This window comes from Heterodontus francisci, chromosome 5 (assembly GCF_036365525.1).
Source record: "Heterodontus francisci isolate sHetFra1 chromosome 5, sHetFra1.hap1, whole genome shotgun sequence".
Classification (NCBI taxonomy): domain Eukaryota; kingdom Metazoa; phylum Chordata; class Chondrichthyes; order Heterodontiformes; family Heterodontidae; genus Heterodontus; species Heterodontus francisci.
This window is the reverse complement of record NC_090375.1, coordinates 99,080,794-99,641,554: the sequence shown is the minus strand read 5'-3', so window position 1 is coordinate 99,641,554 and position 560,761 is coordinate 99,080,794. Positions and strand designations below refer to the sequence as shown.

Genomic DNA, 560,761 nt, shown 5'->3' with positions numbered 1-560,761 from the left:
TCTCGCTCCCGCGGCTCTCTACGGCCTCTCGCCTCCGGCCCTCTCCATTCAGCCCTTCCCTCCAGCTGCGGATGCCCAATCCAGTTGCTTTCTCCCCTACCCAGTTGCTTTCTCTACTTCTCCACAGTACGTCAGGCATTGCAACTGTCTGGTCCCTGCATTTTGCATGCTCCCTCTCCCCACCCCTGCCCCTCTTCACCCACCCTCCCCCTCTTCACCCACCCCCCCCTTCACCCCCCTACCTCCACCCCTCCTTTACCCCCCTACCTACACCCCTCCTTTACCCCCCTACCTACACCCCTCCACCATAGTTGAATATCTGAAGTGCAGTTGCAAAGTCGGGGAAATAGCATGCAAAACAAAACCTCAACAATTCTGGGTTTAATTATTGAAAAGTTTTATTAAGTTCATTAAGTATCCGAGGAACTGCTGTGCATGGATACATGAGTGTTGTGTCCAGCATTCCCGTGAGACAGACAGGCCGAGTCTCTGCTATGCACAGCTAAAGAGATTGTTCCTGGAGAGCCTTGTGGTGAATGAACGCTTGGCTCTCTATTCCACTACTGTATTGTCCATGTGAAGAAGGCAAAGTCACAAGAGTCTGAGCTCAGTCTATTCTTGGTGAATGTTCCCCAAGCGCATCCCAATGTGCATTCCCAATTCATCCATAAATGCAATGTTCCTTTCCACATCGTGATGAGCTCCACAGCATGATCCAGTTGCCTTCGTTGCTTGAATGCTGACCGTAAGTCTCGAGGATTGTTTTCTCGACGGCATGTTTTACATGAAAAGAAGAAAAGCAAATCAGAGTCAGAGCTTCCCTCCCTCCAATGAAATTACTGTTGCGCATGCTTTTATGCTCTGCAGTATAGGCCAATGAATCACTTAGTACCCACCTCAGCTGTAGGAGTCAGGATGATGTAACTGCCCCTATCTCGTGATGGTTCAATGCTGCTCTCAGGAAAAACATGAATGATGTGAGGGTGCTGGAAAAAGAAGCACATTTATTTTGGACTATGAACATAAAGCAGGCCATTTAGCCCAGCTATTCCCTGCTAGTGGTTATGCTACTCGTGCGTCTTCCCATCCATTCCCATTTAATCCTGCCTACTACTAACAGCATCATCTTCCATTTCTTTCACTCTTATCTACCTTTGCCTTAAAGCAACACTGAGGATGGAGAATGGTGTGGCTGCACTCACACCTCACCAGTTGTGTACGCAGCAAGAGCATTCACATTTGTGCTACCACTGGACACGGCATGCTTGTTTCTTTTAGTGCTCAGTCTCTTCTTGCTGAACGTTCCCCAAGTGCTTGACCCCTTTGGACGCCTTCTCTGCTTGACAGGCAGCAGCTGGCAATTGCGGAGTCTCACAAGGCTCTGCATGGTTGTTTCAAGGGCAGATGGGGAAACATGTGGCTGTGTGTCCACGTGCACTGCTTGGATGGGTGCAGGAACAGGTGACTGTGTAACTGAACAGCAAGGAGAGGGTACCGCAGGTGGGGGAAGTGGAGCTTTGAACAGGCAGGCGTATGTATGGTCCATCAGATCATTAGGCCAGGGGGTGAAACGCTCAGGATCCAGGGATTGTGGCACGCGACTGATGTACAGCGCTGAGGCCACCTCGATCCGAAGGTGCTTCCGGGCAATTGTTGGGCAAATTAATGGCTCCATCTCATCAGCCAGTCCTTGTGTTTATGGCGCATGCACAGAAAAAGGCACTCCCCTTCCGCTCCGCTGCTCCCCCCCTGCCCCCCGACCTCCCCTTCCCCCCTCCCTCCTGACTCCTCCCTTCCCCCCGTCCCTCCTTTCCCCCCCTCCCTTCTCTCCTTTCCCCCCCCCCCGTCCCTCCCTCCCCCCTTCCCTCCTCCCTTTCCTCCCCCTTCCCTCCCCCCCCCTTCCCTCCCTCCCTTTCCCTCCCTCCCTTCTCTAATCCCTTCCCCCCCTTCTCTCCTCCCTTCCCCCCCTCCCCTCCCCTCCCTTCCTTTCCCCCCCTCCCTTCCCTCCTCCTTCCTTCCCGCCTTCTCTCCTCCCTTCCCCCCCTTCTCTCCTCCCTTCCCCCCCTTCTCTCCTCCCTTCCCTCCACTCCCCTCCCCTCCCCTCCCCTCCCCTCCCCTTCCCTTCCTTCCCTTCCCTTCCCTCCCCCTCCCTTCCCTTCCCTTCCTTCCCTCCCTTCCCTTCCCTTCCCTTCCCTTCCCTTCCCTTCCCTTCCCTCCCCTCCCTTCCCTTCCCTCCCTTCCCTTCCCTCCCTTCCCTTCCCTTCCCTTCCCTTCCCTTCCCTTCCCTCCCCTGAAATGTATTTTCAGAGCAACTTACCTTGGAACAATCTCCTCTGTCTAATAAAAATGAAGCAAATGTCCAAAATGACTAAATAATTGAGAGAAAATGCCCGACGAAACCCCTCCTCCTTCCATTTTCAAAAACTCGCGCCGAAGCTTTCGGAAGATTGACGCATATGCGCACACGGGCTCCGGTCATCTGCGCATGCGCTGCAGTCCGGATTGCCAGGACCAGTGTGCGCATGCGCAAAGGCCAACCTGGTGTGTTCCCCGAGGAAGATGACGTTACGCTATGACGTCGTCTGCGCATGCGCAAACTGGTCCTGGCAATCCGGACTGCAGCGCATGCGCAGAGGGCCCTGAGACCGTGTGCGCATGTGCGCACCGCGGCGCATTCTGATGACGTAGCGTTGTCATCAATCACTTTGTTTAAACAATGGTACAATGTTCGCAGACCTCCAATCATTTGGTACCTCGCCTGTAACTAGTGAGGATTTGAAGATGATCCTCAGCACATCTGCTATTTCCTCCCTGGCTTCCTTTAACAACCTGGGATGCAATCCATCCGGCCCTGGCGATTTATCCACTTTCGTGGGTGCCTGACCCTCTAGTACTTCCTCTCTCATTATGCTTATCATATATAATATTTCACACTCCTCCTCTTTAACTACAATGTCTGCATAAACCCCTCTCCTTTGTGAAGATAGAGACAAAAAACTGAGTAAGAACCCTGCCCATATCTTCTGCATCCACGCATAAGTTCCCTTGTACATATCTGATAGGCCCTACCCTTTCCTTAGTTATCCTCTTGCTCTTAATGTACTGATAAAACATCTTTGGGTTTTCTTTGATTTTACCTGCCAATAATTTTTCATGTCCTCTCTTTGTTTTATAATTTCCTTTTTTGCTTCCCCCTGCACTTTCTATATTTCTCAATGCCTTCTAAAGTATTAAGATTTTTGTGATCATCATAAGCTTTCTTTTTCTGTTCTAACTTACCCTGTAAGCTTCTAGATAACCAGGGGGCTCTAGATTTGGCCATACCACCATCTTTGTGGGAAATGCCTACACTGTGCCTGTAGTATCTTGCTTTTGAATGCCTCCCACTGGTTTACCACTGATTTTCCTTCAAGTAACTGTATTCAGTCCACTTTCGCCAGTTCATATCTCAGTTTCATAAAATTTGCCTTCCCCCAATTTAGAACCTTTACTCCTGTTTTATCTTTGCTCTTTTTCATGATTATGCTAAAACTGACTGTATTATGGTCACTATCTCCAAAATGGTCACCCACTGTTACTTCATCCACTTGCCCAGCTTCATTATCGAAGACTAAATCTAGAATTGCGCCCCCTCTCCTTGGGCTTGTTACGTGCTGGTTAAAAAAGTTCTCTTGAACACAGTTCAAGAATTTTGTCCCCTCTGTGCCCTTCACACTGTTAGTATCCCTGTTGATATTGGGGTAGTTGAAATCCTCAACTATTATTGCCCTATAGTTTTGCACTCAGAAATCTGCCTACATATTTGTTCTTCTGTCTCCCTCTTACTATTTGGGGGTCTACAGTGCACTCCTAGTACTTCTCACTACCATTTACCTGTACTCTCTTTTCTGTTTCTTAACCAATTTCATATCCATGCTAGGACATGGATAGGTTGTCTACCAATATCCATTATAAGCCCACTGACTCCCACAGCTACCTCGACTACACTTCTTCACACCCTACCTCCTGTAAGGACTCCATTCCATTCTCCCAGTTTCTCCGTCTCCGACGCATCTGCTCTGATGATGCTACCTTCCATGACGGTGCTTCTGATATGACCTTTTTCCTCAACCGAGGATTTCCCCCCACTGTGGTTGACAGGGCCCTCAACCGTGTCCGACCCATTCCCCGCACCTCTACCCTCACCCCTTCCCCTCCCTCCCAGAACCGTGACAGGGTTCCCCTTGTCCTCACTTTTCATCCCACCAGCCTCCATATCCAAAGGATCATCCTCCGCCATTTTCGCCACCTCCAGCGTGATGCCACTACCAGTCGCATCTTCCCCTCCCTTCCCCTGTCAGCATTCCGAAGGGATCGTTCCCTCCGCGACACCCTGGTCCACTCCTCCATTACCCCCACCACCTCGTCCCCGTCCCAGGGCACCTTCCTTTGCAATCGCAGGAGGTGTAATACCTGCCCATTTACCTCCTCTCTCCTCACTATCCCAGGCCCCAAACACTCCTTTCAGGTGAAGCAGCGATTTACTTGTACTTCTTTCAATGTAGTATACTGTATTCGCTGCTCACAGTGTGGTCTCCTCTACATTGGGGAGACCAAGCGCAGACTGGGTGACCGCTTTGCGGAACATCTCCGCTCAGTCCGCAAGCAGGACCCTGAGCTTCCGGTTGCTTGCCATTTCAACACTCCCCCCTGCTCTCATGCTCACATCTCTGTCCTGGGATTGCTGCAGTGTTCCAGTGAACATCAACGCAAGCTTGAGGAACAGCATCTCATCTACCGATTAGGCACACTACAGCCTGCCGGACTGAACATTGAGTTCAATAATTTCAGAGCATGACAGCCCCCCACTTTACTTTCATTTTTAGTCATTTTTAGTTATTTTTTCTTCCTTTTTTTCTTCCTTTTTTTTGCATTCCTTTTTACATTTTTTGCATTTATTTCATTTCATCTTAGTTTGTTCAGTTTGCTTACCCACTGTTTTTTTCAGGTTGTTTTTCTTCAGGTTTGCACTTGCTGATGTTCTATATTCAGTATATTCACACCTAATCTGTACTAATGCTTTGTCTTTCAAAACACCATTAACATATTGTTTGCCTTTGCTCCGTGACCTTTTGGTCAGCTATGTGGCCTGGTCCAATCTGCACCTTCTCCTTTGTTATCTCTTGCCCAACCCCCACCTCACTTGTTTATAATCTGTGACTTTTCTAATATTTGTCAGTTCCGAAGAAGGGTCACTGACCCGAAACGTTAACTCTGCTTCTCTTTCCACAGATGCTGCCAGACCTGCTGAGTGAATCCAGCATTTCTTGTTTTTGTTTCATATCCATGCTGCCGCTGCTCCTTTACTCCCATCGGCTTAAATTGTTCTAACAAGCCTATTACGTGATACTTCATCAAAGGTCAACTGCACTAACTTCATCATTATTTCTTTGAAGAATTCAATAAGTTTGTCAAACACAATTTACCTTTAACAAATCCGCTTTGGCTGACATTAACCCATGTTGTTCCAAGTGACAATTAATTTTATTTCTGTATTATGGTCTCTAAAATTTCCTCACCACCGAGTTAGGCTGACTGGCCAGTAGTTATCTTTTTTTAAATTCATTTTTTTGTAGGACATGGGCGTCACTGGCTAGGCAGCATTTGTTGCTCACCCCTAATTGCCCTTGAACTGCTAGGCCTTTTTCAAAGGGCATTTTTAAGAATGAACCGCATTTCTGTGGGTCTGGAGTCACATGTAGGCCAGACCAGGTAAGGACGGCAGATTTCCTTCCCTAAAGGACATTCATGAACCAGATGGTTTTTACAAAAATCGACAATCGTTTCATGGTCACAATTAGACTAGCTTTTTTTTTACTTCCAGATTTTTTTTTAATTGAATTCAAATTCACCATCTGCCATGGTGGGATTCAAACTCATTCCTCAGAGCATTAGTCTGGGCTCTGGATTACTAGTCTAGTGACATTATTACTATGCCACCACCACCCCCAATCTCTGATTTATCTGATTTATCCCTCTCCTCTTTCTTTGAACAGGGGTGTTAAATTACCAACTCACCAATCCTCTTTTACAACAAAAACTTGCATTTATACAGCAACTTTAGCATAATAAAACATCCCAATGCACTTAACAGGAGCGTTATCAAACAAAATTTGACACGAGCCAGATAAGGACAGGTGATCAAAAGCTTAGTCAAAGAGGTTTGAAGGAACATCTTAAAGGAGAAGAGAGAGCTTGACAGGTGGAGTGATTTAGGCAGGAAGTTACTGAGCTTAGGACCTAGGAGCAGCTGAAGGCACATCCGACAATGGTGGGTGATTAAAATGGGTGATGTGCAAGGGGGAATAATTGTAATAATGCAAATATCTCTGAGGGTTGTAGAGTTGGAGAGCTTGCAGAGTCAGGGAGGGCCAAGGCCAAAGAAGCACTCCACCCATATCCAAGGAGAATTGAAAGTTTGTAGCTAAAGCCTCCATTATTTCCACTCTTACTTCCTTCAGCAATCTAGGATATACCCCATCCACACCAGGTGAATTTTCTATTTTGAGCACAGCTAATAGTTGAAGCACTTCCTTTTTGATCAATTTTTATCTTAGCTAATTTTTCAGCCCTCTCCTCTATTACTCTTACTTTAGGAAGCTGCCAGAGGACATATAGTCTCCTTATGCACTACACTTCAGTGATATCCAGCAAACTTTCTCTTGGCCTATAGACTCTGTGGGCTGATAGGGCCTTCTACGAGCAAAACAATGAAGCAAAAAGGCACTATGATAAACAGTGAGTTCTTATTCAAGATAAAAGAAAAACAAAACAGAAACATACAATCTCTAATCTCAGATTATGGAATCATAGAATAGCACAGAACAAGAGGTCTATTTGGCCTATCGAGTCTGTGCTAGGTCTTTTGAAGACCAATCCAGTTAGTCCCACTATCCTGCTCTTTTCCCATATCTCTGCAATTTCTTTCTCCTTCAAGTATTTATACAATTCCTTTTTGAAGGCTGCTATTGAATCTGTGTCCACTCCCCATAATAGGCGATCCGTTCCAAATCCAAACGTGTTGCATAAAAAAGTTTCTCTTCATGTCACCTCTTGTTCTTTTGTCAATCACCTTAAATCTGTGCCCTCTGGTTTTCGACCCTTCAGCTATTGGCAACAGTTTCTCTTTATTTACTCGGTCTAAACCCATCATGACTTTAAACATGTCTATCAAATCTCCTCTTTACTTTCTCTGCTCTAAGGAGAACAAGCCTAGCTTCTCCAGTCTATTCACATAACTGTAATCTTAATAAAGCTCTCCTGTATACTCTCCAAAGCCTGCACATCCTTCCTAAAATGTGGTGCTTAGAATTGAACACAATACTCCAGCTGAGGCTGAACTAGTACTTTCTACACATTAGTATAGACTGTACCTGAACTATCTCTGCCTGCCAGTCTTTGGCTCCATTTTACTGGGGCCAGATCCCTCTTCAATTTACTGAAATTATCCCTCCTCCAGTTAAGTATTTTTATTCTAGATTGTGCCTTGACCTTTTCCATAACTAATCTAAACCTTATGACACTATGATCACTAATCCCGAGGTGCTCCCCCACTGTGACATTCTCCACTTGACCCATTTCATTCTGCAGGACTAGACTCAGCAAAGCTGCCTTGCTCATTGGACAGGAAATATACTGACCAAGATAATTCTCTGAGCACATGCTTGAAAATCCCGAGAAAACATTGGGCTGGATTTTAAGAACCTACCGCCACTCTTGGTGGCGGGTGAAAAGAATGGCGGCTTGCACGTATGGGCCCGCACGCCACAGAGCCACCGCGATCTCCTGTGTGGCCGCTCATTTAAATAGTTGGGGCAGCCTGCCCCCCCTCCCCCCACCCCCCACAATCATGTGGACGGGACGGGCTGTCCGACGTCGTCAACAGCGTCTGCTACCTGTGCGCAAGCGCTGGCGCCATTTTTAAAGGGCAGCCGCCCTACCAGATAATTAAAATTTTTAAAGATGTACCCCACTCCACAAAATTTATCAAATAAAATTTTAATGCCCCTTTCCCACCACCTAATAACAATTACATTAACCATTTGCCCTCTCCCCCCTCAAGAACACTTACCTTGAAGACTGCGGCGGCCAGGAAGATTGAGGGTAAGTACATTTAAATATATTTATTTTACTGATTTAAATATTTAAATTGAGGTCCTGTCACCCAGCAGTGGGGGAGGGAGGGGGCGGTCGGGGTCGGGTGGGTGGGGATCAGGGGGGCCCACCACAGAGCCTGATGATCGGGCCAGACCCTCCCGGCCTCAGGCTCCGTGGCGGCCTCTGCTGCAATGAACCTCTGGCACCCCCTGCCATGGTGCCCAACCTTGGGGGCCTGGTAAAATCCAGCCCAATGTAACAGATCTCGATGTCCTGAATGGCCCTTTAAATATTGCTTCCAGTGTCCCTCTGAAATCAATCCCAATTGGTTTTACTTAATAGGCTTGGTGCTGGGTGGGATCTTTACTATTTAGTGTTCACATTACACAAAAGGATCTTGATTTGCACCTATTTGTGAGGTGTCAGTCTACTTCTGGTGGGGGATGCATGATAGTGAGCTGGGTTGATTCCATGGGCAGGAGTTTCCTGCGGACTTCACAATCAGGCTCAAATGGGGGTCCACAAAAGCGGACACCTGTCCACAAAAAGCAGGATAAATCCAATCTGGCCAATTACCACACCATCAATCTACTCTCAATTATCAGCAAAATGATGGAAGATGTCATCAATAGTGTTATCAAGCAGCACTGGCACAGGAATAACCTGCTCACCAATGCTCAGTTTGGGTTCTGCCAGTGCCTCTCGGCTCCAGACATCATTACAGCCTTGGTACAAACATGGACAAAAGACCTGAATTCCAGAGGTGAGGTGAGAGTGACTGCCCTTGACATCAAGGCAGCATTTGACCAAGTGTGCCATTAAGGAGCCCTAGCAAAATTGAACTCAATGGGTATCAAGGTGAAAACTCTGCACTGGTTGGATTCATATCTAGCACAAATGAAGATGGTTGTGGTTGTTGGAGGCCAATTATCTAAGCTCCAGGACTTCGCGGCAGGAGTTCCTATGGGTATAGTCCTAGGCCCAATCATCTTCAGCTGCTTCATCAATGATCTTCCCTCCATCAAAATGTCAGATGTGGGGATGTTTGCTGATGATTGCATAATGTTCAGTACCATTCGCAGCTCTTCAAATACTGAAGCAGTCTGTGTCCACATGCAGCAAGACCTGGACAACATTCAGGATTGGGCTGATAAGTGACAAGTAACATTCGTGCCACACAAGTACCAGGCAATGACCATCTCCAACAAGATAGAATCTAACGATCTCCCTATGACATTCAATGTTATTACCATAGTTGAATCTCCCACCATCAACATCTAGGGGATTATCATTGACCAGAAACTTAACTGGACCAGCCACATAAATACTGTGATGGGCAAAAGCTGGGGAACTGGCATGCCAGTGAGCAGTGCTATTTTTAGCACCCGCCCGCCTCCATTCCTGGCCCTGGTGAGGGCTAAAATTCCTGCCTCCATGTGTGGAACTGCTTCTGCTTCCCTGGCATTCTACCAAGATCAAGATCTCACTGCAGAAGGAATGGCAACCTGTCACCAACCATATCCTGCTGCATTGTCACATGCTGCAAGATTGCCAGAGAGGCAGTCACACCTCTTAGGATAAGGTCTTCTGATTTGGTCAGTCGTCAGTGAGAGGAGAATGTGGCTGCAGCTGAAGCAGGTAAGGAGACCCAGAGGGCAGGAGTGCAGGAGCCTCAGCCTTTGCATTTGTCCAACATGTTTGAGGTTCTTTCAGCTTGTTTGAATGAGAGTGGGGGCTGCATTGTGGATGAGCAACCTGACCATGGCACCATGGTACAGGAAGCCATTCAAGTAGAGGGAGAAAAAAGAAATGTAATAGTAGTAGGGGACAGTATAGTTAAGGGGATTGACACTGTTCCCTGCAGCAAAGAGTGAGAGTCCAGATGGCTGTGTTGCCTGCCCGGTGCCAGGGTTCGGGACATCTGCTCAGGGCTGGAGAGGAACTCACAATGGGAGGGGAGGATCCAGTCATCATGGTCCATGTGGATACTAATGATACAGGCAGGATAAGGAAAGAGGTTCTGCATTGTCAGAATGAGGAACTAGGTGGCAAATTAAGAAGCAGAACCTCAAAGGTAATAATCTCTGGATTATTACCTGAACCACGTACAAATTGGCATAGGGCAAATAAGATTAGGGAAATTAATGTGTGGCTCAATGACTGGTGTGGTAGAAGTGCATTTTAGTTCATGGGGCACTGGCACCAGTACTGGGGAAACTAGTGGCTGTACCGTTGAGACGGTCTACTCCTGAACCGTGCTGGGGCCGGTGTTCTAGTGAGCCGCATAACTAGGGAGGTAGAGAGGGTTTTAAACTGAATAGTGGGGGCAAAGGATCAAATTTGGGAAGATATGGTAAATTAAGGAGTAGAGATAAGGCAAGAGAGAAAGGTATTAATATGGGCAATGATAAACAGACTGTGACAGGAAGAGACAGAGCATACAAGTCTAAGAGTAAATCAACAGATAAGGCTAGTGATTATAAAAATAATAAAAGGACAAAACTAAAGGCTCTGTATCTGAATACACATAGTATTCAAAACAAAACAGATGAACTGAGAGCGCAAATAGAAATAAATAAGTACGATCTGATGGCCATTACCGAGACATGGCTGCAGGCCGACATAGATTGGGACCTGAATATTGAAGGGTACATGGCATTTAGGAAGGACAGGAAGCTAGGAAAAAGTGGAAGGGTAGCGCTGCTAATTAATGATGGTACTAGCTCACTCGAGAGGGATGACCTAACTTCAGGAGACCAGGATGTAGAAGCAGTTTGTGTAGAAATGAGAAATCATAAAGTCAAGATGTAATTTGTGTGAGTGGGGTGCAGGCCACCTAACATTTACCACACTATAGGACGGGGTAGAAAGGAAGAAATAATGACAGCTTGTCAGAAAGGTACAGTGATAATTATGGGGGATTTTAACCTACACATAGACTGGAAAAATCAAATGGACAGAGGGAGCCTAGATGAGGAGTACATAGAATGTTTACGGGATAATTTCTTGGAACAATATGTTCTGCAGCCAACCAGAGAGCAGGCTATACTAGACCTGCTTTTGTACAACGAGTGGGCTTTTAAAATTTCTAGGCCTCATTTAAATTTCACCAGCCAACTTCACAACTAGAACAATTAGAATCACTCCATATGTATGATTTTCCCATAGAACGACCAAAACAGTTCCTCCCCATGTATAGCAGGTTGGACATGCCACAATGGAGTTTATATTATCACTAAGGACTCACATACATTACAGTCTCAGCACTTTTCTATTGACTTCATGCAACCATCTGTAACATAAAACATTTAACAAAACAGCCCATGCCAAGAGGTTTATTCCTGGCCTCTGATGCAAATTGACAGTTTATGCAAAGCTGTATTATTATTATTATCACCTGATTTGCCTGCTATCAGATTTAAGGATTTTTTAAATCAATTTTCCATGGAAGGGATATGGAAAAATAGTTGCTTTTTAAATCCTGTGATTCAAAGTATAATATTTTACATAAGTTAAATAAAGAGACAGAGATGATAGGTGGTTAATATGATAATGGTGGTTTCTTTCCCCCAAAGACAGTGAACAATAAGCAATTCGGCAGTTTGGCTCAGTTATCAAAATCACATCATGCCTACTGCGGTGGGAAGTTATGCATCGGGGGTTTGACAGAAGGTATCTGGTAGACCTTCCATGAACAGAAGGAGATATAAAAAAGAAATAGAGACCCTATCAATCAGGTCCAGCAAAGGCTGCAAGAACATTCAAGTTTATTATTGAGGGCAGTAGCATAGCAGGTATGCTACTGGATGAGTAACCCAGACGATTGATCTGGAGATTTAAGTTCAAATCCCACCATAGTAGCTATAGAATTTAAATGCAGATAATTAAATAAATCTGGAATTTTAAAAAAAACTAGTGCTGGTAATGGTGACCATGAAATTGTCATTAAAACACATCAGGTTCACGAATGTCCGACAGGGAAGGAAATCTGCCATCTTTACCCAGTCTAGACTTTATGTGACTACAGCATTATGGTTGCATCTTAACTTCCCTGACATAGCCATACTCACAGAATCAGACCTTTCTGCCACCCTCCCAGATTCCTCCATCACCATCCCTTGGTATGTTTTGTGCCACCGGCAGGATAGACCCAGCAGAGCTGGAGGCACAATGGTATACAGTCAGGAGGGAGTGGCCCTGGGAGTCCTCAATATTAATTCCAGACCCCATGAAGTCTCATGGGATCAGGTCAAACATGGGCACAAGGAAACCTCCTGCTGATTACCGTCTACTGCACTCCCTCAGCTGATGAGTCAGTGCTTTTCCATGCCGAACACAACTTGGAAGAATCCCTGAGGGTAGCAATGGCACAAAATATACTCTGGGTGGTGGACTTCAATGTCCAATGTCTAGGGTGGCTCAGTAATACCACTAGTAGCTGAGTCCCTGAAGGATATAGCTGCCAAACTGGGCCTCCAGCAGGTGGAAAGAGAACAAACAAGAGGGAAAAACCTACTTGGTCTCATCCTCACCAATCTCCCTGTCACAAATTCATCTGATAATGACAGTATTTGTAGGAGTGACCACCACACAGTCCTTGTGGATACAAAGCCCTGTCTTCACATTGAGGGCACCCTGCATCTTCTTGTGTGGCACTACCACTGTGCTAAATGGGATAGATTCAGAATAGATCTAGCAACTCACACATTCATGAGGCACTCTGGGCCATCAGAAGCTGCACAATTGTAGTCCGCCACAAAATGTAACCTTGCATATCCCTCAATCTACCATTACATGGGCACAAGGAAACCTCCTGCTGATTACCATCTACTGCACTCCCTCAGCTGATGAATCAGCGCTTTTCCATGCCGAACACCACTTGGAAGAATCCCTGAGGGTAGCAATGGCATCCAGGAGATCAACCCTGGTTCAATAAGGAGCATATCAGGAGCAGCACCAGGCATACCTAAAAGTGAGGTGCTCAGCTAATGAAGTTACAATGCAGGACTACATGCATACTAAACAGCGGGCGCAGCATACGCTAGACAGAGCTAATCGATCTCACAACCAATGGATCAGATCAAAGCTCTGCAGTCCTGCCACATCAAGTCCTGAATGTTAACTAACGGGAGGAGGGGGCTCCATGACCTTCCCATCTTCCATAATGGCAGAGCCCAGCATGTAAGTGGAAACAACAAGTTATTTACAACCACCTTCAGTCAGAAATGCCAAGTGGATGATCCATCTCGGCCTCCCTCTGATCATCCACCTCCAGAGATTCCCACCATCCCAGAAACCAGTCTTCAGACAATTCAATTCCTCCACATGATATCAAGAAACAGCTGAACACATTGGATACAGCAAAGGGTATGGGCTCTGATAACATTTCCGGCTGTTGTGCTGAAATTCCGTGCTCCAGAACTAGCTGCCTCTAGCCAAATTGTTCCAGCTACAATGCTGGAAATTGGCCAGGTATGTCTTGGCAACAAAAAGTAGGACAAATCCAATATGGCCAATTACCACTCCATTCAGTCTACTCTCGATCATCAGCAAAGTGATGGAAGGTGCCATAGGCAGTGCTATCAAGCAGCACTTACTCAGCAATAACTTGTTCACTGATGCTCAGTTTGCGTTCCACCAGGTAACTCTGTTCCAGACCTCATCACAGGCTTGGTCCAAATGTAACAAAGGAGCTGAATTTCTAAGGTGAGGTGGGGAATGACTGCCCTTGAAATCAGGGTAACATTTGACCAAGTGTGGCATCAAGGAGCCCTAGCAAAACTGGAGTCAATGAGAATAAGCAGGAAAAGTTTCCATTGGTTACAGTCATAACGAGCACAAAGAAAGACAGTTGTAGTTGTTGGAGGCCATTCATCCAGTCCCATGAGATTACCGCAGGAGCATAAGTCAGAAGTGGGATGGTCACTGATGATTGCACCATGTTCAGTACCATTTGCAATTCCTCAGATACTGAAGCAGTCTGTGCCCACAAGCAGGACGATGTAGACAACATTCAAGTTTGGGCTCATAAGTGGCAATTAATTTTAGAGCCACCCAAGTGTCAGGCAATGACCATCTCAGTAAGTTAGAGTCTAACCATGTCCTTCCATCACTGAATCCCCCCATCATCAACATCCTGGGGCACACTAGTGACCTTAACTGGACCAACCATATGAATACTGTCACTACAAGGGCAGATCAGATGCTGGGTATTCTGAAGATGAGTAACTAACCTCCTGTCTCCCCAATGCCTGTCCACCATCTACAAGGCACAAGTCAGGAGTGTAATGGAATACACTCCACTTGCCTGGATGGATGCAGCTCCAACAACATTTAAGAAGCTCAACACCATCTAGGACAAAGCAGCCTGCTTATTTGGCACCTCATCCACCACCTTCAATATTCACTCCCTTCACCACAGACGCACAGTTGCAGCAGTGTGTACCAACTACAAGATGCACTGCAGCAACTCACCAAGGCACCTTCAACAATACCTTCCAACCCGCGACCTCTACCACCTAGAAGGATAAGGGCAGCAGATGCATGGGAACACCACCACCTGCAAGTTCCCCTCCAAGTCACACACCATCCTGACTTGGAACTATATCACCGTTCCTTAACTGTCGCTGGGTCAAGATCCTGGTACTCCCTTCCTAACAGCACTGTGGGTGTACCTACACCCCAAGGACTGCATCGGTTCAAGAAGGTAGCTTACCACCACCTTCTCAAAGGCAATTAGAGACAGGCAACAAATGCTGGCCGAAACAGCAATGCACACATCCCCCAAATGAATAAAAAAAATTCTGCAGAGATTAATTCGCCTCCTTGTTCCCCAAAGCCTTACCACAATTTACAAGGTACAAGTCAGTAGTCTGATGGAATGCTATCCATTGGCTTGGATGAGTGTAACTCCAACAACACTCAAGAGCTCAGTACCATCCAGGACAAAGCCTGCTTGACTGGCACCCGATTCATCACCCAAAAACACTCATTCACTTCACCACCGGCACACAGTGGCAGCTGTGTACAAGATATATTGAAGAAATTTACCAAGGCTTCTTTCACAGTACATTCCATGCCTGTGACGTCTACTGCCTAGTGGAACAAGGGCAGCACATACATGGGAACACCAACGCCTGCAAGTTCCCCTCCAAGTCACGCACCATCCTGACTTGGAAATATACTGCTGTTCCTTCACTGTCACTGGGTCAAAATCCTGGAACTCCCTATGTAACAGCATAGTGGGTGTTTCTACACCACACGGACTACAGTGGTTCAAGAAGGTGGCTCACAGCATCATAGAATTATAGGACTGGATTTTGTTCTCAGCCTGATGTCAGGTTTTGTGGTTGGGGGACTGGAGAATCAGAGTGGCAGCGGCCGCCACGGAGTCCGATGCTAGGATTGCCAGGCCCGATCTTCCCTGCGGCGGCAAGGTTCTATGGCGGCACCTCCGCCACTCTGTGACGGGACCGTACTTTAAATATTTAAAATGCTTCTCTGCATAAATTTACATTTGATTCACTGCAGTCTTAACTTCAGTTCCCAATCTTGAGCTCATCATGCAGCACTCACGTGCCTTCACTTTCCCGTCCAGGAGAAGCTAGTGCCATTGAGATGGGCAATGGGTCAACTCTGTATGCTTTGTATCGGGAAAGGGGGGAAGGAGTCAACTATCCATGATTTGTATGGGGAAGGAGGGGAGGGGGTCAACTCTGCATTATGTTGAACTGTTTGCAGGGCTGGCAGCCTTTTAAAAATGGCGTCAGCAACTGCTCCTGCATTAGGTGATGCCGTAAACAGCGTCACCAATGCCGCCCCCGCCATGTGATTGGGGGGCGGCTGCCATTAATATGTTAAGTGGCCATTCACCACGTAATCACAGCAGCGTGGGTCCCATGCAGGGCGGCCGGCATTTTCCGCACCCACCACCACCTCTGGCAACAGGAAGACGAAATCCAGCCCATTGAATGGTTACAGCACAGAAGGAGGCCATTCGGCATGTTATGCCCATGCTGGCTCTCTGCAAGAGAAACTCACCTAGTACCACTCTCTCTCACCAACACCTTCTCAAAGACCATCAGGGATGGGCAATAAATTATAGCATATAAGTGACACCTGTTGTGAAAGCTGGAATTTGCTCAATGGTCATGTTTTAAAAAACTGTGATCTTTAATGCAGTGCTGTTATGAAAGTGCTTCTATTTTTAAAAATTTTTTGAGGACTCATATTTTAAAATTGTGGACATTGGTTCATTTGGAAAACTGAAAAGATTCCATGGATGTGTTTTTTTTGCGAGGGTCACTGGGAAGACACTTGAGCTTTGTATTTCAAAACAACCTTTGCTGGATGTCACATGCCTTAACCTAAATAAACAGCAGGGACCTTGATGGCCAAGGGAATTGTTTACAGAGAAGTAACATGTCAAGATTTATGGTGGTCAGGAGGTTTTCACTTGCTGTTGGGGTGCAGACTGTTTTTAAGGCAGTTGGAGATCAACCTGCCAAGAGAGTAGCACCCAACTCATTTTTCTCCACCTCTTTGAGAAATCTTGGAAAATCCAGTGTGTGATAGCTAAAACCCTTGATGCCACATTTTCCCTGAGATACTCCTAGAAAGCTGCCCAAAAAGAACTGCTCCAGATAAGATCCCGGTGACCCATCTCTGTGTACCTGGACACCAGACCAAAGGACAACTGATATCCTTCCATAGCTTTTCTTTTTCCTTCAAGAATGAACAAGTATTTGGCCAAAGTATTCTTTTATTATCTTTTTTTTTGTAAAAGACCTCTGCAGAGAAAATTTCTTTTTTTTTTATCTAACCGTGTGTGTGTGCATGTGGTGTTGGGTGTATAGAAGGGATTATCTATTTCCATTCATATTTCAAATTGTGTGTTAATGCTTTGCATCTTTACTGGATAAGTCTTGCTTTATAATAAACTGAACATTTTGCTGTTTCTTAAAGAAACCTGGTTGGTGTATTTTATTCTGGGATAAAGAGTAGCGTATATGATTGACCTGATTGGTAACTGGGTAAGCATTTAAATATATTTGTGACCTGTGGAGAAATGGAACTAGTGAAAGACAGTGCACTCCTGCTGCCTTGGTCATAACAGTGTAAAATGGACAGTCAGAGGAAACATGTGACCTCATATAAAATCTGTCCTGAGCCTTGGTTACCATGAGAACAAGGAACCCAGATCAAAGACCCTTTTGAAAGCAGGATGCAAGTTTGTAACTCATGTTCATTTGCAAGTTGTAACTTAAGGGACAATGGGTTTCGCTCTCCCAGATTCATAGATTGTAAATGAAGCCAGGGGCTCGAAAAATGAGTGGCAATTTTTAACAGATGAAAACAAAGGAAGGCCGAGGTGTTTATTTTCTATGGTTAAACGTATGGTCTCTGAGAATTGTCAAAGGCACAACAACGATTGACTTTTAATCTGGATAAATTTGAGAGGCTTTCCTAGGTCCGGGGCTGAAAGGAAGAAATGAAAACCAGCAATTGCACAGCCTAAGAGAGACAGAGGGGCCAGTGGGCTGTTTCTAGGGAAACAGCTGCTCTCAGATCACCGATACAGCAAAATGGCTACTAAGATTTGAATCTGGTTCAAAGGCTAGAGGTTTGAGGAGGAGAAAAGACCAATGGGGTCACCAGAGATTGCCAGTCAAATGTGCTCAGAAGAAATGAGCGAAGAGGAAGTTGGCTTTGAGAAGGACACTGGGAAATCCAACCCATTGCAGCTGGGAAGAGTTTGGGACTTTTAACTGCAAGGATATATTTTCGATGAGAGCACTGTGTATAAATGTGGTGTGTGTTTTTCGAGGGCATTAATAAGTTAATAGGAAATACCTTTCTCCGTAATTAATTGTATTTGCTACCTACTAAGTATTGTTTAGTTAATATTGATTTTTAGTGTGGTTGATATAGTAAAAGTCTTAAAATGTGAAATCTTGTCATGTGATTCTTTAATCGATCACTGGGAAGTTCATATCTCTAGTTTTAAAGTTAGTGGTCTCTGCTAAGGTCATAACACACCCACATTCCATGAATTAATAAAGAAAAAGGAAAAAAGTGAAACCTAGTTGGGCTTTCACTGAGATTAAGTGATAATGCTGAAGTTTAGTTAGAAGTCACTGGGGTATAAATCAGCATGCAATACACCTATTTAAGAGGCTTAAAATGGTGCAAAACACAGCAGCCTGCACCCAATCTACTCAGGTGTCATCCCATTGCAAAACTCGTGGACATATTTTGTATGACAACGCGAAGATAAATTGTACCTGATTTAGTTAAGTGAGTCTCATCACAACTGCTGTTAGCATGTTCATTTGATGTGAAATGTGTTACGATCAGGTGAGGAGGGGTAAAATGGCTCCCCTCTTTTCTCTCTCCTTGTTTGAAAGTAACAGGTTTACTCCTTTTTTTGAAAAGGATATACTTGCCAATTCAGTGAGTTTTTAACTGTTTACATGCTGTGATCATAAAAGAACTAATCGGACAGATTTTCTGAAGTTTAACAAAGAAAGAGATAAGCTTTATTGTACTTAAACTGATCTAAGTAAAAGTAATAAAATACATTTGAAGTTTACACATGCACACATATAGCTTACAGAATGAGGGGGGAGGATAGATTAGTCAAATTCGAGTCCAGAGAAATAAAAGGAACATACAGTCTGTGGAGGTTGGCTTCACATGCAACTCAGTGGTCATATGACTTTCCTTTGGTGGTCGTGATACTTCTGATTTGGCTGTTCTCCTGGAGACAGTAGTGTGGGGTTGATTTCCTTCAAGGAGTCTCTGTATGCAGCAGGGGTCACGATTTGCAAACAGGGTTCAAAGCTTGCAAGGTGGGTTGGAGAGAGAGAGGGAGGAAGGAGGGACCCCACTCGGATCTTCTCTCATCAGTGTCTTGCTGCTTGTCTTTACTACAGAGAAAACAGAAGCTTAAGCAGACGAAACGTGGGCCTGTCACATGACTGTCACCCAGTGATTTAAGAATGGTCATTATGAGTGCAACTTGCAACTTAATTAGTCCATGTCTAGGAATCCCCTTCTTACAGTTAGGGTGCCATTGTTCAAGTAATTTGTTTGAATGGATCATCTCCACCAGTTGAATACCTCAGGTGATGACCTTGATGCCTTGCTAATGGGGAGGGGGTATGTGGTTCACACAGATTCCCCAGGTCATTATCCTTGATGGATCTTTGCAGACATAGTGACTCCATCTCAATGTATTGGAATGTGGAATGTCTTCTTTGGCCTCCTTATCTCGAGAGACAATGGGTAAGCGCCTGGAGGTGGTCAGTGGTGTGTGGAGCAGCGCCTGGAGTGGCTGTAAAGGCCAATTCTAGAGTGATAGGCTCTTCCACAGGTGCTGCAGAAAAATTTGTTTGTCGGGGCTGTTACACAGTTGGCTCTCCCCTTGCGCTTTTGTCTTTTTTCCTGCCAATTGCTAAGTCTCCTCGACTCGCCAAACTTTAGCCCCGTCTTTATGGCTGCCCGCCAGCTCTGGCGAATGCTGGCAACTGACTCCCACGACTGTGATCAATGTCACAGGACTTCATGTCGCGTTTGCAGACGTCTTTAAAGCGGAGACATGGACGGCCGGTGGGTCTGATACCAGTGGTGAGCTCGCTATACAATGTGTCTTTGGGGATCCTGCCATCTTCCATGTGGCTCACATGGCCAAGCCATCTCAAGTGCCGCTGACTCAGTAGTGTGTCTAAGCTGGGGATGTTGGCTGCCTTGAGGACTTCTGTGTTGGAGATACGGTCCTGCCACCTGATGCCAAGTATTCTCCGGAGGCAGCGAAGATGGAATGAATTGAGACGTCGCTCTTGGCTGACATACGTTGTCCAGGCCTCGCTGCCATAGAGCAAGGTACTGAGGACACAGGCTTGATACACTCGGACTTTTGTGTTCCGTATCAGTGCGCCATTTTCCCACACTCTCTTGGCCAGTCTGGACATAGCAGTGGAAGCCTTTCCCATGCACTTGTTGATTTCTGCATCTCGAGACAGGTTACTGGTGATAGTTGAGCCTAGGTAGGTGAACTCTTGAACCACTTCCAGAGCGTGGTCGCCAATATTGATGGATGGAGCATTTCTGACGTCCTGTCCCATGATGTTCGTTTTCTTCAGGCTGATGGTTAGGCCAAATTTATTGCAGGCAGCCGCAAACCTGTCGATGAGACTCTGCAGGCACTCTTCAGTGTGAGATGTTAAAGCAGCATCGTCAGCAAAGAGGAGTTCCCTGATGAGGACTTTGGTGTATTATAAAAGGGAAGCTCATATAGGCAATGGAAAGGTCCTGGTGAGGTAATAAATTGTGATGGTAAGACAGTAGTTATGAAACATCAAACTCAAACCGTTCAGGTTTATTCCTCATGATTAATCGGGATTCATTACAAAATCACAGAAACTGAGCAGCTGATAGAAGGAAATGAGGCACCTTGCACATCAAATGTTAATGTGTTTTGTGATGAATGTCCATGGACTGGCAGAATGGGGTTTAAGAGTGGAGAGTAAGAAATCGTAGTGCAAGTTCTTTTCGTGTGTCTGGAAATGACTCTTGAATCAGGAACCGATCATGTACTGGAGAAAGAGCCTCCGATAGTGTGAGAGTGAGGAGCTGCATGTTTGCAATCATTTTATTTGTAAAATAAATGCAAGACTGAGTAGAAAGATTGGCTTCAGCATAATCTTTCAACAACAGGCTTTCTGGAGTAACACACACCACAGTTTCAGAAGGATGTTAAGGCATTAAACAGGGTGCAGAAAAGGTTCACAAGAATGATTCCAGGGATGAGGAACTTCAGTTACGTGGATAGATTGGAGAAGCTGAGCCTTTTCTCCTTAGAGAAGGTTTAGAGGAGATTTGATAGAGGTGTTCAAAATCATGAGGAGTCAAGACAGAGCAGATAAAACCAGAGAACCATAGAAAAATTACGGCACAGAAGGAGGCCATTCAGCCCATCATGTCGGCTCCAGCCGAAAAAGCTAGCCGCCCGATCTATTCCCACCTTCCAGCACCTGGTCCATCGCCTTGCAGGTTACAGCACTTCAGGTGAATATCCAGGTACCTTTTAAAAGAAATGAGGGTTTCTGCCTCCACCACCATTCCGGGCAGTGAATTCTAGACATCCACCACCCTCTGGGTGGAAAGGTTTTTCCTCATGTCCCCTCTAATCCTTCTACCAATCACCTTAAATCTGTGCCCCTGGTAATTGGCCTCTTCACTAGGGGAAACAGGTGCTTCCTGTTGACTCTATCGAGACCCCTCATAATTGTGTACACCTCAATTAAGTCACCCCTTAGCCTCCTCTGTTCTAAGGAAAACATCCCTAACTGATCCAATCTTTCCTCATATATGCAACTTTCAAGCCCTGGCAACATTCTTGCAAACCTCCTCTGTACTCTCTCCAGAGCAATTATGTCCTTCCTGTAATGTGGTGACCAGAACTTTTTGCAGCACTCCAGCTGTGGCCTAACCAGTGTTTTATACAGTTCCAGCATTACTTCCCTGCTTTTGTTTTCTATACCTCGGCCAATAAAGGAAAGCATTCCATATGCCTTCTTCACCCCTCTATCTACTTGTTCTGCCACCTTCAGGGACCTGTGGACATGCACTCCAAGGACTCTCACTTCTTCGACCCCTCTCAATATCCTCCTGTTTATTGTGTATTCCCTTGCTTTGTTTGCCCTCCCCAAATGCATTACCTCACACTTCTCCAGATTGAATTTCAATTGCCATTTTTCCGCCCACTCAACCAAACCATTGATATAATCCTGCAGTCTACAGCTATCCTCTTCACTATCAACTACACGGCCAATTTTTGTGTCATCAACAAATTTTCCAATCATGCCTCCCACATTTAAATCCAAATCATTAATATATACCACAAACAGCATCGGACCCAACACTGAGCCCTGTGGAACGCCAGTGGAAACCGCTTCCCATTTGCAGAAACATCCGTCGACTACTACCCTTTGTTTCCTGTCACTGAGCCAATTTTGGATCCAATCTGCCTCATTCCCCTGTATCCCATGGGCTTTCATTTTTCTCACCAGTTTGCCATATGGGACCTTGTCAAACACCTTACTAAAGTCCATGTAGACCACAGCCACTGCACTACCCTCATCAATCCCCTCAAAAAACTCAATCAAGTTAGTGAGACATGACCTTCCCTTAACAAATCCATGCTGACAATCCCTGATTAATCCATGCCTTTCTAAGTGGCAGTTTATCCTGTCTCTTAGAATTGATTCTAATAATTTATCCACCACCGAGGTCAGACTGACCAACCTATAATTATTTGGCCTATCCCTTGCACCTTTTTTAAATAATGGTACAACATTCACAGACCTCCAATCCTCTGGCACCTCCCCTATATCTAGTGGGGATTTGAAGATGATCCTCAGCACATCTGTTATTTCCTTCCTGGCTTCCTTTAACAACCTGGGATGAAATCCATCTAGCCCTGGCGATTTATCCACTTTCAAGGATGTCAGACCCTCTAGTACCTCCTCTCTCATTATGCTTATTGTATATAATATTTCACACTCCTCCTCTTTAACTACAATGTCTGCATCATCCCTCTCCTTTGTGAAGATCGAGACATAAAAACTCATTAAGAACCCTGCCCATATCTTCTACATCCACGCATAAGTTCCCTTGTACATATCTGATAGGCCCTACCCTTTCCTTAGTTATCCTCTTGCTCTTAATGTACAGATAAAACGTTGTTGGGTTTTCTTTGATTTTACCTGACAATAATTTTTCATGTCTTCTCTTTGCTTTTCTAATTTCCTTTTTTACTTCACCCCTGCACTTTCTATTCTCCGCTAGGCTTTCTAAAGTGGTATTTTTTTTTGTGACCATCATAAGCTTTCTTTTCCTGCTTTAACTTACACTGTAAGCTTCTAGATAACCAGGGGGCTTCAGATTTGACCGTACCACCCTTTATCTTTGTGGGGACATGTCTACACTGTGCTTGCAGAATCTCACTTTTGAATGCCTCCCACTGGTTTGCCACTGATTTTCCTTCAAGTAGCTGTATCCAGTCCACTTTCGCCACATCACCTCTCTGTTTCGTAAAATTTTCCTTCCCCCAATTTAAAACTTTTGCTCGTTTTATCTTTATCCTTTTACATGATTATGCTAAAATTAACTGTATTATGGTCACTATCTCCAAAATGTTCACCCACTGCTACTTCATCCACTTGCCCAGCTTCATTACCAAAGATTAAATCCAGATTTGCACCCCCTCTCGTTGGGTTTGTTAGGTGCTAGCTAAAAACATTCTCTTGAATGCAGTTCAAGAATTTTGTACCCTCTGTGCCCTTCACGCTTCTTGTATCCCAGTTGATATTAGGGTAGTCAAAATCCCCAACTATTATTGCCCTATAATTTTTGCACTCAGAAATGTGCCGACATATTTGTTCTTCTATCTCCCTCTCACGATTTGGGGGTCTATAGTACACTCCTAGTAGTGTGGCTGCCCCTTTTTTATTTCTGAGCGCAGCCCATATGGCCTCATTTGATAGATAGGGAGAAACTGCTCCCATTGGCGGAAGCGTTGAGAACCAAAGGATACTGATTTGAGGTGATTGGCAAAAGAAGCAACAGTGACATGACGAAAAGCTTTTTTTAATGCAGCAAGTGGTTAGGATCTGGAATTCACTATCTGAGAGCATGATGGAGGCAGATTCAATTGTGGGTTTCAAAAAAGAACTTGATAATTGTCTGAAGAGAAAAAATTTGCAGGGCTATGGGGAAAAGGCAAGGGAGTGCAACTAGGTGAGTTGCTCTTGCAGAGAGCCAGCATGGACGCAACGGGCCAAATTACCTTCTTTTGTGATGTAACCATTCTATGATTCTCCTGATGGGCCTCCCATCTTCCACCTTCCATACATTTGAATTCATGCAAAACTTACATCAAGTTCCATTCACCCATCGCCCCTTTGCTCATTAACCTGCATTGGTTACTCGTCTGGCAGCACCTTGATTTCAAAATTCTCATCCTTGTTTTCAATTTCCTCCATGGCCTCACCCTTCTCTATCTCTGCAACCTCCTCCAGTCCTAAAACCCTCTGAGATATCTGCGCTCATCCAGTTCTGAGCGCTTGCACATCCCTGATTTTAATTGCTTCATCATTGGTGGTGGTGTCTTCAGCTGCCAAGTCCCTAAGCTCTGGAGTTGCCTCCCTAAGCATCTCCATGCCTCTTTATCTCACTTTTCTGCTGTAAGATGCTCCTTAAAACCTACCTCATTGACCAAGCTCTTTGTCACCTGTCCCTCTATCTCCTATGTTGCTTGGTGTCATATTTTTGCTTGATAACACTCCAGTGAAACACCCTGGGATCTTTTACTACATTAAAAGCACCAAATCAATCCAAGTTCTTGCTGCTATTGTTCTCATTGGGAATATTGCTTTTAGTTTGTAAGGATTGATTCAATGCACAAATTTCTAAACATTCACAGTGGATAAGTAGTTCATCCTTTCAAAATACAGGAGCTTCTGCTTCTGCTTCTGCTTTTTACAATGATAGAGCCAATGTAAGTTGAATCAATAACTCATACTGTTCTTGGATTAAAAGCCCCTTTAAAACAGTCACACATTAATTCTGATTAAAAATAAAATAAGCGCAATGTATTTTTTATACAATTTTTTCTGTTGTATCTACTGTTGCAAAGTGGTAATGCTTACATTTGTATATGAGGCATAAGTGCATAATTGCATTCTAAATGTGCAATAAGCAGCTTTGACCCCAGAAATGTCGGAAATCCTCGGCCATAATGCCACCATAAGTGGACAAAAATGATGCAGGACACAATAATAGGTTATCATTTGCATAGAATTGAAATATTCCTGCCTGTTTCAGATGGGAGTTTCATATTTACCATCCGTTCCCAGAAAATGTGTGTCATGTACAAACGTGGCAGAGGGCTGGCAATATGGGTCTCTGCTGCAATTCCCTGCCTCTAATGTCCGAAGAACAGGTGTACGCAGCACAAAAGAAAATAGGTGCAAGTGCACACACATAGCAGTGACCCTATATTTTTAATTTTAAAATGGTAACCTATTTTACAACATTGAAGTAAGATAGCCCAAAACATGAACTATTTAAAATGAATTACAATTTTCTTGTAACTAATTCTTTCATTAAAACATAATATTTATGCTCTCTGAAATGTGAGTTATCCATGAGCTCATATTTACAAGCCTAATTACTTCTGTTACCAGAAATATAAATAGGTCAGTTATTCACTGATGTCAAATAGGTCATTTCTAGTTGCAAAGCTATTTAGTTTTCACTATTAGATCTAATGTTCCACTTGATACATTAACTTAGCATCAGCAGTAAATTTGCAGTGGATAAATTGTGCATTATCAGTTGGATGGTTAATGTATGTGACTATCTTATTTCCACTGTGCAGCAGTCATGTCATCTGCAGAAAGTGTAATCTTGCCATGAATTTGTAATATTATTGTAAAAATATACCTTGGATATGAAAGATAATTTAAAATGTAATGTTTACAGAAATGGCAAAAAACGATCACAGGATCTTTGTCATGTGGTCTTCCTCTTGATCGGACGGGTGAAATGTATAATTCAAACCTCATAGGGTTACGTCATTGGCACACTACAATGCCCTAAGAAGATTTCTTCTGTGCATTGTGTGAAATAAAAATCACAAACCCATCCCTTATATGATTTTTTACACATATGGTACGGAGGAAATTCACCCCAATATCCCATTTTAACTGAAAAAAACTGAGAACGCAGTAATCTCACATTTGTAAGTATTTATTTGGATTTAAGCAGATTTAGCAGAGGTATTGACTTTGTAAACAAAGATTATTCCATGCATCCAAAGGAATTTTCTGCTCAATTATGCAGCAAAGTGGAGCTTTATTTTAAATACATCAACTAAATCTTGTGGAAATTATTAATGATTTTGTATAATGTATCTTAACCAATCCCTCACCTTTATCTTGTCAGTCTTGGCTCAGTGGTAGAACTCTTGCCTTTCAGTTAGAAGGTCATGGATTCCAGAGATTGAATACATAGTCGAAGCAGACATTTCAGTGTAGTACTGAAGAAGTGATGCACTGACAGAGGTGGTGTTTTATTGGATGGCATGTTAAACTGAAGCTCCATCTGTCCTATTAGATAGAAATAAAATAAACTATGGCAGTATTTTAAAATGACCAGGGATTCGCCCAGTGTCCTTAGCCAATGTGACTATAAAAGATTATCTGGTCATTATTCTGATAGCTGTCTCTGGAACCTTGCTGTATGCAAATTGGCAGGTGCCTTTGCCTATGTAACAACAATTACTAAACATTAAGGTGTTCTGATGAAAGGTCACAGACCTGAAATGTTAACTCCACTTCTGTCTCCACAGATGCTGCCTGACCTGTTGAGTATTTCCAGCATTTCTGTTTTTATTAAAAATACTTAATAGGCTGTGAAGTGCTTTAAGACATTGCTAGTTTAGAGACTTGCAGGTTAGTAGATAAATTGGCCATTATAAATTGCCCCTAGTATAGATGGGTGGTAGGGAAATATAGGGACAGGTGGGGATGTGGTAGGAATATGGGATTAGTGTAGGATTAGTATAAATGGGTGGTTGATGGTCGGCACAGAGTCGGTGGGCCGAAGGGCCTGTTTCATTGCTGTATCTCTAAACTAAACTAAGACATCTTGGCATCCTGTGAATTAGAAAGACACTGTATAAATGCAAGTTTTTTTTTTTCCTTCTAAAATGGACTTCTCCCAGCAGAACTTTCCCTCTCTCCCGAACATTGCAGATGATTTTCGTTCAGGGATAGGCGCACAGACATTTGGCAAAATTATTGACTCAGCCACAGGCACGGGGGCGATTAATCTGCATATAATCAATCTAATGCCATCAAAACACAGTCCAATTTAAAGCACATTTCTCCCTTTAAACAAAGCAGCTAAGCGTATAAATATCAATGCAGAGCAGCACAACTGTATTAGCTAACTAGCAAGCAAAACAGTATGCAATGCCGATGCGAATTACTTTTGCAATTACATTTGCTGCTAGATTATTTTAAAACACAAGGTTAAAGACTTGAAGCAGGGGTGCCCAGCAATTTTTGCATGGTGTGGGGGGGGGGGGCACATTACAATTTTTCCCTTACATAGGGGGCAGTTGAGACAATTGCAGAAAGATAAATGCATTAAAAATTAATCTTACTATTAATGAAAACAACAATAAAGGTGCATCTTTGTGAAGAAGCTTTCAATGAGAAGACTAATTTATTGACTTACTTGCTGGTCATTATGTTGGACACTGATTTAATGAGACACCTGGCATTTTTTTGCTTGCACAGGTAGTCAATGTTTGCCTGCATACTTCTTGTAGCAATGTGGAGTTTTCCGGATAGGTGTCCATTCTCAAGAGTAATCTTGATCGCTCTCTCTCCCAGTTCTCCCTCTCTCTGTGTCGCTGTCTCCCCATTCCTCTCTCTCTGTCATTCCCCCCTTGCTCTCTGCTGCTTCTCTCTCTTGCTGCTCCCTCTCTCTCTCTTTCGCCCCCCCTCCCCACTTCTCTCTCTCCCCCATCTCTCTCTCCCCCCCACCCATCCCACCCCTCTCCCTGACAGTTGCAGAGAGTGGGAACTCTCAGCTTTGTGATTGGCCCATTTTTAAAAAAAATGCAGTCATCAGTTTCAGTTTCACAGCTGTCAGGTGCTGGAAGCGGGAACAGCGGCTTCCAATTAGGAAACGTTCAGGCTTTTCTGGTGGGCTTTAAAAAAAAACTGGAACCTACTGGAAAAGCCCAAAATTGTCCGAATTGGAAACCGCTGATCTTGCTCCCGGCGCCTGACAGCTGTGAAACTGAAACTGATGGCTGCAATTTTTTTTAAAACGGACTGGTTGAAAGAAGCCAACAGGAAATTTCTCATCCCTGAAATTACCAGTCACGGACCTCCAAATCTTTTACCACGGATGCTGGTGTCCATGTACGGACACGTTGCCTACCCGTTTTCATTCCTCAAGTACTTATCTCTTTCTATCCAAAGCCACCACCTCCCTCCTCAAATATCTGATAGTTGACCACTCTGGGCAGTCTTTTATTCTGGCCTTGGAGGTAGGTAGAGAGGTGAGGGGGCAAGAAAAATGGGATGGGGGTGGCACCGTTCCCGATGTCCCCCAGGCCCCCTGCAGAAGGCCTAGGTTGGCCTTCCCACCCCAGGACAACTTAGGCCCATAAGTGGACAATTAATGGCCACTACCATCTCAATTTTGTGGAAGGCAGAGGGGCCCACCACTGCAGGGAGATGCCCCCAATTAAAGCTGGTGGCATCCTAGCAGGGTTGGGGGCCGGATCTCACATTTGGGGGAAATCAAAGGCCCCATGAGGTCCCCCACCCCAGTGGCGATCGCTTTCCGCCATCCCCCCCCCCCCCGAGGACATGCTCCCACCCTCACAAATACACTCACCCCCCACCCAATTGCCTGAATGGCCCCAGCGACCCCGACCCCGACCCCGCTCACCTTTCCCAGGGTGCCAGACATCTTTCATGCTGCAGGGCCTCCTGCAGTACTGGCAGTCATCACTGCTCCGATTGGCCATCAGGTCTGGAGGCCGCAGCTCATCCCTTAAAAGGATGGCGTCCCTGATGGCAGGCAGTTAATTGCTTGCTCACCGAGAAATGGCTTTGGGGGCCCAACGGAAAGCCGAGACGGGGTCTCCCACAGCTGGGACTTCTGTCATGAGCATAAAATGCTGACCTCTGTCTTTGCACACTTCTTCCCTATCTTCAAACTTCCATTCTACTGCAAGGTCCTTAAATGAACTTTCAGATCTGTGCCCATTTCTGACACAACAACCTGTTTCAATCCCTCAAAACAGGTTTCCACCCTTATCTCAGTACTGAAATATCCCTAAGCAAAGTCACAAATTACTTTTTCTGACTCCTTCTCCTCCTTGATCTCTTATTACGATCAACTGCTCAAGTCAAAGCCCCCAATCAAAATATAGGATTCTGATTGTGGTGAGTGAAATTCACCCATGATTCAGTCGCGTCCCTTCACAGATCGCCGAACATATCCATTTAAACTTTCCAAATTAAAGAAAGATCCAGCCAAATTGTACCATCTCTTAACCCCTGAATGAGGCTAACCAAACCAGGTGTCTTTAGATCAACAAATTAGCTGTTTAATTAGAAAAACTAAATTCTTAAACACTACTAAGATATAAACAACATTTAAAATAGAAAAAATTAGAGTCCTTGCATATTTACGCTCCTGCCAAAGTGAAATCTTCCAATGTGGAATTGTCCAAGGTTGCCTGAAGTCCTTACAGCCTTCCGATGGGGAAAAAAAAGGTTCTTCAACAGTAGAACAGTCCGTAGTCTCATTCAACGGTTGAATTAATGCTCTTCTTTTCCAGTGATGAATTTCAATGATTACAGTTCAGTAGTTAAAGGAATTGGGTTACTTTCTTTTAAGAAATTAATCTGGCTTGATATCCGAATTCTGAGAGTATAATAAATAGTGTTTAAATAAACCAAGAGAGGAGTCTCATTTCCTTCAGTATATGCTTGGCGAGCTGTCTGTCTGTATTTGAGAGTTAGAACAGTCTGTCTCCACTATAAGTCAGTTTAACTAGTTTCAAACATCAATCGGCAACAATGTATCTCGTATCTTTGGTCCTGAGTGGCTGTATCCTATGGCAATGAGAATGTACTCTTTGAATCACAGTCTCTGAGTGGCTGTATCCCAGGGAAACGAGAATGCATTCTTTGACTCAGTCTCTGGAGCTTGTTGCCTTAAAGCAGTACTGCTCCTTTTCCAGCCTTAAAGGCACACCGCATACTTCCCGGGAAAAAAAACTACAGGATCATAACACTCTCTGCAGCCTTAGGCATAGTGAACCATGCCATTCTGCTCCCAAGCTTCTCCTTGATTGTCCAGCTCAATGGGATTGCCCTTCTTTGTTTCCACTTTTATCTATCTGATCATAGTCGGAGCACCTCTTGCATTGTCTTCTCTTCCCACCTTGATACCATTTATCCCTCCTCTTCCTCATCTACATGCTGCCCCTTTAGTGACATTATCGGCAGACATGTGGTCAGTTTCTATTGTATGCAATGTATGCAATGATATGCAGCTCTACCTCTCCACCAACTTCCCTCAACTTCTTTACTCCTTTTGAGTTACCTGACATGCAGTTTTGGATTAGCCACCATTTCTTTCAGCTGAGCATTGGGAAATCTTCATCCTCACCACTAACTCTATACTCTGTTCCCCTTCCAGTGGCAAATGGCATGCTTAACCAGACTGTATTCACCCTTGTTGTGCTAGTTGGCCCTGAGCTGAGCTTTTGACCTTGTATCATCTCTGCTGTAAAGAATACATCCACCTCCCTGACATTATCTGCCTTCATCAAATCTCAGCTCATCAGTCTTGAAAGCCTCATCCATGTCTTTTTAACCGTCAGATGTTGCTATTACTGGCAGACCACCCATTCTCCATCTTCTGTAATTCATAATTCTGATGGCTGTATACTTTCCCACACCACCTCTCTGTTGTGTTATTGGTTTTTAACACAAATGTACCAAACATTGTGAGAATGATTGGTAAGTTGAAAGAAGGGTTCTTTATTACAGAATAATATTCTAGGAGAGCTCTTCAATGCACATGCTTCCTGCTGACTAACACTGCTCCAACTACTGTATCACATGTTGGCTTGCATCACTTCTTGTGATGATGAAAACTAAACTATTTACATATTCAGTAGTAAGTTAACTAGTATTCAAGCAGTTAACGCAATATCACAACATTCCCCATTTCCTTAAATGAAAATTTACCTAAGTTATAATCTATATAATTAATGAAACAGGATCATTGTAAATACTATTTATACATGTATGGACTTTCACATTCATTATTCAAGTGTCTCTGAAAAGTACAGGTAGTCTGCTGACTCAACCTGATCTAGTAACAGTGAAACTTTGCTGAGATCTGGAATTGTCAATTCTTTTCTCTTGACTTGTAGGTTTAGACAGACAATTATCTTGTACTTGAGTGTTGTACATGTCATTTTTCTGTACTTCATTCTCAGAACTTGAATGTGAACATGTTCTTGATGCTATAGGAATGTTAGGTATGATGCTGTTGGATAACTCTCTCTGATTATATCTATTCTTTCTCAATGTTGCTATTCAGGGTGGTTACTTCATAGGACTGTGGCTCATTACAGATCTTTGACATTTCTGCAGGGAACCATGTCTTCTCTGCCAGTGGATCGCTCTGACCTTCTGTCCAACCTGCAGAGGAGGCAACTCCACACTTGCATGTTTGTCATGTGTGATTTTCATTTTCTCTTGTCTTACCAATAATTTGTCTTGGACTGACGATGATCTGATCAGATGATGACTCGGAAGAGTTGTCCTGACCTGCCTTCTGAACATAATCCCTGCTGAGGATGGTAATCCTGTATCTCGTGATGTTGCTCATAGGTGCAACGTTGCTATTTGATATCCTAATTAATCTGCTTACATTTCAAGATTAATGACTTTACCGTCTGCACCATTCTTTCTGCTGGTCCATTTGACCTTGGATAGTGTGACGATGACACAACGTGATTTATAGCCCACTTTGCACACGTCTTGAAATGGCTTACTAGTTTACTATGGGCTGTTATCCGACATCGTCTCCTCCAGGGAACCTAACAGACTAAAAATTGCACTCATCGTGTTTGCTGCCGAAGTGCTTGATGTATCCCTCAGTTGGCAAATGATAGGAAATTTGGAGAGCTAGCGGTAATAAGTAAAATGCCGTCACCTCTGACAGTAAATAAGTCAGTAGCTATTCTTGACATGGATGTGATGGAACATCATGGGGATGAAGCGGTTCTCTGTGTTGATGCTCTTGACATGCATTGCACATTCTCACAGCTTGTTCCTTGTCATTACTAACATCTAGCCAATAAACTGTCTCATGTACAAGTCGTCTTGATCTTTTAGTGCTCATGTGACCTTGATGTAATTGTGTAAGGATATCTTGACGAAGTGCTTTTGGTATCAAAACATGTTTGTCTTTGAAAATGACTCCACTTGATATCCCTATTTTGTCACAATATGGCCAAAATGTTCTGAGGTCTGTGGAAATCTCTTGCATTGAACCTGACCATACACTGATGATCAACTGCAATAATGCCTTTAAGACATGACTTCTTCTTGTGCTCTTCTCATTTCTTCTGTCCAAATCGCATTAGGTCAATAGTGTATACATCTTCTAGTTTTACTTTGTTCATTTGGACAACTTCTGTCATCCTGGTGTTGCCTAGACTGCTCAATGTGTCAGACAAAGCTGTGAGGTTTCCAGGTTCATAACGAAATTCACAATTGTACCTCTGAACCTTAATTAATAGCCTTTGGAGTTGAGGTGGTGCGCTGGTGAGTGTTTTTTGCCAAATCATTGATCACAAACCAATGGCAGTCTCAACAACAAAGAATTTGCCAAATAGGTACGTATCAAATCTGGTGATACCAAAGAGTAATGCCAGCATTTTTCACTCTATGTTCAAGTAGTTCGCCTGAGTAGCAACAAAAGTTTGGAACCGAATGCAATTGGTCTATCTTCCTGTACAGACATGCTTCGAGACACTTTTGAGAAGTGTCTACTTTGAGTGTAGTTTCTTTCCTTGGGTCGTAATACTGTAAACGCGTTTCAGCAGAAAGTGACTGTTAATAAATCGAACATGTGCCATGCTCTTTGTGCCACTAGATTGGCATATCTTTTTTTTAATTTTATTTTTAAAAATTTATTTAGAGATACAGCACTGAAACAGGTCCTTCAGCCCACCGAGTCTGTGCCGACCATCAACCCCCCATTTATATTTATACTAATCCTACACTAATCCCATATTCCTACCACATCCCCACCTGTCCCTATATTTCCTTACCACCTACCTATACTAGGGACACTTTATAATGGCCAATTTACCTACCAACCTGCAAGTCTTTTGGCTGTGGGAGGAAACCGGAGCACCTGGAGAAAACCAACGCAGACACAGGGAGAACTTGCAAACTCCACACAGGCAGTACCCAGAATTGAACCCAGGTCGCTGGAGCTGTGAGGCTGCGGTGCTAACCACTGCGCCACTGTGCCGCCCATCACACAGTGATGATGCTGTCTCAGAGAAATTCGAGATATATGGTGCTAAAAAGTTAAGCAGGCCCAGACACCTCTGTAAATCTTCTTTGTCTTGGGGTTGACATTGATTGTCCATCCTCAACTTTACTGGCATCCGGTAATATTCCAGTGTCAGAATATATTGAACTGAAAAAATTAATATGGCTTACATTGATAGCACATTTTTGTTATTGAACACAAGATCTTCTCTTCTAGCCGACTCCATTAGAATGTGAAGATTTTATCATGCTCTTCCTTGACTGCTATGTCATCTGCAATCCAAACAAGCCAGGAACACTCTTGGTAATGTGATCCATTTGCTGTTGGAACAGATCTTGACTCATTGACAGACCAAATGGTAATCATAGAAGGCAATACCTCCCAAATAATGTTCTGAAAGTTGTTAAATCCTGTGATTCTTCGGAACGGTGAACTGACCAGTATCCATATTTTGCTTCCAATTTTGAGAAAAACTTGATTTTAGCAAACCCTGGGTTGAGCTCTTTGTTAGTAGGAATTTCGTGAGGACATCTTTTGAGTGCATGATTCAATTTTCTGGGATCCAGGCATACTCTAATGGTACCATCTTTCTTAGTCACAGTGGTTATAGAGCTACACCAATCCGTGTGTTGTTGAACATGGCGGACAATCCCTTGTCGTTCCATCGAGTCAAGCTCAGCCTTTAGTTTGTCCTTTATGTGGGCACTGCACTTCAATTTCATGATCAGCATCTTGTATAATACTGCCCATGGTGTCAAATCTATTGGGTTCTTCTGTTGCAGATCTTGAATAGACACTATGGGGTTGCACTTGCCTTGATTGACTGACTAGCATTGGCGCTTTACTGATCTTGTGAATCATCACGATCTGGAGTTCACAGCATGTCAGTAGTCCTGCTACTGCTGGACCATTGGTGTTAGCAACATAGAAGACTTGTGCTGACCATGCAGAGCTTCCACATCTGCACTTTAAAGTCAATGCTCCCATGCAGTTGATTGGTGAACCATTACATGCAGTGAGTCTAGCTTTGGTTGATTGTAATATAGACTCCTACTTTGTTAGGTTCATGTCCTTGAGTAGTCAAAGTGGTAAAATATTGGCACTTGCCCCAGTGTCTATCTTCAGTCATAGAATAGAGTATGAATGTAAACCAGGAAAAAACATAAAAACAGACTGTAAAAGCTTCTATAGGTATGTAAAAAGGAAACATTTGGCTAAGACAAACGTGGGTCCATTACAGGCAGTCATGAGAATTTATAATGGGGAATAGAGAAATGGCAGAGAAGCTAAATGATTACTTTGTGTCTGTCTTCACTGAGGAAGATACAAGAAATCTCTCAGAAATAGAGATCCAAAGGACTAGGGAGAATGAGGAATTGAAGGAAATTAGTATTTGTATGAAGGTTGTATTGGAAAAATTAATGGGGCTGAAAGTTGATAAATCCCCAGGACCTGATATTCTATATCCCAGAATGTTGCAGGAGGTAGCTATGGAGACAATGGATGAATTGGTGATCATCTTCCAAAATTCGATAGGTTCTGAAACGGTTCCTGCAGATTGGAAGGTAGCAAATGTCACCCCACTATTTAAGAAAGGAGGGAGAGAGAAAACGGGGAACTATAGACCTGTTAGCCTTACATCAGTAGTAGGGAAAATGTTAGAATCTATGCTAAAGGATGTGATAAATGGACACTTGGATAATAATGATCTGATTGGGCATAGTCAACATGGATTTATGAATGGGAAATCATGGTTGACAAACCGGTTGGAGTTTTTTGAGGATGTTACTAACAGAATTGATAAAGGGGAGTCAGTGGACGTGGTATACTTGGATTTTCAGAAAGCTTTTGATAAAGTCCCCACAGAAGGTTGGTTAGTAAAATTAAAGCACATGGGATAGGAGATAAAATTCTGGCATGGATTAAGGATTGATTAACAGGCAGAAAACAGAGAGTAGGAATAAACGGGTTATTCTCATGTTGGAAGGCTGAGACTAGTGGGATACCGCAAGGATCAGTACTTGGGCCCCAGCTGGTCACAATATATATCAATGATTTGGATGTGGGGACCAAATGTAATATTTCCAAGTTCATAGATGACACAAAACTAGGTGGTATTGTGTGTTATGAGGAAGCTGCAAAGCAGCTTCACAGGGATTTGGACAGACTCAGCGAGTGGGCAAGAACGTGGCAGATGGAATATAATGTGGAAAAATATGAGGTTATCCATTTTGGTAGGAGGAACAGATGTGCAGAGCATTTCTTAAAAGGTAAGAGATTAGAAAGTGTAGATATACAAAGAGACCTGGGTGCCCTCGTCAATAAGTCACTGAAAGCTAACATGCAGGTGCAGCAAGCAATTAGGAAGGTTAATGGTATGATAGCCTTTATTGCAAGAGGATTTGAGTACAGGAGTAGTGAAGTCTTGCTTCAATTGTAGAGAACCTTAGTTAGACCGCACCTGGAATACTGTGTGCAGTTTTGGTCCTCTCACCTTAAGAAGGATATTATTGCCACAGAGGGAGTGCAATGAAGGTTCACCAGAATTGTTCCCAGGATGGCAGGACTGTCCTCTGAAGAGAGATTGGGTAAACTGGGTCTGTATTCTCTAGGGTTTTGAAGAATGAGAGGTGATCTCATTGAAACCTACAAAATACTTAAAGGAATAGACAGGGAAAATGCAGGTAAGATGTTTCCCCTGGTTGGGGAGTCTAGAACCAGGGGACACAATTTCAAAATAAGGGGGAAGCCACTTAGGACGGAGATGAGTAAAGAACAAAGAACAAAGAACAAAGAACAAAGATAATTACAGCACAGGAACAGGCCCTTCTGCCCTCCAAGCCTGCGCCGATCCAGATCCTCTCTCTAAACATGTCGCCTATTTTCTAAGGTTCTGTATCTCTTTTCTTCCTGCCCATTCATGTATCTGTCTAGATACATCTTAAAAGACTCCATCGTGCCCGCATCTACCACCTCCGCTGGCAATGCGTTCCAGGTGCCCACCACCCTCTGCGTAAAGAACTTTCCACGCATATCCCCCCTAAACTTTTCCCCTTTCACTTTGAACTCGTGTCCTCTAGTAATTGAAACCCCCAGTCTGGGAAAAAGCCTCTTGCTATCCACCCTGTCTATACCTCTCATGATTTTGTACACCTCAATCAGGTCCCCCCTCAACCTCCGTCTTTCTAATGAAAATAATCCTAATCTGCTCAACCTCTCTTCATAGCTAGCGCCCTCCATACCAGGCAACATCCTGGTGAACCTCCTCTGCACCCTCTCCAAAGCATCCACATCCTTTTGATAATGTGGCGACCAGAACTGTACGCAGTATTCCAAATGTGGCCGAACCAAAGTCCTATACAACTGTAACATGACCTGCCAACTCTTGTACTCAATGCCCCGTCCGATGAAGGAAAGCATGCCGTATGCCTTCTTGACCACTCTATTTACCTGCGTTGCCACCTTCAGGGAACAGTGGACCTGAACACCCAAATCTCTCTGGACATCAATTTTCCCCAGGACTTTTCCATTTACTGTATAGTTCACTCTTGAATTGGATCTTCCAAAATGCATCACCTCGCATTTGCCCTGATTGAACTCCATCTGCCATTTCTCTGCCCAACTCTCCAATCTATCTATATTCTGCTGTATTCTCTGACAGTCCCCTTCACTATCTGCTACTCCACCAATCTTAGTGTCGTCTGCAAACTTGCTAATCAGTCCACCTATACTTTCCTCCAAATCATTTATGTATATCACAAACAACAGTGGTCCCAGCACGGATCCCTGTGGAACACCACTGGTCACACGTCTCCATTTTGAGAAACTCCCTTCTACTGCTACTCTCTGTCTCCTGTTGCCCAGCCAGTTCTTTATCCATCTAGCTAGTACACCTTGGACCCCAAGCGCCTTCACTTTCTCCATCAGCCTGCCATGGAGAACCTTATCAAACGCCTTACTGAAGTCCATGTATATGACATCGAAAGCCCTTCCCTCATCAATCAACTTTGTCACTTCCTCAAAGAATTCTATTAAGTTGGTAAGACATGACCTTCCCTGCACAAAACCATTTCTTCAGAGGTTGTGAATCTTTGGAATTCTCTACCCCAGAGGTTTGTGGAAGCTCAGTCATTGAGTATGTTTAGAGATTGACAGATTTCTAAATACCAATGACATAAAGGGATATGGGGATAGTGTGGGAAAAAGGTATTAAAGTGGATGATCAGCCATGATCATATTGAATGGTGGAGCAGGCTCGATGGGCTGAATGGCCTACTCCTGCTCCTATGTTCCTCTGGCTTGTGCTTGCCACTTTTGTTTGAACATATGATTCCTGTTGTGTGATGGCATCCATGTGCTGTGTGCCTGTAACTGTGTGAAAAGCTTGTTCACTTTCAATGCCTTCTTTGCTGTTCAGGTCTTTGCCTACCTAATGGACACATCTGTGCTTAAACTGGTATTTGTTGAAGACTTTTTTATTCTTGCCACAAGGCGGCATCTGTTTTTTTAATTGAACTGTGGCTTCTGACGGCATCTTCACTGCCAGATTTTTGACTCAGTCTTGCCCAGTGTCCCTTTAGACAACACGCCACACGCCTTGCAGATATTCCTGAGTGCAGGACAGTTTCGTGGCTGATGCACTGTACCACACTTACCGCTGCCTTGCCCACCTCACCTATGGTTGTTGCTTCTCCAAGCACTTGTATACATTGTCTGCTCGCTGCTATGCCTTCGTATTTCCTGCCATCTCTGAGGAGACTGTCGATGTTATATCCTTTTTTCTTATCAAACAAATCCTTTTAGAATGGCTCTACTGGAATTTATGCAATTGCCATTTCCATTATTCTCTCGGAGAGTTCTGCATCTGAGAAATCAGCAATTTTACTGAAATCTACTGATGAACTGGTCAATAATTTATTTTGGCTGTTTGTCTATAGGCCATCAGTTCGAATTGATGGACACTGTAGTTGATCTTAACCTTAAATTGGTCTTCCAGCGTTGTCTACAGTTTAGATGAGTCTTCCTGGTCTGCTTCTGACAGTCTAGAAGTGTTGATGTAATGGAAACCTTCATTACCAATTGCTATTTATTTTGTTTAGAGATACAGCACTGAAACAGGCCCTTCGGCCCACCGAGTCTGTGCTGACCATCAACCATCCATTTATACTAATCCTACATTAATCCCATATTCCTACCACATCCCCACAATTCCCCTACCACCCTGCAAGTCTTTGGCAGTGGGAGGAAACCGGAGCACCCAGAGAAAACCCACACAAACTCCGCACAGGCAGTACCCAGAGTTGAACCCGGGTCACTGGAACTGTGAGGCTGCGGTGCTAACCACTGCGCCACTGTGATGCCCCTTGCTTGCTTGTAGAGTTCTGTGACTGTAAGATCTAAAAAGCAGAACTCCATATGCTTTTCAAATAGTTGGAATTCATGTAGGATATCCAGAACTTTCCAATTCATTGCTGGGTATTTTGTGCTCATGGTGTCAAAACTTCCTGCTTACCAGAATTATTTTGCCAGAGCTTCACCCTTTAAGTTATTTTCTTTTTAATAGCTTTCCTTCAAGGAAAAACAATGCAGGTTTACTGTGCCTGCAGCACTAGACCTTTGCCATGGCCTGACCTCTGTGTCTGCAGTGCAGGCTTTCAGCCTCTGCATGGGGAGACTCCACCCACTAAGCTCTTTTGGTAGGAAAACCACAACACTTAATGACAGTGCAGTCTCGCAGTCCCGGCTCAGATTGACTTTTTTCCTTTTTTGAGCCCAATCCCTCCAGAAACTCTGCCTTTTTGGATGAATACCATTCGACAAACATTCCCCCTTTTTGGTTACTCACACTGTCTTGGAGTACCGATTTCTTGAGGGCGGTCCTATGTCACACTGCCGCTGCTCACTCCAGCTACCTTCAGCGTTGTCTTCGGCTTTTATCACTTTAGACAGAGGAACCGTTGTCCACAATGTTGCACTTATGATCACCTGTCACTGTGTCGAACACCGCTGCTAACACGTTGGGCACCTCTGCATCACTGCTACCCTGTTGTTTTCTGCTGACACCATGCTGTATTATTGGTTTCTAACACAAACATACCAAACACTATGAGGATGATTGGCAAGTTGAATGAAGGGCTCTTTATTACAGAATAACAGAATTACAGGAGAGCTCTTCAATGCACATGCTACCTGCTAACACTGCTCCAACTACTGTATCACGTGTTAGCTTGCATCACTTCCTGTGATGATGTATACTGAACTATTTATATATTCAGTAATACTATTAATACTAATACAGCCTCTACCAGTCATGGATGAGCTGGACATACAGCCAACCAAATCGGAACTCAGTGATGCCATTGATTCCCTAGCCAGCGGAAAAGCCCCTGGGAAGGACAGCATTACCCCTGAAATAATCAAGAGTGCCAAGCCTGCTATACTCTCAGCACTACATGAACTGCTATGCCTGTGCTGGGACGAGGGAGCAGTACCCCAGGACATGCGCGATGCCAACATCATCACCCTCTATAAAAACAAAGGTGACCGCGGTGACTGCAACAACTACCGTGGAATCTCCCTGCTCAGCATAGTGGGGAAAGTCTTTGCTCGAGTCGCTCTGAACAGGCTCCAGAAGCTGGCCGAGCGCGTCTACCCTGAGGCACAGTGTGGCTTTCGTGCAGAGAGATCGACTATTGACATGCTGTTCTCCCTTCGTCAGATACAGGAGAAATGCCGTGAACAACAGATGCCCCTCTACATTGCTTTCATTGATCTCACCAAAGCCTTTGACCTCGTCAGCAGACGTGGTCTCTTCAGACTACTAGAAAAGATCGGATGTCCACCAAAGCTACTAAGTATCATCACCTCATTCCATGACAATATGAAAGGCACAATTCAACATGGTGGCTCCTCATCAGAGCCCTTTCCTATCCTGAGTGGTGTGAAACAGGGCTGTGTTCTCGCACCCACACTTTTTGGGATTTTCTTCTCCCTGCTGCTTTCACATGCGTTCAAATCCTCTGAAGAAGGAATTTTCCTCCACACAAGATCAGGGGGCAGGTTGTTCAACCTTGCCCGTCTAAGAGCGAAGTCCAAAGTACGGAAAGTCCTCATCAGAGAACTCCTCTTTGCTGACGATGCTGCTTTAACATCTCACACTGAAGAATGCCTGCAGAGTCTCATCGACAGGTTTGCGTCTGCCTGCAATGAATTTGGCCTAACCATCAGCCTCAAGAAAACGAACATCATGGGGCAGGATGTCAGAAATGCTCCATCCATCAATATTGGCGACCACGCTCTGGAAGTGGTTCAAGAGTTCACCTACCTAGGCTCAACTATCACCAGTAACCTGTCTCTAGATGCAGAAATCAACAAGCGCATGGGTAAGGCTTCCACTGCTATGTTCAGACTGGCCAAGAGAGTGTGGGAAAATGGCGCACTGACACGGAACACAAAAGTCCGAGTGTATCAGGCCTGTGTCCTCAGTACCTTGCTCTACGGCAGCGAGGCCTGGACAACGTATGCCAGCCAAGAGCGACGTCTCAATTCATTCCATCTTCGCTGCCTTCGGAGAATACTTGGCATCAGGTGGCAGGACTATATCTCCAACACAGAAGTCCTTGAAGCGGCCAACATCCCCAGCTTATACACACTACTGAGTCAGCGGCGCTTGAGATGGCTTGGCCATGTGAGCCGCATGGAAGATGGCAGGATCCCCAAAGACACATTGTACAGCGAGCTCGCCACTGGTATCAGACCCACCGGCCGTCCATGTCTCCGTTATAAAGACGTCTGCAAACGCGACATGAAATCGTGTGACATTGATCACAAGTCGTGGGAGTCAGTTGCCAGCATTCGCCAGAGCTGGCGGGCAGCCATAAAGACAGGGCTAAATTGTGGCGAGTCGAAGAGACTTAGTAGTTGGCAGGAAAAAAGACAGAGGCGCAAGGGGAGAGCCAACTGTGCAACAGCCCCAACAAACAAATTTCTCTGCAGCACCTGTGGAAGAGCCTGTCACTCCAGAATTGGCCTTTATAGCCACTCCAGGCGCTGCTTCACAAACCACTGACCACCTCCAGGCGCGTATCCATTGTCTCTCGAGATAAGGAGGCCCAAAAGAAAATACTATTTACATATTAAAGCAGTTAAAGCAATATCACAACACTCTCGCTCACCCATCACCTCTATCTGTACTGACCTGCATTGGTTCCTGATCCTCTAATGTTTCCAATTAAACATTTACTTCCTCATGTTTAAATTCCTCCAGGTTCTCAGCTATCTCTATGTACTTCTTCAGCCTTATAACTGAGCCTCAACAAACCCCAAAAAACTCTCCAGCCTGCCGTGCATCTCCTCTTCCTTCACCTCACAATGGGTAGCCATTCCTTCAGCTGCCTTGGGCCCACATTCTGAAATACCTTATCCACTTCCCTCTCCTTTTCTGATCCCCCATAAAACCCACCTCTTTGACAAAGTTTCTGGTCATTCTTTCACTCCTACAAATATCTCCTTGTGCTTTTTTAAATTATGCCTCCGTGAAATATCTTGGAATGTTTTCCTACAATAAAGGTACTTTCCAAATGCAAGATATTGTTGCCTAAGAAAAGCTCCATGTGTACGAGATACTTAGTATGGAAAAGCCTTTTTTCAATCTGGGCAGTGAAGTGCTAGTTTCTGTCCTGAAGCTGTTTTGTATGTGTAGGACCGATATGAAATAATGTGCAATGAGTTTAGTTCTCAATGGGCTGTGAGGAATATATTAAGAGAGTCGCTTTGAGTAATTAATGTGCCTAACACAGTTAGGATAATTGTTTAATATGATCAGTTGAATAGGAAAGTAAAAATGATCTACATTAATACATAAACACTGTGATCATCAGCCAGAAAACCAGGATCATAAGAGTTGACAGGTTTCATGCTGTGAGAATGATTAGATGAGGGAGATGAAACACATGGCTCCCCAAATTAGTATTCATGTTATTTCAGCATTAGTTTAAGCTACCTTTAACTCTGTTGAATCTCATTGGAGAAACAAGTTTCTCCAAACCACACATTAAAACTACAGTTTGCTGTTAGTCACCAGTCATCCTCCCCACCCCACACCCACTCCTCGATCATGAACTTGACTTCCACCTCCCACAAAATCATAACCTTGACACCACCAATCGCTGACATCGCCCCTTGACTTTGCCGCCACCGACCATCTCCTGATTCCAGCCTCTGCTATCCTCGCTCCTGATAATCACCTCCCATTCAGGTCACTCCCCCTCCCAATTGTCCCCTCCTGATCGTCCACTCTTCCAATTGCCCCGTCTCAGTATCCCCCATCCCCCAGTCCATTTTAAGGACTAACCTGAGGGCTACTGTCTGCGATCTATGAGGCCTCTTCTCTGACAAGCTTCTTGGATGTTTATTAGATGTCTGCAGCTCCCCAATTTGATGATTGAGGTCTGAGGCCTAATATTATGTATGCCTCAAGCTTATTTATTCACGTGCAGGGCGCAAACAAATTTCTACTCCAATGTGTACCTAAATGTATTTCAACAAGCTTACACAACGTGTAAAGGTCATGCCTATGCAGTCTGCAATATCCTCTTACAAAATTTGCATTGAAAAGAATAACATATCACATTAAGGGTATCAAAGTACCAAAATATTTTTCACATTTTTTGTGAGATGACCTAAGCAGAATGATAGTCACTCAGAAGTTAACATATCAAATGCGTGTCCTATGCCCTATTTATTGAACCAAATTTTTAACTTAAAACAATTTTGAAAACTCATATTAGGCTTGTTTATACCCCAGCACACATATTTCAAAATTTAGATGCACCTAATGAGCTGGTACCAAGTGATTGTCTGCACTATTTTAATGAAGGCATTAACTCATTCAAGGGTTAGATGACAAATTTTAGAAAACAGTTTACACTTGCACATATGCAGAAAAAAGCTTACAGAATTGTGCTTCAATGCAGTAATGCGCTATAGGTTCACATAACATTTATTCTTGTGCTTTGAATCTTTGAATCAGTTTATTACTTTCTCACAATATATTTTTACCTATGTGTGGTAGAGCAATTAGTGAGAAAAGCCCTGTTAAGGATAACAATCCATCAATTAGTTGAGGGTGCCAAATACATCTTCACATATTTTATGTGTATTACCGCAAAGAGGGGAATCATCATTGCATATCAATATCTCCTACTGTCATTCATAGTATGTATCTACATGATGGATTCAAGCACAACTGCTCCATTGTCCCGAGCAGCATCCATTGCAACAATTAGGCCTTCTGCACTGTCCCATCACCAGTCTTTTACGTTCTGAAATCTAGCTTTGTGTATGTTGTGCTGGTCCTCCAACACATGCATCTGAGATCTACCTAGTTAACTTTCTCGCACTTATGGTACCCATGTCTCCATATCTTCTCTGCCAGGTTAATTTCTACAGGGTGGTGCAGGTGCCTAAGCTTCATTCTGGTGTTTGATGCAGTAATGTTTGTACTGTAGCCCTGTCACTTTAATTGTCCAGCTTCATCAGACAAGAGAGAAAATTATGTATTAGGTATGTATCACAACATCTTTAATTATCTCAGCAACAAATGAAAACTTTATGACGAACAGTAACATATTACTTCAAACTTATTATCGGCATTTGTAAGATTTAACAACTATTTCCCATTACATATATGCTGTAAATGGCAGCAGTGTACTTTGGGCTGGAACCAATCTGTTTCAGTGATGGTATGTCCCGCATCAACCACTGTAGCACACTCCAAACTTTCTAAACTAAGGGAGTCTACAGCCCTGAGCTGTACCAGTCCCATCTCCTACAGCTGTGTGGATTCCCGCCACCCTGTCTTCTTTCTTGGGATGATCATTTCCTCTGTGCCAATATTCATGAAATCTTTTCTTCGGGAATTTCATCCCAGGCCTCCCACTTGTACTGACAGGATGGCAATAGTTCCAAATAAGCCAAATATTTTGCTCTAAATAAGTTGACAGAAATGTAAATCAAATAAGTAGAGGAGATGTCAGGTTAACCATTCAATATATTAATTGCTGCATGAAAATATCCACATTCTATGCTTCAATCTCTTCTTGAACCCTGGTTTTAACTATCATATATTAAGAGACTTTAGTCAGGTTTGCAGTATAACTACAGTATTCCCTCTCTTCCACCACGCTCAACTCCTTGGCCAACTTTTTTGTTGTCTCTGTCTAGCACAAAAAATCTGTTGTAACTGAGGCATGGAAAGATACAAAATAAAATCCTTTTTATGAAACAGATACTTGAGTGTAAAATAAGACAATCTCATCTAACACTGTATCCCACACAGGGTATTGACAGGTAGGGCCTTGGCATCAGCTCAAAAGAAAGGACAACAGTTCCATATGTCTGAAGTTAAATATTTGTCTCAGTGTGCCATTGGCTTCAATCATGTTCACTAGGACATACATGTTTTGCAGTATCGTGCATGTCAACTGTTATCAGGAGATCAATGGAACGAAAATCAGGCAGGGCCCATAACAGTTGAGAAATCTGCTGTGCCAGATTATCAGCCATGCAGTGAAGATGTTACCATTGGGTAACCTCCAATCAATGTCAAATTATAAGTCAACATTCTGCTTTGCTTTCTTCTTTTGGGGAATAAGTGTTTTATTGTCCCCTCGTTTATCTTATGTTTCCTTCTCCTGTCAATGATATGAAGGGTTTTCAGTCACATTTCCACAAACAGTTACACTTGGTTGAATGGGGTGCATATTTACATGAGTCGCCTTTAGTTCTCTTGGCAATGGATGGAGAAACATGGGAGCTCCAGCGACCCGGGTTCAATACTGGGTACTGCCTGTGTGGAGTTTGCAAGTTCTCCCTGTGTCTGCGTGGGTTTCCTCCGGGTGCTCCGGTTTCTTCCCACAAGCCAAAAGACTTGCAGGTTGGTAGGTAAATTGGCCATTATAAATTGCCCCTAGTATAGGTAGGTGGTAGGGGAATACAGGGACAGGTGGGGATGTGGTAGGAATGTGGGATTAGTGTAGGATTAGTATAAATGGGTGGTTAATGGTCGGCACAGACTCGGTGGGCCAAAGGGCCTGTTTCAGTGCTGCATCTCTAAATAAATAAAAAGTGCCTAAATTCCCAGTGTTCAAAGTTTGAACCAGGAGTAATAAAGACAAACATGTTCCAGTGGGTTCAAACTTTACACATATGGTCAGAGTGAACGTGAATTTTTTTTAATTCATTCATGGGATGTGGGTGTCACAGGCTAGGCCAGCATTTAGTGCCCATCCCTAATTGCTCTTGAGAAGGTGGTGGTGAGTTGCCCCCTTGAAGCGCTGCAGTCCTTGTGAGGTAGGTACACCCACAGTGCTGTTAGGAAGGGAATTCCAGGATTTTGACCCAGCAACAGTGAAGGTATAGTTTCAAATCAGGATGGTGTGTGACTTGGAGGGTAACTTGCAGATGGTGGTGTTCCCATGCATTTGCTGCCCTTGTTCTTCTATTTGGTAGAGGTCGTGGGTTTGGAAGGTTCTGTTTAAGGAGCCTTTGTGCATTGCTGCAATGCATCTTGCAGATGGTACACACAGCTGCCACTGTGCGTCGGTGGTGGAGGGAGTGAATGTTTGTAGATGGGGTGCCAATCAAGCGGGCTGCTTTGTCCTGGATGGTGTCAAGCCTCTTGAATGTTGTTGGAGCTGCACCCATCCAGGCAAGTGGAGAGTATTCCATCACACTCCTGACTTGTGCCTGGTAGATGGTGGGCAGGCTTTGGGGAGTCAGGAGGTGAGTTACTCGCCACAGGATTCCTAGCCTCTGACCTGCTCTTGTAGCCACAGTATTTATATAGCTACTGCAGTTCAGTTTCTGGTCAATGGTAACCCCCAGGATGTTGATAGTGGGGGATTCAGTGATCGTAATGCCTTTGAATGTCATGGGGAGATGGTTAGATTCTCTCTTGTTGGAGATGGTCATTGCCTGGCACTTGTGTGGTGCAAATGTTACTTGCCACTTATCAGCCCAAGCCTGGATATTGCCCATGTCTTGCTGCATTTCTACATGGACTGTTTCAGTATCTAAGGAGTCGTGAATGGTGCTGAACATTGTGCAATCATCAGCGAACATCACCATTTCTGACCTTATGATTGAAAGAAAGACATTGATGAAGCAGCTGAAGATGGTTGGGCCTAGGACACTACCTTGAGGAAATCCTGCTGTGATGTCCTGGAGCTCAGATGATTGACCTCCAACAACCACGACCATCTTCCTTTGTGCAAGTATGACTGCAAGCAATGGAGAGTTTTCCCCTGATTCCGATTGACTTCAGTTTTTCTAGGGCTCCTTGATGCCATACTCGGTCAAATGTTGCCTTGATGTCAAGGGCAGTCACCCTCACCTCACCTCTTGAATTCAGCTCTTTTGTCCATGTTTGAACCAAGGCTGTAATGAGGTCAGGAGCTGAGTGGCCCTGGCGGAACGCACACAGAGTGTCACTGAGCAGGTTATTGCTAAGCAAGTGTCGCTTGACAGCACTATCAATGACTCCTTCCATCACTTTTCTGATGATTGAGAGTAGACTGATGGGGCTTAAATTGGTCAGGTTAGACTTGTCCTGCTTTGTGTGCACAGGACATACCTGGGCAATTTTCCACATTGCCGGGTAGATGCCAGTGTTGTAGCTGTACTGTAACAGCTTGGCTAGGGGCGCGGCAAGTTCTGGGGCACAGGTCTTCAGTACTACTGCCGGAATATTGTCAGGGCTCATACCCTTTTCAGTATCCAGTGCCTTCAGTCGTTTCTTGATATCATGCGGAGTGAATGGAATTGACTGAAGTCTGGCATCTGTAATGCTGGGGACTTCAGGAGGAGGCCGAGATGGATCATCAACTCGGCACTTCTGGCTGAAGATTGTTGCAAATGCTTCAGCCTTATCTTTTGCACTGATGTGCTGGGTTCCCCCATCATTGAGGATGGGGATATTTGTGGAGCCACCTCCTCCATTTAGTTGTTTAATTGTCCCCCACCATTCATGGCTGGATGTGGCAGGACGGCAGAGCTTAGATCTGATCCGTTGGTTATGGGATCGCTTAGCTCTGTCTATCACATGCTGCTTACGCAATTTTGCACGCAGATAGTCCAGTGTTGTAGCTTCACCAGGTTGGCCCCTCATTTTGAGGTATGCCTGGTGCTTCTCCTAGCATGCCCTCCTGCACTCTTCATTGAACCAGGGTTGGTCTCCTGGCTTGATGATAAAAGAAGAGTGGGGGATATGCCGGGCCATATGGTTATAGATTGTGGTTGAGTACAATTCTGCTGCTGTTGATGGCCCACAGCTCCTGACCTCATCACAGCCTTGGTTCAAACATGAACAAAAAAGCTGAACTCAGGAGGTGAGGTGAGAGTGACTGCCCTTGACATTAAGGCAACATTTGACTGAGTATGGCATTAAGGAGCCCTAGCAAAACTGAGGTCAATGGGAATCAGGGGGAAAGCCCTCTGCTGGCTGGAGTCATACCTAGCGCAAACACAAGACGATGGAGGGTAACCTCAATGTGAAGGCGGGACTTCATCTCCACAAGGACTGTGCGGTGGTCACTCCTACTAATACTTTCATGGACAGATGCATCTGAGGCAGGCACATCGGTGAGGACGAGGTCAAGTATGTTTTTGCCTCTTGTTGGTTCCCTCACCACCTGCCACATACCAGTCTAGCAGCCATGTCCTTGGCCAGTCGTGGTGCTACTGAGCCATTCTTGGTGATGGACATTGAAGTCCCCCACCCAGAGTACATTCTGTGCCCTTACTACCCTAAGTCCTTTCTTCAAGTGGTGTTCAACATGGAGGAGTACTGACTCATCAGCTAAGTGAGGGCGGTTGGTGGTAATCAGCAGGAGGTTTCCTTGTGTTTGACCTGATGCCATGAGACTTCATGGGGTCCAGAGTCAATGTTGAGGACTCCCAGGGTAGCTCCCTCCCGACTGTATACCACTGTGCCGCCACCTCTGCTGGGTCTGTCCTGCCGGTGGGACAGGACATATCCAGGGATGGTGATGGCAGTGTCTGGGCCATTGGCTGTAAGGTATGATTCGGTGAGTATGACCATGTCAGGCTGTTGCTTTACTAGTCTGTGGGACAGCTCTCCCAGCTTTGGCACAAGTAAGGATGGCTTTGCAGGTTCGACAGGGCTGAGTTTTCCATTGTCATTTCCGGTGCCTAGATCGAGGCCGGGTGGTCTGTCTGGTTTCATTTTTTTTTATTGACTTCGTAGCGGTTAGATACAAATGAGTGGCTTGCTAGGCCATTTCAGAGGGCATGTAAGAGTCAACCACATTGCTGTGGGTCTGGAGTCACATGTAGTCCAGACCATGTAAGGACAGCAGATTTCCTTCCCTAAAGGACATTAGTGAACTATATGGGTATTTATAACAATTGACAATGGTTTCATGGCCATCATCAGACTAGTTTCTTAATTCCAGATTTATTAATTGAATTCAAATTCCACCTTCTGCTGTGGTGGGATTTGAACCCATGTCCCCACAGCAATACCCTGGGTCTCTGGGTTATCAGTCCAGATGCGTCGGAGATGGAGAAACAGGGAGAATGCATCATCAGAGCAGATGCGTCGGATACAGAGAAACTGGGAGAATGTCTCAGACGCATCTGCTCTGGTTATGCAACCTTCCACGACAACGCTTCTGACATGTCTTCCTTTTTCTTCAATTGAGGATTCCCCCCAACTGTGGTTGACTGGACCCTCAACCGTGTCGGGCCCTTTTCCCATACCTGTACCCTCACTAGTTCCCCTCCCTCCCAGAACGGCGACAGGGTTCCCCTTGTCCTCACTTTCCACCCTACCAGCCTCCACATCCAAAGGATCATCCTCCGCCACGTCCAGCATGATGTCACTACCAAACACATCTTCCCCCTCCTCCCCTGTCAGCATTCCAAAGGGATCGTTCCCTCCGCAACACCTGGTCCACTCCTCCATTACCCCCAACACCTCGTCCTCTTCCCACGGCACCTTCCCATGCAATCGCTGGAGGTTTAATACCTGCCCGTTCACCTCCTCTCTCCTCACTATCCAAGGCCTCAAACACTCCTTTCAGATGAAGCAGCGATTTACTTGTACTTCTTTCAATTTAGTATACTGTATTCGCTGCTCAGAATGTGGCGTCCTCTACATTGAGGAGACCAAATGCAAATTGGGTGACCGCTTTGCGGAACACCTTCGCTCATTCCTAAAGCATGACCCTGAGCTTTCGTTTGCTGGCCATTTCGACACTCCCCCCTGCTCTCATGCCCACATATAGTGTTCCAGTGAACATCAATGCAAGCTCGAGGAACAGCATCTTATTTACCGATTAGGCACACTACAGCCTGCCGGACTGAACAGTGAGTTCAAAAATTTCAGAGCATGACGGGTCCCCCTTTTTATTTTTAGCTATTATTTTCTTTTTTCTTTTTTATTTGTTTTTTTTATTTCATTTTGTTTCATCATTCATTTTTCTACCATGTGCCTACCACTGCTTTTTTTGTCATGTTTGTGCTTTGGGCCAGGTTGTTCTATTTTTCTGTCAATTAACACCCTCTCTGCACTATCACTTTGTCTTTCAGCACACCGTTAACTTACCATTTGCCTTTGCTCCATGACCTTCTGGTCACTTATTCTCTGTGACCTTGTCCTATCAACACCTTCTCCTTGGTTATCTGTCACCCCACCCCCGCTTTATTTGCTTAAAACCTATTACGTTTCTAGCCTTTGCCAGTTCTGATGAAGGGTCACTGACCTGAAACGTTAATTCTGCTTCTCTCTCCATGGATGCTGCCAGAGCTGATGAGTATTTCCAGCATTTCTTGTTTTTAAAACAGAGACTGAAGCAAGCGTGCAAAGCAGATGGTCACTGAGCATTGAAACAATTCTCATGTGTCTCCACAGGAGAGGAGGGTCCAGAATGCCTGAGAAAAGGCACAGACAGTTGTCGGCTTTCCCCTGACAGCCAGTTTGACGCCAATGGAGGGAGAGGCGCTACAACTAATTGATGACCAGGGATGCTGATACATCGCAAATGGTGAGGCCGCAGCATTTATTGAGGTGGGTGTGTTTCTCAGGTAACAGGCATAGGGAAGAGCAACAGGCAAGCAGGAGCAATGGTGGCGCATTTCAAGTTACAGACATGTGGCTGAGCTGCAGCCAGCTCTGTGTGCTTCCGTCTGGAGTGTTGCATGGGCCTGATCTTTCTTTTCCTCCCTTGGGTGAATCCCAACAATGACCAGGCGACATCTCTAGGGGCCATCCGTCCACCTCTGAGGAGGAGGAGAGGTCAAAGGGGGCAGTGACACATCCTTACCCAGCGCTCTCCACCAGCTCGATGGGCCAAGACGTGCACAGAGATTCGGGGTCATAACCTGGTACTAGCACCGCACAAGTGCCGGACCAGCTGTCCGATTGTAAAAAATTGATGCCCCATCTCTGATCCCTGTGGCACACTACTCGTTACATCTTGCCAACCAGAAAATGACCCATTTATGCCTTCTCTCTGTTTCCTGTCAGCAAGCCAATCTCTAGCCATGCCAATATGTTACCCCCTACACCACGAGTTTTTATTTTCCACAATAACCTTTGATGTGACACCTTATCAAATGCCTTCTGGAAATCTAAGCGCAATTCATCCACCAATTCCCCTTTATCCACAGCACATGTAACTCCCTCAAAGAATTCCAATAAATCGGTTAAATATGATTTCCCTTTCACAAAACCATTTTGACTCTGCCTAATTACTTTGAATTTTTCTAAATGCCCTGCTATACCATCTTTAATAATAGCTTCTAACATTTTCCTTATGACAGATGTTAAGCTAACTGGTCTGTCATTTCCTGCTTTCTGTCTCCCTCCCTTTTTGAATAATGGAGTTCCATTCACTATTTTCCAATCTAATGGAATTTTCCCCTAATCTAGGGAATTTTGGAAAATTAAAACTAAAACATCAACTATCTCACTAGCCACTTCTTTTAACCCTCTAGGATGAAGTCCATCAGGACCCAGGGACTTGTCAGCCCACAGCTCCATCAATTTGTTCGGTACCACTTCCCTGGTGATTGTAATTTTCTTGATTTCCTCCCTTCCTTCCATTTCCTGACTTACAGCTAATACTGGAATGTTACTTGTATCCTCAATAGTGAAGACCGATGCAAAATATCTGTTCAATTCATTTGCCATCTCCTTATTATCCATTATTAATTCCCCAGACTCACTTTCTATAGGACCAACCATCACTTTGTTAATTCTTTTTTAAATATCTATGGAAATTCTTAATATCTGTCTTTATATTTCTTACTAGCTTTCTCTCGTCCTCCAATTTTACCTTCCTTATCAATTTTTTGGTCATTCTTTGCTGTATTTCACATTCTGTCCAATCTTCCTATCTGCCTCCCATCTTTGCACAATTATAGACTTTTTATTTAAGTTTGATACTATCTTTAACTGTTTTAGTTCACCACGGATGGTGGGTCCCACCCTTGGAATTTTTATTTCTCGTTAAAATGTATCTATTCTGTATATTCTGAAATATCCCCTTAATAAAGGAATCTCTACTATATCATCCACCTCCACCTGCCCTCAATCCAGTTGCCACTGAAGCCTTCATATATGCCTTGATCAAGACTCCCAAGTTCAGCTCTCCATAAATTTCAGTTGATCCAAATCTTTGCTGCCCATATCCTATCCTGCAATCCTGCACCATCTTCTGCTGGCTTATTACGCTATTACTCACCAAACGGCATTGACTTATGCTCACCCAGTGCCTCAAATTTAAAATTCTCTTCCTTGCGTATCAATCCCTCCTGCACCCACTTGTCCATTGTCCTGGATTTTGCTGACCTTTGTTGCCCACAGTCCCAGCCTTAAGGGTGGCACAGTGGCGCAGTGGTTAGCACCGCCGCCTCACAGCTCCAGCGACCCGGGTTCAATTCCAGGCGCTGCCTGTGTGGAGTTTGCAAGTTCTCCCTGTGTCTGCGTGGGTTTCCTCCGGGTGCTCCGGTTTCCTCCCACAAGCCAAAAGACTTGCAGGTTGGTAGGTAAATTGGCCGTTATAAATTGCCCCTAGTATAGGTAGGTGGTAGGGAAATATAGGGACAGGTGGGGATGTGGTAGGGATATGGAATTAGTGTAGGATTAGTATAAATGGGTGGTTGATGGTCGGCACAGACTCGGTGGGCCGAAGGGCCTGTTTCAGTGCTGTATCTCTAAACTAAACTAAACTAAATGTAAAATTCTAACCCTCCTCTTTTAGAACACCTGTGTGCTTGTGAGGGGCTGGTGGTTGGAGGTGAAGCAGAAGGTAGCACATTAACTCTGCTCAGTTGGGGATGGAGGAATCTATGTCTTGTTGGGGTATGTTCGTAATATTTCCATGAAGTGGGGACAGGGGTGTTTCAATGCTGGGGCAGGATCATAATATCTCCTCTTGTTACTGAAATCCACTGAAGGTTGTGGGTTTGGTGTTCGCTCCATTCAATTTCTGTTCATAGCAAGGAATAGAAGTTTGAGGTTTGAATTAGGTTGCCTGTCCTTAAGCATCATCTGCTCATTGAGGGGTAATTGGAAGTTGAGGCTTAATTGTTCTTATAGCTTCTGTCTTTATTTCATGGGGTTACAATATTTTTTTGTACAGTCCTATATTTCTGCTTGGTGTGGGGTGGGAGGAAGGAGCACTAATATGTTTTAGATTCGGAGTGCTTGCGTGGCACCCCTTTTGCCTGGGCATATCATTAGTGTACTTCTGTCAGTCCAATGTTCAGTGTTACTGTTTATGGTTTCCCTTTAGCATTTGGTGGAGACATTTAGGTCATCTATTTCTGATCATTGTATATGTGCATTTACTGCTCCAAGGAAGAGGAGAGTCCATCTAGATGCTTCTCTTAATGCTTTAAGCGGTTGTGTTGGACTTTGCAACCTCATTTGACAGTCTGTTAAATTCTACATTGTTTGTCTTCTGGACTGCCATGATGGCTGTTCAGCACTTGCAGTGTACAGTCTTCCACCTCCGCTTATTAGTTCAGCTTTTCAAAACTTAAGATTGCAATATATCTAGAGTACACCTCATGCATTTTTCCAGTTTTGAATGTTCCGCACTTTCAGGGCTCCCTTTATACAATTTATAGATTGCCTCTAACAAATGTGCCTTTGCTCTGTAAAATTTATTTTGTTTAGATGATATGTCCATCACATTCAGACAGCACATTGATCTTTATGTCGTCATTGTCGACAGGAATAGTGCCGGAAGACTGGAGGATAGCAAATGTTGTCCCCTTGTTCAAGAAGGGGAGTAGAGACAGCCCTGGTAATTATAGACCTGTGAGCCTTACTTCGGTTGTGGGTAAAATGTTGGAAAAGGTTATAAGAGACAGGATTTATAATCATCTTGAAAAGAATAAGCTCATTAGCGATAGTCAGCACGGTTTTGTGACGGGTAGGTCGTGCCTCACAAACCTTATTGAGTTATTCGAGAAGGTGACCAAACAGGTGGATGAGGGTCAAGCAGTGGATGTGGTGTATATGGATTTCAGTAAGGCGTTTGATAAGGTTCCCCACGGTAGGCTATTGCAGAAAATACGGAAGTATGGGGTTGAAGGTGATTTAGAGCTTTGGATCAGAAATTGGCTAGCTGAAAGAAGACAGAGGGTGGTGGTTGATGGCAAATGTTCATCCTGGAGTTTAGTTACTAGTGGTGTACCGAAAGGATCTGTTTTGGGGCCACTGCTGTTTGTCATTTTTATAAATGACCTGGATGAGGGTGTAGAAGGGTGGGTTAGTAAATTTGCGGATGACACTAAGGTCGGTGGAGTTGTGGATAGTGCCGAAGGATGTTGTAGGGTACAGAGGGACATAGATAGGCTGCAGAGCTGGGCTGAGAGATGGCAAATGGAGTTTAATGCGGAAAAGTGCGAGGTGATTCACTTTGGAAGGAGTAACAGGAATGCAGAGTACTGGGCTAATGGGAAGATTCTTGGTAGTGTAGATGAACAGAGAGATCTTGGTGTCCAGGTGCATAAATCCCTGAAGGTTGCTACCCAGGTTAATAGGGCTGTTAAGAAGGCATATGGTGTGTTAGCTTTTATTAGTAGGGGGATCGAGTTTCGGAGCCACGAGGTCATGCTGCAGCTGTACAAAACTCTGGTGAGACCGCACCTGGAGTATTGCGTGCAGTTCTGGTCACCGCATTATAGGAAGGATGTGGAAGCTATGGAAAGGGTGCAGAGGAGATTTACTAGGATGTTGCCTGGTATGGAGGGAAGGTCTTACGAGGAAAGGCTGAGGGACTTGAGGTTGTTTTCGTTGGAGAGAAGGAGGAGGAGAGGTGACTTAATAGAGACATATAAGATAATCAGAGGGTTAGATAGGGTGGATAGTGAGAGTCTTTTTCCTCGGATGGTGATGGCAAACACGAGGGGACATAGCTTTAAGTTGAGAGGTGATAGATATAGGACAGATGTCAGAGGTAGTTTCTTTACTCAGAGAGTAGTAGGGGCGTGGAGCGCCCTGCCTGCAGCAGTAGTAGACTCGCCAACTTTAAGGGCATTTAAGTGGTCATTGGATAGACATATGGATGAAAATGGAATAGTGTAGGTCAGAGGGTTTCACAGGTCGGCGCAACATCGAGGGCCGAAGGGCCTGTACTGCGCTGTAATGTTCTAAATGTCTGCCACTACATCTCTATTAACCTATCCCTGAACCTGGTTTGTCAGTTCACTTTAGCTAGCTCTGCTTTCATGCCACCATAATTGCCCTTATTTAAGTTTAAAATTCTAGTCTTGGACCCACTCTTCTCTCCTTGAAACTGAATGTAAAATTCAATCATATTATGATCACTGCTACCTACGGGCACCTTAGCTATGTTGTCAATAGTTAATCCTATCTCATTGCACAATAGGGCGGCACAGTGGCGCAGTGGTTAGCACCGCAGCCTCACAGCTCCAGGGACCCGGGTTCGATTCCGGGGACTGCCTGTGTGGAGTTTGCAAGTTCTCCCTGTGTCTGCGTGGGTTTTCTCCGGGTGCTCCGGTTTCCTCCCACAAGCCAAAAGACTTGCAGGTTGATAGGTAAATTGGCCATTATAAATTGTCATTAGTATAGGTAGGTGGTAGGGAAATATAGGGACAGGTGGGGATGTTTGGTAGGAATATGGGATTAGTGTAGGATTAGTATAAATGGGTGGTTGATGTTCGGCACAGACTCGGTGGGCCGAAGGGCCTGTTTCAGTGCTGTATCTCTAATCTAATCTAATCTAATACCAGGTCTAGTATAGCCTGCTCTCTGGTTTGCTGCAGAATGTATTGTTCCAAGATGTTATCCCAAAAACATTTTATGTACTCCTCATCTAGGCTACCTCTGCCCATCTGATTTTTCCAGTCTATATGTAGGTTAAAATCCCCCATAATTATCACTTTCCCTTTCTGACAAGCTGCCATTATTTCTTCCTTTCTACCCTGTCCTACAGTGTGGTTAATGTTAGGTGGCCTGTACACCGCTCCCACAACTGACTTCTTGCCTTTATGATTTCTCATCTCTACCTAAACTGCTTCTACATCCTGAACTTAGGTCATCCCTCGCGATTGCACTAATACCATCATTAATTATCAGAGCTAACCCTCCACCTTTTCCTAGTTTCCTGTCCTTCCTAAATGCGATGTACCCTTCAATATTCAGGTCCCAATCCATGTCATCCTGCAGCCATATCTCTGTAATGGCTATCAGATCATACTTATTTATTTCTATCTGCGCACTCAGTTCATCTGTTTTGTTTCAAATGCTACGTGCATTCAGATACAGAGCCTTTAGTTTTGTCCTTTTATTATTTTTGAAACCTCTAGCCTTATCTGTTGATTTACTCTTAGATTTATACACTCTGTCCCTTCCTGTCACAGTCTATTTATCATTTCCCATATTAAAACCTTTCTCTCTTGCCTTGTCTCCAGTCCTTGATTTACCATATCTTCCCAAATTTGAATCCTTGCTCTCACTATTCAGTTTAAAACCCTCTCTACCTCCCTCGTTATGCAGCTCACTAGAAGACTGGCCCCAGCACGGTTCAGTTGTAGACCATCCCAATGGTACAGCCACCACATTCCCCAGTACTCATGTGTGTGCCCCACGAACTGGAACCCACTTCTACCACACCAGTCTTTGAGCCACACATTAATTTCTCCAATCTTAATTTCCCAATTCCAATTTATACATGGCTCAGGTAATAATCCAGAGATTATTAATTTTGAGGTTCTGCTTCTTAATTTGGCATCTGGTTCCTCATACTGACTATGCAGAACCTCTTTCCTTGTCCTGCCTATGTCGTTGGGACCTGCATGGACCAAGATGACTGGATCCTCCCCCTCCCACTGTAAGTTTCTCTCCAGCTCTGAGCAGATGTACCGAACCCTGGCACCAGGCAGGCAACACAGCTGTCTGGACTCTCACTCTTTGCTGCAGAGTAGAGAACAGTGTCAATCCCCCTAACAATACTGTCTCCTCCTGCAACTACATTCATTTTTCCTCCCTCCACTTGAATGGCTTCCTGTACGATGGTGCCATGGTCAGGTTGCTCATCCACCCTGCAGTCCTCACTCTCATCCAAACAAGTTGAAAGAACCTCAAACTTATTGGACAATCGCAAAGGCTGAGGCTCCTGCACTCCTGCCCTCTGAGTCACCTTACCTGCTTCAGCTGCAGCCACACTGTCCTGACCACTGACCAAATCAGAAGACCCTAAGCTGAATTTTCCTGTCCTCTTGACGCCGCGGGTTGAGGCGTGGGGGCCAGTAAAATGCTGCAGGGAGAGGCCCGCCTCAACCCGCGATGTCGAGAAGGGCCCGCCGCATATTATTGGCGGCGGTGGGACATCAGTACGGCCGCCCCCCAATGCACGGCGGCGGCACAATTAGGTCCTCAGAGGCAAAAATTGTCACCAGCGAAGGTAAGTTCTGTTATTCAGGGGTCTAACTCTGCATTACGGAAGGGAGGAGGGAGGGGGGGATATACAGGGGTCTCACTCTGCATTCTGGAAGGGAGGAGGGAGGAATACACAGGGGTATCACGTGGAGGCTTTGGAGAGGGTACAGAGGAGGTTTACCAGGATGTTGCCTGGTCTGGAGGGCATTAGCTATGATGAGAGGTTGGATAAACTTGGATTGTTTTCACTGGAACGACGGAGGTGGAGGGGCGACATGATAGAGGTTTACAAAGTTATGAGCGGCATGGACAGAGTGGATTGTCAGAAGCTTTTTCCCAGGGTGCAAGAGTCAGTTACTCAGGGACATAGGTTTAAGATGCGAGGGACAAAGTTTAAAGGGGATGTGCGAGGCAAGTTTTTTACACAGAGGGTGGTGAGTGCCTGACCTTGCTGCCGGGGGAGGTGGTGGAAGCAGATACGATAGAGGCGTTTAAGAGACATCTTGACAAATACATGAATAGGAAGGGAATAGAGGGATACGGGCCCCGGAAGTGCAGAAGGTGTTAGTTTAGGCAGGCATCAAGATTGGCGCAGGCTTGGAGGGCCGAATGGCCTGTTCCTGTGCTGTACTGTTCTTTGTTCTTTGCATTCTGGAAGGGAGGGGGGATATACAGGGGTCTAACTCTGCATTCTGGAAGGGAGGAGGGGAGGATACACAGGGGTATCACTCTGCATTCTGGAAGGGAGGAGGGAGGGGATATGTAGGGGTCTAACTCTGCATTCTGGAAGGGAGGAGGGGAGGATACACAGGGGTATCACTCTGCATTCTGGAAGGGAGGAGGGAGGGGATATGTAGGGGTCTAACTCTGCATTCTGGAAGGGAGGAGGGAGGGAGGGATACACAGGGGTCTCTCTCTGCATTCTGGAAGGGAGGGGGAATACAAAGGGGTCTCACTGTGCATTCTGAAAGCGAGGGGGTCTGGGATTACTGGAGGAAAAGCTGTGCTGGCATGAAGGGAGGTGCCGTGGCATGTCACATAGTTGATCCAGGAAAGCATCTGATGTACCCATCAACACCAATCCATGCCCTGTTAGGAACCTTCGAATACATGCAGAGTTCAACTTTATTTATCACATGGAAATAGGTATGGCTCATCCTACATTGTGTGATCCTCTGCTTGTGAGGATCTATATGCGGCAGAGGCAAAATCAACAGGCAGGTGCGATCCACATAGAGGTCCCCGGTCATGTGCAGCAGCTCCCAAGGGGAGCTCACCATTGCAGTTGCCATGCATCTACAGACCCCACATGACATGCCATCGCATGTCAAAGCACCAGTATCAGATGAGATTGCACATATAGAGAGGGTGGTGACACGTCTCTGTGCCCTGCTCAAGGATGACCTGCAGCCCATGGGCTCCGGTGGACAATCCATGCTTTTGTTCCTCATAGTGGCAGTGGTTCTCAAACCTGACACCTGTGTAGCCTTTTAGGGGCCCACCAGAGACCTTCGTGGGGTCACACAGTCAGCAGTGCACCGCTGCATCAGGGAGGTCACCAATGCCCTGCACCAGAGGGCCAGCGAGTATGTCTGCTTCAGGACGGACTCTCATAGCCAGGCCCAGAGGGCCATTGGTTCTGGCACCATTGCCAGAGAACCATGGATTGTAATGTTCATAGACTGCACTCATGTGGCCATCAGGCCTACTGCCAGGCTACCACCTGCAGACGTCACCATTAAAGGAGCCCTCTCAATCTAGGTGAAGCTGGTATGTGAACACCGCGGATGCCTGCAGCAAATGTGTGACGGCATCTCAGGCAGCTGTCATGATACCTGGGTCTTGCGCCAATCCCGGCCACCACCGCTGTTCACTGAACAGGCTCAGATAGAGGGGTGGCTTCTTGGAGATAAGGGATATCCTTTGCAGACATGGCTGCCGACACCAGTGAGAGACTCCACCACTGCTGCAGAGGAGAGATACAACGCCAGCCACTGAGCTACATGGGCCAACATTGAGCAGGAGATTGGCATGCTGAAAGAGCGCCTCCAATGCCTGGATGGATAGGCTGATGCCCTGAACTATGGGCCAAAAAGGCCAGCTCCTTTCTTTGCTGCTCTGCACAACTACGCATCCAATAGGGGCCAGGCCTGGCATGATGAGGAGAGACATCAACAGGATTCCTCCTCGGACTATGAGGACGCTGAGGACCTACAACATGAAAGACGCAAAGGAGGGCAGATGGCACCCAGGCTCTCCACACAGGGCTAGCAGTGAGGTAGGGATGTACGGAATTGGCTTATCAGCCAAAGACTGTCTGCTCCATAGGAACTGACATGAGCTCTGCAAGCCACACATCACCCTTGCTCACCTGCTGTGCACCAGTCTACATCTGCAGCATCCCTGTGTAAACCATTAGAGGCAGCAGCTGACTGAGCCAATGTCCATGTCACTGAATCCATGGAGGCACTCATGAGTAATGGTGGCATGGCAATGATGTTATTGCATACATTGGCTTTCCTGAAAGGCCAACGGTGCAAAGGGATGTGACATTGACGCTACATGCTGGCACACATCATTTGCACAGAGAAAAGGACACACATGTTGTTGAGGAACATTTAGTGAAAGACATATTTACATTGCTATGACACCCATGCATTCCCATTTGTGTCAGTGTGTTTTCTGTAAACCTCTGTAACACATTTTATGGTCTATTTAAGTCTCACGTCCTGGAATATGCAAAATTAAGATTATTCACCCAGGTGCGGCACGCCTACAAGAAGGAATGTTACACTTGAGTGGGAGAAGAGTATCGCAACTTCACAGGACACTGGGACACAGCAGGGTGAGTTTGTGGCAGAAAAGCGGAAAGTGCTGGGGTCACTCAGCAGGTCAGGCAGCAGCTCTGGAGAGAGAAGCAGAGTTAACTTTCAGGTCTGTGAACTTGGACAAGTTAACTCTGTTTCTCTCTCCACAGATGCTGCCTGACCTGCTGGATTTCTGCAGCATTTTCTGCTTTGCTGCCAGATTGATAGCAGCCCCACTGTTCAGCAGTCAGGTAAAGTATTTCTTTGGCAGCTGTCAGGAAGCAGGTGCTGGGGCACTTAAAATAGGGCCCCAGCACCTGCTGCACAGCTGTTCAAAAACTCTCTCATAACACCGAATGTCCCGCCTTTCCCCATGTAATTTGGGGAGGGCAGCTCGGCACCATGATTCTAATGAGCCCCCATGTATAATATCGCAGGGGCTCTGCGGCGGCCGCTAAATGCGCTGAGCTGAAAGGGCGCTGCCGCACAGCGCGGCGCCCAAATAAAATTCAGCCCCCTATCCTAAGGGATGTGACCGCCTCCTGGTACAAAATGTCCAGGTAAGTTTCTCCCTCCCTGATGTGTCGCAGTGAGGACTCCATTTCAATGACTCTGAGCCAAAGCTCTTCGAGCCGCAAACACTTACTGCAGACGTGTTTGCCCTGGATCACACTGGCATTCAGGAGCTCCCACATGTTGCAGCCACATCACCTGTCCTGCCATCCTTAATGTGTTTTAATTAACTATTATTATTTATTCTATTTTTTATTTTATTTTCCTTTTTATTTATATATTTTATTAAGCTTACCGCTAGTTACTTTACTATTTTAAACTTTATGATTAGAATGGACCTTAATCACTTACCAGATACTCACCAAGCAGGTAGCTTTTTCCCAAAGCAATCACCTACCTGCTTGCCTGTGATGTTTGATGCTATGTTTGATTTAAATTAAATTAAAAGCTTACCTGTATACTCACCCTGGCAGCTCTCTGTTTCCCTGCTCCCACTGTTGATTGTGACGTCACTCTGATGTGCAAATAAGCATGCAAATAAGTTGCATGTAATTCCCTGTAGAGGCTGACAAACCTTGTTATTTATCAATGTATAAACTGTGCAACTAACATTCAGGCAGTTTAGAGTGTTCTACAGACTTGTTTGGAAAAACTGGGAGTGAATTTTCCACATTTGATTCTCTTTCTCTAAAAAGCTTCAATTTTAATGAAGTGAAAATTAACTCAGTTATGATGTGATCATAGTTCTCCTGCTCATCTCACATCAGTCCAAATATCTAAACAATTGTTCATGTGTTACGAATCCACCTGAAGTAATTTCTAAAAGTAGATTATAAAATGTATTTCCTGTAACACTATCCAGAGCACATACTCTAAAGCAATATTTAAAGATACTCCTTAGCACAATATTTTATTTCAGTGCTATTTATTTTTACAATAATATGACCATTAAAGGTCACTAAAACACCTTTCCATCCCCACGTTATGCTATACATCTTGAATTAGCTCAGTGTGACCTTGTGCCTTGCACTGAAGCCAGATATACAGTGGAAGACTGAGGCTGATTTAAGAGATTGGCACCAGTACTGAGACCACATGTAAAAGATAGTTGGATGCTGGCAGTGTTGCATATGATGAAACTCGTGACTGGATGATTTTAAAAAACACAGGTATTGCTTTTCAATTGCTGATCATAAAAATGGGTGGACTAATCTGTCGGGTCTTCTCTATATTATTTAAGGCTTCAGTCACAGGTAGAAGCCAATGGTCTGATTTTCATCAATGAATTAAAGCACAGAGACACAATACTCTATTTTCCCTTCCCCATAGTACAACTGTGGTTCCCATTTGCAGCACTTTAAAATGTAACCAATGATTTACAGAGGCCAGAGCTGACAAGACAACATTGTTTTGAAGCCCTTTGGACCTACAGAGTTAATTAAAATAGTTAAATGTCCAATCTATTCTCTTATCGGCAACAAAATTATGTGTGTGTATATACATATTACAGAGAATATCAAAAGGTAGAAACAAATTTGGCAGCAAAGACATACCATGCAGAACTTTGGACAGTTTCTGAGAATCTGAATATAACAGGCTGAATTTTACAATGAATGACTGTATCAATGCCATTTCCTGCTCCTGCCCCGAACTGGAAAAATTTATCAAGTTTGCTTCTAATTTCCACCCTTCTCTCACCTTTACTTGGTCCATCTCCGACACTTCCCTTCCCTTCCTCGACTTCTCTGTCTCCATCTCCGGGGATAGGTTGTCTACTAATATTCATTATAAGCCCACTGACTCCCACAGCTACCTCAACTACACTTCTTCACACCCTGCCTCCTGGAACGACTCCATTCCATTCTCCCAGTTTCTCTGTCTCCGACACACCTGCTCTGATGATGCTATCTTCCATGACAGCGCTTCTGATATGTCTTCCTTTTTCCTCAACCAAGGAGCACCCCCTAGAAGCCTGCTTTAGGTCGGGAAAAAGAATCCAACCCAAACCCGACCGAACCACAGTGGTCCCGAGCCCAACCTGGCCTGAGTCCCTCCGATTTTGCCCCGAGCCCGACATGACCCAAACACGCCACGACTCGGCCCCACCCAGGCCCGACCCAACCATCCGATTACTTACCTTCCTGACACCGAACCTGCAAGAAGCTGCAGCGCATGCGCGATGACGTTATAGTGACATGACTTTCTCGCTGCGCAGATACACTGTCGTCCTGGACTCCCAGCTCAGGTAAGTTTTTTTATTTTTAATTCTTATCAACAGAGCACTTACCGTGTGCGTCCGGCCCGACCCGACCCGACTCGACCTGGACTTGGCCCGACCTGACCGGAGCCCAAAAGCCAGCCCCAGAAGTTGGGGCCGACCCGACCCGAACCCAACACATGCCGTCGGGTCTGGTCGGCTTTGGGTCGGGTAGCAGGCCTCCTTTTCCCCCCACTGTTGTTGACAGGGCCCTCAATCGTGTCCGGACCATTTCCCGCACCTCGGCCCTCACCCCTTCCCCTCCCACCCAGAACTGCGACAGGGTTCCCCTTGGCCTCACTTTCCACCCCATCAGGCTTCACATCCAAAGTCTCATCCTCCACCATTTCTGCCACCTCCAGCGTGATGCCACTACCAAACCCATCTTCCCGTCCCTTCCCCTGTCAGCATTCAGAAGGGATCATTCCCTCCGCGACACCCTGGTCCACTCCTCCATTCCCCCCACCACCTCGTCCCTTTTCCATGACAACTTCCCCTGCAATCGCAGGTGGTGTAATACCTGCCCATTTACCTCTTCTCTCCTCACTATCCAAGGACCCAAACACTCCTTTCAGGCGAAGCAGCGATTTACTTGTACTTCTTTCAATTTAGTATACTGTATTCACTGCTCACAATGTGGTCGCCTCTACATTGGGGAGACCAAATACAGATTGTGTGACTACTTTGTGGAACACCTCCGCTCAGGCCGGAAGGATGACCCTGAGCTTCCGTTTGCTTGCCATTTCAACACTCTCTCCTTCTCTCATGCTCACATCTCTGTTCTGGGATTGCTGCAGTGTTCCAGTGAACATCAATGCAAGCTCAAGGAACAGCATCTCATTTACCGATTAGGCACACTAAAGCCTGCCAGACTGAACACTGAGTTCAAAAATCTCAGATCAAGGCGGGCCCCTCTTTTTATTTTTATTTTTATTTCTTTTTTGTGTTTATTTTATTTTAGCTTGTTTAGTTTGTTTCTACTGTGCCTACCCAGTGTTTTTTTCATGTTTGTACTTGGGGCCAGGCTGCTTAGTTTTCAGTCCATTAACACCCTATCTGTACTAATGCTTTGTCTTTCACCACACCATTAACATACCGTTTGCCTTTGCTCCATGACCTTCTGGTCAGTTATTCTCTGTGACCTTGACTATCAACACTTTCTCTTTTGTTATCTCTTGCCCCATCCCGGCTTTACTTGCTTAAAACCTTTTACAGTTCTAATATCTACCAGTTCTGATGAAGGGTCACTGACCTGAAATGTTAACTCTGCTTCTCTCTCCATAGATGCTGCCAGACGTGTTGAGTATTTCCAGCATTTCTTGTTTGTGAATTTTACGAGGGCCATCGGGACCCCAACGTCGGGTTACAAAGCGAATCCTGAGCCTGTACTTGCTGGCAGCAGGACCTGCTCGGCAATTTTATCATAGGGAGCCTCCTACGCGGCCACCGGTGAGCCCGCCATCCAATCAGAGAGCCCACAGCTCTGAAGCCTCCGTAGTGCCACTGGAAGAGGTTGTCACTGCTGAGGAATGCAGGAGACCTCAGGCCTACAGCAGATAAATTTAAAAAAGATCATGGGGCCCAGTGTCAAAGAGCAAATTCCTCCAGGGAAATTGTCAGGGCTACTGGAGCTGCCTTCACTGCCAGTGGGCCCCTCTTTGTTCCATAGATCTTGCCCCCGACCCCTCTGGGCTGCCCACTTCCCAATAAAATGGCCCCTAATTGGGCCTTCAATTATTGAAATTGGCTGCTTGCCTCCTTGAAGCAAGCAGCCTCTTAGTTTCCCGTCTCACCTTTGGTAAAATGACCCACTGATGGGATCGAGTCAGGGAGCCAATCCAATGCATCTCCATAAGATTTTACTGGCCCTACACCTGCCCCACCTCCCAGCGCGCCTCCTGGGGGCCAGTAAAATCCTGGCCAATCCTGGTCCCACACAATTGTACAGGTTATCTATTTTCTACTTTTGCATGAATGAGACTGAAAATTTATCACAGAAACATAGGAACAGAAATAGACCATTCAGCCACTTAAAAATGTTCCATTATTCAATTAGACAATGGCTGATGTTATGATCAGGTGAGGAGGGATCACAAGGCTCCCCTCTGGTCCTTCCTCTTATTTGACCGCAATAGAGTTTATTTCTTTTGAAACAGTGGATGTGCTTACCACTTTAGTGAGTGTTTACCTTTGATCCTTAGTGATCAGAAAGAACCAATTGGATGGGTTTTCTTGTGTTTAAACAAGAAAGAAGTGAGTTTATTATACTTAACAATCTAAACCTGATCTAAATAAAATAATAATATCATGCTACACATTCACGCACATACTCACACGAGAATCATACATACACAAATAGATTACAGAGTGATGAGGGGTAGACATGTGATTGGATTAGAGTCCAGGACAAATAAAAATTGGTACATAGTCTGTGGGGTTCGATGATTCCATTGTCTTCCAGCTGATGTTGTATTCTTGAAGTCTTTGGCTGGTAAATGTGCAGTTTGTGGCTGGCCCACCTGGTTCAGGCTTTTCTTGTAGGCAGAATTGTAAGTGGCTTTCTTCCCCTGGTGTCTTTATCTTGGATCCAGCAACCAGCAACTAGGCTTCACATGCCCCCACACGAGATCTTACATAGAAACATAGAATATCGGAGCAGGAGTAAGCCATTCGGCCCTTCAAGCCTGCTCTGCCATTCATGATGATCATGGCTGATCATCCAACTCAGTAAGCTGTTCCCGTTTTCGCCCCATACTCTTTGATCCCTTTAGACCCAAGAACTATAACTAACTCCTTCTTGAAAACATACAGTGTTTTGGTTTCAGTAGCTTTCTGTGGTAGCAAATTCCACAGGCTCACCACTCTCTGGGTGAAGAAATTTCTCCTCATCTCAGTCCTGAAAGGTTTACCCCGTATCCTTAGACTATGACCCCTGGTTCTGGACTCCCCCACCATCAGGAACATCCTTCCTGCATCTACCCTGTCAAGTCCTGGTTTAGGTTTCTATGAGATCCCCCCTCACTCTTCTGAAATCCAGCGAATATAATCCTAACCGACTCAATCTCTCCTTATACGTCAGTCCCGCCATCCCAGGAATCAGTCTGGTAAACCTTCGCTGTACTCCCTCTATAGCAAGAACATCCTTCCTCAGATAAGGAGACCAAAACTGCACACAATGTTCCAGGTGTGGCCTCACCAAGGCCCTGTGTAATTGCAGCAAGACATCCATGCTCCATGCTCCTGTACTCAAATCCTCTCGCTATGAAGGCCAACATACTATTTGCCTTTTTTGCTGCCTGTTGCACCTGCATGCTTACCTTCAGCGACTGGTGTACGAGAACGCCCAGGTCTTGCTGCATATTCCCCTCTCTCAGTTTATAGCCATTCAGATAATAATCTGCCTTCCTGTTTTTGCTACCAAAGTGGATAACCTCACATTTATTCACATTATACTGCATCTGCCATGCATTAGCCCACTCACTCAACTTGTCCAAATCACCCTGAAGCCTCTCTGCATCCTCCTCACAACTCACCCTCCCACCCAGTTTTGTGTCATCTGCAAATTTGGAGATATTACATTTAGTTCCCTTATCTAAATCATTGATATATTGTGAATAGCTGGGATCCTAGCACCAATCCCTGCGGTACCCCACTAGTCACTGCCTGCCATTCGGAAAAAGACCGATTTATCCCTACTCTTTGTTTCCTGTCCGCCAACCAATTTCCTATCCATCACAATACATTACCCCCAATCCCATGCACTTTAATTTTACACGCCAATCTCTTGTGTGGGACTTTGTCGAAAGCCTTCTGAAAGTCCAAATAAACCACATCCACTGGCTCCCCCTCATCAACTCTACTAGTTACATTCTCGAAGAATTCTCGTAACTTTGTCAAGCATGATTTCCCTTTCGTAAATCCATGCTGACTCTTCCTATTCTACCATCGTTCTCTAAGTGCTCTGCTATAAAATCTTTGATGATGGACTCTAGAATTTTCCCCACTATCGACATCAGGCTGACTGGTCTATAATTCCCTGCTTTCTTTCTACCTCCCTTTTTAAATAGTGGGGTTACATTAGCTACCCTCCAATCTGTAGGAACTGTTCCAGAGTCTATAGAATCTTGGAAGATGGCCACTATTTCTAGGGCCATTTCCCTAAGTACTCTAGGATGCAAGCCATCAGGCCTTGGGGATTTATCGGCTTTTGATCTCATCAATTTCACCAACACTATTTCTCTACTAATACTGATTTCTTTCAGTTCCTCTCTCTAAATAAGCCCTGTGTTTCCCAACATTTCTGGTATGATATTTGTGTCCTCCTTTGTGAAAACGGAACCAAAGTATGCATTTAATTGGTCAACCATTTCTTTATTCCCCATAATAAATTCCCCTGTTTCTGACTGTAAAGGACCTATATTTGTCTTCACTGATCTTTTTCTCTTCACATACCTATAGAAACTTTTACAGTCAGTTTTTATGTTCCCCACAAGTTTGCTCTTGTACTCTATTTTCCCCTTCTTAATCAATCCCTTGGCCCTCCTTTGCTGAATTCTAAACTTCTCCCAATCCTCAGGTCTGTTGTTATTCCTGGCAAATGTATATGCCTCTTCCTTGGATTTAATGCTATCTCTAATTTCCCTTGTAAGCCATGATTTGGCTACCTTCCCCATTTTACTTTTGCGCCAGACGGGGACAAACAATTGTTGCAGTTCACCCATCTGCTCTTTAAATGTTTGCCATTGCCTATCTACTGTCATCCCTTTAAGTAAGGTTTCCCAATCCGTCATAGCCAACTCGTGCCTCATACCTTCGTAGTTTCCTTTACTAAGATTCAGGACCCTAGTCTCAGAATCAACTACGTCACTCTCCATCTTGATGAAGAATTCTATCATATTATGGTCGGTCATCCCCAAGTGGTCTCGCACCACTAGATTGTCAATTATTCCTCTCTCATTACACAATACCCAGTCTAGGATGGCCTGTTCTCTAATTGAATCCTCAATGTATTGGTCCAGAAAACCATCCCGTGTACACTCCAAGAATTCCTCCTCTACGGTATTGTGACTAATTTGATTTGCCCAATCTATCTGCAGATTAAAGCCACCCATAATTACAGATGTTCTTTTATCGCATGTGTCTCTAATTTCCTGTTTAATGCCATTCCCAACATCACCACTACAGTTTGGGGGTTTATTTACAACCCCCACTAACATTTTTTGCCCCTTAGTGTTTCTCAGCTCTACCCATACAGATTCCACATCGTCAGAGCTAATATCTTTCCTCACTAATGCATTAATTTCCTCTTTAACCAGCATTGAACTCCACCGCTTTTTGCTTTTTGTCTGTCCTTCCTAAATACTGAATACCCCTGGATGTTCATTTCCCATCCCTAGTCACCTTGCAGCCATGTCTCTGTAATCCCGACTATATCATACCTGTTTACATCTATTTGCGCGATTAATTCATCCACTTTCTAGTGAATGCTCCGTGCGTTAAGGCACAAAGCCTTAGGCTTGTCTTTTTGACATTACTTGTCCCCTTCCCACTACTTTTCACTGTGGCCCTGTTTGATTCTGGCCCTTGATTTCTCTGCCTATCACTTTTCTTATTCCCCTTACTGTCATTTGTTCTTGTCTTTGACCCCCCCCCCCCCCCCTCCTCTGACTCCTTGCAAAGGTTCCCATCCCCCTGCCATTTTAGTTTAAACCCTCCCCTTCTGGAGGGAGAGAGAGAGACACACACACACAGTCCTTCTGGCTTCTGTCCCCAAACTGGCTTGTCTGCTTTGTGCAAGGGAAAACTCCCAGCTTTCACAGAGATGGACAGATGGTCACATGACTGCCTCAGTGTATTGTCTGGCACCTTCTAATGAGATTCAAGTTTAGGAATTTCAGTCCCTCAGGCTTCACCTGGAAGGTTGGTCCTTTCAAGGTTAATTTGCCATTGAATGTCCTGCTAATGAACACAACCTCCTGTGATTCACTCAATAGAGCAAGCCATTGTCTTGGGTACAGGCTCATCAGAAATGTATCTCCTCTTTGAGGTCTTGGTATGTGTAAGGTGTTCAAATGCAAACTTCAGTGGCCATCTAGGCTGCCAACTTTTAAAAAAAACACCTGTAGAATTCCAGCTCTTACTGTTTCATTAAAAGTTTAATGTAGGTTTCCACTCGATTAATTAAAAAAATCCCCCTTTTGCATAGCAAGTTTTCATGACACTGATCTATATCTTAACTTCACCTACCTGCCTAGGATATGTAATCCCTAATACCCTTGCCTAACAAAAACCTGTCCATCTCCGTTTTGAAATTTTCTATTGACCTAGCCTCAATAGTTGTTTGGAGGAGAGAGTTCCAGATTTCCACTAGCCTTTATGTGAAGAAGTGCTTTTTGCCATCACCCCTGAACATCCTAGCTCTAATTTTTAAATTTTGCCCCCTTGTTCTACACACTCCCAGCAAAGGTTATAGTTTCTCTCTATGTACCTTATCAAAACCTTTAGTCATCTTAAACACCTCAGCTAAGCCACCATTTAATCTTCTATTTTCAAGGAAATACATGTCTAGCCTATACAACCCGTCCTCATAATTTAACTCTTTTAGCTCCACTTTATTCTGGTGACTCTGTGCTGCACCCCCTCAAAGGACAATATATATTTTCTGAAGTGCAGCCTCCAGAACTGAATGCAGTGCCCATATGGGATTTAACCTGATTTTGAATAGCTGTTACATAATTCCCACCCTTTTTGTATTCCAGCCCCCTTGAGAAAAATACCAATATTCCATTAGCCTTTTTAATTATATTTTTGTATCTGTCCACTAGCTTTTAGCAACTTCTGTACTTGGATCCCCAAACCTATGCTCATTCACAATTCTGAGCTTCTGTCCATTTTGAAAATTCTCTGATCTATCGTTCTAAGGTCCAGTGTGGATGATGTCATACCTTCCCACATTGAACTCCGTCTGTCACAGTTTTGGCCACTCACTTAATCTCACAGTATTCTTTTGCAACTTTCTATTCCCAGTTTCACTATTTATTGTGTTACCTAATTTAGTGTCATCAACAAACTTAAATATATGGCTCTTGATTCCTTTATCCAAGTCATTTATAAATATAGTGAAAAGCTGTGGCTGCAGGACAGATCCCTGGGGGTTACCACTAGTCACATCATACCAATTTGAGTCCCTTATTCCTATTCTCTGTCTCCTACCCCATAACCAATTTTCCATCCAAGCCAATAGGTTGCCTTCAATTCCATGCGCTCTCATTTTTGTTAACAGGTTTTTAAGTGGAACCTTGTTAAATGCCTTCTGGAAGACCATATAAGTAACATTCATAGACACACCCTTATCCAACATGTTAGTTATCTCCCCAAAAAATTCAATTAACTTGTTATACATAATTTACCCTTTACAATTCCATGCTGGCTCTCTCTGATCAGTTCATATTTGTCCAAAGACAGAGCCAGTCTGTCCTTCAAACAGATTCTAGTCACTTCCCTACAACTGACATTACACTAAAAAGCCTATAATTTCCTCTTTTGACCCTCTTACCCTTCTTGAATAGTGAAATGACATTGTGGGCATTTCTTCAATCAACAGGGTTTTGGAAAATCGTGAGTGATGCAATTTCCTCACATATTTCCTCAGGTCCTGAAGATGTCTATCTTTAATCTCATTAGTTTTTCCATCGCCATTTTTGTTTTATTTATATTGAATCTTGTTCGTTCCTCCTCTTGATTTATTTTTAGCTTTCATGAAAATAAATTAAATTTTAACAGAAAGAAAAGATGTGGAATTTAATAGTTTTAGTGCTGCTCAAGGCAATTTCTTTCCTCCACATGTCCCATAGCATTTTGAGATTTTTACCTATTTGGCCTGAAAGGAATTTTGGTTTAATTTATATTATGTTATTGCTGTTAAATTAAATTCAGTACAGGAAGCGTTCATTCCTACAGACACACAGGTTATCCAACATTATGATCAGGAGTTAGCTGAACAAATCAGTCAAAGCAGCTATTAAGAGTTGTGTACTCTTATATCGGCAAAGTTGACTTGTAAAATGAGTGAAACTCACATCAAAAGAAAAATTGCATAATTTGTTATTTTAGTGTTACAATGAGTGCTAAGAAACTGATTGAATTGCAGTGGAGAATTCTATTCTGTTCATTCATATATTTAATGTAAAAAGATAGCCGTTTATTGGTTTACAACTAGCCTCACCTCACTAAAGCTGTTTTAAGGTGTAATTTTACTTTGGATTTGACAATATTTACTTAAAGCTATATTGGGGGCAATTATGGTACAGTAGGTTTCAACTTCCAACACTGATCTACCTGCAATTTTCATGAGGGCTCTCCAAATCTTTCATCATAACTTCCATAGAAAACCCGGAGAAACACAATAAAACATGATTGGGAGACCCCATCAGAAATTCTACTCCAGATTATCCTCTACTCTAAAAGACCATCAAACTGGGAAGATAATCATTCAATTTCTCTGGATGGGATTTACACCCTGGTTTGAAGAAAGGAAGGATAATTTTCTGATGTAATTTGCCTCAGAGTGCCACTTACCCACTTCCAGTGCTAAGTACTTTAAAAACTTTTAAGTTTTGCCAGACCAAAAGATTGGAGGAGAGATTTTCCTGGGTCTGCATCAAGATGCACTGGATCACTTGGATGGAGTGGACATCTCCTTTATAGGTGAGCATTCTGATCCGCCCAATTTTCTGATATTTACTAGCTCCACATGAGCCAGTATGCCTGAGTGTATACCCAGGAAAGTTTCACCTTTAATATCAATGCTAAGGATATTGGAATTACACCTTGATCACAAATGTCCAATTAAATAAATGTGTGACAATAAATGTGGCGATTATGAAAACAGGTCAAAATTTTGCTGCCCATTCTGAAATTACTGTGGAAGTTATTGAGCGAAAAAGGAAGTTGAAAAAAGTATAACTTTGTCAAAGTTTCATTTCTGTTTCAAACTCTGGAGCAATGAGAAATGTTTTACACTTTCCCCAGTCAAGTAAATTTATATGTTTGAATTGGTAAGTTTACAATCATTTTTTTTAAAACAATCATCATATTCTACTAGTCTTAAACTAAGTTTCTTTCTCAAGCTTTAGCAAACTTTATAGATTTTTGTATCTGCTGCAGGCAATGAGGTTTTCCAATTAACACATTAATGCTATCATTCCCCCAACCTCGCACCCCATTCACCACTTCCTCTCATAGAGGTCTGCTGCTTCCTTTTTTACTGACTCATAGATCAGTAGTGGAATAAAATAATGTAAAACTGCAGAACGTTCTCTGAAAACTGAACAGCTACCTGCTGTTCCCACTCTGTTTTCAGACAGAACAAAGTGTATGAAAACAACATTTTAAGAAAGCCAATGACCTGAATCGAAACTGAGCAAATAAATATTTAAAGAGATGGAAATTTAAAAATAAGAGCAACTGAAGGCGTTCACAGCTGTTGTTATCAGATATTTGCAAATATTTGCTGATGTACATTTGAGCTCTTTTGCATCAGGCAAATTAGATGTGCAAGTTTTAAAAAGCTGTATCTTTGCATCTCAAGGCTTTGAAAAGAGATTGATTAAATTGGAAGTCTTAATTATGAATACAGTACAGTTTTAAACTTTAAATAAAGTCCTAGTTTTTTTGATTTCAGCATTAACTGAGTCAAAACCATGCATTTATCTTAGTGAACACAGGAATCCAAATGAGAGCCATTTTCTTTCAAAATAAGAACAATGGTGAAAAATTTTACCAGGTGTGCCAAAGTGGAAGATTTCCTCAATGCTCAAAACACATTATAATGTTTGTGTCATTTTTAACTGACTTATTTCCTGATCTGTTACTCCCAACAAGGTTGGCTAATCATGGGTCCACATTCCATTCGATAAAATTAACTCCCCCAATCCAGGAATCAGCCTATGATTATAATGGAAGTTGTTGACAGGAAATACATGTGGTTGTACTGTTTTTAAGCATTGTCTCAATAGATTACATTAGAAGTGCCATATACTTGTAGAAATAATTTTATCTGCTGGAATTTTCTACAGTAATTGTATGATCTGGAATGGGAATATCATCCCCGCTGTGCTTCATGCAAAATTCTTAACTCAATTACACAGAAAATCCAAGAGTTTACCATAAAACTGTACTGTTTGTTTATTTTTATTGCTTTCAGTTGGAAGATAAGCAAATTTTTACATTGCTTCCTCAAACTGGATGTAATGGAGGTACCATAGAATTATAAAATTACAGCACAGAAGGAGGCCATTTGGCCTATCATACCTGTGTGGATGCTAGTTATTCAACTGGCGTTTTGAGAGGATGAAGAACAGAAAAGGGCTGCCAGATATACTAGAAGTGCATCCACCATTATGCTGCCAATTGTGCCTAAAGACTCAAGGACAACGATCTGACAGTGACAGAAGAGACCAGGTTTGCAGGTTCTGTTTCACAAGAAAGGCAGTGAACATGTGCCATTGCAATCTGCAGAAAACCAACATGATAGAAAATGCATGCCAGTGACATCAGGCTTGTATCCAGGAGACATTCTCCGAGGTATCTGAGCTGGCACGATGAGGAATTCTGCTGCCCATGGCCACAAAGAAATTGGCTCCAAACACTTCATGCAAAAGTGGCCTCAGCACTTCCTTAGCTAATATTAATACCCATTCTTTGTTGTGCTGCCCCTTATTCTCCATGGACAGAAATAAACTCTGTTCAAAGTTCAAATAGTACACTCAATTTATTCACCTAATTTGTGTAATGTGTCAGTGATGTCAGTGTTTATCTGTAATGCTTTCGCTCAATGTTACCACATTGTGACTTCTCACTGCTGACCTGGTTACTCCCCAGTGGAAGGGTTTTGTTTGCTGATAGCAGGTTTTCAGTGGAAGTTGCTTGAGAATCAGGTGAATGGTTTTGGGTGTTTGGAATTCACTGCCCGGATCGGTGGTGGAGGCAGAAATTCTCAATTCATTTAAAATTTAACTGGACCTGGACTTGTACCTGAAGTGTTGTAACCTGCAAGGCTATGGACCAGGTGCTGGAAGGTGGGATTAGATTGGGTGGCTGGGTTTTTCAGCCGGCGCAGGCATGATGGGCTGAATAGCCTCTTTCTGTGCTGTAACTTTTCTATGGTTCTATGTGTAACTCTTGTGCTAGTTGCTGAGATAATCCTCCAGCTGATAAAGCTACAGGCACTGCTGCTTTGGCTAGCTGATCCTGCCTGATTTACAATATCCTCAAGTATATTGAAGGTGAATAAGAGAGCCTCTTGGATATTGGAGGCCAACTCCTTTACAGCAGCAATCTAAACATTCACAAGGGGTATTCTGCCTGAACTTGGGATCTGTAACTGGGGGCTCTACTGAAGATGACTCTGGACATGATATGCACTCTTAAGACTGAGATAGACAGATTTTTGGTCTCTCAGAGAATTAAGGGATATGGCGAGCAGGGGGGAAAGTGAAGTTGAATCCTAAAATCAGCCATGATCGTTTTGAATGGTGGAGCAACTCAGTAGTCTCATATGGTCTACTCCTGCTCCTATTTCTTGTGTTCTTGGGCTGTATTTTAAAGCCCCTCCACCGTCGGGGATGTTGGCGGGGGTGCAATGAAGATCGGTACGGCAGAGGCTCGCCCTCAACCCCTACAGCGGCTGGCCTCATAACAATCTTGGCGGCGGCGGCAAGGCCACATGGTGGCCGCCCCACCGCTGGGCGACGGGACCCCCATTTAAATATGTATTAAACTAACTTACATACCTGATTTAATGAGAGTCCTGTCGCCTCCTTAATTGCCGCACTGATCTCCATTTGGGTGGCCGATAAAGCCATGCCTTCGAATCCCCGTTTGGGAACCATGGTGTGACACTTGTGGGAGGAGGTTTTTTTCTCTATGTGGGAAGGGGGGGAGCAGGGTGACAACGAGGCAGATTGGTCGGGGAGGGGGGTGATGGGAAGGGGTAAAGGGCAAAGGTGCCGAACTTTGGGGGGGGGGGGAGGGTGGAAAGGTCAAATTCCTAATATTCGAATTCCGGGGGGGAAAGGGCAGCAATATTTTGAAATGCCATTGGGGGATGGGAAACTGCATGGAAAGGTAACTTAATTGTTTTTTTGCAAATCTTTCACTTACCTGGCCCTTTAAATTTTAAATGTCCATTGAGGGTTGTAAGCCCTTTAAAAATGGCGCCAGTGCATTGGTGCCGGACACCATTGCCAGTGAAAGCTCACCCGCTCCCTCCACGTCATCGAGGGGGTCAGACACCACGGACATGGTAATGAGCTTACATACGAACATACGAATTAGGAGCAGGAGTAGGCCACTCAACTCCTCGAGGCTGCTCCGCCATTCAATAAGTTCATGGCTGATCTGATGACTCCACATTTCCACCTACCCCCGATAACCTTCCACCCCCTTGCTTATCAAGAATCTATCTACCTCTGCCTTAAAAATATTCAAAGACTCTGCTTCCACTGCCTTTTGAGGAAGAGAATTCCAAAGACTCACAAATCTCTGAGAGAGGGTCCTCACCTCCTCACAGCGGCTCCTCATCTCTGTCTTAAATGGGCGACCCCTTATTTTTAAACAGTGACCCCTAGTTCGAGATTCTCCCACAAGGGGAAACATCCTTTCCACATCCACTCTGTCAAGATCCCTCAGGATCTTATATGTTTCAATCAAGTTGCCTCTTATTCTTCTAAATTCCAATGGATACAAGCCTAGCCTGTCCAACATTTCCTCGTAAGTAGCCCACCCATTCCAGGTATTAGTCTAGTAAACCTTCTCTGTACTGCCTCCAACACATTTACATCCTTCCTTAAATAAGGAGACCAGTACTGTACACAGTACTCCAGATGTGGTCTCACCAATGCCCTGTATAGCTGAAGCATAACCTCCCTACTTTTGTATTCAATTCCCCTCGCAATAAACGATAACATTCTATTAGTTTTCTTAATTACATGCTGTACCTGCATACTAACCTTTTGCGATTCATGCACTAGGACACCCAGATCCCTCTGCATCTCAGAGCTCAGCAGTCTGTCACCACTTAGATAATATGCTTCTTTTTTACTTTTCCTGCTGAAGTGGACAATTTCCCACTTTCCCACATGATACTCCATTTGCCAGTTATTTTCCCACTCACTTACCTATCTGTATCCCTTTGTAGCCTCCTTATGTCATCTTAAAAAGTTGAAATCGCAGCGGCTCCGTAACATGGCGCCTGTGTGTGCGAGCTGTATTTATTTACATCCACCGCCTACTTCGGCAGTGGAGTCTTAAAATGCAGCCCTTTGTATTCACATCATGCCAGATTATAGCACAGGCGTACCTTCCTGCACAACTGCACAGATGCTATTTGGTTTAGGAAACTGTTGAGCAATCTTATCATGGCAGCTCTCCTGATGTCTGCCATGTTCCTGCTCTTTTACAGCCAGGTGTGCGGGATGTTGCTGGCAGCACCCTGCCTATATGGTATCTGCTTCCAGGCCTGTTGGACCTATCTATTCTGGGATGGGTGCTCTTCAAAGCCTTTCTTTCCCTCATTTTATGCAACATAATTTCAAGCACAGCAGCTGTGAATCTGCATGGGATTGTGCATGGGCAAAAGCCTTCCATTTTCCAGGAATATGGCAACACGAACCATTGTCTTGCAGAAGATAATGAGGCCCTTTTAATGGCTACTGAATTCCTTTAAAGCTTGTTTGCTGAGCTCATGGCGATGAGTGGGAGTGGGGAATACCTAGATCATTCAGTGGAAATTTTCCAATTTGTGATCCTAATGGGGAGTTTCCCACTGAGAGCACATCAAAAATTTGTCCATGCACTGTCATGCTCTGCACACAATTATCAGAAATTTTGTGGGCCTGAATTTCCAATGTGCTGTCTTGGGGCAGAATCTTGTGAACTTTATGAAATAAGAAATAAGAAAGAATTAAGAAAGAAATGGAGGGTCAGGACCATTTCTGGGTCCCGCCTGTGAGATCTTCCCGGAGGCAGCCAATTAAGAGGCCACCTCTGGGTCTGCCAATTAAGGATGGTGGGTGGGTCCCTGATGCTACAGGCCCTATGATTGAGCCTAAAGCCTTAGAAGGATGGCAGCCCCATTGCCAGAAGTGGATGCTGCCATGTCGGAGGGGGACTGCGAGGTGCCTTCATCTTCAGGTGTCCTCTGAAGAAGTTAAGATTTAATAAAATAAATGGTGGCCACAGCTGTGAGGCCACCTCTCTGGAGGGGAAACCCTGCCACAGGATGGCTAGCGGCAGAAGTTGTGACTTGCTGATGGCTGTTACTTTGATGGGGTGGTGAGGGAGAGGTTGTTACAACAGGAGGCCTCATGGGCCCCACAGGCCAGCTACCGCCAAACCTCCTCCAGGGTTGGGAGGCCTGTCTGCTACCTGGAAGATCCCAGCAGTGTCCCTTATCGGCCCACAAATGGGCAGTTAATTATATAGATTGGCTAGCTGCTGCTACCGGGTGGGTAGCCTCTGCAGGTGATGACCTGCCTCCTGTAAGGTCACCAAATTCTTTGAAATTCCTCACAGTGCCGCCTTCAAGCTTGTGCCCCACGGGATTGGGAAGATTTCGCCCTTGGTGCACAAGGCTCCCTGCTGGCAATTAGCAAATTTATCCATATAACTGTGGAAGTTTATAACCCCAGACGTCATTTCGCCCATCATGTCTGTGCTAGTGCAATCCCACACTAATCCCATCACCCAGCTCTCTCTCTCTTGTGTCTTTCTCTGCTTCAAATATATACAATTTTCCCTCAAAAGAAGCAGTGGTTTCTGCCTCAACCATTCCCTTTAACCAAGTGTCACGCTCCTTTTTTCACTAATTCCATGTGAATAGGTTATGAATGTAATAAGCTCAAACATTCATGTTGTACTATCTCACCTAGACTATGTAGCATCAGTAATTCATATATGTGAAGGCAGCCCTCCCACCAGCAGCACTTTGTGCTTGATCCTATACTAAATTGCCAGGTAAAAACTATAAACAAAACATGGAAACTGCCTTGCTATTATGCAAATAATGCTATGCAAATATGATCCTGGATTCCATTTTTATTCTGATTTGACTTTTCATGCTGGCAAGTTTCCTTCTGTTGCAAATTCCAAATGAAGCAAAAAATGTCAGCATTTGTCATCCCGAATATTCAAACATGAATAGCGAAGTGGCATCACACTCTGCTACAATATTTATTGTTGGGATATTTCAGTCAAAGCAATATAGGGATTTCATATCTGAGAAGAAAACTACATAAAACTTTTACAACGATCAAACTGTATGCGATTCTGTCCAGCATAAGACAGGCCCATGATATTTTACTTATATTTGGAGCTAAATTCTTATTAGTATGAGGAAAATGTTTGATTTGTTTGCGGGGTGGGCGGGTCGGGAGTTGTTATAGGTTTGCAATCTGAATCATTCTGAATTTTATTTTTCTCTCGTCCTAAATGTAACTTCTAAAAGAAGCTTAAACCGCTCGGCTGAAAAAAGAAATTTTTGAAAATCTGTATGTGGTTTCCTGCAGGATACGTGTCTCAGTCTGAAAGTTTAAAACTGTACAAAAGTAAAATTACCATATAGATCTATTTCACATGATATGTATGAGAAGTGTCTTCAAAATAAAGCTGTTTGGCAAAAGAAATACAATATGCAGAATGCAAAGAAAGCCGTTGGTCCTGAGTTTACAGACAACTGAGTCCAGTCACATGATCCACGAAGTTTGTTGTGAAGTTTTCCCTGAAGTCACTCAACAAAAAAAGTTGAACAGAACAAACTAACTTCTTCCGCAAAACAAACCACACCCAGAACAACTCCTGCACGTACACAGTAAGTTTTAAATTAACTTTTTTTTGTAAGTAACAATATATTTTACTCTTTTGCAAAGCGTTCTACAATTAACCAGATTGCAGGTTGCTGTGACTGCGACTTGAGAACATTTGGTTTGTGAGGAAGGCAGCAGAGAACAAGAAGCGAAAGACAAAGAGAGCAAGACAGAGTTGAAGACTGGGCAGAGACAGAGGTAGAAATAGAGACAGGTGGCCTGATACAGACAGAAGCAGAAATTGTGGAGGAGATGCAGAGAAACTGGGGTAGGGAAGGGACGGGCATACACTCCGAATCAAACAAAGTCAGGGAGAAATAGAAACAGTCTCATCGGAGACGGAGTGAAATGGGAATAGTCAGGCGGCAACGATGCATATTGGCATAACGATTACAAATGGAAAAGGCCAGAGAGAAACAGAAACAAAAATAAAAGGAACAATAATAGGGACAGAGCTTCAGAGACAGTGTCCTTAGCCCCAGGAAAAGAAGTTGGTACTTCGGTAACAGGGAAGCTGAGCCTTGGGGGAGGGAGAAGGTCTGAGATTCAGTGACAAATATTCTAACAAATAAGGAGGGAGAGCCTGAAAGAAAAAAACATTAAGAGACTGAGAGGAAAGGGCAAGAGTCTGGCAGAGATAGGGACAGGGAACCTGAGAGACAAGAGCAGAGCGTCTCAGGCACAGAGGGAATCTGAAAGAGATGGGTAGGGATCAGCAGACTAAGAAAAAAATAGGGACAGAGTGTGAGAGGAACTTGTGGTTTGGGAGACAGAGTCCTGAACGATTCCAGAAAACCCGAGAGACTGAGACTGCGGTAACCACAAAGAGCCTGAGCAACAGGAACAGGCTCCGAGTATATTGGGTTGCAAGCGACACCCTGAGCATGGACTCGATCCCAATATCGTTTTTATGACACTGAGCCTGCCAGCTGTCCAGAGTGGAGACACCTCCAGTGGACAGTCCCACACGTGCACTTAGAAAGCTCTTTATTGGATGATTCATTCAGATTCCACCGGAAAAGGGATCATTATTCTGTTTGAAATCTATAAATTACTGTTTTACTGTGTGGAAATTGTCACATTTGGATGTTAACTAGGAAAAGTAATTTTTTTTTGTTAAAAGAGCTTCATTTTTAAATGGTAATATAATTTATTTTCTTCAACTATGTAAATATATCTGAATTTAGATTTTCTAAAGCAATTCCTGCATTAAAAGGATTTCGCTCAAACACGATTCTGTATTTTTATTGTTGTTTAGTGTGAGAGGTTGGAAGAAGTCAAACTTCGGTAAGTTTCTTTATTCACCAGTAGATCGAGGATAGTGTTCGTCAGGTGAGGGACTGCCTGTTGGTTCAGGTTTGTTTCCCCTTTTGTGTACATAACTTCTCTCCAGTTACTGCCACGCTCAGCTTGTTCAGAACTGGACTGAGGCGGGATCTGACTGCTCTCGATTTTAGACGGACCGGTTGGGAAATGTTGTAAACTCAACAGGGAACTTTAAAAATACCCTTTCCTCTCCTCATCCTCCAGTTGCTTGTGAGACCAGGTAGAGGTTGTTTCTTAGCCCTGTAACCACAGGAGGGCGTGGTGTAGACAACTTGGGTCTCAAAATAGCAAAAAGACAAAAAAAATGGTCAATTTAAAACTGGAAGTACTTCAGAAAACGTAGGTGAAGAAACTTTTGTTTGTGTTTAAATATTGGTTCCAAACACTACACGTGATTAATATTAAGCTGCCACCCACCCCTTTTGAAGATGAATACTACCAGATTATTCCTGTTCCAAGGAATGTGATTCCAGCAAAAAAATACTGCCGTGGGTAAACCATCCGTCAATGAAGACTTCACTCAGCTTTGATGAAAAAAATATTGGTTACTTATTGAGGTAAACATATGTTTGGAATTTTAAATGGATGACTGATTAGGAGTAACAGAAGTTTTTTTTAAAGGAAGAAGTTAAAACTGAGTCAATCGCGAAAAGATTGAAGAAAACAAAATCCATGAGTAGTGAAAGGATGCCACGGCCACTTTATGTGTCGTTGTTGTGGGTAAAGTAACTTTCATGGATCTTTCCTTGCAAAGCTGTTGGTCAGTGGGCATAAAACGAAGTTGTGTTCTTACACTATCCCTTTAGCAAAAGTTTTGCATCGGATATTACAAAGTTTCAGCCCGCAATGGATTTTCATATATTTAGCATTGGCACAAAAACAAACGATTGTGCTAATTTTATGGTTTTCAATTGTCAAACTTGATTTTCCATTGGGTGAAAAATAATGATTTCAGCATTGATTCTGAGCCAGCGTAAATATAATTAATGTCAGAAGATTGTTCCTAAATTTCTGATATGTACGGCCAGTGGCTGTGGCTCCCCGCTGGGAGTCTCTTGGCATTTCTTCGCGGACGAAGATTTTGGGAAGGTTGTACTCATCGGTTGCAGGCCTGCTGGTGGCGAGCCAGGCTTATCCGTGACCCGCAGATTCTCCCACAGCGGGTACCAGTGAAGGTGTAGTCACTGCTGGGGGAAATTGGATCTATCCTTCTCCTCCTTTTCTCTTTCATGCTGTTTCTTCGCTCAGTCTCCAAGGTGTCTGTAGCCCTCCTGATGTAGCATCTGCAGGCATCACGATCTATGGCTTGCGCTTCCCACTGGCGATGGTCGATGTGGCACATAGAGAGGGACTTCTTCAGGGAGTCTTTGAACTGTTTACATGGGGCCCCTCTGTTCCTTTTACCCATGGTCAGCTTTCCATCCAACACGATCTTGGGCAGGCGACTGTCGCCCATCCAGGCAACATGGCCCGCCCAACGCAGTTGGCTTTGCAGGAGGATGGCCTCGATGCTGGTGATGTTGGCTGTTTCCAGGACTTCAATGTTTGTGATGCGGTCCTGCCAGCGGATCTTGAGGATGCTGCAGAAGCAGTGCCAATGGAAACGCTGTTGAAGGCAGACATGACGGCGCCATACAGAAGAGTGGTGAGGACTATGGTTTTGTACACTTTGAGTTTGGTCTGTGCTCTGAGGCTGTGGTTGCTCCACACATGTTTATAGAGTCTGCTGAATGTTCTGTTTGCTTTTGAAAGCCTATTGTCTACTTCCTATCTATGGTGGCATCAAACAAAATGACGCTCCGCAAATAAGTAAATTGTTTGACGACATTCAGCTCGGTTCCCTCGATGACAATGCTTGGTGGTTTATATTCTTACTGGGGTGCAGGCTGATGCAGGACTTCTGTTTTCTTTAAACAGATTTTTAGTCTGAAGAGTTGTGCTGCCTCAGAAAAATGTATTGTTATATATTTTTATATATTTTCAGTCAACTGCATCTGCTGGGAGTACATAATAAGAAATGACTATTACACAGAAGGTTTACTCCCTTAGCCTTGGTCTCTCCCGAGACGCCCACAAGGCAGTGGGGTTGTTAGGGCCCCTACACAGGGGTAGGAGGATGCCGGTGGGAGGAGGGGGTGCGAGGAGGAGGGGTGGAGGGAAAGGGGTGCGAGGGGGAGCTGGGAAGGGGGCTGTAAGGGGGTGGGGGTTGCAGGGGAAGGGGGTGCAGGGGGAAGATGGTGCGAGGGGGGAGCTGGAAAGGGGTTGCGAGGGGGGGGGAAGGGGGTGCAGGTAATAAACCATTTCATCAGTTCCCACCATCGACACCGGGAAAGCTCATCCGTGTCCTCCGGGAGGTGAGCGACAGCCTCGGGCGCCGGTACCAGCAGGAATTCGCCGACATTGCGCTGCAGATGCACTACGAGCCATCTCCCATGGGCGCTTTGAAGTTGTGGCCGAGGAGCCGTTCGTGGCTTTTTGCGTGTTCGGGGCACCTTTTTCTCAAGGCTTCCCCTCTGTAATAGTCTTATTACCCTAGGGTTCCGCTGCTCCTTCTTCTCTACAATGGACTTACCGCACGCCGTGGCCGCGGACACTCTGGATGGTGTAGACAGCAGGATAGAAGATCAGAATATCACCAGCTGTACTTTGCAATTTCGTCCGGATTTCATTCAATTTCATTTAGTGCTCAATGAGGAAAACAAAGCTTTAAAGATGTCTGCAAACGCGACATGAAGTCCTGTGACATTGATCACAAGTCGTGGGAGTCAGTTGCCAGCGATCGCCAGAGCTGGCGGGCAGTCATAAAGGCGGGGCTAAAGTGTGGCGAGTCGAAGAGACTTAGCAGTTGGCAGGAAAAAAGACAGAAGCGCAAGGGGAGAGCCAACTGTGTAACAGCCCCGACAAACAATTTTTTCTGCAGCACCTGTGGAAGAGTCTGTCACTCTAGAATTGGCCTTTATAGCCACTCCAGGCGCTGCTCCACACACCACTGACCACCTCCAGGCGCTTACCCATTGTCCCTCGAGACAAGGAGGCCAAAGAGAGAATTACACAGAGGATAATCATGGATAGCTGTGGAGCATGATTTATACCCTAAGTAACTTGACACATCACAATAGTAGCGTGCAAACATTAGAAAAACGGTGACACTTTTAGCCTTGAAGGAAGTCAACAGAAATCAAATATGATATAAGTATATCAAACAATAAACAGTATAGAAAAGATAAATTCGAACTGCAAGGTAAACCATGATAGTAGGACAAAGCAGAATAGGTTCAAAATGGTGAAGGGCAAATTTAGGACTGATATCAGGAAAGTAAAATCAGTGCAAACCTTTATGTGATTTGAGCCTGAGATCAGTTTGTCTTTTTGGATAGATGAGCTAAGATGGTCAGTCCAAATGCCCACACCCCCCACCCTGCCCAGCCCACTCTCATTCATCTTGTGATCAAAATTCATTATCTAAATGTAATGAGTTAAAGACAAATGTAATGGTGGGTGAAAAGTTTATCAAGGCCTATTTTCGAGTGTGGGGGTTGCTATTTGGAATCTGGCTGTGCCTATTCCCATTGAGGCAGGCAGTGCACAAACTTTATGCTGCCTCCTCATTTCCATGATTTCTGCACACAGCCCAATGTGACCCACACTGTTGGCTGGCTGCACTCACAACAGGGAGCCTAGCAGTGGGAAAGGCTAGCATGTGTTCCAGCCTCCAGCTTGTAAAGGCAATCTGTCACTTTTTAAAGGGAAGCTGCACTGAATCACAGGAATAGCTGAATGCGATTGCTGTAAATGGGGAGAATGGAGCACCATGGCAGAGAGGGGCCACTGTGCTTCGCAAATGCTGTGGTGGAGGTCTTAGTCATGGAGGTGAACAGGAGAGATGCCATGTTACAATGGGAAACCAGAAGGCCCTCAAGGAATGCCCTCCGAAGGGAATGGGTGCAGGTGGCCATGGACGTGAACTCATAGAGCTTGCCCTTGGGGAACTGACAGCAGTGCTGGAAGAAGTTTAATGACCTCTCGGAAGTGGTTAAGGTCAGTGAGTGCAACCTCAAAGGTCATCTCATACCTACCTCACCACCAACCTCTCAAGCTACTCAATACACCACACTCTCATCACTCACCAGCAGCAGTCCCTAGCACTCAGTACTCATGCCTAACATTCAGACACTCCATTTTACCCTCACACACCTTCCAATGATGCCAGCCTCACACCCACTTATCAGTGACTCCAAATGCCTCCAGCTATTCAGCTGTGGCAGGCATGTTACCCAAACAGGTTATAACATAATTAGTGACATTCTGTCCACTCTCTTGCAGGACAAGGTAGCACAAAATACAAGGGAGCAGCAGAGATCTCTGAGGAAGCAGCACTGTCCCTGGTTCTGACATTCTCAGCCACCAGTTCAGATACTGGCGCTGTATGAACTGTGGAGGCTAGCATGTGGTGAGTCACCAGGCTGCAGCCAGGGCAGGGGGAAAGGATAGTTTGTGTGCCAGCTCATCAGAGAGTGAGGTGTGGGGGACTCAGATCAGGTGACTTCAATGAGGTGACATACAAGAGAACAGAGTGAACATGCACACTGAGATACTTGGTGCATTGGCAGACCTGCCAGATAGCCTCCTGTCACTATCAAGAAGCATGGAGTCTGGATCCAAACTGGCAGAGGTCATAGCACAGAACCCGTCCTTTTCAATGTAGAAGTGGTGGCCAACGCCATGGAAGCAGTAGCATACTTGCCCGTGATGTAGCGCCTGGTGGCCGCTGTCTCAGCGTCCACTGCAGGACAGGTGGAATCCTGCCAATGTAGCAGTGCTGCAGTGGAAGCTCAGATGGAGGTATCTGCAGTCTTTGCCAGTGAACGTTAGCAGTCTTCCAGCAGCTGTGCTGCAGCTACTGGGATAGCACTGTGTGGAAGCTCTAGGCTAAGCAAAGGTACCTGCAAGACAGGCAATAATTGAATTCACAAAGGTGAATAGTTCATTTCTGTTTGTATAATTGGATGTGCTGTTTGATAAAGATGTTAATGAAAACTATTTGATGGTGTCTTTCATTGTACAAAGCTCCGGTGGCTCCATGGCTCTCATTGTACGTGCGTTGTCTTTGCTTGGTTGGGTGGCAGAGCAGAATCACGAGCCATGTGTATGGGGGTTGCCTTTGTCTCTGCAAAGCCAGCCTTTGGTTCTCATTGGCAGTTTGAAGACAGCAGGAATGGCAGACTGCCTTGGAATGAAGACATTGTGGCTGCTGACAGGATAGCAGGCCTGTACTGACATGATGTATTGTGCGCTGTTGCATACCAATTGCACATTGATGGAATGGTAGCCCTTGTGGTTCCTATACCTCTCCTTGTTGATATGGGGTGTCCATAGAGCCACATGCATGCAATTGATAGTGCCATCAGGAATCCCACTATCCTGGCAAAGTCACATGCCCTCTCATCCTACTTCCCCCTGCTGAGGGAGAAAACAATCATAGATGTCGTCTGTACCTCAATGGATGGCGTACTGGGATATGCTGGAAATGCTACCCTCTCCCTTTTGGAAAGATCCAGGCACATAAAAGTTCAATGCTGCTGTGACTTTTATGCCTACTGGCAGCAACCTCTTCAACCTGGTGTGAGGCTCCAGGTTGGGCTGAAGGAGTTGGCACAGTTTTGTGACTGGCTCTTTGTTGAACATGAGTTGCCTCAGTTATTGCCCCTGGGTCAGGTGGAGGCTGGAGAAGTGCTCTCAAATAACCTGTGGCAGGCGTGGCCTTCTATGGAGTGCCCTTCTCCTTCTCCCTCTTTGGAGAGCTTCCCCTCTCTGCAATCTTCTCTATTTGCAGGTCACGTAGCAGACCCAGAGGCAGTGCAACCACCATCCCCATGCCTGTTGCAGAGCTGGGTCACCAAATCCTGTTGCCTTCCTGAATCTATGCAACAGCTCTCCAAAACACCTCCAAACACAAGTCACAGTACTTCCATTAACTTTGCCTAAAAAGGCGTAAGTCTATTGTACATCACTTACAAGTTAGTGGCTGACCTCTATCTAACACTCGTGGAGGTCCCTCATGCTGCTGAATGTATGTTTAGTTGTGAGTGATTAGCACAGGTGTTCAGTGAACACATGCAGAGCAAGTTAGTGAAATGAGCTTTGAATCAGCCCGAACTGCTGTTTGACGTTATGACAAGACCTCTTCTGGTGCTACAGATGCCTCTAGTACCCTTCACGGCATGAGGGGACGTAAGTGTGGCCAATGCCATTTTAGGCCTTTGGGGCTTCCATAATCAAAAAGGAAATTAAGAAAGCAAAGAGAGGGGATGAAATAATATTGGCAAGCAAAATCAAGGTGAACCAAAGATGTTACATCAATACATTAAGAGTAAGAGTATAACTAAGGAGAGAGTAGGGTCCATAAAAGACCAAAAAGGTAACCTATGTGTGGAGGTGGAAGATATTGGTTTGGTTCTTAATGAATACTTTGCATCTGTCTTCACAAAAGAGGGGGATGATGCAGATATTGTAGTTCAGGAGGAAGAGTGTGAAGTATTGGATGTGATAAACATAGGGGGAGAGGAAGTATTAATGGGATTAGCATCCTTGAGAGTTGATAAATCACCCGGGCCAGATGAAATGTATCCTCGGCTGTTAAAAGAAGCAAGAGAGGAATAGCAGAGGGTCTGACCATCATCTTCCAGTCTTCACTGGATACAGGTGTGGTGCCGGAGGATTGTAGAACTATAAACGTTGTACCTCTGTTTAAAAAGGGAGCGAAGGGTAGAACGAATAATTACAAGCCAGTCAGTCTAACTTCAGTAGTGAGCAAATTATTGGAATCTATTCTGAGAGACAGGATAAACTGTAACTTAGAAAGGCACAGGTTAATCAAGGATAGTCAGCATGGATTTGTTAAGGGAAGATCTTGTTTGATGAACTTGATCGAATTTTTTGAAGAAGTAACAAGGAAGATAAATGAGGGTAGTGCATTGATGCTGTCTACATGGATTTTAGCAAGGCTTTTGACAAGGTCCCACATGGCAGACTGGTTAAAAAGAAAATAAATCCCATGGGATCCAGGAAAATGCAGCAAGATGGATACAAAATTGGCTCAGTGGCAGGAAACAAAGAGTAATTGTTGATGGCTGTTTTAGCAAATGGAGAGCTGTTTCCACTGGTGTTCCGCAGGGCTCAATACTGGATCTCCTGCCTTTTGTGGTGTATATTAACAATTTGGACGTAAATGTAGGGGGCATGCTCAAGAAGTTTGTAGATGACACAAAGATTAGCCATGTGGTAGCTAGCGAGGGGGATAGCTGTAGGCTGCAGGAAGATATTGATGGTCTGGTCAGATGGGCAGAAAAGTGGCAAATGGAATTCAACTAGGAGAAGTGTGAGGTGATGCATTTGGGGAGGTCAAACAAGGCAAAGGAATACACAATTAATGGGAAAATACTGAGAAGTGTAGATGAAGTGATGGACCTTGGAGTGAATGGCCATAGATCCTTGAAGATAGCAGGACAGGTTGATAAGGTAGTTAAGAAGGCATATGGAATCCTTTCAATTATTAGCCGAGGTATAGAATACAAGAGCAGGGAGGTTATGCTGGAACTGTATAACTCATTGGTTAGGCCACAACTTGAGTACTGTGTGCAGTTCTGGTCACCTCATTACAGAAAGGATGTAATTGCACTAGAGAGGGTACAGAGGAGATTTACGAGGATGTTGCCAAGACTGGAAAAATGCTGCTATGAGGAAAGATTGGATAGGATGGGGTTGTTCTCCTTGTAATAGAGAAGGCTGAGGGGAGATCTGATTGAAATGTACAAAATTTTGATGGGCCTGAATAAAGTGAAGGTGAAGGTTCTATTCACCTTAGCAGAGAGGTCAGTGACTAGGGGGCATACATTTAAAGTGATTGGTAGAAAAATTAGAGGAGAGATGAGGAAAACCTTTTTCACGCAGAGGGTGGTGAGGGTCTGGAACTCACTGCCTGAAAGGGTAGTAGAGGCAGAAACCCTCAACTCATTCAAAAGGAGTCTGGATATGCACCTCAAGAGCCGTAATCTGCAGGGCTATGGACAAAATGCTGGAAGGTGAGGTTAGAATATGTTTTTTGGTGAGCACAGACACGATGGGCCAAGTGGCCTCTTTCCATGCTTTAAACTTTATATGATTCTATTCTATAGTGCCAGTGATATTACGGAGCCCAGTTTCGCAGCCAGTGTGTTATTCTTCCTGCTGAATAGTTTTGGTGCACCTGCAAGCTATGTAACTACTACTGAGGCTGCTGCTGGGGAGGGTGGGTTTATACTTTGAATATTCTCTTAAAACAGAATTTCAAGGGAAAACCAGTTTCAGTGTTTAGAATATGTTGCGATAATATATGCAAATCATTTCAAGGATAATATGCACATACTCATGTAATTACAGAAATTGATACAAGCAGTGATGAGAAATGAATAGTAAACAAATTAGGGAAATACAAGAGTTATTTGGAGTCTGTTATTCTGTTGTATTTTCAGTTATCTTTTGGAAATTATTTTCCCCTTCCATGTTTCAATCCATGGTGTGCAATATCCTCTGAGGAATTGAATGAGCAGATGACCTGCTCATAGATCTTGGACATGAGTAGTTGGTAACTGGCCACTGCAAACTATATGGGAGTTATGCACTCCCCCATATATATCCATCGTTAAGCAGGATGGTTGTACAGTGTATTGATATTTCAGCATGCAGTCCCACTGAATGGTGGAAGATAGGTTTCATTACTGCAATTCCCAATACCATCATTTCTCTAAGTTTGTCTGTTGTGTTCGAGGAAGAATACAGAGTGAATGTTTGATAAAGAGTAGGATTAAGAGGAGGAAAAAAGAGAGAAAACTTCTTAGCAGTGAAACAAAAAATGTTTCAGGAACTTTACAGAATACTCCACAGTGATCTTATTGAATTTTCTTTCTCTGAGGAAGTGCCTGGCTTGATGACTTTACCAAGAATGGGAACGTCCTATGTGAGGACTTATGGAAGTGTGCCTGTTATGATAAAGAGGAGAATTTCTGTTTTTACTTTATATGTTTGATTGAAAAACTAAGGTCAAAGTAGAGGTAGTTGGCTCTTCATTATATCTAACACGAAAGAAAGGTAGGCATGCTGTCTGCAGAAACCAAGCAAGGCTAATTGATTTGGGAGTAAGTCAATATTAAGGGGTTTTGTTCGAGGTGAAAATTCAAGTGTTAGCCGTTAGGGCATCAGTAGATGTTCAGAATCTATAAAATGTGTGATTAATTTCTTAATAAAATTCCATACAATAATGCCTATGCATTGTGTCCTTTATCACAGCTGACTTCAGAGGCTCTAGGATTTATTTGACTATGGGATCCTACATTAGGGACCAGATTTACTGGCTCACTGCTCAGGCACTAGAAGTGCAGCAGGACAGGACTTGTATTTTTTGCTTGGAAAGGCAGTTGTCCCTGTCCCAACTGAGATTGTTTTAATGTTTGGTGTTTAAAGCATGTAGCTGGAAAAGTGCCAGAGAGGCACTTGCACTGAAGAGGTACCAGATAATTCACTGCGATTTTGATGGGGGGAGGCCAAAGTGCTATTCAGGTTGAATATTAGGATAAAAAAAACCATACTTCCAAGCAAGGAATCCATAACTGATCTCTCCTCATTTTCTTTGGGGCCTTCAGATTTATACAGTGGCCAGGGTAGGATGGGTTTATTGGGTTAAAAGCACATCATTGCCATTTTTGCAGATGCAGCCTTATCCTGCTCCAAACTGTGTCATAGCTATCTTGCAGGTGTTAACTATCACTGTGAATATCAATGGTAAACAAATTGCTTGATTCTTAAGCACTAATATGTTATTTTGATAAAAATAATGACCTAGAGTTTCCACATATCTTCTACCCAGATATCAGTGCAATCTGGTGGAATTGACTGAAATAGCACAAATGATTGAAGAATTTAAAATGCAAGTGACATTTCCCATAACTATTTCCACTCAAGTTGCTGCTGGTTTAAAAATCAATTTGCCTGAAGGAATCTCCACCCACAAAACTGGCCAGGCCCCCAGGTTGGCATAGTGAGTTACTGCTAAATGCACCTGTTTGGGCCTGTTCATCATAATGTACCTACAATTTCAGGCAGGCAGGCATCCATGGTCCTATTTAACCATTATTAATGACATGCAGCTGCAGTGACCAGTAGTCAATTGAAGCCTCACCCAGGTCTATTTCTAATGTTGATGCTACAATTATTTTCAATTATTTTGCATTCAATTTAAAAGAGTTCAATATCAGTCAATTGATCTGAGGTTGGTAGATAACACCTGTAAGCAGCAGTCAACTGAAACCACTGATTGGTCTGTTTCCTCATCTGCAGCAATTATTTGAACAAATTTTCAGTTTAAATTTATTTAATTCTGACGCTTTGAGGCCCCATTGGCCATGTTCCAGCCAATAATCAATTATGATTGATAACGTTGTTCAATTGTGCTGATTTGTGGGAGATTTTATGTTTGGATTTATGAAAATAAGTTTGAACAGATATTCAGGCATAACTTCACTTTGGCAACACTGGCACAGTGTGCCATGCATTCCAGGTGCACTTTCCCAATTGTACACCCAGCAGAAACTCGAGTCCAACAAATTTACCCCCAAAATTGAGTCAATTTGCTCAATGTTATTGGGGCTGCATTTCATCTTACTATTGTCGCATTTTTTGGCAGGAATGGGCTGATAACAAAACAAACGGCCAAAAAAAATCTTCCCACCAATGGACCACCATCTTCAAGCCCGTTGCAATTTTGGAGTGGTCCCAAATGGGCAGGAACTTCATCAATGTATTTAAATTGGGACCTTAAATATATTTAGGATCTTGATGCAATTTTACTCATCCACTGGGTGGATGACATGCTGCACAAGCCCCGCCCACTGGAACTGGACAAATAGCAGCCTAACTAGCAGGCCTTCAAGTGACTGGTGAAGGCCATTCCAAAAACAGTAAGGTTAAGATTTTTTGAATGATTTTTGGGAGACCAGGAGGAGCATGCTTTGCCTGATTCCACAAAAATCATCCTGTCCACTGCCAGCTCGGTTCCATGAAGAAGCCATTAAATTTCATGTCTCCTTCGTCCCCCTCTCCCCAGCCCCCCTCTGATTGACAACCTGCCTGCCAATGCTCATTTAGCACTGGCAACTTGGCAGTTTTATTATGATGAAGCCAATGACCAAAATCACTGAGCTTTCCCCACGGAACCACATCATGCTGGCACTGCAATTGAGCCACCTACTGTCTGCCCAGTTTGAAATTCACCCCCATTGTGTTGCGAAGTTATTAATTTATTATTTGTTAATGCAGGAAAAATGAGAAAGAAGAATTCTAAAACGTTTGGATGTACATTCTCAAGAAAGTTTAGAGGGGTCACTCAGCCTGAGGTCAAGCCTGACACGACGCTTCTGGAACCTGAAAATAAGACTAGTTGCAAGGTAAAGTAATGGTTTTCAAACCCTGACTGTGTTCACATTTGTAATAAGAATACTTATATTACTCTGTAGCTGAGAAAAATGAGAGTTTTATAACAAGTACATTACTTGAGTTATCAGGCAATACCATTTTGCTAAAACCATTATGGAATAAACACTAACAATGATAATGGCCTGGATTATCCTCAACTCCCGCTCTGCTGCCAGAAATATGGCACAGTGGGACTTTCAGCTGCCTGTCAGGTGGGCCTGTGACCCAGGCCTGTTTCTTGAGTCATGAGCATATTGAGGTTGTCACCAAATTTGGGGTGCCTGCCTCAGGGTGAGGTATGGTGGGGGAGTGTGGAGGTACATGGTATGTGCTCCAGTGGCTTCCCACAAGATAGCATGGCTGGCAGTGTCCACTGAAGAGGATAACATATCTAGCGAGTTTTAAAAATATACAAACATAAGAAATAGGAGCATGAGTAGGCCAAGTAAGGTAAATATCACCTTCCATATATGTGTTTATTCAACAAAAGGGATGAATAGTGTTCATAGTGTCACCAATAACTTGCATTTCTGTAGCAGTCCTCATGCAGGAAAACAAAGCAGTTTTCTTTAAGGAGGAAAAACACAATGGATGTAAGCAGGAAGGGTAAAAAAGGAAATCAAGATAATGGTGGGGGCAAAACCATGGTAAAGAAAAAGTCTTTTCAAAGTATTATTTTAAGCATGGGGGGATGTGGCGCAGAAATTAACCAAAAATTTTTAGAGGATAGGAGGTTGAATGCACATGGATGATGGCATAGTAAGTCATATATCCAAATTTGCTGATTATACAAAGTAAGGCGGCACTGTAGACAGTCTAGATGATAGCTGGGGCCTTATCAGATATCTTTGCAGCATCCTTAAACACGGGTGAGGTCCCGGAGGACTGGAGAATTGCTAATGTTGTCCCCTTGTTTAAGAAGGGTAGTAGGGATAATCCAGGTAATTATAGACCGGTGAGCCTGATGTCAGTGGTGGGGAGGCTGCTGGAGAAGATACTGAGGGATAGGATCTATTCCCATTTGGAAGAAAATGGGCTTATCAGTGATAGGCAACATGGTTTTGTGCAGGGAAGGTCATGTCTTACCAACTTAATAGAATTCTTTGAGGAAGTGACAAAGTTGAATGATGAGGGAAGGGCTGTAGATGTCATATACATGGACTTCAGTAAGGCATTTGATAAGGTGCCCCATGGTAGGCTGATGGAGAAAGTGAAGTCGCATGGGATCCAGGGTGTACTAGCTAGATGGATAAAGAACTGGCTGGGCAACAGGAGTCAGAGAGTAGCAGTGGAAGGGAGTTTCTCAAAATGGAGACGTGTGACCAGTGGTGTTCCACAGGGATCCGTGCTGGGACCACTGTTGTTTGTGATATACATAAATGATTTGGAGGAAAGTATAGGTGGTCTGATTAGCAAGTTTGCAGACGACACTAAGATTGGTGGAGTAGCAGATAGTGAAGGGGACTGTCAGAGAATACAGCAGAATATAGATAGATTGGAGAGTTGGGCAGAGAAATGGCAGATGGAGTTCAATCAGGGCAAATGCGAGGTGATGCATTTTGGAAGATCCAATTCAAGAGTGAACTATTCAGTAAATGGAAAAGTTCTGGGGAAAATTGATGTACAGAGAGATTTGGGTGTTCAGGTCCATTGTTCCCTGAAGGTGGCAACACAGGTCAATAGAGTGGTCAAGAAGGCGTACGGCATGCTTTCCTTCATCGGACGGGGTATTGAGTACAAGAGTTGGCAGGTCATGTTACAGTTGTATAGGACTTTGGTTCGGCCACATTTGGAATACTGCGTGCAGTTCTGGTCGCCACATTACCAAAAGGATGTGGATGCTTTGGAGAGGGTGCAGAGGAGGTTCACCAGGATGTTGCCTGGTATGGAGGGTGCTAGCTATGAAGAGAAGTTGAGTAGATTAGGATTATTTTCATTAGAAAGGCGGAGGTTGAGGGGGGACCTGATTGAGGTGTACAAAATCATGAGAGGTATAGACAGGTTGGATAGCAAGAAGCTTTTTCCCAGAGTGGGGGATTCAAATACTAGGGGTCATGAGTTCAAAGTGAGAGGGGAAAAGTTTAGGGGGGATATGCGTGGAAATTTCTTTATGCAGAGGGTGGTGGGTGCCTGGAACGCGTTGCCAGCGGAGGTGGTAGATGCGAACACGATAGCGTCTTTTAAGATGTATCTAGACAGATACATGAATGGGCAGGAAGCAAAGAGATACAGACCCTTATAAAATAGGCGACATGTTTAGATAGAGGATCTGGATCAGCGCAGGCTTGGAGGGCCGAAGGGCCTGTTCCTGTGCTGTAATTTTCTTTGTTCTTTGTTCTTTGATAGCATAAAATTGCAAGGAGATATTGACAGACTCGGTGAGTGGGCAAAACTGTGGCAGATGGAATTCAATGTGGGCAAGTGTGAGGTTATCTATTTTGGAACATAAAAGGATAGAGCAGGGTACTTTCTAAATGGGAACAGGTTAAGTACAGTGGATATCCAAAGAGATTTGGGGGTTCAGGTGCTTGGATCTTTAAAATGCCATGAGCAAATGCATAAAATAATCAAAAAGGCTAATGGAATGCTAGTCTTTATATCTAGAGGATTGGAGTATAAAGACACAGAGGTTATGCTGCAGCTGTACAAAACCCTGGTTAGACCCCACTTGAAGTACAGTGAGCAGTTTTGGGCACCACACCTTAGAAAGGATGTATTGGCCTTGGAGGGAGTGCAACATAGGTTTACAAGAATGATACCTGGACTGCAGGGGTTAAGTTACATGGAAGATTACACAAATTAGGCCTGTTTTCGCTAGAATTTAGAAGGTTAAGGAGTGGTCTGATCGAAGTCTTCAAGATATTAACAGGAAAAAACAGGCTAGAAAAAGATAAACTATTTCCACTGGTTGGAGATTCTAAAACTAGGGGGCATTGTCTAAAAATTAGGAGCAGACCGTTTAGGAGAGATGTTAGGAAGCACTTCTTCACGCATAGGGTGATAGAGGTTTGGAACTCTCTCCCACAAACAGCAGTTGAAGCTAGAACAGTTGTTAATTTTAAATCTGAGATAGATAGATTTTTGTTAAGCAAAGATATTAAGGGATATGGGCCAAAGGCAGGTATATGGAGTTAGGCCGCGGATCAGCCATGATCTCATTGAATGGCGGGACAGGCTCGAGGGGTTGAATGGCCTACTCCTGTTCCTATCTTCCAATGTTCCTGTCTACCACTGGTAGTGTAGAAAGAGCAGAGAACAAGCAGTGTTAGAGGAATTGGGAGTGTATGCAGTGATAAAAGCCTGGAGGCAATCAGGAGGGTGTGGTGATACAAGGGTATGGAGGGTCAAAGGATCATAGAAAATAGGAGCAGGAGTAGGCCAATTGGCCCATCAAGCCTGCTCCACCATTTAAACAGATCATGGCTGATCATCTACATCTACACCATTTTTTCTCACTATCCCCATAGCCCTTGATGTAGTGAGTATTCAGAAATCTATTGATTTCTGTTTTGTACATGCTCAATGATTGAGCTTCCACAGCCCTCTGGGGTAGAGAATTCCACAGATATAGATAACAGTTTTAAAATTCCTCAGGTGTGGAGAACCAGTCATCTTTGAAGAGTTGGTGCTGGGTACTATGGGACATTGTGTGACTGAGGTTGCAAACTATGTTATTTTGAATGAGTCGTAACTTGTTGAAGGCTAAGGTAGGAAGGACCATAAGGAAAGTGGTAAACTTGAGTTTCAAGATGAATAATGAACTTCTGCATTCTGTAAGTCAGCCTGAGGGAGCAGCTGTTCTGGTTTCTTCAACATTAAACTGGAAGTGGTCCATTCAGATCTGCTGGTGCATCACATGGTCAATTAGTAAGTGTTTTTAAGCTTATGGCCTGCAGGTTTGAAATCATTTAGGTGACTGTTGTATCGGGAAATTAGTCAGGGTGAAGGACCATCCAGGATTTGAGGGGACAAGAGCACTGAAGGAGGTGAATCAATTGTAGAGCTGATGAGCTGAAGCATAGATATAATTGCAGGTGGTAGACCAGAGGAGAGGCAGTTTAGAGTTAGAGAGGACACATGAGACTGAATTGGCAGTGGTGGAAGTAAGTGACAGTGAAGGAGGTTGCTTGTGAATGGAAAAATGAAGATGAGGATGTATTCAGAGAGCTCCCAGTCGAGGGTAGAGAACTGTGAGGCCAGATATGATGACATGCTGAGTATGTGTAGGGGAGGGGGGATTTTCTTGATGTGGAGAGGGAGATGAGTAGAGCAAGAAAGTCAGCAAAGGTCAGTTTAAATGGAGATTAAAATCACTAAGGAAAAGGAGTCACTCAGTGCCAAGAAAGCAGAATTACTCAGACAGGAGGTTTTGGTAACAAAATCCCTTGGATGCTTAGGGAAGCAGCAGGCAAGTATAATCCTAAAGAATAAATGGAAGAGGTGGTGGAGAAGAAGTTTTTCAGTTATGGAGAAGTAGCCAGAGGACTAGTGATGTGCCGAACAGGATCTAGAGAACGACACTTTGACACTGCAGTGACATGAATGAGGGACTTGATGGAACCTAAAGCCAGATGAGATTGCCTTGGTCAAAGGGAAGTTTTCAGTCAGGCTCAGGATATTGATACCTGCCTCCAAGATGAGATCAGATTGGGCTGGCTTTACTCGCAATAGTGTGAACAATTTACAAGATGAGTTTGGGGAAAATGGTTGGTTGTCAGCTTGACAGGTCAGGACAGATGTTGTGAGATTCTTGGCAGAGGAGGGATTGATAAACTTGCAAGCAAAGAATGAAATGGGAAGGATGTTTGAGAGATTAATTCCAGAGTATCGAAGCAGTTGAGAAATGCATCAGTCAGGGAATTGAGACAGTTAAGGTTGTAATACAGCTATAGGCAAGTGCTGTGAGAAATGTGGCAAAGGATGCCCAGATTGAGGCAGTTTGTTAATCCAGTAGAATAAGTACTTAGAGCAGCAGAAGGAGAAGAACTTAGCTTAAAGAACAGAGTAGTCATGGAACAGTTGGTTGGGAGGCTTGGGGATGCAAAGAAGGCAAAAATAAGGGTGAGATAGATGAGAGGGGGAGGAAAAAGGAGAGAGCAAGGTCAGGAAGAGGAAAGTGGAAAAATAGAGCTGATGATTCTTGGCAGCTGCCATATGCGCATGCGATGGAGCAAGAGCTTTGAGGTTGCAGCATTAAAGTTCAGGTGCAAGAGGATGAGGAAGTCTATTTACTGGAGCTTTGGGAATGGTGACTAGCATCACTGGCTGAGTTGACAATTCGGTGTCAGGAATCTGTTGGCTGGAGGCAGGGCCTTCATAATTCATATTCTGTGAATCCAAAGTTGGATTTAAAATAGTCATCACATAATTTAGCACATAATCACTCTTCATAATAACTGATGTTTTCGTGTTGATTCCCCATTTCACATAATGGGAAAAATGGATGACAGATGGAGGTAATTTTCTATGTAAACACTAATGGTGAGGATCCTTGATTATTGCCAGTACATCTGAAAAATTCTTGGGTACATTGCTGGTAATTTTTGGGATGTTCATTGGCCATGGGCAAGGTTCCACATCACTGACATGCACTTGGAACATGTAGACTTGAGTTGAAGAGATAGAAATTCAATTGCATTTTTCTGGTGTTAAATCACTGTTCCACATGATAATTTCACTGTAGCACATGTTGTGCTGGAAGTGCACATGAAATACATTCATTACACCTCTCTGAAATTAGGGCTTGCCTTTAAAATATGCAAAGAGAAGGCCAGTGTCTGAATTAGGACCGTTTTGAGAACAGATTGAAGGAATGTATGATGCTCTGTAAGCCCCTATTCATGCTCTTTTTCGTGGATTGAAAGCCTGAGGAGATGTTAGACCCCAGAGGCATGATAGCTGAAAACTGAATGCCCAGTGAAGCTGTCACCAAAGGCTTCATCATTGTGGATCTCACTGCAATGTTCATAGAGCTGACCACTCACTCCACGGTTGACTGCGTGGGCTGAAAGTCATGCTGGATAACCCACACAAGCTGAAGCTGGACTCCTCCATACACTTTGCCATTGTATGCTGGCAGGCTTCCCAGTGCACTTAAAAGGACCTGGTGTATAGAAATTAGTTTTTTGAAGTAGGCAAGTGTTCTCTGGATCTTTATCTGTGTCTTCTGCAGCAGGGCTAAGGTGCAAGCTCTTCCTCAAGCAGTCTGTTTGTTGAGTTGTTCCTCCATCCATACTCTTGCATACTATGCTGGGTGAGTGTCCCTGTTCAAATCGCTCCAGCTTATCCCACATAGTACTCATAGTGTCAGTCTTTGAGCTAATACTTGTTTAGTTAAGCAAAAACAAGAAATGCTGGAATCACTCAGCAGGTCTGGCAGCATCTGTGGAAAGAGAAGCAGAGTTAACGTTCCGGGTCACTGACCCGAAACGTTAACTCTGCTTCTCTTTCCACAGATGCTGCCAGACCTGCTGAGTGATTCCAGCATTTCTTGTTTTTGTTTCAGATTTCCAGCATCCGCAGTATTTTGCTTTTATACTTGTTTAGTTAAGATTGAGTGACACTGTCTTATCATGCATGCTGCCCTCTTCCAGCTCCTCAGCCTCTGAATGATGTACAATTGTTTCACCTAAAAGGGAATAAAGAAACAAGGATTAAGATTTAGTGTCAAGGATAAGCGTACATAGGATTACATAGGATATATGGCACAGAAATAGGCCATTCAGCCCAACCAGTCCATGCTGGTGTCTTTGTCTATTCGAGCCTCCTCTCATCTTTCCTCATCTAATCTATTATCATAATCCTCTATTCCCTTCTCCCTGATATGCTTATCTAGCTTCCCCTTAAATGCATCAATACTATTTGCTTCAACCACTCCCTGTGGTAGTGAATTCACATGCTCACCATTCTTTGGGTAAAGAAGTTTCTTCTGAATTTCCAATTGGATATCTTGGTGAGTAACTTATAATGATGACCTCTAATTATGTTATGCCCCACTAGAGGAAACATTCTCTCTGTATCCACGCTTATTAAAACCTTTCATAATTTTCAAGACCTCTATTTGGTCACCTCTCAGCCTTTTTTCAAGAGAGAAGAGATCCAGCCAGCCAATCCTCTTCTGATATGTATATCCACACATTTCTGGTATCTTCCTTGTAAATCTTCTCTGTACCCTCTCTAGTGCCTCTATATCCCTTCTATAATATGGCAATCAGAACTGCACACAGTATTTTAAGTGTGGTCTAACGAAGGTTCGATACAGGTTTAGCATAACCTCCCTACTTTTCAATTCTATCCCTCTAGAAATAAAGCCTAGTGCTTAGTTTGCTTTTCTTATGGTCCTGCTAACCTATGGTGCAATTTTTAGCAGAGGCAGATGAGTGACTGCTAGATACTGCTGCACTTTGTCTTGCATGTGAGGGTGAGATTTCAGTCAGTAGAGAAAGAGTATAAATAGTCAAGAACCCTGCAAGACATGTCCTCCAGCCTTGTCTCTTGCATCTGATGCAACGCATTCCTATATTCTGTGACAGCCTCCTAGATCTGCGAAAGGACCTAACTGGACACTTGCTGTCAACGCTGCTTTGTCTGAAAGCTTGCCCTGCAAGAAAGAAAGGAGACTGTTAGTGGTCACCTCGTGAGATATTTGATTTGTTAAACAAAAAACTGTATTTTTTTTTAAACAAAGAGTGTGTGGTTGCATGTGAGCGAGAGCAAAAAATTATTAGTGCTCTGATTATCCATCCGCTTTTCTATAAATTTTGGAAAATTTATTAAGCTGAGAAGAGAAAGAAAGACAGTGAAGGAAAAAGGAGTGACTATCTTTTTTAAATAATTTTTAATAATACATATTACATTTCTAAGCTATCTCCATCTGAGTTTATTTGATAGTTAAAAAAGGTCAATGCTCATCACTTGGTTAAGAACATAAGAACTAGGAGCAGGAGTAGGCAATTCAGCCCCTCGAGCCATCTCCGCCATTCAATACGATCATGGCTGATCTCATCTTGGCCTCAACTCCACTTTCCTGCCCATTCTCCATAAACCTTCAACCCATTTCTAATTAAAAAATCTGTCTATCTCTTCCGTAAATTTACCCAATGTCCCGGCATCCACCACACTCTGGGGTAGTGAATTCCAGAGATTCACGACCCTTTGAGAGAAGTAATTTCTCCTCATCTCTGTTTTAATTCTGCTACCCCTTATCCTAAAACTATGACCTCTTGTTCTAGATTGCCCCACAAGAAGGTAAGGGTGAAGTTATTTACAGTGTAGCAAGGAGGATGCAGGATACAAGGTGTAAGCAGGTAGTTTAAAGGGAAAGAAGAGACAAACTAAGCAAAGAAAAAGCAGTAAGCAAAATTTTAAAAAGTGAAGTGTATTTATAGCAACAAAAGAAAAGTACCAAAATGTTTGTCTTGACCTATGAATTGCCCATCTTCTGGAAAGTATGTTCCAGGAATCTTTCCTCCCTCTGTGCTAACGTTCAGCAGTTCTCGACCTGAGCAGTGCAACCTTCTAAACCTTTACACAAATGTATTCCTCCTGTGAATTCAGGAAGACCCACATCATGTATGTCATCACTAGCTGAAGCAATTGCTGTTTTTGTACTTATGCACACAAAAAGTGCACTAACCACAAGACTAATTATAGAAAAAAAGTACCTAATGAGTGCTGGCCCTATGCATTGAAGCCAAATGCCATTTCGTGCTGGTTCTAAATTAAGCCCTAACTCCCTCCCTTAAATGTCATCCATTTGATTTCTTAATATAAACATTAGAAACAAGAAACTTATTGTAATTGGTAGATAGAGGGGTAGGTGTGAAAAAAAAATCTAAGTGCATTCTTGGGTTTTGGTGAAGAAAAACAGTTCACTTATCTGCCTTATCCTTCACCTCACGGTAACAGTTTTGTAGGACTGAGTTATGAATAAAGACTGGAAAAACATGAACCCCTGCTTTGAAAGAAGCAACTTAGAATGGATCCATAGTTTCAAATTAAACCCTAACAGAAGGTCGAGTGAAGACTAGTAAAAGGCAAATTTGGGATTGATGTCAGGAAGTTCTTCATATAAGAGTGATTGCCACATAGAATGGGCTTTTAGGTATTGGAGGGAAAACCCTATATAAGAAACTGTTTGATGCTGTGATGGAGGACTATAGGATCTTTTCTGATGGCTGACTTAGGATGAACTGAATGCCTTCCTTTTACATCTTGATGATATACAAATGGAATTTTATCACAGACAGCTATGATAGAATTTCACAGCAAGGTGTCCCATTATGTCTGTGCCAGCTGTCTGAAAGAACTATCTTGATCTAATTCCCTTTAAAATATTATTCAATACTTATCCACTTTTCTAATAAAAGCTATTATGGATTCTGTTTCTATCACTGTTTCTGGGAGAGACTTCCATGTAATAAGATAAGACAAGAAATCGGAACAGGAGTAGACCATATGGCCTCTTGAGCCTGCTCTACTATTCAATGAAATCATGACTGATCTTCTGCCTCAACTCCACTTACCCGCCCACTCTCCATACTCCTGGATTCCATGAAAGGCCAATAATCTGTCTATCACAGTTTTGAATATACTCAACAATGGAGTATCCATAATCCTGTTGAGTAGAGAATTCCAAAGATTCAAAGCCCTCTGAGTGAAGAAATTTCATTTTATCTCAATCATACATGATTGACCCCTTATGCCGAGTCTCTGCCCCAGTGTTGTACATTACCCAGCCAGGGAACCATTCAGTGTCTACCCTATCAAGCCTCTTCAGAATCTTGTATGTTTTAATGAGATCACCTCTCACTTCTAAACTCCAGAAAGTATAGGCCCAATTTGCTCAGCCTATCATCATAGGACAACCCTCTCATCCCAGGGACCAATCTAGTGAACTTTCACTGTACTGGCTCCAATGCAAGTATATCCTCCCTTAAATAAATATGGAGACTAACACGACACACAATGGGCAGTATTTTATGGTCTCCCTCATGGTGAGTTTGGAGGACTATCATACAGCACAAAAGGCAATTTGGGATTTTGCGCATAGACCAATTGATAGGGACTATATCCTCCAACCATCTGAAGCCAATTCTTTGCATGAACTGCCCATTCCAGGGTAGCTGTTAACTTGTAGTGTGATTGATCAGCTAAGATTGTATGCAGTATTTTATCGATCACCACACAATTCCTTTCACAGAGTCCACTGCTGAAAGGACTTCCAGCTGCGGTATTCATGACCATAATTTTCATGTTTTCACGCATGTCTCTAAACTCATTGGCAAATTCCCTTCCGTTATCAGTCAGGAACTTAGCTGGTGCCCCAAGTCCAGACCTTGTTCATTTCTCCATGACTTTGTCTGTAATCACCCTTTTTTCCTTGCTGTGTATTATTGTAGAAAGACAAATTCTGGTTGCTAAGTCTATAAAATGTAGAATGACAATAGTTTTCTGTGTCCTATATCTTTCGATCCAAGGCAACTGTCTCGTTAAAGTCACATGCCATGGAAGGCTTACAATAGGACATGGCAGCATCCTCTGATTTTTTTTTTACAGATTTCACACTTCTCACAAATCTCTTGCATTAGCCTTGGATACTCTTCATTAATCACACCTACATCCTTTAGCAGGGTTTTTTAAAATCTTTGACAAGGGTGAGCAGATTGTCTGTGTGACATGAAGACAATTTGCTTTTTTACCTAAAATAAGAGCAAAATACTGTGGATGCTGGAACTCTGAAATGAGAACAGAAAGTGCCAGAAATACTCAGCAGGTCTGGCAGCATCTGCATAGAGAGAAACAGAGTTTACGTTTCAGCTCTGTGCTTTTTTACCTCTCTGATTCTTTTCACCTGATGCCACTAATGCTTCTCTAACACTGACCAGAAACATCAGGTTTCTACAATAATGTCCTGATTGGGTAAACTGCAGATCCATTGATTTTCCAAAAACAATTGCCTTGTTATGCTTCATGTCAAGTTTCATTTGTGCCTTTTTCATAGAAGGTTACTCAACAGCAAAGGTATCTCACTAGAGACTACTTCAGTACCGATAAAGTGGCTTAATCCAGCTATTTTACATGGAATTTACAAGAAAAAGGAAAAAAGGTACCAGCCCTTCGTTTTGCAAGCTGGAACGTCAGAACTATGTGTCCTGACCTGTCGGAAGAACTTACACAAATCAACGATTCTCGGAAGACCGCCATCATTAACAACGAGCTCAGTAGACTTAATGTGGACATTGCAGCACTTCAGGAGACATGCCTCCCTGCGAGCGGATCTCTAAGAGAGCAAGACTACACCTTCTACTGGCAGGGTAGGAATCCTGAAGAACCAAGACAGCATGGAGTGGGCTTCGCCATCAGAAACTCTTTGCTCAGCCACCTTCAAATGGCTCAGAATGCATACTGTCCATCCGACTGCTCACCGCCTCTGGTCCAGTACACCTACTCAGCATCTATGCTCCAACACTCAGCTCCCCACCTGAAGCTAAAGACCAGTTTTACGAAAACTCCATAATATCATTAGTAGCATCCCCAATACCGAAAATCTGTTCCTGCTGGGGGACTTTAATGCCAGGGTTGGGGCCGACCATGACTCATGGCCCTCCTGCCTTGGGCGCTATGGCATTGGAAGGAGAAATGAGAAGGGACAGAGACTGCTTGAGTTGTGTACCTATCATAACCTCTGCATCACCAACTCGTTCTTTCACAATGAACCCTGTCACCAGGTTTCTTGGAGGCATCCAAGATCACGTCGTTGGCACCAGCTGGACCTCATCGTCACAAGGCGAGCCTCTTTCAACAGCATTCAAACCATACCCAGCTTCCACAGTGCGGACTGCGACACTGACCACTCCCTGGTGTGCAGCAAGGTTAGACTCAAACCAAAGAAGCTGCATCACTCCAAGCAGAAGGGCCACCCGCGCATCAACACGAGCAGAATTTCTTATCCACAGCTGTTACAAAAATTTCTAAATTCACTTGAAAAAGTCCTTTAAAACACTCCCACAGGGGATGCAGAGACCAAGTGGCCCACATCAGAAACGCCATCAATGAGTCAGCTATGACCACCTATGGCAAACGCGTGAAGTGGAATGCAGACTGGTTTCAATCTTACTTTGAAGAGCTGGAACCTGTCATAGCCGCTAAGCGCATTGCACTGTTGAACTACAAGAAAGCCCCCAGCGAGTTAACATCCGTAGCACTTAAAACAGCCAGAAGCGCTGCTCAAAGAACAGCCAGGCGCAGTCATATTCAGCTGGTCTCAGACACCGGAAACATCAGAGGAATGTATGATGGCATGAAGAGAGCTTTTGGGCCAACCATCAAGAAGATCACACCCCTCAAATCTAAAACAGGGGACACAATCACTGACCGACGCAAGCAAATGGACGCTGGGTTGAGCACGACCTAGAACTGTACTCCAGGGAGAATGTTGTCACTGAGACCGCCCTCAATGCAGCCCAGCCTCTACCAGTCATGGATGAGCTGGACGTACAGCCAACAAAATCGGAACTCAGTAATGCCATTGATTCTCTAGCCAGCGGAAAAGCCCCTGGGAAGGACGGCATTAGCCCTGAAATAATTAAGAGTGCCAAGTCTGCTATACTATCAGCACTCTACGAACTGCTTTGCCTGTGCTGAGATGAGGGAGCAGTACCACAGGACATGCGCGATGCCAATATCATCACCGTCTATAAAAACAAAGGTAACCGCGGTGACTGCAACAACTACCGTGGAATCTCCCTGCTCAGCACAGTGGGGACAGTCTTCGTTCGGGCCATTTTAAATAGACTCCAGAAGCTGGCTAAGCGTGTCTACCCTGAGGCACAGTGCAGCTTTCGAGCACAGAGATCCACCATTGACATGCTGTTCTCCCTTCACCAGCTACAAGAGAAATGCCATGAACAACAGATGCCCCTCTACGTTGCTTTCATTGATCTCACCAAAGCCTTTGACCTCGTCAGCAGTCGTGGTCTCTTCCGACTACTAGAAAAGATCGGATGTCCACCAAAGCTACTAAGTATCATCACCTCATTCCATGACAATATGAAAGGCACAATTCAGCATAGCTTCGCCTCATCAGACTCCTTTCCTATCCTGAGTGGCGTGAAACAGGGTTGTGTTCTCGCACCTACACTGCTTGGGATTTTCTTCTCCCTGCTGCTCTCACATGCGTTCAAGTCTTCAGAAGAAGGAATTTTCCTCCATGCAAGATCAGGTGGCAGGTTGTACAACCTTGCCCGTCTAAGAGCGAAGACCAAAGTACGGGAAGTCCTCATCAGGGAACTTCTCTTTGCTGACGATGCTGCATTAACATCTCACACTGAAGAGGGTCTGCAGAGTCTCATCGACAGGTTTGCGGCTGCCTGCAACGAATTTGGCCTAACCATCAGCCTCAAGCAAACGAACATCATGGGACAGGACGTCAGAAATGCTCCATCCATCAATATCGGTGACCACGCTCTGGAAGTGGTTCAAGAGTTCACCTACCTAGGCTCAACTATCACCAGTAACCTGTCTCACGATGCAGAAATCAACAAGCGCATGGGAAAGGCTTCCACTGCTGTGTCCAGACTGGCCAAGAGAGTGTGGGAAAATGGTGCACTGACACGGAACACAAAAGTCCGAGTGTATCAAGCCTGTGTCCTCAGTACCTTGCTCTACAGCAGCGAGGCCTGGACAACGTATGTCAGCCAAGAGTGACGTCTCAAATCATTCCATCTTCGCTGCCTCCGGAGAATCCTTGGCATCAGGTGGCAGGACCGTATCTCCAACACAGAAGTCCTCGAGGCGGCCAACATCCCCAGCTTTTACAGCCTACTGAGTCAGCGGCGCTTGAGATGGCTTGGCCATGTGAGCCGCATGGAAGATGGCAGGATCCCCAAAGACACATTGTACAGCGAGCTAGTCACTGGTATCAGACCCACCGGCCGTCCATGTCTCCGCTTTAAAGACGTCTGCAAGCATGACATGAAGTCCTGTGACATTGATCACAAGTCGTGCGAGTCAGTTGCCAGCGATCGCCAGAGCTGGCGGGCAGCCATAAAGGCGGGGCTAAAGTGTGGCGAGTCGAAGAGACTTTGCAGTTGGCAGGAAAAAAGACAGATGCGCAAGGGCAGAGCCAACTGCGAAACAGCCCTGACAACCAATTTTATCTGCAGCACCTGTGGAAGAGTCTGTCACTCTGGTATTGGCCTTTATAGCCACTCCAGGCACTGCTCCACAAACCACTGACCACCTCCAGGCACTTACCCATTATCTCCCGAGACAAGGAAGCCAAAGAAGAAGAAGACAACTCTCTTTAGTGATCTCAGTGTGTTGCCATCACCAAACCTGCAGCAAGTAGTACTTTTATACTCCTTAATCTTGTGTCAATCCTCACTCCTGAGTGAATCTAGGTAACATTTTAGCCAATCTGTTCTACATACTGCTGAAGTACAAGCACTATCTAGCACAGCACAGTTGAATAAGACCATGGGCTGGAATATATACATGCGCCACTATAATCGGCAGCGGATGAAAACAATGGCAGTCTGCCCGCGCGGGCAGCACGTCATGGAGCCGCCACCATATTAAGCGCGGTGGCTAATTTAAATAGTCTGGGCGGACTGCCCACCCCGATGACGTGGGCGGGGAGGGGTGGGGGGCGTGGCTGTCCATCCCCAGCAATGGCGCCAGCTGCCTTTGCGCAGGTGCTGATGCCATTTTTAAAGGACTTCAAGCCCTACATTCAATTTAAAGACAGTTTGTTTAGTTTAGAGTTACAGCACTGAAACAGGCCCTTCGGCCCACCGAGTCTGTGCTGACCATCAACCACCCATATATACTAATCCTACACTAATCCCATATTCCTACCACATCCCCACCTGTCCCTATATTTCCCTACCACCTACCTATACTCGGGGCAATTTATAATGGCCAATTTACCTACCAACCTGCAAGTCTTTTGGCTTGTGGGAGGAAACCGGAGCACCCGGAGGAAACCCACGCAGACACAGGGAGAACTTGCAAACTCCACACAGGCAGTACCCAGAATTGAACCCGGGTCGCTGGAGCTGTGAGGCTCCGGTGCCAACCACTGCGCCACTGTGAGTTTAAAAAGTTAGAAAAATTGATCTTGCCCCTCTCCCACCCCGCCAATAACCATAGATTTAATTACCTACCCTCTCCCCCGCAAAACACTTACCTTGTGCACCTGACCTCCCTCAACACCCCCCCCTCACCAAAGTGCATTAACTTTACACTTTACTCCTTCCCACCATCCCCTACACCAATGATTTGACAGTGACCCTGCTCACCAACCGCCGTCCCCCCCAGATAAAAACTTACCTGTTCCCCCCATACCCACCAGTGTTCCACCTCCAATTCCTGGACTGGGATCTGAAGTCACAGGAGTGCTGGCCACCAGCACGAATTTCACACCGGGACAGACAGCGGGAGTGTAAAGATAATTTATTCCTTTATTTAAATTAATTTACATATTTACACTGGGCTCCTCTTGCCGAGCGGCAGGGGCGTGCCACAAGGTCCTGCCGCCGACAGCAATGTCGGGCCGGGCCTTCCTGGTGTCAAGGTCCATGGCGGGCTTCTCCTGAAGGCATTTTCCGGCACCCCCCCACCCCGCCATGACCCCCAACGCAGGGGTCTGTAAAATTCAGCCCCATACTCCTTGTGACCAGTACAAATCATTCAGATTCATCATTATCTTCATCTTCTGCCTCAGAATTCTCTGTCATGTGTCCTGTTGAGGACAGCCTCTGCACTTTGGACCGTTTATAGCATAATGATACTTCGAGTCACATCTGAAGTACCTCACAACTTTTCCTTCGGCATTCTTGGGATTCATTCATCTATTATTGCTGTTCCAATACGGTCTTCTGTTGTAATAGCCAGATCTGGTGAAAATGCTTTCATCCTGAATGTCTGTAACTCTACCGTTATGCTGGTGCCTGTGTCCAGTATCTGGACCATTTTGAAATCTGCTAATCATTGAGTCCTCCATTCTTTGTGTCACTGCACAATGTGCTGTTTGTTCCACAAAGGCTGCAGGAAATAATTGTTACCCCAGGAATTCTTTTTCAAGGCAGCAGACATCTGATCCAATAGGGAATCTCTCGGAGAACTGAACTCCAGTTGGAAACAGGAGCCTGTCCATAGACGGCACTTAGCACAACCCAGTAATTTAAATGCTCACACTGAACCAGGAATCTCTAAATTGAATTTCCTCAATCTGCTATACAGTCTGTTAAAGTCCATGAGATATTCCTCCATTCAATAACCATCTCTTTTCCAAAATCTATCAAGGCCTCATAGGCATTTAACAGGCAAACGTTTTTGTAAATTTCAGCTAAGAACTCGAATAGCAGAGCCAAACTTTCATCAGTATTCAACTGATGGGCATCCAGCTCACAAAATACTTTGTTTCTGATTTTACTGCTGGTAGGAAACAACAATGCAAAGGCTATACCTTGTCTCTCCTTTGCTAGCAACATAACCCATGTCCATGGATTCACTTCATTCTTCCACTAGTTATATGGTTCAGACTCCGAGAACATCAGAGGGTAATCATACCTCAACGATTTACACTTGCTTTCTCCCATTCTCATGACAGCTACAAGGATTGTAGTTTTATGTCTGAATTTTTTTTTTTCCATCCTTCACCTTTAGGCAACCATCCTCTGCTACCATGTTATATTCCAGAAAGCCAGATGGTGAAGTATGATACTGGAGCCAATCTTTACTCAGTCTTATCTTTATTTACAAGGCAAAAGATTACAAGCATTTACCTCCTAACTCAACCCCCCACACAGTTTTAGTAAGTGTCTCTTTATATATGCTTAAGTAAGGTCCCAATTAATGCCCTCAACCTGCATTTAATTAAATACACTTTAGGGGAGGGTGAATAGCCAGACATTGTGGTACACATCGGTACCAATGACATAGGCAGGCAGAGTGACGAGGTCCTGTAGGGGGAGTTTAGGGAGTTAGGTAGAAAGTTAAAAGACAGGACCTCTAGGGTTGTAATCTTGGGATTACTCCCTGTGCCATGTGCCAGTGAGGCTAGAAATAGGAAGATAATGCAGCTAAACATGTGGCTGAACAGCTGGTGTAGAAGGGAGGGTTTCAGATATCTGGACCATTGAGATCTCTTCAAGGACACATGGGACCTGTACAAGAAGGACGGGTTGCATCTAAACTGGAGGGGCACAAATATCCTGGATGCAAGATTTGCTAGCATCACTCAGGAGGGTTTAAACTAGTGTGGCAGGGGGGTGGGAACCAGAGCAGTAGGACAGCAAGTGAAATAAATGAGGGGCAACTAGTAAATAAGGTCAGTAAGACTAAGAGGAAGAGCAGGCAGGGAGATGTTGCGGAGCACAGCGGGACTGCTGGTCTGAAGTGCATTTGTTTCAATGCGAGAAGTATAACAGGTAAGGCAGATGAACTTAGAGCTTAGATTAGTACTTGGAACTATGATGTTGTTGCGAATACAGAGACTTGGTTGAGGGAAGGACAGCATTGGCAGCTAAATGTTCCAGGATTTAGAAGCTTGAGGGGAATGTAAAAGGGGTGGGGGAGTTGCATTACTTGTTCAGGAGAATATCACAGCTGTACTGCGGGAGGACACCTCGGAGGGGTCGTGCAGCGAGGCAATATGGGTGGAGCTCAGGAATAGGAAGGGTGCAGTCGCGATGTTGGGGGTTTTCTGCAGGCCTCCCAATAGCCAGCGGGAGGTAGAGGAGCAGATATGTAGACAGATTTTGGAAAGATGTAAAGGTAACAGGGTTGTAGTGGTGGGTGATTTTAACTTCCCCTATATTGACTGGGACTCACTTAGTGCTAGAGGCTTGGATGGGGCAGAATTTGTAAGGAGCATCCAGGCGGGCTTCTTCAAACAATATGTAGATAGTCCAACTAGGGATGGGGCTGTACTGAACCTGGTATTGGGGAATGAGCCCGGCCAGGTGCTCGAAGTTTCAGTAGGGGGCGCATTTCGGGAACAGTGACCATAATTCTATAAGTTTTAAGGTACTTGTGGATAAGGATAAGAGTAGTCCTCGGGTGAAGGTGCTAAATTGGGGGAAGGATAATTATAACAATATTAGGCAGGAACTGAAGAATTTAGATTGGGGGCGGCTGTTTGAGGGTAAATCAACATCTGACATGGGGGAGTCTTTCAAATGTCAGTTGATTGGAATCCAGGACCAGCATGTTCCTATGAGGAAGAAGGATAAGTTTGGCAAGTTTCGGGAACCTTGGATAACGCGGGATATTGTGAGCCTAGTCAAAAAGAAAAAGGAAACATTCGTAAGGGCTGGAAGGCTAGGAACAGACGAATCCCTTGAGGAATATAAAGACAGTAGAAAGGAACTTAGGCAAGGAGTCAGGAGGGCTAAAAGGGGTCATGAAAAGTCATTGGCAAACAGGATTAAGGAAAATCCCAAGGCTTTTTATACATATATAAAGAGCAAGAGGGTAACCAGGGAAAGGGTTGGCCCACTCAAGGACAGAGATAGGAATCTATGTGTGGAGCCAGAGGAAATGGGTGAGGTACTAAATGAGTACTTTGCATCAGTATTCACCAAAGAGAAGGACTTGGTGGATGATGAGCCTAGGGAAGGGAGTGTAGATAGTCTCAGTCATCTCATTATCAAAAAGGAGGAGGTGTTGGGTGTCTTGCAAAGCATTAAGGTAGATAAGTCCCCAGGGCCTGATGGGATCTACCCCAGAATACTGAGGGAGGCAAGGGAAGAAATTGCTGGGGCCTTGACAGAAATCTTTGCATCCTCATTGGCTACAGGTGAGGTCCCAGAGGACTGGAGAATAGCCAATGTTGTTCCTTTGTTTAAGAAGGGTAGCAAGGATAATCCAGGAAATTATAGGCCGGTGAGCCTTACGTCAGTGGTAGGGAGATTATTAGAGAGGATTCTTCAGGACAGGATTTACTCCCATTTGGAAACAAACAAACTTATTAGCAAGAGGCAGCATGGTTTTGTGAAGGGGAGGTCGTGTCTCACTAATTTGATTGAGTTTTTTGAGGAAGTGACAAAGATGATTGATGAAGGAAGGGTGTTGATGATGTTATCGATATGGACTTCAGTAAAGCCTTTGACAAGGTCCCTCATGGCAGACTGGTACAAAAGGTGAAGTCACACGGGATCAGAGGTGAGCTGGCAAGATGGATACAGAACTGGCTCTGTCATAGAAGACAGAGGGTAGCAGTGGAAGGGTGCTTTTCTGAATGGAGGGTTGTGACTAGTGGTGTTCCGCAGGGATCAGTGCTGGGACCTTTGCTGTTTGTATTATATTTAAATGATTTGGAGGAAAATGTAGCTGGTCTGATTAGTAAGTTTGCGGACGACACAAAGGTTGGTGGAGTTGCGGATAGTGGTGAGGATTGTCAGAGGATACAGCAGGATATAGATCGGTTGGAGACTTGGGCGGAGAAATGGCAGATGGAGTTTAATCCGGACAAATGTGAGGGAATGCATTTTGGAAGATGTAATGCAGGTGGGAAGTATACAGTAAATGGCAGAACCCTTAGGAGTATTGACAGGCAGAGAGATCTGGGCTTACAGGACCACAGGACACTGAAAGTGGCAACGCAGGTGGATAAGGTAGTCAAGAAGGCATACGGCATGCTTGCCTTCATCAGTCGGGGCATAGAGTATAAAAATTGGCAAGTCATGCTGCAGCTGTACAGAACTTTAGTTAGGCCACACTTAGAATATTGCGTGCAATTCTGGTCGCCACATTACCAGAAGGACGTGGAGGCTTTGGAGAGGGTACAGCAGAGGTTTACCAGGATGTTGCATGGTCTGGAGGGCATTAGCTATGAGGACAGTTTGGATAAACTCGGATTGTTTTCACTGGAACGACGGAGTTGGAGGGGTGACATGATAGAGATTTACAAAGTTATGAGCGGCATGGACAGAGTGGATAGTCAGAAGCTTTTTCCCAGGGTGCAAGAGTCAGTTACTAGGGGACATAGGTTTAAGGTGAGAGGGGCAAAGTTTAGAGGGATGTGCGAGGCAAGTTCTTTACACAGAGGGTGGTGAGTGCCTGGAACTTGCTGCCGGGGGAGGTGGTGGAAGCAGGTACGATAGCGACGTTTAAGAGGCATCTTGACAAATACATAAATAGGATGGGAATAGAGGGATACGGTCCCTCTTTTTAGTCATGCATCAAGATCGGCGCAGGCTTGGAGGGCCGAATGGCCTGTTCCTGTGCTGTACTGTTCTTTGTTCTTTCTTGTTCTTTGATAAATAATTAACATCTGCCACCTTGTTGCCCACTCACTTAACCTGTCAAAATCTCTTTTCAGCCTCTTTTTGTCTTCCTCACAGCTTACATTCCCACCTAGCTTTGTATCATCAGCAAATTTGGATACATTACTCTCAGTCTCTTTGTCTAAGCCATTAATATAGATTGTAAATAGCTGAGGCCTCAGACCTGATCCTTGCGTAAATCCATTAGTTACAGCCTGCCAACTTGAAAATGCCCCGTTTATCCATATTCTCTGCTTCCATTCCATTCATCAATCCTCCGTCCATGCTAATATATTATCCCCAACTCCATGAACTCTTATCTTGCATATTAACCATAATAATTTACACTGAGGTAGTGGTGGGATAATACATTTTGACTAACTTCCACTTTAAGCCCTAGAAAAAAATGAATGTTCTAGATTATGAAAAATTAGATAAGAATATTGTCAAGACAGAACTATTATGAACATTTTTGATTTGTATATCAGGAACTATGATATTGAGTGCACTTGTCTTCATAGAAAGTGTGGCTTTTCTGTTGCATTGCAGATTTATATGAATTACTACAGTTTTTTGGGGTTAAGAGGCAGTACAAATACAGGCTAGGAAAATATGACAGCCAAATATACATCAGTGACAGCCTTGTTCAGTTTACTCCATTTAAGTGTCTACCCCTTTCAAATATATAGGTTTTCAAAAGTCCAGCATTTCCCTAATTCATTTCAGTAGAAGCTTTTTCTGTGAAGTGTACTGTAATGAGGGTAATTTTCTTTAAAGTGTATAATTTTACAGTCCATGCCTCCATTCTCCACTCTTCCAGCAGGTAATTATTCAGCTCGAGTTATAGCTGGAGTAAATATCATACCTCTAAGCTGGGAGTGTTAAAAGTTTAAATGACTGAAGAATATCTAAAAGGATGGATACAGTATTAAATGTTTAAATGAAGACAAGTGCCATGGAGATCACATGGAGCAAGTTCCAATCCTTTGGAACCATCAGTTTCATCAGAACAGTTCACATAGCTGGAATTTTCATGATTTTCTCGATGAGCAGGGGAAGGTAATTTGCAAAAAAAGCAAATCAGTAAAAGAAAACATATTTCAATGACTCACTTTTCAGACACATGGGAGAGGACTTTTCTTTTAGGGTCAGGTCCCTGATGCTGGGATCAAATCCAGCTCCCAACCCCACACTATGTCGGAAAGAGTCACCTGACACGATTTTCCGAGGATGGGCCAATTAAGGATGGTGGGTGGGCTCCCATCACTGGAGGACCTATATTTCTGGAGTGCTGATCAGCTCATGAGTAACATTGGCTGAATTGGAATAGTGCTTTCTTGTTTGGGGAAATGATGCTTGTCATGTGGCCTAATATGGTTTTTGAACTAGTGACTCGGAAGTTTCTGGAGCAATCTATGGAAAATCTTCCTCTGCAATACTTTATATCCTGAAAGAAGATGCCTGAACATAGAATCATGAAATGATACAGTGATGGTACCGTGTTCAGTACTATTCACAACTCATAAAGCAATCCATGCCTGTAGGCAACAAGACCTAGAGAACATTCAGGCTTGGGCTGAAAAGTGGCAAGTAACATGCACGCCGCACAGGTGCTAGACAATGACCATCTCCAACAAGAGAGAATCTAACCATCTCTCCTTGACATTCAACGGCATTATTATCACTGAATTCCCCACCATCAACATCCTGGGAGTTACCATTGACCAGAAACTTAACTGGACCAGCCATATAAATACTGTGGCTATAAGAGCAGGTCAGAGACTAGGAATTCTGTGGCATGTAGCTCACCTCCTAACTTCCCAAAGCCTTGCCAACATTTACAAGTCAGGAGTGTGATGGAATACTTTCCACTTGCCTGGATGAGTGCAGCTCCAACAACCCCAAGAATTCAACACTGTTGTATTACTCTTTCTTCAACACAAACACACCAATCACACAAGGAGGATTGGTAACTAAAATAAATGGATTCTTTAGTTGAAGATATGAAATTATGTACAACAATAACTGGGGGGTGGTTCACTAATGCATCAGCTCTTTCTGACTGTTCCTAATATCTTCTCGATGAAGACATGAGTCATATCCTGTCCAGAGGAGAACGCACCCGCTGCCACCAAGGTCTATGGCCCCTCTCTCCCCGCTTCCCCCTGCTCTTTCCCCGCGTTATGCGATGATGTCATATGCGCATACGCCAACCAGTCCTGGCAATGCGGAGCGCAGCACACGCGCAGAGAGCAGGAGCCCGATTGTGTATGTGCGCAGCTTGGCGCAGTCTGATGACGTCAGTGGCCGGCTGCATTGTCAAGAATCATTTTGAAAGGTTTAAGCTTGCACAGCCCTTAAGGGGTTGAGTTTTGCGGCTCCAGTGGCTTGCAGTACCCTGGATGGCCACACCTAATTGTTCGACTTGGGATTGACGGTACTGTCGCAAGTGCCCTGCTTTTTTGGCAAGACCAAGCCGACAAAGCTATGTTTTGGAGCCAAAAATTATCTAGGCAATGAAGCTCTTTTTCAGCCTTCTTAAAGCTGTTGGAGACTGCTGTTCGATGGACTTCTTATATTTTACTTTCAGACCATGTCTTCAGCCCCCCCTAACACACACCAACCCCAGTGCTCCCGATCCAGTGCCCCAATGCACAATGCCACATCTCACGGAGTTGGTTATATAAAATATTTTTTCATGTAAGCATTATCAGCAGTTGTATTCAGACTAATGCTCCCCCGATCTGCAGCTGTTTTACTGGGACTGCGTAGCTCTGCTGTGTAATGGATGCTCACACCATTGCAAAGCTACTTAAACAGAGACTTCCACACTGCTGTTAGTACTGCAGATGAACTTGTAATGTCTTTAGATTTACACACACTGGAATTCTGTAGCGTGTGGAGGAAATCAGTGTTGCATATCCTGCAAAAGATTCAAATCAAATCTTCAAACACTACCAGCTGCCACCATATTGTGTTCTTCTTTCTTTAACACAAACACACCAACCATACGTGGAGGATTGGTAACTAAAATAATTGGATTCTTTAGTTGAAGATATGAAACTATGTGCAATGATAACTGGGAGGTTCACTACTCATCTGGTCACTCTGACTGCTCCTATCTTCTGCTCAACGATTACATAAGTATATACATCATATCCTGTCTGGTGATAGACAGCAGTTTTGGAAACACCCCTTAAAGGTATACCACAACAAACACCATCCAAGACAAAGCAGCCTGCTTGATCAGAAGCCCATCCACCACCTTAAAAATTCATTCCCTTCACCACTGGCACACAGTGGCAGCTGTGTGACCATCTGCAGCAGGGTTGTCCAACATATGGCCCGCAGGCCAGGATCCAGCCCGTCAAACGTTTCTATCTGGCCTGCAGATGTTAATTGTTCCTGGGGCCATTTTTCACCCTCGTCGTGGGTGGAGATGAGAAAGTTCCCTTCGTCTTCTCTTACAGAGTAGTCTTTTTAAAAACATCGTGCTGTAAGGTTCAAGCCGACAGCTGCTGACATCGGGAACAGCCGTTTCATTACAGATTCGGGGTTTTCTGGCGGGCTTTCCCCGCTCTAACAAGAAAAACCCCAGCTTCTCTAATCTCTCCACATAATTGAAGTCCCTCATCCCTGGTGCCATTCTAATAAATTTCTTCTGCACCCTTTCTTGCCATCCTTCCTACAGTATGGTGCCCAGATGGAACACAATTCTCCAACTGAGGCCCTTTCAAGATTGGAAAGATTATACAGTTTCTGCATAGCTTCCTTACTTTTGTGCTCTATTCCTCTATAAATAAAGCAATGGATCCATATGCTTTTTAACAGCCTTCTCAACTTGTCCTTCCACCTTGTCCTCCCACTGAAAGTAGAGCTTCTAAATTGGAGGAAGGCGAATTCCAATGAAATGAGAGGAGATCTAGCCAGGATAAAATGGAACCAAAGTTTGACAGGGAAAACTGTAACGGAACAATGGGTGATCTTTAAGGAAGAGATGTTTCAGGTGTAGGCTAGTGTCACGACCAGGTGAGAAAGGGGTCTAGGGGTTCCCTCTCTGTTTTTCCCTGGTTTAACCGTAACGGGGTTTAATTTTTTAAAACACAGTGTTTTTAGCTCCCCCTCAGTGAATCCTTGTTTACTGCTTTCCAATTGCATGGCAAGAAAATCAAATCAGACAGGTTTTCTTAGATTTAACCAAGAAAGGTGAAAGTTTATTAATCTTAAACTCTAATTTGGTTAACGACTACGAATACGTGACGCGACTATGCTAGCAGGCATACACGATAAACACATGCAGATAGAGACAGAAAAAGTAGAAGGAATAAAGGGGAAAAGTTTTGAGGCAATAGCTGTGTTGTGATTACAGTCCTTGAGTTCTTTGGTTGCCATTAAGTCCTGTCGTTCGTTGGGGCCCAGTGCATGCTTTATCTTGTTTCGATGTAGGAGTCTTTTCTCTCATGAGGTTTAAGTGACTTCAGTGGGTTTGGCGGTTTGTGAGAAAGCGAGAGAGAGCCAGCCAGGAAAGAGGCTGTCTTGTTCCAGGTTCAGTTGCAATCTGCAGTCTGTCTTCAAACTGTTCTGTGTGTAGTTCAAAAAGCCTGGGCCAGCAGGTTAGTCATGTGACCAGCTGGTTTAACCACTCCTGCATTTGGTGATTCTCCATCTTAGCAGACACAGGAATGCAAGCTTTCTTACACCTTCAATGTCTGGTAATCAAAATCCATTTGGGTTAATTGGACCAGGGAGTAGTGGCTTTGTCTCTCCAAGCACTGTCTCTTAGTATGCAAATTTCCTCCAGAGATCTTGTAATATCTTTAAACAAGTCATTTCTTCACTCGAGCAACAGTTTAAAATTAATGTTTTGTTTTTAACAAAGTAATGTTTTTAATCATTAATATGATGAAATTAATATGCCTCATTCTTGGCAGGTGAGGGTCTTCATGACACTAGATACATTCCAACAAGAGGGAAAGGCAGGTGAACCAAAGCCAGGGATCCTTGGGAAATAGAGAATATGACAAAACATGCAAACATACGAATTAGTAGCAGGAGTAGGCACCAGGCCCCTCAAGCCTGCTCCGCCATTCAATAAGTTCATGGCTGAACTGATTACTCCACATTTCTACCTACTCCCGATAAGCTTTCATCCCTTGCTTATCAAGAATCTATCTACCTCTGCCTTAAAAATATTCAAAAACTTTGCTTCTACCGCCTTTTGAGGAAGAGAATTCCAAAGATTCACGATCCTCTGAGAGAAAAAATTTCTCCTCCTTTCTGTCTTAAATAGAAGACCCCTTATTTTTAAATAGTGACCCCTTAATTCTAGATAAGTGAAGGTGTATGATGCATGTCAGGTGAATTCTTCAAGTGAGAACCAGGCCAAATAAAACAAGTTGAGAGGGGATCTGAAAAGGAAAATAAGACTGGCAAAGAGCAAATACGACAATAGAATGGGAGTTAACATAAAAGGTAACCCTAAAATATTCTACTGGCATGTAGATAGTAGTGGGTAGCAAGATTCGCTGTGGGGCCAATTAGGGACAAAGAAGGTGATATATGCTTAGAGATGCAGGGCAAGGCTAGAATAGGTAATGAGATATTTTGTATTGGTGTTTATTAAGGAAGAGGGTGATGTCAAAATATTGGTAGAAGTGGAGATAGTAGAGGTGATGGATGGCATGAAAATTGATAGGTAGGATGTACTGGAAAAGCTGGTTGTGCTAAGAATGGATAAGTCACCAGGTCTGGATGGTTTGCATCCCAGGTTGCTAAGGGAAGTAGGGATGGAGATAGCAGAAGAGCTTGCCATAATCTTCCAATCTTCCCTAGATATGGGGAATTGCCAGAGGATTGGAGAGAAAGAAAGGGTGTAAGAGGGTGTAAGGACATTCCTAGTGACTGTAGGCTGGTCAGTTTAATATCAGCAGTGGGTACAGTTTTAGAAACAATAGTCAGGGCAAAAGCTAACAGGCACTTGAAGAGGTTTAAGTTAAGTAAGTTAATTTAAGTTAAACCAGCACAGATTTGTGAAAGGCAGTTTGTGTTTGACTAATTTAATTGAATTTTTTGGTAAAGTAACAGAGAAGATTCATGATGGGAATGCAATGGATGTTGTCTGTATGAATTTTAAGAAAGCATTTGATAAAAGGCTGGTTAAAAAAAATTGAGGCTCATGGAATAGGAAATTCAGTGTCAGCTTAGATAAAAAAAATTAGCTTAAGGACAGAAAACAGCGAGTAACAGTAAATGGTTGTTTTTCAGACTGGGGGATGGTAGACAATGGTGGTCCTCAAGGATCAGTGCGAGAACCACTTTTTATGATACATATTGGAATACTGAGTAAAATTAATCATGGAAGCAGCTTCATGACACCTCCACTCTTGAAGGAATGAAATGCCATTTTTAAATGCGTTTCATTATAAAGTGTGGACAAAAAACAAAATATAAAAAAAACCACATATACATGCTCATTCTATTTCACTCTTCACCTGTAACTAATTCAGTTATGCCTTGTACGATCTTTGTACTCAAATCACTCAAAACAAAGTTAAATTCTAGACAAAACATCAGCAATTACATTGTTTTTCCCCACAATGTGGATAACCTTTAAGTGATAGGGCTGCAATAGTAAACTCTATTTGACATAGTCTGGCATTCTGGTCTTTGAATTTTCCACAAAGGCTAGGGGGTTATGATCAGTATATACCAGGATCTCCCAGTAGCCATGGTGGACATATACTTCAAAATTGTTAAGAGCTAGGAGTAAGCCCAGGCTTTATTTTTCCACTGCAAAGTATCTCTTTTGGTGTCGATTAGCTTTTTGGAAAAGTATCCCATTCGCCTTTCTATGCCCGATTCATCTTCTTGTAACAGGACTGCATCTACCCCCAGGTCACTAGCATCAATTACCTTGGAGGGCTTAGTGAAAGTTGGAGCAGCCAACAGTCGTTCATTGATCAAAAATGCTTTCAGCCTCTCAAAAGATGCTTGTTACTCCCCTGACCATACTACCTTGGCTTTAGTTTGTAGAAACTCTATCAGTGGAGCAGCTATAGTGCTGAAATTTGGTACAAACTTGCAGTAGAAAACACATGTCCCCAAAAACCTCATGATTTCTCATTTAGTCTTATGGACAGGGAACTCCGCCAATGCTTGTACTTTTGCTGTTCTTGGGTACATTTGTGCTCGCCCTACTACATGACGCACTTTTGCAAATTCACTTTTGGCAAGGTTTATCACCAAATCAGCCATCTGTAATTTTCGAAACAGAACTTTTAGTTGTTCCAAGTGGTCCTTCCAAGTGTCACTGTATACCAGCACCTCATCAAGGTAAACCACACAGTTAGGAACATTGGCTACCAACTTGGTTCATTAGTGTGTGGAAAGCTGCTGGGGCAGTTTTAGCCAAAATGACATCACTCAGCATTGGGAAAGACCGTCCAGTGTGACAAAGGCTGATATTTATTTCGCTCGGGGTGTTAAAGGAACCTACTAGTATTCCTTTAACAAATCTTCATTGGTAAGAAATGTGGCACTACCAACTCTGTCAATAGTCATCCAAACGAGGAATTGGGCAGGAATCTGCTTTTGCTATTGCATTTTACTACTCTTTCAGTCATCTAGGCACAATCTAGTTGAATCATCAGTTTTAGGCGCTAACGCTAACACGACTGGGGAGCTCCAGCTACCTTGACTGGGTTCAATTAGGTGGTTTTCCAATATGGATTGGATTTCTGCTTTCACCTAGACTTGTTTCTCTGGACCTAAGCGATAAGGATGCTCTTTTATAGTAGAGGATTCTCCTACATCAACATCATGCATGGCTAAGGTTGTACATCCTGGTTTGTCCCGACAGACTCCTTTAAATGCTATGAGTAGCCTTGTTAGCTCTCCTCATTGTTCTGCATCTAAATATGAAATCAGAGTGTCTAGTCTCCCGAACAATTCAGCATTAAAAACCGGATAATAGGAAGTTCCATTTGAGAATTGTCTAGACCTCCTTCTGCCTCATCCTCACTATCCCTTTCATCCTTCACTGTCCTTACTACCTGACATACCTGTGCTTGCTAATCCTCCTCCTGGCGGTGATATTGTTTCAACATATTGATGTGACACAGCCGATTCTTTTTCTGGTGATCTGGGGTGTCAATCAAATAATTTACCAATACTTTTGACTACTTTATATGGTCCACTGAACCATGCTTTCAGTGGTTCACCCTGTAAAGGCATTAATACAAACACATCATCCCCATGTTCAAATGTTTGGGTCTTGGAATGCTTGTCTGCCCATTTCTTGTTGGTTGTTTGGGAAGCTTTAAGGTGTTCCTGAGCCACTTTGCAAGCTCTTGTGAGCTGCTCCTGGAACATGGATACATAATCTAACATGGAAGGTTCGTCCCTCTGTTCTAAAAACCTTTCTTTGATTAGTTTCAAAGGACCTCTTACTCATGTCCATAAACGAATTCAAAAGGACAAATAACAGTAGACTCATTAGGTGAATCCCACCTCATCTGCTTAGCTAGCTTTTCAAAAGATATGAAAAAATCTTCTACGTCCCTTTCCTCAAACTTCAGGAGGGCTTGCACAAATGTAATCAGCTTCCCACTGAGTCCTGTGTCAGAGTTAGATTCTCCTTCATCAGAATGTTCTCTGGAGTCAAGACCACCCTTTTGTTTTAGTTCCAGTTTTTTTTAAATTGGAATACCCTTTCTCGTTCCCTTACTCTTGCCCTTTCTCTCTCCTGTCTCTTCTTTTTTCCTTTTCTCTTTCCCTTTGCCATTCTAGTTCCAGCTTCTGAAATGCTCTTTCTTTTTCCTTTTCCACTTTCTGAAGTGCTTCTCTTTCAAGTTCAAGTTTTCTCAATTCTTTTTCCTCTTCAAGCTGCTTCATCTGCAACTGAATTCTACCTAATTCAACTCCTCAAAAAAAATGGAATCATCTTCATGACACTATTTATGTCTCTCCATTCCTGCCCAGCTTTAAAATTGTACCATTTGGTTTATATTGCCTCTCTTCATTCATCCTACCTAATCTGTATCACTTCACACATCTCTGCATTAAGTTTCATCTGCCACGTGTCAATCTATTACACCAATCAGTCTATGTCCTCTTGGAGTCTGTTACCATCCTCCTCACTGTTTACTGCATTTTTGAATCTGCAATCTTTGAAAATATCCCATGTATACCCAAGTCCAGGTCATTAATATGTATCAAAAAGAGCAGTAGTCCTAATACTGGTCCCTGGGGAACACTATTGTATATTTTCCTCCAGTCTGAAAAACAACTGTTCATCACTATTCGTGCTTTCTGGCCTTTAGCCAATTTCATATCCACACTGTCCGTTTAATCCCATGGGCTATAATTTTGAAAACGTATCTAACAATGCATTTTGAAAGCTGTCATTTATAAAAGCAACTGCACTTCCCTCATTAGCTCTCTCGATTACTTCGCCAAAGAACTTAGTCAAGTTAGCCAAATAAAATTTGCCTTTAAAAAATCTATCCTGACTTTCACTTATTAGCCCATACTTTTCCAAATGCCAAATGATTTTGTCCCAGATTATTGTCTCTAAAACTTTCCTCACCACTGACATTAGGCTGACTGGCCTGTAGTTGTTAGGTTTATCCCTCCCCTTTTTTACACAGGGTTGTAATGTTTGCAATATTTCCAGTCATAAAGTTATAGAGTTATACAGCACAGAAACAGGCCCTTTGGCCCATCGTGTTCGTGCCGGCCATCAAGCACCTATCTATTCTAATCCCATTTTCCAGCACTTGGCCCGTAGCCTTGTATGCTATGGCATTTCAAGTGCTCATCTAAATACTTCTTAAATGTTGTGAGGGTTCCTGCTTCTACCACCCCTTCAGGCAGTGTGTTCCAGATTCCAACGACCCTCTGGGTGAAAGAAGTTTTCCTCAGATCCCCTCTAAACTTCCTGCCCCTTACCCCTGGTTATTGACACCTCTGCTAAGGGAAAAAGTTTCTTCCTACCTAATCTATCTATGCCCCTAATAATTTTGTAGACCACAATCAGGTCCCCCTCAGCCTTCTCTGCTCGAAGGAGCGAGGTGTCAGCTGGGAAGGTGAGTTTCAGTTTAAAATAACTTACCTTTTGTTCCAGCAGCTTTTACTGAAGCACCAACAGTGCGAGCGAGGTGTCAGCTGGGAAGGTGAGTTTCAGTTTAAAATAACTTACCTTTTGTTCCAGCAGCTTTTACTGAAGCAGCAACAGTGCGAGCGAGGTGTCAGCTGGGAAGGTGAGTTTCAGTATAAAATAACTTACCTTTTGTTTCGACGGACATGGGGACTGCTGGATAAGTAAACTTATATATTCGGGCAGTGGCTAAACCCGAAACACTACACGTGTAGTGTCTCCCACCCATCTTCCTCCTCTAACCAATAAAAAAAGGCCTCTTGTGTGGAGGGTTTGGTAAGGTAAGGTTTTCCTTTTTTTTAAATCTCTGTTCTCAATTTAGTGCAGAGGGGATGGAAGCTAGGGCAGTTGCATGCTCCTCTTGCAGGATGTGGGAGGTAAGGGTCACCACTGGTGTCCCTGCTGACTTCACCTGTGAGAAGTGCACCCAACTCCAGCTCCTCACAGACCGCGTTAGGGAACTGGAGCTGGAGCTGGATGAACTTTGGATGCTGAGGGGGTGATAGAGAGCAGTTATAGGGAAGTAGTGACACCTAAGTTACAGGATAAAGGTAGCTGGGTGACCATCAGGGGAGGGAATAGGCACACAGTGCAGGGATCCCCTGTGGCCGTCCCCCTCAATAATAAGTATACCGTTTTGGATAAGGTTGGGGGGGGACGACCTACCAGGGGAAAGCCACATTGGCCAGGTCTCTGGCACTGAGTCTGGCCTAGTGGATCAGAAGGGAAGGGGGAGAATAGGAGAGCGATAGTGATAGGAGATTCAGTGGTTAGAGGAACAGACAGGAGATTCTGTGGTAGCGAACGAGACTCCTGGATGGTATGTTGCCTCCCGGGTGCCAGGGTCAGGGATGTCTCGGATCGAGTCTACAGGATTCTTACGGGGGAGGGGGAGCAGCCAGAGGTCGTGGTACATATCGGTACCAATGACATAGCTAGGAAAAGGGATGAGGACCTGAAAAGCGAATATAGGGAGTTAGGTTGGAAGCTGAAAGGCAGGACGAGCAGAGTAGTATTCTCAGGAGTGTTACTGGTGCCACGTGCTACTGAGGCTAGAAACAGGGAGCGAGTGCAGCTGAACACGTGGCTACAGAACTGGTGCAGGAGGGAGGGATTCAGATATGTAGATCATTGGGGTACCTTCTGGGGAAGGTGGGACCTGTACAAGAAGGACGGGTTGCATCTGAACTGGAGGGGCACCAATATCCTGGGCGGGAGGTTTGCTAGCGCTCTTCGGGAGGGTTTAAACTAGTTTGGCAGGGGGATGGGAACCGGAGCTACGGATTAGTGGATGGGGTAGCTGTTGAACAGGCAGATACCGAGTGCAGAGAGTCTGTGAGGAAGGTTAGACAGTTGACAGGGCAAAGTTGCAGCCAGTATGATGGGTTGAAGTGTGTCTATTTTAACGCAAGAAGTGTCAGGAATAAGGGTGATGAACTTAGAGCATGGATCAGTACTTGGAGCTACGATGTTGTGGCCATTACGGAGACGTGGATATCACAGGGGCAGGAATGGATGTTGGATGTTCCGGGGTTTAGCTGTTTCAAAAGGAATAGGGAGGGAGGTAAAAGAGGTGGGGGAGTGGCATTGCTAATCAGGGATAGTATCACAGCTGCAGAAAGGGAGGTCGTCGAGGAGGGTTTGTCTACTGAGTCAGTATGGGTGGAAGTCAGAAACAGGAAAGGAGCAGTCACTTTGTTGGGAGTTTTCTGTAGACCCCCCCCGCCCCCCCGCAATAGCAACAGAGACATGGAGGAACAGATTGGCAGGCAGATTTTGGAAAGGTGCAGAAATAACAGGGTTGTTGTCATGGGTGACTTCAACTTCCCTAATATTGATTGGAACCTCCTTAGTGCAAATAGTTTGGATGGAGCAGTTTTTGTCAGGTGTGTCCAGGAAGGTTTCCTGACTCAATATGTAGATAGGCCGACTAGAGGGGAGGCTATGTTGGACTTGGTGCTTGACAACGAACCAGGCCAGGTGGCAGATCTATCGGTGGGAGAGCATTTCGGTGATAGTGATCACAACTCCCTGACCTTTACTATAGTCATGGAGAGGGACAGAAGCAGACGGGATGGGAAAATATTTAATTGGGGGAGGGGGAATTACAATGCTATTAGGCAGGAACTGGGGAGCATAAATTGGGAACAGATGTTCTCAGGGAAATGCATGACAGAAATGTGGAGGTTGTTTAAGGAGCACTTGCTGCGACTGCTGGATAGGTTTGTCCCGATGAGGCAGGGAAGGGATGGTAGGGTGAAGGAACCTCGGATGACAAGAGATGTGGAACAGCTAGTCAAGAGGAAGAAGGAAGCTTACTTAAGGTTGAGGAAGCAAGGATCGGACAGGGCTCCAGAGGGTTACAAGGTAGCCAGGAAGGAACTGAAGAATGGACTTAGGAGAGCTAGAAGGGGACATGAAAAAGTCTTGGCGGGTAGGATTAAGGAAAATCCCAAGGCGTTCAACATTTATGTGAGGAACAAGAGGATGGCCAGAGTGAGGGTAGGGCCGATCAGGGATAGTGGAGGGAACTTGTGCCTGGAGTCGTAGGAGGTAGGGGAGGTCCTAAATGAATACTTTGCTTCAGTATTCACTAGTGAGAGGGACCTGGTCGTTTGTGAGGACAGCGTGGAACAGGCTGATATGCTCGAACAGGTTGAGGTTAAGAGGGAGGATGTGCTGGAAATTTTGAATGATATGAGGACAGTTAAGTCCCCGGGGCCAGGCGGGATATACCCAAGGATATTACGGGAAGCGAGGGAAGAGATTGCTGCGCCTTTGGCGATGATCTTTGCATCTTCACTGTCTACTGGAGTAGTGCCAGATGATTGGAGGGTGGCAAATGTTGTTCCCTTGTTCAAGAAAGGGAATAGGGATAACCCTGGGAATTATAGACCAGTCAGTCTTACGTCGGTAGTAATTATTGGAGAGGATTCTGAGAGACAGGATTTATGATTATTTGGAAAAGCATGGTTTGATTAGAGACAGTCAGCATGGCTTTGTAAGGGGCAGGTCATGCCTCACAAGCCTTATTGAATTCTTTGAAGATGTGACAAAACACATTGATGAAGGAAGAGCAGTGGATGTGGTGTATATGGATTTTAGCAAGGCGTTTGATAAGGTTCCCCATGGTAGGCTCATTCAGAAAGTAAGGAGGCATGGGATTCAGGGAAAGTTGGCTGTCTGGATGCAACATTGGCTGGCCCATAGAAGTCAGAGGGTGGTAGTAGATGGAAAGTATTCAGCATGGAGCTCAGTGACCAGTGGTGTTCCACAAGGATCTGTTCTGGGACCTCTGCTCTTTGTGATTTTTATAAATGACTTGGATGAGGAAGTGGAAGGCTGGGTTCGCAAGTTTGCCAATGACACGAAGGTTGCTGGAGTTGTGGATAGTGTGGAAGGCTGTTGTAGGTTGCAACGAGACATTGACAGGATGCAGAGCTGGGCTGAGAAGTGGCAGATGGAGTTCAACCTGGAAAAGTGTGAAGTGATTCATTTTGGAAGGTCGAATTTGAATGCGGAATACACGCTTAAAGACAGGATTCTTGGTAGTGTGGAGAAACAGAGGGATCTTGGGGTCCATGTCCATAGATCGCTCAAAGTTGCCACCCAAGTTGATAGGGTTGTTAAGAAGGTGTATGGTGTGCTGGCTTTCATTAACAGGGGGATTGAGTTTAAGAGCCGCGAGGTTATGCTGCAGCTCTATCAGGCCCTGGTTCGACCACACTTGGAATATTGTGTTCAGTTCTGGTCGCCTCATTATAGGAAGGATGTGGAAGCTTTAGAGAGGGTGCAGAGGAGATTTACCAGGATGCTGCCTGGACTGGAGGGCATGTCCTACGAAGAAAGATTGAGGGAGCTAGGGCTTTTCTCATTTGAGCGAAGAAGGATTAGAGGTGACTTGATAGAGGGGTACAAGATGATGAGAGGCATAGATAGAGTGGATAGCCAGAGACTGTTTCCCAGGGTGGAAAGGGCTATCACCAGGGGGCATAATTTTAAGGTGATTGGAGGAAGGTTTCGGGGAGATGTCAGAGGTAGGTTCTTTACATAGAGAGTGGTGGGTGCGTGGAATGCGCTGCCAGCGATGGTAGTAGAAGCAGATACATTAGGGGCATTTAAGCGACTCTTGGATAGGCACATGGATGATAATAGAATGAAGGGTAGGTAGTTAGTTTGATCTTAGAGTAGGTTAAAGGTGTGGCACAACATCGTGGGCCGAAGGGCCTGTACTGTGCTGTACTGTTCTATGTTCTATGAAAACAACTCTAGCCTATCCAGTCTCTCTTCATAGCTAAAATGCTCCAGCCCAGGCAACATGCTGGTGAATCTCCTCTGCACCCTCTCCAGTGCAATCACATCCTTCCTATGGTGTGGCAACCAGAACTGTACACAGTCCTCTTGCACTGCCCTCTAATCTGAGAGGTATTGGAGTACGGTGGTTGGAGAATCCACAATTTCCACCCTTACTTCCCTCAGCAACTTGGAATGTATCCCATCTGGACCAGGTGACTTTCTACTTTAGGGACTGCCAACTTTTAAGTACTTCCTGTTTATCTATTTTATTCTATTCAATATCGACACTACCTCCTACTTGTCTACTACATTGGCAGCATCCTGTTCTCCAGTGAAAACAGATGCAAAGTACTCATTTAATAACTCAGTTATGCCCTCTATTTCCACAAGAATATTTCCTTTTTGGTTTCTAATTGGCCCTACTCTTCCTTTGACTACCCATTTACGAATTACATTTTTGCAAAAGGCATTTTGGTTGCTGTTACGACCAGGTGAGAAAGGTGGTCTGTTATTATCTTCACCTGGTCTTATTGTAACAGGGTTTAATTTTAAACAGACTGTATTTTGAGCTCCCCTTTTTGTGAGTCCTTGTTCACATTTTCCAATTATAAGGCAAAGAAATGAGCACAAACAGGCTTTCTTTGGTTTAAAGCAGAAAGATTACATTTATTAAACCTTAAACTAGAATACGATTCACACCTACGGATATACGACGTGCCCACGCTTGCATGCACATGCGATACACACATGCAAACAGGGACAGAAAAGAGCAGAAGAAAAGATAAGTAGAACAGTTTGAAGCAACATCTTGTTATTGTTTCTCGAGCTCGCTGTAGTCCTTGATTGAAGATATGGTCTTGCATTTCGTTCGGGCCCAGTAGTCTTCTTAAAACCTTGTTCATGGAGGGAACAAAGAACAAAGAACAGTACAGCACAGGAACCGGCCATTCGGCTCTCCAAGCCTGCGCCGATCTTGATGCCTGCCTCAACTAAAACCTTCTGCACTTCTGGGGACTGTATCCCTCTATTCCCATCCTATTCATGTATTTGTCAAGATGCCTCTTAAATGTCGCTATCGTACCTGCTTCCACCACTTCACCTGGCAGCAATTTCCAGGCACTCACCGCCCTCTGTGTAAAGAACTTACCTCGCACATCCCCTCCACATTAAACCTATGTCCCCTAGTAACTGACTCTTCCACCCTGGGAAAAAGCTTCTGACTATCCACTCTGTCCATGCCGCTCATAACTTTGTAAACGTCGATCATGTCACCCCTTCACCTCCGTCGTTCCAGTGAAAACAATCCGAATTTATCCAACCTCTCCTCATAGCTAATGCCCTCCAGACCAGGCAACATCCTGGTAAACCTCTGCTGTACCCTCTCCAAAGCCTCCACGTCCTTCTGATAGTGTGGCGACCAGAATTGCATGCAATATTCTAAGTATGGCCTAACTAAAGTTCTGTACAGCTACAGCATGACTTGCCAATTTTTATACTCTATGCCCCGACCGATGAAGGCAAGCATGCCGTATGCCTTCTTGACTACCTTATCCATCTGCGTTGCCATTTTCAGTGACCTGTCGACCTGTACGCCCAGATCTCTCTGCCTGTCAATACTCCTAAGGGTTCTGCCATTTACTGTATACTTCCCACCTGCATTAGACCTTCCAAAATGCATTTCCTCGGATTTGTCCGGATTAAACTCCATCTGCCATTTCTCCGCCCAAGTCTCCAACCGATCTATATCCTGCTGTATCCTCTGACAATCCTCATCACTATCCGCAACTCCACCAACCTTTGTGTCGTCCGCAAACTTACTAATCAGACCAGCTACATTTTCCTCCAGATCATTTATATATACTACAAAGAGTAAAGGTCCCAGCACAGATCACTGCGGAACACCACTAGTCACATCCCTCCATTCAGAAAAGCACCCTTCCACTGCTATCCTCTGTCTTCTATGACTGAGCCAGTTCTGTATCCATCTTGCCAGCTCACCTCTGATCCCGTGTGACTTCACCTTTTGTACCAGTCTGCCATGCGGGATCTTGTCAAAGGCTTCACTGAAGTCCATATAGATAACATCCACTGCCCTTCCTTCATCAATCATCTTCGTCACTTCCTCAAAAACTCAATCAAATTAGTAAGACACGACCTCCCCTTCACAAAACCATGCTGCCTCTCACTAATAAGTTTGTTTGCTTCCAAATGGGAAAAAATCCTGTCCCAAAGAATCCTCTCTAATAATCTCCCTCCCACTGACGTAATGATCACTGGCCGATAATTTCCTGGATTATCCTTGCTACCCTTAAACAAAGGAACAACATTGGCTATTCTCCATTCCTCTGGGACCTCACCTGTAGCCAATGAGGATGCAAAGATTTCTGTCAAGGCCCCAGCAATTTCTTCCCTTGCCTCCCTCAGTATTCTGGGGTAGATCCCATCAGGCCCTGGGGACTTATCTACTTTAATGCTTTGCAAGACACCCAACACCTCCTCCTTTTTGATAATGAGACTGAGACTATCTACACACCCTTCCCTAGGCTCATCATCCACCAAGTCCTTCTCTTTGTTGAATACTGATGCAAAGTACTCATTTAGTACCTCACCCATTTCCTCTGGCTCCACACATAGATTCCCTTCTCTGTCCTTGAGTGGGCCAACCCTTTCCCTAGTTACCCTCTTGCTCTTTATATATGTATAAAAAGCCTTGGGATTTTCCATAATCCTGTTTGCCAATGACTTTTCATGACCCCTTTTAGCCCTGCTGACTCCTTGCTTAAGTTCCTTCCTACTGTCTTTATATCCCTCAAGGGATTCGTCTGTTCCTAGCCTTCCAGCCCTTACGAATGCTTCCTTTTTCTTTTTGACTAGACTCACAATATCCCGAGTTATCCAAGGTTCCCGAAACTTGCCAAACTTATCCTTCTTCCTCACAGGAACATGCTGGTCCTGGATTCTAATCAACTGACGTTTGAAAGACTCCCACATCTCAGATGTTGATTTACCCTGAAACAGCCGCCCCCAATCTAAATTCTTCATTTCCTGCCTAATATTGTTATAATTAGCCTTCCCCCAATTTAGCACCTTCACCCGAGGACTACTCTTATCCTTATCCACAAGTACCTTAAAACTTATAGAATTATGGTCACTGTTCCCGAAATGCGCCCCCTCCTGAAACTTCGACCACCTGGCCGGGCTCATTCCCCAATACCAGGTCCAGTGCGGCCCCCATCCCTAGTTGGACTATCTACATATTGTTTGAAGAAGCCCTCCTGGATGCTCCTTACAAATTCTGCCCCATCCAAGCCTCTAGCACTAAGTGAGTCCCAGTCAATATAGGGAAGTTAAAATCACCCACCACTACAACCCTGTTACCATTACATCTTTCCAAAATCTGTCTACATATCTACTCCTCGACCTCCCGCTGGCTGTTGGGAGGCCTGTAGAAAACTCCCAACTTCGTGACTGCACCCTTCCTGTTCCTGAGCTCCACCCATATTACCTCGCTGCACGACCCCTCCGAGGTGTCCTCCCGCAGTACAGCTGTGATATTCTCCTTAACAAGTAATGCAACACCCCCACCCCTTTTACATCCCCCTCTATCCCGCCTGAAGCTTCTAAATCCTGGAACATTTAGCTGCCAATCCTGTCCTTCCCTCAACCAAGTCTCTGTATTCGCAACAACATCATAGTTCCAAGTATTAATCCAAGCTCTAAGTTCATCTGCCTTACCTGTTATACTTCTCGCATTGAAACAAATGCAAGTCAGACCACCAGTCCCGCTGTGCTCCGCAACATCTCCCTGCCTGCTCTTCCTCTTAGTCTTACTGGCCTTATTTACTAGTTCCCCCTCATTTATTTCACTTGCTGTCCTACTGCTGTGGTTCCCACCCCCCTGCCACACTAGTTTAAACCCTCCCGAGTGACGCTAGCAAACCTCGCAGCCAGGATATTTGTGCCCCTCCAGTTTAGATGCAACCCGTCCTTCTTGTACAGGTCCCAACTGTCCCTGAAGAGATCCCAATGGTCTAGATATCTGAAACCCTCCCTTCTACACCAGCTGTTCAGCCACATGTTTAGCTGCACTATCTTCCTATTTCTAGCCTCACTGGCACGTGGTACAGGGAGTAATCCTGAGATTACAACCCTGGAGGTCCTGTCTTTTAACTTTCTACCTAACTCCCTAAACTCCCCCTACAGGACCTCGTCACTTTTCCTGCCTATGTCATTGGTACCGATGTGTACCACAACCTCTGGCTGTTCACCCTCCCCCTTCAGAATGCCCCCTGTCCATTCAGAGACATCCTTGACCCTGTCACCAGAGAGGCAACATACCATCCTGGAGTCTCTTTCACGTCCACAGAATTATCTATCTGTGCCCCTGACTATAGTGTCCCCTATAACTATTGCTCTTCTGCGCTTTGTTCCTCCCTGCTAAACAACCGTGCCGGCCGTGGTGCCACTGCTCTGGCTGCTGCTGTTTTCCCCTGATAGGCCACCCCCCCCCCACAACAGTATCCAAAACGGTATACTTATTAGAGAGGGGGATAGCCACAGGGAATTCCTGCACTGACTGCCTGCCCCTTCTAGCAGTCACCCATCTATCTGCCTGCACCTTGGGTGTAACCACTTCTCTAAAACTCCTGTCTATGATGCTTTCTGCCACCTTCATGCTCTTAAGTGCATCCAGTTGCTGCTCCAACCGATCCATGCGGTCTGTGAGGAGCTGCAACTGGGTACACTTCCTGCAGACGTAGTCATCCGGAACGCTGGAAGCATCACAGACCTCCCACATCTCACAGGTGAAGCACTTCACCCCTCTAACTGACATTTCTAGCACTAATTAATAAATTAATTTAAAATAAATAAATACTTATTAAATCCTTACTAAATTGTTATAATTAACTATATGGTCCCTAGTGCTAGATTTCTACTATAAATATTAAATGCTAACTAAATACAATAATCTCCTCCCTCTGGTTTAGTTACTCTATTTACTAATTCGTTAATTCGGGTTTTAATCAATTTTTATCAATGTTTTATTTTCAAATTCAGTAAAAAAAAATTCCCTACCAGCCAATCAGGTCACAGCTTTCCTGTGACGTCACTTTCAGCTTTTTTACCAGAGGTAAGTTTTTTATACTTACCGGTCCGGAAACCCCGCCCTCCGAGTCTTCTCCCAGTCAGCTGTGCTCTTTGGAAGCTCTTGGCTCCCCTCACTCTGAGGACAGGTAGGAAATGAAAGGAGCTTCTCGCTCCCTCCTTACCGAACTTCGTCAGTTCCCAAACTTCCACTGTAGCACTCTAATGCAATCCAAGTCAGCACTGTAGAGCAAACAAAGTCAGCACTGTAAGATGACTCACTTTTATACTGATTGACTCTACCCCCTGAAAGCTGGTTTAAGCCATTTCTCTAATTAACAAGGTGCAGCTGCAAGCAGAGCCTGAGTGAACCCTGTTTAAAGCTGGTCTAAAACTCACCTTCTCCAACCCAAACAGCAACTGTTAAGTTAATCTGCTAAATAAAAGACAGATTAGATTTAAGATAAAATTAAGGCTTAATTATCCTCAGTCACCAAACTTCCACTGTAGCACTCTAATGCAACCCAAGTCAGCACTCCAGTGCAAACCTTTCTCTCTTTGAGTTTCACATTTTTTCACAAGTTTCAGTTCCATGGGAATTGAGATGGAAGCAGGCAGACAGTAGCAGCTGTAATTCTTGCTTCAGTTCCAGGAGAGAACTTTACACCTTGAGCACACAGCTTAGTTTGTGTTCCAATTCCTTTGTTGGGAGTTCAAATTCAGAACAACTCCCAGGTTGCCCAGCAGGTTAGTCATGTGATGAGCTCCTTATATGGAACAGTCTCTCCTGCGATGTTTGTGGATTGTACCTTAGCAGTCTCTGGAATGCTAGCTCCTCCCCCCACCTTCAACATCTGGTAATCAAAAGTTCATTGTTGGTTGAATGAGTCAGGGCATGGTCCTTTGTCCCTTGTTCTCATACTTTCAGTTACCATGGAAATGTCTTTCCGGTCAGGGGCTTGCAATTTTAAGTTTAAATGTCCATGTGGCGAAATCCTGTGTGCCTCAATCTTGGCAGCTGGGGGGTTTGCCTGACACCTCCAAACCCAGGGAAATGAAATGTGATATGAAGAAAATGGTGCATTTCATTACAGAGTTTGAGAGAAATAGAAGGTACAGAAAGAAACCATGCATTTGTCTCATTTATTTCCAGTCATTCACCAATCTTGAAGCTTATTAAAAATGATCTGTTCTGGGTACCAGGGCTGCTTTAATTTCCTGCATTTTTTTTCCTCAGGCGAGTTTGTTTGAGGGGTTGGGGGGGGGGTCTATCCTGAACTCTGAGTCGTGCAAAGACTTTTGGCTTCAGTGGATGTGTGGTTCCCTTATCCTCTGACTGTGGGGGAGAAGTCTTTGTTACTCTCTTTGTTGTCTGGAACACTCCTACCTGCAGGTATTTGTGCAGACTTAACTGCATTCTCCTGTGACACTTCAACTAGGTGAGGCATCACCCTCATGGTTTCTCTGCCCCCTAGAGGTCTCTCTTTGTCTCTGCAGGTTCCTGTAAATGTTATTAGCAACTCTAGTGGGGTGCTTCTAGAGTCTGCATTTACATAGGAGGATGTGGGGTCTAACTTTTCACATTTTTTTGTGTTGTCTGACCAGACAGTAGGGGTTTTCATCCAGGATTCCTCCCAGACTTCCTTTAACCTGTCCTCTTGGTCACTTTTTCCCCTTCTCTTTCTAAACCTTTGCCCAGCCATGTGCCTGCCTGTCCCATTTTGTTCTCGGCGGGGGTCCCTTATATTTCACCAGCCCTCTGCTGGAGGGTCCTTCTAACACCGGTACAGGACTTAGGGGTGCAGTTTTCACTGTAGGTTGGGGTTTCCCCTCAACCTGGCACATGTGGCAACTCCTGCAGTACTCCACCACATCTTTGTGGAGTTTTGGCCAGTCAAATTGCTGTTTTATGCGGGTTTTGGTCTTTCGTATACCGGCAAGTACAGCCACTGTAGTCTCGTGGGTCCTCCTTAATATTTCTCTCCAGTACCTCTGTGGCACCACTAACTGGTGAATTACTGCCCTCAGGTCTGTGAGGAGAACTCCATTTCCTCATCAGTACCTTATTCTTTAAATAGTAGCGATCAGGGAATCCCTCTGCTTCACTTTCAGCCTGTGCAGCTGTGCTAACTCTCGCAATACTGGGTCGGCTTTCTGAGCCTCACCTAGGGAAAATCCATTTAATTCATTCCCCGGGACTCCTAACTTTCCAAAGGAAGTCTCAGACAGGCAGACCTCATGGTCATTTGCTTGCAGTGCCAATGCAATCTCTTCGGGGGGAGCTGGTTTGATCATGTCCTGACCTTCTATACATTCAGGGACTCTGCAGGGGATCGTCTCCTGCCACTGCCCTGTCTCTCTGACCTCCTGCGGTCTTTCTTTCACTACTTGGGGGGCTACCACCTGCACCCCTGCCAGATCATTGCCTCGGAGCAGGTCAACCCCGTCCACAGGGAAACTAGGAACAATCCCGACAGTCACCGGTCCCAAAACTAGGTCGCATTCCAGGAATACCCGGTGTACAGGTACAGACATACATTGCCCTCCAATACCATTCAGCACCATTCTGGTGTTCACTGCACTCTCTGTAAAAGAGATCTGGTTGCCTGTGTCCCTGCGAATCACTATGGGCTTGCTTGCCGCACTCAAGGGATGTGGGGTTACTTTCCCTTCAAATACAAAACGGGCGGCACAGTGGCGCAGTGGTTAGCACTGCAGCCTCACAGCTCCAGCGACCCGGGTTCAATTCTGGGTACTGCCTGTGTGGAGTTTGCAAGTTCTCCCTGTGTTTGCGTGGGTTTCCTCCAGGTGCTCCGGTTTCCTCCCACAGCCAAAAGACTTGCAGGTTGATAGGTAAATTGGCCATTATAAATTGCCCCTAGTATAGGTAGGTGGTAGGGGAATATAGGGACAGGTGAGGATGTGGTAGGAATATGCGATTAGTGTAGGATTAGTATAAAATGGGTGGTTAATGGTCGGCACAGACTTGGTGGGCTGAAGGGCCTGTTTCATGCTGTATATCTAAATCTAAAAACCCCGATAACATTCAGGAATTCTATTAACCTTTCCTGCAATGGCTGTAATAAGCTTACTGGGTTGCACTCTTATGGCAGTTAAAGCCACAACTTATTCTGTGTTTTCCATCAGGGCCTCATCTTCACTGAGCAGGTGTGCCCTGATTAACCCTACCAGTTTACCCTTTAGTTTCCAGCAGTCAGCTTTTAAATGCCCTGCCTTATTACAATGGAAGCACACAGGTCTCTGGGTCTCACTCTTGCTCACAGCACCTTCCTTTTTGGCTGGAGGAGGGCCCCCTGTGTCTCCTGCTTTCCTTTCTCTTCCAGGACTGCCTGGACAGATAGCACATTCCCACCCTTTGTCCTTTTCGGATTTGTGGGGGTGATGAGGAAAGGTTCTCCCCCGGGAAACCGACTTATAAATTAAAGCAAACTCATCGGCCAGAACAGCCGCTTGCCAGGCTCCCTGAACCCGCTGCTCCTCCACATGGGTTTTTTAATGACAATGAGATATGAGAGAGTTTTTAAATTCCTCGAACAGGATTACTTCTCTGAGAGTCTCATAGCTGAACTGTATTTTTAAAGCCCTCAGCCACTGGTCAAAAGCCAGCTGTTTGCTTCTTTCAAACTCCAGATAAGTTTGATTAGCTTGCTTTTTGAGGGTTCTAAACTTTTGGTGGTAGGTTTCGGATAATAATTCATATGCCCCAGCGATAGCGTTTTTGGTCAGTTCATAATTTGATGAACTCTAATCTGGCAACAAGGAATAAACTTCGTGGGCTTTTCCGGTTAGTTTGCTTTGCAGTAAAAGAGACCAGGTCTCAGCTGGCCATTTTAGCTGCCTTGCCAGTTTCTCGAAAAACACTTCCACACCTTCCTCATTGAATTTTGGAATTAATTGAGTGAATTTTAGCAATCTTGTTCCTCCATATTGGCCATGCTAGGGTTACTCTATCACCCCCTAGTTAACTCAAGCCGCTACAACTCTCTTTCTTTGCATTCTTTCCAGAATTTTTTTCTCTCTCTCTCCTCTCTCTCTTTCCATTTCCTGTCTTTCTCTCTCTCTGTCCTGCTTTTCATTTTCTTCACGTTCTTTTGGAAGGCTCTCTCTTTCTCCCTCTCCTCCCTCTCTCTCTCTCTTTTTCCCTGTCTTCTAATTCAAGTTTCCTTTGTTCCAATTGTAAATTTGCTAGCAGTACCCTGTCTGGGTCTGCTTCTAACACTGCCTCTGATTCTTCAGATTGAAGGGGAAACTGGTAGGCCACTAGCCTTAGGAGTTCAGACTTCCTAGCCTTGTCACATACAGTGATCCCACACTGCTCAGCCATTTTTCACAGCTCTTCCATAGAAAATGCTTTTAGCTTATCCCAAGTTACTTCACCCTGGCTTGGAGAGCTACGTGCTTCAGTTGCAGCCATGTTAGTATTCAATCACACACAACCACAAGAAAACCTGTATTGATTTGCTCTTTTTGATTGGGAACAATTTGACTCCCCACTTTCAATTTCACTCGTTTGTGGGTAACAATCTGGATTCTAGCATCCAATTTCTGTTACGACCAGGTGCGAATGTGTCGAGGGGTCTGTTCCAATCTTCACCTGGTCTTATTGTATCAAGGTTTAATTTTAAACACATTGTGTTTTACGCTCCCCTTTTTGTGTATCCTTTTTCACAGCTTTCCAATTATAAGGCAAAAAAATGAGCACAAACAGGTTTCCTTTGGTTTAAAGCAGAAAGATGAAATTTATTAAACCTTAAACTCTGATACGGTTAACACCCACGGATATACGCGTGCTCACGCTAGCATGCACATGTGATACACACATGCAAATAGGGACAGAAAAGAGCAGAAGAAAAGATAAGTAGGACAGTTTGAGGCAATATCTTGTTACTGTTTCTCGAGCTCGCTGTTGTCCTTGATTGAAGATATGGTCTTGCGTTTCATGGGGCCCAGTAGTCTTCTTAAAACCTTGTTCACGTAGGAAACCTTTCTCTCTTTGAGTTTCACATGTTTTCACAAGATTCAGTTCCATGGGAAGGAGATGGAAGCAGGCAGACAGTAGCAGCTGTAATTCTTGCTTCAGTTCCAGGAGCGATCTTTACACCTTCAGCACACAGCTTAGTTGTGTTCTAATTCCTTTGTTGGGAGTTCAAATTCAAAAAAACTCCCAGGTTGCCCAGCAGGTTAGTCATGTGACTACCTCCTTATATGGAACACTCTCTCCTACGATGTTTGTGGATTGTACCTTAGCAGTCTCTGGAATGCTAGCTCCCCCCACCCCACCTTCAACATCTGGCAATCAAAAGTTCATTGTTGGTTGAATGAGTCAGGGCATGGTCCTTTGTCCCTTGTTCTAATACTGTCAGTTACCATGGAAATGTCTTTCCGGTCAGGGGCTTGCAATTTTAAGTTTTAATGTCCACGTGGCGAAATCCTGTGTGCCTCAATCTTAGCAGCTGGGCAGTTTGCCTACAGTTGTGTTTTATGTTCTCTCTTTACCCTCATTTCCTTTTTTAGATCTCCGCTATACTTTTTATATTCAGCTTGGTAATACACTGTATTATGAATCTTATGTTCGTAATAAACCTCATTTTTTTGTGTCATTTTCATGTCTATATCTTTTGTCATCCAGGGAGCTCTATCTTTGGAAGCCCTTCCTTTCCCCATCATGAGAATGGGCAGAATTTTATCCTGTCCTTGGTGACTGAAATAGTGATGGAGGGCTGGAGCACACAAAGTGGCAAAGGGTAGTGTGCCCGACATTGCCCAGGTCACCTGCAATTTTGTTTGGGGCGGGAAAGGCCGAGGATGGCCTTCCCATCTCAGGCCAATTGAGGCCCTTAAGTGGCCAATTAATGGCCACTTAAGGGTAGCCTCACGCCTCTGTTCCAACTTTAGTGAAGATGGAGAGGCCTGCCGCCGCATGGAGATGCGGTCAGGTGAGACCTTATGGCCTCCTTTGGGGGCAATCCATGGTCCACAGAGGTACTTCCCCCACCCCCACCCCAGCTGCAATGGCTGTCTCCCACCCCCACCCCGGCCATTTGGCTTGCAGCTCTGAAAGCAGGAGATTGTCCCCTATGAGGACAGCATCCCTGAAGTGGGTGATTAATTGGCTGCAAACCGTGAAATTACAGTGGGGGATCAACAGAGGACTAAGGCATGTCTCTCCCTGTCTTCCGGCCCACCACCGGGACCCTTGTTATCCCGGCCAGTGTGTCTGTTCTGTACCCAAACCATCTTCTCTTTGAAGGTCTTCCATTGTTTAATTACTGTTTTGCCTATCACTTTTTGATTCCAATCTACCTGGGCCAGATTCCTTTTCAACTAATTGAAGCTAGATACTCCAGTTACTTATTTTTATGCTTAAGTGTTCCTTGTCCATTTTCATAGCTATTTTAAACCTAACTATGTTATGATCACTGTTTTCCAAATGCTCTCTGACTGAGACACGCTCCACTTGCCTCCCTTCATTCCCCAGAACTGCATCTGGAACTACTTCCTTTCTTATTCGGCTAGAAACATACTAATCAAGAAAGTTCTCTAGCACATATTTCAGGAATTCCTCCCCAATTTTCCCTTTACATTGTGATTTTCCCAGTCTATATTAGGATAATAGAAGTCCATCATCATCAGTACTCTGTAGTTCTTGCATCTTTCTGTAATTTGCCTTTAAATTTGCTGTTCCACCTCCTTCCCACTATTTGATGGTCATTAATTTACACCAGTAGCTGTTCCTTAATTCTAGCCAAGTATTAGACTCTGTCTTTGACCCCTCAACTGCATTTTTCTCTCCATTGCGGAAATAGTTTCTTTTATTAATACTTCCACTTCTTGCTCTTTCTTTTCCTCCCCTATCTTTGGGCGGCACAGTGGCGCAGTGGTTAGCACCGCAGCCTCACAGCTCCAGGGACCCGGGTTCGATTCCGGGTACTGCCTGTGTGGAATTTGCAAGTTCTCCCTGTGTCTGCGTGGGTTTCCTCCGGGTGCTCCGGTTTCCTCCCACAAGCCAAAAGACTTGCAGGTTGATAGGTAAATTGGCCATTACAAATTGTCACTAGTATAGGTAGGTGGTAGGGAAATATAGGGACAGGTGGGGATGTGGTAGGAATATGGGATTAGTGTAGGATTAGTATAAATGGGTGGTTGATGTTCGGCACAGACTCGGTGGGCCGAAGGGCCTGTTTCAGTGCTGTATCTCTAATCTAATCTAATCTAATCTTTCCTGAATACCTTGTAGCCAGGAATATTCTGTTCCCAGTACTCTCCTTCTTTGAGCCAAGTCTCTGTTATGGCCACTATATCATAGCCCCGTGTGGCAACTTTTCCGCAGCTCACCAACTTTATTTACCATGCCCCAGGCATTAACGTACATGCACTCCACACCCATCTTAGACTGCTTCACATTTGCTCCTGTCTGATTCCTCCTATTTCTGAACTATTCTATACTGTGGTGGTATCTTTCATTCCCAACCCTCTGTGCACCTTGTTTCTCCTCTCTAATGTTTCATCCTGGTGCCCATCCCCCTGCCAAATGAGTTTAAATCCTTTTCCAGCATTGGTAAATCTTTTCGCAAGGACATTGGTCCCAGCTCTGTTGAGGTGCAATCCATGCACCTTGAACAGGTCCATCCTGCCCAGAACTGATCCCAATGGTGCAGGAATCTGAAGTCCTCCCTCCTGCACATTTCTCTAGCCTTGTGCTAACCTGTTTTAACCTACTATTCCTATACTCACTAGTACGTGGCACTGAGAGTAATTTAGAGATTACTTCCTTTCAAGTCCTGCTCTTTAATCTCCTCCCGAGTCCCTGAAACTCTGACTGCAGGACCTCAACCCTTTTCCTTCCAATATCATTGGTTTCTACATGGACCGTGACTTCTGGCTGTTCCCCTTCTCCATTCAAATTGTTCTGCACCCTCTCAGTGATGTAATTTATCCTGGCACCAGGGAGGCAACACACAATGCGAGACTCACGTTGGCATTTGCAGAAACACTGACTATTGAATCCCCTATGACCATTGCATTTCTACACTTTGCTGTTCTTCCACCCTGTATCCCCATCAGTGCAGTCATTTACCTCACAGTATTGTGAATGTGGTCTAGACTGCACCGGCACCATAGTGTCATCACCATCACTTGTATTCAGCACTAAAAACTGTTTTGAGGGTGCCACGCTCACAAAAATCTAGACTGACTTCCAGTGCAGGATTGAGAGAGTGCTGCACTGTTGGAGGTGCATTCTTTTGGATGATATATTAAAACAAGCCTTTGTCTGTCATCTCAGGTGAACATAAAATATCTCATGGCACTATTTGAAGAAGAGCAGGGGACTTCTGTCACTCACCTGGTTAATATTTATTCTTCAACCAACATCACTAAGACAGATTATCTGGTCAGTATCACAGTGCTGCTTGCTGTTGGCAAATTGGTTGCCATGTTTCCTATATTAGAACAGTGATGACACTTCAAAAGTACTTAATTGACTGCAACTCACTTTGTGAGGAGGTACTGAGATCTTGAAAGGTGCTATATAAATGAAAATTAATTAATTTTCTGGAGGGAAACTATTTTGTTTTGAGTGAGTTAGTGACAGGAACAGTGAGCTGTTAATACCTACCTGACCTGTAGTGTATGGCCGTTCTGACCAGAACATCTGGGTTTCCCCATCATTTAATAATCATGGTAAGCCTGTGGGAGCTCTCTTAATGCTAATGACATAATTATTGTAAAAATCAGAATGCATTTTCTTTTCTCCAAGATGTCAGTGCCATTTGGCATCATGAACCTTTCCATATATGCTGAACTAGAAAGCTAGTAAATGCTGATCAACAATTTCACAAAAGCTGATACAGCCTTCATAAAGCTGACCATTTAATAACAGTCCTGAATACAAGCCTAAAAGCATGTAAAGACAGGCAGTGACACTAAGAGTGCAGAGTGCTGTTTCGAACTTCAACTCAAACAAACCCAAAATTTGATCACTTTTATAGTCGGGTAGTAGGGAGGAAAAAACTCAGAATATATGTGCCTATGACTGTGATATGAAAGCTGTTGAAGGTTGAAGCTTTATTTTCTAGAGAGATCTGGGATCAAGCAACCACACCCCCACCCCCAAACCTTTTTCCCTACCCCCAGCAAATTTTCATGTCTGACCATTTATCGTGTGCATTTTCTAGCACCTTGGAGCCGACTGCAATTCTGCCTTCCAAACCAAGCACAGTTTCTGGAAAGCTTAGCAGCATTTTTGATACAAAAATAAAAGTAGTTTTATGCACTTTAAAACAACTTCCTGATGGTACATTCAAAGTTGGAAATTTACTACATGGGGAGCTGTATATGCAAATTACATCGCTGGGACACAGGTGGATATGATTCTTCAGCAGATTCTGATTGTGATTTTACTCAACATCTTCACCAGAGTTAGTGGAATCAGTTTGCTGAAAGTTGGAAGGACTTTTCTAAATGTATTTGTATGATTATGAGCATATGAATATACTAAATTGTCAGACAGGAAAAGTGTAGCTCGTCCATCAAGCCTGTCTCACATCATGATGGCTTGACCATCGTGGCTAAACATTTCTTCCCTCCAGCAACCTCCCCCCACCCCACTACCTTGCATTTACCCCCACAATCATATAATCTCCAGGGAGAAGCAAAACGACAGAGAAAAAAAAAGACAAATAAAAGAAAAAATACCCCTTTTTATTCATTCATGGGATGTGGGCATTGCTGGTGAGGCCAGCATTTATTGTCTATCCTTGCCCTTGAGAAGGTGGTGGTGAGCCACCTTCTTGAATCGCTACCGTCTTTGTGCTATAGGTACACCCACTGTGCCGTTAGGGAGGGAGCTCCAGGTTTTTGACCCAGTGACAGTAAAGGAATGCTGATATATTTCCAAGTCAGAATGGTGTGTGACTGGAAGGGGATTTTACAGGTGATTACATTCCCGTGCACCTGCTACCCTTGCCCTTCTAGGTGGTAGAGGTCGTGGGTTTGGAAAGTGCTTTAGCGAGTTGCTACAGTGCATCTTGTAGATGGTCACACTGCTGCCTCGGTGTGCTGGTTGTGGAGGGAGTAAATGCTTAAGGTAATGGATGGCATGCCAATCAAGTGAGCTGCTTTGTCTTGTATGGTGTTGAGCTTCTTGAGTGTCATTGGGGCTGCACTCATCCAGGCAAGTGGAGAGTATTCCATTCTGTAGATGGTGGATAGGTTTTGGGGAGTCAGGAGGTGAGTTACTTGCTGCACAATTCCTAGCTTCTGACTTGCTCTTTTAGCTACAGTATTTATGCGCTGGTCTAGTTAAGTTTCTGGTCAAGCGTAACCCCCAGAATGTTGATGGGGGATTCAGCAATGGCAATGCTGTTGAACATCAAGGGGAGGCTAGATTCTTGTTGGAGATGGTTATTGCCTGGCACTTGTGTGGTGCAAACGTTGCAGGGGTTTCGCTAATGCTGTTGGGAGTATTGTTTTATTGGCTCTTAACACAAACATACCAAACACTATAAAATGATTGGTAAACCAAACAAAGGGATCTTCATTGAAGAATAACAGAATTCTATGAGAGCTCTTCAATAAATGTGCTACCTGCTGACTAACAGTGCTCCAACTATTACATCACATGTTAACTTGCATTACTTCCTGTGATGATGTATACTAAACTATTTACCTATTCAGCAGTATGCTAACTAGTATAAAAGCAATTAAAACAATATCACAACAGGCAGGGTTTAAACTAGCTTACCAGGGGAATGAGAGTTGATTCAGAAGGCGGAGAAGAAAAGTTGGAAATGGAAGGCAGAGAATTAGTCAGCGTGTTTGGAAGGCAGAGAAAGCAAAGGCTAGAACATAGACAACGAGGGAGTTTGGCAGTGCTAAATGGTATATACTTCAATGCAAGAAGTCTAGGGAATAAGGCATATGAGCTGAAAGCACAGATTGACGCATGGGAGTATGATATAGCTATTACTGAGACATGGGAGAAAGAAGGGCAGGAATGGCAGCTCCACATTCCTGGTTACAGGGTTTTCAGATGAGATAGAGAGGACAGTAAAAAAGAGGGGGGAGTTGCAATATTGATTAAAGAAACAATTATAGCTGCGAGGAGGGATGATATGGTAGAAGGATCATCAAATGAGGTTGTATGGGTTGAACTGAAGAACAAAAAATGGGGCAATCACTCTACAATGGGAGTGCACTATAGACTCCCAAACGGTCAGAGGGAGATAGAAGAGCAAATATATAGGCAAAACTCTGAGAAATGCAAAAACAATACAGCAGTAATAATGGGGGATTTCAATTACCCTAATATTAGCTGCGATAGAATTAGTGTGAAAGGGACAGAGGGAGCAGAATTCTTAAAATGCATTCAAGAGAACTTTTTTAGCCAGTATGTAGCAAGCCCAACAAAAGAGGGGGTGGTTCTGGATTTAGTTTTAGGGAGTGAAGCTGGGCAGGTGGAAGGGCTGTCAATTGAAGAGCACTATGGTGGAAGTGATCATAATTCAGTTAGATTTAAGTAGTTATAGAAAAGGGCAAAGATAGACCAGGAATACAAGTTCGCAATTGGGAATAAGCTAATTTTCTAAGCTGAGATGTGATTTAGCTAAAGTGGATTGGAAACAGCTACTTGAAGGTAAATCAGTGCCAGATCAGTGGGAGGCATTCAAGGAAGAGATAATGAGAGTTCCCTTAAAGAAAAAAGGTGGGACTAACAAATCCAAAGCCCCCTATTGTCAAGGGACTTAAATTAGAGAATAAAGAAAAAAGGGAGGCTAAATGACAGATACAGAGGGCTCAATACTGCAGAAAATCTAAAGGAGTATAAAAAATGTAGGGGTGAAATTAGAAAGGAAATTAGGAGGGCATGAAAAAATATTGGCAAGTAAAATCAAGGAAAACCCAAAGATTTTTTTAAATACATAAAGAGCAAGAAGATAACTAAAGAAAGAGTAGTGCTTATTAGGGACCATAAGGGTAACCTGTGTGTGGAGGCAGAGAATGTGGGTGTAGTTCTTAGTGAATACTTTGTGTCTGTTTTCATAAAAGAGAGGGACGATACAGACACTGCAATCAGGAAGAAGTGTGAAATATTAGATGACATTGACATAGTGAGAGAGGAAGTATTAAGGGTTTAAATTAACATCTTTGAAAGTGGATAAATCCCCAGGCCCAGACAAAATGTATCCTAGACTGTTAAGGAAAGCAAGAGTTAAATAACGGAAACTCTGGCCATCATTTTCCAATCCTTGCTGGTTACAGTTTTGGTGCCAGTGGACGGCTAACGTTGTACCATGGTTTAAAAAGGGAGAGAGGGATAGACTGAGTAATTATAGACCAGTCAGCCTAAACTTAGTGGTGGGAAAATTATTGGAGAAAATTCTGAGGGACTGGATAAATCTTCATTTCGACAGACACAGATTAATTAAAGACAGCACGGATTTGTTAAGGGAAGGTTGTGTCTGACTAACATGATTGAATTTTTTGAGGAGGTAACAAGGAGGGTCAATGAGGGTAGTGCATAACTAAAGTTTATATAGATTTTAGCAAGGTTTTTGATAAGGTCCCACAAGGCAGATTAGTCACGAAAGTAAAAGTCCATATGATCCAAGGCAAAGGAGCAAGCTGGACTCAAAATTGGCACACAGGCAGGAGGCAAAGGGTAAAGGTCGATTATTGTTTTTGTGACTGGAAGGCTGTTTCCAGTGGGGTTCTGCAGGGCTCAGCACTAGGTCCCTTGCTTTTTGTGGTATATATCAATGATTTGGACTTGAATGTAGGGAGTATGATTAAGAAGTTTGCAGACGATACAAAATTGGCCATGTGGTTGATAATGAAGAAGAAAGCTGTAGACTGCAGGAAGATAGCATAGACTAGTCAAGTGAGTGGAACAGTGACAAATGAAGTTCAATCTGGAGAAGTGTGAGGTAATGCATTTGGGGAAGACTAACAAGGCAAGGGAATACACAATAGGATGCTGAGAAGTGTAGAGGAACAGAGGGACCTTGGAGTGCATGTCCACAGATTCATGAAGGTGGCTAGACAGGTCGATAAGGTGGTCAAGAAGGCATACAGGATACTTGCATTTATTGACTGAGGCATAGACTATAATAGCTGGGAGGTTATGCTGGAACTGTATAAAACACTCAGTTTAGAGGGGAATTGAGGGGAATTTTTTTCACCTAGAGGATGTAGGGGCTTTGGAACTCATTGCCTGAAAGGGTGGTAAGGGCATAAACCGTCATAGCATTTGAAAAGTACTTGGATATGCACTTGAAGTGGCGCAACCTACAAGGCTATGGACCAAGAGCTGGAAAGTGAGATTAGGTTGGGTGTTAATTGTCAGTCGGCACAGACATGATGGGCCGAATGGTCTCTTTCCATTCTATAAGTTTCTATGATTCCATGATTCTATAAATAATACTTGCCACTTAGCAGCCCAAACCTGAATGATGTTCGGGTCTTGCTGCAAACGGGTATATATAATTGCTCTTGGTGCATTTCAGGTAATCAATATCAGTGCAAGGGATTGCATGGACTAAGTGCTATCTATAAAGACACTTCTATTTGATGTAATCTCTGGCCCAGTCTGGAACTGGTCCAGTTCCCTCTGGATGCCATGTTAGTTGAAATGGCTCTAATGACTGTAAATTGCTCCATGTGCCATATTCATCAAAGCAACAACTGCTAGCATTTATACAGCAACTTTTGGGGTAGATTTTGGCTTGGAATTGTGCTGGTCACTCTGTGCCAAATCTGTGCCTGTTGAGCGATGGAAACTGATCTTCAGGCCTCATCACTGTACTTGGCACAAATTGCTGGCACTGCGTACACTTCCACAGGCAAAGACTTCAGTTTTGGTCTGCCTGTCTCACGATGAGCTGTGCTCACAGGAAGTGTACAGTGAGAAATTGTGGGATTCAACCTATGATATTCTCCCATTAAAATTACTGACCGGAAAAATATGTTCAGCATATCCATCATTTCCCACAATGTCCCCTCTGTGGGTTTTAAAACTGACTGGCAACATTGGATTGCAGAATCATCCCTTATGTCCTGCAGTTCTTTTTCTCTCCAAACAATATCCAATTGTCTCTTGACCTAATTTATAATGCCCATTTTAAAGGCCACTGTGGTGAATTATTCTTATAATTCTAATACCACAGGTGGAAAATAAAAGTTGTCTGACTTTCTATTCTTAATGTCCCAAATTTTGGCTTGTGTCTACTGGTTTTGGAACAATTTGCCTGATACAGTTTTCCAACTCTCTTTATAAATTGAAAAATTCAATTAGGTCTCTTCAAAGTCTCTATTTCCTAAAGATAGGTAAACCTTTACTAAATGTAACCTATAGTTTAAATTGTGGTAACCAGAGACCTCTTTGTTGTTCATTTCTGTACTCTCTCAAGGACAATAATATCCTTCCTATGATTAGGTAGCCGAAACTCAGATAGTAGTGCTGATGGATTCTGAGCATTACCTTATACAACAGTAGGGCTAATACTGCCATGCTGGGTTCCTAGCAGGGAGTGGAGCTCACAGCCTGTCATTTTTTTACTCCATTAGCTGGATGTGCGCTCATTATTTCTGCAATGTACTCCTTGCAAGCAAAGCTCCGCACTGGAAATACCTGATCATGGATCAAAGTTGTACTCTATTGCTAGCTTAATGCAGTGCACTACCTTATTTGCTGTTTTATTTATTGCAGCTGAGCACAATGTAATGCATTGGGTTGGGCTAATAAGTGGCAAGTAACATTCGCGCCACACAAGTGCCAAGCAATGGCCATCTCAAACAAGAGAGAATCTAACCATCCCCCCTTGATGTTCATTACTATCACTGAATCCCCCACTATCAACATCCTGGGGGGGTTACCATTGACCAGAAACTGAACTGGAGTAGCCACATAAATACAATGGCTACAAGAGCAGGTCAGAGGCTGGGAATTCTATGGTGAGTAACTCACCTCCTGACTCCTCAATACCTGTCCACCATCTACAAGGCGCAAGTGAGGAGTGTGATGGAATACTCTCCACTTGCCTGGATGGGTGCAACTCCAGCAACACTCAAGAAGCTCAACACCATCCATGACAAAGGAGCCCACTTGACTGGTACCCCATCAACCACCTTCAGCATTCACTCCCTTCACCACCGACGCATAGTGGCAGCAGTGTGTACCATGTACAACATGCAATGCGGCAACTCACCAAGGCTCCTTCGACGGCACCTTCCAAACGCACGACCTCTACCACCTAGAAGGACAAGGGCAATTAGGGATGGGCAATAAATGCTGGCCTATCCAGCGATGCCCACATCCCCTGAATGAGTAAAAAAATTCATAGATTTATTTGCTATTATCCCTAAATAAATGAATGGATAGTTATGAGTGATATCTGCAATTTCCTGATATGTGCATCTGGCCCTCAAGGCTTGTCACCCTCAAAAATTTTTAGAACACAGAAGATCAGCCCTTAACTGCTTAACAAAGTCAATATGACAAGGAGTTGAGTAATTAATCTACTCAGCATCTCTTTCTCCATGGACCTGTGTTTGCCTGACTGTTGGTGTTGCAGAAGATGTGCCCTCTGTCAACACTGACCATTATGTATGGACAAAAGATGAAGCAGTCTCTGCTAAGCAGAGAAACTGACAGCAAAGATCACGCCTGAATTGCAGTGTGGCAGGCAGTATTCACAGGCTTATCAGCTTTAACAGTAACCATCTTCTTAGGAGTTAATAGTGCATCTGTTTGTATTTGGCTCTAAAATTGGAAGGCTTAATTCATAGCGTTTAATAAGTCTATTCAATTAAGCATGGGGGTTGTAGCAACTTCTACTGATTGGTAAAATTCAGCCATAATAAAAATGATCTCAAAGAAGTTTAGTGACTGAAAGATAAAGTGGTTACAAGTATTGAATAATAATAAAACAAATGGGCCCAATTTAAAGCGATTCAAATCCCACCCTCTTGAACAAAGTTAAAATCAGGCCCAATGTGACTATTCGTTTAACATTGATTTTATAACTGGATGGGGGTGGGGCGGGAAACTGACAGAGGAATGATAACCACGCTAGTGTGAAAATATACTCATCTCTTTTCCCCAGCAGATTACATTTTATTATACATCTGTCCAAGAAAACTCAGTAGATGTCTTGTCTAACTTTGTTAAATGTTTGAGTGAAGGCAAAAATTAGAGAACAAAGTGAATGTTGTGGAAAGAGTTCCTATCAGTGTCTGCTCCTGTTTATCACACTGTTCATTTGAAAACATTTGGCTGTTTGTATCTCTCCTTAAATTGAGCCAGCTGCAGTGAGCTAAATTTTACAGGAAATTATATTTTTAGAACAGATGTCTGTATCACATTCAAGGGCATGGGGCCAGTAATAGATAGTCGCTTATAATTGTGTTCTGTCTGCTGGTTTTGGTGTCATACTGAGGAACTTTGGTTAAAGTACAACTACAATTTGCTGCCAGACAAGGACTGCATTATGAAAATTCTACTGTTTGTTTAGCAGAGCTCAAAGGAAAATAAATCATTTAAATCCTTTATCGCCTTATGAATTTCAATGCTTTATCTTATTTTTGTCATTGTTATTTGAACAGCTTATGCAAAAATAGAAAGTTTGATGGAATACTGCATATTGTTGTGGGGAATAATCAGGTTATCTGTCTGTCAGTCCACCCATTTACAACTACTGTTAACATTATATGAGAGTAAACACGCGAGAAACATAAAAATGGACTGTAGAAGCTTCTATAGGTATGTAAAAAGGAAAAGATTAGCAAAACAAATATGGGTCCATTACAAATGGAGTCAGGAGAATTTATAATGGGGAATAAGGAAATGGTAGAGAAACTAAACAAATACTTTGTGTCTGTCTTCAAAGAGCAAATTACTAAAAACCTCCCAGAAATAATGGAGAATCAAGGGACTAGGTAGACTGCAAGATGATAATTCTAGTAAAAAGAAGTACTAGAGAAATTAATGGGACTGAAAGTAGATAAATCCCCTGGATCTGATGAATACATCCCAGAGTGTTGGAAGAGGTGGCTGTAGAGATAGTAGATGCATTGGTGGTCATCTTTCAAATTTTATAGACTCTGGAATGGTTCCTGCCGATTGGAAGGTGGAAAATGTAACCCCACTACTAAGAAAGGAGGGAGAGAGAAAACAAGGAATTACAGACCTGTTAGTCTAACATCAGTCATAGCGAAAATACTAGAATCTATAATAAAAGATCTAATAACAGGACAGTTAGAAAATAATGGTAGGATTGGACGGAGTCAACAGGGATTTATGAAAGGAAATCATGTTTAACAAAGATGTTGGAGTTTTTTGAGGATGTAACTAGTAGAATAAGGGAGAACCAGTGAATGCGGTATATTTAGATTTTCAGAAAGCTTTTGATAGGTCCCGCATGAGAGGTTAAGAGACAAAATGAGAGCAAATGGGACTGGAGGGGATTATATTGTTGAACTGGTTAACTGACAAAAAACAGAGAAGAGGAATAAATGGGTCATATTCAGGTTGGCAGGCCAGGCCGTGACTAGTGGGGTAGTACAAGGATCAGTGCTTGGGCCCCAGCTATTCACAATCTATATCAATGATTTGGATGTGCAGATTAAATGTACTATTTCAAAGTTTGCAGATGACACAAAATTAGGTGGAAGTATGAGTTGTGAGGAGGATGCAAATATGCTTCAAGGGGATTTGGAGAGGCTAAGCAAGTGGGCAAAAATTTGGCAGATGGAATACAATGTGGAGAAATGCAAGGTTATCCACTTTGACAGGAAAAACAGAAATACAGAGTATTTCTTAAATGGTGAGAGGCTGGGATTTGTTGAACTTAAAAGGGACTTGGGTATCCTTGTTTATGAGTTACTGAAAACTAACATGCAAGTACAGCAAGCAATTAAGAAGGCAAATGATATGCTGGCCTTTATTACAAGAGGATTTGAGTACAGGAATAAAGATGACTTACTGCAATTGCATAGAGCATTGGTGAGACCGCACCTGGAGTATTGTGTGCAGTTTTGGTGTCCTTACCTAAGAAAAGATATACTTGTCGCAGAGGGAGTGCAACAAAGGTTCACCAAACTAATTCCTGGGATGGAGGGATTATCCTATGAGGAAAGATTAAATAGACTGGGCCAAATTCTTACAGGGCTCGACCGTGTAGATGCAGGAAGGGTGCTTCCCCTGGCTGAGGAGTTTAGAACTAGGGGACACAGTCTCACAATATGGGGCAGGCCATTTAGGACTGAGATGAGGAGGAATCTTTCCACTCAGAGGGTGGTGAATCTTTGGAATTCTCTGCCCCAGAGGGCTGTGGAGGCTCAGTCGTTGAGTATGTTTAAGACTGAGATTGATAGATTTTTACATATCAGAAACATCAAGGGATATGGGGATAGTGAAGGAAACTGAAGAAGATCAGCCATGATCTCATTGAATTGCGGTGTGGGCTCGAAGGGCTGAATGGCCTACTCCTGCTCCTATTTCTGATGTTCTTATATAATCATGTGTCCATTGGCGATATTCAGTCACACTTGAAATCTTTTTTTGATTCTGATTTCTTTTAGCCAAATATACAGTTTACTTCTTCTGACCAATTAAATCTAGTTTAGCATTGCAGTGTCATATCCATAGATTGTTTCAGATTTCCATGAAAAAATTAATAGTTAAGATTTCAAATTGGAACTAGTTCAAATTGGGTCATTTCAGATTACTTCAGAAGAAATTAATTTTGTAGATGATTTTTTAAATGAAATGGTGATACACAAATGGTCGCACTGGGCTGGATTTTTTGTGGCCATCGTTTGTGGGAATGGTAGCAGGCGGATAATTGCAATGCAGCCGTTGGCCTGGAAATCCGGCACTGTGATGTCAGTTACGGATTTTGTTAGGAAAGCACAATGGTGGCACTCTTACCACTATACAACGGGGACTTATTTTAAATTGCTGAGATGCTGATTTAAATGTATTTACATATCATTATAAGTGATTTAATGGTCGATGACTGATTCTGTGAATGACGGGTGGCATTGACACGCCTCTGGTTTCATGACCAATGAAAGCTGGCGGCACAAAGGTGAGATGGCACGTTGACATGACAGGTAGGTAGCCTTGAGCACTGCTGCATAGGGGAATAGAGGGATTTGGAGACCATTGTGGGACCACGTTGCTGCAGGCTCTGCAAAGGGGTCCAGGGTAGTGAGGACTCTGCAAAAGGGTCTGGGGAAGCAGGGGATCCGCAAGGGGGTGAAATGTGCATTTGAGGGAGTGGGGATGGGGTAGGCAAACTGCTGTGTGATGGGTCTGTGTGACCACACAGCTGGAACAGAGGTTGGGCCATCATCTAGACAGGGATCTGATGTCGATGAACAACTGCGCCAACAGAATTGGCACATCCTCAGGTCCCAAGGCAGGAGGCCAGACAGGTAGAGCTACATGCAAGAGACTACCTCACAATAACCCGTTTGCAGCAATCTCATGTCCATTTGCAGGGACTAAAATAAATTCTCACCTTAATGCCTGAGCTCTGTTGTGTCCTTTCCATTTGTGGTCCCTGTCTTGCACATGGATGCAATGTGTGCTCGTGCCCATGGGAGAGCATATGTTAACGAAGGCTCTCATCACATTGACATGTTAATGAGGGCTGTGGTCACATTAGCAGAGCCCTAAGGGGGAAGGGTGAGGTCTACATCTCACAATTAAGGCATAATGGCACGTAGCTTACAGACAATGAAGCCTAAAGATTTGAACAAAGGATCTTTTAATTATTTAACACAAAATGTGTATTCTACACCCGTGAAACCGAAAGTGTTGCTCTGTGCTATTTTTAATCCGTTTGCAGGTGCTCCTACATGGTGTGATCCCAGCGGCAGCAGCTGTGCTGGAGGCAGGTTGCTGATCAGGATGTGCCTTAGCCTGTGAAGACTTTGGCGAGTGTCCAATGCCTGCCTGAGGCCTGGAAGGCCCAGCTGTTTGGGGGTGTCCGGGGCTGGTACAGGACTCTCCTCATGTGTCACAGCTGCTGGAGCTGGGCTCATTGGCAGAGGGGCTGAGAAGCCAGGTGCCACATTCAGAGTGCCCTGTGGTGAACCCCCAGATGTAGTTGTCAGCTTCTCCTCCTCTTTTTAAAGGCTCTCTTGAGCCTCCCTGCTCACCAGAGAAGGACCAGGAGCTGCAGATTCACTGGCATCTCTGCCAGATTTTGCCTTATCCCTATTTGCAACTCCAGCATGCCCTGTGCTGTCAAGACCAGAGGCTCATCAGATCCTGGAGCTCAGCATGGACCTGGCCACCCACTGTCCTCTGACTCTCGGAGCCCTCATTTTTAACATTTTTTTTTATTTCCAAAATATACTTTATTCATAAAATCTGTAAAAAAATGCATTAACAAACAGTTTCAAACAGCACCAAGTCAAAAAATACAAACAGTGAAAGGGAGATCAGTTTCCTTCAATACAATCATGAGTTGCCTCACAGCCCTTCCATTTCATTTGTCATGCCATTAACACTTTTACATTTTACAGCAAATGAAAATTTTCCCGATGCAGTTCGAGGGGTTTCCCATGGATCCAGCCCCTCCGTTCAGCTTGGTGGGGGGACCTTACACTGTGGTCTTTCCCCATTGAGCCTTTGCTGCGGCTGCCCCAAGCTTTAGTGCGTCCCTCAGCACATAGTGCTGGACCTTGGAATGTGCCAGTCTGCAACATTTGGTCGTGGACAACTCTTGCTGGAAGACCAGCAAGTTTTGGGCAGACCAAAGGGCGTCTTTCACCGAATTGATAGTCCTCCAGCAGCAGTTGATGTTTGTCTCGGTGTGCGTCCCCGGGAACAGCCCGTAGAGCACAGACTCCTGTGTTACAGAGCTGCTTGGGATGAACCTCGACAAAAACCACTGCATCTCTCGGAGGCCTCGGTTGTCTTAGCCTCTGCCAACTGCACAGGCAGGTGTGTGGTGCTGTCACCAGCTTGTGACCCTGATTCTAAAGCCAAGCGGGTACCCACCAAGGTGGAAGTATCTGCGCCGGTGGACGGTTCAATAGCGTCATAGGATGGTGCATCCTCTGAGTCCTCCTCCTCAGAGGTGGACGCCTGTCCCCAGTGTTTGTGAACCCCTATGAATGGTTACCTGCATGAGAGAACACAATCATGTGGGTTAGGCTGTGCAGTTCTCCTGATGCCAACCAAGTGTTATGTGGGTCTCCAACTTTGATGCACATGCCAATGGGAGACAATCCCCAATCTCTTGCGCAGGCACACCAATCTCCCAGTCAGCTATTGAGCGACCACGCTGGCTACCCGCCAGCTCCAAGGCCTCTTCCTCAGCGAGGTGAGTAGACGTAGATCTGGGATTCCTCCACCTGTCCATTACATATCCCTCCTATTATGTAGTCTGCAAAGACAGTATCGTATTTGGGGACTTTTTTGAATTACATTTCCATTGAAAGGATTTGGAAAAGAGATAGATGTAAGTGTCATGTTTTCAAAGCATGTTGTAGTCAGAGGTACTTTATTTTAAAAAAAGCACGGAGACAAAAAATGGTTAAAATGTTAATGAGTTAGGCATTGAAGGCATTTCCTCAAAGACCCTTTTGAAAGCTACTGTCAAATCTGCTTCTACCACCCTTTTAGGCAGTACATTCCAGATCATCATAACTCGCTGCATAAAAATGCTTTTCTTCAGGTCACCTCTGATTCTTTTGACAATTACCTTAATTCTGTGCTCCATAGTTACTGATCCTCCTGCCAGTGGAAACAATTTCTCCCTATTTACTCTACCTTCATGATTTTGAACGCCTATCAAATTTACCCTTAACTTTCTCTACTCTAAGGAAGCCCCAGTTTCTCCAACATAAAATCAGAAAATGCTGGAAATATTCAGCAGATCAGACAGCATTTGTGGCGAGAGAAACAGAGTTAACGGGCTGGATTTTCAAAGCGCAATGGGGGCTGGAAAGCCTGCAAGTGTGATTTGAATATTGCCTTCTCAGAGATCGGCACTGGGTCCCAGAAAACAATGCTATTTTTAAAGTGCAGCCGGTAGGGGGGGGGGGTCAGGTGCCCGCATCCAGTGAATTACATGTTGAGATCATTAAAGAGCTCATTAACCGGCTTGTCAGTTTCAGAGAACAATTTTTAATGGCTGGGAATGGGGAAGATACCATCGGGGGAATACGACAGGGTTGTGAAGGTATGAGAGTGTGGAGAACCGTGAGGGCTATGGGAAGGGCTGATTAAAATAAAGCAGAGGAAGCAAATAAAGCTCAGCTGTTTCAGATGTGTCTCAGTGCAGCTATTGCTGCAGCTGGAAGAGTTGAATTTCTCATTGGTAAGTGGAAGGAAACCGGAGAGGGACATGAGTCCGCTGGCATCACTGTGGCACCTGACGTTGGCAGGGTAAGGCCTGGTGAACTTACAAAGCCCAGCTGTGGGAGTTCAGATGGGAGCAGGCTACTCTGACATTGGACAGAGCAGCCAGGGTGACCTGAGGCAGATGCAGCCTCCTAGACAGTAGGAGGCCAGAGGAGCACAGCGGGTGGCTGCAAGGGGAGGACAGCACTCTCCAAAATCTCGGGTGCATAGCCCAAAAGTCAGCTACCAGCAAATGACAGCGCCAGTCCTGCAGTAAGCTGTGCCTATCCAGGTGGATGGTTTCAGTTCTGTGTGCTCTGATCCACAATGACCTGAGGCCTCAGGCTCCTATTGCAGTCCCCTACCTGCTTTCCTGGCAGCTGTAATGACTACTTCATCTTCCGCAAGTCCAGGCTGCCTTGGTCCTTCACTCCATCCCGCCTTGGTCCTTCACTCCATCCCTCCAAGTGCATGGCTGGCTCCTCAGGGACAAGGGAAATCCCTTGAAGAGATGGCTACTAACCCCTCTATGGGAGCCCCAGAGAGGCACTGAAGCAAAACAACTAATGTCACCTGCTCAGCATGCCAACCATTGAGCAGGTCATCGCGTTTCTGAAGATGCAATTCTGGTGCCTGGATCGGTCGGATGACACCCTCCATTACCCTCCTGCAAGGTCCACGATCATTGTGGTGGTCTGCTGTGCTCTCCATAACATGGCCCTCCACATGGTGTGAGTCTTGAGAATAGTGAGGCCGTGGACGAAGGCAGCTCATCGGGGGAGGAGCAGGAGGTAAGAGAAGAGGAGGAAGAGGGGGCGAAGGGGGATAACAATGAACATAGAGATGCCCCTGTTGTATGATGAGGTGGCCTCCTCCTGTCACCCTCTGGGAAGAGGTCCACCCTCCTCTCCCTCATGGTCTCCAGCATTGGACGCAGGTGGGCATCAATGAAGTGAGCGTCTGTCCTGCCCCAAATCATCTCATTTCCGTGTGAAAGACAGATCTCTGACTCAGGCCAACAAGCAGCCTCAGTGATGGCTGCCATGGGAGTTTACATGAGCCTACACTTGATCAGACCAACTGCCATTTTCAATCCCATTGGCTCTAAGAGGACAAGAAACCCATCTCCACACCAATTACGGCTTTCCCACTAAAAAAATTGCAAATTGAATCAGTTTCCCACACAAGGCAGGTTTCTGACCCAAAACCAGACCAGGCTCCTGTTTCCTGCCTCCATTTTGAAAATCTGGTCCAATGTTTCAGGTCAATGACCTTTCATCAGCGCTGGAAAAAGCTAGAGACTTAATAGGTTTTAAGCAATTACAGAGGAATGGGAAAAGTGGGAGGGGGAAGAACAAAAGGGAAGGTCTGTGGTAGGATTAAAGGCAGGAGAGATTAAATGGTGATAGGCAAAAAAGACAAGTAAAGGAACAAAAGGTGGATCCAGAGGAGCTGTAAATGACAACAATAGAACAATAGAACGCTCTTCCTCAAAAGACAGTGGGAGCAGAGCCTTTAAATATTTTTAAGGCAGAGGTAGATAGATTCATGATAAACAAGGGGGTGAAAGGCTGTTGGGGGTAGGCAGGAATATGGAGTTGCAGTTACATTCAGATCAGCCATGATCTTATTGAATGGCGGAACAGGCTCGATGGACTGAGTAACCTAATCCTGCTGCTAATTCATCTGTTCGTATGTTCATATGTAACCATTACCTGCAGCTGCTGTCTTAAAAAATGGAAAGAGCAGTTATGATCTGAAATTGTTGAACTCAGTGAGCAGAATGCTAATTGCCAAGGGCAGGCGGGTTCAGGTGGGAAGGGTTAAATCCTCCAAAAGTAGCGCTGGGTAGGGAGCCCTATGTTATCCCAGCCACTTCCGTGTTTGACCTGGGCAGATTTGCGGGTGAGTGGAGAGTGCCCTTGCAGCTGTCTAGTAAGTCATTACAATATGCAAACGGCCAATTAGCTTTGAATTTAACCCAGCATTCTGGCTTTAACAGCCAGCGCACGGGTTTCCCGAGCTCTGTGGAACTCACCAAAGTCAACCAGGTGGGTACACAGAGGTGAGTGCTTCTCCAGTGAAATTGATAGGCTGGGAAACCTTCAAACAGTGAAGCTGAATAGCTGCAGCCATGCCTAGGTGAGAGGTTGGTGCTCACAGCGCTTCTGCTCAGACAGTGCTTTCACTGCTTGACAGGTGATTTCCAATTTCTTGGAAGTCACTTCACCTGTCTTGGACTTCACTCATCTTGATCTGCACTTCCCTGCTGTCAGCCTTTGTTGCAGCATGGGAGCAGTTTATACAATTCCACCTTGTACCTTTGATGAGGTACAAGAGGAGCAGCAACACCAACACCAGGAGCAGCAGAATCAACACCAGCAGCAGCAGCAGCAGCTGCCTTCTCCTCAACTACATGCTGCTCCACAGGGCAGAGGGGATGGAAACAGAGATCCAGCTCCAAGGAGGTGAGAACCCCAGTAGAGGGTCTACGGGCAAAGGATCAGCTCTCTCAACATGTGTGAGCACCAGTGGCTCAGGAGGCTCAGGCTTTCACAGCAGGTCATTGTTAACGTCGGCATCCTCCTAGAACAAGACCTCCTTTACAGTGGACCAGGAGGGCACTCATTGCCAGTGGCTGCCAAGGTGACTATTACTGGAGGACCACCCCTTCTCCAGTTCTCTGTCTCTCCCTGGAGTTCTGCACTCTCTTCCCCTGCAAGGAGAGAAAGCAGAGTTGTGGATGTGATAAATGGTATTGTGGAGAGGAGGCATGGACACATTTGTGGAGGGTATGAGATGGAACAAAGACGAGGATGAGTGTGAGTGGTGGCTGTCCAAATTGGGATGTGAGGAGGATCCTGGAGAGAGAGGGATGATTGGAACTGTAAGGCGTTTTGGTCTGAGGAGTGCTGTGCAAAAGAATACTGGGTAAGGCAGAGTGCGTGGCTTGGCACCTGTAATTGTTATGCCACTCACCTTTCCTGTCCTGCTCAGATCCTTGAACCCCTTGGGACACTGTCTCCAGTTTCAAGGGGCTACACTGCTGCTGCGAACTTCCTCCTCAGTCACTTCCATCCACGCCTGCTTGATTTGGAGACTGGATTCTTCCTCCTGTCCTTGGCAAATCTCACTTCAATTCACTCCATCAGATCCCTCAGCAGGACCTCTGGGTAAGTGTCTAAGACATGGGGAGCAACCTTTCCATTCCTGTGATTGCTGAAGTCACTGGAATCACTGGACAAAGAACAAAGAACAGTACAGCACAGGAACAGGCCATTCGGCCCTCCAAGCCTGCGCCGGTCTTGATGCTTGCCTAAACTAAAACCTTCTGCACTTCCAGGGACCGTATCCCTCTATTCCCATCCTATTCATGTATTTGTCAAGATGCCTCTTAAACGTCATTATCGTACCTGCTTCTACCACCTCCCCCGGCAGCAAGTTCCAGGCACTCACCACCCTCTGTGTAAAGAACTTGCCTCGCACATCCCCTGTAAACTTTGCCCCTCTCACCTTAAACCTATGTCCCCTAGTAACTGACTCTTGCACCCTGGGAAAAAGCTTCTGACTATCCACTCTGTTCATGCCGCTCATAACTTTGTAAACCTCTATCATGTCACCCCTTCACCTCCGTCGTTCCAGTGAAAACAATCCGAATTTATCCAACCTCTCCTCATAGCTAATGCCCTCCAGACCAGGCAACATCCTGGTAAACCTCTTCTGTACCCTCTCCAAAGCCTTCTGGTAGTGTGGCGACCAGAATTGCACGCAATATTCTAAGTGTGGCCTAACTAAGGTTCTGTACAGCTGCAGCATGACTTGCCAATTTTTATATTCCATGCCCCGACTGATGAAGGCAAGCATGCCGTATGCCTTCTTGACTACCTTATCCACCTGCGTTGCCACTTTCAGTGACCTGTGGACCTGTACGCCCAGATGTCTCTGCCTGTCAATACTCCTAAGGGTTCTGCCATTTACTGTATACTTCCCACCTGCATTACATCTTCCAAAATGCATTACCTCACATTTGTCCGGATTAAACTCCATCTGCCATTTCTCCGCCCAAGTCTCCAACTGATCTATATCGTGCTGTATCCTTTGACAATCCTCATCACTATCCGCAACTCCACCAACCTTTGTGTCGTCCGCAAACTTACTAATCAGACCAGCTACATTTTCCTCCAAATCATTTATATATACTACAAAGAGCAAAGGTCCCAGCACAGATCCCTGCGGAACACCACTAGTCACATCTCTCCATTCAGAAAAGCACCCTTCCACTGCTACCCTCTGTCTTCTATGACAGAGCCAGTTCTGTATCCATCTTGCCAGCTCACCTCTGATCCCGTGTGACTTCATCTTTTGTACCAGTCTGCCATGAGGGACCTTGTCAAAGGCTTTACTGAAGTCCATATAGATAATATCCACTGCCCTTCCTTCATCAATCATCTTTGTCACTTCCTCAAAAAACTCAATCAAATTAGTGAGACACGACCTCCCCTTCACAAAACCATGCTGCCTCTCACTAATAAGTTGTTTGTTTCCAAATGGGAGTAAATCCTGTCCCGAAGAATCCTCTCTAATAATTTCCCTACCACTGATGTAAGGCTCACCGGCCTATAATTTCCTGGATTATCCTTGCTACCCTTCTTCAACAAAGGAACAACATTGGCTATTCTCCAGTCCTCTGGGACCTCACCTGTAGCCAATGAGGAGACAAAGATTTCTGTCAAGGCCCCAGCAATTTCTTCCCTTGCCTCCCTTAGTATTCTGGGGTAGATCCCATCAGGCCCTGGGGACTTATCTACCTTAACGCTTTGCAAGACACCCAACACCTCCTCCTTTTTGATAATGAGATGACTGAGACTATCTACACTCCCTTCCTTAGGCTCATCATCCACCAAGTCCTTTTCTTTGGTGAATACTGATACAAAGTACTCATTTAGTACCTCACCCATTTCCTCTGGCTCCACACATAGATTCCCTTCTCTGTCCTTTAGCGGGCCAACCCTTTCCCTGCTTACCCTCTTGCTCTTTATATATGTATAAAAAGCCTTGGGATTATCCTTAATCCTGTTTGCCAATTACTTTTCATGACCCCTTTTAGCCCTCCTGACTCCTTGCTTAAGTTCCTTTCTACTGTCTTTATATCCCTCAAGGGATTCGTCTGTTCCTAACCTTCAAGCCCTTACGAATGCTTCCTTTTTCTTTTTGACGAGGCTCACAATATCCCGCGTTATCCAAGGTTCCCGAAACTTGCCAAACTTATCCTTCTTCCTCACAGGAACATGCTGGTCCTGGATTCTAATCAACTGACATTTGAAAGACTCCGACATGTCAGATGTTGATTTACCCTCAAACAGCCGCCCCCAATCTAAATTCTTCAGTTCCTGCCTAATGTTGTTAAAATTAGCCTTCCCCCAATTTAGCATCTTCACCCGAGGACTACTCTTATCCTTATCCACAAGTATCTTATAACTTATGGAATTATGGTCACTGTTGCCGAAATGCGCCCCCTTCTGAAACTTCGACCACCTGGCCGGGCTCATTCCCCAATACCAGGTCCAGTACGGCTCCATCCCTAGTTGGACTATCTGCATATTGTTTGAAGAAGCCCTCCTGGATGCTCCTTACAAATTCTGCCCCATCCAAGCCCCTAGCACTAAGTGAGTCCCAGTCAATATAGGAGAAGTTAAAATCACCCACCACTACAACCCTGTTACCTTTACATCTTTCCAAAATCTGTCTACATATCTGCTCCTCTACCTCCCGCTGGCTGTTGGGAGGCCTGTAGTGAACCCCCAACATCGTGACTGCACCCTTCCTATCCTGAGCTCCACCCATATTGCCTCGCTGCACGACCCCTCCGAGGTGTCCTCCCGCAGTACAGCTGTGATATCCTCCTTAACAAGTAATGCAACTCCCCCACCCCTTGTACATCCCCCTCTATCCCGCCTGAAGCTTCTAAATCCTGGAACATATAGCTGCCAATGCTGTCCTTCCCTCAACCAAGTCTTTGTAATAGCAACAACATCATAGTTCCAAGTACTAATCCAAGCTCTAAATTCATCTGCCTTACCTGTTATACTTCTCGCATTGAAACAAATGCACTTCAGATCACCAGTCCCGCTGTGGTCCGCAACATCTCCCTGCCTGCTCTTCCTCTTAGTCTTACTGACGTTATTTACTAGTTCCCTCTGTTCAGCCTTTCTGACCCCTGCCAAGTCCCTTTAACAAGAAATCCTTCCTTTGACAGGTCCTGCCCGGAAACAGGATGCTAATACCGTGATTGAGTTAAAGAACCACAGTGAAGCCCACTTCAATTGCAAATGGATTCCTAACCCAATACTGGCCTGTCCACTGCGTACATGTCTATTCTGTTGAAATTCCACCCAATGTTGAGCCCAGAAGGTTGTAAAGTGCCTCATCAAAAGATGAGGTTCTGTTCCTCGAGCTTACATTGAGCTCATTAGAACAGTGTAGGAGGCCAAGGACAAAGAAGTGGGAGTGGGACAGAGAATTAAAAGAAAAGGCGACAGGAAGCTTGGTGTTCCACTTGCAGACTGAATGGATGTGTTCTGCAATGCGATCACACAATCTGCATTTAGTCTCCCCAGTGTAGAGGAGACCACATCATGAGCAGCAAAAGCAGTATACTAAATTGAAAGAAGTACAAGTAAATCGCTGTTTTACCTGGAAGATACGTTTAGGACACTGAATGGTGGGAAGGGAGGAAGTCTCGGGGCAGTTGTTGCATCTCTCACACTTTCACAGGAAGGTGCACTGGAAAGGGGAGGGTGTGTTGGGTGTGATTGAAGAGTGGACCAAGGTGTTGCAGAAGGAATGTCCCTTCAGAATGCTTAAAGAGGAGTGGAGAGGAAGATATTTTTGGTGGTAGCATCACGCTGGAGATAGAGGAAATGGTGGAGGATGCTCCAGTGAATGTGGAGGCTGATACGGTGGAAGGTGACTTCAAGGGCAACGCGTATCAAGTTTCTGGGAGGGAGGGGAAGTGATGAGGGCAGAATTTCAGGAAATAGAATGGACATGGTCGAGTTTCTCTCGTCTCTCCAAGTAACGGAAGTCTTTTATCCCTGCTACCATTCTAATATATCTTCTGTGCACCTTCTCTAATGCCTTGACATCCTTCCTAAAGTGCCCAGAATTGGACACAATACTCCAGCTGAGACCTAACCAGTGTTTTATAAAGGTTTAGCATAACTTCCTAGCTTTTGTACTCTCTTTCTATTTATAAAGTCAAGGATCCTTTATGTCTTTTTGATAGTCTTCTCAGTTTGTCCTCCTACCTTCAAAGACTTATGTACTTAAACCCTAAGCTCTCTCTCTTTCTCCATCCCCTTTAAAATTGTACTGTTTAGTTTACTATTGACTCTCCTCAATCTTTCTTTCAAAATGTATCACTTCACTCATTTCTGCATTAAATTTAATCAGCCATGTATCTCCCAATTCCAGCAGACGATCTATGCCCTCCTGAAGTCTTGTTCTATCCTCCTCGCTGTTTATTTTTGAGTTTGTGTCATTTGCATACTTTGAAATTATGCCCATTGTGCTTAAGTCTCAGTCCTTAATATATATCAAAAAGACCAGTAGTCCCAACACCAATCTCTAGGACACACCACTGCCACTTCCCTCCAGTCTGAAAAACAATTGTTCACCTCTGTTCTCTGATCTCTGTTCTTTGTCCAATTTTGCATTCACAAAGCCAATGTTCCTTTAATCCGATGGGCTTCAATTTTGCTAACAAGTCTATTATGTGGTACTTTATCAAGCATCTTTTGAAAGTCCATGTGCATAACATCAATCATACTATCTTCATCAACCCCCTCTGTTATTTCATCAAAGAATACAATCAAGTTAGTTAAACATGATTTGCCTTACATTGGAAAATTGTCGGTGACTGCCCGTGACTTTTCACTTGTTGAAAGCAATGAATATGGACAGTGCAACCACAACTTTCCAATAGACATAGCAGCCTGCAAGGCCTTACAATTTTTTCCTTATACTGTCACTTTCAGATTGATGCAAAGCAGTTCCGTCTGCACATCAAAATAAAACTATTATGGCAAATAAGAAGAGAAACAAGTATACAAAAGACCCAGGTTACGAGAACCTCCTCCAAGAGGCTGTCTTGCACCAGTTTGAGTTTGCATAAAGTTCAGTGCAAGTCCAGCCTTAAACACGATAAAAAAATTGACCAAATCAGCACAAAAAGTCAAGGAATTTCAAGCGCAAGTTACATTCAGCACAAATCCAGTTGCTGCTGTTGGAACCTGGCCCCACCTACAAAACTTGCCACACCCCCAAATTGAATCACCTAGTTTCTGCTGATGCCCTTTTGCAGCACTTTGGGTGGCTTTTAAAATTAAGCTGATTTTGTTGGGGCAAGTCTGCTTTTAAACCTTTTAACATTTAAAATTTTTTAAAAAAATAACTAATTTATTATGAAACTGATTACACCAAAAAAACTAATAAGTGGTTCTGTATAGGTTTTTTAAAAATTAATTCTCACTTGTTTAAAGTCTGGTTACTCACAGATGGTGGAGTAGACACTCTTATTAAAGATGCTTATTTTTTGTTATAAACCCATTTTCAGCTGAATGAATAAAACTATACCACTATCAAGGAATATCTTTTAATGCAAGGGGAAAAAATGCTGGTTCATGGACGATTTTACGTTTGTGATTTTGTGAGCTTTTAGAAACTTGAATCATCAGAAAAACAACACAATTCTACGTGCAATATGCACTCCAATTGCTGAAATCAACCCCCAGGTGTTTTTATGAAAAGAATAAATATTTCTGCATAGCATACCAGAGCTCATAATTTCATTGATCTATTTCACATGGACAACTAATCCCAGCAGATATCTTATATTTTAGGAATGAACAACAAAGATTTCCCAATCCATTTCAGTGAAAGAGCGATTTAATGAGGTTAATCTAAAGTTTTATAGAGGTTGGAATATTTGGGGAATATTTCACATACGCACCAGGTAATGACCATCTCGAAGAAGATGAAGCCCAGTCATCTCCCTTTGACCTTCAAAGGCAGCACCATCACCAAAGGCTGGACATATGTCATCATTGCTTCTTCATTGCTGGGTCAGAATTCTGGAATTCCTTACCTAACACTATTGTGGGAGCATCATCAACAGAAGAATTGCAGCATTTCAAGAAGAAAGTCCACCATCACCTCCTCAGGGCAACTACGGATGGCCAGTATATATGGCCGTGCCCATATCATCCACTTCCAGAAAACAAATAAAATGATGCACTGTAATAGTGAGCTTGGTATTTATTGACATTTGCTAATTCTATTTAGGCAACAGAATGAGCTGATATGCTAAGCCTTGAGCACTGGGCTTTGACAGCAGAAGGCACATCTGCTGTATTGTGTGCTAGCACCAACACATGTGTGGTGAGATATGCCTGGGAGGTGAAAATCAGAGATTGACTACTTCCTGCCCAGGGAAATAAAATTGGAAAGTAGTAACATAGGTGTATGCTCTGGAGCCAAACATTCATCTATTACACCTCCTTACACTCCCCTTATTCACAGGCCATTTAATATCCAGGCCAGGTAGCGTGTGACCTTATAATACGAGTGGGAAGATATTCTTGTGGCTGCTGCTTCTGTGGTCATCTGTTGGGCCTGTACACTCCAATATCATTGGTGGTCTACAGAATTATTTATTTGTAGCTGATATGGGGTGAAGTCACTACTGACCTCTTGTGTACTAATGTTTTGGCCAGAATGTTACTGGCACATGTAGGTCACACTGCTGGAACCAAATGTGGGTCCCGGGGATCACGGAGGGGATTTTGCTGTTAGCACCCAATTAAGAGGCCACCACTGGGACCACCATTCAATTCACTTCTTCTCCCGGCAGCCTCAGCAGTGGCCGCATCTATCAATAGCACTGCCAAGGCTACAGAACTGCTGGCCCTCTGATTAGGCCAGTAGTTTGCAGAGGGCACCTCCGTGTTGAGGCACCCTCAAAGGGCTGGTGAGAACTTTTTTTTAATGTGCCGGGACCAGGCAGGCAGGTCCTGGTGAATCGAAGGGTGAACCCTCTAGCAGTGCGCCGAAGGCAAGGAGTCAACCAGTGCCACCGAGGGGCTTCTCCATGGGACATGGAGTCTCTGGGAAGGAAAACCCACCCCCCACCCCCCAGGCAGCTGCTGGAAAGCCGCCTCGATATACCTGGCAGTCTGCGCATGGCGGGGGCAGTTCCAATGCTGTTAAAATGCCAGTGGGGGCATAAAAGGGCAGTTAATAGGCCAGTTAATTACCTTAATTGGTTGCCCGCCTCTGGTTGGCGGGCGGCCAAGCCACTGCCATTCTCACCTTTCAAAATATCCTGTGGTGGTTGGAAGAATTCGGGCTTCCATCCCAACGGCTCCTGCCACCATTGTACCAGCCCTCTTGCTTTCCAGACCATCTCAAGAGGGCTGGTAAAATCCCAGCCTTTATCTCTGTCAGATTAATGGTGTATATATTAAGAATTTCAGCAATATTTTAGGATCTATGGATATAATTGTTCTGACTATGTTGCAATGATTTTACTACAATAAGAAAGTCAGTGCTGACTGCCAAGTGTTACATATGCATCACCTAATCCTATATTCCAGCAACTGATTTTTTTATTTGTTCATGGGATGTGGGCTCAACCAGCATTTATTGCCCATCCCTAATTGCCTTTGAGAAGATGGTGGTGAGCTTCCTTCTTGAACTGCTGCAGTCCTTGGGGTCTAGGTACACCAACAGTGCTGTTAAGAAGGGAATTCCAGGATATTGACCCAGCAACAGTGAAGGAATGGCGATATAGTTCGAAGTCAGGATGGTGCGTGAACTTCAGGTGGTGGTGTTCCAATGCATCTGCTGCCCTTGTCCTTCTAGATGGTAGATATCGTGGGTTTGGAAGGTGCTGTCAAAAGAACCTTGATGAGTTGCTGCAGTGCATCTTGAAGATGGTACACAATGCTGCCACTGTGTGTCGATGCTGGAGGGAGTGAATGGGGTGCCATTCAAGCGGGCTGCTTTGTCCTGGATGGTGTCAAGCTTCTTGAGTGTTGTTAGAGCTGCACCCATCCAAGCAATTGGAGAATATTCCATCATACTCCTGACTTGTGCCTTGTCGATGGTGGACGGGCATTAGGGAGACAGGAGGTGAGTTACTCGCCACAGAATTCCCAGCCTCTGACATGCTGTGGTAGCCACAGCATTTAGATGGCTGGTCCAGTTCAGTCTCCGGTCAACGGTGACCCCCAGGATGTTGATAGTGGGGGATTCAGCGATGGTAATGCCATTGAAGGGGAGACGGTTAGATTCTCTCTTGTTTGAGATGGTCATTGCCTGGCACTTGTGAGGTGCGAATGTTACTTGCCACTTATCAGCCCAAGCCTGGTCTGAGGAGTCGCAAATGGTACTGAACATGGTGCAATCAGCGAACATCCCCACCTCTGACCTTGTGATGGAGAGAAGATCATTGATGAAGCAGCTGAAAATGGTTGGGCCTAGGATACTGCCCTGAGAAACCACTGCAGTGAAGTCCTGGGACTGAGATGATTGGCCTCCCAACAACCACAACCATCTTCCTTTGTGCTAGGTATGACTCCAACCAGCGGAGAGTTTACCCCCTGATTCCCATTGACTTCAGCCCATTGTTAAGGATCCTTGATGCCATACTCGGTCAAATGCTGCCTTGATGTCAAAGGCTGTCACTCTCACCTCACCTCTGGAGATCAACTCTTTTGTCCATGTTTGGACCAAGGCTGCAATGAGGTCAGGAGCTGAGTGGCCCTGGCGGAACCCAAACTGAGCATCACTGAGCAGGTTATTGTTAAGCAAGTGCCACTTGATAGCACTGTCGACAACCCCTTCCATCACTTTACTGATGATCGGGAGAAGTCTGATAAGGCGGTAATTGGCCGGGTTGGGTTTGTCCTGCTTTTTGTGTACAGGACATACCTGGGCAATGTTCCACGTTACCGGTAGATGCCAGTGTTGTAGCTGTACTGGAACAGCTAGGCTAGAGGTGCGGCTAGTTCTGGAGCACAAGTCTTCAGTACTGTTGCCAGAGTGTTCTCAGGGCCCATAGCTTTTGCAGTATCCAGTGCCTTCAGCCTTTTCTTGATATCACGTGGAGTGAATCGGATTGGCTGCAGATGTTGCTGGGGATCTCAGGAGGCGGCTGAGATGGATCATCTACTCGGCACGTCTGGCTTCAGCCTTGTCTGTTGTACTGATGTGCTGGGCTCCCCCATCGTTGAGGATGGTGATATTTGTGGAGTCTCCTCCTCCTGTCAGTTGTTTAATTATCCACCGCCATTCACAACTGGATGTGGTAGGACGGCAGAGCTTCAATCTGATCCGTTGGTTGTGGGATCGCTTAGCCCTGTCTATTGCATGCTGTGACCACTGTTTGGCATGAAAGTAGTCCTGGGTTGTAGCTTCACCAGGCTGACACCACATTTTTAGGTATGCCTGGTATTGCTCCTGGCATGCCCTCCTACACTCTTCGTAGAACCAGGGTTGGTCCCCCAACTTGATAATGGTAAAGTTTGGGATATGCCGGGCTATGAGGTTACAGATTGTGAGGAAATATAAAATAGGAAAAAAAGTTACGTTTAATGATATAAATTTTTAAATTGTAATATACCCAATGGTGAGGTCCCTTAAAGATCTTAGTATACTAATGAGCTGAGTACCAGTAGGTGGTCATGTGACTCAGACCCAGGGTCACTCTGCAACTGTAACACCTAAAGGCAAGTTCTATAAATAGTTAACTCTGTACTGTATAATAGTTTAGCTGTCATAAACCTGTTTGTGATATTCAACCAACTGAACTCTATGCAGCTCATTTATGTTGCATCAGACAACATAAAAGAACTCATTACATGATGGCAGCTATGGTGAGAAGACAAAGTCCGAGGTTGAAGATCACGGTTAAAACAGCTCTGAACATGACCTTTCCTATAGCTAGTAGAGAGAAAGTTCAAGAAAAGTACTGGCTCAAACAGTGAAAAAAGAACTTACCTCAAACTGTAGAAGATAGAGCACAGAATGACTGGCTACAAGTAAATCAGTTGACTCATTGTGCCAACAGGCAAGCGATGCTGGTTTTAAAAAAAGAGCTTTGAATCCTTCAAAAGATTGTTTTTTTTTCAAAATCTCCATGTAAAAAAAAATGGGGACGACCTGACTCCTTTCCCGAGCTGATTGAGGTCAGTGCCATTACAGGAGGCGACCGTTAGAATAATGGGGGAAAAACTGATCACTGCACAGCCTCATCCACACAGCCAAAATTAAAAAAAAAATTAAACCACTTAAGCATGAATAAGAGCTTCCTTTCACAGAGCCACAGTAAAAAAACTCATAACACCACTCGAGCATGAAGAACATAAACAAACTCTAACAGCTCGTGAACAGCTGTGTAAACAGACCATCTTAAGTGCTGCAAAAACAAACTCTTAAAAAAATAGGGAATTGAGCTGTCTAGTGAACAGTTGTATAAACAGAACAGGCTTAAGAGCTGGAAGCAAGATAAACAGACACAAACACCTGCTCCTGTCAATCAAAGCAGCTAGTCTAAATAAGACTGTTTCTTAAAGGGGAAACAGTGCAGAGTCACAGAGCCAAATCTTAAAGCAGGTTTTAAGCAAAAGAGCAGCAGGAAGATGGATACCAAATTTCCCAGCATGAACTGGAAGACCATGGATATCCTATCTGAGTTTCCACTGTTCAAACAAAGAATGTAGTTATGCGTCACAGACCAACCAATGCTAGAACCAAAGAAACAGGCTGTGAAGATACTGATAGCAATTGGAAATGAGGGATTACACAGAATCAACACCTCTGGATTATCTGAAGAATGATCCCACAAAGATATGGAAAGTGTTGGAAGATCAACTCCAATTGAGAGTGAATTTTAGAATTTTAGAATTCAGAGCCTGGAATTGATGTCCTACAGGAACAGCAACAGGAATCAATAGACCATTTCAAGAGTAGATGTTGAAATAAGGGCAACAAATGCGACTTCTCAGAAACTGAGCTGTCAGACCGAATAATGGAGCTGGTGATTGTATCAACTCCCATTGAAGGTTTTCAGAAAGACCTCTTGGAGAAAAAGAAAGGACACAGCATTGATGCACTTCGGGAACATGGCAGGAAGTACGAAGCCATGATAGCTGGACAACAGCATCTGCAAGCACTTGGTGCAGCTAATAGTATCAGCACAATAACCAGGCCAAAAAGAGTAAGCAAGCTGTGGTTTGTCCCACTTACTGCAAAGTTGTCCTGCATTTCAAGATTTGTGCAATGCATGCAGTGCAAAAGGACACTGGGCCCACCTATGCAAGAAATCTGGCTCCAAAGACGCAGCCAGAAGTCACCGTATGATATAAGCCAACAGCAGACAGGCACAACAACAAGGTAACAGCAGCAATGAGAGCTCCAGAGATCTGCTTAAATGCAAGCTGATACACCAAGTCCACAGTAAAACAGACCTGAGACAAGACCCAGAGGGAAGTAATTTTCAGCCAGTAGATGAACAGGTGTTGCACATTGTGTACCTGACACATCATGTTGGTGAAATCAAACAACTGGAAGCTTTTGCTGCCATGAACATCATGTGCCAAAAGAAAGCTGGCAAACATACATTCAGGGTCAAGATCGACACCGGCGCTAGTGCAAATGTCCTATCAGTCCGAATCCTGAAAGATATGTACCGGAGTCGGTAGAAATCAATGATACAACTGACAACTGCCAAGTTATCTGCATGCAACAGGTCACCCATTCTTTCCAGTGGCACATTAACAATACAATGCACCTATAGCTGAATGACAGGAAACAAAGAGTAGTGGTTAATGGATGTTTTTCAGGCTGGAGGAAGGTTTGTAGTGGAGTTCCGCAGGGATCTGTGTTGGGACCCTTGCTTTTCCTGATATATATTAATGACCTAGATCTTGGTGTACAGGGCACAATTTCAAAGTTTGCAGATGATATGAAACTTGGAAGCATTGTGAACTGTGAGGAGGATAGTGCAGAACTGTAAAAAGACAGACAAGTTGATGGAGTGGGCAGACAGATGGCAGATGAAGGTCAATGCAGAGAAATGTGAAGTGATTTATTTTGGTAGGGAGAACATGGAGAGACAACATAAAATAAAGAGTACAATCCTAAAGGGGTTGCAGGAGCAGAGGGACCTAGGCGTATATGTGCATAAGTCATTGAAGGTGGCAGGACAGGTTGAGAGAGCAGTTAATAAAGCATACAATACCTGGGCTTTATTAATAGGGGCATCGAGTACAAGAGCAAGGAAGTTATGTTGAACTTATATAAGACACTAGCTCAGCCTCAGCTGGAGTATTTCGTTCAGTTCTGGGTGCCACACTTTAGGAAAGAGGTGAGGGCATTGGAGAGAGTACAGAAAAGATTCACGAGAATGGTTCCAAGGATGAGGAATTTCAGTTATGAAGATAGATAGGAGAAGTTAGGACTTTCTTCCTTGGAGAAGAGAAGGCTGCGAGGTGATTTGACAGAGGTATTCAAAATCATGAGGGGTCTGGTCAGAGTAGATAGAGAGAAACTGTTCCCATTCGTGAAAGGATCGAATACGAGAGGGCACAGTTTTAAAGTATTTGGTAAGAGAGCAAAAATGACACGAGGAAAAGCTTTTTCACGCAGCCAGTGGTTAAGGTCTGGAATGCGTTGCTTGAGAACATGGTGGAGGCAGGTTCAATTGAAGCATTCAAAAGGGAATTAGACAGTTATATGAAAAGGAAGAATGTGCAGGGTTACGGGGAGAAGGTGGGGCAATGGAACTGAGGCAATTGCTCTTTCAGAGAACCAGTGCAGACAAGATGGGGGGTTGAATGGCCTCTTTTTGCACTGTAACCATTCAGTAATTCTATGGAAAGTTGGCATGGAAACCACAAACATTCTACCCTAGTATACGCGAGCGGAGCAGCAGTGGCAGGACTACCAGCGTGTAAGGACCTCAACATCGTGAACATCCATGAGATCACTAAGGTTCCCATTACAGCAAAAGAGACCAAGGGTACCCGCATTGAATCAGTCCACGACCTACAAAAAATATACCCGGACAAGGTCGACGCCACAGGATATTTCAAAGGCAATGCTGTACTGCACCTCAGAGAGGATGCAATTCGACCCTCCCAGAAAGTGTAGCGTGCACTTACAAGAAAAGCTTAAGTGTGAGTTGGATGACATGGAATGCAATGACATTATTTGTCGTGTGTATCATCTCACAGACTGGTGCAGCACAATCATGTGCGTCATGAAGAAGGACGGAGCAATCAGGGTATGTCTAGATCCGAGGCATCTAAATCTCTCCCTAAAGAGATGCCCCCACAAGATTCCGACATTAGAGGAATTGAACCCTGAGTTCACAGGAGCCAAATTCTTCTCCAAGCAGGATGCTAAACATGGATATTGGTCGGTACACCTAGCTAAGGAATCTCAAGAAATCACCACCTTCAGAACACCATTTGGGAGATATTGCTTCCAGAGACTACCCTTCGGCTTCTTTGTCAGTCAAGATCTGTTTCAGAAACCTATGGACAGAATTATAGAAAACGTGTCTGGCTGTATATGCATTGCCGATGACATTGCGGTAATGGGCAAAACCAAAGAAGAACCATGGTCGAAATCTTCATTCACTTCATCGCGAAGGGCTCATTTTTAACAGCAAGAAGTGCCAGGTGAATGTAAGTCAGATCAATTTCTTTGGCTCCATCTATTCCGGTTGCTGAAGATGTAAGGCATATGCCTACCCCACAAGACAAGGAAGACTTCCAGATATGTCTTGGATTTTTCAACTTAGCAACATACATTCCAAATTTTTCTGACAAAGCATCTTCACTGAGAGAGGTCTTGAAGAAAGACATACCATTTGTATGGCAGGAGGACCATCAGCATATGTTTGAGTCTCTCAAACAAGGACTATCAGCAGAAAGCTGCACTCTGTAGTGCTACGATCCAAGGAAGAAGGTAATCCTGGAAGTCGACGCCTCACAGAAAGGGGAAGGAATATGCATCCTGCAGGATAGCAAACCAATTGCATTCAGCTCCAAATGTTTATCCTCAACATAATCCAATTACTCAAACATTGAGCCTGAAACACTTGCTCTGGTGTTTGGAATCACAAGGTTCCACACCGACCTGTTCAGTAAGCAGTTCACTGTGGAAACTGACCACAAACCCTTGAAGATGATCTGGTGCGAACCATTAACAAGTGCATCACCTCGACTACAGCGACTCTTAGTGAAAGTACAGGGGTACGACTTCCATGTCTGTTACAAACCGGGTACCAAAAATGGTCACCTCAGATACACTGAGCACATTGCCAAACCCGAGCAAGAATGAAGAAGTTTCATTGGATCTACAAGTAGACAACATGGACATTGAGCTGGAGATGTGCTCAAAATCGACTTCTTGCATTTTGGCCAGCACAAATGTGACCAACTACAATCAGAAACAGCAAATGACCCACACTGAAGGTACTGTGCAGAGCCATCATAGAAGGCTGACCTGACATGGTAAAAGAGGTGCCAGAAGCTCTCAGATGCTTTTGGCCTTATAGAAATGAACTAGGTATCTCGAGAGGCATCACCTTCAAGGGAAAACAAATGATTGCGCCCAAAACTCTTCAAGAGGACATCTTATAACAACTTCCCCAAGGCAATATCATCATAGAGCAAACAAGATGACTGGTTACGAGACACTGTTTATTGGCCATGACTTTATCTTAGTCACTGTTTATTTCTCCAAAATTTTCAATTATCGGATAGGTAAAAGACACTTCAAACGCAGTTGTCACAAACACATTGAGTTCCATATTCAGTCTGTTCGGTGCACCTGAAGAAATCATTTTGGCCAATGAAACACAGCATATGGGTAAACCTTTCAGGGATATGTGCACCAAATGGGGCATAAACCATGTGACATCCTCATCACATTATCCTAGATCTAATGGTCTTGCTGAGCGAATGATCCTCACAGTCAAGTCACTAATCTTGAATTGTAGGACAATTAAACAAGATTTTTGTGTTACCATGCTCCACCTCAGAGCTACACCTATGAATATAGGCTTACCGTCACCAGCAGAGATCATGTTTGGCAGACAAGTGTGGACAACTCTGCTAAGCCATCATCTGTCCAAATTCTCTGTGATGCAGGAGACACTGCTCAAAAAACAGGGGAGAATGAAGATTGTGCATGACCGACACGCAGGGACAGAACTACCTCAGCTACATGTAGGACAAAAGGTCAGGGTCATACATCCCACATTGACAACATGGTTACCCGCAGAGGTATCCAACATTTGGAATGAGCCTGTGGAGTGTTGTTGAGAAGGAACCGTAGCCAACTAAGTGAAGTGTGCAATACTCCAATTGCGCACAATGGACTCCAAAATATGCAATCCAATGATGAGGTTTTGACAGAACAGGACAACAACCAACACAGTGACAGCATGCCTACAAACTCAAAACAGACAAGGATGACATCCCCAGAATGTTATACCATAACCAGATCTAGAAGAGTTGTCAAACTACCAAAACAATATATGGACTTTTGATCCCTTGATATTTGTAAATTTCATAATCTCTATCCATGTGTAAATAATTTTGATGTTATCTAATTTTGTGTTTTTACCTTTAGCATATGAGACTTATCTTTGGAAAGAAGGGGGATGTTGTATGATTGCCTTTAAGAGGGATGTCCCTTTAAGATCTTAGTATACTAATGAGCTAAGTATCAGTTGGTAGTCATGTGACTTGGAGCCAGGGTAACTCTGCAAGTGTAACACCTACAGGCAAGTTCTGTAAATAGTTAGCTCTGTACTGTATAATAGTTTAGCTGTAATAAACCTGTTTGAGATCTTCAACCAGTTGGACTCCTTGCATCTTATTTATGTTGCATCAGCCAACATAAAATAACTCATTACACTGGATGATTAAGTGGCTAAATGAATGGCAAGGTAAACTCATTCAGTGCAAAAGGCCCCAGGCTTTTTTCTACTCCGTACTGAGTTAGCTAATCTCAGTTGGGGCAGGGTTTAAGCATTATGGCCTTGAATTTCCTTCATTTTTGTACCCAGAGATACACATAACCTAGGTGCAAACCAATTATGTGACTTAAAAGATCATTGAATTTTGGGTCTCAGTAAGTTACACGCATAACTGCAATATGCTAAAATCACCTTGATCTTTTATGCTATCAATCTATCACTCCTGCCCAACTGCATTTCTGTCCATAAAACAGGTCATACCCCAAGTTACAGAGGCTCACATACAATTTTTCTGCAAGTTTCCTCTGTGCTTGCTCAGCAGCTCTCTTAAAGTTATGACCAGATTTTCAGTTGCAGCAGAAAACAGTCATATTTCTGGTGTTTCATTAGCAGTTTTTGAGCTGTTTAAAAATTCATCTTCACTGGTCTGGACTGTATTTTCTGTTGCTTTTAATGCATTATTGTTGCATAAGTATAAGTCATGTTAAAAATAGAATGGCATCTCTCATTTTAGGTTCTTTAACATGCTATGCCTAATGTGCATGAATGATGGTTGAACGAGTTGAAAATTAATTTGCATACTTAAAGAAGAAATATGTATACTTCCTTGGCGTCTGATTATTTACGATTTTGGCCCATTTTTACGTTCAGGTATATTCTAATTAGACTGGGAGGAAATTCCAGTGCATCTTGATATTGGGAGAATGGGCATGGGAATGGGGCATTTTAGAGTCTGAATTCAGAGACGAGCCCATGCAGGAAATTCAAGTCTACAATTGGCCAGAGTACACTAGGTTAAGGAGGGAAAACCCAGCTGTGCTTTCTGTTCTTTATTACTATTCAGTACTGCTTATCCTCATTTAGGTGAGATACCAAATGGTGATCTGCACTCCTGGAACAATACCTCAGCAAGAATTAGCAGCTCCAGAAGATGGGTGATAGAGGAGGTGTTTTTTTTCTTTAAATTTCAAAATATACAATGATAAAAGTGAATAAATAAAATACATAATGACAGTTGAAGATTGAAGCAGAACACTTTGAAAGGAATGCATGAAGATACCACTGTCAAAGTTTGAAAAAAGTTTTCGAAAGAGGGCACAAAAAGCTCCCTGTAAAGATTACTGCCCGTGTCACTTGGTTCCATGCCCTAGAGCTATCACTGGGCCTCATCGGATGACTACAGCTCAGGGCATGAAATCATTTGTTCACTCAGTTTCTGTGAAAAGAGTTTAGAAATGTGTTTTGAATAGACAGCATTTTCTTTGTACAGCGAGTAAATAACAGAGCTCAAAGTTGGTCAGCAAGTTTGTTTCAACATTTCCAGCTGAAGCTTTTATATTGGAGTTAAGGCAAGCTTTACAAATATGTTCCACTTTTGACTTGAGTGAAAAGTTAAAGGTAAGTTTAAATTACAACTTAGTGACTGGGATGTCAAAGCAGAAAAGTAATGTTTTGGTTGAATAAGTATTTTGATTTGTATTATTTAACAGAATTTGTGATGTAAAGAAAGGTTACAATGCCACATAGGGAAAGATTTCCTTTGGTTTCTATATTCTAGCAACAGTTTAAATATAGCAGAGAGATTGGGGTTAATTTGACCTCACTCGCTGAGTAAGACACAAGGGGTTCAGTCAGACAACCCATTTTATACCTGACCTGATGGAGGGTAAAGTTGAGCAGGGTCTAAAAAGGGGAGGCCAAATTGAACCTGCTTATTATCCGCCCAGCAGGTTAGGTTCAAATTATCCACATAACGCTATTTCTAACAAAATTATAGATGCTTATTGTTAAGAACGGTTTTATGATTTTGCTTGAAAAAAGTGAACATAGGAAATCTTCCCATCAGGTTTAAGTCACCAATAACTAGTGGCCAAAGGAAATCTATTCCTGTAAACTCTTCAAAGAGGAGGCAAATTTTATTTTTCTTTATTAGTTGAAATGCTATGTGATATGCGTAACAGGGCATTACTTTGTATGAAATTTATCTGCCCTCTATTTTAATACTGGCATGAGCCATTTCATGCTGAAGATTTTATCATTGAATTTTGAATATTCAGGTAAATAGTAATGATGCATAGTCAAAGTTGTACATATTGGTTACACTGAGTATGGATTAAGCTACAAATTGCTGCTATATGTTGGATACAGAACCATAGAAAGATTACGGCATAGAAGGAGGCCATTCAGCCCATCATGTCTGTGCCGGCCAAAAAAACTAGCTGCCTAATCTAATCCCACATTCCAGCACCTGGTCTGTAGCCTTGCAGGTTACAGCATTTCAGGTGCAAATCCAGGTACCTTTGAAAAGAGTTGAGGGTTTCTGCCTCCACCACCATTCCTGGCAGTGAATTCCAGACCCCCACCACCCTCTGGGTGAAAAGGTTTTTCCTCATGTCCCCTCTAATCCTTCCACCAATCACCTTAAATCTTTGCCCCCTGATAATTGACCTCTCCACTAGGGGAAACAGGTTCTTTCTGTCTACCCTATCGAGGCCCCTCATAATTTTGTACACCTCAATTAAGTCACCTCTCAGCCTCCTCTGTTCTAAGGAAAACAACCCTCGCTGATCCATGAATAGGATGGGAATCGAGGGATACGGTCCCCGGAAGTGCAGAAGGTTTTAGTTTAGGCAGGCATCATGATCGGCGCAGGCTTGGAGGGCCGAATGGCCTGTTCCTGTACTGTACTGTTCTTTGTTCTTATATCAATGGTTTGGTTGAGTGGGCAGAACAGTGGTAAATGGAATTCAAACCAGAGAAGTGTGAGGTGATCCATTTGGGGAGGGCAAACAAAACAAGGGAATATACAATAAATGGGAGGATATTGAAAGGGGTAGAAGAAGTGAGAGACCTTGGAGTGCATGTCCACAAGTCCCTGAAAGTGCTTGGACAGGTAGGTAGAGTGGTGAAGAAGGCATATGGAATGCTTTCCTTTATTGGCCGAGGTATAGAATACAAAAGCAGGGATGTAATGCTGGAACTGTATAAAACGCTGGTTCGGCCACAGCTGAAGTATTGCGTACAGTTCTGGTCACCACATTACAGGAATGACATAATTGCTCTGGAGAGAGTACAAAGGAGGTTTGCAAGAATGTTGCCAGGGCTTGAAAGTTGCATACACGAGGAAAGATTGGATCGGCAGCAAGTTCCAGGCACTCAGCACCCTCTGTGTAAAGAACTTGCCTCGCACATCCCCACTAAACTTTGCCTATCTCACCTTAAACCTATGCCCCAACCGATGAAGGCAAGCATGCCGTATGCCTTCTTGACTACTTTGATATCTTTCTGGAGTCTACAGCTATCCTCTTCACTATCAACTACATGGCCAATTTTTGTGTCATCAGCAAATTTCCCAATCATGCCTCCTACATTTAAGTCCATTTAAAATATACCACAAACAGTAAGGGACCCAACAATGGAATGCCACTGGAAACCATTTTCCATTCGCAAAAATATTCATCGACTACTACCCGTTGTTTCCTGTCCCTGAGCCAATTTTGGATCCAACCTGCCACATTCCCCTGTTTCCCATGGGCTTTCATTTTTCGAATTGGTCTGCCATGCGGGACCTTGTCAAATGCCTTACAAAAATCCATGTAGACCACATCCACTGCACTACCCTCATCAATCCTCTTTGCTACTTCCTCAAAAAACTCAATCAAGTTAGTGAGACATGAACTGCCCTTAGCAAATCGATGCTGACTATCCCTGATTGATCCGTACCTTTCGAAGTGGTACTTTATCCTGTTCTCAGAATTGATTCTAATAATTTGCCCACCACTGAGGTCAGACTGACTGGCTTATGATTATTTAGCCTATCCATTGCACCCTTTTTAAATAATAGTACAACATTCGCAGACCTCCAATCCTCTGGCACCTTGCCCGTAGCTAGTGAGGATTTAAAAATGATCCTCAGCGCATCTGTTATTTCCTCCGTGGCTTCCTTTAACAACCTGGGATGCAATCCATCCGGCTCTGGTGAGTTATCCACTTTCAAGGATGTCAGACCCTCTAGCCCTTCCTCTCTCATTATACATATCGTATCTAATATTTCACACTCCTCCTGTTTTACTACAATGTCTGCATCATCCCTCTCCTTTGTGAAAACAGAGACAAAAAACACTTTAAGAACCCTGCCCACATCTTCTGCATCCATGCATAAGTTCCCTTGTACATCTCTGATCGGCCCCCGCCCTTTCCTTCGTTATCCTCTTGCTCTGAATGTACTGATAAAACATCTTTGGGTTTTCTTTGATTTTACCTGACAATAATTTTTCATGTCCTCTCTTTGCTTTCCTAATTTCCTTTGTCACTTCACCCCTACACTTTCCATATTCCTCTAGGCTTTCTAAAGTGTTAAGTTTTTTGTGACCATCATAAGCTTTCTATTTCTGCTTTAACTTACCCTGTATGCTTGGTCTCCAAATCAATCTATTGAAAAATCCATGCACTGAACATGGAGTGCATTGTAGACCAATGGGAACATAACCCACTTATCTAACTCCAGAGAGATAGGTTGGTAGAGCCAAGGAATCGGGAACCTAAATGTATATAGGGTTATCGTTAAAGTTACAAAAGCAAAATATAGCTGGAAATCTGAAATAAAAACAGAAAACTGCTATAAATACTTCAAAGGGTCAGGCAGCATATGTGGAGCAAGAAACAGAGGCCGGAATTTCGCGTTGGGTGGGAGTCCCCGCCACCGGCCTAAGAATCGGGGGCGAGCTCGCCTCCGCTGGGTCTGGAAGCCACGCTGTGATTTTACGTGGACCAGGTCCTTATTTGGCCTCGGATGGGATGCCCGCCTCCAAGAGCTGACAGCCAATCAGCGGACCGGCAGCTCTCAGGTCCAGCAGTGCCACCGGGAGCGGTGCCCACTGCTGGGACTGCAGTCAGGGAAAGGAGCAAGAGGGACGCGAGCCCCGGGAAAAAGGTAAGTATGTGGGGCCTCCCCATGGACAATCAGCTGGGCCCTGGCAAGGCACAGGGGGTCGGTTGGGGGAGTGGAATGTCATGAAGTGGGGTAGTTGGGCCATTGGGGGGGGGGTCCTCCGTGGGACACAGGGTGCCCGATCAGAAGGCCCCCCGGGAGCCCGCAAGGAGGCTGAGTTGTAATTGGCCTGGGGCGGGTGGGCTGTTTCTCGCTGGTGCCGCCCCTTGTAAAATTACACCCCCCGCCTCCCACTCAATTTTACGACACCTACTCCCCTCCCCTGCCTTCAGCCCGCTCCTGTGGGGTGGGTTGGGGGGGGTTAGCTGTGGGGCAGCGGGGGGTGGGGGGGGTGTTAAATTCTGACCATGGTTAATGTTTTAGGTTGGCATTCTTTTTCTTTTCACAGATGCTGCCTGACCTGCTGAGTTTTCTGTTCTTATTACTGTTAAAGTTACCTAGCTAAAACCATGAAACATACCAATAAAGTAAATTGGTAAACTTCTTGCTGCTTGTTCACCTAACAACCACCCTACCCATTAGAATATTGGTTTATGTGGTTATATAGAGCCCTTAGTGGTAGCTCTATCGCTCTAGATTTCAATAGTGAGCCAGGCTGACTAATCAATGTAAAGGTAAACTGGAGTATTACAGACCTGCCTGGAGAAAGTATCAGATTGCCAAGTTTGCTACAGAGTAGAGTCATAGAGTCATTTATGGCACAGTGGAAGGCAATACTGCCCATCGAGTCCGCGCTGGCTCTCCACAGAGTTATACAGTCAGTCCCACTCCTCGTCTCGATCCCCGTAGCCCTGCAAGTCTATTTCTCTCAGGTGGTCATCCAACTTCCTCCTAACTTAGTTCCAAACTTCCATCACTGGTGTATCATTTTGGAGTCACTTCTACTCCAAAGACACCCCCTTGCCTCATTCCCCCTCACCCTCATCAGGAAGATAATCACTATCAACTTAGAGAACTGGTGAATGTGGGTTATAGCAGGTATCAGGGCCTCCTCAAGAGCAGCACAGTGAGCAGCATAACTCATCATAAAATGTGTAACTGTATTGCCATCATCTGTCTGAATGCAGCATGGAAACACATCATATTTCATTGATTTCATCAGTTCAAGGTTGAAGCTTCATCGTAGGGCATCATGTGTTGTCATACTTCTTCCCAGGTAATGTAATCTGGCATTTGGCATTGCTAGTCTAATTTCCTGCAAGCAAAGGATAAATCAAAATTTCTGTTATTAAATGTCTGAGTTGCAACTAATTTCTTTGCAAAAATATATTTTAAAATGTTTGTGTAATTCTGGTTTAAACTTAAACAAAAAGATAATTACAACAGGGTAGAATTGGGTACTGGAATTTTGCTGAGTACAGCTTATCATTGGTGGAAATTAGCAGTCATACCTATATAGCAATTTTGTCCAGGAGAAGACTAGAATAGGCAGGTGAAACAGTCATGCTTCAACTGGATTGGAATGACATGGTGGTTCTTAATTAACCTCTGTTATATGAGTATCCACTATTATCGGTCTCTTAATGTTACAGCCTGAGAAAGAAAGCAACCTAGAGTTTTGGATCAGTGTTATTTTAACAATGTTTTACACAGCGAGTGGTTAGGATCTGGAAAGCACTGCTTGAGATTGTGGTGGAGGCAGATTTAATTGTGGCTTTCAAAAGGGAATTGGATAAGAACCTGAAGATAAGAAATTTGCAGGGTTATGAGGAAAGGAGGAGAGAGAAGGACTATCTGAATTGCACTTGCAGAGAGCCGGTGCAGAGCTGTTGGGCCAAATGTCCTCCTTCTGTGTTGCAACCATTCTATGATTCTATATTGTTAATTGATTCATTTTAGTTTGCAATCAAAAAATCCAGGCTGGTCGGTTTAATGCAAATAGAAACAGACCCTGCCCATAGTGTTCACAAGATCAGCAGGAAGGTTGGATTTTATTATTCCAGAATAACAGCCCTGCCCAATACATCTTCCCATTATAGTTGTTGCATTAAAGAGTCCAGTGTCTAGGCCTGAATCACCCTTTCTTGCAATTTCTCCAGCTGTCGATGCACCAGTGAAACCCTCTGTCCAAGTTCTAACCTAGAAATTATCACTGATGACATTAGAAGCCAAACGTTAATATATTCGCATGACATTTTAAATAAATGGGTTAACACCTGCGCTAAAGCAGCAGAGAGAGGAATGACACACGAATCCATTAGGCATTCATCTGGTAATATTGGCAACGATAATTAGGCTATACTGATTACTAAGCAGTCTTGCTGTCATTACAGAGTATGGGTGAATTCCACCTTCTTTAGCACAGGACTACCATTCAAAACTGAGTATTTCCTTTTCTCAAATTCTCCTTTAATTATTTGGAAGCAGGGGCCTAATCTTAGGAGTGAAAGGCATTTATTTGCTCACCTCCTCTCAGTTTCTGAAGCTGCTGTAAGATAAACAAAACATTTTTATGACTCAGCAGGAAAATGGATGTTGGAACCATATGGCAATGCTGATCAATAACCCTGGGTGTTTGGATATACAGAGTTACTTTAACCAGTTTTGTAAGAATTTTCACCCATCTTACTCAGATTTGATCAAAACCTCCATACAATAGGTAAACCTACTATCATTACTTTGAACAGCTGAAGTTGCAAGACCAAATTTGATCCTTTAATTGTCCCTTGCATGCTATGGAGTTACAACCCTGTAATGTAACAGAGGTAAACCTAGTGCTGTTTTAGCATAGACACCCTCCCCAGGTGGGTTTTGCAGAGCGTTTCCAGGAGAAAGTATCCCAAGGAGCAAAACAAAATGGTCTCTGCTGGTGATATTCTCAGCAAAGTCCATCATCTTTTATGTGGTTGTAGAGGAGAACTAACCTGTCAAACCTGCTCTATAGGCCAGATATTGACCTTTGTAATTGCTGGTTCATACAAAACTTTCCGACATTGGGCAATGGTTCCTGCCAGATCAGCATAATTGCAAATGTAGTGATGCTTTTACTAAGCATGTGCAGTTGTCCAGTTGTTGCTAAATCTATGCTGAAGCATAAACAGGGTGATTCACCGTGAATGGTAACCAGCATAATTACAGAACCAGTGGAGGTAATTCCCTAAGTAAAGGTGTTTTTATATTGTGTCAGATCCTTGCTAGAAGAGTTATTAGATCAGCTAATTTAAATGCTGTTGGTCAGGATACTGAAGGGATTTCCAGCTGTGCCCTCTGAGGGTGAAAAATGTGGCTGTAGTAACAGAGCTGCCTCCAGGCAGCTGAAGACGGCGGCCATTTTAAAAAATGTTAAAGTTGTCGCAGTGTACAATTGATTGCTGTATGGTTGAATGCTCGTAGATTATTTAAAATATAAATCTCGCCTCCTTAGCAATGCTGGACTTTGGAAAACAGCAGCTCTCCTAATACCCAGTCTTGTGAAGGCGCTAGTGAAGGGAAACATGGACAATTTATTTCCTTCATTGACTTCCTATTTGAATATAACTATTGGTGGTTATACTTCGTATTCACTGTCACTTTTGAAGACAATTTTGGAAGTGACAGAGCTAGTGGAACAGTTCCCCACCAGATTTCTCTCCCTTGCTCCACCCCCCGCAGGCCCCCCTCTGTCATTCTTCCCAAATCAATTCTAAAGAGGAGAAAAGTCTAGCCCATAGGGTCTTGATTGAGCAATTCTGAATGGAATATTGTGTGATCTGTGTACATGCTTGCACCACCAAATGTGAGGGGGAAGTTGATCCTTCCACCGCTGAGCATCTGAAGTTTTCAATATAGATGTCTGTATTTCTGCCATACCAGGTGCAAAATATCAGATAATATTTTCACATTAAAAAGCATCTTACAACCACATAGACTCATGAACTCCTTATACTCCTAGGATTTTGACATTTAAAATAGTGGGCCACCCATCCCATCCTCATGGCGACCACGTGAGACAGGCATGCTGCAAATATACACCTGTAGTGACACTTGTTCCTGTCTACTCCTCCCATTGACCCTATCAATTCCAGGAAGGTCAGCACCTGAGGGCACTGGCAGATGCAATCCTGGCCTAACCATTGGGATTCTGTCGTGAAGAATTTCAGGGTCTTTGATTTTCTCCTGTTGACAGCTATGGTTGATTTTGATGCTGCAGCCATGCATTTCAGATATCTGTGTAGTTTATGCATGTAATTATGAACTTGAAATGAAACTGTAATTGTGGCACAAGCAGTTAACAGAGCTGTCAACATTGGGCAGATCTTAGGTGTGAGATTTTCAATCACAAGGCATATGCTTGAGGTGCTGCTTCGCGCCAAAAACATAAACATGGTTAAAGACGACATTCTGCATCTGTCACATGAGCCGCAGGGGACATTAATATACTTTTCCTTTCTTTCATCCTCTTTTCCATATCAATTTTTTCTCTTTCTCTGTCTTCCTTTTTCTGTTTGCCACCTTCTCAGTTCATAGTCCACCTAGAATTGCAAGGGGAATGTGACCTTCAAGCAGGAGTGTAGGAGATTTTTTTTCTCCCTCTCACAAGCTAGACTTCTGTTCTGTTTATAGTTTTGAGATCTTAGAATGGAGGGTAGAGTTTTGTTTCAGTCCCAGTAAAATGGGCTGGACCCTCTGGAAGTTGGTGTACCTCAGTGCATCATTTCAAAAACCTGAAGTTGCCAGGACTTGTTGGCTATTGTGAAGAGGAATTTTTTGATGACTTTGGGGCCCACCCATCCACACACACACCTCCTCCCCCACCCCCCACCCCGCCAGTATTGACTGGTGCATATTTTTTGCCGTGGGCTTGTGACAGCACTTAAAATTGTGGCAATTCCACGGTAGGTAGAATGCCCACCAATATCTGTTGTTTAAAATAAATTTAAGCTCACTTATAAAGGCTGGTTGCTTAATTCATTTCAGTCTGAAATTTAATTTTAATTTCTATTCTTAATTCTTGTATTGTTTTATTTTTGTTTGCTTTTCCTTCTCCCTTTAAAATTTGCATCACTCATCAGGCGCTGCTGTCTGATGATGAGCTCAGAGTTGGCCAATGTCCAGTTTTGTTTGGACAAAACCTCATCTCTGAGCACCATGGGCCGGGTGGATGTGAAGAGGAAGTATGGCAGAAATCCTTGTACGAGCTGTGTTTCTTAAGTTAAAATGTAAAATGAATGAAGGTGTAAAAGGAAATTGGACTGAAGGCAGCATTTGTGCTGCTTGTTTCTTTGAAGTTTGAAAGTAGGAGCACGCCACCTGCTGCCTTTCATACCATCTGCAGCTTGTCTCGCCACTTAGGCAATGAGAAGGAAAGTCCCGACATGCAGGAGATTGCAGTCTCCAGGTGGGAAGGTAGAAGGTTTATGATCTCCTGCATGAGACTCTTAATGCATACAGGAGAGTTGGTAAGTCCATCAATTAATAGCTTATGTTAAGTTGTGGGGCTGAATGTCACTTAAATCTGCCTACTTCAGCAAGCAGCAAGTATCTTCATTTTCAGAGGTGGGAGGAGAGATTCACAACATCAAGCTTGAATTGTACAATATGTTGGCTGATCAGTTAGCTGAACTAATGGCAATTGCGAACAATCCACCACCTCCACTGTCCCACATTTTAATTCAAAGAGAAGGTATGGTGGCAAGTGATTTTCACCAAATGGAATAAAAGCTGAAATTAATTCAACTTTGTGGAAATTAAAATAGTGTTTTTGTTTTCTTTTTTTCGAATTTATATCCCCGCTGCCCACTTGTCAAGTTTGCTGCTCTTCGACCTATGATATATTCTTCAGTCAGATGGATTGGGTGATCAAACTTAAGGTGGCAAGTAGTCTTGTGTCTTGATCAGTATACTCGGAGTCAAGCTTGAGCAGCGTGGGGAGGAAACCTGGCAGTCAGCTTTCCTTTCATGCCCCTGAGTAACCAGCTGAGAGCGTTAAAATGCTTTGTAGGAGAAGCAATGGTGTGAATGTTAGTTAATACTGGTGCCTCATTTTTAGCTGAGCATTGGAACCATTATCCAGCCTCAGCTTTAAAATGAAAGTTGATGCCATTTGATTTGTGAAACTTTTACCACAAAGCAGCTCCTTGCAACAAAAGGCTTAATTCTCAATCCTATTCTCCCATTGTCAGTTAACTCTCACTGGCTATTAATGGAAGTAGATTTTCTGCTGAATGAAAATCAACTCTGCTCTAGTTGCAGAAAGCCAAACGATTTTCCCTTGTTACAGAATACTCTTACAAAGGTACTGGGATTGCACTTGAGTCATTCTTTTCTCCAAAAATGAATGCTGTGACAGAAAACTATTGTTTTATACAATGGGTTGAATTTTGTGGCAAGGCCTGAGGTCCCACCACCAGGACCGGAAATAGGAACCGCTGCTGCTTGGGCAGGGGGATGTGCTGGAGAACAGTATTCTGTGGCGGCTGGCAAATTAACTGCCAGAGGCAGGGGAGGCATCCAGTCAGGCAGCAGAAGTAGTGTGAGGTCACACTGCTGAAAGTGCTGACGCCATTTTTAAAAGACTACCAGCACTCTCTGAAATCAATCCTCCCAATAAGACTATCCCCCCCTCAAATCTAAATCAGGGGACACAATCACTGACCAACGCAAGCAAATGGACCGCTGGGTGGAGCACTACCTAGAACTGTACTCCAGGGAAAATGTTTTCACTGAGACTGCCCTCAATGCAGCCCAGTCTCTGCCAGTCATGGACGTACAGCCAACAAAATCGGAACTCAGTGATGCAATTGATTCTCCAGCCAGCGGAAAAGCCCTTGGGAAGGACGGCATTACCTCTGAATTAATCAAGAGTGTCAAGCCTGCTATACTTTCCGCACTGTACGAACTGCTTTGCCTGTGCTGGGACAAGAGAGCAGTACCACAGGACATGCACGATGCCAATATCATCACCCTCTATAAGAACAAGGGTGACCGCAGTGACTGCAACAACTACCGTGGAGTCTCCCTGCTCAGCGTAGTGGGGAAAGTCTTCGCTTGAGTCGCTTTAAACAGGCTCCAGAAGCTGGCTAAGTGTGTCTACCCTGAGGCACAGTGTGGCTTTCGAGCAGAGAGATCCACCATTGACATGCTGTTCTCCCTTCACCAGCTACAGGTGAAATGCTGCGAACAACAGATGCCCCTCTACGTTGCTTTCACAGATCTCACCAAAGCCTTTGACCTTGTCAGCAGACGTGGTCTCTTCAGACTACTAGAAAAGATCGGATGTCCACCAAAGCTACTAAGTATCATCACCTCATTCCATGACAATATGAAAGGCACAATTCAGCATAGCGGTGCCTCATCAGACCCCTTTCCAATCCTGAGTGGCGTGAAACAGGGCTGTGTTCTCGCACCTACACTGTTTGGGATCATCTTCTCACTGCTGCTCTCACCTGCGTTCAAGTATTCAGAAGAAGGAATTTTCCTCCACACAAGATCAGGGGGCAGGTTGTTCCAGCTTGCCCGTCTAAGAGCGAAGACCAAAGTACGGAAAGTCCTCATCAGGGAACTCCTCTTTGCTGACGATGCTGCTTTAACATCTCACACTGAAGAGTGCCTGCAGAGTCTCATCGACAGGTTTGCGGCTGCCTGCAATGAATTTGGCCTAACCATCAGCCTCAAGAAAACGAACATCATGGGACAGGACGTCAGAAATGCTCCATCCATCAATATCGGCAACCACGCTCTGGAAGTGGTTCAAGTGTTCACCTACCTCGGCTCAACTATCACCAGTAACCTGTCTCTCGATGCAGAAATCAACAAGCGCATGGGAAAGGCTTCCACTGCTATGTCCAGACTGGCCAAGAGAGTGTGGGAAAATGGCGCACTGACACGGAACACAAAAGTCCATGTGTATCAAGCCTGTGTCCTCAGTACCTTGTTCTATGGCAGCGAGGCCTGGACAACGTATGTCAGCCAAGAGCGACATCTCAATTCATTCCATCTTCGCTGCCTCCGGAGAATCCTTGGCATCAGGTGGCAGGACCGTATCTCCAACACAGAAGTCCTCGAGGCAGCCAACATCCCCAGCATATACACCCTACTGAGGCAGCGGCGCTTGAGATGGCTTGGCCATGTGAGCCGCATGGAAGATGGCAGGATCCCCAAGGACACTTTGTACAGCGAGCTCGTCACTGGTATCAGACCCACCGGCCGTCCATGTCTGCGCTTTAAAGACGTCTGCAAACGTGATATGAAGCACTGTGACATTGATCACAAGTCGTGGGAGACAGTTGCCAGTGATCGCCAGAGCTGGCGGACAGCCATAAATGCGGGGCTAAAGTGTGGCGAGTCGAAGAGACTTAGCAGTTGGCAGGAAAAAAGACAGAACTGCAAAGGGAGAGCCAACTGTGTAACAGCCCCAACAACTAATTTTATCTGCAGCACCTGTGGAAGAGTCTGTCACTCTAGAATTGGCCTTTAAAGCCACTCAAGGCACTGCTTCACAAACCACTGACCACCTCTACACACTTACCCATTGTCTCTCGAGACAAGGAGGCCAAAGAAGAAGAAGAAGACTGAAGGCCTGAGGAATAAGGCTTGTGAAGGAATGGCTGAAGGAAAATTCAGGGTGGCCCCACATTTCCGCCTCCCTGTAGGTTATCCTCCAGGCTGTTTGGGCAAGGCGGGAAGTCTGGATGGAGATCGCAGAGGAGGTCAGTAGCCATGGGGTCGTCCCTCGACACTGGCTGCAAGCAAGTTAATGATCTCATGTGATCCACCAAGGTTTGTGTACCACATATTGCTTTCCTTAGGGGTTGAAATGCAGCAATTGTGAGGTTGAGATTGATAGAAAGGGAATGCCAATTCAGTCAGTGACAATGGGACCAGGCAGCCAAAGCCACGGGGCAGTAAGATCAGCAGCCTGCCTCCACCTCAGCTGACAGCACAGGGGAGAACCATGTAGAAGTACACGAAAGAGATTTAAGAAGAGCACCTAGCAGCACTCTGGGTTCACGGGTTAACATTTTGTTAAAGCATGCTGCCTTGCGATTTTTTTGCTCTCCTGTGAATGTGCAATATGGCAAGGTAACAGATACAGTTATCCTTCCAATTCTCGTGGGCCGTTGGAACTGAAGGAGTACGCTGGCTTCGTCAAAGGGTGTGATGGGTGGACCTTGCCTTGCCTGTTGTCCCTGGGATTCTTCCTCATGCAGCCCCTAGTCAGCAGTTTCCTCCACATCCCCCTCATCAGAGGAGGCATTTCACTCCACGATATCCTTATTGTTCAACATCTCTCCCCTCTGCAGCACCAGGTTGTGCAGAACACAGCAAACTACCATGATACGAGAGATCCCTGCTTGGGCATACTGAAGGGAGCCACTGGATCAATCTGGATATCTAAACAACGTCTTCAGACTGCACAATGATTGCTCGAGTTATCCCATGGCAAGTTTTATATCTCTCCTCTGCATCAGTGCTTGAGTTCCTTATAGGCATCGGTAGACAGATCTTCATTGGGTAGCCCTTGTCACCCAGTATCCATCCTTGAAGGCACATGGAGGTCAGAAAAGCTCTGGTACCTGGGACTGCCTTAATATGTAAATTTTATGGCTGCTTCCTGGGAAGCCTGCACTCAGCTGAAGGAACCATTTGTGGTGGTTGCAGACCAGTAGGCCATTGAGCGAGTGGATCTCTTCCTGTTGATGAAGGCCACTGCCTGGTCCGTGGGAGCCTTACTGCCCATATATGTGCAGTCAATCACACCCTGCACCAGGGGAAACCCAGTGCTGGCCCTGAATCCTATGGCCCTCTGAGCTTGACTTTCTGGATTGGTATGAAAGTGCGCGAATTAGCTGGCTCTCTTGAAGATGGCATTAGTGACCATCTTCATGCATCGAGGAGCCGCAGACTGGGAGATCCCCACATATCTCCAGTGGATCTCTGGAATGATCCTGAGGCATAGAAATTTGATGCCATGGTGACCTACAGCACCGCTGGCATTGGGTGGCCACTACTCCCCATGGTGCTCAGCTGGCACTCCATCATGGCACACAGCTCTGTGACAGCCTCCCTGGAGAGGTGCAGTCTTCAGTAATACTGCTGCTCTGACATTTGAAGGTAGCTGAGCCTTGGAGTCTCTGGAGGGTACCATCTTATGCACACCTGGTTGTGTGCTCATCTGTACCTTCCTCCTGCATACACTCCACCCGACGCTGGCATTTTTTGCTGGCCTGCAGGTTGCTGCTGTCCCACTGCCTGTGGCTGCAGCTCTGTCCCTCTCTGATACTACTCCTCACTAGAGGGCCCGAAGATGTGATATCTTTGTGAAGTGTGACTTGACAGACATGTACTAGATGTAAGGAAAGATAAATTGAATAGCCCCTGAAATTGGGGGTGGGGATCGAGATACGTGGTTACTTTGCGCCCGATCAAATTGATGCAGGGAAGAACACCAGAACACAAGAAATAGGAGCAGAAGTAGACCATTTGGCCCATTGAGCCTGCTCCGCCATTCAGTACAATCATGGCTGATCTGTGGCTTCAATTCCACTTGTGTCTGCTTCCCATATCCCTTGATTCCCTGCGAGACCAAAAATCTATCTATCCCCACCTTAAATGTATTCAATGCTGGAGCATCCGCAACCCTCTGGGGTAGAGAATTCCAAAGATTCACAACCCTTTGAGTGAAGTAATTTCTCCTCATCTCAGTCCTGAATGATTGGCCCCTTATCCTGAGACTGTGTCGCCATGTTTTAGATTCCCTGACCAGTGGGAACAATCTCTCAGCTTCTACCCTATCAAGCCCTTTCAGAATCCTGTATGTCTCAATTAGACATCCTCTCATTCTTCTAAAATCCAGAGAATATAGGCCCAATTTACTCAGCCTCTCATCATAGGACAATCTCCTCATGCCAGGGACCAATTTAGTAAATCTTCGCAGCACTGCCTCCAGTGCAAGTATATCCTTTCTTCAATGTGGAGACCAAAACTGCACACAGTATTCCAGGTGCAGTCTCACCAAAGCCCTGTACAATTTTAGTAAGATTTCTTTATTCCTGTACTCCAATCCCCTTATGATAAAGGCCAACGTGCCATTTGCCTTCCTAATAGCCTGGTGCACCTGCATGTTAACTTTGTGCGTTCCTTCTACGAGTACCCCCAAGTCTCTCTGAACATCAACATTTACGTTTCACACCTTTTAAAAATTATTCTGCTTTTCTATTTTTTCGACCAAAGTGAACAACTTCACACTTCCATACATTATACTCCATTTGCCATCTTGTTGCCCACTCACTTAACCTGTCTATATCTCTTTGCAGCCTCTCTAGATCCTCCACACAGCTTACCTTTCTACCGAGCTTTGTATCATCAGCAAACTTAGATACATAACTCTCTGAAGCTTCATCCAAGTCATTAATATAGAGTGTAAATAGCTGAGACCCCAGCACTGATCCTTGTGACACCCCACTATTCACTACCTGCCAACTTGAAAATGCCCCATTTATGCCCACTCTCTTCTTCCTGTCTGTTAACAATCCTCTATGCATACTAATACATACCCGCGACACCATGAGCCCTTATCTTGCCTATTAATCTTAAATGTAGCACCTTATCGAATGCCTTTTGAAAATCCAGGTATACCATATCTACTGGTTCCCCTTACTCATTACATCCTTAAAAAAACTCTAATTAATTTGTCAAACAGGATCGCCCTTCAGTAAAACCATGCTGACTTGTTCTAATCATACTATGCTTTTCCAAGTGCAATGTTAGACTTCTTTAATAATAATTTCCAGCATCTTCCCAATGACTGATGTTAGGCTAACTGGCCTGTAGTTCCCTGCTTTCTCTCTACCTCCTTTCTTGAAAAGCAGCGTAACATTTGCCAACTTCCAATCTGACAGGACCATTCCTGAATCTAAGGAATTCTGGAAAATCATAGCCAGCGCATCCACATTCTCTGCAGCTATCTCTTTTCGACCCTGAGGAAGACATTAAAGAGGGATCTGAAAAGGCTCAACAGGCAAGAGAATTTGCCCCCCAGGTTTTTGAATACCGCACTGGAGTCACTGATTCAGGAGGTGGACTGGAGGAGAGAGGTTCTCTTCCCTCAGGAGACCTGGATGCCCTCCAAACAAGTGCTGAAAAGGCAGTGAGAGCAGATGGCCCCGATGGTCAATGCCACCAGTCTAGTGGCGAGGAACTGGAAGCAGTGCCACAAAAAATTTAATAATCTCACAGGAATGGTCAAGGTCACTGAATGTATCCTTACATACCATATCCTATCAGCTGCACAAATACCCTCACACATTGCTCCACTTTACTCACCTACCAACAATCTATATCAAATACAACTCAATTTACATTCATATGCTTCACCTCATCCTCACAAACTTAGCACTGCTGCAAGTTGCATGCTCAGATCCCAGAGCTTGCACATAATGCCAGCTATTCAACTGCGGCAGGCACATCACCCAAACACATTGCAACGTGCTCACTGACACACTTCCCATTCTTTTGAAGGGCAATGTGGCCCACAGTAGATCATAGCAGCAGCAAACCAGCAGGGCTAAGTATGGCTGCATGTACTGAACCCCATGGAGGAGTCGGTGCTGGGGATAATTGGAGCGGCCATCACTGAGGCGGTGGCCACAGTGTTATTGAAGCTGTCAAGGATGACAATATATTCCTGTCTAATCACCTTCTCAGATCCCACTTCACCCTCACACAATAAACAGAAGGAATACACAATAAACGGGAGGATATTGAGAGGGGTAGAAGAAGTGAGAGACCTTGGAGTGCATGTCTAAAAGTCCCTGAAGCAGGCAGAACAGGTAGATAGAGTGGTGAAGAAGGCATATTGAATGATTTTCTTTATTGACCGAGGTATGGAATACAAAAGCAGCAATGTAATGCTGGAACAGTATAAAACGCTGGTTAGGCCACAGCTGGAGTATTACGTGCAGTTCTAGTTACCACATTACAGGAAGGACATAATTGCTTGGGAGAGAGTACACAGGCAGTTTAGGAGAATGTTGCCAGGTTTTGAAAGTTGCAGCCAGGAGGAAAGATTGGATCGTCTGGGGTTGTTTTCCTTAGAACAGAGGAGGCTGAGGGGTGACTTAATTGAGGTGTACAAAATTATGAGGGACCTAGATAGAGTAGACAGGAAGGGCCTGTTTCCCCAAGCGAAGAGGTCAGTTACCAGGGGGCAAAGATTTAAGGTGATTGGTAGAAGGATTAGAGGGGACATGAGGAAAAACCTTTTCATCCAGAGGGTGGTGGATGTCTGGAATTCACTGCCTGGATCGGTGGTGGAGGCAGAAACCCTCAAATCATTTAAAAGGTATCTTTTTTTTTACTCATTCATGGGATGTGGGCGATGCTGGCCAGGCCAGCATTTATTGACCATCCCTAATTGTCCTTGAGAAGGTGGTGGTGAGCTGCCTTCTTGAACCGCTGCAGTCCATTTGGGGTAGGTATACCCACAGTGCTTTTTGCGAGGAGCAGCTTTGACAGAACGAGGTGCGGAGCGAACTTACAGCTGAGCGGTCAATTTCACTTTGACAGAACGAGGTGCGGAGCGAACTTACAGCTGAGCGGTCAATTTCAGTAAGTTACAAGTTAATCCCCTTTTGTTTTGGAGGACCAGGGGACTGCTGGGTAAGGGAAAACTATTTATTTGGGCAGTGGCAGTACCCGAGACACTACACGTGTAGTGTCTCCCACCCACCCTCCTCCTCTAACCAAAAAAAAAGGACTCTGGTGTGTTGATAAGGTAAGCTTTTTATTTAAAAAGTTCAGTCCGTCGGATTGCTAAGCGAACAAGTTTTGACTTTTTTTTTCGTTTGGTTTTTCTGTAGATTTGTTGGGAATCCAGAATAGTGGGAATGGAGGTAAAGGCAGTTGTATGTTCCTCCTGCAGAATGTGGGAGGTAGGGGTCGCCAAGAGTGTCCCTGCTGACTGCATCTGCGGGAAGTGCACCCAACTCCAGCTCCTCGCAGACCACGTTAGGGAACTGGAGCTGGAGCTGGATGAACTTCGGATCATTCGGGAGGCGGAGGGGATTATTGACAGGAGTTATAGGGAGGCAGTCACACCTCAGGTAAAAGAAGTAGGTAGATGGGTTACCGTCAGGGGAAGGAAAGGGAACCAGCAGGCAGTGCAGGGATCCCCTGTGGCTGTTTCCCTCAACAACAGGTATACCGTTTTGGATACTGTTGAGGGGGACGACTTACCAGGGGTAAGCAATGGGGTGCAGGTCTCTGGCACAGAGTCTGTCCCTGTTGCTCAGAAGGGAAAGGGGAAGAGGAGCAGAGCATTAGTCATTGGGGACTCCATAGTTAGGGGAACAGATAGGAGGTTCTGTGGGAACGAGAGAGACTCACGGTTGGTGTGTTGCCTCCCAGGTGCCAGGGTACGTGATGTCTCTGATCGTGTTTTTGGGATCCTTAAGGGGGAGGGGGAGCACCCCCAAGTCGTGGTCCACATAGGCACCAACGACATAGGTAGGAAGAGAGATGGGGATTTAAGGCAGAAATTCAGGGAGCTAGGGTGGAAGCTTAGAGCGAGAACTTCCAGAGTTGTTATCTCTGGGTTGTTGCCCGTGCCACGTGCTAGCGAAGAGAGGAATAGGGAGAGAGAGGAGTTGAACACGTGGCTGCAGGGATGGTGCAGGAGGGAGGGTTTTGGTTTCCTGGATAATTGGGGCTCTTTCTGGGGTAGGTGGGACCTCTACAAACAGGATGGTCTTCACCTGAACCAGAGGGGTACCAATATCCTGGGGGGGAGATTTGTTAGTGCTCTTCGGGGGGGTTTAAACTAAATCAGCAGGGGAATGGGAACCTAAATTGTAGTTCCAGTGTACAGGCTGTTGAGAGTAGTGAGGTAGGGGATAAGGTTACAGGGACGCAAGAGGGCACTGGCAAGCAAGAACTTGGTTTAAAGTGTGTCTACTTCAACGCCAGGAGCATCCGGAATAAGGTGGGTGAGCTTGCAGCATGGGTTGGTACCTGGGATCCTGATGTTGTGGCCATTTCAGAGACATGGGTAGAGCAGGGACAGGAATAGATGTTGCAGGTTCCGGGATTTAGATGTTTCAGTAAGAACAGAGAAGAGGGTAAAAGAGGGGGGGTGTGGCATTGTTAATCAAGGAAAGTATTACAGCGGCAGAAAGGACGTTTGAGGACTAGTCTACTGAGGTAGTATGGGCCGAGGTTAGAAACAGGAGAGGAGAGGTCACCCTGTTGGGAGTTTTCTGTAGACCTCCGAATAGTTCCAGAGATGTAGAGGAAAGGATAGCGAAGATGATTCTCGACAGGAGCGAGAGTAACAGGGTAGTGGTTATGGGGGACTTTAACTTTCCAAATATTGACTGGAAATACTATAGTTCGAGTACTTTAGATGGGTCAGTTTTTGTCCAGTGTGTGCAGGAGGGTTTTCTGACACAGTATGTGGACAGGCCAACCAGGGGCGATGCCACATTGGATTTGGTACTGGGTAATGAACCCGGCCAGGTGTTCGATTTAGATGTAGGTGAGCACTTTGGCGATAGTGATCACAATTCGGTTAGGTTTACCTTAGCGATGGGCAGGGACAGGTATATACCGCAGGGCAAGAATTATAGCTGGGGGAAAGGAAATTATGACGCGATTAGGCAAGATTTAGGATGTGTAGGATGGGGAAGGAAACTGCAGGGGATGGGCACAAACGAAATGTGGAGCTTATTCAAGGAGCAGCTAATGCGTGTCCTTGATAAGTATGTACCTGTCAGGCAGGGAGGAAGTCGTCGAGCGAGGGAGCCGTGGTTTACTCAAGAAGTTGAAGCGCTTGTCAAGAGGAAGAGGGCGGCTTATGTTAGGATGAGACGTGAAGGCTCAGTTAGGGCGCTTGAGAGTTACAAGCTAGCCAGGAAGGATCTAAAGGGAGGGCTAAGAAGAGCAAGGAGAGGACACGAGAAGTCATTGGCGGATAGGATCAAAGAAAACCCTAAGGCTTTCTATAGGTATATCAGGAATAAAAGAATGATAAGAGTTAGAACAGGGCCAATCAAGGATAGTAGTGGGAAGTTGTGTGCGGAATCAGAGGAGATAGGGGAAGCGTTAAATGAATATTTTTCGTCAGTATTTACAGTAGAGAAAGAAGATGTTGCCGAGGAGATTACTGAGATACAGCCTACTAGGCTAGATGGGATTGAGATTCACAAGGAGGAGGTGTTAGCAATTTTGGAAAGAGTGAAAATAGATAAGTCCCCTGGGCCAGATGGGATTTATCCTAGGATTCTCTGGGAAGCCAGGGAGGAGATTGCAGAGCCGTTGTTGTTGATCTTTATGTCGTCATTGTCGACAGGAGTAGTGCCGGAGGACTGGAGGATAGCAAATGTTGTCCCCTTGTTCAAGAAGGGGAGTAGAGACAGCCCTGATAATTATAGACCTGTGAGCCTTACTTCGGTTGTGGGTAAAATGTTGGAAAGGGTTATAAGAGATAGGATTTATAATCATCTTGAAAAGAATAAGTTCATTTGCGATAGTCAGCACGGTTTTGTGAAAGGTAGGTCGTGCCTCACAAACCTTATTGAGTTTTTCGAGAAGGTGACCAAACAGGTGGATGAGGGTAAAGCAGTGGATGTGGTGTATATGGATTTCAGTAAGGCGTTTGATAAGGTTCCCCACGGTAGGCTATTGCAGAAAATACGGAAGTATGGGGTTGAAGGTGATTTAGAGCTTTGGATCAGAAATTGGCTAGCTGAAAGAAGACAGAGGGTGATGGTTGATGGCAAATGTTCATCCTGGAGTTTAGTTACTAGTGGTGTACCGCAAGGTTCTGTTTTGGGGCCACTGCTGTTTGTCATTTTTATAAATGACCTGGAAGAGGGTGTAGAAGGGTGGGTTAGTAAATTTGCGGATGACACGAAGGTCGGTGGAGTTGTGGATGGTGTCGAAGGGTGTTGTAGGGTACAGAGGGACATAGATAGGCTGCAGAGCTGGGCTGAGAGATGGCAAATGGAGTTTAATGCGGAGAAGTGTGAGGTGATTCACTTTGGAAGGAGTAACAGCAATGCAGAGTACTGGGCTAATGGGAAGATTCTTGGTAGTGTAGATGAGCAGAGAGATCTTGGTGTCCAGGTACATAAATCCCTGAAAGTTGCTACCCAGGTTAATAGGGCTGTTAAGAAGGCATATGGTGTGTTAGCTTTTATTAGTAGGGGGATCGAGTTTCGGAGCCACGAGGTCATGATGCAGCTGTACAAAACTCTGGTGAGGCCGCACCTTGAGTATTGCCTGCAGTTCTGGTCACCGCATTATAGGAAGGATGTGGAAGCTTTGGAAAGGGTGCAGAGGAGATTTACTAGGATGTTGCCTGGTATGGAGGGAAGGTCTTACGAGGAAAGGCTGAGGGACTTGGGGTTGTTTTCGTTAGAGAGAAGGAGGAGGAGAGGTGACTTAATAGAGACATACAAGATAATCAGAGGGTTAGATAGGGTGGATAGTGAGAGTCTTTTTCCTCGGATGATGATGGCAAACACGAGGGGACATAGCTTTAAGTTGAGGGGTGAAAGATATAGGACAGATGTCAGAGGTAGTTTCTTTACGCAGAGAGTAGTAGGGGCGTGGAATGCCCTGCCTGCAACAGTAGTAGACTCGCCAACATTAAGGGCATTTAAGTGGTCATTGGATAAACATATGGATGAAAATGGAATAGTGTAGGTCAGATGGTCGGCGCAACATCGAGGGCCGAAGGGCCTGTACTGCGCTGTAATGTTCTAATGTTCTAATGTTCTCAGTGCTGTTAGGAAGGGAGTTCCAGGATTTTGACCCAGCGACAGTGAAGAAACGGCGATATAGTTCCAAGTCAGGATGGTGTGTGACTTGGAGGGGAACTTGCAGGTGGTGGTGTTCCCATGTATTTGCTGCCCTTGTCCTTCTAGTTGGTAGAGGTCGCGGGTTTGGAAGGTGCTGTCTAAGGAGCCTTGGTGCATTGCTGCAGTGCATCTTGTAGATGGTACACACTGCTGCCACTGTGCTTCAGTGGTGGAGGGAGTGAATGTTTGTAGATGGGGTGCCAAACAAGCGGACTGCTTTGTCCTGGATGGTGTCGAGCTTCTTGAGTGTTGTTGGAGCTGCACCCATCCAGGCAAGTGGAGAGTATTCCATCACACTCCTGACTTGTGCCTTGTGGATGGTGGACAGGCTTTGGGGAGTCAGGAGGTGAGTTACTCACCTCAGGATTCCTAGCCCCTGACCTGTTCTTGTAGCCACGGAATTTATATGGCTACTCCAGTTTCTAGTCAATGGTAACCCCTAGGATGTTGATAGTGGGGGATTCAGCAATGGTAATGCCATTGAATGTCAAGGGGAGATGGTTAGATTCTCTCTTGTTGGAGATGGTCATTGCCTGGCACTTGTGTGGCGCGAACGTTACTTGCCACTTATCAGCCCAAGCCTGGATATTGTCCAGGTCTTGCTGCATTTCTACACGGACTGCTTCTGTATCTGAGGAGTCACGAATGGTGCTGAACATTGTGCAATCATCAGTAAACATCCCCACTTCTGCCCTTATGATTGAAGGAAGGTCATTGATGAAGCAGCTGAAGATGGTTGGGCCTAGGACACTACCCTGAGGAACTCCTGCAGTGATGTCCTGGAGCTCAGATGATTGACCTCCAACAACCACAACCATCTTCCTTTGCGCTCGGTATGACTCCAGCCAGCGGTGAGTTTTCCCCCTGATTCCTATTGACCTCAGTTTTGCTAGAGCTCCTTGATGCCATACTCAGTCAAATGCTGCTTGATGTCAAGGGCAGTCACTCTCACCTCACCTCCTGAATTCAGCCCTTTTGTCCATGTTTGAACCAAGGCTGTAATGAGGTCAGGAGCTGAGTGGCCCTGGCGGAACCCAAACTGAGCGTCACTGAGCAGGTTATTGCTAAGCAAGTGCTGCTTGATGGCACTGTTGATGACACCTTCCATCACTTTACTGATGATTGAGAGTAGGCTGATGGGGCGGTAATTGGCCGGGTTGGATTTGTCCTGCTTTTTGTGTACAGGACATACCTGGGCAATTTTCCGCATTGCAGGGTAGATGCCAGTGTTGCATCTGTACTGGAACAGCTTGGCTAGGGGCACGGCAAGTTCTGGAGCACAGGTGTTCAGTACTATTGCCGGAATATTGTCAGGGCCCATAGCTTTTGCAGTATCCAGTGCCTTCAGTCGTTTCTTGATATCACGCAAAGCGAATCGAATTGACTGAAGTCTGGCATCTGTGATGCTGGGGACTTCAGGAGGAGGCCAAGATGGATCATCAACTCGGCACTTCTGACTGAAGATTGTTGCAAATGATTCAGCCTTATCTTTCGTACTGATGTGCTGGGCTCCCCCATCATTGAGGATGGGGATATTTGTGGAGCCACCTCCTCCATTTAGTTGCTAAATTGTCCACCACCATTCATGGCTGGATGTGGCAGGACTGCAGAGCTTAGATCTGATCCGTTGGTTATGGCATCGCTTTGCTCTGTCTATTGCATGCTGCTTCTGCAGTTTGGCACGCAGATAGTCCTGTGTTGTAGCTTCACCAGGTTGACACCTCATTTTGAGGTATGCCTGGTGCTGCTTCTGGCATGCCCTCCTGCACTCTTCATTGAACCAGGGTTGGTCTCCTGGCTTGATGGTAATGGTAGAGTGGGGGATATGCCGGGCCATGAGGTTACAGATTGTGGTTGAGTACAATTCTGCTGCTGCTGATGGCCCACAGCGCCTCATGGATGCCCAGTTTTGCATTGCTAGATCTGTTCGAAATCTATCCCATTTATCACGGTGATAGTGCCACACACCACGAAGGACGGTATCCTCAATGTAAAGGTGGGACTTTGTCTCCACAAGGACTGTGCGGTGGTCACTCCTACCAATACAATCATGGACAGAAGCATCTGCAGCAGGCAGATTGGTGAGGATGAGGTCAAGTATGTTTTTCCCTCGTGTTGGTTTCCCCACCACCTGCCGCAGACCCAGTCTAGCAGCTATGTCCTTTCGGACTCGGCCAGCTCGGTCAGTAGTGGTGCTACCGAGCCACATTTGGTGATGGACATTGAAGTCCCCCACCCAGAGTACATTTTGTGCCCTTACCACCCTCAGTGCTTCCTCCAAGTGGTGTTCAACATGGTGGAGTACTGAGTCATCAGCAGAGGGAGGGCAGTAGGTGGTAATCAGTAGGAGGTTACCTTGCCTATGTTTGACCTGATGCCATGAGATTTCATGGGGTCCGGAGTCGATGTTGAGGACTCCCAGGGCAATTCCCTCCCTACTGTATACCACTGTGCCACCACCTCTGGTGGGTCTGTCCTGCCGGTGGGACAGGACGTACCTGGGGATGGTGGTTGCAGTGTCTGGGAAATTGTCTGTCAGGTATGATTCCGTGAGTATGACTATGTCAGGCTGTTGCTTGACTAGTCTGTGGGACAGCTCTCCCAGCTTTGGCACAAGCCCCCAGATGTTAGTAAGGAGGACTTTGCAGGATCGACAGGGCTGGGTTTGCCGTTGTCGTTTCCGGTGCCTTGGTCGATGCCGGGTGGTCCGTCCAGTTTCATTCCTTTCATTCCTGAACATGCACCTGAAGTGCTGTCACATGCAAAGCTATGGACCAAGTGCTGGAAGGTGGGAGTAGATTGGGCGGCTAGTTTTCTTTTTAGCTGGCGCAGACACAATGGGCTGAATGGCCTCCTTCTGTGCCATAACTTTTCTATGGTTCTGTGGTTCATCCCACAATCTGTTCTGATGTACTAGCTGCAAATGCTGTAACCATACACATATTCCTTTCTCCCACATTCCTTCCCTTATCCGAAAACGCCATGTATGCTTTCAGACACCCAAGAACTGCCACCTGGCCAGTTATTGATGCCTGAGGCTGAAGGCCTAGAGGGAGACCAGACCACTGAGGAAGAAGCACCATCAGTTGATCTGATACTCGCAGCTACCAACTCAGATACTAACACATACTACCAGACTGATTCCTGGGATGGTGGGACTGACGTATGAGGAGAGATTGAGTTGGTTAGGATTATAATCACTGGAGTTCAGAAGAATGAGGGGGGATCTCATAGAAACCTGTAAAATTCTCACAGGACTTGACAGGGTAGATGCAGGAAGGATGTTCCCGATGGTGGGGAGTCCAGAACCAGGGGTCATAATCTCAGGATACTGGGGAAACCTTTCAGGACTGAGATGAGGAGAAAGTTCTTCACCCAGAGAGTGGTGAACCTGTGGAATTCGCTACCACAGAAAGCAGTTGAGGCCAAAACATTGTATGTTTTCAAGAAGGAGTTAGATATAGCTCTTGGGTCTAAAGGGATCAAAGGGTATGGGGCGAAAGCGGGAACAGGTTACTGAACTGGATGATCAGCCATGATCATAATGAATGGCAGAGCAGGCTCGAAGGGCCAAATGGCCTACTCCTGCTCCTATTTTCTATGTTTCTATATTTGCAATGTTGCCTGTTCCAGTCTGGAAGGATCCACTTGTGAAAAAATTCAGGGCCAAAGTAATCTTCATAGTCACTGGCAGTGACATCTTCACTCTGCTCTGAGGCTGTAGGTCTGGTTCCAGGTGGTGGCACAGTTCTATGACCACTCACTCACCACCGAACGGACTGCTCTTGGCTTAGGTGCGGGTTTTTTTTTATTCATTCATGGGATGTGGGCGTCACTGGCTCAGCTAGCATTTATTGCCCATCCCTAATTGCCCTTGAACTGAGCGGCATGCTTGGCCATTTCAGAGGGCAGTTAAGAGTCAGCCACATTGCTGTAGGTCTGGAGTCAAATGAGAGCCAGATCAGGTATGGAAAGCAGATTTCCTTCCCTCAAGGGCATTAGTGAACAAGATGGATTTTTACAATAACCGACAATGGTTTCATGGTTTCATTAGACTAGCTTTTTAATTTCAGATTTAGTAATTGAATTCAAATGTCACCATCTGCTGTGGTGGAATTCGAACACATGCCCCAAAGCACTAGCCTGGGCCTCTGGATTATTAGTCCAGTGACATTACCACTACGCTACTGCCGCCTCCCTTAGAGTAGGACAAGTGCTCCCTGAAGACCCTAGGTGGGTAAGGCCTCCTGCTAAGACCCCTCCTCTTCACTTTTTGAGAAGCTTTTCTTCTTTGCAGCCTCTGATCTGTCTCCCTCTGCAGCCCAAGTGGAACTGCCCCCGTAACTAGGAGCAAGTGGTGTATGTAGTATAAGGCCATGGAGGGATTTGAAAACAAGAATGAGAATTTTTAAATCAAGACGTTGCTTGACCAGAAGCCAATGTAGGTTGGTGAGCACAGTAGTAATAGGTGAATGAGACATTGTGCGAGCTAAGACAAGGGCAACAAAGTTTTGGATGACCTCAAGTTTATGGAAGATAGAATGTGGGAGACCAGCCAAGAGTGTATTGGAGTAATCAGGTCTGGACCTGCAACCTGTAAGTTGGATGGATCCCTTTAAATATTTCTCGTCGGGGATGCATTGCATTCAGCTGCATGTGTTTGAGAGTGTATTAACTACAGCGTAAGGTCAAAAATGGTAGGTTGTGTGTGAAATCAGCATTAGACGCTGTTGTGGAACGACCTCAAGAAGGGACCACTTTAAGAGAGCTGGAAGGGAAGGCCTCTAGAGCAAGTGATGTTGTGACACTCATGACCAGTCAGTTGTGGGTGGAGCCTGGAAGATTGAAATATTTTTAGAAATGTCTTTTGAAATGTCTTGTGAGGCTTACAATAGATCACACACCAAAGGAACACGTTATATCTATAGTGGCAGCGGTGGGGCTATATTTTTTCTGAAGACCACCAAATGTTACATCGTGGCAACATTTGATTCTTTCTTGAAGAACGCAGTCAGAGATCAGGGAACAGCTGATTGTCTCCCTGGAGTGGCTGAAGATCCTGGAGAGCAGCCAGCAGGAGACCCCACAACAGACAGAGAGCACAGACAGGACCCCGGGAGGTGTTGGACCTCTGTGAGTACTGCGCATGATTTACCAGGAGAGCAGAGCCTTGAACTAATCTGGCAGTGGGTTGAAAAATGTGAAAAGCAGTTGCTGAAACCATTACTGTTTTAGCTTTCCCAGTTTTTTTATGTTTCATGGGCAGGGCCTAAGCCGAAAAGAGCAGGAAGAAATCGACAGCACCACTGGAGGTCCAGCACAAAGTAAAAGGCTGGTTGTGGCAGCTGCTAGTGCTGCAAGCTCCAGCCCTCTTAAAAAAAACCTTTCAGTTTGGAAAAATAAGCTCTCTGAGTTTAAAAAAAAGAATTGAACAGCTGTGTCAACAAAAAGCTGATGTCTCTCAGTTTTTAAAAAACGGACAAGCTGTGTAAACAAGCTGTCTCACAGTTAAAAAATATGTATTCTCTCACTCTTAAAAGGCTGTAGAAACAGATCTGTTTTAAAAAGGGAACAGAAAGTGTGCCTGTGGGAAAAAGTCCTATGTTTCTGAAAAAAATCAGGATCATTATGACAGTCACTTTCAGATAACCAGTTACAGATTGGAAGACGTCAGACATAGTGTCCGACTTTGAACTGTTTTGACAGCAAATGAAATATGTTTCCCTGATCAAGAAGTGAGCGGACCAGAGAAACAAGCTACCAAAATTAAGATTATTTTAGGCAATGAGGGCCTGAAATGGATCAGTACATCAGGATTGTCAGCTGAGTTTCAGAAGGACCCTAGCAAGCTCTGGACATTCATGGAGCAGCAACTGAAGGTGAAGGTAAATTTCCAAATACATAGGCTTGAGCTTATGACTAATCGGCAAAGGCAAAATGATTCCATTGACCAGTTTGTTGCACATTGCCGAGACAAAGCTCAATATTGTGACTTTGCAGATATCAAATTGTCAGAATGGGTTATAGAGCTAGTAATTGCATCTACCCAAATTGTAGCCTTTCAAAAAGACCTGCTATAAAAGAAGAAAGGGTAGACCATAGATGCACTACTCAATGACAGAAGGAAATTTGAAGCATCATGGCTGGGCACCAACAGTTACAAACATTGGGAACAGCTACAACAATTGGTATGGTAACCAAGGCTCAGAATTCTGCTAAGCCTTGTGACAAATGTGGCCTGACTCACCCAATTCGCAGTTGTCTGACTTACCAGGACCATTGCAACACTTATAGCATGCAAAGACATTGACCAAGGTAGTTCAGAAGGCTGAGCTCAGATACTGCGCACAGGAATGGTGGCAGATCACATGCAGAGAGAATATCTGTAAGACAGGATGGCAAATGCAACACACGATATGCCAACACAAAACAAAAGCCCAAGCAGGTGGAACAGGTCAGCAGAGAGAGAGATTGCCAGGAGGACACGGGCGAAGAATGTACTCGCGTGAACAGCGAACAAGCATTTCACAAAGTCAACTTGGACATGTCAATGCTATTATGCAATCTAAGGCATTTGCAATGATTGGAATTATATGACCCCAGAAGAGTGGCAAGCATAAGCTTAGAGTAAAAATTGACACCGGGGTAAGTGCACATATCCGTATACTGAAGGACATGTACTTAAGAATATAGGAATCTATGGTGCAACCCTGCACAGCTAAGCTGACTGCCTACAATGTCCCAATGGTTCTCCAATTAAGTGCATGGGTATGATAACTTAACTGTGCAGCTATGGGAGCTCCGAATGGCTACCACCAACATTTTATATTGTAAACACAACAGGATGCAGGACTTCCAGTATCCCAAGATCTATGAGTTGCCATAATACATGGATTCAGTAACGCACCAAAGATAGTACAAAATATCCAAGTGGGGTGCATTGAGTTGGTCCTTGCAAAGTATGATACAAAGGCTGGGAGTCTTGACATGAAGAGACAGTGTGACCGGGAATCTCTCCTCAGACTTCAGTTCGTTGCAGCAAAGCCAGAGAGATTGCTGGTGATTTGATGATGTTGCCAGTCGTCATTTTTCTAAGCTTTCCAAACAAAGGAAGAGGTTCACAATAACAAGATCAGGATGAATAAGCAAACCTTCTCTATGTTTTAGAGAGTGTTAAATTTTCTTACCTGTAAATTACATTTTGTTTTAATCATGTATAGTTAGTCCGAACCACAACATCATTGTTTATTGTACTTATATTTTTATCTTTGGAATAAAGGGGGATGTTGTGGGATGACCTTAAGAAGGGACCACCTTAAGAGAAGGTCATCTTAACAACTGTAGGCAAGGTTACTGGAGGAAGTGATGTTGTGTCACTCAGGACTAATCAGTTATGGGTGGAGCCCGGCAGAGTGAAACGTATTTAGATGTGCTCGTGCAGTAACTGTATATATATGTTCCGGATAAAGTATAATAAAACCCACGTTTTCTTGAATATTAATTGTAGTCCTGTGAGTCTTAGAATAGATCTCACACCAAAGGAACAAATAATATAACAGACACTGTGCGGCATTACGATCTGCCTGCTCTGCATATTTTCAGCACATCCAAGTAACACCTGCGCAGTTGCGTTTAACATATGGAGAATCAGTGTGGGCCATGTCATAAGTTTTCAGAGTGGCCACCCTGCCATTTTTCACCTCAACAGGCATCAGTAGGGCTGGATTTTATGGGCCCCCTGACATGGGGGAGGGGGGGGACACAGAGAATCGCGATGGGTGTTGGGGGAGGCGGAGAGCACATCACCAAACGATCTTACTGGGGGCAAGATAGGCTGACAATGCCTTCCTGCCCAGAGGCCAATTGAGACCCTTAAGCGACCTATTAATGGGCAATTAAGGGCCTCTTCCCACCACCGCTGGTAACTTAGCAACGGCGGGTGTGCCTTCGCCATGTGGGGAGGCATCTTGTAACACCTTGGGGGGTGTCCCTCCTCCGTGGGCCACAGATTGCCCACGGAGGACCCCCACTGGCAACCACTTTATCCCCAGGATATCACTCCCCTGGACTGCATGATCACCCCTTCACACCCGCTTGCTGGGGCCTTCTGGACTGGCCTTGGTGACCCTGCCTCACTTACCTGAGGTCTGGGGTTCCAGCACTGGGCCTGTATCCCAGGCCTCTGCAGTACTGGCAGTGGCCACTGGTCACGGTGGCGCTGCTGATACCGCTGAGCTGCCGGCCCTCTGATTGGCCCTAAGCTCTTGGAAGCAGGATCCCCGTCTTTAAAGGGACAGGGATCCCAACTTGAGCAACTTAGATTTAAAAAGACCACAGGATCACTCCAGGGGGAGGCACGAAAAGGCTGAGGCAGGCTTTCCCCCACGTTTTCGGCCCAGCGCAAGGAGCCTCCAACACAAAATCCAGCCCTGGTGCCTAAACTACTGGCACTATCATGCTGAATTCGGATGCCATGGCCTTTAATTATATACATGTCCCCCACAACTTTGAAGATCTTATATTGTCCTGAGGGTGTGGTATCATCGTGGTTCTATTACTGCATTAGGAATCCAGAGGTAAGATCCAGGGTACTGGTAATCCATAAAAGTACCAGATTGTCAAAATACCCACCTGGTTCGGTAAATGTGATTTCGGAAAGGAAGTCTCCCATCCTTTTGCAGTCTGACCTTTTTGTGACTTCAAACTCACATCACTGTGGTTTACTTTTAACTGCCCTCTGAAATGGCCTAGCAAGTCACTCAGATGTGCCAAACCGCTATTTCGCAGTTCAAGAAGATGGCTCACCACCACTTTCCCAAGGGCAATTAGATGTGAGCAATAAATGCTGGCCTTGCCAATGATGCCCACATCTCGTGAGTGAATAAAAAGAATTGTCTCCCAGCAACTGCACAGCCACCCTACTCCAGGACTCTACCTTGGTGGTGTCTGAACTGATCAATCTCACTGTCCCTAGGATTGGCTAGCTGTCACTGGAGCATGATTGGGAGCCCGCAGCTTGCTGTGGTCCTGCCACTGATCTCATTTGGCATGTGCAGCTGTACCTCAATTGTTCTTCAATTCGGACGTGATCCAATCTTTAGGCTATTCTTTCTGAGTTACTGGTTTCCAAAAGGTACTCAATTCTAGATTGCCACCAATGTGAATCCAGGAGGACAGTCTCAGTTTACTTGCTTCCATTTCATATTGAGAATTACGTCGATGCCCTATGTATTGTAGTTAAAAAAAAAACATAATGCATTATGAGTTACAAACCACATGGTGCTACCTGAATGACACAAAATATATATCCAAGGACAGAAGCTGAATATAAGGAAAACTACAAGTTTTGCACTGCTTATTATAGATGATGTTGGGTTTAAGCCTAATATTAACAAATACAGAGCGATTTATTTTTCCTTAGCAATTTTCTATCCCCTTCCATGCAAAACATTCCATGAACACCATTCAGTGCCTCATCCTAGTGATCAATGTTCATAAGTGAGAATTGTAGGCTTTGCAAAATTAGTGGATATCAAGGCTGAGCCCCGCCTTGTCCTCGCCCCATGTACACACACAATTCAAAAAGGAAATATTCCATCTGGAAAGAGGAGCGTCTCACAAACATTTTTAGTCAATTGTCATTGAGTTTTGACAGCTATCCTTGCAACAAAAGGAACTGTCTTGCTGAAACATGCAACACACAATGGGATGGATTTTACTGAGCCCCCGACGTCGGGTTCCGTGGCAGGGAGGTGCTGGAAGACGGAGGCCCACCATGGAGGCAGACACCAGTAGGGCCCGGGCCGATCCTCCCAGCAGCGGTGAGGCTTCGTGGCGGCCTCCTGCCGCTGGGTGATGGGACCTGGATTTAAATATTTAAATTAATGGGATAAATAAATTTAAATCAACTTACCTTGAATTTTCTGGACCCACCGCAATCTTCAGAATGGCGGCCAGGACTCCCAGGCCTTCAATTCCCCATTTGGGGAAAGCAGGCATGACACTGGTGGGGAGGGGGGAGGAGCTAAGATTTTTTACTGTGGGTGGGGGTGATAGGGTCAAATAAGCATCATCAGTGTGGGGAATGGTGGGAAGGGGTGAACTTTTAACTTTGTGCAGTCTGTGGGGGGGGGAAAGGTCAGAATTCAAAGGTAAGTATTTTGGGGGGGAAGGCAAATATTTACTGTAATTGTTGTTGGGGGATGGGAAAGGGGCATTAGAATTTTATTAGATAAATTTGGGGGCTATTCCTTTAAAAATTTAAATCTGCTGCCAGGGCTGGCTACCCTTTAAAAATGGCACCAGCGCCTGCACACAGGCAGCTGTCGCCATTGCCGGTGTCGGACAGCCCGCCCCTTGTGATTGGGGGGGGAGTGAGGTGGGCCACACCAGCTATTTAAATGAGCCGCTGTGCAGGAGATCGCAGTGGTGTTTTTGAGCCCGTCGCCGAGAGCATCAGTGGGCTCTTAAAATCCAGCCCAATGAATGTGTTCATTTATTGGAATCCAACAAACATGTTCAGCATCAAACAGGATTTCTGAATGTTATTGTTTACATGGTTTTGTTTGAAAATGATATGAACAGGATGAGGTATAGCAAATTGCTTTGAACACTAGTGACTTTGATTTCAAAAGAACAATTTTGAGCTGCTTCTGTTTCTTGTGCTCTTTGTGCAAAATGATGTTCACATGCTGAATTACTGGGCAGTAAATTGCAAGTGAGAGAATTTTGAATTGTTATTTGTTGTCCTGTTCAAATCCAAGCTAAACTTCTGACCCCACATCCTCGCCATTACAAAAGTCACCTAAGTCCATTTTCATAACATTTCCTGCCTCCACCCTGACCTGAGCCCACCTGCAACTGAAACCATCATCTATATCTTTGTCACTTTCAGACCTCCCATTCTCCATCCAAAACTCTGCTGCCAATATCCTATTCCACACCAATTCCCACTCACCCATCATCCATCTGCTCAACAAATCAACATTGGCTCCTGGTACCCCAGTGCTTCCAATTAAAAATTCTCATCTTTGTTTAAGTCCTGTAATGGCCTCACCCTGATAAAAGAACTTACAGGTATAGATGGTGATCGACATTTTGAAGTACTCAAGAAAAGGGGTTATGCAAGTTATGCTTTTAAGTTTTCAGGCGTGATGCACACAAACCAATGAAGGTACCAAAATTGGCCATGAAAATCTGTGGAGATAAGATCTGAGTTGTGCTTGTTTGGGTCCGTGTTAAAAGCTCAACGGGAGGTCCAGTAAGTGTCATAGCAATAGCAATCATTCCTAGTGGTGCAGACATCTGTTATGTTACAGAAAGTCCATTGCAAGTAGTTGGATCTTGCTCCTCCTTAAAGAAGATATAAATGTGCTGTAGTCCCTTCATAAGGGCAGCAGGAAGTGCACTTTATTTTTTTTAAGTTAGATTCGGGTTCCTCTTTGAAGGTCACCATTCTTGCCTGGACCCCCAGATCGTGTTCATTTGCATCGTGGTGCCCTGGTGCACTTGACATACCAGGTGCCCATCCTGCCCCTACATCTGAGAGAGCAGGGACAAGGGAACACTGATGTTCAAAGTCATCACCCCCAGCCTTGCTCCTTCTTCTACCACTGACCTTGTAAAGGATGACCAAAGGCTCCAACCCTTACAAGGCCAAGCAAAAATTCCACTGCAAGGCCAGGACACATAATATCAAAATCCCAGTTTAAATTCTGACCTCTGCAGCTTGTTCCCACCAAAAGTACAAGGCCCTTACGTTATTTATAAATGTCAGCTTGGCTCAGAGCTCACACTTTTGCCTCTGAGTGACAAGGTTGTGGATTCAAGCCCCACTTTAAGACTCAAGTAAATAATCTAACCTGGCATTTCAGTGCACATGCCACATGCCACATTCCTGGAGGTGCTGTCTTTTAGGTGAGATGTTTAGGTGGACTTGAAGGAAAAGCTCATGCACCATTCAAAGAAAAGCACTTTGTTCTTCTTTCTTTCATTGTCCTCACTAACATTTACCTTCAATCGACCCCAGAAGGCAGGTTAAACTGATTATTTACTTCACTGCTGTTCATTTGACCTTTCTGTGTGCAAATTGGCTGCTGCTTTTGCCTATGTACCAACAGTGGCTGCATTGTAAAAGTGATTCTTTGGCTGTGAAGTGCTTTTGAATATCTTGAGGATGTGAACGGTTCTATAAAAATGCAACTTTCCTTTTTCCTTATAATAGTTACCTGAAATTATACAAAAATATTTAAATTAGTGTTCTAGTGTTAAATACGTGTTCAATCTTAACGATGCACCTTTAGTACTAATACTTTCACCCAGGAGTCTCTCAATCTTCTGCCATTACTTCATCGGAAAATTGGTGGAAACCCCCGAGAATGGCATAGATCTTGTACCAAAGTTACAGCAGAAGACAGGGAAACCCAAGATTTCTGTTTCTAATTTAAGGTTTAATAATTATATTCCTTCCTTGTATGTTTACCTCTTGCCCATTCTTTTGCCTCAGTATCAGGTCCTTCTTTTGGAGCCCAATCTGCTTCTCATCTCCTGTTTTATCTGACTAGCAGCTCTACTTGGGACTTTACTGCCTCACCCACTTTCAGACCACTCCACACAATTTACACCAGCTGCTCCAGCCTGCTACTTTCTCTGTTCCCCCACCAACCCTACCACCTGCCAACTCCCCCTCCTTGCCTGTTCCACTTCCTACCAGTTGGCCACTGCGACTCCTATCCCCAATGGGTCGAAGATTCCTGGCTTGTTCTCAGCCAATGCTGCTCTCCAATGATGTTGGTCAGACTGTCAATGACCTATTTTTTGTTTTTTTTCAAATTTCACACCCTGTTCTTGATCACTGCTGGCCTGTAACTCTGCTGGTCATCTGCACTGTGGCTCACTTTTGTTTTAAATGAAACTTTTCAGCTCTGTGAAATGTAGTTTGCTGACCTATTATGAGTCTTCCTGCAACGCAACAAAGGTGAAGTATGTGAGATTTAAATTTCTCCCCTGCCTTCCATCCTTTTCCCCTCTGTGCTTCCTCCCGCCGCCCCTACCTCCCCCTCCCCCTTCATTTTTGCCCCTCATGTCTTCTTCATCTTTTTCCCCATCCACCCCTCTGTGAAACCATAAAATTCTAAATATGTCTTTTGTCATCAGATTTAAGACTATGGGGGCAGCATCAAAAATCCTAAGAAGCTTTAAGCTCATTTGCTTCAGTTTGTCTTATGCGAATGTCATGGGTAATTTTGCCAAATTTCACAAAGAGCTTATGGTAAAAAAGTAGATTTCACAGTTTGTCAATTTTATCATATCCAGAAAGTAATTACTCACTGCTTATTATCTCCATAGCCTCCAAATGTTGGGCTAACCACATGGTGAATCAATGAATAAAAGTGGAACACTGAGTGTATTACTAACACATCTCTGTAGCATTGTACACTCTGAGTCAGAGGATACACTGTCCGATAGTGACCTGGGATGATAGTACCTGTGGGATCATGTCTCAGTGTAAAGGGAAAAAAATTGGAAACAATTAAGCAGTAAATTTACAATAACATTATTTGACCACAATTGAGTGGAGGGCAAAAATCCATGGGCATTCTGGTGCACTTCTAGCATATCTCTGGTGACAGTGTACGAGAAAGGATAGAAATTGAGCTGGGACCTGAATATGCATAGTTCTAGCCTCATACTGAGGATTCTGTGGGCTTTGGAAGAGGTGGATCCTCTGCCTGTCCCTTACAAGGTCAGTGGAGAAGCATGGGGCAATGGCTCCCAACATCCAGAGTTCCCATGTCTCTGAAATCACAAAGACACCACATATCATTGGTGGTGGTACACCTAGTGAGACCAGACATATCAGAACAATCGGCATCTGTGGGGCCCAAGTGGGGGGAGGGGGGTCAGGGTTAGCATAATGGGCCTAGAAATTGGATCACACCTGAATATTAGTGCCCATTTCTTACCCAAGAAATGGGTGCTGCACAATTGAATTTCTACCGCATGATCTACACACCCAAATAGGAAACAGATACAGTTCAACCCTGTTACAAGGTGGGTTAGTGGGCCCAACAGCATCCCTTCTACTGAGCCCAGCATTTCACCATCATATTTCTGGAATATTAAAGCTGGTCTATATCTGCCCTGAGATAGGATGATGCCTGTGAATCAAGGGACCTCTCCCTAACCCCGTGAACTTTGCAAGGTCTACTGCATTGGTTCAGGGTGGGTATATCTAAATACTTATGATAGAAAGCACTTTCCTCCCACTCCCCTTGGATTTTCAGCCCTGCAATTTATTGCCTATTTGAGAATAATATATTTGAGCCTTTCAGGAATATTTGGCCAATTAAAACTTTGCCAATATGATGAGAATTGATGTAAGCTTTTTTAATGTGATGGACAATGCTCCCACATCTTATAGAGGCAAGACTGTAACTATATAAAGTTATTTAGTTTTTTAAATTTAATTCTGTATTAGTGTTAAAAATACACTTTAACTGTACAGAAATATTTGCACCAAAAATACGCAAGTTTGTTGACATACTCCTGTGTAACTTTGAGGGATTCTACAATGTATGAACATACAAACTAAGAGCAGGAATAGGCTATCCAGCCCGCTCACCATTTTTTTTATTTATTTAGAGATACAGCACTGAAACAGGCCCTTTCGCCCACCAAGTCTGTGCTGACCATCAACCACCCATTTATACTAATCCTACATTAATCCCATATTCCTACCACATCCCCTTTATCACCTATCTATACTAGGGGCAATTTATAATGGCCAATTTACCTATCAACCTGCAAGTCTTTGGCTGTGGGAGGAAACCGGAGCACCCGGCGAAAACCCACGCAGTCACAGGGAGAACTTGCAAACTCCGCACAGGCAGTACCCAGAATCGAACCCGGGTCACTGGGGCTATGAGGCTGCTTTGCTAACCACTGCGCCACTGGCTGATCTGTTTATGGACATGGCTCCACTTTCCTGCCTACCTCTGATACCTTTTGACTCACTTTGGATTCTGCTGTAAGAACACAAAAATACACCAGTTACCTGCCTAATATGGGAGGTCCCGACTTGGTTTGCAGGAATAGGGTCTTCGTTTGGCACAAGCAAGGTCATCAACAGAAAGGGGATGGGGTTTGGGAGTTGGGATGTTGTGAGATCTCACTTTCCAGGCACTCAGATTTGAGTCAGTGGTAATATACCCAATAAGAGGGTGTACCCGCCCACTGAAAAAATCAAAGTGGGGCCCAATCTGTGAGTGCAGTCAGGCCTGTCTTTCATGGGAGAGCATTTCATAAACTTTGGTTTTGCAAAGATCCCACAAACTTTGGCAGCTCAAGTACAGAGGTCCTGGATGGGCACAACCTAGCGCCCACCTCCTCACAGATTCTTAGCGCCATCAGTTTCTTTTCACTTAGTGAAATGGCAATACCTGTAATTGCATTAACATAGGTTTCATAGGACAGGAATTTTCTTAGAGCTATTTCTTCTTTGCCGCCGTAACTTTTCCTGAAGTGCAGTCCAGCAAATTCGGTCGATGCAGGCGAAGTTCCAGTGGTGGAATGGGAGCAGTTGCAAGGAAATGCCTGGCTGAATTTTTTATTCATATTTCAGGGTTGCTGCTGATATTGATATCTCTGTCATGATCTCAGGATTACTTACATACAAAGACACAAGCTGGAGCAACAACACAGAAATAGGAACAAATGAAAACAACCTTCCTGGGGGGTTTTCGTGGTTTTTAATGAGTTCAGTGAAATCGCCATTACAAAGGGCATTGTGCGCAAAGAATGTGTTTAAACGCAGTTGTTATATGTAGGGAATGAGTAGTCAAATGGCACTAATCTGCCCTCATTTACGTATTACTCTCCAGATTTATGCCCTGCCTTAAGCCAAATGCAGCGTGTAAAAGGAGAAGAGTTGCACACACAGCCTGGCTCCCAAAATAGGATCTAAAATCTAAAAAATCTTTGGATTTCAAACTTTCCTCAGTGGAAGATTCCTTCTTCTGTTGACAAACTCTCATAGATCCTCCTAGCCTATCACAAATGCAGTGATGCTCTAAACACAGGATCTAATTTAGTAGATATAGGAATCCATCCAGCCCCTCGAGCCAAAATTAGATTATGATAATCTGTACCTTAACTCATTTTACCCGTCTTTGATCCATATTCCTTGACAATCTTACCTAACAAAAGTCTGTCAGTCTCTCCCTTGAAAATTTCAATAGCAAAGTTTGCACAACCAAGCTCTATACTGTAGCCAGCCTGAGTGGCACTGCTGACACCTCCAAAACAATTTTTCTGTGCATTTACCCCGAGCTGGTGGTATCCTGAAGCAACCTAAACTGGCTTCCTTGGCTCAGTGGAAGCACTCTCACATCATTGCAAAGTAGAATAGGAGGCAAAATATCTAAATAAGTACAAGCCTACTACATAATAAGCAGAGCCAAAAGTGAGCTCAGCTTGAAAGTGTGCAACAACAATTGGCAGGGGCGAAAGCATACCGTGATTTGGCAGCCAATGAAAATATTTGCTTACACGTCAGCATGCACTGCGACAATGCCCTATCATCTATTTATTTGAAGTTGATCTCACGCCCCTTTCTGCCATTCTATTGGTTAACGTTCAGAATGATGAAACAAGGGGAGAGAAATTTCACCCAAAGTAGGCAAGGTTACTGGTGCAGCCCCTCTACCTGCCTGTTTGGGCTGGCGTGAAGCTCACACCAAATTCGAGTTCAGACCTCATAATCATAACTTGCTGCACTCCGTTCTCTCAGGTCTAACCCTGACATTGTGATCAAACCTGCTGACAAGGGTGGTGCTGTTGTTGTCTAAATGAGCTGCCGTGCTTGAGGTTGCGGAGGCACTTTGGCTTGCGACCACACAGGCGGGCCGCCATTTTTGAAGCTTGCTGCCGGGCTTATAAAATCCAGTCCATCATTTCAGCCTGTTCCTGCCCAACTGAACTTATTTTCTCCTCTCTTGATTCTATTTTTTTCTTCCCTTGTCCAGTCTCTTCCCACCTTCTTCTGACTCCCTACATCATTTCGACAGTTTCCAATTTCCTGGACCTAACCACCTCCTCTTCACTACGGACGTCCAATCTCTTTACACCTCCATCCCCCACCAGGACGGTTTGAGAGCTCTCTGCTTCTACCTTGAACAGAGGCCCAACCAGTCCCCATCCACCACCTCCCTCCTCCACCTGAACTTATTCTTATATTGAACAACCTCTTCTTCAACTCCACTCACTTCCTCCAAATAAAAGGTGTTGCTGTGAGTACCCGTTGGGTCCTAGTTATTCCTGTCTTTTTGTGGGGTATGTCAAACATTCCTTGTTCCAGTCCCAATTAGGCCCCCTTCCCCAACTCTTTTTCCGGTACATTGATGACTTTATCAGTGCCGCTTCCTGCTCTCTCCACAATCTGGAAAACTTCATCAATTTTGCTTCCAGTTTCCACCCTTCTCTCATTTTCACATGGTCCATCTCCGACACTTCCCTTCCCTTCGACTTCTCTGTCTCCATCTCTGGGGATAGGCTGTCCACTGTTATTTAATATAAGCCCACCAACTCCCACGGCCACCTTGATGACACTTTCTCACACCCTGTCCCCTGTAAGGATTCCATTCCATTCTCCCAGTTTCTCCAATGCATCTGTTCTGATGATGCAATCTTCCAGAACAACACCTCTGATAGGTCTTCCTTTTTGATTAACCGAGGATTCCCCTGCACTGTAGTTGACGGGACCCTCGACCGTGTCTGACCCATTTCCCACACTTCTGTCCTCACCCTTTCCCCCCCTCCCAGAACTGCGGCAGTGTTCCCCTTTCCACCCCACCAGCCTCCACATCCAAAGGATCATCCTCCACCATTTCTGCCACCTCCAGCATGATTCCACCACCAAACACATCTTCCCCTCCCCTCCCCTGTCAGCATTCTGAAGAGACTGTTCCCTCCGCGACACTGTAGACCACTCCTTCATCACCCCCAACACCTCGTCCCCTGTCCACAGCACCTTCCTATGCAATCACAGGAGGTGTAATACCTGCCCTTGTACCTCTTCTCTCCTCACCATCCAAGCCACCAAGCACTCATTCCGAGTGAAGCAGCGATTTACTTGTACTTCTTTCAATTTAGTATACCGTATTCACTGCTCACAGTGCAGTCTCCTCTGCACTGGGGAGACCAAATGTAGATTCGGTGATCGTTTTGCAGAACTCCTCTGCTTGATCCGCAAGCATGATCCTGAGCTTCCTGTTGCTTGCTATTTTAATTCATCACCTTGTTCTCTTGCCCACATTTCTGTCCTCTGCCTGCTGCAGTGTTCTAGTGAACATCAACACAACCTCGAGGAACAGCATCTCATGTTCCGATTAGGCACTCTACAGTTTTCTGGTCTCAACATTGCGTTCAATAATTTCAGACCATGAGCCCCATTATTTTTTGTTTGTTTATTATTTTTATTTTTATTTTCTTTAATTTTTTATATATATATTTTTAAAATTATTTTTTAACCATATGATAGTTCTAAATGTATTTTTCATGTTTTTGCTTTCATACAGAGCTGTTCATTATTTTGCCATTAGCACTCCCTCTCGACTCATGCTTTGTCATTTGCTACAACTATTTATCACTCTATTTGCATTATGTTCCATGACATCTCTGTCATTTAATCTCTTCACCCTCCATCCTATCACAGTCTTTCTTTCTTGTTCTTCTTCCCCCTGTTGTGAAAGTGTTTCTGAGTTTAGTTAAATATATATTTTTGAGAAATTCATTTTTGAAAGATTGAAGAAATGTTAAACTTTGGGGTTTTCAACGGAGCTCATGTAAAGGCCGCTTGACTGTGAAAAACAGTACCTGGAAATTTTTTTAGAAAGGGGCACTGAGAGGTCTTGTGAGGGAAACAAGCCTTTCCGGAAAACCACCTGACTTCCAGCTCAATAAACAAGAGAGAACTTTGGACACCTGAAGAAGTTGTCTACAAAGAAGTGACAGGTCAAGATTGATAGAGGTCAAAAGGTTGACCTCCTGTTTTCAGTTTTGCTTTTGAATTGTTTTGAGTTAGGGTTGAACTGTATATAAAGGGAGAGAACTTTCAAGGAAGGAGAGAACACCACTACCCAGCTCAGCTTTCCAGGACCTCTCTAAAAGACCCTAACAAGTCCACCGTGTCAACTCATCTCATCTCCTGTCTTTGAAGAAAAGCCTGCTCAATTAATTCTCAATGCTGCCTGAAAAGAATGTTCTAAAAGATCCCAGTGGCCCGTCCAAATATACTTGGAGGCCAGACTGTATGCCAGTTTTGGAACACAACACATCTCATCTACTGTTTCTTCAAGACTGAGCAAATATTCAGCCCAAGTGTGTTTTTTTAAATCTGTAATAGAGCTCTAAAAACAAAAATCCCTTTATTTTTCCAGTTAACCGGTGTAGAGTGTGTGTGAGTGTCGGGCTAAGGTAAAAAAGGGAACTTTAATATTTCAATCTGTGTGTTTATGCTTTACTTCATTACTGGTTAAGACTTGTTTTATAATAAACTGATAATTTTGTTGTTTATTAAAGAAACCCGGTTTCCATGTTTTATTCTGGGATAAAAATGGAGTCTAGGATTGTGGGAAAAAATTTAAATATATGTTGTGACCCATGGAGAACTAGAATAAACCGTGCACTTCTCCCACCTCGGTTGTAACATCCCCTACCCCTTTCACTTGCTCAAAGACTGTTACATTTCTAACTTTTGCCAGTTCTGATGAAGGGTCACAGACCTGAAATGTTAACTCCTTTTCTCTCTACACAGATGCTGCCAGACCTGCTGAGTATTTCCAGCACTTTCTTCTCTCATCCCATAATCATGCCATTGGCGAGCTGCAGGCACCAAATGGGCCTGTATGCATAGATACCTGGATACATGTTGCTTGGTTCTCCCACAGTTACTATTTAGTCACTATTGTGGATTAAACTTAGCAAAATGGAACTCTTAGAATTTTTTTAATATTAGAGAATTAATATTAGAGTTCAGCTGCAACTTACTATAGTTCAAAGAAATTGTCACTTCCTGTTTGCAATAATTCAATTATTTTCATATATGGTTAAAAGGTTTGGGAATCCAATTTCGCTGCTAGTTTGAAAAATCTGATTATGTGACGTCTTCTGATCATAGTTTTGAAACTGTCAAAAAGTTTAATTCATTCTTTTTAGTGCCGCTGAGTAAATGCTGTTACCATGTCTTCAGTTTAAGCTGTTCAAAGAGATGAGGAACACCGAACCATGTCCTCTCCTCTTCATATGAAATAATCACCCTGAACTTTTAGGAATTTTCATTATTTGCAGTTTTTAGATTCACAGCTTGATCTCATTGGGTAAAACAATACCTGAAATTGTAGCTTTGACCATAAAGAAACTTTGCAAAAGTTTATAACTTAAGAAAACGCATTAATTACAATTTGGATATCCTTTAGGCAGCTATGAGGAATGTGGAACAGAGCATTGTGGTGGTGAAAGCAATTAAAAATCACAAGACCAGCATGAGAAAACAAAGGAACACTGAGAAGCCATTGGGTACAGAGGAGGAAGACAAGTACTCTGGTAAAGGTAATTTTAAAAATCTATATGGCCTTTTAAATAAAGAGAAGGAGGGAAACTTAACATGCTTGCTTCCCTGTTATCTCCTTTGCCTTTTTACGCCCATTTTCAGTCTATAGGTTGGTGTTCAGCTTCCCTTTTGTAAGTACTGCATTATAGTGCTCACTTACACAATATCAAATTGATATCATACAACCCTCGTTATGGACTGTTGAAATTCCTTTAAAATACTGGAAAGGCTGTGCTAGAGAGGAACATTTTTAAGCTGAACTAAACTAAAAATCAGAAGAAAAACTAACAAATTATTTGGTACCAGATTGGGTAGTTTGGTGCAAAAATAACTCGCATGATAATAAGTACAGATTTACTGACTAGCATGATTACCATTTTAAACACTTTACTGTACTTTACAATTTACAATTACTTTTTAGCAGTTAATAATATCAATATAGTTAAATATAGAATAATTTCCGATATGACTTAGCTGTGAGCAATTCATGTAATTTTCTTTTATGATCAGTAAAGTTCATGTACAAACCTTTGAGGTGCTTTCACTACATTCCTCCGTGAGCTGTTCTTAGGCAGGCGTTAGCTCTTTTGTTTCGAATGGATTAATGTCTGACTATAAATAGCACACAGAGGAATATAATTAAAGCATCTTTAGCATTCATACCTGCCCTTTGCTGTTTGGAAAATATACCCCATGATCAGAGCAAATGATTTGGTCCCACATACCTGTGATGGACCAAAGACTTCATCTTGTTTGCAGAGGATAAGGCTGATAATGTAATGCTTATTGTCTGTGGTGATACACAATGGGCACAGTGGACCGGGGTCACTGAGCGTTGATGCATGCTGTGTATAGCGTAGGAAAATGTTGTAGAAAAGTACCTGTGCTACTGATAGCATGCACTTCAGGCATATTGTAGGCTTAGTAAAGCCTCAAAAAATGTTAATAAGGTCCTTGCCTCATTGCATGATATCTGAATCGCACATTTAAAAGCAGTGCTAGAGATTAGCATTCATACAAAATGGGTACTAAACGCTTGGCCTATTCAGCCATGCTAGTTCCTATTCCTTAAAAAGAGCAATCTCCTTCATAATTGCAGCAAGTAAAGGATTTTTGACCCAGCAATGTCATTATTTATTTCATGGTGTTCTTGAGATTTGCGACTGCACCTATTCACATCTTCTTAAAGATGCACATAATCTACCTTCTGTGGATGTTAGCTGATTCAACTGTATTTGAGCTATGAAACATAAATAAAAAAGGCTGCTGCCGTGACCATTTAGAATGTATTATAAAATATAAAGACCTGCTGTGAGTCATTCCAACTTGATGGCTTTTTCTCATCTGTATGACTTACTGCATTTCCCGACTGCATTTGCAAGAAGTGAGCTGGTATTAAGCATACGCATTTTTGCTTTCAAAGCTATCTCAGAAAAAAAAACATTGAAGGGGCAGTGTTTCCCCTTTTGGACACAATCAGGAAATTGCACCCAAAATGCACCTGAAATTGCATTGGTTAGGCTACAGTTCAAGTTTCTCCTAAAATTTATTTGCATAATCGCAAACATAAACTCTTTAATGAACCAGCACAATCGGGCAGCATAATGGAATGTAATTGTTACTTTTTTCCATTAAAAACCATTCCTTTGTATATTTAGGTAAAATTGGTGCAGTTTTATTAATATAGCTGAAATGGGTTTATCAGCAAAAATAAGCATTTTAATAAATGTGTCCAGTCCTCCACCTGTGACTAACCAGATTTAAAATCACTGAAAATGACTTTAAAAAAAAGCTATATTGAAGCAATTACTGGTTTCATTGGTGTGCAATAGCCAGTTTCTCAGTAATTTTTTTTGTATGAAAAGACTTTTAAGATCTGCCTAAGCACCTAAGAATATGTTTGCAATTTGAAGAGCCTTCCTGGACCAGGCTCAATTGGCAATGCTACACAATTTTCTTTTGGAGGTGTGGCCAGTTTTATGGGTGGGGTCTGAGCCAGGTGCATTTAATCTTGAACCAGAGTTTTGGGCATAACTCACTTGTGATTAAAATTCTCTAGTCTTTTATGCTGGTTTGGCTGACTGCACTGGTGTCAGTGGGCAAAACTAACTGAAACAAGCAAAAAGGCTATCCTGAAGAGTTTTATAAAAAATAAATCCAGGTTTTCAGTTGTAATAAATTTACATTGGAGAGGTGAGATTTGATAAGATAGGGGTGGTTTATACCCCCTTCTAAGGTGGAAACAGACTTGGCAGCACAAAGCTTGTTGTGAATTGACTTTATTGAGCTAAAGGTAAAGACCAGTTATCCATATTAGAGTCTGAACGGCAGAGCGCACGACTCTTTCTCTTGCAGCTTTTGGTCTTCAAGTTTGTTTGGTCGGCCTCTCCCTCTTGAGTCTTGTTCGAAAATTCTCTGCCCTACAGTGTCAAAGACAAGACTTCTTTTATCCTGGCAGCTTTCCAATTAATCTCCCTTCTCCCAATCCCGATTAGTCTTGTAATAAAGGATGCCTTTCTTAACCAACCAAGGATCATTTTGTGATGGTTGCTAACCTTTCAGATTTATATATGTAATACCCCTTTGTCTTGACTAATATATCTCAATGCTTTTACATTTCGAGGCTCCTTATCTCATTACGAGAAAAATCTACACAGAAGCTGTTTTACTGTCTGTTCTCAAGGTCTCACTGTTTTACTGCAATAAGCATTTTAAAACTTGATGGAATCTCCCAGAATCGCTCTACTTTGACATCTTGTCTATACTGTGCCCTATTTCCTAAATTTTCCCACTTTACTACAAAGAAGGGTTCTAATAAAGCTAAATGTTAGCTTATAATAACTAAATTTTAACAATTAGTACTCTGGTTAGTAACTTTTAGTAACCTAATAATCTTACAGGTCTTACAAAGAATGGGCTGGAATTAGTTTTCAACGCTAGCACAAAATGAATGATACGAGTATGCAGTCTATTTTTACATACCCACCGCACACCCCCCCACCCCCCACCCCCACCCCATTTTGTTTTTCATTATGGTGCTTCATTATCGCTGTCTTGAGTTGCTGCTGAAGATCCAGTTTCATCTCAGCAAGTCTTGACATGCTGTATAAATGGTCAGTCTTGCTGCCAATCATAAAAATGTCTAGAAACTGTGGACACAAGTATGTGTAGCCTGCTAGTTTGTGTCTCTTTTGCTGCAGTGATACGTCATGGAATCTGCATGCACTCAAAGCACAGGCTTCTGAAGAAAAATATTGTTGCATGTATTTCTAAGGGGGAAATACTATTGTACAGGTACTTTTAACTAGTTTCCTGTAAGGTTTACCTAGCTCTCAACAATAGGTGCTAAATTTAGTTCAGAGTCAAGGTGGAATATAAAAAGATTTTTGAAAAATATATATTTTGTGATTTCATTGGATCACCATTCTTTGTTGGCAACTGTTGCTGATTGTCCATTTTTGACTCTGGCTTTTAGCAGATGGTAGTTTAATTCCTGCTTGCTATTTGCTATATGTTCCCTACTTGTTCCATTGTGAATCAGGAAAATGAGTAGTCAGATGATCTTAGAGTAAACATATGCAAGGTGACATTCCAAACATCGCAAATTTCCTGTGTGTACTCTGTGCATTAACATTTCAATTATGCAAACAATCCTAATTTGAAGTAAGGTGCATATTACTGAACATTGTACTCGTGCCCTTCGGAATTACCCAATGCTATTTTGGCATTAATGGGCCAGATTTTGCTGTGCAAATAATAGACTAATGTCACTCACCATTATTTATGCACAACTCAGATAGCAACTTCTAGCGGGTGCAAATGTGCAGTTAAATGCAAAAATCAGGAAGTTGCCATTTGTAAACAGCATGAAAAAGACAGTTCAGGCTCTGGCTTCCTGTTCAAATCTATTGAATGGCATGAAGGTCCTGGATCTAGGTCATAGATATGGACTAAACTCATCACCGAAAGTTAGAGTGTGTCTGTTTCAGTCTAAGTAATCTTTTAACGGCATGCTAAGCCTTAATTACTGCCAGGCACCATCTCTGACACTGGAAATTTACTTTTACAAGTCTGGAATTTCATGCCTTCAGCTTTTAATTGTTTTGGAAATTGTAAATAATATTAAATAAAAAAGCTTTTCCTTTTTATTTCTTTTTATCTGTCTCTTAATCAGTATTTATTTTTCTGTCATCATTTCACTTTCTGTAACTGATTTGACATTGAATTAAATATTCTAACTGACACTTCCTGGATCAGCCTCGGTGCTGCTCATTGACAATTCTTCAATCTGATTGGTTAAGGAGATGAGGAGTTGCTTGCTGCATTCACATAAGTCCCTGATGCTCTGTGGAGAGAACTGCAATCTTTGGATGCCCCACTGATAGTAACGTGAAGTGCAAAACCCCATAGAAAGTTTATGAGCAAGTGCAAGTCTAGCAAATGGTGGGTACAGTTCCTTCACCACTCACAGCAAAATCTGGCCCATTGTGTTTTGTACTGACTCCGAAATGTAGAAAGACAAATCAAATATATCTATACGTTTTCTGTGATGTGATGGACTGAATGATGTTAGACCAATCCTTAGACAAAAGTGAAAAGCTGTTAAAATAGAAGTCAAGTGCTATAGTTTATTTCATTGTTACAAATAGTATTAAGTTGATTGTGAATCTAAATCCCCTCTCAGCAGATGACATGTGTCAATTGTCTGTCTATTCAAAAGCATTTGAAGAGTGGTATCTGCTTTGAGTCAGAATTCACAAATCCAGTTTATTTACATCATCTGTCTGTCTCTGTTCCTTCATGAGGTGGTAGGGAAATATAGGGACAGGTGGGGATGTGGTAGGAATATGGAATTAGTGTAGGATTAGTATAAATGGATGGTTGATGGTCGGCACAGACTCGGTGGGCCGAAGGGCCTGTTTCAGTGCTGTATCTCTAAACTAAACTAAACTAAACAAATAAGAATTCCACCTGCACTTGCAATATTATTTACTTGTGCATCCTTTTATACAGCTCTCTATATTTAAGACCAGGTGAAATATTATTCTTTATAGAACCAGCAATAGTGCTGAGATTGTGGGAACATCTGTTAAATGTAGTGGCTTGCTATACAGTGTGACAACAGGAATTTGGTGAGAGTGGGAATTTGATGTAGAGGGGTAAAGAGATGCCAAATCTTTTTAACCAAGGGACAACAGTAAAAATATGAATAATCAGAGTGTTTAATTAGATCTAAAGGGATTTTTTGAGCAAAATGATTGCCTGCAATTCCATGCCATGTGGGAACACAAGGATGCTTGTGAGCATCAATGGCAGAAAAGCATTTGCTGCCTCGTCCTAATTGCCCTTGAGAAGGTGGTGGTGAGCTGCCTTCTTGAATCGCTGCAGTTCATCTGATGTAGGTACACAGGCCGTTAGGAAGGGAGTTCCAAGTTTGTGTCCCAGCAACAGTGATGGAACAGTGATATAGTTCCCAGTCAGGATGGTATGTGGCTTGGAGGGGAACTTGCAGGTGGTAGTGTTCCCATGCATCTGCTGCCCTTCTAGGTGGTAGAGGTCATGTGTTTGGAAGGTGCTGTCAAAGAAGCCTTGGCAAGTTGCTGCAGTGTATCTTGTATATGGTACACACTGCTGCCACTGTGTGTCGGTGGTGGAGGGAATGAATGTTTAAGGTTGTGGATGGGGTGCCGATCAAGTGGGCTGCTTTGTCCTGGAAGTGAGCTTCTTGAGTCTTATTGGATCTGCACTCATCCAGGCAAGTGGAGAATATTCCATCACATTCCTGATCTCAGGGTTTCTGAGCTTGAAGAGCAGCTGGGGTCACTTGAGGGCATATAGGAGGCTGAGAAATTCCTTGACCACACTGCAGCTACAGAGCATGAAGGAGGATAGTAAGCGAGTTACCATCAGGCAGGATAGAAAGAAGCATGTTGTGCAGGAATTCTGCAGGAGTGTGGTGCACTCAAACCAGTTTTCAGCACTGAATACCAGTGAGGACGATGTCACCTTGGGAGAGTGCAGTCTAGAGCACTTCAGTGGCATTGTGGGGCAAATGGCTGCGCAGAGGGGCACAGTGTAGAAATGCAGTGGCTAAGGAGGATTTGATATTCTGCCAGGGCTTCAAATTCTTGTGCCATTGGGACCAGTTCTGGGGCAGGAGGGACCTATTCACAGTGGATGGTTTGCAGCACAACAGAGCTGGAACCAAAGTCCATGCTGGAAGTTTAACTAGTACTTTGAGGGAAGGTTTAAACTAATTTTACAGGAGGATGGACACCAGGATGAAACACTAAGGAGGAGAAACCAGGTGCTCAGACGGCTGAGGGAGACAAATACCACTAAAGTAAAGGATATTTTATAAATAGGAGGGATCATACAGGGGGCAAATACAAAACAGCCTAAGTTTGAAATGCATGAATATAAATGCACGGACCATGGTAAAAAATGTTTGTGAGCTGCAGGCACAAGCCACCAAATGGGGCTATGATATAGTGGCAAATACAGAGACCTGGCTCAAAGCAGGAGAGGATTGCGAACTTAATATTCTTGGCTACATGGTATTCAGGAATGAAAGGGAAGGAAAACAAAGTGGGGGCAGCAGAAGTATTGATAAAATAAATTATTATAGCATGGGAGAGGGATGATGTAGTTGAGGGGCAAAAGACAGAGTTTATTTGGTTAGAATTAAGAAACAATGGAGGAACTAATACATTTCTGGGTATTTACTATAGGCCAGCAAATTCTGGGAGGGAGATAGAGAAGCAAATTTACAGGCAAATTATAGAAAGATGCAAGAACCACAGAGTAGTGATAATGAAGGACATCGATTATCGTAATATTGACTGGATAGTAACAATGTAAAGGGCAAGGATGAGGAAGAATTCCTAAAATGTGTACAAGAGAACTTTCTCGATCAGTGACTTTCTAGTCCAATTAAGAAGAAAGCAGTCCTGGATCTAGTTCTAGGGAATGAAGTGGAGAAAGTGGAGTAACAACAAGAAATGCTGGAAATACTCAGCAGGTGTGGCAGCATCTGTGGTGAGAGAAGCAGAGTTAATGCTTCAGGTCAATGACCCTTCATCAGAACAGAACTCATTCTCACAGTAAATTAATAGGTGGTGGATAGGTTAAATATAGATAGTGGGATGTACTTATAAGGTTGGCCGTGCTCAAAGTTGAGAAGTCACTTGGTCTGGATGGGATCCATCCTAGGTTGCTGAGGGAAGCAAGATTGAAAATAACAGAGGCTCTAGCCACAATCTTCCAATCCTTCTAGGAGAGGGGGACAGTGCAAGAGACTGGAGGTTCGCAAATGTAACACCCCTGTTTAAAAAAGAGGCGAGGAATAAACCTGGCAACTACAGGCCAGTCAGACTAACGTCAGTGGTGGCTTAATTTTAAGAGACAATAACCTGGAACAAAATTCAATGGCATTTAGAAAAGTATGGGCTAATAAATGAAAGGCAGCACTGATTTGTTAAGGGCAAATTGTGTTTAACTAAGTTGATCGAGTTCTTTGATAAAGTCACGAATCAGACTGATGAGGGTGGTGTGGTTGTTGTGTTTATTGACTTTCAAAAGACCTTTGACAAAGTAGACTTGTTAGCAAAATTCAAGGCATTTGGAGAGGTTTGAGCAAATTAGGGAGAGCCAGCATGGATTTGTAAAAGGCAAGTCATGCTTGACTAACCTAATTGATTTTTTTTAATGAAGTAACAGAGAAAGTTGATGAAGGGGAAGCAATGGATGTTGTCTATATGGATTTTAAGAAGGTCTTTGGTGAAGTACCACATAAAAGGCTGGTTATCATAATTGAGGTTCATAGAGTAGGAGGGTCAGTGTTAGCTTGGATAAAAAAATTGGCTTAAGAACAGAAAACAGCGAGTCATGGTACATGGTTGATTTTCAGATTGGAGGATTGTAGACAGTGGTGTTTCACAAGATTCAATGCTAGGATCACTGCTTTTCTGATATATATCGATTTCTTGGATATTGCAATGCAGAGTAAGATTCCATAATTTGCCAATGATGTCAAATTTGGAGGAGTGGCAAACAGTGAGGATGATACAAATTGCCTCCAACAGGATATAAAGAGGCTAGCAGAATTGGCAGACAATTTGCAGATGGAATTTAATTCAGAGAAGTGTGAGGTGATGCATTTTGGCAGAAGGGATAGGGAAAGGCAATATAGACTAAATGGCACAGTTCTAAATTGTGTGCAGGGACAGGAGAACCTGGGGGTTCATGTGTATAGATCTTTGAAGATGGCAGGACATATTGAGAGAGTAGTTAGCAAAGCATATGGGATCTTGGGCTTCATAAATAGAGGCATAAAGTACAAAAGCAAGGAAGTTACGCTGAACGTTTATAAAACTCTGGCTAGGCCACAACTCGAGTATTGCATCAAGTTCTGGTCACCACAATTTAGGAAGGATGTGAGAGTCCTTGAGAGAGTGAAGAGGAGATTTATCAGAATGATTCCAGGGATGAGGGATTTTAGCTACAATGTTAGGTTGGAGAAGTTGGAGTTCTTCTCCTTGGAGCAAAGAAGATTGAGGAGAGATTTTAGTAGGGGTGTACAAGATTATGACAGGTTTAGAGAAGGTAGACAAAGAAAAGCTGTTCCCAATAGCTGATGGTACAAGGACTAGGGGACACAGATTTAAGGTTTTGAGCAAAAGATGCCGGGGAGATGTGAGAAAGAATGTTTAATGCGACAAGTGGGAATAACCTGGAACTTGCTGCTTACAAGAGTTGTGGAAGCAAAGACAGTGAATGATTTCAAAAAGAACTTGGTTGTCCACTTGAGGGAAATAAGCTTGTAGGGCTACAGGGAACGATTGGGGAGAATGAGACTGATTGGACTGCTCTACACAGAGCAGGCATGGACTTGAAGGGCCAAATGGCCGGCTTCTGTGCCATTATGACTCTGTGACTCTATAAAGACCAGAATTAAAGGGACAGTGGCAGCATGTATACAAAATTGGCTAAGGGACAGAAAGCAGAGAGTAGTGATGAATGTTTGTTTTTCTGACTTTAGGGAAGTATACAGTGGTGTTCCCAAGGGTCAGTGTTAAGACCATTGCTCTGTTTGATATTCGTTAATGACCTGGACTTTGGTATATAGGGCATAATTTCAAAGTTTGCAGATGACACAAAACTCAGAAATGTCAGAAGCAATAATGATAATAGTAACAAATTTCAGAAGGACAGGGACAGACTGGTGAAATGAACAGACACAGGGCAGATGAAATTTATCACAGAGAAGTATGAAGTATTACATTTTGTTAAGAAGAATAAGGAAAAGCAATATGAACTATGTGGTACCATTTTAAAGAGAGTGAAGGAAGAGAGAGACCTGGAGTTTCTCAGGTCAACTCTTTGGCAGGACAAGTTGAGAAGGTTATTAACAAAAGCATATGGGATCCTTGGCTTTATTAATGGATGAATAGGATACAAAAGCATATAGGGAGTGATATTGGGCCCTGTAATTCCTGTTCTATGGGCACTACGAAAGTAGAATTATAGAATGGTTACAACACAGAAGGAGACAATTCGGCCCATTGTGTCTGTGATGGCTCTCAGCAAGAGCACTTCAGCTAGTCCTACTCCCCCACCCTTTTGAAAGCCACAATTGAATCTGCCTCCACCACACTCTCAGGCAATGCTTTCCAGATCTTATTCACTGGCTGCGTAATAAAGTTTTTCCTCATGTCATCAATTGTTCTTTTGCCAATCACCTTAAATTTGTTTCCTCTGGTTATTGACCCTTCTGCCAATGGGAACACTTTCTGTCTAGCTACTCTGTCTAGATCCCTCATGATTTTGAACACCTCTATGAAATCTCCTCTCAACCTCCTCTTCAGTAAGGAGAACACCAGCTTCTCCAATTCATCCATGTAACTGACATCCCTCATCCTTGGAATCATTGTCGTAAATCTTTTCTGCACCCTCTCTAAAGTCTTCACATCCGCCCTAAAGTGCGGTGCCAAGAATTGGACACAGTACTCCAGTTGAGGCCAAGCAATGTGTTATATAGGTTATCATAACTTCCTTGCTTTTGAACCCTATGCCTCTATTTATAAAGTTCAGGATCCCGTATGCCTTATTAACCACTTTCTCAACTTACCCTGCAAACTTCATCGATTTGTATACATATACCCCCAGGTCTCCTTGTTCCTGCACTCCCTTTGGAATTGTACCCTTTATTTTATATTGCCTTTCCTTATTCTCCTACCAAAATGTATCAATTCGCACTCCTCTGCATTAAATTTCACCTGCCACATGTCTGCCCATTCCACCAGCCAGTCAATATTCTCTTGAAGTCTTTCACTAGTCTCCTCAAAGTACATTCAAGTTTTGTGTCATCTGCAAATTTTGAAATTATGCCCTGCATATCCAAGTCGGGGTCAATATAGATCAAGAAAAGCAGTGGCCCTAATACCGAACCCTAACCCCACTCTATACCTTCCTCCAGTCGGAAAAACAACCATTCACCAATGCTCTGTTTCCTGTAACTCAACCAACGTTTTTATCCATGGTGCCACTGTCCCTTTTTTCCCATGGGCTTCAACTGTTCTGACAAGCCTGTTATGTAGGACTTTATCAAGCACCTTTTGAAAGCCCAGGCACACCACATCCACCACTTACCCTCAACAACGCTGTCTGTAACCTCAACAAAGAAATGGCATCCACAACACACAAACACCCTTCTGACTGGAAGTATGGCATAAGCCATATTTGCAAAGCGGTACATGCACAGACACGTAACAACAGCCAGAAACATGCAGAGCAGGTAGATCATGACATCAATCATTTGATTATACGCTGGTGCTGCCATTTTGGAGCTCCAGCCTATGCCCTCTCACTGAACAAGACATTAGCTGTATAAAACGCTAGTTAGGCCACAGCTGGAATACTGTGTACAGTTCTGGGCACCACACTATAGGAAGGATGTGATTGCACTGGAGAGGGTGCAGAGGAAATTCACCAGGATGTTGCCTGGGCTGGAGCATTTCAGCTATGAAGAGAGACTGAAAAGGCTAGGGTTGTTTTCCTTAGAGCAGAGAAGGCTGAGGGGGGATATGATTGAGGTATACAACATTATGAGGGGCATTGATAGGTTAGATAGGAAGAAACAATTTTCCCTTAGCAGAGGGGTCAATAACCAGGGGGCATAGATTTAAGGTAAGGGGCAGGAGGTTTAGAGGGGATTTGAGGAATTTTTTTTTCACCCGGAGGGTGGTTGGAATCTGGAAAACACTGCCTGAAGAGATGGTAGAGGCAGGAGCCCTCACAACATTTAAGAAGTATTTAGATGAGCACTTGAAACGCTATAGCGTACAATGCTACGGGCCAAGTGCTGGAAAATGGGATTAGAGTAGTTAGGTGCTTGATGGCCAGCACAGACACGATGGGCCGAAGGGCCTGTTTCTGTGCTGTATAGCTCTATGACTCTATTACTCTATGAAGGACCCTTCACCAGTGCTATTTAAAGGGATCATGAACTACTTATGGTTGGTTGCTGGATTATTTCTTCTGGCTGTTGCTGCAATTCTGCACATTTTGCGTATTCTTTCATACTTGTTAGAAGTTTCAGTAGTCTGCAGGGAGTGGTCTGGCTGGCGCTGAAGTACATTTTTGGTGACTTAAAGGCTTGTGCACTTACCAGTTGCTTCTAAACATGGCTGGGAAAATAAGCAGAGATCACGCAGAGCAGGACAAGCTGCTAGAAGAACAAGGGGGAAGAGGTAGAAGAGGATAAGACAGGAGAGGAGGAAGAGGAATTGAGGCTGCAACGTGCCTTCTGCTAGTTTAGAAATCATATCAGAGTGCATAGAAAAATAAACAAAATACCCTCGTGTGTTCCCTTCGTGCCTCTTCAATGTACCTTTGCCCAGTGCTCCTATGAGGCACTTCCCTAAGTATTTACAGAATGGCTAATGGAAGGCTGCTAGCTTTCAATGGAGAAGACTGCAGATGGCCTTGGAGAGTGACCTTGCACAGTCTTAGGCCTCGAAGGCCCAGCTGCAGACTGCACCAACTTGGCTTGGGTGTAGCAGTCATTGCTGGCTGGCTGAAAGGCAACAGCAACAGCACTGGCAGAGTGGCTGGTGTGGAAGCAGGAATGTTGTCATCCTGAGAGAGGACAGCAGGATCTCACACTATGGAGCCACTGGCACTCTCCTGGGATGGCGCCTCAGCAATCCTAGTAATCCCTTGGAGAACAGATTACATGAGTACCATGATGCTCTGGAAGCCCCTTTGCACACTGGTATTGAGTGCAATGCTGGCTGCAGACTGTGCTTCCACCACAGCACTCTGATATTGGGTGAATGCTGCAGTGCTGCAATGGAGACTTTGGCCTTCAGCCACCTCATCATGCTTGATGGAGGTGACCACCCAGTCGATGTTGGAAAGGATGAGCTCCAAGCTCTGCACAAAGCCCTGCGTCAGTTTGGTGCTGGACTGCTCCATGCTCCTTGACATTGAACCCAGGCTTTCCAGCAGGTTTCCTAGTGAATACCCATCAGTCTTCTTCTGTAACCTGGCCCATCAATGTCCTCATCTGACTCCTCTGCAGCAGGACTAGGGTGTGACCTCACCCTCCAGCAAGGTGGCACCTGCTCCATCCTTTCCCCCTACTCTGGCTCCAGTGCACTTGTGTCTGTCGCCTCTAGTGCAGATCTCTTTTCCATCCTACCCTCTAAATTACACACAGCATCAGTCTCTGAACTGGTGTCTGCGACTGTGAAATTGATTGGTGTTCTTTCATCTTCATGGTCTACTTGCTCTTCCGCCACTGTTTGGGCAGGTTTCAGTTCTTGAGTATCTGAAATTAAAAAGGAAAAAAGGTAGAGTTGTGGTGAGGAGAGAGGAGAAGGTAAGAAGTTCATGCTTACACAATTAACAGCTTCTAAGTCAAGAGATATTGATGGATGAGGGGGAAGTGTGATGAGAGAAGGAGTGTATGTGGATATCCTCACCTTCAATAGCTTTAGCCTCGCTGGTGGCCATGGGTTCTGCAACAGCCCTTCCCATAATGGCCAGCATGGGGGTTAAAAAATGCAGGCATGCCTCTCCCTCTCCCGTTAATTCCTGATACCTCTTTTTGTGCACCACCTTCTCCTGCCGGAAAGAGGGAAGTGTGTCAGTGAGTGTGGTGCAAAATGGTTGGATAATGTGGCTATCATGGTTGAATAGCTGCCAGTGTGTGCGAGCTATTGGGTGCAAGGCTTGTAACAGTGCTAAGGGCAGGATTTTATGTTCTGTTAGAAGGCAGGTTTTTTGGAGGAGGGTGCGGAGAATCGGTGCAGATTCGTCCGCTACAGAACCCAACGGTGTAATGCCGGTTTCTGGTTTTCTCGGAGGCGGCAAAGTTCCATGGCGGCACCTCTGCTGCGATGCAACAGGATCATAACGTAAATCTGTTACATACTGTTTTGCATGAATTTGTACCTAATTCACCACGATCCTACCAGGCGTTCGCAATCATGTGCATAACGTGCGGCACTCACGTGGTTTCATTTTCCTGTCTTTGATAAGGTGGCACCACCGAGACGAGAGTCCTCAGTGCCTGCAAAGGTTTGGTAAGTTATCCATTGTTATCTTGTGAATTTATTTTAGCATTGGACATTGCTACTAAGCTCAATCTGCAAATGTGAGGGGCGGTTGGAATTCTGCAAGTGTATATTGTTGTGGTGGGGGGGCAAGGGGGATCTCTGCAAGTGGATACTGCTGAGCAGGGGGCAGAACTCAGCAACTGTATACGTTTTTTTATTCAGGGGTGCAATGCAGGCTACTTAAATGGTATTGGTATGGTGATGATGGCTCACACTTACTGAAAACATTGTGAAAGCAACATCAATCCATGCCATAGAGCTCATGCTGGAATCCTGCAGAATCAAAATTAACACAAATCTTTGCGCAGATAGGTGCACTTGACCTTTTGAAGGAAGCTGAAGTTACAAGGAGGATAGAGATGGAAATGATTCACCCTGTTTTCCTTGATCCCCTTGCTGTGATGAGGTATCCCCACCGGAGGCGGGCCCAAGAGGCAAGTGCAGCTCAAGAGACAGCTCCCAGATGCGAGTAGCAGCAGCCACCAAGGCAAAGAAGAGCCCAGATATGCCAGTGAGTCTATAGGACTCAGATGACATACCTGAAGATGTCTGAGTGCAACTGCCAGAGAAAACTATAGATGTCCAGAGAGACCGTCACACACTTCTGCGCACTGCTGAATGATGATTTGCAACCGATGGGTTTTGTGGTCACCCTATGCCTGTAGCCCTCAAAATTACTGTGGCCTTTTATGCCTCTGGATCATTCCAGGGATCCACCGACAGTGCACCGCTGCATCAAGGAGGTGACCAATGCTCTGTTCAGCAGGGCCAGCGACTATGTATGCTATAGGACGGACCCTGAGAGTCAGGCCGAGAGGGCCATTGGATTTGGGGCCATTGCAGGATTCCCACAGGTCCAAGATGTGAATGACTGCACGCATGTGGCCATCAAGACTTTCACGGACCAACCAGCCACCTTCATAAACAGAAAGAGGTTTCACTCATCTAGTATGCAACCACAGAAAGCTCTTCCTACAAGTGTGTGCCCGCTTCCCGGGACACTGCCATGATTCATACATACTTCACCAGTCCCAGGTGCCACTGCTTTTCACTCCACCCGCTCACCTTCAGGGATGCTTTCTTACAGATAAGGGCTACTCCTTGATGACATGATTTCTGACACAAGTAAGGAACCCCAGCAACGATGCTGAAGAGCATTATAATGCCTGCTACAGCTCCACCCGAGCAACCATCGAATAGGTGATGGATATGCTGAAGATGTAGTTTTGCTGCCTCGATAGATCTGATGGAGCCCTTCAGTATGAATCATGGGAAATCAAAGAGCAGTGATGGAGGCCAGACATAGTGAGCAGCGCACAAGGGAGGCAAGGCAGAAACTAATAATTGCACGTTTCCACAATCTATGACTTTCACTAAATATGTTTGCTCACAAAACTCACCATTTTGCTTGTAGTCTCAAGTCCTCTTCCTCCATTTCATCTGTCTCTTCAGCATTACTGGCAGCAACAAACTGAGCCATTGCCCATGTAACATCATTGGTGCAATTAAACAGCATGCATATTGACATGCCGATGATGTCAGTGGTCACATTGGCAATACTGTAAGGCTTATGATGGAATTGAAAGACACATTATGGTGTCACTCTATGGTGCAATGTAGTTTTCAGACAATAAAGGCGGATGATTGGCAGGAAAACACATTTAATTAAAGTAAACATGACATGTCCGTCTCACCCATGAATGCCTATATGTGTCAAGGTGTCTTTTTAATACATTTGCAGGTGCTCCTTCGTGGTGTTAGCTCAGCACTAGCAGCTGGACTGGAGGCAGGCTGCTGATCAGGATGCCCCTTAACCTGGGATGACTTTGGCAGTCGTCCTTTAGGTGCCTGAGGTCAGGAGGGCCCTGGCTATCTGAAAGCTTCCAGCACTGGTGTAGGACTCTCCTCAGGCACCAAGTTTGCTGGAGCTGGACTCACTGACAGAGGGGCTGAGGAGCCCATGTCCACACTTGAATCACCCTGAGGGGAGACCCCAGATGTGGAGTGCAGCCTCTCCTTCTCCCTCTCAATGCTCGTTGGAACCTCACTGCTCTCCAGAGAAGGACTAGGAGTCTCCAGGCTCCTGGTCCTTTTCTCGCCCTGCCACTGCTGATTTGAAGTCATGGCCAAGGCGAGGGTTTGCAAGTCATGGCGCATTTGCAGAAATTGGCTCTCCATGAGGGTCGCCAACCTCTCGATGGATGAAGCCATGTGCTCATATGCCTGGTACATAGCAGCAGTCATGGCATGGATGGACTCCCCCATCGTCTGCTCGTGGCTGCGCATTGCCTCTGGCATTTTCACAAGATGTTGCCTTACCTCTCCTTGCAACTCCAGCATGCCCTGTGCTGTCAACACGAGAGGCTCATCATCAGCCTCAGACTCAGCATGGGCCTGGCCACCCACAGTCCTCTGACTGTCGGAGGCCTCAGTGGTCTCAGCCTCAGACAACTGCTCGGGCGCGTGGTGCTGCCACCAGCTTGTGACACCAAATCTAATGCCGATAGGATACCCACTGAGATGAGAGTATCTGCGCTGGTGGAAAGTGCAGGAGATTCATGGGACATTGTTTCCTCTAAGTGTTCCTCATCCTCAGAGGTTGTCATCATTTCCTTATTGTCTCTAAGCATTTTCAAGCATCGTCCTGCAAGATACAATATAAAGAACAGACATTTAGGTGTTACGGTACACATGTCCCAATGATGACAGCATTGCATTTCTCTATAAAATGTAATTTCGATTCATTCTGTGTTTGCCAATAATCACTCTCTTGAACTGCGACCCTCAGCTCAACATCGGATATGGCATATCCTCCTTGGCTCCTGGCTAACTCGAGCGCCTCCTGTTCGGCCTGTTATGACCAGGTGAGAAAGGTATCTTGGGGTCCCTCTCAGCCTTCATTTGGTCTTACTGTAACAGTGTTTAATTTTAAACACACCATATTTTTAGCTCCCCCTTTGTGAATCCTTGTTCACCGCTTTCCAATTATAAGGCAAAGAAACCAGCACAAACAGGTTTTCTTAGGTTTAAAGAAGAAAAGTTGAAATTTATTAAACTTGAACTTCAACTCAAATTCGGTTGACACCATCAGATACACGACGCGCCCATGCTAGCACGCATACGCAATATACACACATGCAAATAGAGACAGAAAAGAGCAGAAGAAAAATAAAGTTGAAAAATTTGAGGCAATATCTCGAGAGTTTTTGTTACGGTTCTTCGAGCTCACTGTAGAGTCCTTGATTGTAGGTAGATCTTGCTTTTCATTGGGGCCCAGTATTCTTCTTAAACCTTGTTCACTGTAGGAGACTTTTCTCTCTTGCATCTTCTGTGGATTCAGAGGTTTGTGAGAAAGAGATGGGAGCAGACAAGAGGGATCTTCTCAGTCCAAGAGCAAATAGTCTTTCAAACTCTCTGTGGCCAGTTCAAAAACTTTGGAATAGCCAGTTAGTCATGTGACCAGCTGGTCCAACCAGTCCTGGCTCCTATGGATTGCATCATCCCAGAAGGCCCTGGAATGAGCTTCCCCACCCCTCACTGTCCGGTGATCAATATCCATTGCGGGTTGAATGTGTCAGGGAATGGCCCTTTATCTACATCAGCACTGTCTGTTAGTATGCAAATACTTTCCATCCAAGTCTGGCAGCCCTTGTAACAGGCCTTCTCTTCTTCCCAGCTACAACTTGAAATTTAATGTCTATATGGCCCAGCATGACAGGTGTGAGACAGAGGCCGCAGGCTGGGCACTCCATCGTTGGTCCTGGCTGCCTCCCTGCTGTTGTGAGCCCTCCTCCTGAAAGGTAAAGGCTGCACTTATTGTTAAGTTCCAAATGTCTCTACATCACATCAATACTAACATGGGTCCCTCTTCTGCACCTAGGGGATGTCGCTGCTTTCATATTAACTCTAACTGTCATGGATCTCGATTGGACTAAAGTAGAAATGAGGGAGACTGGTATCAGTTATGCAGCCAGGCATTTGCTATCATTACGCGAAGACCTTCCTATCATTGGAATGGCTGTGTAAACCATGCACTTTTATGTTTGTGGGCAAACAGATTGCAGCAAGCTAGCTGGAACTGCTCAACTTACCTTGACCATCATCCTGCACTGCACCCAGTTATGACGGGTGACCCATGGCTACTAACCTTGTCTGCGATCTCTGTCTGGGCTTGCTTGGTCAGATTGGAGGATCTCTTCTTGCCATCCCTGAGGAAAAGGACCTGCTGCATTTCCCTTGCAGCCTGGAGGAGAATCAGCAGGGAGGCATCACTGAAAAATGGGGCCACCCTTGCTCTGACATCTGACATGGTCAGAATGATACCCGAGGCGATGCTTGCTAAGTTGCAAAATTATTGCAAACCACAGAAGTGTTGCTGCAGTAAGCTGCTATTCAATGCAAGGAGAGTAAATGCAGGGTAAGCAGCCTTTTGAAGATGGCGCTAGCACCTGATCAAATATCGGGTGATGCAGTTAACGGTATTGCCAATGTTGCCCCTGCCATGTGATGGGGGGACAGCTGCTGTCATTATGCTAAATAGCCGCCCACCACGTAATTGTGGCGGTGCAGCCGCAAACATCACAGGCAAGACTGCTGCCATTTTGCACACCCGCCACTGGGAGCGACGCAGGATAATAAAATCCGGCCTTAAGTGTGTGAGGGTGAGATAAAACATATGAATGTTAGGTTTGTGTCCTGATTGATAGAGATTGGTGGTAGGTGAATGATGGAGGTGTGGTGAATTGAGCAGTGGATGAGGCGAGTGGTGTGGTTGGTAGGATATGGCATTTGAAAATGCAGTAACTAACCTTGACAATTTGTATGAGATCATTAAACTTCTTCCTGCACTGCATTCAGGTCCTTGGGGCAACACTCCTAGCATGGGCCTCTGCTGCTATCTCGTCCCACTGCCTTTTGTGCATATGTCTAGAGAGGCTCTGGACCCCTGATAATACAAGACATCTCTCCTTTTCAGTTCTTCCACCAAGACCTCCAGTGCAGCATCTGAAAACCATGGTGCATGCTTTTTCCTGTGGTCAGCCATTGTTGATTCTTCCACAGCACACTATTCCCAATGATCTCAGCACCACCACCAGCCATAATACACCTCCCCTTTAAGAGGTGCATGTGAGCTTTATGTAGTGCTAGGCACTCACAATATTGAGCCCCGCTGCTGATGTGTGCAGCCAATGAACAACGCTGGGACTGCTAGCTACATGCAAAAATCATGGAAATAAGCAGGCATTATGATGTTGATGTCCTGACTGCAATGCAATGAATGGGCATAGTTTATTAATTGTGCATTGTGATCCCTGCTCCCATTTTCTGGTTATCCAATTTAACCCTCATAGAAATTTGATAGTACAACAAACAAAATAATCATTATTGTATTGGAGTTTGTCATTTGCTGTTATGCTTGTCTCAGAGGTCCTCTCACATGTTCTGTACTAAAACTGCAGAGTAAATTAATACTATTTGGAAAGTAGTTTGTTTGCTGTAAGCTATTCTAGCATTTTACAATAATTGTTATTTGCTGTATTGCAATGCACTATACATCATAAGTTTGGAATTAATGCATGTGCTATTTTTAGTGCAGTGATCAGATCATCTGCATCAGATTTCTGTATAAATACACATTTTTGGGAACTAAAAAGCACTCAGAGAAATGTTAGCCTTTAATTTGTTAATTTAAAAAAAACTATGGGGAAAGCTTTACAGGGTAATACTCTTGACATGATAGGATGGTAGATCAGACAGTTGGATATGGAGATCAGTAGCCTAATTCGTGGCCCTCCCAACTTTCTGGCTATTATTTGTAATAACTAGGAAATTGAGAGAGCTGTGAATTGCATGTGGTCACGTGTGCACCCAATTATCCAATCTGCCAGCAGATCTAACTCGTAAAGTTTACCTCATGACTTAGTGATGATAACATGTGGTAAAATGAAAATTTACAAGTTCTCGCATGCCTGATCTCCTGTTTGTGAAAGCCACAGGTATGGTGGTTTCTGTTCTTCGACCTGTAATTATAACACTCTTGTCTGGCTTCCTTCCATCTGCAAATAACCCCATCCTCTGATCAGTTGGTGACTACAAACAGTATAGTCTTTTCCTGGAATACAGTTGCTCCCAAAAGTTAATAAATAGTGCAATGTGTAAATAACTTGGATTAAAAAGAAGGAAATAAAAAGTTGTGATGTTAAAAATTATTTGCCGCATTACTTACTACTTAAAGTAATTTTAGAATATGCTTTCACCAACCTAAGTAAAATCCAGTGAGAATACTCTGTCAGCCAGTTTAGTGCTCTCCATTCAGCGTCCATGTATGATTATTTCAGCATGGACTTCCCTCCCACACCATCTGCTGATCTCTTACTCTAGGGAACACTAAGCTGTCAAGTAGCATAAAGAATCAAGCAGTGCTGTTAAATATCTTTATAACCTTCAATCTCACTTCTCAACTAATATTGAATTTTGTACTTGTGTCTTCTCGTGATAAGCTCTCTTTCAAGATAAATGGCTTTTCTTCCATGTCACAATTGCCTTTCATCATTTCAAACACCGTTTTATCTTCTCCACCAGGAGCAAATTTAGTTGCTTGTGCCTTTCTTTACACCTAAGCCCTCTAAGGCTAGAATCATCACTGGAGGTCACTGTTGTCTAAAACATTTCTAATGCATCTGTATCTAAGGTGACAAAAATTTTATACCATACTTCTGAATTGGTATCTATTAGTTTCTCAGTATTACATGTTCTCACTTGTGGTCCAATGCTCTTCAAATGGAACCAATACTGGATCTGTCTTATTTATAACTGCATCACATGAACCAGATTCTTTCAGAATATGATGAATACTCTCTCCCAAATTCTTTCCCTTTTCAGCTTCTGCCAATTACAACCCTGTCATGTTCTCTCTTTTCTGATACTGTCCCTTTCGTTTTCAAATCAGCTGTCATCATCCCCTCCTCAAAAAACCGCTTGACCCCTCTGTCCTTAGAAACCATAGCTCCATTTCTAACCTCCCTTTTCTCTCCAAAGTCTTGAACATGTTGGTATTCCCAAACCCATGCCCATCTTTCCTGAACTCAAGTTTGAACCACTTCAATTAGGTTTCTACCCCTGCCTCAGCACTGAAATTACCTTTATCAAAGTGACAGATGTGACTATGGTGCACTATCCATCCTCATCATACTCGACCTGTTTGCAGCTGAAGCCATAGCTAACCATACCATCCTCTTCCAACATCTCTCCTCTGTGGTCCAGAGAGATAACGAGGTGAAGAGGCTTGGGAAGGGAATTCCAGACCTTAGGACCTAGACAGCTGAAGCCATGGCCACAAATGGTGAAACAAAGGAAATGGGAGATGCACAAGAAGCCAGAATGGGACAAACTCCGAGTTCTCGGAGAATTGTAGGACTGAAGGAGGTTACAGTGATAAGGGAGGGTTGAAGCCTCTGAGTTATTCGTTCCAAAAATTTCAGTAGGTTTGAAAGCATTATTTAATACATTTAAAACCAGATTGACTGTTCTATATGATATTTGTTCTCTTTTAATTTTCATTGATAGTATCTCATACAATGCCCTCAAACATTTTTTCCACCATGTATGTTAGTTTGACTGGTCTGTAATTACAAGGTTCATGCCTCACTTCATTTTTCAATATCGAATGACATTTGTGATTTTCCAGAACTTGGGGACTTCTCCAGTATTTAAGGAGCTCTGAAAAATATCAACAAAAGCATGACTAATATTCTCATTTAATTCCTTGAAGATATAGGACCAACCCATCAGGCCCAGGAGCTTTATGGATATTTAGTTGTTACAATCTTTGCATAACATATTATCAACTAACTTCCATATGTGTTATGGATCATTTAGCACCATTTACTATAACTGGAATATGTCTTCAGTCCTCCTTTCTATACTCCTTACTGCTATATAATTCATTAATTAGAAGTGATTCTCACTTGCGTGTTGATCTTGTGATTCAGGTCCATTTTATCGCAGCAACAAACTCCCTCCACTCACTTTGTTCCCGACTCTCTCACTGTGCTGGCTTCTCAGAAATAAAATATTGGAACTTAGCTCACTGATGCCCTTTACCTGAGTAAAAAGCACCATCCACACAGGACCATGTTCATATAGACCAGAAAATTATAAATTAGATTCACATTTTTGTATTAAATTACAGTAAACCTCAATGCCTCTTAGATAGGGAGCTGGAGATAACAGCAAATTTTCCCACTCTTAATCCATTGACTCCATTTGGAAAGTATATTTATTTATTTTATTTATTTTTATTTTTTATTTAGAGATACAGCACTGAAACAGGCCCTTCGGCCCACCGGGTCTGTGCCGACCATCGACCACCCATTTGTACTAATCCTACACTAATCCCATATTCCTACAACATCCCCACCTGTCCCTATATTTTCCTACCACCTACCTCTACTAGGGGCAATTTATAATGGGCAATTTACCTATCAACTGCAAGTCTTTTGGTGGTAGGAGGAAACCGGAGCACCCAGCGAAAACCCACGCAGACACAGGGAGAAATTGCAAACTCCACACAGGCAGTACCCAGAATTGAACCCGGGTCGCTGGAGCTGTGAGGCTGCGGTGCTAACCACTGCACCACTGTGCCACCCATATGTCTGTGGGCATTGGGTGAGTACAGAATTAGAGTTGTTAATGACACCCTTAATATTTGAGTAGCTGTAAGAAATGTCACTTTCTAGTCCCGCACAAAAATAATGGCACTTATGGAACCATATCAAAGCAAAAATCAATACCTTCAAAATTGGAAGGAAAGGGAAAAAAGTGACACCAAAAATGGATGACGTTTTGTTTCCAGACTCATTAAAATAATAGATACTTATAAAACATAAAGCCACCTTATTACACATTGAGATTTATGATTTTAGAATAATCAAAAATTACTGACCTTGAATATCTATCATTCTGACATACTTCTGCCATAATTCCAGTCAGCTTCTATTGGAACAGCCAGAAACTAGGCTGGGCTCAGTTTCCTTGAAGGCTTGTTGGGGGCAGTGTTTCAGCTTGCCTCAAACATGGACATTATTTTAGGGGTGGAACTAGAGGTTGGAAAGCCAAATGTGAGAGACCCCACACTTTCTGCGGTCAGTGGGACCAGGCACCTGGTCAGACAAGCATACCTTGATGAGTGAAGGGGTAATGGGGCCTATCTGGAGGCCCAGGCCTCTGTTCTGGCCTGGACCCCCTCTCCACCTAAAAATATTATTGATTAAAGAACTTTATCGTGTTCAAAGTTCAGCCAGAAGTGCTGAGTTGATGATCCATCTCGGCCTCCTTGTGAAGTCCCCAGCATCACAGATGCCAGTCTTCAGCCAATCCGATTCAGTCCACCTGATGTCAAGAAATGACTGAAGGCACTGGATACTGCAAAGGCTATGGGCCCTGACGACATTCCGGCAATAGTACTGAAGGCCTTTGCTCCAGAACATGCCATGCCCTGAGCCAAGCTGTTCCAGTACAGCTACAACACTGGCATCTACCTAGCAATGTGGAAAATTGCCCAATAATGTCCTGTGCACAAAAAGCAGGAAAAATCCAACCTGGCCAATTACCACCCCATCAGTCTACTCTCAATCATCAGTAAAGTGATGGAAGCTGTCGTTGGCAGTGCTATCAAAGCGGTACTTGCTCAGCGATAATCTGTTCACTGATGCTCAGTTTGGGTTCTGCCAGGCCCACTCAGCTCCAGACCTCATTACAGCCTTGGTTCAAACATGGACAAAAGAGCTGAACTCCAGAGATGAGGTGAGAGTGACTGCCCTTGACATCAAGGCAGCATTTGACCGAGTATGGCATCAAGGAGCCTTGGCAAAACTGGAGTCAATGGGACTCAGGGGGGAAACTCTCTGTGGGTTGGAGTCATACCTAGCACAAAGGAAGATGGTTGTGGTTGTTGGAGGTCAATCATCTCAGCTCCAGGACATCACTGCAGAAGTTCCTCAGGGGAGTGTCCTTGGCCCAACCATCTTCAGCTGCATCATCAATGACCTTCCCTCCATCATAAGGTCAGAAGTGGGGATGTTCGCTGATGATTGCACAATGTTCAGCACCATTCGCGACTCCTCAGATACTGAAGCAGTCAGTGTAGAAATGCAGCAAGACCTGGATAATATCCAGGCTTGGGCTGATAAGTGGCAAGTAACAGTCGCGCCACACAAGTGCCAGCCAATGACCATCTCCAACAAAAGAGAATCTAACCATCTCCCCTTGACATTCAATGGCAATACGATCGCTGAGTCCCCCACCATCAACATCCAGGGGGTTACCATTGACCAGAATCTGAACTGGAATAGCCATATAAATACCATGGCTACAAAAGCAAGTCAGAGGCTAGGAATCCTGCAGTGAGTAACTCACCTCCTGTCTCCCCAAAGCTTGTCCACCATCTACAAGGCACAAGTCAGGAGTGTGATGGAATACTTTCCAATTGCCTGGATGGGTGCAGCTCCAACAACACTCAAGAAGCTCGACACCATCCAGGACAAAGCAGCCCACTTGATTGGCACCCCATCCACAAACGTTCACTCCCTCCACCATCGCGCACAGTGGCAGCGGTGTGTACCATCTACAAGATGCACTGTAGCAATGCACCAAGGCTCCTTAGACAGCACCTTCCAAACCCGCAACCTCTACCACCTAGAAGGACAAGGGCAGCAGATGCATGGGAACATCACCACCTGCAAGTTCCCCTGCAAGCCACGCACCATCCTGACTTGGAACTATATCGGCGTTCCTTCACTGTCGCTGGGTCAAAATCCTGGAACTCCCTCCTAACAGCACTGTTGGTGTACCTACCCCACATGGACTGCAGCGGTTCAAGAACATTATTGCACAAGATAGGAGTTCACGGTAATGGGGGTAATGTATTGGCATAGATTGAGGATTGGTTAACTCACAGAAGACGGAGAGTCGGGATTAATGGGTATTTTTCAGGTTGGAAAGCTGTCACGAGTGGAGTGCCACAAGGATCTGTCCTAGGGCCTCAATTATTTACTATCTATTAATGACTTGGAGGAGGGGGCAGAGTGTAAATACATCCAAATTTGATAACAATACAAAAATAAGTGGGAGGGCATGCTGTGATGAAGACATAAGGAATCTGCAAGGGGATATAGACAGATTGAGTGAGTGGGCAAAAATTTGGCAGATGGAGTTTAATTTAGGAAAGTGTGAGGTCCTGCACTTTGGTAGGAAGAATCAAAAGGCAGACTATTATTTAAATGGAGAGCGACTTAAAAAAAGTGCAGCACAGAGGGCTCTGTGTGTTCTTGTGCATGAAACACAAAAGGTTAGTGTGCAGGTGCAGTAGTAATTAAGAAAGCAAATGGAATTTTGGCCTTTATTTCTAGGGGGTTGGAGTTTAAAAATAGGAAAGTCTTGTTACAATTGCACAGGGTATTGGTGAGGCCGCACCTGGAGTACTGTGTACAGTTTTGGTCCCTGTATTTAAGAAGGGATATACTGACATTAGAAGCAGTTCAAAAGAGATTCACTTGGCTGATTCCTGGGATGAAGGGGTTGACTTATCAAGAGCGGCTAAATAGGCTAGGCCTTTATTCATTAGAGTTTAGAAGAATGAGGGGTGATCTTATTGAAATGTACAAGATTCTGAGGGGGCTTGACAGGGTAGATGTTGAGAAGATGTTTCCACTAGTGGGGGAATCTCTAACTAGGGGACATAGTTACAGAATAAGGGGACATTCATTTAAAACTGAGATGCTAAGGAATTTCTTCTCTCAGAGGGAAGTGAATGTCTGGAATTCTTTACCCCAGAGAGTTCTGGAGGCTAGATCACTGAAAGCATTTAAAGAGGAGGTAGACAGATTTTTGAAATATCGGGGAGTTGAGGCTATGAGGAGCTGGCACGAAAGAGGAGTTGGGGTCTGGGGCAGATCAGCCATGATCTTATTGAATGGCGGGGCAGGCTTAAGGGGCTGAATGGCCTACTCCTGCTCCTATTTCTTATGTTCTTAGAAGACAGCTCACCACCACCTTCTCAAGGGAAGTTAGGTCTAGCCAGCAACACCCACATCCCAGGAACAAATAAAAAAAAAACAGGAGCATCATGAAGTGATTTCTGGCATGGAGGAGCCCAGCACATTCCCCATACGGGCACATTCATCCATTGGCGTGAAAATCAGAAAACCTCTCTGTGACCTTGGAAAGTCCACTGAGGTCATCAGTGCAGGTTCCCAGTGGGCACATCTCAGTATGCACGGCAATATGTATCGGATTGCAGACTTTTGGGGGCACTCTGTTTAATTCGTGCATTGATTAATCATGCTTGTTGTGACTAAATATTTTGAAAAAGCCCAAATATATTTTAAAACTTCAGCTGATTTTGCAGTTAATTAATTAATAGAGGCTGAAACCTTCACCAATGGCTCTGTGAATAAATGCACCACCTAATGTGGTTCTGAGATTATATAGATCACAGAGGCCCCAAGTTTAATTCTTTTAGTCTCTTATTATTTGGTTAATCAGTGAGGACTCCTCTAGGGCAGTACAATTGCCATCAGGGTCTTCCTATATTCTTAACCATGGCCCAGCATGAGACATAACTGAAAAATTCTGGGGTGTCCAAGATTGTGCTTGGTACTCCCCAGAAAGTGACATTAGAATAAGGAGGAGCCATTTTATAGATATAACCTCTGACAAACATCTTGGAGGTAAAATGAAACTTCAATGGAAAGGAAAATCAGGCAGGGTATGTATATAATGGGCAGCTGATCCAGTATTTTCCCCCTTCTCCACTGAAATAGAATTTTATCCCAACCCCCACCCCCTCCACCTTAATTCCTTTAAATGTTAGGAAAGACAAAATATGAATATTCTTGATTGTTTTTATATTTGGATGAATATCGTGTTCATTCAAATGATGAATGTCAGTGCTGGAGGGTGGAGCACTTCTGGCAACTTTGCCACTTCGTGTTAGCACTTTTGCCACACTGAGCAGCATTTCACTGGTGTGACTTTTCTGCTTTGTACTCATCAATCCTCGTGGCCTCTCTAGGTGAAGTTAGCAACTTTGTGCCAAATTAGGCTCAGTTTTCTGTTGTGGGCTTGTATCCCTGCCCTAGCATTCATTTCAGTAGGAATCTAGCAGCCAATGGAAAAGGGAGGTTTTTCACCCCAACAGTTTGGTCTGCATTCAAATCCAGGTCCCAGAATGAAAATAATATAAAAGTTTGTTATTAACAGGAAAATAGTGCCTGGATTATTTATGACTGTGCTTAACTGACAAGGTTTATGCAGACTCAGTAATAGCTTTTTGATTCTACCTCTATAGATTCCCAGATACAGCTCCTCCACAAACAGCAAGTTGTTTCAGCAACAACTGTTTTTTTTGCTTAACATTACAAAGCACAGCAATGAATCAAAAGCATCATTATAGGTGACAACCTGAAACATTAACTCTGCTTTTTTCTCTCTCCACAGATGCTGCTTGACCTGCTGAGTATTTCCAGCCTTTTCTGTTTTTGTTTCAAATTTCCAGCATCCACAGGATTTTCCTTTTGTGTTATATAATAGAATTAATGTATTGAATTGGTCAGAGTGATTGTTCATCAATTTATGGTATCATTCTGCAGCTGGCATTCTTCTGCTGGTCCACTGTAACTACATCAGAGAGAGCTATGTAAATCTTTATGCCATTTTTACGGGCTCTTCCACCAATGTTATGGCAGACAAACAAAAAAAAACACAGCAATTAACTCCCAGTGTCTCTTTTGGTATCACTGTAGCTTCTGGGCCACCCAAAGGTGATAACCTCATATTGAAGACCAGTACCTCAATATCGCCTTGTTTGCTATGTTGGAAGTATGCTGGATGAAGTATTAGACTAAGATCCCAGATGAGATAAAAAAAAATTGTCCATTGGAAATTTTAAATAAAAACAGAAATCACTGGAAAACTACAGCAGGTCTATCAGCAATCAAAAAAGTAACAACATTGTCTTTGATCTTTTCAAATGATGATGAATCTTTCATTGTATTTCCAATATTTTTCAGTTTCTGTTTCAAGATCTCATCTGACTGTTTTCATATGCAGCATTGATTGAAAAGAAAAGGGCCCAAACTTAGTATCCCATTCATAATTTTCCTCAGGGAACACCCTCCCAGACTTTGATTTCCCCCGAAGTCCTGGATAAATAAGATGTGTAACCTCATTGCATTGTCCTGCTTAGATGTTGAAATGAATGAGTGAACGCACACAGTATTATTTCATGAGTGTTTTATGTACAGTGCTCGATTGCAATTGAAGAAATTAACAAACCATCAGAATTGTAATATTATAAAAAAAAGATTGTGTTTTGCTTATTTATGCTCTTTAGCATTTGCAGATTTGAAAACTATTGACTAAGGAATAATCATGCATAAAATGGCAATCAAGTAACCAGCAGCGGTCAACCTACTCTTCAGGCAGAGGACAAACAATCTAATTTTCATGAAAAGAAATCTGAATTAAATTATTTAAAAACAGCTAACCAGCTGATTTATGCCAAAGTACGTCATGGATACCCCAAAAGCACAAATTTGTTTCAAATCTATTTTTAATTATAATTTTGACTTAAAATAATAGGAGATTTAACACTCCTCACCCACTGGGAACAGGGTGAGGCTCTTTAAAATGGACTGTTGAGTCATACTGCCCCATTCCTGTTGGTTACCCTCCAGCAACACCCTTCTGTGGATTTACCTGCTTACCTCTCAGCCTTCTTTTGCTGCTAGCTGGCAGTGTCTGACTGCATAATGTCTACTCTTGCCCATAGGCTAGTTGCCACTTTCCACCTGTTTCAGGCTGTAGCTGACTGATAGGGTTGTGGATCAGATCCGACCAGAAATCTGAGCTAGTGGATTTGTTGTACAAAAACAAAAGGAACAGAAATAAAAAAGAGAGGAAAGCTTAAGAAGTAAAGGGATAAAGATAATTTGGAACAGTTTCAGGGAATTTGCAGTCCATAGTCTGATGGTGTTATTTGTAAAATATGACTACTTAGTAATAAATGTGAAGATATTTATAAATAAGCACAAGTATGCCACCATGGTAGTGAATGATTAAGTCTGGTGTCAAAATAATAAATCATCGCCATCCTGACTTTAAACTATATCACTGTTCCTTCACCATCGCTGGGTCAAAATCCTGGAATTCCCTTTCTAACAGCGCTGTGGGTGTACCTACAGCCCAAGGACTGCAGTGGTTCAAGAAGGCAGCTCACCACTTCTCAAGGGCAATTAGGGATGGGCAATAAATGCTGGCCTAGCCTGTGTTGCACACGTCCCATGAAAGAATAATTTTTTTAAAATGGCATATTTTGTAGACTCCTGCAAATATGTCTTTGAGATCATGTTGCCATTGGTTTGGATAACAGGCATGCCATACTCTAACTCTTGTAATGTATATCATTATTTCCACGGACCCTTTTCCCAGCTTTTGCAAACTGATCCTTGTCATGTCTAAAATGCAGAATTTATTGGCTAACATTAAGTCTAATGAAATACAAAGTGAAACAATCAATTGGAGATTAAATGGGAAGATAAAAAGAATTTTCAAAATAAGGTGCAACACAGATAAAGAAATAAATGCAATGCAGCTGAAAATCCTCAGACCTGGTTCTCTGCTGTAAATGTGGTGTCGGAGGAATCTTGCTATGCCACTGATGTCGGCTCTTGGCTTTTGACTATTAGAGTAACTGAGGTCAGGCTAAGTTCAGCCAAGTTGCATAAATCTGGTCAGTGCCCACACCATAATGGGTCCAACTTGGGCACCTGCTGGGGTTGGGGAAGAATATGTAGTGCTAGACAGCTACTTGAGGATGGCAAGACCCCAGTCTGGATACTGCAGTGAAATCCATTTCTACCCTACAAGGGTACAGATGCCAATTTATTCCTGTCATCCAAATTGCTGAACACACATGAAGTAAGAGCCATGGGAATTCAGACAACAGAAGGTGACTTGCTGACCCCTGCCCCTTGTGATGTCACTGGCATTCCAATGGGTAGATAGAATTTCCACTTACCCCAAGCCTCACTAAGAATTTGCAAGCTTTCTTCTTCAGGGCAGAAACCTGGTGTTATTGGGTCCCACCTGATTTTCCACCCCACGAGGCCTTTTCCATCCACTTTTATTCATACACCGCCCCAGGCCAAAGGTTATGCAGGGTCATTTTTCTGAAATAATACTTCAATGTAATCTATGTAGTTATAATAAATATCAGTAGTTGTATCTATTTATAGAATCTGGGACAGTTGAATCGCAAGCCAGATCAGTAGTTTGCTCTAGAAAGTAATTGTAATTAAGTCACCCAGAGGAATAATTTGTGATCTCTGTTAAATCACGCTGCTTAGGCTTTGAAGTTGTTTATTTAAATTAATGAGGCAGAAAGGAAAGAAATAACTTACCTTTGTATAACTTCTTGAAGATGTCCCAGAGCATTTCACAGCCAGTTAAGTACTTTTGAACTGTAGAGACTCTTGTAATTGAGGGAAACACGACAGCCAATTTGCACACAGAAAGTCTCCACAAACAGTGATGAATATAATAATCAGATAATGGCATAGAAATTAATATGTGTTGTACCTGTATTTGTGGTGTAAGATGATTATAAACAATACAAATTTAGCAGTGGGCCAGCCTTTATCGAATTTGCGTAGGCAATGGCTCCACTGCTAAATTCATGGAGCTTATTTTTAGGCATCCCAGGCAGAAGTCTAAAAGGCCCCTTGAATGTGTTATTTTGCAACTTAAAGCATGTTGAGAACCCTTTGGAGAAATTAGTTCCCAATGAACGGCACAAACGTCTGGTCTGCCTCTGCTCAGGATTCTTCAGTGGCCCGTGCGACCACCAACTAAAACTAAAAATAAAAAAAAACTAAAAGCCCCTTCCATGCAACCAGAAGGAACAAGAATATTTACTCGCATACACAAGTTTTGTGACTGCAATCTTCCCCCCTCCTCTTCTTGCCAGCTATAACCCCTCTTCCAAGACTCATCTGAGGGCCATTGTCAGCGAGGCAGGCAGCCCTAAATTGGACTTGGAGCTGCCTTGGGGGTGTGACGAGCTGGCATCTTGCCCTGAAAATGAGGAAGAGACCCAAGGACCAATTTCTATCAATCTTCAGGCCTCTTTCTTCGGACACATACTAGTTACGCAGAAGAGTCTGGGACTGAACATCGTTCTAGATGAGTTTTTTTATCCCAATCTGTTTTAATGATATTGGTTGCGGGATAAATTTTAGCCAAGACATTGGGAGAACGCCCCTGCTTCTCTTTGAATAGTGCCAAGGGATCTTTTATGTGCACCTGAAAAGGTCTTGGTTTAATGTTTCATTAGAAAGACAGCACCTCTGACAATACAACAATCCCTCAGTAATGCATGAATGTGTCAGCCTAGATTATATGCTCAAATCTCTAGAGTGGGGTGACATAGATACAAGTTGAATGATTCTTGGTGAAGCACTAACCTTTTAAATGCAGTTGGAGTTCTCTCATAAAAGAAGCATAGAATTTTACAGTACAGAAGCAAGCTCTTAGGCTCACCATGCCTGTCCCAGCTCTCACAATGTCTTTGCTCCATTACAGACAATAACAGTCACCTGCCCTTTCCCTAAACACTTTAACATTTTTATTTTTCAAGTATTTATCCACTTCTTTAAAAGCTGTTTTCACTCTGCTTCTACCAGTCTTTCTGGTAGTGTATGCCATGTCCGACAATGCTTTAAATGTTAAGAAAATGTTTTTCTGACTTCCTCCTTCACTCTTTTGGTGCTGATGTTAAATTTACAACCTCTAGTTACCGATTCACTAGTTTTCCCCAATTTATTTTGGCAAACACTTATTATAATTTTGAACAACTCAATTAAATCTCATTTTAATTTATTTGCTCAAATGAAAAGAGCCCTGGTGTCTCCAATTTCTCTTCACAACTCTTTGATTACTGATGTGTTTTTTTAAATCTCCGTTGCACTCTCCATGGCCTTAACATACTCCTGAAGTAAGGGACCCAAAACTGTCCCCATACTCATTGGCTGAGCTTTCAAAATATATCTGTGTTTCTTCCATCTTCAGGACCATGCATGTTTTTTAAATTACGAACATACGAAGATACGAATTAGGAGCAGGAGTAGGCCACTCGGCCCTTCGAGCCTGCTCCACCATTCAATAAGTTCATGGCTGAACTGTTTATTCCACATTTCCACCTACCCCCGATAATCTTTCACCCCTTTGCTTATCAAGAATCTATCTACCTCTGCCTTAGAAATATTCAAAGACTCTGCTTCCACTGCCTTTTGAGGAAGAGAATTCCAAAGACTCACCACCCTCTGAGAAAAAAGATTTCTCCTCATCTCTGTCTTAACTGGGCGTTCCCTTATTTTTAAACAGTGATCCCTAGTTCTAGATTCTTCCACAAGAGGCAACATCCTTTCCACATCCACCCTGCCAAGACCCATCAGGATCTTATATGTTTCAATCAAGTCACCTCTTACTCTTCTAAATTCCAGCAGATTACAAGTCTAGCCTGTCCAATCTTTCCTCGTAAGACAGCCCGCCCATTCCAGGTATTAGTGTAGTAAACCTTCTTTGTACTGCCTCCAACGCATTTACATTCTTCCTTAAATAAGGAGACCAGTACTGTACACAGTACTCCAGATGTGATCTCACCAATATCCTGTATAGCTGAAGCATAACGTCCCTACTTTTGTATTCAATTCCCCTCGTGATAAACGATAACATTCGATTAGCTTTCCTAATTACATGCTGTACCTGCACACTAACCTTTTGCGATTCATGCACTAGGACACCCAGATCCCTCTGCATCTCAGAGCTCTACAATCTCTCACCATTTAGATAATATGCTTCTTCTTTATTCTTCCTGCCAAAATGGACAATTTCACACTTTCCCACATTATACTCCATTTGCCAGGTCTTTGTCCACTCACTTAACCTATCTATATCCCTTTGTTACTTTCCTATCTATCTTTGTATCATCAGCAAATTTAGTAACCATACCTTCGGTCCCTTCATCTAAGTCATTTATATAAATTGTAAAATGTTGAGGCCCCAGCACAGGTCCCTGTGGCACACCACTCGTTACATCTTGCCAACCAGAAAATGACCCATTTATGCCTACTCTCCGTTTCCTATTAGCTAGCCAATCTTCTATCCATGCCAATATGTTACCCCCCTACACCATGAGCTTTTATTTTCTGCAATAACCTTTGATGTGGCACCTTATCAAATGCCTTCTGGAAATCTAAGTACAATACATCCACTTGTTCCCCTTTATCTGCAGCACATGTAACTCGCTCAAAGAACCCAGTTTCCTGCTTTCTGTCTCCCTCCCTTTTTGAATTAAGGAGTTGCATTTGCTATTTTCTAATTTAGCAGAACCTTCCCCGAATCTAGGGAATTTTGGAAAATTAAAACTAATGCCTCAACTATCTCACTAGCTACTTCTTTTAAACCCTAGGATGAAGTCCACCAGGACCCAGGGACTTGCCAGCCCACAGCTCCAATAATTTGTTCAGTACCACTTCCCTGGTGATTGTAATTTTCTTGAGATCCTCCCTCCCTTCCATTTCTTGACTTACAGCTAATACTGGGAAGTTTTTTGTATCCTCAATAGTGAGGACCAGTGCAAAATATCTGTTCAGTCCATCTGCCATCTCCTTATTATCCATTATTAATTCCCCAGACTTACTTTTTATAGGGCCAATGCTCACTTTGTTAACTTTTTAAAAAAATATTTATAGAAACACTTACTATCTGTCTTTACAGTTCTAGCTAGCTTTCTCTCGTACTCTAACTTTACCTTCCTTTTCGATCTTTTAGTCATTCTTTGCTGGTTTTTATATTCTGTCCAATCTTTTGACCTGCATCCCACCTTTGCGCAATTATAAGCTTTTTCTTTAAGTTTGATACTGTTTTAGTTAACCACGGATGGTGGGTCCCACCCTTGGAATTTTTCTTTCTTGTTGAAATGTATCTATTCTGTGTATTCTGAAATATCCCCATAAATGTCTGCCACTGCATCTCTATTGACCTAACCCTTAACCTGATTTGCCAGTTCACTTTAGCTAGCTCTGCTTTTATGCCCTGATAATTGCCCTTATTTAATTTAAAAATACTATTTTTGGACCCACTATTCTCTCCCTCAAACTGAATGTAAAATTAAATCATATTATGATTGCTGCTACCTAAGGATGCCTTATCTATGAGCTCATTAATTAATCCTATCTCATTGCACAGTACTAGGTCTTGTATAGCCTGCTCTCTGGTTGGCTGCAGAATGTATTGTTCCAAGAAATTATCCAGAAAGCATTCTATGTACTCCTCATCTAGGCTACCTCTGCCCATCTGATTTTTGCAGTCTATATTTTTCCAGTCTAGGGCGGCACAGTGGCGCAGTGGTTAGCACTGTAGCCTCACAGCTCCAGCAACCCAGGTTCAATTCTGGGTACTGCCTGTGCAGAGTTTGCAAGTTCTCCCTGTGACTGTGTAGGTTTCCTCCGGGTGCTCCAGTTTCCTCCCACATGCCAAAGACTTACAGGTTGATAGGTAAATTGGCCATTGTAAATTGCCCCTCGTGTAGGTAGGTGGTATGAGAATTGAGGGTAGGTGGGGATGTGAGAGGGAAATGGGATTAATGTAGGATTAGTATAAATAGGGTGGTTGATGGTCGGCACAGACTTGTTGGGCCAAAGGGCCTGTTTCAGTGCTGTATCTCTCTATGCCTCTATATGTAGGTTAAATTCCCCCATAATTATTGCTGTACCTTTCTGACCAGCTGCTATTTTTCTTCCCTTATACCCCGTTTTACAGTGTGGTTAATGTTAGGTGGGCTGTACACCACTCCTACAAGTGACTTCTTGCCTTTCATAGTCATAGAGTCATTACAGCACAGAAACAGGCCCTTCGGCCCATCGTGTCTGTGCCAGCCATCAAACACCTAACTATTCTAGTCCCATTGTCCAGCACTTGGCCCGTGGCCTTGTATGCTATGCCGTTTCAAGTGCTCATCTAAATACTTCTTAAATGCTGTGAGGGTTCCTTCCTCTACCACCACTTCAGGCAGTGTATTCCAGATTCCAACCACCCTCTGGGTGAAAACATTTTTCCTCAAATCCCCTCTAAATCTGTGGCCCCTTACATTAAATCTATGCCCCCTGCTTATTGACCCCTCTGCTAAGGGAAAATTGTTTCTTCCTATCTAACCTATCAATGCCCCTTATAATTTTGTATACCTCAATCATGACTCCCTCAGCCTTCTCTGCTCTAAGGAAAACAACCCTAACCTATCCAGTCTCTCTTCATAGCTGAAATGCTCCAGCCCAGGCAACATCCTGATGAATCTCCTCTGCATCCTCTCCAGTGCAATCACATCCTTCCTATGGTGTGGTGCCCAGAACTGTATACAGTACTCCAGCTGTGGCCTAGCTAGCATTTTATACAGCATCATAACCTCCCTGCTCTTATATTCTATGCCTCGGCTAATAAAGTCAAGTATCCCATATGCCTTTGTAACCACCTTCTCTACCTGTGCTGCTGCCTTCAGTGATCTATGGACAAGTACACCAAGGTCCCTCTGACACTGTACTTCCTAGGGTCCTAACATCCATTGTATATTCCCATGCCTTGTTAGTCCTCCCAAAATGCATCACCTCACACTTCTCAGGATTAAATTCCATTTGCCACTGCTCCGCCCATCTTACCACCCCATCTATAGTGTCCTGTAATCTAAGGCATTCATCCTCACTATTTACGACACCACCAATTTTTGTGTCATCTGTGAACTTACTTATCATACCTCCTATAGTCATGTCTAAATCATTAATGTACACTACAAACTGCAAGGGTCCCAGCACCGATCCCTGTGGTACACCACTGGTCACAGGCTTCCACTCGCAAAAACAACCCTCGACCATTACCCTCTGTTTCCTGCCACCAAGCCAATTTTGGATCCAATTTGCCAAATTGCCCTTTATGATTTCACATCTCTACCCAAACTGCTTCTACATCCTGGTCTCCTGAACTTAGGTCATCCTTCTCTATTGTGCTATTACCGTCATTAATTAACAGAGCTGCCCCTCCACCTTTTCCTTGCTTCCGGTCCTTTCTAAATAGCATTTACCCTTCAATATTCAGGTCCCAATCTGTCGTCCTACAGCCATGTCTTTGTAATAGCTATCAGATTGTACTAATTTACTTCTATTTGTGCTCTCAGTTCATCTGTTTTGTTTTGAATGCTACCTGCATTCAGATACAGAGCCTTTCATTGTGTCCTTTTATTATTTTAGTAACTTCTAGCCTTATCTGTTGATTTACTCTTAGATTTGTATGCTCTATCCCTTCTTGTCAAAGTCTGTTTATCATTTCCCATATTAGTACCTTTCTCTCTTGCCTTGACTCTTCTCCTTGATTTACCATATCTTCCCAAATCTGATTCCTTGCCCCCATTATTCAGTTTAAAACCCTCTCTACTTCCCTCGTTATGTGGCTCGCTCGAACCGCCCCATCACGGTTCAGGTGTAGACCATCCCAACGGTACAGCCACCACTTTCCCCAGTACTGGTGCCAGTACCCCATGAACTGGAACCCACTTCTACCACACCAGTTTTAGAGCCATGCATTAATTTCTCTAATCTTATTTGCCCTATGCCAATTTGCATGTGGCTCAGGTAATAATCCAAAGATTATTACCTTTGACATTCCGTTTCTTAATTTTGTCCTTGGTTCCTCATACTGACTATGCAGAACCTCTTTCCTTGTCCTGCCTATGTCGTTGGTACCTACATGGACCACGATGACTGGATCCTCCCCCTCCGACTGTAATTTCCTCTCCAGCTCTGAGCAGATGTCCCAAATCCTGGCACCGGGCAGGCAACACAGCCATCTGGACTCTCACTCTTTACTGCAGAGAACAGTGTCAATCCCCCTAACTATACTGTCCGCTACTACCACTACATTCCTTTTTTCTCCCTCCACTTGAATGGCTTCCTGTGCCATGGTGCCATGGTCAGGTTGCTCATCCACCCTGCAGTCCCCACTCTCATCCAAACAAGCTGAAAGAACCTCACACCTGTAGGACAATTACAAAGGCTGAGGCTCCTGCATTCCTGCCTTCTGGGTCCCCTTACCTGCCTCAGCTGCAGCCACACTCTCTTGTCCCTGACCACTGACCAAATCAGAAGACCCTATCCCAAGGGGTGTGACCACCTCCTGGTACAAAGTGTCCAGGTAGCTTTCCCCCTCCCTGATGTGTCGCAGTGTCTGCAGCTCGGACTCCAGTTCAATGACTCTGGGCTGAAGCTCTTCGAGCTGCAAACACTTACTGCAGACGTATTTGTCCTGGATCACACTGGCATTCAGGAGCTCCCACATGCTACAGCCATGACACAGCATCTGTCCTGCCATCCTTAATGTGTTTTAATTAACTACTTAATTATTTTATTTTCCTTTTTTTATATATTTTATTAAGCTTACACTAGTTCCTTTACTATTTCAAATGTTAGGATTAAAATGGACCTAATCACTTACCAAATACTCACCAAACAGGTAGCTTCTTCCCTGTTCTCTCTGTTGATTGTGACGTCACTCTGATGTCACTTTTCGATTTTTCCCTGCTCCGCTCCTGCCGTGTTCCTCTCTCTCTCTCGCTCTGTCTCCGGTCTTGTGGGATTTGTAAGCCTTTCCCTTCAATCTCTTTAACGAGCCACAGAAAACTGGCTCTTTCCTCTCCAGGTCTCCACTTTAACTCAGCCAGGATACTAAAGGGTTGTATGCTCCCTGAACGATACTGACAAGGACAAGCTTTTCTCTTACCTGGTCCAGCTGGTCACCTCTAGTCTCTGTTCACACTTGGAGGACTGATCAGATGCCTAGGGGAAAAGATGTAACTTCTGACACATTGGCCAATGGTTCGGCTGTACAGCAAACAACAAAGGAAGGTACGCCTTTCTTTTACCCCTCTGTACATGTGTTCAGAACCTGTGGCGATCAGGGATTGGTTAGTCCCTGCATTCTCAGCTCTGTGAATGGTCAAGGGTGATGTTATCTCTCATGGACAGAGTCCCTAGCAGATGCTAGTGATAAGGACAAAGTAGATGACCTCTGTTGCCAACTATGCTGTGAAAATCTGTCCCTCTCTCAATCGCCCAGGTGTCTTCCTTCACACTGTTTCAAGTTTCCTTGCTCTCCTGACCGTAATGATGATCATGGAACCAGGAGAAGTTACAACATTCCCTTAATGAGGTTCATCCTGCCAGTATTTTGATAATCATAGGTATTTGTAACATTGAAATGTTTGTGATAAGAACACAAGAACAGATCCTATTTCTTATAATTTCTTATAATTACAGGCTTTTGGTCATTTTATTGCCCATATCCTGTCTCTTGTAATTACAGGCCTCATTTTATTAGCCATACACTGCCTTCTTGTAATTGCAAGCCTTTGGTCCTTAACTGTCCATATCTTTCTTAGGAATGTGCACACAGTGAATTGCCCAGGTTTTCCTTCTTATTTTCACTCCCTTAAGCTAGCAAGTTCAATAGTGGCCAATTCGACTTAATATATCATGCCTTATGTACATTCTCATAGCAAAGCAGGCATAACTTTAGTCATGGTATGCAGCGGGAAATTGATCAATTACATTGTCATTTCAGTCCATATTTACACCACATTAAGGTGTACTGCCACCTGACTGACATTCCATTACCCTCCCTGTTTATCTAAAGTCTCTTACAGTCCCCCTCACTGTTTGACAAATCTACTTTTAGAGATTGTGTTCCCTTTACCCAAATCCAAAGCATCTACATGCCAAGAACAAAAGTTTAACCAGCACTGATCAATGGGTTACAGCCTGTCCAACCCTTCTCCAGTCTGTGCAACATTCATTTACTCTAACTCTTTATTTCTAAGCATCAATCCATTTTCTACTGAAAGTATTACTTCTTTCTTAAGCTAGATACCTGGATTTTTCTAACAAGGCTCTTGAGGTATTGTAACTTTTCTGCCTAGTTAATTTGACCAGATCTCTTTTTATCACACTGAAATTTGCCTTTCTCCAGTCTGGCACCCTTGTCTTTAACACTTCATTGTCCTTTAATATTCTTACAATGTATCTAATTGTTGTGGTTGTTATTTCCAAAAATAAATAAAAGAAATAATTTGTATTTTCTATGCCTTTTATGACTCCAGGATATCCCAGAACACTTCACATTTAATGAAGTACTTTTGAAGTGTAGTTCTGCACTTTGATGAATGGCTTACTCTCCTCAGACATTGAACTTCCCTCTTTCAAAACTGCTACAATCAACCTGTTATTTAAAAAGCTTAGCAACAATTCCTGCATCCTCTGCAACCATTGGCTCATGTCCATCTTCCCTTTCCCCTCAAAGGTTCAGGAATATATCAGCACCAACCAACTCCTTGCCCACCGCTCTGATTTTCTTTGGTCTAGTTTACTTCTGAGCATGCCTAATTCAAATCCACCATTGACACCAAATCATGGTGCGTTATCCCTCCTGGTCCTTCTCAACCTCTGTGTGGATTTGGACATGATGAACCACAAAATCCTCTTTCACCAACTCTCCTCCCTTGTCCACTTCCATGACCCTGTTCTCTTATGGTTCCAGTCCTACCATTTGCAACTTAGGCAGTTCATCGCCCACAACAATATAATAAAAGCAAAATATTGCCAGTGCTGGAAATCTGAAATAAAAACTGAAATAAAATGATAAAAACAGATGCTGCCAGACCTGCTGAGTATTTCCAGCACTCTCTGTTTTTATTTCATCTCCTACAAAGATTTCTCCTTCTCTACAAGTATAGTCACCTACATTGTGTCCAAATGTTCCATCCTCAGCTATGTCCTATTCCTCATCTATAAGTTGTTCCTCATCAACGTGTTTCTGCTCTCTCCTCTCCTGTGGTTCAGGGCATGTGTAGGCTTTCCTGTCCTGAGCCATTAACATGGTTGAGGGTCACACCAGGTGCAGAGCTGTACACTGGCAAGACCCAGTGCCTGCAGAAGGGACAGCAAATGTAAGGGAAGTCTTAGCACTTCAGGAGGAAAATATTAGGTGATTATTAAAGGTTGAAATGGAGTGATTCTAGTAGAAGACAGATTCCAATACTAGTGTTAGCTTTTTAGGTTTATCATCAGTAACTGCTATAATGGTATCCAAAGCTGCACATATCAGGTGTGTGTAGACCGATGATAAATAACTGTATACAACATTCCATCAAAGTACTTTAAGCTTTTAGAATTTTTTTACACTTTGTAATTTTCTGGTCATGATTAGTTTCACTTAAACCATAAATTTAAAAGCCATTGAATTTCAATCAGCCTTTAGTCCTTCTCCAGACATGTTACACTAATAACAAGTGTTAAAAGGTAATACAATGACACTTAAGCCTATCAGTCCATTTATGATGAATTTTGTAAGAACTTAGCGAAACACAAGTAAGCTTGGCCATGACCTTGGAGAGCTCCTGTGATCCAGAATTACTAATCCTTAAGGCTGAAGGACACCAAACTTGCATTTATACAGCACTTTTAATGTAATAAAACATCCGAAGGTGCTTCACAGGAGCATTAGCAAACAAAATTTAACACCAAGCTACATGAAGAGATATTAGGGCAGATGACCAAAAGCTTGTCCAAAGAGTTAGGTTATAAGGGGCATAGAATGCTAGATCATTGAATGACACAGAACAGGAGGCCATTTGGCCTATCATGCCCATGCCGGCTCCTTGAAAGAGCTATTTAACCAGTTCCCCTTGCTTTTTTCCCTACAACTTATTCAACAATTCTATCACTCTTTGGGTGGAAAAATATTTGCCCATCATTCATTATTTTGTTTCATTACAAGTTTCTCAAACCACAAGCCGGCTAGGGAATGCATTCATCTGAAAAGAGAAAAGCAAGGCAGAGAGTTTTAGGGAGAGAATTCCAGAGCTTAGGGCCTAGGCAGCTGAAGGCACAGCCAGCAATTAAAATCAAGGATGTTCAAGAGGCCAGTATTGGAGGAGCACAGAGATCTCATGGTTGTTGGGCTGGAGGAAGGGGTGCGACCATGGAGGAATTTGAAAACAAGTATAAAAATTTTAAAATTGAAGTGTTGCTGGACCTGGACCCAAAGCAGATCATCAACACAGGGGTGATGGGTGAACAGGACTTGGTGTGTGTCAGGACAGAGGCAGATGAACAGGATACAGGCAGTTTCAAGTTTATGGAGTGCAAGTTGAGAGGCTGACCAGAATAAACACAAAATAGTAAATATTATAAATAACTATTAACTCGAGTATTCACAAAGGAAGATGTGAGCAACATGCCCTCCACAAAGAAAGATAAATTCAATGGGGGAAAAATTCATTCACATAACCTTGCTTCAAGCAGTGCTACACAGGCTTACAGCAATTCCCCTGGGAGCAGGCAGAGCTATGTAACACGCACAGTGTTCTTCACTGATATCCTTTAAGAATGTCATGAAGGTCACACAGGTAGTAGCCCAAGGCATTGCCTGCCCCTGGGCAATTCTTGTAATTCTGCGTAGCAGTGCTACATGAACAAGTTTCACCACATGACTCTATGACACATGACTTTGAATTCCAAGATCGGCTTAAAGGTCTCAAAAAACAAATGAATCCCTTGGGATAAATGATATTTATTCCAAATGTTGAGAGCAAACTAGGAACCAGATTTGTGAAACCCTGGGAATCATTATGAGAGAGCCAGTGGATCCTGAGGAGGCACTAATAGTCTAGATATAGGCTCACTTTGTCTCCTGCCTTATACTTAACCCTAGCCCATTTTTTTGCTGAACCTCTCATTCATGCCTTTATCACATCTGTTAAAATGCTCTGCCAGCCAGCCGCCCATCCTCCACACTCCATAAACTTCAGTTTATCCAAATGTCTGAAGTCCATATCCTATTTCATGCCACGTCCTGTTCACCCATCACTCCTGTTCGTGAAGATCTACATTGTCTTCTGGTTTCACAACACTTCCAATTTTAAATTTTCATATTCTATTCCTCATGTTTAAATCCCTTCAGAACCTTGCCCTTTCCTATTTTTGTAACCTCATCCTGCCCTACAACCTCTCTAGAATTTTCAGTTCCTCTATCTTCTTGTGTAATTCCCACCCTGACCCCATCCCACCCCTTGGTTCCATCTTTGGCAGCCTTAGCTTCACGATCTAGGCGTCTTGCTTTGGAATCTGCTCTCTAAACCTTTCTGTTTCTCCATCTCCCTGTTCGCCATTGAGACCCTCTTTAAAAGCTACCACTTTGTCCAAGCTTTTGTCTCTCCTCCTAATATCTCCTCCTTTGGCTTGCTGTCCATTTTTGTCTGATTATGCCTTTGTGTAGCACCTTGGAACATTTTTCTATGTTAAGGGTACTCTATAAATGCAAGTTGTTGTTGTTACAGTCATGTTGATGTCGACAATGATGATGATGGTAATGAAAGGTAGCATCTGAGAGATGGTCTTATAAAAGTATATAAGATTGTTAAGGGCAGACAAAATCTTGGCACTGAGTATTACTTTGAATTTAAGTTCGTAAGTACAACAAGTTGACAAAAGTTAAGACTATTAAAAGATAACTTTAGAACTGATATCAGGATTTTTTTTTCACACGAAGGGAATGGAGAAGAAATTCAGACAGGGTATAAAAAGGTTGGTCAATGGACTATTGTCCTTTTCTGTCCAATGATAAAAAGTAAAATAACCCCCACAAGGGGATAAACATGTGGAATAGACTTTCCAGATAGAATAGCTGAGGTGAAGACTCTGGAATCAGTTAAGAAACAATTGGATGCTGCAATGGGAGGGCATTAGGATCTCTCGGAATGGATGAATTATCTTGTGATAATTGTGATTGTGTATTGGAAGAATATTCCATCCAGGTTTGACATTTCCAGTTATGACATTTCCTTCTTATCACATTAAACATACTTCATATTGGCATTGAATCCTAACTAGAGGCTTTGGTATAAGGACCATCTGACCTGGACCATTTCATACTTCCATATCAAGCAGGTATTGATGAAGGTGAGCAGTAATGTAGAAGATGTTGCGCGATGCCAATATCATCACCCTCTATAAAAACAAAGGTGACCGCGGTGACTGCAACAACTACCGTGGAATCTCCCTGCTCAGCATAGTGGGGAAAGTCTTTGCTCGAGTCGCTCTGAACAGGCTCAAGAAGCTGGCCGAGCGCATCTACCCTGAGGCACAGTGTGGCTTTCGTGCAGAGAGATCGACCATTGACATGCTGTTCTCCCTTCGTCAGATACAGGAGAAATGCCGTGAACAACAGATGCCCCTCTACATTGCTTTCATTGATCTCACCAAAGCCTTTGACCTCGTCAGCAGACGTGGTCTCTTCAGACTACTAGAAAAGATCGGATGTCCACCAAAGCTACTAAGTATCATCACCTCATTCCATGACAATATGAAAGGCACAATTCAACATGGTGGCTCCTCATCAGAGCCCTTTCCTATCCTGAGTGGTGTGAAACAGGGCTGTGTTCTCGCACCCACACTTTTTGGGATTTTCTTCTCCCTGCTGCTTTCACATGCGTTCAAATCCTCTGAAGAAGGAATTTTCCTCCACACAAGATCAGGGGGCAGGTTGTTTAACCTTGCCCGTCTAAGAGCGAAGTCCAAAGTACGGAAAGTCCTCATCAGAGAACTCCTCTTTGCTGACGATGCTGCTTTAACATCTCACACTGAAGAGTGCCTGCAGAGTCTCATCGACAGGTTTGCGGCTGCCTGCAATGAATTTGGCCTAACCATCAGCCTCAAGAAAACGAACATCATGGGGCAGGACGTCAGAAATGCTCCATCCATCAATATTGGCGACCACGCTCTGGAAGTGGTTCAAGAGTTCACCTACCTAGGCTCAACTATCACCAGTAACCTGTCTCTAGATGCAGAAATCAACAAGCGCATGGGTAAGGCTTCCACTGCTATGTCCAGACTGGCCAAGCGAGTGTGGGAAAATGGCGCACTGACACAGAACACAAAAGTCCGAGTGTATCAGGCCTGTGTCCTCTGTACCTTGCTCTATGGCAGCGAGGCCTGGACAACGTATGCCAGCCAAGAGCGACGTCTCAATTCATTCCATCTTCGCTGCCTTCGGAGGATACTTGGCATCAGGTGGCAGGACTATATCTCCAACACAGAAGTCCTTGAAGCGGCCAACACCCCCAGCTTATACACACTACTGAGTCAGCGGCGCTTGAGATGGCTTGGCCATGTGAGCCGCATGGAAGATGGCAGGATCCCCAAAGACACATTGTACAGCGAGCTCGCCACTGGTATCAGACCCACCGGCCGTCCATGTCTCCGCTATAAAGACGTCTGCAAACGCGACATGAAATCGTGTGACATTGATCACAAGTCATGGGAGTCAGTTGCCAGCATTCGCCAGAGCTGGCGGGCAGCCATAAAGACAGGGCTAAATTGTGGCGAGTCGAAGAGACTTAGTAGTTGGCAGGAAAAAAGACAGAGGCGCAAGGGGAGAGCCAACTGTGCAACAGCCCCGACAAACAAATTTCTCTGCAGCACCTGTGGAAGAGCCTGTCACTCCAGAATTGGCCTTTATAGCCACTCCAGGCGCTGCTTCACAAACCACTGACCACCTCCAGGCGCGTATCCATTGTCTCTCGAGATAAGGAGGCCCAAAAGAAGAAAAGAAGAATTGTGATTGTGTATTGGCAGAATATTCCATCCAGGTTTGACATTTCCAGTTATGACATTTCCTTCTTATCACATTAAACATACTTCATATTGGCATTGAATCCTAACTAGAGGCTTTGGTATAAGAACCATCTGGCCTGGACCATTTCATACTTCCATATCAAGCAGGTATTGATGAAGGTGAGCAGTAATGTAGAAGAGACTTGATAGAAAAGCATACTGTTGAATTCTGAGCAATCCTTTGCTGTATTTTCAAGGAATATTGTCAACAAAATTTCTCAGTTTGATAAAAGTGTCAAAAAGTTGTAAATCATAAACATAGTGAAATCTGGGGACTATCTGAGTTAATGGACTGTTTGCCCATTCTCTGATGATTCCTGCCACTCCAACAATGGATTAACCAAACTTAATGAAAAAGGTTTAATTAAAAACTTTCTGTGCATGTTCAAGACCAATCAAGGGAACTCATGCAAATTACATACACAATTGGAAACTAATAAAAAAAAGTATTAAAAGTCAGTCACACTTGGCACCAGTCGACTTAAAGAAGAAGAAAATTTGAAGTCCACTACAAAAGTCACAAAAATATTTAGTACAAAGGAGTTTTCTGCCCCACAAGATGAGCTTAGCAGCCATTGCTGGTTCATTCGTAGCAGAAGAGCAGAAGAAAGAGAAGGCAGGCCAGGTATGCTGAGGGCTTGTTTATTTGACAGTTTTAACCAGCAGTTCAGAACAGCAAAGGTTTACATCATTTTCAGTAAAATTTCAGAAAATGGACTTTGTTCAATGAACAGTAGGCCTACAGCGATGTTTTAAATTGTTTAAGTACTAGTTTAGGCAAAGGATACTGTGGAATTGCACTTTGCTATTACGTTCATTCTTCCCATTTTGGCAGTACATAGAACATAGAACATAGAACATACAGCACAGAACAGGCCCTTCGGCCCACAATGTTGTGCCGATCCTTTGTCCTCTGTCAAGGACAATTTAATCTATACCCCATCATTCTCCTTTATCCATATACCTATCCAAAAGCCTTTTGAAAGTCCCTAAAGTTTCTGACTCAACAACTTCCCCGGGCAAGGCATTCCATGCCTCGACCACTCTCTGGGTAAAGAACCTTCCCCTGACATCCCCCTTATATCTCCCACCCTTCACCTTAAATTTATGACCCCTTGTAACGCTTTGCTCCACCCGGGGAAAAAGTTTCTGACTGTCTACCCTATCTATTCCCCTGATCATCTTATAAACCTCTATCATGTCACCCCTCATCCTTCTCCTTTCTAATGAGAAGAGGCCTAGAATGTTCAGTCTTTCCTCGTAAGACTTATTCTCCATTCCAGGCAACATCCTGGTAAATCTCCTCTGCACCCTCTCCAAGGCTTCCACATCCTTCCTAAAATGAGGCGACCAGAACTGCACACAGTACTCCAAATGAGGCCTTACCAAGGTCCTGTACAGCTGCATCATCACCTCACGGCTCTTAAATTCAATCCCTCTGCTAATGAACGCTAACACCCCATATGCCTTCTTCACAGCCCTATCCACTTGAGTTGCAACTTTCAATGATCTATGCACATAGACCCCAAGGTCTCTCTGCTCCTCCACATGCCCAAGAACCCTACCGTTAACCCAGTATTTTGCATTCATGTTTGTCCTTCCAAAATGGACGACCTCACACTTTTCAGGGTTAAACTCCATCTGCCACTTTTCAGCCCAGCACTGCAACCTATCCAAGTCCCTTTGCAGACGACAATAGCCCTCCTCGGTATCCACAACTCCACCAACCTTTGTATCATCTGCAAATTTACTGACCCACCCTTCGACTTCCTCATCCAAGTCGTTAATAAAAATCACAAACAGGAGAGGACCCAGAACTGATCCCTGCGGCACGCCACTGGTAACTGGGCTCCAGGCTGAGTATTTACCATCTAAGACCACTCTCTGCCTTCTATCAGTTAGCCAATTCTTAATCCAACTGGCCACATTCCCCACTATCCCATGCCTCCTGACTTTCTCCATAAGTCTACCATGGGGGACCTTATCAAATGCCTTACTAAAATCCATGTACACCACATCCACTGGTTTACCCTCATCCACTTGCTTGGTCACCTGCTCAAAGAATTCAATCAGGCTTGTGAGGCAAGACCTACCCCTCACAAAACCGTGCTGACTGTCCCGAATCAAGCAGTGTCTTTCCAGATGCTCAGAAATCCTATCCCTCAGCACCTTTTCCATCAACTTGCCTACCACCGAAGTAAGACTAACTGGCCTGTAATTCCCAGGGTTGTTCCTATTCCCTTTCTTGAACAGGGGCACAACATTTGCCACCCTCCAATCACCTGGTACCACCCCCGTCAGCAGAGAAGATGAAAAGATCATTGCCAGCGGCTCTGCAATTTCATCCCTTGCTTCCCATAACATCCTTGGATATACCCCGTCAGGCCCGGGAGACTTGTCTATCTTCAAGTTATTCAAAAACCCCAACACATCTTCCCTCCTAACGAGCACTTCCTCGAGCTTACCAGTCTGTTTCACACCGTCCTCTTCAGTAATACACCCCTTCTCATTCGTAAATACCGAAGAGAAGTACTCATTCAAAACCTCACTTATCTCTTCCGGCTCAACACACAGTCTCCCGCTATTGTCCTTGACCGGACCTACGGTCCCCCTAGTCATCCTCATATTTCTGACATACGCGTAAAAGGCCTTGGGGTTTTCTTTTATCCTACCCGCCAAGCATTTTTCATGCCCTCTCTTAGCTCTCCTAATCCCTTTCTTCAGATCCTTCCTGGCCATCTTGTATCCCTCCAGAGCTATGCCTGTGCCCTTTTTCCTCAACTTTATATACGCATCCTTCTTCTTCCTAACAAGACTCTCAACCTCTCTTGTCAACCACGGTTCCCTCACATGACCATCCCTTCCCTGTCTGACAGGGACATGCTTATCAATGGCCCCTACTATCTGCTCCTTGAAAAAGTTCCACATTTCGACCGTGCCCTTCCCTGCCAGCATATGCTCCCAACTTATGCTCCTCAGTTCCTGCCTGACAGCATCATATCTACCCTTCCCCCAATTGTAAACCTTGCCCTGTTGCACATACCTATCCCTCTCCATTACCACAGTAGATGGTGTTACGATCAGGTGAGGAGGGGTCAAAGGGCTCCCCTCTTTTCCTTCACCTTGTCTGACCACAACAGATTTATTTCCTTTTTAAGTGGATATACTTGCCAATTTAGTGAGTGTTTAATGTTTATGTGCCATGATCATAAAAAGAGCCAATAGGACAGGTTTTCTTGAGTTTAACAAAGAAGGAGTTTACCTTTATTGTACTTAAAACTGATCTAAGTAAAATAATAAAATACACTCCAACTTTCACATACAGACACACAAATAGGTTACAGAGTGGGGAAGGATAGATTGGTTGAATTAAGTCCAGAAAAATAAAAGGGTATACAGTTTATATACATTTTGGTGGCTCGGCTGGCTTCAGGCTCAATTGGATGGTCCTGAGGCTTCCAGTTTAAAGAGGTGGAGGCTGATTTGGAGGTTCTTTGTGAGACAATGAAGCTGAATTCCTTCAAGGGAGATCTCTGTTCTCTCTGGCAAGTTCGCTACTATGTAGCTGAAGAAAGTTTCTGACTGTTTTTTCTGGAAAGTTCTCCACCCATAATAGTTCCCCCTTCAGGCTTAAGTTATTAAGCACAATGACCATCGATCAGTGAACATACTAATACAATCATTCACAGATCAATTAAACCACCGAACACTGCGGTCTGCAGAGGGAAATATGCCTCGGTGCTCTCGTCAGCAGACAGAGTTTGAAGCTTGCAAGGTTTGAGTGGTTTGTCTCCGCCAGTTTAATATTCAGATTTCCAGCAGGTGGATTAAAAAATCATCCTTCGACTTAGCACATTTTCGTGATAATGGCACAACTAGTACTTGTATCTAATTTAAAGAAAGTTTCATTTTTCATTTTGTATTTTGCCCATGATTAAATGAAAATTGTTTTTTAGAAAGTATGTCTGAGTTTTCTTGAGTACCCCAACAGATTATAATTGTCCCCCATGCTTTTTATTTTTCTAGGCATTCCATTCACGTAAATTAAAGTAATAATCTCTATGATGATCCTTTTAAGTCTGAAGTGCATTTTTCACAAAAAAAGATTTTATCAATATTATCCATGCGATAATAGCTATGAAAACAATCTATTAATCCAGTATATGCAATAATTTTTAAATAAAATAGGAATTCCAGAGAACGACTGATTTTGTCCAGGTTAACAGGAAAATGCCAAATGGAACCTATGGGATAATTTTAAGCTCACCTACCCAGCAAGAAAGGAACAGGTTCAGGTCAAAAGTTTTTTTTTACACCTGGCCCGATTTTATGCTCCGTTGAAGTCGATCGAATGTTTAATCAGGTAGGGTGTAAATAAAACAAGTATCCAACTCAAACTATCTTCATTCATGCTGGGCAGTTAGGTTAAAATTATTCACTAAGTGTTTCAATTGAACTGTTTCTGCATTTCTTCCAGAATAAGCAGAAGGTTTAGGGGTGAAAATTTGTCTGGGCCTGTTTGAATCAATGCTGCACCATCTAGGAGATCTGAGGCCTTGGATCTCATTTTGCCAGAAGCAACCCAAAGGCATGTCCCGTGAGCAGGACAGGAGTGGGCAACTGGAAGTGGGGAGGGGAGAATGGCAATCATAATGACTGTGGAGAGTCAGGGAGAACTCCTATTCCTCCTGGCTCAATTTGCAACCTGTATGGTTTAGTATCCATTGAAATTAGTGGATGGAAATCATATCATCTGAATTTCCAATCTGCATTGTATCTGTGTGAAACTCTGGACTTGGAGCACCAGGTCATATAATTTACTCCAGAGTTATAGCAGGATTGTTTGTGAACTAAGCATACTTTTATTCGTGTACTAACTTCTAAATAGAAGTACTGCTATTTCTTTCCGATCTATGAGATTAACAAAGGCATGCTGATTAAAAGGTAATCAACCATCTATTTGCTTCAACACAAAATACTTATTTAGCAGGTAGCAATAAGTTCTCAAAGCAAATGAAAAATGCATTGCCCACTTGTTAGAAGTAATAGAATCATGGTGTGCACTGTTTATGCACATTGTTGGTGAGTTTGTTCTAGTGATGTTTAGTTAATGAGCATTAAGAGATTCAGTGAAAAGGCTTATATTGCCTTGCACCCTGTTGGATTTAGAGCTAAAAAATAGTATTTGGGCTTCTATATTCAAAATTGTTTTATAGTTAATCACCATAATCATGTAAAGTGTAAGAGCTCATAATGGTGTCGTCCATTTATGTTGCTTCAGTATAATTAGCAACCACAGGTACACTTAGAATTAATTGTCCTTGAAAATACTGCAAGATTTATCACCTGTAACTTTATAAAACCAAGAATCAGGGGAATGCTAATTTTTGTTTTATGATGTGGCATACAAAAATATTCTACTTATGAATACATATTATTGCCTCAAAATTACTTGCCATTTTTGGTGCATTTATTGTTTAAAAAGTTTTGAAAGTACATTCCGGAGTGAGACACATTTCAGCTGCGTTTCCACGCATTATGGCTGTGCTGTATTTTCCATTGTGACCTAGGATCCTCCAAGTGTGTGCTCATTGATGCAACTGAGAGCTCATCAGCAATTATTAAAATGAAGAGGAACAGCGTTGGAGTCCCCAAATCCTGTGATTTGTGTTCCCATTGCACAAAGGTAATCAGGAACAAAGAAAATGAGGTGTACCTGTTGCTCATATCAGCCTATACTGGCAGAAGTACTTGACTTTGAAGCCTGGAGCCTGAAAATAATGTTCATTGGAGTTTGTTGGAGTTACAGAAGAGCTTTTAAAGTGTTTTTTTTTTTTGTCTGTACCTGACTTGAGCTGAATGCGTCTCTGATTAACTTCTATGTGCTTAATGACATTGGGACATTCAAAAGGCATCAGTTTCTGAGGCATCATATTGGCACGCATGTCAATCTGATAAATAGATTGGTAATGTAACTGAAGGTATTAAGCACAACCTTGGTGTCAATAATTCATATGCTGTTTTGAGGGGCACACAATGGATTCACAAAGTAAAAATACCCAGAAATTGGCCATCTCATTCAAGAGATCCTTTCTCAATGGCTTGTTATGAGAAAATCACACGAGTGCAGTAAGGGATGCTCTTCTAAGATTGCAATTAAGTCATGTTATTGTGGAAATATGAACTGAGCTTAATGTAACATGTAACTAGTGTTTTTCCTAAGCTTTTTTTGAAGTTTCTCTTCAAGAAGAATGTAAGGGACTTATAGGGCCAAGTGACAAAATGCTTTGACTCACTGACAGTAATCCCAGCTGTTCCTACCAGCACAGATAATAGAATGGTGACATTGTTAACAAAAGACAAAATAGCCCTAATTTTAACCCTTGACACACAATGAAAGCAGGGCATGCAAGGGCAATAGAACAACGTCCTACTCACTGGATCCATGTTGCACACACACCCTGCACCATTTGACAAGCATATCTTGGGCAGTGTGCGAGACCCTCACCCTAGCCAGACCAGGGCCTCATTGACATTCCATTTCTGGGTTGATGACATATTTCAGATGTTTTAACTTGCAACACTGCATTCAGCTGCTGTGTGACTGGCTAGTAGTGAATGTGGGAAATAATTAAACTCACCAAACTGAGATGAACATGTTTGAAGCCCAATGAATGCAGCTGGCTCTGAGACTGCATCAAGAAATGAAAATTATTAAGATTATTCCCAATATATAAAAATGCAACACGCCTGCTGAAGTAGCTTTTCCGAGGCCTGACAAGGTACCTATTACAGTGCGAGTGCATATCGGAATCTCGTGGGCCCACTGTCAGAGCATATACGCTGCCATTCATAAGAGAAGAAGGAAAGTCCAAAGTAAAATCAATATCAGATAATTCAGAATAAAATGATCACATTCAGAATTGATATTGTTGTCAGAACCCACTGATCACTGAAAACTTCCAAGACACTAGATGGATACTCCACAGTAACCTGGGCACATATTCCAGGTTTAAATTTCAAATTAGCTCAAACTGGCCCAATCAAATCACAAGAGGTTTAACATTTGCTTGGCTGCTATTTTACAGTTCGGCATTCATCTTGTTTTGAATCAACCCACTTTAGATGCTCACTCATTTAAAAATAAAGATTCTATTTTTGCGATTCTACTTAAACCATGGTGCACAGTAATTAAATCGAATGCAATGCCTTCATGTAAAATGAAATAATTTCTTCAAAGATTTAGCCAAATTGTGATGGTAATTGACTTCATAGGACAAGTTCATCTTATTGGACTTAGTATATGTAAGATTTTACATGATTTATGCCAAATGCAAATCTGTTTTTGGCCAGAAATAATTTGAATTAAAAATGCAACCTTTATTTTTTACATTGATATCAAGCCCAACAATGTTACATATGTCCTGACGGACACAGTCATGCACGATTGCGCATGATATTAATGTGTGGAGAGCTGTCTGTGTAGTTCAGAGGTACAGAATATTAATTCTGACTAAATTGACACAAAATGGGGTTTCTGAAAGTATGTGGAGTTTTGTAGCCTGTAGGCTAATATTGACAGCATTCATTTACAAACACAATGAGAACTGTCCATGTTGACAGGTGCAGGCATATTAACTAGTTAGAGGCAAAATGTGCACACCAGAGGATAAGGTATTGTAATGGACATAAATGTAAAAAGACATTCATTCATGCAGATTGGATGCTTGTCCAATTCCCCAGTACTCAATGAATTTGTTTTCCCTGGCAAATAAAGTAACTAATTTATACTTTGGTACCATTCAATGATCCTGTGGTCTCTTTTCAAGTAATTTTTTCAGCACCTTGATTTTACCACATTATAAAAGGAGATACACTCTGATTTGGAAAGTAGGATATGACAAATTTATTAGTGGTTTTCAATGTCTCTGTTGAGCTTGCTGTAATTCTATCCATAAAATATTGGGCCCACTTTAAAACAAAATCTTATTTGGTATTCAAATTCAGACATTGGCGTCACTTTTTCAACATACACCAATTTTCCGACATTGCAACAGTGACAACACTGCAAACAACTTTTACTTAATTGGCTGTAAAGCACTTTGGGACATCCTGAGGTTGTGACACATGTTATAAAAATGTAAGTCTCGCTTTCTTCTTTCTTTCATTACTTTGTCATTTCTGAGTGTATTGCCAACAGGATACACTGTATGAGTAATATATATCATTGTTACATTATTAAAGACTCCTTGAATAGAATTTCAGCTGCCAAGGTGGGGCGGGTTTGGGTGCAGACGAGGGGTAAAATCTCCAGAAAATGCCAGTGTCAGAAACCTGGCATGTTTACACCCACTCCCAGCTTTTACTGGTGCGCATTCCAAGGCAAGTAAGAAACCCCTGTGGAGCTGTCAATGTAGTCATTTAAATATTTAAATATCCAATTATTTGAGCCTTTAACCCAGCATTCTGGCTTATACAGCCAGTGCACGGTTTTCCTGAATTGTGTGGAACTCAGGGCCAACAAAGCAAGAGCACAGCTGGTAGTCATTGATTAATGAAACCGATAGGGGAAAGTCTTTAAACAATGGAACTGCATAGCTGCTTCCCTGCATATGTGGAAGGCTTGTGCTCATAGGACTTCTTCTGTGTCTGTGATTTCACTGCTTTACTGGTGATTTCCAATTTTTTGGAAGTCATTTCACTTACGTTGGACTTTGTCCACTTTGACTGACACTTTCCTGCTGTCAGCCTTCACTGCAGCATGGGAGCAGCTTAAGCAACTGTACCATGGACCTTTGATGAGGACCATCGGGAGCAGCCACATCAACACCAACAGCACCAGCAAAAGGCAGAACAATAGCAGCTGCCTTCACTGCAGCCAAATGCCGCTCCACAGAACAGAGGGGATCGACAGAGCTTCAGCTCGAAGGAGGTCATACGCCCTGCACAGGGTATACAGGCAAAGGATCAGCATGATGGCAGGTCATTGCTGGCATCTTATGGAACAAGATTTCCTTCCCAGTGGACCCGGTGGACTCTCATTGCCAGTGGTTGTCAAGGTCACCACATCCTTGAATTTCTTTGATACCGGCTCCTTTGGGGATCTGCTGGTGACATCTGCAGGACTTCACAATCAGCTGCCCACAAGAGTATCTCTCAAGAGACCGATTTTACCCCTCGCCTGCACCCAAACCTGCCTATGAGGTGCTATCCCTGTGACGTTAGCAGGGCCAGAGGCAGGCTGTTCGTCTCCCTGCTCTGACAGATGAGATGTCTTGAGATCTTGAGGAGACCTTGAGCGCCCTGCCAAAGACTTCCTCACCTGCAACTGTACAGAGGTAGACTCAGTCATCGGGGCAGGAGGCAGCGTGTGGAGCTTTTATCTGAGAGATGGGTGGGGGTGCAGGGTAAGGGGTGAGAAGTGGGAGTGCCTTGAGAAGAATACTTATTTCCATGTGCCCTTTCTCCATCTTCCCTCTCATGGTCCTACTAGCCAAGAGCTGGAGAACAATTTGCTGTACTTCAGCGAGGCATTGAACAGCCAAGACGAGGCTTTCCTCCATCCTATTTAAAGTGACAGATTGAATGTGCAGACCATTGGTCTGGGCAAGCATGCACTCGGTTGCCTGCCGTGTTTGATATTCTGTGCAGGTGGCCACTCTTTCCATGGAGATGAACACCAATGCAAAGGCCTGAGACATCATGGCACTCATCTTTGATTTTTTTTTTGATTTTTAGAGATACAGCACTGAAACAGGCCCTTCGGCCCACCGAGTCTGTGCCGACCATTAACCACCCAGTTGTACCAATACTACACTAATCCCATATTCCTACCACATCCTCACCTGTCCCTATATTCCCCTACCACCTACCTATACTAGGGGCAATTTATAATGGCCAATTTACCTATCAACCTGCAAGTCTTTTGGTTGTGGGAGGAAACCGGAGCACCCGGAGGAAACCCACGCAGACACAGGGAGAACTTGCAAACTCCACACAGGCAGTACCCAGAATTGAACCCGGGTAGCTGGAGCTGTGAGGCTGCGGTGCTAACCACTGCGCCACTGTGCCGCCCCGATGGATTCCTCCAACCTCTCTCCAAGGCTTCCAGCTGACAGAACCACAGACATTTCCCATTGCTGGTCCAGAAATGTCCTCTTCATGGATGATCCCTGAGACTCAGCATCTGCGTTCAGCTGAGCAGAGCTTGACGTGTCCTGCGCTCTCTGACAGAGACTCTCCACTGCTGTCCCTGTCTCCAGCACCTGTTCCTGCCCACATGTGATGTGCACCTCACTATTTGATAGCCTAGCTATCTCTATTGGATTTCCCAGTGCAGTGTATGTTTCTGCACTGGTGGAAGAAGTACATGAGTCCCATGATGGTGCTTCCTCAGACTGTGCACCTTCCTCTGAGGACTCCTCTGCTTCCTCTTGCTCAGTTCCTCGATCACTCTTGACGGACCTGTGAGAGATGAAAGACATGAATTAGAACTGTCATGGGGAAAGGTTTCAATGCCATCATGGTACAGATGTTGACATTTCAGTTAGTGGTGACAGGAATTTAATATGACTCTGTGTTATGTGCCAAGGGACAGTGTGATATCAAATCCTGTCACCAGGTATGTGAGTCATAGTGTCATAGAGTCATAGAGAGATACAGCACTGAAACAGGCCCTTCAGCCCACCCCCTCCCACCCGCCCATCGCCTCTCCATCGCCTATGCTCATGGACTCTGCCACCCTGCTGATCTTGAAGACCTTCTCCTCCGCAGCGGTCAGCGGAACTGTGACTGCAGGGCCACCCTCCAGTTTAGTTTAGTTTAGTTTAGTTTAGAGATACAGCACTGAAATAGGCCCTTCGGCCCACCAAGTCTTTGCCGACCATCAACCAGCCATTTATACTAATCCTACACTAATTCCATATTCCTACCACATCCCCACCTGTCCCTATATTTCCCTACCACCTACCTATACTAGGGGCAATTGCTAATGGCCAATTTTCCCTATCAACCTGCAAGTCTTTGGCATGTGGGAGGAAACCAGAGCACCCTGAGGAAACCCACGCAGACACAGGGAGAACTTGCAAACTCCACACAGGCAGTACCCAGAATTGAACCCGGGTCGCTGGAGCTGTGAGGCTGCGGTGCTAACCACTGCGCCACTGTGCCGCCCCTTGGTGTTCTGTGCTCTCTTCTCGTGCAAGGAGAGAAAGAGGAGATTTATGAGTGAGAAATGGAATGTCGTAGAGATGGAATAAGCACATTTGTGGAGGGTGATTGTAAGGGATGAGTGTGTGACGTTAATAAGATGAGGGTGACTGTAGTATTGGGTGCCCGGATGGGGATGTGAGGAGGTGCCGAAAAAGAGAGGAATGAATGGAGCTGCAAGATGAGTTGTTCTGAGGAATGCTGTGCAGGAAAATGCTGGAGAAGTCAGAAAGTAAGGGTTGGCACCTAAAAATGGTATACCACTCACCTTTCCTGCCCTTATTCGGTCATGGTAACACTGTATCCATGTTCTAGGAACCACACTCCTGCTACTCACTGCTCACTTGCTTGCATGACTGGCCTCTTCCTCTAGTCCACAGAAACCAATACATCTCTTCGGGCCCTCACCGCCTCCCCCAGGGAAGAGTCAGTGAACTGGGACGTGGTGGGGTTAGGGATACAGTCTTCTTATGTTTCGCTTACATCTTTCCTCTTCCTCTTGCCTTCAGAAACAATGTTGGATGCAACCATTCTTACCCTGCTGGGGCCTGTTTAAATACAGAGCCTTTCATTGACAGGCAGGGGTTGTCATCATGCCTGAACTCTATGATTGGTCGGGAAACCCGGAGGCGGGATGCAAATGTTCTGGCTGAGTTAAACAGTCATGGCAAAGCCCGCTGCTGCAACGATTGGGTTCCGGAGCTGCTGCTCGCCTTCCTGCTGTGAGCGGGTCAGTTCCATTAAACTTCTGCCCCTTATCTCTTACCAGATACAATCCCCATCCCACCACCAAGTATTTTTCTCCTCCAACAAAAAAACATTCTATGGCATTTCCTACCAATCCTGAACACAAGGGTCTCCAACTGCTCTTCATTTACTTGCTTACTGTTTGCTTTCCCCATCTCAGCAAGCCTCTCCACACATCCTCAGTTTTTAACATCTACACAGTAGGCAATAGGGTTGCCAACCATCCAGGATTGACCTGGAATTTCCAGGAATGAAATATTCATCTCCTAAACACTGCTGTGAGCAACTAAGCAATCATAGGGGCATTAAAAGATTTGTGCAATTTTTCTTCATTTTCTTTCATCACTTTTGTTTATTAGTTATAATAATGTTGGAGATTGGGAAACAAGGCTAATTGACTGAATCATCTAATCAGCTAATGAAGAGTCTCTTTGCTTTCCAATTGACATAGGAAGGTGGTGTACCATAAGGATAGATGTGTTGGGATTGTGGAGCAGGGTGGTTGGTGGCAGGAAGTCATGTGATGAAACCACCAGGAATACGTCTATCAGAGTTGGCAACCCTAGGGGGGAATGAGAGAGAGAAAGAGCACGTATTCAGGAAAATCCTAGGCTACATGGCCTAAATAACAAGGGAGCACCAAGTTTCATCTTTGGAAACTCCAAAGTGGCAGAATGATTTTCAAGGGAAAAGTTTACAATAAGAAATGGCTGAAAACAGCACAAAACAAACAAATAGCCTATGGCTTCCACTCCAGTCACAGAACTGTCTAAACCTACAAGCAAGTTCATTGACTCTGTTGCACGTTCATCAAACATCCCATATGTGATTAGTCAATATAGCACAGCAAGAGTTAAGGCCACAGCTCTGACCTATTTTAATATACTCCATTAATTTCTTAAATAATTTATTTTTATACGAACAAAACATCATAAATGAATATTGAAGTGAAATGGAACAAAAAACTAAAAGTTTGATGCACTAAGCTTAGATTTTTATTGCTTACTTTTGGGTAAAATTGATTTTATTTTTGAGTTGGAGAGAAGTTTCAAGATGAAATGGGAAACCATATTTTACTGAAAAACTTGGAGTCTCCATATTAAAGAAAAACGTGCATTTATATAACTCATGAGACTCCAAAGCACCTTGTCATCAATGGTTTTAGTTTTGATGTGCAGCTCCTGTTTGTTATGTAGGCAAATGCAGCAGATAATTTGTGAAGTCCCACAAACAGTAAATGTACATATTAACACAGCACATTGGCGTCTTAAAGATATATGTACGCCTCTCCCTCAATTGCTCTGTGCGAAAGGAACATACTACATTTATTTTAAATGACTTAATATCTTCGTTAAAATGCAGGAGAGAGGGATTTCATACAAATGTGCTAAAACATTTGTACACTACTATTGCATAGCGTAGTTACATCCAAATAATGTATACACATTTGTTAATTTTAGGTCTTGTATGAGGTTAGACAAAATATTCAACCCAGAAGAAACAATCTAAGTTACACTTGGAAAATGGTCCTTGTATAAGCTGAACAGTAATTTGGTCAGTATGCATTGCAATTTTTCTTAAAGGCTCAAAGGTTAGAAGATATTTGCTATGGCTTTGAGAGACAGTTTCTATGAAGCTACATTCTTCAAGAAATATTTTTAGTTATGAATACCATTGTGTTTATGAGTTCATTTAGAATATAAAGGAAGTAGCCCCGAGCATTTTCTGAATTTGTATGAGTGACAACAGCTAGTCGGGTACCAAAACGGAATCATGAGCAATACCAAAAGCAGAGCTCATTGATTTTAAACTTCCACATGTGACTAGAACTAAAAATGCACCATAACTGTATTTACTAATCATAAGGACAAAATAGATGTATATAAAGGCCCATGGAACATCACAGGAAAGTGCCAATATATGATACTCATCATTTTTATCCCTCAAAGACTGTAAAAGAAAACACCCATTAACTTGACTAACCCCCGAAAACTGGCATGGGAATCATGGTATGTGATTAATCCACGTCGACTCATTACGTTCGCAGGCAGGCTATTAAATTGGTGCTGCCCACTGTTTTAAATGATTGCTGCATGCAGCCAGCACTCCCCACACTCCTCACTGGCTCTACGCATCAGCAGGGTAGCCAATATTGTGAGTGGCTTACTGCTACTTAAAGGCAGCCTGTACCTCTTAAAGAGCAGATGCATTGCGGCTGAAAGAAGTGATGAGAGTTGTTTGAAAAGTGAATATGAGACTGTCATACTTTAAGCTGAACATGTGAGAAAGTCAGCACCAAGGCTTTCTGACAACACACTGGAGGTCTTGGTGCATGAAGTGAAGAGATGAAGAAACATCCTGTATCCACAGCGGAGGAAAGACCTTCTCCAAACTTCATCTATTCGTTCATGGGATGTGGATGTCGCTGACGAGGCCTGCATTTATTGTCCATCCCTATTTGCCCTTGAGATGGTGGTAGTGAGCTGCCTTCTTGAACCGCTGCAGTCCATGTGTAGTAACTACACCAACAGTGCTGTTAGGAAGGGAGTTCCAGGATTTTTTCCCAGCAACAGTGAAGGAACGACAATATAGTTCCAAGTCAGGATGGAGTATGGCTTGGAGGGGAACTTGCAGGTGTTGGTGTTCCCATGCAACTGCTCCCCTTGCCCTTCTAGGTGGTAGAGGTCGTGGGTTTGGACGATGCTGTCGAAGGAGCCTTGGTGCATTGCTGCAGTGCATCTTGTAGATGGTACACACTGCTGCCATTGTGCGTCGGTCGTGAAGGGAGTGAATGTTTGTGGATGGAGTGACAATCAAGTGGACTGCTTTGTCCTGGATGGTGTCAAGCTTCTTGAGTGTTGTTGGAGCTGTACCCATCCAGGCAAGTGGAAGGTTTTCCTTCACGCTCCTGACTTGTGCCTTGTAGATGGTGGACAGGCTTTGGGGAGTCAGGAGGTGAGTTACTTGCCACAGGATTCCTAGCCTCTGACCTGCTCTTGTTGCCACAGTATTTATATGGTTGCTCCAGTTCAGTTTCTGCTCAATGGTAAGCACCAGGACGTTTATAGTGGGGGATGCAGTGATTGTAATGCCATTGAATATCAAGGGGAGATGGTTAGATTCTCTCTTGTTAGAGATGGTCATTGCCTGGCACTTGTGTGGCGCGAATGTTACTTGCCACTTATCAGCCCAAGCCTGGATATTGCTGCATTTCTACATGAACTGGTTCAGTATCTGAGGAGTCGTGAATGGTGCTGAACATTGTGCAATCATCAGCGAACATCTCAACTTCTGACCTTATGATTGAAGGAAGGTCATTGATGAAGCAGCTGAAGATGGTTGGGCCTAGGACACTCCCCTGAGGAACTCCTGCAGTGATGTCCTGGAGCTAAGATGATTGACCTCCAACAACCACAAATATCTTCCTTTGCACTAGGTATGATTACAACCAGCATAGGAAAAACAGCCAAATTCAAGAGGTGAGACTGACTGTCCTTGACATCAAGACAGCATTTGACCAAATGTGGCATCAAGGACCCTGAGCAAAATTGAAGTCTATGGAAATCAGGAGGAAAACTCACCACTGGTTGGAGTCATACCTGGCACAAAGGTATATGGTTGTGGTGTTGGAGGCCAATCAACTCAGTCCCAGGATATTGCAGTACCTGTGTCCTAGGCCTAACCTTCTTCAGCTGCTTCATCAATGACCTTCCCTCCATCATAAGACCAGAAGTGGGGATGATCGCTAATGATTGCAGTGTTCTGTACCATTCACAACTCCTCAGATACTGAAGGAGTCCAAGTCCACATACAGCAAGACCTGGATAGCATTGAGGCTTGGGATGATAAGTGGCAAATAACATTTGCACCACACAGGTACCTGGCAATGGCTATCTCCAACAAGAGAGAATCTAATCATTACCATCACTGAATCCCCCACCACCAACATTCTGGGGGTCACCATTGACCAGTAACTTAACTGGACCAGCCACACAAATACAGTGGCTACAAGAGCAGGTCTGAGGCTGGGAATCTGCATCAAGTAACTCACCTCCTGACTCCCCAAACCCTGTCCACCATCTACGAGGCACAAGTCAGGAGTGTGATGGAATAATCTCTACTTGCCTGGATGAGTGCAGCTCCAACACTCAAGAAGCTCAACACCATCCAGGACAAAGCAGCCTGCTTGATTGGTACCCCATCCACAAGCACATTCACCACTGGCGCACAGTGGCAACAGTGTGTACCATATACAAGATGCACTGCAGCAATACACCACGCCCCCTTCAACAGCACCTTCCAAACCTATGACCTCTATCACCTGGAAGGGCAAGGGCAGCAGGTGTGTGGGAACATCACCAACTGCAAGTTTCCCTCCAAGTCACACACCATCCTGACTTGGAAGTATATTATAACTACTTGACTTGCCGCTGGGTCAAAAACCTGGAACTCCCTTCCAAACAGCACCATTGGTGTACTTCCAGAAAGATTACAGTAGTTCAAGAAGGTGGCTCACCACCACCTTCTCAAGAGCAATTAGAGGTGGGCAACAATTAATCTATGAAAGAATTAAACAAAATCACCCATTTGCCAACAATCTCCATCAATCATTACTCAGATCTTCGATTCATATGCTTTACTTCATCCTCACACACTTAGTACTGTTGCAAGCCTCGCATCACAACTCACAACTCACACACACTGGCAGCTATTCAACCAAGACAGCCACATCACCTAACTATATTGCACCTCACTCTATGACACACTTTCCTCTAGCTTTCAGGAGAAGTTAGACAATAACAGGAGGTGTCAGTAAAGAACTGGAGGAAGTGAAGTGCCCCTGCATGTTTTAACCACCATGGGGGAGACAGTGCTGGCCATCATGTAAAGCAACATCGCTGAGGCCGTAGCTACTGGTGGGGCTGCACATGGTGCAGCACTGGACACAGGGGAAAAGGAGAGCGCAGGTGCCAGCTCATTGGAGGGTGAAGCCGTCCACTATTTCTGCTGCCAAAGAGTTAGATGAGCACTTTGATCGGCCAGGCTACAGAAGAAGGCTGATGGGTATACATAACCAAATGCTTGGTGCATTGGAAAGCCTGCAGACAATGTCAAAGAGCATGGAGAAATCAAGAACCAGCTTGACACAGGGTTTTGCACAGAGCTTGGAGAATATCCTTTAGAACATATAACAAGTGGTCGCCTCGATCAGCACGTCTGTGGAGCCAACCATGATGCAGCATCTGATGGCTGATGTCACAGCTACCATTGCAGCACAAGCATCTTCCATCAAAGGTCCGAATGTTGTAATGGAAACTACAGACTGCTTCTGCTACATTGTGACATTGTGCCCAGGCTTTCCAATGCGAAGTGCTCATCTAACTCTTCGGCAGCATAAATAGTGGGTGGCTTCACCCTCCAATGAGCTGGCACTTGCTTCCAACGTGGCTCTTGGTGCAACTGTTCAAAACTCTTCCCAGGCCATCACTGCAGTCTGTCAATGTGCTCTCCAACAAATCAATAGGATTGCTAAGGTGCCACCTGTGGGAGTGGCAGTGTTTCCATGGAGCACGAACCTGCTATTCTCTCTCAGGCTGATTGCATTCCTGCTCCCATCTCTGCCAGTGCCCATGCTGTTGCGTGTCAGCCAGTTAGCCACAGAATGCTGCAGCCCAGGCTGAGATGATGCAGTCTGAAGTCAGGCCTTCTAGGCCCAGAGCTGCTTGAGGCCATCGCAGTTTCCTCAATTGAAGGCTAGCAGCCTTCCATCACCCATGCTGCAGGAACTGGGGAAGCACCTCATAGGAGCAATCGGGCAGGAAAAGGCATACAGAAGACAAGGAATGGACATGGGTGAGAGGTTATATTATGCATTATGTAAGGAATTAATTTATTAAACTGAATTGGCATTTGTATTTTTTGTTAATTTTATTTTTGTGTTGTTGGAAAGCAGATGATATGATGTCAGTGCTAGAAGAAATTTAAGGAGTGTAGTCCTATTGGCGAATGGGGAGGTTTGGTTGAGGTTACTAGCATTGCTGGACAGAATGGGTCTGTCTATGTTGTAGCCTCCCTTCCTCTTCCTGTTCTTCCTCTGCCTTCTCCTCCTTCTTCTCCCCTTCCTCATGCCCTTGCTCCTCAGCTTCTTGTCTGATAGATGGTGGCAAGGGCTGTTTCCTCATAATGACCAGGTTGTGCAGCATGCAGCATACTGCTATAAATCTTGATCCCCGCTCAGCTGAGTACTGCAAGGCTCATCCAAAGTGGTCCAGGCAGTGGAAGCATTAATTGAGGACACCAATGGGGTGTTGTATGTTGTTCCTTGTGGCACCATGTCTCTCATTATAGGCCTATTGTGTACATGTGCATGCTTTCTGGATCAGAGTCTTGAAGCCGTGTCATGAATGGATAACCCTTCTCATCCAGTAGCCAGCTTCTGACTTGCCATGGTGGGTCAAATGCAGGTGGCACAGAGGGCGGCTGCAGAATGAAGAAATTGGGATTGCTGCCAGTATAATGGGGATTCACCTGCATGATGTGCTGCCTGTGGTCACACACCAGCACCACATTGAAAGGGTGGAATTGCTTTCAGTTCATGAAAATAGCCGAGTTCAGATGAGGAGCACATAAAGCAATGCGTGTGCAGTCAGTGGCACCCTGCACCATGGGGAAGCCTGCAATCTGTGCAAAACCTCGTGCTTGCTTCACCTGCTTGTGTCTGGCAAGAGGCATTGAAATGAAGTTGTCTCACTATGTATAAGGAGCATCAGTGATGTCCCTTAAGCAACAGTGTACTGCAACGTGTGAGATGTTACCTATATTTCCAGCAGCAGCCTGGAAGGAGCCAAATGCATTGATGTTAAGGGCATGATTATCTTTGAAGACCCAGGCAGTGGTGTCTTTGCACTGCTTTGAGGTTGCAGTTGTGCCTGCCGCAATTGGCAATTTCAGTCATGACCTCTTTTGTGAAATGAAGACATCTCATGCTTATCCTTATTAAAGTTCAAATAAGAGAATTGCTCCTATAGAAATTCCTCCTGCTACAAGCCTTTCTCCCCCTCCACCTGCTCCCTCCTCTAGTAGTTTGTCCTGCTCTTTGTGGCCTCCCTTCATTCTACCAGTCATGCTAAATTCCAGGAGGGAGTCCGACCAGGCTACCCATGTCTGGAAGCAATTTGTTTCAGCACAAGCTATTAAAAGAATGAAAAGAATATTCAGCACCAGCCAGGCCCCTGCTTATAGGCTATTCGCACTTTAGCCAAGTATCAGAAAGCTCCAAAAGCATGAACAATTGCACCAGCAGCCAGAACAAATAATCCAGCAACTAACTAGTAAGTAGTTCATGATCCATTTAAACAGCACTAGTGGGAGGTCCTTCATTCCATTTAACATTGTGTTCAGTTGTGCGAGGTTAAGATAGAACATTGGCTAAAGTACGTAGTTGGAAAATGGTAGCAGTGATGCCAAATTAGCGTTGCACACTGATTTGTATCATGATTAGCCCGCTCTGCATGCTGCTGGTGATCATTAGGTGTACACGCACAAACCCCTTTACCAAGATGGCATACAGCACATTCCCATCAGAAGTGTGTGTACATCACGGACCCCATTTTTGAACATTAGGTGGCTGTGTACCCCAATTTTTGCTCCCATTATCTTTATGAGGCATTGGTGGAGTGAGAGCGGGACAGTTTTTGTTTTGGGGCGTGACAGAAATGTGACCTGATAAACTGTGTTTATTAGGATTATGGAGAGACACACATGTAAGTGACAAAATAATACTCGATTTATATTCTGCTTTATTATGTTTGAATCAAAATACTTTACGCAATGAATTACCTTTGGATGCAGTTACTGGTGTGACTTAAGCAAATGAAGTAGCCATTCAGTGACAGCAATGTCCTAAAAACACCAGTGTTACACCAATGTGCTTTGTTGAATGATAATTTTCTTTAATCCATTGACTGGCGATCTGAATTTATATATTTTTTTAAAAAGACATTTTTAAAAGACCAGCTAAAAGGATGATTTTGCTGACAGCTTAAGTTAGCTACCTAGAATGCTACACTGTATCCTACATTGCAAATGACTGTGAGGAGGGAGACAAAATGTCTGTGCATTTCCCAGCAAGAACCAAGACCCAGGAAGTTTAAAGGAACTACCTGTTCTTTTCAGCAAGCAGATAAATACTGCTAATTCCTATGTTTGAATCACTGAGTGACTGTCATGTGACAAGCCCCTCCCCATCCGTGATTTTTAAGCTGGTGTTTTCTCTGCAGCAGAGGAGAAGCAACTGGATTCTGACATGAGGAGACCCTAAGTGGGGTCCCTCTCACTCTCTCTCCATTCCAGCTTGAATGTTTTCAAATCCTGCTTGTTGACTGACCACCTATGCATACTCTGGCTACAATCATAAGTCTCATTGGTAGAAATCATCCACGTCGCTATCTTCAAGAGACTACCTTTTCAGACCAAATGCTTCAGGACCACTGAATTCAGCTAGAAGCTGTATACCTTTTTTTATGGAATCTAACTCAACCAATCTACCTTTCCCCACTCTAACCTATTTGTGTGTGTTTAAACCTCTAGTGTGTGCGTGAGAGTTAAAGTTGGCACATTGTTTATTATATTATTAGTTCGGTTTAGGTACAATAAAGTTAACCTCTCTCTTTGTTAACTCAAGAAAACCTGTCCAATTCGTTCTTGTTATGATCATGGCAAATAAGTAATCAAACACCTACTGAATTGGCCAGTACATTCACTTTAAGAAAGAGAGGAAAAAGAGGGAAGCCCTTCATACCGCCTCACTTGACCGTAACACCAGGCTAACAAATGAGAAGTTAATCTGTTTTTCATGAGTAGTGTGAAGAGGGACGGCTGATCCTGGCACCAGAAGAATGGACTCCTTTTCTTTGAATAGTGCTATGGGATCTTTAACATTAACCTGAACCACTGGAGCAGATAAAAAGGACCTTGGTTTAATGAATTCCCTGAAGGCACTTTTAACAGTCCAGCACTGCCTCAGTACTGCACTGGAGGACAGCCTAGATTGTGAGCATAAACCTTGATACTGGGCTTGAACCCACAATTACCTGCAGGCCAGAATGCTACCAATTGATCTAAATTGGCACCCAGCTGAGCAGCTGGGACCCTTCCAGACTGCTTGTTGCATCAGAAGAAACTTTGTTCATGGGTATAAGTTGCTCTGGTGAATTCACATGGTATAAAAATAGCAATGACACTAGATTACACAATAGGAACAATTTTGAAGACTGAAAACAGCTTTCTCTTCAACACGTTCTTCCCTCATGTAGATAAACCAGTGTGTTTGTTTTACCAGAACCTTCTTGCCTGAACAGCTATTGCACCAGCATGTAAATTTTTCAATCTCCTGCTGAAAGCCAGGAGGTTTAGTGTGACTAGCATACTGTGATTTTTATCATTGTCCAAATTTTAAGCTTTTCTAACTTGCAGGTGGCATTTGGAACATTAAATGTCTGGAATTGAAAATTAACTGATTCAAGTATGAAAAAGAAAGGTATTATTCACTTTGAAAATATTCAGGATTTTAAGGCTGTCCAAAAATGAGAGATTGCCTACCTTCATCTTTCTTCCAAGAGAGCATTCTCCACATGCCACTGAGCTAGAACTTTTTACTTTCTTAGGGAAAATTAGCACATGAAGGGCAATCTATCCTTTAAGAGGTTTGTGATGCTATGGCACTATAACAACAGTGAATTACCCACCCCATGTGATTACTTTCTGCTCTCAAACTCAATATGGGACAATGTGCAAGATGTCTGGGAACCAATAAAAGGTTATCAAAATCACCTTCACTACTTCTATCCAGATCTACCCTGAGGATAGAGAGAAATCAGTGTTTCCAATTGAAAAAGGGGCTGCCCAGTCTCCTAGTTGACTTGATCTGAACTAAAAATCAGTACAAGAAGGAAAAGAGAACTAAAAATCTGAATAAAAGCAATAGATGCTCCAGTGCCTGTTCATCCAAGTGATGTGTGCAGGATGAACACTGAAGTGTAAATCTCCTGTCTATCTTGTTCTGATTTTTAATCCTTAGAGGTAGATTTTGACTTTGTGTGATCATGTAAAATAGATGGTAGTGGATTGGCAACACATTTTACATCTCCCCTGATCTAAATTTGGTTTCGTGTCATCCGTTTTACATTATCGCATGAAGTCAACATCTGCCCCATTATGTTCATGGCTTCTGATTCACTTTTTCATTTAATTCCCATTTCTGATCCTTTTATATCTCTCTCTCTGATTTCTAGTTCACTTCCCAATCTTCTTCTCAGTTCTTGTCTTGTTTTTTTCCCTTTGCATTATGATTTCTGATTAGCTTCCACTCCTGTTCTGATTTCCAGCTGTCTTTTCCCCTCTTGTTCGGATTCATGGTTTGTTTTCCTCTTGTTCTGAACCTGGTCCCTTTCTTCCTTAAGTCAGATACATAATTGCAGGTTTCCTTTCCTCTCATGTTTTGTTTTCCATTTCTCTTTTCTCCCTTGTTCTGATTTATGATTTATTTTCCACCTTTTTTGAATTCTAGTTTTCTTTTCCCCTTTTCCTGAGTTTTGTTTTCTTTCCCTTCTTCTGATTTCCAGATCTCATTTCCCTCTTATTTTGATTTCTGTTTCTTCTCTCAGTGTCTTACCCCTCTCACTAATAATTCTCATCAACTTTACCCCTTTGTCTGATTTCTAGTTCTCGTACCCTTCTTGTTCTCATTCCTGTTCCTTTTTTTTCCTTTGAGTTCTGGTTTGTTTGTTTTTTCCTCCATTCTTTATCATTCTGGATGCTGTTTCTTTTTCTCTGTTTATTTTTGTTTTTATTTATTTTCCCCTCTCGTTTTTGTATCTGATTTTATTCCCCTTCTTGTTCCAATTTCTGATTTTATTCCTCCTCTCTTTCTATTTCCTAGTTTTCTTTCTCTCTCTTTTCATTTCTAACACTCTTTTCCCTCTTATTCTTGTTTCTGGTTTAAGTGCTTGTTCCCCTCTCATTTTGATATCTAGCTCTCTTTTCTATTGACCATTTTGGTGGTGCATTTTCTCTCCTGTTTCTTTGATTCTCCTACCTTCTTTAGGTTTAATAAGAAATGATATTGTAATATACTAGATTAGGTTAATATAATCAATAATAGAATTATCCATTCTGAAAATGATTTATTAATTTAATGCATGTTAATGATACAGTAAACTATATTGGAACTTGGTAATTATTTGGACTGCATTATGTGAAACATCCTAGAAGCTTCTTCAAACTATCATATTATAAATTCTGCATCACATCATTGTTTGTGAACTTAAAGGCTCTTTTAGTTGCTCAAGAGACCGTTTTTAGTCAGTCTTTTTTGGATGCTTACTATTTAATGATGTTGCCGATATCAGTAGGTAAAATCGGTGAATTATTCTAGGACTTGAGTAATTGAACTGGACCTACATGAGCGCCTCTGTGGGACCTTGAACTCCTATAACCTAGCCCCATTTATGCAGAAGGACAGGCAACAGCACAAACTTGTATCCTCTCTATTGTTCCCATTGTAATCTAGTGCCGTGCTTTGTTTTATGCATAGCCCCAAATTGCTTAATAATCATATTTTTCCTACTTAGAGCTAAAAGATAAAGAAACTACTTTTAAAACATTAGTCCAAGTGCTATCCATTATATAGATAATTAAGACAGCAGAGGGATATGTGAGTTATGTATTCAGACAGAGCTCTAGGGAAAAGAATGGAGTGCAGTGGCACATGAGACTAACACATCCTTGTAATTGACCTGTAGTGCAATAAACTTAATATCTCTCTTTACAATGGCAGTTACTGAGTGTTTAACAGGCAAGTTTATTTATTAACCTGTATGTTAGAACACTTTCTGACTGAAAAATTGTGCAGTTTTGAAGTCTTAAGCTTTTCATCCAAATGCTTCCAATATTGCTAATAAACACAATCAGCAGGAATAATAATGTAATATGGATTTTCTTACTTCTTGGAGTTCCAAAGTTTCTAAAGAAATTACGTAAATGCTGTTAAGTGTTAGTACACTAAACAAACAAAATCTGTATTATTCATCAGTTTGTAATTTTTATTTCAGGAACTTTAATTGTAACAGTGAGCTTTTGAATAAATATCAGTTTTGTTTTGAAGATGCAAGTGTTATAAGCAATGAGCTATAACCATAGTTTATTAGGATTGATTGATCATTGGTGTCTGTCTTGATGGAGTCATAGAAGGCAAATTTTATATCAGATGTATGGATAAGTGTGGTTCATTGAGAGGAGAGGCAATATATTTATGGTAAAAATTCACTGGAAAGTTAGGGTTTCTGGCATTTAGCAAGGACAGCCACAATCAATCAATAAATATTCTTATCTCAGTGTGGTCTTGATTTGCTGAATACTGTTAAGTTCAAACCTGTTAGAGTTCAGTCAAGCTTGTTTGGGAATACCCTCACAAGACACTCTACCATGTTGATTAGATGTCAATCAAACTGTAGTTTTAGCATATGAGTACCAACTGAGACATCGCTACCATTCTCTACAGCCTAGCAAGTGACTTTCCGTCAGGATCCAGTTCAATAGATGTTTTAAAATTTAGAATTCTCATTAGAAATATACAAAAACATATTTTAAAGCGTTTCTTTTCCCCAATTCCCTTTCATTATTTTGCTGTTCATTCATGTAAAACTTCCCCTTGTTTTCCACTCACTGTTTTTCCCCTCCCTCCTTTTAGAGAAATACCTGGCCTGCACTCATAGCTGCTCTGACAGCTCAGTTGAGATCAGGAACTCGCCATGTGGGAAATCACAGGCGTGAAGCCACATCCCACCACTCAGCTGTGCAGGCAATACTAAGCCAATGTGTTGTGGCACTGGTCCACCCTGAAACTGTATGTATATATTTTTTTTTAAACACAATCACAGTGCAACAAAGACTCCTACTGTAATCCAAAGGCTAAGTGGCCTTTAATGTACTTGTGTGACTTATTTTATTTACTTCAGTAAAAATTAGTTTGTATTTTTCCCACCCTTTCCCTGAAGTCCCACAATGTCACAAAACATACCCTGGGGCATGTAATATGCCTGCTCCCAAGCTGCCAGCAACATCACTGCAAGGAAGTGCTTGAGAGTGGTCCATGGTGAGATGTTTCCCCTGGTTGGGGAGTCTAGAATCAGGGGACACCATTTCAAAATAAGGGGGAAGCCACTTAGGACAGAGATGAGGAGAAATTTCTTTACTCAGAGGGTTGTAAATCTTTGGAATTCTCTACGCCAGCGGACTGTGGAATCTCAGTCATTCAGTATGTTTAAAGCAGAGTTTGACAGATTTCTAAATACCAATGACATAAAGAGATATGTGGATAGAAGGCATTGAAGTGCATGATCAGCTGTGATCGTATTGAATAGTGGAGCAGGCTCGATGGGCTGAATGGCCTACTCCTGCTCCTATGTTTCTATGTACATATCCTAAGATGACAAGTTGTCTGACTTTCAGCCTCTTCCTGATTTCCACTAGATGTCACAATCTCATGGCTGAGATTAGCAGCTCACCCCAAGAGGAGTCGGTATCATAGCACCCTCCAGCATGTTGAAGCTTCAATGAAGTCTTCCATTTAATATCCTATTCACTACACCAACAATTATTAGAAAATTTGCATTCATGATTTGATCATCTTGCCACTGGACTTTCACTGGTGTGGGTGAAGGCCAGCAAAAGGACAGTCATCACAAAAATACTTTTCAGGTCTGAATGAGTGGGTTCAGAGCTCACCCCATCTGTGATCAGAATATGAACATACGAATATACAAATTAGGAGCAGGAGTAGGCCACTTGGCCCTTCGAGCCTGCTCCGCATTCAATAAGTTCATGGCTGAACTGATTACTCCACATTTCCACCTACCCCCGATCCAACTCCTTGCTTATCAAGAATATATCTACCTCTGCCTTAAAAATATTCAAAGACTCTGCTTCCACTGCCTTTTGAGGAAGAGAATTCCAAAGACTCATGACCCTCTGAGAGAAAAATTTCTCCTCATCTCTGTCTTAAATGGGCAACCCCTTATTTTTAAACAGTGACCCCTAGTTCTAGATTCTCCCTCAAGGGGAAACATCCTTTCCACATTCACCCTGTCAAGATCCCTCAGGATCTTATATGTCTCAATCAAGTCGCCTCTTACTCTTCTAAATTCCAGCGGCTACAAGCCTAGCCTGTCCAATCTTTCCTCATAAGACAGCGCACCCATTCCAGGTATTAGTCTAGTAAACCTTCTCTGTACTGCCTCCAATGCATTTACATCCTTCCTTAAATAAGGAGACCAGTATTGTACCCAATACTCCAGATGTGGTCTCACCAATGACCTGTATAGCTGAAGCATAACCTCCCTACTTTTGTATTCAATTCCGCTCGTGATAAACGATAACATTCTATGAGCTTTCCTAATTACGTGCTGTACCTCCATACTAACATTTTGCGATTCATGCACTAGAACACCCAGATCCCTCTGTATCTCAGAGCTCTGCAATCTCTCACCATTTAGATAATATGCTTCTTTTTTATTCTTCCTGCCAAAATGGACATTTTCACATTTTTCCACATTATATTCCATTTGCCAGGTCTTTGTCCACTCACTTAACCTATCTATATCCCTTTGTAGCCTCCTTATGTCCTCTTCACAAGTTACTTTCCTATCTATCTTTGTATCATCAGCAAATTTAGCAACCATACCTTCGGTCCCTTCATCTAAGTCATTTATATAAATTGTAAAAAGTTGAGGCCCCAGCACAGATCCTTGTGGCACACCAGTCGTTACATCTTGCCAACCAGAAAATGACCCATTTATGCCTACTCTCTGTTTCCTGTTAGCTAGCCAATCTTCTATCCATGCCAATACATTACCCCCTACACCATGAGCTTTTATTTTCTGCAATAACCTTTGATTTGGCACCTTATCAAACGCTTTCTGGAAATCTAAGTACAATATATCCACTGGTACCCCTTTATCCACAGCACATGTAACTCCCTCAAAGCACTCCAATAAAAATTGGTTAAACATGATTTCCCTTTCACAAAACCATGTTGACTCTGCCTGATTACCTTGAATTTTTCTAAATGCCCTGCTATAACATCTTTAATAATAGTTTCTAACATTTTCCCTCAGACAGATGTTAAGCTAACTGGCCTGTAGTTTCCTGCTTTCTGTCTCGCTCCCTTTTTGAATAAAGGAGTTACATTCGCTATTTTCCAATCTAACGGAATCTTTTCTGAATTTAGGGAATTTTGGAAAATTAAAACTAACGCCTCAACTATCTCACTAGCCACTTCTTTTAACATCCTAGGATGAAGTCCATCAGGACCCAGGGACATGTCAGCTCACAGCTCCAACAATTTGTTCGGTACCACTTTCCCTGGTGATTGTAATTTTCTTGAGTTCCTCCCTCCCTTCCATTTCCTGACTTATAGCTAATACCGGGATGTTACTTGTATCCTCAGTAGAGAAGACCAGTGCAACTTATCTGTTTAATTCATCTGCCAGCTCCTTATGAGTCATTATTAGTTCCCCAGATTCACTTTCTATTGGACCAATGCTCACTTTGTTAACTCCTTTCTTTTTAAAATATCTATAGAAACTCTTACTATCTGTCTTTATATTTCTAGCTAGCTTTCCCTCGTACTCTACCTTCCTGATCAATCTTTGCTGTTTTTTATATTCTGTCCAATCTTCTGACCTGCCTCCCATCTTTGTGCAATTATATGCTTTTTCTTTAAGTTTGATACTATTTTTAACTGCTTTAGTCAACCACGGATGGTGAGACCCACCCTTGGAATTTTTATTTCTCGTTGAAATGTATCTATTCTGTGTATTTTGAAAGATCCTCTTAAATGTCTGCCACTGCAGACCTATTTATTGACCTATCCGTTAACCTGATTTGCCAGTTCACTTTAGCTAGCTCTGCTTTCATGCCCTCATAATTGCCCTTATTTAATTTTAAAATACTAGTCTTGGACCCACTCTTCTCTCCCTCAAACTGAATGTAAAATTAAATCATATTATGATCGCTGCTACCTAGGGGTGTCTTAACTATGAGGTAATTAATTAATCCTATCTCGTTGCACAATACCAGGTCTGGTATGGCCTGCTCTCTGGTTGGCTCCAGAACGTATTGTTCCAAGAAATTATCCCATACACATTCTATGTACTCCTCATCTAGGCTACCTCTGCCTATCTGATTTTTCCAGTTTATATGTAGGTTAAAATCCCCCATAATTATCGCTGTACCTTTCTGACAAGCTGCCATTATTTCTTCCTTTATACCCTGTAAATGTAAAGCTTACATTTTCTGGTGGTGATGATACTTTCCTCAAGAAATGAAGATATGTTTCTGTGCCTTATTGTAGATTATTTACAGAACCAGAGTGTTTGCTACTGAAGGTAAGTAAGGTAAGTAGAGAAATGAAAGCTTTAAATGGATCCAAATAAGTCAAACTTAGATTGATATGCTGTTTGATCTGATGCTTAGCTCCAGTTGAAGCATTGGTCATATGATGGTTGATCAGTCTTGAAGTGTTAAGGTTGCTGAATTAAACCAATATTGACATTTTATCATTTCAAGGATTAATTGAACCTTGCTAATTATATGCAATTTCAATTGCAATAAAAGTTGAAATAATGTTTGCATTTTAAACTGTATGGGTAGTAGTTTATTCCCTTTTTAAAGGGAAGGAAAGATCAACCATTACAGCTTATATTTATATAGCTCATTTCCTTTATATATCATGCAGTGAAATGTCCCAAAACATTTTACAGGAAAAATATTGAACATTGAGTGCAAAGTAATAGAAAAATTAGAGCAGGTGGTCAAAGACACCTTATAAGGGCTTCTTTTCTTCAAATTGGATAAATTTCAAAGAGCATGGGGACAGTGTCTGAAGGCTGTGCCACCACTGATGGAGCAAAGAAAGAAGGAATACATTGTAGGCCAGCATGAGAAGAGCAGAGGGTGCAAACTGGGAAGAATATTGCAGAGATAAGGCTGAAGTAAAGCCATGAAGATTTTGAAAACAAGGACAAAGGGCCTTATTTCAACCCTATCGGCAGGATTTTATGGCCCTCCTGAGGCAGGGCCAGAGGCAGGGGAACACGGAGAATTGTGAAGGGTGGCTGGGGGGACAGAGGGCCCATCGCCAAGCGATCTTCTCAGGGGCGGAAAAGGCCAAAGATGGCCTTCCTGCTGAGAAGCCAATTGAGGCCCTTAAGTGGCCTATTAAGGGTCTCTTCCTGCCACCATTGGGATCTTACTAGCGGTGGGGGGGTTGGGGGGGGGTGTGGGGATGGTGTCTGCCATGCGGGGAGGGCGCCATGTGTGGGCTTGTGGGGGGGTGGTTCCCTCCTCCGTGGCCAATCTGTGGCCCACGGAGGACCCCTGCTGGGAACCACTTCACCCCCTGGGAACCACCTCCGCCCAGACTTCACAATCATCCCCTTGCCTTCCTTGTCGGGGCCTTCTGGACTGGCCCCAGCACCTCCGGTTTGGGGTTCCAGCACTGGACCTGAGTCCAAGGCCTCTGCAGTACCAGCGGGGGCCTCGGCTTCCAGTAGCACTGCCGATGCTGCTGAGCTGCCGGCCCTCTGATTGGCCAGCAGCTCATGGAGGCAGGATCCCCATCTTTAAACGAATGGGGATCCTGGCTCGTGAAGCCTTGATGGAAAAACAGTGGAGGATCGCTCCGAGGGTTGGGGGGCAGGAAAAGCCAAGTCAGGGGTCGCCCCCTCGCTTTTTCAGCCTAGCGCTGGGAGCCCCACCACCTACACAAAATCCATCCCAATGTAAATGAATCGGTTTTGAGTGAATTAAAATTGGGTCATGTTTTTTAAATTCCATGTGCTAGGGTACACAATAGAGTTCAATGAAGATGTGGTAATGGATGTGCAGGACACTGTGATGGATAAGGTATAAGCTGCAAAATTCTTAATTATTTGGAGCTTCTGCAACTTGTAGATGCAGAGGCCAGTGAGGACAGTATTTGAGAAGTCAGGTGACAAAGGTGTGAGTGACAGTTTCAGCAGTAATGGGAAGAAGGATGGGGAGTAGGCTGGTGATATTCCAGGTGTGGAAGTAAGTGGTGTTTGCAATGAACTAAGTGTGGAATTTGAACCTCAATCCATGGTCAGCATTCTATTTAACTGTTTATCTGCCATTAAGTCTGCAGGAGGGCATGCCAGGTGCATCACCAGGCATTCCTCAAAATGAGGTATCAGCCTGCTGAAGCTACAACATAAGATAAATTGCATGCGAAACAGCAGAAGCAGCATGCAATCGACAGGGCTAAGCAATCCCACAACCAACAGATCAGATCTAAGCTCTGCAGCCCTACCACATCCAGTCATGAATGGTGATGAACAATTAAACAACTAACTGGAGGAGGAGGCTCCCCAAATATCTCCATCCTCACCAATGGGGGAATCCAGCACGTCAGTGCAAAAGGCAAGGCTGAAGCATTTGCATCCATCTTCAGCCAGAAGTCCCGAGTGGATGATCCATCTCGGCCTCCTCCTGAGGTTCCCAGATCACAGATTCCAGTCTTCAACTAATCCGATTCACTCCACATGATATCAAGAAATGCCTGAAGACACTGGATACTGCAAAGGCTATGGGCCCTGACAAGATTCCAGCAATAGTACTGAAGACTGGTGCTCCAGAACTAGATGCGCCCCCAAGCCAAGCAGTTCCAGTACAGCTACAACATTGGCAACTACCCGGCAATGTGCAAAATTGCTCAGGTATGTCCTGTACATAAAAAGCAGGACAAATCCAACCCGGCCAATTACTGCTCTCGATCGTCAGCAAAGTGATGGAAGGGGTTGTCAATAGTGCTATCGCGACACATGCTCAGCAATAACCTGCTCAGTGATGCTCAATTTGGGTTCTGCCAGGGCCATTCAACTTCTGACCTCATTACAGCCTTGTCCAAACATGGACAGAAGAGCTGACCTCCAGAGGTGAGGTGAGAGTGACTGCCCTTGACATCAAGGCAGCATTTGACTGAGTATGGCATCAAGGAGTCCTAGAAAAACTGGACTAAATGGAAATCAGGGGAAAACTCTCCGCTGGTTGAAATCATACTTAGCACAAAGGAAGATGGTTGTGGTTGTTGGAGGTCAATCATCCCTGCTGCAGGACATCACTGCAGGAGTTCCTTAGGGTAGTATCCTAGGCCCAACCATCTCAGGCTGCTTCATCTGTGACCTTCCCTCCATCGTAAGGTCAGAAGTGGAGATGTTTGCTGATGATTGCACAATGTTCAGCACCATTCGCGACTCCTCAGATACTGAAGCAGCCCCTGTCCATATGCAGCAAGACCTGGACAATATCCAGGCTTGGGTTGATAAGTGGCAAGTAACATTCACACCACACAAGTGCCAGGCGATGACCATCTTCAACAAGAGAGAATCTAACCATCTCCCCTTGATGTTCAGTGGCATTACGGTCGCTGAATCCCCCACGGACAACATCCTGGGGCTTACCATTGACCAGAAACTGAACTGGACCAGCCACATAAATGCTGTGGCTACAAGAGCAGGTCAGAGGCTAGGAATCCTGTGGTGAGTAACTCACCTCCTGTCTCCCCAGTGCCTATCCACCATCTACAGGGCACAAGTCAGGAGTGTGAAGGAATACTCTCCATTTGCCTGGATGGGTGCAGCTCCAACAATACTCAAGAAGCTTGACTCCATCCAGGCCAAAGCAGCCCACTTGATTGGCACCCCATCCACAACCCTCAACATTCAGTCCCTCCACCATCGTCGCACAGTGGCAGCAGTGTGTACCATCTACAAGATGCACTGAAGCAACACACCAAGGCTCCTTCGACAGCAACTTCCAAACCCACGACCTCTACCACCTAGAAGGACAAGTTCCCCTCCAAGTCACACACCATCCTGACTTGGAACTATATCGCCGTTCCTTCGCTGTCGCTGGGTCAAAGTCCTGGAATTCCTTTCCTAAGAGCATTGTGGTTGTGCCTACAACCCAAGGACTGCAGCGGTTCAAAAAAACAGCTCACCACCACCTTCTCAAGGGCAATTAGGGATGGGCAATAAATGCTGGCCTAGCCAGCAATGCCCACATCCCACGAACGAATAAAAAAAGTTCTGTCTGTCTCACATCATGAACTTTCTTCAGCTTAACAATTGTACAGTGAAGTGCGAGCCAAAGAAAAGGCTTCAGTATTGCCTGTATAAAGCTGAATAACATTCTTAATGTCAGACAAAAAGATTTAATGTCAGTTAGGTAGTGAGACAGCATGGTGACTGTTGAGGAATCAGAGATGATATTAGGTCAGAAATAAAAACAAGAAATGCTGGAACCACTCAGCAGGTCTGGCAGCATCTGTGGAAAGAGAAGCAGAGTTAACGTTTCGGCTCAGTGACCCTTCATCGGAACTGACAAATATTAGAAAAGTCACAGGTTATAAGCAGTCGCATCTTCCCCTCCCTTCCCCTGTCAGCATTCCGAAGGGATCGTTCCCTCCGCGACACCCTGGTCCACTCCTCCATTACCCCCACCAACTCATCCCCGTCCCATGGCACCTTCCCCTGCAATCGCAGGAGGTGTAATACCTGCCCATTTACCTCCTCTCTCCTCACTATCCCAGGCCCCAAACACTCCTTTCAGGTGAAGCAGCGATTTACTTGTACCTCTTTCAATGTAGTATACTGTATTCGCTGCTCACAGTGTGGTCTCCTCTACATTGGGGAGACCAAGCGCAGACTGGGTGACCGCTTTGCGGAACATCTCCGCTCAGTCCGCAAGCAGGACCCTGAGCTTCCAGTTGCTTGCCATTTCAACACTTCCCCCTGCTCTTATGCTCACATCTCTGTCCTGGGATTGCTGCAGTGTTCCAGTGAACATCAACGCAAGCTCGAGGAACAGCATCTCATCTACTGATTAGGCACACTACAGCCTGCCGGACTGAACATTGAGTTCAATAATTTCAGAGCATGACAGCCCCCCATTTTACTTTCATTTTTAGTTATTTTTTTCTTCCTTTTTTTTTTACATTCTTTTTTACATTTTTTACAATCTTTTTTTTGCATTTAGTTCATTTCATCTTAGTTTGTTCAGTTTGCTTACCCACTGTTTTTTTTCAGGTTTGCACTTGCTGCTGTTCAATATTCAGTGTATTAACAGCTAATCTGTACAAATGCTTTGTCTTTCAACACATCATTAACATATTGTTTGCCTTTGCTCCGTGACCTTTTGGTCAGCTATGTGTCCAATCTAGTCCTCCTTTGTTATCTCTTGCCCCACCCCCACCTCACTTGCTTATAACCTGTGACTTTTCTAATATTTGTCAGTTCCGATGAAGGGTCACTGACCCGTAACATTAACTCTGCTTCTCTTTCCACAGATGCTGCCAGACCTGCTGAGTGGTTCCAACATTTCTTGTTTTTATTTCAGATTTCCAGCATCCGCAGTATTTTGCTTTTATTATTATGATATTAGGTCAGTATAGTTGGGTGAGGTCAGCTTACCACATGATGTCATGGAATACAATATTCAAATATGGAAGATGAGTGATATACAGTAGGGTAGAGATGAAGCTTAGAAAGGAAGAGGAGTTTGGAGATGGAAGAGTGGTAGTTTGAGAAGACAGAGGTGTCAAAGTTAGCTTTTTAAGAAAATGGGTTACGAATATTTTTTCAGTAGAGAATGATGTTTGAGGAAAGGAGGAGATGAACAAATAATCGAACATTAAGTCAAGTAGTAGTAGTTTACTGATGAGGAGCTGGGCCAGTTGGTGGAGATCGAGATAGCAGATGGTACATCTCATAAGCTAAACAACATGAGGTCAGTTCATTTTGCAATACACTACCATATTATTGATACCAGCTATCAGCAAGGGATTGCTGGCTGCCTGCTGTATTCTGGGCAATTTCCTGGCATGTTGAGAGTTGGGCATTTGGCACCAAAGGGGAAATGGGTAAGAGAGCATAGAAGTACTTGGAAGCAGGGACATAGGAGCTTGGGCAGGGATTGGGAGTGAGGGGTAGGAAAAAGGCAAAGATGCACATGTTTATTAACTTAAAGGTGATCTTCAGTGTCAGTGCAAAATGGGTGCTATACAGCTGGATGGCTGCTGAGGTGCTCCAGTCACCTTGCATGACCGAAGCCAAACTAAAATGAAGTTGGGATCCTTATGAACCCATTGCACAACCGTTGGAATGAGTCCTGGTCTCTTTTGCACTTGCTGTCCACATTGGGGCATACTGAGTGCCTTGAGTGCATTGTAAGCCTCAGGTCTCTGCACCCAATTTTCAAGGAGCAGGCACCTGATGCAGTTCAGCGCACCCAGTGTCTGTCATGATATTAGTAGCTCAGCCATGCAGACGAAGAAAGTCCAAGATTCGATTCCCAGTCTGCACTAAAGTAGCGGATATTGTCTGCACTGGCCTCTGTACCCTGGGTATGGAGTGCGAATTTAGTCAGGCTAGCACTGGTGGAAGTGCGCATGTATGATAATGACAGAACTGTACTTGTCTGAGATGTCCCCTATGGTCAGGTGGCCTGCCAGTTCGCACAAATAATGAATACTTGAGTGAGGTAATGGAAGTAAATTGTGGAACTGTTTCTCAATTTGGCAGTCAGCAGGAGGAAAGGGAGAAAAAGAGAACATAGAACTGCCACTGGCATTCAGTGGTCAGTCAGCAGGTATTTAAGTATGACCACAGCAGTTGCCTTTCCTGAGACCACAAGAGAGGATTATTCAACGCTGCTGGCATCCTTAACAAACAGTACTTGCAGGATAACTGCAACAATGGCGAACGAGCCTACTGCATCTCTTGTCCATTCTGAAGCTGTTTATTTCAATGATTGGACAGTCACTACTTGCCAATCAGAGAACTGAGAAACAAAATATACAACAAACTGTATCAAAGGGAGCTTCTGGGGTAATGATGAAGAAAAGAATTTAAGTTCTGGAAACTAAAATAGTTACAATAGAAACAATCTTTAAGATAGTACGAAGCTGTCACTGGAGGTTGTAAATACACATTTCAGTCTATAGAAACATCACAGGTTCCTGAGAGGTCTGAATTTTGAAAATAGTTTCAAAGGAAAATCTTCCTAGATTATTTGTGAAGCAAGCGGTGTAGTTATCAATGTCCTTCCAGAGTCATAATTCTTTATATAAATTTAACTCTCCCAGCACAATTTTGAGACAATTGAAGCTCTTTGCCAAGCAGTCTTTACTGTCCAATGGTTAGAAACAGTTTCACGAATTCATTTTGCTGCAAATACACATCAGAAATGGGCATTATTTGTGTATGCTAACCATTTAAATTATTGATTTAAAATGTAAATAGACTATTCCTCCATTTGGAGTTGGAATCCAGGAAACATAAAGCATAAGAGGACTGACCCCCTTGACCTTATAGAGGGGCCTGTACACCCTCAGTTATGGCCAGTGAGGGTGGGACATTTATTTGAATAATCTCATTTTGCTCTCTACTCCTGAAGGAAAATAGTCACACTGTGCATAGATATAAATCAGGAAAATTGGACCCGATTCTGTTCTTGTTTCAGTGCTTACCACCCTGTGTGGTGAAAATTGAACTCTAAATCATATCAGCTGCCGAATCAAAAAATGAATAAGGTCTCTGGTTTTGCGCTGAGGCTAATGGAGAGTTCTACTTGGTATTCTGTGTCCGCTTAGATTGCTCAATTAAAATGAATCGTACCAGCACTTAGAAAGGTCCGTACCTCACCTGCTTGTTGTTCACTTCTAGTGCCTACTAAATAAAAATGAATCAGTCAGTTTTCAAATCTTTCAGCGAGACTTATATGCAGTAATTTCTGGATCAGGCAGGTGGGTACAAGTGAGTCCCTGTAGTGACCACCATTCAGGCAAATGACTCTTGAGGGTTTTAATGCGCTGCTCTGCTGCTCATTATCCCCAAACACTCAGATTTAGCCATTTTCGATTCCAGTGTTAAAATCTCTGCAGCTTTTTTGTATTTTACGCACCCAATGTTCCTGTTCCTAAGAATAAAAAGGAACCTTGCCAGGAATTAGATAGTAGTGTTTACTGAGTTCAGTGTTGGATGTGATTCCATGTTGTAAAAATCATGCTGAGAAAATGACTTTTTTTTTACCACAAGGAGTTTATGGACTAAATTGCATCCAGTTTTTCTAACCAAGTAACATTCCTGACCATCTTCCAACATTGTTTCTTTTTTACAAATCAGGACAAAAATAAAGAGTGAGGGGAAAAACAATTTTCTATCGTACTGATCTTTTTTGTTGTTTCTGCAGTTTGCTGTATCCTTCATTTTGCTGCCTTCTTGTCTCCAGCCTGTTCGTCAGCCAAGTAAACAGGGTAGTCTGGTGCACAGTTGTCCATTAATACTGCAAGCATTGTCTAATAGTAGGTCTGCTGTCACCTAGTTCATTCATTACAGTCATTTTGCAGAACATGTTTAATAAAGATATTTAGCACTGAAAAGGTTAAAAACTTGCCATGGACTTGGTGCACACATTAATCTCTAGGGAGGAAGCTTGTAACCCGGAGACAAGCTTGTACTGGTGTCCCACAGTGACAGCTGGTAATGGAAATACTTGCTGCTCCAGAAAGGCCATTAAGTGTGCCACTCATTCAGAGCCTTGTGCTGCAAAAGCTTCAGCTCCACCCATAAGTGTGGCAGGCTTTGTCATTCTAATTGACCCATGTATGTGGAGTGCTGCCATTATTTACTTTTGGCTGGGGGCTTATGTTTACACAGCATGTTGGATTCCTGATGCCATGTCACAAGGGTGTAGTGTGTGCAAGTTCTGCAGCAATATCTTTAGTCACTTTTCTTTTCAATGCCTAATCCAGGTCTGTCAAATACATGTGCTTCTAGACTCAAGAGCACAGAAGGGATAGAAGGCCTACAGGGAGGAATTACTCCTAATTTCTCAAATAATTGCTAGGCTGTTGCCTTGTTAGTCACTGGAAATAATATCCTAGTCCCTGGCTTTTACAGATAGTCTTCTAGGGACATTAGCTGGCAGCACCTTTTTAACTGAGCCCATTCACTCTCAAAATCAGAATACTAGAGCCTACAAAATTAATCAACACAGCTTCCATTATATATATTTTAGATTGTTGTTGCCGTGGCAATAAAGTCAGGGACATTGAATCTCCCCTCTTCAGCCATTGTTATCTTCCCTGGCCATCTGCTGTAGAGGAGTAATATTCTATCTCATTTGCATGATGACTGATATATGGGAAGCTTGGAAGGACATATGCTGCAGCAATCATGTGATGAAAATTAAAGTGAAAGTTTTGGGCCCAGAGCCGAAATCTGTGTGTGAGGCTGTTGATGTGCAAATGTAGAATATTGAGAGCTATGAATAGGGATGTATGACGTAGAAACGCACACAACTGCAGGTGCTTATCTCGATGCAGTCAAAGGCACTGGATATCGCATCTTGGGGACTGCTACAGCTCCAGTACAAGCAGATGAAAAAGTAAGAGGTGTGAAGCATGTGCTGAGTTTAGATTAAACTTTCTTCTTATGTTTGCTTGGAGTGAAAATATTAGCATATGTCCTTTGAAGATTAATCTTGTGAGGAGAGAATAGAATTTTTATAAGATTTGGTAGTACATATGTGAGTCAAAGTAGACGATTCAATTTGGTAAATTTAATTTTCTGTAATCAGTTCTAGCACCAGCAAGTAGTAGTTCACTGGATCGAACTAGAATGAAAGCTTTTTGATATGAAACTCTTAATGCAGTGTTAATACCATTACAGTAATCATGCATTAGAAAAAGGTACTGCATTCATTCTGAAATTAGTAAAACTTTTTAAAACAAAAAACAGCTTCTCTTCATGTACAAGCTTTTGGAGCTTTTTGATGGATTTCTCACAGTTAGGTATATGCATTGAGAAAGCTTCTGTTTTTAAAGTCAGACTTTGCCTATGTTGTTTGAAAAAGGAAATTCATATCACAGAATGTTTTTGGCTAAGTATCAACGCATGACCTATTTAGTACATTTCTGAATAACCTTCTATGGCTTATCACAGTACAATAATAATGTGAATACACTAGCCTTAGGTCAAAAAGTAAAAGGAAATAATAACATTTTCTGAGAAAAGCCAGCCTGGTTGTCAGCAGAAATTCAGTTTGCTGATTGTTTTCTGGTGAGTGGGGCATTGATAATTATTATTATACAGGAAGTTTGTTCAGTTAAAGAATGTTGCATTTCCATCTGTTCAGCTCCATAATATGCTGTGATTTTCAATGATATTCTAAGTATTATTCATATTTCTTTTAGGTGCATGATACTATGTTTATATGCATGCTATGTTTGTTGAAAATGCAGTCATTTCAAACTTAATGCTGTGTTGTCTATTAGCTCTTTCAAAAGATATTTCCTGTAAAATATTTAAAATCTGTTACCAAATCACACATAGGTTTTAACATTGAAATCAAAACTAATTGGCACTGTTTGCACTTAATCGTATGGTAATTTTCAAATTCAGTATTGCACATCTAATACCAATATAACTCTTAAATTTATTTATCAACTGGATGAACTCTAATTTTTATAGATGGCATTTTGTAACCCACTGTAGCCAGGCAACTCGGATTTTCTTCTGTGTTCCCTCTAAGAATGAATTCTACACGAATAACTCTTGAAGTATTTGTGTATGGGGCTGTTCATGTAATCTTCCTGGCAAAACTGGCATTGCTGCATGTCCTTTATAAGGATGTACTAAATGTCGGCAACCACTTCTTCCTTCAACATCTGAATTAATAACATTTCCTTTTGGAAGTCCAGGGGGACTAAATTGGAGAGCCCCCGAAAATGGGCGCAGGGATTGTGATGCACGATTAACCCGCGCCCATTACTTCTGATGCAGGCAGCACGCCAACTTTGTGCTGTCTGCTAATTTGCATGATAGCTGCATGCAGCCAGTGCAAAATGCACTGTTGAGTGGCTGCATGCCTCAGCAGGGGGCCCAAGTTTGTGTGAGGCTAGCACGAGCTAAAGCTAGCCTGAGCCACTTAAAGCCAGCCTGTACCGCTTAAAGAGGAGTTGCATTCTGACTGTAGCAGGTGTTGCAATTGTTTATGGAAGAGAGTCTGAACAGGATAAAGAGTTAATTATGGTGCAACATTGAGAGAGCATGCTGCACCGTTCTTTCGCGCTGCACTGGATGCCTTGGTGGAGGAGAAGGAGAGGAGATTTGATCGATCCACATGTGGCCAGGAACCCCTACAGACAAACTTTGTGAAAGCAATAGGATCAGACAGACATGGTGGTCAATACCATGAATCTAGCCCTGGGGACCTGGCTGCAGTACTGCAAAAAGTTTAATGACTTCACACGAATGGTCAAGGTCAGTGAGTGTACCTTCAAATGCCATATCCCAAAAACTACCCCACTAGCCACAACCTCTTCACTCATCTATCAACAATCACTATCATTCACAAATCGTACCTCACATTCATAGCTTTGATTCACCCTCAGATACTTAATTCTGCTGCAAGCCTCAGATCTACATCATAGATCTTGCACACACTGCCTACAATTCAAGCATGACAACCATATCAGCCTAAGAGACTGCTTAACACTCACAGAAACACTTCCCTCTCTCTTGAGGAGGACAAGTTGGTGTATAACTAGAGGTGGCAGGAGCTAACCAGAGGGGGACAGGGGACAGGCATGGCTGCATGTCCTTACCCCGGTGGAGGAGATGGTGATCACCATCATTAGAGTGGCCATGCTGGCCATAGCCAGCAGCAGGGCTGAAACCATCGAAGATGAAGGTATCCTCATAGCTAATTCTCTTCTTACATCCCACTCTCTTCTCATCCCTCAATTTCTTCTAATTTACAAACTGCAGATGGTGTAAGCATGCACCTCTTGCATTTCCCCTGCCCTCCCCTCACCACAACCCCTACCTTTGTGACTTACTCCTTTCAGATACCGAAGAATTGCAACCTGGCAGGCAATGGTGAAACAACAAGAGGTGGAAGAGCAGGAAATGATGGAAGACAGTGATAAAGAAGAAACACAGTCACTCCCAGCCACCAGCTCAGATGCTGACGCTGCACATACTTTACAGGATAGTTTAAAGGCTGGATCTACACATGGTGAGATATTGAGGGTGAGTGACCTGCAGTCAGGGCAAGGTCAAGGATAATGCAGATGCCAGCTCACCAGAGGGTAAGGTTGCACATGAGTTCTGTTGCAGAGGGCTTAGATGAGTACATTGATGGTGCGGCCTACAGAGGATGCTTGATTTGTATGCACAATGAAATGCTTGGTGCAAGCCTGCCAGAAAGCCTTTGTACAATGTCAAGGTGAATGGAGGAATCCAGTACCAACTTGGAATAGGGCTTTGCACAGAGCTTGGAGCCATCTTTTACAGTGTGGAAGTGGTGCTTAACTCTATTAGCAAACTTGCAGACCCATCTATGATGCAGCATCTGATGGCTGAGGTCTCAGTTTCCATTGCAGCACAAGCAGAAGCCGCCCAAAAGCTGGTTCGGCACCAAAAGCTCACATTTCTGTAATGCAAGCTCAGCTGACTGCCATGGAAGCTCAGACTGCTCTCATGTAAGCTCTAACAACTGCCATCATGGCTGCAGATCCCAGTGCTCAAAGGGGCTTGCAGGGTATCACACCAGCACAGTAATCTTCAGCAGATTACTAGGATTGCTGAGGTGCCTCTCCGGGGGACCGGCTGTGGCTCTGTGGAACGCATACGTGCTGTCCTCTCTCTGAATGACAGTGTTCATCCTCCCACCACTACCACTCTGTCCATGCCCTTGCTGTTGCCTGTCAGTCAGCCAGCCCAGAATTTTACCACTCATGCTGCAATGGTGCAGTTCAAAGCTGAGTCTTCTAGGGCCAGAGATGCTTGAAGTCATCCTGCAGGATCATCTGCAGTCTCCCCAACTGAAAATTGGTAACCTGCCACCAGCCATGCAGCAGCCACTGTGTAGCACTGCATAGGATCACTCGGACAGACATAGGCACACGGAAGACAGGCACTAAGGGAATGCACAAGGGTGATTAGTTGACTTTGTATGCTATGTGGCATGGCTTGCTCTATAAATTTGGCTTGCAATGTTTATTTTGTGGTGATTTTTATTTAAAGATTATGACCAAGCAGATGCTGTGATGGTCAGTAACAGCGGAAAGGTAAGGTATGGGATCGTTGGTGAATGGAGGAATTGAGGTTGTGTTTACTGGTATCATAGTCAGATGAGGCAATCACGGACAACTGGGCCAGAAAGGGGCTGTTTAGTTTGCCTCCTCCCTTCCTCTTCCTCCCCGCCTCCTGCTGATGCTCAGCTGGTCGCTGCATAGCTGGTGCCAAGGGCTGTGCCCTCATGATGGCAAGGTTGTGCAGCATGCAGCAGATAGCAACAAATTTTAACATGTGCTCTGCCAAGTATTGCAGGCCTCCTCCTGAGTGATCCAGGCAGTGGATGCATTGTTTCAACATTCCAATGATCTGCTTTATCACATTTTGTGTAGCAGCATGGCTTTCATTGTTTGTATGCTCATCACATAGCCTGGGTTGCACACCAGAGTTATGAGCCATGTTCTGAAAGGGTAGAACTTGTTGTCCAGTAATCACTCTCTGGTTTGTCATGATGGCTTAAATGCTGATGGTACAGTGGATTGCTGCAGACTGAAGGCATCCTGACTGCTGCCAGGATACCGGGCATTGACCTGTATGATATGCTGAGCACGGTCGCACACCAGCTGGATATTGAGGGAGTGGAATCCCTTTTCCTTGCGATCCATCTCAGAACAAAGCAATGTGCATGCTGTCAATGACACCCTGTGCCATGGGGAAACCTGCAATCCTCACAAAGCCATGTGCTTGCTCCACCTGCTTCTCTTTGGCACGAGAATGAAATGTATTCAGCTCTCTTGGAATGTAAAGTTGCAGCGATCTCCCTTTTATAACAGAGAAAGGTAAATTGGGCAATATTGCAAATATCACCTGTTCCAGCCTGGAAGGAGCCCAACACATAAAAGGTCATTGCCACGGTCATCTGCACAGCCAATGGCAAGGCCATCCTTGCCCTGCTTTCAAGTTGCAGTTGCGGCTGCAAGTGGCAGATTTCAGTGAGTACCTCATTAGTAAAGCACAGATATCTCACACACTGTTTCTCATTGAGCTTCAGGTAGGAGAATTGCCCCTGGAACACCCTGCTTGGATTTGGCCTCCTGCTGAGAGCCTTTCTCCCCTCTTCTTCATTCCTCTTCTAGTAGTTTGTCCTGCTCTGCGTTGCCTTTGCTCATTCTCCCTGTCATGCTGTAGTCCAAGGGAAATGCATACTACTGTACCCATGGCTGGGTGTAAGTGGTTTGTGCAAAATCCTTGAAGTCAAGACAAAGCCCTTCAACAAGTGCCACAGCACTCCCTGTAGATTTTAGCAACTTTAAAGGACTCTAGAAACCACCAACACACTTCTACAATTGCAGCGAGAGCCAGTAGAAATCAATCAGCAACTAACTTGAAAGTAGCTGACGGTCCCTTTAAATAGTGCTGGCTTCTGAACGTGTGCTCAACCGTAGGAGGTTGGGGGAGTGCATGAGCAGAAGCATTGGGCTCCATAATGGAACCGCTAGCATTAAGTCAGCATTAAATGTTGATTGACATCATGATCTGCCTGCGCATACTTGCGGCAGATGCTCCCTGCTCGCACGCTGTGCACTCACCAAAATGGCGACCACGCGGCTAAACCAGAAGTATGAGTGCTCGTGCTGCATACGCATGCAGCCAAAAGCATACCCATAGCACCAATAAACCGGATGTTAAAGGAGCTGAATTTTGCAGCCCAGGTCTTCTTCATATTGATATATATCTAGTAAAATAATATGGATAAAAAGAGTGACCCTGAGTACTCAGCCTAAATAATTATTCAGTTAATGTTCATTTAAATTGTAGACGCTCTTATCTTAATGTTATCCAATAAACTCATAGTAAGAAAAATATATTTATTACAGTGGAAATACAGTTGGGTTGTAATGATAGGAAAGTTGCTATGCAGATTTATGGTGAAGTAGTTTTAGGAACTTTGGGAGCTGTCCTTGGTATCTGCAATTTACTGACAGAGGGAGCATTACTGGTTTTTTGCCAGTTCCACTAAGTTCTTCTTATCTGTCTCTTTGCATCCTCTCTGTGCCTGAGACCATTAACAGCCATAATCTCACCGAAAGCAGTTGAAATTACTAAAGCACTTTACCTTTGAAGAATTCCATCTGAATTTCAGCCAATATGAATTCAGGAACTGCAATTTTTTTTTCTGTATTTGTATCTTAAGGTCCCATTCTCACAAAATGTTAAATTAATATGGCAGTATTATGGTAGGCTACTCATAAAATAATTATCAAAGTATAAAAAACACAAAGAGTTAAGCAGAAAAACAATACACTTTACAAGTTTAAAAAACAAAACTGTTGGAAATCTTGTTATAATGTTACCTTGGCTCAAAATACAAATCTTATGTCTAAATGAATCAGGTATTATTCCTAACATTACTCAACAGTAAAGCTTCTGAAATTTGCTGTGGCAATTGTATTGGATTGTTAACTTGCATTGGCTCATATTGTATTGTAAAGTTATTGATATATTAGTCAAACCAATGTCATGGAGGGAATTCCTCTGATCTTGATAACTTCAGAACACAGAATTACAAAATACAAGAAACCTGGAATGGGCATCCATAGCATCATCAAACTGTGCAATAAAGAACAGCTAATGTACTATTCTGAGAAATTCAGCATGGGTCATTGATCTGAAAAAAGTGACCACTGGGTTAAGTTTACTCTGTACTCAAATACTTGGTACAGTTTATTGAGTTCTTTACTGTTAATCCATCACAGATGAGCAATAATAATATATTTTTAAAAGAGTTCACTTTGGTCATGCACTTTGTTAGTTGTGAAAAACACCAGCTTTCCAGAAAGATAAAAGTTAGACTGTTGCTAGAAGTGGGAGTTCTGTTTAAAAAAGAGGTAGATTACATACTGGAACAGTAATCTATTTCTTGGAGTAAGATGTCTTCGTTCAAGTAAATTATTTTCACAGAGCAAGTGATTCTTGACTAGCCTCAGTTTCCTTGATTTGCCTTTGCACCATTAACCATTGCACTACCTAGCCAGTAGTGAGGGTAGCTTCATTGCCACAGTTGAACTGCTGAGAAGGCTGTTTAGTTAATACCCTATAATATGTTAAGAGGGAATGTACCTTTGGGATTGGCAGTCCTCAAATGAATTTGAAAGTGCAGCATTCAGCCAAGCAGAACATAGTATGATTAAAAACTCCAATTGACACAGCAACACAAAGTAACACTGTAACATGACTGCTTTAGAGATATATAAACCTCACTATGAATTGGAGCTGGAGTAACTTGTTTTATATGATTATATCTCCCTTGCTGCCCTCCGATTGTAGTGTCATGATATATGGAATATACAGCTCCCCAGTGTTATTGCAATTGCTGTTCTCTGATCAGAGGAGAGGTATGAACATTATAAACAGATGGACTTTTTTGAAGGGAAATCCAGGTGCTGAGGTAGTTACTTTGTCTGTAGAACTTACAAGCATTTATTTCAAGTGAGAAGTGCTACAGTATTGTTCCCTATTCATTTCAAGGAAGGGTTTTTCTGGCTGTGCCTTGTCCTTCTCTAGTGGTAGTAGTAGTTTCTTTATTCCTCTGACATTATTAACTCAGTGGGTGTAATCAAAGATTGCCAACTGTCTAGCACATTAGAAGGTATCTTGTGACTGAAAATGGAGCCTTCATGTGGCAGATGGTGATGTGATCTTTTAGAATGTATTTTGTAATATGTGCATTAATGTTTCCACTTAAATTAATTTAAATTCTGAAGGTAATGTGAGAGAAGGGTACATTTGTGACATGATCTTATCCTACTAAAAATTGTAAATTAGGTAATGCTAAATATAACAAATGCGAGCTGTTCTTATTATAAGCATGGAAACTGAACAATCTTCTAACCTTGATACCCAAGTGCTTTAATTTGTTTTTTGTACATAAAGTTGTGATCAACAGCACTCTTTTACATGATGCCAGGTCTATTTTCTATACACATCTTATGTGTCTAAAATTGTCTTAGCTTTGTAAATAGAATCAAAAGCCAGAAAAGAGAATTATGATAGAAGCTGGCATAAAAAAAAAGCTGAAGTCACTCTGCAGGATTCAAGTAGATGGTTAAAATAAAATTTACACATCAATGCCCAATAAGTAAACTTTCCTTTTTGTAGAATCCTGCCTTGTAATCCATTTCCTGCTTAGCTTTCCCAGAAGTTCCAAATATCCATGTTTCACAGTTATGGGAATCTGAAAAAGAATTTAATAGGAATCAAAGAATTGCAAAGTGCCCCGGAGTAATATTCTGTTAAACGATAAGAATTGGAAAGACTATAGTTGGATTTTAATGGACACAATGGATGGTCAATAAACATTTGTACTTATATACTTGCGAATAATATATATCATATATATATATGTGTATGTATAATAGCAGTGAGAGTAGGTTTGACAGTTTCTTAGCTGTTGAAAGAAAATATTAATGATTTGTAGCGTATGATCAGACAGGTCACATGCTGATATATTACAGAAACCCCATTCATGTTGTAACGTCATGTCATTTTAAATCCAACACTATCCCTTAACAGTAAATGAAACTTTGAATGGATAATCCTACAAAATGAGTTTTATGGATTGAATTCAACAAGGCTTCAAAATGGATCCATCTGCTGCACAACAGCTGGTGTAGGAATAAATTTAATTCATTAAATTATTTTAAGGAAATAGCTTTTCAAAGAATTCATTGCTTAGAAATTTAAATTTTCTAAATTTGATAGCATTGTTACAATGCTATAACAAAACATACTTTAACAATACAATTATTAGCTTCTCATTCCCTCATTTCATCCGTTTAATAATTGTAATAAGTGAAGATCCTTTCATCTGTAAAATTTCAATATATATTATGAAATAATTAATATAAACTATGGAAGTGTTTGTGACTTGTTACTTGTTAGAACTTGTAAAACTTGCACTATTGAAATAATTTTGTCCATTTAAAACTGTTTTTTTCCCCTTTTTTGGCAGTACCGAACTTGGTAATGAAAGTCACTGCTTCTGGCGCATTTTATGGATATCAGAATGCATTTTCTACTAGTATGTTTCTTTCTAATGAGTTGGCTTTTAAAAAATCAGGGTTTATGAATTAACCTGTTCTGTTTCATTGTTTGCACAGCTTGGGCTTTTTATCCCTATTTTTTGCCTTTGAGGTTGTGGCATGGTGTCAGCTGTTGGCTGATTGTAAAAGAAAGTCATAGTTGTGTGGAAGAAAGAGAAATGGTGGTTGGTAAACAGAGATAAGGCCTGAATGGAGTCCGGGCAAGAGGAGATAGTTCTGCAAGAGCCCAGATTGTGCACAGTCTGTTAAAGTGATTCAAGCAAAGCCTGCCCTTTCACATGCTATAGTTGTCAGAGAAATCTCTAGTGACCCAACTGAACAAACCCCACCCAACAACGAGGCTTGATTAGAACAATAGAACCTGCATTTTTATATATATGTATGTAAAAATTGGAGTTGCTAACAGCATTTTATTTTACTGGAAGTTACAGGGCTCTGACATTATTGGGATGCGGCATATCGATATCCTGTAAAGGTTGACATAATCTTGCTAAATTACATTTTTGTACCAGATCCAATTTTCAAACTTATGTTTGTTAAGGGTATGAAGCCCAAAATGTGAGGGAGCTATTATTTTAACCAAATTTTTTAATATTATAATCTCCAGAGAGAGAATTTTTAATGCTACCATGCACTGGTAGAATTATTATTTAAACCATTTCCTGGTCATTTGCTCCCATTTTTCTCCAACTGCACTGTATACAATACAAGTCTTTCTTAAGGAGAGTGAATAGGAATGGTAGCTGACTTCCAGAAAAGTTCACAACTGCTATTGTTTCCATTTTGTGATTGATCAGCTGAAGATGTGATGAGGAGAGGACCAAAAATATGTTTTTTTTCCTTTATCCCACAACAGAGCATTTTATTTCACAACTCGAATAAGTAGATAAAACTGTGGCTGGTGCGATCCAACAATAGGCAGCAGTGGGACTTAATCAAGTACTGAGTTGTGCGACTGTTAGGCTATCAAGTTGGTTTAAAGGTATGATGAACTTTTATACCTGTAAGCAGCTGACAATGAAAAGAAAGAGATTCCACAAATGCGCATGACGGACGCAAAATTAAATATTGCACCCAAAGATAGATGGATAATTTTAACTGTGCCCACCTGATGGGAGCAGGTGAGATGGGCAGTTAAAATGGCTGTCACACGATACACTCTCAATTCGTGATGTGGCTCCGTCTGCTGCTATTTTAACTACTAGGTTTTCGGCACCATCAACAATGTTTGCCACAGACAGGCAGGGGCTCATCAATATTTGAATGTCAGGGCCCAGTGAGGCAAATAAGGAGCAGATGGGATTTTAACTGTAGCATCAGTTGCTGGACTTGCCCGTGAAACATGCGGCAACCAAGTTGGAGCAAGAAGAGGCCCAGGAATGCCAGTATCTTTAATTTTTTATGGGTCAGGAGGAGCAGGAGTGCTCCTCTGGACCCAGAAAGGAAATCTGGGGCCCAGATTTCCTCCCCCTCTCACCGACTATGGACATCTCCCCTCCCCAGTTACCTTATGCTGGGGACTGGTCTCTTGAAACAGCCTCCTGTTAACCAAAATCTTGCTGCCAATCAGCCCTCCAGGTAGCGATTTCCAACAGGTTTGGAGAGCACGCTACGTTGACATAAGGCCCGGAGGTTAAATCCTCTCCAGGCTTGCGTGGTACCATCATGCGAGCTTAGCATTTGCCCTGGCCCTCGTATGTTGCACTTAAAATCAGAACTTAAGGTACTTGAATTTAGTTGACATTTGCAGTCAGGTTTCCGGAAGTTGTTGACTTGTCAATTTTTAGATCATCTGCTACAATACTGAGCAAGGTTGGAAAGAGGGAAAATCAGCAGGTTTTTAGCTTCTGGTCACACTTCAGTACTCCAGCAGCACCCTCTCCATCGCCCCAAACCCCAGCTGGTTATAGAATGGCATTGGTGGAGGCCAAAAAGATACCTACAAATCATTCTCCTGCATCTTTAGTTAGAGTTCACACTAAAGAAAGAAAATGAATATATATTAAACAGGATTATTTACTTGGCTTGAATCAGTTACATAAAATAAAACTTAAGTTATACTTAGGTTGGTACAATAAGGAAACTGCTAAAAACAAACTGTGAATTATGGCCAAGGCCCAGTTATTTCTGACTTCAGAAATATGGGTAAAGCCATTACTGTTATATGTATAATATGGAAACATCACATAGGAACATGTCATTAATAACGATTCCTTTGCAGATAATGAGATTCTATTAGAGTTTGCAATATAAAAAATGCCGTTGAAGAATAAAAAGAAATTGTCTTCCAAGTATTTTTTTCAGTATATTCCACATAAATTTATCCTTTATCAATGCATTTCAAAATCTTAAAACTGAATTTCTGAATTAGCTTTTGAAGTAGGAAAGATTACTGAGTAATTGTTGAAAGCATTTCACTGCTCTATTGATTAAAGGGATTTACGCACTGTCACTTTGATGTGTAGATGGAGTTGATATCATCAAATGCTGTGCACATTCATAACCCAGAAAAGCCATGAAATTGAAGTCACCTATATTGTAAATTAAGTATTTCTTATTTTTTTAACCTCTCTTCTGTGCTAGATCATCATAAGTAAAATTTAAATGTCTTTTTTCAATAATAACTTTTAAAGCTTCTGTTATTTGTCATTTTGTTTAATTAGACAATCCATTCTGTTAAATAAATTGATCCATGTATTTTTACTTATTTTTGTCAGTTTGAGTATATATCTAAAAATTTCCATACTTTAGATGATTTACAGTAGATATTCATCTCTGGGCAGACCAAGTCGACCCCAAAGGCCACTGGGTACTGTATTTACACAGAAAATGCATCAGCCCATTGTACTAGGCAGCTAATGAGATTGGTCGTTAAGTAAATGACACAAAGCCTACAAAAAGCTTAGCAGCTCATTGGAGTATCACAGAGAGTCCCCATACGTTGCACGCGACACATTGGAGTAACCTGGCCCACCCCTGTTTGTACTTCATCATTGGTTCCCTGGTGTCAGATTTAGAAGCAGAACAAAGACTAAAAGGGAAATGGTAAGTCAGTCTAACAATTGTACCCTGGAGAACAGAAGAGCAAATCCGCTTTCCCTTTAACTGCAGCTGATAGTAGCGTGTAGAGGAAAAGTAATAATTTATCACATGAAGGCAAAGTTACTTTATTCTTTAAAACAACCTAGACTTCCAAAAGAAAGATAATTTTTAATTTGTTTTATCTGTTGCTAAAGTATATACTTTCTTAGGAATTTGATTTTAACTGATTTACTTTACACATTTATTAGTCTAAATTAATTTCTTATGACTGGCTACTTTTGCATTTACTTTTCATATTGTAAGTTGAAAATGTGAATAAATAATAGGTCACATTAACAGGATTGCAATTTTATTTTGAAAGACATTTTCATTTTATTTTTTTACTGAAAAGCACCAAAAGAAGTTTCTGCAAAGGACCTGTTTTTATTTGCCAGTTTTAGGCTCCATACTAAGCCAGCCATACTAGTTTATTTTACAGATACTTACTTTAACATTTACCCCTTTTGAACTAACCTCCTTTCACATCCTCAGATCTGCATTAGATGACTTTTTATTCAATATAGGACATAATTAAATTGATGAAATGTGTGATATGGTAATTATGGGCAAGAAGTAATATTTTTGGTCCTCCCTCTGTGCTTGTTGTTAAAATCATAACTTGTTAACATCAATAAAACACCTATGGTTCTAACAGTGAATGAACAAAGTGATGTGTTGACAGGACGTTGCACAGATGGCTCTGTTTGCATTACTATGAGTATGTTTCTTTCTCTATGCTGTAGATCCATGCAGTAGGATGTTGTTTAAATAATTTTTAGGATGGCCTAAGTAGTGAAACACAAATCTATTGTTTATTGCTTATAGTAAATATTAACTAGCTGTAATATATTGCTTAACAAAATAGGAAAAATGTTTCAAAATGATGCCTTATGATGGCTTAGAGTTTTAGCTAATCTTTAATATGCTGATAGTATAAACCAGATACGTGTTTAATCATTGGTTTTGAACTCAGGCTTTGATAGTTTGATAGTAGACCTTTGTGTACAAGCTGAGTGTAGTCAGATAGAACTTCTGACAATAAACTGATTCACATTTTTAATGAACTTGTTTTTCTAATTGCAAGACAGAAGCACATTTGTTTTATTTATCACTTAGCAAAATGTTCATGATGAATTCTCTGATACACTACTGCACCATATTTTCATAATGACAGCACTGTTGTCGCAACAAATATGGTCAGCAAAGTAACCACCACAAGTCTGTTCCAACATTTGAAGTATTAGTATTCGATAAGCTGAGGTTTTACATTACCCACTTTCCCGCTGAATCACTTGTTCTTATCAATTCAGTACAAATTCACATTTTGCACAGCTTATGCATTAGAGTGTTGTTTTTTTATGCACATAATTATAATCATGAGCCATCTGGTGATTTGGCAGGCTTCTCTAAATTGCAATGGAAAAAAAAATCCCAAACTAACCCTTACTGGCATAATATCAATATTTCTTCCTAATACTGATATAGAAATTACTATCTGCTGCTCGGTAATTTATTTTCCTGGGTTACATTGCTCAAAAAGCAATATTTGTTGCCCTTGGTTTAAAAGTTTACACTTCACTAGTCCCCATTTCTACATTTGTCACTCACACTATTACTTTTCTTGTGTTTATGTCCAATACAAGTGCAGACAATTGTATCTCTGAAATAAAAACAGAAAATGTTGGAAGTACACAGTGGATCCATCAGTGCCTGAAAAGTGAAGTTAATGTTTCTTGTGAAAATCCTGCTGTGTATCTATTGTTTCTATAAACAGGACATGGGCTTTTCTGTTTTTTTTTCTGGGTTCTTAAGCCTGGCATTTCATTGAATGGGATTCTGTCCCAAATCTGTAATTATTGATGTATGGAATGTTTAAAATAAAAAAAAGACAGCCATCAAAAGTTTTGTTTATTGTTCATTTAATTTGTTTACAAGGAATTTGTAATATGTAGTTTGAAGAAAATCACACAGCCCTTTACAAAATCTTTGATTGAAGTTGAAATAAATTTAAAACTCTTATTTAATTAATGATTTTTTTAAAACTTCTTGTCACAAAAATATTGCCTTGGCTGTAAATCTGGAGTTTGATTTTTAAACCCTGGCACTGCTAAAGTCAGTAGCAAAGTGGTAACATAAAATCTAATGAATCCTGCAGCTGAAATAGTGACATTATAGCACTGAGGCATGGAGTCTCCTCCTCCAAATCATTTGGACTATAAAACCCCTTTGCAATTGGAAAACAACTCAAAGCTGAAAGAAACAGATTAACCCTTTTTACATACTTCATCGAGAAATATTTAGATAGAAGTTACCCATATTTTATGCTGTTGAATAATGAAAATGTTTCATTTATGTATGATCCTTTTACTAGTATTTGTATAAAAAGCATTACACTACTAAACGTGCTTTTGGACTATAACAGTAGTTGTCTTTGTTCATGGCTAATATGAGTGAGCAGTAGCCAGAGCCACAGATGAACAAAGTGAAGTTGTGTAATGACTGGAACAGCTGACTCATTAGGAGAGAGCAGCAAAAGGTAATTAACCCTGGGAAAAGTACAGCTGCCATGCGAGCTCCCCATTTTTGTGAGACCTGATTAGGAATTAGTGTTAAATCAGTGATTCTTCTCCAAAATGGCATTGATAATTCAGTATCACCATCAGGTGCAGGCAGAAAAAAAGCAGTGGGTTGATCACATTTACATACAGATCTCTACTACAGTACTAGTGGGAATTTGGCACTTAAAACAAACCTGTTTCATGTTTCTTTCCATCCAAGTCTATTTGGATATCATCAGTGGACTGCAGTATTCAACTGTAATATCTGAATTCTACTCCTGCCATTTTCATTATATCACACTGCTAGACAACTCTAAGACATGGCATACAATATGCCATAGGTGAAAAAAACTTTGCTTTTTAACAACTTGTGTGGTATAAAGAAGTATAGTTGTTGAAGGCTGTTTTCTGAATGGTTAGTGTGCTGCTTACTCATATTCTTTTGTTGACCAGAAGATTCTAACACCCACGGGCACACCTATGTATAGTCGAGAACTTCTCTGTGAGTTGATTCTGTTACAGTACTAGAGTACAGCACGATGCAATGTGTAAGATGCTAGAAATGACCGAACAGCCTCTGATCAAATTTGAACTGTTAAATTCACTATTCCCATCTCTGACTCAGTAGCAAAGGAAAAACTTGGTACTGCTCCAGGTTTCCATTTTGAAAAAAGAAATGAATCCACACAGGTTTGATTTTACCTCAATTCTGCCAAACTGCCCAAGTTTTCATGAATATAGATTTTGGACCCAGATTTGCATTCCTAGGAGATGCTTTTGTTTTGCTTTGATTGGATAGTGACCAGGTATTTAAGACTGAATCTTATTTTTCATGTGTGAGTTGACAGGGGCACTGACAGACATCAAGTAACTCTCGTCTCTCATCGAAACATACATGATTCCAAAGGGGCTGGATATGGTTGACACTGAGAGATTATTTCCGCTGGTCGGGGAATCTAAAACACTAGGGCACAGTCTCAGGATAAGGGGCTGATCATTTAGGACTGAGATGAGGAGAAATTTCTTCACTCAAAAGGTTGTGAATCTTTGGAATTCTCTACCCCAGAGGGTTGTGGATGCTCCATCGTTGAATACATTTAAGACTGGGATAGATAGATTTCTGGTCTCTCAGGGAATCAAGGGATATGGAAAGTGTGTGGGAAAGTGGAGTTGAATCCTAAGATAAGCCATGATCATTTTGAATGGCTGAGCAGGCTCGATGGGCCATATGGTCTTCTCCTACTCCTATTTCTTGTGTTCCCTCCTTCTTGTTCAATTTGTGTCACTGAATAAACATTAACATTAGCATAGATTTCCAGGGAAATTTCCCATCAACATCTGAGAATGTTGGGAAGAAAATGGTTTGCATAACACGGTATAACTATTGCAGCCGTTGCCACCCTACAATGACAAACTGTAGCGGGTGGCAGGAGAAATGGTGCTCTGTGATATCAATAATAAAACTATTAGTGTATTCATATCAATTTGTTTGGTTCACCATTTAAAAAAATTAAAAATAAATTTGTTATGTTAGTAGACAGAGGAAATTTATCTGAACACATTAATAAGTTTGTTGCCAATATCACCCTATGCAATGTTAACTAATATCTGTTAAATAAAATTGAGTTGACGAATGCCTGTGCACGACATTAATCCCATCCTCCCATCTCCCATCCTCGCTGCACTCGCCTTGGTAAAGTACAAAATAAATATGCCACGTGAACTAGCAAATGGAGGGTACCATAAGGTAACTTATTAATGACATGTCGCATGTTATTGTCATAGTTTACTGTTTTCTTAAAGGGACAAAGGCCAAGGCCCATAGAGAAGTACACAAAGTTGAAAAGAAGACGAGATGAGGTACATTAGGAAGTAGTGATTAGTTGACCCCTAAGAAGATGAGAGGGAAGGGATTCCACTGTTTTGAGTTAATGGGAAGAATAAATTAAAGTAGGATATCATACAATAAGACTTGGTTTCAACACTAAAGAACATGGTACAGAATGGCATATTTCAAATTTAAGCGAATCAAGAGAGGAAAATCCGAAGGAGCCTTGACCATGTCGGTAAAAAAAGAGACAAGAAAAGTTGTGATGAATGAGAGAGGTTGAAGGAAGGAGGTGAAAGTTGAAAGAGGGATTGCATATTCTCTGACATGCTTTTTCTTGCGTTCTTTCTTGTATGCGAAAGAAGTGTTAGAAAACATTCTCCAGTTACAAGAGCAGTCTTGAGGGCTTATACATAGACAATTTTTTAGCCAGCCACTGTGGCCCAAATTTCTTCAACTTTTTAATACAACTGCAGTGTAAAAGAGGCATTATGCTGTATTTCTCTGAGAAAATTCATGCATAGCTGATTTATGCTGGATTTACATCGAAACATCGGTGGACGTGAATTTTCTCGATTGTTTGCGTTGCTTGTGAGATATGTCTGATGCAATCCTTTGCTGTCTACTTGCATAGCCCTGCCCTATGCAAAAATTCAGCTCCTGCGAGTTCCTACATTTACACCAGTAATGCGCTTGTGTAGATTTACATGCAAAACCTTAGGCACAGTGTGGTCTAAAATCACCTGTTATCAGTGTAACTGAGATTTCTGAAGTTTGATAGCAATTTTTTTTGTGCTATTTCATTTGACTTTTTTCTACAGAGACCTGCGATAGACTGAACCAAAGTGCTGTCAGTCTCAGTACATCTAAAATTTCTGACCCTGACAATTTCAGAAGGAAGAAGCAACTGGAAAGGCCTTCCCAATGGGGACACTCAAGTTCTGCATATGAATAGGAGAAAGAAGAGCAGCAGAAGGAAGAGGTTCTGAGAATGTGGCACCATTGCAAAAGACAAAAACCTACTCACTATAGCTGCTATTGGTGGCACTGCATTTGCTTTGTGTCAGTATTACACTGGAACACAAGAACACGAGAAATGGGAGCAGGAGTAGACTATACAGCCCATCAAGTCTGCTCTGCCATTTAATATGATCACGGCAGATCTTGGGCTTCAACTCCACTTTCCCACATGCTTCCCATATCCCTTGATTCCCTGAAGGACCAATACTCTATCCATCCCAGCCTTTGCGGTAGAGAATTCCAAAGATTCACAACCCTTTGAGTGAAGCAATTTCTCCTCATCTCAGTCCTACATGATCACCACTTATCCTGATACTGTGCCCCCGTGTTTTAGATTCCCCGACCAGCAGAAACAATCTCTCAGTGTCTACCTTATGAAGCCCCTTCAAAATCTTGCATGTTTCAATGAGATCGCCTCTCATTCTTCCAAATTCCAGAAACCATAGGCCCAATTTAGCCTCTCATCTAATCCTAGGGACCAACCTAGTGAACCTTCCCTCTACTGCCTACAATGCAAGTGTATCCTTCCTTAAATATGGAGACCAAAACTGCAGACAGTGGGCTGAATTTTGTGCCCAGGGTGGGATTCCTGGCGCCAAGCCAAAAATGCAGGGGAATCCCGCCTTGACCAGCTGGAGCCACCTCCACCCTGGGGTACGATTCTACGGCACCGGGATCCCTCTCCCTTTAAAGACATGCATTCCGCCTCCAAGAGCTGCCAGTCAATCACAGGGCTGGCAGCTCAGCTGTATCGCAGTGCCACTGGGAGCGGTGGCCACTGCCGGTACGGCAGAGGCCTTGGAGCCAGGCCCAGTGCTGGCCAAACCTGAAATAAAAGCCACCAACAAAAAATTATTCCGTAACAGCTTTATCCAACAACAATACCAATAATGCATACAAAAACTGAACTATTCACCCTTGTTGCACTCGATTAGTGCCTGTCTTACAAGTGCTTTTGCCTCTCGTACTGCTCCTACACAGTACTATCCAAGTGGCCACAGCATGGCTGGCGGAAGGCTGCTCACTTCCACTGAGGGAGATTGCAGATGGCCTTACAGAATGACCTCAAACAGGTGTGATCTTATGGGCCTGGCCATGGACTGCACTATCTCGGTATAGACAGCTTGGGTCTATGCTAGCTGGCTGAGAGGCAACATCAAGGACACTGGCAGAGTGGTAGTGGTGAGAGCATATAATGCTGTTATCCTGAGAGAGGAGCAGCAGATTTGTGCACCACAGAGCCACTGAGATCAAAGATAGCAGGGCAGGCTGAGAAAGTGGTTACTAGGGCATACAGGATCCTGGGCTTTGTAAGTGGAGGCATAGAGTAAAAAGCTGAAAATTCATTGGCAAGCCCGCCTGTGCCGGGCCTGGGGATCCAAACTATATTTTATTCTCCCCAGGCCCTTAATTGGTATTGGGCGGTAATTCCACCTCATTGAGGCAGGAAGTCCCACCTAATGGAGCTGCCGGCCAATCAGCGGGTCAGCATCTCTTAGTCCCAACAGTGCCACCAGCAGCGGTGGCCATTGCTGGGACTACACCCAGCTTCAGGGGGAAGATGAAGGATGGCCCCGGAAAAAAGATAAGATTTTAGGGCCTCGCTGGGGACAATCAGTCAGGCCCTGGCGAGGCAAGGGGGAGTCGGTGAGGGAGGCGGGGTGCTTGTGCGTTGGAGCATTAGCGGCTTCGGGGGTGGCCCTCCGTGGGGCACAGGGTGCCCGATCAGGAGGGCCCCCCCCAGCCCATAAGAAGGCTGCCTAGTTTCATCAGGAGGGCTTTCTGAGGCCTCATCCACTCGCCAGCCAAGGGTAAAATACCCATGGCGGTGGGCGGAGGCCCTTAAGTGCCAGTTAATTGATTGACCTGGGGCGGGAGGGCTGTTTCCCGCCACCGCTGCCCTGTGTAAATTTGCAGTGGAGGCGGGAGAGGGTTAGGAAGGACCCCTCCAGCTTCCCACTCTATTTTGCACCCCACCACCTTACCAGCTATCAGCCCATTCTTTTGGCGGATGTAAAATTCCCGACATTGTGTCCAATTCTGGGCACCACACTTTAGGAAGGATGTGAAGGCATTGGAGAGGGTGCAGTAAAGTTTCGTGAGAATGGCTCTGGGGATGAAAAACTTCATTTACCTGGATAGATTGGTGAAGCTGGGGCTGTTCTCCTTAGAGAAGAGAAGGTTCAAAATCATAAGAGGCTGAATTTTATCAGCACGCTGTGCACTGCAGGGGGCTTATTTAAATGGAGAGGGCATGCAGGCGCTGGCGCCATTTTTAAAGGGCTTCAAGCCCTTCAGGAGAGATTTACATATTGATAAAAATGTCAATAAAAGTTTAATTTAACTTTGAATCCCATCTCTCACCGCCTCCCCCCCACTGAGCACTCAATACATAAATTGACCTATCCCCCCAAAAACACCTTTTGAAATTCTGAACTTTCCCACCCAAACTTCAGCATCTTTGACCCTCAACCCCTTCCCACCATCGCCACAACCAATAGCAATAGGTTTCCCTGCTCCCCCCTCCCTCCCGCCCTGATAATTTTATTCCTCCCCCCTCCCCGTCAGTGTCCCACCTCGGAACTCCACATGAAGGTCTGAAGGCGAGTGAGTTGTGGTCGGTGGCCGTAAAATCGGCATGGGACGGCCACTGGCGGCAGGTAAGTTCATCTGCATTTTAATTAACATAATTTTAATATTTTAATGAAGGCCTCGCTGCCGCCATTAATATCCGGCGGGCCTTCTCAGCGTCGTGGGTCATGGTGGGACGCTCCCTCAAACATTTTACGGGCGTCCCCGCCATGATCCACGATGCCAAGGGGCTGGTAAAATCCAGCCCCAGTGGTCTGGACAGAATAGATAGGGAGAAACTGTTCTCATTGGTGGAAGGGTCAAGAACCAGAGGACATCAATTTAAAGTGAATGGATAAAGAAACAGAGGCGACATGAGGAGAAACTTTTTTACACAGCGAGTGGTTAGGATCTGGAATGCACTGCCTGAGAGTGTGGTGGAGGCAGATTCAATCGTGGTTTTCAAAAGGGAATTGGATAATTATCTGAAAATATTTGCAGGGATACGGGGAAAGGGCAGGGGAGTTGGACTAACTTAGTTGCTCTCACAGAAAGCCATCTTGGAAATGATGGGCTGAATGGCCTCCTTCTGTGGTGTAACCATTCTATGCTTCTGTCGGGCTGTGCCTGAACAATCCTAGTAATCTGCTGGAGGACAGATTGCTGTGATACCCTGCAAGCCTCTTTGAACACTGATATCCACAGCCATGATGTCAGCAGTCTGACACTGCATGGCAGCAAGTATGGATCTCATAACCTCTGTCTGAGCTTCCAATGCAGCATTGAGATGTTAGGTGGCTTCTGCCTGTCCTGCAGTGGAAGCTGTGACATCAGCGACTAGAATGGGTGGGCTGCAAGTGCTGTCATGAAGTTGGTCACCACTTCCACACTGGAAAGGATGGGCTCCAAGCTCTGCATGAAGGCTTGTGCCAAGGTAGAGCCAGACTCTTCCATGCTCCTTGACAGTGACAAGAGGCTCAGTGGCAGACCTGGAAATGCAGCAAGCATTTCTATGCCCATCAGCCTTTTCCTGTACGCCTCTGAGTTTTCTGTAGCAGAACTCGTCTGCGACCTTGCCCTCCAGTGAGCTGGCATATGAGCTATCCTATCCCCCTGCCCTGGCTGCAGCCTATGCATGCCCGGTGACTCACCATGACTGATCTCAACTCTGTACTAACCTCTAAAATTTGTACAGTGCCAGTATCTAAACAAGATCAAGTAGCGTTGCTTCTTAGAAGTCTGTTGCAGCTCCTGCCTTTTATGCTGAGGCAGCACTTGGTTGGCCAGGTGGTAGTTTTTGGTTATTTGAAAATGTCATTACAGAAAAGGAGGGTTGGGGTGAAGGAAGAAGGGTTGGTTTGGAAAGCAAGAGGTCCATGGTCACAGCCTCTGCAGCTTGTAGTTCATTCCACATGCTAGGATGAGGGTGAGGTGGGATTTGAGAACGGGCTACACCAAATGCGATGGCCTTAATTCAGAGCCAGCCCCATGATGTGAAGCGCTGTCTGCTCCAGGGGGCTTATTTGATGCAGGCGTGCCTGGCCTGTACTAGTTCTCTGCTGCTTCCTGTGGTTATGGCCCACCTTGTCCTGTAGGAGGGAGAAAATTATGTCAGTGAGTGTGCTGCTATGTGTTTGGGTGATGTGTCTGCTATAGCTGACTGGCACAAGGTATTTGGAAGCTGCAAGAAGTGGGTGCGAGGCTTGTAGCATTGGGAAATGTGTGAGGATGAGGTGAAGTATCTGAATATTAGGCATGAGTCCCAATTGCTGATTGGTGAGTGATAGGGCTGTGGTGCATTGAGCAGCGTGAGAGGTTGGTGGTGAGGCGAGTAGGAAATGTCATGTGAAGCTGACCTGGACCGCCGGCATGAGGTCGTTGAACTTTACCAGCACTGCTGCCAGGTCTTCAGGTCCACACACTGGGAATTTACCACCCTGGTCACCTGCTCCCATTCCTTTCTCATGGTGTGCCTTGAGAGCCTCCTGGCTCCCTGTGGAAACATGACATATTTCCTCCTTTCTAACTTCATCACCAATGCCTCCAGTGTCACATTAGAAAACCTGGGAGTCCTCTCCCTTGCTTGTTTCTCCATTTGCTGTGTTTTTCCTGCCAGCCAAGCATTCCCGAGACAGTTACAGCAGCTATTGTTGTATGAGTGCAACTCCCCTTTAAGAGGGCAAGGCTGTTTTTAAGAGATCCTGTGTGTCATTCTAGCCGTGCATGCTGCTGGGGCCCCTAGTTGAGCATACAGCCAGTCAGCAGCACATTCCACACTGGGCTGTATGCTGAAATCATTTAAACGAGGAGGCAGCACAAAGTTTGTGGTCTGCCTGCCTCAACAGGACCGGGCGTGGGATGATCTGCAATATAATCCCCTCGCCCTGTAAAACGGGTCTTATCCATTACCCCCCTCTCCCCCCTTATGTTTATATAACACGTTTAACCTGGAAAAGCATTCTAAATCACTTCATAATTTGATTTTAGACCTGAGCCAGAGTCGGAGGGAAATTAGGGTACGTGGTCAAAATCAAGAACAAAGATGTAGGTTTTAAGGAAGCTTTTGAAAATGATAATTGTGTAGCAAAATGAAGAGTTTTAGGGAGAGAGTTTTGGAGTATGAGGAAAGATGGCATATGTTCTGCTACTGATTATAGGGTGAAGGGAGCAGGCAACACTTAGTAAACCAGAATTGGAAGAGCAGGGGGTTTGAGCAAGGATGTAGGGAAGGTGGAGGTTTGGAGACTGGCAAGAAGGGCATTAGGAAAGTCAAGGCTGCAGTGCCAATGTATAAAAAAAGTGTTGCAAGAGCAGTGGGAGTGAGGTAAAGATGGATGGATCTTGGAGGCAGAAGTAAATGGTCATCTTGATGGACTGGATGTAGAACTTGAAGCTTGGTTCAAGGCTGAGTACGGCTCTGAGCTTATGTACTGATGGAATGATGGAAACAGTGCTTTATTCTCCATCTTACCTGTGCTGTACCTACCCTGGGAGTGTTTGATGGGGACAGTGTAGGGAGAGATGTAATCGGCATTTAACCCATGTTCTCCCTGCCCTGGGAGTGTTTCATGGTACAGTGCAGAGGGAAGCTTTACTCTGTGCCGTACCTGCCTGGGAAGAAATAGATGGCAAAGTGTAGATGGAGGATGTAACTTTGTATAACATGTTCTGTACCTGCCATGAGAAGAGGTTGATCGGACAGGGCCGACTAATTGAGCAAACATCCAGGAAGGAGGCTGGGACCAGAGCTAAAGCAGGGTAATCATCATGCAGATTAGCTCCAGTTTGATAATATTAAACCTCAGAAAGTCTGGCTCATCCACACTTGATATGTCGGATATACAGTCAGAGAGCACAGCAACAGTCTTGGAATCAGGAGTGATAGCTGAGAAGCTTACAGATGAGTGATGACTCCATGGTTACAGATGATCTTGTTAAAGGAAGGAAAATTTATTGATAAGGTGACCAAGGATGGAGCACATTAGAAGTGGCCATATGGGCAGGAGAGCAGCAGCTGTTGCAGTGAGATAGTTAGGAATGGAACCATGTAAGGGCAGCGATGTAGGGATAGATCCCTGAGAAGGGATGAGGGTGATGGATAGTGCTGTATGTACTAAATGCTGAGGAATTATAATGCACCATAGTCATAGTCACACACCATGTTACTCATAAAATTGACTAGAACAGTGTCAATTTGGTGGGCAGGATAAAAGTCAGATTGAAAAAATAAGGAGGGAGTGATAGGAGAGGTGAGCATAGAGGTGAAAAGCAATAACACATTCCACAATGTTAGAGATAGTTAGGTCCATGCACATTCCTTCACTTAAAGTATGAGATTACAATAGCTAAGACTTTACATGACCACTCTAACTATCTATATATCAACACTGACTTACTTACCTTTATGAGAGACATAAAGTTATAAGATGAGAAAACTTCACGTAACATCACTAAATCAACCTGCATCATTCTTTCTTTACTGAGTTAGATATCGCAATATAAAAGGTAAAGGAATGGGTTTGAATTTATATAGCACCTTCCATGATATCCCAAAATGCATCACAGCCAATTAAGTACATTTGAAGTTCGTGTTATAATGGAGAGAAATTTAATCTGTAAAACACCTGTTAAAAATATTTTTAATGTTTACTGTCTGCTTTATACCTTTACATAGAAACATTGAAACATAGAAAATAGGAACAGGAGTAGGCCATTCGGCCCTTCGGGCCTGCTCCGCCATTCAAAAAAGATCATGGCTGATCGTTTATTTCAGTACCCTGTGCCCACTTTCTCCCCATAGCCCTTGATCCCTGCATCACTGACATTAACCTTCAACTCTATCCTGTCACTTTTACCTCAAGTGCATTAGCTGCATAATAACAAAGATCAGAAAGAAATATATTTTTTCCAACAGAATAAGCACCTTATCTTACTGAAAATTATAACAAGCTTTTAGTAGGTTTTAGACACACAGGGCTGGATTTTACCAAGACCTTGACGTCAGCTTCCGTGGCGGGGGTGGGGGGGGTGCTGAAAGATGGGGCTGGCAGAGATCTGCCACAGAGCTCGACGTCGAGAGGGCCTGGCTTGATTCTCCCGGCAGCAGTGAGGCTCCATGGTGGCCCGCTGCCGCTAGGCAATGGGACCTGAATTTCAATATTTAAATTAATTGCATGCATAAATTTAAATGGACTTACCTAAAATCTTCCAGGCCCGTCGCGATCTGCGGCGTGGTGGCCAGCAATCCCGCGCCTTCAGTTCCCCGTCTGGGGAAAGCTGGCGTGACACTAGTGGCGAGGAAGGAAGAGTTAAGATTTCAGTGCGGGAGGGAAGGGGACAGGGTCAAATAAACATAGTGGGTGTAGGAGATGGTGGGAGGGAGTGAACTTCAAATTTTGTGCAGTCTGGAGGGGGGAAGGTCAGATTTGAAAGGTTAAGTGTTTTGGACGGGGAGAAGGGCAAATAGTTATTGTAATTATTATTGGGGATGGGAAAGGTGTGTTAGAAATTTATTTAATAAATATTGTGGGATGTATCTTTAAAAATTCAAATTGACCAGCAGGGCTGGCTGCCCTTTAAAAATGGCACAGCACCTGCGCACAGACAGATGCTGCCCTTGCCTGGACAGACTGCCCGCCTCCTCCACGTGATTGGGGGGGGTGGCGGTGGGGTGGGCCGCCCCAGCTCTTTAGATGATCCGCTGCGTGTGAGATTGCAGCGGCTCTTTGGCGACATGTGGGCCGCCATTTTTTGAGCTCGCCGCCAAGATTGGCAGTGGGCTGTTAAAATCCAGCCCATGGTTTAGTTGGTGACAAATTGCTTGCGCTTTATTGTTACGGTTTAGGTAATAAGAAGCACTGAACTGAGTTATCACCTTCACACTAAGTACCAGTCATTTATTTGTTCCACAGGTTACAAGAGAATTTTTGTAACAGTACTTACAGAGATGTTACTGAATTAGAAAATAATGAGACACAACATGAATAATCCTCCTCTTGTAATAAGGCTCAGAACACTTTATTTTTGACATTTAAAGCAAAGTACTTTTCAAGCATTTTTTTCATTGACCATAACAGAAAATGAAGGGTCAGTCATTGAAATACTTACATTATTGTTATTTTGTGTAATTGCATTTTATGCAAATCTCTCTCCAACCTTTTCAAGAAGACATTGGGGTGGTCTATAAATATGATTTTCTGATTCATGTGTAGTCTTTGTAGCTCAAGCACAAAATCATCACTGAATACACTTAATGCAAAATATTGAATCCACAAACTAGTTTTATAGAATGAAAAGATATTTACTACAAATATGTGGTGAGATTTTACTCCTTTGATTTATACCATTACATGTGGTGCTAATTCTATTTACCGTAACACAAATACAATGATGTATTTTCATATCCTCTTTCCTTATCAATCCCCAATTACTGGCAGGACAGGATTTTGCCATAGTTCCCCTGTGGAGAAGTGGATAGGTAATCCCTTCTTTAATGGAGTGTATCAAATAGCTGATTTTTTTTCTCTCTCTGTGGGCCGAGCAATGGCAATAAACGTCAGAGGCTGTGGCACAATTATGCCATTTCTCTGTTTTTACTGCCCAATTTATTTTTTTCCAAACTTTGCCAGGACCCCTGTCCTTCACCAGGCAGGGGTCCTAAATGGCATTCATGCCTCTTTAACTTCCATTATCATATGTGACTGCTCATTCAGCATAGTAATGTCAGTGGTAGCAAATGCAGCAGAAGACATTTAAATTAGGATTTAAATATTAATTCTATGCCACATAATTCTGCATTGCATCACCAAATGAAATACTTTTTTGGCACTATGGGACTAAAAACCATTAGTAGAGTCAACAATAATATGCATAAGGATGAAATTTGCCAATAGAATTATGAGTCACTGTAAATTTAATCTTTAATTCAGACGTGATAAACCACGACTCAAACTTCCCACATTTTCCCTATCTACTTTTTTCTTGCATTTGCACAGATAAAATAAATAAATTATGCCACAGCATCCAAGTTTACTTTGTCAGCACTGCTGAGCTCACATACAAAAAAATTAGTTAGCTGATATGCTTCATTACAGTGTAGATAGGCATATACTACATTTTTAAGTATTTTATATTATACTATTCCTTCTGATGTGTCTTCATCTAGCAATGTGATTGGAAAAATAATTTGTTTTTGCTTGTATTTATGCCACAATACAGAGATTTGTCATTGTTTAAACATAACTTAGAACATCATTGTAATCAGGAATAATTTATTTTTCTCTTAACCCGTTAACAGTTCACAGCATTGATTGTGCTAACTAGAGTATCCATTTGTTTCAAAAGTTGATAACTACAACTTACACTTAAGCACACCAAAACATTAATGTTATTATGCGATTTTCTTTGGTCAGTAGTGTTTGACTTCTATGACTTTTGATTGATTATAACCTATAGCAAAACAAGCATATGAAATAAGATCAGCATTTGCTATTTTTCTGTATGTTAGATTGTACTGTAACCAACAGTTTGAAACGCTTGTCCTGCTGGAGTTGTTACATCACATTCAACTTACAGATGGTCACTGATGCATTCATTACAATGTGCTGTTGAGGTAAATTATACCATCCACTGCTGTTTACCGTTTATTATGTTTGTATAGAAAACATGCAGTATGTGAAATGAATGTAGAAATTATGCCTGGGTATAAACATGTGGAGATTTCCCACTCTTTTGCCTACTCTTTCTTACCTCACGGATCAGAGTGTAATTGTCAGTAATCAGGCCTGTTTGCTGCTGATAAAAACCACTCTGAATGCTAGCAGGCTTCTTTGTGTGATGACTCAATTATGCCAGAAGTGCCTCATCAAATCTCTTCTATCAGCTGGGCTAATAAATGAGGGGACAACTGGCCTGAAGCTTATCATAAATCCATTTGCATTAACCATTGGAGTTCTGAATATCCTTTGGAGCTTGCAGTATGCAAGATATTGTCCATCAAATCCAAAAATTGATATTCTTTAAAACAAACAGATTGTCAAACAGATAAATGACAGCCTGAAAATGAATGTCTTTGTTAGAACTGGTATATGTTGCATGGAAAACTGTATTTTGGCTGCTGGTGCCATGAGCTTTGAAGGATTACAAAAAAGTTTAGCCTTTTATCATTTAGCATACTTGTCTTTAAAGTAGTACAAAATATTAAATCAAGAGTCATTATATGTATCATTGCACAAATAGCCACTGGATTCATTTAAAATCAAACAATGCATTGCTGGTAATTATATGCTGTATATTGTTTTTGTATAAATGTAAAAAGACAGTGACCATGCAGAGAAACATATAATCAATGGTTCAGTATTATTACACAAAAGTGCAGGTTGAAAAATTAGTCTTTCCTAAAACCATCTTCATATCCTACTTGCGCAGTTGTCACTGAACAGAAGAAGAAGGACTGAAGTAGGTACTATACAGAAATCCTATTTCTGCTATGGTCCAGTGGACATTAAAAACTATGTTGCCTCAGTAATACAACTGTATTTACATATAAACTGATTAATAGTGAAAGCCGTTCTCCTTGGCACACTGTTCTCCTCTGCTCATTGAGCGTTTGAACATGAAGTTACAATGGGAGTCACTTGAACACTATTAAGTGCCTTTGATATTTTTGTTTATGATAGAAATATTTATGCAGTCATAATTTGGATAGGAAAGAAAATGTGATGTTTACATGCTATATTAATATATGTTTTAGTGTTTAATCTTTGTTTCTAATGACATCTAATACAATAATTCAGAATTCACACAACCACAAACTGTATCCCCTAAATGGAATTGGAACCAAAAACAAAATCTTTAGAACATTGTGCTTTTGTTTACCTCCACTCTGCCATATTAGCGTAAGTAGTAAAAATAAATCATTGAAAGAGAGTTAGGTAGCATGTTTGTGGAATATAACATTTCTCAGTACTTAATTTCTTTCTAACTTCCAACTAAAACCTTGTCATCCATCATATGTTGTCTGATTTTTGCAAATTTACAATATAGATATATTATGAAATAGAAAGAGTCATTGGACATTTTGTGATTCATGTTATGCTTTCAAAAATTGCACTCTACAACTTTTGAAATTTTATGATCGACTTCTACTCTAGTCCGAGGGTTGCTTGTTGGTAGACTGTTGCATCAATAATTACATTGCTTCATCTACTTCATTTGTTATTTTCCTTAAAGCACTGCATGGGGTTAATTTTGACTTTATGTGATAGTCAGATTAAATCAGTGGAAATAAAAATTGGAAAAGATGTAAAGTGGACTGCTGATTCACTATCACGCATTTTACACTATCCTATAAAGTCAAAATTACCCCCCCTGTACCAAATCTTCAGCTACAATTAGAGTAAAATATTATGACACTATCATTTTGTGATGTATTGTTGAAAAGCATTAGTGCAGATGCATTGAGAATGGTATGTGACCTCTGTACTATATTGCTTTTGAAGGGAAGGGAAGGGGAAATGCATTAGTCCTGCTCCATCAGAAAGAGACATTCAGTGCACTACATATATAAAAGAATACTTATATTTTAGGCTCAGATTTCAATTTGCATGTGGACAATACCGTGCATGGTTTTGTTGAACTTATCTGCACAGATTTCTTTTAGTTTCCTGGCGAACAAGAGAGATAAATCGGATGCTAGAGTATATTGCAAACATCCTGTCCCTCCTGTATAACCATAGTACCAGCATAGACCCCAGTTGCATACAATTTAGATATTGTTCCCAGTGCAAGTTCTCCATTTGTAGCTGGCAGGAATGTGTATATATCATTTATATTTTGAATAGAATTGACATACTCATTTTTTCAGCAATGATAACTCAATGAAAGTTATACAATAGACTAGAAATTACTATCAGGAATGTTAATGCACAAATGCTTATGTCCAACTTATCAAATTCTTCCCTCCACTGCTTAATAAATGTGTTAACGTGTTTAACATAAAACAACTAATGCCACCATTAAAATAACTGAAAGAGGAAGTTTACACAAGTACATTAAGTCCCTTTCCCCTATCACCCCTATGCTCGTTGACCTATATTGGTTCCCAGTCAAGCAATGTTTTGATTTTAAAATTCTCATCCTTGTTTTCAAATCCCTCCATGACCTTACCCCTCCCTAACTCTGTAATCTCCAGCCCCACAACCTTCCAATTTATCTGTGTTCCTCTAATTCTGGCCTCTTGTGCTCCACCATTGGTGGTGGCACCTTCAGTTGCCTGGGCCCTAAGCTTTGGAATACCCTCCCTACACCTCTCCGCTTCTCCACCTTGCTTCCCTCCTTTAAGGCACTGCTTAAAACCTACCTCTTTAGCCAAGTTTTTGGTCATCTGACTTAATATCTCCTTTTCTGACTCAGTGTCATACTTTATGTTATAACACTCCTGTAAAGTGCCTTGGGACGTTTTATTACATGAAAGGCACTATATAAATCTAAGTTGTTGTTGGTTGTTTGTATAAATACACTGAGAGTAACTTTCGCTATTAGTTTTGGCTCAATGGTAACACTTGTGTTTCTGGGTTAGAAGGTTGTTGGTTCAAGCCCATCAAGAGACTTGAGAATATAAGCTTGGCTGGCCCTTCAGTGCAGTACTGAGGGATTGCTGCACTGTTGGAGGTGCTGTCTTTCAGATGAATTCTGTTCAATTGAGACCCTAAGCTGCCCTCCATGGCATTATTTGAAGAAGAGTAGGAGTGTTTTCCCAGTATCTTGGCCAACATTTGTCACACAACTAACGTAACTAAAAACAGATTAATTGGTCATATAACTCATTGCTGTTTGTGGGAGCTTGTTATGGGCAAATTGACTGTCATGTTTCCTATATTACAATGTAACAACACTTCAAAAGTACTTCATTGGCTGTAAAGCACTTTGGGACAACCTGAAGTGGTGAACAACACTATATAAATGTGAGTCCTTTCTTACATGTTTATATAACTTTAACATGTACTTGAACAAGTTATTTGCCATTGTACTTTTGAATGATGGTTCTAGTCTTAAGATGCACTTTATGTCAATCTTTAATTACAAAATGCAAAGAGAAAAGATGAGCATTTAGTGGGATATATTTGGTGAATATAATTACTTGTAAGTTTAAATTAACACCAGAGAAAATATTTTTTTCCAAAATACAATTTAAATAAAAGAAGTTGAAGGAAAAGCTTTCATGAAAATTACAATACTTGTTAGTTTTTTTTTCACTCACTAATATCATGTCAGTGAATCTCAGGATTGTACTCTGAACTTTCCATCCCTAGGGATGGGAAAGGCAGCAGATGGGGTTAGGGCAGAGGGCTGATGCTTTTGACAACAAACGCTCTGGTTGCAGCACAGAAGCTATGAGCATCAGGATGATACTTTCCCTTGAGAACTAGTGAAGTACTGAATAAATTGAAAACAACTCCTCTGAGAAATATGGTTAAGAAAAAAGTACCCAAATTTGCATTTAGCAGATGACGTCTCTTATGTTGTTATCTTTATGCTAATTTGTCAACATGGGGAATTTAAGTATTAATTACATCGACACAGCTACATTATCTGTTGGCTTTCCTCATAACTAAATTCTGTGGAATACATGTAATGTATATGTTAGTATAGTTGACCTCCATTCTTCACTTCCTGACAGCAGTGGCTGAGATGGGAGCTCGAGCTTAACCTCCTCCTGCAATTTGCTGTGCATTGGTACTCTGATGCCTTGAGCTACCATGCTACCTAAAATTTGGTATTTTCACCATGAAAGAATGTATTACTGGTGTACTAGCCAAGACTTGCAAAACATTTGTGGTAACATCACTATCTATATTGCAACAGTACTTCTTTAAATACAGGATTTCTAGTTATTCTTTCACCAAAGACTGGAACAAAATCAAAACTTCTCACTCTGGAAAAAACTACATAAAGTTGCCCATGTGCAAAAACAGGCTCAGAAATATAAATACAAATTTTGTCAAGAGTCTGGCCTTGTGACTCGTTTCTAGTCATAGAATATGAAAGTCTAATTGGGAACTGTTATCTCCTAAATTGAAAAGACAGGTTTACATCTAATGGGCTTAATATTATTTGAGGAATAAGCACTTTATTTCCTTAAATTCTACCTGTTATAATTTTAGCACCTATTATCGAAGAAAACAGCTTCTTAACTATCAATCTTGTTCCATGGCAAAGTCCTGCTTGATGATTCATATTTCATAGCAACATTATAATTGCTTCTTCCTTGAGTTTAAGTTTGTACATTGGCATGCCCATTGGAGTTAGACAGTGTAGAAACTCTGGAGGATATAGGCTGTTATCGTCTTCTTCATCTATAAAATCAACACTGATGTATTCTTTGAATTCACCTGACAGCTTTTCTCAAACATTTTCATTCAAATCGAGTGAATCTTCATTTTAGCACAAAGAATAGCTTTTGAATAATAAGTTGTATCAAATAACTGTCCCTCCCACTTTGCTAAATTTATCCAATTTCATCATCACATCCACCTCTCCCATGCCATCCCCTTCCCATGCCATTCCATCCTACCCATGCCATCCCTCTCATGCCATCCCCTCCCTCCCATAACATATCACTCCATCCTTCCCATGACATCTGTCTCATGCCATCCCCATTCCGCAGCGGCTCCTCGGCTGACATTTTGAAAATCATCGAATTCAAGTTCAATAGGCTCGGTTATGCCCGAACTAAACACAAGGCAGCGCTGACTCATAAAGTGGAACAGGATTTCAGCTTCACTTCTTATTGCAGGTTGGGAGGAGATGTGTGGGAGGGGGGTGCGGGGGACTTCTTATTGCAGGTACCTTCCCGCCTCAGTCCTGCTGAAGTTCTGCCTGCTGACTGTGGCCAGCATGGGATTGCTGACCGAGCCGACAGTCACTGCTGAGGTGATTCTAGGTAACACTCGCACATACTCATCTCCCAGCGACAATATGTTAACATCACTGGAGGGAGGTGAGAGGAAAGGACGAATTCAGGCACTTCTCGCTGATTTTACCCCCAGCTTTTAAAAAAAACACCGACTTTCCTAAATGTCAGGGAGAATTTGCACCACTTCTCACACACACACACACAGACTCCATCGTTGCATGGGGACAGCGTCACACGAACTGTTGGCAGCTGCACTTATAGCACACTTTCCAGTCCTCCTCACGCCCCACATGCCTCCACTGGCGCAAGATCCACCCACCAAATCAACTCACCAACAGACACGCCTTGAAACTGACCAATTGTCTGGACAGACAAAAACTGAGTAACATTGTTATAGATATTTAGTGAAGTAATGATTAACTAATGAATGCACGTATATGGTCTATAGTTAGGCAGTATTAAAGATTTGGATCTTTTCGAGTTGGAACGTCAGTAAAAAGCAATTGTCACTTTAAAAGCCATAAATTTTACCCAGTCTTTGTACTGGATTTCACACTGAAAATTAAGTCCCAAGATGCATAAGCATCACTTAATGGCATGACCATGAATGTAGCAAGGCTTGTATGCATCATGGACAGTACATATTTCATGCAACATGCACGATGACGTCACCAACGTCACGGGGGGGAAACAGGAGCCGAGTCTGTTTTGGGTCAGAAACCTGCCTTCAGTGGGAAACTGATTTAAGTTTGGATTTTCATGGGGGTAACCTCTTAATTGATACAGGGACAGGTTTCCTGTCCACTTAGTGCCAGTGGGGCCAAGAATGGAGGTGGGTCAGATGAAGTGTGGGACTCATTTAGACATTTCACAGCAGCCATCACTGAGGCAGCTGGTTATCCCGAGGGAGAGATGCCAAAGGTTTGTGCCAAAGCATTCCACTCCACCAGAGGGAAGCGAGATGTTACGGGGAGCTGGAGGGATGGCACCCGGGACAGGGCAGCCCCTCGCTTCATCACTGCGAACATGGATCTAATGCTGGAGGCTGTAAGGGAGAGGAAGGAGGTCCTCAACCTGGGGCAGCTCTTTGTTCAGTATCATCTACCTCTGCTTCCTCTCCTTTCTCACTCCTGCTCCTGCTCCTCTCCTGATGAGCTGTCTCCTTCCAGGGCCTCATTGTGATCAAGGTCCACACCTCTCTGGAGGGCCATGTAATAGATAGTGCAGCAGACCACCACAATGATCAAGAGCCTTTCAGCAAGGTTTTGAAGGATGCCACCCGACTGGTCCAGGCACCAGAATCACATCTTCAGAAGCCCAATGGCCGGCTCAATGGTTGTCCTACTGAACAGATGGCTGTGGCTGCATTGCCTCTGACCCTCTCTCTGGGGCTCCTGTGAAGGGCTCAATAGCCATTTCTTCAAGGGGTATCCCTTGTCCCCTAGAATCCATCCATGCACTTTGTAGGTTGGAGTGAAGATTTGAAGCAACCTGAACTGGCAGAGGATGAAGGAGTCATGGCAGCTGCCAGGAAAGTGAGCACACACATGATGAAAGCTCTTGTTGTGGTTGCAGATCAGTTGGACGTTGAGGAAGTGGAAGCCCTTCCTGTTGGTGGATCTCACTGGCTGGCCACTAGGTGTCATGATGGCCACAAGGGTAGATGTAGATTTGATTGAAATGTACAAAGTTGTGAGGGGCCTGGATAGAGTGGACATGTAGGGCCTATTTACCCTAGCAGAGAGGTCAGTGATTAGGAGGTGTAAATTTAAAGTGATTGGTAGAAAGATTAGAGGGGAGATGAGGAAAACTTGTTTCACCCAGAAGGTGGTGGGGGTCTGTAACTCACTGCCTGAAAGGGTAGTAGAGGCAGAAACCTGCCACTCATTTAAAAGGTGTCTAGATATGCACCTCAAGTGCTGTAACCTGCAGGGCTATGGATCAATTGCTGGAAGGTGGGATTAGGCTTGTGGCTCAGGGAATCCAGCAAAGGAGGCAAAACCTAATGCATTCTGTGCCTGCGGGGCCATGTCTGTCGTTAAATGAATGTGCTGTCCAGCTCTGGCAAAGAGGGCATCAGTGACTAGCAAGATGCAGTGGTGTGCTGCCGTTTGCTAGATGCCACTAAGGTCCACAGCTGATCCTTGGAAGGAGCCAGAGGTGAAGAAGTTCAAAGCCACAGTGACTTTGACGGTCACTGGCAAGGCCAGTGTTTCAAGGTGCGACGTCTTCGCCGACAAGGGCACAGATGTTTGTGGCCATCTGCCTGGAGAGTCACCGTCTCCTGCGGCATTGGTTCTTGGTCCTTTCCATACATACGAACATATGAACTAGGGGCAGACGTAGGCTATTCGGCCCCTCGAGCCTGTTCCGCCGTTCATGGCTGATCTGTTTCTCGACTCAACTCCACTTTCCTGCCCAGCCCCGATACCCTTTGAATCCCTTGTTTGTCAAGAATCTGTCTACCTCTGCCTTGAAAACATTCAATGACCCTGCCTGCACCGCTCTCCAGATAGCTCTGTCTTTGGTGGTCGATCCTGTGTTGAAAGTTTGGCCTCAGTTGCCTTCCTGCCCTTCTTTCCTCTCCCATGCCCTCCTGATGTCCAGGGTTCTGCCCTTCCTGCGAAGGGTGTTGCCCCTCATCGCCGCTGGGCCATGATGTTGGGAGGTGCCGACCCTGTTCAAATCCTGGGCGCTGACTATCCATTCTTGCTACCACCCGTACAGTGTCAAGCTCAATCTCCTTGCCAACTACCCAGTTCCCCTTTGCCCCGCTGATCCTCTTATGGAGCTGGGGTGATGCCCGGAGGCAGCCATGACTGGCTTCCTGCCTCTACTCAGCTGTTCAGAAACTGACAACTCCTGAAACCCGTGTGACCTTTAAACGTTGCACCCTCCCCTTCAAAAAGCTCTAAACGAGCTTCTTAACAAGTTTGATTGGCCTAAATGGGGAGGAGAGCTGGATTCCTGTCCCACCCCCTCCCTGCCCCAATGATTATTACTGGTGCCAGTATTGGCGCCTTGACATTGACTCGCCAGCCGCGTCGGTATTTTCAGGACCCCCACCTTCTTTCCCTTCTTTGGAGCCCCGAAAATTCAACCCATGATATCAGTGCATCTAGGAACCCAATTTTCAATGACAAATTCTTTCAAAGCTCAAGGGAGATTGGAGACTTGAGATGAGCTCAGCTGTGAGAGTAGCCTATGCAGTTGCTAATACGTTCAAGTGGTTAGTTGAATAAACAATTGAATTTTCTTGGAAGCAACACAACACCGTAGGGATACATCAATATCAATAGAATGGAAGCTCAAATTATAAATTGATCAGGAATGCGGAGACTAGTGTTGTCAATGTTTCCAACATTGCTTTTTGCTTAGTGTGTCAGACTGTATTTTATTCAAACATTATAAAAACTTCCATTCTTTGTGTAAGTTCCTTCCATGTCACGTTTTTAAGGTGGACAAAAGCATACACTGAAAATGAATGAAAATGTAAAAAATAAATTTGCTTTCTTGAGTTTTAGTGATTTTTCTCCCCCATTTTATTTTAGTTTTCACACGAGGAACAGAATCTGAAAAATACCCCAAAAGACCATGTTTTTTTAACATTGGCAACAAAAACTGACTTTAATAATCTTGAGTTTGTAAAGTGTGGCCCATGATCTCATTTACCATTGCAGTCCAGCCCATGTGACCCAACAATGCTGCTCCACATAGGCTTTGCCAAGCCTGATACAGCAATACGTTCAAAAAGTTGTAGGTAATAAAGGGATTTAACACTACTCTAAATAAGTTTGAGAAGCCTTCCTCTGGATGCTGTTGTCATATAGCAAAAGCAAACATATTTGTATTCCCTGTAATTGTTGGATTCTGTTTTATAACAAAGTAAAATATGGAAAGAAACTTGGATCTTCACCATTTCCTGGCAATTGTCCCATTTGAATGGTGCATCTAAGGTTTTTTTTTCTTACTCTGTGAAAGTCCATGGAAGCTATGGCATATGTAAAGTATACCATTGTTCATGCTGCACAATAACTTCCTGGGGCTTTTGTACTGCTCCACCAACACTCTTGCTGAAACCATGAAAAGTTGTTTATCATCGCTCTGCCACTCCCACCCTCCAGTCAAGTCAATGGTGTGCTTGAATTTGCTGGATGTATGCTAGTTTTCTCACTGCAGCCACTTAGATTGAAGAAAAAATGAATACATTTCAATTCATGAGTTCAAAGTAATTTCATAGAGTAAAATAATGGATGGAATTTTAACTGCCAAGGGGGAACGGGTTTGGGTGCGGGTGGGGAGGTTAAAACTCTGAAAAATGGCGTTGATTTGGAAACCCGACATGATCCCAACTCCCCTTGGTTTAACCCAGGCGGGTTTCCAGGCAGGCAGGAAACTCTCGTGGAGCTGGCAGGTAAGTAATTAGAATATTTAAATTCCTAGTTAACTCAGGATTTAACCCAGAATTGCGGCTTTAACAGCCTGTTTTCCAAGCTGCGTGGAACTCACCAGGGACAACCAGGTGAGAGACAATGGGGAGTGCTTCTTCAGTGAAACTGACAGGCTGGGAAGCCTTCAAGCCGAGAAACTGAATGGCACAGCCATGCCTAGGTGAGAGGCTTGTGCTCACAGCACTGCTTCTCAGAATGAGCCCTTATTGCTATACAAGTGATTTCCAACTTTTTCGAAGTCAGTTCACCTTTCTTGGACTTCATTCACCTTGATCTGTCCTTCACTGCTGTTAATCTTCACTCTGGCATGGGAGCAGATTATGCAGCTCTACCTTGGACCTCTGATGAGGAACAAGAGGAGCAGCTCCAACAACACTCAAGAAGCTCAACACCATGCAGGACAAAGCAGCCCACTTGATTCACTCCCTCCACCACCGATGCACAGTGGCAGCAGTGTGTACCATCTACCAAATGTACTGCAGCAACGCACCAAGGCTCCTTAGACAGCACCTTCCAAAACTTAACCTCAATCACCTAGAAGGACAAGGGTAGCAGATGCAGGGGAACATCACCACCTTCACATTCCCCTCCAAGCCACGCACCATGCTGACTTGGAACTATATCGCTGTCCCTCCACTGTCGCTGGGTCAAAATCCTGGAACTCCCTTCCTAACAGCACTGTGGTGTACCTACCCCACATAGACTGCAGCGATTCAAGGCAGTTCACCACCACCTTCTCAAGGGCAATTAGGGATGGGCAATAAATGTTGGCTCAGCCAGCAATGCCCACATCCCAGGAACGAATATCAAAAATGTCAATGTCAGTCGGCTTACTGCTTATCGCTTACTGACTGTATTACTTCTAAGGTCCCTCATTCGTCATTATGCTGTCTGCGGTGTATTCAAATTACTTTTCCAAGAAATATTGAGGTACATTTGCAATAGGAGAATCAGGATGCAAAATGATGTAATTAATAGCATATCTGGTTGTTGTGTCATTCTAGGAAATTCTGGTCTGTGTTTGCAGATCTACTGATCAAATATAAAGAAATTCAGGTTATGAACACATTTTTAATATATCTAGTTGTCAATACTAGCATTTATATATACATACAGTGTCAGAATGAAGCAAGAAGTGTCAAGAATAAGGATTTTGAATGCTGGCCTTAGCTGTGTGTGACACATTGACCCACTGCAATCCTGTTTTACAGAATGTCTCCCATTCTGCAGGTGCTATGACTTTGTAAACTAGCCCTCAGCCGATCGAAAGGGAGTCGGGTTCAGATCCCCGAATCCGGAGTGGCGGAGACGGGCGCCTTGCGGCGTCCAGTGCGGTAATGCAAACGATCCCGGAGAAGCCGGCGGGAGCCCCGGGGAGAGTTCTCTTTTCTTTGTGAAGGGCAGGGCGCCCTGGAATGGGTTCCACGATGGAAGGCGGGGGATAGAGGGCCTTCCATCACATTGAAATTTGGTTGGGGTGGGAAAGGCTGAAGACGGGCCTTCCCGTCTAGACGACATTTCAGGCCCTTAAGTGGCCAATCAGTAGTCACTTAAGGGCTTCTTCCCGCTACCGCTGGAATTAAATCAGTGGAAGGGGATCCTCTGCCACATGGGGAGGTCATCCAGTAAAATAAGGAGATCTCCCTGCAGGTCCCTGGCAGCAAAGGCTGCCCCTCTGCTAACCCTCCTACCCACCCTCAAAGATGGGTCCCCTCCCTCATCGCCGGGGCCTGCCAGCCTGGCCCCAGCCACCCTGCCTCACTTAGCTGGGGTCCGGGGCTCCAATGCTGGGCCTGGTCCCAGACAACCCCTCCGATAACCCTCCACCCCACCTCAAAGATCACCACTGCCCCGCCCCCAATCGCTGGGTCATGCTGGCTTGGCCTTGGCGACCCTGCCTCACTTAGTTGGGGTCCAGGGCTCCAGTCCTGGGCCTGGTCCCAGGCCTGGTATAGCACTGGCAATGACTATAGCTCCTGGTGGCGCTGCTGATACTACTGAGCTGCTGGCTCTCTGACTGGCTGGCAGTTCTGGGAGGTGGGATCTCTGTCCTTAAAGGGACAGGGACCCCAGTGCCGGGCAATTAATTGCCTGAGCGCCATTAAATTGCACCGGGTGAGACAGGGTACCCCTCGCCTTTTTGGCTTGGGGCCGGGACCCCTGTGGGCTCAACTAAATTCAGCCCTATATGTCCTTAAATGTACAAGTTTCACGATCGAATAACAATGTCAATATGTATTTATTCCACTGCCAATTTCCTTATGTTATTAATACTTGTGCTGATAGAAAGCATCTTCTGCAGCAGTTACCTATCTGCTATTGCTTTGTTAAGTGCCTTAATATTCTCACCACCCCAAAGAGTGATGCTGCAGATTGCCTTCGCAATAAAGACTATCACAATACATTTAAGAGCGCATGCGGGCAAGGTTTGCTGCCGAGTCCTGCTAAAATCGTCTATTATGTCATTTATTGGCGCTTATATTTACTGAGACCAGGGTTTTATTGATGTGATGCCAAACCACAGAAATTAATTTTCTAAAAGAAAACATGTATGCTGTGGCCAGGCAATAGCACCACATAATAACTCATGTATGTGGGAAGCTGATTTTATTCCACATATGTATGTGAGATGACAATCTAGCAAGAAATATTTCCTCATAAGCCACTAGGAGCTGAAAAAAATCAAATAGCTTTGCAATAAAAGCAAAATACTGCAGATACTGGAAATCTGAAATAAAAACAGAAAGTACTGGAAAGTTTGATATTCAGAGAAATAGCTGGCAATGAAACTAATTATACCTTGTTTCCGATGAAAGGTCACAGACCTGAAACATTAACTCTGCTTCTCTCTCCACAGATGCCGCCAGACCTGCTGAGTATTTTCAGCACTTTCTGTTTTTATTTCAAACAGCTTTGCATTCACTTTTAGCCACAATTACACATAATAACTGGGCAACGTTATAATAATTGCTGCAATGAAGGACAGGACTACCATACCAATCTAAAATGCTGGAACTGAAAGGTTTTGAAACTGGAACACACATAATATGAAATAGAATGCTTCGTAGGAAGATTTTGAAAATTATATTTATTCCGTTCATAAGAGAGACCTGTGTGACTGGAAACCTTGTTGCTCATGAGCTATGCAGTCTCTTTCAGTGGTATAATTAATTTTATTGCCAGATATTTGTCTGAGTATCAAACTTTCCAAACAAGACAAGCTCACATTCATTGTGTATTATTCATCCAACAAGGTAATAGGATGGGTCCTTTACTGAATGATGCTCATGACAGCCATATCTCTCCATTTAAAACAAAACAACTAATTTTCAACTTATTATTGAAGTAACAGGCGCACAGAATTTCATCGCAGCATTGCATCGCTAAACTTTCTCTTTAGATTCAAACTATGTTATGGTTGAAATTAATGCTGAATGCTTTGCTTGGAAAAAATTTTAGTTGCAAAGAATAGATGTACTAACATGGACTCAGGAACATTTATCTGTAAGGTTAAGAAACACTCCAGTTAATCTCCCTAAAATTTAGGTTGCAATCTCAGACCAAAATGGCTTTATATATTGTGAATAAAACTTTCAACAAACTTCTCAATTTCTAATCTATAATCAATATCAACATACAGGAATGTACTTTGTAACCATGTGTGTACTTTGAAGACTGAGAAGGATAAATCTGAAAAACTTGGTTGTAATGGCGTATCTGCATAAAAAGGGAACAAAAATCCATCCCCCTTCAAAATGTGTTTGCTACAATGCAAATTAATAGTCTTATTGGTACTTTGTCACAGCACAATCTGTTTGGCAGTGTGCCTCGGTATGGGGGGTGGACATAGTTGTTAATGTGGCACCAAACTTAATTCTGTCCTTTCGTTAAGTTGGCACAGCTGCCACAACTATCACATCACACAATAGCCTGCTTGTCAGGGGAGTGTGGTAGTGCAAATGTCCAATGTCCTTTGTTTTGTTAATTTTTTTATATAATATTCCTATTTTTTTTTCATTTTTAAATTCTCTAGAAAGTGTGCAGTGATGTAGACACAAGAGACTCGCACATAACTGATAGAAAATGGTTCCTTCCCCTTACAAATGCAATGAGCATTATAATAAGGGGAGTCCCCAGTGATCTTGCAGCTAATGAGGGGCAGTTCAGAAAAAGAGAGGGGAAAATATAATAGAGGAGGATGGATCCAGGCATTCATCCCATACACATGGGGAGGTAGATTAAATAAATCCTCTAGAGTGCCATAGCTTTCCTCCATGCCCCACCAAAGGTTCTGCAGGGGGCTGCACAACAAAAAAAGAAAGACTTGTATTTATATGGTGCCTTTCATGACCTCAGGATGTCCCAAAATGCTTTACAGCCAATGAAATACTTCTAAAGTGTAGTTACTATTGTAATGTAGGAAAAGGAAGCTATCAGTAACTCTATGCAGTCATCCAAAGAGAGAGACCATATTCAAAAATACTTGATCACTTTCGCCCAGACTGTCTTCTTGGATTGAACTATGTTCTGGAGCATATATATGGAGGTAGTCCGACACAGGAAATATCAGAGGAATGTATGATGGCATTAAGAGAGCTTTTGGGCCAATCATCAAGAAGATTGTCCCCCTCAAATCTAAATCAGGGGGACACAATCACTGACCAACGCAAGCAAATGGAACGCTGGGTGGAACACTACCTAGAACTGTACTCCAGGGAGAATGTTGTCACTGAGACCGCCCTCAATGCAGCCCTGTCTCTGCCAGTCATGGATGAGCTGGTCGTACAGCCAACAAAATCGGAGCTCAGTGATGCCATTGATTCTCTAGCCAGCGGAAAAGCCCCTGGGAAGGACGGCATTACCCCTGAAATAATCAAGAGTGCCAAGCCTGCTATACTTTCAGCACTCCATGAACTGCTTTGCCTGTGCTGGGACGAGGGAGCAGTACCACAAGCCATGCGCGATGCCAATATCAACACCCTCTATAAGAACAAGGGTGACTGCGGTGACTGCAACAACTACCGTGGAATCTCCCTGCTCAGCATAGTGGGGAAAGTCTTCGCTTGTGTCGCTTTAAACAGGCTCCAGAAGTTGGCTGAGTGTGTCTATCCTGAGGCACAGTGTGGCTTTCGAGCAAAGAGATCCACCATTGACATGCTGTTCTCCCTTCGCCAGCTACAGGAGAAATGCCTTGAACAAAAGATGCCCCTCTACATTGCTTTCATTGATCTCACCAAAGCCTTTGACTTCGTCAGCAGACGTAGTCTCTTCAGACTACTAGAAAAGATTGGTTGTCCACCAAAGCTACTAAGTATCATCACCTCATTCCATGACAATATGAAAGGCACAATTCAGCATAGCGGCGCCTCATCAGCCCCCTTTCCAATCCTGAGTGGTGTGAAACAGGGCTGTGTTCTTGCACCTACACTGTTCGGGATCTTCTTCTCCCTGCTGCTCTCACATGCATTCAAGTTCTCAGAAGAAGGAATTTTCCTTCACACAAGATCGGGTGGCAGGTTGTTCAACCTTGCCCGTCTAAAAGCGAAGATCAGGGAACTCCTCTTTGCTGACGATGCTGCATTAACAGCTCACACTGAAGAGTGTCTGCAGAGACTCATCAACATGTTTGCGGCTGCCTGTAATGAATTTGGTCTAACCATCAGCCTCAAGAAAACAAACATCATGGGACAGGACGTCAGAAATGCCCCATCCATCAATATCGGCAACCACACTCTGGAAGTGGTTCAAGAGTTCACCTACCTAGGCTCAACTATCACCAGTAACCTGTCTCGATGCAGAAATCAACAAGCGCATGGGAAACGCTTCCTCTGCTATGTCCAGACTGGCCAAGAGAGTGTGGGAAAATGGCGCACTGACACAGAGCACAAAAGTCCAAGTGTATCAAGCCTGTGTCCTCAGTACCTTGCTTTACGTCAGCCAAGAGCGATATCTCAATTCATTCCATCTTCGCTGCCTCCAGAGAATCCTTGGCATCAGGTGGCAGGACCGTATCTCCAATACAGAAGTTATCGAAGCGGCCAACATCCCCAGCATATACACCCTACTAAGCCAGCGGCGCCTGAGATGGCTTGACCATGTGAGCCGCATGGAAGATGGCAGGATCCCCAAGGACACATTGTACAGAGAGCTCATCACTGGTACCAGACCCACCGGCCGTCCATGTCTCCGCTTTAAAGACGTCTGCAAACGCGACATGAAGTCCTGTGACATTGATCACAAGTCATGGGAGTCAGTTGCCAGTGATCGCCAGAGCTGGCGGGCAACCATAAAGGCGGGGCTAAAGCATGGCGAGTCGAAGAGACTTAGCAGTTGGCAGGAAAAAAGACAGAAGCGCAAGGAGAGAGCCAACCGTGGAACAGCCCCAACAACCAATTTTATCTGCAGCACCTGTGGAAGAGTCTGTCATTCTAGAATTGGCCTTTATAGCCACTCCAGGTGCTGCTTCACAAACCACTGACCACCTCCAGGCGCTTACTCATTGTCTCCCGAGACAAGGAGGCCAAAGAAGTCCATAATGGTAGCACTGCTTGCTGCCACATGAGCAGGATACAGAGATGTAGAGTTCAGCTGAAAAGATTAATAAACTGAGCCATATCCCATATCTCCCACAGTTCAGAGAATCATACAAGATAGGAGGAGGCCATTCAGCCCATAAGACCTGTGCCAGCTCATTGTAAAAGCTATCCAATCAATTCCACTCCCCTGCAGCCCTGCAAATCTTTCCTTTTCGAGTGTATATCCAATTCTTTTTGAAATTACTTTTGAATCTGCTTCCATTGCCCTTTCAGGTAGTGCATTCCAGCTTGTAACAATTGCTGCTTAAAAAGAAATCCTCCACATCTCCCCTCTGGTTCTTTTGCCAATTACCTCAAACCTGCGTCCTATGGTTACTGGCTCACCTACCAGTGGAAACTATTTCTGCCGAAAAATTGTTGCTACTTATTATTACTTTGAATAAAATTATCTATATTTTCGAATATTTGGAGGAAGCAGCTAAGGTATTTGTACAGCTTTAAGGAAGGCTGTGACCTCCCTGGCTTTCCTGCAGAGTTCCATAGATTCAATGGGCTGAATTTTACACCGCCCCAGTGGGTCGGATGGTGACGTGGGGGTGGCGTAAGATTGAGCGAGAGGCTCCGGGAGGCCTATCCACCCCGCTTCTGCCTCTGGCCAAGTTTACGGCGTCGGGTGGGGGATGGGAAATGGCCCACCCGCCCGAGGCTAATCAAGGCCCTTAAGTGGTCACTTAACGCCCACTTAAGGGCCCTCACCCGCCTCCACAGGTATTTTACCCGTGGCAAGTGGGCGTGCTGGGGACGTGAAAGGCCGCCCAGCTATAGCTGCTGGCCTAGTCACGCCACGGGGGGGGTGCCATGGCAATCAGGCACAGGGTGCCCGATTGAGGACCGCCCCCGCCTCCCAACCCCCCCCCCCAAATGACCTCTCCAGCCTCACCAGGAAAGGACCAATTGCCCTGGTGAGGCAAGCCCCTACTTACCTTTCCTCCTGGATCCATGGCATCAGCTGGGCTGCAGTCCCAGCAGTGGCCACCACTCTCGGTAGCACTGCTGGGACTAAGAGCTGCCAGCCCACTGATTGGCCGGCAGCTCACTGAGGCGGGACCTCCTCCCTCAAGTGGGTAGAAGTGCAGCATTGGGACAATTAAAGCCCGGGGACCCGTAAAATGCGGGACGGATCCCCGGGCTAATCGGACGCTGGTTCACCACCGACTTTCATGGCAGTGGCGAATTCCCATCCACCTAAGGTAAGATCCAGTCCAATGTGAAATTACACTGGAATTTATGTTGATCAACTCATTAATATTTGGTGATTTAAATAACTGTTCTGAGGAATTTTGACACTGGGGGTTGGATTTTAAAGCCTCTCCGACTCCGGGAATGGTGGAGGGGGGCAATGACAATTGCAAGGGAGGAGGCCCGCCATCGATCCCGATGCCGGCAGGCCCCATACCAATCTCGGCAGCGGCGACGAGACTTTGTGGCTGCTGCTCAGCCACTCGGCGACGGGACCCATATTAACATATATTAGTGGCTACTTACCGCTATTGAATATGCAGGCCACAGCGATTCTGCCAGCAGGTTGGTATCTTCATTCAGGCGGCCAGCAATGCCGTGCATTCGAATCCACGTTTGGGGAAATGAGGCGCAACTCCTGTGGGGATGGGGGCGAAGGAGCATTTCTCATTGCGGGAGGGGGGAGCGGGGTCAAACTACTTGGATTGGTTGCGGGTGTGATGGGAAGGGGTAAAGGAGAAAGGGTCTGAAGTTGGTACGAGGGAGAAATGGGTGAAATGAAGTTTAATGCTATTGAGCGGGGGTGGGGGTGGAGGGAATTGCTGGGAGAGGCCATGGGAGGACTCTTCAATTCATTTTTTACAATTTACAATAACTGGCCCTTTAAAAATTTAAATGCTCAGTTAGGGCTCTAACCCTTTTAAAATGGCATCAGCATCTGTGCATTGGTGCCGGACGCCATCACCGGCAACGGTATGCCCACCCCCTCCACGTCATCAGGTGGGCAGCCGGCCTGGACATGGTAATGAGTCGCCACATTTGGAATCGCAACGGCTCCACGACGTGGGCCCTGTGCGTATGGCCCGCAAATTTCGGCGCCGAGCTCTTAAAATGCAACCCTGGATGTATTAATATCAAGCCAATTTATGTGAATGAAACAGAACTTACCCTGGAATAAGTGCAAACAATGCACTAAGTCTGAAGCAACCATTCAAATTTGACTTTAGCTTTCTGAGAGCAAGTCCATTGATCTTTATCCTTTATTCCTTTGCTTTTTATTTGTATTTTTGCAATCTAGCAAGTGATACCATATTCAACAAGCTGATGCTGCTTTGTGGATTGTATTTTATTCAGAATTTTTGTCGCATTTGCAATTGAAAGAACAGTGTTCTAAATAATGAACTAAAGATCAACAGCATGAAAACTGTTTGGATGCTAACTGTTATTGTCCCAGTACCACCAGTAACTAGCATCAGCAATAAACAAGGGTTTGGTCCCTTACAGCTACTCCTCAAATCCAAATGATTTGGGCACATTTTTCTAAGACCTGTGTTGCAGATTAGGTAACACATGTGGACTATATCTCATTATTAATAGTCTGATGTGGGGCGGTTTAGTGCTGAGTTCTTGACTATGCTAGGAGTCCTTGTATGGTATTTTGTCTGAACATGACATTAAAAAAATACTCCTCTAGCACTGTATTCTTTAATTGTCCATTTCAGTGGTCCTAAGATGGCACCACAGTCTCCAGCATTTTGCAGTGATCAAGAAGTGGACTATATAAAGTATTGATTCAAGTTAATAAGGTTCTTGAAACAGCCTACCAGGTTCTTGGCTTTATGAATCGAAGCATTGGGTAAAACAACAAGGAAATTACGATAAATATTTATAAATCGCTGGTTAGGTGTCAGCTAGAGTATTAAGACCAATTCTGGTCATTATTTATAGGACCTTCCATTCTCTGCTGTTTTAATGGGCATTAAATTATGTAAAATAAACAGGTATATTTGTGGGCGGCACAGTGGTTAGCACCGCAGCCTCACAGCTCCAGGGGACCCAGGTTCAATTCTGGGTACTGCCTGTGCGGAGTTTGCAAGTTTTCCCTGTGTCTGCGTGGGTTTTCGCCGGCTGCTCCGGTTTCCTCCCACATCCAAAAACTTGCAGGTGATAGGTAAATTGGCTGTTGTAAATTGCCCCTCGTGTAGGTAGGTGATAGGGAATATGGGATTACTGTAGGGTTAGTATAAATGGGTGGTTGTTGGTCGGCACAGACTCGGTGGGCCGAAGGGCCTGTTTCAGTGCTGTATCTCTAAAATAAAAAATAAAAAATATCCTGTGTTAAAATAACAGGCAAAGGATTGCCACAGAATCATACAGCACAGAAGGAGGGCATTCGCCCCACTGTGCCTGCCTTTCTAAGAGCTATCCAATTGGTCACATTCCCCTGCTCTTTTTCCACAAGCCTGCAACTTTTTCCTTTATACATATATAACCAATTCCCTTTTGAAAGTTACTATTGTATCTGCTTCCATCACCCTTTCAGGTAGTGTATTCCACATCGTAACAACTTGCTGCTTTAAAAAAAATTCTCATCTCCCTTCTAGTTATTTTGCCAGTTGTCTTAAACCTGTGTCCTCGGGCTACCAACCCTCCTGCCAATGGAACAAAACCCTTCATAATTTTGAATACCACTGTTAAATTTCCTTAACATTCTTCACCCTAAGCAGAACAGTCCCAGCTTCTCTAATCAAATTCAAGTTTGCAAATTTCCAGAGTTGAATATGAACTCACTTTCACTAGATTATTAATCCAGGCCTCTGGATTACTAGTCTAATAACATAACCGTTGAGCTACCATACGAGGCTTGTGTTAAGCATGAATCATTCGCAGGCTAATAAATCTAAACGTAATTAAGAGACACTAGATTGAAGCACCAGATTTTTAAAAAAACAGGATTAGTGTGATACACTGAAGTAGCCTCCCCTTCCTACTTTGGCTGGTACTAAAGCAGCAAGATGTATGTTACATATGGCAATACCCTGAAAATTGAGATTAAGGCATGCAATGCTTTGAATACCACACTTATTACAGATACTGATGCTACGCCACTGGTGAGATTAAAATCTTGCCACATATCAAAGAGTAAAATATAGGAAAACTTTTATGGAAATCAGTTTGGAGTAATGTTCTCAACAAGAGAGCACCTCAAACACGTATGAAAATAAACTTTTTGTTAAATCTGTCTAAGCTAAAACTTACAAAGATTGTGAAGATTGTAGATTTCTTTCTGAACACTCTGCATCCCATTTCACTGAGCATGAATAACAAAAGGTGGGGGAAAATGTTTCTTTCTATACCACTGTGAACAACTGTCCACATAATAAAAAATAAAGATAGCACATAATGGTAAATTTCAAAGGTAGTGAGGCCCAGACTTTAAGAGGGTAGATGGGGATCTTTTTTGATTGCTGGCTGATTGGTCATAAGAGAAATAGATATTGACAACTATGCCTTAATCTTACAATGTATTACTTTAAGCAAAGGCAACTCTCCTCCAACACCTTCCGTTTCAAGGGACTTTAAGTTAAATGTAATCCAGTGCTGTTGTGAGTATTTATCTTGGATTAATAAATTAGAATTGGTTGTAAAGGTAAGTGTAATTGGTGCTGCTCTGTGTGGTATATAACCTGGCAGCATTCAAAGTGGTCACATAGAGCCAACAGTAAAAAAAAAAGACAGACTAAAAACAACTGAGTTAACATTTAAAAAATTGTGATAAAACATACAGGCCCTTTTATTTTTCATTTTGTTTTCTTTTTAAAACAAAGGAGTTTACTGTTGATGTTTTTAATCTTGCAGAGAATGAATTTCGGGATTATCTGTTAAAGCAGACATTGATACGTGGATACAGTGAAAAGCTTGGACACTGTGAAGCACCAGATAATTATAACGGCAAACCAACAAAGGTGAGGTTTGGTGTATTCATTAAATATTTCCTTTGCAGATATGCTCAGTGGTACAGTGACACACTGACACCTCTAAGGACCTAGAAGCAAATGCGTTATTTTTAACTGAGGTTACTTTACAATTTGCTGTACAACAAAATTAGAGACTGCTTGTTGGCTTTATTTACAGTTCAGTCATTTTCTATTTTCAGAGATGCACACCGTGACAGCAGCGATTGTCTTTCTGTTAATTTAACACAGGTGTTGACTTGTTGGAAATAAATGGGATTGTTCCTCTGTTAAAGTAATGAACAGGTGAATGTCATACATAAATGTTACTGGTTTCTCTAATAATATCACAAACAGTAATTTCTAGGCTATGCAGTCTTGCTATATTGAGGATAGGCTTGATATTAAACAGCGAGACTGATAATCAGACTATCAAGTTATCCTGCCCTTAATTTGACAGAACTGCATATATCAAGTTCATTATTGCTTGTTAATTGCATTACATGTGAGATCTTACCCATTTCTTTTTACCCTACTTTTTTTAAGTTTTATTGGGCTTCCTATGCAATTGCTTTCTGTATAAGGCTTGCTTCCCTTATATGTTCCAGTGTTATTTGGGCAAAATTCTAATTTTTGCCTGATGTAAATGTTACTGCCAGGTGAGAAAGATGTCTAGGGTTCCCTTTCAGCCTTCACCTGGTCTTACTGTAACAGGGTTTAATTTTAAACGCACTGTGTTTTTAGCACCCACTTGGTGAATCCTTGTTCACTGCTTTCCAATTATAAGGCAAAGAAACCAGCACAAACAGGTTTTCTTAGGTTTAAAGAAGGAAGATTGAAATTTATTAAACTTAAACTCTAATTCAGTTGACGCCTACGGATACACGACACGCCCATGCTAACATGCATGCGCGATACACACGAGCAAATAGCGACAGAAAAGAGCAGAAGGAAAATAAAGTGGTTAATTTTGAGGCAATATCTGAAGAGTTTTGGTTACGGTTCTTCGAGCTCACTGTAGAGTCCTTGATTGTAAGTAGTTCTTGCTTTTCGTTGGGGCCCAGTATTCTCCTTAAACATTGTTCTCTGTAGGAGACTTTTCTCTTTTGGAGTTCATGTGTCTTCAGTGGATTCAGAGGCTTGTGATAAAGAGATGGGAGCAGACAGGAGAGATCTTCACAGTCCAGGAGCAACCAGACAATCTATGAGTTCAAACTGTTTGTACAATTCAGAAACAAAGTGATTCTTGACAACGCAGCCGGCCACTGACATCATCAGACTCTGCCAAGCTGCGCACATGCGCAAACGGGCACCTGCTCTCTATGCGTGCGCTGCGTTCTGCATTGTCAGGACTGGTTGGTGCATGTGCAGATGACTTCATCTCTCTCTCCCCCCAACCCTGCCCGCTTGTGCTCTCCCCCCCGCTTGCTCTCTCCCCCCCCACCCCGCTCGCTCTCTCCCCCTGCTCGCTCTCTCTCCCCCCACCGCTGCTCGCTCTCTCTCCCCTCCCCGCTCACTCTACCCACCCCCCGCTCGCTCTCTCTCCCCTTATGTTGCCTTTTGTGATTATTTGAGCAGCATCATCTTTCGTCTTGGCAGCTGCCTGAACTGTGACGTTCAGGCTGCATTTGCGCATTGCTAGTGGAGCACTACCTAGTGGTTGCATTGTCAGCAAACACAGCCATTCAGAAAAAAACAACTTGCCAAGCAGGTTAGTCATGTGACTAGCTGGTTTGATCACGTCTTGGATTGTATCACCTTAGCAGTCTCTGGAATGCTCCTCTTACACACAGTACCTGGTGATCAAGTTCCATTGTGGGTTGAATGTGTCAGAGAATGGTCCTTTGTCCTTCCAAGCACTGCCTGTTATTATGCAAATGTCTTTTCCAGCCACGGTTGATCTGTTTAACAAGTCCTTTCTTCACTCCAGTAACAGTTTAAAATCAGTGTTCATGACAAAATTAATGTGCCTCATTCTTGGCAGGTGGGGGCCTAGGATGACATAAAGAAAATCAAACTTTCGAAAAAATAAGTTGGTCGGGCACCACAACTTTGTACTCAGGTGTTACAGAGGAAACCTGCCAATATGATTCAGAGAAGGGTGCGGAAGAAGCAGCAGAAGTTGCAGCAAGAATTGTTTGGATATATTTAGTTATACAGATATAGCGCTGCCCTACTTTTCTATTTTTTAATAACTACAGCTGGCCAGGATTGCATTTTTTTAAATAAAGCCCATAAATTGTGCATTTTATTGCTGCATATTGCAAAGCAATTTTATCCTTTAGTGGCTGCATCCAAATTATACACAGTTTCAATGTGCCTAAGAAATTACTTTAGTTCGGAGGATATTTGTGTGTCAGAGTCGTCATTCATTTAGAACAGAAGTGATTTTCCTTCTCAGAAAAGCTACTAAAATAGAAAGCTTGGGTCGGGTCATTCTGACCTGATTTATCTTTCCCCCAGATATTATAAATCCACTCTTTCGTCTATTTACCACAATACAACATTTTGGAAGATTTAAGATTTATTATTGTTATACACAGCCAAATCAAATTTAGAATAACTTGTGAGACGGATGCAGCAAGAAAACAAATCGCATTGATGCTAATTCTACCCACTATAAAATACACCAGTTGTGTCTTCTGATAGTTTAATTTATGAAGGCTCGTTGTTAAAATCACTGTAAGTGCCACACGTGAACAGAAAGAAAATGAATAAATGGTATATATATTGGTTTAACAGCACATAATATAGTGTGTTGGGGAGTTCTTTCCCTCAATAGACCATAGTAATCAAAAGTAATGAACCTATTATGCATAGGGCCTCAGAGAGCATCGTATTGCCATATGAGTGCAGCACACAAAAGGTTTATTAAAGGAAATTAAGGTCCATCATAGCCACACCTGCTCCCCTATTATAAATCTAATACAGGTCACTGCTTTCAATCACAACACAACATTAGATAAAAGAGCCATGTTTCCCATTTAAACTATGGTAACAGCACATCCTGTTCGCTCAGTTCCTTTCTGAGAACGCAAAAATTAGAGATGATCGTCATCTATCAATAACTCATATAAGTTTGGTAAAAACAGTGCCTAACAGTGCAACACTATTGTTCAAAAATCTTTGTTTTATTTATTCTTAATTTATGGTATGGTGAGCGCCAGAAATCATGAGCAATAGTTTCCACTAACATCTCTAACCATGTTACAGATGGATACAGACAGTGAGGAAAAGAGACTGCGCACACGCTCTAAAGGATCTCGGGGTGAGTTGTTGAATAGGTCTTAAATCACTTTGCTCCACACAGTAGAAAGCAGGTCAGTTCATGTGGAGAACTCCTGATGGGTTTGCACTGAATTAATATTGGCTTTTCCAAATGTGACACATTCAATAGAAAAGATGTATTCAACAGAAGTGAGGTAGTGGGGTAATTGTACCATTTACTGTACAGTTAAGTTAAATAACAAAAAATAATGAGCCACCTAACAGCTTGTTTAAGGTAGATGGTCTTTAAAAATGTATGTAAAAGTTTATTTTCTTTTTGAACCTTAGCTATAAATAATGAGTGCAATTGCTAGCATGTTGACCACAAAATTGCCAGAAATGTCTTTTGGTGATGATTGTACCACTTAATTTTTGAATAATGTTCAAACTGCTGGCAATGGCTACCAGCAGGTAAAGTAGTATTCCTGCTGAGATTAACACCAGATAATGGTTTAGCATTGAAGAGCTAAAAGAAGGTAATTGACAGAGTGCAGTGGTGAAATGATTAGCCTGTCTCCTGGATTTATAGTTTTCCAGTATCAGTTGTGGCTGGACTCATTATTGCATCACTGAATTTAAAAATAAATGGTCACTGTTTCTCTGTCTCAACTGCCGTCCTGTCCCTAGTGACTTAACAATTTAGTTGGGGCAGGGTGGAACCTGTCCTACAACTATTTCATTTGTTCCAACCTCAACTTACTGTTTGGCTGAAGTTTCTGTTATCTCTTTACGACCAGAGGTAGCTCCATATAATCTCCTCCACCCTGTCAGACAGATGATGCAAGTGTTGAAATCTACCTGTTACCCACAGCAGGTCAAAGTGCTGCAGGTCAGTTGATCTGCTCCAAGCCCAGATAATAAACAGGCCAATCTAGTTCACAGAGGGATTTCAAAATCTGTCAAAAGACAGTTTTACTCACAGACACACAGAGTCCACAAACAAATAGAGTGCAGAGTGTCATCACGGGATTCTGGTTTGACGGAGTTTTGTACCAAATTTTGGATCTTACTTAGTCAAGGTGCCAGGTAGAATATGATGCAGGAGTATGTCACTATCATAGCTGGAATAAGAAAAGTGTGGAATGACAATGACCAGGAAGGGGGAGAATAAACTGGTTGTCATCTTTCAACTGGACAAAAGTTTTGATCCAATTTAGTTGCTTCATCATGTTTATGAATCAGCATTTTAATTAAATCCTAAAGTATCCATATGGCCTTTTTGGCTTTTATGTACAAATTCCTCCTGCATTTACGGTACAAAGCTATTTTGCTTTGCACCAATGCGAATAAATTGTAGTCTAAATCTGATGTCAGGTTAGCCCTCATATTCAGTATCAATCTGAAATGAGACCTGCTTTGTACCAGTACTACAGTAGTATTGCCAGTTGTTTTGGGCTCAAAGGTATCTGTCCCTTCTAACCAGTGTTCTACATGTACAAAAATGTCTAATGCCATTTTCTTTTCTGGATATACTTTCTACCATTTTGGGAGTAGGTGTCTGCAATTGTACCGAGATATCTAACAAAAAAATGAAATTGCTGTTTCATGTTTTTTTGCAACTTTTCTCTGCCAGCTTGTCTCTTGAAGACATTGATTTTTTGTTTCATAATTCCGTGAGTACTGGTTGTCATCAGGTACCTCACCCAAGTGTCCATTATTCAGTTGTAACCTCAACAGTACGTTTTGGCTGTTTGGCCAGTGAGAACATCACAGCTAACTTCATTCCTGATCTCACCCAATGCCCACACAGGTGCATTTCCAGTACAGATGACTGCATAGCAATGAGAAATGATCTAGCTGATTTCCCCTCACAAACTCAGTAGTGTTGAAGTCTATTGTAGTGACAGTGCAAATACTCTGGTTGAAATCAGATAACTAAGCAGAGAGTAGAGATTCTGGCTGCAACATTCGGATGCATAGCACCTGTATTTTCAGCGTTATGGGTGCCGTTTTGGGTCCAAAATGGCGTCTGCACTATGTGCACACACTTCCAGTGTGGGCTGCACCTGACGCCATTTTGATGAGGTCGTTAGCACGGGTGCTGAGAGTGTGCACATGAACTAAAGAAATTCCAAATCATGATATCAGTCAGCTGACTTGATGACAGCGCTGCCATTTTCAACCTCAACACTCCTGCTAATGCCATGTGTTCAGCAGCAGGAAGGACTCCCTCACCAGTGCTATCTAAAGGAATCACCAACTACTTTTCTTTAATTCTAAGGGAACTCACTGCCTGTAAGGGTTTTTTTATTCATTCATGGGATGTGGCATCGCTGGCTAGGCTAGCATTTATTGGCCATCCCTAATTGCCCTTGAGAAGGTGGTGGTGAGCTGCCTTCTTGAACCGCTGCAGTCCATGTGGGGTAGGTATACCCACAGTGCTGTTAGGAAGGGAATTCCAGGATTTTGACCCAGCGACAGTAAAGGAACAGCGATATAGTTCCAAGTCAGGATGGTGTGTGGCTTGGAGGGGAACTTGCAGGTGGTGGTGTTCCCATGTATCTGCTGCCCTTATCCTTCTAGGAGGTAGAGGTCGCAGGTTTGGAAGGTGCAGTCTAAGGAAGTCTAAGTGTAGTAGAGGCAGAAACCCTCAAAGCATTTAAAATGTGTCTGGATATGCATCTCAAGCGCTGTAACCTGCAGGGCGACGAACCAATGCTGGAAAGTAGGATTAGGCTGGGTGGCTAATTTTTCAGCTGGTGCAGACACGATGGGCCAAGTGGCCTCTTTATGAGCCGTAAACTGTCGATGGTACTATGATACTTTTAGGTTAATTGATTGGCACCCTATCCACTACCTTTAACATTCACTCCCTTCATCACCGATGCCTAGTGGCAGTAGTGTGTACAATCTACAAGAAGCACTGCAGCAACTCACCAAGGCTCCTTCAACGGCACATTCCAAACCCACGACCTCTACCACCTAGAAGGACAAGGGCAGAAAATGCATGGGAACACCACCTGCAACCTCCCCTCCAAGCCACACACCACCCTGACTAAGCATAGAAACAAAGAAAATAGGAGCGGGAATAGGTTATTCGGCCCTTCAGGCCTACTTTGCCATTCAAAAAAGATCATGGCTGATCGTCGAATTCAGTACCCTGTTCCCACTTTCTCCCTATATCCCTTGATCCCTTTGGCATTAAGAAATATATCTATCTCCTTCTTGAATATATTTAATGACTTGGCCTCCACTGCCTTCTGCGGTAGAGAATTCCACAGATTCACCACCCTCTGAGTGAAGAAATGTCTCCTCATCTCAGTTCTAAATGGCGTACCCCCTATCCTGAGACTGTGACCCCTGGTTCTGGATGCCCCAGCCATCGGGAACATCCTCTCTGCATCTAGCCTGTCTAGTCCTGTTAGAATTTTATAGGTTTCTGAGATCCCCTCTCATTCTTCTAAATTCTAGTGAATATCGGCCTAGTCAACCCAATCTCTCCTCATACGTCAATCCTGCCATCCCAGGAATCAGCCGAGTAAATCTCCTTTGCACTCCCTCCACGGCAAAAACATCCTTCCTCAGGTAACAAAGAACAAAGAACAGTACAGCACAGGAACAGGCCATTCGGCCCTCCAAGCCTGCGCCTGAGCAATAGTGGTAGGGTATTCTATAGTTAGGGGAACAGACAGGCATTTCTGTGGTTGCAGACGTGATTCCAGGACGGTATGTTGCCTGCCTAGTGCAAGGGTCATGGATATCATCGAGCAGCTACGGAGCATTCTGGAGGAGAGGGTGCACAGCCAGAGGTCGTGGTCCACATTGGTACCAACAATATAGGTAGAAAAAGGGATGAGGTCCTGCAGGCTGGGTTTAGGGAGTTAGGAAAGAGATTAGCAAGCAGGACCTTAAAGGTAGTAATCTCTGGATTACTCCCAAGGCCACGTGCTAGCGAGTATAGAAATAGGAGAATACACCAGATGAATGTGTGGCTGCAGAGATGGTGCAGGAGGGAGAGCTTCAGATTTCTGGAGCATTGAGACCAGTTCTGGAGAAGGTGGGACCTGTACAAGCAGGACTGTCTACACCTGAACAGGACCGGGACGAATATCCTTGCAGGATGATTTGCTAGTGTTGTTGGAGATGGTTTAAGCTAAATTGACAGGGGGATGGGAACCTGAGGGCAGTACCAGACAGGACAAAATCAGGGCAAGGAAGGGGAGGCAGAAAATTAGCGAGTGGCTCTGAATGACAGAACAAAGAACAAAGAACAGTACAGCACAGGAACAGGCCATTCAGCCCTCCAAGCCTGCACCGATCTTGATGCCTGCCGAAACTAACACCTTCTGCACTTCCGGGGCCCATATCCCTCTATTCCCTTCCTATTCATATATTTGTCAAGATGTCTCTTAAACGTCGCTATCGTATCTGCTTCCACCACCTCCCCTGGCAGCCAGTTGCAGGCACTCACCAACCTCTGTGTAAATAACTTGCCTCGCACATCCCCTCTAAACTTTGCCCCTCGCACCTTAAACTTATGTCCCCTAGTAACTGACTCTTCCACTCTGGGAAAAAGCTTCTGACTATCCACTCTGCCCATGCCGCTCATAACTTTGTAAACCTCTATCATGTCGCCCCTCCACCTCTGTCGTTCCAGTGAAAACAATCCAAGTTTTTCCAACCTCTCCTCATAGCTAATGCCCTCCAGACCAGGCAACATCCTGGTAAACCTCCTCTGTACCCTCTCCAAAGCCTCCACATCCTTCTGGTAGTGTGGCGACCAGAATTGCACGTAATATTCTAAGTGTGGCCGAACTAAAGTTCTGTACAGCTGCAACATGACTTGCCAATTTTTATACTCTATCTCCCGACCGATGAAGGCAAGCATGCCGTATGCCTTCTTGACTACCTTATCCACCTGCGTTGCCACTTTCAGTGACCTGTGGACCTGTACACCCAGATCTCTCTGCCTGTCAATACTCCTAAGGGTTCTGCCATTTACTGTATACCTCCCACCTGCATTAGACCTTCCAAAATGCATTACCTCACATTTGTCCGGATTAAACTCCATCTGCCATTTCTCCGCCCAAGTCTTCAACCGATCTATATCCTGCTGTATCCTCTGACAATCCTCATCATTATCCGCAACTCCACCAACCTTTGTGTCGTCCGCAAACTTACTAATCAGACCAGCTACATTTTCCTCCAAATCATTTATATATACTACAAACAGCAAAGGTCCCAGCACTGATCCCTGCAGAACACCACTAGTCACATCCCTCCATTCAGAAAAACACCCATCCACTGATACCCTCTGTCTTCTATGACCGAGCTAATTCTGTATCCATCTTGCCAGCTCACCTCTGATCCCGTGTGACTTCACCTTTTGTATCAGTCTGCCATGCGGGACCTTGTCAAAGGCTTTACTAAAGTCCAGATAGATAACATCCACTGCCCTTCCTTCATCAATCATCTTCGTCACTTCCTCAAAAAACTCAATCAAATTAGTAAGACATGACCTCCCCTTCACAAAAGCATGCTGTCTCTCGCTAATAAGTTTGTTTGTTTCCAAATGGGAGTAAATCCTGTCCCGAAGAATCCTCTCTAATAGTTTCCCTACCACTGACGTAAGGCTCACCGGCCTATAATTTCCTGGATTATCCTTGCTACCCTTCTTAAACAAAGGCGCAACATTGGCTATTCTCCAGTCCTCTGGGACCTCACCTGTAGCCAATGAGGATGCAAAGATTTCTGTCAAGGCCCCAGCAATTTCTTCCCTTGCCTCCCTTAGTATTCTGGGGTAGATCCCATCAGGCCCTGGGGACTTATCTACCTTAATGCTTTGCAAGACACCCAACACCTCCTCCTTTTTGATAATGAGATGACTGAGACTATCTACACTCCCTTCCCTGGGCTCATCATCCACCAAGTCCTTCTCCTTGGTGAATCCTGATGCAAAGTACTCATTTAGCACTCGCCCATTTCCTCTGGCTCCACACATAGATTCCCATCTCTGTCCTTGAGTGGGCCAACTCTTTCCCTAGTTACCCTCTTGCTCTTTATATATGTGTAAAAAGCCTTGGGATTTTCCTTAATCCTGTTTTCCAATGACTTTTCATGACCCCTTTTAGCCCTCCTGACTCCTTGCTTAAGTTCCTTTCTACTGTCTTTATATTCCTCAAGTGCTTCATCTGTTCCTAGCCTTCCAGCCCTTACAAATGCTTCCTTTTTCTTTTTAACTAGGCTCACAATATCCCGTGTTATCCAAGCTTCCCAAAACTTGCCAAACTTGTCTTTCTTCCTCACAGGAACATGCTGGTCCTGGATTCTAATCAGCTGAAGTTTGAAGGACTCCCACATGTCAGATGTTGATTTACCCTCAAACAGCCGCCCCCAAACTAAATTCTTCAGTTCCTGCCTAATATTGTTATAATTAGCCTTCCCCCAATTTAGCACCTTCACCCGAGGACTACTCTTGTCACAAGTACCTTAAAACTTATGGAATTATGGTCACTGCTCCCGAAATGCTCCCCCACTTACACTTCGACCACCTGGCCGGGCTCATTCCCCAATACCAGGTCCAGAATGGCCCCATCCCTAGTTGGACTAACAGTTGGACTGTTTCAAGAAGCCCTCCTGGAAGCTCCTCACAAATTCTGCCCCATCCATGTCCCTAACACTAAGTGAGTACCAGTCTATATATGGGAAGTTAAAATCACCCACCACCACAACCCTGTTACCTTTACATCTTTCCAAAATCTGTCTACATATCTGCTCCTCTACCCCCCGCTGGCTGTTGGGAGGCCTGTAGTAAACCCCCAACATCGTGACTGCACCCTTCCTATTCCTGAGCTCCACCCATATTGCCTCGCTGCATGACCCCTCTGAGGTGTCCTCCCGCAGTACAGCTGTGATATTCTCCTTAACCAGTAATGCAACTCCCCCACCCCTTTTACATTTCCCTCTATCCCGCCTGAAGCTTCTAAAGCCTGGAACATTTAGCTGCCAATCCTGCCCTTCCCTCAACCAAGTCTCTGTAATAGCAACAACATCATATTTCCAAATACTAATCCAAGCTCTAAGTTCATCTGCCTTACCTGTTATACTTCTCGCATTGAAACAAATGCACTTCAGACCACCAGTCCCGCTGTGCTCAGCAACATCTCCCTGCCTGCTCTTCCTCTTAGTCCTACTGGCCTTATTTACTATGTCCTCCTCATTTATTTCACTAGCTGTCCTATTGCTCTGGTTCCCACCCCCCTGCCACACTAGTTTAAACCCTCCCTAGTGTCGCTAGCAAACCTTGCAGCCAGGATATTAGTGCCCCTTCAGTTTAGATGCAACCCGTCCTTCTTGTACAGGTTCCATCTGTCCCTGAAGAGATCCCAATGGTCCAAATATCTGAAACCCTCCCTTCTACACCAGCTGCTCAGCCACGTGTTTAGCTGCACTATCTTTCTATTTCTAGCTTCACTGGCATGTGGCACAGGGAGTAAGGAGACCAAAACTGCACACAATACTCCAGATGTAGTCTCACCAAGGCCCTGTACAACTGCAGTAAGATATCCTTGCTCCTGTACTCAAATCCTCTTGCAATGAAGGCCAACGTCTTCCTAACTGCTTGCTGCACCTGAATGCTTGCTTTCAGTGACTGGTGTATAAGGACACCCAGGTCTCGTTGCACCTCCCCTTTTTCCAATCTATCACCATTCAGATAATAATCTGCTTTTCTGTTTTTACAACCAAAGTGGATAACCTCACATTTATCCACGTTATACTGCATCTGCCATGCATTTGCCCACTCACCCAACTTGTCCAAATCACATTGGGGAGCCTCTTTGCATCCTCCTCACAGCTCACAGTACACCACCACCCCTCCCACCCCCACCCCACCCCAGCTTTGTGTCGTCTTCAAACTTGGAAATGTTACAATTAGTTCCCTCTCCCAAGTTATTAACATATATGTTGTGAATAGCTGGGGCTCAAGCACTGATCCCTGCAGTACCCCACTAGTCACTGCCTGCCACCTGGAAAAAGACCCGTTTATTCCTCCTCTCTGTTTCCTGTCTTTCAACCAATTCTCAATCCATGCCAGTATATTATCCCCAATCCCATGTGCTTTAATTTTGCACGCTAACCTCTTATGTGGGACCTTATCAAAAGCCTTCTGAAAATCCAAATACACCACATCCACTGGTTCCCCCTTATCTATTCTATTAGTTACATCCTCAAAAAGCTCCAGTAGATTTGTTAAGCATGATTTCCCTTTCGTAAACCCATGCTGACTTTGCCCAATCCCATTTATGCTTTCCTGGTGTTCTGCTATCACATCCTTTATAATAGACTCTAGCATTTTCCCCACTCCTGATGTCAGGCCAACAGGTCTGTAGTTCCCTGTTTTTTCTCTCCCTTCTTTTTTAAATAGTGGGGTACATTTTCCACCCTCCAATCTGTAGGGACTGTTCCAGAGTCTATAGAATTTTGGAAGATGACCACCAATGCATCCCCTATTTCCAGGGCCACTTCCTTTAGTCCTCTGGGATGTAGATTATCAGGCCCTGGGGATTTGTCAACCTTTAACCCCATTAATTTCCCTAGCACTATTTTTTTACTAATACTGATTTCTTTCATTTCCTCCCTCTCATTGGACCCTTGGTTCCCTAACATTTCTGGAAGGTTATTTGTGTCCTCGTTTGTAAAGACAGAACCAAAGTATGTGTTTAATTGTTCTGCCATTTCTTTGTTCCCCATTATAATTTCCCCCGTTTCTGACTGTAAGGGACCTACATTTGTCTTCACTAATCTTTTTCTCTTCATATATTTATAGAAGCTTTTACAGTCAGTTTTTATGTTCCTTGCATGTTTACTCTCATACTCTATTTTCCCCCACTTAATCAACTTCTTTGTCCTCCTTTGCTGAGCTCTAAGCTGCTCCCAATCCACAGATTTGCTGCTTTTTCTGGCAATTTTATATGCCTCCTCTTTGGATCTAATACTGTCTCTAATTTCTTTTGAAAGCCACCTTTCCGGTTTTATTTTTGCACCAGACAGGAATGAATAATTGTTGTAATTCATGCACACATTTTTAACTGTTATCCATTGCCTATCTACCGTCAACCCTTTCAGTAAAGTTCCCCATCTACCATGGCCAACTCGTGCCTCATACCTTCCTAGTTTCCTTTATTTAGATTCAGGAACCTAGTTTCGGATTCAACTACTTCACTCTCCATCTTAATGAAGAATTCTATCATGTCTCTCCTCCCCAAGGGACCCCACACAACAAAATTGTTAATTAATCCTTTCTCATTGCACAATTCCCAGTCTAGGATAGCCTGTTCTCTAGTTGGTTCCTCAATGTATTGGTCTAAATAACCATCACGTGCACACTCCAGGAAATCCTCCTCCACAGTATTATTGCTAATTTGGTTTGATCAATCTATATGTAGATTAAAGTCACTTGGAACTATATCACTGTTCCTTCACTTTCGCTGGGTCAAAATCCTGGAACTCCCTTCCTAACAGCACTGTTTGTGTACCTACATCCCAAGGACTGCAATGGTTCAAGAAGGCACCACCACCTTCTCAAGGGCAATTAGGGCTGGACAATAAATGCTGGCCTAGCCAGCGATGGCTACATCCCATGTACGAATAAAAAAAAAATAATTTCTACCAGCTACTGCTGCGATTGTAGAAGTGTTTGGTAATTTTCACTGGGTGCTATCTGCTGATGCCCTGGCTCATGACTCTGCTGTGCAACCCAAGTTCACGTGGGCAGCATGCATATAACGAGGCAATGCTGTCATACAAAATGTTATTGAGCAGACCATTGGGATACTTAAGCAGCATTTCTGCTGTCTGGACTGCTCTGGGGAAGTCCTGCAGTACTTGCCAGAGTGTGTGTCATGGTCTGTTGCATCCTGCACAACCTTACCATCATGTATACAGCAAGCAGCTGAGGAAGTGGAAGAGAAGGTAAAAAAGGAAGAGCAGGTGGGAGAGGAGAAGGAAGGGAGGAGACAACCAATGCATCCTTTTTCTGACCAGGTTGTCAGTTATAAGCTCATCCGACTGCAGTACTAGTGAACATAACCCCAATTCTCCATTCAACAACAGTCTCAGATATTACCATTCCTCTGCTATGGACCATCTCTCGGCCCCAATGCTAAAATAAAAGAAACTTCTAAACAAATGCTCCAAACCAACTTTATCAAACAATCCATCTGATATTCCATACAAAAGTCAACTAATCACCCTTTTTGCCTGTCTTGCGGGTGCCTTTGCCTGTCCTTGTGCTCTGATGCAGTGCTACCCCAGTGTCTGCAGCATGGCTGGTGGAAGGCTGCTGACTTCCAGTGGGGGTAATTATAGATGGCCATGCAGGATGACTATGGGCAGATCTAGCCTTAGAAAGTATGTCTTTGGATTGCACTACCTTGGCACGGGTGGCAGCAGTCTGGGTTGGCTGGCTGAGAGGCAAAAGCAAGGGCACTGTCAGAGTGGCAGCAGTAGGAGCATGAAAGCTGTCATCCTGAGAGAGAGGACAGCAGATTTGTGCTTCACGGAGCCACTGCCACTCCCCCTGGGCAGCACCTCAGCAATCCTAGCATGTTGTTGGAGGATGGATTGCTGAACTGATGTGAGACCCTGAAAGCCTCTTTGAGCACTGCAGCCATGATGGTGGCCATTTGAGCCAACTTGTGCAGGCTTGCATGGCAACAAACATGGATCACTATACCTCGTGATCATCCACTGCAGCACTCAGATATTTGCATGGCTCTGTTTGTGTTGTAATGGAAGCTGAGACATTGGCTATCAGATGCCGCACATGGTTGGGTCTGCAGGTGTTCTCTTGGAATTGACAACCACTTCCACATTGGAAAGAATGAACTCCAAACTCTGTGTAAAGCCCGGTGCAAGGTTGGTGCTGGAGTCCTCTATGCTCCTTGACAGTGACGACAAGCTCTCTCACAGGTTTGTCAATGTGCTAAGCATTTCTGTATGCGTATGAGCCTTTTTTAAAATGCCACCCTACTGAGTTCCTCATCTGAGACCCCTGCAGCAGAACTCAAGGGCAACCTCAACCTTTTCCCTCGCACTTACTGCAGGCTTCTCATAGCAGGTGTCTCACCAGTGCATCGCCCACCTCTCAGCTACCCTCTAAAGTATGTGCAGTGTCAGTATCTGAACTGGTGACTGTGAGTGTCAGAGCGAGTGACGGTGTTTCTTCATCATCATAGAATCATAGAATGGTTGCAGTACAGAAGGAGGCCATTTGGCCCATTGAGTCAATGCTGGTTGAAAGACACGATTGAATCTGCCTCCACCACACTCAGGCAGTGCAGTCCAGATTCTAACCACTCACTGAGTAAACAAGTTTTTTTCTCATGTCACCTTTGGTTCTTTTGCCATTCGCCTGAAATCAGTGTCCTCTGGTTCTCAACCCTTCTGCCAATAGGAACAGTTTCTCCCTATCTACGCGGTACAGACCCCTCATAATTTTGAGCACCTCTATCAAATCTCCTCCCAACCTTCTCTAAGGAAAACAGCCCAAGCTTCTCCAGTCTATCCTCATATCTGAAGACTCATCCTGGAACCATTCTTTGTAAATCTTTTCTGCACCCTCTCTAAAACCTACACATTCTTCCTAAAGTGTGGTGCTCAGAACTGGACACAATACTCCAGTTGAGGCTGAACCAGTGTTTTATAAAGGTACATCATAACTTCCTTGCTTTTGTCCTCTGTGCCTCTATTTATAAAACCCAAGATCCTGTATGTCTTTTCATTCACTTTCTCAACTTGCCCTGCTGCCTTCAATGATTTGTGCACATATATTCCCAGGCCTCTCTCTTCTTGCACCCACTTTAGAACTACACCCTTTATTTTATATTGACTCTCATCGTTCTTCCTACCAAAATGTATCACTTCACACTTCTCTGCATTAAATTTCATCAGCCAGGTGTCTGCTCATTCAACCAGCTTGCCTATGGCCTCTATCACTATCCTCCTCACAGTTCGCAATACTTCCAAGTTTTATGTCATCTACAAGTCTTGAAATTGTGCCCTGTACACCAAAATCTAGGCCATTAATATACATCAAGAAAAGCATTGGTGCTAGTATCAAACCCTGGGAAAGCCCACTATATCCCTTCCTCCAGTTCAAAACACAGCCATCCACTACTACTCTCTGTTTCCTGTCACTCAGCAAACTTTGTATCCATGCTACCACTGCCCTTTATGTGCCGAGGCTTCAATTTTGCTGATAAGCCTATTATGGAGCACTTCATAAAACATTTTTTGGAAGCACATGTACACTATTGCATTACCTTCATCAGCCCTCTCTATTACCTCATCAAAAAACTCAATCAAGTTAGTTAAATACGATTTTCCTTTAATAAATCCATGCTGGCTTTCCTTAATTAATGCACACTTGTGCAAGTGACTGTTAATTATGATCCCAATTATTGTATCTAAAAGCTTTCCCACCACTGAGGTTAAACTGACTCGCCAATAGTTGCTTGGTTTATCCTTACAGTTTTTTGAACAAAGGTGTAGCATTTACAATTCTCCAGTCGTCTGGCACCACCCCTGTATCTAAGGAGGATTGGAAGATTATGGCCAGTGCCTCTGCAATTTCCACCCTCAGTATCCTCGGATGCATCTCATCCGCTCCTACTGACTGATTAACTTTTAAGTACAGCCAGCCTATCTATTACCACCTTTTTAACAATTTTTAGCCCATCCAGTGTCTCAACTACCTCCTCTTTCACCGTGGTTTTGGCAGCATCTTCATCCTTGGTAAAGACAGATGCAAAGTACTCAATTAGTATCCCAGCCATGCCCTCTGTCTTCATACATAATTCCCCTTTTTTGGTCCCTAATTGGTCATGCCCTTCCTCTTACTAAACTTTCACTTTTTATATGCCTATAGAAGACTTTTAAATTCCCTTTTATATTAGCTGCCAGTCTCTTCTCATAATCTCTCTCTCTATGCCTCCTGTATTTCCTTTTTCACTTCTTCTCTGAACTTTCTATATTCAGCCTGGTTCTCACTTGTATTATCAAACTGACATCTGTTGTATGCCCTCTTTCTCTGCTTCATTTTACTCTCTATCTCATACAGCATCCAGGGAGCTCTGGCTTTGCTTGCCATACCTTTCCCCGTCTTGGGAATATACCTCGATTGTACCTGAACCATATCATCTTCAAAGGCAGCCTACTGTTCTGTTATATTTTTGCCTACCAATCATTGATTCCAATTTACCTGGGCCAGATCTGTCCTCACTCCACTGAAACTGGCTCTCTTCCAATTAAGTGTTTTTACTCTAGATTGCTTCTTACCCTTTTCCATAGCTATGCTAAGCCTTATGATACAATGATCACTATTAGTTAAATTTTCTTCTTGATCTACTTTCTGATCTACTATTCCTGACACTTGATCTACTTGGCCCACAGCATTCTCCAGAACCAGATCCAGCAATGCTTCCTTCCTCATTGGGCTGGAAACATACTGATCAAAAAATTCTCCTCAACACACTTCAAAAACTTTTTTTCCCTCTCTGCCTTTTACAGTATTACAATTCCAGTTAGGATAATTAAAGTCCTCCATTATAATGGCTCTATAGTTTTTGCACCTCTCTGTAATTTCCCTGCAAATTAGCTCCTCTATATCTTTCCCATTAGTTGGTGGCCTATAGAATACACAATAACACAAGAACACAAAGGAAATAGGAGCAGGAGTAGACCATATGGCACGTTGAGCCTGCTCCGCCATTTAATACAATCAAGGCTGATCTTGGGCTTCAACACCACCTTCCCTCCCATTCTCCATATCCCTTAATTCCCTGAGAGACCAAAATTCTATCAATCCCAGCCTTAAATGTATTCAACAATGGAGCATCCACAACCCTCAGCGATAGTGAATTCCAAAGATTCATAACCCTTTGAGTGAAGTAATTTCTCCTCATCTCAGTCCTCAGTGATCAGTTCATTATCCAGAGACTGCGCCCCTTTGTTTTAGGTTCCCCAACCAGCGGAAACAATCTCTCAGCATCTACCCTATCCAGTCGCTTCAGAATCTTGTATGTTTCTATGAGAACACCTGTCATTCTTCTAAACTGCAGAGAATACAGGCCCAATTAACTCAGCCTCTCATCAAAGGACAACCCTCTCATTCCAAGAACCAATCTATTGAGCCTTTGCTGTACTGCCTCCAGTGCAAGTATATCTTTCCTTAACCAAATACACCAGTCATGTAATGGTACCTCTGTTGTTTCTTAACTCTAACCAAATAAATTCTGTTCCTGATCCCTGTAGGACATCCTTTCTCTCCAGCACTGCAATATTCTCCTTAATTAATACTGCCACCCCTCCTCCTTTCTTTCTTTCCCTATCATCCCTGAACACTGTGTATCTAGGAATATTTAATATCCATTCCTGCCCTTTTTTTGAGCCAGTCTCTGTCATTGCCACAACATCATTCTCCCATGTGATTATCTGCATCAGCAACTCACTAACCTTATTTACCATACTCCATGTGTTTACATAAGTGCACACTTAATGTAATTTAGACCTTATTCTGATCCTACTTAATACCTTACTATTTCTTACACTAGTGCTAGCTGTCTCTCCTAATCCTTTGTGCACCTTGGCTCTCTTTTCTCTTGCTCTATCCTGGTTCTCATTCCCCTGCCAAGTGAGTTTAAAACCCTCCCCAATTGCACTAGCAAACCGACCTACGAGGACTTTGGTCTCAGCTCTGTAGAGGTGCAGCCTGTCTTGGTTGTATAGGTCCCTCCTCCACCAGAACCAGTTCCAATGTCCCAGGAGCCTAAAGCTCGCTCTCCTATGCCATTCTCCAGCCACACATTCATCTGCTCTTTCCTCCCATTTCTATATTCATTAGTGCTTGGCATCAGGAGTAATCTGGAGATTACTACCTTCGAGGCCCTGCTTTCTCGTCTTTTTCCTAGCTCCTGAAAACTTGCTTTCATGTCATTCCTCTTTCTAGCTATGTCGTTGGTATCAATATGGGCCATGACCTCTGGCTATTCACCCTCCCCCTCAGAGTGTTCTGCAGCCATTCAGTGACATCCTTGACACTGGTACCTGGAGGCAACATGCCATCCTGGATTCACGTCTACAGCTGCAGCAATGCCTGTCTGTTCCCCTAACTATAGAATCCATATCACTATTGCTGACCCAATCTTCCTCCTGCCCCCCTGTGAGGCTGAGCCAGCCGTGATGCTATGGATTTGGCTCGGGCTGAAGTCCCTAAATGAACAATCACTATCACCAATAATCAAGAATGAATACTGGTTGGAGAGTGGGGTGCACTCAGGGGAGTTCTGCACTACCTGCCTGGTCCTCCTTGACTGCCTGGTGGTCACTCATTCCCTCTCTGCCTGCACACCCTTAAGCTACATGGTGACCACATCAAGAAACATGCTATCTTTCTCAAGGGCAATTAGGGTTGGGTAATAAATGTTGGCCCTGCCAGTGATGCTCACATCTTAAGAATTAATAAATAAAATCCACATAGCTCTCAACCTTGCGACCTGCTCCAGCTGATAACACTTCCTGCTCGTATGGTTGTCCAGGACATGAGAAGTGTCCTGGAGTTCCCACATGGAACAGGATTTTCACTTCATGGCCATGCCTTTATTTATTAACTAAACTTGACAGAAAGAAACTAAATATATATTAAAGACTTACATATAAAATTTCACTAGCTACTCACCAGTCAGCACCTTTCCTGTGCTGACGTCACTTTTACTTATTTCTACCTCACTCCCTGACACCCGTGTTCACTCCACCTGCTGTTCTACCCCCAAACTCCTTCAGGTCCCCACTTCCTTTATGTGCTTTCTGAACTTGTTAAGGAAAGAAAGATATTACTTCATGTTTACTCACCTGATTTACTCACCCTCAGAACTCCACCTGCATACTCACCTTAACGTCAATGTTGACAGCACTCTTTCGGAATTCCGGGAACCCTGCAGTGTTTGTGCTAGACAGCTCCTCTCTCAGTGCTCTGCCTGACTGGGGATTCTCTCTCCCTGCTGTTAGTTTTTAAACTAGCTGGGCTTCTCCCTCAGTTCTCCACCTGACTGAGGTTTCTCTCTCACTGACGCTCCTTTTTAAACTGGCCAGGCTCTTTCCTCGGTGCTCTGCCTGACTGGGAATTCTCTCTCACTGCGTTAGTTTTTAAACTATCTGTGTTCCTCTTCTGATGCTTGGCACTGGCTGGGAATTCTCCCTCTCTGTTGTTTCTTTATAAACTGGCCGGGCTCCACCCTCGGTACACTGCTCTTACTGGGCTCCTCATCCTCTACCAATTCTTGCCTGGCCAGGTTGCAACTCTTCAGTATCTGAAAGGAGAAAGGCACAAGGGTATGGTCGTGATGAGGGGAGTGCGGGGGTGGGTGGGTGATGGAAAGCAAGAGGTGCATCTTTAAACCATCAGCTTCTGATAATTCTGAAGAGATTGTAGATGAAGGGGAGAAGTGGGATGTGAGAAGGAGGATTAGGTATGAGCATAGTATCATCTCCAAAGCTTTCTGCCCTGCTGCTGGCCTCGACCTCAGTCAGGGCTGCTCCAATGATGGCAACCACTGTCTCCTCCATGGCGGTAAGGACGTGCAGCCGTGCCTGTCCCCCACCAGGTAGCTGCTGCATCATGCGGCAAGAGAGACATAAGTGTATCAGTGAGTATGGTGCATTGTGCCCATCATGGTTAAACAGCTGGCAATGTGTGTGCAAGCTGTGAGATGTGGGTGTGAGGTTTGCAGTAGTGCTAAGTGTATGGGTGAGGTGAAGTTATGAAGGTGAGGTCCGAGTCATGATTAGTAGGTGAATGAAGGTTGAGGAGTGAATGGAGCATGTGTAAGGCTAGTGATTCAGGTGTAAGGAGTGGCATTTGAGGTTGAATTCACTGATATTAAACAATAGTGTGAGGTCATACAACTTCTTCTGATCCTGCATCCAGGTCTTTGAGGCCACACTGCTTGCATTGATCTCGAGAGTTATCAGCTCCCATTGCCTTCTCAGAGGGCTTCCTGGCACTCTGTAGCTAAAGGGCATCACTCTTCCTGTCCACCTCCTTCACCGCAGCCTCCAGTGCTGCATATAAGAACCTTTAGAGCATGCTGTCTGTCCTGTTGCACCATTAGTCAGGGTTATTCCTGCTCAGAATGTCTTCCCAGCCACTTCCAGCACCTGCTACAGCCAGAATGCACCTCTCCTTTAAGAGGTGCAGTCTGTCTTTAAAAGGAGCAGGCTGGCTTTAAGTGGTGCTAGTGTCACATTAACTTGGACCCCCTGTTAGGCATGCAGTCACTCACCCAATGTGTTTAATGCTCGGCTGCTGCAGCTATCCAGCAAACTGACAGGCAGCACAAAGTTTGCACGCTGCCTGCATCGGAAGACACAGGATGGTTTAATCGTGCATCGTGTTCCCCATGACTGTCTTGGAATGGAAGATTCATCAATGGCTAGCAGAATTTGAAGAAAAAACCCTAAATGAGGTGGAATCCTGGTTGAACCAGGTTTGGTTCTCCTGGCTGTGAATCATGATTTCCACCCTCTCTGACCAAAGAAATTTTGAGGTCCATGGGCAGAATTTTTACTGCAAGGAGAGCCTGTTTAGGGTGCAGGCAGAGGTTAAAGCCCTGAAAAGTGGCATTGGGTCAGGAACCTGACATGATCCTGCCCACTTCCAGGTTTAACCCAGGTGTGTTTGCAGGCAAGCGGGGAACCACTGTGGAGCTATTGAGTAAGTAATTAAGATATTCAAAGATGTAATTATCTGAAAATGTAACCCAGTATTCTGGCTTTGACGGCACATGAGTTTCCCGAGCTGTGTGGAACTCGCAAGGCCAACCAGGCGCGAGACAGTGGGGAGTGCTTCTTTAGTGAAACTGACAGGCTGGGAAACCGTCAAACAGTGAAACTGAATCGCTGCAGCCATGCCTAGGTGAGAGGCTAAGAATGAGCCCTTACTGCTTGACAGGTGATCTCCAATTTCTTGGAAGTCAGTTCAGTTGTCTTGGGACTGCACTCACCTTGATCTGTACTTTCCTGCTGTCAGCCTTCACTGCAGCATGGGAGCAGCTTATGCAACTCTACCTTGGACCTCCGATGAGGAACAAGAGGAGCAACACCAGCAAGACCAACAGCATCAGGAGCAGCACCAGCAGCAGTAGCTGCCTTCTCCTCAACTACATGGTGCTCCACAGGACAGAGGAGACGGACACAAAGATCCAGCTCAAAGGAGGTGAAAACCCCAGCACAGGGTTTACAAGCAGAAGATCAACTCTCTTGATATGACTGAGCACCAGTGCCTCCTGAGACTCAGCCTTTCATGGTAGGTCATTGCTGACATCTTCCTGGAACAAGATCTCCTTCCCAGTGGACCAGGTGGGCACACATTGCCAGTGGCCAACAAATTGGCTATCACTGGAGGGCCCTCCTCCCAGTTCTCTGCCTCTCCCTCGAGTTCTGAACTCTCTTCTGCAGGGAGAGAAAGTAGAGATTAGTGAGTACAAGAAATGGATTGTATGGAGAGGAGGGATGGACAACTTTTGTGGAGTGCATCTGTGAGGCATGGATGTGAGATGGCCCAAAGATGATGGTGAGTGTGAGTGTTGCTGGAGAAGTCAGAGAGTGGGGTTTGGCACCTGAAAGTGTTATGCCACTCACCTTTCCTGCCCATCTGAGGCCCTTGAACCTCTTGGGACACTGTCTCCAAGTTTGAGGGACCATATTCTTGCTGCTCACTTCTTCGGCCACTTCTGTCCATGTCTGCTTGGTTTGAGAGACTGGCCTCTACCTCCTGTCCTTGGGAAACATCATTTCAGTCCCTCAGATTCTGCAGCAGTACCTCCAGGTAAGTGTCTTAGATGCAGGAAGAGCCTTCCCAGGTCTCTTTTCCATTCTTGTGGTTGCTGAAGCCTCAGGAATCAATTTACAGTTCAGCCAATCTGGGTCCTTTTAACTAGAAATCCTTCCTTTGACAGATTTGGAGTGTCCTCTCACTTGCCCTCTCTGATTGGTTGGGAAACCCAGAAGTGGGATGCTAATGGCGTGGCTGAGTAAAAGAGCCACAACAAATCCCGCTGAGAAAAAAAGAGGCTGCTAACCTGCTACTGGCGTCCCCGCTGTGTCCAAATCTGTTAAGATAAAATTCTGCCCCAAGCGTCTGTTGTGTGTTGACCAGTTGGTGGTGTTGGTGATGTTTGTGACTGGTTTCTGCCACCTAGTGGTGCAGTTAACATCTAACTGTGTTTTGTATTGTGCGATCCTGTCTTCATTGGTGAAGACTCTGGTCTCTGTTACCATGTGTGGAGTCTGGCGCTGAATGGTTATTTATTGATGGAATATGTATCTGATCCCTGTCAGCCTATAGCTTGGGTGTGGAGGTGGGAAAGTATTTGTGGAAGGTGGTGCAACCCTCCTTTCTAGTGACCTTTCCATTGGTTTAGTAGTGGAACATTCATTCAGATGTAATTTTCTAAACTGTAGAGACATTCAGGGACATTTTGCAAGGTTTGGATCCAAGGATGAATCCTTGCTTAATGGGAGTTTGCATCAGGGAATTGAGTGTATCAATCACACACCCAATTCAAAACACTTCTGATTTTCAAACCATTAATATTCGCCATTGGAAAATTATGAGCACTGAGAATTGCCTGTGCTGACCAATGTGCCTCCGTAAGAACATAGGAACAGAAGTAGGCCATTCAGCCCCTCGAGTCTGTTCCTCCATTCATGGCTGATCTGTATCTTAACTCTATTCACCTACCTTGGCTCCATATCCTTTTATATCTTTGCCGAGCAAATGCCTTTTCTGTCTCAGATTTAAAATTAGAAATTGTGTTGGTATCTACTGCTTTTCTGGGGAGAGAATTCCACACTTCTATCATCCTTTGCGTTAAGAAGTGGTTCCTAACTTCTCTCCTGAATGGCCTGTCTCTAATTTTAAGTTATATTCTCTTGTTCCAGTCTCTCCCACCGGCAGAAATCTTTTCTGTCTACACTATCAGTTCCTTTCAAAATCCTAAAAACTTCAATCAAGTCAACCCTAACCTTTTTTATTCCAGGTATTATAAGCCTGATTTATGTAAATGCTCCTCACAATTTAACCCTTGAAACTCTGGTAACATTCTGGTGAGGCTCTGCTTGACTCCTTCCAAGGCCAATACATCCTTTTTAAGGTGCGGTACCCAGAATTGTGCACAATACTCCAGATGTGCTCTAACCGGGGCTCTGTAGTTATAAAGGCGAACATTACATTTTAGTGATCTGTGTACATGGACCCTTAATCTCTTTGAACCTGTAATGTTCCTAGCTTTTCACCATTTAAGTAATACTCGCATCTTGCCTTTTTTGATCCAAAATGGATGACTTCACACTTAACTGCATTGAAATCCATCTGCTATTGTTTTTTCCCACTCACTTAATCTATCAATGTCTCTTTGTAATTTTATGTTTCCATCTACACTACTTACAATACCACTTGGTGTCATCAGCAATCCTGGATATATAGTTCTCTAATGTATTATCTGAGCCATTAATAAAGTGAATAGTTGAGGCCCCAGCACAGATCTTGTGGGGATACCACTGATCACTTTCTTCCAACTCAAGTACATACCAATTATCCTTACTCTATCTTCTAGTGTCTAACTAATCTCCTAAGCAGATCAATAACCAGTCTTCAATTCCATGAGATTTAATTTTAGCTAACAGTGTCTTTTGTGGAACCTTACTGAATGCCTTCTGAAAGTCCACATAATCTACATCCACAGACATTCCCTGTCCACTACTTTAGTTACTTCCTCAAAAAATTCAACTTGGTTCATTAGACATCGCCTACCATTTAAAAATCGATGTTGGCTTCCTTCTTCTTCCATCTTTGCTCACAACAAGTAAGCCACTTTGCTAGAAACAAAGCCTTGCAAAATTTATGTATTTAATGCTCACTTGGATCCTTTTACTCTAACGCCAAGTGTCTTAGATCAATTAGAAATAGGAACATAGGAAATAGGAGCAGGAGTAGGCCATTCAGCCCATCGAAGCTGCTCCACCATTCAAACAGATAATGGCTGATCATCTACCTCTATGCCATTTTCCCCCACTATCCCCATATCCCTTGATGTCATTAATATCCAGAAATCTATCGATTTCTGTCTTGAACATGCTCAATGATTGAGCTTTCACAGCCCTTTGGGGCAGAGAATTCCACAGATTCACCACCCTCTAAGTAAAGATATTCCTCCTCATCTCAGTCTTAAATGGCCTGCCCCTTATTCTGAGACTGTGTCGCCTGGTGCTAGACTCACCAGCCAGAGGAAACATCCTATCTACATCCACCCTGTCATGCCCTGTAAGAATTTTGTAAGTTTCAATGAGATCACTTCTCATTCTTCAAAACTCTACAGAATACAGGCCCAGTTTATGCAATTTCTCCGCATAAAACAATCCTGTCATCCCAGGGATTAGTCTGATGAACCTCTGTTGCACTCCCTCTATGGCAAGTATATCCTTCCTTCGTTAAGGAGACCAAAACTGCACACAATACCCCAGCTGCGGTCTCACCAAGGCTTTGTACAATTGCAGCAAGACATCTTTACTCCAGTTCTCAAATCCCCTTGCAATGAAGGCCAACATATCATTTGCCTTCCTAATTCTTTTTCAATCCGGGGATGTGGGCGTCACTGGCAGGCCAGCATTTATTGCCCATCCCTAATTGTCCTTGAGAAGGTGGTGGTGAACTGCCTTCTTGAACAGCTGGGGTGTAGGTATGCCAACAGTGCTGTTAGGAAGGGTGTTCCAGGATTTTGACCCAGCAACAGTGAAGGAACTGCGATATAGTTCCAAGTCAGGATGGTGTGGGGCTTGTAGTGGAACTTGCAGGTGGTGGTATTCCCATGCATCTGCTGCTTTTGTCCTTCTAGGTGGTAGAAGTCTTGGGTTTGGAAGGAGCTTTGATGAGTTGCTGCAGTGCATCTTGTATATGGTACACTGCTGCCACTGTGCATCAGTGGTGGAGAGAGCGAATGTTGAAGGTGATGGATGGGGTGCAAATAAAGCGGGTTGCTTTGTCTGGATGGTGTGGAGCTTCTTGAGTGTTGTTGGAGCTGCACCCATCCAGGCATGTGGAGAGTATTCCATCACACTCCTGACTTGTGCCTTGAAGATGGTGGAGAGGCATTGGGGGGACAGGAGGTGAGTTAATTGCCGCAGAATTCTCTGACCTACTCTTGTAGCCACAGCATTTATGTGGCTAGTCCAGTTCAGTTTCTGGTCAAAGGTAACCCCCAGGATGTTGATAGTGGGGGATTCAGCGATGGTAATGCCATTGAACATCAAGGGAAGATGGTTAGATTCTCTCTTGTTTGAGATGGTCATTGCCTGGCACTTGTGTGGTGTGAATGTTACTTGCCACTTATCAGCCCAAGCCTGGATATTGTCCAGGTCTTGCTGCATATGGACACCGGCTGCTTCTATCTGAGGAATTGCAAAATGTGCTGAATATTGTGCAATCATCAACGAATATCCCCACTTCTGACTTTATGATGGAGGGAAGGTCATTGATGAAGCAGCTGAAGATGGTTGGGCCTAGGACATCTGCAGTGATGTCCTGGAGCTGAGATGATTGACCTCCAACAACCACAACCATCTTCCATTGTGCTAGGCATGACTCCAACCAACGGAGAGCTTTTCCCCTAATTCCCATTAACTCCAGTTTTGCTAGGGCTCCTTGACACTGTACTCAGTCAAATGCCGCCTTGATGTCAAGGGCAGTCACTCTCAACTCACTTCCTAATTGCTTGCTGCACCTGCATACTAGCTGTTAGTGACTCATGAACAAGGACTCCCAGGTCTCTTTGGACAGCAACACTTCCGAACCTCTAACCATTTAAGAAATACTTTGCCTTTCTGTCTTTTCTACCAAATGGATCACTTCACACTTATTCACATTATATTCCATCTACCATGTTCTTGCCTATTTATTTAATCTGTCCAAATCCACTTGAAGCCTCCTTGCATCCTCCTCACAACTTACATTCCCACTTAGTTTTGCTTCAACAGCAAATTTGGAAATATTACATTTGGTCCCCACATTCAAATCATTTATATAGATTGTGAACAGCTGTGACCCAAGCACTGATCCTTACGGTACCTTACTAGTAAAAGCCTGCCATCCTGAGAATGACCCGTTTATTCCTACTCTCTACTTTCTGTCTGTTAACCAATTCTCAATCCATTGCAGTATATTACCCCCAATGGTATGTACTCTAATTTTGTTTACTAACCTCCTGTGTGGGTCCTTATCAAAAGTCTTCTGAAAATCCACTGGTTCTCCTTTATCTATGCTACAAGTAACATCCTCAAAGAACTCCAACAGGTTTGTCAAACATGATTTCCCATTCATAAATCCATGTTGACTCTGCCAATCATATCATTATTTTCCAAGTGTCTCATCCTTTATAATAGATTCTAACATCTTCCCTACTACTAATGTCAAACTAACAGGTCTGTAGTTCTCAGTTTTCTCTCTCACTCCCTTCTTAAATAGTGGGGTTACATTTGCTACTTTCCAGTCTGCAGGAACCCTTCCAGAATCTAAAGAATTTTGAAAGATAACCACCAATGCATCCACTATCTCTATAGCCACCTCCTTCAATACTTTGGGATGTAGCTCATCTGGTCGAGGGGATTTATCAAATTTCAATCCAATTAATTTTTCAAGTACTACCTCTTTATTGATACTAATTTCTTTCAGGTCCTCATTTTTACATGTCCCTTGGTTCCCTAGTATTTCTGGGAGATTTACTGTGTCTTCCTCTGTGAAGACATTCACAAAGTAATTGTTTAGTCTCTCTGCCATTTCCCCATTCTCTACCACAAATTCACCTGTCTCCGCCTATAATGGACTCACATTTGTCCTTGCTAATATTTTCCTTTTCACACACCTAAAGAAGTTTTTGCAGTCCACCTTTATGTTTCTAGCTAGCTTGCATTCTTATTCTCTTTTCCCTTTTTTCATCAGTTTCTTGGTCCTCCTTTGTTGGATTCTAAATTGCTCGCAATCCTTGGGCTTACCCCTTTCCTGGCAACCTTATAAGCTGCTTCCTTTGATCTAATGCAATCTTTAACTTCTTTTGTTAGCCATGGCTGATTCACCATTCCTGTTTGTTTTCTGTGTCTTAGAGGAATGTATATTTGTTGTAAACTATGTAATACTTCTTTAAATACTAACCATTGCCTGTCTAATGTCAAATCTTTTAATTTAAAAATATAGCCCCAGTTTCGGGTTACTCCCCAAATAGCTAAATGTGTAGATTCTGAAGTTGCTTGATGCCAACATTTTCCTGTGGATCTTTAATTAATTTTTTTTTAATTTAATTTTTTTTTTTTAATTTAGAGATACAGCACTGAAACAGGCCCTTCGGCCCACCAAGTCTGTGCTGACCAACAACCACCCATTTATACTAACCCTACAGTAATCCCATATTCCCTACCACCTACCTACACTAGGGGCAATCTTTTTACAATGGTCAATTTACCTATCACCTGCAAGTCTTTGGCTGTGGGAGGAAACCGGAGCACCCGGCGAAAACCCACGCAGTCACAGGGAGAACTTGCAAACTCCGCACAGGTAGTACCCAGAATTGAACCCGGGTCTCTGGAGCTGTGAGGCTGCAGTGCTAACCACTGCGCCACTGTGCTGCCCTAATAAATAAATGGGTGGAAATGCCTTTGGGCCCATTTTATGGCCTGGAATGGGTAACATGCACAGAGCATGAGCCCCAACTGGAGGCCTGAGGCTGGCACTAAACTGAGCCTTGGGCCTTCTTAACATAATTTAAGCAAGCTACCAGTGCCTGTTGCACCTCCACAGGAACCTTGCCGATTAAAAAAAATTGAACTTCAGGGCATTTGCCCCATGGCAACGACCTGAAGGTAATTCCCAGAAGGGAGGTGGAGTGACAACAGTGGGGTGGCTGATCACGAGTACTGTGGATTCAGGGGAGCACTCTTGCTTCTACTTTCTCCACAGGAACTGTCTTAAAAAAACAAACATTTTGGTGGCCACAGTGGATGCTGAGCAATCCCGAGCTCCTGCTCTACTCTTGATCTCCAATTTGGAATGAGGAATGGGGGCTAAAACAGGTGCCACAGCCCTCATTTATATATGTAAGGATCTAATGCCTGGTCCGCTAGGGATGTCTGCAAAAAGGCCTGACGCAATATAAAGTCTGACTTCTTTCACCAGTTCTTTGGGCATGGGATGTTGGACCCCAAAATTGAACCTAAATCACAAAGCAGGCGCAATTGAATACAACATCTATCCCAAATTAATTTACACAATGATAATTAATTGGCCTGTTTTAGTCCATTCCACAACTCCAGAGTGCTAAATTCCAGAGACAACGAACAAATGTATAAAGATAATAGGGCATGTTGCCCTTGGTTTTCCCTTTATCGATTTTGATGGATAGTAAACTGTAGGCAGCATGCCCACAATTTCCCAATACATGTGGCCAACAGTTTTGAGAGTCTGCCAATAAATATGAACTCTTAAAAGTCCCCCACCTCCTTTTAATCACACAGTTTTCAGAAGGGTGGTAAAACATTTTAAAATATTAATATTCAAATATAAGCAAAAAATCCTTTATGTTAATTCATTTTATTGTTTTAAGCAGTGCAAACCACATATCTCTACAGATATAACAACTTATATCTGTGCAAGCCAAATATGAAATCAACTGTCTCATATAGACCATCATGAAACATGAGGTAGAATTTTCTAATCTCTGCTGGTGTGATAGCTAAGTGCACCAGAGCATAAAATTGTAATTTTATTCAGTGGTGTGCCATGCAGATCAGCTTTGCCATCTGAATACATAGATAGATGCCAGTTTGCCTGGTTCTCTGTTGGGTTTGCTTACTTAATAGCGAGTCCAAAATCATTGCCTCCAGCGTTTCGAATTTATGCAGATCTATTTTTTCTAAAGCAAACAGTAAAGTCATCAATAATTTTTGGGCATACTTTTCTGAAATTTTTGTTTGCTTTGTTTTGTTTTTTTTACACAATATATCGAAAATGGTACTCTTTACCTATGCCATAGATTGAAGCCAGTTTTTTCTTTTAAATTAAAAAAATGCCTATGCTTTATTATGCACAGAAAACAATTTTTATTTCTTTCTTTGCTCCTTCCACAGCTTCATAGTGTACAACTGCAGTCAGGGCACATAAGATGTATTGAGATGCCTTGTATCATTTGGCAATGCTGGAGTACTCTCTATTCATAGCCTGACTGGTCAGTGCTCATCCTATCCACCCATGGTTGCTGAGAGAATTCAAATCATGGAATAGCTCAGTTAAAAAAAAATACAACTTGATTCAGTGATATTAGTACTTGTACATCTGGATTAGAATGTTATGTTATTTATGCCCTATTACAGAATTTAAGTATAAAACTTAGGCTGATATCTCAGCACAGTATTGAGCGAATGCTGTATTGTCAGAACTGTCTTTCAGGTAAGACTTGTTTGACTGTTTAGGCAGATTAAAATATCCCAGGGAATTATTTTGACAAAGATAAGATAGTTGTTCTGATGAAAAAGTACTACTTATATGTTATGACCAAGGCGGGAGGAGTGTACTGTTCATTCTAGTCCCACTTCTCCACAGGTCACAACATATATTTAAATTTTACCGGTTCCCAATACAGTCAATCATCTCTATTTTTCCCAGAATAAAACACACAAACCAGATTTCTTTAATAAGCAACTAAATTATCTATTTATTATAAAACAAGTCTTAACCAGTAATGAAGCATAAGCACACATATTGAAATATTAAAGTTCCCTTTTTACCTTAGCCCCTCACACTCACACACATATATACACCGGTTAACCGGAAAAATAAAAGATTTTCAGCAAAAAATATTTTTAACAAAAGCAGAAGGACTTTCATAACACCTCCATTCTTGGAGGAATGAAACGCCATTTTTAAATGTGTTTCATTAACAAGTGTGGAAAAAATAGAAGATGAAAGTTTTAAAACCCATTTTCATACATACTCATTCACTCTTTTCTTGCAGCTAATAGAGTTTTGCTTTGTACCATTTTTGCACTTAGATCACTCAAAGCAAAGTTAGTTTCTCGATAAAGCATCTACAATCACATTGCTTTGTCTCACAATGTGGATAATCTTTAAGTGATAGGGCTGTAATAGTAAACTCCATCGGAATAGTCTGGCATTCTGGTTTTTGAATTTTTCCACAAAGTTTAGCACCAAATTGGCTGACTGCAATCTTCCAAATTCAGCCCCCCAGTTGTTCCAAGTGGTCCTTCAAAGTGTCACTATAGACCTGCACATCATCACAGTAAACTACACAGTTAGGAACACTGACTACCACTAGGTTCGCTAGTCTCTGAAAAATGGCTGAGCATCCTCTAGCCTGAATGGCATCACTCGATACTGGAAAAGACCGATATTTCTTTAGCTAAGGGTATTAAAGGAACTTGCCAGTATCCCTTTAACACACCTATTTTTGTAAGAAGCATGGCACTTCCCACTCTCAATACAGTCTTCCAAGCGAAGTATTGGGTAGGAGTTTGCCTTTGTTACTGCATTAACCTTTCTGTAGTCTGTGCAAAGTCTAGTTGAACAGTCAGGTTTAAGCATTAATACCACTGGCGAACTCCACCTACTTTGACTGGGTTCAGTTAGGTGGTTTTCCAGCATGTATCGGATTTCTGCTTTCTCTGGATGCGGTAAGGATGCTTTTTTTTGATAGGAATGGATTTCCCTACATCCACATCATGTGTGACTAAGATTGTACATCCTGTCTTATCCCTACAGACTCTGTTAAATACTGTGAGTAGCCTTGTTAGGCCTTCTCATTGTTCTGCATCTAAATATGAAAGCATAGTGTCCAATCTCCCTAGCAATTCATTATTAGCTAACCAGATAGGAGTAAGTTCACTTTGAGAATCGTCTGCCTCATCCTCACTACCCCTCTTTACTGTCCCTACTACCTGACATACCTGTGCTTGCTTATCCTCCTCCCGGTGATGATACTGTGTTAACATGTTGATAGGACACAGCCGATTCTTTTTCTGGTGATCTGAGGTCAATCAAATAATTTACGTCACCAGTTCTCTTGTGCACTTTATATGGACCACTGAACCGTGCTGTCAATGGCACAGTGGCGCAGTGGTTAGCACCGCAGCCTCACAGCTCCAGCGACCTGGGTTCAATTCTGGGTACTGCCTGTGTGGAGTTTGCAAGTTCTCCCTGTGTCTGCGTGGGTTTCTTCTGGGTGCTCCGGTTTCCTCCCACAGCCAAAAGACTTGCAGGTTGATAGGTAAATTGGCCATTATAAATTACCCCTAGTATAGGTAGGTGGTAGGGGAATATAGGGACAGGTGAGGATGTGGTAGGAATATAGGATTAGTGTAGGATTAGTATAAATGGGTGGTTAATGGTCGGCACAGACTCGGTGGGCTGAAGGGCCTGTTTCAGTGCTGTATATCTAAATCTAAAAAAAAAAATCTAAATCACCCTGTAAAAGCAGTAATACTAATACCTCATCCCCGGTTGAAATTTTTGGGTCTTGGCATGCTTGTCTACCCATTTCTTCATATTTGTTTGGGAAGCTTTAAGGTGTTCCTGAGCCACTTTGTAGGCTCTTGTGATCCGTTCCCGGAACACAGATACATAATCTAGCACAGAAGATTCTTCCCTCTGTTCTAAAAGTCTTTCTTTAATTAGTTTTAGAGGACCTCTAATCTCATGTCCATAAACTAATTCCAAAGTACTAAAACTGATAAATTCATTTAGGTAAATCCCTAGTGGAAAACAAAATAAATCCTAGCCCTTTATCCCAATCATGGGGATATTCATGACGGTATGCTCTGATCATTGTTTTAAGGGTCTGATGGTTCCTTTCTAAAGCCCCTTGTGACTGTTGGTGGTATGCTGAAGGCTTTAACTGTATTATACCCAAATTACCCATAACCTCTTGAAAAGTTTTCAGCATAAAATTGGAACCTTGATCCGACTGAATCTCAATTGGTAATCCATATCTAGTGAAAACCTGGGTTAACTTCTCTACCACTACCTTAGCAGCAATTGTTCTTAAGGGAATGACCTCTGGGAACTGAATAGCCATGTCCATGATGGTGATATATTGGTGTTCCTCTTCTGTTTTCGGTATAGATCCTACACAGTCTACCAACACCCTACTAAATGGTTCCCCAAAAACTGGTATGGGAATTAGAGGTGTCGCTTTTATGGCAGGTTGTGGTTTTGTCGCAATCTGGCACGTAGGGCATGTCTTACAAAACTGCACCACATCCTTGGAAAAATCTAGACAGTAAAAATGTCGACTTATACGTTATTGGTTCTTCCGGATCCCCATAATGACCCGCTATAGGAATTTCATTCACTATTCTTAATAATTCCCAGTGATACTTTGGCAGTTCCACTATCTGATGAACTACCATCCAGTCTTCATCCACAGGTCTGTGAGGAGGGCTGCACTTCCTCATCAGAAACCCATTTTTAATATAATAGCCGTCTGGAACTTCTTTTGCCTCAGCTTCTGTGAGAGCTGATTGTGCCATTTTATTTAACTTTGGATCAGCTTGCTGAGCCTTGATCAAGAAAAATTATTAAATATTTACTTTGGATTATTCAAATCCCCAAAGAAAGTTTTAGATATTCGCCTATCTGACTGTGGTGCTAATTTTACCTCCAACAATGGAACTTGTTTAGCCATTGCTCGAACAATGGAACTTGTTTAGCCATTGCTCGGGTTACTACACATGAAGGAAGAATTCCTGGAACCTTTTCCTGCAACTGTTCTGTCTCTTTAACCTCACTTGGTTTTTCCCTGACTTCAGGAGAAGCTCCGGCCAAATCATTCCCAAGGAGTAGGTCAACTCTGTCTACTGGCAAACTATGGGCAACTCCTACAGTTGCTGTTCCAGACATTAGGTCAAACTCTAGGTGCACCGATACATAGATAGGGGTATATACTGCCCGCCAATACTATTCACTAAAACTTTAGCGTTCAGTGTACTCTCTGGTTGAAATGTTACGCCTTTCCCCAGCAGAGAAGTTTTGATCAGAACTTTTCAGCAAAGTATTCAGCCCAAGTGGGTTTTTTTTGTCTAAAACAGAGCTCTAAAAAATACCTTTTATTTTTCCGGTTAACCAGTGTATGTATGTGTGTGTGTGTGTGTGTGTGAATGTGAGGGGCTAAGGTAAAAAGGGAACTTTAATATTTCAATCTGTGTGTTTATGCTTTACTTCATTACTGGTTAGGACTTGTTTTATAATAAACTGATAATTTTATTGTTTATTAAAGAAACCTGGTTAGTGTGTTTTATTCTGGGAAAAATAGAATATATGATTGACCATATCGGTAAGTGGAAAAGTTTAAATATATGTTGTGACCTGTGGAGAAGTGGGACTAGAATGAATAGAGCACTCCTCCCACCTCATTCGTAACATATAATTATATTAACATATAATTTACAGTCAACATTTCTCCCCCAACTAACACTATCAAAACAGATCAACTTGTCATTCGTTTATGTGTTGTTTGTGGGATCTTGCTGTGTACAAAATGGTTGCCATGACTAACCCTCAGGAGTAATCTATTGTCTGTGGGGCACTTCGGGGCATCCTGAGGATGTGAAAGGGGCTATATAAATGCAAGTTATTTATTTAATTATTTAAAACAAAACAAGCTTCAGATAGATCATTGCCATAGCCTGATGCCCATATCCATCTCTTTTATTCTCTTTCTTAATTCTTTAGAATATTAAAAATGTAATACAACAACTAGCCCTAGAAATTAGACTAAGTGATAACACTGTACAAATGTTTAAAATATTCTTAGGCAAATAGGTTTATAGTTCCTTTAAGATAGCAGATGCATAGAACATAGAACATAGAAAAATACAGCACAGAACAGGCCCTTCGGCCCACGATGTTGTGCCGATCCTTTGTCCTCTGTCAAGGACAATTTAATCTATACCCCATCATTCTCCTTTATCCATATACCTATCTAAAAGCCGTTTGAAAGTCCCTAAAGTTTCTGACTCAACAACTTCCCCAGGCAAGGCATTCCATGCCCCGACCACTCTCTGGGTAAAGAACCTTCCCCTGACATCCCCCTTATATCTCCCACCCTTCACCTTAAATTTATGACCCCTTGTAACGCTTTGCTCCACCCGGGGAAAAAGTTTCTGACTGTCTACCCTATCTATTCCCCTGATCATCTTATAAACCTCTATCATGTCACCCCTCATCCTTCTCCGTTCTAATGAGAAGAGGCCTAGAATGTTCAGCCTTTCCTCGTAAGACTTATTCTCCATTCCAGGCAACATCCTGGTAAATCTCCTCTGCACCCTCTCCAAGGCTTCCACATCCTTCCTAAAATGAGGCGACCAGAACTGCACACAGTACTCCAAATGAGGCCTTACCAAGGTCCTGTACAGCTGCATCATCACCTCACGGCTCTTAAATTCAATCCCTCTGCTAATGAACGCTAACACCCCATATGCCTTCTTCACAGCCCTATCCACTTGAGTTGCAACTTTCAACGATCTATGCACATAGACCCCAAGGTCTCTCTGCTCCTCCACATGCCCAAGAACCCTACCGTTAACCCAGTATTTTGCATTCGTGTTTGTCCTTCCAAAATGGACGACCTCACACTTTTCAGGGTTAAACTCCATCTGCCACTTTTCAGCCCAGCACTGCAACCTATCCAAGTCCCTTTGCAGACGACAATAGCCCTCCTCGGTATCCACAACTCCACCAACCTTTGTATCATCTGCAAATTTACTGACCCACCCTTCGACTTCCTCATCCAAGTCGTTAATAAAAATCACAAACAGGAGAGGACCCAGAACTGATCCCTGTGGCACGCCACTGGTAACTGGGCTCCAGGCTGAGTATTTACCATCTAAGACCACTCTCTGCCTTCTATCAGTTAGCCAATTCTTAATCCAACTGGCCACATTCCCCACTATCCCATGCCTCCTGACTTTCTCCATAAGTCTACCATGGGGGACCTTATCAAATGCCTTACTAAAATCCATGTACACCACATCCACTGGTTTACCCTCATCCACTTGCTTGGTCACCTGCTCAAAGAATTCAATCAGGCTTGTGAGGCAAGACCTACCCCTCACAAAACCGTGCTGACTGTCCCGAATCAAGCAGTGTCTTTCCAGATGCTCAGAAATCCTATCCCTCAGCACCTTTTCCATCAACTTGCCTACCACCGAAGTAAGACTAACTGGCCTGTAATTCCCAGGGTTGTTCCTATTCCCTTTCTTGAACAGGGGCACAACATTTGCCACCCTCCAATCACCTGGTACCACCCCCGTCAACAGAGAAGATGAAAAGATCATTGCCAGCGGCTCTGCAATTTCATCCCTTGCTTCCCATAACATCCTTGGATATACCCCGTCAGGCCCGGGAGACTTGTCTATCTTCAAGTTATTCAAAAACCCCAACACATCTTCCCTCCTAACGAGCACTTCCTCGAGCTTACCAGTCTGTTTCACACCGTCCTCTTCAGTAATACACCCCTTCTCATTCGTAAATACCGAAGAGAAGTACTCATTCAAAACCTCACTTATCTCTTCCGGCTCAACACACAGTCTCCCGCTATTGTCCTTGACCGGACCTACGGTCCCCCTAGTCATCCTCATATTTCTGACATACGCGTAAAAGGCCTTGGGGTTTTCTTTTATCCTACCCGCCAAGCATTTTTCATGCCCTCTCTTAGCTCTCCTAATCCCTTTCTTCAGATCCTTCCTGGCCATCTTGTATCCCTCCAGAGCTATGCCTGTGCCCTTTTTCCTCAACCTTATATACGCATCCTTCTTCTTCCTAACAAGACTCTCAACCTCTCTTGTCAACCACGGTTCCCTCACATGACCATCCCTTCCCTGTCTGACAGGGACATGCTTATCAATGGCCCCTACTATCTGCTCCTTGAAAAAGTTCCACATTTCGACCGTGCCCTTCCCTGCCAGCATATGCTCCCAACTTATGCTCCTCAGTTCCTGCCTGACAGCATCATATCTACCCTTCCCCCAATTGTAAACCTTGCCCTGTTGCACATACCTATCCCTCTCCATTACCACAGTGAATGCTACAGAATTGTGATCACTATCTCCAAAGTGCTCGCCCACCAACAGCTCTATCACTTGCCCTGGTTCATTACCTAGTACCAAATCCAATATTGCCTCCCCTCTGGTCGGGCAGTCTACATACTGAGTCAGAAAAGCTTCCTGGACATACTGCACAAACACTACCCCATCCAAACTATTCGATCTAAAGAGTTGCCAATCAATATTTGGGAAGTTGAAATCCCCCATAATTACTACCCTGTGACTTCTGCTCCTTTCCAAAATCTGTTTCCCAATCTGCTCTTCCACCTCCCTGCTGCTATTGGGGGGCCGATAGAAAACTCCCATCAAGGTGACTGCTCCTTTCCTGTTCCTGACCTCAACCCACAGTGCCTCAGTCGGCAGATCCTCCTCGAAAATTCTTTCAGCAGTTGTTACACTATTTCTAACTAACAATGCCACCCCCCCACCTCTTTTACCACCATTCCTAATCTTATGAAAACATCTATAACCAGGTACCTCCAAGAACCATTCCTCCCCCTCACCTATCCACGTTTCAGTGATGGCCACAACATCGTAGTCCCAAGTGCCCATCCACGCCTTCAATTCACTCACCTTATTCCTGATGCTTCTTGCGTTGAAGTATACGCACTTTAACCCTTCTCCGTGCCCATCTGTCCTCTGCGACAGTGCTACCTTCCCCAATACCTCACTACACTCTTTGTCTTTCTGAGTGGACCCACTGGTCCCTGGACTACAAGTCCGGTTCCCATCCCCCTCCCAAACTAGTTTAAACCCTCCCGAACAGTACTAGCAAACCTCCCTCCCAGGATATTGGTGCCCCTCTGGTTCAGATGCAGCCCGTCCTGTTTGAACAGGTCCCATCTTCCCCAGAATGCAGTCCAATTATCCAAGAACTGGAAGCCCTCTCTCCTACACCATTCCTGCAGCCACGTGTTCAGCTGTGCTCTCTCCCTATTCCTAGCCTCACTATCACGTGGCGCCGGCAACAAACCAGAGATAACAACTCTGTCCGTCCGAGCTTTCAGCTTCCAGCCTAACTCCCTAAACTCACTTCTAACATCTGTGCCACCCTTCCTTCCTACGTCGTTGGTGCCAATGTGCACCACGACCTCTGGCTGCTCCCCCTCCCCTTTAAGGATCCTGAAGACGCGATCACAAACATCACGGACCCTGGCACCAGGTAGGCAACAAACCATCCGTGCGTCTCGCTTGCGCCCACAGAACCGCCTGTCGGTACTCCTCACCATCGAGTCCCCGATGACTAGTGCTCTCCCATTCTCCCTCCTTCCCTTCTGAGCCACAGTGCAGGACCCCGTGCCAGAGGCCCGTTCACTGCAGCCTGCCCCCGACATGCTTTCCATGTTTTCGTTTCTTGGGCAGATATAAGCACTTACACCAATACATGTATTGTGGTAAGATGGCTAAAGAGCCAGGGAAATCCATCCAGAAGTCCTTTAAAATGAGCTGTAAATATTAATTTAGTCTAGCAGGGAAAGTGGTACTTTGCATACCATAACTTGTAAAGTGCATGAGTAATGCTGCTGCTAGGATTCAGACTGGCATCAGTGACAGGAAAACTAGAGCCACTGTATGTTACATCACTCAGAATTAAGTGTGTACAATAAATGTATTATTCCTAGTGAAAATAAACTTGTAATGACTTTACAATTAACATTGCTGTGAACTTAAGCTCACCTGTGGTTTCAACACTACAGCTGGAGTCATCACAGGGAGGCAGGTGATAACAGCAGAAGCTCTTGTAGTGGAAATGTAAACTTACTTGTTTTTATTCTCATGTTCCCTCTGTTGACAGTTGCAGTGGAGTCTGTGGCACAGGAGCTGAGGTAAGGAAGCTATGGGTCATATATCCTCCATTGCCATTTGACATAATCAGTTATTGATTGATTGCTGGGATACATTGTTGGATTTTAATAATTCAATTGCAAGGCTTCCTAAATATGGCTCCTATGATTTAACTGATAGATTACAGGCAAGAAAGATAATGTACAGGTAAACAGTGGAGAGCAATTTGAAGTGGCAGTAGTACTTTCATCAAATGATCATTACTGTTCCAGGACAAGAAAGATTTGAGTTATGAGTAAGGTTCGTCTATATCTGAATATAGAGATTAATACTATAGAATAGATAATTAATCATGAAAGAGTCTTTTTTAAAGATTTAGTAGAATAAAGTCCCAAAAACACATTGCTAGAGTTTCTTTTCACAAGATAGAAGATCTGGATTATAAGTAATTAGACAATACATCTGCACAAATGATGGTGGACAAGACAACTGGCATGGATTCAATACCGGTAGACTTCAAGGTTTTAAACAGTGCAGCCTTTAAATGTCTATGTCTGAAGATCATTAGATGTCCTCTTCATCTATAACACTACTGGAAAGATTGTGGTGGAAGGATGGCAATTCATCAGCAACATATAGAGCAGCAGATTTTCATCATTTATCTACAGTTAAAAGTTCAACAGAAACCCTGAGGAAGGAGCTGCCCTGCTGGCTCAGCTGGTGAAGGTTATGCCCAAAAATGATGCTGAACTATACAGATCAAGGTTTGATGCCCAGCCTGTGCTGATCTAACTGAATAAAAGAAAGACTGGAAATTTTGCCATAATGCCTCAAGCAAAGGAGGAAAATGTAACACGGGTTATCCAGTGGCTCGGGTTGGAATGCCTATATTTGTCTGTATGGTGGTGGTGAGAGAGAACATTAGCCTTGGATTTGATGCCCTCGTGGTCAAAAAGCCACCTAACATTTACTGTCCAGGCTCAAATAACCACTAGAGCAAGGTACTAGGGGAAGATTAGATTAGATTAGATTAGAGATACAGCACTGAAACAGGCCCTTAGGCCCACCGAGTCTGTGCCGAACATCAACCACCCATTTATACTAATCCTACACTAATCCCATATTCCTACCAAACATCCCCACCTGTCCCTATATTTCCCTACCACCTACCTATACTAGTGACAATTTATAATGGCCAATTTACCTATCAACCTGCAAGTCTTTTGGCTTGTGGGAGGAAACCGGAGCACCCGGAGAAAACCCACGCAGACACAGGGAGAACTTGCAAACTCCACACAGGCAGTACCCGGAATCGAACCCAGATCCCTGGAGCTGTGAGGCTGCGGTGCTAACCACTGCGCCACTGTGCCGCCCTGAAGGCTGGCATCTGTGGAACTATACCTCAGCAAGCAGTGGAAACAAAAGTGGGCAGCATATATAACACCAACTAAGCAGATACCAACAGTTCTACACCACCATTGAAGTTAAAATTGAAGGGTATTTTTTTAAAGCCAATATGAGATCTATTTGTTAAAATCTACATTAATCTAACATTTCCCATTAGATTGTTAGGGGCGCTATGAAATATTAAAAGTATTCTATTAATATTATTTTCAAAACAGTGTCAAATATATTCCTGTAACATCATGAATGACTGACAATATAATTGCCTGAAGTAGTTTTGTTCACACTGAAAACTGAATGGCAGCACTTTGAAAAAAATCTGAGGAATAAACACTTGGGGGAGCAGTGAGTTTATCCCTAATTTTAATTGATAGACAATAAAGAGTGACATCATTTGTGTATGTTTAAAATTAAATAGAAATATTTTATGGTATCTTACCACTTAAATTTTCCCTGCATTTTCTGTTCCTCAAGTGGTAGATTTTCCCTCCATGAGCTTTTTGGGTGACTGGCTGGCAGAGTTGCCCCCGCCTCTGCCCCATTGCCACACTTGCACGTCTGCACATTCAGATGCACATGCTCATGCACTCATACACACAAATTCCAGCAAGAGTCACTGGACAGCAGCTAAGATGGAGAGCGTGTTTATTTTCCTCCTTTGCTCAGGGACATTAAGGCCAATTGTAGAAGCTCCCCTGCTTTCCTGGTTGAGATCAGTTAGCTCACCACAGATTAGACTAAATTGGACAGCCCAATCAGTCCCCAGACTGGAAAAGAATAGATTGGGAGATGGGGTTACATATTAGTTCTCAGGAAGGGAGGTAGTAGCCCAGATTATTTTTATGAAACTTGGAGGAACACTGCTGATCCTCCTGGCCACACAGAACTAAATGTGCTCCGGTTCAGCTGGACCACCAGCTGATACTGGGTGGAGATTGTGCGGTGCGTGCTCTACCCAGTCGAGTCCTAAAATCGCATTGGGTCCTATTCACATCTTAGGACTCTAATTTACTTACCTAAGTAGCTGTGCACTTGCTTCAGGCAGCTGCCTGGGCTGGCAGTTAGGGAACCCTGTTAAAATGGCAGTGGCTACAGTGATAGCAAGAATGGGGCAGTAAGTTCTTAGTCACAAAGTTGGGTGCTAACACACAATTTAGCCAGGTCGGAAGCCTCAAAATCTCCCTCCTAATCTTGCTGGGAAAGAAATTTGCTGTATTGAGAGGTTAGGCTGGTGTTCCAGTTATAGAATTATGTAGGTGTATTGGTTATTGCTGAAAATAGAGACATGTTGTCGAAACTTTTCGTCTTGCACTCATCAGGACAATCACAAGAATAACCAATGTAAGGGAAAGCAACAACTTATACTGCATGAGAAGAGAGTGCTGATTGGTTGGTAAGTGAACTCAGGTAGAGACGTTGCCATGACGAATGCACCATTTTACGGTGACTGACAGTTAACTGCCAAGCTTAAAGCTCACGTTCTGTAATACTAAACGACTATAAGTGTATTGGGTTAGTCACCAATGATGATTGAAAGCAGATGGCTTTCCCTCTGATTTCTCCTACTTTCTACTGAGAAGAGCTTGGTCTCTGTTCATTGCCGTCACACACCAATGTATCTAAGACTGGGAAATGAACAAGATGAAGATTTATTTTAGATGTCCCAAGTGTCCATGACTTCATATGTTGGTGTTTCAACATGTAGTATCGTAGAAGAGTGTTCACTTGATCATTTCATTTAATGGACAGTACCTTAAGTGCCTTGCAGTTCACTCAAGACATTCACAATGTTTACTTTCTGAATGTGAGCAACTGATCATCAGAAGAGCAGTGATTTAAAGAAATGACTGTAGTAAATTTGTGAAGTACTACTAGAGAAAGGCTCATGAAGGTAGGAATTCAGCTGTTAAAAATTCAGGGAATATTCAGTGGAGTAATAATGAAGAGTACTATTGAGTGGTGGGGTGAGAATTGGTGTCCCATGTTCCTTTGGGCTATTTAGTTTATTGTTCCAACCATATAGCTTTAGGGACATACTGAGCAGAGGCCAGGATTTCATGAAGAGATGGAAAATCAGATAAAGCGTATTCACAGTCAGCTCTTAATACGTTTCCTCATTACTGGTTGTAACAGAATGGTGTTAAAGGACACCAGGTTGCAGATTATCCCTCACTGGCCTATCAGTTGTCAATGGTGTGTAGCTCAAGAGACTCAAAGGAAAAGAGGAGATAGTAACTTAAAAAGATGGCATGCTACCCATCAAACAGGAAATCTAAGTTGACAATTTTTTTTGGAGTAAAATGCTAATTTCAAAGTTACTGGCAGAATAATTAAAATTCACCACAGCAAGATAGCAGAAGACATTTCAATGAGGTCACAAGTTAGATTTGTTATTTAGAGCCAGTATCACATGTAAATTTTAAATAAGGTCCTGATTATACAACTCGATTCTTTATAAAGCAGCATTTAGCTGACTCTCAAATAGTGGGGGAGATTTTCCCTAACTCCACTGGGTGGAAACAGGGTGGTAGCACCCCAAAAGTCACAAGGAAAAGCTTACTGTCCCATTACCCACCTTGATGCGACCCTGCAATCCAGAAAGGGGCTTACTACTGGGTAGCTGGAGCCTGTTTCAGGTGGTGCGCCAGTTTAATATACAAATCAGGGTCTTGTGACAACAACGGGCCCCAACGGTTATTTTGGGAGGCAATTGGGCAGAGCAGGAATGCTCCGCTTTATAATTCCATAATTCTTACTTACCTGCTACTTTAAAATTGTAGAAATTTCCTGTGTTAAAAATCTTGAACTTTGTGAGATCCAGGCCGATAGCAAATACAGGCAGCAGGAATTTCAATGGGGTTTCTCCTGCTCTGTTGCAATAACCCCATTTATGCAAGCAACCTTCTTTTGGATCTACAAGTGTCAGCTTGGTTTAGTTGTTAACACTCTTACTTCAGTTTTTGAGTTCATGCACGAATTCAGAATTAGGCTGCAGGACATTCTGAAGGGAGAGGGTGAACAGTCAGAGGTCGTGGTTCACATTGGTACCAACGACATAGGGAGAAAGAGGGATGAGGTCCTGCAGCAAGAATTTAGGGAGCTAGGTAGCAGGTTAAAAAGCAGGGCCTCAAAGGTTGTAATCTCTGCATTACTCCTGGTGCCTCGTGCTAGTGAGTTTAGAAATAGGAGGATAGAGCAGAAGAATGCGTGGCTGAAGGGATGGTGTAGGAGGGAGGGCTTTAGTTTCCTGGATCACTGAGTCTGTTTCTGACGAAGGTGGGACCTGTACAAGTCGGACAGGTTGCACCTGAACTGGAATGGGACCAACATTCTTGCAGGGAGGTTTGCTAGTGCTGTTGGGGGGGTTTAAACTAATTTGGCAGGGTGATGGGATACAGAGTGGAGGTACAGCAGGGGGTGATGCACAGCCAAATATAGAAGAGAAACTAAGTCAGTCTGGAAGGCAGAGCAAATATAGACCTGTTAAGGCACAAGTGAATAATGCAATAGATTAAATCCCACTGGTCCGATGTAGACTTTCCTGCAAGTAACTGCTCCCAGTCCACTTTGGCCAGATCCTGTTTTATCATATTGAAATCAGCCTTCCTCCAATTCAGTACCTTTATTTCCAGTCCATCTTTGTCCTTTTCCATTAGGAATTCTTGGAGTGTATACGGGATGGTTTTCTGGACCAATAAGTTGAGGTACTAACTAGAGAATAGGCCATCCTAGTCTGGGTACTGTGAAATGAGAGAGGAATAATTGACAATCTAGTGGTGCGAGACCCCTTGGGGCTGAGCAAACATAATATGATAGAATTCTTCATCAAGGTGGAGAGTGACATAGTTGATTCTGAGACTATGGTCCTGAATCTTTGTAAAGGAAACTACAAAGGTATGAGGCGCGAGTTGGCCATGATGGATTGGAAACGTTACTTAAAGGGATGACGGTGGATAGGCAATGGCAAACATTTAAAGAGTGCATGGATGAACTGCAACAATTGTTTAGCCCTGTCTGGCGCAAAAGTAAAACAGGAAAAGTAGCCAAACCATGGCTTACAAGGGAAATTAGAGATAGCATTAGATCCAAGGAAGAGGCATATAAATTTGCCAGGAAAAACAACAGACCTGAGGATTGGGCGCAGTTTAGAATTCAGCAAAGGAGGACGGCACAGTGGCGCAGTGGTTAGCACCGCAGCCTCACAGATCCAGCAACCTGGGTTCGGTTCTGGGTACTGCCTGTGTGGAGTTTGCAAGTTCTCCCTGTTACCGTGTGGGTTTCTGCCGGGCACTCTGGTTTCCTCCTGCAGCCAAAGACTTGCAGGTTGATAGGTAAATTGCTCCTAGTGTAGGTAGGTGGTAGGAGAAGGTGGGGATGTGGTAGGGGATATGGGATTAATGTAGGATTAGTATAAAATGGGTAGTTGATGGTCGGCACAGACTTGGTGGGCTGAAGGGCCTGTTTCAATGCTGTATCTCTCTATGACCAAGGGATTGATTAAGAAGGGGAAAATAGCATATGACAGCATGCTTGCAGGGAAGATAAAAACTGACTGTAAAAGTTTCTATAGGCATCTGAAGAGAAAAAGATTGGTGAAGACAAATGTAGGTCCCTTACAGTCAGAAACAGAGGAATTTATTATGGGGAACAAAGAAATGGCTGACCAACTAAATGCATACTTTGGTTCTGTCTTCACAAAGGAGGGCACAAATATACCAAAAATGTTGGGGAACACATGGCTTAGTGAGAGAGAGAAACTGAAGGAAATCAGTATTAGTCGTGAAATGGTGTTGGGGAAATTGATGGGATTGAAGGCCTATAAATCCCCAGGGCCTGATGGTATGCATCCCAGAGTACTTAAGGAAGTGGCCCTAGAAATAGTGGATGCATTGGTGGTCATCTTCCAAGATTCTATAGACTCTGGAACAGTTCCTACAGATTGGAGGGTAGCTAATGTAACCTCACTATTGAAAAAGGGAGGTCGAGAGAAAGCAGGGAATTATAGACCAGTCAGCCTGACGTTGGTAGTGGGGAAAATTCTAGAGTCCATTATCAAAGATTTTATAGCAGAGCACTTAGAGAACAATGGTAGAATCGGGCAGAGTCAGCATGGATTTACAAAAGGGAAATCAGGCTTGACAAATCTACTAGATTTCTTCGAGGATGTAACTAGTAGAGTTGATGAGCGGGAGCCAGTGGATGTGGTTTATTTGGACTTTCAGAAGGCTTTCGACAAAGTCCCACCTAAGAAATTAGCATGTAAATTTAAAGCGCATGGGATTGGGGGTAGTGTATTGCGTTGGATAGAAAATTGGTTGGCAGACAGGAAACAAAGAGTAGGGATAAATGGGTCTTTTTCTGAATGGCAGGTAGTGACTAGTGGGTCACTGCAGGGATCAGTGCTAGGACCCCAGCTTTTCACAATATACATTAATGATTTAGATGAGGGAACTAAATGTAATATCTCCAAATTTGCAGATGACACAAAACTGGGTGGGAGGGTGAGTTGTGAAGAGGATGCAGAGAGGCTTCAGGGTGATTTGGACAAGTTGAGTGAGTGGGCTAATGCATGGCAGATGCAGTATAATGTGGATAAATGTGAGGTTATCCACTTTGGTAGCAAAATCAGGAAGGCAGATTATTATCTGAACGGCTATAAACTGAGAGAGGGAAAATTGCAGCGAGACCTGGGTGTTCTCGTACACCAGTCGCTGAAGGAAAGCATGCAGGTAAAAAAGCAACAGGTGGTAAAAAAGGCAAATGGTATGTTGGCCTTCATAGCGAGAGGATTGGAGTACAGGAACAGGGATGTCTTGCTGCAATTATACAGGGCCTTGGTGAGGCCACACCTGGAATATTGTGTGCAGTTTTGGTCTCCTTATCTGAGGAAGGATGTTCTTACTATAGAGGGAGTGCAGCAAAGGTTTACCAGACTGATTCCTGGGATAGCGGGACTGACGTAAGAGGAGAGATTGAGTCGGTTAGGATTATATTCGCTGGAGTTCAGAAGAGTGAGGGGGGATCTCATAGAAACCTATAAAATTCTAACAGGACTTGACAGGGTAGATGCAGGAAGGATGTTCCAGCTGGTTGGGGAGTCCAGAACCAGGGGTCCATAGTCTAAGGATACGGTATAAACCTTTCAGGACCGAGATAAGGAGAAATTTCTTCACCCAGAGAGTGGTGAGCCTGTGGAATTAGCTACCACAGAAAGCAGTTGAGGCCAAAACATTGTATGTTTTCAAGAAGGAGTTAGATATAGCTCTTGGGTCTAAAGGGATCAAAGGGTATGGGGCGAAAGCGGGAACAGATAACTGAGTTGGATGATCAGCCATAATCATAATGAATGGCGGAACAGGCTCGAAGGGCCGAATGGCCTACTCCTGCTCCTATTTTCTATGTTTCTATAAGGTCCCACATAAGAGGTTAGTGAACAAAATTAAAGCGCATGGGATTGGGGGTAATATACTGGCATGGATTGAGAATTGGTTGACAGACAGGAAACAGAGAGTAGGAATAAATGGGTCTTTTTCCGGGTGGCAGGCAGTGACTAGTGGGGTACCACAGGGATCAGTACTTGGGCCCCAGCCATTCACAATATATATTAATGACTTGGGTGAGGGAACTAAATGTAACATTTCCAAGTTTGCAGACAACACAAAGCTGGGGGGCAAAGTGAGCTGTGAGGAGGATGCAAAGGGGCTCTAATGTGATTTGGACAAGTTGGGTGAGTGGGCAAATGCATGGCAGGTGCAGTATAATGTGGATGATGGTGAGGTTATCCACTTTGGTTGTAAAAACAGAAAGGCAGATTATTATCTGAATGGTGATAGATTGGGAAAGGGGGAGGTGCAATGAGATCTGGGTGTCCTTATACACCAGTCGCTGAAAGCAAGCATTCAGGTGCAGCAAGCAATTAGGAAGGTGAATGGTATGTTGGCCTTCATTGCAAGAGGATTTGAGTACTGGAGCAAGGATGTCTTACTGCAGTTGTACAGGCCCTTGGCGAGACCACATCTGGAGTATTGTATGCAGTTTTGGTCTCCTTACCTGAGGAAGGATGTTCTTGCCATGGAGGGAGTCCAAAGAAGATTTCTGGGATAGCACGATTGACATATGAGGAGAGATTGTGTCGACTAGGCCTATATTCACTAGAGTTTAGAAGAATGAGAGGGGATCTCATAGAAACCTATAAAATCCTAACAGGACTGGACAGGCTAGATGCAGGGAGGATGTTCCCGATGGCTGGGGAGTCCAGAGCCGGGGGTTACAGTCTCAGGATACGGGGTATGCTATTTAGAACCGAGATGAGGAGAAATTTCTTCACTCAGAGGGTGGTGAACCTGTGGAATTTTCTACTGCAGAAGGCAGTGGAGGCCGAATCATTAAATATATTCAAGAATGAGATAGATATATTTCTTAATGTCAAAGGGATCAAGAGATATGGGGAGAAAGCAGAAATAGGGTGCTGAATTAGACAATCAGCCATGCACTTTTTTGAATGGCGAAGCAGGCCCAAAGGGCCGAATGGCTACTCCTGCTTCTATTTTCTATGTTTCTATATTTCTATGTAAGTGTTTATGTTTTCATTGTAAGTTATTTAAATATTTAAGTGATGGCTCTGCCGCCGAGCGGCAGTGGGGTCGCCCCGAGGCCTTGCCGCCGCCGATAAAATGGCATGGGGCCTTCCTGGCTTCGAGGCCCATGGCGGGCCTCTCCCATAAGTATTTTCCGGCCCCTCCGCCACAACCCCTGATATCAGGGGCTGCTAAAATTCAGCCCCATGTGTGTTCAGTTGGCGGAGGGGAGTCATGAGCCATATGTAGAGCAGGTAGCCCCTGTCAGTAAGCAGCCAACCTCTGGTTCATCATGGTCACTCGAATATGGTCAGAATGTTTACTAGCACAGGATGAAAGCATCACAACTACTATCAGGATAACAGGCATTCATCAACATGATGCTCTGTGCATGATCGCACACCAGCTGCACTCTAAGGGAGTTATACCCCTTGCAGTTCTGGTACATGTCCTGGTTGAGATGTGGTGCCCGCAGAACAACGGGAGTGCAGTTGATGGCTCCCTGTGCCACTGGGAATCCCGTTACCCTGGCAAAGCCACGTGTTCACTCCTCCTACTTCTCTAAAGAAGACTATGAAGTCTCCTGCCCTGTCGTACAAGATCTCTGTTACCTCCCTGATGCAGCAATGCATGATGAACTATGGGATATTGGCAATGTCAGTGGCTCCACACTGGAAGGATCCTAAAGCATAGAAATTGTGGGCCACAGTGATTTTCATGGCCATTGGCAGTGCCATCCTCGCCCTGTTGTGCGGCTGTCCAGTTGGAGGAGGTCGCACAGATTAGTCATCAACTCCTTGGTGAAATGTAGGTACCTCAGACACTGCTCCTGGCTGAGGTGGAGGTAGGAGAAGTGGTCCCTGAATATCATAGGTAGGTATGGCCTTCTATTTAGAGCCCTCCTCCTCCTTTTGTGCACAGTTTACCCTCTCTGCTGTCTGTGTTCCATGTTCCTGTTGTTCTACAGCCCAAGAGGGACTGCAACTATAGCCCCCATGAGTGTGATAGCTGGATTTCTGCTCAGAGGTCTTCAAACTCCACGGAACTGCTTGAAGAAGTGCAAACCACATCTTTTTGATTCCAACAGCTTTTCAGAATTCCTCCAACAACACAGTACTTGCAATAATTCTGCAGCAGCAAAAGAAAATCAAAAACACCTCACCTGAAAGTCCCATGGTGAAGCTTTTCAATAGCAGTAGTGGGGTGGGGTGGTGGGGGGGGTGGGGGGAGGGAGTCCCTCATGTAGCTGAACACATATTCAGCTGTGAATGTTTAAGAGAGGGTGTTAGCAGGTCCAAAATGGCAGGTCAGATGTCAAATCAGAGTTAGACACTGAGATTCCTGCACTAAGCACTAAGCATTATGCGCCATGTAGGCTGCACTGGAAGTGACCAGAAGGGGATCAACCGCTATTTTCGGACTGACACCAGTTGCAAGAGCCCAATTATGCCGCCTAAAAATCTCATGGCACTATTTGAAGAAGAGCAAGGCATTTTCTCCAGGGCCAGGCCAATGTTTCTCCTTCAACTAATACCAACAAAAAGCAGATTCGTGTCATTAGTTATTTATGTGCAAACTGATTTCTGTAATTCCTTACAGTCACTGTGCTTCAAAGTAATTCATTGTATGTCATACTTCTAGACGTTACAGAGAGATGTGACAAGATGTCACATAACTGTTAGTCTCTTTTTTCTGCTCACTGCTTCACCATATTTTATTTATCCTGGGACTTGTTCTGATTTGTATTTGGAATGCTGATCTTCCTGGTTCATTTCTTTGTTCTGGTGAGCCTTCTGTCAGTACATTTGCAGAAAGTTCTGTCACTAAATAAGTTGTTCCCACTATATTTTCAAAAAGTTACAGAAAGAAACAACTTATATACCAGATTCTATTGTAGTTTGGTTAGTGACCTTTGACCTTTATAGGATGTGAGTAAGTCAGTGCCATGCTGTGCATTTGCTGTTTGTTTGGCATGCATCTCCTGCACAGGTTGGAGTAATATGTACATTTTAAAGGTTAGAACTAATTTATGTTACTGTGTCTCTGAGCTTTCTGTACAAAGTTAAAGCCCCATTTCTTCCTGTTCTTCAACAGTAAAAATGCAAACAAGCTTACTGACTGTGTCTGGCAGTATTCTATCCTGTGTTTGCTTCAAAAAGACAAACTGTGATCCAGAACTGGAGTCAGAAGCCACAGGATTGCAGTTGGGCACCAACTAAATTGGAGCAAATTGACAGCTCAGTAATACCTATGGACCAGGTGCAATTAATGATAAAGGAGGACAATTTTACAAGTCCAGTTGGGAAATCGAGGCCAGTGTAAGCCCAGAATCTTTGATATGTGCTCCCTGTAGGCAAGGCTCCCTGCTGTGAGTGACCACTTGAAAATTGACCGCATTTGTTGACAATGCGAACGGTAGGTGGTGCTGTTTTGGCACATGCGCAAATACAGCATGTGCCACTAAAACGTCACAGCTTGTGACTGTAGCAGCTGCCAGGACTAAAGATGGCGCTGCTCAAAGAATCACACAGAGGAAACCTAACAAACACGTGGCAGTATACAATGGCCGGAGTGAGAGTGTGGAGCGGGCCGGGGAGAGCAGCGCTGGGGGCGGGGAGACCAGCGGGGGGAGAGCAGCGGTGACGGCGGCAGCAGCGGGGGTGGAGGGAGAAAGAGGGGGGCGGCGGGGTGGGGGGGGGGGGAGAAAGAGGGGGAGAAAGAGGGGGGAGAATGAGGGGGGCGGGGGGGAGAAAGAGGAGGGGGGAGAAAGAGGAGGAGGGGAGAAAGAGGGGGAGAAAGAGGGGGAGAAAGAGGGGGAGAAAGAGGAAGGGGGGAAGAGGGAGGGAGGGGGGGAGAACTGGGGGAGGAGGGGGGCGGGGGGGAAGAGGGAGGGAGGGGGGGAGAACTGGGGGAAGAGGGGGGGTGCCGGGGGAGAGGGTGGAGGGAGGGAGGGGGGGAGAACTGGGGGAGGAGGGGGGTGCGGGGGGAGAGGGTGGAGGGAGGGAGGGGAGAGGGAGGAAGGGGAGAGGGAGGGGAGAGGGAGGGAGGGTGGGGGTGGGAGAGAGGGGGGGGGGAGGGCTGGGGTGGTGGAGAGTGGGGGGGGGGAGCAGCGGAGCGGAAGAGGAGTGCCTTTTTCTGTGCATGCGCCAGAAACACAACAGCAAAAGACTTACCGGCCAGTCCCTGGACCCGGTGACACCAAGGTCTTCGCACACTCGCTCCCCGCGGCTCTCTACGGCCTCTCGCTTCCGGCCCTCTCCATTCAGCCGTTCCCTCCAGCTGCGGATGCCCAATCCAGTTGCTTCTCCCCTACTTCTCCACAGTGCTTCAGGCATTGCAACTGTCTGGTCCGTACATTTTGCATGCTCCCTCTCCCCACCCCTCCCCCCTCTCCATCTTCACCTCCCCCTCTACACCCACCCCTCCCTCCTCCTCTTCACCCACCCCTCTATCCCCCTCTTCTCCCACCCCTCCTCTACCCCGCTACCTCCACCCCTCCCTCTACCCCCCTACCTCCACCCCTCCCTCTACCCCCCTACCTCCACCCCTCCACCACAGTTGAATATCTGCAGTTGCAAAGTCGGGGGAAAATAGCATGCAAAACAAAGCCTCAACAATTCTGGGGTTAATTATTGAGAAGTTTTATTAAGTTCATTAAGCATCGAGGCACTGCTGTGCATGGATACATGAGTGTTGTTTCCAGCATTCCCGTTAGACAGACAGGCCGAGTCTCTGCTATGCACAGCTAAAGAGATTGTTCCTGGAGAGCCTTGTGGTGAATGAACGCTTGGCTCTCTATTCCACTACTGTATTGTCCATGTGAAGAAGGCAAAGTCACAAGAGTCTGAACTCAGTCTATTCTTGGTGAATGTCCCCCAAGCGCATCCCAATGTGCACTCCCAATTCATCCATAAATGCAATGTTCCTTTCCACATCGTGACGAGCTCCGCAGCATGATGCAGTTGCCTTCGTTACTTGAATGCTGACCTTAAGTCTCAAGGATTGTTTTCTCGACAGCATGTTTTACATGAAAAGAAATAAAGCAAATCAGAGTCAGAGCTTACCTCCCTCCATCCACTGAAATTACTGTCGTGCACACCTTTTTAAGTTCTGCAGTGAAGGCACCAATTGATAACGTCGCCAATGAAGCACTTATTACCCACCTCAGATGCAGGAATCATCACATCCTTGCGTCATCTCCTGCACTGTCTCCTTTGCTTGAATGCCATCCTTAAGTGTCAAGGATTGTTTTCTCAAGGGCACATTTTACATGAAAGGAAATAAGGAAAGAACATCAGTGTCAGAGCTTCCCTCCCTCCAATGAAAGTACTGTTGCGCATGCTTTATGCTCTGCAGTATAGGCATGTACTGATAACACCGCTAATGAATCACTTAGTACCCACCTCAGCTGTAGGAGTCAGGATGATGTTACTGCCCCTATCTCGTGATGGTTCAATGCTGCTCTCAGGGAAAACATGAATGATGTGAGGGTGCTGGAAAAAGAAGCACATTTCTTTTGGACTATGAACATAAAGCTGGCTATTTAGCCCAGCTGTTCCCTGCTAGTGGTTATGCAGTGCCCCAGACAATGGAAATGCTTTCAGAGCAGCTTACAACAGGGACTGGAGCACATGCGGTGCCCCAGACAATGGAAATGTTTTCAGAGCAGCTTACACCAGGGACTGGAGCACATGCGATGCCCCAGACAATGGAAATGTTTTCAGAGCAGCTTACAACAGGGACTGGAGCATATGCAGTGCCCCAGACAATGGAAATGTTTTCAAAGCAACTTACAACGGCAGAGCAACTTACCTTGGAACAATCTCCTGTGTCTAATAAAAATGAAGCAAATCTCCAAAACGACTAAATAATTCAGATAAAATGCGAGAAAATGCCCGACGAAACCGCTCCTCCTTCCACTTTCAAAAGGTCGCGCCGAAGCTGTGACGCATGCGTGAATATCCGAAGATTGACGCATGCGCAGAGGCCAACCTGGCGCGTTGCCCGAGGAAGACGACGTAACGCGATGATGTCATCTGCGCATGCGCAAAGCGGCCCTGGCAAGCCGGACCGCAGCGCATGCGCATGCGCAGAGAGCAGGAGACCGTCTGCACATGTGCGCACCGCGGCGCAGCCTGATGACGTCAGCGCTGACGAAGCGTTGTCATGAATCACTTGGTTGAAAATTACCACCATAATGTGAATCCAAATTCTCAATGTCAGTAAACTCTGAAAAATAGGAACCTTTCGACCACGAAGCCTGCTACAGTTATTCCAAGTGTCAAGTAGTTTACTAATGAATTTCTTTCCTATTTGTTTATTTCCCTTTCATAACTGAATGACAATCATGTCCATGGATCTCATCTTGCTTACTGTCCAAGACTGTAGTGCACAGTGTTATGTAACTTTCTGTATCCACAGTATAATAGAGCAAAGAACACTGCACAACAGAGGAATGGTGTGAGCCGCCAAAAACAGCCATTAGACAGGGCTTCTGCTTACCTTCCATTGAAGGTTGTGATAGATCGGGAGAATCCCAACAGAAATGTTCCCCTACAATTTAATAGGGTATTTAGTTGCATGATTCACCCCGGTGTAAAGTGATGAACTTTAATGATATCTCTTCTTCATCTGTAAACTTAAAAAAAATGGACTCATTCGGAAATTGACAAGATAAAGGGCAAAAAGGAAACAGGAACAGCTGCCTCTGTAAAACATCTGTAGCTGAATCCAAATGAGATCACCTTCCCATGCACCGTATAAGGCTTCTGTTATTCCTTTTCTCTCATCATTAGTATCAGCCACATTCACACTACCCCTGTGAGTGAGAGAGATTATTTCTCTTGTAGTTCTGGCTTAATATTTTAGTTTAGCTGTATGATCTGTGCCAAGTCCTTTCATCAACAAATGCATCATTGCAAAATAGTCTTTTGTTTGACTGCCAGTCACATCCCATGTCTCTGCTGCCTTTCCACTAACAATGACTATGCATCATGTGAATTCTGCTAACATTTCTGAGGAAAATAAATGAAAATATTCCAGCAGCTTTATTTCCTGGAGTGGGAAATCTTTTTGCTGTTAAGCATAAGAAACATACAATAAACCATAATTCTCTGCTTTCCACTTCCCATAATGGAAACTGCACTGAGAAACACCAGAAAGGAGAAACTCTGGATTTACTGTATCAGTACCAAATCTTTTCTCTCTGCAGCAATATCAATATTCTCTAAGATGCCATTGCAATAGTATTTTTAAAATCCAAGCAGCATGAGGAAGGAACTGATTAAAAATTCCTATTGGATGTGGAAAGGATGTTTCCCCTTGTGGGAGAATCTACAACTAGTGGTCACTGTTTAAAAATAAGGGGTCGCCCATTTAATACAGAGATGAGGAGAAATTTTTTCTCTCAGTGGGTCGTGAGTCTTTGGAATTCTGTTCCACAAAAGGCGGTGGAAGCAGAGTCTTTGAATATTTTTAAGGCAGAAGTAGAAAGATTCTTGATAAGCAAGGGGGTGGAAGGTTATCGGGGGTAGTTGGAAATGTGGAGTAATCAGTTCAGCCATGAACTTATTGAGTGGCGAAGCAGGCTCGAAGGGCCGAGTGGCCTACTCCTGCTCCTAATTCGTTTGTTCGTGTGTTTGTATTGATCACTTGGTGTAGTATGACAGAGGGTACCAGATTGAGTCATCATAAAGCTAACTCTAATGGGACAGATCTCCTTTGATTCATTCAAAGTTGCTGTTGTAATTCTAATTTGCTTTCTTTTGAACAATTTCACAAATGTAAATTAGATCGCAAACCAAGTAATTAAGATGAAAATGATCGTAGAGTTCATCATTGGCATTTTGCTCCACCTTGCCTCCTCCCAGATTTGGCCTGTTTTTACTTAGGCATTTAGTTTGGAAATTTTTGATCTCGTGGTCAGAAACTCTTAACAAAGTAACACTTTTAATTCTGTGAGAAAAGCAGATTCATTGGATTACAAATGACCCAACTAACTTGCACTATTTTTCTAGTTTTGGTTTAAAAAAGCAGCAGATTTGCAATGTGTTTTCAAACCTGAGAATCATTTTCCCCAAGCCACATTACACAAATATATCTCCATGTAAAGCTGAGGAATCTCCGAAACTACATACTATTTTCAAATAAGTCACTGATGCAGAGTTATCGCATGTTATTAATCTCCTGAAATTAAGCATAAATCAAAATTGGAACCTCAGTTTTAATATTCCAAAATCATGAAGTCTCTTGCAATGTTTTATTGTAATTTACACTGTTCCTGTCATTTTGAGTGAGATCAGTGATTTCCCACTGTCTTCTAGGACTGGCATCTGTTGATATGTGAGTAGTGAGATTGCCAGTGGGAAGTGTTATCATTCCTGCACCCTCTGTTGCTTGCATGACTCAGAGATAATGTTGATATGGTATCTCTTAAAGTGGTGCACAAGCAAAAAGACTATGGATCACAAAGATGAGGCTTGTTTATCATGTGCTTATGTACAGCAGCAGCTCAGCACAGTAAAAAGAGGGTTACATTCCAGCTGAATGATGTTTCTTTTAACAATTTTCATACAATACAAATAAACAATGTATGGCATTGAGATTGTTGAGCTGATACAGTGAAACTAATTATGAAGATATGATACAATTTAATTTATGTTTTCAAATTAAATCTAATTGAATCGGACCTTGGACTCTTAGTGAACTTGGAAGGCTTGTTTCACTCTATTGCAGGATCTAACAGTATTTTATTATTTGTGCCAGCCTATGGCTTTACATTCATTTATATCCAAGAAATACTGAAAGCACAATTTTGAGAAACAAGTAACTTGCTAACTGCCATTTCCCTAGTAATGCATATAGTAGGAAAACCAATGGGATTTCATGGTTTTAAGAATATTTCCATTAAGAAAAGAAAAACCTGTTCTGTTAAAATAGCTCATAAAATCAAATCTGCAGTGTAGAACATGGTCACTGTCTTAAAGTGATCCCACTATATTAATAACAATAAAATATTCATGCTACCACATTCAAATGTTCTTTGTTTCTACATTGATGTCTTGATTACCCATTATATATTTATTGTTGACTATTGATTGATTATACAATAATAAAAAAATGTTTTAAATTTGTTCTGGGGAAAATGATTTTAATTCAAGAGTATTTAAAGATATAGGCTTGGAGCATCCACTCCATGGCACTTTTTATCAGTGCAATTCGCCTGATATTGGCATAACTAGTGCAAAGAATCACAACATTTTAAGTGCAAATTGCATTCAGTGCAACTTGAGTTTCTGCAATCTTTTTCACTAGTTTCAAAACCATCGCATTAGAAGCAGACCCCGCGCTCAAAACTGGCCACACACTCAGGGTAAATTAATCAACATTGGAGTTTCCATTAATTGCGCTCATTTGTCGGCTATAGAAAGTAAACTGGAACACTAATAAGCACATTTTGAAAGGTTTTGAATGGCGTTTTTGAAAAATTTACTAAGGATCTGACAGCCATGCCTCAATATAACTAGAAAATTCTGCATATATTTTAAAAGTCATTTTCAGTCATGTAAAATTTGGTTACTCACAGATGGTCTATTGACACTGTGATTTTAAATGTTTTTTTGTGATAAACCCATTTTTAACTGTATTAATCAAATTTTACCAAGTTACCACTCTTAAATATACCAAGGAATATTTTTAAAGCAATCTTTTTTTAAAAATTACATTTTCAAAAACTGCCCAATTGTGCTGGTTCATCATAGATTTTGCATTTGGCAATATGCAAATCAGTTTGAGCAGAAACTCTGAGAAAAAACATTTTTCAGAATGGGTGCAATTTAGCTGCAATTTACACTGAAATTGCTCATTGTACCCAAAACGAAACGTTTACTTTAAAAATATAATTTAGATCAATGGAAAATGCATAATGTTTAGTCAGCAAATTTTAACATTCGGAAAGGAAAATAAATGTTATGTAATTAAAGGTTTTGCATTACCAAATGATAAAGTGTACATCATATTTCAAAATGTCATACCAATAAAGTGTTAATTAAAAGTTATTGCAGAAAATAAAAGCTCATGGTGTAGCGGGTAATGTATTAGCATGGATAGAAGATTGGCTAGCTAACAGGAAATATAGAGTAGGCATAAATGGATCATTTTCTGGTTGGCAAGATGTAATGAGTGGTGTGCCTCAGGGATCTGTGCTGGGGCTTCAACATTTTACCATTTATTTAAATGACTTAGATGAAGGGACCGAAGGTATGGTTGCTAAATTTGCTGATGACACAAAGATAGGTAGGGAAGTAACTTGTGAAGAGGACGTAAGGGGGCTACAAAGGGATATAGATAGCTTAAGAGACTGAGTCAAGACCTGGCAAATGGAATATAATGTGGGAAAGTGTGAAATTGTCCACTTCAGCAGGAAGTATAATAAAGAAGCATATTATCTAAATAGTGAGAGATTTCAGAGCTCTGAGATGAGAGGGATCTGGGTGTCCTAGTGCATGAATTGCAAAAGGTTAGTATGCAGGTACAGCATGTAATTAGGAAAGCTAATAGAATGTTATTGTTTATCGCGAGGGGAATTGAATACAAAAGTAGGGAGATTATGCTTCAGCTACACAGGGCATTGGTGAGACCACATCTGGAGTACTGTGTACAGTACGGGTCTCCTTACTTTAAGGAAGGATGTAAATACATTGGAGGCAGTACAGAGAAGGTTTACCAGACTACTACCTGGAATGTGCGGGCTGCCTTACGAGGAAAGATTGGACAGGCTAGGCTTGTATCCGCTGGCATTTAGAAGAGTAAGAGGCGACTTGATTGAAACATATAAGAACCTGAGGGGTCTTGACAGGGTGAATGTGGAAAGGATGTTTCCCCTTGTGGGAGAATCTAGAACTAGGGGTTACTGCTTAAAAATAAGGGGTCACCCATTTAAAACAGAGTTGAGGAGAATTTCTTTCTCTCAGAGGGTCATGAGTCTTTGGAATTCTCTTCCTCAAAAGGTGGTGGAAGCAAAGTCTTTTGTAAGGCAAGCCCCCTACCTGCCAAGAATGAGGAAATTTTATTTTGCCACATGAACATTGATTTTAAACTGCTGATGTTGAAGAAAGAACTTGCTTTAAAAACAATTAGAGACTTTGGCTGGAGAGAGACATTAGTATATCAACAGACAAGTACTTCAAAGGACAAAGGTGTTATTCCCTGCTCCAATTTAATCCACAATGGACTTTTGATTACCAGACATTGAAGCATTCCAGGTTAACAACTAAGATGGCTGAATACACAAACCGACGTGGTCAGGCCAGTTTAGTCACATGACTGACTTGGCATTTTTTGAATTTGAACTTCCAACAGGGAATTTGAACTCAGAAAGCACTTTTCTGCTTTACTGAGAAGACCTCTCTCCTGTCTGCTCTCATCTCGCTCTCACCAGCTTTGGAAACCATTGAAGACATATGAATACCAAGGGAGAAAAGTCTCCTACAGTGAACAAGGTTTAAGAAGAATACTGGGCCCCAACGAAAAGTAAGAGCTGTCTGCAATCAAGGACTTTACGGCGCGCTGGAAACACAGAAACAGTAACAAGAACTCTCCCCCCCCCTTTTAGAGACTGCCTCAAACTCTCCATTTTATTTTTCTACTGCTCTTTTCTGTCCCTATTTGCATGTGTGTAGCAAATGTGCATGCTAGCGTGGGCACGTCGTATATCCGTAGGCGTTAACTGTATTAGAGTTTAAGTTTAAGGTTTAATAAATTTCACTTTTCTCCTTCAAACCGAAGAAATCCTGTTAATGCTCATTTCTTTGCCTTATAATTGGAAAGCTGTGAACAAGGATTCACAAAGGGGGAGCTCAAAACACAGTGTGTTTAAAAATAAAACCCTGTTCCAATAAGACCAAATGAAGATAGTAAAAGACCCCTAGACACATTCCTCACCTGGTCATAACACTTTGAATATTTTTAAGGCAGAGGTAGATAGATTCTTGATAAGCAAGGGGGTGGAAGGTTATTGGGGGTAGGTGGAAATGTGGAGTAATCAGTTCCGTCATGAACTTATTGAATAGCGGAGCAGGCTCGAAGGGACGAGTAGCCTAGTCCTGTTCCTAATTCGTTTGTTCATATGTACAAAATATCACACTTGGAAAACATCAGACTTGTAAAATTCTAATTTACTCAAATAATCACCGTCTATGTTTTGTTCAGATAAAAACAGTGATAGATAACTAGCAATCATGAACTATCAGTTCCCACAAAAGTGTTCACTTTTTTCAAAGCTACCAAATCATAAACGGTAACTGCCCCAAACCAAACCAAACCAAACAAATCATTCAATATTTTCTACTTTTTTTATGGGGGCCTCTGCTGTTTTTTCAGGGATCCAACTCTGTGCATCACACTTAAATAAATATCATAAAAATATATCCATCCATACTTATACATGTTAAATGCAAAATTCATGATAGAAATGCATCACAGTAAGTTTTAGCTTCACAAGTTTATCCTCTCCCACAGACTTAATGTTTTCGTTTTGTTACTTCCCTGGAGTTTCCTTCCTACAGTATCTTACAATTTACCATGAACAATGCCAGTGGAGATATCTTCACATAATACAATTATTGATTGACATGTTCCTGCCTGATAAATATTTCCCTACTCTGGCAGAATTACACTACAATTTGATTTCTGTACAAAGTTGTTGTTATGCACACAGGTGCAGTCACAATATTACAAGATTGATTCTGAGTGGAAGGACAGTGCCTCAACCAAACAGAACACTGGCTCTAAAAATGGAGAATCACCTATTTACAAGGGGTAGTCATCACTGCACAACAAAGTGTGCATTCCGTACACCATCAACATTCTATGTTAGCAATCTGTTGAGATTGTAATTATGCTGAAATTTTTACTTTTCATTTTAAAAGTCTCAACATAATGGCCCTATTTCACAGAAGGTTTTGGATAGCCTCCATCATAAGGTACCAGTCTTGGCTCAGTAGTAGCCCCGTCATCTTTGAATCAGACAGTTGTGGGCTAAATTCCCACTCCAGGAGCTGAGCCCATGATCAAGACTGACACTTTCAGATGAGATGCTAAACCTTTGGCCTGCCTCCCTCTCAGCTGGGCCTAAGAAGTCCTTATTCAAAGAAGATCAGGGGAGTTTTCTCTGTTGGCTTGGCCATTATTTATCTCTCAACCAACATCATTAAAATTAACTATCTGGTCATTATCACATTGATGTTTGTAGGACCTTGCTGTGTTTCCTGAATCACCACGCTGATTACACTTCAAAAAAGTGCTTACATGGCTGTAATGGACGCTGACCGTATCGCACAGGATAATGAAGTTGAGGCACCAAATAACTGTTCTATTGCACTAAAACTAATTACAAGTTTGAAATCACTGCCGGCAATATTAACAAATACTTAATGCAAATGTTAAGCCCTGATTTTAACTTGGATGGGAATAGGGTCCTTTGTTTCAAGGATAACTCCACTCACTAAAGGATTTTCCCTTTGATCCCCATTGGCATCAATGTTTTTGAGACGCCTTGGTGTTATACTTGGTTGAGTGTTGCCCTGATGTTAAGGGCCACTACTCTTCTTGTCTGGCATTCAATTCTTATTTCCACATCGGGATTAAGGATGCAATACTGCCTGAAAGTCAATGGTGCTGTCAGAACCCAAACCAAACATTGATGAGCAGGTTACTGAAAATTAGGTGGCATTTGATGGTGTGATTGATTATTCTTTTCATCATTTTACTGATGATGGGGAGCAGGCTAATAAAGCAGTATTTAGCCATATTAGACTTATCCTGTAATAAAAACAGAAATTGCTGGAAATACTCAGCAGGTCTGGCAGCATCTGTGGAGAGAAAAACAGAGTTAACCTTTCAGGTCGATGACCTTTCATCAGAACTGGCAAAGGTTAGAAATGTAATAGACTTTGAGGAAGTGAAGGGCGGTGGGGGGGTGGGGGGGGTGGGGGTTGCAGTTGCGGTGATGAAGAAGGACAAAAGGGAAGGTCTGTAATAGGATGAAGGGCAGGATGGATTAAATGACAAAAGGTTTCATGGTACAAAGCCAAGTAAAGAAACAAAAGAATAAAAGCAAAATACTGAGGATGCTGAAAATCTGAAATAAAAACAGAAAGTGCTGGAAATACTCAGTAGGTCTGATAGCATCCGTGGAGAGAGAAACAGAGGTAATGTTTCAGACCTGAAACGTTAACTCTGTTTCTCTTTCCAAAGAAACAAAAGATGTGTCTGAATGAGTTGTAAATGGCAGGATAGCAGCGGTCTGAACATAAAGTAATGGGATTGTTACGACCATGTGAGAAAGGGGTCTAGGGGTTCCCTCTTAGCCTTTTCCTGGTCTGACTGTAGCAGTGTTTAATTTTTTAAAACACTGTGTTTTTAGCTTCCCCTCTGTGAATCCTTGTTCACTGCTCTCCAATTGCAATGGCAAAGAAATCAACCAGACAGGTTTTCTTAGATTTAGACAAGAAAGGTGTAAGTATTAACCTTAAAACTCTAATTCGGTTAAAACTACTAACAATATGCGACGCAACCATACTAGCATGCGATAAACACACCTGTAGATAGAGACAGAAAAGGGGAAAGAATCAAGGGGAAAGGTTTGAAGCAAATAGCTGGAGTTCATTTACTGTCTTTTGAGTCCGATGTAAAGTCTTTGGTTGCAGTTAAATCTTGTCATCTCTTTGGGGCCCAATACACACTTTCAAACTTGTTTCAATGATTTTCTGTCTTCTTGAAATCCAGTTGCAGTCTGTTCTTTGCATGAGAGAGATTGAGACAGGGAGATGCTGTCTTCAAGTTCAATTGCAGTCTGCCCTCAACCTGTTCTGTGAACACAATTCAAACCAAACCGGGGCCTGCAGGCCAGTCATGTGACTAACTCTTTTTTTTCAGGACAACCTGCCTGGCGAGGTTTTGTGGATTCTTTCAGTCTTAGTAGATATCCTCAGTAGGGGGGCTGGAATGCTGACTTTAACACATTCAGGGCTGAATTTTATGAGTGTGCCGCAGTTTGCGGCGGTGTACTCTAAGAACGGCTTGCATCCAGTGTGGATGCGCTGTCTCTGAGCCACCGCAATATTTGCGGGGGCTCATTTAAATACAGGGAGCAAAGTAGTTGCCCCGATGATGAAGAGCGGGTGGCCTCCGTTTCCCCAGCAATGGCATCCAGCGCCACCGCGCAGGCGCCGGTGCCATTTTTAAAGGGCTTTAAACTCGCACAAATATGTATACTTTTTAAAGGGACAATGTAAAGGATTTTTATGAAATTTGAAAATAGGTGATGGAGGCCCTTCCCCAACCATTGCACCCCCCCCCCCCGACCCCACAATGGTCATTTCAGGCAATGAAATGACCATCAATTGATTTATGTAATACCCGAACTTTTCCCCCAACCTTCAATCTTCTGCCCTTCAACCCATTCCCACCATCCCCACATCCAATAAAAATTGATTTCACCACTCCTCCACCCCTCCCACCCTGAAAATTTTATTACTCCCCTCTCCCCACCAGGTTCTCGCCTGAATTCTGTACAAAGTTCCAAAAGCACGCGGCGACCGAACGGCAGCCATAATATTGGAGTGGGATGGCTGCCTGCAGGTAAGTTTATTTGCATACATTAATTGTTCATTTCCATATGCTGATGAAAGGCGGCGGGGGGTGGGGTATGGTGGCCACATCTTCTCGGCATCGCGGGTCGAGGCAGGTCTCTCCCCGCAGCATTTTACTGGGCCCTGCGCTGTGACCCACGGCATCGAGGGGCCGGTAAAATTCAGCCCTCAATGTCTGGTGATCAAAATCGATTTGGTTATTTGAATCAGGGAGCAGTTCCAATGTCTTCTCCAGGCAACTGTCTCTTAGAATGCAAATGTTTCCAGCCACTGTCCTGTTAGAATGCATGTGCAGCTATGTTTTCAGTCCAGTAAGAGTTTAAAATTAATGTTCCATATGACAAAATTAATATGCCTCATTCTTGGCAGACGTGGTTTTCATCACAGAAAGAAACAAGGTGCGAGGGTGGGGGGGCGGTCATGGGTGGGGAGCAGGAACAAACCAACTGAAAAAAAAAGAAAGGGAAAAATCTGGGGACCGACCTTATGGTCTAAAATTATTGAACTCAATGTTGAGTCCAGAAGGCTGTAAAGTGCCCGGTCGAAAGATGAGGTGCTGTTTCTCGAGTTTGCGTTGAGCTTCATTGGAACACTGCAGCAGGCTGAGGACAGTGTGGGAGCAAGGTGGAGAATTAAAATGACTAGCAACAGGAAGCTCAGGGTCACATTTGCAGACTGAATGGAGGTGTTTCACAAAGCGGTCACCCAGTCTGCGTTTAGACTCCCCAGTGTAGAGGAGACCACATTGTGAGCAGTGTTTGGGGCCCTGGACAGGGAGAAGGGAGGAGGTAAAAGGGCAGATGTTGCATCTCCCTTGCTTGCATGGAAAGGTGACATAGGAAAGGGGGGAGGTGTTGGGGGTGGCTGAGGAGTGGACCAGGGTGTCACGCAGGGAACGGTCCCTTCAGATTGCTGAAGGGGAAGGGGAAGATGTGTCTGGAGGTGGCGTAATGGCAGTGGATGATCCATTAAATGCGGAGGCTGGTGGGATGGAAGGTGAGGACAAGTGGAACCCTATCCTGATTCTTGGCTGGGAAGGATTGAGAGCACAAGTGCGTGAAATAGATCAGACACGTCTGAGGGGCCTGTCCACCATGGTGGGGGAATCCTCGGTTGAGGAAAAGGGAAGTCATAGCAGAAGCGCTCGTATGGAAGGTTGTATCATCTAAATGGATGCGACGGAGAAGGAGAAACTGGGAGATTGGTATTGAGTCCTTGCAGGAAGTGGGTGTGAGGAAGTGTAGTCCAGGCAGCTGTGGGAGTCCATGGGATTATAGTGAATCTTGGCTAACAGCCGATCCCCAAAAATGGAGACAGAGAAGTCAAGGAAGGGAAGAGTCAGAGATGGACCATGCGAAGGTGAGAGAAGGGTGGAAATTGGAATCAAAGTCAATGAAAGTTTCCAGTTCCGGGAGAGAGCAGGAAACAGTACCAATACTGTCGTCAATGTACTGGAAGTAGAGGTGAGGGAGCCTGAGTAGGACTGGAACAAGGAATTATCCACATATCCCACAAAAAGGCAAGCATAGCTAGGACCCATAGCAACATTTTTTATTTGGAGAATTGTAGATAGTGGTGTTCCCCAAGGGTCAGTGCTGGGACCACTGCTTTTTTTTTGCTATGTATAAATGACTTGGATCTTGGAATACAGAGTAGAATCTCAAAATTTGCCGATGATACCAAACTTGGAGGTTTGGCAAACACTGAGGATAATATAAACAGCCTGTAACAGGGCAGACAGGTGCCAGATGGAATTTAATACTGACAAGTGTGAGGTAATACATTTTGGCAGAAGGAATAGAGAGAGCCAACATATACTTAATAGCACAGTTCTAAAGAGTGCAGGAACAGAGGGACCTGCGGCTGCATGTACATCAATCTTTGAAGGTAGCAGGAAATATTGAGAGTGGTTAGTAAAGCTTATGGGATCTTGGGCTTTATAAACAGAGGCATTGAGTACAAATGCAGGAAAGTTATACTGAACCTTTATAAAGCTCTGGTTAGGCCCCAACTAGCATATTGTGTCCAGTTCTGGTCAACACATTTCAGGAAGGTTGTGAGGACCCTTGAGAGGGTGCAGAGGAGATTTACCAGAATGATTCCAGGGATGGAGAATTTTAGTTCCAAGGTTAGGTTGGAAAAACTGGGGTTGTTCTCCTTAGAAGAAAGGAGATTGAGGGAAGTTTTCATAGAAATGTACAAGATTATGACAGGCTTAGATAAGTTAGACAAGGAAAAGCTGTTCCCATAAACTAATGGTACAAAGACTAGGGGGTATTCAGTATTCAGCCAATTACAGATTGAAGGTTTTGGGCAGGAGAGGAATGTGAGGAAGAGCTTTCTTATGCAGCAGGTGATAATGACATGGAACTCGCTGCCCACAAGGGTGGTGGAAGTGGAGACAATCAATGACTTCAAAAGGAAATTGGATGGCCACTTGAAGGAAGTAGGCTTGCAGGGCAACGGGGATCTAGCGGGGGAGTGGAACTGACTGAATAGCTTTATGGTGAGCTGGCATGGACACGATGGGCCGAATGGCCTCCTTCTGTGCCATAAATGACTCTATGACTCTATGAAGTGAGTGGAGTTGAAGAAGAAGTTGTTCAATGTGGCCAGGCGGAGGCGGATGGTGATGGTTGGGGACTGGTTGGGCATCCATTCTAGGAAAAAGCAGAGAGCTCTCAGACCATCCAGGTGGAGGATGGAGGTGTAGAGGGATTGGATGTCCATGATGAGATCATGTCTGGCCATGCTAGATGCCATTTTGGTGCAGGCATTAGGAGTATGTGCCAGAAGTAGGCAGAGTAGACTGTTCAAAAGGCTGATTTGGCTCTAGCGATGCCATTTTCAATCTTGCCTCTCTATCTAATGCCCTCTCTGAACATGCATTCAGCAGCAGGAAGATGCCCCCACCAGCACTATTTAAAGGGTTCATCAACTACCTTTAGGCTAGTTGCTGAATGATTTCTACTGGGTGCAGCTGAGGTTGCAGAAGTGCTATGAATTTTCTACTGTTACTTAAAGTTGGTGAGGTTTAAAGGAACTGATGTTGCATGTGGTGAAGCCCTTGGTTCTCACTTCAAGGTTTCTGGTCAGACCACTTGTTCCCAGTAATGGGTGCTATAGTTACCAGCCCCCCTTGGCCTGCAGCATGACAGGGAAATTGAACAGAGGAAACACAAAGGAGAACAAGGTGCTGAAAGAGGGAGGAGGAGAAAGGGTCTCAGCAGGAAGCCATATCCACCTAGGATCTTCAGAGAAGATTTCTCTTACTCAACCTCAGTGAGGATCAGCGGTATACATTTTGTGGAGGTATCAAGGCTCCCAGCGCCAGGCTGAAAAAGCAGGGGGAATGCCGCCTCGGCCGTTTCAAGCCCTCCTGGAGCGATCATCATCCTTCAGGCACCAAAGTGGCCAGTGCTGGGATCTCTGGCCCTTTAAAGACGGGGATCCCGCCTCCAAGAGCATTCAGCCAATCACAGGCCCGGCAGCTTACCAATATTTGCAGTGCCACCATGAGTGGTGGTCACTGCCGATACTGCAAAAGCCTTGGACCGAGGCCTAGTGCTGGAACCATGGTACTAAGGTAAGTGAGGCAGAGTTGCCAGGGCCACTCCAGAAGACCCCAGCGAGGGATAGTGGAACGGTGAAGGTGAACTTCCAGCGGGGGTTGGAGATGGGGGTCCATGGAGCTGTAGGTTTTGCCAGCGGGGGTCCTCTGTAAGCCACAGATTGCCCACGGAGGGGGAAACACCCCCAAGCCTGCAGAGAGGGCACCTCATTTTACAAGGCGCCCTCCTTGAGTGGCGGAGGCACCACTCCGCCACCCACCCCCAGCCGTCACTCGTTAGATTCCAGCGGTGGGAAGAGGTCTTTGTGGCCATTAATAGGCCTCTTATGGGCCTCAATTGACCAATGGGCAGGAAGGCCATCGTGGGCCTCTCCCACCCCCAGGAAAATCATTTGGTGATGGGGCAGCGACGGATCCTCCCTTCTTCCATTGCGATCCTATGGGCACCCCATCTCCGACCCCGCCTCACTGGGCACATTAAATTCAGCCCTCTGTGTGTGACATCTCTGATTTACGAAGAAGTTGCATGCTGAAATCTGATGCCTCTTTCAAGAGGACCTGCAGCCACAGAGCAGAACAAGGCCAACATTGCCTGTGGCTGTAAAGGTAACTGTTGCCGTGAGCTTCTTCATGTTGGAATCCTTCCAGGCTGGAGCAGGTGACACCTCTTAACACCTTGCAGTCCACAGTCCACTGCTGCACAAGAAAGGTCATTTATGCTCTGTATAACAGGAGAGGGGAATACATTGCAGTCTCTCTTTACAGGGAGAAGCAGCTGAAGTGTGCATGTGGCTTCACTAGGATTCTGGGCTTCCCCATAATGCAGGGTGCCATTGACTGCACATTAATTTCTTTGTGGGCACCACATCTAAATTTTGCGATGCATTGCAACAACAAAGGGTTCCACTCCCTTAATGTGCCGTTACTTAGCACATCATGCTCGTGAATGCCTGGAACCCTGGCATCAGTCATGATGCATTTATTCTATGCTGCCAATCTGCTGTACCATCAGTATTTGAGTCACGACATCAAACCAGAGGGTGGCTACTAGGTGACAAGGATTATTCGCTGATCATCTGGCTCATGACTGGTGTGCAACCCAAGCACTTGTGGGCAACATGCATATAAGGATGCTATAACATGCTGCTACATGGTATGCCATTAAGCCGACTACTGGGATGCTTAAGCAATGCTTCCGTTGCCTGGACCACTCTGCAGGATCCAGAGTGAATGTCCTGATTTGTCATGGTCTGTAGTACCTTTCCATCATGAGGGCGCAGCCCTTTCCACCATGAGCAGGTCATGAGCAGGAGGTGGATGAGCAGGAGGAGAAGGTGGAAGAAAGGAGCGAAGCAGCACATCCCCATTCTGGCCAGGGTCTCTGTGATCAGCTTATCTGATTGCAATACCAGTGAACACAACCCCAATTCCCCATTCAACAACAGTCCATGCCTTAACTTTTCTCTGATAGCACAAAGTTTGTATGTTGGCTGCATTAGAAGGAACTGGCACAGGTTAATTGTGCATCATGATCCCTGCACCCGTTTTCAGCCTTTATCCACACTTGCCCCCCAGATCTTTGGCAAATAATAACCCCAATAAATTATGCTAGCCAATAAGAATGGATATAACCAATCATATTTTAGCCAGCTGTTAATTCAAACTTTTATTTATTTATTTTAGATTTATTTCTAATATAAGAAACCACTTCAGAGCAAAATTAAAAAAGAATAAATTGACAGTATGCTAGCAATGATTAAATATTTTGGCAGTCAGTTTAAAGGCATCTACCTTAATGAGCAGAATGTAGCAACATATGTTTTAATAAGAACACGAGTATTGCCAGCCAATGAATAGTAGCTTCAGGAGTTAGAGTATGATTCTTAATACCAGCACAGAGCGGCATACTAAACGGTTAATTATTCAGTAGTTCTATCATACAGGTCACTGAAAATTATATCTTCTAGCTTGTTTCATCCATTTACTTTTCACCAATAAATAATTTCCTTCTATCTGCCATTTAACACATTTTGGCCATTGTTTTTATTTCGAAAGCAATGTATCACTGTCATTCACACATGGTCAAGTATACTTCTGTGTATACATTGTACAGAAAGATAAGTTTAGACACAATTGTATATTACGCAGTTTCTCACTTTCCTATTGCCCATGGAAAAAGCTATTTAACACATAGGCATCAAGAAGATTCTTGCAGTGGTCTGTCCCCACAAGAGATCTAGTTTCAGTTGTTGCAGTGACCAACCAATAAGGTACACAGTTTGATCAGCTCAGAACACAGAAGAATGCAAAAACTTGCATTTATATAGCATCTTATCTCTCAAAAATATTTCAAAGCATTTCAGATACAATTAATTACTTTGAGTACAGTAACTGTTCATATGCAGATGACGATTTATGTGGACATACATTTTAAATGAAAGAAAATAGTGTGTAAGTTCTCTTTGTAAAATGCAAACCATTTAAATAACTCAAAATGGCTGAAAACATTCCAGTGTATTAGTGTAGACAAAGAGAGAAGGAGAGAGCAAGGAAGGTATATGAAGGCTGCACATAGCCAAACTCAAAAAAGTTAGGGGGTAGAAATTGGTCCTTGTTATACCCATTCTTCAAGCCCAGTTTTTGTGGTGCTATACTCCAAAGTTGTTGGGTCAGACAATTTTTCCGGTGTCCTTAGTGGCCATCTAAAATAGGCATTATCTTAACTCCTGTTTTAGGTTGCCTCTACCAAAATAGACTGCCTTGACTGGAGCCAGCACAGTGCTGCTTTACTTAGGGTTTTTCTGTCATGGATACAACCAGGAATGTTCCTCCCAGCTCCACAGCACTCCTGAGGGCCACTGGTGGCCTATGATCAGTCGCACTCCCATTATCCTCCCTCCCAAATGTACCTAGGGGCCACTACAGGCTAGATTGATGGTCCAAAATGGATCCCCTGGAAATGGTTGAGTTACCGCTCATTCAAATTATTGAAATGAGGCCTGTGGCCCAATTTAAGCTGTTTCATGCCTCACAATTTGGGCACAGCATTGATATGGCCCAAAAACGAACCTTAACCAATTTCTAACCCACAGAAGCAAAGAAGAAGACTAGTAAACCTTATATGCTCTTTATCATTCAATGATTTAATAATTTTTGATCATACTGTCTCTGAAAATTCATGGACTATGACCCTAAACATTGAACCAGACTTGTGTTAACCAAGAACTTCCAGCACTGGCTCTGAAAATGTTTGCAGGATTAATAGGGAGCTACCTCATTTGCACGGGGGCCAATGTGTGCTGCTGCACTATGGATCCATTGCTAGTGCCCACTTGTCCCATGTGGCTAGAGAATACACTCACCATTGGGGAGCAAACAGAGCTGCTTCCTGTCGGGCGTAATATAAATAATTCTGGAGTGCACCAGGCACACATAAGGGTGCAGACAGATTGGATACAGGAATATAGGTGCTCCCTGGACTGCAAAAGCAGGGAATACCTTAAAGAGGCTGTTCCCTGGATACCCCACAAGAAAAAAGAAAACAGTTTTTGAGGCATTGAGGCTATTTGATAGGGTATAGAACAGTGAATTTTAGAATTGTCAGCTGCTGACAAATATTGTAGTGTTGAGACTAATTTTGACCAAGAAGAAGAAATTTGCATGTCAGTGATATTGTACTTTAATTAAATGTGCCATCCTTTGTGAATGTATGCGTGCTGCTGTGCCTTGGCTGCAGTACCCCAAGCAGGAATGTGGGCACTTTATCTTAGGAGAAATGTGTTGGTTTGGCTGAGACTTATTACTCGTCATGAAATGGAAGAGTCACTTAGTGATGGAAGCGAGGAATCCTGCTTTGTGGCAGGATGACCTTGTTTCTGGCTCAAGACAGGGCCAGGCAAATTCTTTTTACCAGCCATCAGGTAGCTTGTTGTTGTTTTCCCTTGTCTGCCTTGAAATGAGTTATTTTACAAAAGGAAGGTGGCACAGCATTGAACAGCTTCTATCACTAAGTAAATTAGACTAACAGAATAGCAGTAGTTCTGTTGCAGCAAAGTCAATTGTTATTCAAAAAGCAAAACATAAAGCTCTTTCTTAATAATACTTGTCATTTTAAGAACAAAAAGACCTAAATGACAGCTCAGAAAGTGGCAATAGACTGCCCGAGATCTGCATCAAACATGGTGAGAGAAAATCTGTGTAGAGCAATTGAACATCAATTTGCATGTAATATAAATTGCAACAACCACTTCAAATTCAGTCAGGTGCAGGCACCAGAAAAAGAATTGGGGAAGTTTGGCTGCTCATTGTTCCTCTGTGGTGCGCTGATTTTTTGGGAGCTATTTGGGAGCAGGGCAGAAGAAAATCTGCCCTACCTTGTCCACTCTATTTCTGTTGGGTGCACTTCGATGAACATACTAGGGAGCTGAAACTTTGGACCTTGATCCAGTTAGAATGAGAACTGATGATTTAAAATTCCACATTGATATCTCATGGCTCTGAGGAGTTCTTGCAGACACCATCATGTAATTTTCCCTTTGCTCTATGTTCATAGCTTCGGCCTTGTATCTGTCAGAAATAATAAGTAACATAAAAGTGAGTTCTGGTGATAATTTTACAGTCTGGTTCAAACCTATAGGCTAAAAAAAATGCAGAAATACAGTAAGTGAGAACAAAGGTTGATCTGTAAGAAGAGTTCTTAGAAAGCAAACCCACAAAGTAATAGCAACAAAATCAATTTTTAATTGTTATTTATGGGACAACACAAGTATATCCCATTAAAATAAGTAAATAAAAATCAAGACCAAAACCACATTTATAGGAAGGTCAAAACTAAGAAGTGATGGCTAGCAGTTATTTTTCTCCTGTTCTGCCTTTTCTTATAACAGCAGTAACTCTTGCTCTGGTGTTGGTTATACAGATGCTGGAAGCCCTCCACTACCTCACATAAATTGTCACCATCACTATCATATGTAAAAATATGTAATGTTGCTGAGATGTTCAACCGTGGAAGTTATCCAATTTGTGCCCACGTTAATTTTTTATGAAGTTTATCAAGAGGAATTTCATTCAAAAGATGGGCAATTTTCATTCCCTTATTGTTCCATTTTCTGCTGGCTGTCCACACCTTCCAATTTGCAGGAGGACCTTCATTTATGCAAAAGTAATTGACCTCTCCCTGCCACTCAGCCTGTGGCACAGTGCAAGCCCCTAAATAGTTGATGCTATTATATGCAGCATATGACACCCATGTACTGTATTGTACAAAATGTCAGCTGCTATTTACAAAATAGCAGAGGCATCTTGATTACTGTAACCTTGTTTGATTATTAAGTTAGTCTCATATATATTTCAATGCTATCAAGTGCTTTTGTTATCAATTATGTATTACTATTAGAGTTTTGTTTTTGTGAAAATTAATCATGGTTTATGAAAATTGTTCCTTGGATTTCAATGAATATCTCTGAGGCTCCCACAGTTTTCAGTAAAAGTGAAGGGGGAGAAATTATTTCACATAGAACTGCTTCGAATGGCACTTTGCAGAACTACATCGATTCCCTGGGGGCAGACAGGGCAATGGACTACAAGCTGCATGGTCTGCACAGCATTGCTCATTGACATCATTGAAGAATACTGTAGACCTTGCAGATGGCGGCCCATGGGATTGCCTGGCTCCAATTAATCGATGTAGTCTGCGTAGCAGTACATAGTAGTTGTGTATAGATACACTAGAAGCTGTGCTACGCAAACAAATTTCTCTCCCAAAATGTCTGAAGAATTTGTCAAAATTCCTGACACAACCAAGCTGTAGTCAAATAATGACAAAATGAAACAGCAAGAAATAAGATTTTTTTGCATTGAATAGACTTGTTTGTTGCAGAGAGAAAATAACTTACAGAAAGAGAAAATGATCTGACCCTGGCCTTTTACTTCATTAACTCCTATTTTAATTCATTAACTTACAAGGTTAATTTTAAATAGGGGTGGTGTATTTCACATATTCCTGTTTTCACAAATTCTGAGTCAATTCTTGTAATATGTCTTCATGTTTGAGTTTCAACCTGAGTGGAAAGTCAGAATATTATTTGGTCCATATATAAATTTAGTAAAATTGTCATAAAGCAATACTTTTCAGTCACTACAGATTATCTAAAATAGTTTCCAACAGTGCTGTATGATAATAATGATTCACATGTGGCATAGAAACTGGAAGGGGCAATTTATACATTGTTATGAATTATAAATGAGTTCTAAAGAGGCAAATTTTTAAACTATGTTCATTTTTTAAACATAGGATTAAATTTACCAAGGGGGATTTTGATTGGCTGAGAATTATGCCAAAGCTCTTCATCCCAACCCATCCTCAGAATATATAATTATGTCAAAGCATCTCTCGCAAAGTGAATATGTAGCAGATCCCATAAAGTATCATAAATCCAACATGGTAGTCATGAAAATTTTATGGCTCCCAAATGAGCAGGCTGGTGGCGGAGGTGGGTGGAAAACTGAGTGGTGTGTAGGGGGGGGGGGTTGCTGTTCCCAAACCCTCCTACCACCGCTGCAATTTTACACAGGACGATGGTGGGGAGAAACAACCTGCCTGCCCCAGGCCAATCAAGGACATTAAGTGGCCAATTAACTGAAACCGCCGCGGGTATTTTATCCTTGGCATCCGGACGGCAAAAGCCTCAAGAACGCTGCCTGGTAAAACCAGGCGCCCTTCTTGCAGGCTGGGCGTGGCCCTCCTGATCAGGCACTCTGTGCCCCACAGAGGGCCGCCCCCGAAGCCCCAACTTCCCCCAACGCAAAACACTCTCCCCGCCCCCCCCCCCCACAACCGACCTCCCTTGCCTCGCCAGGGCCCCGCCAACCCCTAAAAACTTAGCTGCCTTCCAGAGCCCTCCTTCAGCCCCCTTGCGAGGACTGGGCGTAGTCCCAGCAGTGGGCACTGCTCCCAGTGGCGCTGCCGGCCCGCTGATTGGCTGGCAGCTTCATTAGGCAGGACTTCCTGCCTCAAGGAGGTAGAAGTCCCGCCCAAGACCAATTAAAGGCCTAGGAGCAAAAATTTCTGGCCTGGTTCCCCAGGTCCGGTGGAGGTGGGCTCTCCAGCGACTTTTCAGCCGGTGGGCGGGGCCTCCCACCCAACGAAAAATTCCAACCTATATTTTTATCATTCACACATAATTACTTGCAATTAAGAACAATATGACCTAACAGAATTAAGTAAGATGGTTACATGCAATCCTTTTATCTCACACCATCAATATGGCCCTATTGAGGATTCTCACTGCCAAACAGCAACCATGCCTTTGTTGTCACTTAGCTAGCCCGCATAGGCAGGGAGAGATTCTTTCTGTTCTGACAATCCAGCAATGCACTTCACTATTATTCAAATATCATATTTTTTATGCACCTTGTTATTTTGCAAACGGAAATATATTTAATTGTTCATTTTCTTTCCCTTTAAAGTTCACATAACTGTTCTGTGGCAAAAAAGAGAAAGATGCAGGAACAGAAATTTGGATCATCGGTAAACAAGAGAAAATCCCTACTGATGAAGCCCCGTCACTACAGTCCCAGCAAAGACTGTGAAGAAGAAAGCAAAGAGGGTAAAGACACTGAAGAGATTCTAGCACAGACAGATGAAATGGAAAACAACAGACACTTGTTAGGTATTACAACAAAAATATCCCATATCATATTGCAGTCCAAGATCTATTTTAGAAATATATTCTTTAAATATGTAGCCAGTCTAAATAGGCTAATCAATGAATAATCTAACAATATTCTAATGAGGTATGTCCTCTTTCAATGGTGTTTTTCAGTAGGGTAATAAAAAAAAGTTTGTAATGTAAATATGCATTTTAACCACTTCCAGTACTCTGTAACTAATGGAGATATATTAGAGCTATGTAACTTAGCAACAGTAGTAAGTGTTGCTTTCTAGTGCTTTTACTAGGTAAAATTCTTCCATTAGTAATGTACAAATGTGGCCAAAGTAGTAGATTGAAAAACAATTCTATGAATCATGCACAATCAAATACAATTCTGTTTTTTTTCATTGTATATATTGTTACATTTGCACAATATTTTCTTATTCCATATAAGAATTGCAGCTACATTAATTTTCTCTAGTCTACTATTATGCTAAAAAAATTAAATTATTTTTCCAAGGGTGAAAGAATAATGGTTACTTGCTACTCAGATGTTACATCTCCATGTATGTATCACAATACATAAAATGTATTGTTACATGCTACTGATCCATAATCTCCCTATGCATTTTAATACATATGACAGAAAATGATAAGCTATAAAAAGTACCTTGCTCTCACGTTTATTAGCCATAATGCTCACTTGATGTTAATTAGCTGTTAATAGTAACAGAGTCATGAATTTTGTGCTGGAGGCCGGTTTCCCGGCACCGGGCCGAAAAGGCGGGAGAAATCCCACTCCGCCTCCTCCCGTTCCCCAACCCCGGAGCAAACCTCTAGTCTTTTTAAATCAAAGTTTCAGGAGGTGGAATTCCCGTCGCTTTAAAGACGGGGATCCCGCCTTCTTGAGCTGCCGGCCAATCAGAGGGCAAGCAGATCAGCAGTATCGGCAGCACCACTGGGAGTGGTGGCCACTGTCAGTACTGCAGAGGCCTCAGACTCAAACCCAGCACTGGAACCCTGGACAAGAGGTAGTTGAGGCTGGGGCCAGTCCGGAAGGTCACAGTGAGGGGGGCAGGGAGACACTGTTGGGTGGTGTTGCAGACAAGAGGGAGGGAGGTCTTGAGGAGAAGTGGCTCCCAGTGGGGGTCCTCCATGTGCCACAAATTGCCCACTGAGTAGCGACCCCCCCCTCCCTCCAAGCCTACAGGGAGGGCACAAGGTGACCTCCTCGCATGGCGGACGTCCTCCCCACCACTGGTAAAATCTCAGCGGTGGTGGGAAGAGGCACGCATCTAGCCGTTAATAGGCCCCTTAAGGGCCTCAATTGGCTTCTGGGTGGGAAGGCCATCATTGGCCTATCCCGCCCCCGGGAAGATTGCTTGGTGACAGGGAGGCAACAGGCTCCCCACCCTGCCACCCCCTGTCACCTGTCACAATACTCCATGTCCCCCGCCTCCGAACCCACCTCATGGGTCCAAACAAAATCCAGCCCATACAATTTTTCAGCACAGAGGGAAGCCATTTAGCTCATCACATCGATATCAATTTTATATAAGAGCTATCCGTATAGACCAATTTGATTTCCTTTTCAATCTATAATAGATTAAAAATATTACATCTGCATGCACTTCCTGTGTACAAAATCTTTCATTCTGTTGTCATGTTTTTGTGATACTTGTGGCAGCTTTTTCCATTGGAAATTCCTATGTGCGCATTTAGAGCAGAAACTGCCTACGCAGAGTAGTCACGTTCTAATTACGCCCTCTCACTAGGGGAGATACTGTAGGACCTCATTTTCACATCTTCCAGCTGTCCAGCCTGTACTGCGGTGAAACCCCAATGGACCAACCAGCTCTGCTTCCCACATCACCATAAATTTTTCTATAGTATTTTAAATCATAACAAATAAAAGTATAATATGAAGAAGGATAAAATGCATAATTTCAAAATGAGGACTGAATTACACCTGCACATTCTGCTCCAAATTTCCCTGGTCCTCTAGCTCCACTTCACCTGAAGACGACACTTGGGGCTGAATTTTTCAGGGAGCCTTGACGGTTGCCGCTGGGGCTGAAAGCGGGAGTAAACCCCACTCTGGCAGGTAGTGGGACTCTGCGGCGGCAACTTGCCAACGGTGGCCTCTTAATTGCCGCTGCCATCCAGTTGAAGACGGCAGCCTTCCCCCAAGAGTTGTGCCAATCAGAGGGCCGGCAGCATGACCAGGCGCTTCAATGACGGGTGCCTTCAAAGAGAGGTGGCCATGGTGGGGGTGGGGTAGGAGGATAATGTGGTTCACCAGCGGCACCGTTGCTGTGGGAACAGTCATTGCTGCTGGGGGGGGCCTCTCCATGGGCCACAGAGTGCCCATCAAGGAGGGCCCCCCCCCCCACCAGAACCTGCTGGAGGCCACCAGGATTTACCTGGCAGTCTCCCTATGCAGCGTTGGGCCCTCCCAATGCAGGCAAAATGCCTGCTGGGGCAGGAAATGGCCCTTAATTGGCCAATTAAGTGGCTTAATCGGCCACCTGATGGGCAGCCATACTGCTAAGGTTCTCACTGCTGGCAATATGCCAGGGCAGTGGGAAGATGTCGGGCTCCCCTCCCAATGCCTCCCCCTGCCATATTATCATCCCTCCTGCTTCCTAGCACATCTCCAATGGGCTGGGAAAATTCAGCTCTTAGACTTCACTTCCTATTTGCAACGCTGCAGGAGATCAGTTGAATTTTTCTTCTAAATTTCTCTTTTTCAAATATTTAGCCACTTACAAAAGTTAGTATTAATTCTACTTCCACGACCAACAACCCTCTGTGTAAATAAATTCTCCTAACCTCTCTCTTTTTTTCATTTGATTTTGATCTTAAATTTATGCTCCACAGGTATCAACTCAGTAACCAGTGGAAATTGTTTATTTCTGATTGACCTTAACAAATCCCTCAGAATTTTGAACACCCCCTTCAGGTGTCCTCGTAGTCTTCTTTGTTCTGATCATTTGAAAATAGATCCCCTCCACTGAATGAATGGATAAATGTGCTATCCTGTTTGGATATTGAGCCATACTAAGCAGGCTTTCACTCCCCGTCGATACCTAGTTGGCTGTTCACAGCCATAGTGATAGTTGGTCTCAGTTCACTGCAACTAAAGTTGAAAACTATCAGCCTTGGTCTTCGTTCTTGATCTCTAACCATGTTAATCAAGACAGGATGAGGCTTGGCTGTGGTGTCTACAGTGGTAAAATAGCATTCACTGACAAGGCTAATGCTGGGTGTGAAAGGAACCAACAGGCTGGAGAGTTCTTTCCCATCAAGAAATTAACACCTTCAGAAGATGAAGAAGCACAATGTGAAGCAAACATCAGATAGTTGTTTACTGTATTGAACAAAAACTTTTTAACAATATGTTTGTTTCCTAGAAAACAGGCTTCTGCGATCAGCACATGAAAATCTTCAAATGGACCTTCCAGAGAAAGATACCAACAATAACAGTGATGATTTTAACAGCTATCAGGAGCTGGTAGCTAAATCACTTCAAGATCTGGGGAAAATAGCAGAAGATGCAGCAATACAAAGATCCACTGAAAGCAATTTAAATGACAGTGGGGTACAGTCTTTGGAGGGAGAAAGTGATGCAGATGAAAGTCATACATCCATAATCTTCAGTAAAGATAAAACACCTGTATGTGAGAAAGAAATGGTACTACATTATTCCTATGGAGAAAATAATCAAATGTTTTCTGAAAATATTTATGATAACTGTGACCAACCCCAAGATTTATCAAAACCTTCAAACATGAGTGAGCTCAAACCCATTGTAGTCCAAGGTTATAACCTGGGCTATAAGCCTCGGGACAATTTAGATGCAAGAGTAAAGGAAATTGGGATGATGGAAGTTGTCTCACAAGAGACTGTTTACCAGAACAAAGTTAACAATATTGGAGAAGCGCAAAATTCAAAGCCAGACATTTCTGTCAGTAAGATGGGGTCTCCAAAGACTGATGACGATTGCACTTCTCAGGTATCTACAACGACAGAAGGTTCAGAAGATTTTGACACAGCAAAGGGGAACTTAAGTCTCCTGGAACAGGCAATTGCTCTGCAGGCAGAGCAAGGATACATTATAAAGGGAACACACAAGGAAAATGAACGGATCTTATTGGAGAAGTTAACTGCAGAAAGACAACATTGCAAAGTCATTGACATTGGCATCCGAAAGAATTACTCCAGCCGAGGTAAAATGCCTTTTTTTGCAGGATCACTTTTCAATTCACTCTTTCAGATTATTTTTTCTTTTTGGGCTGCTCTGCATCCATATTGTCTTTTTTAACTGGCACAGCCATGACTTGCATTTCTTGTGGTCAAAGTCAGTGCTGCTGTGGGTGGGATTGGTCTTACTATATATATTTCCCTCACTGCTATGTAGTGTTCCATTTAGTGGTTGGTAATTGATGAAACTTGTTCCGTCAAGGCAGGCAAGTTTTAGTATAATTCATGACTATAATTCAAATCTACAGGTTAGAAATTGAATACCTACTGCAAGAGCTGTCATATGAAGACTCGGGGATGAATTTCTGCAGGGGTTCTCACGATTGTCCACCATCAGTTTGGCAGAAGAGCCATAGAATGCCCAGGAAAATGACATTAATGTCAGTCACAGTCTCCTAAGGTTCCATAGCTCATCTATGAAAGTTGCAGCAGACAATTGAGAAAATCCTGTAGAAATTCATTCCCATTTCTTGGCATATTTAGTCTCTGTCAACAAATGTTACTAAATCAGTTGCAGGGTCTTAAGAAAGCCCAGTATATAATTCATTCTTATCAACAGTTACTGCATCATTTATGCAAGACCATTCAAGCATTTCCTTCAATTCTTGCAAAGGAAAAATCACAGCCTTAGCTAGACAGAGAATTATATAGAATATACAGCACTGAAACAGGACATTCGGCTCAATTGATTTATACTGGTGTTTACGCTCCACACCAGGCTCCACCTTACTTAATCTAATCCTATCCTTTCTCTCTCATGCATCTTCTTCATTTGTCTAGTTTCCCTTAAATACATTTCTAGACACCTCTGCATTTAGTAGAGTTCAAATGAAAAATTTAGTGGAATGACCTCTATTTTTGTCCATTTCTGTGGGTCTGTGTTAGTGCTCTAATGTTCAATACCTGTATTCTAAAAAGGCATAAGTAACAGTGAGTTAAATTAATGAATAGAAATATAGTATAACATAGATACCTAGAGTTTCTGTGGGGATTTGCTTGATCTTGCACCATAACCTGGGCAAAGCATAAGCGCATACTCTGGAGAAATGGAAAATCTACTGCAGAATGTGCAATGAATAGAGACAAGCTGCCTTCCTTGGTGGCCAGGCTTCCTGTGCCATTAACAAGGGAGTATGCTATAGAATTGACAAATAAATTAGTTTTGTTAGCTAGAAGCATTTACAAAAAACATGTAAGAGTCACTATGAATTTACGTGAACTGTGAAAACTGTGTATAGAAATCCCGAGTTAATTCCAGAGAGTCCATCAGTTGCTACAAGGCCAGACACAAGCTCCCTTACACTTACTGTTGCAGATGGGGGGGGTTGAATTCTTTGAGTTTTACACAAATTCTGTTTGTGATTGAGTTTAGCACCAAGGAGTGATGGAGAACTGGGAGAACCTTTTCTTTTGTCCTTGTAAATTATTTCTTGTAAACTAGTTTTTCTTCCATTTCTTTTTCTGAGGGCTACAAATGCGTGTCTGTACATTTGTTTTTGGCCCTCCATTAATGCTACTCCAGAAGGTGCACAAGAATAACTTGTGTGATTGATTCATTAATTTTCTCTCCATCCATTTTTGAAATAGCTTCTCCCCACTTTGTAATGCCTGAAATATTGCAAATTGAAATTATCCCAATATATAAGGGGAATTGTGGAGGCAAACCCAGTATCCTGTCATTCTGTCACAGAGTACAATGTAGCTTCAAGCATCTTGTACCATTGTATTATCGTGGAATTGAATCCTAAGGCTGCATTACACTACAACTGTAGATTTTGTACACCAATAAAACTTGGAAATGGTTCATTATATTTTTTATGTCATATTCAGCTTTTTAAAATCTGTTTTTTCACAGGTGGACTCGACAATTATTAAAAATGCTTCATTTTTGTGATAAAACACATTTGCAGCTGTATTCGTAAAACTGCACCAGGTTATGACTCTTAAATATATCAAGGAATATTTTAAATGCAAGTTAAAAAAAACAATTACGTTCTAAAGTGCTGTCTGATTGTGCTGGTACATGGCTAATTTTGTGTTTGTGATTATGTAAATGAGTTTGAGCAGCAACACGAACATAAAGTTAATCCAGAAAAATTGAACAATTTCAATTGCAATTTGCACCCAGATTGCCAATCACAGCCAAAGCAGAAACTCTATCATGTAATGTTTAATTGAGGGATATTTACTAGCACTTGGCTCTATCCTTATACCTGCATGGTTTTGATTGGTTTTGATAAATGTATAGCATTATCGATGAAGAAATGTGTGACTAGATGGATGTATTTCTGTTAGTTAACTCACTGCTAATGCTCTGCTGATTTTTACAGATTCTATTAGATCTGACAAAAAAGAATCAAAGTGTCCAACTCCAGGCTGTGATGGCAGTGGTCATATTACTGGGTTGTATCCTCACCACCGGAGTTTTTCAGGCTGTCCTCACAAAATGAGAGTGCCACCAGACAGTGAGTAATTAGCAGTGCAACATGCTTTTCCAGCCTAAAATCAAACTTTACACACACTTGCTGTATATAAATCAGAAAGCTTTTCTATTGTGGTCAGATGGGATATTAGAAACATTCAAAATCTCTGTAGTTATAATAAATATAAGAGTATGTACAATATTTAAATTAACGGAATGAAGCAGTCTAGATCTGAGAACTGGCTACACTTTAGTTGAACATATGGGGTTTAAACAGACCAAATGTTCTGCTGGGAAAATCTAGTGTATTGATATGATTATCGTTCATGGCTCCACCCTGTTACGGAATGATTCCAAACTCAGCACATGGTTTTAAAAAAAAGGAGGAAAGCTGACTCCATAAATCTGCAATTCACCTGCTGGCTTAGAACTCAGTGGCAGCTCATTTCACAGGTTCAATAGACAATGTTGGTCACTCTCCCACTCTTTAGCCTACTATTTGAAGTAAAGTTATTGTGAAACAGCTAAATTGATAGTTGATTAGATTTAAGCTGCCCTAATTGTTTATAATAATGAAAAAAGTTTAGAGTCTATATTGAATGTTATTGTGGTATCAGTAAGGGCATCAACAAGTATTATGAAATCACAATAGTAGCAACAATGTGCAGCTATCTGTTTCATTGAGCTGGCAAAGGTATTAGAAAAACTTGCAGGTTATGCAATATCCGATTTAAGATAGCCTAAAAATTTACTCCTTACTCTCATTAGAATCACCCCCAGCTCCTCTGGTCCTCAGTGCCAAAACAGACACTGAAAAATAGTAAACAAGAGCACCTGAATGAACAAAAAGACTGTAAATTAAAGGGAAAATAGTAAAAGATGTTATATTTAAAGAAAACTTTATTTTATTACAATCATAGAATATAGCATAGAAGAATCCTTATACCTGCATGGTTTTGATAAATGTATAGCATTGTATATATCTTTCCTGTTGTATGATTGCCTTTAAGAGTGATGTCCCTTTAAGATGTTATCTTTGGTCTTTAATCTTAGACTTTATCTTCTCACCACCACTGTCACCAAATAATGAGTTCTTTATATAGTCTGATGCAACATAAATGTGATGCATTGAGTCCAGTTTGCTGAAGAACTCAAACAGGTTTTTTACAGCTTAACTATTATACAGTACAGAACTAACTATTTGCAGAACCTTACTCTAGGTGTTACAGTTGCAGAGTGACTCTGGCTTTGAGTCACATGACTACATCCTGCTACTTAGCTAATTAGGATACTAAGATCTTAAAGGGACATCACTCTTAAAGGCAATCATACAACAGTGCCTGTGCCAGCTCCATGGAAGACATATCTAATTAGTCCCACTCCCCTCCCTTTTCCCCATAACTGTAAGTTTTACCATTATAGAGAGATGGCAATAGGACCCTCAGATTTTAAAATTATAAACTGCAATGCTGAAGTTAATAATTTTACTGCAATAAATCTATTCAACATCATATGACTGAAATAAAGGCTCAAAATGAATTACTACCTAAAAAGACTGATTTCACGTCCCAATTTTCGGAAAGACTGATACCACTACCCTGCAAGAGATCAACTAAACTAGCACAGGTCTAGGAACCTGGGGCCATTCTGGTCTGTATTGCTCAGCTATTCACTAGCCAAACTCACTCTTATCAGCGGAGCTTCTATTATTAATTCCTATAACATTTTTTTCCACGTGACTTGACCTATTCTATATTTTCTACCCATTTTTTCTGTTAAAATAAATGTTAAATATTTCAATAGATTGACAAGTTTGTTTAAAAAAGACCTTCAGCTTAAAGACTGATTTCTCAGCCAATCAAAAGCCCAGAATCAATTTAGCTGTGTCAAACCCAAAGGACTGATGTTAACAAATATATTTTCCTATGACACCCACTAGGTTAAAAACATTTTCATTAGTAGATATTTACAGGCAGTAAGCCCGCAGGCTGGTGATCAGACACCAACTCTTAGAATGTATGGCATGGTCAACCATGGCCTCTGCTACTGAGAAGGACAAGGGCAGCAAGTTCATGGGAACACTATGACCTGCAAGTTCCTCTCCAAGCTACACACCATCCTGACTTGGAAACATATCACAGCTAGCCAAAATCCTGGAACTTCCTAATTAACAGCACTGTAGGAGTACCTTTGCCACACAGATTGCAGAGGTTCAAGAAGGCAGCACACCACTACCTTTCCACAGGCAATTGGGGATGAGCAAATAATGCTGGTCTTGCCAGCAATGCCCATATTCCAGGAACAAATTAAAAAAGGAGGAAAACAGGAGTAGGTTTGTCACAAATTAATGGTTACTAAAACCCTTACCACTGGAAGAACAAAAAAAAATGCTGTCATTTAAAATTCACAAATCAAAATTTACAGGATTGTTTAGAACTTTGTTAAGACAAGTTTCTGTGAGGAGTTTCACCACCACAGGACCCTCTATTCAAATGATACCCTGACAACAAGGTTTTATGGTACATGCACATACAAAGGCCAACTGAGTAGATTGACATTCTCCAAAGGATCCATTGACCTCTCTATGACCAGCAACTACAACTGCCCCATCTTCCTGTCTCACTGATTTTCCCACCCAGTGCTCACTAAGAGCAAACCGTTTCAACCTCCTTTCAATTCTGCTAATCTCATCCACCACTCGCCCTTGGACTAAGCCAATAGTTCAATAGCTCCTCCTTTATACTTCCTTCCATTTGCGAACAAGGTCCTTGCCCCTTACTAACACCTCACCACCTGGATAAATATTCCACTACCTGCCCTGGCCAAACCACAATGACAGTTTGGCCCTTATCTACTTCAAGTCCCTTACCTTGTTTCATCCTTTCTGCCTCCTTTAAAATCTTTATTACCTAATCCTATTATCAAGCCCCAGGTTTCTCCTCCTCCTCCTTTCCTCTCACAGCCTATGTACTGAGTGATCTGTCATCTTCAGTAATTGCAGTCCCCATCGCAGCCCCGCTTGGCATTTGTCCTCTGTTCTCTGTGCTTGCTTGACCTGTCCCTCCATATAAACTCTCCCACCATTGTCAAGATCACCTACATATATAGGATTACATACATAGGATATATTGGATATATGGTACAAAAACAGGCCATTCAGCCCTACTAGTCCATGCTGACATTTATGCTTCACTTGAGCTTCTTCCCATCTTTTTTCAGCCTTACCATCTATTCCCTTCTCCCTCTAGTCTATAGTCTAGTCTCTCCTTAAATGCATCAATACTATTTGCTTCACCCACTCCCTGTGGTAGCGAGTTCCATGTTCTCACCACTCTTTGGGTAAAGAGGTTTCTTCTGAACTCCCAATTGGGTTGCTTGGTGACTATTTTATATTGATAGCCTCTGGTTATGCTCTTCCCCACAAGTGGAAACATTCTCTCTGTATTCACTCTATTAAAATCTTTCATAATTTTAAAGATAGCTATGAGATCAACCCTCAGCCTTCTCTCTTCAAGAGAAAAGAGACCCAGCCTGTTCATCATTTCTTGATATGTATACCCTCCCATTTCTGTTATCACCCCTGCAAATCTTCTCTGTATTCTCTCCAGTGCCTCAATATCCTTTTTGTAAAATGGTGATCAGACATGCATGTCGTACTCTAAGTGGTCTAACCAAGGGTCGATACAAGTTTAACATAACCTCCCTACTTTTCAATTTTGTCCCTCTGGAAATAAGCCCTCCTGCTTGATTTCCTTTTTTTTATGGCTTTGCTAACCTGTGGTGCAGCTTTTAGCGATTGGTGTATTTGTATTCTGAGATCCATTCGTTCCTTTACCTCACCGAGACGCGCAACTTCCAATTAAAAAGTGGCCTTCCTATTCTTCCTACCAAAATGTACTACCTCACATTTATCTGTATTGAACTTCATTTTTCAATTATCTGCCATTCTGCAATTTTATTAATGGCCTCCTGTAATTTATTGCAGTCCTCCTCAGTATTATCTTTCCCCCGCAATTTGGTGTCATCCGCAAGTTTAGAAATTTTGTTTTTGATTCAGAAGTTCATCATTAATGTAAATTGTGGACAGCAATGGTTCCAGCACTGATTCTTGTGGAACAGCACTACCCAACTCCGTCACTGTGAATGTTTAACCTTGACTCCCACTTTCTGTTTTCTGTCTTGAAGCCAGCTTGCAATCCAATCTACCACCAGTCCCCTGACTCCACATTATCTGACTTTATTGATTAGTCTGTATGGGGCAACTTATCGAAGGCCATTTGAAAATCCAGATAAATTATGTCTACTGCATTACCATAGCCTACTCTGTCTGTCACCTCCTCAAAAAATTCAATAAGGTTGGTCAAACAATATTTTCCCTTTTGAAATCCATGCTGACTATTCATTTTTATATTTTTCATCTCTAGATATTCTTCTATTCTCTTCTTTAGTAGAGTTTCCATTATTTTTCCTACTACCAATGTTAAGCTGACTTGTCCTTAATTCTCTGGACATGTTCTATGTCCCTTCTTAAATATAGATATTACTTTAGTTATCCACCAATCCTCTGGCACTACATCTTATTCTAATGAGTTATTAAATATGTGTAGGAATGCCTCTGCTGTCTCTTCCCCAGATTCTTTTAAAATGCATGGATGCAATCCATCTGGACCAGAGGTTTTATCCGCTTTGAATTTGATTACTTTATTTAATACCTCCCTTTTTTAATTTTAAATACACTTACCTCATTACTCATCTCATTATCCAATGTCATATCCACTTGTTCTATCTACCCAGTAAATACCGAAGTGAAATAATTATTTATAGCCTAGCTATCTTTCTACTGCCACAATCTTCATCATTGACAAGGCTATTTCCAATCACGTCCCTATCTTGATAGTTTTCTAGATCAGTATGTTGAGGAACTTACTAGGGAACAGGTTATTTCAGTTCGAGTATTGACCAACAAAAAAAAAATTGTTAATAACCTTTTAGTGAAGGTGGCTCTGGGGAAGAGTATTCAGAACATGATAGAATTTTATATTGAGCTTGTGAGTGATTTAGTTAAGTCCATAACTAGGGTCTTAAATCTTAACAAGGCAAACTGTATAGGTTGACTAAGATAGATTGGGAAAGTTGATTAAAAGATATGACAATTAATTCATAACTCACAAAAATTATATATTTACTTAAGGCATAAAAGCCCCAAGGGAAAAGTGGTCGACCTGTGTATGACAAGAGAAGTTAAATATTATTAGATTAAAGGAAGAGCTTTATAATGTTGCCAAAAAGAGTAGTAAGCCTGAGGATTGGGAGGATTTTAGAATTTAGCAAAGGATAACCAAGAAATTGATAAAGAAAGATAAAATAGAATGAGTAAACAAATAAGAGGCATAAAAACAGATGGTAAAAGGATTTATAGGTATGTAAAAAAGAGCTTAGCGAGCATAAATGTTAGCCCATTAGAGGCAGAGACAGGAGAAATTATAATGGGAAATAAGGAAATAGCAGAAACATTAAGCAAATACTTTGGGCTGAATTTTCAGTGTTGGATGGGGCTGGGATCGGAGGAGGTGGGTGGGCCAGGAATTTCCTGCCGCTGGCTGGCATGCCTGTTCAAACAATCTGTGTCAGGGGCAGGTGGGCCCCCTGCGCTGGCCAAAACATAGCCAATGAAAGGAGGCAGCCTCCCGGTGGCAGACCGGGGGTGGGGGCGGGGGGTGCGGAAGCACTTCAAAACATTTGAAACCCCCTACCACAGCCACCACCCCCCTCCCCCCCACCCCCAGTGACAATGTTGAAAGCTTGCCACAGCTACAGCTGCAGCCCATCCTGTGAAAGGGTTCCCCCTCCACAATAGAGATCTGGCAGCTGTGGACTTATTTAATTTTTAAAATTTTGGAAATGCTGAGAAGGCATTTGACCTGCCCTCTCTCTGCCTTACCTTCATCAGCAGGCTGCCACACTCTCAGTGCTGGAGGGCTTCCTATTGGCCCTCCAGCATTGGGAGTCTGCCTGCTGTCCTTACTTGGATGGTGAGCCTGCCCCCTGACCATTAATTGGCCATTCCTTTGAAAATTGTGCTGGGTGACTATTTCTGACACATTGCGGGGTCAGGACCCGGATTTAGTCCCAGTGTTGGGGTCCTGACCCCAAGACAAAAATTCTGCCCGTTCGTGGTAGAAAAGACAGAAGACATTTAGGAAATAGTATAGAACCAAGGGTCTAGTGAGATTGAGGAAATTAGTGTAAGTAGAGAAGTATTACTGAAGAAATTAATGTGACCAAGTGGTGACAAATCCCCGAAACCTGCTGACCTAAATCTGAGGGGTTTAAAAGAGGTGACTACAGAGATAATCATTACATTATTTTTGATCCTCCAGAATTCCCTACATTCTGAAATGTTCCCCATGGATTGGAAGGAAGCAAACATGACCTTGCTATTCAAAGGGAGGAGAAAGAGAGTAAACAGGGTGGTTAACCTGACATCAGTAGTAGGGAAAATGCTGGAATCCATGAGGAACGCGATAACAGGACACTTAGAAAATCAGGGTAGGCAGTGACGTAGTGGTATTATCACTGGACTAGTAACCTAGAGACCCAGGGTATTTCTCTGGGGACATGGGTTCGAATCCCACCACAGCAGAAGGTGGAATTTGAATTTAATTAATAAATCTGGAATTAAAAGCAAGTCTAATGATGGCCATGAAACCATTGTCGATTGTTGTAAAAACCCATCTGGTTCACTAATGTCCTTTAGGGAAGGAAATCTGCTGTCCTTACCTGGTCTGGCCTACATGTGACTCCAGACCCACAGCAATGTGGTTAACTCTTACATGCCCCCTGAAATGGCCTAGCAAGCCACTCAGTTGTACCTAACCGCTACGAAGTCAATAAAAAGGAATGAAACCGGACGGACCACCCGGCATCGACCTAGGCACCGGAAACGACAAAGGCAAACCAGCCCTGTCGACCATGCAAAGTCCTCCTTACTAACATCTGGGGGCTTGTGCCAAAGTTGGGTGAGCTGTCCCACAGACTAATCAAGCAACAGCCTGACATAGTCATACTCACGGAATCATACCTCACAGACAATGTCCCAGACACTGACATCACCATCCCCAGTATGTCCTGTCCAACTGGCAGCACAGACCCACCAGAGGTGGTGGCACAGTGGTATACAGTAGGGAGGGAGTTGCCCTGGGAGTCCTCAACATCGACTCTGGACCCCATGAAGTCTCATGGCATCAGGTCAAACATGGGCAAGGTAACCTGCTACTGATACCACCTACCGCCTTCCCTCAGCTGATGAATCAGTACTCCTCCATGTTGAACACCAGTTGGAGGAAGCACTGAGGGTGACAAGGGCACAAAATGTACGCTGGGTGGGGGACTTCAATGTCCATCACCAAGAGTGGCTTGGTAGCGCCTCTACGGACTGAGCTGGCCGAGTCTTAAAGGACATAGCTGCTAGACTGGGTCTGCGGCAGGTGGTGAGGGAACCAACACGAGGGAAAAACATACTTGACCTCATCCTCACCAATCTGCCTGCCGCAGATGCTTCTGTCCATGACTGTATTGGTAGGAGTGACCACCGCACAGTCCTTGTGGAGACAAAGTCCCGCTTTCACATTGAGGATACCGTCCATCATGTTGTGTGGCACTATCACCGTGCTAAGTGGGATAGATTTCGAACAGATCTAGCAATGCAAAACTGGGCATCCATGAGGCACTGTGGGCCATCAGCAGCAGCAGAATTGTACTCAACCACAATCTGTAACCTCATGGCCCGGCATATCCCTCACTCTACCATTACCATCAAGCCAGGAGACCAACCCTGGTTCAATGAAGAGTGCAGGAGGGCATGCCAGGAGCAGCACCAGGCATACCTCAAAATGAGGTGTCAACCTGGTGAAGCTACAACACAGGACTATCTGCATGCCAAACTGCGTAAGCAGCATGCGATAGACAGAGCTAAGTGATCCCATAACCAACGGATCAGATCTAAGCTCTGCAGTCCTGCCACATCCAGCCGTGAATGGTGGTGGACAATTAAACAACTAACTGGAGGAGGTGACTCCACAAATATCCCCATCCTCAATGATGGGGGAGCCCAGCACATCAGTGCAAAAGATAAGGCTGAAGCATTTGCAACAATCTTCAGCCAGAAGTGCCGAGTTGATGATCTATCTCGGCCTCCTCCTGAAGTCCCCAGCATCACAGATGCCAGACTTCAGCCAATTCGATTTTATTCCGCGTGATATCAAGAAAGGACTGAAAGCACTGGATACTGCAAAAGCTATGGGCCCTGACAATATTCCGGCAATAGTACTGAAGACCTGTGCTCCAGAGCTTGCCGCACCCCTAGCAAAGCTGTTCCAGTACAGCTACAACACTGGCATCTACCCTGCAATGTGAAAAATTGCCCAGGTATGTCCTGTACACAAAAAGCAGGACAAGTCCAACCCGGCCAATTATCGCCCCATCAGCCTACTCTCAATCATCAGTAAAGTGATGAAAGGTGTCATCAACAGCGCCATCAAGCGGCACTTGCTTAGCAATATGCTGCTCAGTGACGCTCAGTTTGGGTTCCGCCAGGGCCACTCAACTGCTGACCTCATTACAGCCTTGGTTCAAACATGGACAAAAGAGCTGAACTCAAGAGGTGAGGTGAGAGTGACTGCCCTTGACATCAAGGCAGCATTTGACCGAGTATGGCATCAAGGAGCCCGAGCAAAACTGAGGTCAATGGGAATCAGGGGGAAAACCCTCTGCTGGCTGGAGTCATATCTAGCACAAAGGAAGATGGTTGTGGTTGTTGGAGGTCAATCATCTGAGCTCCAGGCCATCACTGCAGGAGTTCCTCAGGGTAGTGTCCTAGGCCCAACCATCTTCAGCTGCTTCATCAATTTCCTACCTTCAATCATAAGGTTAGAAGTGGGGATGTTCGCTGATGATTGCACAATGTTCAGCACCATTCGTTACTCCTCAGATACTGAATCAGTCCATGTAGAAATGTAGCAAGACCTGGACAATATCCAGGCTTGGGCTGCTAAGTGGCAAGTAACATTCGTGCCACACAAGTGCAAGGCAATGACCATCTCCAACAAGAGAGAATCTAACCATCTCCCCTTGACATTCAACGGCATTACCATCGCTGAATCCCCCACTATCAACATCCTAGGGGCTACCATTGACCAGAAACTGAACTGGAGTAGCCATATAAATACCGTGGCTACAAGAGCAGGTCAGAGGCTAGGAATCCTGAGGCGAGTAACTCACCTCCTGACTCTCCAAAGCCTGTCCACCATCTACAAGGCGCATGTCAGGAGTGTGATGGAATACTTTCCACTTGCCTGGATGGGTGCAGCTCCAACAACACTCAAGAAGCTAGACACCATCCAGGACAAAGCAGCCCGCTTGATTGGCACCCCATCTACAAACATTCACTCCCTCCACCACCGACGCACAATGGCAGCAGTGTGTACCATCTACAAGATGCACTGCATCAATGCACCAAGGCTCCTGAGACAGCACCTTCCAAACCCGCGACCTCTACCAACTTGAAGGACAAGGGCAGAAAATGCATGGGAACACCACCACCTGCAAGTTCCCCTCCAAGTCACAAACCATCCTGACTTGGAACTATATCGCCGTTCTTTCACTGTCGCTGGGTCAAAATCCTGGAACTCCCTTCCTAATAGCACTGTGCCTGCCCCAAATGGACTGCAGCGGTTCAAGAAGGCAGCTCACCACCGCCTTCTTAAGGGCAATTAGGGATGGGCAATAAATGCTGGCCTAGCCAGCGATGCCCACATCCCTGAATGAATAAAAAAAAAGAAAATCATAATGACCTGGATTTTGTCGTCAGCTGGAGTCATGTCATTAGACTGTTGAAGCAGCCAATCGCATTAAAGGATTTTCACAGACACACAAACAGAGGCGGGGGGGGGGGGGGGGAGCCGCGGGGAAGGTATAGGGTGTCGATAATGGAGTGTGTGCCAGAATCCTGACTGACAGACTGACAGAGAGCAACTTCAGGAATTTCACACTAATCTGCATATTCCTGACATTGTGAAGTTGCGATCCATTTCAGAGGGGTAATGATGGCAAACGCTGACAGTTTGGCAGCAAAGCCACGCCGCAACCCGCACCCCCATCCCCCACCCCCACCCCCACAAAATTAGGCCCTGATGATTGGGTAGAGTCAACAAGGATTTATGAAAGTGAAACGATGCTTGACAAGTCTATTTTTTGAGGTTGTAACTAATTGGCTGGATAAGGGGAAACCAGTGGATTTAGTGTATTTGGACTTTCAAAAAGCATTTGACAAGGTTATTGCATACAATTATGGCTCATGGGATTGGGGGAAACATGTTATCATGGATTGAGGATTGTTTAATGGACAGAAAACAGAAGGTAGGAATAAACGTCTCGTTTTGGGGTTGGCCAGCTATAACTAGCGATGTACTGCAAGGATCAGTGCTTGGGACTCAGCTATTTGCAATCTATAGCAATTACTTCGTTGAGAGGACCAAGTGCAATATATCCAAGTTTGCTGATAATACCAAGTTAGGAATGAAAGTAAGCTGTGAAGAGGATGCAAAACTGCTGCAAAGGGATATAAACAGGTTAAGTGAATGGGCCAGAACATGGCAGATGGAATATGTTGTGAAGTGGGAAGTTATCCATCTTGGTAGAAAAAATAGAAAAGCAGAATTTTTTTTTAAATGGTGAGAATTTAGATCAGATTTAGATAAGGTAGTTATAGAAAAGCTGTTTCCATTAGCTGATGGTAAAAGGAATAATATTTTGGGCAAGAGATGCCGGGGGCTGTGAGGAAGAACTTTTTTATACAGCGTGTAGTATTGACTTGGAACTTGTTGCCTATGAGGGTGGTGGAAGCGAAGATGATTAATGATTTCAAAAGGAATTTGGATGGGCACTTGAGAGAAATAAACTTGCAGGGCTATGGGGATAGAGTGGGGGAATGGGACTGACTGGATTGCTCTACTGAGGGCTAGCATGAACACAATGGGTGAATGACCTCCTTCTGTGCTGTAATAACTCTGTAAGACTGGGAAATGTTGCTATTCAGAGGGAGCTGGGTGTCCTTGTCCACAAATCACAGACAGTTAACATGCAGGAACAGCAAGCAATGAGGAAAACAAATATCTTAGCCTTTATTACAAAGGGATTGGAGTTTAAGAATAAAGAAATTTCATTGCAATTATATAGGGCTTTGGTGAGACAACACCTTGGAGTACTATGTACAGTTTTGGTCTCCTTAGCTAAGAAATTATATGTTTGCCTTAGAGGAAGTGCAACAAAGGCTCAATAGATTGATTTTTGAAATGAGAGGATTGTCTTATGAGGAGAGATTGAGTAGACTAGGCCTACATTCCCTAGAGTTTAGAAAAATAAGAGGTGATCTCATTGAAATGTATATAATTCTTAAGGGGCTTTATGGTATAGATACTGGGATGATTTTTCCCTGGCTTGGGAGTCTAGGACCAGGGGTCATAGTCTCAGAATAAGGGGTCAGGCATTTAGGACTGAGATGAGGGAATTTTCTTCACTCAAAAGGCTATAAATCTTTAGTGATCTCTACCCCAGAGAGCTGTGGATTCTCAGTTGTTAGTATATTTAAGACAGTGATTCTTGGGTACAAATGGAATTAAGGGATATGGACATAGTGCAAGAATGTGGAGTTGAGGTAGAAGGTCAGCCATGATCTTAGAGAATAGCAGAGCAAGCTCAAAGGGCTGATTGGCCTACTCCAGCTCATATTTCTTATGATTTATAACCCTCACCACCCGCATCATCTTATCTTCTTCCAATCTCATTTCCTTCTGCATCGACTCCAGAAAGAAAGTCTCAACAATGTCACTTACAGCTGCACTTTCAAAGTGCCAACTGCCTAGCCTTTTACCCACCATTTTCCATGAAACTTCTGCAGTCATTGATCTGTACAATCATTCCCCCACCTTTGACTTGGTTCCCTTATCCCTGGCAAAACCTTTACTCTCTCCAATTCTGGTCATTTCCCCAGCATGTTCCCCATCTTCACTTAATCAATAGCAGCAGATTTATTGGGCACAAAACTAGTTTAGATATTCATCACCAGATCTGGCTGGACCTCATAAAGCACCATCGGGCTTCACTCTCTCTTGCTAACACTGTCTACCACTCTAGCATCCTGCAAAAAAGTAAAGATAACTCTGCTACCAACTCTTTAAGGGGAAGCAGTGGCGTATTGGACTAGAGACCCAGAGTATTGCTCTGGGACATGGGTTTGAATCCCACCATGGCAGAAGGTGGAATTTGAATTTAGTAAACAAAAAATCTGGAATTAAAAAAAAAGCTAGTCTAATGATGACCAGGAAACCATTGTCGATGTTGTAAAAACCCATCTGGTTCACTAATGTCCTTCAGGGAAGGAAATCTGCTGTCCTTACCTGGTCTGGCATACAACCCACAGCAATGTGGTTGACTCTTACATGTCCTCTGAAATGGCCTAGCAAGCCACTCTAACCGCTATGAAGTCAATAAGGAATGAAACTGGATGGACCACCAGGCATTGACTTAGGCACAGGAAATGACAACGGCACACCCAGCCCTGTTGACCCTGCAAAGTCCTCCTTACTAACATCTGGGGGTTTGTGCCAAAGTTGGGAGAGCTATCCCACAGACCACCCCATGAAGACTCATGCATCAGGTCAAACATGGGCAAGGAAACCTCCTGCTGAATACCACCAACCGCCGCCACCCCACCCACCAACCCCGCCCCCCCCCCCCCCCCCGCCCCGGCACTCAGCTGATGAATCAGCACTCCTCCATGTTGAACAGCACTTGGAGGAAGCACTGAGAGTGGCAAGGACACAGAATGTAATCTGGGTGGGGGACTTTAATGTGCATCACCAAGAGTGGCTCAGTAGCACCGGGCTGGCTAAGTCCTGAAGAACGTAGCTGCTAGACTGGATATGCGGCAGGTACTGAGAGAAAAATATACTTGACCTCGTCCTCACCAATCTGCCTGTGGCAGATGCATCTGTCCATGACAGTATTGATAAGAGTGACCATCGTAAAGTGCTTGCGGAGATGAAGTCCTGTCTTCACATTGAGGATACCCTCCATTGTATTGTGTGGCACTACCACCGTGCTAAATGGGATAGATTTTGAACAGATCTAGCAATGTATAACTGGGCATCCATGAGGCGCTGTGGGCCATCAGCAACAGCAGCATTGTACTCAACCACAATCTGTAACCTCATGGCCCGGCATATTCCCAACTCTACTATTACCATCAAGACAGGGGATCAACTCTGCTTCAATGAAGAGTGCAGGAGGGCATGCCAGGAGCAGCACCAGGCATACCTCAAAATGAGGTGTCAACCTGGTGAAACTACAACCCAGGATTACTTGCATGCTAAACAGCATAAGCAGCATGCAATAGACAGAGCTAAGGGAATCCATAACCAACGGATCAGATCCAAGCTCTGCAGTCCTGCCACATCCAGTCATGAATGGTGGTGGACAATTGAACAACTAGCTGGAGGAGGTGGCTCCACAAATATCCCCATCCTCAATGATGGGGGAGCCCAGCACATCAGTGCAAAAGATAAGGCTGAAGCATTTGCAACAATCTTCAGCCAGAAGTGCTGAGTTGATGATCCATCTCAGCCTCCTCCTGAAATCCCCAGCATCACAGATGCCAGACTTCAGCCAATTCGATTCACTCCGTATGATATCAAGGAACGACTGAAGGCACTGGATACTGCAAAGGCTATGGGTCCAGACAATATTCCAGCAATAGTATAGAACTTGCCGCACCCCTAGCCAAGCTGTTCTAGTACAGCTACAACACTGGCATCTACCCTGCAATGTGGAAAATTGCCCAGGTATGTCCTGTACACAAAAAACAGGACAAATCCAATCCAGCCAATTACAACCCATCAGTCTACTCTCAATCATCAGCAAAGTGATGGAAGGAGTCATCGACAGTGCTATCAAGTGGCACTTGCTTCGCAATAACCTGCTCAGTGATGCTCAGTTTGGGTTCCAACAGAGCCACTCAGCTTCTGACCTCATTACAGCCTTGGTTCAAACATGGACAAAAGAGCTGAACTCAAGAGGTGAGGTGAGAGTGACTGCCCTTGACATCAAGGCAGCATTTGACCGAGTATGGCATCAAGGAGCCCGAGCAAACCTGGAGTCGATGGGAATCGGGGGGAACCTCTCCACGGGTTGGAGTCATACCTAGCTCAAAGGAAGATGGTTGTGGTTATTGAAGGTCAATCATCTGAGCTCCAGGACATCACTGTAGGAGTTCCTCAGGGTCGTGTCCTAGGCCCAACCATCTTTAGCTGCTTCATCAATGACTTCCCTTCAATCTTAAGGTCAGAAGTGGGGATGTTTGCTGATGATTGCACAATGTTCAGCACCATTTGCGACTCCTCAGATACTGAAACAGTCTATGTAGAAATGCAGCAAGACCTGGACAATATCCAGGCTTGGGCTGATAAGTGGCAAGTAACATTCGTGCCACACAAGTGCCAGGCAATGACCATCTCCAACAAGAGAGAATCCAAACATCTCCCCTTGACATTCAATGGCATTATGATCACTGAATTCCCCACTATTAGCATCCTGGGGGTTACCATTGACCAGAAGCTGAACTGGACTAGCCATATAAATACCATGGCTACAAGAGCAGGTCAGAGGCTAGGAATCCTACGGAGAGTAACTAACCTCCTGACTCCCCAAAGCCTGTCCACCATCTTCAAGGCACAAGTCAGGTGTGTGATGGAATACTCTTCTCTTGCCTGGATGGGTGCAGCTCCAACAACACTCAAGAAGCGTGACACCATCCAGGACAAACCAGCCCACTTGATTAGCACCCCATCCACAAACTTCCACACCCTTCACCATTGACGCACAGTGGCAGCAGAGTGTACTATCTACAAGATGCACTGCAGCATTGCACCAAGGCTCCTTCGGCTGCACCTTCGAAACCCACGACCTCTACCGCCTAGAAGGACAAGGGCAGCAGTCGCATGGGAGCACAAGTTCCCCTCCAAGTCACGCACCATCCTGACTTGGAACTATATTGCTGTTCCTTCACTGTCGCTGGGTCAAAATCTGGAACTCCCTTCCCAACAGCACTGTGGGTGTACCTACCCCACATGGACTGCAGTGGTTCAAGAAGGCAGTTCACCACCACCTTCTCAAGGGCAATTAGTGATGGGCAATAAATGCTGTCCTAGCCAGCGACGCCCACAACCCAGGAACAAATAAAAAAAACACCTCCTTTACTCTCTCCACCTCAGTTCCAAGAGCAATTTGAAGAGCTCATTCATGTCTTTACCACTAAGACTGAGACCTCTGCAATTGTTCTCCTTTCCCTTTGCATATCAAGTCAAATCTCCCTGATGCTCCTCCATGTCTTGGACTTAAACTCATGTCTTTCTCTACTTTCTCCCCTATGCCCCTCCATGCTGTCTGAAAGTTCATCTATTCCTTGAGATCCACATCCTACTATCGTAACCTCATTCCCACTAACCTGCTGACTACCCAATTTGCCTTCCTGGCTCCCATGGTAGCTGATATTTCCAAATGGTTCCCTCTCCTCAGGTACTGTTACCCTTTCTTATAAAAGTGTTGTCATCCTGCTCCTCAAAACGCCCAACCTCAGCCATGTTGTCATTAAACATCTCCGACCTCCCTTTCCTCACAATTGTGTTGTCACCTTTCAAATACCTGTCCATTTTCCTTGTAACTTCATACCTGAATATCTCCAATCAGGTTTCTGTCCATGCTACAGAATGGAAATGGCCCGAAACATAGTCACAATGACATCTCCTTTAACTGTGGCCATGCTGCATTATCCCTCCTCATTGAAGTCAATGGAGCATAAAATTGGACAATGTGTAAAATCAAAGTTATAATTCTTTTTTAATTTTAAATGGCTTTGCAGTTTATGATCATTTTATGATCAGTTTATGATCTTCTTGATCTGGTCTCATTTGTAACATTCTCCCAAATAGTGACAGTTCTGTTGTTTAGAGGAGTCGCACTGGAATGTAAATAGTGGCAATTGTTGACTGCCTGTCACCCATTCACAATTGGGGGCCTTATTAAATCAGGGTCCTATGCCGTTTATTAGACCCTGACCCAAATTTTTCATTCCTTGGCAAAGTACATGCTACGCCCAATTGAACCACATGATAAGCTACCTAACCAGAGATCTTAAAACTGAAAACACAGGAGACAGCTATGGCATGGACATCTTTGGGATTAGGATGAGTGTAAATGCTCTGACTGTCTCCACAAATATCTTTTAACCTGCTGCTGGTCCCTGTTTACCCACGTACTCCTGGGATTGCTTTTCCCACATGGCCACACCCTCCTCAAGCAATTACTTACCCCTCAGTTCCTTGGGGAAGTGGCAGGATTTCCCAGTCAGTGCTTATTTAGCACTGGTAGCTCTCTGAGCATATTCAAATGAGGCCCAGCCATGAAAATGATTCAGGCCTCCCTCTAGTGCTAACAGATGGGTGGTGCAATTGGTCAGTTCACTGCCTGGCCGATGTGCCCCATATCTGAAAATTAGCTTCATTGTGTTCTCTTTACTGGGTTACTATCAATTTTGAATGGTGATGGAGAATAGCCTTCAATTTATGTGGCATGTGTTTCCTTCCCATTGTGTTGTTAAAAATTAATAGCATATATTTTCTTCAAGGATTAAAATGGCACTGCTTGCTGGTTTAATGTACGTTACATTCCACAGCATGTCTAAGTGGAGAATGGAAGTTAATAATCTGAGTTGGAATAGATGAGGAGGTTCTGGGCAGGAACTTTGGAGCCTCCCAAGCAGGAAAAGAACCTCGCCCTTTCATAAATTACTCAAGTTCTCCTGTCCTTCCAGCAACCATCAGGATCTAAATTTCCTAAATCATCGGTCCTTCTTACAGCTGCCTTTGGGGCACCCGGTGACATTGTCTTGTGATTTCTGCAGACATCTAGATGTTTGGTGAGAACAGGATCAGGTTCAGCATTGTTGCCCTTATAGTGGACTAGCTGGCTAACACCAAATGTTGAGATGCATATGAGGAGAATGAGCAAGTTATCACAGGACTGTCAGCTGGCTTGGAACCATACACCAGCCAAAGTCAGCATTTTCAGGACAGAAGGGAGCAAATTGAATAATATTTTTACATGAAATTACGATAGTACAGCAGAATTCAATGCCTCAATTTGAATCATTGCCATCCTGCATTAAGTGGGTTTTCTTATGCACAATATATACTATGTAAATTTTTTATTTACATGTATTAAGGTTGATGTATACAGATATATAGATAGATACATTATACACTGAAGGAAAAGCAGGGAAATGAATCGGCATCATTACTGACACAGACTTGTTTTGTTGCATCTTTTCCTATATTCAGTCCTTGCAATGCATGAAAATGTGCTCAGGTGTCCAACCCCAGGCTGCACAGGAAGAGGGCATGTGAATAGCAACCGCAATTCACATCGAAGGTAAGTCGTATTACTTAGTATACGTACTTTATAGTGAGAATGTTAGACAATCAAAAGAATAGCTAAATTAATGGGTTAGACCACTTCTTTCATTTCAGAGTTCAACCCATTTGAGAGGGGTAGGATTGAAAGTTGTCTTTTGACTAAGAGCCCTGAGTGGGTTTAGGCAGTCGCAATCCAGTTAATGACACAAAATTATGCTGCTGCCAACTTTTCAGTTTTCAGAAATGGTGATGATGAAAATTGATACAAAGAATAATCACAGTAATATAATCTGTTTGCTTTTTGTGAGGTTGGAGCTTAAGCTTGTTGTCAGGGCAATATAAGAGGAGATTTATAGTGAATGAGCCAACCACTGATTAAAAATTGAGAAAATGGTTACATTGTGGGAAAGTATAGAGGGAATACTTTCTGTTCGGCGATATTCACCTAAAGCAGCGCCTTAAAAAAAGGTAAATATCTTCTGAAAGATGACTTTGGGGGGGAATTTTATGGGCCCTGCAAGAGCAGCTTTGGTGATGGGTGGGGTGATATAATTAGGCATGATTTAACATTTTTGTTTTCCGACGGTGGGTTTTTGTATCACAATCAAGTCAAGTTTGAGGCTATCTGGGGTTCCCTCTGCACGATGGTGGATTGCAGCTTTGCATGTATTTCCATACCATGAATACTCATTAGCCTGCAATTATTTAAAATTAAGTCCTATCTACCAGATTAAGTTAGTGGCGAGCAGTATTCCTGTACCACCTGGTTCACATTTGTTTTAAAGATGGCGTACACCAGTCGGCTTTGTGCAGTTCTGTCTGAGGTCAGTGGTTTCATGTCTTGAACTCATACAAAGAAGGCTAACATTGAAATGGATGTTTAGCCTCCAAGCTCGGCACCAACAAGAATGATTCTTCTCAGGGGATGGCAGGGAAGGCTTGGGGGGTGTGGGGTCGGTGGGGTGCATGAAGTAACAGGGAGGGTACTCGGGCAAGACAGGGTGGGATTATCAGGTTCATGGAGTAGCAGGGGAGGGAGGAGGGCTGGACAGCATGGGGTTATCAGGTGTATGGAGGAGCAGGGGAGGGAGGAGGGGAACGTCCAGGGTGTGTAGTGGTTGTTATTGATGCTGAAGCTGCCTGTGGGTGGTTGCAGGGGTGGTGGGTTGATTTGAGCATTACAGTTAACAGATGGTCATGAAGAGCCTAAAGGGAGGGCTCTGTACATCAGGGTCCTTGGGGTGAATTCAGTGTACTGGCTGCTAGAGGGAATGGTCACAGTCACAGTCACAGGGGGCAGTTGGATTTCGTAGGGGGAAGGTTAAAACTTAGGGTTGGGTATTCCAAGGCATCATAGGGAGGGGAATGGGACTCGACAATAACATTAAGGTAGATTTGAGGAGGTTCAAGGGTGAGGGTTGGCAGTTGGATGGTAACAGAAGTAGGAACAGGGGGGAGGGATGGCACGAATAAATTGGTTATCATCCGGTTCAAGGTCACGCAGTGAGGTTCAATGGTAACAGAGGGAAGGTGTAAGGTTACGTTGAGTGGGTCAAGGGTGATGGCTGCAAGCTGGAAGGCGGCAGGAGGAGGTTGGAAGACGGGGAAACTTGCCTGGAATTGCACTCACAACATTTTCTTGAAGGATAATGCAAACCATGTGGCCACTCAAGGATTGCCAAGCGATTGGTAGGAGGCCCATGATAGTGAGTGGGATTTCCTGGTGGGTGAAATTTTAGGCACATATAAGCGATCTGATCATTACTTCTATGAGTCAGCTGACTGGCAATAGAAGGTTGAATTAGAATGTTCTTCTCATTTCAATATTTGCAAAGCTACAAAGTTATGGGGCTCATACACCCAATTTGTCTCCTACCATGAGAAGAAGAGCAGAGGGAGACTGAGGAGGATTCTTTTCCCTCAACGGATGATGCCTAAATGCCAGCAGCAGGCAGAACAAGAAGGTGAGGTTCCCCAGAATGATACTATCCAGGAAAGACATTATCGAATACGGGCACTGGGCGAGATCACATCCTCAGCACAAAGACAACTTACCTTCAGATGTCAGAGTGGCAATGCCAGAGATGCCTGAGGATGTCACGTGAAATAATCACATAAATTTGTAGGATCCTGCAACACCACCTGCAACCATGTGGGTTTGGTGGGAATCCCATGCCAGTTGGCCTCAAGGTTGCTTCTGCTTTCATTTTTTTTTTGCTCGAGGTTCCTTCCAGGCTCAACAGCCTGCTACATATCACTGTCTAGGAATCCTGCGGCGAGTAACTCACCTCATGACTCCTAAAGCCTGTCCACCATCTCCAAGGTACAAGTCAGGAGTGTGATGGAATACTCTCCACTTGCCTGTATGGGTGCAGCTCCAACAACACTCAAGAAGCTCGACACCATCCAGGACAAAGTAGCCCACTTGATTGGCACCCCATCTACAAACATTGCACATTGTAATGCATGCCTTGTTAGCCCATTGTCCAACACACATGGAACCAAAGAGAAAAACTTAATATCAGCTTCAAGAGCATCATTTACCTTCGCCAATCTGCACAGGTCATTTATATGTTTCAGACACTATACCCAGGTTCTGCGCATCAACCCACGATTTGACACCTCCTCCGCCACCTCCATCCAGGTTGCCTTAGTCAGGCAGGAGGGTCTTCTGATGCCATCAGCAGGAAATAGTACCTCCCACATTTCCCTGATGGCCTGGAGGAGAACCAGCAAGGAAGCATCACTGAAACATGGGGCAGGGCGCTGCCTACTGCCTGACATAATGGTTGGTTAATCAAGTGAAAAAAGATTATGAGGGGGAGTTGGTGCTTGGATACAAACTGAAAGAGAAACAAGGTCAAATTATAGCAAGCTAATTTTTTGGGCGCAATTAGCAAATGGTTCCGAAGGTTGCTAAACCTTGAGGCTTGCAACACAGAATGATTTATAGATGTATGCTTCATAGTGCTTCACAGAGTGACGACGGGTTCCAACAATGAAAGTCCATCCCTGCTGCATGATCACACGTTCCTCCCATGCCTGTCGCTGCACCTTAAAGTTGCATGTGAAATTGTGTGGGAACTGGGAAAAAGGGTGGAAACGAAGTAATGCCAACTTCCGGTTCTGCTGTTGGAAATGTGGTGGAACTCATAATATCCCGGCCTGAGCTAGATTCTCATGGAGATCCACAATTTGTGGTCGCCACCTCTTGTCAGTCATTCTAGTGATGTAAGATATGTCCCATATAAGATGCTAAAGGGTAACCACGTTTGCCGGTAAATGCTTTGAGTGTTCTCCAAATTGGGCGCGACACCTTCATGAAAGAAGGCATGTCGGGGGTAATCAAGGGTTAGAGTTGGCTGCTTGACCATAACTGCAAAGATGCCACTTCTTCAAGTTCTGGAAGATCTATCTACAATGACCATGTGAACCAGTATTCTCAGGGTCTGGGTCACCAGAGGGGCAGATGCTGAGTTGTACCATCTGCTATAAGGACAATCACTGGGAATTCACTTAGGAGTTCTCCTGATTGGCCACCATATCTTCAGCTAAAGATGGTTGGAAATCCTGGATACACTATGTAAATTGTATTTCCACCACATTATCTGCCAAAGTTGCATTGGGTGATCAGGAAAAATCACAAGGAAATTCTTGGCAAATGCAACTCCCTTGCAGCATAGCATAGACACAGGATTAGTAATGGCCAGCTTTGGCCTGAAACCTGCCTGCACCTTCTTGCAGGTACACTGCAGTGCTGTCATTTGAGATGGTACTATGGAATTGTACAGAAGGCAACCCTCCTCTTTAGTATTTCATGCAGGGATAGGCACCAACATGTTACACCATGGACATTTGACAAAATTAGTAACTCAGCCATGGACATGGGGGCAATTAATTTGTATATAAAATGTATAGCCAACTTAATGCCATCGAAACACAGTCCAATTTAAAACACGTTTCTCGATTTAGTGCGATACCTGGCATTGTTTTTGCTTGCACAAGTAGTCAGTCTCTGCCCGCAACTTGATGCAGTGATGCGGAGTATTCTGGATAGATGTCCATCTCTCCAACATGACCTTGATCGCTCTCTCTCCCCCCTCTCCCTCTCTCTCTCTCTCTCTCTCACAGTTGGTCAGTCTCCCTATCTGTGTGTCAGTCTCCATGTCAGTCTCCCTATCTGTGTGTCTGTCTGTATCCCTCTCTGTGTCTGCTTGTGTCCCTCCTCTCTCTGTGTGTCCCCTCTCTCTGTGTCCCCACCTCTCTGTGTCCCCCCCTCTCTGTGTCCCCCCTCTCTCTGTGTCCCCCCTCTCTCTGTGTCCCCCCTCTCTCTGTGTCCCCCCCTCTCTGTTTACTAACCTCAGCTGGTAAAAAGATGCACTTTCGTGCTGTTGCTAAACGAAAGTCTGCCGCCATCTTTAATACTGACATAGCATCTTCCGCCAATGCTAATAACAACCACCGCATCTTTAGTGCTGGAAAATTGGCTTCAGCCAATATTTAGAATTGCTGTTGCCATCTTTAATGCTGGCAATCAGTCCTCAGCCAATGTCTTGAGCTAGAATAAAAGCGAATGCTGGAAATTTGAAATAAATACTCAACAGGTAAAGGAAGAAGTCAATGGTGGATTTCCGAATCCCCAATGTCCAAAATCCACCATTGGAAGAAATTTCTCATCCCTGAATTTAAAATTACCACGGAGCTCAAACTTTTTACCATGGACACTTGTATCCGTGTACGAACATGTTGCCGATCCCTGATTTCATGCAGCAGTCAAAGAGGAGACCAAGTGCTTGGCTGGTCTGCGACTCATTCAGCAACTCATATCTGTACCCAGGATTTTTTGTCCTTTCATCTCGGACTGCCATGCCTTAATCCTCTGACCTTGAAAAAGGCAACTCATCAGTTGAAATCCATCTTAATACTCTCCCAGAACTCGCTGAATATTATACCCCTCCTTGTGATACGCCTCACTACTTTTAATTTGGTTCCCTACCAGTGACTTCATCTTTGGAGCCACCTAAGTTTGCACCTGAAGTTATGGATAATTACGCAAATGAGTCTAGATCAGAAAATTAAATATTATTCAGATTTAAGAATCAAACAGGTGTGAAAGCACTGAAAACCAAATTAGTTAATAATGTTCATCAAGATAAAATGGTCAAATTTCTTTATTCAATAGACTGGATATTCTTTCATTTATGCTACGGGATTGTGGTGGGACTTACACATACTGCCCTGACCCTACATAATCTATTCTAGTTTCCTGGGTCAGGGGTCATTACTTATTCATAGCAGGCTTTCAGTGAGAGCCCTACCACTGGAGCTAAGGAGGGTGGAGAGGAGAGAAATGGGGCTGGAAGCTGTGAGTCGCTTGCCACCAGCATTTGCATGAGACCTGTGGGGGTGCGGTATATGGAGGTAGTCCCATAAAGGACTACAGAAGAGAAATTAAAGTTGGGATGAGAAGTGTATGTCAGTCACTCCACCCAATTTTTCACAGTCTGGAAGGACAGTTCAGGCCAATGGAAGTGAGCTTCCATGGAAGGTCTCCTGCTTGTCCAACCTAAGCTTGGAAAGAAACCCTGTAAATATGGCAATTACACTGTTTTTAGTTGGCTTGTCTGCTGAAGTTATGGCAAACGAGCTGGAGAACTCCAGTGAAAATTTACCTCAGTGTGGAATTTTAGATCCTTTGCACTGAACAATGCAAGTTAGCTATAATGATCAGATTAGCACAATTGTTTAAATACTAGAAATATTTTCACATGTCCTTCATATTTTATTAACTAGTCAATGACTGATTTATTGCATTTGTCTATTCACCTGTAAATTTCACTTATGCACTCTTGCAGCTCTACTGATCAACCAGGGGTCAACAACGTGTCTGTACACGGACACCAGTGTCCATGATAAAAGATTTTGGTGTCCATGAATGGCAATTTCAGGGATGAGGAATTTCCTGCTGACTTCTTCTTCCAAACCAGCCGAACTTAAAAAAAAATTGCAGCAGTCAATTGCACACTGACAAGTGCTTGAGCAAGACAACACTTCCAATTCAGACAAGTGCGGGCTTTTCCAGCACGTTCCGTTTTTTTTAAAAGCCCACCAAAAAGCCCGAACTTGCCCGAATTGGAAGCGCTGTTTCTGCTCAAGCACCTGCCAGTGTGCAAGTGACAGCTGCAATTTTTATGAACAACTGACCAATCACAAAACTGCTCGACTGAGAGTTCTCGCGCTCTGCAGTTGTTAGCGAGAGAGTGAGAGACAGAAAGAGAGAGGGGGGACAGGGAGAGAGAGGGGTGACAGGGCAAGAGAGAGAGGGGGGACAGGGAGGAAAAGAGCAGGGACAGGGAGAGAGAGAGAGGACCGAGAGAGAGGGGGGGCAGAGAGCGAGAGAGTGTAGAGAGAGAGGGGGAGAGAGGGCAGAGAGAGAGGGGCAGAGAGAAAGAGAGTGGAGGGCAGAGATAGAGGGGGCAGAGAGAGAAAGGGGGGAGAAAGGGGGCAGAGAGAGGGGGAGGTGACACAGGGCAGGAGAAGCACAGAGAGGGAGAAAACAGAGAGGGAGGAGGAGAGAGACAGAGAGGGAGAGAGACAGAGAGAGAAAGAGGAGAGAGAGAGTGATCAAGATCATTCCTGAAAGATGGACATCTATCTGGAATACTCCGTATCGCTAAAACAAGTGCGCGGGCAAACATTGACCACTTGTGCAAACAAAAAAATGCCAAGTATCTCACTAAATCAGTGTCCAACATAGTGAAGAGTAAGTAAGTCAATAAATGAGTCTTCTCATTTAAAGCTTCTTGACAAAAATGCACATTTGTTGTTGTTTTGATTAATAGTATGATAATTTTTTTAATGCCTTGATCTTTCTGAACCGACATCCATGTCGGACAAAAATTGTAATGTGGCCCCCACGCAAAAAGGTTGGACATCCCTGCTTCAAGCCTTCAACCTCATGTTTTAAAATAACCAAGCAGCTATGTAGCAGTTACCTAGCAGCTAAGTATGTCAAAGATCAGTAACTGCAATGTGTATCATTTACTATCCAGTTTAAGGGCAGATAACCTGAGTGGCCAGTGTCATTTGAAAGTTGACTGTATCATATAATTACATTATGTTAAAAGTGCACCTTTACTAACAAATAATATATTTGGCTTGGACATAAATTGGTTAATCCGGAGTACAATCTTATAGATAGTGATATTTTGTAACTGAATAATACATGCAATAACCACTCAACTTTTTGCAGAAAAGCTTTTTGTTAGTAATTATCTTGTCAGAGCTGAATCAGAATCAACAGTGGTAGACTGAGATATAGACATGTGTATTTAAGAGAATCGCTTTATTGGAGGAATTGAAGGGTGTTCTTTATTTGTAATTGTGTTTATCTAATTTTGTCACTAGCTTTGGTGAGCAAATGACATTTTGTCCATGAGAGATTCTGTTGTTTCTGTATTTTAGAATCCAGGACCTGGTTTCACAACCTGTCAAGATGAATAAACTAGTCTTGGTCCCTACCATTAATCGCTCTGTCCCTTCCTGTCCCACTCTGCTTTTCTGTTTTATACAACTCTTCTGAAGTACTATCTGCTTTACCCTATAAAATTCTCCTGATTTGGAGATCACTTCCTTTAGTTGACTGTCCTGTCTTCAGATATGTATTACAAGCAGGTGGAGAAGTTGCACAGAGACCATCATGAGTTAAATTGTCTTGTGACAACAGTAGTGTGAGAAATGCTTTATCTTCCTATTGCTGATTTTTCGACTGCCTCACCTCAATGACCACTGTAACAATCCTCTCTTTAAGTTTCATGGTTTGTTGGATGAGTTTATACTCCTGACACAGTGTGAATCCACAGAGATCTTCCAATAAGGTTGATCTGCTACCACGTGACATGATGTAGCTAGCTCTATTCTGTCAACAAAGGTAATTCACATTGGCATTGCATATTATTTTGTTTGCTAGCTAATGCAGTTGTGCTGGTCTCTATTGATGTTTGTATGCTTAGCTACTTTATTTATAGGGATAAATGTGTTTTGATGTCATTAGATTGGCTATACACTTTATATACAGCTTAACTATACTCATGTCTGTGGCTGAGTCAATAATTTTGCTAAATGTCCATGGTGTAACATGTCTGTGCCTATACCTGTGATCAACATGACAGACAAAAACAACTGAACAGGAAGTTTTCCACTTGCTTCATTCTCAGCAAAGTCCTAGTGCATGTTAAGCTTATGCCTTATTGGATCAATGTCCAAAAAAATTTGATTCAAGGTCTCGAGCTTTTGGATGTGCAACAGAAAAGATTCCCTTTGCCAGTATGAGAGGTTCAGGACCAAGCTGTGAGCGGCATTTGTCATAAAAGGAGCAAATTGTGAGAGGACTCCAGCCTACACAAATGTGCTGTTCAGCACCCTGGAGAGGGAGACAGCCTCACAGTGGGCAAGTGCCTTTGGCAAGACCCCTTACATAAAAACATGGATTAAACAGTTGGTGATGAGTAATCATGATATGCAACATTCAAATTGGATGTCTATAACATCAGTATGGCTAGCACAATCAAGTGTGGAGTCTATGCCAGGTGACAGAAACTGTACTGACATGGATTTCTGCATAGTTTTGTTTGCAGACTCTGAAGCATGACGATGAGCTTGAGATTAGTTCCACTGGACAGTTGATTTATCAGCTGATATACCTGTTCAAGTTTCACATGCCTGATAGCACTTTTAGAAGACTGTGTAAATTATTTGACTTTAAGAATTCTTGAACTATGTCAATCATGAGTGCCCAACTACAGAAGTGAGTGCCAAAAATAATATGTCCTTACATATGGCAATCCCATCTGCACTTGAGATCAGTATTAGCGAGTCCATAATGATTTACATCACAACAAACCTGAAAGTCAAATATTTATACAGTCTTACCTATGAACATATGAATAATAATGGACAGAGTAAGACCCTCTGGTCCATCCAGCCTGCCCCACACAACTCTGATGCCAAGTGCATCACAATATAAATATTCTTCATCCCACCCGAAAGCCGTTTGATCTCCAGAGAGAGGTGAGAAAATTCCCCTCACAACAATGAGCGGGGGAATTAAATCGTAGAAAATGCAAAATGTGACCCCAACCCAATGCCCACACACCTACTGCCATTTTTCATGGCAGTGGGTTTTGAGCCTTGTGAGTTTCCTATCTGAGTGAGGCAGGGCACTTAATTAACATCTTTGAATCAAGTTCCCACATTGCAATTGGGAACCTCATTTAAATTTAACAGTTGTCTGCTGTGCTTCCTAAAGGTTGGGAAATGCAGTGGCAAAATGGAGCTGAGAGCTTCCAGCACCAAAAGGTAGCTGTCTTTTATAGCACTCCTTGTGGGCCAGAGGGAGCAGAAGTGCTCCATTCAACCCTCAAAGAATCCTACAACCTCCCATTTGCCAATCATGACCTCTGTCTAGCCTGTCCCACGATCACCCTTCCCCAAGCTCTGAATTGTAGCCTGCTCACTGCCCATTTGTCGGAGACTGTTCCCAAGGGTCTCTGGCTGCAGCCTCCTGCCACTGATTATCCCACCCAGCCTCCAGCAAGCCTATCAATTTGGCCAGCTGCCAGATGGGAAATGGAAGAAAACAATTATGATGAAACCCTGTTGTTAAATTTGGCAGGATCTTCACATCCCCAGTCCTGCCAGGTTCTTTGGCTGCTCTCAGCTTTATCAATATTCTCCCCATCTCCCTGTAAAATTTTCTTCTACAATGTCCATCTTGTATCTCTGGTGGATTGAGCAGCTGCTTGGCAGAAGGTTTCAACAGCCACAATATCTGGTTGAGAGGCCTTGTGGCTCAGCTGATCTTGCTGGTAGATTTCCTATAATAATCAGCTTCCTATAGTGCTCAAATTGATTGCTATAAGCAGGTGCTACTGTACGCCCTGAGTTTAATGGGGGGTTGTCCTAATCCTCTGTGTAACTTTGGCAGAAAACCTGGAGAAACAGTGTGAAATGCTGATAATACTTTCTTTAAAGGTTTCACTGATGGCTGACCAGAGAAACCGCATTGAAATTCCAAGTATATATCTTTGTAGGACAGGACTAGGGGTGGGTGATTATTTTCAACAGAATGTTCTTGCCCTAGGCTGTTATTCCTTATTAATTTCCTTGTGGTAATAATTTCATAAAGATTACAAAGAAAAACATAAACAAGGGAGGCCTTTAAGCCCAACGAGGTCTTTCTTCCCTTATTTGTATATTGAATTGTATATAGAGGATCCACTGGATTGATATAAGTAAATGCAACACCTGGCAAGTCAAAATAGAGCAGCACCACGTGGTGTAGCACCACAATGCACTTGCATGCAATGCTGAGAATTGGTATGGACGGGATTCTCCCTATTAATTCTCATGCAGTGATGGACCAACTAGTTTAGCAGAAACCAAAAGGAGTACAAATGAGGGAAAATTGGGTCGTGAGTCAGTCCAGCGCAGCTCCTAACTGCTCGTTCAAAAACAGAATTGGCAGTTGTTGATGGTTGCCAAATAGAAAGATAACAAGGTGGCAGAAAATAATCTAAAGTAGGAGAGGAATACAAATAAAACAAATGAACTGAATTTGTTTTTGTTTAATAGTCCTGGAATAGTGCTGAAGATTAATTAAAAAGACGTTAAATGAAAGATACAGGGGAATAGAAGGCACACGTGTAAATCAAAACAAGATGAATAAGCAAAGTAAAATTAATGGGGAACAAAAGAGCCAAGTGAAATTAAGAAGAAAGACATTACACATGTTTCCTGTAGTATGCTTACAAAGGAAGGGGATAGATTTAATAGATGGACTAAAAGATGCAAATATTGTCTATTGGTCAACAAGCTGTTACAGACAGGTGGGAAATTGTGCAGGTCGCTTCCACTTTTCACCTTTCAACTGACCGCAGATAGTGTTTTAATTCATGAGTGTTTAAGGGTCAAATAAACAGTCAAATGATAGGTTTGAAAGAAAGATAAATATTTATTGAAACAATACCAGAAAATATTCGCAATCTCGCCCACTTACTCATTCACACACATTCACACTCACAAGAAAAGATAGAGAGTAGATGGTAGCGTGCAATTAGGGTTTGCTTGTTGTAAAGAGAGTTCACTTTAAAACCTTCTGGATTTTCCTGGAGGAATTTTTAACAACGTTGCAGGCCTGAATGTTCCTTGTCTTGGAATTGCTAAAGTGTCGCAGACTCCTTTGATTAAAACTCAGTCTGAAGTTGGTGGTGGAAGTCTTGGTTCAATTTTTCATGTGGAAAGTTTTCAAGAACACTTTGCAATCTTTCTGCCTCAGTAGTTTAAAGATGGTGCTGGCAGAGCTTATTGCTTAGCTGGATTAATCTCACAAATTCTCCAGCTGGAATGGCTTTTTTGTGTCTCTCAAAGCAGTTACTTCATTTCAGGTAAAAACTTATCAGGTTTTGGTTTTAGTCAGGTGACTCAAGATGCTTTCCCCTGGGATGTTCATATAGTGTCCCAGGATATGGTCACCATTGTTACATAATGGCATCTGAATGTGGTCCATTTTGAGAATTAGATGCTATTTCACACCTATTATTTTGACCTGGGCTTCGGAGTCAGTCTACTGCAAGAGCCTTTGCTAACCCAGTTTTACTTATAGGAGTCATTATCATGGAATGGGATGTTTCACATATCAATGTGCCTCCTCAACGCAACTCCAGATGTTAATAATAGTCCCATTTTCAAAAGACAAACATTTTTTTTTATTCTTTCATGAGATGTGGGCATCACTGTCAAGACTAGCATTTATTGCCCATCTCTAATTGCCCTTGACAACTGAGTGACTTGCTAGGCCATTTCAGAAGGCAATTAAAAGCGAACCACATTGCTGTGGGTCTGGAGTTACATGTAGGCCAGGAGAGGTAAGGACGCAGATTTCCTTGCCTAAAAGACATTAGTGAACCAGATGGGTTTTTATGACAATCAATGATAAATTCATGGCACTATTACTGAGACTAGCTTTTAATTCCAGATTTTTTTAATGAATTAATTGAATGTATTAATTAATTGAGTTTAAATTCCACCAGCTGCCATGGTGGGATTTGAACCCATGTCCCCAGGGCATTGACCTGGGTCACTGGATTACTATTTCAGTGACATTATGGGCTGAATTTTAAAGCCTCTCCGATGCTTGGAACGGTGGCGGTGGGGGGGGGAATGAAGATAGTAACGGAGGAGTCCCGCCACCGACCCCGACGCCTGCAGGCCCCATACTGATCTCGGCGGCGGTGGTGAGGCCTCGTAGCAGCCGCCCCGCCGCTCGGCGATGGGACCATAATTTCCATATTTAAATTAATTTGCTTACCTGATTTAATGAAAGTCCCATCGCCTTCTTATTCGCCGCATCGATCTTCATTCGGGCAGCCGGCAACGCCGTACCTTCGAATATCTGTTCGGGGAAACGAGGCATACTCCTGTGGGGAGGGGGGAGGAGGAACTTTTCACAGTGTGGGAGGTGGGAGCAGGGTCAAACTCCTCGGATTGGTTGGGGGATTGATGAGAAGGGGTAAAGGCCAATGGATCAGAACTTTGGGGGGGTGGGGAAAGGTCATTTAATGACGGTCAGTATTCCAGGGTGGGGGGAAAGGACACAAATGAAGTTTAATGCCATTGGGGGGTGGGACAGGGCATTGAAAGATACTTGAAATTATTTACAATAATTTGTACGGAACGTTACCTTTAAAAATTCAACCTGTAATTTAGGGCTGTAAGCCCTTTGAAAATGACGCCTGCGCCTGCGCATTGATGCCAGATGCTGTTGCTGGAGACCAGCTAGCCACCCCCTTCACTTCATCGGTGATGGGGGGGGGGGTGTGGGGAGGTGGGCAGCCTCCTCAGACTTGCTAATAAGCCGCTGTGTTTGGATTTGCGGCAGCTCCGCAACATGGGCTCCATGTGTGCAGGCCACAAATATTTCTGCCATCTGCCTATTTCAGCAGCAGGCTTTTAGAATGCAGCCCTATGACTATGCCACCTTATCCCCCATTATAACATGTTGATTGGCAGTACAGGAGGGGAATCACCTAACATCTCCCTCCACGTTGCCAGGTAGTAAAATGTCCATTTTCTTGCAGCTTAGTTCAACAGTTTACTTTTATTTCATAATTCCTCCAGTTCATTTCATATTTCATCACTCTTCCCTCCATGACCGTGACTTAAAAGCTTAAATAAAGGCTTATGGCTTTAGAGAGGAAGTGGAAGGAACTTTCAAGAATAGACATAAATGCACAGATAGTTAAGAGCAGATGGATATTATTAGGCTTGGTAAATGAGTAATTACAGGTCAGTGAAAATTGAGGATATGAATGAGCGGCTGTCAGCGTAGTGTGGAAAAATAATGGGAAATTTTCAGAACACAAAGGACTGGTTCAAAAGAGATGGCTACACTTAAACCAAATGGGAACAAAGAGATTTGTGAAGATAGTTAAGGTAGTGTTATGGAAGTGATTCTGTTTTCTTTGCCAAAATATTTTTTTGAGGAATTCATAGTCAAACTGAAGAAATGTTGGACCAATTTTTTTTTTCAAGAGGGTCATCAAGGGGACACTGAAAGAACTGGTTTGGCAACAATGTTTACTGGTTGTCACATGACTCAAGTTAAAAATAGAACAGAAACCCTGGTAACAGGGGAAGATGTGGGCAGAGAAGTGATAGGCGCCTCTTGAAAAGACAAGCTTGGGAGCAGTAGCACGCACCTGAGAGGCCAGCAAACTCACAAGCTTATGGTTGTAGTGTTAGTGTTTACCTTCTGGAATTAGATAACGTTAGTTCCTGCTGCTGAAGGAGTGATAAGGAAGGAGAGAACACCACAACCCAGCCCTGCTTTCCAGCACCTCTCTAAAAGACCCTGAGAAGTCCATTGTGCCAACTCATCACATCTCCTGTCTTTGAAGAAAAGCCGGCTAAATTAATTCTCAATGCCGCCTGAAAAGAACTGCTCTAAAAGATTCCACAGACCCATTTACATGTAATCGGAGGCCAGACTGTATGCCAGTTTTGGAACAAAATATATCTCATCTGTTTTTTCTTCAAGAACGAGGAAGTATTCAGCCCAAATGTTTTTTTTTGTTTGTAACAGAGGACTGAACAAAAATCCCTTTTATTTTTCCAGTTAGCTAGTATATGTGTGTGCGTGTGAGTGTGAGGGGCTAAAATAAAAAGGGCACTTTAAAATTTCAATCTGTGTGTTTATGCTTTACTTCATTACCGGTTAAGACTTGTTTTATAATAAACTGATAATTTTGTTATTCATTAATGAAACCTGGTTATTGTGTTTTATTCTGGGAAAAATAGAGTATATGATTGACCGTATCAGTAAGTGGGAACATTTAAATATATGTTGTGACCTGTGGAGAAGTGGAACTAGAATAAAGAGTGCACTCCTCCCACCTCGGCCATAACAGTAGTAATTGAAAATCATTTATATTGGATTGGTGGCGAGGTAGAAGGAAGGAATCCTGATCCCAGGTGAGACAGATAGGGCAGAAGATAGGGCGGCACAGTGGCGCAGTGGTTAGCACCGCAGCCTCACAGCTCCAGGGACCCGGGTTCGATTCCGGGTACTGCCTGTGTGGAGTTTGCAAGTTCTCCCTGTGTCTGCGTGGGTTTTCTCCGGGTGCTCCGGTTTCCTCCCACAAGCCAAAAGACTTGCAGGTTGATAGGTAAATTGGCCATTATAAATTGTCACTAGTGTAGGTAGGTGGTAGGGAAATATAGGGACAGGTGGGAATGTTTGGTAGGAATATGGGATTAGTGTAGGATTAGTATAAATGGGTGGTTGATGTTCGGCACAGACTCGGTGGGCCGAAGGGCCTGTTTCAGTGCTGTATCTCTAATCTAAAAAAAGATAGTCAATAGATGGGTCTGGCCATAGACACCCAAAGAGATACACATGAACCAGACTCCAGAAATGGGAAGACACCAGGCAAATCTATAATGAGATGTTTATACATGAATGATAGAAGCGTTAGGAGTAAGATACCGAAGCTAACATTTGATGTGGCAGTAGAGAACTATGATATGGTATGATTATTAGAAATGTTCTTAGAGCAGTGAGGATGGAAGGGAATGTAATATCCCCACAGTGTTCGAAAAATACAGAGTAGACAAAAAGGTCAATTTTGGCATTTTCTTTTGGCTATCCCAGTGAACCTCTTGCCTTTGCTTTTTGTAGGATTTTTAGAAAAAGAACACAAGAACACAAAAATTGGGAGCAGGGGTAAATCATATGGCCCATTGAGCCCGCTCTGCCATTCAAAACGATCATGGCTGATCTTAGGATTCAATTCCACTTTCCTGCACGCTCGTCATATCCCTTGATTCCCTGAGAGACCAAAAATCTATCTATCCCAGTCTTAAATGTATTCAATGATGTAGCATCCACAAACCTCTGGGATAGAGAATTCCAAAGATTCACAACCCTTTGAGTGAATTAATTTCCCCTCACCTCAGTCCGAAATGATTGGTCTCTTATCCTGAGACTATGGCCCCGTGTTTTAGATTCCCCGAGCAGCGGAATTAATCGCTCAGTGTCTACCCAATTCAGCCCCTTTAAAATCTTATGTTTCAATGAGGTCACCTCCCATTCTCCTAAACTCCTGAGAAACAGGCCCAATTTACTTAGTCTCTCATCATAGGACAACCCTCTCATCCAAGGGACCAATCTAGAGGGTTTATTTCCTCTTTATATCAGTTTTAACTAGTTTGTTGATCCATTTTTGGTCACATTTGGTCATTCCCAGCTTGTTGATTATCAGTGTGAATTTCACAGAATCAGAGAATCACAGAATCATTACAGTGCAGAAGGAGGCCATTTAGCCCATCATGTCTGCACCGGCTCTCTGAAAGAGCAATTCCCTCAGTTCCATTCCCCTGCCTTCTCCCCATAACCCTGCACATTCTTCCTTTTCAGATAATGGGTCTAATTCCCTTTTGAATGCTTCAATTAAACCTGCCTCCACCACGTTCTCAGGCAGCGCATTCCAGACCTTAACCACTCGCTGTGTGAAACAATTTTTCCTCGTGTCACTTTTTCTTCTCTTATCAAATACTTTAAATCTGTGCCCTTTTGTTCTCGATCCTTTCACGAGTGGGAACTGTTTCATTTCTATCTATTCTTCCAAACCCGCGACCTCTACCAACTAGAAGGACAAGGGCAGCAAATACATGGGAACACCGCCACCTGCAAGTTCCCCTCCAAGTCTCACACCATCCTGACTTGGAACTATATCGCCGTTCCTTCACTGTCGCTGGGTCAAAATCCTGGAACTCCCTTCCTAACAGCACTGTGGGTGTACCTAACCCACATGGACTGCAGCGGTTCAAGAAGGCAGCTCACCACCACCTTCTCAAGGGCAATTAGGGATGGGCAATAAATGCTGGCCTGGCCAGCGTCGCCCACATCCCATGAATGACTTACAAAAAAAACTCTGTACAGACCCATCATGATTTTGAATGCCTCTATCAAATCAGCCTTCTCTTCTCCAAGGAAAACAGCCCCAACTTCTCCAGTCTATCTTCATAACTGAAATTCCTCATCCCTGGGACCATTCTCGTGAATCTCTTCTGTACTCTCTCCAATACCCTGACGTCTTTCCTAAATTTATCCAGCATGCTTAGCATTATAACTCTAAAAGTGTTTATTTGTCCTCTACTGAAATGTTGAACAACTTCTGGCTATCTATTTGATTTAGTTATTCCCTTATTTTGTTGAATTTAGCCATTTTTAGCCAAGTTACATACCTAGCTCCTGGTCATAGCTATTTCTAACTTCTAGATCATCTTAAACTTTATCTATCTGTGGCTGCCATTACCCAGACTGTTGCAATTTCCATTTCCTGCACATCTCCTGGATCATTTATAAATATCAGTTCAAGGTGAGCAGTGAACATGTTGCTTCCTTGATGTATTTGGTGATAAAACAGTCAAGTTACTAACTCTGATACTAAAACACTTGCGTTTTCCCTGTTTATGTTTGGGGTTGATTGAAATCTCTCCATAATATAAATTTCCTGTTCTCAGTTAACCTTATTTCTTCGTAGAGAAATTTTTCTTCTTTGTTAAACTAACCTTGGGTCTTTACATGATCTGCAAACACAACATCAGTTTCCATATGTACAGTGATGACACCCAGCTTTACCTCCCCACCACCTCTCCTGAACCCTTCCACTGTCTCTAAATTGTCAGATTGCATGTCTAACATCTATTACTGGATAAGCAGGATTTCCTACAATTAAATATTGGAAAGACTGAAGCTATTGTCTACAGTTCCTGCTACAAACTCCATTCCCTCTGCCTGACAGAGTCTGAGGTGGAACCAGACTAATCCCAAACTCGGTATCGTAATTGACCCCGAGATGAGCTTTCAACCACATACGTGTGCCGTCACCAAGACTGCCATTTTCCAACTCTGTAATATCGCCCGAATCTGCCCCTGCCTCAGCTCTTCTGCTGCTGAAACCCTCATCCATGCCTTTGTTACCTCCAGACTTGACAGTTCTAACGCACTCCTGGCCGGCCTCCCACATTCTACTCTCCAGGCCCCTCCCTATCTCTGTAATTTTCTCCAGGCCTACAACCCTCCAAGATATCTATGCTCTCTACTTAAAGTCTCTTGATCATCCCAGATTTTAATCTTTCCACCATTGGTGGCCATGCCTTCAGTTGCCTAGGCCCTAATTTCTGGAATACCCTGCTTACAATTCTCCACCTCTCTTTCCTCCTTTAAGCCATTCCTAAAAACCTACCTCTTTTACCAAACGTTTGGTCATCTGCCCTAATAGCTCCTTATGTGGCAATGTGTAAAATGTTCTTTTAGAATGCCTCTGTGAAGTGCTTTGGGACATTTTATTATGTTAAGTTGTTGTTGTTGTTGTAGTACATCTCGTGTTAGTTTAGATTTTTTTCACCGTTCGTCTATCCAGAGTAGTTCATTCTGTAGCTTTATAAATATATGAAGAGAAAGAGAGTGGTAAAGAGAGATGTTGGCCCATTAAAGACAGATCAGGTGAGATTATAAAGGAAACATCAACCTGTTAAATGAAAACTTTGCATCCATTTTCATAGTGGAGAAAGCTCAAAATAGTAGTGGTACAAGAAAACATAACAATAAGTCAAGGAGAGGAACTTTTAGGCAAGGAAATTGCAGTGTGTATTTTCTCTAAATTCAGGAATTTTGCTTTTAGTTTAGAAAATGGCCGATGTCACTCCATTATTTAAGTAGGGAGAGAGGGGGAAACCAGGAAGCTACAGACTCATTAGTTTACATGGGTTATTGGGAAATTCCAAGTATCTATTATCAGAGACAGAGTGACAAGTGTGATATGTTTAAAAACTGGATTTGTAATGAGTAGATCATGTCTGACTATGAATTATATTTTTTGAAGAGATCACTAGCATGATGGAAAGGGGACCGTCTATGTATACTGTATATATGGACAGAATCCATTTGATAAGGTTCCACAGAAGATATTAGCAAAGATAAGAGCGCAGAGAAATGGCCTTGTGATGTGTTGGTAATTGGTTGGGAGGCAGAGTGTAGGCATAAGGGGAATGTTCTCTGATTCACAGGATTTGTCAAGCGGTGTTCCCCAAGGATCAGTACTTGGGCTTTATAATTTAACCCTTTATGCCCCGATACTATTCTGGTTAATCTGCACTGCACCACCTCCAAGGCCAACATATTGTTGCATATTAATAACTTGGATGATGAATCAGAGTTGTACATCCAAGTTTGCAGTTGACAATAAGTTAGGAGGCATAGAAAGTTGTGCAGAAGGAAACAGAAAGTTACAAAGGGGCGTAAGCATATTAAGTAAGTGGGCAAAACTATGGCAAATGAAGTTCAATCTGGGGAAGTATGAGGCTATCCACTTTCTAACCAAGTAAGATAAATCAGAGTATTTCTTATTGTTGAGGTTAGAAACTGGAGATGCAAAGAGATTGGAGAGTTCAAGTACACAACATATTAAAAGCTGGTGGACAGGTACAAAAGGCAATCAAAATCATGGAATATCAGCCTTTATTTCAGTATGGTTGGAATACAAAGGGGAGGAAGTTATGCTTCAGTTGGATAGAGCCTTGGTCAGACCCCATTTGGAGTATTGCAGTTTGGGCACTGCAGCCCAGGAATGATATATTGACCTTGAAGGTGATGCAGTGCAGAATCACCAGAATGATAACAGTGCCGAGAGGGTTACATTATGAGGCCAGGTTGCTGGAAAATAACCTTGCTTGCATTCCTTTGGGTGTAGACGATTGAAGGGGAATCCTATTGAGGTGTTTAAAATGGTCAAAGGATTTGATAAGGTAGATAGTGAAAAACAAGTCAAGAACAAGGGAATATAATTCTAAAATTAGTGTTAGATCATTTAGGAGTGATATCATGAAATACCCTTTCACATAAAGGATAATAGAAATCTGAAATTCTCCTCTAAAAGCAGTGGATGTCAGAGCAATTGGAACATTCAAGACTGAGATAGATTTTGTTAGGTACGGGTATCAAAAGAAATAGAAGAAAGGTGGAAAAATGGAATTGAGATACAGATCTAATTTAATGGTGGAACAGGCTTGAGTGGCTGAATGGTCTACTCCTGTTCCTACCGATCCTATGTTCCTATAAAACATAAATAGCTCATGTAAGTCAAGAAAGTTGTTTGATACCAGGTTGAAGTATTGTAAAAATGTATATACCCCCTTAACTAATGTAACTCCCTAAGTAACTTATATTTATTGATTTTCTTTGTTTAATAGTCTCTCTGGTTGCCCAATTGCTGCAGCAGAGAAACTGACTAAATCCCAAGACAAGCAGAATGATCTCACAAGGGTGGGACAAAGCTCAGACCAAATGCTCAGGTATGTTTTCATTTTATGTTTCTATCTTTCATTTTCTCAGCATCAGAAATGTTGCCAGAGACTATGGTATCCTGGCAGTAGTAAAGTTGCTCAGTAATTTCCACCTTCACTGCCTAGGCAGTACTCTGGCTGAGAGGATCACGAGCCCATTTTAGAAACCATCTGATTTTCACCCCATTGAAATCAAATAAAGTGGATGCAAAGCAACTAAGTACATGTTATATGTCATAGAGTCATAGAGTCATAGAGTAATACAGCATAGAAGCAGGCCCTTCAGCCCATCATTTCTGTGCCATCCATCAAGCACCTATCTATTCCAAAATTATTTTCCAGCACTTGGCCCGCAGCCTTGTATGCTATGGCGTTTCAAGTGCTCATCTAAATACTTCTTAAATGTTGTGAGGGTTCCTGCCTCGACCACCTCTTCAGGCAGTGCGTTCCAGATTCCAAACACCCTCTTGGTGAAAAAATCTTTCCTCAAATCCCCTCTAAACCTCCTGACCCTTACCTTAAATCTATGCCCCCTGGTCGTTGATCCCTCCGCTAAGGGAAAAGGTTTCCTCCTATCTATCCTATCAATGTCCCTCATAATTTTGTATACGTCAATCAGGTCCCCTCTCAGCCTTCTCTGCTCTAAGGCAGAGAATCCAGTCTCTCTTCATAGCTGAAATGCTCCAGCCCAGGCAACATCCTGGTGAATCTCCTCTGCACCCTCTCCAGTGCAATCACATCATTCCAATAGTGTGGTGACCAGAACTGTACACAGTACTCCAGCTGTGGCCTAACAAGCATTTTATACAGCTCCATCATAACCACCCTGCTCTTATATTCTATGCCTCGGCTAATAAAGGCAAGTATCCCATATGCCTTCGTAACCACCTTATCAACCTGTGCTGCTGCCTTCAGTGATCTATGGACATGTACACTAAGGTCCCTCTGACCATCTGTACTTCCTAGGGTCCTACCATCCATTGTATATTCCCTTGCCTTGTTAGTCCTCCCAAAATGCATCACCTCACACTTCTCAGGATTAAATTCCATTTGCCACTGCTCTGCCCATCTTACCAGCCTATCTATATCATCCTGTAATCTAAGGCTTTCCTCCTCACTATTTACGATGCCACCAATTTACGTGTCATCTGCGAACTTACTGATCATATCTCCAATATTCACGTCTAAATCATTAATGTACACTACAAACAGCAAGGGCCACAGCACCGATCCCTGCGGTACACCACTGGTCACAGGCTTCCACTCGCAGAAACAACCCTCGACCATCACCCTTTGCCTCCTGCCACTAAGCCAATTTTGGATCCAATTTACAAAATTGCCCTGGATCCCATGGGCTCTTAGCTTCTTAACCAATCTCCCATGCGGGACCTTATCAAAAGCCTTACTGAAGCCCATGTCGACTACATCAACTGCCTTACCCTCATCTACACATCTAGTCATGTCCTCGAAAAATTCAATCAAGTTTGTTTGACACGATCTCCCCGTGATAAAGCCATGCTGACTTTCCCTGATTAATCCTTGCCTCTCCAAGTGGAGATTAATCCTGTCCCTCAGAATGTTTTCCAATGGTTTGCCAACCACTGATGTTAGACTGACTGGCCTGTAATTACGTGGCTTATCCCTGCTACCCTTCCTGAATAATGGTAACACATTCGCTGTCCTCCAGTTCTCTGGTACCTCTCCTGTGGCCAGAGAGGATTTGAAAATTTGTGTCAGAGCTCCTGCTATCTCCTCCCTTGCCTGACTTAACAGCCTGGGATACATCTCATCTGGGCCTGGGGATTTATCCACTTTTATCCCTCCAAGCCCGCTCAAACAGCTAATACTTAGTCCCCTTCAATGCTAAGTTGTTCAAGTATATCCCCCTCCCTGATCTCTACACCTACATCATCCTTCTCCACAGTGAACACAGATGAAAAGTAATCATTTAAAACGTCACCTATATCTTCCGGCTCCACGCACAGATTGCCATTTTGGTCCCTAATGGGCCGTACTCTTTCCCTGGTTATCCTATTGCCCTTAATATACTTATAAAATGCCTTGGGATTTTACTTTATCTTGCCCACCAGTGTTTTTTCAGGTCTCCTCTTTGATCTCCTAATTACTTTTTTAAGTACCCCCCTACACTTTCTATACTACCACAAAAAAACAAAGAACAGTACAGCACAGGAACAGGCCATTCGGCCCTCCAAGCCTGCGCCAATCTTGATGCCTGCCGAAACTAACACCTTCTGCACTTCCGGGGCCCATATCCCTCTATTCCCATTCTATTCATATCTTTGTCAAGATGTCTCTTAAACGTCGCTATCGTATCTGCTTCCACCACCTCCCCTGGCAGCAAGTTCCAGGCACTCACCACCCTCTGTGTAAAAAACTTGCCTCGCACATCCCCTCTAAACTTTGCCCCTCGCACCTTAAACCTATGTCCCCTAGTAACTGACTCTTCCAGTCTGGGAAAAAGCTTCTGACTATCTACTCTGTCTATGCCGCTCATAACTTTGTAAACCTCTATCATGTCGCCCCTCCACCTCCGTCGTTCCAGTGAAAACAATCCGAGTTTTTCCAACCTCTCCTCATAGCTAATGCCCTCCAGACCAGGCAACATCCTGGTAAACCTCCTCTGTACCCTCTCCAAAGCCTCCACATCCTTCTGGTAGTGTGGCGACCAGAATTGCACATAATATTCTAAGTGTGGCCTAACAAAGGGTCTGTACAGCTGCAACATGACTTGCCAATTTTTATACTCTATACCCCGACTGATGAAGGCAAGCATGCCGTATGCCTTCTTGACTACCTTATCCACCTGCGTTGCCACTTTCAGTGACCTGTGGACCTGTACGCCCAGATCTCTCTGCCTGTCAATACTCCTCAGGGTTCTGCCATTTACTGTATACCTCCCACCTGCATTAGACCTTCCAAAATGCATTACCTCACATTTGTCCGGATGAAACTCCATCTGCCATTTCTCCGCCCAAGTCTCCAACCAATCTATATCCTGCTGTATCCTCTGACAATCCTCATCATTATCCGCAACTCCTCCAACCTTTGTGTCCTCCGCAAACTTACTAATCAGACCAGCAACATTTTCCTCCAAATCATTTATATATACTACAAACAGCAAAGGTCCCAACACTGATCCCTGCGGAACACATCCCTCCATTCAGAAAAACACCCATCCACTGTTACCCTCTGTCTTCTGTGACTGAGCCAGTTCTGTATCCATCTTGCCAGCTCACCTCTGATCCCTTGTGACTTCACCTTTTGCACCAGTCTGCCATGCGGGACCTTGTCAAAGGCTTTACTAAAGTCCATATAGACATCATCCACCGCCCTTCCCTCATCAATCATCTTCGTCACTTCCTCAAAAAACCCAATCAAATTAGTAAGACACGACCTCCCCTTCACAAAATCATGCTGTCTCTCGCTAATAAGTTTGTTTGTTTCCAAATGGGAGTAAATCCTGTCCCGAAGAATCCTCTCTCATAGTTTCCCGACCACTGACGTAAGGCTCACCGGCCTATAATTTCCTGGATTATCCTTACCACCCTTCTTCAACAAAGGAACAACATTGGCTATTCTCCAGCTCTCTGGGACCTCACCTGTAGCCAATGAGGATGCAAAGATTTCTGTCAAGGCCCCAACAATTTCTTCCCTTGCCTCCCTCAGTATTCTAGGGTAGATCCCATCAGGCCCTGGGGACTTATCTACCTTAATGCTTTGCAAGACACCCAACACCTCCTCCTTTTTGATAATGAGATGACTGAGACTATCTGCACTCCCTTCCCTGGGCTCATCATCCACCAAGTCCTTCTCCTTGGTGAATACTGATGCAAAGTACTCATTAGCACCTCACCCATTTCCTCTGGCTCCACGCATAGCTTCCCATCTCTGTCCTTGAGTGGGCCAACCCTTTCCCTAGTTACCCTCTTGCTCTTTATATGTGTCTAAAAAGCCTTGGGATTTTCCTTAATCCTGTTTGCCAATGACTTTTCATGACCCCCCTTAGCCCTCCTAACTCCCTGCTTAAGTTCCTTCCTACTGTCTTTATGTTCCTCGTGCTTCATCTGTTCCTAGCCTTCCAGCCCTTACAAATGCTTCCTTTTTCTTTTTGACTAGGCTCACAATATCCCGTGTTATCCAAGCTTCCCAAAACTTGCCAAACTTGTCTTTCTTCCTCACAGGAACATGCTGGTCCTGGATTCTAATCAACTGACGTTTGAAAGACTCCCACATGTCAGATGTTGATTTACCCTCAAACAGCCGCCCCCAATCTAAATTCTTCAGTTCCTGCCTAATATTGTTATAATTAGCCTTCCTCCAATTTAGCACCTTCACCCGAGGACTACTCTTATCCTTATCCACAAGTACCTTAAAACTTATGGAATTATGGTCACTGCTCCCGAAATGCTCTCCCACTGAAACTTCGACCACCTGGCCGGGCTCATTCCCCAATACCAGGTCCAGAATGGCCCCATCCCTAGTTGGACTTTCTACATACTGTTTCAAGAAGCCCTCCTGGATGCTCCTCACAAATTCTGCCCCATCCAAGCCCCTAGCACTAAGTGAGTCCCAGTCAATATTGGGGAAGTTAAAATCACCCACCACTACAAACCTGTTCCCTTTACATCTTTCCAAAATCTGCCTACATATCTGCTCCTCTACCTCCCGCTGGCTGTTGGGAGGCCTGTAGTAAACCCCCAACATCGTGACTGTCCCCTCCTATTCCTGAGCTCCACCCATATTGCCTCGCTGCATGAACCCTCTGAGGTGTCCTCCCGCAGTACAGCTGTGATATTCTCCTTAACCAGTAATGCAACTCCTCCACCCCTTTTACATCCCCCTCTATCCTGCCTGAAGCTTCTAAAGCCTGGAACATTTAGCTGCCAATCCTGCCCTTCCCTCAACCAAGTCTCTGTAATAGCAACAACATCATATTTCCAAGTACTAACCCAAGCTCTAGGTTCATCTGCCTTACCTGTTATACTTCTCGCGTTGAAACAAATGCACTTCAGACCACCAGTCCCGCTGTGCTCAGCAACATCTCCCTGCCTGCTCTTCCTCTTAGTCCTACTGGCCTTATTTACTGTGTCCTCCTCATTTAAACACTAGCTGTCCTACTGCTCTGGTTCCCAACCCCCTGCCACACTAGTTTAAACCCTCCCGAGTGACGCTAGCAAACTTTGCAGCCAGGATATTAGTGCCCTTCCAGTTTAGATGCAACCCGTCCTTCTTGTACAGGTCCCATCTGTCCCTGAAGAGATCCCAATGGTCCAGATATCTGAAACCCTCCCTTCTACACCAGCTGCTCAGCCACGTGTTTAGCTGCACTATCTTACTATTTCTAGCCTCACTGGCATGTGGCACAGGGAGTAATCCAGAGATTACAACCCTAGAAGTTCTGTTTTTTAACTTACTACCTAACTCCCTAAACTCCCCCTGCAGGACCTCATCACTCTTCCTGCCTATGTCATTGGTACTGATGTGTACCACAACCTCTGGCTGTTCACCCTCCCCCTTCAGAATGCCCTCTGTCCGTTCAGAGACATCCTTGACCCTGGCACCAGGGAGGCAACATACCTTCCTGGAGTCTCTTTTACGTCCACAGAAGCGCCTATCTGTGCCCCTAACTATAGAGTCCCCTATAACTATTGCTCTTCTGCGCTTTGTCCCTCCCTGCTGAACAACAGTGCCAGCCGTGGTGCCACTGCTCTGGCTGCTGCTGTTTTCCCCTGAAAGGCCATCCCCCGCAACAGTATCCAAAACGGTATACTTGTTAGAGAGGGGGATAGCCACAGGGAATTCCTGCACTGACTGCCTGCCACTTCTAGTGGTCACCCATCTATCTGCCTGCACCTTGGGTGTAACCACTTCTCTAAAACTCCTGTCTATGACGCTTTCTACCACCTAGGACCTCTGCTGTTTTCGGCGCTTTGAATCTGCCATAAGCATCCTTTTTTTTCCTTATCCAATCCTCTATATCCCTTGACATCCGTCCCCTGGACTTGTTGGTCCTACCCTTCACCTTTACAAGAACATGTTGTCCCTGAACTCTCACTATTTCTCTTTTGAATGACTCCATTGGTCTGATGTAGAATTTCCTACAAGTAGCTACTCCCAGTCCACTTTGGCCAGATCCTGTTATATCATATTGAAATCAGCCTTCCCCCAATTCAGTACTTTTATTTACGGTCCCTCTTTGTCCTTTTCCATAACTACCTTAAATCTGTGTCAAAAATGTTTTTATTAACTGTTTAACGTAGAAGCCTTTGTGTGTTGTTTCGAATAACTCACAACTAAAATTACAATAACATAACATGATCCGGGTAATGTTAATGAGGAGAGAATTGAACTATATCATCTGAATGTGTAACTGGGTGGAATTTAATGGGGAGATGAGCTGGGAGCAGGGGGTAGGAGGAGCCCATAGAATTGCAATGGAACAATGGAAGGCGGGGGGGAGGGAGAGGAGGAGTGGGGGAGGTGGGATGCAGAAGTCTCATCACTTTCCTGTCGCACTGCAATTGAGTCAGGAGTGGGAAATGCTGATGACAGCCTTCACACCCAGAGGCCAATTGAAGCCCCTCCATGGCAAATCACTCGCAACTTCAGGGCCTCTTCCCACAGCTACTGGAATTAAACCAGTGGTGGGGGCATCGGGTGGGTCTCCATCATACGGGAAGGTCAGCCAGTACACCAAAGTGGCCTCCCTGTGGGCTTGGTGGGGGAGGGCCTCCTCCGTGGGCAATCTGTAACCCATATCGGGTCTCCAGTGGCAAAGTTTGCCCGATGGTGAACATATTCCCCCCCCACCACCATCCTCAAAGCCAACCCAGCCCCCACCCTCGCTGGGGCCTGCCAGACTGGCCCCAGCGACCCCCACCACACTGATCTGGGTCTGGGGCTCCAACACTGGGCTTGGTCCCTGGCCTGGTGTAGTACTGGCAGTGGCCACCGCTCCTGATTGGTCCTCTGATTGGCCAGCAGCTTTAAGTGAAAGGATTCCTGTCCTTAAAAGGATGGGGACCCGAGCGCCAGGCAGTTACCTGCCCGAGTGCCATTGAATTGCGCCGTGGTGGGGGGCAGTGATGGGGCTCCGAAGGGCCCGGCGTCAGGATCCCTACCGGCTCAAGTAAATTCAGCCCACTATGTACATAACAGTATCATCTAAATGTGTAACTATGTGCATTTTGAGCCAACTCCACAATCGGCACATCAAGCCTCTTCTCAAATCCTCTAAAGTGAGGAATCTGGGCCCAGTATGGAAGGACCATTTGCAATAGGCACCTTTGCATCTGGACTTCCACCAAGTTAAGAGCTAGGAAATGAGATAGGAGATGTGCTGATGTCACTTCCACCTCACTAATAGGATAAACCAGGAAGAAGTACTCCATGCCCCTTATGGAAAGCTCTGGAAGTGTCTATCAAGTACAAAGGAAACGGGATTAAGTGTAATGGTTTCTGTTTGTTTATCCTCTGCTGTACATCAGGAAATAGGCATTCCTGGGCACAAAGCAGAAGATAATTAGCACACTGATAACGTTGTTGCCTTTAATGTTAGGAAAATAGCATAACTTTTGTATATGGATTCTACCTTTTCATTTCACTCAGATGGATGAGTTGGGGGTGGTAGGGGGAGGTGGATGTATGGCAAAAAAATCAGAAGAAAGTTGTTAAAGAAATTACATAGATACAGTACTACAGTACTGATCCCAGAAATTCTGCTCCTTCTTGGAATTCAGATGCAGTTGAGGTCGAGATACCGGGCTGGATTTTACCAGGCCCCTGACGTTGGGCTCTGTGGTGGGGGGTGCCAGCAGATGGTGCCCACAGAGACCCATCACGGAGCTCAACGCCAGGAGGGTCCAGCCCGATCCTCCTGGTGGCTGCGAGGTTCTGTGGCGGCCTCCCCGTCACTGGACGACGGGACCTGAATTTCAATATGCAAATCAATAAAATCAATAAATTTAAATACATTCACCTCCAATCTTCCCTGCCCGCCGGCACTCCCATGCCTTTGCATCCCTGTCTGGGGAAAGCCGGCGTGACACTGGTGGGAAGGGGGGCAGGAGTTAAGATTTTCAATGTAATGGGGGGACGGGGTCAAGTAAACATAATGCGTGTAGGGGATGGTGGGAAGTGGTGAACTTTAAACTTTGTGTAGTCTGGGAGGAGGAAGGTCAGATTTCAAAGGTAAGTGTTTTTGGGACTGAAGGGCAAATACTTAATTTAATTGTTATTGGAAGGTGGGAAAGGGGCATTACAATTTTATTTGGCAAATTTTAAGGGGATACTTCTTTAAAAATTCAAATCTTCCAGCAGGGCTGGCTGCCCTTTAAAAATGGCACCTGCACACAGGCAGCTGATGCATTGATGGCGTTGGACAGCCCGTCCTCTCCATGTGATTGGGGGCGGGCCACCCCAGCTATTTAAATGAGCTGTTGTGCAGGAGATGGAGGCCGCTCTGTGGTGTGTGGCCCGCCATTTTTTTCGCCAGCTGCTGAGAGCAGCTCTTAAAATCCAGCCCACCAATGGCAGAAGCAAATTCTGACCTAGGCGCTGTTCTGGACTTCTTGTTGGTCTTAAAATGAGGAATCCATTACTGTCCAATTCAGAGCTTGTCAGCATTGGATCATCGTTACAGAACTGTGGAACTGCCTCCAGTCTTTTTGCCCAACAAGGCTTTAGCACTCAGCTTCAGAGTGGCAGTGTACCTCCCTGATATTCTGACTGGCCATCCTGGTTGGTGCCTCTATGTTGCTGCTACTGGCAAGAGTGCCTCCCCCACCATGTTAATGAACTCAACCCCAAACTTGGGTAAGGATCAAGGCAGACTGGCAGCTGCTCTGTACAGCCCAGAATCTCATACTGAGAAATGAGATTAAGATTTCTAGTCTCTACATTTAGGCTTATCCTGGACAATGATTATTCTCAGTCTGTCTGTGGAACAGAGGGAAAATAGGAATACAGAGCACCATTCACGTTGCTTCAGTCTGCCACCTGGTGGGGCAATCAAGGAGTGACACTGACAGCAGCTGAGAAGAGCTGGAATGCCCTTCTGAAGAATGTACAATTTGCATAGCAGGGGATTTTGAGAGAGGTAATTTGGTAATAGAAGAATAAATAAAATAGTTCAGAGCTTTCCTATCTCTTGTGTAGGCCAATGTGTCTGGTGAAACAAATGGAGATGGCTCAGTTCAACTATGGATCCACACAGCCAATCAGCACATCCCATCCCAACATATCAAAAGAACTGGACAAATGTACGAAGGCTCCCTTTGATTATGCTAGCTTTGATGCACAAGTATTTGGAAAACACACAGTAACATCAAAAGTTCAAGAGCAAGAAGCTGTTCAATTTTGTGAATGTAAGTATTGAAGACTAAAATGATTATAGTTGTTGATAATATTCAAATATTAGAAAGCAGAAATCACTGATGTAGAGCTGAAATTAATTCCCCTGGTCTCCCACTGTTACTCCAGCAGGAAATGGGCATATCTCCCAGGAAAACCATATTAGCCTTTTAATACTGTTTCTGGGAGATTCCTCAATGCCTCCCATCATTACCTTAGAAAACAAGTAACAACCAGGGTATAGGACCAAGAGCAAGAACTCCCTAATTCCTCCACCAGTGGGGTCCAGGTCAAGCAAGTGTCCTGATCATCCAAAAAGTCAAGAATCCAAAATCCATTTCATAGGGGCCAATAAGACTATTGCTTTGTTGCAGTTAGGAGGAATATTGGGTGCTCACCTGCCCCATGCTAATGAGATTCTCTCTCACTGACCCTACAAATCCAATGGGGTTAAACTGGGGTTATAATTCATGGAATTTGTGGACCTGTAAGTGCTTTCCAAGTACATGTTAACAGTAAAACTGTAGTCTTGCATTGGACTATTTTTTTGCCCAGTATTGTTAACATTTAAGCTGCTGGCAAGTCCAGGGAAGTTGCAACCTTCCTCAGTTAACTACTTTTTAACTTTTCAGCTTGCACACAGAGGTGCTGAAACAAGCCTAGTACAGTAACAAAGCTTCATTACTCTCATAATAACTCTGTATAAGATAAATGTGCATTACATTTAAATTTAAATTTAATATCTAGCCCTTTTCTCTTCTCCCCAAATGTTTGTTTTTATTGTCCTAATTTTTACTTCTGCTTGACTTCTAATTAATGTAGCCAATTATAATATATTTTTTGAAATTTAAATTCTGTTTTTTTTGTCTGCCTTCTAGTTCCTCCTGTCCATTTTAGAGGTGAAATTCACATGTGTTTCTAATTGGCTATCAAATTTTAGACTATGGACTGGATTTTTCCAAGCCCTCGACGTTGGGTTCCGTGGCGGGGTGGGGTGCCAAAAGATGGTTCTGGCAGTGGCCCGCCACGAAGGCCAATGCCGGAAAGGCCTGGCCCGATCCTCCCAGCGACGGCGAGGCTCCTTGTCAACCCCTTCGCCATTGGTGACGGGACCTGAAGTTCAATATTTGAATTAATTACATGCATAAATTTAAGTGGACTTACCTTCAATCTTTCTAGCTCGATGCAATCTTCGGCATGGCAGCCGGCACTCCCGCGCCTTCAATTCCCCATCTGGGGAAAGCTGTCGTGACTGGTGGGAAGGGGGGAGGAGTTAATATTTTCTGTTGGGGTGGGGGGAGATGGGGTCAAATAAATGTAATGGGTGTAGGGGATGGTGGGAAGGGGTGAACTTCAAACTTTGCGCTGTCTTGGGGGGGAAGGTCAGATTTGAAAGTTAAGTGTTTTGCAGGGATGGAGGGGAGAGGGAAAAAAGTTAATGTCATTGTTATTGGTGGGTGGGAAGGGGGCATTAGAAATTTATTTAATGAATTTTGGGGGATATTTCTTTAAAAATTTAAATGAATCGGCAGGGCTGGCTGTCCTTTAAAAATGGCACCAGCACCTGTGCACAGGCAGCTGACACCATTGCCAGGGACGGACAGCCCACCCCTAGCTGCCCCGGCTATTTGACTGAGCCGCCACGTGGTAGATCTAGTCCGATTTCTTTTAATTCATTCCCAAATTTAATTAAACTGAATTCAAATTCTCAAACTGCCATGGTCGGATTTGAACTCGCATTCTCCAGATTATTAGTGCAGGCCTCTGGATTACTAGTCCAGTAACAAAAACGCTGCTACTGTACCTGGTATATAAAGCACATACAACTGTATCAAATTCAAAGATATCACTGGGTCAATTATTGATGCATCTTAAAATATCACCGAATGCAAATTATGGCCGGGCAAGTTATCTTATTTGCAGCAGTTGCAATTACTAACAATCTGATAATTCACACTTGAAAGATTAAATGATCAATTTATTTTTCCCTTTCTTTTCATAGTATTCAATATTATATAAACTGGGATATCATAGAGACTTTAGGAGCAGTCCCATATCCTCACTACACTGGTGTCAAATGTTAGATTCAGTATTAGTAATCTACTGCGACATTTATTCAGTTACGAGTAGATTTTATGTTTGCAATAAATCAAAACTTTTCTGTTTAATAGCTATTTCATTTTTGTAGATACCTTTGTATCTGTTATGTCAGTTAAACTAGAAGAATAATTTAAAGGTTAGGAAATAGGTTGAACTATAAGTATAGTAAAGATATTACACACATTTTAATGCACATTTCACCTGTATCTGTTGTCAGCCAAACACGTTTCAAGTCCGGTGACTTCCTCCAGCCGACTGTCTAGTGCCTCTGTACAAAGCCCATGCCATTCCAGTATCTACAGTTACAGTCATGATACTGAAGCCACTCACTTAGCAGCTGCAGCTATCCTCAACCTATCCACACGTTGTAGAGAGATGCCACAGAACCTCTCCACAAAGGCGCAAGATTTGTCAACTAAGGTGAGATCGTACGTACAAAATGTTTGGTTGCACTCAAACTATTACTGAAGAGTAGAAAACTAAAAGATTTCTGAGGTAGGAAATGAAAATCTGGATACCACAACCTCCTTTAGCATATCCAGTGCTTCATTCAAACAAATGGAACTGGTATTATTCAACTTCATTTGAGCTGTTGGATTGTAAGTAATTGTTTTTTTACTCAGCGAAGTAACTAGCAAGCCACATAGGTCAAAGTACGAAGATGATAAAACAGACTGGATTGTTAAAATGGCAGCATCTTAATGAAAATGCATTTGTAAAACATTTTTATTTCTCTATAACCTATGGACTCGGTGTTTGTGTCATTAACTATGAAGAGGCAGGAAATCTAGCCCATGTGCGAGAAGGTAAATAAACTTAAGGCATGCCAGATCATGTTCTGTTGGGGCTCCAGAGGGGAAGACCAGTAGACCAGGTTAAATAGTGGAAAGGTGAGGATGGATGAAATACTTAAAACTAAAAATTGCTGTTGGTAGTATTGTAGCAATAATGCTTTACAAATTTATATAACACATCTTTGTCTGCTATTTTTATTTTAAATGTGTTAACACTGCCATTAGAATACCAGACAGAGATAAGTCAAATAAATGTTTTAAGTATTTATTTTCCAATAATGCCAACACTCATCTTCAGGCTCTTGAATTTTATTTCATTGTCTTTAAGGATGAAGAAAGTATCATCTGCAACTTCTTCCTTGTTATAATCCATAAAATTAGGTTATTATATATGATCTATGGAAGGACATGTTTCATGTGTTTTGCTCATTCTATGCTTTCTGAAATGTGTTCAGTTCAAATCAAAATGTATCAAGTTATTTGTGTAACATTGCTGTGACAAAAATGGTGCACAGCCTCTCTTGGACTGTCCTCCCACTTTCATAAAAAGTTAGTAAGCATTATTTCATAAAGGCAATGCTCCTTTAATGAAGCCAACAACTGCTTTTAGTGAGGACAACAATTAAGAAGATACTGGAGTTGCACAAAACATAAGTTTTATGAAATTCTCATTCAATTTTTCAGTCTTGCTAACTTACTAAATGCTCAAAATTGAGCTGTTCAGCTGCCTGAGGAGTGGAAGAGTGCAGTGGGGTGAAATTGATCTTTGATGATAGCACAAAATGTGTGCTAGTAAAACAGCAGCCCTTTTTACAGCCTACCCAATTTTCTTCCATTAGCAGTAATGGCAACTCAAAGCAAGAGTGGAGTAAAACGGGCTGATAATTTACAACTGCACATTTTGCTCGATGGATAAAGACCAATCTCACCACACAAGTGTCACATACAGCATGTGCACTGATTGGGATGTGAGGTTGGGTGAAGCACATGGATGTCCTTGAGAATTATCACAACAATTTAAACCATCCCACAACAAAAGTTACAAGGACATAAGCGAAATAGTTTGATTCTTTATGTGCCAACAAAAAATGAATGTGACCCTTTTTTCATCTGAACAGAATATGAATTGGTAGCATTGTGTTACAGGCCCCACTTGTCACTTTAGATGCAGGTGTAATCCAGTGGCTGTGGCTGATGATCAACTCTTGCTGGAGGCTGTCTATCATTTATAATCAAATAAGTTGTTGCAGTTTTGAGGATACATTTAAATTATGGCTTCAGCTTAGTCCTGGAAATAAACATTGTGGGCTGAATATTACCAGCCCCTCAACGCCATGGGTCGCGGCAGGGGGGCCCATCAAATTCTGCAGGGCAGGGCCCGCCTCGACCCCTGACGTCGAGAAGGGCCCGCCACATATTACTGGCAGAGGGGCCTTCATCTATTTAAATGTACATAAATAATATAAAAATGAACTTACCTGCTGGCGGCAGCTGTCCCATGACAATTTTACAGCTGCTGATTGCAACTCGCATGCCTTCAGAACTCCGTCCAGTGTTCCGAGGTGAGACGCTGGTAGGGAGGGGGTAGGAATAGAATTTTCAGGGTGGGAGGGGTGGGGGAGCGGGGAAAACACTTTTTATTGGCTGTGGGGAGGGAGGGAAGGGTGTGAAGGGCAAATGTTAGAAGGTTGGGGGGAGACATTCGGGTCGGGAATAAAGTACGTTTTGTTAATATAAGGCAATGAAAAGACCAGTGGGGGTCGGGGAAGGGCCTCCATCTCCTAATTATTTATTTAGAAAAATCACGTCTAATGTATCTTTAAAGACTTAAATCTTTGCTAAGGGCTTGAAGCCCTTTAAAAATGGCGTTGGCACCTGCGTGGTGGTACCAGCCGCCATTGCTGGGGAAGCGGTGGCCACCCCCTCTATGTCAGCGGGGGCAGCCGCTCTGCCCCCTCTATTTAATATCGTTGGGTCTGTGTGGCAGCACTTCCATGTCGGAAGGCCGCTGCTCTCAGCATGCCGCAGAGCGCAGTGCACTGATAAAATTTTGTAATATTCTCAGTAAAATGGTGGTATATTTTAGTTTTTATTTAAATGACACATTAATAAGATGTTAAAAGTAAGAAGCTTATTGTTATCGTACACAGTGAGAGCACAGTATAGAATACATCAAAGGAATGATTCCCTGATGTAGCGCTAGGAGAGCAGTTGCCTGCCCAAAAGGGGTGGACCTGCGGATTTGGGAATGTATGCCTCAGCGTAATCAACACGGATCTCCCGATGCCATGGACGAAGAGTTTTTGAGACCACGTGACATGTGTATGCATGTCCGATCACATGCTGCAAAATGATTTAAATGAAGGGGAAAATCATTTTCATGGTGAATGTCCCATGCTACTCTGCAGTGCCATTCACTATTCACTTAGTGTCTATATAAAGTAGGTGTTGGGTGATTTCTAAACAATTTAAACCAGAACTGTACCGTTTAAAGCTAGGTTGCAATATTTGTGAGACTTGCATTTTGATAACTGTTTTTGATTAACCAAAGAGAACACTGTACATTATATTTGTTGCACAGTGGTGCAGTGGTTAGCACCGCAGCCTCACAGCTCCAGCGACCCGGGTTCAATTCTGGGTACTGCCTGTGTGGAGTTTGCAAGTTCTCCCTGTGTCTGCGTGGGTTTTCGCCAGGTGCTCCGGTTTCCTCCCACAGAGCCAAAGACTTGCAGGTTGATAGGTAAATTGGCCATTATAAATTGCCCTAGTATAGGTAGGTGGTAGGGGAATGTGGGGACGTAGTAAGAATATGGGATTAGTGTAGGATTAGTATAAATGGGTGGTTGATGATCGGCACAGACTCGGTGGGCCGAAGGGCCTGTTTCAGTGCTGTATCTCTAAACTAAACTAAACACTTTCTTCCTGCTTCTCACTGCCGTTAGTCTGCAATTCAGCATTCTTTTTGTGTGCATCTTCAGCAGCCTCATTCTTGCTGCCACAATTACCACCTGTAGCTGTAAGGACAATGCTCTGCATGGCCATTCCATTAGATCTGCCAGTGGCTGTTCAGACAGTGAAGGAGGGAGTGGAGTTCCTGCAGAGGAGGAATGGCAGGCAGGATTGAACTTCAGACATCTGGTGCCCAGTTGCGGGTGATGCAGGACTTCCTTGACAATTATTTGGGCATGTTGGAAGAGATCTGCCTTCACCAGCTATGATTGCGCACGTAGGCAGTCACTGAGTTGTGCCATCTACTGCAGCATAGCCTAAAAGCAACATTTACTACAGGCAGAGCCCTGCCTGTTGCAGTCAGAGGTGCCACCACACTGAATTTTAGAAAAGAATAAATATGAAGGAGTGGAAAAATGCTGCCAAAGGTCCCAGTATTAAAGGGGGCTGCTATCATTTAGCATGATGCAGGATCAACAAATCCATTGTAATTTCCATAATTATGTTTTTGAAAAATTCGCTGCATTGGAAATTATGTTACTTTAAATAAGTTAATGCTTCTGTTGAAACAGTGTTGGGAGAAATTTGACACAAATCTGTTAAATGTTTAATTCAATAACATTGCACACAATAACTTCCAGGTTTAGATGCTAACCAGAGAAAAGCATGTAAATGTATAAAATATGTAAATCATTTGGGACAAGTGTTTGTTTGAATCATATTCAGAAAACTAAAAGCAAATATTATGGCTCTTTTTTCTGAATATGTGAAATGTATTTACAAAACTACTAACATCATACTTGTGAAAATTAAGCAACTCCATGGCTGCTAAATGACCTCAGTCTGACCTGATGAAGTTTTTCCTTTGCAAAAATATCCCATTAACTTTCAGCAGCATAATCTGCCCACATTGCCCGTTCTGAGTGAATCTGTGAAACACAATAATTTTTCCCTGAGTGATCTATGAAACAATTATTTGTATTGTATACTTTACTATCGGTGTGGTTTGTAATTGTAAACTCCGATGCCGGAATTTAACATTGGGTGGGAGACCCTGCCCACAGGCGAAAAAGTCGGTGGCGAGCTGCCTTCGCCGGGCCAAGGAAGCCACGCAGGGATTTTTCACTCCCCAGGCCTTTAAGTGGCTTTGGGTGGGACTTCCACCTCCTTGAGCAGGAAGTCCCGCCTAATGGAGCTGCCAGCCAATCAGCGAGCCAGCAGCTCTTAGTCCCAGCAGCATCACCGGGAGCGGTGGCCTCTGCTGGGACTACACCCAGCTTCAACAGGAAGAGGAAGGATAGCCCCAGGAAGGTGAGTTTTTGGAGCATGGCTGGGGCCAATCAGCCAGGCCCTGGCGAGGCAAGGGCATCCGTTGAGAGTGGAGGAGGTGTTGTGCATTGGGGAGGTTGGGGCTGGCCCTCCGTGGGGCACAGGGTGCCCGATCAGGAGGGCCCTGGCCCACAGGAAAGCTTGGCGGTGTTCTTGGGGCTTTTGCCGCACACTCGCCATGCATAAAATATCTGTGGTGGCGAGAGGAGGCCCTTAAGTGCCAGCTAATTGGCCATGTAAGGGCCTTGATTGGCCTGGCGCCGGCGGGCCGTTTCTCGCTGCTGCCCTGCGTAAAATCGCATCGGAGGTGGGAAGGTGTTGCCGATGGCACCTCCCAGCTCCCACTCAAATTTCTGGCCCCCACCCCGCCACCACCCCACTTGTTGGGGAGCCGTAAAGTTCCGGCCCATGTTTTCTGCATCAATTTTGTGCTAATGTTTTTTTAAAAATCAACTAAGTTTTTCCAAGTGCCTATATTACTACATTACTTATTGGGACTTGCTAGAACCTGCTCCAAAATAGTTATTTTTAGACCTTTATTAAAGGATTAAAGATTTTCTACAACCTTTAAGATTTGACAGAGCTGGTCATCAGCTAGAGTTACTGGATTACATTTGCATTTGAAGCAACAGGAAAAAGCTACAACACCACACTGCCAATTAATGTTCTGCAAAATAATCTTCAAAGAAATGCAATCCTTTTAATACAGTACAGTAGATCACATATATATGTCAATAATAACAGTTTTAGATCTATTTTAACAGAACACAGACATAGAAGTGGATGAAAATGGAACCCTTGATTTAAGCATGAACAAGAATAGAAACCGGGACAAAATTGTCACTGTCAGTTCTGCTGTAGCTACACCGGAATCTTCCCCCTCGTACCGAAACAGTATATTGATAACTCCTCAGTATTACCAAGCGCTGTGTGAACAAGAAGGATGGGATGCACCTGTTAACTATACTAAAGCACAGATACACAAGGAAGAGGAGAAAGAGGTAATTCAGAAAGATCTGTTTTTGATAATTTATGTAGGTCATATATAAATGTGAGTTATCGTTGTTGGTCACGCCTGTGTCGAATAAATTTGAGTTGTTAACAGAATTATCTTTGGGAAATTAGATGATTTTTGTGGTGATCCTTTGCTCCCAGTGGTGCTTGTAATGGTCCAACTCTGGAAATTATGGCTGTAGTCAATTATTTTGCATCTATTCATTTTCCCAATTTCCCTGTGACCACTTCTCTCCAGTGGAGGTGCTGGGTTGCAGAAGTATCCTTTTACAAAAATTATTTATAAATTTTCATTTCAGATCAAATTGTAGTATGTTGAGCCAAAAATTACTGCATAAGTAATGGTGAGGTTCATAGTGCTGAGTGTTATTTATGAGCAACTCACACAGTGACTTTAAGTAAGTCCAGATGCACAGTTAATTGCAAAAAATCAGAAGTTGCTATCTGAGATGTGCCACTCCTCCATAAACTGTTTAAAACGAACATCTTGCCATCTGGCTCCCTGTTCAAATGTATTGTACTTCATGAGGTTCCTGTGCTTATGTTGTAAATATAGACTAAACTCAGCACAGAAATGTTGGCACTTTCCATTTCAGCCTAAGTACCCTTTTTAACAGCATGACAAGTCTTAATTGCTACCAAACAGCCTTTCTGACACTGGAAATTAACTTTTACAAGTGTGGAGTTTCATTCCTTCTGCTTTTAATTGTTGCTGGAGATTTTTTTTTAAAGTTTTTTTTTACTTTCTGCTGCTTTTTCTGTTTTTCATAAACCAATCTTTCTTTTACCTTCCTTATTTTGCTTTCTGTACCTGATTTGACATTGCACTCCCTGGTTCATTAACAATTGTTCAAACTGATTGGTTGAGGAGAAGCACCATTGCTTGCCTTGTTTACCCAGGTCCCCTATAGTGGGCGCTACACTGTTTCTAAGTCCCTTGTGCAGCAAATTGCTGCAAACGTTCATGGACATTACATGTGCAAGGACAAGTCTAATGAACAGCAGGTACCGTTCGTTCACTGGTTACAGTAATTTCTGGCCCCATATATCTCTATGATGGTTACAAGATCAACACCAAAATCATACGTCAATGTATAGAATTTGATGCCTGATTGATGTCCTGTTTACTGAACAAGAAAGTCGACATAAGTATAAAGCAGAGTTCTGCATTTTATGCTAATGTCTACTTTTTGTTAAAATTAAATAAGGGGTGTAATTGTTCTCTTCTTATTTTTGACATGTTGCAGTGAAATTGCCAAATTGTATCAGGTTTGGATTGGTAATTTGGGTTGAATTGATTTCCAGTGATAACTGGACCTGGCTTTGTCTTTTCCATGAGACATTGAACTGAGGTCCTGTCTGCCCAGTCTGTAAGGAAAAGATCCCACGGCACTATTTGAAAAGGAGCAGGGAAATTTTTCCTGTTTCCCAGACAACACATATCCATAATAAACACCTAAAATAGATGACCTGATCATTTATTTGACTGATGTTTGTGGGATCTTGCTGTACACAAATTGGCTGCTGCATTTTCGACATGGCTGTGTTTGCTGACAACACAACCACTAGGTGGTGTAGTACTGGCACAGACGCAAATGCAGCCTCATCAACTGAAATATTACTGTCTGCGACATCTCAGGCAGCTGCCAGGGGTGCTGTTGGAGGGGATGGAGGCTGCAGTCGTGGTCATTGTGGGGTGAAGCAACACCCGGACGTGATTATGTCTGACGTCATTACGTGGTGATATTGTTGCACGCATGCGCACACCCATACTGACAAAATGGCAAATGTTTGGATGCACTGATGATGTCAGCAATTGCTCTGTGCATGCTCTGCATTGTCAGGAGACACTCCATTTCTACATTGAAACAATGACTACACTTCAAAAAGCACTTAGACTCATAGAGTCATACATCATAAAAACAGGCCCTTCGGCCCACTGCGTCCATGCCAACCATAATGCCTATCTATACTAATCCCACCTGCCTGCATTAATTCCATATCCCTCAATGCCTTGCTCATTCAAGTACCTGTCCAGATGCCTCTTAAATGTTGCTACTGTTCCTGCCTCCACCACCTCCTCATTCTAGATACCCACTATTCTTTGTGTGAAAAATTTACCCCTTTGATCCCCTTTAAATCTCCTCCCTCTCACCTTAAATCTATGCCCTCTAGTTTTAGTCACCCCTACCATGGGAAACAGACTCTGGCTATTTACCCTATCTATGTCTCCCATCATTTTATATACCTCTATCATGTCCCCTCTCAGCCTCCTTCGCTCTAGGGAAAACAGACCCAGCCTATCCAATCTCTCTTTATAACTCAAGTCCCCCAAACCAGGCAACATCCTTGTGAATCTTTTCTGCACCCTCTCTAGCTTAATTACATCTTTGCTGTAGTGCGGCAACCAGAACTGCACACTGTACTCCAAATACGGCCTAACCAACGTTATGTACAACTGTAACATGACGTTCCAACTCTTGTACTCAATGCCTCAGCCAATGAAGGCAAGCAGGCCATACGCCTTCTTCATCACCCTGTCTACCTGTGTTGCCACTTTCAGGGAACTATGTACTTGCACCCCAAGGTCTCTCTGCTCTACATCACTCCCCAGGGCCCTGCCATTCACTGTATATGTCCTGCCCTGGTTTAACTTCCCAAAATGCATCACTTCGCACTTGTCTGCATTAAATTCCATTTGCCAATCCCTTGCCCACTTTCCCAGTTGATCTATATCCTGTTGTAATCTTAGACAACCTTCTTCACTGTCCACTATACCACCAATTTTGGTGTAATCTGCAAACTTACTAATCATGCCCCCTACATTCACATCCAAGTCATTAATATATATGACAAACAACAGAGGGCCCAGCATCGATCCCTGTGGCACGCCACTGGTCACCAGCCTCCAATCTGAAAAACAACCCTCCACTACCACCCTCTGCCTCCTATCACCAAGCCAATTTTGTATCCAATTGGCTAGCTCACCCTGGATTCCATGTGTTCAAATCTTCTGGACCAGCCTACCATGCGGGATCTTGTCAAAACCTTGCTAAAGTCCGTGTAGACCATGTCCATCGCCCTGCCCTCGTCAATCCTCTTGGTCACCTCCTCAAAAAACTCAATCAAATTCGTGAGACATGATTTCCCACGCACAAAGCCATGCTGACTATCCTTAATCAGACCTTGCCTTTCCAAATGCGTATAAATCCTGTCTCTCAGAATCCCTTCCAATAACTTTCCCACCACTGATGTAAGGCTCACTGGCCTGTAGTTCCCTGGCTTATCCCTGCTGCCCTTCTTAAATAAAGGCACAACATTAGCTATCCTCCAGTCTTCCGGTATCTCACCCGTGGCTAACGATGATACAAAAATTTCTGCCAGGGCCCCAGCAATCTCCTCCCTTGCTTCCCATAGCATCCTAGGATACACCTGGTCAGGTCCTGGGGATTATTCCCCAGGGTGCAGAGGAGGTTCACCAGGATGTTGCCTGGTATGGAGGGCGCTAGCTATGAAGAGAGGTTGAGTAGATTAGGATTATTTTCATTAGAAAGACGGAGGTTGAGGGGGGACCTGATTGAGGTGTACAAAATCATGAGAGGTATAGACAGGGTGGATAGCAAGAAGCTTTTTCCCAGAGTGGGGGATTCAATTACAAGGGGACACGAGTTCAAAGTGAAAGGGGAAAAGTTTAGGGGGGATATGCGTGGAAAGTTCTTTACGCAGAGGGTGGTGGGTGCATGGAACGCATTACCAGCGGAGGTGGTAGACGCGGGCACGATAGCATCTTTTAAGATGTATCTAGACAGATACATGAATGGGCAGGAAGTAAAGAGATACAGACCCTTAGAAAATAGGCGACAGGTTTAGATAGAGGATTTGGATCGGCGTAGGCTTGGAGGGCCAAAGGGCCTGTTCCTGTGCTGTAATTTTCTTTGTTCTTTGTTCTTTGTTCTTAATGCACTTCAAAACCTCCAACACATCCTCCTTTGTAATGTTGATATGCTCCAGGATATCGCTGTTCCCTCCCTTGAACTCACTAGCTTCCATGACCTTCTCCACGGTAAATACAGACGAGAAGTATTCATTTAAGACCGCGCCCATTTCCCGTGGCTCCATACATAGATTACCACACTGATCCTTAAGGAGACCTACTCTCTCCCTAGCTACCCTTTTACTCTTAATATACTTATAAAATCTTTTAGGATTCTCCTTTATCTTATCTGCCAGGGAAATCTCATGGCCCCTTTTTGCCTTCCTAATTTCCTTCTTAAGTGTACTCCTACATCCCCTATACTCCTCAAGGGACTCGCTTGATCCCAGCTACCTATACATGACATATGCCTCCTTCTTTGTCCTGACCAGACCATCAATATCCCTCATCAACCAAGGTTCCCTAAACTTGCCAGCCTTGCCTTTCCATCTAACAAGAACATGCTGGTCCTGAACTCTTCCTATCTCACTTTTAAAAGCCTCCCACTTGCCAGCCGTCCCTTTACCTGTAAACAGCCTCTCCCATTCAACTTTTGAGAGTTTCTGTCTGATGCCATCGAAATTAGCCTTCCCCCAATTTAAGACTTCAACCTGAGGACCAGTCCTATCCTTTTCCATAACTATCTTGAAGCTAATAGAGTTAAAGGCACTATGTGAATGCAAGTTTTTTTTTTCCTTTTTGACCACCAGATAGTCACATATATTGAAGAACAAAGTTGTTGCCATTTTATCGGACATGTGTCCTAGATCAGACATTATATGTTGACACACTTTGCCAATTTGTCCATTTACTACTACCCTCATCCTTTAAAGGACATTGGAAATCTGCTGTAGGCTGTAGGACCTGATAATGGATTGATGGCACAAATCTGCATAAACATGTTTTAAAACGTACTATTCACTGTTGTGCTATGTGAAACCTTTTGAAAATTACTACAACGGCCTGGAGCTCCACTTGATGGCGTGGTTTCTTCGATAGAATTCCCTCCAATATATGTGTAATGGTTAGAAAAGATTGCAGAATTGTAGCACCAATTGTGCACAGCGCAATTCAAGTTTCAGAGATATTCTGCACTCGTTTTTAAAACATCGCACTAGAAGGCGGCCCCACACACAAAACTGGCCACACTTCCACAGTGAATTAATCACCATTCACCATGGATATGACTCTATTGGGAGTTGCCTGCATTTTGAACGCTAATTGAACTCATTTTCAGGCCTTCAAGGAGGCTCCAAAACTTAAGCTGGAACCTCTGGGCACAAGGACACTAACAGGTATGTTTTGAAAGGTTTTGAATGACTTCAAACAAAAAACTAAGGAACTCACCACTATCCCCAATCTAACTAGAAAATGGTTTTGTATATTTTTTTTAAGTCATTTTCTGGTAATTTAAAATAGGGTTACCCACAGATGGAAGATTGATACTGTGATTTAAAAAGCTTGTTTTTTGTGATAACACCATTTTCATCTGTATTAATCAAACTTTGTCAACTCTCTGCTGCCTGTATCCTAACTCATGTCAAGTTCCATACACCCATCGCCCCTGTACTCTCTGACCTACATTGGCTCCCAGCTAAGCAATGCCTCAATTTAAAATTGCCTCAACACTCCCTACGTCTATAATCTCCTCCAACCCTACAACCTTCTGAGATATTTGCACTCTTCCAATTCTAGCCTCTTGCACATCACAATTTATTTTTTCCACCATTGGTAGCCATGCCCTCAGCTGTCTGGAATTTCCTCCCTATACCTCACCCTTTCAACCTTCCTTTCCTCATTTAAGACACTCCTGAAAACCTAAGTCTTTGATGAAGCTTTTGGTCATCTGCCGTAATATCTCCTTACGTTGCTCAGTGTCAAATTTTGTTTGATAACATTCCTGTAAAGCAGCTTCGGATGCCATTTTTGGGACGTTAACAACATTATATAAATGCAAGTTGTTGTTTTGTTACCACTATTAAATATATCAAGGAATACTTTTTAAAGCAATTTTTTTTTATTTTTAAATTTTTCACTTTTTACTTTTACATTTTTTTTTAAATCTATTTTTAAATGTTGCCCGATTGCACTGGTTCATGGCAGGTTTTGAGTTCAGCAATAAGGTAATGAATTGAGTAGAAACTCAGGGAAAAAAAAACACTCTTCAAAACGGGTGCATTTGCGGGCAAAAGTTGCACAAGAATTGCCAATTGTGTCCAAACTGGAAATTCTACCCAAATGTGTTTATTTATTATTTGATTTGTTATGATAACAGGAAGAAGTTATTGGCCCAGAGGAAGGTATGGAAGAGAGGAGATATCCCGGTGAGGTTACTATTCCAAGTTCTCAGTCCAAAATTCCGAGCAAAGACTCAAAGAAAGAGCTCATAACGTAAGTTACAACTCACCATCTAGGACTTACCTGGTGGACAACAACTTGTACCTATCATTTAATTAATATATGAACATTGCAGGTTACAAAACTTAATGGGAGTAATTTTGTCTTTGGGCAGTAGTGTAAAGGGATAAAGCGAATCAACAGCCTGTTTTTTTATTTCCATTGAAGTCAAATGGAAATTTGGGGGGTTTCTGATTCATTATCACCCATTTTACAATGTTGTACAAAGTTAAGATCTACCCCATTGAGTGATTTGGCAAAGCAAGAGAACTGAGGAGAAAGTGGAAGGATTTCAAATCTTCCATCAAAAAAAACCACATTGCACATGTGCAACTTCCACTTGTGTGTGGCATTTCCATTCTAAGCTGCCATTTAAGTACCTCCTTGCTGGGGAGGAAAATGATACCTTTGTGCCCTCATTAACATTATAATGATATGTGAATGGAATGAAAACCGCTTGAATGCACTTTTGCATCATGCTATGCACCATTGAATTTGTTTTAATGCTCTATACAGTAAAGATGTTGCAGTATGCCAACTCAAGTATCTATATTTTAATGGGAAAAATACAATATTGCAAACCAAGAATCCTCCAAGCTAATTTTAGTTTTTTTTTGTCAATATGCAGTGTTTTGGGGGTATATTCTATCACTATGCCAGATACTTTGTAATCCCCATTTAACCCCATCTCCTCTACATTTACCAACATCCTACAGATTGCATTCTATTGATGCTCACAATTTTTATTTCTCCCATTTTGGCATAGTTGAACTGTTTACATCTCCTCCATTCCCTTTAATGGAGCAGTGAAAATCTTGTTCCTTTCATTTCTTCATAGGTAGTTTATTCATGCCTTTTACAAGTTTAAGTAACAGATATCACCTCTTAGCTTTAATCATAGAATGGCTACAGCACAGAAGGAGGCCATTTGGCCCATCATGTCCAGACCGGCTCTCTGCAAAAGCAACTGGTTCTGCTATTAACTCTTAATCTATTACTTCTACACTCATCATCCCAACAGAAACTCCAGAACTCAATTGCTAAAGCTATTTCCAAGATCGATTACCTATGCGTCAAACATTGTTTTTCCCTTCAACAACCCTTAGCTCTGAATGAAACTCAATTCTGTCTTTGTGTCCCAGACTTGTATTGGCAGAGTGTTTGAAGGATTAAAAAAGTGGATAAATATCATACATAGAATCTTACTTAATTAGTACACTCACAAAGCAAATAGGCAAAACGTGTTTGGAAAAGTTCCCACCTTAACTCTGCAGCACTGCCATGAATTTAAGGGTATTGCTGTGGTGACACAAGGTTGAGTTGAAGGGAAACTCTGGGCTCCAACCAACATGTGCCTAATAAACTGAACATTTGACTTATATTCAGTTCTAAGTGCTAATTTACATTTATCATTCCATCAGTGCAGGAGAAATAGGTTTCGAGGCTGGCACATCTGTGAGAGTGTCCTGCACAGTCAGGTGCTATCTTTCAATGAGGGGCTGAAATGTATACTATGGCGGCAAACAATGATGGTCTGTCAAAGAGCTGCCACAATATTAAGTGCGGCGGCTCATTTAAATAGCCAGGACGAATCACCTACCCCGATGACGTGGAGGGGGGGGGGGGCGGGCTGCCCTCCCGAGCAATGGCGTCAGCTGCCTTTGCGAAGGCGCTGACACCATTTTTAAAGAGCTTTCAGCCCTAACATTCAATTTAAATATTTAAAGGTAACTTTAATACAAAAATGTAATCCATTTAAATTGCCCCTCTCCCACCCCCCCAAAAAACATAAAATTAATTACTCGCCCTCTCCCCCCCAAAACACTTCCCTTGCCCACCTGACCTTAAACCCCCCAAAGTACATAAACTTTATCCTCTAACCCTTCCCATCATCCCCTACACTGATGATATTACTTTGACCCTGCTCCACCCTCCCGTAGTGAGAAACTTACCTGCTCTGTCCTCCCCACCAGTGTTCCGCCTCGGTTCCCCAGACGGAGATCCGAAGATGCGGGAGTGCCGGCCAGCAGCATGCAGATTGCACCGGGACCAACAGCGGGAGTGTGAAGGGAATTAATTCCTTTATTTACATTAATTTAAATTGGGCTCCCATAGCCGAACATCAGCGGTGCTGCCACCAGGGCTCGCCGGCAGCGGCAATATCGGGTTGTGCTTTCCCAGCGTTGAGGTCTGTGGCGGGCCTCTCCCGGACGTATTTTCTGGCCCCAACCATCATGACCTCCAACGTTGAGGGGTCTCTAAAATTCAGCCCAAGATGTTAAGCTGAGGACCTATCTGCATGGCACTATTTGAAGAAGAGCAAGGGATATCCTGCCCAATACTAATCCCTCCACCAAAATCATCACTAGATGAACGGATATTCTGGGCATTATCTCATTACTGTTTGTGGGACCTTGCTGTGTGCAAATTGGTTGTTATATTTCCCTACAAACGTGACTACATTTCAAAAGTACTTCATTGGCAGCAAATCACTTTGCAACATCCTGAGGTTGTGAAAGGCACTACATAAATGCAAGTCTTTTTTTGTTTGTTTATTTATTTCAAAATGATCACCTTCTACTTTCTAAGAGTGCCATTAATTACTGTGAAGATATTACTCGAAATTGTTGCCAGAATCTCGTGTTGCTTGTTTACATAGGAACCCTCCTGATTTACATCTTTTTCCCTTTCCAGAGTGTAAAATAACCACTAACGGATAGCAAACACTCTGTGTAATAACTGGTGACAAATGTTTTCCTGCAGAATCTTAACAAAATATCAGTTGTTCAGAGATTGGAGTTACCCTTTAAACACAATAATAAACTGTCAAATTACGATTCAAGAGGTAACTCTTAGTAGCGAAACTGAGCTTGAACCATCTCTCCTGAATACATAAGCATGGGTGTTCTCGACTTAAATAATTATCTATTTGAATGCCTAGAGATGCTGTTATTATTGCTAGAGATTTGACCTTTTTTTTCTTGTACTCTTTCAAGATGCCCAACCCCAGGATGTGATGGTAGTGGCCATGTGACTGGAAATTATGCATCACACCGCAGGTATTGAAAGCAGTTTTCCCCATTCCCACTACCCATAAGAAGTAGTACTTTAATAGAGCATAAACCAATGACACCTCAGCAGATTTTATTGCAATGTGCAATTACATTATTATGTGTTGATTTTTTTTCCTGACACTTGCATTGCGCAGGAGCTAGAAGTACATACTTTTGGGCTGCAGTTTATCCTTCCATGTGGGAGAGCTAGGCTTTCAAAACAGACAGAATTTTTGTACACCAGGTGCAATTGTACAGTGACTTTTGCATCCTTGCAAAGCAGTTTCCATCTCCATAACACAAAAATAACAATATAATAGCAGTCAGGTCCTGATCTGGCTGATGTGTAGTGATGTGACACCCCTTTGGGAAAGTCATCTCACAGGTGCTCATGGGGTCAGTTATACGACCATACATAAGAACATACGAATTAGGAGCAGAAGTAGGCTATTTGGCCCTTCGAGCCTGCTCTGCCATTCAATAAGATCATGGCTTATCTGTTTGCGTTTCGAATTCCACACTCCCATCTACCCCCGATAACCTTTGATTCCCTTGCCTAACAAGAATCTATCTACCTCCGCCTTAAAAATATTCAATGACCCCACCTCCACCAACTTCTGAGGCAGAGAATTCCAAAGTCGCACAACCTGCTGAGAGAAAAAAATTTCTCCTCATCTCTGTCCTAAAAGGGCGACCCCTAATTTTAAAACAGTGGCCCCTAGTTCTGGACTCACCCACAAGAGGAAACATCCTTCCCACATCCACCTTGTCAAGACCGTTCAGGATCTTATATACTTCAATCAAGTCTCCCCTCACTCTTCTAAACTCCAGTGAAAACAAGCTCAATCTGTCCAACCTTTCCTCATAAGACAACCTGCTCATTCCAGATATCAATATAGTAAACCTCCTCTGAACCACCTCCAATGCATTTACATCCTTCCTTAAATAAGGAGACCAAACTGTACACAGTATTCGCGATGTTGTCTCACTGATGCCCTGTATAACTGAAGCATCATATCCTTACTTTTATTTTCAAATCTTCACGTAATAAAGTATAGCATTCCATTAGCCTTCTTTATGACTTGCTGTACCTGCATACTAACGTTTTGTGACTCATGCACTAGAGCAGCTAGATCCCTCTGCACCTCGGAATTCTGCAGTCGTTCTCTGTTCAGTAATACTCTGTTTTTTTATTCTTCCTGCCAAAGTGAACAACTTCACATTTTTCCACATTATACTCCATCAGCCAGATTTCTGCCCACTCACTCAACCTATCTATATTGGTCTGCAACCTCCTTATGTCCTCTTCACAATATACTTTCCTACCTATCTTTGTGTCATCTGCAAATTTAGCTACCATGCCATTGCTCCCTTCATCTAAGTCATTGATATAAATTGTAAAAAGTTGATACTGCCTGGATCTTGTAGAAATTTACTGCAGAGTTTTTTTTTTAAATTTTAAGAAAGTGGAAACTGCCATACGTGTGCTGAAAACATTCAACTTTTACTGGCCAGGAGTAATACTCTGCATATGCATTTAGTGCATGGGTACAAAGCACGGTGCTGATGGACAAGGTGCAAGTTACAAACAGTGATTTAACTCCAGTCTTGCTAATAACATGTGGTACTCTACAGCTGCTGGTCTCAGAAATGAGTCTGGATGACTGCAGTCTGGATCACAAGTTATAAAAATGATTTGCACAAAATATGCATAATTTCTACATTATATGTTCTGCCAGTAACTGTATCTTTTAAAAACAGAAAATTGGCCTGCGGTTTGTGGCTAAATTAAAAACTGCTCTCTAGTAAGCTGCGTATTTGTTTTCAAAATGTCTCAAGTGACTGTTGTGCTTATCTAACTGGACACACTGCAATAATACAGCATGTTTGTGGTTTTAAAGGAACTACATCTGAATCTTAAGTGATCTAAATTGAGTTTTCTCTTGGAGTTTATCCATTGAAGGAAAAGCCACAAATACAGGTTTTTTCCCAGTATATGGAAACCTTTTCAGTCTGTTTCTATAAACAATAAAAAAAGCTGTGATATTCTGAACTTCATTATTAAAACACACATAAAGACCAGCCCAAATTAATATTTATTTGCATAGTAAAAATGTGTTTTTTGTTGTGTTAGCCCCAAATTTGTGCTAGCATGTGATTTTATATAGACTTTTGTGCAGTTTTACAGACAGAGTTAAAAAATGTGTCCAAGTTTAATTAAAAATATAACATAAAATCTTAATGCTCAGTTAAAACACTGGTACATCCAATACTAACAAAGAGTGTGCCTGGTATTGTAGCACAAGTCTTGTATCTATTTTAATAATGACATATCCCTCACTGCAATAATTTATCAAGTGGAGGAAATCAAGAGATGCATTCTTTTAAATATTCATTTTTGCATTATTTTAAATATATATTTGGCCAGTCTTCTTGGTAATTGTGTCATTTACATGAGAGTGACATATACCAATGATTGTTCTGGTGAAAAGTTGAAATCTGAGCCACTTAACTTCTAACGCACTTCAAATTGCAAATTTACATTAGAGTCATAGAGTTATACAGCACAGAAACAGGCCCTTCAGCCCATTACTATGGCTGAAATTTTATCAGCCCCTTGGCGATAGGCTGGGAGGTGGGAAAGCTGACAAAATAGCACGGGAAAGCATTGGGGGCATGCCTGACATCTTCCCATTGCCATGCCATTTTGCCAGCGGCAGGAAAGCTGGCAGACCTGCTGCCCATCGTTGTCCAGTTATAGAGTCATAGAGACATACAGCACTGAAACAGGCCCTTCAGCCCACTGAGTCTGTGCCGACCATCAACCACCCAGTTGAGCCACCTACGTGGCCAGTTATAGGCCTTTTCTCACCTCCATAGCATTTTGCCAGCGGTGGTGTGGGGAGGCAGGGGTGGCCTGTCACCACTTGGGGAGACCATCCAGTACAACCTGGCAGCCTTCCAGCGGGCTTCCAGGGTCCCTCCTTTTTGGGCACTGTATGGCCCAAGGAGGGACCCCTATGGCAATGGCGCCACTTGTCTTCAGTGACCCTCCCCCCCCTTCCAGTCACTCATCTTCGAGGGTGCACACCCATTGATATGCTCTCACCCCCAGCAATGGCCACCTTCCGCTAACAGTGCTGAACTGCTGGCCCTCTGATTGGCTCTTGGGGGCAGGCCAGCATCCTTACTAGGGATAGCAGCCCCAGCAGTGGCTACTTAATTGGAATACGCATCCCTGGGTCCTACCACCAGCTGAATTGGTCTTGCCTCTCGCTTTCAGCCCTGGTGACAGGACTTCAGTCGCCATCATAAAATTCAGCCCGATGGCATGCAAACTTGCATGCTGCCAATCAGAAATTTCAGAACATATCCCTTGACTTTATCTTAATATTTCAATATAAGCCTCTATTAAAATTTAAAGCCAAATGTATAAATTATGCAATAAAGTTAAATGATGCTTTATAATCTCATGATACATTTGTGAAAGGTAGTTAGTTGGCAGGAGGATGATGTACATTAAGCCACTCACTCAGCAGTTCATCATTAATTAAATGCTTTCAATAATTCTGAAATGTCAGTAATGAAATCAACTATAACCTGCAACAAATTAATCTGTCAGTGAGTGCATCCAAATCCTGTATAATGATTAGATTTATAAACATTTACATATCCAATGAAATAGTCAGAACCAAATATCTAGTTATCTAATTGGAGAGTTTGAATTTAAAAGTGAGAGTCTCTGTTTGCAAGTAAAGGTATTATAAGGTTTCTCCATCATATTACATTTTTTTTTGCTTAGAAAATATTAATATATTATCAGAAAGGTGATGGAAAATAAATATTTGCTTTCTTTTTGCAGTGTGTCTGGTTGTCCTTTGGCTGACAAGAGCCTTAAGAGTCTTATGGCAGCCAGCTCCCAGGAACTGAAGTATGCTTTAAACTCTATTTTATATAATTTTCCAGTATCTTTCCATGGCTCTTGTCAATGTCAGGTTTGACTGAATGTCAGGAGGCATACTGACCAGATGATGATGGTGTCTTTTTTATTTTTGGCATGCTAAAGATTAGATTCAAAACATTCAATAGTAAAGAATGTTTTAAAAAAATAAGCCCTGAAGAAATCTTCTGTTCTCGGCATCTCCAAAGGCTCTATTGGTACTTGCTGCGTCAGTTCGTCCCAGCTGAGGTAGCAAGGGATACTATTATTGGTGTCAGTGTCCCTGATCTATGAAGGGAGGAAATCAGCCAGGACTTACATTCCTGATTAGTCACTAATGATGCTTATATATTGCATATGGAGCTGGCGGGCAGCCATAAAGGTGGGGCTAAAGTGTGGCGAGTCGAAGAGACTTAGTAGTTGGCAGGAAAAAAGACAGAGGCGCAAGAGGAGAGCCAACTGTGTAACAGCCCCAACAAACAAATTTCTCTGCAGCACCTGTGGAAGAGCCTGTCACTCTAGAATTGGCCTTTATAGCCACTCCAGGCACTGTTTCACAAACTACTGACCACCTCCAGGCACTTATCCATTGTCTCTCGAGATAAGGAGGCCAAAGAATGGAGGGAGGATGGGATCAGATTCAGATTCAATAATCTCCAATGTCAAATTGCCTGCAAACACTCACTATGGAGGGTCATAAATTTAGAATTGTACTAGAGGGTACTGTATTCCATTATGAGTCACTGCCTTCAGGAGAACAGTAAAAGGAATAATGTGCTATTCTAAGAATGGATTGTGCTGTACAAAACAATGGTATTAAATTCCCTGCGTTATGATTTGGCACAATATGAGGCTGTATACAGTTCTCTACATCTGACATTCCTGATCTTGGCCATGCTTTTTGGGGAGGAACGGTAGAGTGGAGGATAGCTGCTTCACCACAGTAAAGGAGGGCAAACAGGATTGAGATTCGCCTGAGATCATTCTTAATATCTCACAGTCAAAAATCAAAAATAAAACCAGAAAATGTTGGAAACACGCAACAGGTCAGACAGCATTTGTGGTGAGAGAATGGTAGAGTTAATGCTTCAAGTTAATGACCTTTTGTCAGAACCTCCTTTTCACAGAGGTTGCCTGCATTGATGCCTCTGAGGCTGATAGATCAGGCATAGGATATACTCCCAGGCTGTAACAGATCTCACTGTGAATGGATCAAGCAAGGATCAAACCTCCATCCGTCCCTCTCTATGGCACTGATTGATAGTACTCAAATGCTTTCTGTTGTGGACTACCTCACAAACTAAGTTTTGTTTTAAAACGGATTCTTGTTCCCAGGCAAACAAAAGCCCTACATTAGATCAAGATATAAATTGATATAATTTTTTAATGATTAACACTAAAGTAAGTGTCTTTCAAATTATGTGCATAAATATTCGCAGCATCCTCGCCAGTGCACCTAAGTAACAAATACAGCGTTGAATATCTGGGAAAATAAAATTTTAAGGCACAAATATTATCTTTGTGTTCGATTGGGATACCAACTCAAGTTGTAAATATTCCTGAAGGTTTCATCACATGACCTCCCATCTCCAGCCACCCCGCACAGTCAAACAGCCTTATTTTTTTTTATCTCCGGTATTGGTATAACTAATAAATTAAAATGTTCTAATAAAATTTTAAAAATACAATTTTTTTAATGCCCCCATGATTTTTTTTTCTTCCGGGTTGCTCACAGCACTGTCCAGGAGTTTAATTTTTTATTCCTGGAGACACTAGGATAATCCTGGAAGATTACCAACTCGAGAGTTCAGCATCAAGATGGAAATCCCACAAAGTATAACAATGACCCAGGTTTCTTCAAGGCAGGCTGAAAACAAGATATGCAGTACTTCATGCTAATTTTTTGAGCTTCTATTTTAGCTCCTTTTATCGAATGGAGGGTGTAAAGTCCACATGATTTATGAGTAATGTGCAGTCATCAGCACTGACAATGATTTGCTGTGCTCTTAATAATCTGCTGGAAAGGGATTCATTGTTGGATGAAAATCCAGAAAGTGTAGTCAAAATAATGTCAACTTCAATAACTTCGGTACATTTTAGTTCAACATATTTTTCTCTTATTATGTTAGGTGTCCAACACCAGGTTGTGATGGCTCTGGTCATGTGACGGGAAACTATGCTTCACACAGAAGGTAAGTATGGAAACATACTGAAAGACATAAAGGCTGTGTTGATAAACATCAGATGTTCCATATGTGAGTGTGCAATCAATTTTATCTTCCAGCCTCTCTGGATGTCCACGTGCAAAAAAAGGTGGAATTAAACTGACATCCAGTAAGGATGATAAAGAAGATTCAGAGTTAGTCAGGTAGGATGGAAATCAATAGCCCATTATTTAGAAATTCTACCATTTGGTAATGACTTTGACGTCACTTTTTCTAACAAAGATATCTTTGATTATTAGAGGGGCAGAAAATTATGAGACTTATTTCTGGAAGTAATCCACAGGTGATGTGCAAGCATATACTGTGTATAAGCTATGAAAAATCTTTATGGATCTTTTTAGTTGACAGTGATTTAAAATTTAAAATCACTGAAGGCACTCTGAACTTGTTTGAGGTTAGGTCTACACATGCCAGCTGTTGTTCAATGGTGAGGCTCTTGCCTCTGACTTATGTACATACTTACATACAAATTAGGAGCAGGAGTAGGCCACTCGGCCCCTCGAGCCTGCTTCACCATTCAGTAAGATCATGGCTGATCTGACTGTAATCTCAACTCCACATTCTCGCCTACCCGCAATAACCTTTCACCCCCTTGCTTGTCAAGAATCTATCTACCTCTGCCTTAAAAATATTCAAAGACTCTGCTTCCACTGCCTTTTGAGGAAGAGAGTTCCAAAGACTTACGACCCTCTGAGAGAAAAAATTTCTCCTCATCTCTGTCTTAAATGGGTGACACCTTATTTTTAAACAAGTGACCCCTAGTTCTAGATTCTCCCACAAGGGGAAACATCCTTTCCACATCCACCCTGTCAAGACCCCTCAGAATCAAGTCGCCTCTTATTCTTCTCAGCTCCAGCGAATACAAACCTAACCTGTCCAACCTTTCCTCATAAGACAACCCATCCATTCCAAGTATTAGTCTAGTAAACCTTCTTTGAACTGCTTCCAATGCATTTACATCCTTCCTTAAATAAGGAGGCCAATACTGTACACAGTGCGCCAGATATGGTCTCACCAATGCCCTGCATAACCTCCCTACTTTTGTATTCAATTCCCCTTGCAATAAATTATAAAATTCTTTTAGCTTTCCTAATTACTTGCTGTACCTGCGTACTAGCCTTTTGCGATTCATGCACTAGGAAGACTTAGAAGATTGTGGGTTCAAATCACACTCCAGAGACTTAAGCACACAAATCTAGGCTAACACTTCAATGTTGTACTGAAGGCCTACTAAATTGTTGGAGGTACTGTCTTTCAGATGAGATATTAAACTGAGGCCCTGCCTACCCTTTCAGTCAGGTATAAAAGATCCCCTGATGCTGTTTGAATGAGCAGAGAGTTTTCTCCAGGTCAATATTTATCACTCAAAAAAGATTATCTGGTCATTATTGTATTGCTGTTTGTGGGACCTTGTGTGCAAATTGGCTGCTGTGTTTTCCACATTACAATAGTGATTGCACTTCCAAAATACTTCATTGGCTGTAAAATGATTTGGGATGCCCTGAGGTTGTGGAAGGCACTGGGTGGAATTGAATGAGGCCAGCAGGAACAGGGATGGAGGTGTGGGGAGCCAGAGAGTAGTGACAGACACACTCACCCGGAATTCCAAAGTTGTTACGCCATTTCCAGATTTTGTCAGCAGTGAGAAAGCTCCAAGGTGGCGTCACTGCTCCAACAAAACAGGACTGCAATTTAAATTGGAGAAAAGCTTGTTTTAATACATTTGCATGGAACTGACTGCAATTCAACGGGGCATTTTGAATTAAGTCAACAGCAGGCGGGAATCACACGCCTTCTGATCCCCAGCCATTGAAAGGTGGTGGCACCAAGGCGAGGCCTCAGTGCCATCACGGGAAGGCAGCCATGATAAGGGAAGAGAGAGGAACGGACGGCTTGGTCTCGGGTGACAGGAGCCGGTGGCCATAGTATCGGGTGCTGGGCTCTCTGCAAGGGTGGGCACTGAGGGGCATTAGCGCATATTCCGAGGAGAGTAGCAAAGGGAAAGGTGCCAAGGCAAGTTTGTCTCTGCATGGACAGTGCTCTGGAGAGCTACTGATTAGCTGGAATGGGTCTCATACACCCTATCTTTGTGGACTCCTGTGGCGCAATGCTGCAGCTCTGATGGAGGGAGGGCCAGGAGGCAGCTGCACACACCCGTGAAGCTTGAAGAGGTGAGCAAAAGCAGCTGGCTATGTTGTGCAGGTCTGTGCGCATTTTTGGGATCTATGCTGCAGCATGGCGCATAAGTCAGTGATGGCCTCCCTGAAGAGCTGCAGTCTTCGTTGACACTGCCGCTCGGACAGCTGGAGATAGCTGAGGTGAGTCTGGTACACTCTCGGGTGCTGGCGTGCCCTTCTTGACTATTGCTGCTTTATGGGCTTCGGTTATCACCCTATGCCTGTGAGCCTGAAGATCACCATGCAACTCAACTTTAACACATCTGACTCTTTCCAGGGATCCACCAGGTACATGCGTGGGGTTTCCCAGGCAGCAGCCCACCGCTGCATCAAGGAGGTAACCAATGCCCTATTCAAGAGGGCCGGCACCTATGTGTGTGAGCGGACCGACCCTGACAGTCAGGTTGAGAGGGCCATCAGCTACGGAGCCATCACTAGATTCCCCCAGGTGCAAGGTGTGATAGACTGCACACATTTAGACATCAAGGCTACTGTGGAGCAGTCAGCTGCCTTCATCAACAGGAAGGGCTTCCATTCAATCAATGTTCAACTGGTCTGCGACCACTGAAAGTGTTTCCTGCAGGCGCATGCCCGCTTCCAGGGAAGCAGCCATGACGCCTACATATTTCAATAGTCCCAGATGCCACAGCTTTTCCAGCCCCCTGCATGCCTTCAGGAATGGATTCTTGGGGACAAGGGTTACCGGTTGAAGACATGGCTACTCACACCTGCGAGGAATCCTCGCAATGCAGCGGAGGAGAGGTACAATACTTGCCACGGCTCAATTAGAGCGAGCATCGAGCAGGCCATTGGGCTGCTGAAGATGAGATTCCAGTGCCTGGATCGATCTGATGGAGCCCTGCAGTATGCCCCAGAGAGGGGTTCACGTATCGTGGTAGTCTGCAGTGCTCTGCACAATCTAGCACTGTAGAGGTGGGCGGCCTTGCATGAAGAGGAAATGATTGATTGCCAGTCCTCAATCGACAAGGAGGCTAATGAGCAGGCAGCACTGGATATTGAGCCCCTTGCACTGGAGGCTGGGCACATTGAGAGATGGGCAAGGGAGGCAAGAGACAATCTCAAAAATATCCACTTCCAGCCACCATGATGGCGTCTCAAAGTGAATTCAATAAAGATTCACCTCACTGTATTCAGTCTGTCACCTCCTTTCTATCTGGATTCCGTGCCTAGCGCCTAACAAAGCACGTGCTTCGACACATCTGAGACGCTTACCAAACGTGACCTGTTCCTATAATGACAGCCCAATGAGGCAGCAAGGATGAAGGCAGCAGCTCACAATTCAGGCATGGAAGAATGAGTATTTCACAATAATTAATGTGAATTGTATTAATGACAAAGGTTTATTAAACAATATAAATGGTGAATGAAAAACATCCATGAATACCCAAGCGTGTCTCGGTGCTTTTTTTAATACGTTACCTCAGCTGATGAGTCAGTACTCCTCCATGTTGAACAGCACTTGGAGGAAGTACTGAGGGTGGCAAGGGCACAAAATGTACTCTGGGTGGGGGACTTCAATGTCCATCACCAAGAGTGGCTCGGTAGCACCACTACTGACTGAGCTGGCCGAGTACTAAAGTACATAGCTGCTAGACTGGGTCTGCGGCAGGTGGTGGGGAAACCAACACAAGGGAAAAACGTACTTGACCTTGTCCTCACCAATCTGCCTGCTGCAGATGCTTCTGTCCATGACTGTATTGGTAGGAGTGATCACCGCACAGTCCTTGTGGAGGCAAAGTCCCGCATTCACATTGAGGATACTGTTCATCATGTTGTGTGGCACTATCACCGTGCTAAATGGGATAGATTTCGAACAGATCTAGCAATGCAAAACTCGGCATCCATGAGACGCTGTGGGCCATCAGCAGCAGCAGAATTGTACTCTACCACAATCTGTAACCTCATGGCCTGGCATATCCCCCACTCTACCATTACCATCAAGCCAGGAGACCAACCCTGGTTCAATGAAGAGTGCAGGAGGGCATGCCAGGAGCAGCACCAGGCATACCTCAAAATGAGGTGTCAACCTGGTGAAGCTACAACCCGGGATTACTTGCATGCCAAACTGCATAAGCAGCATGCAATAGACAGAGCTAAGCGATCCCAAACCAACGGATCAGATCTAAGCTCTGCAGTCCTGCCACATCCAGCCGTGAATGATGGTGGACAATTAAACAACTAACTGGAGGAGGTGGCTCCACAAATATCCCCATCCTCAATGATGGGGGAGCCCAGCACATCAGGGCGAAAGATAAGGCAGAAGCATTTGCAACAATCTTCAGCCAGAAGTGCCGAGTTGATGAACCATCTCGGCCCCCTCCTGAAGTCCCCAGCATTACAAATGCCAGACTTCAGCCAATTCGATGCACACCGCGTGATATCAAGAAATGACTGAAGGCACTGGATACTGCAAAGGCTATGGGTCCTGACAATAATCCAGCAATAGTACTGAAGACCTGTGCTCCAGAACTTGCCGCACCCCTAGCCAAGCTGTTCCAGTATAGCTACAACACTGGCATCTACCCGGCAATGTGGAAAACTGCCCAGGTATGTCCTATACACAAAGTCCTGGAACTCCCTTCCTAACAGCACTGTGGGTGTACCTACCTCAGATGGACTGCAGCAGTTGAAGAATGCAGCTCACCACCACCTTCTCAAGGGCAATTAGGGATGGGCAATAAATGCTGTCATAGCCAGTGACGTCCACATCCCATGAATGAAAAAAAAACGCTAACGAGTGACTCTATGCGGTGTGACCCTGCACTAGCTGCTGAAATGGAGGCTGGCAGCTGATCAGGCTGTCCCTTGGCCTGGGATGACTTTGGCAGACGTCCCCTGGGTGCCTTTGGCCTGGAAGGTCCTGGATGGCTGAGGTTTGCTGCACATGTGCAAGAGCCTTCTCAGATGTTGCAGTTACTGGAGCTGGGGTCACTGGCAGAAGGGCTAAGGAGCTGTTGTCCACACTCAGACTGACCTGAGGGGAGCCCCCAGATATCAAAGTCAGCCTCCCCTCAATCCTTTCAAGGCTCACTTGAACTTCGTTGCTCACCAGAGAACAGTGAGGAGCTGAAGAAGACTCCAGGTACCTCTTCCTTTTCTTGCCTTGCCACTGCTGTGTTGAGATCATGGCCAAGGTGATGATGTGCAGGTCTGTGCGCATTTTTGGGATCTGGCTGTCCATGTGGGTTGCCAACCTCTCAATGGAGGAAGCCATGTTTCACTTGCCTGAGACATGGCAACACTCATAGCATGCATGGGCTCCTCCATCATTCACTCATGGTCACGCATTGCCTCTGACAGCTCTGTCAGATGTTGCCTTACCTCTCTCTGCAACTCCAGCACATCTGTGCCGTCAATACCAAAGGCTCGTCATCAGCCTCAGGCTCAGCATGGGCCTGGCCACCATAGTCCTCCAACTGTCAGTGGCCTCGGTTGTCACAGCCTCGGTCAGCTGCTCGGGCATGTGTGTAGTGGTGTAACTAGCTTGCGACCCTGAATCTAAGGCCAAGTGCATACCTACCAACGTAAACATCTCTGTACTGGTGGAAGGTGCAGAAGAATGATGTGATGGTGCATCCGCTAACTGCTCCTCCTCCTCAGAGGTTGGCGACTGGCCTCCTTCAGCTTGCGTCTCCTGCAGAAGATGACCTGCATGAGAGAAAACAAGCATCTGTCGGTTAGGTTATGTGGACCGCATTGTGCTAAACATGCGTGATGTGAATCCCCAGAAGTATGGTGGAGGGCAAAGGAACACAATTCTCAGTCTCTTGTGCAGAGACTTCTGTCTCAGCACCCACTATTGAGCAGTCACCCTGTGCTCCTGCTAGGCTCCAGTGCCTCTTCTTCAGCCATAGACAAAGGCCGGAGATCTGGGATTCTCCCGTCAGTCCTCAAGACCTCCCTCGTGTTATGGGCCCATTTGTGCTGCAAGTGGAAATAGGGACATAGTAAGACTTCACAGGAAGAGCAACAGAACAGTTATGCTAGAGGCTGCTGTAGCGTTTTGAAAATTGCATTGTACATATTGTTCACTTGAGGCTACCAGCTGAGGGAGCTGAAAGAGAAAGTGAAAGTAAAACATAATAAAGAAGACTCCAATATGTTCAAAATCATGCTGCTTCTGTCTCAGTTTCTGCCTCATATTTCTTACTAAGCTCAGTTAAATCTTGCTCCAGTCCCGAGAACATCCCAATGACTACGAGGTAAATAGAAAACAGATGGTGAGAAACAGGAAACATTGCTTTCAGGTATGAAAATTTTGAAAGGGTTTTGTCTACTTTTTACAGACAGCATTTTAAGTTGGAGACTGTGTTGGCATGTCAAACAAAAAGCTTGGACAGTGGAGACTCACACACCGATCTCTCCAAAATAACCATCCAATCAAAAAAAATCTCAGATCATTGCAGACAAATTTCCTCTGAAAGGAAAGCGATCCCGGATCCCTGAACACATGCTATCACTAGTATTAGCAGTAGTAAGGTTATTATTACAATTGGTAAGGTTTATTAATATTGGTAGGGATAGCAGCAGCAGGGTTTATTAGCAGCAGGGTTTAATTATCGTACCAATGTTACTATCTAATAGTTAGAGGAATGGCAGGGTTGCTCCAATTTCTGGAGTGCACATCCTGTGCTCTGTGGGATCTCCAGGACACTTCTCGGGTCCTGGATAACCATATGTGCAGGAAGTGTCACCAGTTGCAGCAGCTTGAGCTCTGGGTTTCGGAACTTGAGCAGCAGGTGGCATCACTGTGGTGCATCTATGAGGTTGAGAGCTTTGGGGATAGCACATTTATAGATATGGTCACCCTGCAGCTTGAGAGTATGTAGGAAGAGAGGGAGTGGGTGACCACCAGTCAAGGAGAAACAGATAGGTAGTGCAGGAGACCTCTGAGTGTGTCTCAATCTCCAACAGGTATTCAGTTCTGAATACAGAGGAAAGTGATGATTCATCTGGGGAGTGCAGCCAGAGGCAAGGCCATGACACCACGGGTGGCTCAGCTGCACAGTGGGGCACAAGGAAGACTGGAAGAGTGATAGTGATAGGAGATTTGATAGTCAGGGGAATGGACAGGCACTTCTGTGGCCGCAGACGTGAATCCAGGATGGTATGTTGCCTCCCTGGTGCCAGGGTCAAGGATGTCACTGAGCAGCTGCAGAGCATCCTGAATGGGGAGGGTGAACAGCAAGCAGTCATGGTCCACATTGGTACCAACAACATAGGTAGAAAGAGGGATGTGGTCCTGCAGAAAGAGTTTACTGAGCTAGGTATGAAATTAGCAAGCAGGACCCCAAAAGTAGCTATCTCCGATTACTCCCAGTGCCGCGTGCAAGTGAGTACAGGAATAGAAGTATAGTTTAGTTTAGTTTAGAGATACAGCACTGAAACAGGCCCTTCGGCCCACCGAGTCTGTGCCGACCATCAACCACCCATATTATACTAATCCTACACTAATTCCATATTCCGACCACATCCCCACCTGTCCCTATATTTCCCTACCACCTACCTATACAAGGAGCAATTTATAATGGCCAATTAACCTATCAACCAGCAAGTCTTTGGCATGTGGGAGGAAACCGGAGCACCCGGAGGAAACCCACACAGACACAGGGAGAACTTGCAAACTCCACACAGGCAGTACCCAGAATTGAACCCGGGTCGCTGGAGCTGTGAGGCTGCGGTGCTAACCACTGCGCCACTGTGCCGTATAAGACAGATGAATGTGTGGCTGGAAAGTTGGTGCAGGAGGGAGGGCTTTAAATTCTTGGGATATTGGGACCGGCTCTGGGGGAGATGGGACCTGTACAGGCTGGACTGGTTGCACCTGAACAGAGCCGGAGCTGAGTTCCTTGCAGGACGTTTTGCTAGGGCTGTTGCGAAGAGTTTAAATTAGTTTGGCAGGGGGATGGGGACCAGAGGGTGGACTCAGTTGGGACAAAATCAGAAATGAAATGGAAGGCAGAAAATTAGTGGATGAGTCTGGAAGGCAGGAGAAACAAAGTTTGGAAAATAAAAAAAAGAGTTTGTCAGTGCTCAAGGGTATCTACTTCATTGCAAGGAGTATAGCCAATAAAGCAGACAAGTTGAGACACATGGCAGTATGATATCATAACTATTACAGAAGCATGGCTTAAGGAGGGGCAGGAATGGCAGCTGAAAGTTCCTGGTTATAGGGTTTTCAGATGCGATAGAGAGGGGGATAAAATAGGAGGGAGGGTGACAATTTTGGTCAAGGAAACTATTACAGCTGTGAGGAGGGATGATATGTTAGAAGGTTTATCAAATGATGCCATATGGATTGGACTAAGGAACAAATAAGGGACAATCACACTGCTGAGAGTGTACTATAGACTCCCAACAGTCGGAGGGAGATAGAAGAGCAGATATGTAGGCAAATCTCTGAGAAGTGCAAAAATAATAGGGCATTAATAGTAGGGGATTTTAACTACCCCAATATTAACTGGGATAGTTTTAGTGCGAAAGGAATTGAGGGAGCAGAATTCTTGAGGTACATTCAGGAGAACTTTGTTGGCCTGTATGTAGCAAGTCCAACAACAGAGGGTGCATTTTGGACTTAGTTTTAGGAAATGAAGCTGGGCAGTGGGAAAGCATTTTGGTAGCAGTAATCATAATTCAGTCAGTTTTAACATAATTATGGAAAAGGACAAGGATAGAAAAGGAGTTAGAGTTCTCAATTGGGGCAAGCCAATTTTGCTAAGCTGAGGAGTGATTTAGCAAAAGTGGACTGGAAGCAGCGAGTTGAAGGTGTTAGAGCAGTGGGAAGCATGTAAAGGGGAGATTCAAGGGGTTCTGAGTAAACATGTTCCCACAAAGAAAAATGGTGGGGCGACCAAATCTAGAGTCCCATGGATGTCAAGGAGCTTACAGGGTATGATATTGCGGAAAAGGAAAGCTTATGCCCGAGTCCAAGAACTCAATACCACAGAAAGCCAAGACGAGTATAGAAAGTGGAGGGGTGAAATCAAAAAGGAAATTAGGAAAGTAAAGAGATGGCATGAAATAATATGGCAAGCAAAATCAAGGTGAATCCAAAGCTGTTTTATCAATACAGTAAGAGTAGGAGGATAACTAAGGAAAGAGTAGGGCCCATAATAGACTAAAAAGGTAACCTCTGTGTATGGGTGGAAGATTTTGATATGGTTCTTAATGAATACTTTGCATCTGTTTTCACAAAAGAGGGGGTTGATGCAGATATTGTAGTTAAGAAAGAGGAGTATGAAGTATTGGATGTGATAAACATAGGGAGAAAGGAAGTATTAATGGGATTAGCATCCTTGAAAGTTGATAAATCACCAGGGACGGATGAAATGTATCCCAGGCTGTTAAAAGAAGCCAGGGAGGAAATAGCTCAGAGTCTGTCCATCATTTTCCAGTCCTCACTGGATACAGGTGTGGTGCCAGAGGATTGGAGGACTGCTAATATTGTACCTTTGTTTAAAAGGGGAGCGAGGGATAGATTGAATAATTTCAGGCCAGTCAGTCTAACCTCAACAATGGGAAAATTATTGGAATCAATTCTGAGAGACAGGATAAACTGTCACTTAGAAGGGCAAGGATTAATCAAGGATAGTCAGCATGGTTTGTTACGGAAGATCTTGTCTGACTAACTTGATTGAATTTTTTGAAGCAGTAACAAGGAAGATTGATGAGGGTAGTGCAGTTGATGTGGTCTACATGGATTTAACAAGGCTTTTGACAAGGTCCCACATGGCAGACTGGTTAAAAAAATAAAAGCCCATGGGATCCAGTGAAATGCAGCAAGCTGAATACAAAATTGGCTCAGTGGCAGGAAACAAAGGGTAATTGTTGACAGTTTTTTTGTGGCTGGAAGGCTGTTTCCAGTGGCCTTCTGCAGGGCTCAGTACTAGTTCCCCTGTTTTTTGTGGTATATATTAACAATTTGGATGTAAATGTAGGGGGCATGATCAAGAAGTTGACACAAAATTGGCCACATGGTTGATAGCGAGGAGGACAGCTCTAGGCTGCAGAAAGATATTGATGGTCTGGTCAGATGGGGAGAAAAGTGGCAATTGGAAGTCAAGCCAGAAAAGTGTGAGGTGATGCATTTGGGGAGGTCAAACAAGGCAAAGAATACACAATTAATGGGAGAATACTGAGGGGTGAGGAGGAAGTGATGGAACGTGTCATCAATAGTGCCATCAAGCGGCACTTGCTTAGCAAGAGCCTGCTCAGTGACGCTCAGTTTGGGTTCTGCCAGGGCCACTCAGCTCCTGACCTCATTACAGCCTTGGTTCAAACAGAGACAAAAGAGCTGAACTCAAGAGGTGAGGTGAGAGTGACTGCCTCAACATCAAGGCAGCATTTGACCGATTATGGCATCAAGGAGCCCTCGCAAAACCGAGGTCAATGGGAATCAGGGGCAAACTCTTCGCGAATTAGAGTTATACCGAGTGCAAAGGAAGATGGTTGTGGTTGTTGGAGGTCAATCATCTCAGCTGCAGGACATCACTGCAGGAGTTCCTCAGGGTAGTGTCCTAGGCCCAACCATCTTCAGCTGCTTCATCAATGATCTTCCTTCAATCATAAAGTCAGAAGTGGGGATGTTCGCTGATGATTGCACAATGTTCAGCACCATTCGCGACTCCTCAGATACTGAAGCAATCCATGTAGAAATGCAGCAAGACCTGGACAATATCCAGGCTTGGGCTGATAAGTGGCAAGTAACATTTGCGCCACACAAGTGCCAGACAATGACCATCTCCAACAAGAGAGAATCTAACCATCTCCCCCTGACATCCAATAGCATTACTATCGCTGAATCCCCCACTATCAACATCCTAGGGTCTACCATTGACCAGAAACTGAACTGGAGTAGCCATATAAATACCGTGGCTACAAGAGCAGGTCAGAGGCTAGGAATCCTGCTGACTCCCCAAAGACTGTCCACTATCTACAAGGCACAAGTCAGGAGTGTGATGGAATACTCTCCACTTGCCTGGATGGGTGCAGCTCCAACAACACTCAAGAAGCTCGACACCATCCATGACAAAGTAGCCCGCTTGATTGGCACCCCATCCACAAACATTCACTCCCTCCACCACCGACGCACTGTGGCAGCAGTGTGTACCATCTACAAGATGCACTGCAGCAATGCACCAAGGCTCCTTAGGCAGCACCTTCCGAACCCACGACTTCTGCCAACTAGAAGGACAAGGCCAGCAAATGCATGGGAACACCACCACCTGCAAGTTCCCCTCCAAGTCACACACCATCCTGACTTGGAACTATATCACTGTTCCTTCACTGTCACTGGGTCAAAATCCTGGAACTCCCTTCCTCACAGCCCTGTGGGTGTACCTACCTCCCATGGACTGCAGCGGTTCAAGAAGGCAGCTCACCACCACCACCACCTTCTCAAGGGCAAATAGGGATGGGCAATAAATGCTGGCCTTACCAGCGACGCCCACATCCCATGAATGAATTTTTAAAAAGTGAGGGACCATGGAGTGAATGTCCACAGATCCCTGAAGGTAGCAGGGCAGGTCAATAAGGTGGTTAAGAAGGTAAATGGAATCCTTTCCTTTATTAGCTGAGGTATAGAATATAAGAACTGGTAGGTTATGCTGGAACTATATAAATCATTAGTTAGGCTACAATTTGAGTACGGTGTGCAGTTCTGGTTACCTCATTACAGAAGGGATGCAATTGCACTAGAGAGTGTACAGAGGAGAGCTATGAGGAAAGATTGGATAGTCTGGGGTTGTTCTCCTTGGAATGGAGAAGGCTAAAAGGAGATTTGATTGAAATGTACAAGATTATGAGGGGCCTGGATAGAATAGATGTGAGGGGTCTATTTACCTTAGCAGAGAGGTCAGTGACTAGGGGGCATCAATTTAAAGTGATTGGTAGAAAAATTAGAGGGGAGGTGAGAAAAACTTTTTTTCACCCAGATAGTGTTGTGGGTCTGAAAATTACTGCCTGAAAGGGTGGTAGAGGCAGAAACCCTCAACGCATTTTAAAGGTGTCTGGATATGAACTTCAAGTGCTGTAGCCTGTAAGGTTGGCTGGCGCAGACAGATGGGCCAAGTGACTTCTTCCAGGCTGTAAACTTTCTATGATTCTATAACAGAATAAAGGAGACTCCATTATATTCAACATCATGCTTCTTCTGTCTCAGTCCCTGCCTCATATTTCTTACGAAACTCAGCTAAACCTTACTCCAGTCCCGAGAACATCATCCCTTGTCCCCTGATGAGATCTCCTACATGGTTTCTTCCCATGTCCACTGTCAGGGGAGGTATTGGGGATGAGTTGTGAAAGAAGGTGGCCTGTCGCCAAGAAGCAGCCATGCATCTGCCAGGATGTGGTGAAGCCTCACCCCCTTGCCAGCACCTTTGTTGTCACTCCCTCCCCATGTCACGCTCCTTGCCGTGGAGCCACATACAAGCCCCAAAGAGGAGAGAAGTATGAAGGACTCATCTTGGCTGGATGAAGGAGGTTATTGACCCTCTTCCAACACTGGATCCAGTTGCGTGGAGTGACCTCACAGCTGCTAACCTCCTCTGCACTATCTATCCAGGCATGTGGATCTCTTCTTGCCATCCCTTGAAAAGAGGACCTCCCGCTTTTCCCCTACAGCCTGGAGGAGAATCTCCAGGGAGGCATCACTAAACTGTGGGACCACCCAGGGTCTTGCCTCAGTCATAGTGCCAGGTTGCTCCCGTTGTGTGCCAATGGTGGTACATCCTTCTCTGGGGTGCAGGGATGGGTGGTGTCCAGAAGTTGCAACAGCTGTTCACCTGGTCCAGCTGTAATCCAGAATCAGTGATTCACTGAAAGGCAGCATTACTATCAGGGATAGCAGCACTTTAAATATGGTGCAGCATCTACATTGGAGTCATGTGATGCGCAGTTACCACTTTGGAGCCTGCCCCTGTTGCATGATTGGACAGGCCCTGTGCCTCCAATTTGTAAAGACTGTGTGATCACGGTCGGCCATCCGCACATGTCACAGACGGCGAAGGTACCTACTTCCAGTCGCTAAATTCAGCCCACTATATAAATGCAAGACTTTCTTTCTATACTTTTAAAATTAACCTAAAATAACTCCTTATGTCTATAACGCTTAACTTTCACCAAGTAGAAACTGTAAAATAATGCAGTATGATGAAATGATAATTTGTGTGTGAAATATGTTGAAATCATTTTCCCAGAATAGAATTTGTCCTGTCACTTAATAACAACAACTTTCATTTATATGTAAAAACTTATCTGCAGAAACTTCACAAGAGAAGTAGATGGACAAGCAGGTGTCAAGCCATGAACGGAGAGGTTGGGAGGGGTGACTGAAAGCTTGATCAAAATAATCGGCTTTGAGTAGATTTTTAGAAGTAGAGAGAGAAATGGTTTAGTGATGGAGTTTCAAAATGTAGGGCCCACATGGCTAAAGGTTCTGTTGCCAGTGATAAGTAAATGGAAAGCAGAATGCACAAAAAGCTATAAGCATAATAACAAATGATGATGGAGCAGAGATAAAACTGAAGAAGGTTTCACAGCTGGCATGGGGCAAGACCATAGAGGACTTTGAAGGTGAGGCAGAGGGTTTTAAATTCTATGATGGGAACCAATGCATGTTAGCAAAAAAAGGGTGATAGACAAGTCTAGAAGTGATAAAAACATAGGTAAGGGTCTCAGTGGTAGAGGGAGTGAGGTAAAGCATGCAGGCAGTGCTGTGAGGGGAAGGTAAGTGATCTTGGGGCTGGATGGGATGTGAACTTGGAAGCTCAGCTCCAGGTCCAAAAATTCATCAGGACTTTGCCTGATCTGATTCAATTGAACATTTGAGTGGGGAGGAGGATGGGGTCAGTAGGAAAGAAGCAGAGTTTATAATGCGAACTAAAATGGATAACAACAATCTTTCTGCTGTTCAGTTAAAAGAAGCTGTGACTCATTCATTATGTCATGAAGCTGATCAGATTGCATGGAGGTAGTAATGGGGTTAGGAGAGTTAGTGGAATGCTAATGCTTCATGTTATCACCCTATGTCTGCAGATTATGACATTTACTGCAGTATGTAGATGAAGAGGAGATGGACTGACGATTATGGGGTGGAAATTGCTTACAGCCCAATGCTCCCTGCATACAGGGGAAACCAGTTTCCAGTTTGGGCCCGAAAAAAGACATTAGGCCCCTTATTAGTATATTCAACGGGCTTAACACCTGTTTTATTCGGGCATCAGGGACGCCTCTACAACTCCAGAACCAATACAGCATAGGACATGTTTCTAATACTGTTCAGGCGCTGGAAGTTGTCTTGTTCTGATAGTGTATTTGTTAATATGTTCACTATAATCATTGAAATATATGTTTATGCTAATATGTGTGTCATCACAGGAAGTGATGCAATATCACATGGTTCAGTTTTTTTTATTCATTCAGGGATGTGGGCGTCGCTGGGTAGGCCAACATTAATTGTCCATCCCGAATTGCCCTTGAGAAGGTGGTGGTGAGCTGCCTTCTTGAACCGCTGCAGTACATTTGGGGTAGGTACACCCACAGGGCTGTTAGGAAGGGAGTTCCAGGATTTTGACCCAGCGACAGTGAAGGAACGGCGATATAGTTCCAAGTCAGGATGGTGTGTGACTTGGAGGGAAACTTGGAGGTGGTGGTGTTCCCATGCATTTGCTGCCCTTGTCCTTCTAGTTGGTAGAGGTCGTGCGTTTGGAAGGTGCTGTCTAAGGAGCCTTGGTGCATTGCTGCAGTGCATCTTGTAGATGGTACACACTGCTGCCACTGTGCGTCGGTGGTGGAGGTAGTGAATGTTTGTAGATGGGATGCCAATCAAGTGGGCTGCTTTGTCCTGGATGGTGTCGAACTTCTTGAGTGTTGTTGGAGCTGCACCCATCCAGGCAAGTGGAGAATATTCCATCACACTCCTGACTTGTGCCTTGTTGATGGTGGACAGGCTTTGGGGAGTCAGGAGGTGAGTTACTCGCCTCAGGATTCCTAGCCTCTGACCTGCTCTTGTAGCCACAGTATTTATATGGCTACTCAACACGCCCAACAACTGAGGACAATCCTCCCAAACACAGTGTTCAGGAGGAGAGGACAAACAGTTCGAGAACACAACCACATGTCAATGTCACAAGGTCTGGTCGAGTCAGCCGACAATGAGCACAGTTCCGGGTGTAGACAACACCTTGAAAAGGGGTGTTTCAAATGTTCTTGTTATAGTTGAATGTTTAATGTAGTTAGTGTTATAGTTGTCAAATTTCTTATTGCTCATAAGGGGTGCCTATTCACGTACATATTAATGTTATACTATATGAGGTTGTAGTTTCAGGGAAGGTAGATGTTGTGATAGTGTATTTGTTAATACATTAAATATAATCATATAAATATATGTTTATGCTAATATGTATGTCATCACAGGAAGTGATGCAGTATCACATGCTTCAGTAGTCTTGTACAGTCTGTTAACACATGTAAGCTGAAGCAACAGCAAGTCTCCATTAAAGCTCTGCATTCAAACCTTTATGGCTGCCTTTCAGCTTCATTTTTATTGGTCTAGAAAGAGATAATGCAACAGTCCTTATAAATTGGATGACTGTACCCATTTGCCACCCAGAAAACAAACAGAGCAGTCCAGTTTTGTCCCAAAGAATTCTTCACACTTGGTATTGAGGGTAAAAATGCAAGATGAGGGACATTGTTTTGAAAAGGCTGTACATTGTGAAGAGAAGCCAAAGCCTTCCTTGCCCTCCAGGAAGATCCTGGAGTAGGAGTTTTTGGCTGCAGACAGTGTAGCATGATAATTCTGGACATGATGAAGACAGATTTGCCAGTGAATGAAAAGACCACTTGTGTGCCTTATATTCTCCATGTTTGAGTACATCAGTCCTAAAATGAATAATGCTTTATTGCCTCTGCTGTACTTAATAACCATGCATCCAAAATTTGTCAAGGTAATGTAGCTTTTAAAATAATGTTATTTAAATCACTTGTATATCATAAAAAGAAAAATGACAGAATTATGTCAGGGAGTGAGGGAAAAATAACTACAAGTGATGTCAGCACAAGGCAAGGTTCTGATTGGTGAGTAGCTGGTGAGTTATTTTTATATAGGTCTTTAATAAGGCTTTAGTTTATTTTTGTTAAGTTAGTTCATCTAACACATTGAGGCATGCAGGGCACTTCAGTCCTGTGGAGTGCACATCCTGTTCCATGTGGGAATTCCAAGCTGCTTCTCATGTCCTGGACAACCACATGAGCAGGAAGTGTTGTCAGCTGGAGCAGCTCAAGCTCCAGAATTGGAGTTACTGAGATCCATCCACAAGACTAAGAGCTATGTGGATAGCATATTTCTAGAGGTGGTCACCCCGCAGCTTAAGGGTGTGCAGGCAGAGAGGGAATGAGTGACCGCCAGGTGGATCAAGCAGGTAGTACAGGAATCCCCTGAGTACATCTCACCCTCCAACCAGTCTGGTGTGTATAATGGTTCCTCTGCGGAGTACAGCCAGAGCCAAGTCCACGGCACCACAGGTGGCTCAGTTGTACAGGGTGGGGGGCAGGAGTAAGCTTCAGAAAGCTTCAGAAAGCAATATTGATAGTAGATTTTATAATTATGAGAACAGACAGGCATTTCTGTGGCTACAGACATGACTCCAGAATGGTACGTTGCCTTCCTGGTGCCAGGGTCAAGGATGTCAGAGTGCTGCAGAGTACTCGGAGAGGGGAGTGCGAACAGCCAATGGTCATGATCCATATCAGTACCAACAACATAGGTAGAAAGAGATAGTAATCTCCGGATTACTCTTACTCCCGGTGCTACGCGTAATGAGTATAGAAAGAGGAGGATAGAGCAGATGAATGTGTGGCTGGAGAGATGGGGCAGGAGGGACATTGGGACCAGTTCTGGGGAGGTGGAACCTAAACAACCCAAATGCTTTGCACCTCAACAGAGCTGGGACCAATGTCCCTGCGGGGCGATTTGTTAGTGCTGTTAGGGAGGGTTTGAACTAACTTGGCAGGGGATGGGTACCAGAATGTAGCACTACAAAGGAGAAACAAGGGACTGAATTTTGTTTCAGTCATGGAGGTCCCGGCGACAGGCTAGAAGGTGCCCGCCTTGGCCCAGTATCAGATCCCCGGCTGAATTCAAAGGCAGGCAGGTAATTAACTGCCCGCCGTTGGGATGCTGTCCCCTTAAAGGGACAAGATCCAGCCCAAGAGCTGCTGGCCAATTGGTGGGTCAGCAGCTCAGCAGTACCAGCAATTCTACTGGGAGCAGTGGCTACTGCTGGTACTGCAGGAGACCCAGAGCAGTGCAGATGGAGGAGGCCCCGGGACCAAGGTAAGGGGGTTGGGGTCGCCGGGGGCAGTCAGGCAGGCCCCGACGAGGGGGCGTGGGAGTGGTTGGTGAAGGCAGGGAGTATTTTGCAGTGGGGGGCCCTCCATGGGCCACGGATTTCCCCCAGAGGTACGACCCTACCCCAGGGCTGCTAGAAGCCCATCAGGTCTTAATGGGCCACTTAAATGGCTTGATTGGCCTTCCAGTGACTTCCATCCACTACGGTGCCCACTGCAGACAAAATGCCACAGGCACAGGACAACGTCTAGCACACTACCACTCAATGCCACCCCATGACAATTTGTTTGCCACCTTTTCCCCCCACTCCCCCACCACCACCCCCGTCTCCCATTCCATCTCCAAGGGCTGGATAAAATCCTGCCCAAGGTCTCCAAAGGATTGGGAGAGACTGATAGCACTAGAGTAGGAAATAGTAAGGTATTGGATGGGGTCAGTCTAAGAGGTAATGCAATAAGGTCTAAATTAAATTTATGCTGCATGTATGTTGACACACAAAGCGTAGAAAATAAGGTCGGTGAGCTGCAAGTGCAGATAACTACATGGGAATATGTTGTTGTGGCAATAACAGAGACCTGGCTCAAAAAAGGGCAGGAATGGGTACTAAATATTCATGGATACAAGGTGTTCAGGAAAGATAGGGAAGGATAGAAAGGAGGAGAGGTGGCAGAATTGATTAAGGAGAATATTACTGTGCTGGAGAGAGAGGAGGTCCTAGAGGGTCACAGACAGAATCTATTTGGTTAGAGTTAAGAAACAATAGAGGTACTATTACACTACTGTGTGTATTTTATATGCCACCAACTAGTGGGAAAGATATTGAGGAGCAAATTTGCAGGGAAATTACAGAGAGGTGCAAAAACTATAGTGTAGTAAAAATGGGGGACTTTAATTATCCTAATGTAAACTAGGATAGCAATAGTAAAGGGCAGAGAAAAAGAAAGGGTTTTGAAGTGTATTCGGGAGAATTTTCTTGATCGGTATGTTTCCAGCCAAACAAGAAAGGAAGCATTGTTGGACCTGGTTCTGGGGAATGAGGTGGATCAAGTTGATTAGGTGTCAGTAGGGGAACAGTTAGGGGACAGTGATCATAGTATCATAAGGTTTTGATTAACTATGGAAAAGGACAAAGAGCAATCTAGAGTAAAAATACTTAATTGGGAGAGGACCAATTTCAGTGGGGTGAGAACAGATCTGGCTCAGGTAAGTTGCAATCAAAATTTAGTAGGCAAAATGGTAATGGAATAAGGGGCTGCCTTTAAAGGTTGGATGGTTCAGGTACAGTCGACATATAGTCCTATGAGGGGGAAAGGTATGGCAAACAAACCCAGAGCCATCTGGATATTGAAAGAGATAGAGAAAAAGATGAAATAGCTAAAAGGGGTGTGTGACAGATGCCAGGCTGATAATACTAGTGAGAACCAGGCTGAATAGAGAATGTTCAGAGAGAAAATGAAGAAGGTAATGAGAGGCAAAGAGAGAGTATTGGAAGAGACTGGCAGCTTAGATAAAAGAGAATCCAAATGTCTTCTATTGGCATATAAATAATAAAAGGGTCACAAGAGGAGGGGTGAGGCTGATTATTGATCTAAAAGGGGATTTATGCATTGAGGTAGAGGACATGGCTGCGGTACTAAATGAGCACTTTGCATTTGTCTTTACCAAGGAAGAAGATGCTGCTGAAGTCATAGTGAAAGAGGAGGTAATTGAGACACTGGATGGGATAAAAATTGATTTTAAAAGAGGAGGTTTTAGACCAACTGGCTGTATATAAAGTTGATAAGTCACTAGGACCAGATGAGATGCATCCTAAGGATACTGAGGGAAGTAAGGACAGAAATTGTGGAGGCACTGGCGATAATGTTCTAATCCTCCTTAGATACAGAAGACTGGAGAATTGCAAAATTACACCCTCATTCAAAAAAGTTTGTAAGGATAAACCCAGCAACCACAGGTCAGTCAGTCGGTGGTGGGAAAGCTTTTAGAGATAATAATTTGGGACAAAATTAACAGTCACTTGTACAAGTGTGGATTTATTATGAAAGATAGCATGGATTTGTTGAAGGCAAATCATGTTTAACTGACTTGATTGAGTTTTTTGATGAGGTAACAGAGAGGGTTCATGAGGGGAATATGGTTGATGTGGTGGACATGGACTTCCACAAATCATTTGATAAAGTCCCACATAATAGCCGTGCCAGCAAAATTGAAGCCTATGGAATATAAGTGGCTGCATGGATATGAAGTTGGCTGAGTGACAGGGAACAGAGAGTAGTGCTGAGCAGTTGTTTTTCAGACTGGAAGAGGTATACAGTGGGTTTCCCCATGGGTCGGTGCTCAGGCCACTACTTTTCTTGATATATATTAATGACCTAGACTTGGGTGTGCAGGGCACAATTTCAAAATTTTAAAATGACACAAAACTTGGAAGTATTGTGAACTGTGAGGAGGATAGTAATAGACTTCAAGAGAGCATAGATAGGCTGGTGGAATGGATGGACACGTGACAAATGAAATTTATGAAGTGATACATTTAAAAGGAAAAAGGAGATGCAATATAAAGTAAAGGGTGCAATTCTAAAGTGGGTGCAGGAATAAAAAGACCTGGTGGTATATGTACACATATTGTTGAAGGTAGCAAGGCAGGTTGAGAAAGTGGTTAAAAAGGCATACTGGGCCTTATATATAGAGGCAGGGAGTACAAAAGCAAGGAAGTTATGATGAACCTTTATAAAGCACAGGTTCAATCTCACCTGGGCGCTGCACTTTCAGAAGGATGCGAAGGCTTTAGAAATAGTGTGGAAAAGATTTATGAGAACAATTCCAGGGATGAGGGACTTGAATTATGTGGATAGATTGGAGAAGCTGGGGTTGTACTCCTTAGAGAAGAGAAGATTGAGAGGAGATTTGATAGAGGTGTTCAAAATCATGGCGGTCTAGACAGAGTAAATAGAGAGAAACTGTTCCCATGGGTGGAAAGGTCGAGAACCTGAGGATGTTGATATAAGGCAAATGGTAAAAGAAGCTATGGTGAGATGAGGAAATTTTTTTTAATGCAGCAAGTGGTTAGGATGTGGAATGCACTGCCTGAGAGTGTGGTGGAGGCAGATTCAATCCTGGCTTTCAAGAGGGAACTGAATAAGCACCTGAAGCAATATAATTTGCAGGGCTACAGGGAAAGGGCTGGGAGTGGGAGTAGATGCGTTGTTCTTGCAGAGAGCGATATGAACTCAAGGGTCTTTTGTGCTACAACCATTCTATCATTATGTAATTACACTATTTTCTGCACATGACCTGACAGATAAAGTGGTTTACAGCGCATTGTTGCTGTCTTTCTAAGGTGCCCAGTGATAGGTTGCGATGGGCAGGGTCACATATCTGGCAAGTACTCGTCACATCGCAGTGCATCAGGTTGCCCTTTAGCCGCAAAGAGACAAAAGGAGGCTTCTCTGAATGGATCCCACTTCCCATGGAAATCTGGCAAAGCTGAAGGTACAACCTGCCCTACACCAGGTTGTGATGGATCTGGTCACATTAATGGCAGTTTTGTCACTCACAGAAGGTTAGTATGGAAACATTCTTCTTGTTATGCCTATAGTCAAAATGCACCTACTTTGTAGCCACATTTGTAATGATTGGACTCTGGAGGTCTTGCCCTGCATTGGCCTACAAACTTCAATGCAAACTAATTATATTCATTTGCATTATCTTTTAAAAGATGCTTTTTATTTTCAATACTGTCACACATGACCAAATTAAAATGTAAGAAATGCATTATATTTGTTTTATGTTTAAGAGGTGAGTGAGAATACGGAGCAAATTAAAAGATGCTTTAATCAGAGATAACTAGAGACAAAGAGGCAGTGTTATGATCTGATGATATATTTTCTGACTAGCGCTGTTGCCCTAAATACCTTTGCGCACTTTTTAAATCCATGCATTATCTCATTAACTTCAAATGGGTTAGTTGGAAAATGTAGCCCATTTCAGATGAATTTGACGTGAGCACACAACTCTTCATAGAGTCTCTCAAGTTGGATACAGAATGATGGAATACTTTTGTGGCATTATTCGTTGCAAAATATACCCAGTAACAACTAGAGAAAATGTTATAATCAGAAAGATAATTAACTGGCAGCAGGGTGGTATATAGTCAGAGGGAGTGGCCATGGGAGTCCGCAACATTGATTCTGGACCCTCTGAAGGCTCATGTCATCAGTTCAAAAATGGGCAAGGAAATTTCCTGCTGATTACCACCTACAGCCCTCCCTCAGCTGATGAATCTGTATTCCTCTATGTTGAACATCAGTTGGAAGAAGCACTGTGGGTAGCAAGGGCACAGAATGTACTCTGGATAGGGGAGTTCAATGTTCATCACCAAGAGTGACACGGTAGCACCACTACTGACCAAGTCTTGAAGGGCATATCTGCCAGACTGGATCTTCGGCAGGTAGTGAGAGAACCAAACGAGAGATAAACCTACTTGACCTTGTCCTCGCCAATCTGCAGGTCGTAGAAATATTTGTTCATGACAGTGTTGGTAGGAGTGACCATCACACAGTCCGTGGGGAGACTAAGTTCCGTCTTCATGCTGAGGATACCCTCCATCATGTTGTGTGGCACTACCATCATGCTAAATGGGAGCGATTCAGAACAGATCTAGTAGCTCAAAACTGGGCATTCATAAGTTGCTGTGGACCATCAGCTGCACTAGTATTGTATTCCATCACAACCTGTAGCAACATAGCCTGTAATATTCCTCTACCATTATCATCAAGCCAGGGCATCAACCCTGGTTAAATGAGATGTGCAGGAGAACATGTCAGGAGCAACACCTGGCATACCTAAAAATGAGTTGCCACCCTGGTGAAGCTACAACACAGGACAACATGCATGCTAAAGCAGGAGCAGCATGCTATAGACAAAGCTAGGCCATCACACAACCAACTGATCAGATCAAAGCTCTGCAGTCCTGCCATATCCAGTTGTGAATGGTGATGGACAGTTAAATAAAGAACATGAGGAGGAGGTTCCATGACCTCCCCATCCTCAATGATGGCAGAACTCAGCACGTCAGTGCAAAAGACAAAGCTGAAGCATTTGTAACCGGCTTCAGCCAGAAGTGGCGAATGGATGATCTATCTCAGCCTCCTTCTGGAAATTCCCACCAACACATCCATGTGATATCAAAAATGGTTGAGTGCGCTGGATGCAGCAAAGACTATGGAACCCAACAACATACCAGTTGTAGTACCAAAGACACGTGTATCAGAACTAGCCGCACCTTTAGCCAAACTGTTCCAGTACAGCTACAACATTGACACCTATCCAACCAACCGGAAAATTGCCCAGGTATGGAAAAATCCAGCCAGACTAATTACTGCCCCATCAAAATACTCTCAGTCACCAACAAAGTGATGGAAGGTATTGCTAGCAATAACCTGCTCACCGGTGCTCAGTTTTAGTTCTGGCAAGACCACTCAGTTGCAGCCTTGGTCCAAACATGGCCAAAAGAGCTGAATTCCAGAAGGGGGGTGAGAGTGACTGCCCTTGACATCTTTTGATTGAGTGTGGCATCAAGGAGCCCTAGCAAAACTAGAGTCAATGGGAATCAGAGGGAAAACTCTACACTGACTGGTGTCATACCTAGTACAAAGGAACATTAATATGGTGGTTGGAGGCCAATCATCTCAGCCCCATGACATTGATGCAGGAGTTCCTGAGGCCTATGTCCTAAGCCCAACCATATTCAGCTGCTTCATGAATGACATTCCCTCCATCATAAGCTCAAAAATACAGATGTTCGCTGTTGGTCACACAGTATTCATTTCCATTTGCAACTCCTCAGATAGTGAAGCAGTCCCGGCCAACATTCAGCAAGACCTGGACAACATTCAGATTTGAACTGATAAGTAGCAAGTAGCATTTATGACACAGAAACGTCAGGCAATGACTATCTCCAACAAGAGTCTAACCACACTCCCTTGACATTCAATGTCATTATTATTGTTGAATCCTCCACCATCAACATCCCCAGGGCCACCACTGACCAGAAATGTGATTGGACCATCCATATAAATACTGTGGCCACAAGAACAGGTGAAAGGCTGGGAATTCTCCAGCGAGTAACTCACCTCCTGCCTCCCCAAAGCCTGTCCACTATCTACAAGGCACAAGTTAGGAGTATGATGAATACACCCCACTTGGCTGGATAAGTGCAGCTCCAACATTGGAGAAGCTCGACACAATCGGGAACCAAGCAACCTGTTTGATTGGTACCCCATCCACCGCCTTAAACATTCATTCCTTCCAACAGCGGTATATTGTGGCAGCAGTGTGTGCCATCTATAAGATGCACTGCCAAAACTTGCTAAGGCTTCTTCAACAACATCTTCCAAACCTGTGACCTCTGCCATCCAGCAGAACAAGGGCAGCAGGCACATGGGACACCACCACCTGCAAGTTCCCCTCCAAGTCACACACCAAATATTGCTGTTTTTCCATTGGTTGCTGAGTCAAATTCCTGGAACTCCCTACCTAACCACACCATGGGAGTACCTTCACCGCGTTGTAGCCATTCAAGAAAGTGGCTCAAGGGCAGTTAGGGATGGGCAATAAATGCTGGACTTGCCAGAAATGCTCACATCCCATGAATGACAAAAGAAAATAATGAAGTATATAAAGTCAGGTCACGGACTGGATAACAATATCCAATTTTAATATGTCTAATTTGATTATATGTTGATTAAAGGCCTGCTCGGGTATGAAATTGAAACCTGACCCGGATCGGACTCGGGCCCGAGTCATTTGATTTTTTTCCTGTGCTCGACCCCACCCCACCCCACCCCACCCAACTACTGTAATAAAGTTCATTATATCAAACTTGCATTGTCCAAATGTTGTGATCCTCCATTCTGGTAGCAGGCTATTCCTGCAGAATCATGCAGAAGTTACCTCCCTGAGCAAGGCAGCACTGTGTCTGCGTCCAGCCCGACCCGACCCGACCCGAACCCGAATGCCAGACCCGGAAGACAGACCCAACCTGACCCGAACCTGACACATGTCGTCGGGTCTGGTCGGGTTCAGTTTGGGTAGCCATGCTTTAATGTTGATCACAAGTATCTTTATTTCATTTTGCATCATCCTACGTTTAAAGACTATGAATTACTGCTGACGATAAAAGCAGATGTGTGTTTCTATGATATTTTTCTGTTCGTTTTTTTTAAAGTAAATGTTTTAATGCATCTATCAAAGCAGCAGTGAGTGGAATAGCATACAAATGTGTCAACCAATCGCATTTGGTTTTGCAAATGCTAATTTTCAGCTTTAAGTGACGCTAAATTGATTTGTAGTTGAGATCATTGACACCCACAGATGAAAGGCATGTGTCCCTTAATTGAAACTACTGCTTGATTCAAAGGTACTTACATATCTGCACCACAGTACTCAGCATTTCAATATACATTTGTACAGCTTCTTAAGTAGCTGCACTTAGCAGATTTTTTTTCTTTAAACTGGACAGAAAATTGTCTTTCCCATCACATTTTTGTGTTTCCAGTTTGTCGGGTTGTCCTCGAGCTTCCCTAGCACTGAAGAAAGGCAAACTGCCAGGTGATGAATTGATGACCATCAAGCTCAGAGCAAGTAGCGGTAAGAGCAAGTATTAATTCTAATCATGAAAAGAAGACATAAAATAACTAATTAAAATCAGTTTGTTTATTTAGGTTAAGGAGAAACACCCCATCATCTCAGGTACATACACTAGATCCCATTTCTATCTAGCACTTCATTTTATCAACAGTTCTCTAAATAAGTTATCTCCTTCTTCCTACTTAATCTTTTATAATATAACTTTGACCATTTCCTTATTAAAATTCATGGCATTCTTTTACTGTTCTAATAAATACAAATTTTAGTCCAGTCTATAACTGTCTTCTTCTCTGTTTTCCCTCCCACATCAATAGCACAATGAGAAGTAGTGAGGGGAATGTATTGCTACTTCAACGATGACTTGCATTTATATAGCGCTTTGAAATAGAAAAATCTCCCAAGGCACTCCACAGAAGCAGATAACAATTCATGTAAAGACAAAGGAGGAAATACTAGGAAGGTGACTAAAAGCTTGATCAATGAGGTGGATTAAAGGAGTAGAGAGAGATGAAGAAGGCCAGGAGTTTAGGAATCCAAGGAGGAGATTTTGAAACCACCTATCTGTCAAAATGACCGACCTCAACAAAAGGCCAATAGCACAGTAGGGGTGTGGACTCCAATGCCGTGATTTCCTGCATCCCTGACCTGGTGGGTGTATCACTGGTGAGACTAGGGGTCTCACCGAAGATGAGGACTTGCTAAAAAGTGATGATAAGGAGTACTTGGAAATCCAGACTCTTATTTCAGTCTGGACCCTGAAGAAAGAATGTAACTTTAGTTAGCATTTCAGCTTCCTTACAAACAGGACTCTTTGAATTTGGTGGGAGCTGGGGTGGTGGTGTGTGGGTGGTGAGCTCTACCTCCTTGCCCTAGCAGAACACATATTCCTCTGGCTTATGGGGTGAAAAGAAATGCAAATTAAGGGACCACCCCCGATTACACAAACATCAGTGAGATCATCGCTGAGTATACACTCTGCAGTACCTAAACTAAACTTATAAGTGACCTTCAGATAGCATATGCGTTCCATAGACTGTGTGCGCCATCTATAGGTGTATTCCATATCAATAGATTTCATGCCCTTATTTTCTATAGGAGCTGAAAATGATGAGGAGATCAGTCATTTGGATGATGAGATTAAGGAGCTGAATGAATCAAACTTAAAAATGGAAGCAGATATGATAAAACTCCAGACACAGGTAACATTAGCAAGTACTGGAGCTGAATGTAACACCAGAAAACATTTAATGCATTTTTGCAGGGCATAAAAAATGGTTTCTGTGAAGAAATGGATTTGCTATACAAGAATACATTTTTCTCTTACCCAAAACAATGCTATAAATTTGGTTCCCTTCTTTAAATGTTTGAATTTATTTCTCCATTTATTTTCCACAGTGTTGAATACCTTTATGATTTAGCTGGTACCCACATCAATAAACTCAACTTCACATACAAACTAATTCTATAGATTAATAACTGCAAGCATCTTAGTGCTACATTGTCAGTAATAAATCAAAGCTGTATTTCTGTGAAATTTGTAAAACGCCCATTATGTAATTAAAGAAAAATTATTTCTAAATTTTTAGATTACTTCCATGGAGAGCAATTTGAAAACAATTGAGGAGGAGAATAAACTAATTGAGCAGCACAATGAGAGTTTGTTAAAGGAATTAGCTGGTCTGAGTCAGGCCCTTATTAACAGCCTCGCTGACATCCAACTCCCACAAATGGTAAGATATCAAATAAGTAACTGAAACTAAAACATTTTTGAACAGCATAATGACTATGAAAATGTGAGTATTTATGACCCCCTTAAATCAATTTTTTAAAACTGATATGCTTTGTGATGTCATTGCGGCACTTCAGATTTTTTTAAGTATATATCTGCCGCTCATTTTTCCCTGTAAAGTTTTTAAAAACAAAAGCAAAACTAAAATAAATGATAGATCCTTTCCACAGATGCTGCTGCTTCAACCATGTTAATTATTGGGTGCTGCTGATAGAACAGAATTAAACAACATTGAGATATTATGTTGCTATTTATTTTTTGGGGGTTTTTTTGACAATATTCTCTCCTCCCTTTAAGTTTCTCTGTGCTTCGACCTATTGAGGCAGTGGTTATGACTTCTTCACCCAGGCCTCTGCCAATAATGTTTTTGAGGTGGTTGCTTGGAACTGTGTAAGAGTGTTTTAGAAATGAGGGAGGTGTTGTGGAAACTGCCTCCCACCCATTATACAAGCAAGTCCAGAACCTTCACTACGTGGGAAACTGAGAATGCAAAGCTGCATCCAGATCCACGATGGAATGGAGCACCAGGACACTGTGACACTCAGCCATTTCCATGCATGATGGTAGAATTCCTTCTGATAATAATTATAATGCAAGTGGGAAGTGAGTATCACTTTGTACTCACGCTGGTATGTTTACTAAAATCATCTGAAGAAAGAAAGTTAGTTCCCCCATCCCACCCACCTCACCATCATCGACACATGGAGGTTGTAGGTCTCCAGTTAAGCGGGGGGTTTCCACAAAACCCAGGAAGCTCAATTAATGAACAGTATAGGAGTTCTGAAGTCAGGAAGGGTAAAATTACATGGTGGGGTTAAGTTATATTTTTTGCTCATTTTTGTATACAAAACTGGCATTGGAAGTAATGTGCCTGTAAACAACCAAATGAAAAATTAATAGGCCTGCAATGCAAACAGAATTGTATTTTTTAAATTCATGTAATGTAAAACAGTCAGAATACAATCAACTGAGTGCATGGTTTCCATCACATTTTACTATCTAACCTTACAGTTCGACCAACTGGTAACTTAAAATGCAGGACCAACTCAAGATGGAGTGAAAAAATTAAAATAACTAACAAGGACCATAAAAGGAATAATACTGAACCTATTTAATAGTGATTAGTGTTATATTAATATTTTATTAAATCAATACTTGCAATCTCTGTGTTTTATAATTAGATGTTAAGAGATTATTTTATAAAGCACTGTTGTTTACTTAAAGTGACATGAAACATGAAGGCTGATTTTAACTTTAGGCAATGGGTGGTAATGTATTGGCCACCTGTTCTACACCCTGGTCAATGATAGCAGAGGTACTATTATACGTATTCAGTATTTCGTTAACAAAAGGTATATTGGCAGAGGGCAGTGGGACAGCCAACATTTTACCTATTTATGAAGGGAGATGGAACATGTCCAGGGAATTATAGATCGGTCAGCTTAGCATTGGTGGTAGGAAAAATAATGAAATCCCTACTAAAGGAGAAAATAGAAATACAATTGGAAACCAAACATATAATGAATAGTCAGCATGGATTTCAAAAGGGAAAATCTTGTTTGACCAACCTCACTGAATTCTTTGGAGAGGTAAGACAGAGAGCAGGCAAGGGTAATACAGTAAATGTAATTTATCTAGATTTCCAAAAGGCCTTTGATAAAGTATCACATAATAGACTAATGAATAAGATCAGAGCTTGTGGAATCAAAGGACAGGTAGCAGAATGTTAAGACAGCTGGCTACAAAACAGAAATCAGAGAGTATGAGACGAACTTTATTCAGCCCTTGGAGATGGGAACAGAGGTAAGGGCATAAAATCGGGACAGGAAATGTCAAACCAGAAATTCAAAGTCGTGACATCTCATCCCGATTTTATCGATGGCGGAAAACATGGCAGGCGGAGAGCTGACATCGACGCAGCAGGCAGGCAATTAAAGTAGCTACAAGGCCTATTAACAGAGATTTTACTCTCAGTTTTAAATCTTATTAACAGAGCTCAGAAATAATGGGGATTCAGAGCCACACCTGTTTCATGGAGATTACGTAGAGGTGGGAACTCATTGCTGGCTGCAAAGGGAGGCCATCGGGAAAGGAAGCATCAACTTCCAGGAAGGGTGTCTGTGCAAAGGTTCCAACACTCCAGGGTGCCATACAGGGGTGGGGCGGAGGGGGGGATGGCGGGGCAATGGGAAAGTGCTACTTTGTCAGAGGTGACAAGTGGGGGGAAGGGGGGAGGGCCATTGGCAGTGAAGAGGGGGGCCACCTATCATAAGCCTCATTCATCCAGACCTTGGGACCCCATTGAAGAGGAGACGCAGCAGAGCGGGAGGGAGGTCCAGGCACCTTCAGTGGCATTGCCACGACTAGTGAGCCCACAGGAGGGTCAGCATTGGCCTCCAGATGGTGGAGAAGGGCGCAGAGGGCAAAACCAGAAGCCTGCTCCACGCAGAAGTGGTAATGACCTGGAACTCGCTGCTGATGAGGGTGGTAGAAGCAGAGATGATTGATTTCAAAAGAGAAGTGGATGGGCAGGTGAGGGAAATAAACTTGCAGGGTTACGGGGATAGAGTGGGGAAATGGGACTGACTGGATTGCTCTGCAGAGAGTTGGCAAGGACTTGATGGGCCAAATTGCCTCCTTCTGTGCCCTAATTATTCTGACTCTATGATACCCCCCCAGGGTTAGTCCAGTGTCCCTACCTTGGGTTTGAAAAGGTCAAGGATCAGATAAGACCAATCAACTTCATCCCACAAACATCCGCCCATCACACCCAGTCCATTCCCCACGGGCGGTCTCTCCCTCTCACACCGTCTCGCTCCCTCCCTCCCTCTCACACCGTCTCACTCCCTCCCTCCATCTCAAACCGTCTCGCTCCCTCCCTCTCATTAACATTAGAGAGGGTCTACCGGTCGAGGCTCAACTATCTACAGATGTCTGAGAGGAAGTGCCAATGAAGACTCCGCCTCTCCAGGAAGACCATTAGTGACCTATGCGCTGATGCAAGATGAGCTGAGCCCCTGGGGACTTGGTGGAAATCCAATGCCAGTGGCATTGTAGGTCATTGTGGCACTGACCTTCTACACCTCTGGCTCTTTCCAGGGATCCACTGGGGACATATATGAGATCTCACAGTCTGTGGCCCATAGGTGCATCAAGGCGGTCAGGAGGGCCAGAGACTATGAGCACTTCCTCACGGATCCCAACTCTCAAGTGGAACGGTCTATCGGGTTCAGGGCCATCGCTGGATTCCCCAGGTGCAGGGGGTCATCAACTTCATGCATGTGGCCATCAAGGCTCCTGAACACCAGCTAGCAGCCTTCATCACCAGGAAGGGCTTCCTCAATATACAACTGGTCTGCGACCACCGTAAACAGATCCTATAAGTTTGGGTATGCTTCCTGGAAAGTTGCCACAATGCCTACATTTTAAGGCAGTCCCAGGTGCCAGAGCTTTTCTGGCCTCATGTGCGCCTTCAGGGATGGATCCTTGGAGATGAGGGCTACCCAGTGAGGACGTGGCTACAGAGGCCTGTGAGGAATCCACGCACAAATATGGAGAAAAGTTACAACACCTGCCACGGGACAACATGAGCAAGCCATAGGTCTACTTAAGATGAGATTCAGGTTACCAGATTGGTCCAATGAAGCCCTTCAGTATGCCCAGTTAGGGTCTCATGTATCGTGGTGGTGTACTATGCACTGCACAACCTGTTGCTGCAAAAAGGAGCGGCGTCAAACAATGAGGATATTGAGGAGTGTGATGCCTCCTTGGACAATGAGGATACAGAGGAGGAAGCATTGCCAGATGAAGGACCCCAGGGACAACAGAAGAGAGACCATGAGAAATGTGCATGGAGTCTCACGATGCCCTGATCCATTCACGGTTCATTTGATCCTTATTATCAGTTGTAGGTTGACCAATAAAGACTTACCTTTATGCAGCCCTGTTGTTGCCTTCCTCCCTTCAGCAAGCCATTACCCAGTGCCCAGGTGCAAGGCTCTCGAGTTGACCCCTCACAGCATGATTCCTCACCTCAAGCTCCTTGAAAGAGGCAGGGGTGAAATGAAGCACCAAAGACCATAAATAAGAGGAAGGAGATCTTGTGAGATAGAAGCTTATCTTTATTATCCCTGACAACATGCACTACACTTTCTATTTATATTAGACATTCACTCGTGAATACCCCATACCTCTAGGTGCTTTTCTTTATTCATTTGCGTAAACTACGACACAGTGCTCCTACTGCGCTTCCAGCTGAGGTGGAGACTGGCTGCTGACTTTTCTGCCCCTTGGCTAGGAATGACCTTGGCGGTCATCTTCTGGATCCTTAGGCCTGGAGGGCCCCAGCATGCTGAGGGCCTACTGCACAGAAGTGATACCAGCTGTTGTCAGAGTCTGAGGAACTGCTTCTTACACCAGGAGCACCCTTAGAGAGTAGGGGACAGCTGCTCCTCCTCCCTTGCAAGGCACACTCTGCCTCCCTGCTGACCCGAGAAGGGAGAGGACCTGGTGGTGGCTCCAAGTTCCCCGTCCCCGTCTCGACTTGCCACTGCTGCCTAGAGCTCATGGTCAAGACGAGGGTATGCAGATCTGCACGAATCTCTTGCAGACACTGAGTGCTCTGCTGGAGGTGGCTCTCCAGGACAGCTGCCAATCTCTCAATGGAAGACGCCACTTGTGCACCAGTCAGAGACAGTACAGCACTCACGGCCTGGATGGACTCCTCCATCGTCTGTGCTTGCACATGCATAGCCTCTGGCATCTCTGCCAGATGCTGCCTAACGTCTTGCAGCAACTGCAGCATCTCCTGTGATGTTGGCAACACCAGAGGCACATCATGAGCCTGGTGCTAAGCATAGGCCTGGCCTCTCTCAGTCCTCCGACTGTCAGTGGCCAGGACTGTCACATGCTCTGTCAGCTGCTTGGGTGCTTCCGTGCTTTCTTCACTAGGTTGTGTGCCTGAATCTAACCATGAGCACATATCAACCAACGTGAGAGTTCTGTGTTGCTGGAGGGTGCAGGAGTATGAGGTGATGGTGCACCCTCTGAGTCTCTGTCCTCTCCCTCAGATGCAGCATGCTCTCCCACAGTCTCTGCAGTGCTTTGGTGATGTTCTGCGTAACCTGCACAAGAGAAACGCGACATTAAAAGGTCAAGGGCCTCCCCTCCCGACATAGCGAACACCCCTACAATGGAGAGCCATGCAGTCACCAGATGCCTCATGAGCAGCATGGCTCATCACTGCAGATGCAGCCTTATGTCCCTTGCTGACCTGACTCACTGTCTTGGGAAGGTACGCCTGTCTCGCCATCTGCAACACACCATCCATCCTGCAGCCATGCGAGCTCCATAGCCTCCTCCTCCATCGGGCTCAGGACATGGAGAATTGGCAGTCCACTGTCGGTCTTGGCCCACTCTCTGCGATTGTGTGCTATCATCTGCTACAAGTACAAAGATGAATGCTGTAGGTCTCCCAGCAGGAACAAGCCCAAGACATATGCTGGTGGTAGTCTAGCGGTTACTGATGGGGGCGCAGAGATGCCTTCTCCATGCGACCCATTTCCAGGGCCTTTGTAGGGATTTTCAATGACAAAGGGCCACCTTTGCCATTTAGCCATGCCTCAGGCAGCTTGTCTTTATGCCTTGACTCTTTGCCCATGACTGGGTGGGAATTCCCTCTTCACCCAATGCAGCCTCCTGCATTGACACATGCAGTGCCCAGGAGGTCAAGGGTTTATAATGTATTCACTTTCGTGGCCCGGATGAGGTCATTGAGCTGATGGATCCAGGTCCTTGGGTGACCCCACAACTACTGACCTCTTCTATTATCTGCAGCCAGGCTTGCTTGGTCAGGCATTGGGCTCTCTTCCTCCCACCCCTGGGGAAGAGGAACCCCCACCTTTCTGTGGTGGCCTGCAGGCGAACCTGGAGGGAGGCAACCCTGGGGCCATCGGGGGTCTTTTTTCTGCCATTGTTGTGTTGCCTGTCTTCCCTGAAGAAATCCTTATAGTTGGCAATCCAAAGGGCGAGCAGCCCTGCCATGGCATCAGCTGATGCCAGCGTCTCCACCTCCACCCCCGCCACAATCCCCTGTATTGGACAGCCCCCACGCTAGATCGCCTGCAGCCGACTGCTCATGGCCCTGACGGAACCTGCATCCACTTCCACTCCCAAAGCCAGGACTGCGGCTTCAAAATAAAATCCAGCCCTAGCATGGGAAGTAGCTATTCAGAGTGGCAGAAGGTGCAAAGTGGGGTCCAAAAGAACCAGTGCTGGGACCACTGTTGTTCACAATTTATATCAACAATTTAGACTTTGGAATCAAAAACACCCCATTTCTAAATTTGTGATGACACCAAATTGTGGGGGATCATCAATACGGAGAGGGACTGCAACAAATTACAACAGACATTAATAAACTTGCAGAATGGGCATATAATTCACAAATAAATTTCAACACGGATAAGTGCGAGGTATTATATTTTGGTAAGAAAAATAAGGAAGTCACATATTACTCGGAAAATAAGAATCTAAACAAGGTAAAGGAATCAAGGGATCTGGGAATACAAATCACTATAAGTAGTCAGACACAAAAGCAAAACACTGGATGCTGGAAATCAGAAATTAAAACAGAAGATGCTGGAAATACTCATAAGGTCAGGCAGCTTTTGTGGGAGAGAAACAGAGTTAATGTTTCAGTTCAATGACCTTACATCAGAACTAAAAGTAGTGATGCAGATTAATAAGGTCATAACAAAAGTAAATCAAGTGCGAGGTTTTATTTCTAGAGGGGTAGAATTGAAAAGTAAAGAAATTATGGTAAACTTGTATTGAACCTTGGTTAGACCACACTCGAAGTACTGTATACAGTTCTGGCCATCATATTATGGAAAGGATATAGAGGTACTGGAAAGGGTGAAAAATAGATTTACAAGGATAATACCAGAAAGGTGAGGTTAGAAACATCAGGAAATGAAGAACAGGTTTGGTCTCTTTTCTCTTGTCAAGAGAAGGTTGAGTGTTGACTTGATGGAAGTCGTTAAAATTATGAAAGATGTTGATCGAGTAAAAACAGAGAGTGGGCTGGATATAATGGACCCCCCCAGAGACTAACTAGGAGGCGGGGTACCCATAGAATTGCAACGGGAGGGTGGCAGAGGGCCCATCACCTTCCTGTTACACCGCACTTAAGTCGGGGGCGAAGATGGCTTCCAGTCCAGAGTCTATTTCAGGCCCTTGCATGGCTAATAATAGGCCACTTGAGGGCCTGTTACCACCGCTGCTGGAATTAAGTCAGCAGCTGCAGGTGGTGGGGGAGGGGGGCCTCCCTCAAAGTGAGGTTGGCCAGTGAAACAAGGTGACCTGCCTGCAGGCTTGTGGGGTTTTCCTCCATGGGCAATCTATGGCCCGTGGAGAGCCACCATCAGCAAACAAACCACCTCCATAACACCTCCCCCTGCACTCATCGGCCATCCTCCACCCACCCAGGACTGGCCCTGGTGACCTTGCCTCACTTACCTCTAGTCTGGGTCTCCAGTGTTGGGCCTTCTCCCAGGACTCCTGTAGGACCGGCAGTGGCCACCAGTCCTGGAGGCACTGCCAAACAGCTGAGCTGCCAGCACTCTGATTGGCTGGCAGCTGTTGAGGGTGGGATCTCTGTCTTTATAGGGATGGGAATACTGGCCTGAGTGCCTAGAATTATGCTGGGGGGACTCCAGAAGGTCAAGGTGGGGTTCCCCTCACCTTTTTGGCTCAGTACCGGGAGCCCCACCCTGCGACTAAATGCAGACCAGTGTTTCCACATGTGGGGAAGAAAAAAACTAGAGGTCATTAATATAAGATAGCCCTTAAGAAATCAAATAGGTAATTCAGAAGAAACTTCTTTTCCCAGAGAGTGAGCAGAATTTGGAACTCACTACCACGGGGAGTGATTGTATCACATAATATAGATTAATTTAAGGGAAGTATACGAGGGAGAAGAGAATAGAGGGTTATGCTGAAAGAGTTCCATGAGGAAGGATTGGAGGAGTTACTGGTTGGGCGGATTGGCCTAGTTCTGTGCTGCATATCCTATGTAATTTTATGTAAGACTGAAATGGATAGATTTATCAAGGGATATGGAGCAAAGGTGGCTGAAGTAGAGTTGAGGTACAGATCAAGCACAATCTATGGAGGGTGGATTAAGCTCAAGGAGCTGAATGGCCTATCCTTTTCTATGTTCAATGGAAAAGAGTGTCAGGGTGGGTGTATAATGAGCGGTTGATCCACGACCATTTGTTTTTCACCACCATCAGAAGTTAAAATCAGCCTCCTGATGTTTGAAACCTGAATGCATATCATTGCTTTTCACATTATTAATGCTTTTGCTTGGACTCTAGTTAAACTTCTGTTTTTTCTTCTCACTCCATTCACACAGAATCATGAACTTAAAACTACCTGTAGCATGGGGAGGAAACAAATCCAGGCCCTTTATCATATGTTTCTGGCACCTTTGGCCCTAAGGGGCAGCACAGTGGTGCAGTGGTTAGCACCACAGCCTCACAGCTCCAGCGACCCGGGTTCGGTTCTGGGTCCTGCCTGTGCAGAGTTTGCAAGTTCTGCCTGTGACCGCGTGGGTTTCCACAGGGTGCTCTGGTTTCGTCCCACAGCCAAAGACTTGCAGGTTGATAGGTAAATTGGCCATTGTAAATTGCCCCTAGTGTAGGTTGGCGGTAGGAGAATTAAGGGAAGTTGGAGATGTGGTAGGAAATATGGGATTAATGTATGATTAGTATAAATGGGTGGCTGATGGTTGGCACTGACTTGGTGGGCTGAAGGGCCTGCTTCAGTGCTGTATGACTCTATGACTTTGCTAAGAATTGGCCAATTTGACTAACATACTTAAAAAACTGGCTACCAATCTGAATCAGAAGTGAGCCTAATCATTGTTGCTTACTTACTAGGGCTATGATTATGCTTTGGAATTAGCTGTGGAAGCAAGTATCAGTTTACATCTTCATAAAAAAAAGCTTGGGCCGAGATGCCTTAACTCTCCTAATGGCAGTTGAAGCATTGCTTGTGATGAAGAGATCTAGATGTCCTCCCCTTTCCAAGCCTTTGTTCATATTTGAAAAAAAAATTTGTTCAGGAAGATCACAAAATTTCCATTGACACAGTAAATGGTTACTAGGGAGGTTTAAACATTTTTATACATGTGGTATATCATTAGTAGTACGTGGATAGTATTCCTGTCACTGATAACTCACTGTAGTATAAACAAAGCCTGCTACCAATGGCACACAGTAGCTGACTATTGACTATTCGTGAATGCCATGAAAAGAGGTCAGAGCAATGGAACAACAACTTTCATTTATATAGCACCTTTAATATAGCAAAGTATATATACAGGAGCATTATCAAACAAAATTTGTCACCGAAGCATAAAAGGGGCATTTAGGGCAGATGACCAAAAGGTTGGCCCAAAAGTTACATTTTCAGGAGTGACTTAAATGAGGAAAATGAGGTAGAGAGACAGAGAGGTTTAGGGAGGGAATTCCAGAGCTTAGGGTCTTGGCAGCTGAAGGCATGCCTGCCAGAGGTGAAACAATTAAAATCAAGGATGTGTATGGGTCCAGAATTGGAAGAGTGCAGATACTTTGGAAGTTGTTGGCATGGAGAAGATTGCAAAGATAAGGAGGGATGAGGTCATGGAGGGATTTAAAAACACGAATGAGAATTTTAAAATCGAAATCTTGCTTAACCAGCAGCCAATGTAGATCAGTGAACACAGGAGCGATGAGTGAACAGAACTTGAAATAAAAAAGGCATGGTTAAGGGTTTCAGCAGCAGATGAGCTGAGGCAGGGATGGTGTCAGGTGATGTTAAGGAGGTGGATATTGGGGGTTTCTGTGATGGAGTAGAGATGTGGTCAGAACTCATCTTGGGGTCAGATATGACATCAAGGTTGTGAACTGTCTCAGACAGTTGCCACGGAGAGGGATGGAGTCAGTGGCTTGGGAACAGAGTTTGTAGTGGGGACTGAAGGCAATGACCTCAGGTCTTCTCAGTATGTCACCAAGGGGGCAGCATGTAGATGAGAAATAGGAGGGGGCCAAGGATAGATCTTAGGGGGACATCACCCAAAAGCGCAATATCAGGTGCGCTGATGACACTCGGATCTACCTCACCATCAACTCTCTCAATATCTCTACTCTTTCTAAATTGTCAGGTGCTTGTCCAACATCCAGTACTGGATGAGCAGAAATTTCCTCCAACTAAAGACTGAGAACCTTTAAAGTACTGTTTTTCTTACCTCTTTCTCTTGGTCCATCAATTGATACTAATAGCACATAGATAGAATAAAAAGTGGGAAACAATGCAGCGAGGTTGTGGATTTCCATTTAATTAGAGCCATTCTGAAACCCCAGCAACACTATAAAAATGTCCATTGTGATATTTAATGGGAAGTCATTCCTGCTGCCACACCATTACCTCTGGTGTCCCCCAAAGATCTATCCTTGGCATTTAGTGGACTAGATATAGCAAAATGATAAATGTATTCATAAAGACAGGTTATTGATCTTGTTACAACTAGAATGCAAGGAATATCTTCACACTTTGCTAGTAAGCATGTTCTTTGGAATTAGAAGAGTGGTGCTCAATTAATGTAGCTCAAGGTTACTCTCTAAAGTCTGTAGAGGCCCACAATCTCAATATCTATTGACCTCTATATTATAAAACAGAGGCTTTTGCATTTGCTGTTGGGTCCTCTGTCAATATTAATACAGTCCTGGGAACCCCTGTACTAACTTCCAGAAGACAATGGTTGCCAACCTCCTCAGAGCTGCTTCTGCTCTTCCAATGTAATTTCTGGCTAGGTTATGGCAGCAGAATGGGGGTCAGCTCTGAGAAAATTTCAACTAATGTCAGCCAATCAAAGGAAAATAGCACTGTCATACAGAAAATGGCCCTGAATTGCCATTGGAGGTCTCCTGATTTCCTTCCATAACTTTGGCACGAAACTGGCCAAACATCAGAGAAATGGCATAAAGAGTAGAAAATGGCCATGTCGCCATCTCTTGGGGATGGGGGTGGAGGAAGTCTGCCAATTTCGCTCTTGAGGAAATTTAGACCAATGTATTTTATTAGTAGAAAATAACAGAAAAACCATATAACAATTTAGCAAATACAGAAATCTGGGGAGCTCACAGAACCCCTGCTTGTCCTCTATGAACCTCTGAAGATCCAGGAAACCCAGTTTGACTACCTTTGTTACAGACATATGCGACTCAGCTCCATCAACATTCTGGTGCTGGTGAACTGTCAGTGGAAGCCCAGTAGTACATGGAACAGCACATTAACTCAGGGATAAACATGGTGGCACATTGACCACAAGTGGTCCCACTTCTTGCAATGGGTTCTAGCTATTTTTCCCCCAGGATCTTTGCAACACAAAAACAGGTAGACAAAGAACCTGGGATTAGTCAATACAATGGGCGGCACAGTGGCGCAGTGGTTAGCACCGCAGTCTCACAGCTCCAGCGACCCGGGTTCAATTCTGGGTACTGCCTGTGCGGAGTTTGCAAGTTCTCCCTGTGTCTGCGTGGGTTTTCGCTGGGTGCTCCGGTTTCCTCCCACCACCAAAGACTTGCAGGTTGATAGGTAAATTGGCCATTATAAAATTGCCCCTAGTATAGGTAGGTGGTAGGGGAATATAGGGACAGGTGGGGATATGGTAGGAATATGGGATTAGTGTAGGATTAGTATAGGTGGTTGATGGTCGGCACAGACTCGGTGGGCCGAAGGGCCTGTTTCAGTGCTGTATCTCTAAATAAAAATTAAAAAAATAAATAACCCATATGGTTGGTACCCACTGCGGGAATTAACTCAATGCTGTTTACTGGAGAGATGCATCAGAAATTAAGAAAAGAATGAAAAGCAAGCTACAAATGGCATCCATTTCTGAGAAGAATGCTTTATTTTTACTCTATGAGCTACAGAAATAGTGGCTATAAAAATGAGTAATTTCCATAACCCCAGGTGAGATTAGACATCCTCAGATGAGCAAACAGTAATCAAATCACTTCCCAAATGCGACACACTTTAATGTCCATTCAAGCATTAACTTCTATTTTTAACGAAATCTTGACTTTTTAAATTTGAGATTGACGCCCTTAAACATGAATTATATATTAATTATGTTAAATGTGAATTTTTCACTTAGGAGCCAATCAGCGAACAGAATTTTGATTTGTATGTGAACACTTTGACTGACATGTACAGCAGTTTGGAGAGGAATTACACCCCTGAAAGCAAGGCCCTTCTGGAAAGCATAAAGCAAGCAGTAAAGGGTATCCAGGTGTGAAACTTGTACATGCCATGCTAATGGCATTTTTTTATTCATAGGCAGTACACTTCAGCTTCAAGTGTTTGTCGCACATGTGTTAGTGGCCTGTCTTAGGAAATGCAAAAACCATATTTACAACAGCCACATCGCAACACGTAACAGTAACCCTTCTTTATGGGCGCAACTCGAAGGTATCATAAACAAAAGCTAGATAATATATATTGAAACATCATAAAACACTGCTGTTTGTTAATGCTCCGAGATGATATTGCAGAGTTACAGACCCCTTCTCAAATCAAATTAGAAGCTAATTTCTGTCGTATAACTGCCACATTAATTACAAAAAAAGCGGCCTTGAAATTATGCAGCGATAGCATATGAATACTTAACAGGTTCACCTAAAATGCTTCTCTCTGCTATTTTAGTAGAGGTGTTAACCCATTTAAAATAAATGGGTTTCACACCCCTGATAAAATACTGGAGGGAGGAATTACAAACAGATTAAGTGTTCATATGTTAGGATCCAACTGCTTGCTTTCAGGGCTAGTATGTTTAAAATATCTTCAACTGTGTGCATCATGTGCAATAAGTAAAGAAGAATGTTGTGTAGTGCTGATTTTTAATAGTTTTCATATCTAGCCCATGTAGGTCCATGATGGAACCTTTCTTTGAAAGCAAATTGGAAGGGACAGCATCTAGAACACTGCACTTACTTCAGATACTTTCCTTTTGCACTAGTTTTTTTCTTTTTTCATAATTTGATGTAAAAAGTGTGTGATTAGGTTATTTTTCTAATGCATTATTATTTATTTTTAATTTAAGTTTTTTTTAATTGTTTTAATTATGCAAACATTATATTTAAAGAAATGGTTTTCTGGGAGAGGTTTATAAAATTATTTTGCCTATGTAGATTCTAGAACAAGAAAGAAAACTTTTTTTATAAGTGACATTTCTCTTTGGGCTCAAATAACAAATAACAAAAAATATTATTTATGTCTTACGTGAGTTTCAAAAAAAGGATTTGTTTTTAGTTCTGATCATTTGTGTTCTGATGCATTTATTTTCTTATTACTGTGTTTTGCTAGATATATATATTCTTTACTTTTTATATTGCATTTTGTACAACCAACAAAGCAATCAATTGTAAAAGGATCATGCAAAAGGAAAGTGTAATATGAAACACTGCCCTCTCGTGGAAACTTAAATGCAGTGCATCTGTTTTACAAAAATACTCATTCGAGCAACAGTTCATAACAGATAGAGTCTGTATATCAGGGACTACTGTACAGTAACAGAAAAGCAAAAGACTAGAGAAATCTCAACAAATTGCTTGTACGAAAATGTTTTTATTGATTTTTTTAAACTGTAAAATGTCAAATTTCTTGTACACTATATTACATCATGAATTAGCTACAAACTGCCTTTGTGTGTGAATGGGGGTATGTACCACATGCACACACGAGCATGCATGCGTTCTTGCGCCTGTGTGTGCTTGAATGAGTCTAACTGTGTACATGTATTTGTATTTGGGACAGCAGCTGATGGCTAAAGGTGACTGAAAATGTTTGCCTGTTAATTTTGCATCTTTATTTCAGTTGCAAAACACAGTTTGTAAAAACAAATTTTAAAAAATTCAGTGGTGCTAGATATGATGTTTGTTCTATGGGGTTATAGTATGTTTTGTGCAATTTTTAAGAATATATTAATTAAAGGGCTACTCCTGTGATCTGACTTTTTCTTTGCACTGTATACCAACACCATCTTATATGTACTTTCTATGGGTTGTTTCATTTGGATGTGTATTACTTTGTATTTAATGTGAATGTCATTTTAAAGGTGGTCACATTATCAGCAACACTTGATTCTAGTCAAATTCACGCCATTTTATTAGTGGGGGTCGAATCTTACCTACTTTGATAGGATTCTTTTAGTTATTTATTAGTGACAATTCAGAAGTGGGATCAAACTTCTGAAAATGTTCCAAAAATAGTATCAAGAATCAAATGTTTTCAATGGCAATACTAAGCCGCCTATTAGTGTAATAAATATTATTAAATTGATTATCGTTACATATTTTCAGCACGATGATTTCTGGCACAAATCTAAGTTCATGGCATGTCATCTATCTGCATTATTTTTAGTATTTCATCTCCCTCCCCAAACACAGGCAATAAATCTGGTGCAAGGTTTTCCTAGCGCACCCAGTATAAAAAGGTTGTCACTAGAAATGCCATCACTTGCCTTACTTCTGACCCTCAAAGAAGTTGATCTGTTTAATTTCTGTGCCACCTTGATATATTTTGTTCCATTCCATACCCTCGTAGATGGGGTAAGAAATGTTCCTTTAAATCCTTTGTGCCAAATGAGCTCCTCTTAGTGAAAACCTGTCAGCTGCATATTAAAATTAACTTATTAGTAAAATGTCACTACTTATGATAAACTTTGTATAGGACAGTCATAACTTCACTTAGAACTGCCATTAGTACCTGTGTAAAAAGAACACAAACAAAGTGATGGCCACCATATTTTTAAATGATTTCCACTAAGGACCCAACAGTAAACATGTAAACCTTCCTTAATTCAATATCAAGCAGTGGTTTTGACACTAAAATAATTCACTCCATTTTAGGGTTTTCTGAAAAGTATTCACTTCAACCCTAAGCAATAGCATTTAATATAAATGTTGGCATGCACATAACATTATCGTAGTTATACCTCACAGTTTGCAAACTGTGTTTCGTACCAAGGGAATTTTAATTTAAGTTGCTGCCAAAGAAACCACACAATTGGGTGAAACATTGGATTTACACCCCACCCAATACTACTCTTTATTTATTTTGAGATACAGCACTGAAACAGGCCCTTCAACCCACTGAGTCTGTGCTGACCAATGACCACCCATTTATACTAATCCTACACTAATCCCATATTCCCTACCATTCTCCTGCCACCTACCTACACTAGGGGCAATTTACAATAACCAATTTACTTATCAACCTGCAAGTCTTTGGCTGTGGGAGGCAACATGAGCACCTGGCGAAAACCCACACAGTCACAGGGAGAACTTGTAAACTCCGCACAGGTAGTACCCAGAACTGAACCCAGGTTGCTGGAGCTGTGAGGCTGCAGTGCTAACCACCGCACCACTGTGCCACCCATCAGCTGCAGTGGAGAAAACAGGGTGGGTGTAACCCCAGAATTGCGTCTGATCCAGTCAGTTTCCAGACAGACAGGTTAGGTTAAAATTGCCCACCAAATCTCCTTAGTTACTTAGTCAAGTTGTTATCCTCCAGTAGTTAGACACACACTGCTTCAAGGCATAGTCAGCTTCCATCTAACTGCAGCTATTGTGTTGTGTCCCTTTTAATGTTTTTAAAAATGTAGCCAGCATCCAAACATTCTTGAGAAGAGTTCTGCTCTCTCTATCTGGAGATTAAAGTGGAACTGACACTATGGCCCGGATATGTCACAAACTGGATCAAACAAAGGGGTGGAAATCAGGTCCATAAGAAGTTTAATGCTTTGAAAAGCAGCACTTAGATATGGCAGCAATATCACCCTGTCTTAATATGGAGCTATAGAGAGAAGGGACACATCTGGTCAATGAATATGAAAGTGGGAGACAACGCATAGATATCAGAAATGGTGTTATCATACAAAGACATATTAAGAATGATGTATTAAGGAACATAATCAAGCTTTAAATAGCAAGCCAGTGTAAATTATATTCCACATGTCAGGGCAGTAAAGCAAATATACATCTAGGGGAGAATTTATATATCTTCAATCCTCTGCCTGAATCCATACTGCTTTTATGTTTAATTGTCCAATTTTCATATAGCATAAGGTCAAGACATTTAGTGGGTAGTGGACCTTCACAACAGCAGACTTTAACTCAGTTATAGAGAGGGAACAGTGGTCCATAGTAAGTAACGGCGGTACATGGAGCATCTTGTGTATACCATAATAATTATATATATTCTTTGATTTGCACCAAATGTTACTCTGTAATTGAACAGAGAACAATGCCAGTGGTAACCACAGTGGCAATGACTGTAATATAGGTCACAGTTATACCTTACATGAATCTGCAGTTTGCAGTCTAAGACTTAAGTAGCACTGGTGCTATCAGACAGCTAGCAGAGAGAGACTCATCTCATGGAAGACCAACAGTTGTATGCTCAACGGATGACTGGGAATTGTAAGGCATTGGCTTACAATAGTGATGTGCATGAAGAAACACAGGAACAGTCAGATAATAATATCAACAGTTCGGGGCCACTATGTGTCTTTCCACAGTTGCTTTAAGAAACACATCAGATAGCAATGAGCCCCAGCAAATGTAACACAGGACACCCCTAACAGCGAATGAAAATGTCAGTCTAACTGCTTGGAGACAACTACTTGACTAAGTGACTAAGGTGACTTCATGTCTCAATTACATAGCGCATTTTGCTGCAATGTAAAAGTACACAAAGTACAAAATTTGGGTTCCAGTTCTGAAGAAAAGTCATCGATCTGAAACGTTAACTCTGTTCCTGTCTTCACAGATGCTGCCTGACTTGCTGAGTATTTTCAGCATTTTCTGTTTTTATTTAAAAATTTGGGCCCTTTAACTTAAGGCTGAGTTGTCCTGTCTCACAGGCTGCAGATCATGCGCATCCAAACCTGCAGCAGCCATTTGCCCCCAAGAGGGTGCCGGGTAGATTTCCCATGAAGAGTCAACTCAAAATATATATAATAGGCTACCCTCAGGAAATTTGTCAATGACGCTATTTAGGAGGGTGACAATCGAGATCTGTCACATCCAGTTTATCATAGAAGCAAGACTCAAAGTAGCAATAAAATCATTGATTTCTATTGCTCTTTCTCCACCCTTAGAGTTATAATTATATTTGATACACAGAGGAAAATATGAACCATATTGTGTACTGTCAGAATTATTTTTGGTTAATTAATTTTGTGGCTGCTTTGCCTTTTGAGTTAACTGCTCAAGTTATTTAATAATTACTGTTTGTTCCTGATCTACTTGCTTTTAGAAACTGTTATTGAAAAATGCACAGTCTTCATAAAATAGTGTTTACCAAACATTTTTTCATTTGTTTATTATGACATAACATAATAATACAACGTGCACCTCTGCATCATTTATGTGTGCTAAAAATGACATACTCATCTTTACCTGCTCTGAATATAAGACATTTGGCAAACACCTTTTCAAACAAGGGGGTCCCTGAAAAAAATTGTTCTGAGTGCCATCTGTTTCTAATTCAAGGCTTGTTGCTAAAGGTAAAAGGGGTAGAGATTGGTCCTCATTATGCTGATTTTCTGGGTGGAAAATAGGAGCATAAAGGTTCAATTTTGGAGGGACAATATCACGCACTTGCATTATGGGTGCAACCATATCAGTAAAGACAGCTTTGCAGAAATCCCAGAAAGCCACCTTATACAGGCATTAATCCCCTTGCATATGATAATGAGTGGCTTAACATCAGATTTAGGACTTCTCTGCTAAATTGAACTGACCAAATTGAGCAATCCCCACATGGATTAGGTCTAGCAAGTAACTGCCACAGTAAAGATAAGTTGTTTTATTCACACCTCCCGAGGGCTGCTGCAGAACTGCAATTGGTACTCCTCCCATTGTCCTACTCTATTCGTGGGAATTACCTGCGCGCTGTTGCCAATGAGAAAAGTGTCCTGAAATTGATCTTGTTAAAGTGGCAAGCTGCTTCTCAAGACGCGGCAAGTGTTAGCAGCTTGCTTAAATTAATAAAATGAGGCATAAGCCCAATTTTGGGTGAGCCTCAGGCCTCTGTGTGTATATTGTTAGTTATATGCCTGAACATGAACCATAACAATTTCTACCCAACAGATTATACAATAAACCAAATTAAGCAATTTTAATGAAACAGCATATTAGGTCCCTGAATTTAGACAGAGTTCTCTTCATCTCCTAACATAGTTTCAGCAGCAGATTAGCAGAAACCCCAGTGAAACAGTGTAAATGATTGATTTTAGCTATTGAAAGGTGCCACAAAGTAACTATTAAAAAGCAGATAATGAAAACCTGAGTATTGTATAAGCTACGTAATACAAAGTTCAGTCATTTGCAAAATACTCTGTAACTGTTGCTGGCTTCCTATCAACAGTTCATTTATATCTCTAACACAGAGAAAAATTCCATCAGAACATCTGACTTAGGTGTCAGCCATTTCCTCAGCAATTGCACAGAAGTGTGGGGAGATTGGTATCTCTACATCTGTCTGCTTATTGTTCCACTCACTTAGGTCTCTTTCTGACTTTTACCAGTATCGTACTCCCACACAGAGTCAGCAGTTTCTTTATCAGTCAGCAAACGAAACACCTTTATCAAACCTCACATCTGCTGGCAGTCACAACAGAGAACTTGCAAGCATAAAGACATTTGCTGCTTCAGAGTGAATCATGGGTGCATGTGTGAGATCCCCAAATGCAGCTGTAGATGGAATGAACTTACAGTACCAAAAGTAGATGGCAATGGATTCTGCTTTTAGATACAGATGGTTTAAGTGGACTGCACAATTGCCAACTATCAAGACAATATTTCTGTCTGGTAATGTCATGCCTCAGTCAAAGTGATGCAGCCAGTCCTCAGCCATCCATGCCTTATTATTGTTACTGTAGGTTATGGGAGAATAACAATACCATTCAAACATCAGGGTGGGGGTAGGGGGTTGGGGGGTGCTCAGGGGGTTAGAATTCCAGTCACCAGTAGCTTTCTTTTTTATCCCCTTTCCTCCTTCAAGTCGAGCGAGCACAAATTATTGCAGTAATTTGCCGCTCATCTTTTGCCCACCTCAGATTCTTTTGTTGATGAAAATTCACGTTCTGCTTGGGAGCTGCTTATCAAAAAGGTCCGTTCATTTGCAAGAAAAATGTTTCCTAGTTTGAAACAAAATAACATTTCAGGAAATTTTATCCTTGGCCCATTTGTTGATGCTTTCTGTGGGAGCATTGCTTGCCCCATCTCCCTGAGTGGACCTGGATTTGATTAATGTGTGATGGTTGTTGTAATGGTTGATCCACAGTGCAGAAACAGGGTTAACTCCAAATTCTTGGGCAAATTCATTTGCCTTTTCCAGCAAGGTAAGGCGAATAATGCAGGAAGCTGAGTTGCTCTGCACTGCTTGAAGCTGGTTGAAATTGAATTAAGCAGCACATTTCACTGATCAACACCCATTTGGGTGGAAGTTCAAATTGGAATTAACTGACTGATTTTCAATGCCTTTTCAATGGAAATAAGTTTTTTGCATAATTTAAATTAACAAATAATTTGAATTGTGCAACTTTGAATGAAAGGTACATGGTTTGAGCCTGATCATTTTAAACTTTATACCATGTAGAATTAACTGTTAAAAGGGAAGGAATTGTTTTCTCCTTTTACAGCTACCAATTTCATTGTTGAAACACTACCCTCAGTGCTGAAGATATTAAGCCTGTTTCAACGTGAACCCATAACATTGTGGTTTTCATTTGCTCACACTAACAGTAGAGCTCATCACTAAACCCATCACATCACCGATGAACACATACTACTTTTTGTTTATTTGTTTTGCAAGACGATTTATCTACTATTGCCCTTACAGATCTATAATCAGTCCTGTATATTTCAGTCCAAAAAAACGTCCCAAGAAGACCAATTCCACTTTGAAAGCAACTTATCATCAGCACCGCGCTCACGATACAAAATGCCACTTACTGCCCATTTCTGTTTGTTTTCTGTTTTGGTATTTATGCTAAGGTGCAAGTAACCATTATTAGGTCTATCAACTTACTAACGCCATTAATCATTTAAAAAAGCAACCCACAAAAAGTACAAAAAGGACCCGATTCCTCCAGAACTTCAAGGCAAATCTGTAAATGCAGTGACGATGTGGGTGTGCATTGAATTCTTTTTACAGTACAATGTGCCATCATTTTTCTATGATCTTGCCTTAATATTTGGGAGAGTTGGGTCCTGAAGAGATTTGTCTGTAGCTTTGAAAAGATTCCCCTCAAAAAATGTACAAGAACACAGAGCCCTGTTTAAAAAGTACAGAGCCCAAGTACCCACTAGTAGATTGTTACTGCTGTCATACTGTATCTGCTGAATATAGTGAGAATCATAGAATTAATTGCTACCACACATGAAAATAGTAACAGTTTTATAAATATAATATTGTGGTAATATACTGAATCTTAAAGCAAAGCACTGCTTTTTAAAAAGCTCTTAAGTTCAGTTTTATATATAAAAGATAATTATTTTGTAATTGTCTATACTTTTGTGTACTCATTCATAACTATTATTTGTAATTGCTTGATGCTAATTTAAATGTGCTGTTCAATGTTTTGGCTCAGGTATCTCTGTGTAGTACATTAATATTTATTGTTTCCAACTGGTTCACACTTGATGTGTTTTGTAACGTGCACTAAATTGTTTGTTGTGTCAAACTGCATTAATAATGCTAGACTTTATTGTAAAATTTGCATTTTTCAGCCCTGATGAAGTGTACATTTTTATGTTTGTGTAGGTTGTACATTGATGGCTCATCATGTAATTGCTATTTCTTACAAGGAGACAGAAACATGTGTTGTATACTATACAGTTTTTTTGTATGGTAGCAAATAAAGTTGATAACCAAATGTTCTTATGGCATTAATTATATACTGTTTTTATAATTCAGGGATACAGTGACTGCAACAAGCTAAATATGAGAATAATAATCTTGAAAGCTTGCTTAGCTGACAATAAGGGACAAGATGGGAAGTATTTACAAATTATTTTATCATTGTTGCATAAAGGGGCATCATTAATTCTACAATTTGGTGTCTTTTTTTGTCCCAATCTCTTATGGAGACATATTTTCATGTTAAGTATGGTTCCACAGGAACCACTGACCCTTCTTAACCTTGCTTAAGTGACTATTCTCCACATATCGGGCTGAATCTTAATTGCGCGCCGCGTTCCTTGGTGGCGTGCTTTCAACATGGCGGCCTTCTGACATGAAAGGGCCGCTGAGGAGCCGCCGCAATATTTTGCACGAGGGCTCATTTAAATAGTGGGGCCAGAGCGGCCACCTCCGATGATGTGTAGGGGCGGCTGCTGCATACTCAGCAACGGCAACCGGTGCCACTGCGCCGGCATAGTCGCCATTTTTAAAAGGGCTTCAAGCCCTTCAGCAACATTTTAATATTTAAAGATCCCGGTCTCCAGGCTATAAAAATAAAAATGTATTTCAGCCCTAAATCCCGCCTCCCACCCCCCAGTGGGTAAGTCATACATTAATTGCTCTCTACTGCCATGATAAAATTTTATTAGTATCACAAACTTTCCCCCACGACATTTGTTCCCTTTGATCCTTAACCCCTTCACACCATCCCCACAGCCAATAATAAATGTTTTCCCCGCTTCTCCACCCCTCTCACCCTGAAAATTTTATTCCTCCCCCCTCCCCACCAGGTTCTCGCCTCGGAACTCCGTGCGGAATTCCGAAGGTGCACGAAGGCCAAACGGAGGCCGTAAAATCGGCGTGGGACGATCGCCGCCTGCAGGTAAGTTTATTAGCATCTCATTTATATTTATTTGAATATGCAGATGAAGGGTCCATCGCCAGGCGGCGGGGGCGCTGCACCGAGGTCCCCCCGCCACCAGTAATATGCGGCAGGCCCTTCTCAACATCGCAGGTCAAGGCGGGGCTCTCCCAACAACATTTTACCGGCCCCCGTGCCGCGACCCGCAGCATCAAGGGGCTGGTGAAATTCAGTCCATAAACTTTGACAGTGAGTAATGCTAAGTTATTTGCTCCACAGCCAAGCCTGATCTTGTCATCACTGTTATACCTACAAGCACAGTTTCCAGCAGAGGGCACTGAAGTTTCAAGAGCAGGTACTTTGGCTGATTTTTTACTTCTTAGGCCAGTTCAGGCCATCTTATATGCTTCCCTCACCCAGCTCCTCAGCCTTTGGATTCTCTACAATCATGCAGGCCCCCACCTGCCAAGAATGAGGCACATTGGTTTTGTCATATGAACATTGACTTTTAGCTGTCGCTGGAGCGAGGAAATGCCTTGTTAAACAGATCAGCCGTGGCTGGAAAAAAACATTTACATACTAACAGACATCGAAGGTGAGGAAGTGCATTCCAGGGCCTGCTAAGGAGGATACAATCCACGAGGACCAGGTCTGGTTAGACCAGCTGGTCAGATGACTAACTGGCTGTTCCAGAGTTTTCTTTTGAACTGGTCACAGAGAGTTTGAACTCAGAAAGACTGTTTGCTCCTGGACTGAGAAGATCTCTCCTGTCTGATCCCATCTCTTTCTCACAAGCCTCTGAATCTACTGAAGACACATGAACTCCAAGAGAAAGAAAAGTCTTCTGCAGTGAACAAGGTTTAAGAAGAATACTGGGCCCCAACAAAAAGCAAGATATATCTACAATCAAGGACTTTACAGTGAGCTTGAAGAAACGTAACAAAAACTCTTCAGATACTGCCTCAAATTTTTCCACTTTATTTTTCTTCTGCTTTTTTCTGTCTCTATTTGCATGTGTGTATCGCGTATGCATGCTAGCATGGGTGTATCCGTAGGCGTCAACCGAATTCGAGTTTAAGTTCAAGTTTAATAAATTTCAACTTTTCTTCTTTAAACCTAAGAAAACCTGTTTGTGCTGGTTTATTTGCCTTTTCATTGGAAAGCGATGAACAAGGAGGAGCTAAAAACACGGTGTGTTTAAAATTAAACACTGTTACAGTAAGACCAGGTGAAGGCTGAGAGGAACCCCTAGCCATCTGTCTCACCTGGTTGTAACACTACATTTACTTCACCTTTTCAAATAAAGCATCCTCCTGATCTTCATGACGTTATCCATAACTTGAGAGAGGACCTGAATGGACATTCTCCTTCCTCCTTGTCTGTTCTCTGTTATTGCTTGCAAGCTTGATGTGGAAGAAAGAAGGAAGTGTTTTAGTGAGATGCTTTGAGGAGGTGCAGGTTAAGGTAGAATGATAGTACTGGGGTGTTAAGGGCAGCAGAAATGTGAGGAAGTAAAGACAAAAATAGTGAGGGGAGTAAAAGCAGCAGAGTGTGGCATTAAGAGCAGAAGGAGGTGAAGTGAAGTGTGCTGCAGTGAACAGAAGAGAGTATAGATATTCGGGGTGGGAAGGGTTGCGAGTTCTGGGGCAAAAGGTAGTGCCAGGTTATGCAGAGAATGGTGTGAGTTTGTAGTTAGGAGTGTTACCTTAGTAACCCTAGTCAAGTCATTATACTCTTTATTGCATTACAGCCAAGTCCGTAAGGCGAAATTCCTGGTGCTGAACTGCTCTTCTACCTCTGCCCACTGCTGCCATGTATCTTGTCACCTGGTGGGAAGAGGACGACCCTCCTCCTGCCAACTTCCCACCACCAAGACCTCCAATGCTGCATCTATGAAGCCAGTGGCCTTGAAGATTTTTCTTTTCTTGTCATGAGGAGAAGCAATATGAATGAAATGGTACAATGTTAAAGGGGGACCAGTACAGAGAAACCTGAGGGTATACATAGAGAAATCTTTGCAGATGGCAGGACAAGTTGGAAGGCTGCTAGCAAAGCATATGGGATCCTTGGGCTTATAAATAGAGGCAGAGTACAACAGCAAAGAAGTTATGCTAAACCTTTATAAATCACTGGTTAGGCCTCAGCTGGAGTATTGTGGCCTGTTCTGGGCACCACACTTTAGCAAGGATACCAAGGCCTTAGAGAAGGTTCAGAAGATGCAGGACTTTAGGTACATGGAGAGACAAGAGAAAGTGGGAGTTTTCTCCTTAGGGCAGAGAAGATTAAGGGGAGATTTGATAGAGTTACTCAAAATTATGAAGGGTTTTAATAGGGTAAATAAGGAAAAAACTGTTTCCAGTGACAAAAGGGTTTGTAATTAACAAAAAAGCAGAGACGACTGAATAGATTTTGTGCTGGAGTGGGGCTCATGATGCCAGGCCGAAAAGGCAGGGGAGTCCTGCCTCTGCATTTTCTTGGCCCCTTGGAGGGATCCTCCGGTGTTTTTGTGTCAAAGTTTTAGGAGGCGGGATTCCCGTCCATTTAAAGTGCTGGATTTTAAAGCCTCTCCGCTGTCGGGAACGTTGGCAGGGGGGCAATGACGATCGATGTGGCGGATATCTGCCACCGACCCCGATGCCAACAGTCTCTGTGCCAATTTAGGCGGCGAGGCCTCATGGCAGCCGCCCCGCCGCTCAGCAACGGGACCCCCATTTAAATATGTAAACTAATTTACATACCTGTTTTAATGAGGGTCCCGTCGCCTCCTTAATCGCCACACTGATCTTCATTCAACAATGCCACGCCTTCAAACTATGACTGTCAAGTAACAAGTACTAAGGGAAGTGGTGGCATAGTAGTAATGTGGACTAGTAATCCAGAGATCCAGGCTTATGTCCTGGGAACACGAATTCAAATCCCACCATGGTGGAATTTAAATTTAATTAATTAATTTTAAAAATCTGGAATTGAAAGCTAGTCTCAGTAATGGTGCCATGAAACTATCATTGATTGTCATAAAAACCCATCTGTTTACTAATGTCTTTAGGGAGGGAAATCTGCCATCCTTACCTGGTCTGACCTACATGTGACTCCAGACTCACAGCAAATTCGTTGGCTCTTAATTGCCCTCTGAAATGGCCCAGCAAGTCACTCAGTTGTCAAGGGCAATTAGGGACAGGCAACAAATGCTGCCCTTGCCAGCGATGCCCATATCCCATGTAAGAATGAAAAAAAACTTACATATGTAATTGGTTATTTGTTGCTGCAATGTTGTGCATTTGCCTCACAATAGAAATGGATCAAACCCTACGGCACACATTACAGAACTGCTTTTTAAAGCACTTATAAGAACCCATTTAAGGAAAGCTGCTATGCTGAGAGTTCCCCTTTGTCTTGGATTTTAATGAAGGCTGCAAGTGGCCCATTCAAACAATTGAAACTTTTGAGGTAGCAGGGGTGAAATCAGTTCTCAAATGCAGCTTGTCTGCACTTATTTGTCCCTTATTCAAGAGGCCTAATATTTGTTTTAGGTGGCTGCCAGTGACACCTCTACAGTCCCTGAGCCAATATGAGACTAGATTTTTGGGGACCCCCCCAAAGTTAAGAACAGAGGTGGGAGGGCCGTGAAAATACCTGTGCCAAGTGGCATGTCAGTTTCAAGATGCCAGCAATATCATCAAGGCGGTACTGGGATCCCAATCTCCTCTCAGTTGAGACCAATTTTAATACTGTTTAAGAGCTTGAGAGCTTGTCAAGGAGTGAAGTTTAAATTTTTAAAGGGGCGCATGGGTTACCCGCACCTGCAGAAACTGACCAGCTGAAGGAATGCAGGTAAAGAGTAGGGAGCTAGACATGGCTGCCCCAGGGCATCACCTGGCCCCATAAAATGGTCAGCGGAGCAAATGAGTACTGAGCATTTGGTAAAGAGGTGCCCCTGGCACTGCACAGGTGACAGAGAAAGTGAACCCTCAGTGAACAGGCTTTGAATGAGGTCAGTACTGCCCCTCCCCCCGACCCCCATCATTGGAAGAGCAGACGGGGAGAGGGCAAGGCTGTCGCTGGGTCAAAATCCTGGAACTCTCTTCCTAACAGCACTGTGGGTGTACCTACCTGACATGGACTGCAGTGGTTCAAGAAGGCAGTGCACTACCACCTTCTCAAGGGCAATTAAGGATGGGCAATAAATGTTGGCCTAGCCAGCGATGCCCACATCCCATGAATTAATAAAAAAGAAAGGCTGCCAAGGACAATTGGGTGGCCACCTGCCTAGAAGGAAGGCTCCAGCTGGTAATGGGGGTATGGCGGTCAGATTTTAGGGCAGTGGCAATGAGGGGAAACACCTTCTAAAGGAAGGGCAGAATCCCAGTAATGAGGAGGGCACAGGAGAGGAAAGTAGGGCAGGAAGGCAATGGAAGTCAAGCCCTCAACACAGTCAAAGATGGAGCTACCTGGAAATGACTGAGAATCAGTGCCACAAGTGACTGACTCTCCGGGCAGATGGTCACAGACATCTGCACCCTCATTGCTGAAGATCTCGCACCTCACAGCACTGGTTGCTATGCCGTGCCAGTGGTCATCAAAGTCACTGAGACCTTGAATTTCTTTGCTTCCAGATCCTCTTAAGGATCAGCTGCGGACCTTCATAGCATCTCATCTGCCGTCACTGCATCTTGCTAGTCATTGATGCCCTCCTTGCCAGAACTGGACAGCACATTCATTTAATGATAAGAACAGCCTCACAGGGACAGAGAGCATTGGGTTTTGCAATAGCTGGATTCCCCCAGATGCAGGGCATTATAGATTGCACCCATGTGGCCATCAAGGCACCCAGTGAGATCCATCAACAGGAAGGGCTTTCACTCCCTCAATGTCCAACTGGTCCATGACCACAACAACAGCTTCCTTTGTGTGTGTGATCGCTTTCCTGGCAGCTGCCCTGACTCCTTTATCCTCCGCCAGTCCAAGCTGCCTCAGATCTTCACTTCAACCCCAAAGTATATGGATGGAACCTAGGGGACAAGGGATAACCCTTGAAGAGATGGCTACTGACCCCTCTACGATAGCCCCAGACAGAGGTACAGAGGCGATACAACCACAGCCACCTGCTCACTAGGGCGACCATTGAGCAGGCCGTCGGGCTTCTGAAGTTGCAATTTTGGTGCCTGGACCTGGTGAGTGGTGCCCTCCAATACCCTCCTGCAAGGGTCTTGGTCATTGTGGTGGTCTGCTGCACTCTCCATAACATGGCCTCCTAAATTGGACCTCTTTGCATCTGTTTTCTCCCTGGAAAACTGGCTCAATGAGATCCAATTCCACTCCTATCCACTTTGAAACTTGCCTTTAATGTGCAAATGATAGAATGAGACAGCTCATTGGGGAGGAGCAGGAGGTGAGAGAAGAGTATAAAGAGGAGGCGGAGGTAAATGATGTTGAACAGGGAGGTGTCCCTCCTGCATAATGAGGTGGCCTCACCCTGTCACAATCTGGAAGAGGACTTCCCTCCTCTCTCGCACAGCCTGCAGCATTAGATCCAGGTTGGCATCAATGAAGCAAGGGGCTGTCCTGCCCTGGGTGCCAGGCCTCCGGTTCTTCTGTGACATCTCTGGTGCAATGGGAAGGCTTTGGCACAAACCACAGATATCTCCCTCAGGACAACCAACTGCCTCAGTGATGTCTGCTGTGGGGAGTCTAAATGAGTCCCACACTTCATCTGACCCAGCCATTCCCAGCCCCACTGGCTGGAAGTGGGGAGGAAACCCGTTTCCATATCAAATAAGGGCTTCTCCATACAAAAATCTGAACTTTAATTAGTTTCCCACCAGAAGCGAGTTTCTGACCTGAAAACAAACCCAGCTCCTGTTTCCCACCTCAGTGATGAAAATTCAGCCCATGTGTCAGGTGTGGTACTGAACAAATTGTTGGAGCTGTGGGCTGACAAGTCCCCAGCTCCTGATGGATTTCATCCTAGGGTGTTAAAAGAAGTGGCTAGTGAGATAGTTGATGCGTTACTTTTAATTTTCCAAAATTCCCTAGATTCGGGGAAGATTCCGTTAGATTAGAAAATAGCGAATGTAACTCCTTTATACAAAAAGGAAGGGAGACAGAAAGCAGGAAACTACAGGTCAGTTAGCTTAACATCTGTCTTAGGGAAAATGTTAGATGCTATTATTAAAGATGTTATAGCAGGGCATTTAGAAAAAAAATCAAAGTAATTAGACAGAGTCAACATGGTTTTGTGGAAAGGAAATCATGTCTAACCAATTTATTGGAGTTCTTTGAAGGAGTTACATGTGCTGTGGATAAAGGGGAACTGGTGGATGTATTGTACTTAGATTTCCAGAAGGCATTTGATAAGGTGCCACATCAAAAGTTATTGCAAAAAATAAAAGCTTATGGTGTAGGGGGTAACGTATTGGCAAGGGTAGTAGATTGGCTAGCTAACAGGAAACAGAGAGTAGGCATAAATGGGTAATTTTCTTGTTAGCAAGATGTAATGAGTGGTGTGACACAGGGATCTATGCTGGGACCTCAACTTTTTACAATTTATATAAATGACTTAGATGAAGGGACCGAAAGTATGGTTGCTAAATTTGCTGATGACACAAAAATTGGTAGGAAAGTAACTTATGAAGAGGACATAAGAGGGATACAAGGGGATATAGATAGGTTAAGTGAGTAGGCAAAGACCTGGCAAATGGAGAATAATGTGGGAAAGTGGGAAATTGTCCACTTTGGCAGGAAGAATAAAAAAGAAGCATATTATCTAAATTGTGAGAGATTGCTGAGCTCTGAGGTGCAGAGAGATCTGGGTGTCCTAGTGCATGAATCACAAAAGGTTTGTATGCAGGTACAGCATGGAATTAGGAAAGCTAATAGAATGTTATAGTTTATCGCGAGGGGAATTGAATACAAAAGTAGGGAGGTTATGCTTCAGCCATACAGGACATATGAGACCACATCAGGAGTACTGTGTACAGTACTGGTCTCCTTATTTAAGGAAGGATGTAAATGTGTTGGAGGCAGTACAGAGAAAGTTTACTGGACTAATACCTGGAATGGGCAAGCTGTCTTATGAGGAAAGGTTGGAGAGGCTGGGCTTGTATCTGCTGGAACTTAGAAGAGTAAGAGGTGATCTGATTGAAACATATAAGATCCTGAGGTATCTTGACAGGGTGGATGTGGAAAGGATGTTTCCCCTTGTGGGAGAACCTAGAACTTGGTGTCACTGTTTAAAAATAAGGGGTTGCCCATTTAAGACAAATATAAGGAGAAATCCTTTCTCTCAGAGGGTTTTGTGTCTTTGGAATTCTCTTCCTCAAAAGGCGATGGAAGCAGAGTCTTTGAATATTTTTAAGGCAGAGGTAGATAGATTCTTGATAAGCGAGTGGGTGGAAGGTTATCGGGGGTAAGTGGAAATGTAGAGTAATCAATTCAGCCATGAACCTATTGAATGGTGGTGCAGGCTCGAAGGGCCGAGTGGCCTACTCCTGTTCCTAATTTGTATGTTTGTGTGTTTGTGTTTCCGACCCTGTTTCTGTGGAAAGTTGGCCTCCTAAATTGGACCTCTTTGCATCTGTTTTCTCCCTGGAAAACTGGCTCAATGAGATCCAATTCCACTCCTATCCACTTTGAAACTTGCCTTTAATGTGCAAATGATAGAATTAATTAGTACTAGGAGCTAAATTATAGAGTAGCCCTCTGTATTATACCATTAAACTTGTTTGGAGTCAGAAATACTCCTTTAATAAAATATCAACTCTTGTGATACTTGTAGGCGACATGAAAGACTAGTTACTATTAAAAGCGGTTACTGCTTATGTTTAAATACACAATTTTGCTTCCGTTACAAAGCATTATTTGATTTTTCTGCCTTTTGAAGTTGAGTGTGTAGCCATAACAACAGTTGCCTGCACTACATTTTATATACTAATAGAAATTCTTGCTTTCATCAACTCAGTTGAAGAAGAATTATGCCTATGCTTTGCTACAGAGAACAAACAGCTAGCCCGCAGGTAGTTTAGAGTCAGGGGTGTTGCACCTCTTATCATAAGCAATAACGAATTATTACTATAAATGTGGGGGCAGATATCACTGCAGTAAGTGAGGTCAATGAAATCCTGCAGAATGATTGTCTCCAACTAATCCCCAGCACGCTGATGCCAAACAACTGCTTGTTAAAGATTGCAGTCCAAGATCTCTATAGCAGCAGTGAGCATTCATGAAGATGTCTCTCACTGGCTCTGAAATTTTAATGTGCCCCATGATGGACAGCAGTTCAGAAAAGCAGTCAAATATGATTGCCCAATATGGTTTGAGGATGCTTTCACATTATGCCGCATCTTGCAGGCTGTTTGATACATTCTGAAATGGCTGCATAACATGTTGATAGTCAGACACTTGGACACAGACTCTTGGCAACTTTTTTTGAATGCCAACCTCATGAAGTCCGAATCCCAAAGCTTTGCAGCTGAGGAAGGCCATCAGCTGCCCGGTTGGCTGGGAGTTCCTGCTCCTCCATTGCTACCACCACATGCTCCTGCTCACTCAAGGTCTATAATGTATCCAATGTTTCCTCCTCAAACTAACTATCCGAAACCCCCAGGGTAGATGCTCCTCACAAGAGGTGAAGTAAGTTGTTAGGGTTGTTGCCCATCTATGGCAAGTTGGGCCAGTTCTTGAGGAATGCCAATAAAAGCAAGAAACAGTGTTTATATGGCTATGTACCATGCGGGTGGCTGAGGTGCAACAATGCATGAGAAAGCTTAGGCTGATCTGGAACACAGTGCTTTAGGCCACAAAGATCTTCTTTGTCAGTCAACAATCTGCACTACACCACTACTGGTAGTGACGATCACCAATGCCCTCAACTAGTATGCATCAGATTCCCTCCAGGTACCCACAATGGGCATTACAGGGATCAGCCATTTAGTTTATTGGTTGTTGGAAAATTGACACTTTCTGCTCTGTGCAATGAAAGAATGACGTATTAAAAAATAATTATTTTATTGAGCTGTGCAATGCTAGTGGCGTACGGGCTAATATGCTTTCTGCCACCTCCGCCTTCGAGGGTTATTTACATTACACTTGGGTGTGCTTAATTATTAATTAGTCCTAGATAAGGTAGTAGCATTGGTGGATGGCTATGTAGACACTAGAGAGCTGCAGAAGTTATAAAAGCTCTACTACTTGTATTTCCCACCACAAACTCCATTCCCTAGACAGGGACTCTGTCTGAGGCTGATCCAGACCATTTTAACCTTGGTTTCTTATTTGACTCTGAAATGAGCTTCCAATTCCATACCCTCCCTATCACCAAGACCACCCACTTCCATCTCTGTAATATCACACTTCACTGCCCTTCCTCAGCTCATCTGCTGCTAAAACTCTTTGTTATCTCTAGACTGAACTATTCTAATGCTCTTCTGGCTGACCTCTCACCTTGCATCCTCCATAAACTTGAGCTCATCCAGTACTCTGCTGCCTGTATCCTAACTCACACCATCACCCCTGTGCTCGCTGACCCAGGCTTCAATGCCTCGACTTTAAAATCAACCTTGTTTCCAAATCTCTCCATCACCCTTCTGCCTCCCTTTCTCTGTTATCTCTCCAGCCCCACAACCCTCCAAGATCTCTGCACTCCTCCAACTGTGGACTCTTACGCATTACTGATTTTAATGACTCCACCATTGACAGCTGTGTCTTCAGCTGTCTAGGCCCTATGCTCTGGAATTCCCTCTAAACTCCTTGTCTCTCTACCTCTCTCTCCTTATTTAAGGTGCTCCTTAAAACCATTTCTTTGACCAAACTTTTGGTCATGGTTCCTAATATCTCCTTATGTGGCTTGGTGTCAAATTTTCTTTGATAATGCTTCTAAGAATCACCTTGGGGTAGTTTACTATTTTAAGGGTGCTATATAAATGCAAGTTGTTGCCGTTGTATCTGCATGATAACACAGAACTGTCTCTGCTTAGGTCAACCAGCTACTCCTTTGCTAAACGAAACATGGAGGGCAAGTTCTGAACTGATGTCAGGAAGCAATTCTTCACATGGAGGGATTAATACTGGGAATGATTTGCTGGATAGATCAGCGAGGTCAAAAACTCTGGAATCATCCAATAAACAGTGGTACTGTAGCTATCTGTGGAAAGATGCACTAGCTGAGCCAAATGGCCTCCTTTATCTGCATTCATGTGATCTCTTCACTATATCTACTGCTCTGTATAATCAAACAATAGTGGGCATCTGTAAGATCTCAGAATCCCTCTCTCATGACTACTTGTAACCCTACTCCGAGTGAGTTGAATCCAGCCATGACTACATCTTTGGGCTTGAAACATTTAGACTCTATAAGGGTATGGCAGTCTAGTGATTATGTAACTGGAGTAATAATTCAGAGGCCTTGTTTACTAAACTGGGGATGTGAGTTCGAATCTCACCATGGTAGCTGGAGAATAAAAAATCAAGCTTTATTTTTATAAATAAATCTGGAATTAAAAAAGCTTATGATCAGTTATGGTGACCGTGAAACTACTGGATTGTTCTATAAATTCATGTCCTTTAGAGAAGGAGATTTGCCGTATGTGAATCCAGACCAACAGCAATGTGGTTGACTCTTAATTAACTTCTAGGAAAACTTACAAGCCACTCAATTGTATTGAAGAAGGCGGCTCATCACCACCTTCTCAAGGACAATTCAGGTGGGCAATATTGCCTTGCCAGCGATGTCCACATCCCATGAATGAATAAAAAAAAATAGTGATTGAACCATTTATGAGAGATGTCTCTACTGTTCTTTTGGCCTTGACGTCTCCACTCTAGATGCCACATGGCAAATGGAAGTCTGCAATGTGACCAGTGGTCAAACTAGATATACCTCATTCCAGTGCCATGTGTATGGATGCAATAACACTGTTCAACATGGACCATGGGTACAAACAGCATCCACTGGAAGGTAAACCCAGCAAATTCTGAAACCCCCTAAAATTCAGAAGGGACACTCAGTTGGAACAACTTGCTGTTGATATTAGAGGCAGACTTGTGCTCCAGAACTAGCCAAGATGCTATCCAAGCTGTTCCAGTTCAGCTGCAACACTGGCATCTAACTGACAAAGTGGAAAATTGGCCAGGCATATCCTGTCCACAAAAAGCAAGACAAATCCAATCTGGCCAATTATCATCCCAACAATCTACTCTCAAACATCAGCAAAGTGATGGAAGGTGTCGTCAATAGTGCTATCAAGCAGCACTTACACACCAAAAGCATACTCACCAATGCTCAGTCTAGATTTCTCCAGGACCACTCCAGACCTTATTACAGCCTTGGTCCAAACATGGACAAAACAGCTGAATTCCAGAGGTGAAGTGACAGCCCTTGCCATTAAGGCAGCATTTGGTGAGTGTGGCATCAAGGAGCTCGAGTAAAATTGAAGTCAATGGGAATCGGGGGAAAATTCTTTACTGTCGGGAATCATACCTAGTATAAAGGAAGATGGTTGTAGTTCTTGAAGGCCAATCTTCTCAGCTCCAGGACATCACTGCAGGAATTCCTCAGGGCTTTGCCCTATGCCTAACCAACCTCAGCTGCTTTATCAACTACCTTCCCTCCATCATAAGGTCAGAAGTGGTGAATGTTCCATTCACAACTGCCCATGTGCAGCAAGACCTGGGCAACATTCAGGCTTGGGCTGATAAGTGGCAAATATCATTCATACCACACAAGTGCCAGGCAATGTATCTCAAACAAAAGAGAATCTAACCAACTCCCCTTGACATTCAACGGCATTACCATCACTGAAGCCCCCACTATCAACATCCTGGAGGTTACCATTGATCAGAAACTTAACTGAACCAGCCAAATCAATACTGTAGCTACAGGAACAGGTCACAGGCATGCAATTCTATGGTTAGTAACTTACCTCCTGACTCCCCAAAGCCTGTCCACCATCTACAAGGCACAAGTCAGGAGAGTATGGGAATGCTCCCTACCTGCCTGGATGGCTGCAGCCCCAAAATCACTCAAGAAGATCGACACATCCAAGACAAAGCAATCCATTTGGTTGGCACTTCACCCTTCACCTCAAACATTCACAGTACCAGCACAACATGGTACCCGTGAGTACTACCTACAAGATACAGAACAGCATCTCACCAAGCCTCCTTCAATCGCACCTCCTAAACATATGACCTCTACCACCCAGGAGAACAAGGGCAGCAGGTGCATTGAAACACCACCACCTTCAAGTTCCTCTCCAAGTCACATACCATCCTAACTTGGAACTATATTGATGCTCCTTCACTGTTGCTGGATTAAAATTCTGAATTCCTTCTGTAACATCACTGCAGGAGTTCAAGAGGGCGGTTCACCACCACTTTCATAAGGGCAATTAGGGATGGGCAATAAATGCTGACTTTGCCTGCAATGTCCACATCCTGTGAATGAATAAGAAAAACAGCACTTCTGTCAGAAAAATAGCAGAAAGCAACTTACTTTGATGATTCATGCAGGCTCTGACAGTGGTTGCACCACTGCATTTATTTCAGTCTTGTGGTAAATCGCTGACAGCAGCAGTGAATTGCTAATATTAACAGGTCATTCTTGAGACAATAGAACCCCCAAAATGGGACAATTGCTGGTACTTCCTCCTGAAAACTGTGCTAGTAGATTCACAAGGAATGGACTGTCTCAAAAAGCCAGTTGGCATAGACTGAGAAGGAAATCAAGAAACCATAACAGGATTGACCAGCCAAAAGGAATAAAATGAATTTCCTGTAGCCTATGTCTGTTTTCTGCAGAATAAAACGTTAACCACCTTTGATCTAGTAATGACTTTCACTTCCCCTTCTCCAAAAGACAAAAAATTATTCAGACTTCTACTTCTCGGTTAGAGGAGAGAATATCAGACCTGAGTGCAAGGCTGAGCTATAGCCAAGATGAATTCCAAATTGAGAAAAAGAAAACAGTATTTTACCAGTGCATTGGGAAAATCAGGTAGGACAGACACAGCCAATTAATATTTCTGGATTAAAGTCTGAATCTAAGAAGAGGTATGATAAATTTCATGTCCGATTCAAGTGCAGGTGAGTTGAATTGGCATGGGACTAGGATTGTGTAGCAGTGTCACCAATGTGATAAGGTATTCAGAGATTAAATTTATTGTGCACAGGTAAGGAAACTAGCTGAGTTTATAATTGCTTTTTCCAGCTTAGAATTGCCCTATGAGGTGCTAAATTACATTAACACATAGTGCTCAATGGCATATTACCCTGGCATATCACCCTGCCTCTGGGTGTTCTGTAAACATTCTGTTAAAATGAAGAAGCCATAAACTGTGCAATACCAAGTATTTACACAGGGGGCTATTGTGTGATTATCAAGTTCCATTTACTTTTCTCCTTCAGTAGAGGAAATCATGAGAATGGAGCTGTGAAATAGAACTACCATGTCTACTCCAGGTACCACAGCTCAAACATAGGGGAGAACACTGAACAGACATTTCCATAAACACACACTGTACTTGAACAAATATGTCATCTTGCACTTTCAACAGCATTAATCTATTGATTGCTGTGCTATTTATTTTGTCTTTCTCAAATTAAGTGGTTGCGGGGTGAGGGTGAGGGAGGGGGAGATAAAGGTAGATTTTTAAGTACGCTAATGGGGTGATGATGTCCATGACAAAATGTTCAGTACAACCTTCTCTAGCTCTAGGTACCAGCATGTGACCTCTGCTCTTTCATTCCAGGCTCCTTTGCCCCTCTCAGTCTCTACCTCACTGTTAGTGGCAGAACCTTCAACTATCTTAGCCCCATGCTCTGGAATTCTCTCCTTAAACCCTTTCACCATGCTACCTCTCACCCCTCCTTCAAAAGCCCCAACAAAACTTACCTCTCGTGAAACTGTCAAGCCTGAGAGTCCAACGATCCAGGTACCCAACATAACTTCTTCAGTTTGGCAATAAAATAAAGACCTTCATACATTTCTGGAGATAGCATTAAATGAAAAAAGGTTCAAAGATCTCAAAAAGTTATTTTTTATTTGAATGAGCGATGATTACCCTGAATTCACCCAACTGACAGAGAGACACAGAAGCTGAAGGATTGGGGCTGTTAAGGAGTATATTAATTCAATCTTGTCAGTTTAAAGAAAACGACAATTAACACTCATAATGTGGAGAAATTGATGAGGAAAAAAAGAGGAGGAAGAGTGTAAGATGCTCTGAGAATATTTTTTTGATTGTTTTTGCTTGGTTTTAAACATTTGCCCTGTTTATTTTCACTTTGAATGCTTTCACAGGAAGAAACTTGAAATCAACATTTCACCTTGGTTGTTCACTTTTTTCATTCTTTCAAGGGATGCCAGCATCACTGGCTAGGCCAGCATTTGTTGTAAGTCCCTAATTCCCCTTGAGAAAGTAGTGGTGAGCTGCCTTCTTGAACCGCTGCAGTCCATTTGTTGTAGGTACACCACAGTGCTGTTAGGAAGGGAGTTCCAGGTTTTTGATCCAGCATCAGTGAAGGAACAGCGATATAGTTCCAAATCAAGATGGTGTGTAGTTTGGAGGGGAACTTGCAGGTGGTGGTCTCCCCTGCGTTTGCTTCCCTTATCCTTCTAGGTGGTAGAGGTTGCGGGTTTGGAAGGTGCTGTTGAAGGAGCCTTGGCGAATTGCTACAGTGCATCTTGCGCATTGGAGATGGTACACACTGGACTACATTTAATTTCTTCCCAAATCCATCCAGTTACATTTGAAGTCTAGGCAATAAAGACTGTCACTGAAGAAAGTGCTTCACAGTCTCAGACTGCTTCACTATCAAAGCACAACCGACAGTTGGAGCAACAATGGAATGGTAACTTCTCATTGCAGTTTTTGACGTACCGGCAGTGACAGCTGGGAAAATAATTATTTTTCAGTCATATAACATATTGTTTTTTAAAATTAAAGCTAAATTATTCCAAAATTAATCAAAAATTATTAATCATATTTCCCCAAAATGGTATTTATAAATTATTTAAATCTATTTATAAATATTTATAAATCACTATTTCCACTTTTATATTTAACAGCAGTAATTCCTGGGTTATCATTGGTTGTCTTGTCTTCAGTGGACATCTAAACACCAGCAACAGTTGTTTCAAATCAGCCGCAGGAAATGTTTAAATTTCTGTAAATACACACTTTCCTATTCTGCCCATCTAATTAGAATCCGCTCTCACTCACCTTTCTTGGCTCCTGGATATCAGTTCATCACTGATTTCACCCAACCTCCATCAACTTTAGCGGACATCAGACTTTCAAAGTAATTTTTCCCACGTCTCCTCGCTACTCCCTCTGCACTTCAAAACACAGCTATCTTGAGCTAGCATCTAACCA

The 560,761-nt window shown here is 43.5% G+C and overlaps 1 protein-coding gene and 1 long non-coding RNA gene across 9 annotated transcripts; one reads left to right on the top strand and one right to left on the bottom strand.

Moving 5' to 3' along the window:
* Positions 1-380: 380 nt before the first annotated feature.
* On the bottom strand, positions 381-39,518 carry LOC137369573 (uncharacterized). Of its 2 annotated transcripts, none has more exons than XR_010974971.1 (3): positions 39,167-39,518; positions 26,132-26,309; positions 381-986 (listed from the first exon to the last, which is right to left on the bottom strand). It is a non-coding gene; the product is annotated as an uncharacterized lncRNA (long non-coding RNA). The 2 variants fall into 2 exon arrangements; XR_010974972.1 differs by lacking the exon at positions 381-986 and adding an exon at positions 20,160-20,448.
* Positions 39,519-78,601: 39,083 nt separating this feature from the next.
* st18 (ST18 C2H2C-type zinc finger transcription factor) lies at positions 78,602-555,446 on the top strand. 7 transcript variants are annotated; one of them, XM_068031824.1, is made up of 25 exons: positions 78,603-78,704; positions 91,375-91,502; positions 215,978-216,110; positions 346,115-346,221; positions 349,423-349,477; positions 384,425-384,455; positions 419,085-419,287; positions 422,683-423,498; positions 425,863-425,997; positions 443,405-443,495; positions 463,292-463,393; positions 472,562-472,770; positions 475,074-475,276; positions 480,693-480,929; positions 487,191-487,306; positions 490,309-490,371; positions 494,228-494,296; positions 496,435-496,497; positions 496,590-496,673; positions 517,418-517,639; positions 521,636-521,727; positions 522,823-522,926; positions 523,314-523,457; positions 535,719-535,853; positions 555,365-555,446. In XM_068031824.1, exons 2-25 carry the CDS (start codon positions 91,380-91,382, stop codon positions 555,386-555,388), a joined length of 3,561 nt encoding a protein of 1,186 aa, XP_067887925.1. In that variant the 5' UTR covers positions 78,603-78,704; positions 91,375-91,379; the 3' UTR covers positions 555,389-555,446. The 7 variants fall into 7 exon arrangements, with proteins under 7 accessions (XP_067887929.1, XP_067887930.1, XP_067887925.1 ...); XM_068031826.1 differs by lacking the exon at positions 555,365-555,446 and adding an exon at positions 536,481-542,532; XM_068031825.1 differs by lacking the exon at positions 78,603-78,704 and adding an exon at positions 80,684-80,745.
* The last annotated feature ends 5,315 nt before the right edge of the window (positions 555,447-560,761 follow it).

What these genes read in the sequence shown, in the direction of transcription:
- st18 (XM_068031824.1), top strand. Translation starts at nt 91,380, where the DNA reads ATGAGAAAGAAGAATTCTAAAACGTTTGGATGTACATTCTCAAGAAAG. An exon ending in ACGCTCTAAAGGATCTCGGG is followed by an intron (nt 349,478 to 384,424) that starts GTGAGTTGTTGA and finishes CTCTGTTGACAG; the next exon opens with TTGCAGTGGAGTCTGTGGCA. An exon ending in TGATAAAACTCCAGACACAG is followed by an intron (nt 522,927 to 523,313) that starts GTAACATTAGCA and finishes CTAAATTTTTAG; the next exon opens with ATTACTTCCATGGAGAGCAA.